Source organism: Hemitrygon akajei, chromosome 8 (genome assembly GCF_048418815.1).
Source record: "Hemitrygon akajei chromosome 8, sHemAka1.3, whole genome shotgun sequence".
NCBI lineage: Eukaryota > Metazoa > Chordata > Chondrichthyes > Myliobatiformes > Dasyatidae > Hemitrygon > Hemitrygon akajei.
Genome location: NC_133131.1, coordinates 43,205,315 through 43,782,030, shown reverse-complemented (window position 1 = coordinate 43,782,030; position 576,716 = coordinate 43,205,315). Strand labels below are relative to the sequence as shown.

At 42.0% G+C, this 576,716-nt stretch overlaps 3 protein-coding genes across 14 annotated transcripts; 2 read left to right on the top strand and 1 right to left on the bottom strand.

The window, feature by feature from the left end:
- Nucleotides 1-96,816: 96,816 nt before the first annotated feature.
- On the top strand, nt 96,817-361,594 carry rasa4 (RAS p21 protein activator 4). Of its 2 annotated transcripts, XM_073053736.1 has the most exons (21): nt 96,817-97,057; nt 114,657-114,713; nt 137,269-137,382; nt 137,474-137,535; nt 174,951-175,080; nt 262,086-262,167; nt 274,160-274,298; nt 281,358-281,445; nt 304,009-304,123; nt 311,202-311,355; nt 314,364-314,428; nt 317,447-317,559; nt 320,993-321,185; nt 323,603-323,740; nt 325,243-325,387; nt 343,005-343,174; nt 344,565-344,702; nt 349,189-349,324; nt 351,232-351,352; nt 352,319-352,380; nt 361,390-361,594. In XM_073053736.1, the coding sequence occupies exons 1-21, from the start codon at nt 96,993-96,995 to the stop codon at nt 361,515-361,517; spliced, it is 2,415 nt and encodes an 804-aa protein (XP_072909837.1). In that variant the 5' UTR covers nt 96,817-96,992; the 3' UTR covers nt 361,518-361,594. The 2 variants fall into 2 exon arrangements, with proteins under 2 accessions (XP_072909837.1, XP_072909838.1); XM_073053737.1 differs by lacking the exons at nt 96,817-97,057; nt 114,657-114,713; nt 137,269-137,382; nt 137,474-137,535; nt 174,951-175,080 and adding an exon at nt 232,039-232,151.
- Nucleotides 361,595-371,853: 10,259 nt separating this feature from the next.
- polr2j (RNA polymerase II subunit J) lies at nt 371,854-379,703 on the top strand. Its single transcript, XM_073053738.1, has 4 exons — nt 371,854-372,000; nt 377,329-377,418; nt 378,514-378,688; nt 379,571-379,703. Exons 1-4 carry the CDS (start codon nt 371,948-371,950, stop codon nt 379,604-379,606), a joined length of 354 nt encoding a protein of 117 aa, XP_072909839.1. The 5' UTR covers nt 371,854-371,947; the 3' UTR covers nt 379,607-379,703.
- A 1,936-nt stretch (nt 379,704-381,639) lies between these two features.
- Nucleotides 381,640-542,443, bottom strand: LOC140731838 (general transcription factor II-I-like). Of its 11 annotated transcripts, XM_073053725.1 has the most exons (35): nt 511,079-511,182; nt 508,301-508,439; nt 500,878-501,015; nt 492,635-492,818; nt 491,547-491,575; nt 487,845-487,896; nt 485,099-485,148; nt 481,908-481,979; nt 478,845-478,910; nt 473,245-473,310; nt 469,433-469,495; nt 465,842-465,940; nt 464,451-464,516; nt 463,178-463,361; nt 461,008-461,066; nt 447,451-447,522; nt 443,228-443,411; nt 438,880-438,938; nt 436,549-436,620; nt 436,264-436,447; nt 436,037-436,095; nt 430,504-430,578; nt 430,148-430,222; nt 423,633-423,743; nt 409,015-409,080; nt 406,572-406,755; nt 404,868-404,917; nt 403,646-403,726; nt 402,603-402,680; nt 397,054-397,137; nt 396,751-396,934; nt 396,274-396,302; nt 396,018-396,152; nt 395,237-395,315; nt 381,640-381,928 (listed from the first exon to the last, which is right to left on the bottom strand). In XM_073053725.1, the coding sequence occupies exons 1-34, from the start codon at nt 511,175-511,177 to the stop codon at nt 395,257-395,259; spliced, it is 3,207 nt and encodes a 1,068-aa protein (XP_072909826.1). In that variant the 5' UTR covers nt 511,178-511,182; the 3' UTR covers nt 381,640-381,928; nt 395,237-395,256. The 11 variants fall into 11 exon arrangements, with proteins under 11 accessions (XP_072909826.1, XP_072909825.1, XP_072909828.1 ...); XM_073053724.1 differs by lacking the exon at nt 395,237-395,315; XM_073053727.1 differs by lacking the exons at nt 395,237-395,315; nt 402,603-402,680.
- Between the last annotated feature and the right edge of the window lie 34,273 nt (nt 542,444-576,716).

Genomic DNA, 576,716 nt, shown 5'->3' with positions numbered 1-576,716 from the left:
AGGCTGATGATTGGTGATTGATGTATTGCATGGAGGGGAGGGCAGAAGGCTGATGATTGGTGATTGCTGTATTGCACAGAGGGGAGGGCAGAAGGCTGATGATTGGTGAGTGATGTATTGCACGGAGGGGAGGGCAGAAGGCTGATAATTGGTGAGTGATGTATTGCACGGAGGGGAGGATGGTAGGCTGATGATTGGTGAGTGATGTATTGCACGGAGGGGAGGATGGTAGGCTGATAATTGGTGAGAGCTGTATTGCACGGAGTGGAGGGCAGAAGGCTGATGATTGGTGAGTGCTGTATTGCATGGAGGGGAGGGCAGAAGGCTGATGATTGGTGAGTGATGTATTGCATGGAGGGGAGGATGGTAGGCTGATGATTGTTGAGTGCTGTATTGCACAGAGGGGAGGGCAGAAGGCTGATGATTGGTGAGTGATGTATTGCACGGAGGGGAGGACGGTAGGCTGATAATTGGTGAGAGCTGTATTGCATGGAGGGGAGGATGGTAGACTGATGATTGCTGAGTGATGTATTGCATGGAGGGGATGACGGTAGGCTGATGATTGCTGAGTGATGTATTGCACGGAGGGGAGGATGGTAGGCTGATGATTAGTGAGTGATGTATTGCACGGAGGGGAGGGCAGGAGGCTGATGATTGGTGAGTGATGTATTGCACGGAGGGGAGGGCAGGAGGCTGATGATTGGTGAGTGATGTATTGCACGGAGGGGAGGGCAGAAGGCTGATGATTGGTGAGTGATGTATTGCACGGAGGGGAGGGCAGAAGGCTGATGATTGGTGAGTGATGTATTGCACGGAGGGGAGGATGGTAGGCTGATGATTGGTGAGTGATGTATTGCATGGAGGGGATGACGGTAGGCTGATGATTGCTGAGTGATGTATTGCACGGAGGGGAGGATGGTAGGCTGATGATTGGTGAGTGATGTATTGCATGGAGGGGAGGATGGTAGGCTGATAATTGGTGAGGGCTGTATTGCATGGAGGGGAGGGTGGTAGGCTGATAATTGATGAATGCTGTATTGCACAGTGGGGAGGACGGTAGCCTGATAATTGGTGAGAGCTGTATTGCACGGAGGGGAGGGCAGAAGGCTGATGATTGGTGAGTGATGTATTGCACGGAGGGGAGGATGGTAGGCTGATGATTGGTGAGTGATGTATTGCATGGAGGGGAGGGCAGAAGGCTGATGATTGGTGATTGCTGTATTGCACAGAGGGGAGGGCAGAAGGCTGTTGATTGGTGAGTGATGTATTGCACGGAGGGGAGGGCAGAAGGCTGATGATTGGTGAGTGATGTATTGCATGGAGGGGAGGATGGTAGGCTGATGATTGGTGAGTGCTGTATTGCACAGAGGGGAGGGCAGAAGGCTGATGATTGGTGAGTGATGTATTGCACGGAGGGGAGGACGGTAGGCTGATAATTGGTGAGAGCTGTATTGCATGGAGGGGAGGATGGTAGACTGATGATTGCTGAGTGATGTATTGCATGGAGGGGAGGATGGTAGGCTGATGATTGGTGAGTGATGTATTGCATGGAGGGGATGACGGTAGGCTGATGATTGCTGAGTGATGTATTGCACGGAGGCGAGGATGGTAGGCTGATGATTAGTGAGTGATGTATTGCACGGAGGGGAGGGCAGAAGGCTGATGATTGGTGAGTGATGTATTGCACTGAGGGGAGGGCAGGAGGCTGATGATTGGTGAGTGATGTATTGCACGGAGGGGAGGGCAGGAGGCTGATGATTGGTGAGTGATGTATTGCACGGAGGGGAGGGCAGAAGGCTGATGATTGGTGAGTGATGTATTGCACGGAGGGGAGGGCAGAAGGCTGATAATTGGTGAGTGATGTATTGCACGGAGGGGAGGATGGTAGGCTGATGATTGGTGAGTGATGTATTGCACGGAGGGGAGGATGGTAGGCTGATAATTGGTGAGAGCTGTATTGCACGGAGTGGAGGACAGAAGGCTGATGATTGGTGAGTGCTGTATTGCACAGAGGGGAGGGCAGAAGGCTGATGATTGGTGAGTGATGTATTGCACGGAGGGGAGGACGGTAGGCTGATAATTGGTGAGAGCTGTATTGCATGGAGGGGAGGATGGTAGACTGATGATTGCTGAGTGATGTATTACACGGAGGGGAGGATGGTAGGCTGATGATTGGTGAGTGATGTATTGCACAGAGGGGAGGGCAGAAGGCTGATGATTGGTGAGTGATGTATTGCACGGAGGGGAGGGCAGGAGGCTGATGATTGGTGAGTGATGTATTGCACGGAGGGGAGGGCAGGAGGCTGATGATTGGTGAGTGCTGTATTGCACAGAGGGGAGGGCAGAAGGCTGATGATTGGTGAGTGATGTATTGCACCGAGGGGAGGACGGTAGGCTGATAATTGGTGAGTGATGTATTGCATGGAGGGGAGGGCAGAAGGCTGATGATTGGTGATTGCTGTATTGCACAGAGGGGAGGGCAGAAGGCTGATGATTGGTGAGTGATGTATTGCACGGAGGGGAGGGCAGGAGGCTGATGATTGGTGAGTGATGTATTGCACGGAGGGGAGGGCAGAAGGCTGATGATTGGTGAGTGATGTATTGCACGGAGGGGAGGGCAGAAGGCTGATAATTGGTGAGTGATGTATTGCACGGAGGGGAGGATGGTAGGCTGATGATTGGTGAGTGATGTATTGCACGGAGGGGAGGATGGTAGGCTGATAATTGGTGAGAGCTGTATTGCACGGAGTGGAGGGCAGAAGGCTGATGATTGGTGAGTGATGTATTGCACGGAGGGGAGGGCAGAAGGCTGATGATTGGTGAGTGATGTATTGCACGGAGGGGAGGGCAGAAGGCTGATAATTGGTGAGTGATGTATTGCACGGAGGGGAGGATGGTAGGCTGATGATTGGTGAGTGATGTATTGCACGGAGGGGAGGATGGTAGGCTGATAATTGGTGAGAGCTGTATTGCACGGAGTGGAGGGCAGAAGGCTGATGATTGGTGAGTGATGTATTGCACAGAGGGGAGGGCAGAAGGCTGATGATTGGTGAGTGATGTATTGCACGGAGGGGAGGGCAGAAGGCTGATAATTGGTGAGTGATGTATTGCACGGAGTGGAGGGCAGAAGGCTGATGATTGGTGAGTGATGTATTGCATGCAGGGGAGGGCAGAAGGCTGATGATTGGTGAGTGCTGTATTGCATGGAGGGGAGGGCAGAAGGCTGATAATTGGTGATTGCTGTATTGCACAGAGGGGAGGGCAGAAGGCTGATGATTGGTGAGTGATGTATTGCATGGAGGGGAGGGCAGAAGGCTGATGATTGGTGATTGCTGTATTGCACAGAGGGGAGGGCAGAAGGCTGATGATTGGTGATTGATGTATTGCATGGAGGGGAGGGCAGAAGGCTGATGATTGGTGATTGCTGTATTGCACAGAGGGGAGGGCAGAAGGCTGATGATTGGTGAGTGATGTATTGCACGGAGGGGAGGGCAGAAGGCTGATAATTGGTGAGTGATGTATTGCACGGAGGGGAGGATGGTAGGCTGATGATTGGTGAGTGATGTATTGCACGGAGGGGAGGATGGTAGGCTGATAATTGGTGAGAGCTGTATTGCACGGAGTGGAGGGCAGAAGGCTGATGATTGGTGAGTGATGTATTGCATGGAGGGGAGGGCAGAAGGCTGATGATTGGTGAGTGCTGTATTGCATGGAGGGGAGGGCAGAAGGCTGATGATTGGTGAGTGATGTATTGCATGGAGGGGAGGATGGTAGGCTGATGATTGTTGAGTGCTGTATTGCACAGAGGGGAGGGCAGAAGGCTGATGATTGGTGAGTGATGTATTGCACGGAGGGGAGGACGGTAGGCTGATAATTGGTGAGAGCTGTATTGCATGGAGGGGAGGATGGTAGACTGATGATTGCTGAGTGATGTATTGCATGGAGGGGATGATGGTAGGCTGATGATTGGTGAGTGATGTATTGCACGGAGGGGAGGATGGTAGGCTGATGATTGCTGAGTGATGTATTGCACGGAGGGGAGGATGGTAGGCTGATGATTAGTGAGTGATGTATTGCACGGAGGGGAGGGCAGGAGGCTGATGATTGGTGAGTGATGTATTGCACGGAGGGGAGGGCAGGAGGCTGATGATTGGTGAGTGATGTATTGCACGGAGGGGAGGGCAGAAGGCTGATGATTGGTGAGTGATGTATTGCACGGAGGGGAGGGCAGAAGGCTGATGATTGGTGAGTGATGTATTGCACGGAGGGGAGGATGGTAGGCTGATGATTGGTGAGTGATGTATTGCATGGAGGGGATGACGGTAGGCTGATGATTGCTGAGTGATGTATTGCACGGTGAGGAGGGCAGAAGGCTGATGATTGGTGAGTGATGTATTGCATGGAGGGGATGACGGTAGGCTGATGATTGCTGAGTGATGTATTGCATGGAGGGGAGGATGGTAGGCTGATGATTGGTGAGTGATGTATTGCACGGAGGGGAGGGCAGAAGGCTGATGATTGGTGAGTGATGTATTGCACGGTGGGGAGGGCAGAAGGCTGATGATTGGTGAGTGATGTATTGCACGGAGGGGAGGGCAGGAGGCTGATGATTGGTGAGTGATGTATTGCATGGAGGGGAGGATGGTAGGCTGATGATTGGTGAGTGATGTATTGCACGGAGGGGAGGGCAGAAGGCTGATGATTGGTGAGTGATGTATTGCACAGAGGGGAGGATGGTAGGCTGATAATTGGTGAGGGCTGTATTGCACGGAGGGGAGGATGGTAGGCTGATAATTGATAGATAGATAGATAGATAGATAGATAGATAGATACTTTATTCATCCCCATGGGGAAATTCAACATTTTTTCCAATGTCCCATACACTTGTTGTAGCAAAAACTCATTACATACAATACTTAACTCAGTAATAATATGATATGCATCTAAATCACTAACTCAAAAAGCATTAATAATAGCTTTAAAAAAAAAGTTCTTAAGTCCTGGCAGTTGAATTGTAAAGCCTAATGGCATTGGGGAGTATTGACCTCTTCATCCTGTCTGAGGAGCATTGCATCGACAGTAACCTGTCGCTGAAACTGCTTCTCTGTCTCTGGATGGTGCTATGTAGAGGATGTTCAGGGTTTTCCATAATTGACCGTAGCCTACTCAGCGCCCTTCGCTCAGCTACCGATGTTAAACTCTCCAGTACTTTGCCCACGACAGAGCCCGCCTTCCTTATCAGCTTATTAAGACGTGAGACGTCCTTCTTCTTAATGCTTCCTCCCCAACACGCCACCACAAAGAAGAGGGCGCTCTCAACAACTGACCTATAGAACATCTTCAGCATTTCACTGCAGACATTGAATGACGCCAACCTTCTAAGGAAGTACAGTCGACTCTGTGCCTTCCTGCACAAGGCATCTGTGTTGGCAGTCCAGTCTAGCTTGTCGTCCAACTGTACTCCCAGATACTTGTAGGTCTTAACCTGCTCCACACATTCTCCATTAATGATGAGTGCTGTATTGCACTGTGGGGAGGATGGTAGGCTGATACTTGGTGATCGCTGTATTGCACGGAGGGGAGGATGGTAGGCTGATAATTGATGAGTGCTGTATTGCACGGAGGGGAGAATGGTAGGCTGATAATTGGTGAGGGCTGTATTGCATGGAGGGGAGGGTGGTAGGCTGATAATTGATGAGTGCTGTATTGCACTGTGGGGAGGACGGTAGGCTAATAATTGGTGAGAGCTGTATTGCACGGAGGGGAGGGCAGGAGGCTGATGATTGGTGAGTGATGTATTGCACGGAGGGGAGGGCAGAAGGCTGATGATTGGTGAGTGATGTATTGCACGGAGGGGAGGGCAGAAGGCTGATGATTGGTGAGTGATGTATTGCATGGAGGGGATGACGGTAGGCTGATGATTGCTGAGTGATGTATTGCACGGAGGCGAGGATGGTAGGCTGATGATTAGTGAGTGATGTATTGCACGGAGGGGAGGGCAGAAGGCTGATGATTGGTGAGTGATGTATTGCACGGAGGGGAGGGCAGGAGGCTGATGATTGGTGAGTGATGTATTGCACGGAGGGGAGGGCAGGAGGCTGATGATTGGTGAGTGATGTATTGCACGGAGGGGAGGGCAGAAGGCTGATGATTGGTGAGTGATGTATTGCACGGAGGGGAGGGCAGAAGGCTGATAATTGGTGAGTGATGTATTGCACGGAGGGGAGGATGGTAGGCTGATGATTGGTGAGTGATGTATTGCACGGAGGGGAGGATGGTAGGCTGATAATTGGTGAGAGCTGTATTGCACGGAGTGGAGGGCAGAAGGCTGATGATTGGTGAGTGCTGTATTGCACAGAGGGGAGGGCAGAAGGCTGATGATTGGTGAGTGATGTATTGCACGGAGGGGAGGACGGTAGGCTGATAATTGGTGAGAGCTGTATTGCATGGAGGGGAGGATGGTAGACTGATGATTGCTGAGTGATGTATTGCACGGAGGGGAGGATGGTAGGCTGATGATTGGTGAGTGATGTATTGCATGGAGGGGATGACGGTAGGCTGATGATTGCTGAGTGATGTATTGCACGGAGGGGAGGATGGTAGGCTGATGATTAGTGAGTGCTGTATTGCACAGAGGGGAGGGCAGAAGGCTGATGATTGGTGAGTGATGTATTGCACGGAGGGGAGGGCAGGAGGCTGATGATTGGTGAGTGATGTATTGCACGGAGGGGAGGGCAGGAGGCTGATGATTGGTGAGTGATGTATTGCACGGAGGGGAGGGCAGAAGGCTGATGATTGGTGAGTGATGTATTGCACGGAGGGGAGGATGGTAGGCTGATAATTGGTGAGAGCTGTATTGCACGGAGTGGAGGGCAGAAGGCTGATGATTGGTGAGTGATGTATTGCATGCAGGGGAGGGCAGAAGGCTGATGATTGGTGAGTGCTGTATTGCATGGAGGGGAGGGCAGAAGGCTGATGATTGGTGAGTGATGTATTGCATGGAGGGGAGGATGGTAGGCTGATGATTGGTGAGTGCTGTATTGCACAGAGGGGAGGGCAGAAGGCTGATGATTGGTGAGTGATGTATTGCGCCGAGGGGAGGACGGTAGGCTGATAATTGGTGAGTGATGTATTGCATGGAGGGGAGGGCAGAAGGCTGATGATTGGTGATTGCTGTATTGCACAGAGGGGAGGGCAGAAGGCTGATGATTGGTGAGTGATGTATTGCACGGAGGGGAGGGCAGAAGGCTGATGATTGGTGAGTGATGTATTGCACGGAGGGGAGGGCAGAAGGCTGATAATTGGTGAGTGATGTATTGCACGGAGGGGAGGATGGTAGGCTGATGATTGGTGAGTGATGTATTGCACGGAGGGGAGGATGGTAGGCTGATAATTGGTGAGAGCTGTATTGCACGGAGTGGAGGGCAGAAGGCTGATGATTGGTGAGTGATGTATTGCACAGAGGGGAGGGCAGAAGGCTGATGATTGGTGAGTGATGTATTGCACGGAGGGGAGGGCAGAAGGCTGATAATTGGTGAGTGATGTATTGCACGGAGTGGAGGGCAGAAGGCTGATGATTGGTGAGTGATGTATTGCATGCAGGGGAGGGCAGAAGGCTGATGATTGGTGAGTGTTGTATTGCATGGAGGGGAGGGCAGAAGGCTGATAATTGGTGATTGCTGTATTGCACAGAGGGGAGGGCAGAAGGCTGATGATTGGTGAGTGATGTATTGCATGGAGGGGAGGGCAGAAGGCTGATGATTGGTGATTGCTGTATTGCACAGAGGGGAGGGCAGAAGGCTGATGATTGGTGAGTGATGTATTGCATGGAGGGGAGGGCAGAAGGCTGATGATTGGTGATTGCTGTATTGCACAGAGGGGAGGGCAGAAGGCAGATGATTGGTGATTGATGTATTGCATGGAGGGGAGGGCAGAAGGCTGATGATTGGTGATTGCTGTATTGCACAGAGGGGAGGGCAGAAGGCTGATGATTGGTGAGTGATGTATTGCACGGAGGGGAGGGCAGAAGGCTGATAATTGGTGAGTGATGTATTGCACGGAGGGGAGGATGGTAGGCTGATGATTGGTGAGTGATGTATTGCACGGAGGGGAGGATGGTAGGCTGATAATTGGTGAGAGTTGTATTGCACGGAGTGGAGGGCAGAAGGCTGATGATTGGTGAGTGATGTATTGCATGGAGGGGAGGGCAGAAGGCTGATGATTGGTGAGTGCTGTATTGCATGGAGGGGAGGGCAGAAGGCTGATGATTGGTGAGTGATGTATTGCATGGAGGGGAGGATGGTAGGCTGATGATTGTTGAGTGCTGTATTGCACAGAGGGGAGGGCAGAAGGCTGATGATTGGTGAGTGATGTATTGCACGGAGGGGAGGACGGTAGGCTGATAATTGGTGAGAGCTGTATTGCATGGAGGGGAGGATGGTAGACTGATGATTGCTGAGTGATGTATTGCATGGAGGGGATGACGGTAGGCTGATGATTGCTGAGTGATGTATTGCACGGAGGGGAGGATGGTAGGCTGATGATTAGTGAGTGATGTATTGCACGGAGGGGAGGGCAGGAGGCTGATGATTGGTGAGTGATGTATTGCACGGAGGGGAGGGCAGGAGGCTGATGATTGGTGAGTGATGTATTGCACGGAGGGGAGGGCAGAAGGCTGATGATTGGTGAGTGATGTATTGCACGGAGGGGAGGGCAGAAGGCTGATGATTGGTGAGTGATGTATTGCACGGAGGGGAGGATGGTAGGCTGATGATTGGTGAGTGATGTATTGCATGGAGGGGATGACGGTAGGCTGATGATTGCTGAGTGATGTATTGCACGGAGGGGAGGATGGTAGGCTGATGATTGGTGAGTGATGTATTGCATGGAGGGGAGGATGGTAGGCTGATGATTGGTGAGTGATGTATTGCACGGAGGGGAGGGCAGAAGGCTGATGATTGGTGAGTGATGTATTGCACGGTGGGGAGGGCAGAAGGCTGATGATTGGTGAGTGATGTATTGCACGGAGGGGAGGGCAGGAGGCTGATGATTGGTGAGTGATGTATTGCATGGAGGGGAGGATGGTAGGCTGATGATTGGTGAGTGATGTATTGCACGGAGGGGAGGGCAGAGGGCTGATGATTGGTGAGTGATGTATTGCACAGAGGGGAGGATGGTAGGCTGATAATTGGTGAGGGCTGTATTGCACGGAGGGGAGGATGGTAGGCTGATAATTGATAGATAGATAGATAGATAGATAGATAGATACTTTATTCATCCCCATGGGGAAATTCAACATTTTTTCCAATGTCCCATACACTTGTTGTAGCAAAAACTCATTACATACAATACTTAACTCAGTAATAATATGATATGCATCTAAATCACTAACTCAAAAAGCATTAATAATAGCTTTAAAAACAAAGTTCTTAAGTCCTGGCAGTTGAATTGTAAAGCCTAATGGCATTGGGGAGTATTGACCTCTTCATCCTGTCTGAGGAGCATTGCATCGACAGTAACCTGTCGCTGAAACTGCTTCTCTGTCTCTGGATGGTGCTATGTAGAGGATGTTCAGGGTTTTCCATAATTGACCGTAGCCTACTCAGCGCCCTTCGCTCAGCTACCGATGTTAAACTCTCCAGTACTTTGCCCACGACAGAGCCCGCCTTCCTTATCAGCTTATTAAGACGTGAGGCGTCCTTCTTCTTAATGCTTCCTCCCCAACACGCCACCACAAAGAAGAGGGCGCTCTCAACAACTGACCTATAGAACATCTTCAGCATCTCACTGCAGACATTGAATGACGCCAACCTTCTAAGGAAGTACAGTCGACTCTGTGCCTTCCTGCACAAGGCATCTGTGTTGGCAGTCCAGTCTAGCTTGTCGTCCAACTGTACTCCCAGATACTTGTAGGTCTTAACCTGCTCCACACATTCTCCATTAATGATGAGTGCTGCATTGCACTGTGGGGAGGATGGTAGGCTGATACTTGGTGATCGCTGTATTGCACGGAGGGGAGGATGGTAGGCTGATAATTGATGAGTGCTGTATTGCACGGAGGGGAGAATGGTAGGCTGATAATTGGTGAGGGCTGTATTGCATGGAGGGGAGGGTGGTAGGCTGATAATTGATGAGTGCTGTATTGCACTGTGGGGAGGACGGTAGGCTAATAATTGGTGAGAGCTGTATTGCACGGAGGGGAGGGCAGAAGGCTGATGATTGGTGAGTGATGTATTGCACGGAGGGGAGGGCAGAAGGCTGATGATTGGTGAGTGATGTATTGCACGGAGGGGAGGATGGTAGGCTGATGATTGGTGAGAGCTGTATTGCACGGAGGGGAGGATGGTAGGCTGATAATTGGTGAGAGCTGTATTGCACGGAGGCGGATGGTAGGCTGATGAGGAGCTTGAAGTGCAATTTCAAACATTGAATAGACTCACCCAACTTGGTCAGCTTCTCCCTCCCAATTACCTCCCCCAACTTCCCCTGACACACCACCGACTGACTTATGGGAGCAAACAAACTACTGGTGTAATACTATATCTGTAATTTACTGATCACACTAACGTACCACGAGCTGTAGATATAATCAGTTTTACGCAGGGGTTCTCTGAGAACTGAAATTTATTTCAAGGTTCCTCCTGGGAAAAAAGCTTGAGAACCCCCTCACGTATGTTCTTCCTTCAGCAAAGTTGAACGCAACCGGATATAGTTGGATTGCTAAACTGGTCACTTTCTATTTCACTATCCATTACTGCTCAGGAAAAGAAAATGTTGATGCTGACTCTTTGTCCCGAAGGCCAATAGCCAGGGAAATGACAATGTGTGAGTGCACGAAGTCATCTCATCTGATTCAGTGGGAGCCACAGTCCAGGCTATTGAGGTGCAGCAAAGTGCAGACGTACCCTGGTCCATGGCAGTATCTGTACCATTAGATGCAGTAAATGTTGACTTGGTGAACACATCAGCTCCATCACTATCCGGGAGGGAGATCTGGCAAGCACCGGAAGAGAATGGTGACATCGAAATGGTCATTGACTTTGTACACTCAGGTACAAAGCCTACTTTTCAACAAATACAGACATTAAGCAAGTGAGCCAGGTGCTTTCTGTGAGAGTGGGATAAATAGGTATCGGATGAGGATGGCATCGCTCATCAGAAAACTACCCAGTGGGTACAACTGGTGCTACCTGAGAAGTTCAAGGTACAGTCCTGAAAGAGCTACATGATAAAATGGGGCACCGAGGCACTGATCACACAGCGGCTGCAGTAAGAGCGAGATTTTCCTGGCCTCACATGCAGAGGGACATTGAGCACCATGTGCTAAGAGCCTGCACTTGTCTCAAACAGAAGAAGCTGTGTTGGGAAACAAGGGCATCGTGCCAACAGCCATTTGAACTTGTGTCAGTTGACTTTCTTCACTAAGACAAGTCCAAGGGTGGATATGAGTACATTCGGGTGACTATTGCCCATTTTACACAATTTGCACAGGCATACGCCACAACCTCGAAGGCAGGAAAAACTGTCACTGACCGTCTTTTCAATGACTTTACCCTGAGGTCTGGGTTCTCATCACGAATACACCATGACCAAGGGGCTGAATTTAAGGACCAACTCTACTCGCAACTGAGTAAACGTAACGGGGTGGAAGGATCAAGAACTACATCATACCACCCCCAGGGAAATGGACAAGAGCTACACTGCACCACCCCAGGAAAACACACAAAAATTACACTGCACCACCCCCAAGAAAATGGACAAGAACCACACCATACCACCCCCAGGGAAATGGACAAGAAGTGCACTGTACCACGTCCAGGGCTATGGACAAGTTGAGAGATTCAACCGGATCCTTCTGCAAATGTTGAAAACACTAACAGAAAGACCAACAGAAAATTGGAAAGAGTCAATGAATAAAATGATCTATGCTTACAACTGTATAAGATCATAAGTAACAAGATTCTCTCTGTTCTACCTTCTCTTCAGTAGATCGCTGAGGTTGCCCCGTAGATATATTCTTTGGCCTGAGCACTGACGAAAGTCCTGCAACCCACAGTGAACACTTAGAAGGATGGGAAAAAGACATGAAAGAAGCCCATCAGATTGCCGAGGAGTAAATGCAAAAGGTCTCGGGGAGAAATAAATGAAATGATGACAGCAAGTGAGATTTACAGAGTTACAACCTGGGAATCGTGTCTGAGTAAGGAATCTGACACCCCTCGGAGGCCCGGGAAAGCTTCCAAACTATTGGGAGGACTGCATCCATATTGCTGTATGAAACTTTGGGGAGGACGTGCCAACCTGTGAAGTGAAACTTGAACAAGGAACAGGAAGATCTAGAGTACTACATCGCAATATTCTCATGCCAAGTAAACACCTGCCTAGGGATGTTGAACCACAACTGGATATCGCAGCAAAGCAAGCCTTTCTACCAAAATGGAGCACCAGAGCTCGTCCACCTAAAGAGAGGGAAGAGATGGAACCAGCCAGTGACAGTGAGGATGAATATTACTACCAAGTTGAAAGTCCCCAACTTCACAGCAGCAAGGACTGCAATAGTTTTGAACCACCAAAATGCTTTACTTATGATGGAGTTGGGACCCACCCCCCACATGTCACAACATACAGACTATAGACAGTAGACCTCATCAGTACCAGGCCCTTGCCTTATAATTATGTAACGTCAATGACTTCATGGCTACCTGTGCCTCAGTTTCTACATCAACTACCATCTGCCTACTAGAAACCAAATGAATGTTTCGTACAAGGAAAGTAGTGATTGCAAGTCTAACACTGGGAGGAGATGTTGGGACGGCATCTACTTTTGAGGGTGAATGCGTGACAAGGGTGAAAGCTGTTCAAATTAGTTATAAACAATTATTCAAATAATTTTAAAAGTGTTAAAATAGTTTATTTAATGTGAATATCATTTCATGTTGAGAAAAGGGATATTACTTGAAAAAATCTGCAAATGTGTTTGGTTGAAAATTCGAGAATCTGTGCGCAAGGTATTTTCTTGTAATATTGAGCACTGAATCTGCCATCGACTTGTAAAGGCTTGCATTCAATCTTCAGCTCACAATTGATTGCTCATGCCTGCCAGAATGCCTGGGGAGGGGAGGTACAGGTTACACTCATTCACCATAAACTGACATATGCATGAACATTACAATGTTGATGTTTCATTTGTCTCTCCTTTTCAGGGGTACTACACATCCAATTCCACCTTTAACCTCAACCAGAATGTTTTTATCGCCCTTATAATAGTATTCCATAGGTCATATCTGAACTTCTCGTATAGTTCTAGATCACTGGTCTTGAATGGCACAGGTATAGTACTCAGCAAACTATGGCTCTTCATCCACGGCTTTTGGTTTGGGTATGTCCAGTATGATCTCGAAGGCACACCCTCATCCATACAGGTTTTAACGAAGTCAGTAACAACTGTGGTGTATTCAATCAAACTTGAAGATGAACCCTGAATACAGTCCAGTCCATCGGCTCAGAGCAGTCGTGCCAGCACTCCTCTGCCTCTCTTGACCGTACCTTCGTGGTCCTCACTATATGTTGTTACTATATATCATAACTATACGTGCTGGCTGTGCTGTGTATGTTTGTCGGTACTGTGTTTTCCACTATGGCCCCAGTGTTTGTTTGGTTGTATACGTGGGTAAGGTTGAGTGACAATGAAACTTGAACTTGAGAAGCCCACAGGAGGATGGGAATTACCAGTGCTTTGTAGACAATGTTGGGTTGGGTGGAGCTCTGTGTTGGGCTGATGTCTACACCCAGTGGACATTTAACTTAGTACCTTCTGTGACCACTGAGTGTATGTTCATGGTCTTCTGCTGCTGTAGCCCATCCACTTCTAGGTTCAATTTGTTGTGCATCTAGAGATGCTCTTCTGCATACCGCTGTTGTAATGCATAGTTGTGCCCCTGTTGCCCTCCTGTCAATCTGAACCAGTCTGACCATTCTCCTCTGACCTCTCTCATTAACAAAGCTTTTTTCACTCACAGAACTGCTGCTCACTGGGGATGGTTTCTGTTTCTCACATCATTCTCTGTAAACTCTAGAGACTGTTGTGTGTGAAAATCCCAGGAGGTCAGCCTGAGATACTCAATCCACCCCGTCTAGCACCAACAATCACTCCATGGTCAAAGTCACTTAGGTCACACTTAGAACCATAGAACATTACAGCACAGAAACAGGCCTTTTGGCCCTCCTTGGCTGTGCCGAACCATTTTTCTGCCTCGTCCCACTGACCTGCACATCTCTTCCCCATTCTGATGTTTGGTCTGAGCAACACCTCTTGACCATGTCTTGCATGCTTTAAACCATTGAGTTGCTGCTACATGATTGGCTGATTAGATATTTGCATTAACAAGCAGGTGTACTTAATAAAGTGGCCACTGAGAGTGCATATCTTCAGAAGTCTTTTCCTTAGCTGGCCAAGTTTACCGAAGGCAACGGGGGATTTTACCATCAATGTCCGCCTTTGCTGATGGCTGCACCTTGAGATCTGGGAAGTGGCTCACATTTTTCTGGGTCTCATCACGGATCTTGGTTCTGCAGGTTGGTAGAGGCCCTCTGCTTTGCAGAAGTTAAGCGTAGGCCATCTTCGTGTGCCCTGCAGTGAATGAATCAGCTTTGACCTGGTCCTTGGTCTCCACCACCAGCAGCTCAGAGACTATCGTACTGTGGATTAGCTTCACTGGTGCACGGAGCTTGCTAGAGTTCAGTGATGGCAAAACTTTGTCATGCACTGTTCTCTGCATGTATCAGTTTGAATAAGGTGAGCGTGGACAGATGTGGGTTGTTTTCACTAGAGCAGCAGAGGCTGAGGAAGACCCTGATAGATGTTTATAAAATTATCAGATGCATAGAAAGAGTAAACAGCCAATATCTCTGTCACTGGGACAAAATGTCTGACACCAGAGAAAACCTGCAGACGGTGGAAGTCAAAGTAATGCCCACAAAATGCTGGAGCAATTCAGCATTTATGGAAAAGAGTAAGCAGTTGACCTTTCAGGCCGAGACCCTTCATCAGGACTGGAAAAAGAGAAAGGAAGTCAGAGTCAGAAGGTGCGGAGAGGAGAGGAAGAAGTACAAGGTAGTAGGTGATAGTGAAACCGGGAGGGGGGAGGGGTGAAGTAGAAAACTGGGAAAACAATTGGTAAATGGGATAAAGGTCTGGAGAAGGGGGAATTAGAAACATAGAAAACCTACAACACGATATAGGCCCTTGGGCCCACAAATCTGTGTCGAACATGTCCTTACCTCGGAACTACTTCGGCTTACCCATAGCTCTCTATTTTTCAAAGCTCCATGTATCCATCCAGGAGTCTCTTAAAAGACCCTATCGTTTCCACCTCCACCACCACTGCCGGCAACCCACTCAACGCACTCACCACTCTCTGCGTAAAAAACTTACCCCTGACATCTCCTCTGTACCTACTTCCAAGCACCTTAAAACTGTGCCCTCTTGTGCTAGCCATTTCAGCCCTAGGAAAAGCCTCTGACTACCCACACAATCAATGCCTCTCATCATCTTATACACCTCTATCAGGTCATCTCTCATCCTCCTTCGCTCCAAGGAGAAAAGGCCAAGTTCATTCAACCTATTCTCATAAGGCATGCCCCCCAATCCAGGCAACATCCTTGTAAATCTCCTCTGCACCCATTCTATGGTTTCCACATCCTTCCTGTAGTGAGGTGATCAGAATTGAGCACAGTACTCCAGGTGGGGTCTGACCAGGGTCCTATATAGCCACAACATTACCTCTCGGCTCTTAAACTCAATCCCACAATTGATGAAGGCCAATGCTCCATATGCCTTCTTAACCACAGAGTCAACCTGCGTAGCAGCTTTGAGTGTCCTAAGGACTCCGTCCCCAAGATTCCTCTGATCCTCCACACTGCCAAGAGTCTTGCCATTAATACTATATTCTGCCATCATAGTTGACCTACCAAAATGAACCACCTCACACTTATCTGGGTTGAACTCCATCTGCCATTTCTAGCCCAGTTTCTCATCATATCAATGTCCCGTTGTAACCTCTGACAACCCTCCACACTATCCACAACACCCCCAACCTTTGTGTCACCAGCAAATTTACTAACCCATCCCTCCACTTCCTCATCCAGGTCATTTATACAAATCACAAAGAGCAGAAGTCCCAGAACAGATCCCTAAGGCACACCACTGGTCACTGGCCTCCATGCAGAATATGACCCCTCTACAACCACTCTTTGCCTTCAGTGGGCAAGCCAGTTCTGGATCCACAAAGCAATGTCCCTTTGGATCCCATGCCTTCTTACTTTCTCAATAAGATTTGCATGGGGTAACTTATCAAATGCCTTGCTGAAATCCATATACACTACATCTACTGCTCTACCTTCATCAATGTGTTTAGTCAAATACTCAAAAAATTCAGTCAGGCTCGTAAAGCACGACCTGCGTTTGACAAAGCCACGCTGACTATTCCTAATCATATTATGCCTCTCCAAATGTTCATAAATCCTGCCTCTCAGGATCATCTCCATCAACTTACCAACCACTGAAGTAAGATTCACTGGTCTATAATTTCCTGGGCTATCCCTACTCCCTTTCTTGAATAAGGGAACAACATCCACAACCCTCCAATCCTCCAGAACCTCTCCTGTCTTCATTGAGGATGTAAAGATCATCGCCAGAGGCTCAGCAATCTCCTCCTTCACTTCTCACAGTAGCCTGGGGTACATCCCGTCTGGTCCCAGTGACTTATCCAACTTGATGCTTTCCAAAAGCTCCAGCACATCCTCTTCCTTAATATCTACATGTTCAGCTTTTCAGTCCCCTGCAAGTCATCCCTACAATCGTCAAGATCCTTTTCCATAGTGAATACTGAAGCAAAGTATTCATTAAGTACCTCTGCCATCTCCTCTGGTTCCATACACTCTTTTCCACTGTCACACCTGATTGATCCTATTCTCTCATGTCTTATCCTCTTGCTCTTCACATACTTGTGGAATACCTTGGGGTTTTCCTTAATCCTGTCCACCAACGCCTCCTGGCTCTCCTAATTTCATTCTTAAGCTCCTTCCTGCTAGCCTTATGATCTTCTAGATCTCTATCATTACCTAGTTTTTCGAACCTTTTGCAAGCTCTTCTTTTCTTCTTGACTAGATTTATAACAGCCTTTGTACACCACAGTTCCTGTACCCTACCATCTCTTCCCTGTCTCATTGGAACGTATCTACGCAGAACCCCATGCAAATATTCCCTGAACATTTTCCACATTTCCCTGAGAACATCTCTTTCCAATTTATGCTTCCAAGTTCCTGCCTGATAGCCTCATACTTCCCCTTAATCCAATTAAACATTTCCCTAAGCTGTCTGTTCCTATCCCTCTCCAATGCTATGGTAAAGAAAATAGAATTGTGATCACTATCTCCAAAATGCTCTCCCACTGAAAGACCTGACACCTGACCAGGTTAATTTCCCAATACAAGATCAAGTACAGCCTCTCCTCTTGTAGGCTTATCTACATGTTGTGTCAAGAAACCTTCCTGAACACACCTAACAAATTCCACCCCATCTAAACCCCTCACTCTAGGGGGATGCCAATCAATATTGGGGAAATTAAAATCTCCCACCACAACAACCCTGTTATTATTACTCCTTTCCAGAATCTGTTTCCCTATCTGCTCCTCAATGTCCCTGTGGTCATTGGGTGGTCTATAAAAAACATGCAGTAGAGTTATTGACCCCTTCCTATTCCTAACTCCCACTCACAGAGACTCAGTAGACAATCCCTCCTTGACTTCCTCCTGTTCTGCAGCCGTGACACAATCTTTGATCAACAGTGCCACGCCCCCACCTCTTTTGTCTCTCTGCCTGTCCTTTCTGAACCATCTAAAGCCTGGCATTTGAAGTAACCATTCCTGCCCTTGCACCAGTCAATACTCTGTAATGTCCACAACATTATAGCTCCAAGTGCTGAACCACGCTCTAAGCTCATCTGTTTTATTCATAATACTCCTTGCATTAAAATAGACACATCTCAAACCATCGGTCTGAGGTGTCCCTTCTCTATTACCTGTCTGTTCTCCCTCTCACACTGTCTCCAAGCTTTCTCTATTTGTGAGCCAACCTTCCTGACAGGAGAATCTGACAGGAGAAGACAGAAGACCATGGAAGAAAGGAAAGGGGGAAGAGCAGCAGAGGGATGTGTTGGGTAGGTAGGTGAGAGAGGGAAATGGGAATGGGGAATGGTAAAGTGAGGGTGGGGGCAATTACCGGAATGTTCATGCCATTAGGTTGGAAGCTACCCAAATGGAATATAAGGTGTTGCTCTTACAACCTGCTCCTCATTTGGAAATCCCCATCATAAAAAACATCCTCTCCACATCCAGCTTATCTAGTCCTTTCAACATTCGGTAGACATCTCCTTAGTCTGGAATGAAAAGTCTCATTCTGAGAGCAGATGCGGTGGATAAGGGGGAATTGAAAGAAGGGGATGGCATTTTTACAAGTGACAGGGTGGGAAGAGGTATAGTCCATGTAGCTGTGAGAATCAGTGGGTTTATAAAAGGTATCAGTAGATAGACTGTCTCCAGAGATAGAGACAGAGATCAAGAAAGGGGAGGGAGGTGTAGGAAACGAACTAGGTAAATTTAAGGGCAGAGTGTCCTCTTTTCCACAACATGGGTGATGAGGGAGTAAGTTTGTGACTACCATGCCTGTCCATCAAATTCTAGAACTTCAGCATGGATACTGCTCACTCCAGAGAACTTCTTGTGTTTTAAGATGTCTTTGCCTGAGCCTGCCCTTATGAGTGTGTATGAGAATATCTTGGCATATTTTTGCTCACATGCCCACTACCATGGTACTATGGTCACCCATGGTAAAAGTGATGATGTAGAAGTAGCATCTGCTGCACAATTCAAAGTTTTGGAACCTGGAACATCTTTGCTCTCACCAGCTACGTAACAGTGACAGAGAAACATCGTACCGCTGTTGTAACCCCGGAACTCAGATGCCCTGACATTGACTTCATATGAGACAGGACATGCAAGAGATGGCCATGACCTTCAAACATTCTTTGTCCGAGATGTGAAGTTAAACAGGATGGAGTGCCATCTAGTGAGATGAACTTGCCAAGATGAATTGGGCACCTCAGTGACACCCCTGTGGGATATATACAGAACTCATGGTGTCAGACTCATTCTACTATGGACCCTGCAAAGTGGGTCCTCCAGTTTCTTTCCACAGTCCAAAGATGTACCAGTTGGTAGGTTAATTGGTCATTGTAAATTGTTCTTTGATTAAGCTAGGGTTAAATAGGTGGATTGTTGTGCGGTGTGGATCACTGGGCTGGAGGAAGCTGTTCCATGCTATAACTCTAAATAAAAATAAACAGAAACAAAATCCTGGAAGCACTTGGCAGGCCAGGAATCATCTATGGACAGATGGTGCTTTGACTCATTAAAATACAAGGATCAGACTTGGAGGTGCCCCTAGATCTCAATGGATTGCAGCATTGGTAGAACTTACAAAGCTGGATAGGCTGCCTTGGGTTGACCAAGATGACCTTCCAATCACATATCCATAATAACAGGTCTCTGAATTACTACTCCAGTAACAGAGGACACCAAAGTTGTAGTTTGATTTTAGTCAGTTTGCTGGGGAGAGAGATGGTGGTTAAGGAATTGAGCATGGGGTGGGGAATAGCTTCCAAATATTGACTTGGAGATTCCTGCTCATCTGGTGCTCAATGATAGGCGACTTAGCGTAACAATCTAGGAGGCTGGTGAGGGAGCTATATGAGAAACAGGATTGGTGTTTTCAAATGATGGTGGCCTTGCAGCACATAGAAGAGAGGGAGGAGGGGTCCAAGGTAGATCCTTTGACCCCGGAGGGCATAGTGAAGGGCTGGGAAGTGAAGCCATTGCACGTGATTCACTGACTGGAGGGATATGGAACTGGACGGTGGCCACTTCCAGCTGGATAACAGTGCAGGGGACTGGAGGAGGATAGAGCTGTCAGCTGGGTCAGAAATAGGTGAAGAAGGAGGGTAGTTACCTGTGGCACCCTCACCTACAAAGTTATCTATGAATATTAAGAGAAATTTCTTTTGTGTAGAGGCCAAAACCTGGTTGGAAAGGTTCAGGACAGATTTGGGAGGCGACAGTACATATTCAAGGGCAAGGGTTGGCTTTCCTTTTGGAAAAGGGGGTTAACAGAAGATTTAACGAGGATGAAAACTAAGGTAGTGCCAGTGACATCAGTGAGAGAATGAGCAAAGGAGGAGTGTTGACTGATCAGTAGGTTTGTGGGAACACAATGGTAGGGTCTCAGGGTGAGGGAAGGGAGAAGCCCTTGATGATCCAGTGGGTGATGACGGAAGCTCCTGTTTCTAGTTAGAGTCATAGAGATACAACGTGGAAGTGGCCATTTGGCCCACTGAGTCCATGTTGGCCATCAACCACTCATTGTCACTAAACATGCATTAATCTCATATTTTTATTTCCCACACATTCCCATCAACAAACCTTTCCCCCCCCCCACCCTTATTCTATCATTCACCTACATATCTAAGCCATTGTAGATACCTCATGGAAGGTGACCCAAGGTCAGGACTGAAGCCTGTCTCTGGCACTGTGAGGTAGCCACTCTACTAGCTGGAATACTGTGCCACCATGGTTGGAGGGGTGGTGGAGTAGATGGGGAAGAGGGATTTAAGAAGACAGTTTACCATGGAAAAAGGAAGCTAAGAGTTCCGTTCACATTTTAGAGTGGTGGTGAAATAGCAGGCAGTGTTTGCAGGAAGGAGCATAGCCTAATAGTTCTTCATGTGATCACCCAGAATAGCCATTGAACGGCTAAACCAGTGCCTGCCATGCCTGGTCTGGTCCTCACCTGCTGTACGTGGAGTTGAGGTGAGGAGAACAGCCAGGGTGAGAGGGACCAGGCATCGTGGATGGAGGTGAAATGAAGTGAAAAATCACTGACTCCTCCCCAGTAAAACAAGATACTGCAGATGCTATAAAACTGAAATAAGGACACTGTGTGAATTCAGCCTATCACAGAGATCAGTGGTTGAATTAGTGAACGAACAATCAGAGTTTTACAGCACAGGAACAGGCCCCTCATCCCACCACACCCACGTCCAACCTTTCTCCCATCTACACAAATCCTACGTGCCTGCGTCAGGACCATGTCCTTCCATGCCAGGGGGTCCCAAACTTTTTAATGTCATGGAACAATACCATTAAGCAGAAGGTCCATGCACCCCAGGCTGGGAACCCCTGGAACCTTTGCCTTGCATAATCTATATACTACTAAAACTCTCATGCTCTGTTTGTCTGTTTGTGATCTCCAATTAGCACTAACGGTGCATTACAACGGCACATTCTTTTTGGCTAAATCGACTTAAAATGCGCTAACTTTCAGAATGCAGGCAAAGTTCAGGGTTATATATTCATATAAAATTGCTCATTTGGCAAAATCAACAGCCCTGCTTTAACCGAGAGCCCATCCACCATCATGGAAACCAGGACGCGACGCCACGACGCATGTGCACGGCCAGCCTCAGCAGCGTCACCAACCAGAGCAAAAGGGCAAGGCAGCTCTATTTCGATTCCGTCAAAGGGCGCCCCAATGGGCCACCCCACTGTCTAGTTCTGTCTAAAGGCCTCTTAAATACGATGATTGTAACAGACTCTATCATCTTCTCATGCGGCATGTTACAGAAATCAATCACGCTCTGTAAGAACTTACCCTCTTTAAAACTCCATTTGTTCACCTGAAAGCAGTGAGTCCAGAGAGCTGAAATTTAAATCCCACTACAGAGACTGTTGTACATGACTTCCATTAATAATCTGGAATGGCAAATAAACGTCTGGACACAGACCAGGAAAAACTACTGGATTCCAATTTCAAAACTGATTACTGGTGGAAATTTGTCCTGCCCTGCTCTGTCTGGTCCGTATGTGTCTCCAGACCCACCAAAGGGTCCCTGACATAGCCTCCGTCATGCAAGGATGAACACCCAGATCCAAATAAAATAAAAACACAAAGAAAGGCAGCTTCTGCAGGGAGACGGAAGTAGGATTAACATTTCTGGACACCAAACCTTTGTTAGACCCCTGAATATTTCCACAGATGTCGAACATCTGTACTCTGCCTGCATTTGTAATATCCTGGTGTGGATTCTACCCCAAATTGCGAGCTTGGTAACTACATGTACAAAATGCTGGAGGAACTCAGGAAGCCAGGAATGGAGCAAAATAAACAGTCAACGTTCTGGGCCATGAGTAACAGGTTTTGTTTGGATGCGTTAAAATTAAACGTTGCGTTGCAATTGGTTCCAATGAGCTTGGGTGCTTCAAAATGGTACCTTATAAGGAGGTGAACTTCACAGCGCCAGCCATCGCTGAAATCCAGTGAACATCCGCTGAACTTGTTGAGAAGTAGTTGGGAGCGGTCACACTGTTTGCCCTCTTGATTGAGCAATAAGCCAACTAAGGAGAAGAAAATATGACATGGAATGAAGGAGATAAGGACAATTAAGATCAAAGACTTTATTATTGAGAGTTTTTGTATTGAATTAACAATTAAGTTTGTGTTGTGTCATTGATAAAGCAGTCCCTTTGTTTACAGATTAGCTACACCCTTTTGTCAATCAACTAATCTTTGTTAGCTTTAATATACATACAGACAATGATTAATGACCCCTTCTGCATCTCAATCATTGAATTAAGAAAAGCCAGCTTCTGTAGTTATATACTGTATGTACCGCATCATTTTTGGTTAACCATTATAGAGCTGAGGGGGAAATATTTGAGGCTGTAGGTTGCTCTTATGATGCATAGTTTATACCATCTGACATTTGTAAACATTGGGAGGGTGAGTGTTTCTGTACCCTTACCTGTGCGAGTGTAGAATTGGAGCACGTCAGAGCTGGCACAGCGAGGCTTCACGTAGGCGCAGTGCGCAATGGTTTCCATAATTGACATTGGTGTGGGTGGGATCTGTTGTTCACCCTCAACACCTACATAATTTAAAGAGGTGTTGCCTTGATTTTAAAAACAAGTGCTATTTTGACGTACTCTTTGTGGGTGATAAGATTATTAAGGATCTCAGAATTCACTTTTACACCCACATCTCTTTTCTCAGTGACTGTCACCAGCTCTGATTTATTCCATGCGGATTACAATGTAAATTGCACCCTTAATGATTCTGATCCACCCACAAACTTCCTCGTGGTCTTCAACTTTCCTTGGACCATTGCTCATCACTTCCTAGGACCTACGATCAATTACACTACGTGCCTTCTCTTGACAGCTGCATAACCCCTCACCTCCGCTCCTCTGCCATTTGAACATCTGGCTGACGCAGTGGCACAGCTGATGGAGCTGCTGATTCATGATCCCCATGATCTCCTTGTCACCGCTATAGGTTTCTTCCAGCCGTTGGGCATGCGGGTTGGTTGGTTAATTGGCAACACTAAATTGCTGCTAATCTGAAGGTAAGTATAGGAATTGGTAGGGGCGGGGTGAATCGATGGGAATCTGGTTGGGAGGGGGGAATAAAATATTAGTGTTGGGTTGTTGCAAGTGGATGCTGGTCAGTGCAGACTTGCTATTCTAAAGAGCTGGATTCCATCCATTGTGACTCTATGAGAAAGAAGTGGGATTAGTTCAGGATTAGTATAGATCAGGGGTTCCCAACTGATTTATGTCATGGAGCATTACCATTAACTGAGGGGTTTGTCGACTCCAGATCCATAAGCAAAGACTTGGTGGTCTGAAGGTCCTTCTTCTCTGCTAATAATTCCATGATTTCTAAATTATTTTCTATGTCAAGTTCTAGATACCAATACCCCTTTGGATCCTTCTTTTCCCCTCAGACCACATCTCTCTTGCATCTCACCTCTTGCCATTTCTTTATTATCTCCTCTGATCTTCCACCCTCTGACGCTGAATTAAGAACACAATTGGCCCCTGCCTGTAAGGAGATTGTATGTTCTCCCCGTGACCTCTGGGTGCTCTGGTTTCCTCCCACAGTCCAAAAATTTACCAGTTGGTAGGTTAATTGTTCATTGTAAATTGTCCCATGATTAGAAACATAGAAAACCTACAGCACAATAAAGGCCCCTCAGCCCACAATGCTGTGCTGAACATGCCCTTACCTTAGAAATTACCTAGGGTTACCCATAGCCCTCTATTTTTCTGAGCTCCATGTACCTGTCCAGGAGTCTCTTAAAAGACCCTATCAAATCCGCCTCTCTGCGTAAAAAAAAAACTTACCCCTGACATCTCCTCTGAACCTGATTCCAAGCATCTTAAAACTGTGCCCTCTCAAGCTAGCCATTCCAGCCCTGGGAAAAAGCCTCTGACTATCCACACAATCAATGCCTCCCATCGTCTTATATACCTCTATCAGGTCACCTTTCATCCTCCGTCACTTCAAGGAGAAAAGGCCAAGTTTACTCAATCTATTCTCATAAGGCATGCTCCCCAATTCAGGCAACTTCCTTGTAAATCTCCTCTGCACCCTTTCTATGGCTTCCACATCCTTTCTGTAGTGAGGTGACCAGAACTGAGCACAGTACTCCAAGTGGGGTCTGACCAGGGTCCTGTATAGCTGCAACATTACCTCTCGGCTCCTAAACTCAATCCCATGGTTGATGAAGGCCAATGCATCATATGCTTTCTTAACCACAGAGTCAACCTGCGCAGCAGCTTTGAGTGTCCTATGGATTCAGACTCTGAATAAGCCCTCTTTTCCCTACTGCAATCAGAAAGCAGATACAGGAGCCTGAAGACCCACACTCAGTATTTTATGGATAGCGTTTCCCCCCTCGGCTATCAGACTCCACAAACCCGTGAACACTACTTCACTATTCCTCTTATTGTGACTTGGGAATTCTTACAACTTGTTGCCACAAAACAGCAAATTTCATGACATATGTAAGTGATAATAAACATGATTCTGATTCAATGCGACTATGGGTATCTTTTAACCCAGCTGTATTTCCCTAAACTAAGCGCATATCCCTCAAATTCTTTACTATTTAAAGAATATTTAAAGAATTCTTTACTATTTAAAGACATTGTCCAATGTCTACTGCCAGTCCATGACTCCCACAGCCACCTTGCCTAGACTTTCTCCATCTGGTTTCATGGAAATGATCTATTTCATTCTCCTAGTTCCTTTGTCAGGGCTAGTACAACTGTTTTACCTCCTATAAAACTGCTCTGGTATGTCTCCCTTTTTCTTCATCCGCTCTGCTTGACAGGACTCTCAAATGCAACTGTCATAACTTCATGTGTCGTCCCCATCCCCACCCAGGATCACACCACCAGCCTTCACTTATCAAAGGTGATCCCCTGCCATCTCTGCACTATACCGACCGCAAGCCCATCTTCTCTCCGGCATTCTGAAGGGACATCGCAGAACATTCCTCAGTCGCCACTACTTGCTGTTCCCGTCCTCCTGGTCCTTTTCCATGGAAGTGCAGGAAATGCAATCCCTAATTTTTCCCTTTTTGGCACCATGCAATTTCTCCAGCCCTCTTTCCAGGTTACAAGGACTTACGTAAACTTCCTGCAATTTAGTGCACCACTCACATTGCAAACTCTTCTCTGTTAGGGAGACCAAAAGCATCTTTTAGCAACACCTCTGCAACTATCACCCAGCCCACATACTCAAACCTCTCCATACTTTGCTTCCGCACTGTCCTGCTGACCTCCCTGAACACCACTGTATCAGTCCAGCTCCAGACATGGAATAAAACAGCTGTGGATACTCTTCATTGTCAGACTGCCTTCTTGCCCCATGGGGGCTGTCTCCCACTACCACATTCATTCATTTATAACATTTTTCTACAGTGGTGTGACCCTCCAGGATAGGCGTTCCCAGCCTGGGGTCCCCTGTTTAATGGTATTGGTCCATGGCATAAGAATGGTTGGGAATCGCTGCTCTTAAGAGCTGATGGCAAACTTCGTTTCTATGTTACTATGTAGTGGTACATCTCCTGTACAATATAATGGTTGCTTGACCTCACAATCTACATTGTCATAGTCTTACATTTTATTGTCTACCTGTGCTGCACTTTCTCAGTAACTGTAACATATTATCACATTGGTATATAGTCTAGCACAAGAGAAAAACAATAACTGAATGCAGAATATAATTTCAGAGAAAATCTGCTGGTGCTGGGAATCCAAGCAACACACACAAAATGCTGGAGGAACTCTACAGTCCAGGCAGCATCTATAGAAAGAAATACAGTCAACGTTTCAAGCCGAGACCCTTCTGCAGAATATAATTTTACAGACACATTATATTCTGTATTCAGCAATTGCTTTTCCCTTGTACTGCATCAATATACTGATGCGATGAAATGATTTGCATGGAAGGCACACACACCAAAGTTTTTCACTGTACCTTGGTAGCTGTGCAACAAGAAATCACCACATTGGTAGGGAAACAGTAGTGTCACCTTCAGTGTCATGCTAACACAGGAATCCCACAAAAGCCTGTTCTGTGAACCTCAAACTTAGTTCTTGCTCTTATTGAAATGTCCACAAACACAGTGTGACCCACAATGCTGTCTTGATGCCCAAGAGCAACATGGAGCATTCTCTAGTCTAGTCTGGTCTGGTCTAGTCTAGTCTGGTCTAGTCTAGTCTAGTCTTTAAATTGTCAGGTTGTTTCTGCCCTGAAGCCTCAAGCTGGTTACATTTGGGATGACTTGTTTTCAAGAAATTACAGGGAACTGCTACAACTAACAAGGGAGAATCTTTTTCCTTAAGGTCCTGAATTTATAACAGGGACATTGAATAAAATTGCATACAGATCTTCTGGGGACAGAATTAGAAATAATAAAAGGTCTCAGCCCACAATACTCCTCCATAGATGCTGCCTGATTCACAGAGTTTTGTGTGTGCTGCTTTAGGAAACAGTTTTGTTTGAGAGTGTTGATTGGAACGGCACGTTCAGACTGCCGCTTCAGCCTAGGCTCGATCGGCTTCGGATTTCTGAGCTCCCCAAGCTGCTGCTTTCAATTTCCAATGTGTCAGCTGTGACTCAGCAGAAGAACTCTTATCTGTGAGTCAGACAATTATGGGATCAAGCCTATTCTAGGGTCTTGAGAACATCATGTGTATTAGCACTCCAGTACAGTACTGAGGGGTGCACTTTACAACTGTCTCTCCCCTCCATCCCCCTCTCTCTGAATGCATAAATATATCTCCCTGTCCTTTCTGGAAAAGGCACAGATGTTGGGCGCTGGCATTTCAGAGTGTGCATCTGGCATTATGATGTTTCATGGTATTAGCATTAGGTGTCTAGAAATTGCGCCACGTCGTTTTAGTGGTGTTAAAATAGTAGTGTGACTCACTGTACAGCTGCTTGTGAAGGTTGCAGGAAGAATGAGAACTTCAAAAGCGAGGTTGATGTCCCGGTGTTTTTGGGTTTCTCTGTGTAACGTCAAGCTGAAATGGCATTTTCAGTCGCAATGCAGCATTCCCTACTGAAGTGCTGTGGCTTCTCACAGTTCTAAGCGTGTAGCCTAGCTGCTGGGATCCTTGCAACTAGCTCTTAAAGGGGCTCGTCATAAGCCAACTGACATCCTTCCAGTGACTGTGCAGGGCTGCTGCTTCACCAGCCAGTTCTTGCATTGATGGGATGGGGTGTGGGGTGAGTGCTCCCAGAGGCATCAAAAAACATCTGCCTATACGGGTCCAGGACACCGACCTCTGTGGGAGACATGCTCTTTGTGCTAGGGGACCACAAGGACTTCCAGGGTTTTAGTCAGTGACTCCAAGCTAGTTATCAGGGAGCTAATCAGCCAAATATGTGACAGCAGTTCAATGCATTAAAGCATTCAGACGTGGTGGCCAAGGGGTTCAGTTGTTATTCAGACCAAACATCAGAATGGGGAAGAAATGTGATCTAAGTGACTGTGACCATGGAATGACTGTTATTGCCAGACAGGGTGGTTTGTGTATCTCAAATTACTGCTGATCTCCTGGGATTTTCACACACGCCAGTCTCTTTACGGAGAATGGTGTGAAAAAATGAAAGAAAAACACCCAGTGAGTGGCAGTTCTTGTCATGGTCCTGACTGTTAATTCCTCACATTCTTCTAATTCCCTTTTCCCGGTTTTCTCCCGGGCTCCTCGATTGCGACACCTGATTCTCATTTTAAACCTGCAGCTTGAAAGCCCTGGCTTTGCACCCACTCGTGGCCAGATCGTTGTTTCGGCCAGTGTGGTAATTCACGTTCCCGGCCGCTTAGGATTGTGTATTCTAAGTTCTACTTCAGTACCGAGGTTTACTCCGTGTCTCTCCATGTCAAGGTAAGTATTGCCAGCTGCCTGCCTTTCTGTTTGCCGTTCAGCTCCAGCAACGCTTCAGGTCAAGTTTCAGCCACGCTCACACCCTCGTCTGCATCCTAATTCTATCTCCATGCCAGTGTCCTACGTTTGGGTTTGCCCCGTTCCTTGCCACAGTTCTGTGGGTGGAAACACCTTGTTAATGAGAGAGGTCAGAGGAGAATGGCCAGGCTGGTTTAAACTGATAGTAACTCGAATAACCACATTACAGGTGTGCAGAAGAGGATCTCTGAACGCACAGCATGTCAGACCTTGAAGTGGATGGGTTACAGCAGCAGGAGACATGAAGATACTCTCAGTGGCCACTTTATTAGGTACAGGAGGTGCTTAGTAAAGCGGTCAATGAGCATATGTTCGTTCCTACGAATGACAATTCCTACAATTGGACTTTCTCCAATTTAAGTAGTCCTTATTTTTTATCAGTTTTGTTTTTAAAGACACTTATTACAATACTGTGGAGGTATGGTTACCACAGAAAGTGATTTTTCTATATTTTCTGGGACAAAATCAACATCTGTTTGTAAAAGGCAACTCGTTCATCAACCAGGAGCAGCCTGCATGTACATTAACAACCTGGATGTGAATGTTGGTGGTGTGATTAGCAAAGGTGCAGATGAGGGAGGGGGAATGAGGGACACACGAACACTCAGCAATCTCCACCCCCACCTGGTTTATCTGCTTATCATTCCAATTACTCCACCGGTTCCACCTATCATCATCCAGCCTCTGTCTCACCCGTTCTGTCCCACTTCTGCTCAGCAGCTATCTTCCCTCTACACCAGCAGTTCCCAGCCTGGGATCCTCAGACCCCTTGCTTAATGGTATTGGTCCATGTCATAAACACAAGGTTAGGAACCCTGTTCTACACTCTCAGACCTGATGCATGATCTGAGCCCAAAATGTTGACCATCCTTTTCAGTACAAAGTAAGTTTATTAGCAAAGTATATATATTTCACCATATAAAATGCTGAGATCCTTTTCTTGCAGGCATACTCAATAAATCTATAGAATAATAACCATAGCAGAATCAGTGGAAGACCGCACCAACTTGGACAGTTGCGCAAAAGACAATAAACTGTGCAAATACAAAAAGAAAGAAATAATCATGATAAATAAATAAACAATAAATATCGAGAACATGAGATGAAGAGTCCTTGAACAGTTCCTGAACCTGGTTGTGTGAGTCCTGATGCTGTTGTCTCTTCTTCCTGATGGTGGTGGTGAGAAGAGAGCATGCCCTGGGCGGGGTGGGCCCCTGGTGGTGGATGCTGCTTTCCTGCAACATGTAAGTGTGCTCAGTGGTGGAGAAGGCTTCACCCATTATGGACTGGGCCATATCCGCTCCTATTTGTAGGATTTTCTGTTCGAGGGCCTTGGTGTTTCCATACCAGGCTGTGATGCAGCCAGTCAATATACTCTCCACTACACACCTTTGGAAGTTTGTGAAATTTTTAGATGCCACGCTGAATCTCCTCACACTCCTAAGGAAGAATAGGAGCTGCTGTGCCTTCTTTATAACTGCAATTACGTGCTGGGCCCAGGACAGTTTCTCTGAAATACTAACACTGAAAAATTTAAAGATGATGAATTTGTCCATGTCTGATTCTTCCAATGAGGACTGGCTTATGGACCTCCAGTTTCCTCCACCTGAAGTCAATAATATTTATTTATTTATTGAACCACAGCGCTGAATCGGCCTTTCTGGCATTTTGAGCCACACTGACTGGCAATCCCCTGATTTAACCCTAGCCCAATCACAGGACAATTTACAATGACCAATTAACCCACCAACTGCTCTGTCTTGGGACTGTGGACGGAAACCAGAGCACCCAAAGGAAATCATGGGGAAAACGTATAAACTCCTTATAGGCAATGCCGGGACCTGAACCCAGATTGCTTGTGCTGTAAAGTGTTGTGCTAACTACAACTCTATGATGCCAACTTTGGTCAGCTCCTTGGTTTTGTTGACATTGAGTGAGAGGCTGTTGTTGCGACAAAACTGGGCCAGATTTTCCATCTCCCTCATAGTCACCTTTGATTCCACCTATGACGGTGGTGCCATCAGCAAACTTGAATATGGCTTTGGCCTCCACAGAAGAGTTTTTCCATTAGTTCTTTTTTTGTGATGGATGAAAGTTGATATACATGACAAATGCACACAAGATTATAGAACGTATAAGATCAGGGAAGCTAGGGTGCAACTCAATAAAACTTTAGCCAGGTCACAGCTGGAGTACTATCTGCAGTTTTATGGTCTCACCAAAGGTAGCACATCATTGCTTTGGAGAAGGTGCAGGGGTTCTGACCAGGATGTTGTCATGGATAGAGTGTTTCAATCACAAGGAAAGGCAGGGACCAAAGCTGAGTGCTAGAAGCATGGAGCAAGCCTGAGAAAATGTTGGTGGGGAGAATAAAAATCCCACTAAAAAACCAAGGAGACCAGTTTGCTGGGACTGTGGCACCCAGAAAGGTGCATAGAATCACTCCTCTCTACCTTAAACTGATTTCAACAGCACAGCATGCAGTCAAGTCTCCAATTTCATTACATTACTGAAGTCCCACAAACCTAGTTCCATTCTGATAAAACCTGTCATCTTGAAGCTACAGGAGCCTCCCTGTGTCAGGAGATGAAGAGTAACTGTACACCAGGAGAAGGCAATTAGACACTGCCTTGGCATTTTTTCAGCTGAGTGCACATCCTTTCCCTTTCTCCCCATCACTTGGTACAATTTCCTCCTTTAGTTATTTGTCGACTCAAAAAAACCTGCCTGAGGGGGTGTCACAGCTCATCCTTTGCAGCCACTAGAAATCTATACTTTCTGATAACAAGCTCAGCTATCACTGGAAGCAGGGTTAGTTTATTTACTCTGTGGAAAGCATTCATGAGTTTGAGCACTTCTGTCAAATCTACCCTTAATTGTCTCTGCTGTGAAGTGAACAACAGCATTGTCTCCAATTTCATTACATAACTAACGTCCCACAGACCTGGTACCATTCCAATAAAACCTGTCTTAGTCTCTTTGACCTTGACCATGCTGCCCAGGATCGAGCACAATAACATTTGTTCTCAGTGTGTCTTAATAATAAAGTCAAGGGTCCCTTATGAATTCCAACAGCCTTGTCAGGCTTTATATAACCAGAGTTCCATGTTCTTTAGCTACCTTTCAAATTGCTTCACTTAGTTTAAATTGCATCTCTTCCTTTCTGTCAAAATGCTTCCTCCAACGCTGCTACAAAAGAGCAGTACAAGATTTATACACAATCTGTCAACACTCAACTTTGTAGTTTACTACACAGCCAGGTGGATGGAGAAGACAGTGCATCTCTCTGTTCCTTTTGCAGTCCTACCAGTCTACCTGGATTCTCTCTCCTGTCAGTCACTTTTCCTGTGTACCCCTCCCAATCCCTGCACCCTTTCACCCAGATTAGTAACAAACTTGCTCAGCCTGATTTCCTCTGCCCATCACCCACACACCTATCTGTTATGATTTGCAAATTCAAAGCATCAAATTAATTCAAGTGAAATACAGGAGTCCGAAAATATGTATGTTTCTATGTCTTTAGTTTTACTTTTCACCCAGGCACACACGTATTACGTGGTAGCGTGATGACATACACAATTAACATATTTTTACATATAACCTGTAATGAATTATTTAATGCCTCATCACACTATATATACACACAAGATTACTCAAATATTATTGAAATATTAAACAGACAACATTCCTCCCTGCTTTGCTATAAACTCCAACTCAATAGAGAATGCATCTCAACTCTATACACAGTATTCAATATAATACAACTACTATACACAGACACCCACAACATCTTAAATTTTAAATTGTCACATTCAGGATGAAATATTTCATCGCTGTGGAGGCTTTCTTACAGGATAACATCTTTCCTGACAAGAGGGAACCACTCTGTTTGGCAGGTGAGACTTGTGGCTGTGAAACAATCTCAGGTTCTGGGGCCTCCTCTGTGGTGGTTGTGGGAGTTGACTCTGAGACGGCAGGAAGTGGTTCAGACAGCTCTGGATAATTCTCTTCTCCTTTTCTCCCTCTGGATCTACTTCAATCCCTTTCTTTCACTTTCTCAGGTTCCTTCTCTTTCACACCTTTCTCTTTCTCATTCACATACTCTCTTCCCTCCTTTTTCTTCTTCTAGTTTGTGCATCTTGATCTTGCATTTAGTTCACCGGAGTATTCTCTTGGATTAATAACATTCAATCAGTACATTTTACGTCAGAGAAATGTATGCAATATACATTCTGAAATTCTTCCTCTTTGCAAACATCCAAAACAGAGAAGTGCCCCGAAGAATGAATGACAGTTTCACGGTAGAACCCAAAAGCCCCCCCCAGCTCCCCCCACCCACACACAATCAACAGCAAGGCAACGACCCCTACCCTACCAGCAAAAAAGCATCAGCACCCTCCACCGAGCACTCGAGCGTGCAGCAAAATATCATTAAAGACACAGACTTGCAGTACCCCAAAAACTACTCGTTCACCCGGTAATTCGACATACCACAGGCTCTCTCTCTCCATAATGAGGGAAAACAGTTGTCCCCGTTTCACAGTGAGAGGGGAGACATAACAAACAACTCGCTGATTTATGATGTTAAATGTGTGTTGTGTCACTTTTTCTGAGTTCTGCGCCCAAAGAATCGGCCCCGGAAAGGCTCGGGTCCCTGGACACGCAGCCAGCAGCTAACCCGCTGCTCCCGATGTTCCGTGTTCTCCTGCGACCGGCCTTGAATCAGCTCGTCTCCAAAGCCACGAAAATTCGGCACCCCGAAGGAGCTCTAGTTGCTCCCTTTACAATCTGATCTCTCCTCTTGGCTTCCTCATCCACAACGTCTTCTGATATCGTATCTCCATTGACTCCTTTCTTGTTGCCCTTGCATCCATCCAGCTGGGCTTTGGTCTTTACATCTACTTTTACAAGCAGCTTTTTGTCTCCCATTTGAAGTTCATGCAATAACCTTAATGCACACAGAGCAGACTCTTTATACCCACAAAGGCCAAATGCTTGCAGCTTTTCTGAAGCTTCCTCTTCTCTCTTCCAGCTTAAAGCCAAGCCACATTTGCAATGAGCTGCCAGATTGACATATCAGAAGCTTTCTCAGACATGTTGCTTAAGTTAACTGTTGTAGTCAGACCATTGTTTTCGTCACCATGCTTCCTGTGAGCAGCATGACCCTCCGTTGGTCCAACATGCTTTTCAACCAGAGGCACAGAGGTTGGCACCAGCAGCTACCTGTCCTCTATTGGGCAATGGTTCATGGTGTTTGGCATGGGGACATTTTTGCATCATTTAGTTCCCTTCTTAATTCACTTTCAGTTGGCTGCATTTCAGGGGATGTGGGTGGATATCCAATCACATCCCCACAATGCTAGCCCTCCTGATTTTACCACTTACATGTCCAACATGGCTTGTTGGTTGTTGTATTTCATTGTTGCAGATGTTATTCCCACAGCAGTTACCTTCTCCAGTATAAGTTCTCGGATATCTGCAGGTTTCAGTTTAGTATCTTTGAAATGCCATTTGAACTCATTTTGAGAAATAACTGAAACAGCCAAACCAATATCCTTTTCCATTTTAATTAATTTGCTGTTCACTTCTGGTGTATTGCTTGTCTATTGTAGTTTTTACACTGTAGATCTTAAGGCTACACAATTCTGTGTCACTCTCATCATTATCAGATTTTTCATCAACAGCATTCAGGTCAGTGCTCTTTTTGAAACAGAAACTTGACTTTTTATCTTTTTCTCTACTCTGTGCAGTCCATTTGATTTTGTCTGCCTGACCTGCTCTTTGAATCTGCATTTGTTTCTGAGCCCCTGCTACAACAGTAACACAATTTGTTCAGTCAGGCCAGTTTTTGTTCAGACATTGCAATTTTGTCCACACGCACTTTCATTCCTGACTGCAACGTAATTGCACCTCTGTCTGCGGTTTCCATTGAAACAGCAATTTCAATTGCTCATTTGAATGTAAGCTGTGCTTCTGTTAGGAGTCATTTTTGAATGCTTTCTTTTAAGATTCCCCAAACTAAAGAAATCACTCAGTGTATCATGAAGACCATTGCCGAACTGAGAATGCTCAGACAATCTCGTCAATTCAATCATGTACACTGAACTGAACTTACTGATTTTACTTATGAAACCTAAAATGTTCTGCAACTAACAGGAAGTTTTGGTTCTGAAAGTTCCTGCATTACTTTTACAATAGCAGCAAAGCTCATGTCTGCAGGTTTGGTTAGAGCAGTCAAACTTTGAAGAAAACTGCATGCCCTTAAGCCCAATGCAATTAGCAAAATTGGCACTTGTTTCTCATTGGTTCAATGAGAATTCAAATAACGTTCCAATAGTTCAGGATACGTCAGCCAATTAACTGTTGTGTAATCAAACTTGTCAATCTTTTTGATGCAGCCAGCCATTTCTGCTTTTATTTAATGATTAGCATTACCTGCAACTCACAGTTTATGAACCTTGAATACTTTTGATTTCCAGCTTTAAAAAAACTCAATTGTATCTTCCATTCTGAAGGCCGTCTCTCCACCGGCTGGGCTGCGCTAAGCTGTTTTTTCACTTTGAACGTCTCTGTCTGCTTTAACAGGTTGGCAGCCATCTTGGGTTCATTTTGAAAATACCTCATCACCAACGTAATGTTTTGTAACTTCAAAGTATCAAATTAATTCAAGGAAACACATGAGTCTGAAAATATGGGTGTTATTTCAAGATTCAAGATTCAAGATTCAAAACCTTTATTGTCATTCTAACCATACATCAGCTCTGCAAGGCAGAATGAGACAGCGTTTCCCAGGGGCAGTGCAATCATAACATAACAAATGTAACACTAAATAATAAACACAACAATAAATAGTAAAACACAACAACCACATGTTGGTTAAAAAAAAGTTATAAGTGTCCAGTGCAGGTTAAAAGTGTCCAAAGCAGAGTCAGGTAGAGCAGCTATTTAGCAGTCTGACTGCCTGTGGGAGGAAGCTGTTTAGTAGCCTTGTAGTTTTAGTTTTGATGCTCCTGTAACGTTTACCTGATGGCAGAAGAACAAACAGTTTATGGAGAGGGTGTGAGGGGTCTTTAATGATGTATCGTGTCTTCTGGAGGCATCGACTCTGAAAGAGGTCTTGGACAGAAGGTAGGGAGACCCCAATAACCTTCTCTGCTCCCCTAACCACCCTCTGCAAGGCTTTTTTGTCAGCAGCACTGCAGCTGGAGTACCAGGTTGTGATGCAAAAGGTCAGCACACTCTCAACCACGCCTCTGTAGAATGTAGTTAAGATGTTAGTGGGGAGTGATGCTTGTTTAAGTTTCCTCAGAAAGTGCAATCTCTGCTGGGCCTGCTTCACAATCTCAGTGGTGTTCCTGGACCAGGTGAGATTGTCCGAGATCTGCACCCCAAGGAACTTGATGTTTTCCACTCTCTCCACTGTGGAGCCGCTGATGCTGAGGGGTGTGTGCTCAGGCTGAGACCGTCTGAAATCGACGATCATCTCCTTGGTTTTGGTGACATTAAGCATCAAGTTGTTGTCACTGCACCAGCTCTCTAGGTGTTTGACATCCTCCCTGTACATTGTTTCATCATTTTTGCTGATGAGCCCCACCACTGTGGTATCATCAGCAAATTTAATGATCAGGTTCCCCTTGAATCTGGCTGCACAGTCATGTGTTAGCAGTGTAAACAGCAGTGGGCTAAGCACACAGCCTTGTGAGGATCCAGTGCTCAGTGTGATGGAGTCAGAGATGTTCCTGCCAACACGGACTCACTGTGGTCTCTCTGTCAACAAATCCAGAATCCAGCGACACATGGCAGTGTTAAGGCCAAGCAGCGACAGTTTCTCCACTAGTCTCTGCGGGATGATGGTATTGAATGCTGAACTGAAATCAATGTACAGGATTCTGGCATAAGTGTCTTTATTGTCCAAGTGAGAGAGATCTGTGTGCGGTGTGATGGATATTGCGTCCTCCACAGAGTGATTTGGATGATAAGCAAACTAGAGGATCCAGCAATGAGGGGAGGCTGGCTGTGATATGAGGCTTGACAAGCTGTTCAAAACATTTCATCACTATGGAGGTCAGGGCAACAGGATGGTAATCATTCAGACAGGCTACAACTGATTTCTTTGCTACAGGGATGATTGTGGAGGTTTTGAAGCATCTGGGGACAATGGCTTGACTAAGGGAGATGTTGAAAATGTCTGTCAGGACATCTGCTAATACATCAGCACATTCCTTGAGCACACATCCAGGGATGTTGTCGGGACCTCCAGCTTTTCGTGGGTTGACCCTGGCAAAGGGTCCTCCGTGTGTGCTCTGAATCAATGATTGGAGCCGGCTGATCAGATAAGAAGGGACTGGCTCTTCCCCTTGCTGTAGTGTTTGATGCTTTGAAGTGTGCAAAGAAATTGTTGAGCCTGTCTGGAAGAGAGGCGTCGCTGTCATCAGTTTTCTGCCTGATCTTGTAGTCTGTCAGAGCTTGAATTCCCTGCCACATCCGTCTGGTGTCACCTGTGTCCAGAAGTGTCCATGTATTTTGCCCGCGTAGGCCCTTTTCGCTTTCCTGATCCCTAGTGAAAGCGCAGACCTGGCTGAGCGAAGTGCACTCCTGTCCCCCGATCTGTAGGCTGTGTCACGGGCCTTCAGTAGTGAACGCACCTCTGTTGTCATCCATGGCTTTTGATAACCACGTGCGGTGAAGGTTTTCATCATTCGTTTTTACATTTCAGCAAGGTGCACACATTTTACATGGATGACGTATACAGCTAACATATTTTTATATATAACCTAATTAAATATTTAAAAGAACAAAAATGCTTAATCAAACAGTATATATACAAGTTTTCTCAAATATTACTGAAATATTAAATACACAACACTATCCACCTGGGTCTCTTGTCCTTTGGCCTACCCTCCCATCCACTCCACCAAGCTGGTTCCATCTGCCTAATTTATTTTTCGTTATCCATTTCCACCTAACCTCTGAAGTCCCCTTATCCATTTCTCCACCTTGCTCCACCATGTCCCTCTAGCAGGTTCATCACCTTCCAGGTTCTGTCTTTTCTTTCCTCCACTATTTCCTCCTCCTGGCTTCATTTGCCCATCATTCCCACCTCACCTGGTTCCACCTGTTCCCTCCAGACACTGTCTCACCCCTCCCTGTTACCCCTTTTATATTGGCTAGCTTCCTTCTACACTCTCAGTCTTGAAGTAAGGCCTCAACCTGAAACGTCGGCCAACCCTTTGTCTCCGCAGATGCTGCCTGACTCACCGAAACTCTCCCTTGTTGCCTCTTTGGTCTAATGGATTGCAATGCAGATGAGGGATTTGACGTTACTATTTCATTTTGTTATGCAAAGGATGAAAAGAAAATCTTTACATTCTTCAAATGGTTCAAATAGTTTCCAGTCATAGAATACCAAATGGCAGAAACAGGTCATGCATCCTACCACGTATTCTCTTTGAATCCTATCCTGCCTTGCTGCTTCACTCCCATAGCCTCCAGTGATATTGGCTTCAGTGTTTTTAGAGAACTGGTGAAGTCGAAATTATATTTCAATTGACTCTGAACAAAATATATTGCTTAAAATAATGTCCCACGAGGAAATGATGCTGCGTTATCATTCTCAGGGCAGGTTTAATTCCAAATTTGTCCTCTTCTGGTCTTTAAAATTTGTGGCCCAATGGAAAATATCTAGTTATAGAAACAAGACTCTCTGATGTCTAGAGTGGGGTGGAATCATAGCATTGTACAGCAAGGAAACAGGCCTTTCAGCCCATTTCTTCCATGATGACTGAGGTTCCCACCTAAACTAGTCCCATTGCATGATTTTGGCCCATATTCCTCTTAAACTTCCCCATATGTGTACATGTCTTTTAAGGTGTAAGTGTGACAGAAAAATGGGCTGAGTTCTGATTACTGAGGGAGAAGAATATTAATTCAAAGTTCAAAGTAAATTTTATTATCAAAGTACAGCCCGAGATTCATTTTCTTATGGGCATGCTCAGCAAATCCACAGAACAGTAACAGGATCAATGAAAGATCAATCAGAGCGCAGAAGACAACCTATTGTGCAAATTGAAATGTGAATAAATAGCAAGAAATAGCAAGAACGTGAAATAATATGGAGTCATTAAAGTGAGATATGTTGAATACTAAGAAAAAAGTACCGGCAATAATATGCCTGTAGTTATAGCATTAACATTTTCACAAATCAACTAACCTTCTTTACATACCACTTCTTGTTAATGAACAAAATTGTTAACTTTGGTTTGAGACTTGATTTCTGGGCTCCATGGTATTGTCTAAAGCTTTGTGAGCGAATAGCTAGAATTAAATAAATTTCTTACACAATTATCCACTTGGGGTACATAAAATATTACTACCTATGTCTAAGTAGAGAAGGAGTATTGAGTGCAAACTAAGAAATGATTGGTGTGTACTGGGATCTGGGCCCCAGTGTCAAACCTGTAATCAGCAAGTCCGGGGTTGAATTCCAAAGTTGGTGGCCCAATGTCTCTGAGTCTGGGAATCCGGGGTCAACCACTGGAGGGGGTGACCTGTCCTGCGGTTGGAGGGTGTGTGTGTGTGTGTGTGTGTGTGTGTGTGTGTGTGTGTGTGTGTGTGTGTGTGTGTGTGTGTGTGTGTGTGTGTGTGTGTGTGTGTGTGTGTGTGTGTGTGTGTGTGTACGCACGCACGTGAACGGGAGGAATGGGAAAGGGACTTGTTCTGCTGTTGCTGTTGTTGTCTTGGCTTGTTTTGCTGTTGTTGTCACTGCTTGTTTTGCTGTTGTTGTCACTGCTTGTTTTGTTCTGTGAAACATTTTGGGTTTACTATGTTGGCACCAGAATGCGTGGTGACACTTGTAGGCTGCCCCAGCACCTCCTTGGGTGTGCTGGTCGTCAATGCCAATGATGAATTTCTCTGTATGTTTCAATGTACATAAGATAAATAAATCAGAACCTGAATCTGTATTCAGTTCCTCCTGGGCAGCTTGCAACATCATAAATTAAGAGTTATTTTTATACCTTGTTCATTACTTTACCCTACATTATTGGTTCTAGGATATGGTGCTGAATTTTAACAACTTTTCACTCTTCTCTCTCTCTAGACAAACTTCTCATTCAAACTCAGCTGGTGGTAAGGGTGTATTCTAGATTCGTCTCAACATGGTCAAGTCAATCTCCAAAATGAGGGTGGCTGCATTTCTCAGAGTTGTCCAGGATCTTCTTGGCTTCCTGTTGGTGGTCTACACACTCCTTCTGTTCGGGCTGTTGTCTGCAGAGTGGATAATGCTGAATCTTATAATCAGCTGACCAGCTCTGACTGAATTATCTGTACTTTAATACTCATTCCCTTTTTCCATCTGTTGTTTGTGACTACATATAAAGAACAGTCATCTTCAGCAAGATTAGTCTTTGAGTTTTTGTGTCTAAGTTTTCTCAGCTAGCCTTGAATTTTTGTTTCTATTCAAAAACAGACAAGAAATGTTGCAAATTGGTCAACACTTAAAGCTGTACATTGTCCTTTTGCCCAATTCACTTTAAGAAGTCATACTTCAGTGGTATGGAACAATAGTTACCTATATGGAAAGTGTAAAGGAAACCCCTACCCTGTCCAAAGCAATCTCTGCTTATGCAACTGATTCATAATCCACTGGAATGAGGCTCATCAGGTAATACATTTACATTGGGAGCCAATCATTGTTTGCTTAAGCTCAGACAATTTTTCAGGAAGATTTTCTTCCTTTCCCAGCAGTGATAAGAGATGTCAATTGGCAGGGAAGTTGTTCTAAACTCAATAGACTTGTCTTTAACTGCTGACCTCATCAGCTTGTCCTTCACTGGCTCAAGACCTACTAACAAACACGAACTCCCTGTGAAAACAAGATAAATGTGGTTGGATTGCAACCAACTCTTTGGCCTTTGACTGTCCAACAGATAATATTGGGTAGCATTTATAAACATCCATCTCTTCCCATCCTTCCAACTGAGAAGCCTCCTGGGAACTGAGAATGAAGAGCAAATTAAGAAATATGCAAATAAAAGAAAAAGATGGAATATCTCTTAAAGTATCATGTTCTATTAACAATTATAGAGGATTTTATTGCTGAATCCTTCATAAACCCATCACTGACAAAATAATATGACTCATTCATAACACCGACATTTCCTTCACAACACTGGCAGGTATGCTGCACCATCAAGCAGCTCAGATGTCAACTGACAGCAGTCTGATCAGAGGATTGGAGCAGAGCTTTGTGGAAGAGTTGGGCAGATAAGCTCCTAATGTCTTTTTGCATCCACCAATTGCGCAAATCTGTCATGTGCAGGGAACTGTCGGCAAACAATTGTCTGGGTTCCAAGGGCAATAATCTGTGCAACCCTCAATTAGATCATGATGAAAAAGGATGGGACAAGCCTTGTGTAGAATATAACCTCTGATGTCAGTCGATTGAGCTAAATCTTGCTTCTGTGTCAATATTTTGCATTGCTATTGAATAGACATTCTATTCTGAAGTCTTCTCTTCGTTGGAGTTCCTATTGTCCTTGCCTACCACCTCATGAGGCTCTACACCCAAATCATCATTCTCCACAACTTTTGCCAGGCCCAAAGAAATTCTACTGCCAAACATGTCTTCACCCACCCTCCCTCCCACTTTCCACAGGGATTGCTCCCTCTGTGATTCACTTGTCCATTTGACCCTCCCCACTAACCTCCCTCCTGGTATTTATCCCTGCTCAGTCACCTCCTCTCTCACTTCCATTCAGGGCCCCAAACAGTCCTTCCAGGTGAAGCAACACTTCACCTGTGAACCTGCTGTGGTGGTCTATTGTTTCCAGTGCTCCTAGTGCGACCTGTCGTAAATTGGGGGACTGCTTTGTCAAACAACTCCATCCATCTGCCTAAAGGGGAAATTCCCTTGGCCAAGTATTTCAATTCCCATTCCTCTTCCAATTTGTTGGTCCGTGGCCTCTTCTTGTGACATGATGAGGCCACCCTCGGGGTGGAGGAGCAACACTTTATATTCTGTCTGGATAGCCTGCAATCTGATGGTATGAATATCAATTCTTCTTATGGTAAATAATAATTTCCCTCCCTTTCCTTCTCCCCTCTTCTTCTACTCTCCACTCTGGTTTCATACCTCTTCTCACCTGCCAATCACCTCCCTCCTGGGTCCTATCCATCTTCCCATTCTCCTATGATCCACTCTCCTCTCCTATCACATTTCTTCCTCTCCAGCCCTTTATCTTTCCTATCCACATGGCTTAACCTATCATCTTCTAGCTCTTCGCCTTCCCCTTCCCCCACCTTTGTATTCTGGCATCTTCTCCCTTCCTTTCCAGTCCAGAAGAAGGGTCTCATCCAAAAATGTCGACTGTCAGTTCATTGCCATGGATGCTGACTGACCTGCTGAGTTCCTCTGGCATTTTGTGTGTGTTGCTATTCTGAAGTCTGCTGCGGGATGTGATTACAACTCAAACGGAAAACAAAGTTGAGTGTGTGCTGAAAGCCTTCTTGAATAAATGCAATATCTCCCCCAACTCAGCGGAGAAAGGGCAAGTGGATGGTATTCACAATTTTGAGGCCTTGCATAAGGAGCACATGGAGGCCCTGTATAAGTGGCGAAAGAAATGCATTACCTCACCAGTGACACTCATGGTTACCTCACAGAAGGATCTGCTGTTCCCACCTGCGAACATACAAAACCAGGGGGAAGCAGGACACCGTCGGTCTGAGGGAATGCAGAAGGAAATGATTTCTTCTGTTGATAATCCTTTTCCCACATTTTATTCACCCAGTAGTTAACCTCTCAGAATTTTGAAAATGGTAGGAGAATGGTATCTAATGCTTGCATTCTTTTCAAAGCACAGCTCCATATTAGTGTAGCTTATCAGGTATAAATTCAGTCACCAATCCACATCCACATACCCACTCATTCACAACATCACTTACACATTCCCCCTCGTTCCCTCTCACACAGCTAATATAATGCTTCAAAACATACCAAAATTCTGTTGAAACATTGTTTTGTTTCATATATGGTCTCTAGACAACTGAATTATAGTGGTGTAACAAGATTCTGTAATTATATCTGCAGGACATAAATGGTACATGGTTCATTTACTTCATGGTTAGAGATCACTGTTGGGGAGGCTTTAAATATGTTAATTGCCACCTCTGCTATCAGAGTAATCAGGGGAATGTCAGTGATCAGGTTAAACATAAATCATCTGGTGTCATTAATAGCAAATAGTACCATGAGTTCTGTCGTACAGTTAATGAAGAGAGTGGTTTCCTAACGCAAATTAGTCAGAGTAAAGATGTAATAGTGAGAATCAGTGCAAAGATGTATTTCAGAGTTAATCAGCAGCCTCTGACATTACTGTAATTTCTGCACTGATATGCATCAGTTCAAGTCTGGAATGACTTTAAAATAATTGGATGTGGCCATTTGCTTCAATCGCAATGTTATCTAAAACAACAATTAATGGATTGCGCTGAAGATGTTGATGGGGGAAACTTTTGCTCTTCACCCTTTGTGAAGAATTATTGTGGATTAGTGACAGAGAATAAATCACTTTTTACTTTGCGATTTACACAGAAGTCAAGCAGGTTATTACTTAATTATACATTTTCTGTGCATGAGTATACACTTCAGAAATATATTAGAGGGAACATTACAAGAATGGACAATCACAGTGCCTCATGCAATACCCACCTCAGCAACCCCCACCCTGTCCCCCCTACACACACACACACACAAACACACACACACACACACACACACACACACACACACACACACGCACACACACACACGCACGCACACACGCACATGCACGCACGCACGCACGCATGCATGCACACACACAACATTTTTTCAGTGGAAAAATGCCAATGGCAGAAACTATTCCACTTACGTCACAGACAGGAAAGCATGTGGTAGGTTAACAATGAAAAGTTAAACGTTGTGAAAGTTAACACTGGAAAATTAAAATGCCAATGGCAGTGATGAGCCATCAATAACTCTCGGAGACGGGAGGCAAAAGATAGGCTTTTATTAGCTGCAAATGTGACCACAACATCTTGGAGACTGAGGGAGGAGCAGTGCCTCCAATTGCCTTTATACAGGGGTCTGTGGGAGGAGCCACAGGAGCAGTCAGCAGAGGGGCGTGTCCAGACAGGTATACACATAGTTTACCACAGGCAGAATCTATTCCATTTATGTCAGAGGCAGGAAAGGATGTGATTGGTCAACACTTGAAAGTTAAACTTTGAAATACAATTAGATTTGTTTTTAATTAAACCACAATGTCATGAAATATCAAGAATGACAAATTCAGCTTTTGATGTTTATCAGTACATCTTATTTTATTATTTGTGCTTCTGTTAAGTTAGTTTAGTAATGGGATGAATTTTTCTTTAGTAGAGTTTTGCAGCAACAGCTTTTGATTGTATGCCGTCTATCTCGTTGTGAAAAACCCCAAAGTCCTTCTCAGCAGTTTTATGGAAAAGGAAATGTTTGAGTTCATGTCATTTAATGAGATATTAGGAGAAATGAACTATGACTTGGTCTGAGAGATAAACTTCAAGATGCAGCATTAAAGTGAGAGTGAGTTTGAAATGCAGAGGGAAATCTAGATCCAGGGACCCAGCCTGCTGATGGCATGGCAATCAATGGCAAAATCAGGAGTGTGCATAGATTACGATTGAAGATCTCAGAGTCATAAAGAGATACGTTGGGCATAGAGGATAAAGCTATACATATATTTTCTTATATTTCTCAAAAAATAGAAGAAGTCCCTTTGGTCCATTGTGTCTATGCCAGCATATCGGTTTCACCCTCCCCCTCCCCCAGCTTGTTTTCCTGTAACCCTAGTCCTGACGAAGAGTCTCAGCCCAAAATTTTGACTGTACTTCTTCCTATAGATGCTGCCTGGCCTGCTGCGTTCTACCAGCATATTGTGTGTGTTGCTTTCCTGTAACCTATTCTCTTTCACATGCCCCTCCCCCCTCAATCCCCAATTCTCGTGCTAGCCAGTAATGTTGGAGTAATTTCCAGTAACCAATTAATTTACCAACCTGTTCCCAAGAAAACAGTTCCAGTTCATCCGATCTTTGGGACGTGGGAGGTAGGTGAAGGACACCCTTGCGGAATGCGCAAACCCTATACAAACAGTCCCTGAGGTTCTAATCAAAAACGGGGGGGTGGAGCTGTGAGCAGCAGCAGATAGACAGTAACACATTTGCCATGATTATCCTCAACACAAGTTCTCCACAAGGCTGCGTCTTCAGCCCCAACTCCACTCCCTACATAATTGCCACTTTGTGGCCAGATTCTGCTGCAACTCAGTCTACAAATCAGCAGATCATACCATTGTCCCGGACTGTACCTCAAGTAAGAGAGAGTTGGAGTACAAGAAGGAGATGAGAGCCTAGTGAGATGGCTTCATGACAATGACCATTCATTCCCTCAATGTCAGCAAAACAGAAGAGCTGGTCATTAACTGCTAGAAGGGGAGCGGTCCACATGCTCCTGCTTAAGTCAATGGTTGAGAGGGTTGAGAGCTTCAAGTCCCTAGCAGTGAAATTCACCAATTACTCTGTTGGTCCAACCAGGTAGACCTCACAGCCAAGAAAGTCCTCTTCCTCAGGAGGCTAAAAAAAATATGCATGTCTCCTTTGGCTCTCACCAATTTTTCTTTGATTATTACCTCAATGCATTTTTTTTAACAAAATCATCTGTATAGATGCATGCAAAATGAAGTGTTTCACTGTATCTCAAAGTGTGTGACAGTAACAAGCCAAATTTACCATGACAAAGAAGAATGAGAATTTGGAAGTGAGAACTGGAATTATGAAGCTGAACTAGGAGCCAGAGGGCAAATGGTGAGAGTAATGAGTACTGCATATGATCCTGGTCACCACAACACAGGAAATATGTGACTGCGTTGGAGAGCATACAGAGGGGTTATGTGAAGACTTTACCAGGACTGGAAAATTGCTGCCATAAGATTGGACAAGCTTGACTTGTTTTCTTTGGAATAGAGAAGGCAGGTGGAATGCATTGGTGTATGACAAAACTAGAAGGAAGCTAAAGCTTTTGGTGTGAAATGGCATTTGACAAGTCAGAGCCTCTTAGGAAGACTTCAAAGCCAGTATGCTCTGATAATGGGACAGGTAAACAGGAAGGACCTATTTTCTGCAGCTCTAAGAGCATAGCTATAAAGAAGAAGGATTAGAGAAGAGAAAGTAGAAAAAGCATTTCCCCAGAGGGGAATTCCATGGGCATGGAATTCAGTGGCTGAAAGTGCAGCAGTGACAGAAATCCTCGTATTTCATCATGATGTCCTAAAGTCATAGAATCAAACAATTGTCAGCTAATTCATTTTCAGTCAGCCACCAAGCAACCGGCTAAATGGGATTTGGTTGCGTACTTGGCAGCATGTCCTGCATGGTATCTGATCAAGTTCTGGAAGGAAGAATGCAGCTGGATAGGTTTTTTAAACCAGTGTGCAAAACAAAAAAACAGTATTGTTTTCTTCTGTGTCATAAATTCTCTGTGATACCACCAGAGGCTGTGCCCATAAGGAAGTGGGCAGCAGGATCTGGTTTGAGGTTAGACTTGTGCAGGAACGAAGATGCAGAAGTGGCCAGGAGAGGATCGAAACAGTCAACTCAAGAAGCAGCAAATTCCAGATTACAGCAACTGAAATAGACAGTAGACAACAGACAATAGGTGCAGGAGTAGGCCATTCGGCCCCTTGAGCCAGCACCACCATTCAATGTGATCATGGCTAATCATCCACAATCAGTACCCCGTTCCTGCCTTCTCCCCATATCCCTTGACCCCGCTATCTTTAAGAGCTCTATCTAACTCTTTCTTGAAAGCATCCAGAGAATTGACCTCCACTGCCTTCTGAGGCAGAGCATTCCATAGATCCATAACTTTCTGAGTGAAAAAGTTTTTCCTCAGCTCTGTTCTAAATGTCTTACCCCTTATTCTTAAACTGTGGCCTCTGATTCTGGACTCCCCCAACATCAGGAAGATGTTCCCTGTCTCTAGCGTGTCCAATCCCTTAATAATCTTATATGTTTCAATCAGATCCTCTCTCATTCTTCTAAATTCCAGTGTATACAAGCCCAGTCACTCCAATCTTTCAACATATGACAGTCCCACCATCCCAGGAATTAACCTCGTGAACCTATTCTGCACTCCCTCAATAGCAAGAATGTCCTTCCTCAAATTTGGAGACCAAAACTGAATACAATACGCCAGGTGAGGTCTCACCAGGGCCCTGTACAACTGCAGAAGGACCTCGTTGCTCCTATACTCAACTCCCCTTGTTATGAAGGCCAACATGCCATTAGCTTTCTTTACTGCCTGCTGTACCTGCATTCTTATTTTCAGTGAGTCATGAACAAGGACACCTATATCTCATTGTACTTCCCCTTTTCCTAACTTGACACCATTCAGATAGTAATCTGCCTTCCTGTTCTTGCCACCAAAGTGGATAACCTCACATTTATCCACATTAAACTGCATCTGCCATGCATCTGTCCACTCACCCAACTTGTCCAAGTCACCCTGCATTCTCCTAACATCCTCCTCATACTTCATACTGCCACCCAGCTTTATGTCATCTGCAAATTTGCTAATGTTACTTTTAATCTCTTCATCTAAATCATTAATATATATTGTTAATAGCTGCGGTCCCAGCACCAAGCCTTGCGGAACCCCACTAGTCACTGCCTGCCATCTGAAAAGGACCCGTTAATCCCTACTCATTTTTTCCTGTCTGCCAACCAATTTTCTATCCCTGTCAGTACCCTATCCCCAATACCATGTACTCTAATTTTGCCCACTAATCTCCTATGTGGGACCTTATCAAAGGCTTTCTGAAAGTCCAGGTACACTACATCCCTTGTCCATTTTCATAGTTACATCCTTAAAAAATTCCAGGAGATTAGTCAAGCATGATTTCCCCTTCGTAAATCCATGCTGACTTGGACCGATCCTGTTACTGCTATCCAAATGTGTCGTAATTTCCTCTTTTATAATTGACTCCAGCATCTTCCCCACCACTGATGTCAAGCTAACTGGTCTAAAATTCCTTGTTTTCTCTCTCCCTCCTTTCTTAAAAAGTGGGATAACATTAGCTACCCTCCAATCCTCAGGAACTGATCCTGAATCTATAGAACATTGGAAAATGATTACCAATGTGTCCACGATTTCTAAAGCCACCTCCTTGAGTACCCTGGGATACAGACCATCAGGCCTTTGGGGAGATCAAGCCAATGGTTGTGAGCTTACCTAAGTAACCAGATCATCTGATGGCCACGTGCACCACCAGGACTTGACTGGTTTGGCCACGGACAGTTACAAACCGGAGGAAGTGAAGGTGTCCCGAGAATATTGAGTGATAGGGAATGATGACGATGGGCTGGAATTTGCTGATTTTCAGCCAGCGGTTCTGCAGGGATCTGCCAGTTATCTGGAGCATGTCTGCCAAGGCATTTTGGATTTCTGCTCACATGCCACGTGGAGCAGAAGAGAATGTGATAGAATTCAGGCAGCAGTGCATTGGTTCCTTCTCTTCATGGCTGAATATGCCAGTGTCCAGGTGCAGTTCCACGCAGGGCTGTACCAAGGGGCGGACATACTTTGTGTACCACCCCCCATGACACATCCAGCTCTCTGCTGTGGGCCAGAATCCTGTGTTCTCTAGGCAAAGCGGTTTGCAAAGCTGCTTTTTTAACTTCAAAATAATTACTGCTTGCAAATTACATTAGGAACTAAAGACTGGTTCTTGCTTGAATTAATATCTAATATATTCACATAATTTCATAACTCCAGAATAATCTCTAACAGTGCATCCCTATTTTGCAACATTTGCATTCTTTATGAAGCACACGCACAGCTTTACCGTATCCTGAGGAAAAATATTTTATTTCACATATACAGAGTAGTAATGTGGCAGACAAGTTGCTCACAGTATATCCTTCAAATAAGTGAATTAATTAATGAGGTAATATGTTTTTAATGGACTAATGGTGAGTGGGCCAGTGAATGGACTAATGGTGAGTGGTCCAGTGAAGGAGTGGAGATTTGAGGCTTTGACTCGAGAGGCTTCGACGAGAAGAGGCTGAGGACGAGCTTCACTCCAAGTGAGGTAAGGCCGAGTAAGTTCCTTTCAAAGGAGAAAGTTTCAAAAGTTGAGGCAAGAATTGGGTAGGTCATGGCAGCTGAGATCGGCCCCGTGGTTTGTTCATCCTGCAGCATGTGGGAAATCAGAGATACTTCCAGTGTCCCTGACGACTATGTGTGCAGGAAGTGTGTCCAGCTGCAGCTTCTGGCAGACCGCATTGAGCATCTGGAGCTGTGATTGGATTCATACTGGAGCATCCGCGATGCTGAGAAAGTTGTGAATAGCACATTCAGCGAGTTGGTTACACCACGGGTAAAGGCTACACAGGCAGAAAGGGAAGGGGTAGCCACTAGACAATGTAGCAGAGGAGTCCCCTGGGGTCATCTCCCTCCTAAACAGATATACAGTTTTGGATACTGTTGGGGGAGATGTCTCATCAGGGGAAGGCAGCAGCAGCCGAGTTCATTGCACCATAGGTGGGCTCTGCGACACAGGAGGGAAGGAAAAGGAGTGGGAGACCTATAGTGATAGGGGATTCGATTGTAAGGGGAATAGATAGGCATTTCTGCAGCCGCAAACGAGACTCCAGGATGGTATGTTGCCTCCCTGGTGCAAGGGTCAAGGACGTCTCTGAGCGGCTGCAGGACATTCTGGAATGGGAGGGTGAACAGCCAGTGGTCGTGGTGCACATAGGTACCAACAATATAGGTAAAAAACGGGATGAAGTCCTACAAGGTGAATTTAGGGAGTTAGGAGATAAAATAAAAAGTAGGACCACAAAGGTAATAATCTCTGGATTACTACCAGTGCCACGTGCTAGTCAGAGTAGAAATAGGAGGATATTTCAGATGAATACATGGCTTGAAAAATGGTGCAAGGGGGAGGGATTCAAATTTCTGGGGCATTGGAACCAGTTCTGGGGGAGGTGGGACCGGTATAAACAGGATGGTCTGCACCTGGGCTGGACTGGAACCAATGTCCTAGGGGGAGCGTTTGCTACTGCTGTTCAGGAGGCTTTAAACTAATGTGGCAGGGGGATGGGAACAAGTGCAGAGAGACAGAGGGGTGTAAAATGAGGGTAGAAGCAAAAAGTAGTAAGGTAAAAAGTAAAAGTGGCAGGCAGGCAAATCCAGGGCAAAAAGCAAAAAGAGCCACTTTTCAACATAATTGTATAAGGGCTAAGAGTGTTGTAAAAACAAGCCTGAAGGCTTTGTGTGTCAATGCGAGGAGCATTCGTAACAAGGTGGATGAATTGAATATGCAGATAGTTATTAATGAATATGATATAGTTGGGATCACAGAGGCATGGCTCCAGGGTGACCAAGGATGGGAGCTCAACATCCAGGGATATTCAATATTCAGGAGGGATAGACAGGAAAGAAAAGGAGGTGGGGTAGCATTGCTGGTTAGAGAGGAGATTAACGCAATAGAAAGGAAGGACCTTTCTGGAGGATGTGGAATCGATATGGGTAGAGCTGCATAACACTAAGGGGCAGAAAACGCTGGTGGGAGTTGTGTACAGGCCACCTAACAGTAGTAGTGAGGTTGGGGATGGCATTAAACAAGAAATTAGAAATGCGTGCAATAAAGGAACAATAATTATAATGGGTGACTTCAATCTACATATAGATTGCGTGAACCAAATTGGTAAGGGTGCTGAGGAAGAGGATTTCTTGGAATGTATGCGGGATGGTTTTCTGAACCAACATGTCGAGGAACCAACTAGAGAGCAGGCCATTCTAGATTGGGTATTGAGCAATGAGGAAGGGTTAGTTAGCAATCTTGTCGTGCGTTGCCCCTTGGGTAAGAGTGACCATAATATGGTGGAATTCTTCATTAAGATGGAGAGTGACATAGTTAATTCAGAAACAAAGGTTCTGAACTGAAAGAAGGGTAACTTTGAAGGTATGAGACGTGAATTAGCTAAGATAGACTGGCAAATGATACTTAAAGGGTTGACGGTGGATATGCAATGGCAAGCATTTAAAGATCACATGGATGAACTACAACAATTGTTCATCCCAGTTTGGCAAAAGAATAAACCGGGGAAGGTAGTGCACCTGTGGCTGACAAGGGAAATTAGGGATAGTATCGAGTCCAAAGAAGAAACATATAAATTAGCAAAAAAAAGCAGCACACCAGAGGACTGGGAGAAATTCAGAGACCAGCAGAGGAGGACAAAGGACTTAATTAGGAAAGGGAAAAAAGATTATGAGAGAAAGCTGGCAGGGAACATAACAACTGACTGTAAAAGCTTTTATAGATACGTGAAAAGAAAAAGATTGGTCAAGACAAATGTAGGTCCTTTACAGTCAGTAACAGGTGAATTGATCATAGGGAACAAAGACATGGCAGACCAATTGAATAATTACTTTGGTTCTGTCTTCACTAAGGAGGACATAAATAATCTTCCAGAAATAGTAAGGGACCAAGGGTCTATTGAGATGGAGGAACTGAGGGAAATACATGTTAGTAGGGAAGTGGTGTTAGGTAAATTGAAGCGATTAAAGGCAGATAAATCCCCAGGGCCAGATGGTCTGCATCCCAGAGTGCTTAAGGAAGTAGCCCAAGAAATAGTGGATGCATTAATGATAATTTTTCAAAACTCCTTAGATTCTGGATTAGTTCCTGAGGATTGGAGGGTGGCTAATGTAACCCCACTTTTTAAAAAGGGAGGGAGAGAGAAACCAGGGAATTATAGACCGGTGAGTCTGACATCAGTGGTGGGAAAAATGCTAGAGTCGGTTATCAAAGATGTGATAACAGCACATTTGGAAAGAGGTGAAATCATCGGACAAAGTCAGCATGGATTTGTGAAAGGAAAATCATGTCTGACAAATCTTATAGAACTTTTTGAAGCTGTAACTAGTAGAGTGGATAGGGGAGAGCCAGTGGATGTGGTATATTTAGATTTTCAAAAGGCTTTTGACAAGGTCCCACACAGGAGATTAGTGTGCAAACTTAAAGCGCACGGTATTGGGGGTATGGTATTGATGTGGATAGAGAATTGGTTGGCAGACAGGAAACAAAGAGTGGGAGTAAACGGGACCTTTTCAGAATGGCAGGCAGTGACTAGTGGGGTATCGCAAGACTTAGTGCTGGGACCCCAGTTGTTTACAATATATATTAATGATTTAGACGAGGGAATTAAATGCAGTATCTCCAAGTTTGCGAATGACACGAAGCTGGGCGGCGGTGTTAGCTGTGAGGAGGATGCTAAGAGGATGCAGGGTGACTTAGATAGGTTAGGTGAGTGGGCAAATTCATGGCAGATGCAATTTAATGTGGATAAATGTGAGGTTATCCACTTTGGTTGCAAGAACAGGAAAACAGATTATTATCTGAACGGTGGCCGATTAGGAAAAGGGGAAATGCAACGAGACCTGGGTGACATTGTACACCAGTCATTGAAGGTGGGCATGCAGGTACAGCAGGCAGTGAAAAAGGCAAATGGTATGTTGGCATTCATAGCAAAAGGATTTGAGTACAGGAGCAGGGAGGTTCTACTGCAGTTGTACAAGGCCTTGGTGAGACTGCACCTAGAATATTGTGTGCAGTTTTGGTCCCCTAATCTGAGGAAAGACATTTTTGCCATAGAGGGAGTACAGAGAAGGTTCACCAGATTGATTCCTGGGATGGCAGGACTTTCATATGAAGAAAGACTGGATCGACTAGGCTTATACTCACTGGAATTTAGAAGACTGAAGGGGGATCTTATTGAAACATATAAAATTCTAAAGGGATTGGACAGGCTAGATGCAGGAAGATTATTTCCGATGTTGGGGAAGTCCAGAACAAGGAGTCACAGTTTAAGGATAAAGGGGAAGCCTTTTAGGACCGAGATGAGGAAAAACTTCTTCACACAGAGAGTGGTGAATCTGTGGAATTCTCTGCCACAGGAAACAGTTGAGGCCGGTTCATTGGCTATATTTAAGAGGAAGTTAGATATGGCCCTTGTGGCTAAAGGGATCAGGGGGTATGGAGAGAAAGCAGGTACAGGGTTCTGAGTTGGATGATCAGCCATGATCATACTGAACGGCGGTGCAGGTTCAAAGGGCTGAATGGCCTACTCCTGCTCCTATTTTCTATGTTTCTATGTTTCTAATTAACAAATGAATGTTGACTAGGAAAAGAAAAATCTGCCTGTTCTTCACAATTTCTTGTTTGTATCTGACAGAGTGGATTTCAATGTAGTGTTTTAGTAGTAAATTTTATTATATCAAAAATATAATTTAATTATTAGGTATACATAGAAAATACAACCAGTATATATTTCATCTGTATTTATTCTACCATCAATCCGATAGATTCTCTTAGAATGTATCAACACCGTTAATGATTTTCTCCTTAAGCAAGGCACCAATGAAGCAAAGGGATTGATTGATATTTATTTATTCACTGATTGATTAATTGAGATACAATGTGGAATTTGCCTTTCTGAGCCATGCTATCCCCTGATTTAATTTGAGCCAAATCACGGACAATTTACAATGACCAATTAAACTACCAGCTGGTACGTCCTTGAACTGTGGGAGAAAACTAGAGCACCCAGAGGAAACCCACGCAGTCACGGGGAAAATATACAAACTCCTTACAGGCAGCGATGGGAATTGAACCCAGGTCACCAGTACTGTAAAGCACAGTGCTAACCACAGGGCTACCATGCTGCCCCTAAATGAGGCAGATTTTATCAAGCGTATCCAGGATAGTTTTTTGAGGCAATAGGTAGATGGTCCTATGAGAAACTGTAGTTTCTTTGGAAATGAAACTGGGCTGATGGTGAAAAGTGGGGTAACACTTTAGGAACAGTGTCCATGATTTTGTAAGTTTCAGAGGGGTAAAGGGAAAAAGATGATGTTCGTCCTCTAATTTGGAGGAAGTCTGATTTCAATAGAGAGGAGCTGTCAAAGCAGAAGCTTTTGGGTGAAATGGTATCTGACAAATGGGACCCTCTTAAAAGAGAGTTAGGAAGAGTTCAAAGCCAGCGTGCTCTGATAAGATAACATAAAATAAAATTTTATTCATCCCGAAGGAAGTTAGTGTTGCAAGGTTGCTCAGTCAGAAATATGTACGTACTTTAAAATGCAAAATGTAAGCATTAAGGTGCAATAAATACAAACTGTGTATTAAAAAATGAAAGTGCAAAGTACAGATGAAACCATATACTGACATACTTGAGGAGGAGGGGTTGTAGAGTCAAATACACACAGGGAGAAAGGATCTGTGGCATTCAATGGTGCACCTCAGTGTGTTACTAAAGGTGCTCCTCTGTTTGCCCACTGTGACATGGAGAGGGTGAGAGGGATTGTCAGTAACGCTCCATAGCTGCTGTAGCATCCTCCTCTCAGACACAACACCCAGGGAATCCAGTTCCACCCCCAGAACAGAACCAGCCTTCCTGACGAGCTTGTCGATCTTCTTGGCGTCAGCCGCGGTCACCCTGCTGCCCCGGCAGATGACAGCATAGAATACAATGCTGCCCACCACTGAGTCGTAGAACATCTGCAATCGTACTGCAGATGTTGAGTGACCAGAGCCTCCTCGGGAAGTGGAGTTGCCTCTGTCCCATTTTGTGCACAGCCTCTGTATTTTTTACTGTTTAGGTGAGTTCCCAGGTATTTGTAGCCCCGGATGACTTCCACATCCATTCCCTTGATGGAGATGGGAATGCAGGGTGTTTTCACCTTCCTGAAGCCCACCACCAACTCCTTTGTCTTAGTGATGCTGAGCTGCAGGTGATCCAGCCCACACCCCTCAACACAATTGTCCAGCCTCTTGAGCTCGACTGATACAGCCGACAGCTGCCAAATCATCTGAAAACTTCTGCAGGTGGCAGGACTCAGAGTTCTATCTGAAGTCTGAGGTATAGACAGTGAACAGAAAGGGGGGCAGGACAGCCCCCTGAGGTGCCCCTGTGCTGCTAACCGCAGTATCTGATATACAGCTCTGCAATCTCACATACTGTGGCCATCTGGACAGGTAGTCTGTAATCCAGGACACCAGTGGAGCATCTACCTGCATCTCCGTGAGCTTACTCCCTAGTAAAGCAAATTAAGGAAAATGATTCTCACAGTGGCACCTGTGCAGACTGATAAGGATAAAAGTTAAGACAGCAACATTAATGAACCTTGGGTGACAAATGATCTTGAAAGTTTGAACCACTAACAAAAAAGTATGTGACAGATATAGACAAATGCAATTGAGTGTGTCCTGGAGGAATATAGAGTGTACAAGAGAGTACTTAAGAAGTAGCCATGAGATATCCTCGGCAGGTGAGCTTAAGCAGAATCCCAAGTCTTCTGGTAAGTATCTCGAGAAAGAATGACACTCCTAAGTACTAAAGGGTTAATTTGTATGTGGAGTTAAGAGACATGGGCAAGGTAGAAATGACCTTTCAGAGCTATACAACTGCTCAACTCTAAACATTTGCTAATCTGTTATACAGGGGACCTTATTTAATTTCTAAAATATACTATACTCACAATAGACATAGAAAATACATTTACACCATGTCTTCCTCTTCTTTCGTTGCATCATCAATCTAATACATCCTCTTAAAAAACAACTCTCCTGTTTCCTCCATAAACAATGTACATGCTTGTTTGAGAAGCTGTTGCATAGGATGTGGAAATAATAGTGCCTTAGACTGTGGTCTTTCTCCACAAAGTCTCTGTGTTGGTTGAACTGATCTTCATTGTGTCCCTCAGCACGTACATCTGCACACTGGACTGCTATTGACTGGCACACTTACTTACAGACATCTCTTCACACTGTTTTGCAACAAGTTTCAAAGCAGAACGTAATATGTCTTTCACCTCTTTGGTGATCTCCCAGATGCAGTTGATGTTTGCCTCATTATGCACCCCTGAGAGTATCTGTAGATCAAGGGTAATCTGTTATACAACTGTCCAGGCAAACCCTGACAAGAAACACTGCTTCCTTCTCTAGATCATCTTGACCAGCACACATCCATGAGGAATTAGATGATTGTCTCGTCCACACTGTAACCATCTTCATGAGACTCTGCAAGACTATCAGATGGTGAGGGAAACTCTCACAAGCTCTTGGTGCTTATTCAAAAGTTGTGTCCATTGACTTTGGAAGTCTGTTCAGGGAACCATATCACAGGATTCATAGTTCCCTCAACCCACAGGACCTGCATGATATTTCCCTCTAATCGCTGCCTGATAGACTTGTTTAAATCTGACATTTTAGTGCAGATTTTTTTGTGAAGAACAGGCAGTGTGACAATGTCCAATTGAATGTAGCATTGTGCAGCAACAAGGCAAGGCCCAACCTTCGCAACATGGGGATGTGTAGAACCTCAGCACTTGGTGTTTGCAGGCTTTGCTTGTATGCATAGCCACATACAAAGATAGCTAGATGAAGGTTATTTGGGTATGTTTCCACCTCTGACACTACTTTCTCAAGATGCTTGTCCATTATAATTCAACAAATGCAACCCATCCTGGGTTGCCAGATGCAATGGCTCTGGTGACTCCCACGGCTCAGGAATGGGGTAAGGTCCACACCTGCACCAAGAGCACCTCACACCCGCTGACCAGGTTCTTCCCACCAGAGAGAGAAGGCCGATCCCATTTCCCATTTTTTGATTCACCTTGCCTTTGTCCTTCAGGTGGTCACACCTGATGGCGAAGGGAACAGAGGATCGGTTGTGCCAATTGTCAAAGAACACCACAACACTCTTGCTGCAAATGACTTTGACAAGTTCAAACCAGCTGCACAGACGGACCATCTCCTGGGTCAGAGCAGAAGTCATTGCTGACACCCATGTCTGTGGGGGTGGGGGAGCTTTTCAACCGATAGGCCACTCACTCAGCTGTGCTTACAGATGTCTACTCCCCACCACCCTGAGCTCTGTAGAGTTAAACAACATATTTTTGAGTGAGAATGAGAATACAGCTATGGTCAATCTGCATTAAGATGTGGATCTACCAGTTCTTCTTTGGCGCTTGACAGAAGATGGCTTCCTGGGCTTGAATTGCCCAATGCTGCTTCGACTTCTTTCAAAAGAAGATTGAAGTTGGTTGCAACTGGGGGATGTAAGCAGATATTGAACATTACTCACAATGCTGCGAATAAATTGATAATGATTCTACATGGTAAATTACCAGCTCAATATCACTGGCAACACTGAATAGTTTTGAATGTTATTATATCGAAAGCAAAAAGCAATGTATGAGACAATGTATAAGAAGCCAACTAGAGCAATTGAAGGGATGGAGGAAGAGAAATTTGGGGAGTAATAAAGCCTTGGTGTCATTATTATAGAATGCCAAGAGACAATGAGTTAGCAGTTGATAATAGTTAGACTATAACATGTTGTTTCATCTTCCATCGACCAGAAGAGTCAGAAAATGCAGCCTGAAGGGGTCTGAATTAAAAAATAATCTGCAGCAGCATTATTTCAGCAAGTAACTACTCAGTCTAAGAAACAGGCTCCTGAGGGAGAGGATGGAAGCAATTGGCTTTGACTCATTCAGATGGAAATTAAATAGATTTCCTTCAGAAAATAATATTTCGGGATGCAGCATGTGAGTGATCTGGAGCATGAAATCTGATAAATGGGCTATGATTAAGAGGGAAAAGGAGATTGAATCCACAGTTCTCAAGGATTTTCACCGCTGGGATTTTCTGCAGTCTGTTGAAAATTGGTTGGTGGAGATACAGAGCTGTGATTAGCCACCACCTCCAGTGCTGTCACACTGTGAGAATGACAAACTGGAAAGAAATGAACTGTCGTGGGTCTTTATCATCTGCAAGTGAGGGGGTAGTGAGTATGAAACCAAGAAATGGTGGGGGTTGGGGGGCTGGGGAAAAGACAGTGGGTGGAATGGGAATGAGACGGTAAGTGGGGAAGAAGGAGAAGATTAGTAAGGGGAAAGGAAAATGGGCAATTAGGGGGAGGGAGATTGCCAGTTGGGAGAGGAGACATGTTAACTGGATGGAGAGAGAGAATGAGAGGGAGATTGTGAGTGGGGAAGTGGGGAAGAGGGAGGATAGTGAGTAGGGGAAGGGGGATAGTGTACTGAGAGTTAAAAGTAAGTTTTAAAAGGAATTGTGAAGGGACAGTGGCTGGGTTAAGTAAATTGGACAAACTGTTTTTAAATGCCACAAGAAAAACAGTATTCACCTACATATGGTGAAAATTAAACATGTTTCATACCAGTGACCTTGTTTTGTTTATAACGCTGCCCTTCCCACATTGGTTGTACACCCCATCAACATGGAGAACATGGAGCTGACATCAGGAAGAAGGGGAGCATCGAGAACGCTCCCGCACGGTCTCACTACATGAAGTCACCGCTAAAGTCTCCCTCCCCTTCCCTTCACCCTGAGGGGCAGGTTCCTCCCCTGCACTGCCAGACTAGAGTTCGAGGCTCCCACCCGCTCGCACTGTCATCTCTCTGACGAGGACCGTTCCCTCACTTCCTCCCATGTATGAGACAGCCGTGACGAGCCCTGTGCTCCTGTCCTGCCGGCTCCGTGCGCTCTGCAACAGATACTCAAGAGCAAGTGGGAGGCGGCTGGATTTCAGCGAGAGGCAGAACTGCTGTCTTTGATGGGCAATTCGAAACCAGCTTCGATCCATTCCCACATGTGACAGCTATCCTTTCACTTCCAAATTACTTGATAATACTAATATTCTGAAAATTGGGTGCATTTTCCTGCCAGCCATGGACCACGAATTATTCGAAATGCATGAATGAGGCAGCTTGTAGAGATGCCGCTGGTGTGTGACAATTGCTTCCATTCATCTTGGGGAGCTGACAAGCCTGGAATGACTTTGTTCTTGGTGCTATAAACTGGAATAGCTCCAGGCTTTAGTGATATCCCAAATGCAAGCCTCTGGTCTGGGTACAGGCTGCCAGGCCTTAGGCCCCTGTACCTGGTTGGTCTTGGCCTTGGCAAGTGTTCGTTCTTCAGTGGAGTTTGGATAGCAATAGTGTCTCCGAAAAAAATATTCACAATAGCTGCCCCCCCATCAGAATCAGAATCAAGTTTAATATCCCCGTCATATGTCTATAAATTTATTGACATTTGCAACAGTAGACAATGCAGTACATGATAATATATTAAAAACTGTCAATTACAGTAAATATATATATGTTAAATAGTTAAATTAAATAAGTAGTGCAAAAACAGAAATTTTAAAAAATTAGGGAGGTAGTGTTCAATGTCCATTGAGAAATCAGATGGCAGAAGAGAAGAAGCTGTTCCTGAATCCCAGGTGAGTGCCTTCAGTCTCCTGTACTTCCTTCTTGATGGCAGTGATGTGAAGAGGGAACATGTTGGGCGATGGGTGTCCTTAATGATGGAGCTGACTTTCTAAAGCACCACTCCTTGAAGACGTCTTGGGTACAACGGAGGCTAGTGCCCATGATGCAGCTGGCTCATTTTACAACTCTGCGCAGCTTTCTTTGATCCTGTGCAGAAGCAGCCCCTCCCCTCATACCAGACGGTGGTGTTGCCAGCCAGGATGCTCTCCACCATACATCTGTAGAAAGGTGCGAGTGTTTTAGGTGACACCCCAAATCTTTTCAAATTCCGAATGAAGTATAGATGCTGTCTTGCCTTCCTTATAGCTGCAAAAATATGTTGGGACCAGATTACGCCCTCAGAGATATTAATACCCATGAACTTGAAATTGCTCACATATTCCACCGCCCTACAAATCCAACCATCATCACCATATGAAAAAAGATATAGTGCTTTCCCAGCATGTATGACTAATCAACTCTTCTCGGGCTTCCAGCCAGGTATAGGTATTGATTTTAACTGACGTTTCAATGACAGGCTCTGCCATTTTCATTAGGAATGTCTCGTCCGCTGTATGTATGCCCTCATTGTCTGTCCCTCCTGATTGATTAGTCCTCATACAATCAGGTTTCAGTAAGGACAAGAATTCGATTGTAAACAAGGTGGGACAGTGGAAACCTGATCTGAATTAGGTTTATTATCGGCATGTGCCATGAAGTTTGTTAACGTAGCAGCAGCAGTTCAGTGCAATACATAGTCTAAAAGAAGAAAAAATACAAAAATAATAATAAATAGAAAAGTAAATCAATTACAGTATGCATATATTGGCTAGATCAAAAATCGTGCAGAAACAGAAATAATGTATATTAAAAGAATAAGGTAGTGTAAGTGGGTTCAATGTCCATTTAGGAATCGGATGGCAGAGGGGAAGAAGCTGTTCCTGAACCACTGAGTGTGTGCCTTCAGGCTTCTGTATCTCCTACCTGATGGTAACAGTGAGAAAAGGACATGCCCTGGGTGCTGGGGGTTCTTAATAAAGGATGCTGCCTTTCTGAGACACCGCTTCCTGAAGACATCCTGGGTACTTTGTTGGCTGGTATCCAAGATGGAGCCAACTAAATTTATGACCTTCTGCAGCTTCTTTTGGTCCTGTGTTGTAGGTCTCCCCTCCCCCACACCAGACAGTGATGCAGCCTGTCAGAAAACGCTCCACGGTACATCTATAGAAGTTTTTGAGTGTTTTTGTTGACATACCAATTCTCTTCAAACTCCTAATGAAGTATAGTCACTGTCTTGCCTTCTTTATAGCTGCATTGATATGTTGGCACCAGGTTAGGTCCTCAGAGATCTTGACACCCAGGAACTTGAAACTGCTCATTCTCTCCACTTCTGATTCCTCTATGAGGATTGATATGTGTTCCTTTGTCTTATCCTTCCTGAAGTTCACAATCAGCTCTTTCATCTTACTACCTGATGTTGTGTGCCAGGTTGTTGCTGAAACACCACTCCACTACTTGACATATCTCACTCCTGTACGCCCTCTTGTCTCCATCTGAGATTCTACCAACAATGGTTGCAAATTTATACATGATATTTGAGCTATGCCTAGCCACACATTCACGGATATAGAGAAAGTAGAGCAGTGGGCTAAGCACACACCCCAGAGGTGCACCAGTGTTGGTTGTCAGCGAGGAGGAGATGTCATCACCAATCCACACAGATGGTCTTCCAGTTAGGAAGTTGAGGATCCAATTGCAGAGAGAGGTACAGAGGCCCAGGTTTTGCAACTTCTCAATCAGGATTGTGGGAATGATGGTGTTAAATGCTGAGCTACAGTCGATGAACAGCATCCTGTCGTAGGTGTTTGTGTTGTCTAGATGGTCTAAAGCAGTGTGAAGAGCCATTGAGATTGCATCTACCATTGACCTATTGTGGTGATAGGGAAATTGCAATGGGTTCAGGCCCTTGCTGAGGCAGGAGTTCAATCTAGTCATGACCAACCTCTCAAAGCTCACATCACTGCAGATGTGAGTGATACTGAGCGATAGTCATTAACGCAGCTCACATTATTCTTCTTAGGCACTGGTATAATTGTTGCCTTTTTGAAGCAAGTGGGAACTTCCACCCATAGTAGTGAGAGGTTGAATACTCCCACCAGCTGATTAGCTGTCATTGAAAAGTTGGTTGAAATTGATATATGTACCCGGCTGGAAGCCCGAGAAAAGTTTATTCAGCATCACCATATGCTACAAGTAGCTGATACCACTGGAGGGTGAATAAGCAGCAATACCAGAGTCATTGAGAATATAAGAGTAACAATCATGTTAGACGTTTTTACTCATGGGAAAGAGGTGATGGGTATCATCTTCACTCTTGCATCTTATTACCGACCTGAACTGCACTTCCCATGCAGCTGTTACACTTCTGCATCCTGTTTTCGCTTTACCTCAATGCTCTGTGTAGGTGTAAAGTACGCAAGACAAGCTTTTTGCTGTACTTCAATACACGTGACCATAATAAACCAATTCCAATTGAGGGATCAACACTTCGACCCGTAAGAAATGAAGGAGCAAGCATATACTGTACATTGTTCCAAATTCTTAAATATCTGGCAGTCCTTGGATCAAACCAATGTGCATAAAGGGAGTTGATATTTAAATGGCAGGCCCTCTTGATGGATTCAATGGCCCGTCTTATCTCCAATTACTTCCATCTACATTTTTCCTTGTATAGTGCTACATGTCTCTCATTAGAAGGCAGTAACAGGCAATTAACAAGTACTTGGAGATTTATTTTCACAATTACAGTATTGTTTGCCTCTTAGCACAAAGGAATGAAATGACATTAATAGTCCTGATTTGGGTCCATTTCTCATTTTTCCTTACCAGTTTTTCTCACAATAATAACTTTTATATAATTAAATCAAGGTGGGTCAGACCTAGATGGATCTTTGTGGCTCAAAGCAAGACCAAGGTATGAGAAAAGTCAAAATTCAAAGTAAATTTAATATCAAGGTACACATATGTCACCATATACTACCCTGAGATTCATTTTCTTGTGTGCATTCACAGTAAATACAAAGAAATATCAGAGAATCAATAAAAAATATACAGAAAAGAGACGAGCAAGCAACCAACATGCAAATGACAATGAAACAGTGGAAATACAAAAAAAAAAGAAAAAACAGCAAAATAATAATAATAAATAAATGAGCAATAAGAACATGAGTTCTAGAGCACTTGAAAGTAAATCCATAGGACTTTGACTTTTCTTCATACCTTGGTCTTGCTTTAAGCCACAAGGATCCATTTGAGTCTGACCACCTTGATCTTATTATTTAAAAGTAATTGTTGCAAGAAAGGCTGGTGAGGAAAAATGATAAATAGACCCAAATCAGGACTATTAATGTTATTTCTTTCATTCCTTTATGCTGAGGTAAATAATAATTGGGAAAATAAATCTCCTTGTACTTGTTAATTGCCTGTTAGTGCCTTCTAATGAGAGACATGTAGCAGTATACAAGGGAAGATGTAGATGGAAAATAGTTGGTGATAAGATTGGGGTGTCATGAGTAATGTTCCCTCTAAATGTTTTCACAGTTGCGTGGACCAACATTGCTCTGAGTAAATTTTTACATGGCCTGAAAACTGCATGACACCTTAAAAGTTTTTTTTGTGCAATGTGCACAACAAACAAACACAAACCTCAACTCCCAATACAAGTAGAAAATGTCAAGCAGTAAAAACAACTGAGAGGCACGATGCCAAAAAGTAAAACATTTTGTCTAGATGGCATCGGCGTTCAGCAGGCCAGCGGTTTATTAACAATGAGTTACCAACTTTCATTCTGTGTTTAGTATTACAATGTGTAACAGTATTGTAATTTGCAACACTGGAAACATAAATAGATTAACACTTTAAAACAGTGTTTCCCAACCATTTTTATGTCATGAACCCCTATCATTATCCAAGTGGTGTGTGGACCCCAGGTTGGGAACCCCTGCCATAAAATGTAGTCCACTTATTATTTAGAAAATGTGTGGATTATATTCACTAGCACATAATTAATTACAGGGTATTTCACAGTTATATTAACATAGATTTCAAAATTACATTAACATTGTGTAAAAGAAAATTCCAGCTGCACAACAACAAAGGTTACTGTGTGAGCGTGGGAGCATTTCATTTACCGCATGGCCACGCACTCATGCAGCTTAAAAGGAACCTTGGTAATGGACTACTGGATCCATCAAGCAGGCCTGCCATTTAATTAGATCATGGTGACCCTAACAACTCCACCTCCTTCTTGGTGGCAACTGCAAGAAGAGATGGTGGGGGGGGTCCTTAACGATTGATGCAGCTTTCCTGCGGAAAAAAAGCAAAAATGCTAGGTTCAGGCAGCATTTGAGGAGTGAAGGACAAAACAAAATTAATTCTTCAAGTCAATGTCCTGAAGATCTCTGAATCTTTTCTGATGTTTGATTAGATCAAGGCCAATTTGTATTTCAACTAGTTCTGCAGGCTTCTTTTTTGTGAGTTTGACAACAATGGAAATCACAAAACTTTCCAAATGCAAAGGAGTATCCACACAGGAGGAAGTCATTTGCTCCACCTTAATTCACTCAGGAAAATCTTGGCCCATTTTCATGAGAAATTTAAATTCCTGATGAAGGATTGTTGAGCTGAAACATTCATTCTGCTTTGCCCCCCAACCGACCTGCTGAGAGTTTGCAGCATTTTCTGTGCAAAGTTCAGACTTCTAGTAGTTTGCTTTTGCAGTGAATATCGAGAGAGTGTGGTTGGGCTCGGCAGGAGCAGCAACCATATTGTGCGAGTCTGCAGCTTTGGTTTCAGAGCACTAATGGCACCAGGTAGGTTCCAAAGTGATGACTGATTTGATGGGGGGCATTTGTGGTAAAATTGTACAAGATACCTTTTTGGTTAGGGCATGGTCTTACATCTGCTGGCAGTGGCAAATCCTGATGGCAGTTAGCAAGTAGTCTTGATCGCTGCCCACACTGCTTTGTCAGAGCTCAGTGCTCCTGGTAACATCCTCATTTAGCCTCAATCAGCAGATTAGGTGGTTCAGTAGCCAGGATGATTCATCCTCTATCACAGACACTGCATAGCCTAAGTTAACACTGCTATTGAAAAGGCAGGTGGCTGAGGGGTTTCTCCTGGAGGCTGCTACAGTTCTGATTACTTGGTCATTTCTTTATGAAAACTGGAGCCACAGGAAGTGGTGTGCCAGGCAATCCAGGACTGTCCTTACAGTAAATGTTCTACAAAAACCAATTGCTCCAGGACATTCTATTCAAATAAGCTTGTGCACATCCAGAACTACTCACTTACTTAGTTACTGCTCATTGTGCCACTGGCATGCAGGGCAGCCATGCAAGTCCTCCATCTCTGGCGGTGTTCATCACATCAGCAGCTGCCTCTCGGTTTTCACTTCTGTCAGTCATGCAAGGCCTGGGGAGAGACTTAGAAATACCATCACATTCAGATGTTGAAGGATTCAACATTGTTGTTTCTGTAACAATTTTGTTTTATTAGTCAAGGTTGTTAGCGCTGAGTTGAGTTGAACCCCTGAAGCTGGAAGACTGGTGGACCACTCTTAGTCTGGCCTCTGCCCTTTGACCTGTTTGGCATGGGTGACCCTACCAAGAGCCAAAGCATAAGATCCTGACTCCAAGTCATTGAGGCACGCAAGCCTCCAAACCATGACAAGGTTGTGGCCCACGTGGAAGATCCAAAACTACTGTCTATTCATTAACCTGGTCTTGTTGATCCACTCATTGAACTTAAGCATGATAACCAACACAGCCTCCATCTTTGACAAAGAATCAATTTTAAAATCTGTGTGCATTTTTATGCCCCTCCCCCACCATTGCCCAGCTTCTCAGCAACGTCTTCCATCCTTCCAAACCGTCTCTTAATTCTTCATGTCTCTTCAATTCTCTGAATCTGGCTCCTTGCATTCTCTTCACAGTGGTTGCTCTACCATTGGGCTTTCAACTGCCTGACCTGTAACCTTAAACTCTGGAATTCTCACTCTAAACCTCTGCACCTCTGCACTTATATGCTCTTGTTAAGATATTCCTTAAAATCTTTTGCTATAACAAACTTTAATCATCTGACCTGAACTCTTTCATCACGAACTTGAGTTAAAAGGTGGCGTTATTGTGATTGTTAGCTTGTTGAGTGCCCTGAGACTTTTAGTTCCTTTGGAGTCCATTTGTGAATGTACATTGTGGAGGAAGAGGAAGGGAGGAGACAGTGCGTACAGCCAGTTTTTGAGCAGGTTTTCGGCAACCAACTCAATCAACAATGAAGCACTATTTCCTTGCTTAGTGACTGTTCTACATCTTAGTGTTGCTCTGTCTCTGACCACCACAGCTTGTACTTGGCCACAGTGCAAAAGATAAAAACCATCATTCCCAATAAACATCGAAAACCAAATATAGAAATCAGAGCACAGCTGATTGCCTGGAAATTTCAACCAATTACACAAAAAAACATGAACTATTAGCATGAATGGCAACATTTGCAGAAGAACAAAGATCATAACCCGTTATGTTTTGTACTTTTAAAACATTAAAATAATTCAAAGAAGATCAGGAGCCCAGTAATACAGGTCTGGCTTTGTCTTTACTTTAATCAAGGCTTGAATGTATCTTGCGGTAGCACGATGATGTATTTTTACATATAACCTGCAATTAATAATTTAAACAAAAAAGGATTCTTAACCACATAATATAGATACATAATTACTCAAAAATTATTGAAATATTATATACACAACACTCCTCCCTGCTTTGCTATAAACTCCAACTCAATAGAAAATGCATCTCAACTCTATACACAGTGGATTATATAATACAACTACTTTACAGACATTCACAGCACAGTAAATTATAAATTGTCCCAATTCAGATCTAAAGATTTAATCGCTGTGGAAGATATCTTACTCTTGTGGGATAGTGTCTTTCCTGACAAGGGGGATCGCTCTGCTTGGCAGATGAGACTTATGACTGTGAAACAATCTCGAGCTCTAGGGCCTCCTCCGTGGTGGTTGTAGAACTTCACTCTGAGACTGCAGAAAGTGGTTCCAACAGTGGGAGCCAACTTTCTTCTCTATCAATTGACTCTTTGGATCTACTTCAACCCCATTTTCTTTCTCATGTTCCCTCTCTCGTTCACACCTTTCTCTTTACCATTCATATTGTGTGCTCTCTGTAGCATAGTGCTTAGCACAGTGCTTTCCAGTACAGGCAACATGGGTTCAATTCCCTCTTCTGTCTGTAAGCAGATTGTACATTCTCCCCATGACCACCAGGTGCTCAAGTTTGCTCTCTCAGTTCAAAATCACACTGGTTGGTACATTGGTTTGCAATCGGTAAACCAACATACTGGCTTACAATTGGTCATTGTAAATTGTCCCGTAACTAGGCTAGAGGTTGCTGGGTGATGTGGCTCAAAGAGTCAGAAGGATCTACTCAATGTTGTATCTAAATAAATAAACAATAAAATTCACATTCTTTCTCTCCATCTGTTCTCTCCTTTTTCTTCTAGTTTGTGTATCTTGATCTTGGGAAGATCCATTTATTTCATTGGAGTATTTTATTATTATTCGATTGCTTCCTTTCTGATTTGATCTCTCCTCTTTGTTTCCTCATCCACGACATCATCTGACGAATCCTCTGTTTTTGTATCTCCATTGACTCCTGGGCTTTGGTCTTTGCGTCTACTTTTACAAGCAGCTTTTTGTCTCCCACTTGAAGTTCATGCAACCTTAATAACCTCAATGTACGCAGGTTAGTTTCTGGATCTTTATACTCACAGAAGCCGAATGCTTGCAGCTTTCCTGAAGCTCCTTAAATTCTCTTCCAGCTTAAAGCATCGCCAAATTTCACAAGTAATTGCCTGATTAACATATGAGCAGCTCACTCAGATATGTTGCCTACAAAAATAGTTGTAGTTGGACCACTGTTTCCATCACTTTCACGCTTCCTCTGAACAAAGTAGTCCTTCCCTGGTCTAATATACTTTCCAACCAGAGGCACAGAGACTGGCACCAATGCCCATTTTCCCTCTGTAGGGACTTTACTATGGAGACAGTTGTGCCATCATCCAGCACCTTCCTTAATTTGCTCTCAATTGGCTTCATTGTAGGTTATGTGGTCTGCAAATGGTGGATGGATCTCCAATCAAGTTGTAGTTGTCTCATCCGATCATGCTCCCATAATGCTGGTCCTTCTTCTTTAACTATGTACAAGCTCTTATTTGTTGTATTTCACAGTTATGAATGCCATTCCCACAGGAGTTATCTTTTCTCCTTATAAGTTCTTAATTGGATATCTGCTGGCTTCAGTTTAGTACCTTTGAAATGCCGTTCAAACTCATTTTGTGGGATGACTGAGAAGGCTGAGCCAGTACCCAATTCCATTTCAATTAATTTGCCTTTCACTTCTGGTGTAAGCCATATTGCTTGTCTTTTGTGAATTTTCACACTGTAAATCTTAGGGCTACACAATCCGGCGTCACTCCTGTAACTATCAGATTTTTCAACAACAGCATGCAGATTACTGCTCTTTTTGAAATTGCAACTTGATTTTTAGCTTTTTCTCTTCCTTGTGCAGAGCATTTACTTTCGTCTGTCCAACATGCTCTTTGAATGTGTCCTATTTTGTTGCATTTTCTGCAAGTTTCACCTTTAAATCTGCATTTGTTTGGTGTATGTGAGCTCCTGGCACAGCAGTAACACAATTTGATTGACCAGGCCAGTTTCAGTTTAGACAATGCAATTTTGTTCACTCTCACTTTCATTCCTGACTGCAATTCAATTGCATCTCTGTCTGCAGTTTCCATTGAAACAGTGATTTCCACGGCTCGCTTGAATGTAAGCTGTGCTTCACTTAGGAGCCGTTTTTGAGTGCTTCTTGCAAGATTCCATGAGCTAAAACATGTCTCAGTGTATCGTTAAGCCCATTACCAAACTGACAATGCTCAGACAAACAATTCAATTCAACCATGTATGCTGAATGGACTCCCCTTTTTGATTTCGCTTAAAGCATTCCGCAATCAACAAAGGCTTTGGGTCGAAGTGTTCTTGTGTTACTTTGACAACATCAGGAAAGCTAATTTCTGCTGCTTTGTTTGGAACAATCAAACTTCAAAGCTAACTATATGTCTTTAAACCTAATGCACTTGGCAAAAGTGGTACCTGCTTTTCACTGGCCATTTCATTTGCTTCAAAATACAGTTCCAATTACCCAATGTGATCTTTCTGATGTAGCCAGCCACTTCTTCCTTGTTTGTAATTATTATTATCACCCAGTGCTCAGTCCCTATGAACCCTAAATGCTTCCATTTATGGCCTTTTTTAAATAAAAAGCTCAATTATGTTCCCCCTTCCAAATAGCATGTGCTGGCAGCTTTTGTTTAAACTCAACCGTACCTCCATGCGTTGGGCTTTTTCTTTCAGGCTTGATTGTTCCTCGCAGCAATTTTTTTTAGTTCTAATGTCTTGCTCTGCCTTAACTGGTCAGTAGCCATCTTGGGGCCCAGGCCCAAGAGGGGGAATGAGCCAATGTTTGGCTGCTGGGCTGGACTTGTAGGCAATTCAGGGCAGTAGAATTGAAGTGAAGCAGAGTTGGGGCAGTAGGGACACAAGCCCAAGAGTGAGGGGCAAGCCAATTTAAATGTCTGGTTGGATTGGAAAGGTTGGGTGCAGGCCAAATCGAGGTGGCGGGTCCTGGGCCCAAGAGCGAATCGAAGTGGCAGGGCCTGGGTCCGAGAGTGAGGAACGACCCACTGCCAGGCCAGATTGAAAAAGTCAAGGTGTTGGGGTTGGAGACAAGGGATGGACCAGTTCAGCTCACTGCTCCATGAAGTTTACTCATCTTTGCGCAGAACTGAGGTTGTGGCCTGCAACTAACAGGCTACTAGATCAGCAGCAGTGATGATTGGCTTTGTGGCTGTGGACTCTCTTTCATGCATTTCACTTCTGAATGTTACTTGCTTCCTTTTATTGCTAGCTCAATTTGTTTCTTTTTTTCTGCCTGTTGGGGGTTTGGTGGTCTTTTTTAATAGGTTCTGTTGGGTTTCTTAGTTTTGTGGCTGTCTGTAAGGAGACAAATCTCAAGTGTGTATACAGTATAGTGCATATAGTCTGATAATAATTATATTTTCACTTCGAACCCTCCCCATCATTAAGGACATCTTCAAGAGGAGGCGTCCCAAGAAGGGATCATCCAACACTAAAGTCCCCCATCACCCAGGACATGCCCTCTTCTCATTGCTACCATGAGGGAGGAGGTACAGGAACCTGAAGACACACACTCAATGATTCAGGAGTAGTTTCTTCCCCTCTGCCATCAGAGTTCTGAATGGACATTGAACCCATGCACACTATCTCATTATTCCTTTCGTTTGCACTATTCAGATTTCTAATTTATAGTAATTAATAGTACAGCAATGTACCGCTGCTGCAAAACATCAAATTTCAAATCATGTGAGTCAGAGTTAAAAATCTGATTCTGATACTGATGTGTTGAGTGCTTCCAGCTTTTTCTGTTTCTGTTTCAGATTTCCAGCATCTGCCGTGGTTTGATTTTCAGTTTCAAATCATTCTTCTTGTAATTAATTATTTAAACAAACAAAAATGTTTATTCAACCAATATGTATAGACAAGGTTACTCAGATAAAACCGATTATTAACTGCAACAACAGTGCAGGTAGACAGTGAAAACGACATTAAGCACAAGTGGGCCATGAAGGCTTGTCTACGGACTGCACCCCCTTCCTCAGCCTGGCTGGCTGAGTGACTGGTAATAGCAAACACACTGGCAGAGGGACCCTGATGATCTCGCTAACGGTTGACCCTGAACATGGCTACAGATATGCGCTTCAAAGATCTGCTGCCATTTATGGCAATGCATTTTCCTCTGGCTTTCAGTGGAGCTTTACCTGAGACCTCTGCAGAACTAAATTAAGCAGTGCACTTGGTGTTAACAAAGCTGCCCGTTAGCTGTATCAGTGTGTTTTGTTTTATTACTTTGTTTTTTTCTTGTTCTGATTGTGGTCTTTTTTGTATAATTTTGCATAATTTATGCTTAACGCGTTCTTCAAAGATTCATTTTATTATCAAAGTATGTGTGCAGAGTACAACTCTGAGATTTGTCTTCTCCAGGTAGCTATAAAAGCTGTCAATTCCTCCATACAAAAAGAAAAAGAAACAAAACCTCGCATCCCCAAACCTCCCCAACACCTCCCTCACACAAAAACTAACAGATCACCCACATGGTGAACGAACAAGGATATCAAACCCCAAGCCCCCCCCTCCCAGCCTGCCAATAAGGAACAAGAAAGAATGGGAGAAAACACAGGAAAAAATAGAACTGAAAAAGGCCGATATGAACTACAGTCCAATCCATAAATCTGGGAGTTTTGATAACATCTCTGAGAGCGCCAAGACACAGCAACCCCTCCAAGGGCAGCAACTCAAACCCAGCTCCGAAAGCAGCGACAAACTCAGCTGCCCCTCCGAGAGCAATGACTCAAACCCAAGGGCCTCTCCGAGGGCAGCGACTCAAACCCCCCTGTGAGGACAGCCACTCAAACCCAGTGACCTCTCTGAGAATGGCTGGCTCTCTGCATTTGCCTCGATGTTTCAATCTTCCTCAACACTCTAATTGGTGAGAAATGCTGTTGACCATGGCCCTCGTCTCATTCTTGTGAATATTGTCTCTGACACTTTGGGTCTGATTCAGCAAGTCAGTTTTTTATTGTACCTGTGAATAAATGTACTTGTGCATTTGACAATAAATTCAGTGTGACTTTAACTGTATAAAGTAGTTGGATTGTGGAATGCAATGATCCCATGCACACTTACGAGACAATTGAATCTTGTCCTTGTTAAACCATCTTCCAACATTATTAACATGGGCAAGAGACACACTGTGCTTCCCTGAACAGTTCTCAGTCTGGGTAAAACTAACGAGTGGGCATTCCTGTTTCTGCACTTGTTATTAATGGGTTACTTCAATAATACAATTTGAATCAAATCAGGCAGGAATAAAAATACAGGGGAAACTATCTTGACATTGGAAAGCAACATTCTCTGCTTTATCCTGATGGACTTCCCTGCTCTTGTTGGATAATTTGATCTCAAATTATAAACAAGGATGTAAAGTTGAGGCTTCATAAGGCACTGCTGAGGCCACACTTGGAGTACTGGGAGCAGTTTTGGCCCATTATCTAAGAAAGGATATGCTGACATTGGAGAGGGTTCAAAGGAGGTTCACGAAAATTATTCCAGATTGAAAGGCTTGTCTTATTATGAGTGCTTGATGGCTCTGGTCCTGTACTCACTGGAATTCAGAAGAATGGGGGGGGGGGGGGGGGGGAATCTCATTAAAACCTATTGAATGTTGAAAGGCCTTGATGGAGTGGATGAAGAGAGCATGTTTCCTATGGTAAGGGAGAATAAGACCAGAAGACACAGCCTCAGAATAGAGGGATGTCCATTTAGAACGGAGATGAGGAGGAATTTCTTTAGCTAGAGGGAGGTGAATCCGTGGAATTCATTGCCACTGGCGTCTGTGGAGGCCAAGTCATTGGATATATTTAAGGCAGAGGGTGATAGATTCTTGATTAGTCAGGGCATGAGGAGATACGGGAGAAGGCAGGAGAGGGAAATGGATTATCCGTGATGAAATGGCGGAGCAGGCATGATGGGTCCATTGGCTTAATTGTGCTCCTATATCTTATGGTTTAAAGGTCTTATAACGATTTCTCTCCTTTGCCTAATGTTTGGAGAATTTAATTTTGAATCCTGGAATAAAACTAAAAAGCATCAATGGCCCTGATGTAAAGTACATTTCTGCAGGCTGTAGGTGTATGTTAATGACTGCCTTGCATGCTATTGGTAATTTGAAGATTGGATTTTATGTGTCCTTATCAGCAGTACATAGTGAGGGTTATTAATTCTATTCTTGCATACAGTTTCTGAGTTGTTATCAGTATTTCAAATTAATGTGTGTTTGTGTCAGTTTTCTTTCTTTTCTGCAGTGGGAAATGCCATACTGAAAGATCCACTCTTGATAGTAGCAGCTAGTCAAAGACAAGTTCATTAATGACTGTTATCCTCGAACCTGATTTATAGACTGATTGGTGAGGAGTGGAGGTTGCCTGGAAACTGTGGCACCCTGTGCATTATCTCCACAATAACGGAGTGCTACAAATGATTAAAAGGCTATAAATCCCATGGAGAAACTGGATCACGTTATCTGTCTCATGATGAGATGACAAACAGATCACTCTTGGACACCCACTAACATATGCCACTTTATGTACTGAAAAGCAATGGGACTGGGAAATCTGAGTCGGTTGAACTTCACTCCCAAGAAGTAGTTATCACTGGTAAAGCCATCATTTATTGTCCATCCTTAATTATCCTAATCAATGCAATAAATTCACTATCCTACTCCCACCTCACCCAAGCACCTTTCTTTATCCCTCTGATCCACCCAGGTCTCAAATATCTCCTCCATCCTGTCAGCACACCAATACCCAGTTTTGTTTTCACTCTCACCTGATTCCATCTTCCTCTTAGCTGCATACTTAGTCCACTGAGTCTCCTACTCCTCCATCAGCCCATGGCCGCTCCCTTATTTGGTTCCACTTTTCACTTTTCTTACTCATAAAGATTCCAGCCTCTTGGTCTCCATGTTGCCTTCCATCCTCCCCTCCTCCACCTGTTTCCATCTGTCCCCTTCTGTTTTCTGTTTCCATTCATCACCCACCAGTTATTGTCTTTCAGTTCCACCCATCCACAGCTCCATCTGCCCATCATCCTCCTTCCTCACCTGGTTCCACCTATCACCCCTTCCAGACCCGACCTCATCTCCCACTCTCCATTTTATATTGGTTATCTGTCTTCTACACTCTGAGTCCGGAGGCAGGATCTCAACCCAAAATCCCTGCATCTCCACGGATGCTGCCTGACCTGCTGAGTTGCTCCAGTAGTTTGGTTTTTATTTGTCATTCTAAAGTTTTTGTAGAGAACAAAATTAACTTTAAATCTATTTCTTCCCAGTTACTGTTCAATTGAAGTGTAGCTCTCTCAACACCACTCAGATACCTGGAACCTTATTCTGGTCAGGATTAACACACAGCCTATTTCACCCAGTATCCAAGCTTTAACTTTGTATCAGTTCTACCTCAATCCTATCCAGTAAAGCACAGAACAGCACCTAGGCCCACTTCCCCTCTGCAGCCCTCACACCACATCTCTTTGCACACTTTCCGGTCTTCCGATCTCCTGTACATCTCCCTCCCCTCCTGTGTGGTAGAGAAGTGGATTGGCCAATACAGGAGGAAATATTTTTAAGGTGAGGGCAGAAAAACTTATGGGAGACGTCCGAGGTAGTCTTTTTTTACAGAGCAATTGGTGCAGAGTGCAGTGTTGTAGGTGATGGTAGAAACCAATACATTAGGAACAATTACGAGACTCGTGGATGTAAGTAAAATTCTCTAAGAGGACCATACAGCCTTGTCTTGGGGCTTGGAGGCTTGCATGCCTCAATGACCTGGAAAACTATGTTGGCTAGAGTCAGGGCCTTGTGCTTTGGCTCTTGATAGGGTCCATAAGACTATAAGACATAGGAGCAGAAGTAGGCCATTCAGCCCATCAAATCTGCTCCACCATTCCATCATGGCTGCTCCCGAATCCCACTCAACCTCATACACCTGTCTTCTCGTCATATCCTTTGATACCCTGACCAATCAGGAAAGGATCAACTCTCACCTTAAATATACACAGGGACTTGGCCTCCACCGCAGTCTGTGGCAGAGCATTCTACAGATTTACTACTCCCTGGCTAAAAACTCCTCCTCCTTACCTCTGTTCTAAAGGGTCGCCCCTCAATTTTGAGGCTGCACCCTCTAGTTCTGGATACCCCCACCATAGGAAACATCCTCTTCACATCCACCCTATCTAGTCCTTTCAACATTCAGTAGGTTTCAAAGAGATCCCCCCCCCCCCGCAATCTTCTAAATTCCAGTGAGTACAAGTCAAAGGGTGGGGGCCAGAGTCCCTCAGTCCTCCAGGTTTGGGGGTTCAGCTCAGGGCGAACAACCATGATTTTCAAAACAAAATGGGTACAGAAACAGCAATGAAGAATCATTCTGCATCTGAGTGTGGCGGTATGGACAGACAGAAATGGAGGACCTTCACTGCTGCCCTAAACAACAGCGTTGTGACGGGCAGTAAGTTAGCAAGTAAGTAAGTAAAATAGAGAGTTATGGGCTGTGTGAGAGGGAAGGGACAGATTGATCATCAAGTTGGTTTATATAGGTCAGCACATCATTGTGGGCTGAAGGGCCACATTCCAAGTGGCAGGGGAAAGATTCTTTGGTTTCTCTCCTAGACCTCTGTCCCTAATCTGCAGAAATTCCCTCCTTACTGTCAAAATCTTCCTGGAATCAATCACTTCAACCTTTTGATGGAGTAGCTCTCACAATCTCTGGGCAAAGATTTAGCATCTGCTGAAAGTCTGAAAACACTGTTAACGCTGGAAAGACTCAGAATTAATATGTCATGTTGAAGGCCTTATTTTTCAGAATTCTAGCATCTATTTTTTTTTTCATTTATCAAAACAGTTGTTGCATATCATAAACACAACAAAGTCTGCAGATGCTGGAAATCCAGAGCAACATGCACAAAATACTGGAGAAACTCAGCAAGTCAGGCAGCGTAGATGGGAAATTAATAAACAGTCGATGTTTCGGGCCGAGACTTTTCTTCAGACCCTTGTTGCATATTGCTAGTAGCCTTTAAGAGGATTGGGTTTGTCTGCCTTGTTGAATCACTGTGGTTAACGTAGAGAGTATTCTTATAGTTCTGTTAGGTTGGAGTTCTGTGTTTTTAATCCAGTGATTTTAGAGCATAATGATGTATTTCTTTTTTAGGGGATAACTTATTACTCAGAGTAAATCTGGAGGTTATTTCCTTCCTTTGTGCTAATTGCTCTTGTTTTAAGGGGTTTTTTTTTGGAAGGGCTTGGTCACCTGATGTGGGGACTTTGTAGATGGGGCACACTAGGGCCCCAGCAGGGGTGGAGGACAGCATACATTTCTTAGGGGTGGATATTGTCCAGCTAAGTTTTCCTCTTTGCCCTCTTTGGATGCTATTGCCTTTCTTGAAATCTCTCAGAGCTGTACTTCACATGCCATGAGGAGAGCAACCCATCACAAAACTGGCTGGTGCTTTGTCACTGGAAAGGCTTTGGGGTGAAAATTGAGTCAATTGCTCTTGTATTTCTGTGAGTGCTCCAGTTCCACTCTGAGTTATGAAGACTCCTGGGGACTGGCTGTGCTCCTCATGCAAAGTGAGCACTCCCCACCACGGTAGAACAACCAGCACACATCCTAACTTAGTGACTGGAATATCAAGTAGGGAGGGGAAACTAACCATCCTCTCTCCGGTGATCCAGAAATGACTCTTTGTCAGAGTTGGAACTCATCACTAAACCACGAAATTGCCAATGCAATAGGCTTCAAAATGTAGCTAAAACATAATAGCCAAAATTTACAAACCAATTTCTTTTATTTCACATTATGAGATATGGGCATCACTGTCGGGTTAGATCAATCTCACGTCCCTGTTTGTGTATCTAAGCATCTACATACCTGTGTTGATGGACGTATAGCACTGTGAGCGTGCTGGGGAGGAGAGGCATGCAGTGTTTCAGCTTTGTAATGAATATAACGAAAGCTCAGGCTGCAGCTGAGCACTCATCGTATGCACAGGTGAAATAACACACAGAATGCTGGAGGAACTCAGCAGGCCAGGCAATGTCTGTGGAAAAGAGTACAGTCAATGCTTTGGGCCGACACCCTTCATCAGGACTGGGGTGGGGGGGAGATGAGAGGTCAGAGTTAAAAGGTGGGGGGAGGGGAGGGAGATACACAAGGTGATAGGTGAAAGCAGGAGGGGGAGGGGCGTGGTAAGTTGATTGGTGAAAGAGATACAGAGCTGGAGAAGGAGAAATCTGATAGGAGAGGCATGAGGCCATGGAGGAAGGAAAAGGGGGAGGAGCCCCAGAGGGAGGTGGTGGGCAGGTAAGGAGATAAGCTGAGAGAGGGAAATGGGAATGGAGAACTTCCTCCATCTGGTGGAACTTGACCTCACTCTCAATAATTGTGCCTCCAACTTCCACCCTGCCCTCACATTTACCTAATCCACTTCTGACACCTCCCTCCCCTTTCTCGATCTCTCTCTCTTTCTCTACAGACAGCTTAACAACTGATATTATTATAAACCCAAAGACTCTTACAGCTGCCTGGACTATACCTCTTCCCACCCTTGTTACTTGTAAAAATGTCATCCCCTTCTCTCAATTTCTCCGTCTCTGCCTCATCTGTTCTCAGGATGAGGGTTTTCATTCCAGAATGAAGGAACTGTCTTCCTTCTTTAAAGAAAGGGGCTTCCCCTCCTCCAGCATCAATGCTGCCCCCAATCGTATTGCTTCCATTTCGAGTACATCTGCCCTTATGCCATTCTCCCACCATGTCACCAGCCTCCTCATCCAGCATATAATTCTTTGTAACTTCTGCCATCTCCAACGGGATCCCACCACCAAGTAGATCTTTCACTCTCCCCACCCACTTTCTGCTTTCTGCAGGGAGCGCTCCCTACTTGTCCTTCGTCTCTCCCCACTGATCTCCCTCCTGGCACTTAACATTGCAAGCGGAACAAGTGCTGCACCTGTCCTTGCACTGCCTCCTCCATTCAAGGCCCCAAACAGTCCTTTCAGGTGAGGCGACACTTCACCTGTGAGTCTGTTGGGGTTACCTACTGTACCTGGTGCTCCCAGTGCGGCCTCCTGTATATCGATGAGACCGGACGTAGATTGGGAGCCTGCTTTGCCGAGCACCTATGCTCCATCCACCAGAAAGAGTATGCTCTCTCAGAAGCCACCCATTTTAATTCTAATTCCCATTCCCATTCCGATATGTCAGTCCGTGGCCTCCTCTACTGTCGTGATGAGGCCACACTCAGATTGAAGGAGCAACATCTTATAATCCGTCTGGGTAGCCTCCAACCTGATGGCATGAATATTGATTTCTTGAACCATTCCCCATTCCCATTTCCCTCTCTCATTTTATCTCCTTATTTGCCCATCACCTGCCTCTGGTGCTCCTCCCCCTTTTCTTTCTTCCATGGTCTTCTGTCCTCTCCTATCAGATACCCCTTCTCCAGCCCTTTATCTCTTTCACTAATCAGCTTCCCAGCTCTTTACCCCTCCCTCTCTCCCGGTTTCGCCTCTCACCTTGTGTTTCTCCCTCCCCTCCCCCCACCTTCTAACATTTCCTCCTCACCTTTCTTTCTCCAGTCCTGATGAAGGGCCTCAGCCTGAAACATTGACTGTACTCTTTTCCATAGATGCTGCCTGGCCTGCTGAGTTCCTCCAGCATTTTGTGTGTGTTGCTCGGATTTCCAGCAGCTGCAGATCTTCTCTTGTCTGTACATAGGTGAAGTACTCTTCTAGAGATGAACTGAAGCAGCTGAGTCAAGAAAAGCACTGTGACACTAATCAGAAGATAAACACATTTGTCTCCTTGGCCATCCATATCCACTCCCCTCAGTGCCCCCACCGCAACATGTTGAGCTCATATAGATGAGAAGTGGGAACCATATTGGAAGCCAGTGGAGCCAGGAGACATCTTGTAAAATTGCCCACAGAATCCAGTGTTCATATAGATTAAATGATCTCCTTGGAGATGAAGCAAGTGTGAATCCTGAGGTACTTGTTCGTGAAATAGATTCAGTGCAGGTGCCAGGACATGAAACCCCAAATCCAAGCAAGTTGCACAAAGAAATGAAGCTACTTGAATTCCACCCAAAACCAAGCTGTTGATATGACACCAACACTTGTAAGGAGATCAAGGAGATCACTGTCTCAAAGTCCTAGATTTATGGTTGTTCACTTAAAAGGGAAAATCGGTTGCTGGTCCTCCTGGGTTATGACCACCCAACTTATGGACAGCCTGCCCATACAGAGAGATATTTAGAAACTGATGGGATGGATTTGCTGGCTGTTGTGGAGCCGTAGGCATCTCTCTGCCTTGTGGTAACTCCATGGCAATATCATTGTGCTTCACAGAGAATGCTGATTGGTTACGTTGAATGTCCTGGTGTAACATCATGTTGGATGGACCATGTTTTTATTTAAGTGTATTGTAAAGCAGCCACATTTCCAACTTGCCAACTCTTCAAGTGACAAACGTAACCTGGGGAGCACCTTCAAACAAAAGGTGTAGCCATCAGCACTCACATGGGTCCAGCTATGCTTGCCGTTTTGTCGACTACGTGGAAGTCTATGCTCCAAGCCTACACTGATATCACTCCTCAACTTTACCTACGTTACATCGACGACTGCACTGGTACTGCTTTCTGTACCCACATGAAGCTCATCAACTCTGCCTCCAACTTCCACTCTGCTTCAAACTTACCTGGTCCATTTCCAACACCTCCCTCGCCTTCCTCAATCTCTCTGTCTCTGTCTCTGGAGACAGCTTATCTATTGATGTCTATTGTAAATCCACTGACTCTCACAGCTACCTGGACTATACCTCTTCCCAAACTGTTACTTGTGAAACCATCCCCTTCTCTTAATTCCTCCATCTCCACTACATCTACTCTGAGGATGAGGGTTTTCATTCCAGAACGAAGGGGATGCCTTCCTTCTTTAAAAAAAGGGTTTCCCTTCCTCCCCCATCAATGCTGCTCTCAACCACAGCTCCTCTTCCATTTTGTGCATGTTTGCCCTCACCTCATTCTCCCAGGGATCAGGTTCTTCTTGCCCTCATCTACCACCCCACCAGCCCCCGTGTCCAGCACGTAATTCTCCCTAACTTCTGCAATCACTAAGATCCCACCACCAAGCACATCCTTCCCTTCCCCCCCCCCCACACTTTCTGCTTTCCACGGGGATCGCTCCCTATGCAACTCCCGATCCACTGATCTCCCTCCTGGCACTTACCCTTGCAAGCGGAGCAAGTGCTACACCTGCCCCTACACCTCTTCCCTCACTACTATTCAGGGCCCCAAACAGTCCTTCCAGGTGAGGAGACACTTCACTTGTGAGTCTGTTGGGGTCGTATACTGTATCTGGTGCTCCTGGTGTGGTCTCCTGTATATCAGTGAGACCGGACACCTACGCTTCGCCGAGTACCTACGCTCTGTCCACTAGGAAAAGCAGAATCTCCCAGTGACCACACATTTTAATTCCAGTTCCCATTCCCATTCCAACGTGTCAGTCCATGGCCTCCTCTACTGTCTTGATGAAGCCACACTCAGGTTGGAGGAACAACACCTTATATACCGGCTGGGTAGCCTCCAACCTGATGGCATGGACATCAATTTCTTCAACTTCCGCTAATACCCACCGCCTCTCCTTCAACATTTCCCATCCCCTTTTCCCTCTCTCCTTACCTGTCCATCACATCCCTCTGGGGCTCCTCCCCCTTTTCCCTCTTCCACGGCTGATGCACCATCAATAACTCTCTGAGACGTGAAGTCGAGGTATCGGCTTTTATTGACTGGAAGAAAGAACAAGCAGTAGTTGACCACCATGCTACATCCTGGAGAATGAGGCCGGGCTCAGGCCTCAATCGTCTTTATACAGGGGTCTGCGGGAGGAGCCACAGGAGCAGTCATCAGGGGGCGTGTCCAGACAGGTATATGTAGTTCACCACATTCACCCCCCCCCCTTTGTTTTAAAAGAGAGTCCCCATGGGGCGAAGTTTCTTACAAGTATATTTACAGGTTAAGTCTATCAGGTGGTCGAATCTGTCGCTGCGATCTACGTAGCACCGGCTGTGATTGCACAGGTGCCGGTGGTGATTGCACCGGAGACGGTGGTTGTGCTGGTTCCGGCCTAACTGGAGGTGTCAGCCCACTAGGCGTCATTGATCCCTCATGCGTGTGCGAGGTGCCTGGTATATGCGCATAAGAGACGCCTGGTATAGGAGTGTCGTGAGTAGTCTGTGTAGGGTTCGGTGTGCACGGTATCACCTTGGGTACAGGGTTCATAGTTACCGTGGAGTGTTCAGGGTAGGGGTCTGCTGCTCCTGCTGGTGCCAGGTCGCGGACGGAGACCGTGTCCTCCCGCCCATCAGGTAAGAACACGTAGGCATACTGGGGGTTCGCATGTAGAAGGTGAACCCTCTCGACCAGTGGGGAGTATTTATTGCTCCTCAGATGTTTCCGGAGCAGCACTGGCCCTGGGGATGTCAGCCAAACCGGTAGGGTGGTCCCAGTGGCAGACTTCCTGGGAAAAGAGAATAGGCGCTCGTGAGGGGTGGCATTGGTGGACATACATAACAGGGAGCGGATAGAGTGGAGTGCCTCAGGGAGGACCTCCTGCCATCGAGAGACCGGCAACCCTTTTGACTTAAGGGCTAAAAGTGTGGCCTTCCACACTGTGGCATTCTCCCTCTCCACCTGTCTATTTCCCCGGGGATTATAACTCGTGGTCCGATTAGTAGCAATGCCCCTACCCAGCAGGTACTGGTGCAGCTCATCACTCATAAAGGAGGACCCTCTATCACTGTGGATATAGCAGGGATATCCGAACAGAGTGAAGAGCTGGCGCAGGGCTTTTATGATGGACGTGGTAGTGGTGTTGGGGCAGGGGATGGCAAAGGGGAACCGCGAGTACTCGTCGATAATATTGAGAAAGTAGACATTGCGATCGGTGGAGGGAAGGGGGCCCTTAAAGTCAACACTCAGTCGCTCAAACGGGCGGGTGGCCTTGATAAGTTGCGCCTTTTCAGGACGGTAGAAGTGCAGTTTGCACTCAGCGCAGACTTGGCAGTCCCTGGTCATCGTCCTGATGTCCTCAAGGGAGTACGGCAGGTTCCGGGCTTTCACAAAATGGTAAAATCGGGTGACCCCCGGATGGCAAAGATGTGCAAGGAGGGCGTATAGCTGGTCGAGCTGTGCGCTGGCACACGCTCCCCGGGATAGGGCATCAGGGGGCTCATTGAGCCTTCCAGGCCAGTACAGGATATCATAGTTGTAGGTGGAGAGTTCTATTCTCCACCGCAAAATTTTATCATTTTTGATTTTGCCCCGCAGTTGGTTACTGAACATGAACACAACTGAGCGCTGCTCAGTCAGCAAGGTGAACCTTCTGCCGGCGAGATAGTGCCTCCAGTGCCTAATAGCTTCCACTATGGCCTGGGCTTCTTTCTCCACCACGGAGGGCTGAATTTCAGAGCCTTGAAGGGTACGAGAGAAGAATGCTACTGGCCTGCCTGCCTGATTGAGGGAAGCAGCCAGCGCAAAGTCGGAGGCGTCACTCTCTACTTGGAAGGGAATGGTCTCGTCCACCGCATGCATCGTTGCTTTGGCAATGTCCCCTTTAATGCGGCTGAAGGCCGTGTGGGCCTCGGCAGAGAGGGGAAATGTGGTGGACTTGACCAGGGGGCGGGCCTTGTCTGCGTAATGAGGAACCCATTGGGCGTAATAGGAAAAGAAGCCCAGGCACCGTCTGAGGGCTTTGAGAGTGGTGGGAAGAGGAAGCTCTAACAGGGGGCACATACGGTCGGGGTCAGGGCCAATGACCCTTTTTTCCATGACATACCCAAGGATAGCGAGGCGGGTGGTTCCGAACACACACTTGTCCCTATTATAAGTAAGGTTCAGGGCTTTGGCCACTTGGAAAAATCGTTGGAGGTTGGCGTTGTGATCCAGCCAGTTGTGACCACAGATGGTGATGTTTTCCAGATAGGGAAATGTGGCCTTCAGTTGGCACTGGTCCACCATCTGGTCCTTTTCCCTCTGGAAGACCGAGACACCATTTGTGACACCGAAGGGGATGCGCAGGAAGTGATAGAGCCTGCCGCCCGCCTCGAAGGCGGTGTAGGGGCAGTCCTCTGGGTGGATGGGGAGCTGGTGATAAGCGGATTTCAGATCTATTGTCGAGTACACCTTGTACTGAGCTATCTGGTTGACCATATCCGCGATGCGGGGTAGGGGGTACGCGACAAGCTGCGTGAACCTATTGATGGTTTGACTATAGTCCACGACCATCCTATTTTTCTGCCCGGTCCGAACAACAACCACCTGGGCCCTCCAAGGGCTTGTGCTTGGCTCAATGATCCCCTCCCTGAGCAGCCGCTGCACCTCCGACTGAATGAAGGCCCTGTCCCCCGCGCTGTACCTCCTGCTTTTAGTTGCCACAGGTTTACAGTCGGGGGTCAGGTTGGCGAACAGCGGTGGGGGAGGGATCTTGAGGGTGGAGAGGCTGCAAGTGGTGTCAGTAGCGCAGCTGTCGGCATGGTGCTGGGTCGGATGTGTGGGTCGGTGTGTGTGTGTGTGGTCAGTAGCGGGGTATATGGCGAGGTCCCACAAAACTGAGGATTCCTGACAGTGAGTGGTGGGAGGGGCCCGTCATATGCCATAGTCACACTTTCGAGGTGGCTCTGGAAGTCCAGCCCCAATAGCACAGGTGCGCACAGTTGAGGCATGACCAGTAGCGCAAAGTTCCAATATTCTGTGCCCTGCACCACCAATGTCGCCACACAACCAACCCGGATGTCTGTGGAATGCGACCCAGAAGCCAAGGTGACCCTCTGGCTTACCGGCCGTGTCACCAGTCCGCAGCATTGTACTGTGTCCGGGTCAATAAAACTCTCAGTGCTGCTCGTGTCAAACAGGCAGCTAGTCCTGTCCCCCTCCACCAGGATGTCCATCATTGACCTTGCAAGCTGGTGTGGGGTGCTTTGGTCGAGGGCTACGGTGGCTAGAGTTGAACTGCCGTCTTGGTGCCTGGTAGGCACCGGTGGGTAGGGGGCGGGGCATGTTGGCGCCGACAAAGATGGCCGCCCCCATCCGGGCATGCAAGATGGCGGCCCCCATGCCTCGCACGAGGCGGGCAGGCAAGATGGTGGCCCCCATGTCTCACACGCAGCGCTGCCCGACCCCGCTCGTGGTTTAGACTTACAGACCTTGGCGAAATGGCCCTTCTTCCTGCAGCTGGAGCAGGTCGCTTCTCGGGCCGGGCAGCGTTTTCGGGGGTGCTTTTCGAGTCCGCAGAAGTAACACTGCACGGGCTTGCGACTGGCAGCAGCTGTGGTCGGGTTCGGGGAGTTCGTGGAATCGCGACTGGCGGTGGCGTTGGTGAATTCACTCGCGGGAACCGGCGGCGGCGAGGTCTGAGGTGTCCACGGAACCGGCGGGGGATCGCGCGGCTGGACAGCGTCAGCGTTGTACAGAGCAGCCTCCAGTGTGTCAGCCGTCTCGATCGCCGAGCGTAAGGTAAGATCGGCATTTTCCAGCAGCTGCTGGCGTACGTACACTGACCTGATTCCTGTAACAAAGGTGTCTTGTACTAGCAGCTCCGCATGCTGTTCCGCCGTGAGAGTTTTGCAGTCGCAAGTTCGCACGAGTGTCTGTAGGGCTCGGAGAAACTGGGCGCTCGATTCTCCAGGCCACTGCCGTCGCGTAGCTAAGCGATGTCTTGCGTAGACGGTGTTCACCGGCCGCAGGTACTGTCTTTTGAGGGTATCCAGTGCCCCTTCGTAGGTCAGCAAGCCTCTGATAAGTGAGTAAACTTTCGGGGTGACCCTCGAGAGGAGAATTCGATGCATAACAGCGGGTTCAGTTGCACTAACCTCCTCCAAGTATGAGTGGAAGCATGCAAGCCAGAGTTCAAAGGCAAGAGCTGCTTCAGGGTCTTGGGGGTCCAAATCCAATCTTTCCAGACGTAAAACGCTTTCCATGTTTTAAAACTTCCAGTCAATAAAATTGATGCACCATCAATAACTCTCTCTGAGACGTGAAGTCGAGATTTCGGCTTTTATTGACTGGAAGAAAGAACAAGCAATAGTTGACCACCATACTACATCCTGGAGAATGAGGCCGGCCTCAGGCCTCAATCGCCTTTATACAGGGGTCTGTGGGAGGAGCCACAGGAGCAGTCAGCAGGGGACGTGTCCAGACAGGTATATGTAGTTCACCACAACGGCCTTCTGCCCTTTCCTATCAGATTGCTCCTTCCCCAGTCCTGCATCTCTTTCACCAATCAACTTCTCAGCTCTTTACTTCACCCCTCCCTCCCGGTTTCACCTATCACCTTGTGATTCTTCCTCCCCTCCCCCACCTTCCAACTCTGACTCTCATCTTTTTTTTCTCCAGTCCTGCCGAAGGGTCTCGGCCCGAAACTAGATGCTGAGTTCCCCCTGCATTTTCTGTGTGTCACTTTAAGATGACTATCATATAATTTTTCACTGAATTCTCCCGTACATGGAGTTTCCAGCATAATGCCGAGTGCTGGTTAGTTCTGGGAGCTGTAGCAAATCAAACATAGTGATGCTCTGATGCGGTAAAATCCAGATGATATTCCTGGCCTTAGAGGCCAGTACAGGTTGAATAGCCCTTATCCAAAATGCTTCAGGCTGGAAGTGTTTCAGATTTTGTTTTTTTTTTGCTTTGGATTTCAGAATATGTAATGAGGTAGTTTGGGATCAGCATCATTTCCAACGCTGAATTTATGTGCTACAGCTAAACAGTCTTCATCTTACACCTGTTCATCACAGAATGTAATAATGTTTACCTAGCAGTAAACATTATTACATACCATATTATAATAAAAATATAATGTGCTCAGGGTAACAAACACAGTACAGCAGTATTGGGAGAATACCTGAATCAGCTGTTGAACAACAACAAAACAGCAGGCTTTCAGTCTCCACCCACGATGCCGTGTTCTGATTAATATGTTACAGTACACTGTACTTGTATTTTACTTTGTTTTAGGTTTTATGTAAGGTACAAACACAATCAATGTTGTTCTGGAGTTGGACTTTCATCAGCTACAATCTTCACAAACTAATTAAGGACTGTCTCTGCTGTTTCATGATCAGCAGGCACTTTATCTTAAAAACCTTTAAAAACTTAATTTAATGTATTTTCTTAAATTTCTGCAACCAGCCTGCTGAATATTCACAATTACCTTCAATTCTCAGTTTGGCACGATAGATATTTGCTTGTTCCTTGATCAGCATACTGTTAGGCGGCATATGTTCACTCTGATGTCGATGAATTCACTCTTTCAATACACAATCAAGATCTTCATTTTTCACTTTATGCAGTGTTTTTCTATTTTTCATTAACTTCTGTTCGTTACAGATGTAAGGTCAGTTCTCAGAATCGTCTGTGATGCCCAGGCCCTGGGAACCTTCGGAGAGCCTTGTGGAATTTTCCATTTGTCAAGTCATGTCAGAGCTTGAAAAAAAAATTCAGATTTCGGAGATTTTCAGATTTAGGAATTTCGGGTAAGGGGTGCTCAACCTATACTGCCTGTGGGTAGAATACAACTGTGCAATATAGACAACCCCCAGTGTTACCACCAGCTCCCTCAAGGTGAGCAAATGAGATTGACATTTTCTGCCTTTGGAAGGGGCATGTAGTTTGTTGTTAATGTAATGGGGTGAATGTGCTCTGCCATAACAGGTTTTAGATAGTCACTGGGAGGCCCCATGTCCCTGCTCACCCTATTTACACCCATGATGGAATATACCCTGCTTGGCTTGCCAGTGCAGCTCCAATACTCAGGTTTACTTGACAAACACCCCCTCCAACACCCCAAACATTCAGGGCTCTGCCACCATCGTTACTCACCATAGTTAATTCAACAGCATCTCCCAAACTCACAAGCAAGGCAAGAGGGCAGATGAGAATGCACTAGCTGCAGGTTCTTATTTTGTATTTGATATTTCAATAATGTTTGAGTAAACTTGTAGATATAGTTTGATTAAGTATTCTTGTTTGTTTAAATAACTAATTACGGGTTATATTTATAAAAATGCTAACTGCGTATGTCATCACGCTACCATGTTATATGTGCATGCCTCAGTTAAAGTAACAATGAAGTTACATCCCCATTCTTCAGAATCCTGTGTTTTCTTTGAACTAATTTAATGCTTTGAGGGTACAAAATATAACACTGGTGACGAGGTGTTTTTGTAACAAACCCGAGATGACTACCGAGCTATTAAAGTAGAGCAAGACGTTTGAAACAAAAAATAACACTGCCCCTACTGCGAGGAGCGGTCAGACTTGAAAGAAATAATCCAGTACCTGGTGAGTCAATCTTTGGAAGGGAAGACATGAATGAGTTTTCTTTTAAAGTTCATAGACAGAAGAATTCAGGGTTCATAAAGAATTAGTACTGGCTGATAATAATCATTCCAAAAAAGTAGAAAAAGCTGCCTACATTAGAAAGACCAATGAGTTTGATTACACATTGGGTAATTGGATCATGTATACTGAACTAATGGAACAGTATTTCAAAGCAAATGAAATAACCAATGTGGGGTGAGTGCCAATTTTGCTGAGTGCTTTAGGACTATAGTTTGCTGTGAAGTTTAACTGCTCCAACCAAAACATCAGGAATTGAGCTTCCTGATATTGTCAAAGTAATGTAGGGACATTGAGAACCAAAGCCATTGTGATTGCAGAATCACTTTAGGTTTCATAAGTGAAATTGAAAGGAAGGGGAGTCCATTTCAGCATGCGTGGCTGAATTGAAGAGATTGTCTGAGCATTGTCAGTTCGGTAATCTCTCTCACTGAGAGAGATCGTTTGGCTTGTGGAATCCTGTAAGGAAGCATTCAAAAGTGGATCCTAACTGAAGCACAAGTTACATTTTAAAGAGCAGAGGAAATCGCAGTTTCAATGGAGATGGCAGACAGAGAGGCAACGGAGTTGCTGTCATGAATGAACGCGAGTGTGAACAAAAACCAGCCTGGTCAAGCAAATCGTGTTACCATTGTGGCAGGAGCTCAATTATATCAAACAAATGCAGATTTAAAAGCAAAACTTGTAGGAAATGCAACAAAGTGGGACACATACAAAGAGCACGTCATGCAGACAAAAATAAATGGACTGCAGAGGGAAGAGAATAATTTGAAGTTTTGAAAAGAGCACTAATCTGCATGCTTTTGATGAAAAATCTGATGATGAGAGTGGCACAGAATTGTGTAGTCTTGAGATTTACAATGTGAAAATTAGCAATAGACAAGCAATATGGTTTACAATAGAAGTGAATGGTAAATTAATTAAAATGGAATTGGACACTGGCTCTACTGGTTCAGTCATTTTTGAAGAGCATTTCAGAGATACTGAACTGAAGTCTGCAGATATTCAACTAAGAACTTATACCCAAAAAAAAGTTCACTCCTGTGGGAATAATACCCATAACTGTGAAATACAACAACCAACAAGCCACATTGAGCAGGATGGCCAGGACTGTGGGGGTGTGAATGGCTGTGGCAACTACAAACTGATTGAAGATCCATCCACAATTTGCATGCCACATTGCCTGCAATAAAGTCAACTGAAAGCAAATTAAGAAAATACTGGATGAAGCCATAACTGTCTCCATGCCAAACACCATGAATTGTTGCCCAACAGAGGACAAACAGGTATTGGTACCAACCTCTGTGCCTCTGGTTGAAAAGCATATTGGACTAACGAGGGATCACGCTACTCACAGGAAGCATAAAAGTGATGAAAACACTGGTCTGACTACAACAGTTTTTATAAGTAACATATCTGGCAAAGCTTCTGATATGTTAATCAGGCAATTACTTGCACAATGTGGCTTGGTTTTAAGCTGTAACAGAGTTCGAGGAGCTTCAGGAAAATTGCAAGCATTTGGCTTTTGTGAGAATAAAGAACCAGAAATTACTTTGTATGCATTAAGGTTATTGCATAAACTTCAAGTGGGAGACAAACAGCTGCTTGCAAAGTAAATGTAAAGACCAAAGCCCAACTGGATGAATGACATCCAGAAAGAAAGGAGTCAATGGAAATCTGAAAACAGAAGATTTGTCAGATGATGTTGTGGATGAGGAAACCAAGAGGAGAGAGCAGATCATAAAGGGACAGAAGGATTAATAATAGAATATTCCTGTGAACCAAATGTGCATTCCCAAGATCAAGATGCACAAACTATGAGATCAAAAAGGAGGGGAGATGGAGAAAAAGAATGCGAACAAGAAAGAGAAAGAGAGAAGGAATGTGAGAAAGAAAGAGAAAAGAATCAAAGTAGATCCAGAGAGAGCAAAGGAGAAGAAATGTGTGCAAGAGCTGTCTGATCCACTTCCTGCAGTCTCAGAGTCAACCACCATGGAGGAGGCCCCAGAACCTGAGATTGTTTTCAAGGCCAAAAGTCTCACCTGCCAAGCAGAGGGATCCCCTTTGTCAGGAGAGATGTTATCCCACAAAAGTAAGAAAGCCTCCACAGCGATGAAATCTTTCAGCCTAAATGGGATAATTTAAAACTTAGATATTATGGATGTCTGTATTTAATGGTTGCTTTATATAATATACTGTGTATATAGTTGAGATACATTTTCTATTAAATTGTAGTTAAAAGTTAAGCAGTGAGAAGCATTGTGTATTCAATATTTCAATATTTTTTGATAAATTTGTATTTATATATATTGTTTGAGTATTCTTCTACATTTAAATAATTAATTATGGGTTATATGCATAAATATGTTAATTGAATATGTCATCACGCTACCACATGTACGTGCGTGCCTCAATTAAAGATGAAGCCAGACTCTGTGTCTTCCTTTGAATTAATTTACTGTTTTGACGGTACAAAACTTAACAGTTCTCTCACCTAAATATAAGTCCTCGGAATCGCCGTGCATCATCACCAGCCGTACAAGAAGGTGGCTCTACGTGGTAGCTGCACCCTTAAGGTCCTTTCCCACAAGAGAATAAAAGCAATGCAGATTTAACACAAAGACTGGAACAATAGGGATGACAGGACCATCTGAGAAAGATGTTGAATTAGAAGAATGGGTGGGCGATTTGTTTCTTTCTCTCTGCACATTGAGCATTTGATGGTCTTTTCCTTAATGGGTTCTAATGGGTTTCTTTGCTTCGTGGTTGGAGACAGACTTCAAGGTTGCATAATGTATACACACTTTGATAATAAATGTTCTTTGAACTTTGAACAGTGCAACACAGGAACAGGCCCTTTGCCTGGCATTATCTATGGCAATTATAATGTCACTATAATGATAGATAGATAGATAGATAGATACTTTATTCAACCCTATGGGGAAATTCAACTTTTTTCCAATGTCCCATACACTTGTTGTAGCAAAACTAATTACATACAATACTTAACTCAGTAAAAAAATATGATATACATCTAAATCACTATCTCAAAAAGCATTAATAATAACTTTTAAAAAGTTCTTAAGTCCTGGCGGTAGAATTGTAAAGCCTAATGGCATTGGGGAGTATTGACCTCTTCATCCTGTCTGAGGAGCATTGCATCGATAGTAACCTGTCGCTGAAACTGCTTCTCTGTCTCTGGATGGTGCTATGTAGAGGATGTTCAGAGTTATCCATAATTGACCGTAGCCTACTCAGCGCCCTTCGCTCAGCTACCAATGTTAAACTCTCCAGTACTTTGCCCACGACAGAGCCCGCCTTCCTTACCAGCTTATTAAGACGTGAGGCGTCCCTCTTCTTAATGCTTCCTCCCCAACACGCCACCACAAAGAAGAGGGCGCTCTCCACAACTGACCTATAGAACATCTTCAGCATCTCACTACAGACATATATATGATATTTACATCTCCATCATCTATCTATTTGGGTACCTATCTAAATGTTTTTCAAATATGTGTAAGTTCTATCCCTAAGAATTTTCTCCAATAATTTCCCTGCCACCGATGTAACCTGAAAGGTTAAATAAACTTTGCAGAGGATGACGACCACAATGGTGAAAGTAACCTAAATCTCTTGCCTGCGCGGTTATATTGGTAACCTTGCAGACTGAACTCAGTTTTCACTGATTGCCATTTTCATCCGTGTGCCTTGCTGGTTCATTCTGTCTAATCACATATCACTCCATCAAGACTTAGAATCACTTCCAAATGAGATAAGATTTGTGAAAAATTTTAATATGGACAATAAGGCTTGAACAGCCAGTGATATCCATGCCACATCAATCAATAACAAATCTCATGCCCAATCTGCCTCTTAACGCTTTCAGGTGGAGTACCTGTGGCTGTCAATCCACCAGATTCGCTGTTCTATCTGGAGGAAGTAGCGTTGACCTTTGGGAAATTGCTATAGGCAATCCTGCAGATGTGAAAATATGCTGAACATTTCATAAATGTTCAGTACTCATTTACACATTAATTAGGAAAAAATATTAGAGATAAGCAAAAGGCTGAAGCCATGAATCATCTGCTCTGTTTATTTCTCAATTCTTGTAGGAGGTATTGCTTGAATGAGCTTGTTAGCACACCAAGGGAGGAGGTGGGAGATCAAATAATAAAAACTCCAGGAATATGTTCAGAGTTGGCAGCACCAGGTCCTGGCACTTATGGGTTTTCAAACAGGAAGTTAGTTGTTATGATCTGCAGAGATAAATAAAGGATTGTTTCCCTCCTCCACATCGATTTCTTCGTTCCAACCTCATTACATGGAGCATCTGCTAGATTATCCACAAATTTTCAGTGTGCGTTGTTCTCCTGGCTTGACCCCGAGCATTTCTAAAACCGACCATGACTCCAGGGTCGTTGTGAAACATTCTGGATTATCCGAATTTGAGACTATGTGTCACCAACACCTGGAACTCAGAATCAGAAACAGTTTAATTTCCACTGACTTAATTGTCATGAAATATATTGTCTTCTTGCAGCAATACAGTGAAAAGAGATAAAATTGCTATAAATAACTTAAGTAAATAGTGCAAACAGAAGAGAAATAAGGTAGTATTCATGGGTTCGTGGTCCATTCAGAAATCTACTGGTCAAGGGGAAGAAGATGTTCCTGAATCATTGAGTCTTAGTCTTCAGGCTTCTGTACCTCCTCGTTGATGAGAATGAAGAGAAGATGGCATGTCCCAGATGGTAAAGGTCCTTATTGACAGATGCTGCCTTCTTGAACACTACAGCAAAGGAAGAGGCCCTTCAGTCCATCTAGTTTGCACCAAACTATTTTTCTGTCTAGTCCCATTGACCTATACCTGGACCACAGCCCTCCATACCCCTCTCATCCATGTGCTTATCCAAACTTCTCTTAAATGCTGCAATCAAACTAACGTCCAGTGCTTCTGCTGGCAGCTCGTTTCACACTCAAATGACTTTCCCCCTCATGTTCCCTTTAAATACTTTGCCTTTTGGACTTAACCTATGACCTCTAGTTCTAGTTTCACCCAACCTCCGTGGAAGAAGCCTTCTTGCATCTACCCTATCTATGCTCCTCATAATCTTGGGAACCTCTATCAAATCTCCCCTCATTCTCCTATACTCCAGGGAATAAAGTCCTATTCTATTCAGTCTTTCTTTATAACACAAGTTCTGGCAACATCATTGTAAATTTTCCCTGCACTCCTTCAATCCTATTGATATCTTTCCTGCAGGTAGAGTCTCAGAACTGCACACAATATTCCAAATTTGGCCTCACTAGCATCTTATATAACTTCAACCTAACATCGCAACTTGTACTCGGTACTCTGATTTATGAAAGTCGAGGTGCCAAAACTTCTCTTTGTGACCCAATCTTTGTGACACCACTTTCAGGAATTATGAATCTGTATTCCCAGATCCATCTGTTCTACTGCATTTCTCAGTTGTCCTGCCTTGCTAATGTCCACTCATTTTCCTTCTTCAACTTTCCTGGTAAGCTTCCCAACAAAAGGCAACTAAAAAATTCATAAAGAGAGAAAAAATAACATCTGAAGGTAAGCTAGACAATAGTATACAGGAGGATACAAAAAGTTTCTTTCAGATATATAAGATGTAAAAGAATACAAAAGCAATAATGTAATGCTGAGGCTTTGTAAGGCATTGTTCAAACTGTACTTGGGGTATTCTGAGCAGTTTTGGGGCCCTTATCTAAGAAAGATGTGTTGGCGTTGGAGAGCATCCAGAGGAACATGACAAGAACGATCCCAGGAATTATAGGGTTAACATATGAGGAGTATGTCTATGAAGGTTCTCAATCATTCAGATCATTGTATATCAAGCAGTAGTAAATCAAGGCAACTGGACCTGCTGTGTTGTCTAGAAGACTCATCCAAGAGGCGTCTTCAGTTCTGATCCATGGTGGGTCATTTTCTGGCTTATAAACTTTGTGAGTTGTTTAGAGGAATAGCAATCGCATGAGGTTTGCCAACATACATGGAAGGTGTAGAATGGACAGCCTTGAACACCTTCCAAGGAATATCACCCAGTCATTGGTTTAGGTATATAGATGACAACTGGGTCAACATCAAAATCCATGAGGTGCAAGCCTTCACAGATTACATCAACTGGATGGATAATAACATTAAATTTATACGAGAAAAGGTTGAAAACAATGGACTGGACTTTTTAGACTGTGCAGTACGTATCAAAGAAAATTGACATCTAGATATTGAAGTTTACAGGAAACCAACCCACACAGATCAGTACCTACGGTTTGACTCCCATCATTAGAACATAAGTTAGGGGCTAGTAGAACACACCATCACAGCGCCGAGACTGTGCACACCAACATTACAGCTAAAGACAAGGAGCACAAGTATTTGAGAGCCTTGATAGCTTGCGGCTACCCTGACTGGGCCTTCATCAAGATAGCAACAAAAACCAGCAGGGACATCAGCCCAACAGACAGAGGAAAGGAGAAAAGCAGACAGAAGGGCATAGTCATCCCAAATGTAGCTGGAGTTTCCACAAACACCAAATCCCTGTGTTTTCAAACCTACAAACACACTCAGACAGAAACTCGTCCACCCCAAGAATCCTACACCCAGACATAAACAGAGCAATATTGTATATGCTGTCCAATGCAATGAGAACTGCACAGATCTGTATATCGGTGAAACAAAACAAACGGATGGCCCAGCATGGGAGGGCTAACACCTCAGTTCACTACTCAGCTGTATATCTACACCTAAAGGACAAGAGACACTCCTTTGTTGATAACAATGCGCAGGTTGTGAACAGGGAGGACTGGTGGTTTGAAAGAGAGGATAAAGTAGCCACCTTTGTCAAACTGGAAAACCCATCCCTGAACAGAGAGGGGTAGGATACGACAACACGTATCAGCTACTTGCAATGTAGTCCCAACATCTCTACCTCGGCACCTCCACAGCAATTCCACCTCCATTCATACAAGATCAGACTAATGATCTTCTCATTACCACTACGGCCCTTGTGCGATTGCCATATCTTTAAACAACTCACAGAGTTTACAAGCCGGAAAACTACCCACCATGGATCAGAACTGAAGAAGCTTCTCAGATGAGTGGTGAAATATCTTCTAAACAACACAGCAAGTCCAGTTGTTTGATATATGAGGAGTGTTTAATGGCTCCGGGCCTGTACTTGCTGGGGTTTAGAAGAATGAGGATAGATCTCATTGAAACCTATCGAATATTGAAAGGTCTGGATAGAGTGGATGAGGAGAGGATGTTTCCTATTGCAGGGGAGTCTAGGACCAAAAACATAGTGTCAGAATTGAGGGACATCCACTTAGAACAGAGATGAGAAAAAAAATTACTTAGCCAGATGGTGGTGAATCTGTGGAATTCTTTGCCAAAGACGGCTGTGCAGGCTATGTGATTGGGTATATTTAAGGTGGAGGTTAATAAGTTCTTGATTAATCATGGCATCAAAGGTTATGGGGAGAAGGTGGGAGAATGGGGTGGAAAAGAATAATAAATCTGCCATAATGGAATAGCACAGCAGACTCGATGGGCCAAATGGCCTAATCCAGCTCCTAAATTTTTTGGTCTTACGGTGTTAAAAATCCCTAAGATTGGTTAAACACAACGTACCAACCATAAAGCCACATTGACATTGGAGTACATTGAAGCCTTCATACTGGATGGTGATACAGCCAGTCTCCGCCATACACTTATGGAGTGTCTGGAAGTTCATATGTGATATTACCAACATTGTCCTGTCACCCTCCAGGTTTGAAAGTCTCTCCAGTTTTGGAAAGACCCATTTATTGCTTATAACCAATGCTGGTCATGTACTATACATCGCGTTGATGATGTAGACTCATTTGCCCATTGTTTGGAATCTGTCCCACAGGAACCAGAACTTCAAATATCTAAATATTTAAGTATCTTTTAGAAGATTGGTCAGTGAAGGTGTTAGCGAGAAGTGGTATGAACAAGACCCCCAATTCCATAATGAACTTGCATCTAGATGGGTATGGTTTTGGCAGCAGTCACGGCAAAGAGGATTATAATTATAAGGTCTCATTCATCTCCTTAGAGTCTCACAGCACCTCACAGCTAAATAATTACCTCTCAAGTGCATCTACTGGCAGCCAACTTACACAAAAATTAGTTTCACAAACGATTGCCACTGTGATAAGGAAATCTGGTTTAAGTGATGTTGGCTATATACTGCTGCACCTTTAGAAAATTCTTACACAATACCATCTGTTTAGTTCCATAGTTCCTTTGAAAGGTAGAGCAAATAACTGGAGTAACTCTGGTGTGTTAAAAAGCCATCAATCACCAGGACCCGTCAGATCTAGTTATTATACAACTATTTGACAATCAAAAAAATCTGTAGACGCTGGAAATCTGAAATAAGAACTGACTTGTGCAGTGCTTTTAGCATTTTATATTTTATTAGCCAAAACAGGTTAATATTATTGGCACAAAGATGATATTTTTAAAGAAACAGGCCACTTTTACAACCACCAGACAGGAATGTCTCGCTTGATTGTCTTTTCTGAATGACAGCATTGCTGTCAGCTCAGCACTCTCTCTGCACTGCTCTGAAATGTCATCTTGTGCCTCTTGCATCTCTGGTAAAATGTCAGCCCAGGCTTTATACTCAGGGGTGATAAGCGAACCCATAACCTTCCGAGTCAGACATAAATGCTGCCTGGAGTTAGATAGGATTGTAACAAGAACTTATCCCAAAGTCAAAGTAAATTTTATTATCGAAGTACATATATGTCACCATATACAACCCTACAGGCATACTCACCAAATCTATAGAATAGTAACTATAACAAGATCAATGAAAGATCAACAAGAGTGCAGAAGATAACAAACTGTGCAAATGCAAATATAAATAAATAGCAATGAATAATGAGAACATGAGATAACAAGATAAAGAGTCCTTGAAGTGAGGTCATTGGTTGTGGGAACATCTCAATGGATAACAAAATTGAGTGTAGTTATCCCCTTTTATTCAAGAGCCTGATGGTTGAGGGGGGTCGTAACTGTTCTTGAACCTGTTGGTGCAAGTCCTGAGGCTCTTGTACCTTCTAGCTGGTGGCAGAGTGAGAAATGAGTGTGGCCTGGGTAGTGGTGATCTTTGATGATGGATGCTGCTTCCCTACGACAGCGTTTCATCTAGATGGGTTGGGTGGATTTTACCCATGATGTACTGGGCTGAATCCACTATTTTTTGTAGGATTTTCCATTCAAGGAATTGGTGTTTCCATACCAGACCGTGGTGCAGCCAGTCAATACACTCTCCACTACACACCTGTAGAAGTTTTTGAAAGTTTTAGATGTCATGCCGAATCTCCTTAGACTCCCAAGGAAGTAGAAGCACTGCCGTGTTTTCTTTGTAATTGCACATATGTGCAAAATATACTATATTTATCTTATAAAAAGTAAAATCAGTACATATCTTTCTCTACATTCATTGTACCATCAATCCAGCACATTCCCTTATAATGCCTCTCCTCTTTCCTCTTTAAACAATGTTCCATTTGAGAGGCTGTTACATAGGACAGAGCAACACAGACAAAATGCTGGAAGAACTCAGCAGGCGGGCAGCATCCACAGAAATGCACACACAGAACACTTCAGGCCTGGACCCCTCCTCAGGACTGGAAAGGAAGGAGGAAGGTGCCGGAATAAAGAGGCGGGGAAGGGGAAGGGGGATGGCTGGAAGGTGATAGGTGAAGCCAGGAGGGTGGGAAAGGTAAGGGGCTGGAGAGGAAGGAATCTGATAGGGGAGGAGATTGGACAAAAGGAGAAAGGGAAGGAAGAGGGGCACCGGGGCAAATGACAGGCAGGTGAGAAGAGGGAAGAGGCCAGAGTGGGGAAGTCATAGGAGGACCTTACAGTGCAGTACTTTCCCGCAGAGACTTTGCAATGACTGCCCCCAACTTCACTGTGTCCCTCTGCACGTACTCCTGCTCCCTGGAACATCTATGTCATATTGACTTCTTCCCTAGTCTCTGCCCCATGTGGCAACACCTCACCCCCTCTGTACCCATCTGTGTTCAAGGACTTAACTGTTTTCCGCTCCTAAATGAATAGATGTACAGAAATCTCAAATAGAAACAGAAAATGCCCGAAACACTTAGCGGTGAGGGAAACGGAGTCTTAGGTCAAAGACACTTCATCGAGCTGAATGAAGCATTCACTGGTTCCCTTTCCACAGCTACTGAGTGTTTCCAGCATTTTCTGTCCCGATTTCAGGTTTCCAGAACCGGCGGCGATATTTTTCAAAGCACGGGTGCCTGTGTCAGGACATTGAGACCCGAGAGCGGGTCCTTCCCAACCTCGGAGTCTACTCAGACCAGACCCGAACTTCCACATCTCCCCTCTCCTGCCCGCGATTCCCGGGAATCTGCCGCTCCCATCTGGGAATGCGCTTGAGGACTGAGCAGCCTCTGTTCTGGGCTGAAGCGCTTCAATGATGAACACGCGAGCTATCGTTTATCATTTCGACAGTCCTGGGGCAATTTCACATGGCTTCCTCAGCCCATGTCCTACTGAATGCGGTTCGTCTGATCCCAAGATAGAGTGCCCTGTTTAAAATCTATCAACCGCCTCGATTGGGGAAGTCTCCAACTAAACTGTAAATGATTAGTGACACTAACGCCTCTTTTTTAGGGACCTGTCATTTCTTCCTGTTTTAATTCTCAAGCCGCGGCCAATCAGAGAACGCTCAGCTGCCCCCTGGCGCCGCCCAGGCCGGGATGAAAGCGGCAGGGCCGACCGACACATGGAGAGGCTCGGGCTGCCAGGGGGAGGCAGACAGTCGGAGCCCGCTGCCGCCTCGCTACCAACTTTTACTCCCAACCTATGGAAGTCAGTGACCCGACATGGCCAAGCGCAGCTCCTTGTTTCTGCGGGTCATTGAAGGGAAGAAGCTACCGGCGAAAGATCTGTGAGTATGAGGTGGCTCGTGGGTCCGGGTTCCTTCCTTCATCACAGCACAGAGGACAGTCGCCTCCGTGGACAGCAGGTTGAGGTCTGCCCCACGGTACGGTGCAGCCCCCTCTGTTCAAAAGTCTGCATGTGTACGGGAAGGGGCGTGTGATGTGGCTGGAAGAAAGCGGCAGTGAAGTTTAGGAGGCGGAATTTGAGATTTACTCCAGGTTGAATTTAACTCCAGTACATCAGTGTGCCTCGGTTTTCATCATCCTCCTATCCCCTCATCCGCGGTTCACCTCCCCTCTCCCTCCTCCCTCATCTGCCGACACCTCCCTCTCCCCACTCTCAGCCGCGGTCCTCCACTCTCCTCCATCACCCGGGGACCCCCTCCCCGTAAGTCGAGCTCGGAAGGGGATCCCGGAGCTCGGCTGTGGTTGCCGCCCGCTGCAGAGTGGCGGCTACCTCGGGTCAGACTGTAACCAGACGTTGTCGCAGCTCCGGCACAGACCCCGGCCATCTTCAAGGATTTGAACCTGCCACAGGTCGACTACCTATCCCACAGCTCTCTGCTCCCGGGACATTTCTCCCCCATCCCCGCACACCCGTCCGCTTTCACTCGCTCCTGCCATTCATAATTATCCGTTAAACTTACATTTGGATGCTGACTCTGGTTTTAAGGTCTCTCTCTCTCTTGTCTTTTCACTCTCTCCTCCCTTGTTATTTTTCTCTCTCTTCCTCATCCCTCCATCCCTGCCTTCTGTCCAGCGTCCCCCCTCAGCATCTATCCCTTCTCGCTCTCGTTGCCTTGTCGCTTTGCCACTTGAGGATGGATGGCCAAACCTATTCATCAGAGGGGAGGGAGATGCTGCTCTTTGGGAGCACAGCTAATGAAATAATTAAGTTCTGCTCAGGCTAAAGGGTGCTTATATCACCACATTGCAGTGACTAAATCATAACTCCCGTCCTCCGCGTTCACGAGTGCACGTTTTCCGCGCTAAAACCTGGAACCACTGGAGACACTGGCAGGTCCGGCCGCATCTGTAGAGAGAACCAAAGGTAACGTTTTGGGAGAGCCGGCTACAGTGCCCTGGATTTCATCTGGTTTCAGCTCTGAGTCAGTTCCCAGTCCTGTCAGAAAGTTGTTAGCCTGAAACAGTAATTCTTGTTACCCTCTCCAGAGATGCTGCCTGACCTGCTGAGCATCTCCAGCAAGTTCAGTTTTTCTTTCAGAAAACTAGCATCTGCAGGCTTTTTTCTTTTTTGCTTTATTTGTTACTATTCCCCGTGGGTCCCACTGCTGAACTGCATAAAATAATTTCTTTTCATTTACATATTTTTTGTATATAAATACCACTGGCAATGCCTACATCCGTTGTCTATTTCTCATGACTTGGTGGTGAGCTACCTCTTCGAACCAGGGCAGTTCTTTTGGTGGAGTTGCTGTTGAGGAGGGAGTTCTTGGATTTTAAACTCAACGCCAATGTTAAAGAACTGGAGATATATATTCCCTAGTAAGGAAGGTGGTAGAAGTTATGGTCTTGGAAGTAGAATATGGTCAGAATAGCCAAGGTGAGTATTTGCAATATATTGTGTTGAGGGTACATGCTGCACTATATGGGGGTGGGGGGGGGGGTTAATGAGTGTTTAAGTGATGGATGGAACACTGATGGGTGTGTGGGATGCACTGCCAGCGGCAGAGGTGGAAGCGGATACAATAGGGTCTTTTAAGAGCCTTTTAGGTAGGTACATGGAGCTTAGAAAAACAGAGGGCTATGCACTAGGGAAATTCTAGGCAGTCTCTAGAGTCAGTTACATGGTCAGCAGAACATTGTGGGCCGAAGGGCCTGTAATGTGCTGTAGATTTCTATGTTAATCAAATGGCTCCTTTGTCTGGGGGTGGTGCCAGCACAAAGCAGTCGGAGCTGCGTTAATTTAAAGAAGAAGATTCCATTACACTCCTGACTGGTGTTTCAGTTGGAAAGGCTTTGGGGTATCAGGCGGTGATGGATGTCCAGCCCCTGGCCTGCTCTTGTAGTTACGATGCTTGTGTAGGAGATGCAGTTGAGTTTCTGGTCAATGTTGATCCCCAGCAAATTGATGGTGAGGGATGTGTGTTGGGAATTACAATGAATGGCAAAGGTAAAGGGTTAGACCCTCTCTTGTTGCTGTTGCCTGCAGTTCATTTCCTGTTATCAGTCTGTACTGAATGTAGTCCAGGTTTTGTGCAATGCAGATGTGAACTGGCTCACCTGATTGCGACTAGAATTAACTCTTGTAATAGACCATAAGCCATAGGTGCAGAATTAGGTCATTGGCCCATTGAGTCTGCTCTGCCAATCAATAATGGCCGAATCTTTTTTCCCACTCCTCAGCTCCACTCCCCGGTCTTATCCCCGTAACCTTTGAATCCATTTTCAATCGCGAACCTATCAAACTCTGCCTTAAATACACTCAGCAACCTGGCGTCCACACCCGCCTGCGGCAACAAATTCCACAAGTTCACCACCCTCTGACTAAAGAAATCGCTCCACACCTTTCTTTTAAATGGATGCCCCTCTATCCTGAGGTTGTGCCTTCTTGTCCTAGAGTCCCCCCACCATGAGAAACATCCTTTCCACATCTACTCTGTTGAGCCCTTACAACATTCAAAAGGTTTCAATGAGCTCCCCCCTCATCCTTCTAATTTCCAGTGAGCAAAGACCCAGAGCCATCAAACTTTCCTCGTATGATAATTGTTTCATTCCCGGAATCATCCTTGTGAACCTCCTCTGAACCCTCTCCAATGCCAGCACATCTTTTCTTTGATGGGGAGCCCAAAACTGTTCACAATTCTCAAGGTGAGACCTCACCAGTGCCTTATAAAGTCTTAACATCAGATCCCTGCTCTTGCATTTTAGACCTCTTGAAATGAATGTTAAAATTGCATTTGCCTTCCTCATCACTGACTCAGCCCGCAAGCTAATTTTTAGGGTGCTCTGCAGAAGGACTCCCAAGTCCCTTTGCATCTCAGATTTTTGGATTTTCTCCCCATTTAGAAAATAGTCCGCACATTCATTTCTTCTACCGAAGTGCAATTTCCAACATTGTATTTAATTTGTCACTTTTTTGCCCATTCTCCTAATCTGTCTAAATCATTCTGCAGTCTTCCTGTTTCTTCAACACTACCTGCACCTCCACCAATCTTCGTATCATCTGCAAACTTGGCAACAAAGCCATCTATTCCATCATCTTAATCATTGACATACAGCATAAAAAGAAGCTGTTCCAACACCGACCCTTGCAGAACACCACTAGTCATTGGCAGCCAACTGGAAAAGAATCCTCTTATTCCCTCACACTGCCTTCTACCAATCAGCCATTAGTCTAACCATGTCAGTAGCTTTCCTGTCATACTATGGGCTCTTAACTTGATAAGCAGCCTCATGTGTGGCACCTTGTCAAAGGTCTTCTGAAAGTCCAAATCTACAACCTCCATTACATCCCTTTTATCTCTCCTACTTGTAATCTCCTCAAAGAATTCTAACAGGTAATCATCAGTAAACATCTCCACTTGTGATAGAATGAAAAGCAGCCGAAGGGGGTTGTGCCTAGGACATCACACTGAGCAACTCATGATATCAAAGTACATATATGTCACCATATACAAACCTGAGATTCATTTTCCTGTGGATCTGCAAATCTATAGAATAGCAGCTAAAACAGGATCAATGAAAGATCAACCAAAGTGCAGAAGACAACAAACTGTGCAAATGCAAATATAAATAAATAGCAATAAATAATGAGAACATGAGATAATGATATCTCATGATGAGTTCTTAAAATGAGATCTCTGGTTGTGGGAACGTCCTGATGATGAGGCAAGTGAGTGTAGTTATCCCTTCTTATTCAAGATCCTGATGGTTGAGGAGTTATAACTGTTCTTGAACTTGATGGTGCGAGTCCTGAGACTCTTGTGCCTTCTACCTGATGGCAGCAGAGAGAAGAGAGCATGGCCTGGGTGGTGAGGGGCCCCTGATGATGGATGCTGCTTTTCTGCAACAACATTTTATGTAGATATGCTCAATGTTTGTGAGGGCTTTATCCATGGGCCAAATCCACTTATTTTTGTATGATTTTCTATTCAAAGGAATGAAGCAATGATATCCTGATGTTGGAACAACTACAGCCTTTTTTCTTCATGTAAAATTTGGCTGCTTAAGCCATTGGAGTGTTTTCTCCTGGATGTCCATTGACTTCAGCTTTATCAGTGCTCTTCAATGCCATGATCAATTAAACCCTGCCTTCATGCCAAAGGCAGGCACCCACAGTTCTGGAGTTAAGCTCTTTGGTTCACGCTTGAGGAAAGGCTGCAATGCGATCTGTAGTTAACTGGTCCTAATGAAGTTTATATTTTGCAATACTGAGCAGATTATTGCCTCTTGATAGAAGTGTCACAATGCCTCTTGTCAATCAGCTCTCAATCATCACCAAAGTCATTGAAGGTGTCTTCAACAGCATTAGCAGGAGGCACTTGCTTGTGAAGTGCAAGGTCCCATTTGTTAGTTTAAATGTTCTTTTCACTCCCTCCCTCTAAACACACATCAAATAAATAGAGAATTGCTCTCCTACTACCGCAATTAATCATTTCAGCCGAGCTGTCATTCCCTCCATGCCAAAAGATAAGGCTGCAAACCTACAGAAATTCCACAAGATGAAAGTTTCCCTCTTAATTTGCACATTATTTTGAGTTGGAAACATGCCATTTCTTCATCTCGGGGTCTGAATCCTGGTGCTCCTTATCTTACTGCAATAGGTGAGGGAAACCAACTCAGTGGCTTGTCCTGGATCGTTTCAGATTTTACAAGTTGTATTAGTCATGACAGTCTATGCTTTAGAAGCAGCTGCACCTCCAGCCACCAGTTACACCCCTGGCCTCTATATGAATTGCATAGCTTTTCCTATTCACACAAACATGAGCAAATCCAGTCTGGGTAGTTATCAACTGATGTCTCGTCTTGTGGGTGATACAATTAGTCAGTTTATGCACAGGAAGGTCCGATAAGATTATCAATGTGAAATAATTTCAGCAGAGTTAGTGACCAAAAAGTGGCCGTCCTGAGCTATGTAAGGTCCTTGAAGGGAGTTGATACAGGTGCAATTATGGTTAAAACATAGAACAAAGCAGGAAGGTCATGCTAGGATTGCAATGTATCTGAAGTACTGCAGGTAATTTGGGCATGGCAGGAAAGATATGCTGGAACAAGACAGGACATGGGGAAATTCATTCCCATATTCCCAGGCTGGAGAACTCCAGCCTTGTTGAACAGTTAGCTGGGCTGTTTTTCTCCTTTGGGGAGTGTGCCTGGATGGAGGCATGGGAATTTATGTATGTTGTATGAAACTGTGATTCCCAGAAAAGTGCACTGATTTTTCTTATTTATATTTCCTGAGTAGATACACAAATAACTGGAGGGTATGTAAAGATTTAACGTAATTGTTAGAAGCATCACGTGAACAAAATGCTCAGGAACTCAGCAGGCCAGGCAGCATCTACGGAGGAAACTGAATATTCAACATTTTGGGCTGAGACCATTCATCAGGACTGGAAAAGAAGGGGGCAGAAGCTAGAATTAAATGGTGGGGGGTGGGGAGAGGAGGAGGTGGAGGAGCTCCACCTGGCAGGTGATAGGTGAGTCCGAGTGAAGGGGGAGGGTAGGTGGATGGGGGAGGGGGGATGAAAGGGAATGATGTGGGAGGATAGTAAATGATAGGTGGAAGAGGTAAAGGGCTGAAGAGGAAGGAATATTTATTTGGTGAGGGTTGTAAACCTCACTGGATCCAAAGAGAAGGAAGTGGAGAACCTGAAGTAGGTAATGGGCAGGTCACGAGGGCGAGGGAGGAGAAGGTTATTGAGGGGGGATGTGTGTGAAACAGAAGTGTGTGGTTACCGAAAATTAGGGAAATCAATGTTCATGTCATCAGGCTGGAGACTACCAAGAGGAATATGAGGTGTTGTTCCTCCAGCCTGTATCTGGCATCATTGCAGTATTAGAGGAGGCCATAGACAGACATGTTGGTATGGGAATGGGAATTGGAATTGAACTGTCCACCAAGAGAAAACACGAGGAAATCTACAGATGCTGGAAATTCAAACAACACACACAAAATGCTGGTGGAACACAGCAGGCCAGGCAGCACCTATTGGGAGAAGCGCTGTCGACGTTTTGGGCCGAGACCCTTCGTCAGGACTAACCGAAAGGAAAGATAGTAAGAGATTTGAAAGTAGTGGGGTGAGGGGGAAATGCGAAATGATAGGAGAAGACCAGAGGGGGTGGAATGAAGCTAAGAGCTGGAAAGGTGATTGGCAAAAGTGATACAGAGCTGGAGAAGGGAAAGGATCATGGGACGGGAGGCCTCAGGTGAAAGAAAGGGGGGGGGAGCACCAGAGGGAGATGGAGAATGGGCAAACAACTAAATATGTCAGAGATGGGGTAAGAAGGGGAGGAGGGGCATTAACGGAAGTTAGAGAAGTCAATGTTCGTGCCATCAGGTTGGAGGCTACCCAGCTGGTATATAAGGTGTTGTTCCTCTAACCTGAGTTTGGATTCATTTTGACAGTAGAGGAGGCATGGATAGACATATCAGAATGGGAATGGGACGTGGAATTAAAATGTGTGGCCACTGGGAGATCCTGCTTTTTCTGGAGGACCAAGCGTAGGTGTACAGCGAACCGGTCTCCCAGTCTGCGTCGGGTCTCACCAATATATAAAAGGCCACACCGGGAGCAGTATACCACACCAGCCGACTCACAGGTGAATTGTCGCCTCACCTGGAAGGACTGTCTGGGACCCTGAATGGTGGTGAGGAAGGAAGTGTAAGGGCAGGTGTAGCACTTGTTCCATTTACAACGATAAGTGCCAGGAGGGAGATCGGTGGGAAGGGATGGGGGGACGAGTGAACAAGGGAGTCGTGTAGGGAGCGATCCCTGCGGAAAGCAGAAAGGGGGGGGAGGGAAAAATGTGCTTGGTAGTGGGATCCCGTTGGAGGTGGCGTAAGTTACGGAGAATTATACGTTGGACCTGGAGGCTGGTGGGGTGGTAGGTAAGGACAAGGGGAACCCTATCCCGAGTGGGGTGGTGGGTGGATGGGGTGAGGGCAGATGTGCGGGAAATGGGAGAGATGCGTTTGAGAGCAGAGTTGATGGTGGACGAAGGGAACCTCCTTTGTTTAAAAAAGGAAGACATCTCCTTCGTCCTGGAATGAAAAGCCTCATCCTGAGAGCAGATGCGGCGGAGACGGAGGAATTGTGAGAAGGGGATAGCCTTTTTGCAAGAGAAAGGGTGGGAAGAGGAATAGTCCAGGTAGCTGTGAGAGTCTGTAGGCTTATAGTAGATATCAGTAGATAGGCCATCTCCAGAGATGGAGACAGAAAGATCAAGAAAGGGGAGGGAGGTGTTGGAAATGGACCAGGTAAATTTGAGGGCAGGGTGAAAGTTGGGGGCAAAGTTAATGAAGTCGACAAGCTCAGCATGTGTGCAGGAGGCAGCGCCAATGCAGTCGTCGATGTAGCGAAGGAAAAGAGGGGGACGGATACCGGTATAGACTTGGAACGTGGACTGTTCCACAAAGCCAACAAAAAGGCAGGTATAACTGGGACCCATACGGGTGTCCACCAAGAGATCCTGGTTGTGACAGACAGAAGGAAGCTGCTTGACAAAGTAGTTCCCCTATTTGCCCTGGGTCTCCCTGATGTAAAAGAGGCTGCACCAGGAGCACTGGAAGTGTCAGCTCAACTGAATGGTGGTGAGGAAGGAGGTGTAGGGGGCAAGTTTAGCACTTAGTATGGTTTGCAGGGATAAGTGCCAGGAGATCAATGGGGAGGGATGAGTGGACAAGGAAGTCACACAAGCAATTTCTGTGGAATGTGAAGTGGGAGGGAGGAGGGGTGAGGGAAGGATGTGCCTGTTGGCGATGATGGAAGTTGTGGAGAGTGATGTGTTGGGTGCGGAGGTTCATGGGGTGGTAGGTAAGGACTAAGGGAACCCTATCCCTTTTATAAAGTTTAAGGTGCTGGAAGGTCTTTTTCCACCTTTGGGTGTAGGGGTTTGGAGTTTTGCCTCTAGAAAGAGTAGCTGAAGTCGAAACATTTGTTACATTGAAGGAAAATTAGCATTTGATGTACCCTAACTGACAAAGTTATGGATTGAGAGCTGAGGTGTGGGTGGAGGCTCAACGTCTCTTTGTCAGGCATAGACGCAATTTGACCAAATGGCCCTTTTCTGCACATTTTTGTAATTCCACTGAGAATTCAATGTCAGTACAAATACTGGGACAAGTTAGAACGTGGAGCGGCAGGTGATGCTGCTTACTCCCAGCTTCACTGACATGGGTTCAATCCTTGCCTTGGGTATTGTATTTGCACTGGGTTGTGGACTGTCGTTTGATGGACTCTGGATCAATGGCTCTTTGGTACTTGGGCTGCTGCTCGCACGGTGGGGTGGGGAGGAGGGGGTCAGTGCTCCTGCTGCCACAGGTGGGGTGGAGGGGGGGGGTTGACGTTTTTGCTGCTGCTTGTGCAAAGGGAGGGGGGCTTCAGGGCTTTGATGTTTCTATTGTTCTGTGGGGATTCTTTGTTTTGTGGATGCCTGTGAAGAGGACAAATTTCAGGTTGTGTACTGGATACATACTCTGATATTAAATGAACTTTGAACTTTGCCCTGTGATCATATTATGGGTGTTCTCTCAGATTCTAAAGTAGTTGTTAGTTTAATTGGCTTCTGTAACCCTAGTGTACTACCATGGGGTGTTAAGGATCATGGATGATAGAGTAGATTGCAGAGATATAAATGGGGAATGAGATTGCTCTGAGAGTCACCATGGGTTCAATGGTCTTCTTTCCCATAAGGAGATTGAAATGCGATTAATATAAAGGGGTAGTTGATAGCTGGCTTGGACAGTGGATCGAAGGGCATGTTTCTGTGCTATATGATTGTATAATTATTTTTTTTTAAAGTCTTTGCCATCAATAGAATACACACAAAATGCTGGAGGAACTCGGTAGACCAGGCAGCATCTTTGGAAAAAAGTAGAAGTCAACATTTCAAGCCGAGACCCTTGTTCAGGTCTGGAAGAAAGAGATGAGAAGTCAGAGTAAGGTAGGGGGGGGGGGAGCAGAGGAAGAAGTACAAGGTGGTAGGTGATAGGTGAAACTTGGGGAAATGAAGGGCTGGGAAGTGGATTGGTGAAAGAGATGAAGGGCTGGAGAAGGGAGAATCTGATAGGAGAGGGCAGAAGGCTGTGGAAGAAAAGGAAGGGGGAGGAGCACCAGAGGGAGGTAAGGAGATGGAGTGAGAGAGTGAAATTAAAACTTTTCCTTGTTATTGGAACATTGGGCTTAGTCAGCTGAAAACTCTTCTGATCATAACCCTTTTGTACTGAGGTAGATGAGGAATAGAAGGTCTCTGGAAGCTGAAAAGAATGACACATTCATCTCTGGTGGCTGCAGCTGTTGGAGTACAAGAGCCACATTTGGGATGTAATCCCTGGATGTTTTGGACGTGACGAAGAAGGACGTGGAGACACTGGAGATTTTCTAGAGTTTAGTAATGATTGAGGGATTCTCTGCTATTTTTATTGAAATTTTCTGCTTACACCTTGCGGGAGCTTGCGCCGTCCGTGCTTGAGAAAAGGGGACATATGAGGTTGTTGTGTCTAACAAAGTTATTGCACATTAAAGGGGGAAAATGTCCCGGCTTCTCTCCCTCTTGAACTGCGTGTTCAGTCCATAATATTTCACAAGGATGATATATAAAAGCCATGAAGAGAAGCAGTTACATTGTAAAGTAGGTAGTGGATGGATTTTGTAAGTCAGCATTTCCTGTAAGCGATGTGCCCAGAGACTTGTACTTCTGCTAGCTGTGGTTTACTCTTTCCACAAGCCACTAGTTGTATGTAGTAGCTGATATTTTCATTTGTGATCACGTACAAAAGAGACTTGTAAGTTATTTTTCCTACTTTTAGTTCACTTTTTGTTCAATTCGTGGGATGGAATGTCATCAATAATTGCCAATTTGTAACTGTCCTTGAGAGAACAGTAATAAACTGCATTCTTAAACTGCTGTTGCTCATGTGGTAAACGTACAGAAATATGGTAATGTTCAGAAGGAGTTTCATGATTTAATCTCAGCAGGGTTGAAGTAACAGGAACACATTCTAAAACCCTGGAGAGGAATGTGGTTAATTACATTCCCATAACTTGCTGACATTGCCCTTGTGGTTCAAGTTGCAGTACATTTTGAAGGTGGTACATCACAAATTTAGAGCATGCTGTTGGCGGAGAGAATGGATATTGTTAGATGGGCTGAGGTTGTTTCTCTAGTGTTGCTAGAACTGCACTTGCCCAAGTGAAAAGTATTTCCTCTGCCAGTGAAGTAGGATGTTAACTGTTTCTCTTTCCACAGATGTTATCTGAGCTGCTGAGTGTTTCCAGCAGTATCTGTTCTGTCTTTCAGGAAGCCAACATCTTTTTTTTAATTTTCCCCAAGTTTTTTTCCCTTTCTGAAAGTTCCACTTGTCGCAGACTAGCATGGCACGGACTTTCTGTGATGTGCCTCGTACCCATTCGTTCAAGCATTGTCTAGATACTGATGTATTCTGGTACAGACTTCTTCCGTATCTGAGGGGATAAGTAAAACACACGCTGCTGAAGGAACTCTGTGTGTCCAGCAGCATCTGTGGAGCCAAAGGTATTGTTGATGTTTGAATTGTATCCCTGCATCAGCAGTGAGTGCATGGAATGAAGACAGCTGGTGTAGGGAGCTAAGTGGGAGGGGTAAGACAGGGGCTGCTAGGTGATAGGTGGAACCGGGTGTCTGAGGGATGATGGACAGATGGAGCTATATGGGGGAAGGGGGAATTAAGAGACAGATGATGGTGGTGATGGGTGGAAACAGATAAGTGGGGGAGAACAATGGGCAGAAGGAGGGTAATAGAGAGGGGAGGGCAGAGCCATAGGGTGGATGGTGATAGGTAGAACGAGATGAGGGAACAGAGGGGGAATGGGCTACCTGAATGTGGAAAATTTAATGTTTATGCCATTGAGTTGTAGGGTATCAGGGCAGAATAGGAGGTGTTGTCTTTCTAGTTAGTGTTTGGCCTCACCATGGTAGCGGAGAAGGCTCAAGGCAGGAGGCGGTGAGGGAGTGAGAAAGGGAGTTGAAATAACATGCAACCTGAAGCTTAAAATGGTCATTGTGGATTTCTGCAAAACCGCCCAGTCTACACTTGGTGTCACCGACATACAGGAGGAATTCAATGGTACGAACATTGAATTTTCCTGTTTTAAATCACCCATTCCCCCTCTCTCCCTTTCCCACTCTACTGATGCACCCCAGTTTTCTCTCTCTTTGGTCACCTCTCCCATTTCCATCTGCCCATCACCCATTGCTTCCCGGTCCTGGTTCTACATGCGCATCAGCTAGAGTCCTTTATCACCTTTCAACCTCTGGTGCTATATTCTGACCCCCTCCCTCCACCTGGCTTCATCCACTCACAGTTGCTTACTTATCTGTCACTACCTATCAGCTCTGGCTCACCCCTCTTCGTACTGATTTACACTGGCAATCTTCCCTCCAAACTCTCAGGTCTTGTGTAAGGTCATGACGAAAATGTCCACTACCCCTTTGACCCCCGCCGATGCAACTTGGCCCACTGAGTTACTCCAGCCATTTGGTTAACTTTTTTTTGCTCCAGATTCCAGGATCTGCAAGCTTTTCATCCCCCAATTTTCACCATCTCCAAAGAGATCCTACCACTGAGCATATCTTTGCTTCCCCCCCCCCACCCCTTCCACAGGGAATGCTCCCTCCATGATTCTTTTGTCCATTCGTTCCCCCCCCCCCCCCCATTAATCTCCCTCCTGGCGCTTATCCCTGCAAATGGCTTAAGTGCTACACCTGCCCATTCACCTCTTCCCTGACCTCCAGTCAGGGCCCCAAACAGTCTTCCCAGGTGAGGCAACACTTCACCTGCGAATCTGCTCTGAATTGTGTCCAGTGCTCCTGATGCACCCTCCTCTACACTGGTGAAAACTGTCGTAAATTGGGGGACAGCTTCATCGAGCACCTCTGCTTCATCTGCCAAAAGTGGAACTTCCCAGTGGCCAAATATTTTAATTCTGATTCTTATTCCCATTCCAACATGCTGATCCATGGCTCCTCTTGTGCCAAGATTAGGCCACCCTGAGGGTGCAGGAGCAATATCTTATATACTGTCTGGGTAGCCTCCAATCTGATGGCATTAATATTGATTTCTCCTTCCGGTTTAAAAAAACATTCCCTCCCCTTCCCTCTCCTTCCATTCCCCACTCTGGCCTTCCACCTCTTCTGACCTGCCTATCACTTTGCCCTGCGTCCCCTCCTCCTTCCCTTTCTCCTATGGTCCACACTCCTCTCCTATCAGACTCCATCTTTTCCAGCCCTTGACCTTTCCCACCCATCTGGCTTCTCATATCACCTCCTAGCTAGCCTCCTTCTCCTCCTCCAACCTTTTCATTCTGGAGTCCTTCCTCTTCCTTTCCAGTCCTGAAGAAGCGTCTCAGCCCAAAATGTCAACTATTTATTCATTTCCATAGATGCTGCCTGACCTGCTGGGTTCCTCCAGCATTTTATGTGTGTTTGTTCTGTCTCAATGTTTGAGGGACCAACTTTCTGCCCTCTACACTGCCTATTGTCTTGTCTATTATTTATTGTAATGTCTGCACTGTTTTGTGCACTTCTGGGTAGGTCTGTAGTCTAGTGTAGTTTTTTTTCCTGTGTTGTTTTCACATAGTTCAGTGTAGTTTTTGTATTGTTTCATGTAGCACCATGGTCCTGAAAAATGTTGTCTAGTTTTTACTGTGTACTGTACCAGCAGTTATGGTCAAAATGGCAATAAGAAGTGACGACTTGACTTGAAACGAACATTGTGCAGTCATTTTGGAACATCTTGACTTCTGACCCTATGTTGGACAGAATGACATTGACGAAGCAGCTGAACATCCCTTGAGTGGATGACTTTCCCATTAACACTTCGATGTTGTGGAACCTCATTGTGTCTATCTTACTTGCTTTGCTACCTACAATATAACAATGTCTACACCATGAAAAGTGATCTGTAAAAGCAAGCTTTTTTTCTGGTTTGGAATATATTTTATAAGAGCAGGAGTATCCTATCCATCATTAAATGTGATCATGGCTGACCCACATTGGCCTCAACACCTCTTCTGTGCCAGTTCCCCGTGGCATTCAGTTCCTCGATCTTGCAGATACTTATCCATCACCTTGTACTTTCCTGCTGACTTAGCCTCCACCACCTTTCAGTCTAGAGAATTCCAGAGATTCGCCATCCTCTGAGAGACAAAATTTCTATAGACCTCAGTTTTAAACAAATGGCCCCTTTTGTTGTAACTGTGTCTCCTTGCTTGTGACTTTCCCACTGGTAGAAAACATCTCAACATCTATCCTGTTAAGCCCCTTTAGAATTTTGATTGTTTTAAATAAATCATTGCTTGTCCTACTAAACTCCAAGGTAAACAAACCCAAACTATCTAATCTCTCTTGATAGCACAACCCACTCATCCCAGGAATAAGCCTGGCGGATTTCCTTCGGCCTGCTTCTAGTACATTGATCTCCTTTTGTTTCATGTTTATTTTGTGGCGTTGGTAACCATGCGTTGATTCAAACATATGGTGACCTCACCTGAGAGAGAGAACATTTCTGACATCTGTTTCCCTTGAGAACAGCAGTGAGGTGTTCTAGGCCCTGAGTTTGTGAACTTTGACCTGAGAAGCAAGAACTCGGCCGATTTGTACCGTGCACAACTGGGAATTGTAGCTTGGAGACTGTTCATTAAAATTTAAAATTGAAACAAAGTGATTTAGTCCATGTCAAATGTTATGGGGAGGCACCACTTTCGCCTGAAACTGCTGAGACCGACTGTGTCCCTGACAATCTTGACTTTGAATTATAATTGATGAGAAAATGAATATCCACAGCAGAAAACACGGTGAGAGATAGCTGATGTTCAGTTATGTGCCCAATTACTTTTCTGTGTGGCATTAGACTTTATCTGCATAAAGCCAGAATTACATCAAGGGTACCTCTCAGTAATAACATTAGTAACCAAGGCAACAGCTCCTGTGCTACATCTAGAGGCTTCTGAGTTTTCTTCCCACCTAATAACCTCAGTACAATCTTGACACTTGATTGACCATCTGAACAGATGGCTCATGTTGCACTAGAAAGCTGTACTCTTAAGTAAATCACTGTTATTTGGACCTCAGTGAAGTAGGATTACCCTATACATTTACGTGTGTTAGGAATTTGCTGTGGTAAGTTGGTCAGGGCACAGCATGCCACAAAAAACAACAACATTCAACATTATAAAGGATCAAGAATTATGTATATGCAAATAAAGTTAGAGGTTAAAGTACGGATGTGGAATAAAATGTGCATAAATATCAGCATGTATTTACAATGTAAACAGCATTATAAAAAGTGGTTTAGAGTGTTTACAGAGCAGTGTAGTGACAGGGGTAATAGATAGAGAGGTGTGGCAGGGGGGCTAAGTAGAGTGGTTAATCAGATTAACTGGCTGGGCAGGGAAAAGGAAATTTTAATGAAGTTAAAGTTTTAATAGCCCTAATGCACTTTCCAGAAAGGAGGCCTTAGGAAAATGCAATTTGCGGGGAGGGTAGTGCTCACAATGATTGTCCCTGCCTGCTTCTTTGTCCTAAATGCGTGCAATGCAACAGAGATGGTAGACTGCAGTCAATGACCTTTTTTGGCTGACCTAACAGTTCACTGTAGTGTTTGTACATCATGAGAGGATGCTGCACCAAACCAGTCAGCAATGGCCAGTGTGAGGGTGCTCTCTATAATGGCAGTGTAGAATTACACCAGTATGTTCTGGGGAAGATGGAGTTTTCCCACTGCTGCCAAAAGTTTTATCCTCTGCGGAGCCTTTTCATTAATGAAGGAGATATGATTCTCCCACGGGATCCTGTGAAATAATGATGTCCAGGAACCTGAATGTTAAAACAGCGATGTTTCAGATTCTCCATTTGTATGATTACTTCACTCTTGTCTTAAAATAGCACCTTTCAAACATAGTTGTAGAAAGTAGGGTTATTATCAGCAGGGTTTGCTAGAGTGTAAACACACTGCCTTGTTGCTTGTGCTCCCTAATTAACAAAGCTGAACTTCACAAAGTAGTTGATTCAAGGAGGAGAACACAAGGACAATCTGGGAAAGTCAGTACCTTTCCTTTCATCTCTTGTAGACTGCAATCTATTTTACATTAACCTGCTTCAGCTGCCTTTTTCGACCATCTTTGTCCTCTATTTTCTTCCTTGACCAAATTCCTTCTCAAAGCCCAGCATTTCAACAAACTTCTGATTTATGCTACTCATGTGTCAATTTCTTTTTCCCATCCCTGTCTAAATTGCTGTGACATTTTCAGAGAATCACAGAAGTAGACAATTCAGAACAAAATCATTTGATCCTTGAGTCTATTTTGTTTGTCCATCTGGTTATTCTCACTGTTTGACTCGGTCCCCTTTACATGCCTGTGTCATTAAAATTATTATGTTTTTTAAGAAGTTAGAAAGCTTATGACACAAACATGAGAAAACCTGCAGATGTTGGGGAGCCAAGCAACACACACAAAATGCTGAAGGAACTCACCTGGCCAGGCAGCATCTATGGAAAAGAGTAAACGGTCAACGTTTGGACCGAGACCCTTCAACAGGACAGGAAAATAAAAGAAGTAAGAGTAAGAAGGTGGGGGGAAGGGAGGAAGAAGTACAAGGTGATAGTTGAAACCGGTAGAGGGGGAGGGGTGAAGTTATTAGCTGGGAAGCGTATGACTGTCCAGTGCTTCCTCACCAATAAGTCATCACATTTCCAGAAGTGGTCAATAAACTGTTTTTGTACATTCAATACATTGCTTTATTGTACTCAATGTAAATGACTACTTTAAGCACAGAAGAAGCGCATTGATTGTTGCTATAGAACTGATGACCTGTGGATTTTGAGCTTAGCAAATGAAATTTATTGCTGCAGTGATAACATAAATCCTTGTCTAGGAACAATTGTGGGGCACGGTGTTGGGGCTGTACTGCTGTGGCTCGGTCTTCAATCTTGTGTATTTAGTACATCTCTCTGTCTCTGTGCACTTGCACATTAGGGTTGAGGATATTCATCATCCTCGAGATGACAGGCATTGAACAAAACACCAGTAAATCACAATTAATCTTAGAAAAAAGACTGTCATAGCCAAGGTCTATTAATAATTACTTACTGTTGCATGACAAGTTTACAAGTGGACCTGCAGCCAGTCTAACAACTTCAATCTAAAAAGTTTTGTAAAAAAGCACTTGCGCTCTGCTTTTTTATGTCAGGTAGCTGTGTTGCCTGTGGGAAAGACAGTCTAACTTAAGCATAGTTTTTCCTCTAGCAGTGCCAGAAATAGTTTACATTGTACACCTGTGACCTTTCTTCATTATATAAACATTTGATTCCTTCAGGCAATGTAACTGTGGTAGTTACTAACTGTTAACTGAATTAAATTTTACTGAATCAATTTGTACAATTAAATGCTTTTAACTATGCAAGACCTCTGTATGATCTTCAGTACCTATTATTGCAATGATGGATCTAGAAAATGATTGAGGCTCAAAATCATGTGGCAAAGGTTTTAGTTAAAGGATGAATTTTATTATTTGTTTTAAGATATCTGACCTAGGTTGGTAATTGGATGATTGGGCTCTCACACTAGATATTATGGCCCCATTTGACTGTTGACTTCTCTTTGCTTGGCTTTGGGGGCTTTTCTGCTCTGAGAAAGTGACTTCCATTGATATGGTGCCTTTCAGTATATTCCAAAAGATATCATAATTTCTTCACTGGCTGCCAGGTCTGTCATGATTTCAATATAGAACAACAAGAGACTTTTTTTTTGCACAGCAAGACCCAGAAACAAGAAGTAGACAACACTCAATAATCTTTTATGGTAATGTCCGATGATAACTGTGGGTCAGGACACTGGTGGTAGCTCACTGATTCTTTAAAATATCACCTTGGGATCATCTACCTCAAAGAGCAACAGGATCGACCATCTCATCTGAAAGGTGGGATACAGTTCTCCCCCATGCTTGATTGGGGCATCAGCCCAGGTTCTTGTGTTGTTGTTGGCATATGGTAACAGTGTGCTGTCTTCTCAATGAAGTTGTGGCCATTTTCAGACTTGAAGAGTGGATGCTCGTTTGACATATTTGACCCTATTTCTCCCTGCCAACTGCCTCTTGCATTTCTCTAGCTTCATAGCGAGTGAGAATACAATCACTTTATTGAATGGTGGAACAGGCCGGAGATGCCAATTTGTCTTCCCTTGCGCTTAATTTGTGTATTATCACTGTGTGAATTTAACATCAAGATTTCTTAAAATGTTTGAGGTTTTGTATGAATGCTCTTGATCTTTTTGAAATCAGTTATTAATGTGAACACCTAATTTACTGGGAGGTGTCATATTAACCAGCTAAGTTCCCTGAACATGAGGGAGGAATTGCTCATTTCTCTTCTCTCTCTGTTTTCAGAACGGGAAGCAGTGATCCTTACTGCATTGTGAGAATTGACAATGAGACAATAATCAGGTAAGGAAATTACTTTTGATTTGCAGAATGGTTACGTATGTAGTTAGTTCTTTTGTATAATCGTGTGGCCTCCTTTGTCCTGGTAGTGCTCCTTTTCTTTCTCTCTGACCGGCATTCTAGTCTTGTTGGGGTCTGCCCCCTGAGGTCATCATGTCAGTGGGTACCCCCTCATGAGTGAGCTATTGGGTCAGAGTGGTTGAAGTGTTTGAATGCTCAGCAGGGAATGGCAGAGCAGTCTGGGACGATTGACTAGGCCTCTGCAGGCAGATCCTGAGGAACATGCTGGCGCTCAGCTGCTTCTGTGTTTCTTTGATAATCAGAGATATCTAAAGATAGTTGAAATTAATTCACCTCTAAGTGGACCACAGCCTTGTTGTTGGGTTTGGAGGCTTGCGTGTCTCAATAACCCGGAGAGCTGTGCTGGCTAGAATGAGGGCCTTGTGCTTTGGCTCTTGCCCAACAGGTCAAAGGGTAGAGGTCAGACTAAGAGTGGTCTGCTGGTCCTCCAGGTTTGGGTGGGGGGGGGGTGGTGGTGCTCAGCTCAGGGCTAATAACCCTGACTGGTCAAACAAATTGTTACAGAAACAGCAATGAAGAATCATTCTACATCTGTGTGTGGCGCTATGGACTTTCAGAGATGAAGAACCTTCATTGCTGCCCTAAACGCCAGTGGCATAACAGGCAGTAAGGAAGTAGGATATTTATTCAAAGAATAAATCAGAAAATCATATTTTATTTTTTATGAAAGTCCTTTTGTGTATAAATTAAACAATATTAGAATAGAGGACAACAAATAAATCATGTGTATGTAGTTGAGGTTGCCATGGCATAGGAAAGGGTGCAGAGAGGATTCACGAAGAATTTGCTGGGACTGGAGCGTGTTGTGTTATAAAGAGAACTTAGATAAATTGGATAACTAATGGAGGCTGAGGACTGTCTTTACAGAGATATATGAAATTATGAGAAGCGCAGACAGTGTAGATAGTCATAATCTTTTTCCCAAGGTAGGCTGGTGTAAAAATAGAGAGCATTGGCTTAAGGTGAGATGAAAATGATTTAAACGGGATCTGAGGGGCAAGTATTTTTGCATAGAGGCTATTGGGTATATGGAATGAGCTCCCAGAGGAGGGGTTAGAGACAGGGACAAATGCATTTAAAAGACATTTGGACAGTTACAGGCTTCCCCCGCAATCTGAAGGTAGAGCATTCCTACGAAACCTTTCATAAACGGAAATGGCGTAAAGCGAAGAAGCAATTACCATTAATTTATATCGGAACAATTTTTGAGTGTTCCCAGACCCAAAAAATAACCTACCAAATAACACATAAAACCTAATATAACACTAACATACAGTAAAAGCAGGAATGATATGATAAATATACAGCCTATATAAAGTAGAAATATTGTATGTATGGTGTAGTTTCACTTATCAAACTCGGGAAGACAGTGAGCCAAAATCGATTTGGAGAGAAAAAAAAATTGGCACGTACATGCATGTGCACGTACATGCATGTGCAAACAACTCCCCGCACAAGGCTTCACGGTCATTGTAGTCTTTCGCGGGATAAACACACGTATAAAGAGGGCATCTTTTTTTCGTAAAAGTGAAAATCCTCTTTGGTTAGCAAAAACAGGTACTAATGTAGGTCTTTTGTGACAGCGAGCTGTCGTAAAGGGAACATTCGAAAAAGGGGGGGTGGCCTCCTGTACACGGACATTCCACACGTGGCAAGGTATACAAACCATAACCGATTATAAGTCCACCCTGTGCATCAACGACAGCAGTGCCTCCCTTTCAGATAGGCTGGATGCCTTCTGTGCATTGAATTATGTGACATTGAGGAATGCCTCCTCTTTTCCTCAGGAGCAGGCATCCTGTCTGGCCACAGCCAAGGTGAGTTGGACCCACGTAAAGCTGCAGGGATGGACAACTTACCTGATCAGGTGGGGAGGGACTGTGTGGCCCAACTAAGAGAGGTCTTAATGGACTTCTTTAATACCTCTCTGAAACAGTTCACTATCCCTGCAGGTTTCAAGGCAGCCACCATCATTCCAGGGCCAAAGAGAGCAACTATAACTAGCCTAAATGATTAATGACTGCAACAATCATGAAGTGCTTTGAGTGGCTGGTAATGGATCATATAAAATCTCACCTTCTAGCTACATAGGAATCTTTCCTATTTGCCTGCTGCTCAAAGCAGTCCACTGATGTTGCCATCATCTCAGCCCTCCACTCCATCCTGTCCCACTTAGAAACTGATGCTTGTACGCCTGCATGCTTCTCATCTTCTTCAGCTTGGCAATTAACATGACCACCCCTCAGAGGCTGGTGGGTAAACTGTCCTCGCTGGGACGTGACACCTCTCTCCATAACTGGATCTTGGATGTCTTGATGGAAAGACCCCAGGTGGTCTGAGTTGGCAGTAACTTCTCAAGCTCCATCATGCTGAGCACCGGTGCCCCCAGGGTTGTGTGCTCATTCCACCGCTGACCCACGGTGGCATGCCAGAATCAGCTCAAACCACTTCACCAGGTTTGCTGATGATACTGCAGTGTTTGGCCTCATCAGCAACAATGATGGGTCAGCGTACCGAGAGGAGGTGGACAAAAGAGATGACTGTGGACTTTAGGAAGGCTCAGCTTGGCCACTGTCCATTACACATCAATGGCTCGGCCATGGAGTGACGAGCACACAGTTCCTTGCTGTGCACAGAACGTTTCTAACCTGGACCCACAACACCTCCTCACTAGTCAAGAAGGCACAGCAGTGTCTCCACTTTCTGAAGGGACTGAGGCGTGAAAGGCTCCCACCCCCACTTTAACGACTTTCTACAGGAGCACCATCGAGAGTAACCTGTCTGGCTGCATCACTGTGTGATACAGAAGCTGCCAGGCATCAGACCAGAAGACCCTAAAGAGGACAGTAAAACCTCCAAGAGGATCATCGAAGTCACCCTCCCTCCTAATTGTGACATTTACATTGCGGGTGAAGGGCCCAGAGCATTGTTGAGGATTCCTCCCACCCATCCCACAATCCCTTTGACCCACTACTGTCAGGAAGAAGGTACAGGAGCATCAGGACTAGACAGCCAGACTGGCTAACAGTGTCTTCCCTCAGGCTGTGAGACTAATGAATACCTTGCCATCACCGAGGACTCGTCACTAGGACAGCGAGCTGTTTTCTGTTTACTGTTAATCTGTGCTACACTCTACTACGTGCATTTTGAATTACATTTTATTAACTTATATATAGTTCAGCATTGTTGGTTTATGTGCTCTGTGGGTGCACTGTGGTCTGGAGGAATGTTGTTTTGTTTGTATATACATATAGTCAGGTGACAATAAACTTGAACTTGAGATGGATATGGGCCAAATGCAGGCAAATGGGAATAACTTTGATACACATTTTTGTTAGCATGTATGACTTGGGCTGAAGGGCCAGTTTCTGTACTGTATAGGTCTATGAATTGTGTACCTCCACCTAATGTTTCCGTCTGGGTTGGCAAGTCCATTCAAGTGAACAGGGTTGTTCTCTAAAAGCATCTGAAGGGTCGGTTGAGAAGTATATTCAATGCCTTCACCCCACTTACTTAGCTTTGTCCTAGGACTCAATGCTTAGTCATGTCAAAATCATCGCATATTCCTGGCTTCCATGTTGCATCATGTGGTCTCAGATTTCAGAAGTGCTAGCCAGCTAGCTGCCCTGCACGCAGCCAACTGGAGCTTTTTAAGGCAAAAACTTTGTTAAACAAAATAAACATGTGGAAACGTCAAGGAAGTTAGTCATCTCTAAAGCTTACATTAAAGTGATGAAGTGGTTTCCTTGGCTTGCTGTGTTATTTATAATATTTGATTCCAATATGATTGTGTATAATGAAAGTTCACAGCCACCTTCAGCTGTGTGTTGACAGAATGGGAGCACGGTCTGTCTGTAACATAACATGGAGTTTAACACGTATCTTAGTGGAGTCAGTATTTCCATTCTGAACTCTGAAGCTGCTAGATCACATATATCCACAGGACTTTATCTTTCCTTTGGTAGGCAGGTTTTCTTCCTCAATATGCTCCTCGTAAGAATTTTCACAATAATTCTAAGTTTAAAGTACATTTATTATCAAAGTATGTGCAGTATACTTTATACAACCTTGAGATTCGTCTCCATATGGGCAGCCACAAAACAAAGAAACCCAATAGAACCCGTTGAAACAAAAGAAGACCCTTGAACGCCCAATGTGCAGAGAAAAAAAATCAGGCAAACATTAGGAGTAAGCAAGGCAAGTCAAATCACTTTTTATTGTCATTTTGACCATAACTGCTGGCACATTACACAGTAAAAATGAGACATTTTTCAGGACCATGGTGCTACATGAAACAATACAAAAACTACACTGAAACTACATAAAATCAACACGGAAAAAACTACACTAGACTACAGACCTACCCAGGACTGCATAAAGTGCACAAGACAGTGCAGGCATTACAATAAATAATAAGCAAGACAATACTTATTGTTTGTACTTATGTAAGTTGGTGTCAGTCCAGGCTTCGGGTATTGAGGAGTCTGATAGCTTGGGGGAAAGAAACTGTTACATAGTCTGGTTGTGAGAGCCTGAATGCTTTAGTGCCTTTTCCCAGATGGCAGGAGGGAGAAGAGTTTGTATGAGGGATGTGTGGGGTCCTTCATAATGCTGTTTACTTTGCGGATGCAGCGTGTAGTGTAAATGTCCGTAATGGCGGGAAGAGAGACCCCGATGATCTTCTCAGCTGACCTCACTACCAGCTGCAGGGTCTTGCGATCCAAGATGGTGCAATTTCCAAACCAGGCAGTGATGCAGCTGCTCAGGATGCTCTCAATACAACCCCTGTAGAATGTGATGAGGATGGGGGGTGGGATATGGACTTTCCTCAGCCTTTGCAGAAAGTAGAGATGCTGCTGGGCTTTCTTTGCTCTGGAGCTGGTGTTGAGGGACCAGGTGAGATTCTCTGCCAGGTGAACACCAAGAAATTTGGTGCTCTTGACGATCTCTACCGAGGAGCCGTCGATGTTCAGCGGAGAGTGGTCGCTCCGTGTCCCCCTGAAGTCAATTTGGAAGTGAGACTGCACTGTGATAGTTGCAGGTCACAGCTTCAGTTCAGTGCGGAGACAAGTAAACCTCACAGAACAGCCAGCTGAACCTGACCATCCCTTGCCTCTGGCTCCAAAATCTTGACCTCTTCAATCTGGCCTGGCGCTTAAATCATTCACAACCTCAGGTTCTTCCTCACTCTTGGACCCTGCCGCATCAATATGCTCTCAGGTCTGAGCTCTGCCATCCCGGTTTGGTCTGTACCTGACCTTTCTAATTCAACTCAGTACTTAAATCGATCAGTCCTCGGGTCTTCCTTCACTCAGGGCCCCGGCTCTGCATGCAATCTGCCCCGCCTGCACTCTGGCCCTGACCAAGTCACATTTGTAATAATAACCAGACCTTAACCAGCTAGGCAAAGAATTCTGTTATACCTTTCTAAATGTATCAGTGTAGCAGAATTCATGTTGACACGTGAGATGGCATGCTCTGGAATCCGATGCAGACATCAAACAGATGGAGGAACTCAGTCGAGCAAGCAGGATCTGAGCAGGCGAAGGGGTAGTCCTGATGCAGGTCCATGACCCGAAACATTGACTATCCCATTACCTCCATATAAGCTGCTGGAAGCTCCGACTTCCTCCAACAATTCTTTACCTGATTACCTCTGAGATAATGGACATGGGCCCTGTGCAATCTTGTCGGAGTTTCTTCTGAATGCAGGAGTAGTTGCCTGTGGATCGATTCAAGCTCTGTCTGGTAAGGATGTAACAGAATCCTGTGACAACCCCAACAGAGAACTTGGCCTTCATGCTTGTTACACTGTGGATGAACGCACCACAGCAGACTGTGACTATAGTGGACTGCTTACATTGATCCTGAATCGATCAATCAAAGTACATTTATTATCAAAGAACATATAAATTATACACCTTGAGATTTGTTTGCTTACAGGCAGCGACAAAGCAAGAAACCTGAAGAACCCAATTTTGAAAAAAAGAAACACCATAACCTGCACCGAGTTTATTGTCATTTAACTACACATGTATACCATCAAACGGGACAATGGACCAGTGTAAAGCACAATAGTACATTCAACAAACTAATGAAATCTACAGATGGATTACACATATATAAACAAAGTAATGTGTATAAATTAAATATTGTGGATTAACCAGTGACATTTTGAAATCAAAATAAAGCGTACTCCATCACACTCCTGACTTATGACTTGTGGCTGGGAGAGAAATAGAGAGTTGCTTACTTCAGGATACTTGGACGCTGCCTTGGTTTTGCAGACTATTTATTTGACTCATCTGGTTAATTTTGTTTCAGTTTACAGTAACTCTAGTACTTTGATTATCGGGGATTTGGTGATAGTCAAATGTCAAGTGGTGATAATGAGACTTTGTTTTTTTTGTGGCAATCATATCACTTGCCACCTATCAAGCCAAACCTTGTTGCTGTTCAGGCCTGTTGGAGGGCAGAATCTGCCTCATTATATGAGGAGTGGCAAGTTGAACTGTGGATTTTGCAATCAGCAATCTACATCCTTGCTTCTGACCGTTGGGAAAGTTGGTGATAAAGCAGTGAAAGGTGATTGGGCCAAAGTTAGAAACCTGATAAATTCTGCATGGGAATTCAGTGAAGAGGAGGAAAGTGCTGCTTGGTAGTAAATAAATGGAACCAAATCAAGGAAGCAGCAATTATTTGATTAAATTGACTATTAAAGTAGCCAGAAAGTGTTCAGATTTTTGGTTTCTATGAAAGCAAATGGAGGCATGGCAGACTTTCACAGTGCTGTAGAACACGCTGCATGGGGAAGCTTTCTACCTTCCACAGTCAGGAATGTCATGAACTGAAAACGAAGATGTCAGACTTCGAGTAGTGTCTGATGTCACTGTAGAATGCTTGCAAGGGTGAGGCTCACTGAACCTCAGAGATGGTCACCCCTTAACATTTGTGTCTACGGGCAGAGAAAGAATGAATGACTACTAGGCCAGATGATTGGATCAGGAGAACCCTGACTGCATCACCAGTATTTTTAGCTTTGAACACCCACAAGACCATCATTCTTCAGGGCCATGGATATGTAAGACAGGAGAGACACAAATAGAGAGGGTGCAGCAGTTGAGGGGGTGTGGTTTAAATGATTTAATATGCAATCTCAGCAATCTCTCTCTGCTTAGATAATATACTTTTTATTTCTCTGCCAAAGAGAACTTTTTTCATAGTTACTTATAGCTACTCACTCACTTAACCCTTGAATGGAAAATCCTACAAAAAGTAGTGGGTACAGCTCTCACCACCATTGAGCACGTCTACACAGAGCACTGTCGCAGGACAACAACATCCATCATCAGGGACCCCCAACACCCAGATCAAGCTCTCTTCTTGCTGCTGCTATCAGGAGCCTCAGGACTCATAACAGCAAGTTGAGGAACAGTTATTACACTTCAACCATCAGGCTCCTGAAACAGAAGAGATAACTTCACTCAACTTCACTTGCCCCATCACTGAACTGTTCCCACAACCTGTGGGCTTGTTTTCTTTCAAGGACTCTTCATCTCATGTTCTTGATTTTTTTTTTAATTGTATTTGCACATTGGTTGTTTGTCCACCCTGCTGTGTGCGGCCTTTCATTGATCCTATTATGGTTCTTGGACTTACTGAGTATGCTCACAAGAAGATGGACCTCTAAGGTTGTATATGGTGAAATATATACTTTGAACTTTGAATTTCAGTCTACCTACGTCCCTTTATAGCTCCCATGTCCTCTTCACAACTTTATCTTCAACCTGTCTTTGTGACATCAGAAAATTTAGTAGTCACACCTTCAATGCCTTCATCTAAGTTCTTTTACATAAATACTTAAAACTGAGTCCCTAGCCCCAATCTCGGCCACATATCAGTCAGCAGAAACATTTACAGTATGTCTGATTACCATTTTCTGTTGGCCAGCCAATCCTTTACCTTCACACTGTTACTTCATGCATCATCAGTCTTTATTTTCAGTAATAGCTTATTATTCAGCATATGTTACCGCTTCAAAGAAAAATAAATTAGTCAAGCATGATTCCTTTTTGACGAGAGAGACCATGTTAGCCCTGCTTGGTTATCTTGACATTTTCTAAGTGCTCTGCTACAATGTCTTTAATAGTCTAACATTTTCTCTATCATAGTTTTAAACTAACTGACTTCCTTCTAGCTCCCCCTCTGAAAAATTTCAGGAAAAAAATTAGAGAAACAATATACTTACAATATATCAACATTCAGAGAGATGCCAATAACATCCAGCACTATTAACATAGATTACAAAAAAACAATATTTATGACTGCCTAACTTCCTTGCATTTTTTAGAGGGTCATGAAGGGGTCAATGAGAGTATTACATTTGAGGTACCATACATGGATGTTGGCAAGATATCTATCAAAAGTCCCACAAAGATGATGTTCAGGTAAAGTTCAAAGGGATGTCAAATTGGATTATAAATTAGCTCAGATGGAAAAAGCAAATGATAATGGACAATGGGGCTTTCATTGACTGGAGGGCTGCAAGAGTTCAAACACATCAGAGGATACAATACGGTCCCCTTTTTTGTAGTACAGGTTATATAAGGATTCTGTTCCTCAAAATTGCTCATAAGCTGATTTTTTTCTGTACGTCAGAAAGGAGCGATTTTGCCAAAAGCAAGATAAAAGCCTTTTGGCTGGAATCATTGAGTCTCTCCTTCCTGATGTCCTATTTCATTTTCTCTCGGTACTGCAATGTACGGTGGTATGTTTTCTACTGCTAAATACAGTGGATTCTGGTTATTTGGGAGCAATACATTTTGGCCCAATTAAGCAGCTGTCCCAATTAGCTGATTTATGGAGCTAGCTAAAAAGGTATAAAAATATAAACTATTGTTTAAGTGAGTAACAAATTATGTATTTAAATTAAATACAGAACCAGTTAGATTATGATCAATACTACTACAGCACTATGAAACTCTATTAGTCCCTAATTGTTATCGACAGAGGAATTCATCCAGATTGACTGTAGATGAACAAAATCAGTGCAGACACCTAGTTTAGATAATGGACTTCATACCTTCATGCTTCATATTAGCCTTCATACAACGCTATTGACAATTGCATCCTTCAAATCTTCATTTTCATTGTAACATTCAAGATGATCGCCGATACCTTCAAATTTAGCCTAATTCCTAACTTGTTGAAGGAGTGAAATCATTTTATTTTCTCTCCTTCCCATTTCTGGCATCTCTAAACCCGAATGCTTGAAACTGCAGTGAGTAAAACGGTTCTGAATTGTCTTACTGCTTATTTCTCACCAACTGTTAGTGACAAAAAATTGCTGCTGCTTGAACACAAGTGCACGCAACTGATGCTACTCAAAAACTGTTCACACTAAGCATGGTGCCTAAAGGCTGCGTAAGTGTATGTGCCTGACACTAGTTAGAAACTGTTCAGCAACAGTGTCCTGCCCCAGTTAAGCGGTATAGTGTACCAAATAAACAAAGGGAATCCTGGCTATTTTCTCGATTAGTACTTTGTTCTTTAAGAGTTGTCCCAGGTAAGTGGCTGTCCTGGTTAACCAGTGGCCCAATTAACCACAATCCACTGTATATCATATTGCTTTGGATATGCTTCCTATAATTCTTCAGTTTCACTGACTATCTTCTGATCTGCCCTAGCACTACCCATAATTAAGCTCATGGAACATTTACTGTATTCAGTTGTTAATGAATACCACAAAACATTTTCTTTTTCAATATTTTTATTAATTTCTACATAAAAGAATACAGAGTACAAGAAGATATATATTATAAGTAAAAAAAAGATAAAATAATACCAAATACATTATATTTGAATCACACTTGCAATCTCATTACTCTATATTCATGTAAATTAAATTAAATCGTGATATTGAAATGTGATAATTTTATTATACTAAAAAAAGAATCTAAGCCCGCTACCAAGATCGAAGCTGTTTGGTAAAGAAAGAAAAAAGGAAAAAAATCTTTATCATATAGTGAAATATGTTATTAGCCAACATCTGTACTTTAACAGCAAATCAAAGGTTTTGAAAATAGATCAAAATTTGTCCCCACAATGTTTGGAAGTCTTGACAAGATTCAGAAATTGAACAACAAATCTTCTTTAAATTTAAGCATGACATAACATCACGTAACCATTGAGCATGAGTAGGCGGAACAGCATTCTTCCATTTAAGCAAGAGTGCCCTCCTAGCTATAAGAGAAATAAAAGCCAAAATGTGCAAATCCTGTCTCTCCAAAATAATATCTTTTCCTCCAACAATACCAAATAAGGCAGTCAAATAGTTAGGCTTAAAATTTACTTTGCAAAGTACAGAGAAAGTTTGGAATACTTCCTTCTGATATTTTTCAAGACTCGGACATGTCCAAAACATATGAATTAGTGAAGCTTCTCCATTGTTACATCTATCACATTAGGGAGATATATCCAAATAAAAACGAGATAGCTTATCCTTGGTCATGTGGGCCCTATGGACCACTTTAAATTGTAGGAGGGCGTGGCAGGCACATAACGATAAAGTGTTAACCAATTTAAAAATTTCATTCCAAGTTTCCTCAGAAATTGAAGTCTGTAAATCTTGTTCCCAGAGATTTTTAATTTTGTCTAAAGGAGCATTTCTCATTCCCAGCAACAAGCCAGAAATATTGGCTATTGAACCATTATGAAAATGTTTCAAATTAGAAATTACATCTAATAAGTTCTTACCGGGACTTTTAGGAAATGTATATAATTGAGATAGCAGAAAGTCTCTAATTTGTAGGTATCAAAAAAAGTGGGTTTTTGGTAAGCCATATTTAGCTGACAATTGTTCAAATGAAAAGAGACTTCCTTCAACATTCAAATCCTGGAAGCATTTAATACCCAATCTATCCCATTCTTTAAAAACTAGATCGGTCATAGGTTTAAAAAAAAATTAGAAAAAATGGGACTTGAAAGAGAAAATCTTAATAAACCAAAGTATTTTCTAAATTGTTCCCAGATCCTCAAAGTATGTTTAACTACCAAATTGTCAGTTAGTTTATTTAAAGATAAAGGAAGTGAGGATCCAAGAAGAGAAATGATAGAAAATTTATTAACAGAGTTAGCTTCTAAAGAAACCCACCCTGGACAGTCCTCACGGTTAATATAATATGACCACAACATAAGATTTCATTTATTGACTGCCCAGTAATAAAAATTAAAATCTGGTAAAGCTAAACCTCCATTCATTTTTTGCTTTTTGAAGACAAACTTTATTCAGTTGCGAATGTTTGTTTTTCCATATATAAGAAGATAGAATAGAATAAAGAGAATCAAAAAAGGATTTAGGAATAAAAACAGGTAAGGCCTGAAAAAGGTATATAAATTTAGGTAAGATATTAATTTTAATAGAATTAATTTGGCCAATCAATGATAATGAGAGGGGCGACCAGTTTGATAGTGCCCTTTTTACATAATTCAATAGGGTAAGAAAATTTTCTTTAAGTAGGTGTTTATAATTCTTAGTAATTGTTATACCCAAATAGGTAAATTGATATCTTACAATTTTAAAAGGAAGGCTAGTATTAATTGATACCAAATTATTCAAAGGAAAAAGTTCACTCTTATGTAAATTCAGTTTATATCCTGAAAACTGGCTGAAACAGGAGAGTAAAGAAAGCGCAGGAGATAACCAAGTCTCGACATTAGAAATAAAAAGCAATAGGTCATCAGCATAGAGCGAAACTTTGTAGGTAGTACCTCTCCTTAAAATACCAGTGATATCACTAGATTCTCGAAAAGCAATGCCTAAGGGTTCTAAGGCCAGATCGAAGAGCAAAGGGTTCAAAAGACATCCTTGTCTGGTTCCACATTGACGTTTAAATGGTTTGGAATTCTGAAAATTAGTAGGAACCCGGGCAGAAGGAGATAAATAAAGTAATTTGATCCATTGAATGAAATCGGGCCCAAAATTAAATTTTTCTAAGGTTTTAAATAAATAATTCCATTCAACCTGATTGAAAGCCTTCTCAGCATCTAAGGATATCATGCATCACAAAACATTTTAATATTATTTACTAACCTAACAAAACATTTATGGGAGAAGTTGTGTGAAGTCAAATTAATATGAATCAGGCTTTCTGTAATCCATGGAACCCCTGTATCTATTATTTTTCTGGTCTGAAACATAAGTGTCTGTGTTTGTGTCAAAGCCTTCCAAAGTAGTCAACTCTGGATTACTGCCAGTAAGACATGCTAGTTAGGGCAGGAATAAGATGATAGTCCAGATGCAAGAGTAGCTGAGGACATGGTGTAGGGGGGCAGAGTTTCAGATTTCTGGATCATTGGGATCTCTTCATGGGGAAGATATGACCTGTATAAAAAAAAGACTTGTTACACCTGAACCTATCCTTGTGGGCAGATTTGCTAGAACTGTTGGGGAGGGTTTAAACTAAGTTAGCATGAGTATGGGAACTGGAGTGATAAAGCTGAGGTTGGGGCAGTTGGTATACAAGTTGATGCAGTTTGCATTGAGACTGTGAGGAAAGACAGGCAGGTAATAGGTTAAAATTGCAGACAGTGGGATGGGTTGAACTGCAACATGGGGACAAAATCAAAAAAGGTGATAAATAATTGACTGGAGGCATTATATTTAAATTCACACATGGAATAAGGTAGATGATCTTATAGTGCAGTTAGAGATTGGTAAGTATGACATTCTGGACATTACTGAGTTGTGACTGAATGAAGATCATAGTTGAGAGCTTAACATCCAAGGATACATTTTGCATCAAAAGGACCAGCAGCTAGGCAGAGGGGTGAGGTGCTTACGTTGGTAAAAAAAATAGATGACATAGGATCAGAAGATGTAGAATCCTTGTGGTTAAAGAAACTTAAAGTGTATAAACACCCTGATGGGAGCTGTATTCAAGCTCTGAACAGTAGCTGTGATGTAGGATATAACTTCCAATGGGAAATGTAAAAAGGACGATGTTATGATAGCCATGGGGACTTGCAATATGCTGGTAAATTGGGAAATGTCTACCAGATGGCTTTTCAGAGCAGTTTGTAGTTGAGCCCACTGGGGGAAAGGCAATTCTGGATCGGGTGTTGTATAATGAACCAGATTTGATCAGGGAGCTTACGGTAAAAGAACATTTAGGAGGCAGTGATCATAATATGATAGAATTCACCCTGCAGTCTGAGAGGGGGAAGATAAAGTCTGATGTATCAGTATTCCAGCGGAGTAAAGGGAATTACACAGGCATGAGAGAAGAGCTGGTCTAAGTTTTTTGGAAGGGGATACTGGCAGGGATGACAGCAGAACACTAATGGTTGAAGTTTCTGGGGGCAATTTGAAGGCACAGGGTAGATACATTCCAAACATGGAGAAGTATTCTAAAAGCAGGATGAGGCAACCATGGTTGACAAAAAAAAATCAAAGACAGCATAAAAGCAAAAGAGAGGGCATCTAGATTAATATATAAATTGGCAGGAATTAGAGAATTGGGAAGCTGTTAAAAACCAAACTTAGGCAACTAAAAAATCATAAAAGATGAAATATGAAGGTAAGCTAGCCAATAATATCAAAGAAGATACCAAATGTTTTCACATATATAATAAGTGAAAGAGAGGTGAGACTGGATATTAGACCACTGAAAAATGACACTGGAGAGGTAGTAATGGGGGACAAAGAAATGGCAGATGAACTTCTCAGTATTTTGCATCAGTCTTTACTGTGGAGACAAGCAGCAGAATGCCAGAAATTTGAGAATGTCAGTGGGCGGAAGTGAAGCTGAAAGGTCTGAAGTAGATAAGTTAACTGTTCCAGGTGGTTTACGCCCCAGAGTTCTTAATGAGGCAGCTTAAGAGATTCTGGAGGTATTGGTAAAGATCTTTAAAGAATAACTACATTCTTGAACAATCTGAAGGGCTGGAAAATTGCAAATGTCACTCCTCTCTTTAAGAAGGGAGGGAGGCAGAAGAAAGGAAGCTATAGGCCTGTAGGCCTCACTTCAATGGTTGGGAAGATGGTGGAGTCCATTAGTAAGGATGAGGTTTTGGGGTACGTGGAAGCTCATGAGTGTAGATCAAAGTCAGCATGATTTCCTTAAGGGGAAATCTTACCTTACAGAACTGTTGGTCTTCTTTGAGGAAATAACAGACAAAGGAGAGTCAAAGGATGTTCACTTGGATTTTCAGAAGGCCTTTTACAAGGTGCTGCACATGAAGCTGCTTAGCAAGATAAGCGCTCATGATATTACAGGAAAGGTACTAGCATGGAGAGGAGATTGGCACAGAGAGGATGTTTCCCAATAGTGGTTGAGTCTAGGACCCAGGGCACAGCCTCAGAATGGAGGTTGTCCATTTAGAACAGCGATGAGGGTGAATCCCTTTAGCCAGAGGGTGGTGAATCTGTTGGATTCATTGCCATAGATGACTGTGGAAACCAAATCATTGAGTATATTTAAAGCGAGGTTAACAGGTTCTTGTTTAGTCAGGATGTCAAAGGTTACGGGGAGAAGGCAGGAAAATGGGGTTGAGAGGGATAATAAATCAGCCATATCAGAGCAGACCTGATGGGCAGAATGGCCTAATTCTGTTCCTATGCCTATTGGTCAAGGTTTTTAAATTATAGCTGAATGGACTTCCACTCCAAAGGGAAAGGAATGGGATATTCTGAAGGTTGTCATAGTTACTGTAAAGAACCCATTAGCTATCTATTTGGACGTGACCTGGACACTACTAAGACTGAGCTGACACTCCAAAGCACTTCTCAGTGTTATAATGCAGGAAACACGGTACCACTGTGCAGGGCATAGTCCTATGAGTACAATCTTTGGTGATTTGGCCATGGGATCAACAAAAACCAGAGGTATCAAAGAACCCTCTGGCTCTTCAAATGTTGTCATGAGGTCATACACTCGATAATGCAGGCAGAATTTCAGTTTAATGAAGTGCAACTTCTCATGTTGTCCTACGTACCTCTGCCCTTTAGAGGCTCTCGAATCTGCAGCTTGCTGACAGGGACACCAGAGTGCTCTCAGTAAGCTAGAGCACACACTTTAATTGTCCTTATTGTCTGACTGTCTACAAATTTATATCTACCCTTAGTGTATCTCCTCCAAGAGGACCCCAACCTTGTTGTGGTTTGGAGGCTTGCGTTCCTCAATGATCCGGAGAGCGATGTTGGCTGGAGTCAGGGTGTTATGCTTAGGCTCTTGGTAGGGTCATTCATGCCAAATAGGTCAAAGGGTAAAGGTCGGACTAAGAGTGGTCCACTGGTCCTCCAAGTTCAGCTCGGGGATAACAACCCTGACTGGTAAAATAGAACTGTTATGGAAACAGCAATGAAGAATCTTTCTACATCTGAGTGCAACGGTATTCCTGAGTCTCCACCCGGGACTTGCATGACTGATAGTACCTTCATTGCCGCCCTAAACGCCAGTGGCGTAACTGGCAGTAAGTAAGTAATTTTGTGTGTCTGCTCTATTACCATTTCAGTGTATCTGTTGCAGAATAAGTACTTACACTGGAGATAAATGTTATGCTTCGAGTGACCCTTCTGGGCCTCAGCAAAGAAGACCGAAGGTATTGCAATTACTGGCACTGAGATTGCAAAGGAAATAAGAACATAAAATATCTGTTTTAGGATCAATCCTGCATCTTACAACATTTTTGGAATTGATACCTTGAAGGAATATTTTGATGCGTCATTAAAACCTCTGTGACTCATTACTGTGGACTCAGTTAACCTCGGGAACTGCACCCAATGAATTCTCGTTTGTTTGAAAGTTGATGGCAGTAAATCGCATTTTTCATGATAGCTCGTGGTAATTCTGGCATTAAGAAATGAATGTCTAAGGGTGTATTTGCGAGGAAACATAATAGATATGAAGGGGGAGCCACTATCTTTAGTTGTTGAGCAATATTTTAAAGAGAAGGACATTCCAGTCATCAATATTCTTGCTTGTGCACAAATGGGGTTCCGTCAATATCAGGACGTTACCGTGGGGTTATTTCTTTTTTTAAAAAGGCTGTATCTGACATATTTACCACTCACTGTGTAATTCATAGACAACATCTTGTTGCCAAAAATTCCCAAGTGATCAGCTGCACAAATCATTAAAACTGTTATCATAGTGGCAAATAAAATCAAGTCCCATGCTCTCAATCCTTAATTATTTTGAAAGCTTTGTATTGAGAATGATGAAGAGTTTGAACACTTGCTGTTGCACATAGAAATCAGATGGCTCTCAAAAGGAAACTGTCTGAGATGCTTTCATGTGCCTTTTGAAACTCTGGAAATGAGAAGCTGATACCACTGCACCAAACCCATCCACCTCAATGAAAGGCGAAAGGGCAACATAGTGAATGGTTAAGTCAACTCTTAAACTGTTGATGAAAATTGTTTTTACTGTAATTAAATAAAGAAATAATTTTATTTGTGGCTTTAAATAGGTGTGAATAATTTTTGCAATTATTTGTCTCAGCTTTGAATATGCAGTTCCAACCTTTTTACACTCTGCATTGTAAATCAAAATTCTTTATAGCTTTTACATAATGGCTGGGAAAGGAGAGGGGGTTGCTGGGCTGTGATCTGAAAGCCAAGTGGGTGGTAATCCTAAAAACGTTCTGGATTCTTCTGACGAAGGAGGTGGGCAATAGTGCAGCTGTTGCCTGGGCAGGGTGGTGTGGATAATCCTCTAAGGCTTGCCATCAAAAAGAGAACCATGAAGGGTAGACTTTTTCTATCACCATCCTATTTTCTGGGCTCTGGAAACCCAATCTACTTGGGCTCCAGATTCTGTGGAATACAAAATTTCTGGGCAGTTTCTAGAGTAGAGAATATGGTCGGCACAACATTGTAGGCCGAATGGCCTGTAATGTGCTGTAGATTTCTACGTTCTATGTTCTACTTCACAGGAATGCTCTGCCTAAATGACTAACTTGAGTTTCATTTCACTTCCCATGGAGCCAGGCATTTGAAGTGGGATTGAAAGGTAAAAATTAACTCAGGCTGAATTTTTAGTTGAGCTAAGTGGTAAAACATTGAACAGAAAATGCCAAAAAGGCTTGGCAGGGCAGGCAACATGTGTGGAAATGGAAGCCTGAGGTATTCATTCTGTTTCTCTTTCTCTTCAGATTCTGCCTGACCCACTGAATGTTTCCATCGCTTTATTTTAATTTTATTCTGGATTTCCATCATCTGCAGGTTTTAGCTTCTCAGTTTTTAGTTAGGCCTTTTGCTCTGTATTTTAACAGCACATCCAAATCAGGTTCAATGATTTGACAAAGGAGCACAAATATGTGGAGAATGATGGTTACTGGAGGAGGGCAGACCTGCACAGAGAGTGAGAACTGAGAGACTCTGGCCAGACTGGGCGCGTATTACTGTGGGGCTGATGAGAGGCAGAGTAAGTGCGCACTGGAAGTAACTTGCCCTTAGTAGGCAGGCCAAGATTTAGAATTGGTAGCGAGATGAGAGGGCAGTTGAGGGCAACACTTTCAGCCTTTAGGTTATTGAGAGAGTGACTGCCTGAACGCTAATCCTGTTGGTAAAAAAAAACTAGACACAGATTATACACAATGCTGTGGGTATAAAGCTTAATTAGCTTCGTGTTTCATATCAGGGACACAATTATGGTGTACGTTTCAATGATCTTATGAATTTTTACTCTAGAGCAGTAATGCCCAACATGGGGTCTACGGATTCTTCGGTTAATGGTGGGGGTGTATTCCATAAAAAAGGTTGGGAAGCACTGCGTGATGCACCATCAATAACTCACGCTGAGATGTAGGAAGCGAGGTATCGGTTTTTATTGACTGGAAGAATGAACAACACTACATCCTGGGGAATGAGGCTGGGCAACAGGCCTCAGTCGCCTTTATACAGGGGTCTGTGGGAGGAGCCATAGGAGCAGTCCAGACAGGTATATGTAGTTCACCACACTGCAGTAGAACCTTAATACTGCATTCTCCCCGAGAATCATGCATCTCTCCAAGAAAAACACACCAGCATTCTAATGGAGAATCATTTCACTTCCAACTTTTCTGAATAATGGTTGCAGCTCCTGACACGCACCTGAACTCTATTGGAGAACAGTTATACTCCTCAAATGCACACCAGCATCCACTGGAAAATATTTACACACTCCAGACACACACCAGCATCCACTGGAAAATATTTACACACACCAGCATCCAGTGGAAAATATTTACATACTCCAGACACACACCAGCATCCAGTGGAAAATATTTACACACTCCAGACACACACCAGCACCCACTGGAAAATATTTACACACTCCAGACACACACCAGCACCCACTGGAAAATATTTACACACTCCAGACACACACCAGCATCCAGTGGAAAATATTTACACACTCCAGACACACACCAGCATCCAGTGGAAAATATTTACAAACTCCAGACACACACCAGCATCCACTGGAAAATATTTACACACTCCAGACACACACCAGCATCCAGTGGAAAATATTTACAAACTCCAGACACACACACCAGCATCCACTGGAAAATATTTACACACTCCAGACACACACCAGCACCCACTGGAAAATATTTACACACTCCAGACACACACCAGCATCCACTGGAAAATATTTACACACTCCAGACACACACCAGCATCCACTGGAAAATATTTACACACTCCAGACACACACCAGCATCCAGTGGAAAATATTTACACACTCCAGCCACACACTAGCATCCACTGGAAAATATTTGCACACTCCAGACTCACACCAGCATCCAGTGGAAAATATTTACACACTCCAGCCACACACTAGCATCCACTGGAAAATATTTACACACTCCAGACTCACACCAGCATCCACTGGAAAATATTTACATACTCCAGACACACACCAGCATCCAGTGGAAAATATTTACACACTCCAGACACACACCAGCATCCAGTGGAAAATATTTACACACTCCAGACACACGCCAGCATCCACTGGAAAATATTTACACACTCCAGACACACACACCAGCATCCACTGGAAAATATTTACACACTCCAGACACACACCAGCATCCACTGGAAAATATTTACACACTCCAGACACACACCAGCATCCAGTGGAAAATATTTACACACTCCAGACACACACCAGCACCCACTGGAAAATATTTACACACACCAGCATCCAGTGGAAAATATTTACACACTCTAGACACACACCAGCACCCACTGGAAAATATTTACACACTCCAGACACACACCAGCATCCAGTGGAAAATATTTACACACTCCAGACACACACACCAGCATCCATTGGAAAATATTTACACACTCCAGACACACACCAGCATCCAGTGGAAAATATTTACACACTCCAGACACACACCAGCATCCAGTGGAAAATATTTACACACTCCAGACACACACCAGCATCCAGTGGAAAATATTTACACACTCCAGACACACACCAGCATCCAGTGGAAAATATTTACACACTCCAGACACACACCAGCATCCAGTGGAAAATATTTACATACTCCAGACACACACCAGCATCCAGTGGAAAATATTTACACACTCCAGACACACACCAGCATCCAGTGGAAAATATTTACACACTCCAGACACACACCAGCATCCAGTGGAAAATATTTACATACTCCAGACACACACCAGCATCCATTGGAAAATAGATTCATTCCCTATACACTGAACATACACTCCTGGAGAATTATTAGTCTTCAGCCACGCATGCAATCTGTAGAGGAAGAGGTTTGTGCTTTCCATCATGTACCTGTATCCCAGAAATCCACCTGTGTTTAGAAGAAGATACATACCATTCCCGTACCCATTTGGAGAATTAAAATTCCAGGATATTCATGAGCCCTAACTTGAGATGGTACACTCCCAGACACATTACACAACAGCTTTTCACTGTTACCCCACCCCACCACCTCCCGACTCGGTTAGCAGTTACCCCAGACACATTACACAGCAGCTTTTCACTGTTACCCCACCCCACCACCTCCCGACTCGGTTAGCAGTTACCCCAGACACATTACACAGCAGCTTTTCACTGTTACCCCACCCCACCACCTCCCCACTCAGTTATCAGTTCCCTACTGGGAAATATTTACACTACCTGACAGCTAAAATTCCTGCACTATGTTTTCTAACGTTCGAGTAGCGGGCCAAGACAAGTGCTGGCAGAACTTCAAACACCTTCAGAACTTTCTGGTTTAAATAAGTACAACCTTTTAAAACATTTACTGCAACAGATAGTTTGGAAGCTGCACACCTAAATACCTCTTGTTGAAGTGGAAAATCAGAGTCACATCTGAAGTTCCTGAAACATTTCTGTTGTTTATGTTTGGAATATGACAGTGTAATGTTGATTCAAATCGTAATCCTTTGAAAAGACTTTCATGTCTTCCTAAATCAGCGCCAACACCTTGTCTTGCTGGAAGTAACAAGCGTTATGGCTTTGGACCTAAGTTGGTGTCTTCCTTCCCGGGTAGTTGATTTGCATTTCAGCAAACACATTTATTTAAGCAAATTTCTCAGGGCCAGTCTTGACATGCTGCAATTCCCTTTCAAACTGGCAGCTCCTGCTAGTGATGCTGCGCATTGGGCAGGAAAAGGACAAGTCTTCTGCTTAAGATAAAGGGGGCAATGCCAGATTTCTCAGGACAGAACATCTTCTGGGTTGTGCAGACGAAGCCTTCAGTTAGGGAATTATTTCTCAAATGTTGTCTTGGATGGAGTAGGTAGTGGCTTGGGACCAAAAGGGTGTCTGTGCATAAATTTGGCGGTCAGGTATCTGGCATGCAAAGTCGGAGAATTCCTGTGCTGGAAAAGACAGGCTGAATTTTGAAGTGGAAATGATCAAGGATAATATATAATATGTGAGTACTGGAGTAGGTAGGCACGCAATTGGTTTGGCCCATTGAGGCCCGTTGCAGAGAGTTGTTAAATGTTTTGGACCTGCCTAATGATGTTTGTTCCATGCCTTCTCCACAAGTCTAGGTGGATCTGGCTCTATTTCTTCCTGCTGCTTACTCCTTCTGCCTCATTCCTTAGCAGTGTCTCCTCTGTAGTCTGTCCTTCTGAGACTGAACAAACCTTGCAGCCCATCGCACATTTTGTGGCCCTTCTCTCTGGCCTTGGGAATTATCTTTACTGTTTTCCTCTGCCATTAGAGGCCGCACATGTCACCGTGAATGACAGAGCCAAGGCCAGCGCCAATGGACGCGCCAGCTGTGACACACAATGTTTTTTTGAACTCGGTTCATTTAGCATTTGAACCAGTGTACTTATCTGAGTGATGCAGCCAGTTCCAAATGCTTTGCTGTCTCCGAGTGGGTGCAGTGATGTATCGAGTGAAGAGTGAGGCCTGGAGGCCAAGAAGCCTGGTGATGGGGCGTGGGCCCATGATTGACACCATTTCTTGCTGATATCACCGCTTAAAGTACAGAGGAAGATCACATTATGACGTGTTTCTGGTTTTTTAGTTGCTATTTTTGTACAATTTTGACCAGGGTGGACTGGACCTGCAGCCTATAGGTAATGAAGACACAGCGCTGGGTTAGGCTGAACTGCACTGGACTAAATATGCTTGGACTCCTGATAACTTCGTGGTTTAGTGTTTTATATTCTGTGTTTTTCGCTCTTTTTATGCCATCTCAATGGGTTTTGTTGTTTTGTGACTGTCTATGGGGAAGACGAATCTCAGGGTTGTATACTGCATACATACTTTGATAATAAATGTACTTTGAATCTTTGATTTTGAATCTGTGATTGCTCCCTTTCTCTGCCATGGGTAAGAACTAGCTAATTTTTATTCTTCTCCCAGTTAGCCAAGCTCAGCAAGACTTCACTTTGTTGACCCTTTCATCTCAAAACCTCATTAGAACTCCTGCAACACACACAAATTGCTGAAGGAACTCAGCAGGTCAGTTAGCATCTATGGAAAAGAGTGAACAGTTGACATCTCGGGCCAAGGCCATTCATCAGGACCTTCATCAGCAAAAGATCGCCTGTTTACTCTTTTCCATAGACGTTGCCTGACCTGCTGAGTTCCTTTAGGATTTTGTGTGTGTTGCTTGGCTTTCCTGCATCTGCAGATGTTCTCTTGTTTGTGATTAGGACTCTAGCACCTCGCCACTGATGTAGTCTCCAGCACAACAGAACAACATAGTCTCTTCCCTGATTGCTAAAGCTGAAGCCTGTCCAAGCCCCACAGATCAGAAAGTCTCAGGTTCACTGCCCAGTGTGGGCTTATCTCTGTGAGCCAGCTGCCAGTGGGCATGGTGCCAACGGCTATATCAGCAGTGTACCACACAAGTAGGGATCCATTTTCCAGCAAAGGTATTAATTAGGAGTCTGACTTATCTATGTCTGAGTCAGTGCTGTGTATCAGAGAAAGGACAAGGCTTGCACTATATTGTAAACAGATTAATGATTTTTTTTCAGAACAGCAACAATATGGAAGACCCTGTCTCCCTTCTGGGGCGAGGAGTATAATGTTCATCTGCCCAGTACCTTCCACTCCATTTCTTTTTATGTGATGGACGAGGATGCAATCAGGTAACTTTAGCAGCAATTCCCATGTGCCCAAGCTTGCAATCTCAAACCACTGTGCCTTCACTAACTATTCATCTTTACTGTTTACATTTAGCCGTGACGATGTTATTGGGAAAGTTTCGATAGCCAAGGAGGTTCTTATTGCCAACCCGAAAGGTAAGCACTTTAGATAGTCACTCTGTGGCACCCTTGAAATGTAGAAGCACTTTACACTGGCTAGTAAATATTACCCTAATCTGATTACCCTTTTTCTAGCTTCCTTTCTCTTGATATGTGCTTCAGTTTTGGTTTGTGTTCTCTTCTCTATGTGTGTGTCTTTACCCACTCCCCTCCTCCATGTGTTTGCAGGAGTGTCTCTCTCTTTCTTGTTCTCTCCCCATGTGTTTGCATTTGTATGTCCTTCTTTGTGAGCTCGGATGTCTGTGTCTCTCCTTCTCTCCTCTCTTTGGGCCTGACTGTGAATTTATGCCACTCTCATCTTCAGAGTATTTTGTGTCTTTCTGGCCCTACATCTCTCAATCTGTGTCTTTCTTTCTCTCTCCTCTCTTGCTCTCCCTTTGACTCTATCTTTCTCTCTCTCTCTCGCTCTCTCTCTCTCTATCTCTATCTATCTATCGCTCACTCATTCACATGTATGTCTCTTTTACACTCTCCTTCTCTCCATCATTTTGTGTGCCTCATTCCGTCTGTCCCATTCTCAGTGTTCTTTGTCTCTGCTTTCATCTGCCTCTGATCTTCCTTCCCTGAATTTCTGTGCATGCTCTGGTACTGACAATGTAGAAACATTTTATGGAGTTTGTATGACATTCATGAACATTACATTTGGTGGAAGTCACAGCCCATTTAGAACTACCAGGTATTAGTATTTGCTAAGCAGCAGACAGCAAAACACTCATCAGTGTGCATCAATATTCATTTACGTGGCATCGCCCCTTCAGTATTACCTTTCAAGCCTCCTTATTATTTCCCTTCTTTCCATTGTTCCTGTTTTATTGAAGTCTATTTTTCAGATTTGACTTGCAGTCCACATCTTTGTAAAGCAGCTGGGAGTTGATAAGATGCAGGTGAAGTAATAGAAAATATATTACTTTGCAAGGTTTGCTGAATTTGAATTCAGCTTTAGGAAAGAGATCAAAGTCAGCTGCACGAAGACTGTGAGGGAAATAAAAAGAACAAGATTTAGTCTCAATCTGTGGGGCTGGAAAATTGGCACCAAGACCAGCATTCTTGACTTGATAGTTGTTGTGGAAAAGCGATAGTGGTGTAATAAAGAGCATCTCAGTGAAGCTTATACAGGGAAAGGAAAGCATTCTCTGTGTTTAACTGTTCCGTGCCAGATTAAAATGCCTTTTGCTAACATTAGGAACCAGAAACATAAACAAGTAGCAGCATTAATTGCATTGTTAAGTGCTTTTTTGTGTCTGGTTGAACAAGCTGCTAGTTTCATCTCAAGATGGCAATGATGCAGTCCCAGCAACACTGAGGTATTATGCAATGCAAAACCAGTACGCAATCACGGGCATCGCAGGACAGCCGCCTGGAAATTCGATTGTGAATTGTTTATGGAATATCTGCATAACTTTCATTGTAGTTCACAAATTCAACGTGCCAGTCCTTATCCAGGGTGCACTCCTGTCCTTTTGGCCCCTAGTAGCCCCAGCAGACCTCCAGAGGGCCAGGGGACACCAATCCTCCCTCTCCTGGGACACCCGGGCAACATCAGAGAGGGGCAGGGGGTCAATTTCAGCAGAACCCTGGTGGCTTTGTGTGAATGGTCACACATGACCAGGCCCAGGAGGTTCTCCAACCTGACTAATGACTGCCCACACCAGGAAAAGAAAAATCAACCTTTTAATGCTCAAAGTAAACTTATTATCAAAGTACATAGGAGGGTTCAATAATGAAGATTTCATTCCTCCAGATTCTACAAGTGTCCACTTTCCTATCTCAGTCTCTCTAAGGAGAAATGTCCGTGCTGGCTAAATATATTCATTACCAGGTTCTGTGGCCTGGACTTTACCACTGGTTTCAGAATTCAAAATCAGGCTTATGGTCATTGGCATATGTTGTTTTACAGTGCAATACATACAAATTACTATAAATTGCAATAAGAATAATTTTTAAAAATGCAAAAAGGGAACAAAAATAGTGAAGTAGTGTTCATGGGTTCATGGACCGTGGAGAAATCTGATGGAGGGGAAGAAGCTGTTCCTAAAATATTGAGTGTGTGTCCCAGGCTCTTGTACCTCCTCTCTGATCATAGTAATAAGAGGAGGGCATATTGTGGATAGTAAGGGTCCTTCATAATGGATCACCTTTTGAAGATGTTCTTGTTGGTGGGGAGGCTAGTACCTATGTTGGTGGGGAGGCTGAGTTTAAAACCCTTTGCAGCTTTTATTGATCCTTTGTAGGCCATACCAGACAATGATGCAACCAGCCCCAATGCTCTCCATGGTAAAAATTTGCAAAAAATCTTCTGATAACATACCAGATCTCCTCATATTCCTAATCAAATATTACTGCTCATAAGCCTTCTTTGTAATTACATCAACATGGTGGGCCCAGGACAGATCTTCAGAAACGCTGACACCCAGGAACTTGAAGCTGTTCACCCTTTCCACTGCTGATACCTCAATGAGAATTGCTGCTTGTGCCTCCAAAGCAGATGATAATGCAATTAGTTAGAATGCTCTCCACAGTACATCTGTAGAAATTTGCTAGAGTCTTTGATGAAAAACCAAACCTCCACAAACTCCTAATGAAAAATAGCATCTGGTGTGCTATCTTTGTAATTGCATCAATACGTTGGGCCCGGGTTAAATCTTCAGAGATGTTAACTCCCTAGATCTTGAAACTGCTCATCCTTTCCACCTCTGACCCTTTGTTGACAACTGGTATGCATTCTCCTGATTTGCTCTTCCTGAAGTCCATAATCAATTCTTTGGTCTTTCTGACGTTGGGTACAAACTTTGTTGTTCTGACACCACTCAACGAGCTGATCCTTCTCACTCCTGTATACCTCCTTATTACCACCTGAGATTCTGCCAACAGTTGTGTCAGTGGTGAATTTAGAGATGGTGTCTGAGGTGCGCCAAGCCACACAGTCATAAGCGTAGAGAGAGTAGAGCAGTGAACTAAGGGTGCATCCTTGAGATGTGCCTGCACTGATTGTCAGCAAGGAGGAGGTGTTATTTCTGATCCGCACTGACTGTGGTCTCCCAATGAAGGAGTCAAGGATCCAGTTGCAGAGGCCCAGGTTTTAAAGCTTTTTAATTAATACAGAGTGGATGATGTTCCAGGCAGTGTGGTGGATCTGACTTCTCTCTTCCAGTTAGACCAGTGCATATTCTGTATGAAGGTTCAGGCTCTCTTTCTGAAGCCAAAGCTCTTCAAGAACCACAAGTACTTCAAGTCATTCCAGGTTCAGATTTTGCCATCCATAAGATACAAAACGGTCAATGCTAGATATCCTGGGATTACGCATGATTCTCAGGTAGAATCAGCTGCTTTCAGAGCAGCTATAGTCTTTCAGAGCAATAGTCTTTCAGAGCCAATGCCAAAGTTCCTGAATATTGGGGGATAAGGGTTCTGTCCCTCTTTAATTTTTGACTCTTGTGCATTCTTTAGTCACAGCAACTGGTTACCTTGGTAATGAAAACCATAGACACAAGGAACTTACTAGAGATATGATTAGTCTTCTCAAAGTGAGATTTTATTGAATACACCACTCCAGGAGTACCATGGTATCTTCCTCTCAGGGTCTCCAGCTTCATCATTATCTGCCATTGGTGAAGAGTGGAGCTGAGCCCTGCCCAATGATCATCAGTGAGAGATGCAGAAGATAGCACAAGGGGACAAAGAAGCAGAATCAACAGAGACACCAGCATGTCAGTGAGAGCAGAAGGATGCTCTGTCTGGATTTGCTGTGTACCCCACATTTTCTCATAACATCTTTCCATTGACCACCATTCTGCACAAATGACTGAAGAAGACAGCTAAAACAGTGTGAGGTCATCTTGTCTAAGGTGGGGCCACTGTTAGTATACTCAGAATTACCATGAGCGGAATCCAGTAACATTAAATATAAAAAGAATCTGCTGAAGTTTTTCTTAGTCTCAAGATTGACTCTCCTCTTCGTTTTCCTCTGTGACTGCTTAAAGTAGATTCAGCAAGATTCTTATCAACTTGGGCTCATCACACCTCATAGAACAGAGAAACAGGTCCTTCTCCCCACTGTACCTTTGATGACCATAAGCTACTTATCTTCATCCTGCCCACATCAATCCTCCTGGTGAACTCTTCAAAAAACTCTTAATAGATTTGTGAGATGCCATTTCCCATGCACAGAGCCATGCAGACTATCTGTAATCAGTCCTAGCCTTTCCAAATGCAAGTGGATCCTATCTTTCAGTAACTTCATCACAAATAATGTTACAATGCTGGCTTGTCATTCCATGGTTGTCGCTGTAGCCTTTCTTAAGTAGTCTTCCAATACCTAGCCATGGCTTGATATAGAACATAGAACCATAGAACATTACAGCGCAGGAACAGGCCTTCTGGCCCTTCTTGTCTGTGCCAAACCATTTTTCTGCCTAGTCCCACTGACCTGCACCCGGCCCATATCCCTCCAAACCCCTCTCATCTATATATCTGTCCAAGTTTTTCTTAAATGTTAAAAGTGATAGTTACATATGGTTATATATCGACCATAAGTATCGCTGTTCTTCTCTGGCTTCCTACAATGTCCTGTACACTTGTTAATACCTTGGGGATTTGTCCAACTCCATATGCTTTAAGAGTGCCAGCAGTTCTTTTGTAATGTGGATATGTTCCAAGACATCACTATTTTCTTCCTTGAATTTGCTAGTTTCCGTGATATTCTTCACAGTAAATAAAGCCTCACCCATTTGTGTATCATTTTTGCAGAGTTGCACAGTTGTTCTTATATTCTATGCCTTGCTATCGAGGTGAGTATCCCACATGCTTTCTTAACCACCTTATTGACCTGTACAGTGACCTTCAAGGATCCTTGGACAAATGATTGACGGAGCCATAAGGAATATCGAGGAACAGATGGGCCTGATGCTTGTAAATTGTGGCTGTGGACTCACTTTCGGGAACTCTGCTGCTCATGTTCTGTGTAATATTTGTTTACTTTTTTATTGTTTGCACAATTTGTTCTTTTTTCACACATTTCTAGTGTGAGGGCATTTGTGGATTCTTTTGTGTTTGTTTCGTTTTGTGGTTGCCTGCAATAAGACGAATCCCAAGGTTGTATACGGTATCCATACTTTGATAATAAATGTACTTGAAACTTCATGGCAAACAAATCCTTTCATTAAATATCTTCGTATGTTTCAACAAACTGTGATATTTTTGGTTGCATGTGGCTTGATGGACTGTGGCCAGGGTCAATTTCCCAAAGTAAATTGGTAGCCAGAAAGATGACTTAATTTTCTGTGAATAGAATCAGGGTAACATGGCATAGAGACAGGCACTTTGGCCCAACTTGTGCATGCCAGCCAAGATGCCCAACTATGTTCATATATATATATCTATATAAAGGGGTGTGTGTGTGTGTGTGTGTGTGTGTGTGTGTGTGTGTGTGTGTGTGTGTGTGTGTGTGTGTGTGTGTGTGTGTGTGTGTGTGTGTGTGTGTGTGTGTGTGTGTGTGTGTGCTTTTTCAAATTGTTTTTGTTGCACCTGCTTCAACCACTTTCCATGGACACATAAAGAAGTTGACCCTTGTGCTCCTTTTAAATCTTTCCCCTCGCTCTTCAACTCTATTCCCTCTAGTTTTTGATTCCATTTTCCCTGGATAAAGACTGCGTGTAATCAACACTCAGTGTCATTTTATTAGATACATGTGTACACCTGCTCGTAACGTAAATATCTTATCGGCCAATCATGTGGCAGAAGCTCAAAAGCATGTAGATATGGTCAAGAAGTTCAGTTGCTTTTCCAGACCAAACATCAGAATGAGGAAGGAATGTAACCTAAGTGACTTTGACTCCGGAATGTTTGTGTATTCCAGAAACTGCTGATCTCCTGGGATTTTTATACACCACAGTCTGTACAGTTCACAGGGAATGGTACAAAAAACAAAAAAAAAATCCAGTGAATGGCAGTGAAAATGTGCCTTGTTGATGGGAGAGGGGAGAGCAGAGTGGCCAGACCGGCTCAAGTTGACAGGAGGGTGGAAGTAACTCAAATCGCCTCATGTAACAACAGTGGTCTGCAGAAGAGCATCTCTGAATGCACGACACGTTGAACCTTGAAGTGAGTGGGCTACAGAAGCGGAAGACTGCACTGGGTTCCACTTCTATGGCTAAAGATGACACAAATATCTGTGCAAGGGCCTTCCCAATTACTCCCCTTGTTCCTCACGACAACCACGGATGTACTTTTGCCTATCTTGAAGGTTCATCCACCTTAGTGTGCTTTAATGCTGCATTGAAGTACAATGGACAAGTAGTGATTCTTTTGGTTCCAGACAGCTTGCTCTGGATGCCTGCATGAGATGAGTTACTTTCAGAGCTTAGGCTGCGAAATATATTACAATAGTGGCCTTTCTTCTCAGAAGTGCAATTTGCATGTATGGACCTGAGATTCAGGCACAAGAGTCATGTGTTCCAAGTCATATGAGGAAAAATGTTTTTAAAAAAAACTCAAGTACTAGAAATCTAAAGTAAAAATAGCAAGTATTGGAAATGCTTGGCAGGTCTGGCTAATTCTGTTGGAGAAGGAGCGACAAAAGGAGTGTGATTAGCTGCAGAGATATTTGGCAAGGACTGATGTCTCTGATTGGGTAAAAGTGGAATAAACATACAGTCAAGGTTATCTGGTCAGTGAGTTAATGGAGTTGTGAAATGGAAACCTGAAAATCAGACCTGGCGATTTAGGCAGCATACCCTCTCCTCAGAGAATAAAAGCAGATATACAGGCTGAGTCAATTCTACAGATGGATACAGACTGAAAATCAGGTTACCTGAAATTGTAGAATTGAGATATTGAGTCCAGAAGGCAGCAACGTGCCCATATGGAGGATGAGGTAGTGTTCCTCAGCCTTACATTGAGCCTCATTATAACAGTAGTTTAATGCCACACAGAGTGGGATTGGAACAGGGAAAGTTGCAGACATGGTCACCACTGCAGAGTGTACATGCTGGTCACCCAGTTTGCCTTTGGTTTCTCCAGCATAGGGAAGATACATTGTGACCAGATGCAGAGTCTTGACATGAAACGTCAACGATACCTTTCCATCCCCATATGCTGTTCAGCCCCCGGGTTCCTCCAGTGGGTTTTTGTTCAAAGGCAGAACGTAGAATGTAAGATATTTTGTAATTGCTGCTCGTTCTCAGATTTTAATATCCTGCATTCTATCTTCTTAATAGTGGGGGCAGTTTGTGTGATAAATTAATTGCAAAACAGCTTGCCTAATCTTGCCTGGTGTAAGTTTATCTCTTGCTTCGGTGTAGGTTGTCAGTAAGACTATTTTTCTCTTGAGGTGTAACTCTACGCATCAAGAACTTTGAAATAGCACTAGAGTAACTGGAACAATAACATTGACTTTAACATTACAGGATGCATGTTATATGTTTTGGCTCAAAATAATGCATTGTTTTGTCTGAGTAAAGCAACTGACAGATACAGAAATGACAAATCTCTGCTGCTAGCTTTTTATCTTTGACAGTGAGGAAGCATCTGTTTAGGACCCTTCAACAGAACTGAGAAAGAGAGAAATAAGTTAGTTTTGTAAGCAGAGAAGATGGGAAAGAAGTGTGGGTGGAACTAAGGAAATTACATAAACACAAGAAACTCTGCAGATGCTGGAAATACAGAGCTATACACACAAAATACTGGAGGAACTCAACAGGTCAAGCAGCATCTATGGAAATGAATAAACTGTCAAAGGTTTGGTTGAAGTAAGAAGTTGGGAGATGATAGGTGGAAAATGTTATGTTTTGTATCTCCAAAACATAAAACTAATTGGAAGAAAAACAAAGGAGCCTGAAATACGAATCTTGGTTTTGCTTTACTTTAGGCGAGATGCGCACATATGACATGGTGGCATGATGACGTATGCCATTCATGTACTTTTACATATAACCAGTAATGAGGTATGTAAACAACAAAGAATGCTTAATCAAACAATATATTTACAATATTGCTCAAATATTACTGGAGTATTAAATACATAACACTGCTATAAACTCCAACCCAATTCAGAACGCATCTAACTGGTATATAGACACAGTATACTATATAACACAACTACTATCTGGATATCCATTGTTATTGTTCCCCTCCGTGCCTTACTGGGTGGCAACATTGCTGTTTCTTTAGCATTTGTTGTTTTTTACGAGCCTGAGTTGCTAGTTTAATGCTCAACCCAGCATGGATGGAAAGCATTCAAGGAGCTGGCCAAATTAGAAATCGGGATCACTCACCTCAAAGTCCAGCCTGGATGCCACTACACCACTGGCTATGGACATCCATAGCATAGTCATTTTTAACTTATCCAATTCAGGATTAAAGATTAAGTCGCTGTGGAGCATTTTTTACTCTTATGGGATAACGTCTTTTCTGACAGGGGGCTCACTCTGCTTGGCGGGTGAGATTTGTGGCTGTGAAGCAATCTCAGCTTGTGGGATCGCCTCCGTGGTGGTCGCAGGAGTTGATTGCGGGACTCCAGGAAGTGGTGAAGTGGTTTTGACAGCTCTGCAATCCTTTCTTCTAGGCGAGTTGGCATCCCAAACAGAGCTTGGCAAGCTGCTCGATCTGCTAAAGAGTTCCAGGCCATCAGACAAAGCTTTGAGCTAATCCTTTCATTTTGACCATGACTAGATGACTGGCATGTAGCTCCTCTGACACTTTAGCTCTCAGCTTGGATGGTACAACCACTCTCAATCCCCACATAAGGCAACCTCTGTCAAGGGCAAATTCATCCCAGCGCTAGTAAAAATGGTGGAACTGGAGTTTCTGCTGCGCATTCCAGCTATTATAGGTGGCCATGCAGAACTGAGACAATGTAGGGTCTTTGGATCAACTCTGCTAGAAAAGGGAGATTTTTAATTCACATTAGGGAGAATATGTCAAGTGGAGTGTCCTCTTTTGTAAATTTTTGGGCTATTTCCTTTTCCAAGGGTAGACGGGACAATCCATCAACATTTCAATGATTTGTTGTCCTCTTGAATATGATATTGTAATTGTGTCCTCCAAGAAACTGAGCCCAGATTGCATTCATGCTGCTGTTGTTCATGGAACACCCTTCTGTGGATTGAAAATGGACACTAGTCATTGATGATCAATAGTGAGAGTAAACTCTCTCCCATAGAAGTACCAGTTGAGATGTTTTACATCTCAAGTGAGACTCAAGGCCTCTCTGTGCATAATTTTTCTCTGCAGCAGTAAGGGACTGTGTTGCAAGGCAATGGGGTGTTCACTCCCATCACTCATAACATGTGACATGACTAACTATGCCACAAGGCGAGACATCACTCGCAAGCTTCAGTTGATGATGGGGAACATAATGTGTGAGTGCAGTGTCTGACGTCATCATTTCCTTTACCATTTGGAAAGTCACTTCACACTGCTTTGTCCATTACTATTTTTCCCAATCTGTAGTAATAAGCTCACAGGTGGAGCACTGTTGGCAGGTTTAGCAGGAATCTGCTATTGTATTTGACAAATCTTGAAAAGGACCGTAACTCTGACACATCCTTTGGCCTTGGGGCATCTAACACTGCTTGAACTTCACAGGGCACTTGTGTATTCCTTCTGCATCAATAGTGATGCTTGATCTAAAGCATTTGCAGACATATCTTCTAATCTTTTTCTCTTCCCTGTGCAGGCCATGTATTTTTATCTGCCTGGCGTGTTCTTTATATGTGTTCTACTTTGTTGCATTTTCTGCAGGTTTCACCTTTAATTCTGCATTGGTCTGGTGAATGTGAACCCCTGCCACTATAGTAACACAATTTGGTCAGCCTTGCCAGTTTCTGTTTAGATGTTGCAATTTTGTTTGTGCTCACTTTCGTTCCTGACTGCAATTCAATTGCGTCTCTCTCTGCTGTTTCCATTGATACATCTATTTGAACTGCTACTTTGAATGTAAGTGGGAATTCACTTAGGAGCCATTTTGAATGCTTTCTTGTAGGATTGCAAAAACTAAATGATCTGTCAGTGTATTATTAAGCTCATTGTCGAGCTGACAATGCTCAGACAATGTCTGCAATTTAGCCACTTCTGCTGAAATGGATTCCCCTTCCTTTTGATTCCACTTATGAAACCTAAAGTGTTTTGAAATTAACAATGGTCTCAGTTCTGAATGTTCCTGTGTTACTTTCATGATATCAGCAAAGCCCATTTTTGTTGGTTTGGTTGGAACTGTCATGATGTGTGCTAGCAATGAAGGAACCCAATTACAGAGGGAAGACATACTCCCATGTTACTGTATTTGTCAAATCTGATGGTGACCAGAGTTTATTCATAAGAAATTCAACGAAACATCGGTGGCTTGGCCAAGTGACACTGTGTGATGTAACATTCTCAAAACTAGGACCCCGCGCTAAGCACTAATTGCTTGTCCACTTAAGTAATACCAGATTGCAGAATCCCTGAGCCAGTCAAAGTAAATTGAACCAGATTAAACAGAAAGAACCAGAGATTAACAATACCCATTAAACAACAATTAACCTATTCAATTGCTGTAAAATCCTCAGAGCCCAACTCTCTCTGGCTCCCCACACAGGGCAGAAGAGTTTGTTATAGAGCAGCCAAACTTCTAAGCAAATCCTTTTAAACTCGATGCATTCAGCAAAAATGGCACTTACTTTTCATTGGTTATTCTATTTGCTTTAAAATATTGCTCCGTTTGCTCAGTATACAATATCCAGTTATCTCTTGTGCAATCAAAAGTGCACATCTTTCCAATGTAGCCTGCTATTTCTGCTTTTTTTAAATTCATGATTATTATCACCTGATACTCACTGTTCATGATCCTGTGAATTTGTCCATTTTATGACTTTCTTTAACTGGAAGAAGCACATGCTGTATTGCTTTTTTAAAAAACTTGGACATCTTGCTGCACTTTAACAAGTAGGTAGGCAGTTTGGGTTTGTTGAAAATTTCCTTGTCACTACTGTTATATTGTGTAACTCTAAAATATCAAACTAATTGGAAGAAAAACAAGAAATCCATGTCTTAGTCTCGTTTTACTTTGTGATGTAATGGTGTATGCCATTTAGGTACTTTTACATATAACCCATTACAAATGAGGTAAACAACAATGAATGTTTAATTAATGTTTTTGGAATATTAATCAAATATTACTGAAATATTAAAGGCACAACAGAATAGGCAAAGGGCTGGAGAAGAAGGTATCTGATTGGAGAGGAGAGCAGACTATGGGAGAAAGGAAAGGAGGAGGGGCACCATGGGGAAGTAATAGGAAGATGAAGAGAAGAGGTAAGAGGCCAGAATGTGGAATGAAGAAGAAGGAAAGGTGAGGGGGAAAAGTTACTGGAAGTTGGAGAAATCGATGTTCATGCCATCAGGTTGGAGGCTGCCTAGGTAGAATTTGAGCTGTTGCTCTTTCAGCCTGAGAGTAGCCCCATCATGGCATGAGAGGAAACCATGGACCAACATGTCGGAACATTAATGGGAATTGGATAACCCTCTCCCACCCACCTGGCTTTACTTATCACCTTCAAGCTTGTCCTCCTTCCCCACCCCTTCCTTCTTATTCAGGAATCTTTCCCCCTCCTTTCCCATCCTGATGAAGGGTCTCGCCCCAAAATGTCGACTGTTTATTCATTTCCATAGATGCTGCCTGGCCTGCTGAGTTCCTCCAGCATTTTGTGTATGTTCCTAAAGAAATTTCCCTACGTGAGACTGGATGAACTGTAATAATGGTTAAGGATCAGTTAAAATTAGATTAAGATTCTTTGTCATGTAAGATTGTGGCAAATGTAGTTTTCAGTCTGCCTATCTAGACCACCTGATTCAGCCTATTATAGTGGGCAACAAAATTTTTTGAAGGTGTTGTTTCCTCAGATTTTTTTTTGTTTATGATAGACCACTTGGAGCTGAACGCAAATATAATTTCAGACTACTTGTATCATGTAGGGTTTTGGAAACAAGAAATTAACTTTTATTGAATATAATGAGTTTAATCAGATAATGGTGCAGATGATTTGCAATAGTTCAACTGCGCTAAAAAATATTTTGTTGATGATTTTCATTTGTACTCAGTGTCTGCGGCTTCTCACTTAAGTGTCCAACAATAATCAGCCAGCGTTGATGAATTCCAGTTGTCCTGATACCATTTCTCCATGACCACAATGTCCTGGTGAAACCTTTCACCGTGCTCGTCACTGACAGCACCAAGATTTGCAGGAAAGAAGTCGAAATGGAAATGGCAGAAAATGGATCTTTAGTGACATGTTGCACGTTGTGGTTTTGTATGCTTGAAACATGTTGTCAAACAGCTGCACGTAGATTGGTGCTCTGTAGTTGCCAAGAAAATTTTCAACAACATCCTTGAACGCCTTCCACGTGATTTTCTCTGGTCCCACTAGAAGTTCTTTGAATTCCCTGTCATTCGTGACCTGTTTGATTTGTGGATCAACAAAAATGCCTTCCTTAATCTTGGCATCAGTTATTCTGACTTGAATTATGAATTGGAATAACAAATATAGGTTGTTTTTAAAAATATGGTGTGTGATAATGAAATTTCGTGGCGATTTTCATGATCAATGGCCCAAAATCCCTAAGATTCCCAAAAAATATTCAGGAAACAGAATCTTATCAAACAAAACAAAATCTTAGGTGTTCATTCCAAGCACCTCTTTTGCCCCAATTTTTAAAGGTCCTTTGTCAAAATGTACTTCCAAATATTTGGTCTGTCAAGCAACTGATTTGGAAAAGGATACTTGATTTCAAGGGGAACACCATATCTGTAGGTTCCCCTCATAGTCACACACCACTTGGAAATGTGTTGCCCTTCTTTCTCATCACTGGGTCTAAATTTTGGAACACCTCTCCCAACAACACTATCAGAATGTACTCACCAGAAAGACTGTATGGTTCACAGAGGCAGTTTACCATAATTGTCTCCAGGGCAGTCAGGAGCAAGCAATAAAATGAAGCCGTCATCAGTAAAAAACATATCCTAAAACATGAGTAAGTAAAAACAAACTCCACTTCCTCACGTTGAATAGAGACCCAAATGGGAAACATCATGATGGATTTAGCCAGTGGACTGCGTGAGCTAAAATAAGAGGTATTGAGGAAGGCCCCACTGGAGAAACTGATTCATCCTACATAACAGGAAGACCTTAATCGCTTTCCATTATGCCACCAGCCTTGCCAAAAAAACATGAACTCTTTGACAAGGTGATAGACCAGAATAAAGTCTGGCCAACTTGGCGGAACAAATAGTCAAAAGTTCTCTCTTCTTTCCCTCAGATAATCATAGTTAGCACGCACCTCAAAATTCAGTTGATCAAGCTTTTTAATAGCCTTGTGAAATTTCATTATTTTTAAGAGAAAGATGATAGGAGAAAAATCTCCTGTAAGTCTAACTTTTTGGACAAGAAAATTCTCCAACCTCAGAAGTTGTTGAGATCCTCTGAGTATTCCCATACCCTCACTCAAGTGGCACTCAGCCATTGTTGCTGTAACTCCGGTTCTTAGTTAAATCTGGCAACCTTATCCTAGCTGTAGGCTATTGGAAGCCATGAATCTGGATCTAAGTATTTTATTGGACCAGGTATTGAGTTTGGCAGTGAAAACATCACTTGCCTCATGGATATATTTCAATCCCAACAATTACATTATAAAAATTAGTTGCACAAGGAAATGCTATATGTAATTTAACTCCTGTCTTTCATATAGATATAGAGCGGAATAGGCCCTTCTGGCCCTTTGAGCCCTGCCGTCCAGCAAACCACCGATTTAACCCTAGCCTAATTAGGGGACAATTTACAATGACCAGTTAACTTACTAACCTGCATGCCTTTGGACTGTGGGAGGAAATTGGAGGACCCGGAGGGAACCCGGGTACTTACAGGAAGAACACACAAACTTCTTACAAGCAGCGACGTGGTGAACCCGTGTCACCTGTACTGTAAGATGTTGTTCTAAATTTTACGCTACCATGCCGTCCCATGTGATACTTTTCTTGCATCACATTTTTGATGCAAACCCAAGCAGGAAGGACAATATGTAACATCCTCAATAGGCATGTCATGAAAGAACTTAAAATATGTATTTTTTGGCTCTTGTTGCATCCGTACTGAAGGTTCATATTTACTCTCACCAGCAAATTGATTCAGAAATAAGCAATGCCAGTGTGGAATCCCATGGGCTGTTTGTGTTGTAGTTGATGGTTCTGAAGTTTTGTTCTCAGTTGTAGTTGTTGGTTTTGACTATGTTCCCAACAGACCGAGTTGCTGTCCCCTTCTGGACTATTCTTGACTCACACCACTCACTGTCCAACTCGAATGCTTTGAATTTGTAGCATTATGTTCTTCTGTGCTGAGGAATTCAATTCAATGACATATCACTTGCAAGTTTTGAAAGTTGTGATTTTCCTTCTGACTCTGATGATCTAACACCTAAAAGAGAGGATTGCAGGCAGGCACATTTACTGCAATACCACGCCTGCCTGGACCTTACTCCTGGGGTTGATTTGGGTCACTCACCAGGAGCAGGTCATCATAACAGTGGTGATTATTGCTTCAGCGGAAGTTAAAGCGGGCCTGTTCAAGGCAGGTGCCAGTCCTGTAGCATAGGGGACTTGTCTTAAGTCAAGTTTATTGTCATATGCACAAATACATGTATGCACAGGTGCAATGGAAAACTTAGCTGCAACAGCATCTCGGACACATTGTTTAGAGACACAACCCTTACGAGAATAACCTAAATGAAACATAAATTGTTTACAAATATGCACGAGGGAACAAAAAGAAAACAAAGTCCATTGCAGTGCAAAATGGTCATAGTGTTGCAGTACAGAGTTATTGATTAGGGTTGTGCTCATTGGTTCAATAAGCAAATGTCTGAAGGGAAGTAGCTGTTCTTGAACCTGGTGGTGTTGGACTTCAGGCTTCTGTACCTCCTCCCTGGAATCAGCTCATTAAGTGATGTATTTAGAGCTTATTAAGAGCTCTCTTGCTGAGGTCCACCACATTACAGACCCACACCCTCTCTTTTGCCACTCCTCATGACTCCACTCTCTTTCCTCCTGACCAAATTCCACTGAAACCTTCCCCCAAACCCCAATGATTGAGCTGACACCAGACCTCACCCTGAACCGTGCACTGATCACCGGCAGCCTGTTCTCGCCTGGATTTTTGCTTTGACTCCCTACCAGCCTCGACAGCTGATTATAACTTCCCTATGTAGACCTTGCATTGGTGAAATGTGAAGGAAAGGCAGAGGTGGTGGGGGGAGTCTTTGTGTGCAAGGTATTTACAGAGACCTTGGTCAGTACCTGCTATGGAATTCCTCAGTCGTGGGCATTCAAACATTCATTAGTTTATCCCCTTTGCCCCAGTATAACCTACTTTTATCATGTCATAGAGTTTTGCAGCACAGAAGTAGGCCCTTCGGCTAACTTGCCCACGCTAACCAAGTTGTCTGCTTGACTTCGTCCCATTTCCTTCATGTTTAGCCCAAATCCTTTTAAACTTTTCCTGGCCATCTATTTGTCTAGATATTTTTTAAACATTGTAATTGTTATTTGTCTCCGTCATTTCCTCTGGCAACTCACTTCATTTGACTCACCTCCCTCTATGTGAAAAAATTGCCCTTCAGCTAACTTTTAAGCTTTCTACTGCACTTACGGACCCTCGTCCTGTTGATAGTGTTCCTAGCCTTTGTCAGATTGCATTCCCTCCGAACAAATTCATTCTGCACTGTAAGAATTGAATCTCAAAATCCTCATCTTCTTCGTGACTGCTTCATATTTTGACCCGTTCAAAACTGGATTATTGTTCATGGCTCAGTGAGTCACGTTGTTATCTCTGATCAGTGCATTGTGGAATCAAGCTCACCAGAGACTTTAGAATTACACTTCAGGGCCACGCTCGGTAAAACAGATTTTTTTGTGAAGGCGTTATGACTTCTCCCTCCTTTCAATGTGATGAAAAGTAAAGAAATGCCCTGGTTAACTTTTATCTCTGAAAAATTATTAATAAGGCAAATTAACCAGCATTGCTGATAATTTCCTGATACCAATGTAATTAAGAGGAAGTGTTATCACTCGTGCGAAAGGTAAGAAATGGAGCAATGGGATATTCTGGTTTATGGGAGAATGACATAATGGCCAGTCTCGATCACATTCAGTTTACCAGGGAAGCTCTGATGACCAGGTAGGTGTTTCCCTTTTAAGAAAACCTGACTCTGAAGATCTGGAGGGGATGATGACTCCTAGGGATTCTCTTCTCCATATCATCCTGAGGGTATTAATATAAATTCTAAGCAGTAGGGGTCCCAGAACTGATTCCTTTTAGGCTCCACGGTCTCCAACATCTAAAGCTGAAGCTCAGTTATTTAGCTGCTCTGTCTGCTTTTCGTTCTTGCCACTTCAAACTCAATCCACAAGGCACAAGACTTGTGTTAGACATCAGGCAGGAGGTATAGAAGCTGGAAGACCTACAACACTGGGTTCAAGAACAGCTACTTCCCTTCAACCATTCCTTTCTTGAACTAACTTCACAACTCTATTCACTATCTCAGCACAGCAACACTGTGACCATTTTGTACTGCAATGAACTTTTATTTTTCTTTTGTTCTCTCTTGTAAATCTGTGTATAATTTGTGTTTCATTTATCTTATTTCTGTGAGGGTTGTGTCTCTAATACAATATATCTGAGACGCTCCACCTAAGTTTTTCATTGCGCCTGTGCATATAATCATATAACAATTACAGCACGGAAACAGGCCATCTCAGCCCTTCTAGCCTGTGCCAAACACTTACTCTCACCTAGTCCCACCGACCCGCAATCAGCCCATAATCCTCCGTTCCTTTCCTGTCCATATACCTATCCAATTTTACTTTAAATGACAATACTGAACCTACCTCTACCACTTCTACTGGAAGCTCGTTCCACACAGCTACCACTCTCTGAGTAAAGAAATTCCTCTTCGTGTTATCCCTAAACTTTTGCCCCCTAACTCTCAACTCATGTCCTCTTATTTGATTCTCCCCTACTCTCAATGGAAAAAGCCTATCCACGTCAACTCCATCTATCCCCCTCATAATTTTAAATACCTCTATCAAGTCCCCCCTCAACCTTCTATGCTCCAAAGAATAAAGACCTAACTTGTTCAACCTTTCTCTGTAACTTAGGTGCTGAAACCCAGGTAACATTCTAGTAAATCTTCTCTGTACTCTCTCTCTATTTTGTTGACATCTTTCCTATAATTCGGTGACCAGAACTGTACATAATACTCCAAATTTGGCCTCACCAATGCCTTGTACAATTTTAACATTACATCCCAACTCCTATACTCAATGCTATGATTTATAAAGGCCAACATACCAAAAACTTTCTTCACCACCCTATCCACATGAGATTCCACCTTCAGGGAACTATGCACCATTATTCCTAGATCACTCTGTTCTACTGCATTCCTCAATGCCCTACCATTTACCATGTAATACATGCATTTGTATCTTCCCAAGGATGGAGATTACATTCCCCAGCACTTGTCATTTATTCATTTGCTTAGTCACACTCCTGACTACAGTTTGACCTCCTTTCATCAGACCCTACAGCTTCCAAGTAATTAATTGCAGAACGTACATGAAGAACAGAAAGATGACTCAAGTGAGAGTAGAAATGACCACAGATAAAATGTGACTTGAGTTGGAGTAGGTAGTGGAGTTCCTTTATAAATATTTTGCTTCAGTATTTACCAGTGAGAGGGAGCTGGACAAATGTGAAGTTGGCTTAGAACAGGCTAATGCACTGGAACATGTTCTGGTTTAAGAGGGCGCTACCAAAGACGTGTGACAGCTTACTGGTAGTTCGAAAGCAAAGGAGTTCAATTAAAAGCATTACTAATAACACTTTTTTTGAGGTGAATTGTGGTGAACTATCAGTGCAGGCAATGAAGAGGCGAGTGAAGGCAAAGAAAATTTGTGAGATGTGCTCTGCTGGTGTGCTCTAAATTGATGCACTTGGAGTTGGAGCCACACTGGTTGGAGTGGACGATTTGGAGGGGAGAAGGCGGGACAGGGGAGTTCCGATGCCTATCCGACACTAAACGGGGTGCGAGGGCGGATCGCTATAAGTGCCGAGCTGATTTGGAAAGGTTGAAAACAGCTTCTTTGCAGTGAAATCTAGACCCGGAGTGATTTGCCACGACGGGGCCCAGGTCCTAGTGTGAGTTGAGATCCGCTGTTTGGACAATTTAAACGCTGGCCCAGATAGACTGAGAGCTCCTCGCTCCAAGATGCTAAGGCTGTGAGACTTCCTCCAGCTGCTGTGCTTTATGACTACAAACTCCGCGGCAACTTTCCCCACTAATATGATGAACTGAATACCGAGGCTTTGGGCCTACTCCAGACTGCTCCGGGGATTTGGGTCTAACAGCTCAATTTGGTTTGGAATGCTGTTGTTGTTGCTCACTTCTATTCTTGGCATGATTTGTTTTTTTTTCCTCCCTCTCTTTCTCTGTGCACATTGGGGGTTGGTTGTTATTTTTAAAAATTGGATTCTTTCAGGTTCCTTGCTTTGCGGCTGCCTGAAAGCAAACAAATCTCAAGGTTATATAATTTATACATTCTTTGATAATAAATGTATTTTGAATGTTGGGTTTAAGAAAGAGAATGTGCTGGAACTTTTGAAAAGTCTCCGGAGTCAGACAGTATATACCTCAAGTTACTATGGGAAAGGATGGAAGTGATTGCTGTACCTTTAGCAATGATCTTTGCATCCTGCCGAAGGGCTTTGGCCTGAAACATCGACTGCAATATTTTCTATAGATGCTGCCTGGCCTGCTGAGTCCCGCCAGCATTTTGTGTGTGTTGCTCGGATCTCCAGTATCTGCAGATTTTCTCTTGTTTGTGATCTTTGCATCTTGACTGGCCACAGGAATAGTATCAGAATGCTGGAGGTTGCAGATGTTATTCATTTGTTGAAGAGAGTTAGTAGAGATAATCGAATTATAGACCAGTGGGTCTTACATCAGTGGTGGACACACTATTGGAGAGGATTCTTAGAAGATTTGGAGTAACATCATCTGATTAGAGATAGTCAGCAGCCTTTCTGAGGGGCAGGCCATTCCTCACAAACCTGATTCACTTTTTTGAGGAAGTAACAAAACAAATTAATGAAGGAAGAGTGGTGGATATGGTGTATATGGATTTTAATAAGGCATTTAACAAGGTTCCGAATGGAAGGCTCATCCAGAAGTTCTGGAGGCATGGGATCCATGGAAATTTTGTTGTGTAGATTCAGAATCGGTTTGCCCACAGAAGGCAGGGAGTGGTAGTAGATGGAGCATATTCTGCCTGGAGGTCCATGACTAGAGGAGTTCCAGAGGAAGCGGGTCCGCAATGCCTGCTATTTGTGACTTCTATAAATGACCTGGATGTGGAAATGGAAGGATGCATATTTCATGGAGGTTGCAGGTAGTGTAGAAGGTCGTAGGTCAAAAGGATGCCGAGCTGGGCTGAGAAGTGGCAGTTGGAGTTCGATCCAGAGAAATGCGAAGTGATACACGTTGGAAGGTCAAAGTTGAAGGAAGAGTACAAAGGTTAATTGCAGGATCCTTAGCTGAATGGAAGAACAGAGGGATCTTGGGGTCCACGTCTGTAAATCCCTCAAAGTTGCTGTGCAAGTTAAGAAGGCATTTGATGTGTTAGGGGAAATCACTAAGTAATGTTGCAGTTCTATAAAACTCTGGTTAGACCACACTTGGAATATTGTGTTCAGTTCTGGCCATCTCATTATAGGAAGAACGTGAAAGCTTTAGAGAGAATGCAGAAGAGATTTACCAGGATGCTGTCTAGATTAGAGAAGATGTCTTATGAAGGAAGATTGAGTGAGCTAGGGTTTATCACTTCAGAGCAAAGGAAGATGAGAGGAGACTTGATAAAGGGTTTAAGATAATAAGAGGGAATAGATATAATGGACAGCCAGCGCCTTTTCCCAGGATGCCAATGGTCAAAATGGGTGGACAGACGTCTAACCTGATTGATTGAAAGTAGAGGAGATTACATACAGTATGTGGTGCAATAATTCTAAGGTCATATTGTGGTCAAAGTGTGAGGACAGGTTTCCTACTTATAGCTCAGTAAATATTTTAATGTCAGCGTTTAATTAACAGTAAAGACTAATGATACTTTTTCAGTGACATTCCAATGATAGGACACTTGTTGTCAACAAGAGATAGGCCTGTACAGTGGTAAGACTCTTGCGTCTGAGTCAGGAGACTGTGAGATCAGGTCGGCTGACATTTAACTGACAGTGCACTCTGATACAGAGAGGATGCTGTTCTGCACAAGTACTTTATTTTGTGTAAGATATTAACCCAACTCGAGTCTGAGCATCAGGTGGATGTAAAGTATCCCACGACATTACTTCAAATATCAGGGAGACAGTCCAGACCCAAATCAATAAATATTTTTTAAACATTTTATCTGATCAGTTCAATCTGCTGCTAAGGAATATTCCAGTACATTTATTTATAACTTCCCCTCTTTAAATAACCACGATGAATGTAATTCAATATGTTTAATTGGCCATAGATTTTATTTTCTCTCTGAGATATCCTAATGTTGTGCTATATAAAACCAGGTTCTTATCTTATAGGTGTACTTTTCTGTGCAACAGAAAGAGAATTCCTTGAGTTACTATAAGCAGAACATGATGTTTGTTTGAAGAACTGTATCAGAATCAGAATCCATTTTAATACCAGCTGCATATGTAGTGAAATTTATTATTATCCGGCAGCAGTTCTTTGTGATACATACTAATAACTGTGAATTACAGTAAATATATAATAATTAAATTATATAAGTAGTGCAAAACAGAAGTAGTGAGGTACCGTTCATGGGTTCAATGCCCATTCAGAAATCTGATGACTGAGGGGAAGAAGTTGTTCCTGAATCATTGAGTGTGTCTCTTCAGGCTCCTGTACCTCCTCCCTGACGGAAGCAACGAGAAGAGGGCATGTCCTGGGTTTTGGGGGTCCTTAGTGATGGATGCAGCTTTTTTGAAGCATCGCTCCTTTAAGATGTCCTTAGTGCTACAGAGGGTAGTGCCCATGATGGAGCTGACTGAGTTCATAACTCTCTGCAGCTTCTTTTGATCCTGTGCAGTAGCCACCAACCCCCTCCCCCTCCCCCCCAACTCAATACCAGACGATGATGCAGCCGGTTAGAATGCTCTCCATGGTACATCTGCAGAAATTTGCAGGTCTCTGGTGACATACCAAGTCTCCTCAAGCTCCTAATAAAGTATAGCCACTGTTCTGCCTTCTTTGTAGCTGCATCAATATGTTGGACCCAGGATACAGTAGATCTTCAGAGATGTTGACACCCAGGAAACTGAAATTGCTCACTCCTTCCACTTCTGACCCCTCTATGAGGACTGGTCTGTGTTCCCTCATCTTACCCTTCCTGACGTTCACAATCAATTCTATGGTCTTACTGACGTTGAGTGGAAGGTTGTTGCTGTGACACCAACACACAAACACAAACAAACAAATATCATTTCACATTATCAATGAAGATGCCAAGACAATGGCTGTCAGAGTTTGTAGAGGGATCTGGACCAACTAGGAAACTAAGACAAAAAAATAGCAGATGGAATTTAATACAGATGTACGTGAGGTGTTGCACTTTGGGAGGACACACCATACTAGGACTTACCCAGTGAAAGGCAGGGCACTGAGAAGTGTGGTAGAACAGAGGGATCTGGGAGAACAGATCTATAGTTCTTTCAAAGTGACCTCACGGGGAGATAGGGTGGTAAAAAGAGTTTCTGGCATTCATATTAAGTACAGGAGTTGGGAGGTTATATTGAATTTGTATAAGACGTTGGTGAGACAAAATTTGAAGTATTACGTACTGGTCAGGTGACCTACCTACAGGAAAAATATCAATAAATGAAAGAGTACAGAAAAGATTATAAGGATATTGCTGGAACTTGAGGACCAGAGTTGAAGGGAAAGGTTAGGGCTTTATTCCCTGGAGCGTAGGAGAATGCGGGAAGATTTGATAGAGGTATACAAAATTATAAGGAGTGTAGCAGCAATACCAAAACAATTGCCGCTGCATGTGATCCTGAGGATTTGTCAAACTTGTTTGATATGTCCCCAGCTCCAGTAATGCTGCTCCAAATGTCAAACCTTTTATTCCATCCTCCATTAGCAATTAGAAAACATACAATCTTGAAGCAATGAAATTTACATGTCCCCAAGTGTAAGTTAAGCACTTTTCAGTGGTCCCAACCTTCTACGAAATAAGCAAGAATACATAACTTATTCTTTTCACTTTTACCACACCCCCAAAATGTGACTACTGTACTTACTGTAATAAATGCACAACCCAGAATACAAAGCAGTTGGAAAACAGATACATGGCTCCTAAAAATGGTATAGGGCAAATGCAAGCAGGCCTTTTCTGCCGAGGTTGGATCAGACTAGAACTAGAGGTCATAGGTTAAGGGTGAAAGGTGAAATATTTAAGCAAAAGCTGAGAGCAAACTCCTTCAATCAGGGGTGGTGCAAGTGTGGATCGAGCTGCCAGAGGAAATGGTGGATACGTGTTTGATTTCAATACCCAAGAGAAGTCATGGACAGGAGCAGTGTTAATGGCGGTGTAAAGCATTATGCTAACTATTACACTACCCTGCCATCCCATGCTTGCAATAATTGCCACAAATTTCAGGTATTATTTGTTCTAAAGAAACCACAACTGCCTTATACTCATCCCCTGGTTAAACCCTTGTCGATGACCTTGAAATCTGTAGATTTTCAATCTCATGGCCAGGGCTTTATTTTTCCACCTTTCAGTGAAGCTAGAGTCTGCTGTCAGAGTTCCTTCTCTGATAATCCCTGGGCTCACTAACCTGCATTAGTTCCTGCTCTGCAATGCCTTGATTACTCAATGCTTGAACACATTTCTAAATCAGCCTCTGACCATTCACCTCCATACCTCTATTGCTTCATTCAGCTATCCGTGATTTTGGAGCTTTCCCAATTTGGCCTCTCCTTTCCCTGAATTTAACCACAGTGTCAGAATCAACATCAGGTTTCTGATCACTGACACATGTCATGGTATGTTATGGTGTGGCCTCCTCTGCATTGGTGAAACCCAACATGTCGGTTGGGGGACTGCTTTGTCAAACACCTTTGCTCCATCTGCAACAAGCAGGATTTCCTGGTGGCCAGCCATCTTAACTCCATTCCCTATTCCCATTCTGATACATCAGCCATGGTCTTCTCTACGGTCATGATGAAGCTACTCTTAGGTTGGAGGAGCAACACCTCATATTCCATCTGGATAGTGTCCAATCTGATGCCATAAACATTGATTTTTCTACCTTAGGGTACTTTCTCCCCCACTCCCCCTTCTCTCTTCTTTCATTCCCCATTCTGGCTCCACCCCCTCCTTACCTCGTCTCCTCACCTGCCTATCACCATCCTCTAGTGCCCCTTCTCCTTCCCTTTCTCCCATAGTGAACTCTCCTCTCCTATCAGATTCATTCTTCTTCAGAATTTTTTCCATCTATCACTTCCCAGTTTCTCACTTTATCCTCCCTCCCCCACCCATATGCCTCCCCCTCACCTGGTTTCATCTATCACCTTCCAGCTTGTACTCCTTCCCCCCCCCCCCCACCTTCTTATTCTGGCTTCTTCCCCCTTCCTTTCCAGTCCTGAGGAAGATCTCAGCCCACAATGTCAACTCCTTTGTTCCTTTCCATAGATGCTGCCTGACCCGCTGAATTCCTTCAGGGGGGGGGGGGGGGTGTGGTGTGTGTGTGTGTGTGTATGTGTGTGTGTGTGTGTGTGTGTGTGTGTGTGTGTGTGTGTGTGTGTGTGTGTGTGTGTGTGTGTGTGTGTGTGTGTGTGTGTGTGTGTGTGTGTGTGAGAGAGAGAGAGAGAGAGAGTCGGGATTGCCAGCATCTGCAGAATGTCTTGTGTTTGTGTCATGAAATTATGAAATTTGTTGTTTTATAGCATCAATACAGTGCAAGACATAAAAATTACCTTAAGTTGCTAAAAAACAAGTAAATGAATATTTTGAAAGTGATGGAGTATTTATGGGTCCAGGGGACCATGCAGAAATCTAATGGCAGAAGGGTAGAATCTGTTCCTAAGACATTGAGTGTGCATCTTTAGGTTTCTGAACTTCTTTCCGGATGGTAGTGTTGAGAAGTGGGCATGTCCCGGATGGTGAGGATCCTTAATGATGGATATCACCTTCTTGAGGCATAGCCATTTGAAGGTCCCCTCAATGGTATGTGCATCGAAGCTTCCATACCAGGCAGCGCCTCGACCAGTTAGAATGCTCTCCACCTTACACCTATAGGTATGTGCTAGAATCTTTGGAGACATTCCAAATCTCCTCAAACTCTTAACAAAGGAGAGCTGCTGGTGTGCCGTCTTCAAGATTGCATCAATACATTGAGCCCAGGATAGATCCTCTGAGATGTTAATGCCCACTACTGACCCCTCAGTGAGGACAGTATCATTAGTGGTACCGCATGTGGAGGTGCCGTTTCACAGTAACCAGGGTTCACTCTGCCCTCTGATGTCATACACATGAGTTTACACAGTCCGCCTGTGACTGTACGGGTTTCACCCAGGTGCCCTGACTTCCTCCACACCCCAGTGGCATGCAATTGGCTGCAGTAAGTTGCCCCTAAAGTGAGGAAAGTGGTAGAATAAATGGGGTAGGTGAGTAAGATTAGCATAAGTGTGTGCTTGATGGTAGGCACAGGGGTTTGTTTCTGTGCTGACTGACACCATCTCTAACTCTGGAATTCGCTCCCTGCACTTTCCCAAACCTCCTCCCCTCTCCAGCTCTCTTACAATGCTTCTGAAAAACTGAAGTTTTAGTCACCCATCCTAATCACAGCTGAAGTGCCTCGTTTTGCATAATAATACACCCATGAAGTATTTCACTGCGTCAAATGCATCAATGGAATCAAACCAGAGAATCCTGAAAATACTCAACAGGTTAGGAGCACCTGTGAAGAGAGAAATGGAGTTAACAGAGTCAAAGAGTCATAGTGTTATACAGCACGGAGCAGGCTCTTCAGCCCATCTTCTCTATGCTGACCAAGATACCAGCTATTCCCATTCATATTTCAAAATCTGTTCCTAATCTGTCTGAATCAGCACTGGGAAATTAGGTAACAATATCATGTTCCAGTGCTCTGAATGGTCTAATTTTTATTGAAAAAAAACATGAAAGAACATCTAGGACTTACACTGTGGATTCTGACAACCTTGACTTTAGATCCCTGTTCCTCTGTGCATCTTTTGAATGACACATCAAGGACCCGGGCATAATGGTGTCCAGTGAGGTGAAGCTCGGCTCCGCACTCAACCCCTTGGACTTTTCATTCACATTGAAATGTTTCGCACAATCCATGGGGCACTCTGCAGGGGCCAGTCTCAAGTGCATGGGTGACAACTTGTGGCAACTTGTTACAGGCTGCTCCCTGCAGTTCTACACAGTACTTCTACCTTCCTCAACTAGTCCCGGTCTAACAAAGGAAACAAAACTACTGGAAACACTCAGTATCTGTGGAGAGAGAAATCATTAATGCTTCAGGCTGAGGACCCTTCATCAGAACTTCGTCAATTCTGACAAAAGGGCTTTGACTTGAAACATGAACCTCTCTACAAACTATTGAATGTTTCCAGGTTGGTTTGGTTTTAATTTCAGATCTCTAATACTTGCAGTTATTTTGATTTCCAAATCCCAGACTAACACTGCACAGGTGGGTCCACAGTTCTTCTTCCCAACCCCATCCCCTACCGGGGCCATAATCTCGGCCTAACCCTATTCTCCACTGACTGATCACACAACTCCCTAAAAACTAACCCTCTTGCCAGAAAACATCATCAAATTGCTCCACTTGGACCTCATCCGGACACTCACCACCTCCAGCTCCCTCTTGCCTGGACCTGCCTAAGAATTGGATTGCCTTCCACATTGCACACATCTCACACGAGACCAAGTTGAGAAAGGTCACCCCTTTCCAAGAAGCAGTCCCCAAACAAACACCTCTAGGCTGCCTTGCAGTGAAATTCCTTAAGTTTGGAGCTCAATATTAAGGAGTGAAGTCAAGCAGAAGTTGGTGGAAATCTGTTACTTTTCCCAAAAGGCTATGGATCTTGGGACATCAGAAATTCTGACAGAGTTAATATTAGCCATGACATCAGTAAAGCAAATGGAGATGAGGTACGCAGATGGGAAATGATTGAACAGAACATCAGAATAGCCTCTGGGGCTGAATAGCCTCCTACTGATCTGCTATTTCAATTGATGCAGTTCCTTCACTCTCCACCAATGCTACTGGCAGTTCATGCAGCCTCCCTCCCTTCTTCCCATTTCCAAAAGTAGCTTGCTTCATATTTTAGTTTATAAAAGATAAGAGATTTCCTTTGCTGCATTGTGAAATGTAAATATTTAATTGTAATTGAGTCTACTGGTTTACTGTTTCCATGGGAATAAGCAGAGAGTTATGGAATTGATGATGTAAGATATATTACTCCAAAACTACTCGGATTTATTGCAATCATCGCAAGTCAGTGGCTCGGACAACAATGTGCTCAGCGTAGCAGGACCATTATCACAATGGCCTGGGAGATCCATTCACTTGTGCTTGATTCTACCATCTTGTCTTCCTACAATATCTTGTTTCAGAACTTTGCTGCCCTAGGACTTCCCCTAAAATCTGACCCTATCTTTGATCCTGACCTTGGACTCAACACTGCTCCAAATTCTGATTCTGGGTATAATATTACTCAAGTTCAAGTTTATTTATTTATTTTATCTGAAGGTGCATCGCGGAACAGGCCTTTCCGGCCCAGTGAGTCGCACTGTCCAGCATCCCACCGATTTACCACCAGCCAAATTACAGGACAATTTACAATGACCAATTAACCTACCAACCGATATGTCTTCAGACTCTGGGAGAAAACCGGAACACCCGGAGGAAACCCATGTGGTCATGGGGATAACGTACTAACTCCTTACAGATAGCCCTGGATTTGAACACCCAAGTCCTAACAGCCCGAGCTGTAATAGTGTTGTGCTAACCGCTATGCTACTGTGATGCGGAGTACATGTTTGGTTGACAAGTTTAGTTGTGATTCAACTATATACATTCTCCTGTTCGTGTTCTTTGGGAATTACTCGGAACTGAGGACAATTTGCTTCTACCACAGAGAAGAGTCCATTTGTTCATAAGGCTAACTCTGACCCTGCCCCGTAATTATATTCCTGGTACTGGCTACAAACCTGAGCCAAATGCTGCTCCTCATCTCGTCCTTTCTCCTAGTATTGAGCCTGAGACAATCACCGTTCTGACCTACGGTATATAACCTTATTTCTGGCCTAGGCTCCAAACTGATTTACCAAAGCCTGCCCTGCATCACTGTACCCTTTGCCATTCTACATCACAAATTCCTCACCCGGTAACATACCTCAGAGAAACGACTTCGGGATCCTGATCCTCTTTTGGAACCCACCCCCAACCTAGATCACAGGGTTTCAACAACCCACAGGGGACTCTTCCCCAACTTGGACATCCAGCGTACACCTGCTGCTTCAACAGTGGGCTGATATTCCACACCCACCCCCTTTTTCCCATGTCAACATCCAGTGTTGAAGTCTCAATTGTTAGCAGGTCTCCCTCTCACTACGTTGGCTGTTCATTGTATCCCTGTCAAACTTAAGTTGTTAGATGGTTTTAAAAGACCAATGTTCTCCTTGACTTTATCTTTGGCTTCTCCCTTAAATAGAGTCATCATCATACGATGTACAAATCGGCCCTTCGGCCCAGTATTTCCACCCTGACTCAGATTCAGATTTACTTATCCCGTGCACACCGAAGCCTACGGTGAGATGTACTGTTTGCGTTATGAACCAACACACTGGGGGCAATCCGCAAGTGTCGCCACACATCCCAGCGTCAACATAACATGCCCCCCACGTTCAGCAGAACAAGAAACAAAACAACCATAGCAAAACAAGCCGCTTTCCTTTCCGCATCCACACACATGGACAGGCCTCCAATCTCCAGCCGTTCGGCTTTGACTTCCGAATTTCTGATAGATCATCGGTTTCTGATCCTCAGCACCAACCCCTAGACAAAACGATGATGGAACTCCGAATTCCAGGCACGCTGACTGACCCACACCTGTTCCTCTTGCTCGCATGGACATTCGATCCCAGGAACTCGGAACGGCCCAACATCCACAGATGTCTTTCGTCACCCATCAACGAAACTGGCTTTCATACGCTGAGCGGTGACGTAAACTCTAGATGTCCTTCATACCACACCCATATCACTGGCCATGAAGCAGGGTAGCAATGCCCACACCACTGGCCATCGAGTGTGGAGTGGAGCAGTGATGCCCACATCGCTGGCCATCAACCGAGGAGGGAAGCCTCAGATGCAGATGTCTTCGTCACCCGTCCCTGTCACTGGCCTTCAATTGCGGACCACAGAGTTGACCTCTAACTCCTCCACATCCCTGTCCCTAATCCCTAAGTCCCCTTTTTGTCCTCAACAGAGACCACAGTTGGGTGTCATCTTGAAAAAAAAGTGATAAGAATATTTAGAAATAACACCGAGAAACAAGGAACAAAATTGAGAAATATACCCCTTCACTACCTGCAAATGCACCAACTGGTGAATTAAACAGATCTCAAGCAGAAAGGGTTTATTAATGTTGGTTTCAGGTGAACAGTTTGAAAAAGTTTCTCCTTTGCTGCCTGTTTTTTTAAATTTAATACTTATTGAGATACTGTGCGGAATAGGTCTTTCTGGCCCTTCGAGCCACGCCAGCCACCAATCCCCCTGATTTAATCCCAGGATAATCATGGGACAATTTACAATGACCAATTAACCTACCAACTGATATGTCTTTGAACGGTGGGAGGAAACCGGAGCACCCGGAGGAAACACACACGGTCACGGAGAGAACGTACAAACTCCCACAGTGGTGGGAATTGAACCAGGGATGCCTGTACTGTAAATTGTTGTGCTAACCACTATGCTACCATGCCACCCCAAGTATCAATTGACTATCAGGTACCCCTCTACACTAACTCATTTTGCAGACTCGATAGCCTTCCATGCTGTGCCAGTTACCTGCATCAGAGGACATCATTACTCCTGCAACACATGACAGAGGTATGACTAGAAGTCATTTGTCTATGCTTTGTGTCCTTGTTGGGCACACAGAGGGTTATGGAACATTTCCTTTTGCTACGTAATCTGTAGCAGCATGATTGAAAGAGAGCCTTGCTAAGCACATCCGAGCCTGTTACTGATGCAGTTAAGTCCCCTTTAATTTAACTGGCCATACTCCTTCAGAGAACTCATCACGCTCCTAACATTTCCCCCTCCATGTGAACATCCATTGCTCCCAGCTCCTAGACCAAAATCTGCAAACTTTCCGCTCGCCTCTGCTTGTTCTGAAGGCCCCTTTTGCTCCTCAAAAATCACAACGCATTCTAAGCTTCGACTGATGACCCCAGTGCTGCATGTACAGTCACTCTTCATCCTATGTATCAATCCAACATTTTATTTTGACCTCAGGTTGAGTTTACGCACCAGACATCGATCTGCTAATTCACCTCAAACCCCATCTGCCAACTTCTTGTCCCCTTCCAAAATCCAGACTCCAAACTGTCAGCCCTTTTCACACCCTCAGCCCCAATTCACCAAATGCTATTGACACTCAAGTTCCAGGCCTCCAACCTTTGATATCGTAGACGAGGTGCTTCTCGTTCCTATCCCTAATCTATGCTGATATAATATTGATCAGGTTGTCTGGAGTTAGCTCGGAATGATACTATTTGTGAAGCTCATAGCCACGGAGGAGATATATCTTCAGAATAGTAATTTTCTTTCTTTTCACCTGCACAGTAAATTGTTCTATTTCACGTGAATAATCTACAATTCTTGCAAAATAGATTAGTGATAATTATCAAACACGAGGAAAATTCTAGTGATAATTATTCCAGTTTAGAACTATTGTTCTTGGATGCATTCAAAGGATCTGTTTTTTTTCTAAAGGGTCGTAGAAATGTGTTAAGCAAGCTTTGAGACATGAGTTGTCTCCTGGAAATGTTTCCCTGAAATTGTGGCTCCCATTTAAGGCTGCGGAACAGATTGTTGAGAAACACAGTACCGGCATTGATGGAAAGCATCACCATTCTCCCACTGAGCTGGAGAGTATTTATCCGTCAATACCAGCTCTATAAAACAACAACCTGTTCATTTTTGCATTGCTGTGTGTTATTTTTCAGTAAACGAACTTCTGCTTTTTCATCATCAGAGCAATAGCAATAACAATATTGACTCCGAAGCAATTTGTTACATCCAAAGAGAACGGAGGTGTATATAAATGAAAGTCTGTTTTTTTTTAAGCTCTTCTGCAGTAACGTTTATAGATTCTCAATGCATTGCAGCTTCACGCAACAACTAGGAGACTCAGATATCTGTGGCCTCTATTAGAGTTAACCAGGTCATCAATTTTTCCGGTCACGCGGGATCTGCGTCATGAGAATAGCATGGTAACATGAGTCTGAGCATCACCACTGGCTCAGGCTTAGGTTCAGTTTCACCAGCTGAGTAGCTAGGCTAACCCCATACTGATCTCAAAAAAGGAAGTGTGACAAACTAGCTAGCCAGTTGCCCATTTAGACAAGTGTTGGCTGCCCTTACCCTGAGGTGAGTACTTTCCTGGTTGTGTTGGATTAGGGAAGCAGCCCTGCATACAAATAAAGGCTTGAAGTCCTGATTTAAAAGGCAAAGTTGCACAGATCAAATGAAGCCATAGTGATATTTCAGACTGGACACAACAGGCTAACTGAGAAGTTCCTTAATTAACCAAGATGTTCTGATGCATTTTGCAACCGGTGGCTTATTTTGAAATATAATCACTGCTCTGATGTAGAAAACACAGCAATTATATTGTAATGGTTGGTTAATCTGTTGCTCTTTCAACATAGTTTCCTTAAGGGGAAATCTTGCTTGACAAATCTATTGGAATTCTTAGCGAAAGTAACAGGCAGGATAGACAAAGGAGGGTCAATGAATGTTGTTTACTTGGATTTTCAGAATCAGAATCAGAGTCAGGTTATTATCATTGGCATGTGTCGTGAAATTTGTTAACCTAGCAGCAGCAGTTCAATGCAGTACATGATATAGAAGAAAATAATAATAAGTAAATAGTACATAAGAAGGCCTTTGACAAGGTGCTGCATATGAGGCTGCTAAACAAGTTAAGAACCCATGGTATTACAGGAAAGATACTAGCATGGCCAGGGGGTTGGCTGATTGAAAGTGTGAATAAAGGGAGCCTTTTCTGTTTGGCTGCCGGTGACTAGTAGTGTTCTGCAGGGGTCTGTGTTGGGATCACTTCTCTTTACATTATATGTCAATGATATGATTGATGGAATTGGTGGCTTTGTGGCCAGGTTTGCAGATGACACAAAGATAGACTGAGGGGCAATTAGTGTTGGTGCAAGGAGGCTGCTGAAGGATTTAGACAGATTAGGAGAATGGGCAAGGAAGTGGGAGATGGAATACAGAGTCAAGAAGTGTATGATCATGCACTTTGGAAGAAGAAACAAATGAGTAGACTATTTTCTAAGTGGACAGAAAATTCAGAAATCCAAAGTACAAAGGGACTCGGGAGTTCTTGTGCAGGATTCCCTAACAGTTAACTTGCAGGTTGAGTCAGTAGTGAGGAAGGCAAATGCGATGTTAGCATTCATTTCGAGGGGAATAGCACGGATGTAAAGATGTGGCTGGTGAGGCCTCACTTGGAGTAATGTGAGCAGTTTTGGGATTCTTGTCTAAGAAAGGATGTGCTGACATTGGAGAGTGTTCAGAAGATGTTCACAAGAATTGCCCATGACAATAAGCTTGGATATGAAATATTTCTCCAGCAATGAAAGGGCTATTAAATGAGGAGCGTTTGTTGACAATTGGCCTGTTCTCACTGGAATTTTGAATATTAAGAGGGGAACTCATTGAAACCTTGCAAATGTTGAAAGGGTTAGATAGAGTGGATGTGAAGAGGATGTTTCCTCTTGTGTGGGAGTCTAGGACCAGAGGGCACAGCCTCAGAATAGAGGGATATCCATTTAGAACTGAGATGAAGAGGAATTTCTTTAGCCAGAGGGTGGTGAATCAATGGAATTTGTTGCCACTGGCTGCTGTCGAGGCCAGGTCATTGGGTGTATTTAAGGCAGAGGTTGATAGGTTAGTCAGGGCGTGAAAAGTTATGGGGAGAAGGCAGGAGAATGGGTTGGGAGGGAAAATGGATCAGCCATGATGAAATGATGGAGCAGACTCGACAGGCTGAATGGATTAATTCTGTTCCTATCTCTTATCGGCTTTTGCGATATTGGTTGATCTGTAATTACAATTGAATGCTTCCTGCACCAAGTTGGACAGGGTGGTAGGAGGTTAACCCTTGGCCTTCCTTTCGGTCTATCATGTAGGGAGGAAAAATACAGAGTGCAACAGACCTTGAATTTTGTTGACGTTTGTAATGTACTGCGCTCCTGCAGAAAGCTCAAGTTCTGTGGCATTTATACCTGGGTAGGAAATGCCCGTGACAATGAGCTTGGACATGACCTATTAAATACATGCAGAAATTTTCAGAACCTGTAAAACAAAAACTAAACTAAAACAATTTAAAAAGTAATCTAGAGTATCTAGATACAGAAGATATTTTTTTTAAATGCCTCAAAATATGTTTTACGTGGTTTTTGAGTTAACAAGCCACAGCAAAGAACTTCGCCATAAATCAACGTTAAAGTCAAAACTATGGGAAATGACTGCTTGGGCCTTTCAAAGCTGCTGAGCTATCGTCTATGTACTGGACCATGGCAAAAAGTAATATCCATGTTGCTTCATCTGCACTTCTTTCACCAACCACTTCCTCCTTTGGTGTTCTATTTGTCTCTGCAGATGTTAATTTATTCAATCAGTCCCTCACTTCCACATTCATCCTTCTGAAGATGTTCGTTAGCTCCAGTTCTGTTGTTCCCCAGTTGTCCAGCTCTCCCCCTCAGAGCCTCAGTGTATTTGCTTTGCATCATTGAGTAGGTAAGGAGCTAGAGTTGGCCTTCCTTGCAAGCTTACTCTTGGGAACTGTATCTCTTGTTGCTCAGCCTAACAAAGACCAGTTTCTTGAGATGTGATTTCTGACAGTCAGGTAGGTTTACCAGTTTGTGATCTGGTGCTTAGTCTGCACTTGATGAATTACTCTAATGCAGGGCAGGAATGCAAAAACCCAAATGGCTCATCAATGTTGTAAAAGGATGGTCCGCCTTTATCTGATCCGAGCTGTACGTTTCTCTGATCAACACCGTGTAGTTCGAGTCTGAAACCTCCGAGATGGGCCAGTGAGTCAGCCAGGTGTGAAGCAATTACTTCAGGAGACGCAACAGTTCTCGGGGCTAACTATGAAGCACTAAAAGCAGTCTATCCTGAGGACAGAAAACAACAACTTAGTTATTGCTTCATTGTGCAAAATCAGTGCCTCTCTAGTGAGACAAGGGACTACTTTGAACCGCAGTTCCTATGGATACACTCACTTTTTAAACCATCATCAGATGCTGAGTGGAGTTGCAGTCAGTAATCATTGTGGATATAGATAATTTCTCACATGGGATGATTGTATAACGAGCAGTTGTTATAATGATGGAGAATACTTCAATTCTATTGTGCTCATTCAATTCAAAGTTGTTTGATCAATTGTGTTCATTTTGTATGAAATCACTGGCAGTACTTATCTTGATTATTTCAAATGACTGGGTCACGTGTCATGAAGATAGGTGCAGACTATCAGCTGAATCCTTCCTTGTGCCCATCTCTTCCCTCATCCACATTCCCTGCCCTCTCCTCATTCTGAACTAGTCATGTGTTTTGTCACTGATCATTATATTTATTTTTGAGAGGATCTCAGTTCTTGGAGGCAGTACTGAAATCTAGCATTTGCCACCTTATTTCATAATAGCAATGTAGGATAATTGAGCACTTGTACGAGTCTCTCTATTCACCTTGTATTGACAAATGCAATGAAAATGACTTGTCGAGATGATTTAACCTGGAAGAAAAGGTCTGCATTTAGTCAAGCCTTTCATGGTCTTCACAGTTCTGAGGTGTAGTGACCGTTGTAATAGGGGAACTGACACCTCACACACTGTCCACTGCAACCTAACATAATCTAAGACTGGGTAATCTGCTGTGAATGGCCATCTCCCAACACCACAGTCACAAAGCATGGAACCATCGGCGGAATACTAACCAAGATTCCCATTTAAGCTAAAGCCATTTGCTAGTTATTCTCAGCTCTTGCTCCATCTTTTTTTATATACCAGCCATCTCCCCGCTTTCCAGTTGTTATGCAGAATCTTGACCGTCCATTTTCCTCCATAGAAGCTGCCTACTGCCTCTCAAACATTTATACAGCTATAATGTGCCTTCCCCACTTTTAAACTTGCTGCCTTCACTGACGAAGGCAAGCATGCCATTTGCCTACTTTACTACCCTGTCCACTCATGTTGCTACTTTCGTCGAGCTATGAATTTATATCCCAAGATGCCCCAATGCTCCTTAGGGTCCTGTCACTTACCGGACCCGTTGCATTTGATCTTTGCAATTGCAATGCCTCAAATGTATCTGGATTAAACTCCTGGCTTTTCTGTGCTCCTGTCTCCATCAGATTTTCATCTTGCTGTATCCTTTCACAACCTTCTTCACTATCTACATCTCTACCAACTTTGTGTCATGGTCATAGAGAGCAATAGAGCAAGGATTTAGGCTCTTTGGCCCAACCGGTCTATGCTAACGATGGTACCCACCCAGCGAGTCCCATTCAGCCCCTTCTCTCCACGTACCCGTCCAAGTGCAAACAGTCATCTGCAGACTTACTAACCAGCCCATTTAAATCTTTGTCCATGTCACTTGAGTGTATATATCACAAGCAACAGAGGCAGCACTTCACTGCAGATCTGCTGGGGTTGTCAGTGATTCCGATGCTCCCAATGCAGCCTCCTCCACGTTGGTGAGACTTGTGGTAAATTGGAGGACAGTTTCGTCAGGCGCCTCCTCTCCATCCGCCAAAAGCGGAACTTCCCGGCGGCCTAACATTTTCATCCCAATTCCCATTCCCGTTCCAACATGTTGGTCCGTGGCTTCCTTCTGTGCCAAGTTGAGGCCACCCTCAGGGTGGAGGAGCAACACCTTATATACCATCTGGGCAGCCTGCAACCCCATGGCATGAACATTGATTTCTCCTTCCAGTTAAAAAAAATCCCTTCCCTCCCTTCTTCTTCTATTTCCCACTCTGGCCTCTTCTCAGCTGCCTATCACCTCCCCCTGGGTCCCCTCCTCCTCCCCTTTCTCCTATAGTCCACTCTCCTCTCCTATCAAATTCTTTCCTTTCCAGCCTTAACCTTTGCTGCCCACCTGTCTTCACCTATTACCTTCTTGCAATCGTCCTTCCCACCACCACGTCTCAGTCCTGAAGAAGGGTCTCAGCCCAAAACATTGACTGTTTATTCACTTTCATAGATTTTGCCTGACCTGCTGAGCTCCTCCAGCATTTTGTGTTTTGTTAACTGGAGGGTGATTTGGGCAGCAAGTTGATTGCCAGCTGAAGGACAGCAGCCCAATTGAAATGAAGTGTGTCATCAGCTTGTGGAGGGAGGTAACTAGTGCTTTTAATTTCATTTAAAAGTAGATGGTACTGTGTTTTTCTCACAGTAAGCAAGTCAAAAGCTCAAGGACATAGGTTTAATGTGTGAGGGAAAGGATTTAAAGATGGTCTGAAGGAGCAGGCTTTTCTGAGGTGGTGGTATATGGAATAAGCTGCCAGAGGAAGTGGTAGGGGTGAGTACAATTATGTCTTTTAAAAGATATTTGGATAAGAAAGGTTTAGAAGGTTATGGTCAAACGCAGGCTGGGGGAGCAGCTCAGGTTGGCACTTTGGTCACCATATATGAGTGGGCCAAAGAACTCTGCATAACGCTCTGATTCTCCGGCAGTTTCTATGCTGTCAATTGCTCTTAGGGCTTTCAACTTCTCAATATTTTTCAGTTTAAACTTTCTTTTGCATTTTTAAAAACTTTTTTTTCTGCATTCTTAAAATAATATCTTAACAGATCGTGTGATTTTACAAGGAAATTGACCTCTCAAGATGCTGAGCCTGAAGGCAGGGCCTCACCGGCTGTCAAAGCTGTCCTTTCAGTGCAGCTGACCACTCATGCTGAGGGAGGGCTTGGCTCTGTGTCTGCACCTGGGATTTGCCAGGCGTTGCACTCCAGGCAGAAGCATGCCACCTAGTCAGTGATCTCGGGGTGTTAGAAGAACTGTCCCCTGTTATCATGATTTCAACATCAAGGGTTAACTGTTTTAGTGCATGCCCACAGATCTCAGTTCTGTGAGAGGATCGGGCCACTTGAAGCTGGATGTCACTGTGGTAAACTATGTATACCTGTCTGGACACACCCCTCTGCTGACTGCTCCTGTGGCTCCTGTGGCTCCTCCCACAGACCCCCGTATAAAGGCGATTGGGGCACTGCTCCTCCCTCAGTCTTCGAGATGTCGTGCTCCCTTTTCGCTGTTGTTAAAAGCCTGTCGTTCACTTCCAGTCTCCTAGAGTTATTGATGGTGCATCAGTCACTATGTGAAGCCACTTCTGTATCAGTTCAAGGGCACCGAGAAGCCTGCAATGGGAGTCACACCATGAGTTCAGGACCATTCATTACCAGCACAGCAATATCTATATACACTTAGAGCAGAATGTGGTGCCTTTTGTTAGCGTCACATCCACAGAGTCCGTGGCCAGCTGTAGTACAGAGGCTAATAGTAGCCTCCCCACTTCCCCCTCACCTTACAAACTCCTCTGATTTTCAAGTTGCAAAGGGTGTAACTCCTCCCATTCCAGTGTACCCAGGGAGTGGGAGAGTATGGGACCAATGTGGATACGTGAGGGGGATTAAGGGACAAATCAGCCATACCTAATCAAGCTGTTAAACATCCCATGCAACACACACAAAATATCGGGGGAACTCAGCAGGTCCTATGGAGAGGAATAAAGTCAACGTTTCAGGCTGTGAGCCCTGATGAAGGGTTTTGGTCCAAAATGTTCTATGTGTATTCCTCTCCATAGATGCTGCCCAGCCTGCTGAGTTCCTCCAGCACTCTTGTGTGTGTTGCTCTGGTCTCCAGCGTCTTCAGAATCTCTCATATTGGTGTTTAACATCCTGTGCCTGCTTCTGTAAGCTTGGTGTCTGCTGTATTCCCACTAAAGGAGCTCTCTCTCGTCTCTAGGTGTGGACAGTTGGATGTCCCTAAGTGAAATTGATCCAGATGAGGAGGTCCAGGGGGAGATCCATCTTCGGATTGAGATTTGCAGTAACGGCTCAAGCCCAAGGCTGCGTTGTCACGTGTTTGAAGCAAGGTAGGTGTGGGGGGAAGAGCAGGAGAAATCCAGGAAATGTCTGCGGGATAACTCATTGAACTTTGATGCAATAGGAAATCAATTTACAATCATCTCTGAGAGACATTGCCTGTAAGCAGAGCTCCAGCTGGACAAGGTTAAGTACGGGTGTGTAACAGCTTTGAAGCGCAGAAGGAAGCTGGCAGCCTTGTGATAAGAGCGCTGATAGTTTGCGGTGATAGAAATTGGGAGTGTCTCTGTGTACAGGTTGTTTCTATTTTGTATGCATATTTGAATATTGTGTGTGATTAAGTGTGTTGCTTTGTTAGTAATATGTCTCCTCTGTGTATTGTGCATGTAGTGTGTGTTGGAGTTTAGCATAATTCTCATGTCTGTGGGACTATGTGGTGTTTATGTGAGTGTGAATGAGTTTTGTTGTGGATTTCTGTGTTTGTGTGTGTGCAAGACTGAGCTTTCACGTCAGTTGAAAGTGTTCCTACATAAGTTTCCTGGTCCATTGGCTGGATTGTATTCTCTGCTTTAGTCAGAGGGGAAGTGAAGGTGATGTTAATCTGGAGCAGTGTTATTTGTGTGCCAGCTGCATTGTGGAGGCTTGGATCAACCCTCCAAATTCCTTGAAAAGTTCACAATACACAGTTGTACCATACAAGTGTGGTTTCTTACAGACCTATGAAATAACCATATCTGGCCTGTGATTTTAACTTTTCCATGCAAACATTCCAGGAATTTCAACAGTATGAATTTCATGCTAAGTGAAATTTCCAAGAAACAATTTTTGATAGAAAGAGATATACATACAAAGGAAATAGGAGCCGAAATAGGTTAGTTAGGTCTCTGAGCCTGCCTCTGCTATTCCATAGAATCGTGGCTGATTGTCCAGATAGTGTTTCCTGTTCCAGTTTCTTTCCCATAAGCTTTGATGTCTTTAGCTTTTGGGACTATATCCAACTCCCTTTGGCTGTAGATGTTTCACCAGTCCTAACTGGTTTGCCCTAAATCAAAGTTCAAGGGTCAAGATTCAAGTACATTTATTATCAAAGAATGTATAAATTACACAACTTTGAGATTTGCTTGCTCACAGGTACCCCCAAAGCAAGAAACCCGAAAGAATCCAATTTTTAAAAATTGGTATAAAAGACCAATAGCTGATAATGCAAGAGAGAGAGAGAGAGAGAGAGAGAGAGAGAGAGAGAGAGAGAGAGAGAGAAAGAACAAAATGTGCAAACAATAGAAGAGAGCAACAACATTCCAAACCACAAATTGAGTCCTCAGATCCGAACCCCAGAGTAGGCCCAAAGCCTTGCTTATCAGTTCATTATATTAGCAGGCACAGAGCTCAACAGCCTCAGTACCATAAGGAGAGCGCAGTGACCATCGTCAAGAACGAGAAAAATCAGCTCTCGCCCTGGATCCCAGCACCCTGTCTTTTCAGTCTATCTGGGCCAGCGTTTAAATTGACCAAACGACGGAACAGGGAAAGGCTCCAGTGCCCTGGAGAGGAGAGAACATCGCAGAGAGCGAGCAAAATAGGCTCTCGCCTCTGATCTGGGCCTCAACGGCATATCGTACCTAGCACTGGGACCCAGGCGCTGCTGCAGGGAAAGACTCTGGGCCTAGACCACGCCACCCAGTGACTTGCTCCGGGTCCCAGTTTCGCCATCCAGCCCAAAGCTGCTCTCAACCTCTTAAAAGCAACTTGGCGCCCAGAATGATCTGATCTTGCACTCAGGCCAGTTGTAAAGGCAGTGAAACTCCTCTGCCTGGGCCCAGACTTTTCCTCTCAGTGCCCTGAGTGATCCAGCCTTACACTTGGGCCTGTTGTACAGGCATCGGAACTCCATCTGCAACGATTCTGCAACATGCCACCCTGAGCTCGCTTCACCATTGCTCACCCCTCACTCTTCGCGACGATAATTTACCACAAATTACCTCAGAAAAGGTATTTTTAGTGATGTTTTTAGCTGGATTTCTTACCCTTGTAACTACCAGAGAGCTGTCACATGCATTCGGTAGTGCCATCTTAACCTCCAAAATAAATTTACCATCAAAGTACATACATGTCACCATGTGCTACCTTGAGATTAATTTTCTCACAGGCATTCACAGTAGAGCAGAGAAATTCAATAGAATTAATGAAAAACTACACACAGAGACTGATAAACAACCATTGTGCAAAAGAAGACAATCAATGCAAATAGAAAAAAAGTAAATAAATATTGAGAACATGAGTTGTAGAGTTCTAGAAAGAGTCTATACGTTGTGGAATCTGTTCAGAATTGAGACGAGTGAAGTTATCCATGTTGCTTCAGGAGCCTGTGAGTTGAAGGGTAGTAACTGTTCCTGAACCTGGTAGTGTGGGTCCTAGTTCCTTCTTCCTGATGGCCACTACAAGAAGAGAACATGGCTTAATGGTAGGGAGAGCTTTGCCCATGATGGACTGGGCTCTACCCACTCCTGTTTGTAAGCTTTTCCATTCTTGGGCATTGGTGTTTCCATACTGAGCCGTGGTGCAACCAGTCAGGATATTTTCCACTGTGCATCTATAGATACTTGTCAAAGTTTTGGATGACATGCCAAATCTGTGCAAACTTCAAGGAGGTAGTGACACTGTCGTGCTTCTTTGTGATGGCACTTGTGTTCTGGTCCCTGGACAGACCCTCTGATATGATAACACAACAGAATTTAAGGTTACCGACCCTCTCCACCTCCAATTCTTGAATGAGGATTGGCTCGTGGACCTCCACTTTCTTCCTCACTCTTTGGTTTGCTGATGTTGTGTGAGAGATTATTGTTGTGGCACTCAGTGAGTTCTCTAAACTATGGTGGTTATAAATCCAGCTGTTCCAATCTGTCCTCTCATGCCAGTCCTGCCACTCCAGGAGTTAGTCTGGTGAACCCTCCATAGCAAAAATATCCTTGCCCAGATAGGACCAAAAGTACATAAAGTATGCAAGGAGTACTCTCCCCATGACCCTGTGCAATTGCTATGAGAAGTTTCTATTCTGTATTCGTATCCTCAAATTTTATATTCTTGAAGACACGAATAAAAATGTTTCACAGCAATTTTGATTTCTCCCTATTGAAACGAAACCATGATTTGTTGCCTTAACAGGCTGCTTCACCTGCATAATTTCATCAATTTGCGCACAAAGCCACCCAGCTCCTATTGCACCTCTCTTCTTTGCTAACTTGTCACCATTCAGATAATCTGTCTGCCTGTATTATAATCCACTCTCTCAACCCAATGCTCACCGTGGTCTCTCTGCATTCCCTTCACAGGCCATGCTTCACAGACTTGGTCATATTCCGTTCAATTGCCTCATCATTAATATGTTGTTAATAGCTGCAGTCTGTGCATTGAATTATACAGCATTCCACTAGCCACTGGGAATAAGACCTGTCTTTTTTTAATTCTTTGTTTTTGGTTGCATTGAGATCCTTTAACCTTACCAGTAGATAATCCCCAACCTTTCTATGGAAGCTTTTCAAAAGTCTTCTGAAGGTCCAAGTATACCACGTTGCCCATCTGCTCCAAAAAATCCCAGTGATTTTGACAAGCATTATTTCCCTTTCGATGAACCTATGCTGACTTTGACCGATCCTACCACTGTTTTCCAGCTTCTTTGATCCTTAGTAATAAAGCAGCAATTCCCTCATTACCAGCATCAGGCTAAGTGGTCTATAATTCCTGTTTTCTCTTTCCGTTTTTAAAATAGTCAGGCTATAGTAACTACCTTGCAATCCAGAAGAACTAATCTAGAGTCAAAAGACTGTTGGAGCATAACCATTGATACATCCATTATTTCTAGGGCACTTTCTTCAGTATTCTGGAGTACATTCTATCGGTTCCTGAAGATACTCTTTGCGTCCACATCATTAGTATCTCCTGTATCTAATAAAGTGGCCATTGAGTGAATGCTAGTGGTCTTTCATTACTGTAACCCATCCACTTCAACAGGGTCAATGTGTCGTGCATTCAGAGATGATCTTCTGCACACCACTGCTGTAACAGTGGCTATTTGAGTTGCTGTCAAATAACTTGAACCACTCTAGCCATTCTACTTTGACCTCTCTCGTACCAACGTGTTTTCACCTACAAAACTGCCTCTCACTGAATGTTTTCGGCACATTCTCTGTAAACTCGAGAAAATGTTGTGCATGAAAATCCCAGAAGATCAGCAGCTTCTGAGATAATCAAACCACTCCAACTGGCACCAACATTCATTCCAATGTCAAGGTCACTTAGTTCACATTTATTCCCCATTCTGATGTTTGGTTTGACCAACAACTGAACCTCTTGACCATTCCTGCATGCTTTTATGTATTCAGTTAATCAGTATATATTAACCTTCAATTTAACCAACACTGCTTCCATGATGATACTAATTTTCTTCATTTCCTCCCTGTTTCTGGACCCAGGGTCCCCTGATCTCCCAGTTACTGGACCCAGGGTCCCCTTATTTCCCTGTTGCTGGACCCAGGGTCCCCTGCTCTCCCAGTTACTGGACCCAGGGTCCCCTGCTCTCCCTGTTACTGGACCCAGGGTCCCCTTATTTCCCTGTTACTGGACCCAGGGTCCCCTGCTCTCCCTGTTGCTGGACCCAGGGTCCCCTGCTCTCCCTGTTACTGGACCCAGGGTCCCCTGCTCTCCCTGTTGCTGGACCCAGGGTCCCCTGCTCTCCCAGTTACTGGACCCACAGTACACTAATCTTACTGTTACTGGACCCAGGGTCCCCTGCTGTCCCTGTTACTGGACCCAGGGTCCCTTGCTCTCCCAGTTACTGGACCCACAATACACTAATCTTACTGTTATTGGACCCAGGGCACCCTGATCTCCCTATTACTGGACCCAGGGTCCCCTGATCTTTCTGTAACTGGGAGGTTTTTTACTCCTTTTTGCTTAAGGCAGAATAAATCTAGAAATAAGAATCCTTCTGGGCATGCATTCTGTCCCAGAGTTCTCTCTTCTCCCCTCTCCCGTTGGGGGAAAGGTGTGAATGCTGGATGTTTATCCCATATAGAAGGGCCGAGTTGGCCTGTTTCCGTGCTGTAATTGTTACATTCAATGAAAAGTTCTGTTCTGCTGTTACCAAACTATTGAGTGGTTCTGTTGGATACATCGGTTATGACCAAAGGAAAAATGGCTGGATTTGCTTAGCACTTTAGTGCAAGGTTGTTTATTAGGTGTGTCAAAAATGAAACTCACAACAGAAATTTGTGAAACATTTACAAAAAGATACCTGCCAGAAAACACAATAATAAATCAGTACTTTGTCCGGTGTGAACTCCTGGCAACTCCAGACTCTCTCTCTCCTACTCAGAGCAAAGAGCCCTGTTTATTAGGCACCAGGACATACCATCTTTAATTACCAACAAAGTTAACTTAAGACTACACATGAATTAGAATATGATGCACCCCACAATGTAGCTACAATCCCATTACAAAATAAACAAAGAGGATTTTCATTTCTAGAATTATACACATACAAACAACATATACAAATTTACACATTCCCATTACTAAAGAAATAGAATATTCCACCGTTTATGGTAGAAAAGGCACCATAAGGCCAACCCGAACGCATCATCTTGGTTTAGGACCCATACCGGGGAAGACATTGAAGGGTGCACACTCAACGCCATAACAGCAGAATGACAAGGCAATGTTTGTGCGTGTGTGTAAATGTACATGTGTAAGGAGTGTGTTACTCGAGCGCTCTCCATTATTGGTTACCTAGAAAGATAAGATGGATTCTTGACCTCACAATCTACCTCGTTATGACCTTAAACTTTATTGTCTACCTGCACTGCACTTTCTGTGTAACTGTAATACTTTATTCTGCACTCATGTTTTACCTCAATGCGCTGTTGTTATGATCTGTGTGAACAGTTAACAGGAGATAGGTCCAAGCTCATAGATCCCTCAAAGATACCTCACAAGTTGATAGGGTGGTTAAGAAGGTTAATGATGTGTTGGCTTTCATTAGGCTGGGAATTAAGTTCAAAAGCTGTAACGTTGCAGCTCTTTACAACTCTAGAGTGATGGCTTCAATTCTGGTCACCTCATGATAGGAAGGATGTGCAAGCTTTAGAGAGAATTTTAGAGATTTTCTTGGATTAAAGAATATGCCTTATGAGGAATGGTTGAGCGAGCATGGAGTGAAGGAAGATGAGAGGTGACTTGATAGAGGTGTATAAGATGATATGAAGCATTGATAGTGCCAAGGCTGTTTTCCCATGACGGCAATGTCTAATACAAGATGACATACTTTTAACACGTACAAACAAGCTGGATGAACTCAGGAGGTCGGGCAGTCAACATTTTGGGCCGAGAGCTTTCATCAGGACTGAAGAAGGAGGGGGCAGGGGCCCTATAAAGAAGGTGGGGGGAGGGTGGAAGGTTCAATAACTTCCAGTTCCCCGGTCCCGACCGCTTCATTTTCACCATGGATGTCCAATCCTTATACACTTTAATTCCCCATCAAGAAGGCCTCAAAGCCCTCCGCTACTTTCTTGACAACAGACCTCACTGAATGGTGGTAAGAGAGGAGGGGTAGGGACAGTGTAGCACTTTAGCTTTCAGGGATAAGTACCAGGTGGGAGATCTGTGGGGAGGGACGTGTGGACCAGGCAGTCGCGGAGGGAATGATCCCTGCGAAAAGCAGAGAGGGGTAGAGAGGAAAAGATGTGCTTAGTGGTGGGGTCCTGTTGAAGGTGGCGGAAGTTGCGGAGGATAATATGCTGGATCCGGAGGCTGGTGGGGTGGTAGGTGAGGACAAGGGGAACACGGTCCCTGTTGTAGTGACAGGAGGATGGGGTGAGGGCCGAAGTGCGGGAAATGGAGGAGATGCGGGTGAGGGCATCATTAACGAAGGTAGAAGGGAAACCATGATTCTTAAAGAAAGAGGACATTTGGGATGTCCTGGAACAGAAAGCCTCATCCTGGGAGCAGATGCGGCAGAGACGGAGGAACTGGTAATAGGGAATATCAAAAGAGGTATAATCAATGTAGTTATGGGAGTCAGTGGGTTTATAGAAGATGTCAGTGGACAGTCTGTCTCCAGAGATGGAGACCGAGAGATTGAGAAAGGGGAGAGAAGTGTCCGAGATGGACCAAGTGAATTTGAGGTCTGGGTGAAAGTTAGAGGCAAAGTCGATGAAATTGACGAGCTCAGCAAGGGTGCAGGAAGCAGCATCAATGTAGCGAAGGAAAAGTTGGGGAGCAGTACCAGTATAGATTTGGAGCATAGACTGTTCCACATAACCCACGAAGAGGCAAGCATAGCTGGGGCCCATGCGAGTGCCCATAGCTACACCCTTGGTCTGAAGAAAGTGGGAAGAGCCGAAAGAGAAGTTATTAAGTGAGAGTACCAGTTCCGCCAACCAGATGAGTATGGTGATATTGGGAAACTGGTGAGGTGCTCCCAGTGCGGTCTCCTCTACATCGGCAAGACCCGACGCAGATTGGGGGACCGCATCGTCAAGCACCTCCGCTCCATCCACCACAACAGACAAGATCTCCCGGTTGCCACCCACTTTAACTCTGCTTCACATTCCCATTTGGATGTGCCCATACATGGCCTCCTCTAAGGCAATGATGAGGCCAAACTCAGGTTGGAGGAGCAACACCTCATATACCGTCTGGGTAGTCTCCAGCCCCTTGGTATGAACATCGAATTCTCCAACTTCTGGTAATTCCCTCCCTCTCCCTTCCCCCATCCCACTTTCACTCTGCCTCCTCCTCCAGCTGCCTATCACCTCTCTCATGATTCTGCCTTCTTCTACTACCCATAGTGCTTTCCCCTTACATTCTTTCTTCACCTTTCCTGCCTATCCCCTCCCTGCTTCCCCTCCCCCACCCCTTGATCTTTCCTCTGATTGGTTTTTCACCTGACACCTTCCACCCTTCCCCCACCTTCTTTATAGGGCCCCTGCCCCCCCCCTCTTCTCAGCCCGAAACGTTACTGCTCGTTTCCACGGATGCTGCCCGACCTGCTGAGTTCATCCAGTTTGTTTGTATGTGTTGATTTGACCACAGCATCTGCACTGTACTTTGTGTTGACATACTTTTAAAGCCATTGCAAGAAAGTACAGGAGAGGGAGGTAGGTATTTTACACAGAGAGTGGTAAGTGCATGGAACACACTGCCAGGGGGTGGGGTAGAGGCAGATACATTAGGGTTATGTAAGAGATAGGCACATGGGTGAAAGAAAAATGCAGGACTACATTGGAGGGAAGGATTAGATAGATCTTGGAGCAGGTTAAAATGTCAGCACAATATTGTGGGCCGAGACCCTGTTCTGTGTTGTACTATTCTATATTCTATCTTCTAAGACAAGTTTTCCACAGTACCTCAATACAGGTGACAATAATAAACCAATTTATCAATTCCAAATGTTGACATAAATACTCCAATCACGTCTTATAAGGAAGCAATCTTGTAAGGATGTCACAGAAGGAGGCCATTCTGTTCATCAGATCCATGCTATCTCTAATCCCAACTATCCAATTAATCTCATTCCCTCTTTTCTTATTTCTCTCTGCCTCAGCAACTCATCCTCATTGGGGACCAACCATTTTTATTCGCATTCCCATTCCAACATGTCAGCCCATGGCTTCCTCTTGTGCCAAGATGAAGCCACACTCAGGGTGGAGGAGCAACACCTTATATTCTGTCTGGGTATCCTTCAACCTGATGGCATGAATATCGATTTCTCCTTCAGCTAAACAAATTCCTCCCCCACTTCCTCTATTCCCCACTCTGACCTTTTCACTTCTTCTCTGACCCTCCTCCTTCCTGTTTTCCCATGGTCCACTCTCCTCTCCTGTCTGATCCTTTCTTCTCCAGCCCTTGACCTGGCTTCACCTATGACCTTCTAGCCTGTTTCTTTTATATTCGTACACCTTCCCTCTTCCTTCTCAGTCCCAAAGAAGGGTCTCAGCCCGAAACATCAACAGCTTATTCCTTTCCATAGAGGCTGCCTGACCCGCTGAGTTCTTCCAGCATTTTGTGTGTGTTGTTTTGGATTCCCAGTACCTGCAGACTTTCTTGTGTTTATGATTGACAACCCAATCCCTCTTTCAAGAGGCCATCAACTCTCCTTTGAATCTTTTTACCATAAACCTACACTAAAGGGTATTCACTGCAGCCGATAAATCCACCATCATTTTTGGATTATTAAAAGGAAACTCATGCATTCACAGGGTGCAAACGCAACATGTAGAGCACACCAGGTCAGGACTGAATCTTGCTGCTGGGGCTGTGAAGGTGACACTAACCACTGTGCCACCATATTCTCCACAATATAAACTGCAGTCCTCCTCATTGTGAGCCCAGTAATTTAATAACCTTGGTCACTGCAGTCTTTTCTGACCTTTCATGCCTGAAGATAGTTAGTTTAAATTATCTTCACTGAGTCACTCCAGTGGGAGACAGTTGAAAGGGGACAATTCTGTCTGGTGTATTTTCAGCTATTTCAGAAGGACTATTTTAGATTTAACCCATCTCATAACCATTATATCCAAGCAGCGATTCATCACTGATGACACAATACACAGGTTGCTGTGAAATGAAATAGAGATTTGATTTTATTGTTCATGCATGTGTGATGTCTATCTGATAGACATTAGGCAGGTTAGTAAAAAAACTGAGGCTTTAACAATGAGTCTTAATTTGGTTAAAATCAGGTGGCTTGTTTTTTAAGTTGTGAGGAAATTCAGTGTTGCCCACATTATCATTGAGTTCTGAAGTTATTATATAAGATCAATCAAATAATAATAGGCATCCATTAGTCTTGAGAGACCATGGAAAGTTTCCAGGGTGCAGGCCTGGGCAGGGTTGTATGGGAGACCGGCAGTTGCCCGTGTTGCAAGTCTCCCCTCTCCATGCCACCGATGTTGTCCAATGGAAGGGCAAGGGCCGATACAGCTTGGCACCGGTGTCATCACAGAGCAATGTGTGGTTAAATGCCTTGCTCAAGGGCACAACACGCTGCCTTAGGTGAGGCTCAAACTAGCGACCACTTAACCACTTGGCCACACGCCAACACAATCAAAGAGCTTTTGGTATTTCATTAGCAATGATGACTGCCACATTAGAAATGCTTATTAACGTACATTTTGAAAAATAAATCTTTCACAAATGAGCAAACACGAGGAAATCTGCAGATGCTGGAAATTCAAAAAACAACACACACAAAATGCTGGTGGAACACAGCAGGCCAGGCAGCATCTATAGGGAGAAGCGCTGTCAACGTTTCAGGCCGAGACCCTTCGTCAGGACTAACCGAAAGGAAAGATAGTAAGAGATTTGAAAGTAGTGGGGGGGAGGGGAAAATGCGAAATGATAGGAGAAGACCGGAGGGGGAGGGGTGAAGCTAAGTGCTGGAAAGATGATTGGCGAAAGTGATACCGAGCTGGAAAAGGGAAAGGATCATGGGACGGGAGGCCTCAGGAGAAAGAAAAGAGGTGGGGGGAACACCAGAGGGAGATGGAGAACAGGGAAACAACTAAATATGTCAGGGATGGGGTAAGAAGGAGAGGAGGGGTATTAACGGAAGTTAGAGAAGTCAATGTTCATGCCATCAGGTTGGAGGCTACCCAGCCGGTATATAAGGTGTTGTTCCTCCAACCTGAGTTTGGATTCATTTTGACAATAGAGGAGGCCATGGATAGACATATCAGAATGGGAATGGGACGTGGAATTAAAATGTGTGGCCTCTGGGAGATCCTGCTTTTTCTGGCAGACCGAGCGTAGGTGTTCAGCGAAATGGTCTCCCAGTCTGTGTCAGGTCTCACCAATATATAAAAGGCCACACCGGGAGCACCGGACGCAGTATACCACACCAGCCGACTCACAGGTGAAGTGTCGCCTCACCTGGAAGGACTGTCTGGGGCCCTGAATGGTGGTGAGGGAGGAAGTGTAAGGGCAGGTGTAGCGCTTGTTCCGTTTACAAGAATAAGTGCCAGGAGGGAGATTGGTGGGAAGGGATGGGGGGGACAAGTGGACAAGGAAGTCACGTAGGGAGCGATCCCTGCGGAAAGCAGAAAGGGAGGGAGGGAAAAATGTGCTTGGTAGTGGGATCCCGTTGGAGGTGGCGGAAGTTACGGAGAATTATACGTTGGACCTGGAGGCTGGTGGGGTGGTAGGTAAGGACAAGGGGAACCCTATCCCAAGTGGGGTGGCGGGTGGATGGGGTGAGGGCAGATGTGCGAGAAATGGGAGTGATGCGTTTGAGAGCAGAGTTGATGGTGGACGAAGGGAAGCCCCTTTGTTTAAAAAAGGAAGACATCTCCTTCGTCCTGGAATGAAAAGCCTCATCCTGAGAGCAGATGCGGCGGAGACGGAGGAATTGTGAGAAGGGGATAGCCTTTTTGCAAGAGAAAGGGTGGGAAGAGGAATAGTCCAGGTAGCTGTGAGAGTCTGTAGGCTTATAGTAGATATCAGTAGATAGGCCGTCTCCAGAGATGGAGACAGAAAGATCAAGAAAGGGGAGGGAGGTGTTGGAAATGGACCAGGTAAATTTGAGGGCAGGGTGAAAGTTGGAGGCAAAGTTAATGAAGTCAACGAGCTCAGCATGCATGCAGGAGGCAACGCCAATGCAGTCGTCGATGTAGCAAAGGAAAAGAGGGAGACGGATACCCGTATAGATTTGGAACATGGACTGTTCCACAAAGCCAACGAAAAGGCAGTCATAACTGGGACCCATGCGGGTGCCCATGGCTACACCTTTGGTTTGGAGGAAGTGGGAGGAGCCAAAGGAGAAATTATTGAGAGTAAGAACTAATTCCGCTAGACGGAGGAGAGTGGTGGTAGAGGGGAATTGTTAGGTCTGGAATCCAAAAAAAATCGAAGAGCTTCGAGACCATCTCGGTGGGGGATGGAGGTATATAGGGCATGGACGTCCATGGTGAAAATAAGACGTTGGGGGCCAGGGAACTTAAAATCATTGAAAAAATTCAAAACATGAGAAGTGTCACGAACATAGGTGGGAAGAGATTGAACAAGGGGGGATAAGACAGTGTCAAGGTATGCAGAAATGAGTTCAGTGGGGCAGGAGCAAGCTGAGACAATGGGTCTACCTGGACAGGCAGGTTTGTGGATCTTGGGTAGGAGGTAGAAACGGGAAGTGCGGGGTGTGGGAACTATGAGGTTGGTGGCAGTGGATGGGAAATCCCAGAGCTGATAAGATTGGTGATGGAATAAGAGACAGTGGCCTGGTGCTCCTTAGTGGGGTCATGATCAAGGGGTAAATAAGAGTTGGTATCAGAGAGTTGTCACTGTGCCCCTCGGCCAGGTAGAGGTCAGTACGCCAGACAACAACAGCTCCCCCCTTATCCGCAGTTTTTATAGTGAGGTTGGGATTGGTGCAGAGGGAGCGGAGAGCAGAGCGTTCGGAAGGAGTGAGGTTGGAATTGGAACAGGGTGTGGTGAAGTCGAGACGGTTGATGTCCCGTCGGCAATTAGCAATAAAGAGATCCAGAGCAGGCAGAAGACCAGAGCGGGGTGAAACAACTCATTTATTATCAAAGTATGTATGCGGAATACAGCTCTGAGAATTGTCTTCTCCAGATAGCCTCAAAATAAAAAGTAAAACCATGGAAGTCGTTCAAAGAAAAACATCACCCCCTCCCCGCACACAAAAAAAAACAAATTGTGCAAATGGGAAGAACATCAAACCCCACGCCCCTGCACACAAAAAACTAACAAATCGTGCCAAATGGCAACACGATCATCAAAACCCTGTCCCCACGAAGAAAAACAAATTGTGCAAACTGCAAGAACATCACCCCAAACCCCTGTAAAGATAATCCCATTGTGCTCACAAATAGGATTCTTCAGGTTTCGGAACTCCCTGAAATCCAGGATGATGTTTCTTAGAGAGAGCTTGAATGTAGTGATGGATCCATAGATCTACTGGCCTTGTTCTTTCTACTAGAGGCTGCACGTTTGATAGGTGATTTTGAAGAAGCCTTCTGTTCAATATGGACTTCAAGAAGCTTTAGTATTATTTTTAAAATCTAGTATGTAGACTGCCAGATGAAAAGGAGATGTCAAATTTGTGATGTCAATCAGATTTATTGCTTTGTTTCACTCTTTTACATGAATTCAAGATTAGTCATGTTCCTGTCTCTATATTCAAAGTTTTATGAATGATGCTTGTTCTGCACATACTCCAGTTCCTGTAATGTGCCTTTTGAATACAATATTTTACTATACAAATCTTTGTGCAGATGGTCATAGGTACAACCTATTTAAAGATGTCCTTCTGTTGTCTTTCAGCTTTGATTTAATCGAACTCAGCAACAAAGTTTAATATCAAGCTAGGAAACACTGGAATATTTTGTGACCATCTGTGCTTTTTCATATACCCGTTCTAGTTTCAACTCTAAGTCTTTAGACTCTGTCTAAAGCCTTGAGAATTAGCTAGATCGTGTCTGAGAGTCTGACGGCATGGAAAATACCTCTCTGGCCCAACTTGTACACGGTGACTGTGTTACTCAGGGAGCTGGTTTCATCTGCCAGCATTTGGCCCATAGCTCTCTAAACCTCTCTTATCCATGCAGTTATCTAGCTGGTTTTTAATTGTGCCCACCTCAGCCACTATTTCTGTCAGCTCATTCCAAATACGTGCAACTTTTTACATGAATAAGCTGCCCACGATGCCCTTTAAAAATATTTCACCTTTGACCTTCAATCTATGCCCACTTGCTTTTAACCTCCTGTCCCTGGGAAAAGGACTATGTGCTCTCACCTCATGATCTTATATACACCTCTGAATTTGTGATGTTCTTGGGAATAAAGTCCTAATATACACACCTCCTTGTAACTGAGGCCTCTCAAGTTCAGGCAATGGCCTGATAAATCTTTTCTGCGTCCCCTCTAGTTTAATGACATCTTCTATATAACAGAGTGAGCAAATCTGTACTCAACACTCCAAGTGAGATCTCACCGTCATATATAACTGAACTCAGTATTCTGACTGATGAAGGCCAATGTGCCAAATGCCTTCTTCACCCTATCTACCTGTGATGCTGCTTTCAGCAAACTATGCATTTGCTCTCCTAGGCTCCTTTGTTCCATAACACAACCTTTGCCCCACTATTCATTGTATAAGACCTACCCTGCATTTGATCTCCTAAAATACAATCCCTCATATTTGTCTGGAATGGAATCCAGTTGTCACTCCTCAGCTCACATGATCAAGATCCTCCTGTATTATTTCATAATCTTCTACACTGTCTACAAATCAGCTGCTTTTGTATCTTCTGCAACTTTACCCACATTCATCCATGTTTTAACGGATGTAGACTTTGCTGAAATTTCCAAAATAAAATTTTGCAACCCATGTACTACTTGAACCTTTATTTTTCCAAAAGATTTTCAAATAAGCTGGAGACGGAATGTTTTGAGTTTCACTAATATACAATAATGATTCCACTATGAGCGGTTCCCATTGCCTAGTAACAATGTCTTCAGTGTTCAAGATAATTCATTGTTATTGATGTTGAGAATTCATTCAAAATCCCTCTCATCTGAACCATGCTTCAGTATTTTTTTACATCAAAAGCTTGAACGTTTCAGAATATTATGTCTTTTCTCTTTAATTATTTACAGGAATTATATTAATTAAACTCAAGTTACTTTAAACCCGCTGAAGGGTGATTCACCCTTTCCATGGCTTCTGGTGCTTTCTCGGAGAACCAGTTGGAAACAGAAGCAAAATGAAAACACGTGATAACTTTGCAATGGAGAATGTGCTCAGCAGGGGTTCCCATGGACCCCTATCATTACCCAAGGGGTCTGTGGACCCCAAGTTGGAAATGCTTGTCCTAGGGCATGGACTACAGGGACACCGAGAGCAGGCAAAGGAATGAAGAGGGAAGTATGGTGGATGGGGGTGGGTTGGTGCTGGTTTGGGAGAAATGGTTAGAGAAGTCTGGTGGAAGAGCTTTTAACTGCATCTCCCTCTGGATGTCCCCCTTCCTCAATATTATCAGATTGTTACATCCCTTCCTCCAGACCTTAGTTTCCCTTTATATTTATCACCATCTACATGTTTCATTGTTGGCATCATTTGCTCAAATTTAGCTGTTTCTATTATTACCTCCACTTTGCTTTTTTTTCACCCTACACCATCATTTCCATTCCAGAGCTTCATTCCTTGTTAGGAACTTGTACCAGCCTTTGCCAACGGCATTATTCAGCCTGCCCATGCTGTTTACATTAACATCCTGAAGGCAAGGTTTCTGCCTGCTTCCGGCATTCTCATAATGTCAGTGCTGTTCCCTCACAGGAAAGCTGCTGGCTTGATTTTCTAATGTATGTAGTTTTATCTACAGTAAAATGGGCTCAGATAGCTTGCATGAATTTTATTTTAGATATCAATATAAGAGTAGTTTCAGCACTTCCATTGATCATTCATTCATCCTTCAAGTTTTTTTTACACAGTAGAAAGTCAAATATTTGACTGCTCTTTGTTCTACAGGGTTAGATTGATCTTGGAGTACTGTAGGTTAAAGGGTTGGCACAACATTGTGGGCTGAAGGGCCTGTGATGTTCTGTACTGCTCTATGTTCTTTGTTAAATAAATGGCCAATCTCCATTATTTCTTATTTAGGGACACTGTACTACAAAATAAGAAGGTATTAGAAAGTGTAGTCCAAAACAGTGGTGCATTAATTGAGTTAAATTATACACTTGAATGGTCTCACTGTCTTGGGATATATTAAACTTCATAACAGCAGTAACAAAAGGGAAAGCTGAATAACTGTGAATTTAGAAAAGGAAAGCACCTACCCACTCACCTCCACAAGGAAGAAATGAAGGAGTTTGTATTAACTGCTCAATTTCTCAATCGATGGGGTTACGTGACATCTTGTAATAATCCCATGTGGTCACGATTAAGGCAAATGTAGTCAATATTGACTTTAAGTAGTAAAGCCACGTTACCATTTGTAAAATGCTTGAAATAGTGTTTTTAACATAGTGTTTGTTGTCCCCAATATACAAATAATATTGCAGTTATTGAAAGGATATGGAAAGCAACAGAGTGATTGAGGAGAGAGGGTTACATATAGATATGTTCTCACTGAAGGTTTATAAGTTAGTGATAGCCAATCTTTCAGGATTCCAAGGGGATCTGAATGTTGCAGACCATGAACAATCTGTTTCATCTTGGTCAGCACCACAGAAAAAAAAATAAATTGCCTGTGCTTGCAAGAAATTGAATTTAGAATGAATCTGTAATAATAATATTTCAGTGAACAAATATTCAGTCTGTGGATTAGACTCACTTGGAAAATGTTGGATCTAAATAACCTTGAATTATTCATGAAGATTTCTTTCAGAAAATAATGTGCTGGGAAGCAGTATATGTAATTTACACGTGACATGTGTGTGTTGTTTAAGAGTGAAGGATGACTTTAGAAACATAATTCCTTAAATTTTCAACCACTGAGAGCTTCTAAAGTTTGAGACTGCTGTACAGTGGGATATGTTGGGTAAAATGCACAACTGTGAGTAGGTACCCCTCTTCATATCTATTTCTGAACTATTTTTAACCATTTCAACATAACTGTCAGGTTAATAGTTGTTACGATTTTAATTATAACTCAATCATTACTGTCTTTAGTCGAAACAAGTTTTAGAATTTGAGAACCTAGAATTTAAGTTCACATAATTCAGAGATTCAAATTCCAATTACTTCAAAGTTCAAAATAAATTTATTATTAAAATATATATGTGGTACCATATATTACCCTCAAATTCATTTTCTTGTGGGCATTCACAGTAGAACAAAAATGCAATAGAATCAATAAGCAACTGCACGCAAGGATTGACAAGCAACCAATGTGCGAAAGAGAAATGAAAAATATATTAAAATAAGTAAATAAATAATGAGGACTCGAGTTGTAGAGTCCTTAAAAGTGACGGGCTTCGGTATCTGCTACTTTTTGTCAGCATTTCTATTCTTAGTGTTTCCATATTCAACTGGGATGCAACCTGACAGAACATTCTCTACTGTGCATCTATAGAAATTTGTCAGAGTTTTAAATGTCATATCAATTCTGCACAAACTTCTGAGAAAGGAGAGGTGCTAGCATGCCATCTTTGAAATGGCACCAATGTACTGGACCCGGGACAGATACTATTGTGTTGTGCGTATGAACTTTATCTGCCAGTTCTAATTACCGTTGGCTATGGTTTGATCTGGAGTGAGTTAATTCAGATTAAAAATGCTAAATGAGCAAAAGAAATTTGAAGCATTAGATGGATAACAAGATGGGGAGTTCAAATCAATAGTATTCTGTTCCAGTTAATTTTATTTGTCAGAAAAAGTGAGAATCAAAGATCCTTGGTCTAGAGTGACCTACCTTAGTTTGTCTGTATTGAGTAAGAGCATCCTGTGGCCAACCACAGCCTCAGCCCCAATCACCAACAGGCTTGCTCGCCATGGCATCTGACTGACAACTGAAAGACGATCTGGTTAAGCAATTAAAGTTACCCGACCTCATCGTTCCTGAGGGCTGACATAGTCTTTCTGTCAAGAAACCTCGAAGCAGGTGGTCATGGTAAAACTGACAGTTCCTCGGGAAAACTGGATCGAGGGTGCGTTCAAACGTAAGAAAGCCAAATACCAGGAGCTGGTAGAGCAGTGCCAGAGGCAGGATTGGAGGGCACGATATGAGCCTATAGAGACGGAGTGTGGACTTTTTTGCTGGCTGCCCACAGTGCAGAACATTACGGGGGCTGCAAAAAAAAGAGCCATCAGGGCTACCACAGAGGCTGCTGAGCGAGCTGTGGAGCAAGAGGTGTGACCCATGGACCAGTGCTGCTGGGACACAAGCCAGGACCTGATTAACCCTGGCTCGGTCACCTGGACGAGAACGTACAATATTGGAAGACCCGGAACACCTGGCGACCCCAGGTTACATCGCTGATGATGTGTCCCAGCGCATCCCAGCATCTACCTCAGCATCACACAACATTTCCCTTTTCTGCAAGTGCAGTGTGACTTCACGATGTGTCATTTTAAAACAGACTGTTAGAAACCCTCTCAAATATCATCCTTCTTCAGAGACCTGCTACCAAGCGCACACGCTGGCACACCGAAACAAACACACTGAGTGTTGATGCTGTCATTGTGCTCTAGGGCTGGATTATCAGGAGAAGCAAAATGGTAAGTGCCAACATTTCAAGGAATAGCTTCTTCTGGTGGCAGATGGCTAAACAGATGTTGTTCTCCGCAGTTATCATGGTAATTGCAGATACTGTCATGTGTGTTCATACTGTAACTCTTCGAGAAAAATATGAACTTTATTAAGCATTTTATTTCTCACCTATCTGGTAGTGGCAAAACTGCATTTTTTCATGTTAAGTAATTCCCGTTTTTTGTCTGTGAGGAGTTTGTACATTCTCCCTGTGACCGCATGAGCTTCCTCTGGATTTCCAAAGGCATACCAGTTCGTAGGTTAATTGGACACTGTAAATTGTCCCGTGATTAGGCTAGGGCTAAATCAGGGGTTGCTGGGTGGTGCAGGTCGAAGGGCTGAGAGGGCCTACTCTGCATTGTATGTCAATAAAATAAAACATTAACTTTCAAATGTGACAGGACCTCAATGGAAAGTGGGATGGGTTTAATGTCCAAGAGTATATTACATAGCTCTTGCTACTTTAGGGGCGACACTTGTGAACCCTCCATCAAAATGATCACCCTAAAGTCTTTTCAACAATTGGATCCATATTTCTCAGCTTGGAAGAGTTCTTTTATTCGTATTCATCTGGGTCACCCAGGAAAGCTCCCAGAAACATGTGCCAGATCAATCAGGAACGTTGATTGCGACCTTACGTGATTTTCATTTGATCTTCTTCTCTCCAGAGGGAAGAAAAGGTGAACTATTTTGACATAAAGTCATTTATTGGGTTGCTTATCAGAAGTGCCAATAGTTACTTGAGAGAGGCAAAAAAGGGCCAGTCTTTATTGCTGGTTCTTCTCAACTGCAGCACCATGGGTGGATTTTAGTTCAGTCCTTGGTAAGAAAATCATTGAAGGGGAGAGTGAATATTAATTCAAGAAGGGGAAATGGAACCACGGCCCAAGCAATGCTGGGAAATAGATGTGGGAATCTGCTCGTACAGTAGGCTTTATTTCCTTCTTTGGAGATGGCTGATGTATTCTGAATCGAGTCAGCTAATTCCCTGGCCTTCTAGTTGAACAGGTGGCTGCAGCTTCTGGTGTTAAACTTTGACCAAGAGTTGTGGGAGAGCCCTTATATCAGTTTGTGTACGGAGGCGATTCCCACAACTGTTCATAGAAGAACTTAATAAAACCCATGCAAAGTCTGCAAAGTCAAGGACTCGGCACCAGTGTGGTTTTTCCTGAGGTAAAGGGAAGCTTAAACCCTGCCCAATTCCTGAAGGAAAACTTCAGGCTTATTCCTGAACCTGCACCTTTTGCTCTCTGATGCACCGTCAATAACTCTCCGAGACGGGAGGCGAGATATCGGCTTTTATTGGCTGGAAGAAAGAACAAGCAGCAAGTGACCACCACACTACATCCCGGAGACTGAGGCTGGGGCGGAGTCCCCAATCGCCTTTATACCGGGGGTCTGTGGGAGGAGCCATGGTCTGTGGGAGGAGCCACAGGAGCAGTCAGCGGGGGGGGGGGGGGGGGGGGGGTCCAGACAGGTATATGTAGTTCACCACACTCTCCTTCCCCTCTGTGGCACTGTAGAGATTTGAAAGTACAGGAAAGATTAAAGGGAAGTGCTTTCTTACTGCTTCTTGTGCAACTTCCTCTGAAAGATCAGAAATCAGAAAGTGTGGAGCAGTTTCTGTGGGAAGAAACAACTTGTTGCTTGATTATACAGATGCATAGAGAAGGGAATTTCTCTGATAACTATAGTAGTTTTATTTGCTTGAAATGGAAGGCTAATTGGATAACAGATGGAGTTGTCTTCCAACTTTGCCCTCTTAATTTCCATTACTCTCTGCCTTCCCCTGACGATTAATCTGAAGGATCTGCTCGGTACTCAGACTTTATCATGATGTGCATATTTAAACCTCATAACAATTTGGACAAAGGCACTCAGCTTCTGTTTGCAGGTACTTGCCATGTGGCACGGCACTGATCCAACGCTTATGTGCCAACCGGAAAATTAAAGTAACTAGGTAGAATTGGCTGCTGGCTCCATGATGCACGTGCTTCTGAATGCATTACTGAAATCCTCTGTGATCCCCAACAGATTGTGAGCTGTCTGGAGCTAATTACAAAGTACGTAGTGGACAGACTATTCACGTTTTGACCACTGCTTGGATATTGTCAGTGCAGGATTTCAAATTTCAATAAGGGGAGTTAATTCATATGCCTCCAGGTTGGCAGGCCATGTGCTGCAGGCAATACTAATTACTTGGAAAGGAAATAAAAGCCTGAAAACACAATGATAACTCAAATCTCTCTGCAGCATCAAAGCTGAGAGGACCTGGAACAAAAATGTGCATCTTGGGAACACATCAAACAAGCAAACACTGTTTCCATTGTCTTGTTCCACCAGCACTGTTGCATTATGCACTCATCAGTAGAGTTAATGTAGCTGGTGACTTTATTGTCCCCTTTATTAACTAGGACTCCCTTGTTGCTAGAGGCTTAGATTGGGTAAAATTTGTTAGGTACATGTGAATTTTTCAGGAGAGGTTCAATTTGGGATGGGGATTATGAGATCATATAATGAGGAATGAATCTGGTCAAGTGAGCGTGTATGATTGTCCTGTACTGTGCATTTCAATTATCACTTTTCAAACATGCTTATTTTATGAAATTAGTTTAAGAAATCAATAAACCAGATAAAAAAGTTGCCACTTCTCTGATATTTCACTGTCACCTTATGCTTTATGCTTTAGTGGAAAAGGACTCCTATTGATGTGCTGGGAATTAATTTTCATGCCAAAAACTTATTAGGTTGTGTGGTCACATTTATTGTCACAAATAATATGTGATAACAAGTGGGTAATAAAAATGGCATGTGTAAATTATCGAAGTATTTGATTTAGCATGTGTCTGTTCCACAGTATCCAGGACATCATCAAGGAGCAATGCCTCAAAAAGGCGGCATCCTTCATTCAGGATCACCATCAACTTCTTTTCATTGCTGCCGTCAGGGAGGAGGTACAGAAGCCTAAAGGCACACACTCAATGATTCAGGAACAGTTTCTTCTATACACATACACACACATGCATACTCCATATTCTTCTGGAGTAATTCAGTTTTTATTATTATGTATTGCAATGTACTTCTGCTGCATAACAACAAATTTCATGATGGCCAACACCAGTGATATTAAACCTGACTCTGATTCCGATTTTCATTCCAGTGAGGTACTTTGGAAAGGGCTTCTTTTTGACTGACTGATGAAAAAAGCATTACTCTGGGTACCAAGGTTTGATGGTATCTAGCTTGTAAAGCTGACAAACTAAACTGAATGGGGGTTCAGCCTTTTAAGAATTCACCAAGACTTACTTGTGTGCTGGTTCATCTGTGTGCAGCCATCGTTGTTTTTTTCTCTCTTTCCTCTCCCCCTTTGCTGGTTAAATGATTGTCAGCCATCACTCCAGCAACCCAAGGAAGACGAGGTCAAGTTGCACAACTCAATACACAACAAAAACCTTAGCTTTTGTGTAAAGAAGCAGATTTTTGTTTCTGTTCATTTCAAATGTTCCAGTATTGTTCCCGTAGCTTAAAAAATCGGGCCATGTGATAGGGAAATTCTCAACAGTTTCTAGAGTAGGTTACATGTGGGCCAAAGGACCTGTAATGTACTGTAGAATTCTATGTTATTCATTGACATGCTCCCCCACCCAACATCCAGTGCACCATCTTGCAAGTTTATGAACGTCCCATGTGAATCTGACAGCATCCATGGAAAAAGAAACTGAACTCATTCTACAGGTCAATTACCCTTCTCCATTTCTGATGACGAGTCACCAAATGGAAACAGCAATTTTGTTTTTCTTTAGCTCAACAAATATTGCCTGCCCTGTTGATTAACTCCAGCACTTTCTGCTTTTATTTCACATTTTAGGCATCTTCAGTTTTTTTTGTTTTTATTTTTTCCTGTAACTTGTGGTAGGACTTTGTGGCAGAATTCTGAACCATGGAATAACGTGAATATTTTGCAGTCTCACATAAATGGGTTGGTGATAAACAGCACTCATGAAACCAACATCTTGGTTACTCTCACAACTGCAGGTCTCTTTGTTTGCTTAATCCAATAACATAACTATTATACCTCTACAGCACTGGATGTGGCCATCTTACTGACCTCATATGTAAGTAAAAGGCTCGAATTGTGTATCTAGAGTACTGATATCACCACAATTTGAAAAAACACTGGGAAAGCTTGCATGAAGAAATTATTGGGCTATCTTAAATACTGTTTGTTTTCTAAATGTCCGTGAGTGAAGAAATCTTATTATCCTTACTTGGTCTGTCTTGAATAGGTCCCATTCGCTTGCCAATATGATGCATTGTGTAAAGTGGCCTAGCAAACCAAAATTAAAAGTTCAAAGAAAATGTATTATCTAAGTACCAAATACAACCCTGGGGTTCATTTTCTTGTGGGCATTCACAGTAAATACAAAAGAAACACAATAAAGTCAATGAAAAACTGCAAACAAGACGGGCAAACAACCAATGTGCAAAAGATAACAAACTGTGCAAATAGAGGCACAAAAAGAAAAAAATAATAATAAGCAGTAAATATCAAGACATGAGATGAAGAATCCTTGAAGAGTGCATAGGTTGGTGATGGGGCGAGTGAAACGGAATGAAGTTATCCCTTTGGTACAAGAGATTGATGGTTGAGAGGTATTAATTGTGGCTGAACCTGGCGGTCTGGGTCCTTGGTGATGAATGCTGCTTTCCTGTGATAGTGTTCCTCGTAGATGTACTCAATGGTGAGGAGGACTTTACCTGTGATAAACTGGGCTGTATCTGTTACTTTCATTCAAGGACATTCAACTTAATGAGTAATGCACATAAAATGTTGGAGAATCTTAGCAAGCCAAGCAGCATTCATTCAGGGGAATAAACGCTCGAAGCTTTGGGCCAAGATCCTTCATCAGGACTGGAAAGAAGGGGGGACGGAGCCAGAATAAGAAGGTGGGGGGGAGAAGAAGGTGTAGAGGGAGAAGGTGGATAGGTGAGGTGACGGGGGGATGAAGTAAGAAGCTGGGAGGAGAGAGATTGAAGTGATAAAGGGCTGAAGAAGATTTAATCTAATAGGAGAGGATGGCGGATCATGGAAGAAAGGGAAGAAGGGCACCAGAGGGAAGTGATGGCAGCTAAGGCAAAGAGAAAGAGTGAGAGGAGAACCAGAAAGGAGAATGGAGAGAGAGAGGGGAGGAGAAATTGCTAAGTTTGACTCATTGTTGTTCAACATAATTGAACTACTTCAAAGCAACTGGAGAATGACAACTATTAGCAGCCTGAACGGCAACACCCAATTACATACAATCTTCCTGTTGTCTGCGCCAGGACATTAGGGGTGTGTAGGATTTGCTAATGCTTGATGAAGCGGGGAGCATTGATGTCCTGATGAAGGATCTTGTCCTGTAGCAGAATGTGGAACTTAACTGAAATGTCAAGCAACTACTATTGCTCTTGGGTTTATTAAACAAGAAATACATAAAACTTTTTGCACTGAACACAATGTCAAATTAAACTAATATTCTTTTTCTGGTACACAATCAATATTCCTTCATCATTCCTCACTCGTTTATGTGTCTATCCAATTGCCTCTTAAATACCACCATTGTATCTGCTTCCACTACTAGCTGGCAGCTTCCTCACCCACCACTCTTTGTGTTAAAAACAAATCTGTCTCACACTTCTCCTTCAAACCTCCCCTCTCACCTTAAATGTATGCCGTTATTTACTTGATATTGCTACTCTGGGAATTACGATTCTGACCCTTTCTGTGCCTTTCATAATTTTATGAACTTCTATCAGATTTTCCCTCTGCCTCCAACATTCTCAGAAATATCCTCCAATCGAGACGGCAGCTTGGTCAACCTCTCTACACCTTATCTGCACGTTATATTTAGACAATAAGATATAGGAGCAGAATTAGGCCATTTGGCCCATTGAGTTTGCTCCACCATTTCATCATGGCTGATCCAATTTTCCTCTCAGCCCCAATCTCCTGCCTTCTCCCCGTATCCCTTCAAGCCCTGATCAATCAAGAATTTATCAACATAAAGAGTTGGTCTCCACAGCTGCCTATGGCAAAGAATTCCACAGATTCGCCACTTTCTGGCTAAAGAAATTCCTCCTCATCTCCGGAATAAAAGGATGGCCCTCTACTCTGAGGCTGTGTCCTCTTGTCCTAGACTCTCCAATCATAGGAAACATCCTCTCCACGTCCACTCTGTCAAGACCTTTCATCAAGCAATAGGCTTCAATGAGGCCATCCCTCATTCTTCTGAATTCTAATGAATAAAAGCTCAGAGCCATAAAATGGTCTTCAAGCCTTTCAATCCTGGAATCATTTTCACGAACCTCCTTTGAACGCTCTCCAGTAATACTTGTGCTCTATTAATTTTTCACACAGTCTCAATTAATGCAAAGTTGCCTCCTGCTTTTTGTAGAGTTCTTCAGGTTTCTCAATATGCCTGTTCAAGAGTGTGAGTGTTGGTGATTTCATTGGCAGGAGCTCCTAAAGCTGTGGGAAGGAATTTGAATAAACACAGGCAGAATACTTCACTATTGGGCTTCAGACTCCAACTGGGATCATGACTTCCTTCCTCACAACAGGGGGTTTCCAGCAACCAGGACAGTACAACACGTATTATTATATTCACCCTTTTATTTTATTTTTTGGGTTAACAAAAACAAAATCAAGTCTCTCCGGGGGTGGAACGTGACGGTGAGAACCACCAGCCGAATTTCTCCGTTCTGGAAATAGACCAGGCACATTTGGCAGTGCAGTGTGGCTGCATAAAAGACTTACTCTGTGCAGCAAGTCTACACTTTGTCATTGTCTGTGAAACTAGATCTCATTGCTGTAAGGCACTCATTGTTGCGTGCTCTCACAGTCGTGTTTTTCCAGCGCTGTCCCTCCAGGGTTTGCAGCCCGGGGCTGGGATTCTCCACCAGCTAGTTTCAAAGTCAAAGTAAATATTATTAGCAAAGTACATACATGTTACCTTGAAATTCATTTTCTTGCAGCCATTTACAGGAAAATAAAGAAATGTAAGATTTTATGAAAACTATATATAAACAAAGACTGAAAAGTTTCCTTAAATTACCTCCTCTACATTGAGGACATTTTGCTCCACTGTGTTTGAAATTCCCTCATCCCAAGAAACAGTCTTAGCCCTAAACACTGCCGCCCTCAGAAAAATTCACCGTCTCCTCCTGATTCCATTTTATCTATCTACCCATCTACTGCCCATTACACTACTGGGGTTTAGGGCAGCAATGAAGGTCCTCTGCTTCTGGTGGTATTCAGGGCTTCCTTCATCATGTCACTGTGCCGTACTGTTCTATGTTCTATGTTATATAAGTAGCTCAATTTTCACTACTGTCAGTCATGCAAGTCACAGATGGAGACTCAGGAATTCCACTACACTCAGATATAGAAGGATTCTTCATTGCTGTTTTCATAACAGTTCTGTTTTACAAGTTATGGTTGTTAGTCCTGAGCTGAACCCTGAACCTGGAGATCTGGTGGACCACCCTTTGTCTGACCTCTATCCTTTGACCTGTTTGGCATAGGTGAGCCTACTAAGAGCCAAACCATAAAGCCCTGATTCCAACCAATGTAGCTGTCTGGGTCATTGAGGAATGCAAGCCTCCAAACCATGACAAGGTTGTGGTCCTCTTGGAGGTGATTCCATTCTGCTGCCACCACACTCTGGTTCCAGCTCTCCAAATGATGTGATCACTGGGTCTGACACCTAGAGGCTGGCTCCATCACCGTTAGATTGCCAAGGCATAGAAAGTTATGGATCCGATGTAGGTAAATGAATTTTGTGTGGAAAGATGCAATGGGAGACCTGACATGGTGGGCCAAAGGCTTGTTTCTATAGAGTTTAACTCTATAGATTGACTTTGAGCCTGATTTGGGAATGCCCCAACTTCCTTGACTCTGACAACCCACATCCCATTCCAACTACAATCTGATCACCAACTGCCTGAATCAACTCCTCAACAGTTTTGGTGAAACCCAATCACTTGTACTACTCTCTACTCCACGATTCCTTCATCCCTCTTCCCCCCCAACTTCCAGATGGATCTGATACTTCCACTCACGTTCTGTCGAAATGCACAATAACCAAAGCAGGGCTCTGTGCCTTGAGTTTGGAAAGTTAGGCTAAAGAGGGATCATAGCCAAAATGGTCAAACATGCTACAAAATGACCCTCTAATGTGCCTTTCAGTACCAAAGAATTCCTTTGGAATATGGAATAAAAGAATGTTGTGAAGCCAGTGACAGGGAATAGAACATTTCATTAGCTTTCTTTTACCTAAACAGCTGTGAGTTGGGGCCTCCAAGATGGAAATAGAAACAGAAATAGCTGATGGTACTCAGCAGAATCAGGCAGCCTCTGTATTTAAAGAAATAGGAGTTAACTTTTCAGATCAAACTGGGGAAGTTTAAGAATCAAAGTGTTCTACATTGCAGAGAAAGGGAAGGCATGGAGAGAGCAAAGGGAAGTCTGTGGTTTGGTGGACACCTTGAGAGACTGACTAAAACAAGTGATGGTGGTGTTGGCTGAAAGAGTGTGCGACAGCTGGTTAAGCACAGCTGGTCTGTCCGCTCAAAGTGTACAAACAGAATAAGAACAGTAAAAGGAGAAGAATAAATGCCAGACCTGTGAGATGCGACACGTTATTATTGGCGGAGATCTCAAATAAACAAGAATCCTAGAAATACCCAGTTGATAAGACAGCATCTGTGGAGGAAGATTTTAGGTAAATGAAGAAAAGGTATATATCATATTTTAGGATTCAGAGAAAGGGAGTGTCGGAAGAGGAAATAGAAAAAGATGGAAGGCACACAAAATCAAATTTGAAAAAGGATTCTGGTACCATAAGACCATAATACAAAGGAACAACATTGGTCTATTTCGGCTCCTGGAGTGTGCCCTGTCATTCCATTATGTCTGATTTATTATCCCTCTCAACCCCATTCCCCTGCCTTCTCCATAACCTTTGATGCCCTGACTAATCAAAAATCTATCAAACTTTGCTTTAAATATACTCACATGAGTTGGCCTCCACAGATGTCTGTGCCAATGAATTCCCCACAGATTCTCCACCTACTAGCTAAAGGAATTCCTCCTTACCTCTGTTCTGAGGCTGTGCCATTTGGTGTTAGACTCCCCCACTACTGCAAACAGTATACATCTCCTAGATAGATATCTTCTCTATCTAGGCCTTTTAATATTCGGCAACTTTAAATTAGATCCTCCCTCATTTTGCTAAACTATAGTGAATACATGCCCAGAGCCATCAAGTGCTCCTCATATGCTAATTCTTTATTCCCAGAATCATTCTTGTGAACCACCTCTGGACCCTCCCCAATGCCAGCATATCAATTCTTAGATAAGAGGCCCAAAACTGCCCAAAATGGCCCAGTACACCAAGTGTGGCCTTGTAAAGCCTCAGCATCTCATCCTTGCTCTTATACTCTAGCCCTCTCATTGCATTTGTCCTCCTTACCACTTTCTCAACCTGCAAGTTAAACTTCAGGGAATCATGCACAAGGACTCCCAAGTCACTTCACACCTCTTATTTTTGAATTCTCTCCCCATTTAGAAAATAGTTTACACCTTTATTCCTGCTGCAAAACGGTGTCTTCTCTGGGCCATCTTTGAGGTTTGGTCCATAAGCGTTTTGCTGTATTCTAAAACTGTTGACTTTTTAAGGTTACTTGTCTTCCTTCGAAGTAAGATCTACTTGACAGTTTGATAATAGGTTAAACCACACCATTCAACAAAATGTCAATATGCAGCAGGCAGATCTACATGTAATTTAAAGGTTTGTATAAATATCCTATGACTGTAATTTACTGGTTCTCTGCAACAGGTAAACATCTCTGGAACACTTGAAATGTCACTGAATATTCTCTGATAGCTAAGTGTTGGGATCAACAAAAGAATGGCATTCATTTTCTCTAATTTAGCCTTGTGATTAGTTTCCTCAGCCCTGTGATTGTCCAAATGAACTGAGCTGGTTAGCCCTTCTGGTGCAAACCCAGAGTGTGTGAGTGTGCATTGCACCCCAACCCTGGGCATTATTTCCAATTGGAAAAGAAGCAACATACGCCTGGTGTGAATGCTTGGAGGAAGAGAAAAGGATGGGCTTCCCTCCATGTTGCTACCCCTTTTGGAAAGAAGTTGCAGTGGGAATTACATCAGAGCAACAGAGCATAAGATGTGAAACCAGTTTTGGAAGGAATCAATGGTAGCAGGCCATGCTATGGAACAGTTGAGGGCAGGGTTCTTTCCCCTGTATCTGCCCACCATCAGCCCAAGGTTAAGTAATAAAAACGTTGGGAATTTGCCATGAATCTTGTAAGTGTGCCCTCAACATGAACTTCCAATGTTCATTTCTTCTCACCATAAAAGGCAGCCTTCAATATCTCAAAGAGCAAGCTGGTCAGTTCTGGAGCATATATACTTCCCCTAGCATGCTGCATTAGAGCTTCTAGGTGGGGGTGCGGATGGGGCAAGGGGAATTATCCAAAACCATAACCCAGCAGCAATTGCTGTAAATAAGGAAGATCCAACCTTCATCCTTCAATGTGTTGGTGGACTCAAGTAAGGCGTCCTTAAAGAGGAGAAGAAAACTAAGTGGGCAGTGAGTGTGTATGGTAGGAGAGCACCAGAGGCGTGAGAAGTTCAGTGATCATACTGTTTGGATGTTAAGTTACTCATGTGGAAGGTGAGGTGTTGTTCTTCCAATTTGCATGCAGCCTCATTGTATAGACGGAGAAGACCAGTGACGGACAGGCCAGTTTGGGAGTGGGAAGGAGAGTTGAATGACGTGTGACCAGAAACTTGGGATGGCCTTACCAACAGAGCGGAGCTGCTCCGTGAAACAGCGGCGTAGTCTACACTTGTTTTCACCAATGTAGAGGAGGCACATTACGAGTACTGAATGCAGCAGACTGGACTGGAAGAGGTTCAGGTGAACCTCTGTCCCACCTGGAAAAGCTAGTTAAGACCCTGGATGATGGTGATGGAGGAGGTGAAGGGTCAGGTATTACACCTCCTTCAGTTGGAGGGGTAAGTTCCAGGGGATGGAGAGAGGGAGGTGGGAAGGGATGAGCAGACCGAAGTTATTAAGAGAGTGATTCCTGTGGAAATCGGAAATGGAGCAGAGAAGGGAGGATGCCGTTGTATCGTTCTTTCAATAACACAGTTGCAACAACACTGCTCATCTGTTAAGTACAACATCATTTGCGAACGGCAGATGAGATGAAGAGTTTCAACTTAAAACATTGGCAGTATATATCTGTCCATAAATGTTGCCTGTTCCTCCAGCAGTTTGTTTTTGCTCCAGATTCTAAAATCTGCAGCCCTTATGTAACCCAACCTAAATGTTTGTTTAGACTGAGAACTTAATCTATAGATATGTAGATCAGTACCTTGTATGGGAGGGGTCTGGCAGGCTGTAATGTCAAAGTGTGGGAAGAACTCAGTAAAAGCAATTTGCTTGCAACAATGCAAAAAATTATGCAATTTTTAAAAATGTGCTTGCTTGAAGGATAAAATCACTTGACTTGTTTTTCACTGCTACTCAACAACTCCCAGTCCCTTTTTGTGAACAATATATTTCCATTTTTATATAAAAAATGGTGATTCTTTAAGTACATTTTAAGCAACAAAAAATAAATCAGTTCTTCTAACAATATTGGATAAAAAGTTAATTACACTGACTGCTTCCTACTCATTCACACATCAGTCGGCCAGACCTCTCCCACACAAAGAATACATTTACATATCTATATGATAAATTCTCAATCGAAATTTATATAAAGCTTGCCAGCTTTGGCTGGCATGATACTTGACTTCAGTTTGAAAATCATTTTGCATTTACCAGCTGGAATGTTGAACCTTGGAAAGAACTCACAAGAACCACTGTTTGTTTATTGTAGATGTCAGCTGTCATGTCATCTCAGCAAGTCAGGCAGTATTTATGGAGGGGAAGAAACATCAATTCCTCTAACTTCTGGTAATTTCTTCTCCCCTCCCCCATTTCTCTCTTTCTCCATTTCCCATTCTGGTTGCCCTCTTGCCCTTTTACTTTTCATCTCTCTCTGGTTTCCCTCCTCCTCCCCTTCCCCCTTTCTTCCATGGTCCACTGTTCTCACCTATAAGATCCCTTCTTCTTCAGCCCTTTATATTTTCCATCTATCACCTCCCAGATTTGTACGGCATCCCTCAGCCAACTCCCCCCTCACCTGGTCTCACCTATTACCTGCCAGCTTGTACTCCTTCCCCTGCACCCACCTTTTATTCTGGCTTCTTCCCCCTTCCCTTCCAGTCCCACTGAAGAGTCTCAGCCTGATATGCAGACTATTTATTCCCCTTCATAGATGCTACCTGTGACATTTCATCTGTCTTTTTACATTCTTGTTACAGAGCTGCAATTGATGTGACACAACCCAGTCAAATGTTATGTGTCTTCATTTGGAAAGTTGTTGAACTGCACCTGAACATGCCATTTTTCCTGAATGATCTTTGGTCTTTGATTTATCCGTATACATGTTATTTATGCTTATAAAGGATTTATAACAGATCCATGATTACAGTATTTTAATACATGGGACATTCCTAGATCTAGAAATTATTTTGTATTTTTTTATTGACATACAGCGCAAAATAGGCTTTTCTGGCCGTTCAAGGCAGACCGCCCAGCAATCCCCCAATTTAATCCCAACCTAAACATGGGACAATTTATAATGACCAATTAATCTACCAACTAGTGCATCTTTGGAATGTGGGAGGAAACTAGAGCACCTGGAGGAAGCCCATGTGGTCACGGGGAGAACGTACAAACCCGTCAGGAATTGAACCTGGATGGTTGGTACTGTAAAGCATTGTGCTGACCACTTCACTACCATACCACCCCTTTGTGAATGTGTTAAGAATTACTCTGTGAATACTGCATAAAAATGAAGAGCTTCAAATATGATGCTCACACTGCAACATTGCTGGCTTTCTCTCTGTAGACATTGCATGAAACTGACATTGTTAGTCTCATTATGGAGTTCCCCATTGACGTCCTGCAGGTTTGTGCAGTTGTTATAATGTAATGAAATAGTTCAAAGTTCAAAGTAAAATTATTATGTTCAGGCACAATTATTACCCTTCGAACCATTGTGCTCCTGAACCATCATAGCTGGCTTCCTCAAAACTGAACTGATTCCACAACCCTATGAACTTACTTTCAAAGACTCAACAACTAATGCTATTAGTATTATTAATTATTACGATTTGACTTTCTCTCAGCTCAAGCTGGTAAAAACCTGAGGTGCAGACATAGCCAAGCACACTCTTTTCTCAATTGCTAAGAACTTTCGGACTATCCTAGTGGTGTTTGTCATTGTGGTTTCTGGAGGTTTACATAAATATTGCTGTGTAGGCCTAATTTTTAATGCTATCATGTAGTGACTTTGGGATCCAAGATGTAGATTTATTACTGGGACAATGTATACCTTGTTCATGTTCCATAGTCTTTCAATTTCCTCTTTTAATTCAACATATTTCTTGTGCTTTTCACTTATTGATTCATGAATGTTATGTGTGTTTGGAATAGCTTTATCTACTAAGTTGTTCTTGCTTTTTGATACTGTAATATTATATCTGGATGGTTATTATGGATTGCCCTATCTATAAAAATGGATCAGTCATAATATAATTTGTGGAACACTGATTCTAAAACTGGATCATGCTTGTATTTATAGTGGACTATGGTGTCTTTTATGAGTTTGTGTTTCAAAGCAAGATTTGGGTGAATGATGTTTGCCACTTAATTGTGCCTGTGTAAGTAATCAGATTGAGCTAAACTGCTGCAGGATCCTGTAATGTGTTGTCTTTTTCCTAGTATCTTTTGGCATTTTCTGTATTTATCATCTTGAATTTGTTGGTCTTCTATTATGTATTTTTGGTACTTTTTGTGTTAACCACCTGGTCCTATGTTACCACAAGAGCCCCTCTGTTTCTGGGAAGAGGTCTCCAACTCTGAGCCAGGTCTTCAACACGTCCTTGTGATTATCTAGTCTGCTCAGATCATGAGGATGTCTTCCATGGAGAGTCAGTTTTTCCATTGGTTAACTTTTCTTTCAATAGTGGTAATTTCGTCATTTTGCTGGGTAATGCTTTCCTTTAAGTTCAGGTAGTGTATACTTCTTATCAGAATTCCTGTTCTTGCATAGAGTGCTGAATCCTGTTTTCATTGATGAAAATATAACCTTAAAAGTTTTATTTGACTGTTGTGTAATTTTTTTGTCTGTTATTACGCTTCCTTCTTCTGTCCTGAGTGGTGTTAATCTAAGCGTGTTTGAGCTCTGTTTGGCAGCTTTTCTTACACCTAAAGTAAATTCTGTTGGAGGTTTTCCTTTATTACAGTATGATCTTTTCTCTTTGCTTGTTGATATCCCAGATAATTATATGTTTCATATTCATCCAACAGTTGTATTGCATCCTGCTGCTCTGTTTTATAATCTACTAGGTTTATTGCACCTTTCTTTATGTTTAATGTTCTGCACTTGTTTATTATTATTATAATTATTATTTGTTTAATTTTGTATTTGCACAGTTCGAATTCTTTTCCACATTGTTTTTTTTTTCACTTATTCTTTGTTCTTAAGTAGTTTTTCATCAATTCTGTTGTACTTCTTTGGTCCACTCTGAATGGCTGCAAGAAAATGAATCTCAGGGCAGTATATTGTGACATATACATACTTTGCTAATAAATTTACTTTGTAGTTTGAACATCTGCCTTGAAGAACATACTGGAATCCATTATTATGGAAGTAGGACTTTTAGTAAATCATAATACAATAAAGCAGAGATAGCATGGTTTTATGAAAGGAGAATGGTGTTTGACAAGTTCTGTGAACTTTAATCACAGGAAAAACTGTTCCTTGCAGATAAAACAAAAGCTGAAGCCACCCTCAAGGCGGATGAGCAGCACCTTATATACTATGTGGGTAGCCTCCAAACTGATGGTATTAATATCAATTCCTCCTTCTGATAAACAATTCTTCCCCCATCTCTACTCTCCATGTGACCTTTTACCTCTTCTCACCTGCCTATTCCTTTCCCCTAGGTCCCTCCTCCTTCCCTTTCTCCTAACCCTCTAGGTCCACTCTTCTCTCCTAACAGATTCCTTTACCTTTCCCAACTACCTGGCTTTACCTATCACCTTCTAACTAGCCTCCTTCGCCCCCACCACCTTTTTATTCTGGCATCTTCTTTCTCAGTCCTGAAGAAGGGTCTTGGTCCAAAATGTCGACTGTCTATTCATTTCTATAGATGCTGCCTGACCTGCTGAGTTTCACCAGCATTTTGACTGTGTTGCATTTCAAACAAGTGAAAAATGCACCGTCTGCCTAAGTGAGATCTATTGTTTAATATTTTCATAAATTAATCTCATGTGAACATGTTTAATGCATTCACTTCAAAATAAGAATCAGTATGGTTGAGATAGATTATAGAACATTTGTTAAGGCTAATAAACAATGTTTTCATAAGTTGGGAGATTTTAAGAAGATTTTTTAGTTTTTTAAGATGTAGGCTGAAAGCACTACCTCAAAAAAATCAAAAGTGTTATGCAAAATAGTAGTACTGTAAATCTTATCAATTGTAACAAAGGAGTCCATCTGAACTGTAATTCACAAAAAAGTATTCCTCTGCCCCCACTTTCTAACTCTGACTCCTCATCTTGTTTTCTCCAGTCCTGAAGAAGGGTTTCAGCCCAAAGCATCGACTGTTACCTTTTTCCATAGACACAGCCTGACCTGCTGACTTCCTCCAGCATTTTGTGTGTGTTGCATGGATTTCCAGCATCTGCAGATTTTCTCTTGCTTGTGATTCTACTGTAAATCTTGTCAATTGTTGCTCTAACAGAGGGAGTATGAACTGCAATTCACAAATCAACTAGTTCACCGTTGCCCATGTTGGGGCAAGGATTCAGTTCACACTTTGTTTGTGGGCTTCACAGAAATGTGAGATTTTCTCACTGGCCTGAAAGTTGTGATTGTGCTCCAGCAGAGCAAGTCCAAACATGCAGATGATAATTCAAAATGAGTGTAACTCAGCTGCCAGCAGGAAGACTGCTGAAATCATGGGAATCCTGAATACGAAAACAAAATCATTTCATTATGTTTGAGTCATGGTAAAGTAGTACAATTGTTGCAAAAGCCTAGAATACCTGGAAGAGGGGGTGTGGTATTATTGGGGGTGTGGTGGGGTGGGGGAAGCCTGTTATCATTGCATTTTCTGGCTTGAATATGACTCTTACATGCTCCTTGCTTTTACTACAGATCAGTAATAAATGCTTGAGAATTAATTTCTGAAAAGTATCATTATAAAGGCACCAGGGCAACTTCCACACAGAGTAGTTATATGTATTCCGTCTGCACATCATCTGAGCAAGTCCGGGTGTCTGTATGACATGGATTTTATGGCAATCACAAATGTGTAGGTGTAAACACTGGTTCCACAGGGAAATCAGAGACTGGATTTGCATCTCATCTCTACCCTGAGGGTCGAGTACAAAAATGTCAATCATCAAAAATGTTCCATCATCACAACAGTAATAACAATTGAAAAGTCCTTCTTTCAAATCAAAGTCTTTAATTGCAAACTTCTGTGGCACAGTCAAAGGTCATGCAAAGCTCTATATAAATGCAAATGGCTCGCTTCAATTTTGTTTCTTTTTTTTCTCTGTCACTCTCTCCTCTTCTTTATTCTCTTCCATTCCTCCTTCTCTCTCTCCTCATTATTCTATTTCCTTTATCTCTTTTTCATCTTTTCTCTTTCCCTCACTCTCTTCTTTTCTCTGTCTGTTTATCTTTTCATTTTACCTTTCTGTCTCACATTCACCTTTTCTTCTTAGTTCCCCAGTTTTTCTTTCTTTCACTTTCTCTTTCTATCTTTGCTTTCTCCCTCATTCTATTTTTGTTTGCTTCTCTCTCTTTCTTTGTTTTTCTCTTACACTTTCTCCCCCTCTCTCTCCTTCACTCTTGTCTTCTCTCCATCCTTTCCTTCTGTATCTCTGTTTCTTTTTCTTTCACTCTTTCTCACTTTCACAATATCTTTCTCTTCCCCTTTCTCTTCCTTTCCTTCACCCTTTTCTATCTTCCTCTTCTCTCTATTCCTCTGTCTTTTTCTCTCTTTCTACCTTCCTCCACTCTAAATATTTTCCTTTTGCTCTTTTTCTCCCTTTCTCTGTCTCTTTAACACTTTCTCTTTTCTGGCCCCTTCACTTTTTCTTTTCATCTTCATAGTTATCTTAAAATATAATCAGATTCAACAGAAATGAATAAATCTTGATTAAATGTTTCAAATATTTATGTTCAGGAGGGGACTGGTTAAATGAACATCAACCAAAGCCAACAACATCTACATGGTAAACTGTCCTTAATATCTGTGACATTTTATTCTCACCTTGCATTTGGATTGACAATTATAAAGAAATTAAGTATCTTAACAGTTTCCTTGTCACTTGATATGACAGCTTATATTGATTTAATTTGGCAGCAAGAAAACTAAAGTCATACATAATGAAAAGTTAAAGAATAACCCAAAAAAAATTACATAACTCAAAACATATCTAAGCACTGTGAAAGAGTTCCTTTACTTTCTCTTGATTCATTCGAAGATGTTGTCGTTAAACACATCATGTACGGTATCCCAGTAATAAACCTTGCTGAATGATACAGCTGTACCTAACATTGATAGTGAAATTCTTCATATTTAATTTATCCAAATATTAATGGTTGTGTTCTCTCACATTCAGTTAATCAGCCTTGTACTCCCTGGCATCTAAGCTACTGACAACATAAGTTAATATTCCTATGTGGAAATGCTTCCAAAACACCAGCCCTCCTCACCTCCTTATTTCTCCAATATCCATCCCAGCAACCCTTCAAAATTCCTCTCTCTTCCCTCCAAATCTAATCCCCTACAACCCTCGGCTTTATTTATGTATTGAGATGCAGCGTGGAATAGGCCCTGAACTTTGCTGCCCAGCAATCCCCTGGTTTAATCCTACCCTAACCACGGGACAATTTGCAATGACCAATTAACCTTGGACTGTGGGAGGAAATTGGCGCACCTGGAGGAAACCAGTGCAGTTACTGGGAGAATGTACAAATTCCTTACAGACAGCAGTGGCAAATGAACTAGGGAGGCTGGTACTGTAGAGTGTTTCGATAACCACTGCACTACTTCCTGCAATCTACATTTTCTTCTGACTTATCCATTTTATTGAGGATTGCTGAAAAGGCCCAACCCTAAATGTCCTTGAGAAGATGGGGGAGGGGGGGAGGTGAACTACCCGCTTAAAATGTTGGAAGAAACTTCCAGTAGAGGGAATTTCACAATTCAGACCTAGTGGCAATGAGGGAAAGGTAATAGTTCGAGAGGAAACACGAGGAAATCTGCAGATGCTGGAAATTTAAACAACAACACACACAAAATGCTGGTGGAACACAGCAGGCCAGGCAGCATCTATAGGGAGAAGCGCTGTCAACGTTTCGGGCCGAGACCCTTCGTCAGGACTAACTGAAAGGAAAGATAGTTCGAGAGGAACCTGTATTCACAAATCTGCTGCTCTGTCTACCCTAGTGGTGAAGATCATAGGTCTTCTTGGAGTAGCCCGGATGGGTAACTAGTGCACTTTGCGAATGGTGCACGCTGTAGCCACAGTGTGCTGGTGTTGAAGGGAATGGACGTTGGGAGTGGTGGATGTAATGTCAGTGAAGTGTGCTGTTTGTTCTGGTTGTGCTCTAGCTTGGTTTATTTTGTTGGAACTCCAGTCACGCAGGAAAATGAACGATATTCCATCTTTGGAGGAATGCTTCATTGGGAATCTCTGCATCATCTGCTACAAGCAGGAACTCCCAGTCGCAAAACACTTTAACTGCGATTCCAACTCCCATTTCAACATGTCGATCCATGGCCTCCTCTTGTGGCCAAAAGGAGGCCACCCTCAGGGTGGAGGAACAACATCTTATATTCCACCTGGATACCCTCCAACCTCATGGCACAAATATTAATTTCTCCTTTCGGTGAACAAATTTCCCACCCACCTCCCCCCCTTCCCCACTCTGACCTTTCACTTCTTCTCACCTGCTTATGACTTCCTCCTGGGTCCCCTCCTCCTTCCCTTTCTCCTATTGCCCACTCTCCTCTCCCATCAGATTCTTTCTTCTCCAGCCCATGACCTTTCCCACCCTCCTGGCTTCACCTATCACCTTCCAGCTAGCCTCCTTCCCCTCCCCCCCCCCCACCTTTTTTTCTGGTATCATCTTCCTTCCTTCTCAGTCCCAAAGAAGGGTCTCGGCCCGAAACATCGGCTGTTTACTCATTTCCATAAATGCTACCCGATCTGCAGAGTTCCTCCAGCATTCTCTGTGTGTTGTGGATGATGAAGACTAGTCTCAGAGCTACCCTTGCAGCTCCAGTATTTATTTTAGCTCTCATCAATGATGATCTCCAAAGTATTGATTGTAAAGAACTCAGCAATGGTGATGCCACTGCATACCAAATGAAGGTGGTTGATTGTGAAGATATCAGCGATAGTTAGTCTCTCTCTTGTTGGATATGGGTTTCTGCTTTTGTAGCACTAGCGTTAGTTGTCACTTGGAGACTGGGTCTGAATGCTGTAGAGGTCCAGCAGGCAAGGACTACTTAACTTGTTCAGGAATAGCGAATGGAGCTAAACAATGTGCAGTTGTCAGTGTGAACGTCCCCACTTCTGACTTTCTGATGGAAGGAAGGTCATTGATGAAACAGGTGATTAAGAATGGCCCAAGACACCAACTTGTAAACTTGTTGGCCTGGCAGTGAGATGACTGACTTTCAACAACCACAGCATCCTTTCCTCACGTGAGGGATGACTCCAACTACTGGAGGACTTTCTTTCTGGTGCCCCTCAACTTCACTTTCACCAGGGTCCTTGCTGCCTCACTTGGGTCAAATACTGCCTTGGTCCGTATGTGGACTAAGACCACGGTGAGATTGGAGCCAGCTCACATTAGTCCAGTTCACAGCTGTCAGCAAGTTGTTGGAAGGTGCCAACAACAGTGATGTCAAATGGCATTTATGCACCAATAACATGGTCACCAATGCCCATTTTTGTCAGGAACACGCAGCTCCAATGTACTTGTCCTTATTTTGAAATATAATGGGCAATTTTCCACTCCTTGAAACACACCTGTTTGCTGATGCCTCAGGACACTAGTGCCGATATACCTTTCTCTGACACCGTCATTTGCTTCTATGCCCAGAAGAAGTGTTCTGGAATATCTGATGATCGGGCAGCACGGTAATGTAGCATGACCCGGGTTCAATTTCCGATGCTGACTGTAAGGAGTTTGTATGTTCTCCCCGTGACCGTGTGGGTTTCCTCTAGTCCAAAGGTGTACTGGTTAGTAGGCTAATTGTAAATTGTCTCAAGATTAGGCTAGTGGTGGGCTGCTGGGCGACATGGCTCGAAGGGCCAGAAGGGTCTACTCCACTCTGTATCTCAATAAATAAAAAATAAATCAATAAATGTCAATATGCTTCATAAGTAATAGTGTGTTACTGAATCTATTATTTCCACATCACTATATAAAGAAAAATCGGGCCCTTTCTGAACTGTATCGGATCAACTGGAGAACGTAGGAAATTAGTCTGTGGCCGATTGATTGTGCAATGAATTGATTGGGACTCCTCTACGCGGAGGGATCTCTCTTTTCACATGGGTTTTTGAGTGCCATGTTTTCACCTCAGTGGACCTGGTTCATAGTTCCCAGACTGTAAGTTGCCCAATGTGTCTCAGCAAAAACGTTTCGTCGTTCTACTCTGTTGTTGTTTTTGCATGCATAATACCTAAGCTTCCCTTACCAGCTTGGTTCATTTGTTGAGGGGTATCTGAGAAATGGTGTAACTTGGGCTGGACAGTTCAAAGCTTGTTTCATTTATTCCCAAAGAAACATTGCAGCAGTTGCTCAGAAGGTTGAGTGGTTCAGCTGGTGCATGGCAGTAGAGAATTGCGCACCATTTGTGCAAGGAATGTAGATGATGGGCTGAATAGCCTTTTCTTGCTCTATGTTTTATGCATGTCTTTTGTTGACCGCAGGTAGGGGTTAATTAGGGGTCTTCTTTACAATCACAATTACAATGAGGGCCACTTCCTGCCATTGATGTGAAAAGAATGGGTACATTTTCAGCTTGAGACAATTAAGCTCCAGTGTTTCCCCAACAAAACAATGGAGCATGAGATCACATGGCATTTCATTAAGCATGCTTTGCCATTCGACTGACATGTACCTGGACCCCATTTACCCACCTTAATTACTGTTAACTTCCAAGAAGAGCACAACATTGTCGTGGTTTGGAGGCTTGCGTGCCTCAATGACCCAGAGAGCTAGGCTGGCTGGAGTCAGGGCTTTCTGCTTTGGCTCTTGGTAGGGTCACCCATGTCGAACAGGTCAAAGGGTAGAGGCTGTGCTAAGAATAGTCCATTGGTCCTCCAGGTTTGGGGATCAGCTCAGGGCTAACCATCTTGACTGGTAAAACAGAATTGTTACAGAAACAGAAATGAAGAATCCTTCATTTGAGTGTGATGGTATTTCTGAGTCTCCACCAGGGACTTGCATGCGTGACAGTAGTGAAACCAAGAGGAGGCTACTGACACAATGAAGGAAGCCCTGGGGTAATGGGCAGTAAGTAAATAAATAATGACTACTATACGTTCATGGACCCTTGCATCCAAGCGTTCACTCCATAAGACAGGTCAGTAGAACTTCATGATGGTTGCATTTTATGTACAAGGGATGTGTTGTTGGAACCAATATTTACATACTCCATTACACCTGGCTTCATCGGCCTGCTTCTGGCTCCAGGGAGTCAAATGAGCCAGCAGCTGAAAATTGAAGTCATTTGTAATGTGAGGCTTTGCCTCCGCTCCAGGGGACCTTCAGGTATCACATCACCCCGATTAATGTTCACGGTGTAGCAATGAGTCACAAAGTGGGAGAGTGAGTGGGTGCACCAGAAATAGTAAATAGAGTACTGATATTTATGGCACTCTTCTGTTTGAAATACTGTACTGTTATTTAATATCTGTCCTTGTGGGTGAAAATTGTTTGTCATAATTCACTTAGCAAAGCTTCTCCATTACAGACTGACTAAGAATCTATTGCAAAGTGTAACCTTTAAACCACTAACTATTTCTGATGGATTATCTAATTTTATAGATTCAGAGCCATGTAATCATCAACTCTGTGATCTGACTAATACAATTATATCATATTAGTTTATTTTCCAGCTATAAATCAATTTCCAAAATATGGTTTTAACTAATTTTCTCAGAAGTTAATTCCCTTGATGCTTGCAATTGATTTCTGTGTTCTGCACCTGCATTCTTGTCTCAGTGATGGGGGCAATTGTGTTGTACTGATTGGAGTCCACAGTGCCAGATGAAATGCTTCTGGACCAGCTTACGTGTAAAACTGCTAGCAGCTCTAATCTAGTGCCAGTGCTGAGAATTTCCATCCTAAGTGTAAGCCAGCCAGCCAGAGAGCCATGTTGTCAGGCAGGCATTAGCCTGAGCCTCCGGCCAGCTCAACTTAGCTGACATTTCTTTTCAACGGCAGACAATGTCACCTTGCAAAGTCATTTTCCTAGGGTTGGACAAGATGGGCCAAAGGGCCCGTTTCTGTGCTGTCTGACCCTATGACTCAGCCATCTTTTGCCATCTGAGTACAAGCCCTGATCTGAACTTAACTTTCTCTGGTGGATAAACATTGGACAGCAGTTGTGTTGATCCAGTCCTTGGTGACTTTTGGACAGGATCCCTGCAGGCAGCAGATAGGGAAGACCCTCAGTTCATCATTTGGAATCAGGAATGACCAACAGTCCTGTAATTTGTGGGACTTCCCACAAATGAAAAACAAGTTGTCTGTCCTATATGGCATTGCCAGAGGAACCCACCGGAGACAGAAAATCTTATGACCACAAAAGGAGCAACAGGTGACATCGTCACCTAGGTTATCCCACAACCCAGTAGCTCTTGGTGACCAGAAGGTGTGCCCTGAAGGCTGTGGTTTAAGAATAAAACTCTTGTTACAATCTCCGTAGTTATATGGGCCCATTCAATGCTTTCTGCCCTTGGGCCTTCTCATTGCTGGGTGAGGTCTTTGGGGCCCACCCAGTGCCAGGCCCAGGTCTCAGAGTGCATGGCACTAGAGCTGGGTCCTTGGAATCTGTGGCTTGCCTGATGCCAGGTCAGGCCCTTGGAGCCATCTTAATGTCAGGCCTGGATCCCTAGAATCCTAAGCCTGGGTCTTTGGGGGTCCAACCCTTTCCTGGACTCAGGACCCAGAGCCTTCTAATGCCAGGCCCAGGTCTTTAAAACGTCATTCTTTGCCAGGCTCAGAGATCATCAAACATTAGGCCTCAGGCCTGCTCATGTCATCGCTGGACTTAACTGCATTGTCATCGACATAGCTTCCCTAATATGATAGAACAGGTTCGGCCTCTGATATGATGCAAAAGCATATTGTGATATAATTCTTATGAATAGCCTGGAGTGTAGCTAGAAGAATCTAATTGTTTGATTTCTGATACGGTTAACTGGCTGATGGTGCATCAATTTTATTAGCTGCAAACGTGACCACGACATCTTGGAGACTGAGGGAGGAGCAGTGCCTCCAATCTCCTTTATACAGGGGTCTGTGGGAGGAGCCACAGGAGCAGTCAGCAGAGGGGCATGTCCAGACAGGTATACACATAGATAACCACACTGGTGAACCTTGTATAATGTAAACCTTTTCTTCTGTCACATTTGGATTCACAGTAAAGCATTTAATAGAGCCTCTGACTCAATACCGGCAAGACAGGTTCAATTCTGAACTTAGAACTCGTCTGTCTGGAGTTTGCACGTTCTCCCTGTGATTGTGTGCATTTTCCCTGGATGCCCGCTCTCCTCCCCAGACATCCCACCTCTCCCGGAAGTTCTGGAAGTCTCCCACATATTGTTAGCAGCTCCCTGATGCCCGCAAATTATATGTAATATCTTGGAAATCTATTTTTTGGAGTGGAGTGGGAGAGGGAGAGGAAGAGCGAGAGTGAGAGGGACCATCCTGATTGGTCTCTCTTCGTGCTAAGTAGAGCTATCAGTTTTCTCTGTGGGCGGGCTTTACAGTCGACCTCAAAAATAATGACAGTGTTGCTCGCTGCACTGTTTGCAACAGTGACTTTTCTATTGCCCATGGTGGGTTAAAATGTAAAAGACATGTTGAGGTGAGTTTAACAGGTGTCATTCGTTCATTAGCATAGCTAATGTTATTTAAACTAGCTGGCTAGCTGCTAAGGAGCTACTCTATTGATGTCCTACGTGATGAGGCCAAACTCCCTGTAGACTTGCTTAAAGTTGTATAGAATAAAAAAAAGACTCCATGATAATATAATATAATATAGGTACATATTTTAATGTCACATTTTCTGCATATACCCAACTTGGTTTACTGATTAGACAAAATCACTAAACAAAGTATTACATACACCCTTAGAGGTCGACCGGGGGGGGGGTGGGGAATATGGGGTTGCGGCGGGCAGGGGTGCTACCTCCCTGAAATGAGTTTTTGCAGGGTGTGATGTCTACCTCCCACACTCCAAACACTTGCAGGTCAGTAGGTTAGTGGCCTCTATGATCTGCCCCGACGTGTAGGTAAGTGGTTGAATTTGGGGGCAGTCGATAAAGATGTGGGAAAACAGAATTAAATCAATGTGGGGATAGTGTAACTGGGATGGTCGATGACTGGTGCGCTCTCAGTGGGTTAAAGGCTCGGTGTCCATTTCGAAACTCTCTATGAATCTATGTGTTAATGTCTCATACAGGCGACAATTTAAACCACTGAATGTACACAACACGGCTTGTTCTGGTTTTACCTACAACCTGTCCCTTAGTGCTGAGTTACAAAGTTAGCAGCCTTGCTTGAAGCTATTTTAAAGCCAGATCCAAGAGAAGTTAAAGACTTGTCTCACAATATCCCTGTCCTCTGCTCTGCTCATTTCTACTTTTCTAACTATCTTCATCCATCTCCTCTCGGAGACTCAGCCTGAGGGCACACAATGATGAAAGCTTTAAGCAATGGGTTTGGTAGTAGGTTGGAAGGTTTGACGTAGCACTTTCCAGGTTGGGAGGATGTGGCAAGTGTCACTCACCAACGGGGCTCGTTCTTACGGAAACGGCAGAAAAATTGTGACAAGTGATTGGCTTTTGCAAGACAGATTTATGTTCTGTGTGACCTAGCCATGATTTCTTTATCACAATTGCTACTATCTTATTATTAAAGCTACGATTTCCCCTATTGCTTTCATTGAGAGAGACAATATTCTTGCACTCATCACTATAAATGGAATCAATGAAGATAACAAAATGATGTATGAGCTTATTCATTTATTGAGATACAATGTGGAATAGGTCCTTCCAAGCTATGCCACCCTACAATCCCCAATTTAATCTGAGCCTAATCACGGGACAATTTACAATGACCAATTAACCTACCAACCAGTAGGTCTCTGGACTTTGGGAGGAAACTGCAGTACCTGGAGGAAACACACACGCTTACAGGGAGAACGTACAAACTCCTTACTGGCAGCAGTGGGAATTGAACCTGGGTTGCCGGCACTGTAAGACATTGTGCTAACCACTACACTACTGTGCCACCCTAATTTTGCGTTGTGGACGTGTGGCTTCCCCATTTATTTAATCTAGGAAACCTTCTCTTTACAACACACACAAAATGCTGGAGGAACTCAGCAGGCCAGGCAGTATCTGTGGAAAAGAGTACAGTTGATGTTTCAGGCCGAAATGTCATTAGGACATCAGTTATTCATGCATTTAGATGATGTAGCATTCCAAGCACTCTGGTCTTTCTCATAATTTACTATGTGTGAGAGAGAAACAATCAGTTGTTTGTTGATAGAACCCAATTTTATTCATTCAGGAGAAATCCTAGAAGCGACTCCAAATTCAGAAACTCACAATAAACCATCAGCTGATCTCTCAGTAATCCTGTTTAAAAGATTATTACTGGTCGGGCCACCAGGAAGAACATTTTCTCTTCAAATTATTCTGGCAGGATTATTTAAGTCCACTTCCAATCAGAAAGATGGCACATTTTCCAACCACTAATTGGACAGAACACTTAGCCTGTGTTTACAGAGAAGCATTCTGGTAATTTTTTAAAAAATATTCTTTAAATCATGACATTAAAACACAATTGGGAAATTTTAGTGATGGAACTCAAAATTTCTCAATCTTTTGAATATTGTCTTACACTTCTTTTAATTTCAGAGCAGAGGGAACATCAGGACATTAATTCTCCCTTAAGAGTGCTTCATTCTAAGAAGGATTGGTAATTTATTTTTTTCCAAGTTAAGAATCAGGAAATTAAACAGCTTTGTTGGCATAAGGCAGCCTTGGCAGCTCCAGGTTTTATTCAAAGCTGGATTAATTCTATTGCTTCCTGGATAGAGGATAGGGTTTTCAGTTTTGTAGACAAACACTGATTAAACCGATCATCCTCTGTTTACTAATCATACCCCCAGTTACTGAGCTTGCTTGATGCATTAAGGTTGTTAGAGCTGGATGTACTTGTGATGGACTGTTTCTGGAGGATCAGCATTGATGCACCCTGATTATAGGCTACATAATCTGAAGCATTTTACAAATGGTGTTTAAATTTATTCTGAAGTTCCCAAGTCATGTAAATAATAATACTCAGTGGAATATTGGTGAAAGAAGAGATGAAGAAAATTTCACTTTGAATGGCATCGCTTGCTGGTAGTGCCTTTACTTCTGACTATGAACACACCCTCACTAGAAAGATTTTAGCTCAGATTTGGCTATGGAGCAAGAGGTGTGATCCTTGGACCAATGCTGCTGGAACACAAGCCAGGGCCTGATCAACCCTGGCTGGGTCACCTGAGCGAGGGTGTCTGATGTTAAAAGACCCAAAGCACCTGAAGACCCCAGGTTACATCACTGATGGTGTGTCCCAGCGCATCTCAGCCTCATGATATTCCAGTGCAGTGCACTCACTGCTAACCTTCAGTCCAGATGTGAAACAGGACTTGGTAGACGTAAACATCCTATTGCACTGCTCAATTTCAGCATTTTAGCAGGAATTTTTTCGCACCTACAACAATAGGACAATCGAAAATTAGGTTGTGTGGAACAGCTCTCTTCCTGCACTCTGAATGCAGATTTACTTGTTAAAATCTCAAAAAATGCCTGAAGGACTCAGCAACTTCTAGAGAAAGGAATAAACAGTCGATGTTTTGGGCCAAGACTTTTCATCAGGACTGGAAGAAATCAGTTTGTTATTACCTCCTTCAATATTTATTACAAGGTTGTGCCATTTATATATCTGTAATCAACAAGGGATGAACTTCTCTCTTTTTTGCTTAGTTTACACTTGTATTACGTCCCCCTTAAAGGTCACCCACTGATAATTCATTCTCTGCCTGATCACACCTGGTTGTAGCTCACCAGCAGCAGATAGCTTTTCAACTCACTGAAATTAGCTTTGCTCCAGCTGAATATTTGCATATTTGATATTGCCCTGTCCTTTTCCATAATCATTTTAAGTGGTACTGGTGTTTTCTTCGTGCACATTGGGAATTTAATTTACCTACATCACAACAGTGAATGTACTTCAGAAATAAACCGCTGGTTCTGAAGTGCCTTAGGATTCTCTGAATATTTAATAAAGTGCTGCATAAATCCAAATTGTTCTTTTAATGCTGGCTCTGAATGACACTTGCTCATGTTCTTGGATAGACTGTGGGTTGGTTGTGGAGATGTGGATTGGCTCTGAATGACACTCACTGATGTTCTTGGAAGGACTGTGAGTTGGAGGGGTTAAGATTTGGTTGTGGAGATGTGGGCTGGCTCTGATGACACCCACTGATGTTCTTGGAAGGACTGTGGGTTGGTTGTGGAGATGTGGATTGGCTCTGAATGACACTCACTGATGTTCTTGGAAGGACTGTGAGTTGGAGGGGTTAAGATTTGGTTGTGGAGATGTGGGCTGGCTCTGATGACACCCACTGATGTTCTTGGAAGGACTGTGGGTTGGTTGTGGAGATGTGGATTGGCTCTGAATGACACTCACTGATGTTCTTGGAAGGACTGTGAGTTGGAGGGGTTAAGATTTGGTTGTGGAGATGTGGGCTGGCTCTGATGACACCCACTGATGTTCTTGGAAGGACTGTGGGTTGGTTGTGGAGATGTGGATTGGCTCTGAATGACACTCACTGATGTTCTTGGAAGGACTGTGAGTTGGAGGGGTTAAGATTTGGTTGTGGAGATGTGGGCTGGCTCTGATGACACCCACTGATGTTCTTGGAAGGACTGTGGGTTGGTTGTGGAGATGTGGATTGGCTCTGAATGACACTCACTGATGTTCTTGGAAGGACTGTGGGTTGGTTGTGGAGATGTGCATTGGCTCTGAATGACACTGATGTTCTTGGAAGGACTGTGAGTTGGAGGGGTTAAGATTTGGTTGTGGAGATGTGGGCTGGCTCTGATGACACCCACTGATGTTCTTGGAAGGACTGTGGGTTGGTTGTGGAGATGTGCATTGGCTCTGAATGACACTCGCTGATGTTCTTGGAAGGACTGTGGGTTGGTTGTGGAGATGTGCATTGGCTCTGAATGACACTCGTTGATGCTCTTGGATTGGAGGGGTTAAGATTTGGTTGTGGGGATGTTGCTGCTTAACCTGAACTATCCCTTTAAATCTCCTCTAAAGACCAAGGAACTTGATACAGGCATGAGCCACATTATCACATAAATTATCCCGTTATCATATTAACAGTGTTATTTTCAGGATGTGAGTGTCGGTATTGTTATGTCATAACAGTGTGAGCGTTATTGAAATAGTGCTGGTATTAATAATTCAGAGAAAATTGCTACAGCCCCAGAAGTGGAACTTAGAAATCTGTCCGGTAATGTAGAGGGGGCTCTGATAGCAGCACAACTCTGGAGAATGACACTGCTGTATTAAACAGCTAGGCAAGATCTTCAGCTGCCTACAACTCATTAACAGAGACATCAGTTACCTTGTCTCTATATTTCCGTATGGAGGACATCTAACCCACTGAGTCTTTGCTGGTTCACAAAGGAATCCCAGTCTCCCACTAATGTTCCCTGTCACCTATTATCCCACATTCCCATTTAACTCCCCAGAGTCTACTGCTCACCTACACACTGGGGATAATGAACACCGTCTGTTAACGTAGTAACCCACAGATATTTGGCAGGTGGAAGGACACTTCAGCACCCTGCGGAATCCCCATAGTCTCTGGGACAATGTGCAGACTTTATGCGTACAATGCTGGAGTAAGGGTTGCAGGCCTTGTGAGACTCTACCAGCAGCATTACTACACTGTCAGGAGCTTCACCAGCCCAGTCCATCAGCCTTGCTGTATCTCCCATGGCAGGCCATTAAGACAGAAACATTATTTATAAATATGATAGATGAATACAACTAGAACAATTCATCCGAGCTTAAGAAACAGGACACTCTTCTCCCTTTCCCACACCCAACTTCATGAGTCAAATAGAGTAAGTCCTGGCTCTTGTGGGTCTTCAGGCTGGTTATCTACAGTACATTTGGTGAAACGTCCCATCTTATGGCAAACAGATAGAGCTGGGGAATTGGTAGGTGTGGATTGTGAGGGAAGAGGAAAGAAGAGAGGGAAAAACATTAAAAATACTTTGTCTTAACATATTAGGCCAGAGGGTTTTCTGTTGCTGGTGAAGATGGTGATTATAATGGATGGAACAGAAAAGGCCACAGGTTAGCACTTCTTTTACAGCGACAATTTTCTCTCATCTCTTCTGTTCCCACACTTATCCAGCTATTTCCTTGTTATATTTAGACCATGACTCGTTTGACTCATTTGAAACGTGTCAGGACATTGTGCCAGGCTACGGCCTCATATGGAAAACAGCATTTATGCAGCACAGACAGAGGCTGAATCCCAGAATAGTGAGCCAACCAGCAAGCAGGAGACCTTGAGGTGATTTCAAGAGGAAAAAAAAATCATGCAGCAAGTACTATTTATAAAAAGCAGGAAAATTTAGATTTTGGCCTCCTTTGTGGAAATTTGCTATATCCTGTGCACTACCATTTTCAGAACAAGTTGGATTAACCTCAGTCTGGAAATCCTCGTCCGCAGAACAGAAGAAACAGGAAGAGTGATTCAGCCACCTGTGACTGCCGTGCCATTCAGTAGGACCAGGGCTGATCATTTTTCCTGGCAAGAAACCTAGAAATTATATTGCAGAGTGATATTATTTTTAAATGGATTATTTGTATTATTGTATAATTTATGTTTTCTTGTAAATGTTGTGTATCTGATGCAAAGTTCCTGCTGATGCTGCTAACAATAGCTTTTCTTTGCATCAGTGCCCATGACACAAACTCGACTTTGACCCAGAGTGGAAGGTAATTGCCACTACTTTTGAGTTACTTTTCACCCTATGGAAATATGTTGGGATTGATTCTAGTGTAGGGTTTCGACGGGAAGCGTCAACAGTCCTTTTTCTCCCACTCATACCGCTCAACCCACTGAGTTCCTCCAGGAGATTGGTTGTTGCGAGGATTCATACTTGAATGGCAGCAAACGCACACCCACGGACACCATTCATTGTCGTTCAACAACTTTCTCCAGCTTCTCCCTCGAAACCGGATCACATTATAGGAAAACAAGCCACTCTAGTAATTCACTGACCAATCAGGCTTTAGTTACTGCAGTTCATCCACAAGTAGTTGTTCCTCACAGCACTAGAGAGGCCGGCTGCTTGCCAATAAAACCTACTCCTCATCGCCACTGACCTCCAAACCATTTCTAACCAAGGGAAATACTTGGGCTGTACTTTGCTCATCTCAACTCTGAACTGATTCAACAAACTATGGACTCATTTTCAAGGATTTACAGATCATCTTCTCTGTATTATTGGTGTATTTATTTGCTTGCCTGCGCAGTTTGTCTTCTTTTGCACGTTGGTTGTTTGTCAGTCTAGATTTTCATTGTTTCTATCTTAATCTTCTACTCCACTGTGAATGCCTGCAAGAAAATCAATCTCAAGGTAGCATATGGTGATACACAGCATATGTATTTTGATATAAAGTTACTTCGAACTTTTGGGCAATGAACACGAAATGCTGGAGGAACTCAGAAGGCCTGGCAGCATCCCTGGAAAAAAGAACAGTTGACACTTTGGAATGAGACCTTTCGGCAGGACTTTTCAGGGTCATTCCACAACTGCTGCTGGAAAACCTGGATGTGGAATGCATTGGAGATGCAGTCTAGGAAGCCATCATGGAATGCACGGTAGGAATCACCAGCCTAAACCTGCGGGGACCATGGGCAAATGGTCTGAAAAGAAGTGGCTACAGAGAGCACGCTTTACAAATGCAGCCTTCATTGAAATAAGTGATCCTCTCCACCCCCACGTACAGATTCACATCCATCCATAGACTCCTGTAGCTGGTGAGGTCTCTGTCACTGTAACACTGCTGAGGTGACTGTGGTTCTGTGCTCCAGGAGAAATGATATTATCTAACATTCCTTCAAGCCAGAAGAGAAATTTCAGGGAGTTTTCAGAATTGCCGAGGCTCTCTGTGGTTCAAGCAGTCGTGGACTGCACTAGTGTAGAGTTAGGGCCTCCACTTCAAAAAACAGAGCTAATCAGGAAATCACATGGGCTTCCACTCATCGGGTTTTCAGCTGTTGTCGAGGAACTTTTTCTTTGTTGGTGCCAGGTATACCAACATCTCAAAAGACTGCACAACTCAGAGGGACTCACAGCTGCTGTGTATCTCCCAAGGGCCTCGCTGCCCTCATGAGTGGAGTTTGGAAAAGAACAATCCCCTCCTACAGTACAGAGGAACCTGCAGATGCTGAAATCTGCAGCAAAAATCAGGACATTGGAAGAACTCTGTTGCGTCCATGGAGACAAAAGATGGGAAGTCAAAATTTAGGGTTGAAAACTTATATCATGACTGAACGGAAAGATTGTTAATATATCGTTGTATGAAGGGGGGGAAGTAATGGGGATGGACCGGGTGAGAAAGGGATAATGGGTAGGCGGGAACCAGGTGGACAAGGGAGGTGGGGACCAGGTGAGGCAGGTGGGGATGTGGGCTTGGAAAGGTGAACCAAGGAAGAGGAGAACTAGGTGGATGAGCGAGTGTGTCCACTGAGTGAGTGTGGGAGTTCACCATTGTGGGGCAGCCCCTCTGCTCACTGTACAGGGTCTTCTCCATTCTCTCTGGTTTATTGCACAATCTGGCAAACAGGGGTGCCCCTCAGTAGGAAGTGGATGAAGAGCAGGCTGAGGATGAAGAAGATAAAGATGAGAGTGAGGAGGATTGGAACTGCCAGCAGAAACAGCTGCAGCAGTTGTAAGTGGTATTTACCAATGGCAAGTGTTGCAGACAGCAGTCACAACTTAGTCAGAGAACATCTATTACCATACATGACATGCAGGATACTATTGGTCACAGCACTATTGGTACTAGTGTTGATATTGGTATATTGTAGCACTCCAGGGGTGGGGGGGTTGTGGTCAATAGCCCACCCCAGCATTCCTAATGACCAGCACTATTTATTATTCTTGTGTTAAAATACTTTTGTGGGATTATGGTGGGGAGTTCAAGTTCATTTATTGCTACATTTTATCTTGGGTTAAACAGTTATTCGCTTGGGCGTCTGTGGGTCACTCTGACTGTAACCGGATGAGTGATAATCACCACCCCCATCTGTATGAGATCGAGAAGTTCTCTCTCTGGGTCATAGCACCTGGCCTGTTTCTGCATTTATCACTATAAAAACGGTTGTTGAGTTAAACAAGCTTCCTCATCTATCATCATGTACCAAATACTCACCACAATATTATTGTCACATGTACAATGAAAATCTTGCCTTGCATGTTGTTTATACAGATCAGATTATTAAACAATACTTTGATCTAGAATAAGGTAAAACAGTAACAATGCAGAATAAAGTGTACAATTTACCGAAAAATTGCTATGCAGGTAAACAATAAAGTACAAAATCATAGCGAGGTAGACTGTGAGGCCAAAAAGCCATTTATTGTACAAGAGGTCCATTCGAGCATCTAATAACAGTGGGATAGAAGCTGCCCTTGAGCCTGTGGTACGTGCTTTCAGGCTGATGGGGGAGGGGAGATGTGAGAATGTCCTGGGCGCCTGGAGGCTTTGATGATGCTGGTGCGCGTTACCAAGGCAGTGAGAAGTATAGACAGAGTCAACAGGGGGTTCACATGGTCCTCTGATGTGCTGAGCTGTGTCCACAACTCTGCGGTTTCTTGTGGTCACATGTAGAGCAGTCGCCATACCAAGCCATTATGCACGCCGACAGAAAGCTTTCAACAGTGCATTGATAAAAATTGGTAAGAGTCGACATTACTCATTAAGGAAGTTCACCCCGTTACTGAACACTCTGACAAGCTTCTACAGATGTACTGTGGAAAGTATCCTGACTGGTTGCATTGTGGTCTGATACAGTAAACTGAATGTGCAGGAAGATAAGAAGCTGCAGAGAGCAGTGGACTCAGCCAGATACATCACTCACACCATCGGTGCACAAACAGGAGGTGCAACCACAAACAGGCAACATCTATCATCAAAGATCCCCACTCTTCAGGTCATACCCTCTACTCACTGCTACCGCCAGGCAGGAGTTACAGAAACCTAAAGACCCACACCACCAGATTTAATAATAGTTACGTCCTTTCAGTCATTCAGTTCTTGAACCAACTTGTACAACCCTAATCACTACCTCAATATAGCAACACTGTGACCACTTTGTACTAAATGGGCCTCTTGTTCTGTGTTCCTTCTTGTAAAGACTATTATTTATGTTTATTTTATGTTTTGCTTTGTGCAACTTTGACTTTATTGTACATTTGCCATTGCAACTACATCTCTCATGTTTCAAAAAGATGCTCAGATAGAATTCTGTAAGAATTCTGCTGCATTCTACCCTGTTTCAGTAGCTGGCATTTCTAGCTCTCGTTTCCTAGATCATTGTATTAAGTTACAGCTGTACCGATTAACCTTTACTTACAGCAACCTATCTGCAAGGCGATAGATAACATGAAAGCACAAGAATGCAGTCAATGCATAATTGGGGGTCTGAGTGATTTGCAAACACTGCAGTCTCTTGGTAATAGCTGCTGAAAAGTTAGTCTCCATTCCAATTGGGCAGATCAAGTTGTATTTGATGATGGTATCATTAATCATATGCCAAGGTTATACAATCATATCTCCTGTTGATGAGTGTTTCATATGGAATCAGATGATGCCCCTGTCTGTGATAGATCCTTGCGAAGGGAAAGCCCACAGTTATAAAGGGAACACACTCATTCCTTCTGATTGGAAAGACATGGTGAGGAATGTAGGCCAAGTGCTGATCACTTCAATTTCTCAATACTTAGTCTCATTTAGAGGATGTTTTCCAAGGCTTTAGGTCATATCCTTCTTCATTACTTACATTTATACAGAAAATTTGAGCTTGAGTGACAGGCAGGCATGAACCCTCTGATAGCTGTACTCTTGGGCCTTGTTAATCAGAATCAGAATCAAGTTTAGTATCACTGGAATATGTTGTAGTATGTGACAGCAGTACATTGCAATAAGTAATAATAAAAACCATGAGTTACAGTCTATATATATATAATTTAAATTAAATAAGTAATGCAAACAAGTAGTGTGTTAGTTAGTGTTCATGGGTTCACAAATCTGAGGGTGGACGGGAAGAAGCTGTTTCTGAATCACTGATTCTGTGGCTTCAAGCTCCTGTACCTCCTCCCCGACGGTAGGAATGAGAAGAGGGCATGTCCTGGGTGATGGGGGTCCTTAATGATGGATGCCTACTTTTTGAGACATCACTCCTTGAAGATGCCCAGAGTGCTAGGGAGGCTTGTGCCAATGATGGAGCTGACTAATTTTACAACTCTCTGTAGCTTACTTTGATCCTGTGCAGTAGTGCCACCCCCTCCCCTCCATACCAGAATGTGATGCAGCCAGTCAGAAGCTCTCCATGGTGCATCTGTAGAAATTTGGGAGTGTCTTTGGTAATATACCAAATCTCCTCAAACTCCTAATGAAATGTAGCTGCCTTCTTTGTAACTGCATCAATATGTTGGGCTCAAGATAGGTCCTTAGAGACGCTAATAATCAGGAACTTGAAATTGCTCACTCTTTCCACTTCTGATCCTTCGATGAGGACTGGTGTATGTAACATAACATGAATTCCTCATGATGAACTTTACATCCAGATCTACCTATAGGCCATTCTTCCTTTGCCTGAAGTAAGGCATGAATATTCTCCAGTAATGATGCATCAAGTTTTACTTTTAACAGTGTACATTCTGGAAGATTCCATGGACCTTGTAGAAAGGTTTGTGAAGAGTTTGGAATGATTGTGTTGAACAATATATTTTGCACAAAGGAATGTAATCGTCTCACCATATATAGACATGTGTGGTTGTCTTCATGAGTGGTCACTGTGTAGACATGGGCCACAGTCCTTCCTTAAAGTTCAGTAAACATCTTATGTTATATTGATGGAAGCAACTGGCATAGTGCTTGTACTACACAGAGTCGTCTACTCTTTCTGTGTTGCAAAACATCACTTTTGATGTCTACTTTACCATGAACCCAATCATAATGATTTTGTAACTCATATACGGTGAATCTTCCAGAGGTGTGCCGAATGTTTGCCTTTGAAGCAAAATTAATAGTCATAAAGAAGTGTGCTTCTGAGCACAATACATTAAATGATTAAATAATAAATGGCCTTTCAATCACATTAGAGGAAAGGGATCATTAAAACTGGAATTAAACTTCATGCACAATAAGTTACTTAGTTCACCACTGTTTATCTCACCATTGTGCCAGTTGTCCAGATAGGCTTAAAGTTCTTGCTGTTATGTTGAGGTGCTCCCCTTACAAGCAGATATTCACAGAAGATCTGATAAGCTCCCTTACTGGCTGGGCGGGGCATGATTGGTGGAATCTGCAGTCTGGAAAGGCTGGCTGTGGCAAGTGTCTACGAGGCAAAGGCCAGGGAAGAGATGCTGATATGCTGAAACAGTTTAGGGCTTTTGAGGCCTGCAATGCCTCTGGGACTATCAGAGGACAAGGTGCCGATCTGCTGTGGCCCCAGATCACACCATTGTCACCAGATCACCCATGCCCCTGATTTCCAGTGGTACATTGACATGCACTCATGCTTTTCCTCTGATCCACTGGGCTTGAAATGTTCTCCAGTGGAAGCACAAACTTCTGTTATAAGCCACTCCGTTACCTGAGCATTACCAGAGTCTGACGCTGATGTGTGTGCCTCTTCCAAAGTTGGAACGACACACTCCTCATTCTGTTTGACCTCATGAGAAAAGCTGGGCATGGACTTGATCCTGAACACCTCATCAGATCAGACCAACGTGCTGATCTCTACACCAAACCGAAGCATGCATCCTCACTGACCTTGTGGTCCTCATCTAATTCCTACTAGTCAGTACCATCATGCAGACTCAACCCTTCATCCCACTGACACGGTAGGCTGCCAATCCTTTCTATCTAACTGTGGCTCGCAAACTTAGGTATCTTCCCTTGTGTGGTGTGACTGTCTAGTCCACACTGTTCCCTTATGGTGCAAGTTTTTATTTGCAGGGTTATCATTAATCTGTAAGTCTCCCCCCTCCATTTAATCAACAGCAAGTTTCACCATCTCACCGTGATTCTGTGATAATGTATCACCCATTCTCTGTGGTAAACCTCAAAAAAAAATCAAGACAAAAACAATATCATGACTAGGTTATGTGTACACGGCCTTTAAGGAAAATGCCAATCAAGTTTTAATTCAGAAAGCTCGCGTAAGCAAGTGACTGATTTATCTTTGAATAATTTTACAAAAATGCATACATGGAACCCAGTCATCTTCTTATTGTAATAAGGACAATCTTTCATGGGACATGTCAGTTCAATTATGTTACTGGATTAGAAAATCAACAGCCTGGACTAAAGTACCAAGTTCAAATCCCAGCAGGGCAGCTCAAGAATTTAATGTTTTTCCAAGCTTCTGATGCCAGTGGAGGTTGCCAGTGCAAGTGCAAGTTGCCAGATGCAGAGCAGTGCCTGCCATTTTAAGTTTCTCAGTTGTTTTAAACATGTGCAGACACACAGTGCCACCAAATCTCTTTCAGACAGTGTTCCAGTCCACACTTACTCAATGGGTTGAAGAAGGATAACTAAGTACCTTCATTTAACCTCCTATGTTAAATGAACTTTATGCCAAGTGATATTACTCTCTGTTTTCCCTGCCTTGCACTCTCTTAGCTGAAGGCACCTCAGTTTTATTGCCCCTCAACATCCTTCTCCCAATCTGAAAAAAATCCGAGGCTACTCATCCTCTACCATAACCACTTTCTGATGGATGCAGAGTTTAATTTGGACAATGTAACGTCATCATTACCTTCCAGTTAGTTGCTACCTTACCCATCGAGGATTGCTTCAGTTTGCCGCCATTCCTTCCAACCATTTTGAGCCACTTGTCCTCATGGATATCAAAATCATCATGTTCCACTGGAGTATGGTCACTCCATTTTACTGCGCATTCACTCAGCGTACATCCCCTTCATAGATAGAGGGCATGCTGACAAACTTTACAACTCCTCCCTCGGAGTGTCAGACACCCTGAGCCAATAGGCTGGTCCTGGACTTATTTCCACTTGGCATGATTAACTTATTATTATTTAATTATTTATGGTTTATATTGCCATATTTCTTCACTATTTTTGGTGCGGCCGTAATGAAACCCAATTTCCCTCGGGATCAATAAAGTATGTCTGTCTGTCTGACACTGTGGTACCCTAGCTACAGCAAGACAGATCACAAAGCACTCCAGAGGGTGATTAGGATGGCTCAGGACATCATTGGGGCTCAGCTACCGGACTTGGAGACACTCTACAACTCTCAATGCCTACAGCACGCTTGTAACATCATTAAAGATTCATCCCATCCCATCACTGTCTGTTCAACCTCTTGCCATCTGGTAGGAGATACAGAAAAATCTTATCCAAAACAATTAGAGTGAAAAACAGCTTCTTCCCGAGGGCAGTTGTGTAGCTGAATAATGCCAATAGACTTTGGGTGTTATGGACTGCCAAAGTCCCTTGTTGTATGTAAACATGGGATTTTTTAAAATTAAGCCGTACTGCATGCTTTGTAAATATCTGATTTGCACGGACTGGAGTAACACTGCAATCTCGTTGTGCAATGACAACAAAGTTCTATTCTATTCTGTTCTTCACTAGTGCATCATTTGATATCTCATTGCCTCGATTTCCCTGAAAAACATTTGTGAGCAGTGAAAATTTCATTTTCACTCTAATGCTGCCTCGATATTCTTTCCTCCGTCACTTACGAAGTCAATAATATCCATTTAATGAAAACAAAGTAATGACACAATTAAAAATGAAGTAATTATTGCTGACTCCCAGAGACTGCAAGATGCCTTTAAATTATTTCGCACTGCAGTAAACACAGCCTTTTATCACACTGAAACAGCATCCAGCTGAACAGAGGAGCACTTTTAGAAACAGACTACGACAACTGCGCTGCTCCAAAGAGCACTATATGAGGTCATTCTTACCCCCGGCCATTAGGCTCTATAATGAGTCAACCTATAGCCGGGGAAGTGATGAGCCCCTCCTGTTAAACTGTTTGAGGTAACTTATTTTTTATTCTTTCTTAATTCTCTTCTAATATTTGTATATTTGTACACCTGTGCACTTGCAATGTTACTGTGACACTGTAATTTCCTTTTTGGGATCAATAAAGTATCTATCTCTCTCTCTACATCCCATGGGATAATCCTGCCCTTAGCTGAGTGGCATCGGGCACTTTGATAGATGCCCAACCAAATGCAATGTGAATTATTTCACACTTTGACCCTCCTGGAGAGCTCCTTAAGAAGAGAGATTTGGGCAGGACTCTCCTTTAGTGACTCATGCTTCATTGTGTGATCTTTACACGTGTCCTTGATGATGTCGTCACCACCAAACCACTAAATTCAAACAAGAGGACATGATTTGAGAGTTAGGGGGCAAAAGTTTAAGGGTAACACGAGGGGGAATTTCTTTACTCAGAGAGTGGTAGCTGTGTGGAACGAGCTTCCAGTAGAAGTGGTAGAGGCAGGTTCGGTATTGTCATTTAAAGTAAAATTGGATAGGTATAAGGACAGGAAAGGAATGGAGGCTTATGGGCTGAGTGCGGGCCAGTGGGACTAGGTGAGTGTAAACGTCGGCACGGACTAGAAGGGCCGAGATGGCCTGTTTCCGTGCTGTAATTGTTATATGGTTATAAAGGAACTGGCAGACTGTGGTTACTGGGTCAATCCCTTCTGTCTTTCGTAGAAAACCTCTGATAAGCTGGCATGGTCAGAACTTTAGTGGTTAACCAATATTCTGGACAATGACATGTCATTTCAATTAATAACCCAGCACACTTCTAATACACTTTCTTTTAGATGTTACATAATATGATTATAAATTGGGCAATGAACCAGCTAAGTTGAAAGGGAATGCTTAGGATCATATGACCATAAGACATAAGAGCAGAGTTAGGCCTCTTGGCCCATCAAGTCTGCTCCACCATTCTATCATGACTAATTTATTAACTCTCTTCTCCCCATTCTCCTGTATTCTCCCCGTAGCCTTTGACGCTCTAACTAATCAAGAACCTCTCAACCTCCACTTTAAGTATACTCAGTGACATGACCTTCACAGCCATCAGTGGCAATGAATTCCACAGATTGACCACCCTCTAGCTAAAGAAATTCTTCCTCATATCTGTTCTAAGTGGATGCCCCTCAGTCCTGAGGCTGTACCCTCAGGTCCTAGACTCACCCACTATAGGAAACATCCTCGCCACATCCACTCTGCCTGGGCGTTTCAATATCCAATAGGCTTCAATAAGATCCCCCCTCATACATCTAAACCCCAGTGTGTACAAGCCCAGCATCATCAAATGCTCCTCATAATTTAACCCTTTCATTCCTGGAATCATTCTCGTGAACTTCCTCCGGATCCTTACCAATACCAGCACATCTTTTCCTAGATATAACATGTTCATCCCTTTATTCATCACCTTTTAAAATTTTTCCCCAACTTTACATTTCAGCTTATCCCACTGACTGTAATTTTGCCCTATCATCTGCCTGTCCTTCCTCACAGTCTCACTACACACTGTATCTACTGCCCCATCCTCAGCCCTGTCATTCTGATTACCATCCCCCTGCTAAATGAATTGTAACCCTTCTCCACAGCTCTATCAAACCTGCCTGCAAGGATATTGATTCCCCTATGGGTTCAGTTGTAACCTATCCTGTCCTATAGGTCATACGCACCTTCCCCAGAAGAAATCCCAATCAGCCATAAATCTGAAACCCATCCAGAAATGGAGGAATCGGGGCCCAGATGAGTTGAAAGCGTGAGTGGTAACTGGGGACTAGGTGAGTACGAAGGGAGTATGGGGAAGGGGAGCACGGGACCAGGCTGAGCGAATGGAAAGGGAGTTTGAGAATGGAAGATTTTTGTGAGTGGAAAGAGAGCATGGTAAAAATGTCCTGATGTGCCATATGCCAATCCAAGTAGCCAGATGGTAGATTAACAGAGCCTTCTATTTTTACTGTGCTCTAGTAGACTGGAGTATTGGAATATTGCTATCATCAGTGGCATGGAGTTTGGTCATGACTCTTTGTGGAGCTAGGATTACATTTTATAGATGACTAATGTTCCTAACATAATGAGCAATGCAGAACCCCATGATATTTCCTACCTGTATACGTTATCCTTGGCAAAATATTCTAATGCTACAAGATCGACAACTGTGTCACACCTTGCATCAGACTGTTAAAGTGCAAGTGGTGCCATTGATGCACTCAACCTGCTGTTCTGATCAGCTGTGGGATAGATTCATATTATTTCGCTTTCTGCTATACAAATTTCCCCCCACTCTGACCGTCAACTTCTTCTCACCTACCTATTACTTCCCTCTGGGTCCCCTCCTTCCCTTTCTCTCATGATCCACTCTGTTCACCTATCCAATTCCTTCTTCTCCAGCCCTTTGACCTTTCCCATCAAGCTGGATTCACCTATCACCTTCCCACTAGCCTCTTTCCCTCCCCCCCCCCCCAACCTTTTAGTTCTGGCATCTTTCCCCTTCCTTCTCAGTCCTGAAGAAGTGTCTCAGCCCAAAACGTCAACTATCTACTCTTTTCCATTGATGCTGCCTGCCCTGTTGAGTTCCTCCAGCATTTCGACTGGGTTGTCTCATATTATTCTGGTACCTCTGATGTAAAACAATGCTATGCCATGGAGGGAAATGGATTAGTAGGTTGCCTTCAATTCTTTCTGTTTATCAGTATTGATATGAACTAGACATAACCATCGTCATCATCATTATGTGCTTTGTTGTATTATGTAGGTTGTCATGGTGATGGTGGGGGCAAAGCAGGTGCTACACCTTGCTCAAGGGTGATGTGCAGGCTAGCAGAGGGAAGGAGCATCTTTCACCTCCTCTGGTAGACAAGTGTCTCCACCCGGCTACCCCATAAAACCATCCTAATTGTCTCCCACTGGTTTGCACAACGCTTTCCATGATAAACATTTCTAGGGTTCAATGACATTGCACCTTGGAAAATGCATATAACAGCCGATAAAATGTTGTTTTTCCACGGTCAAGGCCTTTCCTTTCTGTTCTGTCTTTGATCTTGGTTTGACTGGTTTAGACTTACAGTGTGTTTATTGCTGCCTCCACAATGCTTTGCCACGTGTGCTCGTCTGCTGTCTGGACACACTGAGGTGGTCCATTTGTCATCCAGCAATGAAGGAGGTCCCCAGTAGAGGTCTCTTTAAGCAGGAGTCCTCCATCCTTATTCTGGAGAGCTGGGATAGAGACTGTTACACAGAGCAGTATTGTGTAACAGGTTCTAAGTTGGTTTATGGACTCCCCAGCTGTCTATTATTTTTGTGGCTGAGGTGAGATGGTGTGCCATGTATAGATGGACTATGAGAGGTTGCAGCCTCTATTTGAGAATCTGAAGGGTCTGATCCTCAAGTTTTGGCTGAATTTCAGCCCCACACTCCTGCTCTTCTATTGTCCAGTGTGGACAGGGATGTGGGAGTGTTTTGGGGATCTCCTAGTTGGTGTGGTCCTGGGTTCAAACAAGTTGGCTGAGCAGAGGCAGTCGAGGATTCTGCTCAAGCCAATCGCTTGCCCCTCTTCCAGGGTTATGTCTGTGCCGTGTGTCTGGGGAGAAGGAGGAAGTGATGTCCACAGGAGCAAGGGGATTTTCCAGGTCAGTGGGCCTGAGTGCATGCTGAATAGTGATGACTGTGTTATAACTCAAAACTGTAAAATGGTGTGGATCATAAAGTCCTGTAATATTGTAATAAAGTGAGTTTTGTAATCACTGAATAAACCAGCTTTGGAAATGGAAAATAATGTTTTGCCACTGACACCCTTTACAATTGGCCATGCAGAATTTCTGCAAACAAATCCTTTCCATGCCCTTTTCTTATGGTACTTTTGATGTTCTGATATATGAGGTTCCTTTGAACGTAATTGCATGCATCAAGACCTTTGTTAATCGTAAAAGCATTGCTGTCCCATTTACTGAGTGAGTAGGTGTAATTGCAGACAAACAGTGGTTTGACATTTGCGTGCTTTTTTCAAGAATTACTTGCGACTGTTTGGGAGCTATGGTTTACTGCCATCCAAATGACGGATTACTCTTGCATCTGCATTACAGCCTGCATGGGCTCATTAGTTAAATTTCCAGGCCCATCAAAGCAACTGGAATTGTGTTATCTAGTACAGCTGCACTCTCCCATCCTCTCACTTTCTACGTCTCTCATTGATTAGCTCTCATTCACTGTGTACCAGGGAGATTCTGAGCCCAGTTTATCGCTGCTGGTGCTCGGGACTCAGTTACCATAACATCGAAGAAATCAAAAATACTACCTTCCCCGACAGTCGACCCATCTGCAGTAGTCTGTGTATGTGAATGATCAGTGTTGAATGCCAAGTCTATCTAATGACTACAATACAGTCCCACAGCATGGGAACAGGCCTTTGCCCGCCACATCCATGTTCACCAGTGGCCACCCATCTCTATCAGTACCATCTACCAGCATATGGCCAGTCTCCTTCAATGCCTGGCTAATTCAACGCTCGTTGGACACCTCTTAATTACCGTCACTGATGGATTCCACCACATCCCCTGGCAGTGATTCAGCTACTCAATAACATCTTGGTGAGAAATGTCCCAGTCAGATCCCCTCGAAATCTTTTACCCACAGTCTATGTGCTCTAGTTTTAGTCACCTTTGATAAGGGGTAAACGATTCCTGTGTTCTACCCTAACTATACCCTGATAATTTCATATCCAGTACCTCTATCATGTCCCTTCTTAGAGTCCTCCACTCCAGGAAGAACAGACGTAACCTCCCCATACTAGTCCATATTCCATGGGTCCTCATTCCTGGTTGCCAGAGTTGTGCCACTTTCTTCCGAGGATGGCCTCCATACCCTCCTTCCCCTGCAGATGATCCCTTGGACAAATGTCTTCAGGAATTTGAATACCCCCCCCTCTCCTGTCCTCAACTTCCCTATCGGCCATCCTCCACAGAGCACTTTTTAGAAGTTGCATAGTGCCTGGTGTGGCAGTGGTGTTGGAATACATCAAGGAGCCTTTCCAGAGCTTGAGGGTGGGGCTATGAGTGATTCAAATCTCTGCAGATGCATATACTGTTTGTCAAAATAGACAGCCTTTTTAGAAAATTGCAAAACTGTGCAGAAGACAGATCACAAAGGAACATCGCATCTCTCTTGCAGCATTGTAAAACAGTGCAAACACGCGATACAACATTGAAGTGATGCTTCTAAATTAGAGCAGAAGGGTTTCTAGGCCATCCTGTTTCATGGTTCAGGATACGTGAGGTATTCATAAAAATATCAAAGGAAAGAATCTGCATTGATGTGGGGCCTTTCCTAACCTCAGGATGTCTAAACGTGTGCTAACCATGAGTACTGTTATGGCACGGTCACTCTGGCAACACAGAGAAGATAGATTGCAGTTTCCAGCAATTACATAACCAGGGGATTGCAGAATCAGGTTTAATATCACCAGCATGTGTCGTGAAATTTGTTAACTTTGCAGCGACTGTGCAATATATAATAGTAGAGAAAAACTGGGAATTACAGTATGAATATATATATTTAATGGTTGAATAAGTAGTGCAGTAGTGTTCACAGGTTCAATGTCCATTCAGAGGTCCAATGGCAGAGGGGAAGAAGCTGTTCCTGGATCATTGAGGGTGTGCCTTCAAGCTTCTGTACCTCCTTCCTGGTGGTAGCAATGAGAAGGGGGCATGTCCTGGGTGGTGGGAGTTCTTAATGGTAGACACTGCCTATTTTGAGACACCGCTCCTTGAAGGCCATTGCCCGTGATGGAGCTGGATAATTTTACAGCTCTCTGCACCTTATTTCGATCCTGTGCAGAGGCCCTTCCCTCCCATACTAGACAGTGATGCAACCAGTTAGAATGCTCTTAACGGTATATCTGTAGAAATTTGTGTTTGGTTTTGGTGACGTACCAAATCTCCTCAAACTCCTTATGAAATATAGCTGATGTCTTTCCTTCTTTATAGCTGCATCAATATGTTGAGGTGTTGACACCCAGGTATTTGAAATTGCTCACTCTCTCCACTTCTGATCCCCCATTGAGGACTGGTGTGTGTTCCCTCATCTTATCCTTCCTGAAGTCCGCAAGCGGGTCTTTGGTCTTACTGATGTCGAGTGCAAGGTTGTTGCTGCAACAACACTCAACTAGCTGGTATTTCTCACTCCTGTATGCCCGCTCGTCACCATCTGACATTCTACCATCAATGGTTGTATCATCAACAAATTTATAGATGGCATTTGAGCTGTGCCTAGCCACACAGTCATGGATATAGAGAGGGTAGAGCAGTGGGCTAAGCATAAATCCCTATGGTGTACCAGTGTTGATCATCAGCGAGGAGGAGATGTTATCACCATTCTGCACGGATTGTGATCTTCTGGTTAGGAAGTCAAGGATCCAATTGCAGAGGGAGGTACAGAGGCCCAGGTTCTGGAGCTTTTTGATCGGAACTGTAGGAATGATGATGATGGTGTTAAACACTGAACTGTAGTCAATAAACAGCATACTGACATCGATATTTATATTGTCCAGATGATCCAAGGCTGTGTGGAGAGCCAGTGAGATCGCATCCACCACAGACTTATTGTGGCGATGGACAGATTACAGTGTGCCCAAGTCCCTGCCAAAGCAGGAGTAGATTCTAGCCATAACCAACCTCACAAAGCACTTTGTCACTGCAGATGTGAGTGCCACTGGACAATAGTCCTTAAGGCAGCTCACCCTGCTCTTCTTGGGCACTGGTACAATTGTTGCCCTTTGAAGCAGGTAGAAACTTCCAACTGTAGCAATGAGAGATTGAAAATATCTTTGAACACCCCCGCCAGTTGGTTGGCACAGGTTTTTAGAGCTTTACCAGGTATGCCCTAGGGACCTGTCACTTTGCAAGGGTTCACCCCCCTGAAAGACAGCCTGACATTGGCATCCGAGATGGAGATCACTGGGTCACTGGGTCCTGCAGGCATCCTCATAGCTGTACAATGGAGATACAACATTCAGATAAAGCTCCCTGCTATTGTTTATACTCTAAAATTATCCCTTCATTCTTCTTCATCTAACCCTCCCATTCCTTTTTTCCTTGTGTTTTTATTCTGCTTCCACATAAATTTGCCTTCGCTATCCACCTCAATTATTTTTATTGATATTGAGCACCTTCTTACTGCTGTTCAGCTGAAGAAGTTTCTCCTGAATTGCCACAGGATTTTTTGGAATTGTTTCAGATCTTTGGCCGCTAATTTTACTCTGAACCATAAATAGCGATGCTTTCTTTCTGTTTACCTTATCGAGCCTCTTCATAATTTTAAAAACCTCTGCCATGTCAATCCACTTCCCGTGTCTCACTTCTTTTAAGAGAAAGGATCCCAGCTTAATCCACTCTGGATGTTAGTTGAGGGTGAAAGCTGGAGAAAACTTCCAAAATCTTCTCAAGTAGATTTGATAGCCAACTGTCAGCAGAGGAACCCAGGAGCTAACATCTTTGCACCTGTATTTGTGCATTGAAAGTATAAGCTTGGCTGAGTGATAGCTCGCCTGCCTGTGAGTCAAGTTCCATTCCAGAGGTCAAACAGATCATCCAAGGCCCATGTTTTCTTTAAAAATGTTTCCATGTTGGGAAACATTCGAGTAAAGAATGGACAAACTGAGCCTCTCTAAAAATAACACTCGTCTTCTTGCCAGACTTCAGGATTTTATGAAAGTTTTCCACTGCAGCAGATGTTGTAAATTGGAATGTCTAAGACTCATTTTCATCTCTTTTATCAACATCGATTTATGAATGTAACTTTTCCTGTGTGGTTTCCCTGTAAATATTTTTTCATACCTAGGAAATCAAAAATAAATTCCGAAGAGAGTGGAAGCAATGTTCATCCCTGCCTTCTCTCAGTTCACCTACATTTTTTTGTCTAAATTCTCATTTATTTCCTGTAAAGAATTCTTTCCCTTACAGCTTTCTGTTCTGAAGATCTACTGCCAATGTTTTGCTCTTTCAAAACTCTTAACACTCCCTGTACTTTTTTTCAAATTTTGCAGATACTCTTTTAAACATAAGACAGTGGTCTAGTCTTGAGCCCTCTAAACCACTATCCTTTCTGGAAATACCTCCATCTTCAAGGTCCTTGAATTTTGAATTGTGTTGTCTGTTTATTGACATGCTTGCTGAAGGTCCCTAGATCAAGATGATTGATGTGACTGCAGTCATGGATCATTGTGCTGTTTGTCATTCTGTACTGTACTTGGGCCCTTGGCTCCTAAGTGGAGCATAGGTCGTTGATGACCTCCTGTCTCCATCGTCCTCTGAGGCTGATGGTATTGTTGGAATTCATCAACACCTCTGCAATCCATTGCATTAATTGTACAGGGGATTGGCCTATACAGCTTCACCAGAGCCCTGTTGGCCAGCCTTACCCACTTCCACCTCTCATGACGGGGACGTAGGGTTGGACTTTGAGAGGATTGTCATTCTGTACCAGCCTATTTCTTCTATGTTTAGTCCAGCTTGATAGAGACTGGTTTATTTTTCCTATTCTGACCACTTAGCCTTTGAACGAAAGAACTATGTGGCCTTCTCAAGTTTTATTCTTGCTTCCGGATGATGATGGTGTTGACACATGAGCTTTCATGCACAAAAATCCACAGACCATTTCTTCCCTTTTCTCTTTGAGCTCTTTAGATTCCATATTCCATCTCTGTAAGGGTCTCTAACGTTACTTTCAAATCCTTCACAGTGCCTTCTATCTTCACTGGATAATTATAGTCTCCTTCAGCTTGCCTGATTCTTAGTCGCATGTTCCTCATCACCTTCAGCACTTCCTCTTCTAACTTTTAACAACTCTGTTACCTCATGAGAATAGAACTGACGTAGAGTTATAGAGCACTACAGCACAGAAGCAACTCCTTTGCTTTTTTCTGCTCCCCCCACCCACTTTCCCTTTCTTCTATGGTCCATGCTAATCTCCTATCCCATTCCTTCTTCTCCAGCCCTCAACCTTTCCGACCCACCTGGCTTCACCTATCACCCTCCAGCTAGCCTTCTTCCCTTTCCCCACCTTTTCTTTCTGGCATCTTTCCCCTTCCTTCTCAGTCCTGGAGAAGGGTCTCTGCCTGAAGCATCGACTGTTTATTCCTTTGTGTAAATGTTGCTGTATCTGCTAAGTTCCTACAGCATTTTGTGTGTGCGTGTGTTGTTAAGAAATTATAGATCTGTATTCCCGAGTCTCTTTGTTCTACTGCACACCTTCATACCCTTCCACTCACTACGTAAGTCCTACCCTAAGTCCTATGTAGGTTCTCCCCAGGTTAATCATCTACCAAATTACAGAAGTGGTAAATGCCAAGAACATTCATCATCGGCACGGACTAGAAGGGCCGAGATGGCCTGTTTCCATGCTGTAATTGTTATATGGTTATATCTGTGGACTCTTACCTGAATTATGTGGATTTTGACGAAGGGTCTCGGCCCAAAACGTCGACAGCGCTTATCCCTGTAGATGCTGCCTGGCCTGCTGTGTTCCACCAACATTTTGTGTGTGTTGTTATGTGGATTTTATTGCCACTGTTCTTGCTTTAACACAAGGCTTCTTAGAATCCTATTACATAGTGCTTTTAATCACCAAACATTGTTTTACACTCCCAATGCCCCTGTGGCTCTTGTGAAGCACTCTGACGTGCTCTATGTGGGGTGTGCTTTGTATAGGAGTGCGATCAGCCAGTAGGTATGTAAGATACTGCAGTAGCCCATGAACTGGGGTTTGGCTCGAGCATGCCATTGGAGAATTCCTGCCTTGCATGACCCCACCAGGCTAAAGAGAAAGAAACGTTATCTTTTATGAAGATGACAGTGGACCATCTTCCAAATGTGGATTGCTTGAATTCCTTGTGTTCAAGGTCACAATGTAGAAGTGCTCAGGCAGCGATTTGCAAGCATTTTCATGGAAATTGCTTTTTAGAGTGAGAGAACAAAATGAATGCAGATCCAAACTGTGCTCTACCACTCTCCTGTCGTTATGTCTCTGAATGACTCATCCCATTCAATCAGCCAAAGTACTCAGAGCAGCTCTGAATAAAACACAGAGTAGTTAAATACTGAATGCTCTGCTTTCAAGGGCATTAATGTTATTTTGTTTTAACAAGGCTCAGCTAAATTGCCTGCTTCTGGACTTGTTTGCCATGATAAATGAATTTCACATCTTTATTCCCTAGCAAGAGCACTAATAGATGGTTGGAGAGAACCTTTCCTGAGGCTATTTGTGATCAAATTAAAACAGCAGTTGGCCCAGAAAAGTAGTTGTTGCAAATGCTGAAAACTGAGGACAGTTTTAATTTCCAAGGACAAGACTGCCATTGGCTCACTGCGTCAAATTTACATGGTATATTTGACCCAATGCATACATCTAGGTTTAATGAGGTTTAACAGAGAACAGCAACCAAGCAGCAGCGTATTTTAAAGAAGCTGAACTGGTTGTGACTGGTTGGCAAAGATCCTGTTTCATCGATTGCAGAAGGCATAGGGTAGTAAGAATGCCACATGAGTGATGGGTGTCCAGTAATGGCACACACATCACTGACCTGGTGGATGGGGGTTTCCATCTTGTCCATAGCTAAGAACTTTACAAGCTGCACGAGTGGGTAGGCCAGAGCTCAGTCCAGAGAGGATGGGACAGAATAAGGGCTTCGGAAACCGGCACAGAGGTTTGACTAGAATATCTGGGGCAGGATCTCTGGATCAGAATAGCTAAAACCAGTTCCGGATAGGGTTGGCTAGAATAGAGTCTTGACTATGATAGATCCCATCCGGCATCCGGAATGGGATAAAAAATATCAACAATACTCAGCATGTGAAACGAGAAATGATTGAGGTTTCTGATGAGAGGTCAATGGCCTACATTATTGGCTCTGCCTCAAGGCAGCAGATCCGCTAGGGCTTTGACAGAGATCTTCCGATCCTCTCGCCACAGACAATGTCCCAAAAAAGTGGAGAATGGCCAACGTTGTTCTTTGTATAAGTAAAGCAATCGGGATAGCCTTGGAAATTTTAGGATAGTGAGCCTTCCATCAGTGGTGGAGAAAAGATTCTTAAGAACAAAATTTACTTGCATTTGGAAAAATGAGGACTTACTGCAGATAGCATGGTTTTGTGCAGGAAAGGCCATGTCTCACAGACTTTTTGAAGTGGTGATGAAAGTGTTTAGTGATGGTAGGGCGGTCAGTGGATGCAGATTACATGGACTTCAGGAAAGCATCCATCCCATAGTCTCTGCGGGGATAAGGTGTACAAATGTGGGGACTTTGATGCCTTTTGCCTTGGGGTTCCAACCTTGCCTCTGGTAGTGTGAAGCTCTCACTCAAAACGAGTGGGTTGTATTTTCTGGAGTGTCAGTGGTGACTTGATAGTTTATAAGATTATGAAAGGCATTGACAGGGTAAATAGCCTTTTTCCCAGGGTGGAAATGCCAAATATTAGAGGGCATGGGTTAAGATGAGAGGAGGACAGTATAAAGGAAAATTACGAAGCAAATTTTCACTCAGAGCATGGAACACTCTAGAATAGCTGGGCCAGAGTACTGAAAGACTGACTTTAAGCTGCAGAAGGAATCATCACCATGACAGTCAGACAGAAAAGTAGAACCGAGGTCAATTGGATCATTCTGATTTACTGCTGGAGCACGTGGCCAACCCCTACTTCCGTTTCTTTTGACTCCTCTCTTGTGCTAAGATAATTGTCTGTTTCAAAAAAGAGACTGACAGAATTTTGTTAGCCTTCTCTCCCTCCCCTAGTTATTTTCAGATACATGATAGATAGCCAAAAATGTAAACCATTAATGCTTCCAACTCAGAGCAAAATTCTGTTGATTATAAATTTATACTTGGATGACTGGATTCCATAACTTCAAACCCATATCAACAAAAGAGGAAATGGCTTTAAATTCCTTGACTAAAATTCAGTGTTAAAATTTTCAATTACTACAAAGTTGGAACGACAATTGATAAGGATGAGATAATAGATTCAAAAATAACTGAAAAATATTAAGAGAACAAATTTCCATGAGAGTAAACAGGAGCTGCTCAGGGAGGTGAAACAGACTGTTGTTCATAAGATCTGATTTGGTGTCAGTGGACTGTGTGTTATAGTCGGCCCTCCTTATCCGCGGGTTCCGCATGCGTGGATTCAACCAACCGCGGATCGGGAAAACCCGGAAGTTTTCTCTCCAACACTCCTTGTTTGAGCATGTACAGACTATTTTTTCTTGTCATTATTCGCTAAACAATACAGTATAACAATTAATTACATAGCATTTACATTGTATTAGGTATTATAAGTAATCTAGAAATGCAGGCAGTCCCCGGGTTATGAATGAGTTCCATTCCTGCGTCCGTCTTTAAGTCGGATTTGATGTCAGAACAGGTACATCCGGTATTATTTAGTGTCAGTTAGTCAAACGTTTGTCTTTGTATATAGTATATATTTTACCTTTCTATGCATATAAAATGCTTAAGAAATGTATGTATTTCAATAATTAAACCACTGCGTTGCCTAGTAATAATTGTAGCTTTCATCGGGGCAGGGCCTTTCACATGCTCCATTAAAATTGTTCTGATCGTTGACCGACTGTAGCCTAATGCTTTTCCAATGACCAATGGCGTTTCACCTCTTTCCAATCGCTTTATTACTTCCACCTTATTTTCAATCGTGATCGTGATTACTTTCGTGAACAGAAACACTGCAGATTCAGAGCTGCGCCGCCGGGTCCTAATGTCTGTCGCACTGAGCCATGTTAAATAAAGTCCGGGGTTCCGCTGGGTCCTAAAGTCCACCTCATGGAGGCAGGTTAAATAAGGGACTTGAGCATCTGTGTTTTTTAGTATCCGCAGGGGGTCTCGGAACCAACCCCCCCGTGGATAAGGAGGGCTGACTGTATTTTGTGTGCTGTAGTATTCTGTGATATTTTTATTTATTTATTTATTGAGATACAGATACGGCCCTTTCAGCACTTCAACCGGTACAGCCCAGCAATCTCCCGATTTAACCCTAGTCTAATCACAGGACAATTTACAATGACCAATTAACCTACCAACGGGTGCAGGATAAGGCAGAGCACCCAGGTCATGGCAAAAATATACAAACTCCTCACAGGCAACAGCAGAAATTGAACCCAGGTCACTCGTACTGTAAAGCGCTGTGCTAACCACTATGCTACCATGCCACCCGAATGTATGTGTTGTAACACTGTAATCTATGCTGGAACAGTATCATTGCCTGGAAATTCATTGACTTCATTGTTGTGGTCGTTCTTACTAAATCAGCGATTCTTCCTTCCCTTTCTTTCTTCACTCCCTTTGGTCTTCTTCGATGTACTCCCGTAAGTAAGGGCCCTTAAGGGCTATGCACTCCTTTTGTGTAGGATGTAGCAGAGGATGCTTTTGAATGGAAAAATCCTACAAAAGATAGTGAATTTGGCCCAGTACATCATGGGTAAAGCCCTCCCAAAAATTGAGTGTGAAATGGTGTCAGAGGAAAGCAGCATCCATCATCAAAGATCCTCACCACCCAGGCCGTGCCCTTTTCTTGCTGCTGCCATCAGGTAGAAGGTACAGAATCCTCAGGACTCACACCACCGAGTTCAAGAACAGCTTCTACCCCTCAACTATCAGACTCTTGAACAAAAGCGGATAACTACACTCACTTGCCCCATCGCTGAGATGTTCCAACAACCAATGATCTCACTTTAAGGACGCTTTACCTTGTTATCTCATGTTCTCTTTCTTTATTGCTATTTATTTATATTTGCATTTGCACAGTTTGTTGTCTTCTGCACTCTGGTTGATCTTTCACTGATCCTGATACAATTACTATTCTCTAGATTTGCTGAGTATGCCTGCAGGAAAATGAATCTCAGGGTTGGATATGGTGACATATATGTACTTTGATAATAAAATTTACTTTGAACTTTGAACTAAGTATAAAGATCAGGTTGGCATGTGCTGTTGCCTGTCCCCTGGACCAGGATAGATGGCTGACAACATTTTCCATTGTTCACAGTGCTCTGATGATTTTCACTGTAGTGACTCTCAGGAGAGTTGATGGGATGGGGAAGAACAGGGTAGTTATTATTCCCCCAGTATCAGCCCTGCAATATGCCTGGCAAAAAGGTTAGGATTAGGGGCTGGAAAAGCTCAAAGTGAATGAGTCACTGGTGTTATTTGGGAAGCTGGTGTTGAAATGCTGAGGGAGAAGTAACCCCTGTGGTTTGTGAAGAGCTCTGGGTTTTAGGTGAGAACATGAAGCCCCATAAGAGTATGGTCTGGCATGGAAGGCCCTTTTTCCTAAAGTTCAGAGCATCAGTTACCATCTTCATGCAGCATGACACAGGTCAGGGGCAATATTAATGCAGATACAAAGAGGCATGGCAGCGGAAATATTTCATTAGGAGTTTGAGAAGATTTGTCATGACACCAAAGGCACTTCCAGATTTCTATAGATGTACAACATAGAGCATTCTAACTGACTGAATTACCATCTGATATGGGGGGAGGGAGGGAGGGGATTGATACTGCACAGGATCAAAATAAGCTGCTGAGAGTTGGAAACTTAGTCAGCTCCATCATGAGCACTAGCATCCGTAGCATCCAGAACATCTTCAAGGAATGATGCCTCAAGAAGGTGGAGTCCATCATTAAGGACCCCCACCACCCAGGACATGCCTTACTCTCATCGCTAGCATCAGGGAGGAGGTACAGAAACCTGAAGGCACACACTCAGCGATTCAGGAACAGCTTCTTCCCCTCTGCCATCCGATTTCTGAATGGACATTGAACCCGTGAACACTACCTCACTACATTTTTATTTCTATTTTTGTACTACTTATTTAATTTAACTATTTTATTTATATTTATATATCACGACCAGACTACGTAACAGTTTTTTCCCCCAAACTATCAGACTCCTCAGTACCCGAAGCCTGGACTGACACCTTGTCCTACTGTCCTGTTTATTATTTATTGTAATGCCTGCACTGTTTTTGTGCACTTTATGCAGTCCTGGGTAGGTCTGTAGTCTAGTGTAGCTTTCTCTGTGTTTTTTTTATTACATAGTTCAGTCTAGGTTTTTGTACTGTGTCATGTAACACCATGGTCCTGAAAAACGTTGTCTCATTTTTACTCTGCACTGTACCAGCAGTTATGGTCGAAATGACAATAAAAGTTGACTTGACTTGACTTTATACCTGTAATTAGTGCTTTTTTTCTGTTATTATGTAATGCTCCTGCAAAGACAACAAGTTCCACGACATATGCCGGTGATATTAAACCTGATTCTGATCACCTGGAATGCATTGCCATGGAAATCCGAAACCTGGGGAGACGTTTCTAGGAAAGGTCATAATGATTTGATCTGTATGGACGGTATGCAAAACAAGCTTTTCGCTCTCTCTTGGTAGGTTATGGGCTGAGTGCGGGCCAGTGGGACTAGGTGAGAGTAACCATTCGGCACAGACTAGAAGGGCCGACATGGCCTGTTTCCGTGCTGTAATTGTTTTATGGTTATATGGTTATAATGTGAGGGAATTAATGGGCAGGTCTCCGCTTCACATTCCAAGGCCAGAGACGCAGAATTGGGACACCCATGGTCAGATACCAGATGTCTGGCCTGCAGAGCACTGTGGGTGAGAGCTAGTGGGCACTCCCCCCCAGGGTCAGTGAGTTGTCAGCGGGTTCCAGAGTCTGAGTTCCAAGCAGACAGGAGAAATTAGATCCAATGACCTCCCCCCCCCCCCACCCCACCCGGGTATAGGCATCAGTGAGACCAGAGTTCGAGGCCTAGTATTCGAGGTGTCCCATCCTCAGCAAATCCGGAGTTCAAGACCTAATGTTTGGTGATCAGTGGGTTCTGGAGATGGTGCCAAGCACTGAGGCCTGAAGGTTGAATTGGAAGTCCAGAAGTCGAGGCCTGTAGGCCAGAAACTGAGTCTGCAGATATCTGTGAGCCCGCTGGAGGCCGAAGACAGCCTGTGCTGGGGTAGGAGGACTGTGTGTGTACGTGACTGGGTGTGTGGTACGAACAGGGCTTGCTTTGCTGTTGTTTCATCACTTATTGTGTTCTGCTGAGCATTATGGGAGCACACCCTCAGGTGTGTTAGTTGTTTAAGGCAATGATGCATTTCACCCTATGTTTTGATCTACATACATTTCTAGAATGGTGAGGTGTATCCTAGAAATGCAAGTGATTCTACTCGGGTAAAACCCATTTTCATTTTCATGGCATATATTAAAAAGTCACCATGTCATCTTATTTCCAGGAACATTTGTCATAATCTAGAGAAGTTATCATTAGTATTTTGTTCGGTAGAATTAGTTTTCAAGCTCTCCTTTGAAATTCAAAGACCACTTATCCTCCTGCTTTGATAAACGAAATTCACTACTTTCCTCCCACTCATCCGCCGCCCACCTCGAGCAGAGGTAGTTCTGTACACCACCCTCCCACAAAATGGGAAATATTATTATCGGGAATGTAAACAGTGTTACGGCACCGCATACTGAGTTGTAGGAAATATCTGTTTGGGAATTAATTGGATGCTGAGATTGTCAATCACAACACAAGGGCTGACAGACTCTGGGCTGTTAATTATGGGCACCTGATGGTACAGGATAAGCCCTGGGAGTCATGACACGTTGCACAAAGAAAGGATTGTTAGACACAGCTACAACACACAGTTTGAGAGGTCAGGGGCGTCTGCCAGTCCTGACATCATTTAAACATATTAAATTGCCTGGGGTTTGGGAAAGAGGGGAGAGGGAGTGGGTGAGGGTGCTTGGAGGGAGTGGAAGAGAGGTGGGAGGGAGTGGGTGAGAGGGGGATAGAGGAAGAAGGGGAAGGGGAAGAGAGAGGTAGGAAAGAGAGGGGGAGCAAAAGAGAGGAAAGAGAGGGGGAAGTGGAAAGGGGAGAGAGAGAGAACCACTCCTCTATAAATTTACCCCAGATAGAGAGAAAGTCTCCGGAGAGAGTGTGAGAAGTCCCCACACATTTACCTCAGAGACAGAGAGAATGAGAATCCATTATCCGTTTACCCTAAAGAGATATAAGTGCTCACATATTCAGCCAGAGAGAAATAAGGAGCAAGAAACACCTACGCAGCTCATACTTCATGTAGATAAATAATAATGTATTGTTCATATCATATTTACCATGAATAATGACGTGTGTGTCATTAGCATAACTGCTGCAGCTGGGGGAATTGGTAAGTATTGTCACTCTGAGCAGTTATATAAAATACTAATCACTTGTCTTATTAACCCTATGGGTGGATTGGCTGAAGATTACAGAAATTATGTCACTTCAATAAATGGCTACTAATCCCCAATTTTACACATTTATTTATTTATTGAGATGCAGCTTGGAATAGGCCCTTCTGGCCCTTTGAGCCACACCGCCCAGCATCCCCCTGATTTAATCCTAGCCTAATCATGGGACAATTTACAATTACCAACCCGTACATCTTTGGACTGTGGTAGGAAACTGGAGCACCCGGAGGAAACCCACACGGTCATATCAAGGTCCTATTTGGTAATAAGAAATAATTCTCATTCGCAGATGTGTCTCAGGCACTTTGGACAAGAAATTGGGTTACAAGCTTTTATTAGTATGAAAAGAACAAATTCTTCAATTGAGATGTAGAGAATAACATTATCGGGTTTCCTTGCATAATGAAACACTCTTCATTTTCAGCACAATGTGTTCAATGTGCTACACATTCTTTCACCTGCTTTGCAGGGGTGAACTTGACAGCCTTTAAAGAACTTAAAGAAGCAATGCTGCCAGCTACAGGGGAACATTGCTGCTGAAGGAATAGATGCCTCCATGATGGGAGGAGGACGGCAGTGTTAGGGCGTCCTCCCTGATGCAATTATGACCTGAAGAGGCTTGTTGCTAAGTTTCAGCACTGGAGGGGCACAGGGGGAGGGTGGGAGAAACAAAGAAAGGATTTAAGTGATAGTCTGTGCTTGTCCACTATTGATTATTATCCAATTGTTTGAATTAATTAAAAGAAATTGTATCAGTGATTTAGTGCTAAAATAAACACAATTAATCAAACAACAATATGTATCCTTGGGTGTTAAGCTTCCAACTGTATGAAGATTATAGTTGGGAGCTTTAACATCCCAAGGATACACGGTATATCAAAAGGACAGGCAGGTAGGGAGAGGGGTTGAGGTGGTTCAGTTAGTAAAAAATAAAATTGAATGCTTAGAAAGAGGTGACATTGGATCAGGTGATGTACAATCATTGTGGATAGAGTTAAGGAACTGCAAGGGTAAAAATAATCTGATGTGAGTTATATACGGGCCTCCAAACAGTACACAGGACGTGGGCTACAAATAACAACAGTAAATACAAAATGCATCTCTAAAGGACAATGTTACGATACTCCTGGGGATCTCAATAAGCAGGGAGCTTAAGGTAAAGGAACCCTTAGGAGTCTGTGATCATGATAGAATTCACCCTGCAACTTGAGAGGAAGAAGCTAAAGTCAAATGTATCAGTATTACCATCAAGCAAAGGGAGTTACAGAGGCATGAGAGACAAAACGGCCAAAGTTAATTGGAAGGGGATACTATCAGGGACGATGGCAGAGTTTCAGTGGCTGGAGCTTATAGAAGCAATCTGAAAGGCACAGGATAGATGCATCCCAAGGAAGCAGGATGACACAACCATGGCAGACAAGGGAAGTCAAAGCCGACATAAAAGCAAAAGAGAGGGCATATAATAGAGCAAGAATAATGAGAAGATAAAAAAATCCAGCAGAAAGCAACAAAAAAAGCCATAAGAAAAGATGAAATATGAAGATAAGTTGGCCAATAATATCAAAGAGGATACCAAAAGTTTTTCAGATATGTACAGTAAAAGAGAAGTGAGAGTAACTAATGGACCACTGAAAAGTGAAGTGGAGAGGTAATAATGGGGGACAAGGAAATGGCGGATGAACTGAGTAAGTTCATCCTGAGTAAGTTACCTGACAAATCTGTTGGAATTCCTTGAGGAAATAACAAGTAGGATACACGTAGGAGAATCGGTGGATGTTGTGTACTTGTATTTTCAGAAGCCCTTTGACAGGGTGCCGCACATGAGGCTGCTTAGCAAGATAAGAGTCCGTGGTATTACAGGAAAGATACTAGCATGGATAGAGCATTTAGATGCTGCCTGGCCTGCTGCGTTCAACCAGCATTTTGTGTGTGTTGCTTGAATTCCCAGCATCTGCAGATTTCCTCGTGTTTGGATAGAGCATTGGCTGATCGGCAGGAGGCAAAGGGTGGAAATAAAGGTAGTCTTTTCTGATTGGCTACCAGCGATGTGTGGTGTTCTGCAGGGTCAGTGTTGAGACCCCTTTTTTCACATTGTATGTCAGGAAAATTTGGCTGACGGAATTGATTTCTTTGTGCCCAAGTTTGCAGGTGGTACAAAGATAGGTAGAAGGGCAGGTTAGTGTTGAGGAAGCGATGAGGCTGCAGAAGGACTTAGATAGATTAGGAGAACGGGCAAAAAAGTGACCTTCTACCTCTTCTCACCTGCCTATTACTTCCCCTTCGGTCCCCTCCTCCTTCCCTTTCTCCTCTTATTCACTCTGTCAGGTTCCTTTTTCTCCAGCCGTTTACCTTTCCCTCCCACCTGACTTCAGCTATCACCTTCCAGAGAGCCCCCTTCCCCCCCCCCCCCCCCCAGCCTTTTTATCTAGCATCTTCCTCCTTCCTTCTCAGTCCTGAAGAAAGGTCTGGACCCAAATCATTGACTGTCTATTCATTTCCATCAGTGTTGCCTGACCTGCTGAGTTCCTCCAGCATTTTGTCTGTGTTACTGCAGATGGAGTACAATGTTGGGAGGCATTGGCTCATGCACTTTGGTAGAGAGAATAAAAGCATACATTATTTTCTAAACCAGGAGAAAATTAAAATATCCAAGATGCAAAGAGACATGGGAGTCCTCATGCAGGATTCCCTTAAGGTTAACTTGCTGGTTAAGTCAGTGGTGAGGAAGGCAAATGTAATGTTGGCATTCATTTCAAGAGAACTGGAATATAAATAAAAGGATGTAATGCTGAGGTTTTTAAGGCTCCGCTGAGGCCTCACTTGGAGTATTCTGAACATTTTTGGACCCCTTTTCGAAGAAAGGATGGGCTGATATTGGGGAAGGTTCAAAGGAGGTTCACGAAAATAATTCCGAGAATGAAAGGTTTATCATTTGTATGTGCTGCAACTTATAAAATGGGGGGTGATCTCATTGAAACCTATCAAAAATTGAAAGCCTATATAGTGTTTCCAATAATGAGGGAGTATGACTAGAGGGCACAACTTCAGAATTGAGGGACGTCCATTTATAACCGAGACGAGGGTGGTGAGTGTGTGGAATTCATTGCCACAGGAGGCTGTGGAGGTTGATAGGTTCTTGATTACTCAGGGTGTGAAAGGTTGTGTGGGGAGGGCAGGCAAATAGAGTTAAGAGGGAAATGGATCAAGCATAGTAAAATGGCGAAGCAGAGCCGATGGGCCAAATGGCCTACTCTGCTCCTATGTGTAATGTCTTATGGCCTAACTTCTAATTGAAAGGGTACAATAGAATTGAAGTATTCTCTGCCAACAATAACAACTGCTCATTACACAATCATCCCATGTGAGAAACTATCCACAATGATTACTGACTGCAACTCCACTCAGCATCTGATGATGGTTTAAAAAGTGAGTGTATCCATAGGAACTGCGGTTCAAAGTAGTCCCTTGTCTCACTAGAGAGGCACTGATATTGCACAATGAAGCAATAACTAAGTTGTTGTTTTCTGTCCTCAGGATAGACTGCTTTTATTGCTCAATAGTTAGCCCCGAGAACTGTTGCGTCTCCTGAAGTAATTGCTTCACACCTGGCTGACTCACTGGCCCATCTCGGAGGTTTCAGACTCGAACTACACGGTGTTGATCAGAGAAATCAGAGATCAGCTCGGATCAGATAAAGGCGGACCATCCTTTTACAACATTGATGAGCCAGTTGGTTTTTTGCATTCCTGCCCTGCAATAGAGTAATTCATCAGGTGCAGACTAAGCACCAGATCACAAACTGGTAAACCTACCTGACTGTCAGAAATCACATCTCAAGAAACTGGTGTAACCCTCAGGTTTGGCCGGCATGTGTTCATATTGGGGAAGACAGCTTCCGGCCCAGCCAAACTGAGAAATCTCGTTTGTGTCTATGCTGTGTGATGTGTTGCCCGGTTACAAATCCGAACGGCAAAATGTCAGACAGTACACCATGTGCAATTAAATGATTGAACTTTATAAATCTTAATCTGACTATAGGGTTAGCAAAGAAAATAAGAAGAACTAGGGCCCATTTTAATTAAACAGTCTAATCTGCACGTTGGAGCTCACGTTTCCGTCCATTCGTTCCCTGTCGACCTCCTCCGAGGGTTGCGGACCCTCAGACTCTCGCTCCACACCCACTCTGCCTGGTCTACCAACTCTCTCCATTCACATCTTCCCTCTTCATCTCTCACCAACAAAGGTCATGAATCCCTTCTCTTAGCCCGACAAGGAAGAAACATGCCTCTCACTGGATGACACACATTCCAAAGCCCCTGTTATCTCCAGTCATAACCCAAACATTGCTGCTACAGAAAAACCTTTACATTAGCAATGAAAACATTACAGAGAGGCTATTACATTAGCAGTAAAACCTTACAGCATGCTACTCTACTCTATGTTAAGCTGCAGTACTGAGCAACAAGAGATACAGTTCCCAAGTGTAAGCTTGCAAGGAAGGCCAACTCTAGCTCCTTACCTACTCAATGATGCAAAGCAAATACACTGAGGCTCTGAGGGGGAGAGCTGGACAACTGGGGAACAACAGAACTGGAGCTAACGAACATCTTCAGAAGGATGAATGAGGAAGTGAGGGACTGATTGAATAAATTACATCTGCAGAGACAAACAGAACACTGAAGGCAGGCAGTTGTTGGTGAAAGAAGCGCAATTGGATAGAGCAGTGGGAGCATCAGAGCAAGGGCTGGCCCTCACATTGCTAAACAGCTGCCTGAAGCCCTGACACAGCATACAGCAACAGTGCCCATAGTGCCTAGTGGATATACTCTTTTCACAGAGGCCTAACGTTTAATGGTGTCTGCCAAACTTACTCATCAGTCAGAATCTGAGAAAAGTCTGATCTCGAGAAAGTGGCCCTCATAGAGCTGCTGTGCTGAGAAGGAAAAGGAAGTATTCCCAGAAGATGCCATGCAAGGAAGCTGCCCTTCCATTACCTTCTCTGTTCGGTGCTACGGTGAAAGACAGAAAAGAGTAACTGTAGAGATCTAGTGCTTTCCCGGCATATATGACAAATAAACTCCTTTTGGGCTTCCAGATATTGATTTTAACCGACATTGCGATGTCAAACTCTGGCATCTTCCTCAGGGATGATGTCTGGTCTGGTGGTATTTAAACCCCCCCCATCATCTGTCCCTCCTGATTAGTTGATCCTCATCCAATCAGGTTTTCACTGTCCCTCCTTGCTTGCAATTGAATTCCGGTTCTAACTTAGAGCGAGACCTTCGTCTTTGTTAGAATTCTTTTCCTCTAGTTTTATTTCAATGGCTTCCTTTACCAGTCGGTCCCAAAAGCTCTTGGAATGGCATATTAGCTGTGTGCTGTTGAAGTCAATCCAACGGCCATTGTGAACGCTATGTCCTGCTAAACCGATTTCTCCAGGTACCCCAAATGAATACACCTCCTGTGCTCCTTAATGCGGGTTTCCACCGTGCATGCCGTTTGGCTGATATATGCTGCTCTGGGAATCCTGTAAACGCCAGCCGACCTGAGTCCCAGATTATCTTTGGCCCACATAAGCTGTGATTTGAGCTTCCTTACAGGTTTGTGAATGGTATTCATCCGGTATTTCTTCAGGATCCTGGCAATCCTTCCTGAAACTGTGGAAATATAAGGAAAATAGGCAGGAGTAGCAGGTTCCTCCTTATTGTTAGGTTTCCTGGTTTTTCCATCAGCCCAATTGATTTCCTTCACCTTTTAGCTATTCTGTAGGAACGTTATGCATAATTGTCTTACTTCCCTGTGGAGACTCTCTGGATCCTAAATCACTTTCACACAGTTAATCAAAGTAGAAAAAAAACACTCCACTTTGGGAGGCATGATGGTGGCTCTTATTGTTGAGGTATATATCCACGTTAGTGGGTTTCCGATAGATGCCATGTCCGAGACTACCGTCCGGTTTCTGTCATTTAGAAATGGGAGGGAATGGGAGGGAACCATTCTTCTCCATCTCTGCCATAAATTGAATGTTGGGATCTATACTGCTCAGATAGTTGTGGAACTGATGGAGTGCCTGGCGTCCATGAGGCCACACTATGAAGGTGTCATTGGTGTATCTGAAAGAAGCACTTGGAGTGTAAGGGCGATGAACTCAGAGCCCTCTCCTCAAAGTCCTCCATGTGGAAATTAGCAGTAGCTGTCGACAAGGGTGATCCCACGGCCACTCTGAACGTTTGTTCATGGGAGTTCTCCTTATAGAGAAAGTACATCAATGTAAAGGTGTCTTCAAAAAAGGTCAACGGTACTCTTATCAAACCTTGATCGCTGGAGGACCAAGCTGTCCTTAGTGGGAACTCATGAGCATGGACACCATGCCAAAACTGACTCTCATGTCCTTCAGGGTCAGCTGGATGTTGGTTATTGCTTTTACAAAGTCAGTCGAATTTGTAATGTGATGCTCACAGCCCCTAACAAAAGGAGACAGTATGGCTGTTATAAGCTTAGCGAGGTAGTAGCTTGGAGAATCTATCCCGCTGATGATAGGCCTCAGGGGAAATCCTCCTCGCGTATCTTAGGGAGCCCATAAAGTCTTGGTGGTACTGGTGCCTGAGGAAGAAGTGTCTTGCATATGTCTGCCGGTAGTTTGGATTTCTTCAGTAAAGCCGAGGTCATCCTGACAATCGAATTGGTGGGATCCCACTGTAGAACTCTGTGGGCAGGATTGTCCAACATCTGTTGGACTTTGCTGTGGTATTCCTTCGAGGACATCAGGAGCATCGCATTTCCTTTGTCCGCTGGTAAAATCACGATGGCTGGGTTTCGTCATAGTGCCTGGAGGGCCAGTCACTCTCCTTTTGTAATGTTTCTATTAAGGACAGTTTGGTCCTTTGGCGATCAAGATTTGATAAGGGTGCCATTGACCTTTTTGAACATACGCTTACATTATCGTACTTCCTCTATTTACCCACTCATGTGGACTTATACCTCAACAATAACAGCCACCATCACGCCTCCCAACTTAGAGTGGTTCTTTATACTTTGATTAACTGTGTGAAAGCAATTTTGCACCTGGAGAATCTCCACGACTTTCCTACAGAATGGCTACAAGGTGAAGGAAATCAATCAGGCCCTTAAAAGGGCCGACGGAAATAAAACAGGAAACCCAACAACGAGGAGGGATCCGTAACTTCTGTCTGTCTTCCTGATATGTCCACGGTTTCTGGAAGGATTGCCAGGATCCTGAAAAAATATTGAATTAATACTATCCATAAGCCCTAAGGAAGTTCAAATCGCAGCTTATGCGGGTCAAAGATGACCTGGGACTAAGGACGGCCGGTGTTTACAGGATTCCCTGGGAACGTACAGCAGCTTTTATTGGATGGTGGAATGGTGGAAATTGGCTTCAAGGAGCACAGGAAGTGTATCTGTTTGGGTTACCTGGAGAAGTCGTTGGGTGCAGAACACTACATTTACAATGGCCATAGACTTGAATTCAACGGCACAAAACTACTGTGCCTTGGCAATGGTTTTTTGGGACTACCTGGTGAAGGAAGCCATTGAAATAAAAATAGTGGAAAGGAATTTTAACAAAGATGAAGGTCTCGCTCTAAGTAAGAACTGGAATTTGGTTGTAAACAAGCTGGAACAGTGGAAACCTGATTGGATGAGAACTAGCCAATCAGGAGGGATAGACAATGGGGTAATAAATACCACTGGACTAGACATGCCCAGGCATCATCCTTGATGAAGATGGCAGAGTTCGTCATCGAAATATTGGTTAAAATTGATACCTGTCTCTGACTGGATGCCCGAGACGAGTTAACTGTAGAGATGCATCACTGAGGCTGAGGTCTTTACCTGGAAACTGCAGCTTCAGTAGGTTTCAGCTGCAGTCTTACCCTTAAGTCAGAAGGTCCCATTAATGCCTAAAAGAATAATGCAGCTTAGATTTTTGCCAATCTGCATTATTTCAGCGTATTTTAATGCAGATGCAACCAGGGAGGTCTCTGTAAGGATAGGAGTCCATGAATGCCTGCACTTTGCGAAGGTTTGTACCATCTATTCCTGTCCGTTGAGTAAATAGGTCTGGATGATCTCCCTAATGTTACAGTGTACATTGGGAGAACTGAGGGGCGAGACCAGGGTCAGCAACATCAGCCTGGAATGATCCTGAAGACAGGAGACTGGGAGTGACATCGACCCTGATCTCCATTGGGAAAAATCGTCCAGGCACACATTGGAGGCTGACTGTGTGCTTGCAGGAGATCACAGATCTGAGGGCGCATAAAGAGAGTAGTCTGAGCATTGGGCCTATAAAGAAGACATTTTCAGGGGAAACAGCATTAGTAAAACACAGATGTTTTGAGAGTTAATAAGAAATCTGTTGTTTCCAGCTCAATGAGATTGAAAATCTCACTGCCTGTGTGTTTTGGGCATGGTACTATTATAATATCACTTGAAGCACTTGCACTAAAGAAAAAAAAATGAGAAAATGACCAAAAAAATGCAACCAAAAAATCAACAACCAAATTTCCCAAGAGGTGCCAAGACACCCAGAATTGATTGAAAAAAATGCTCAATCCAAGATTATACCAATTTTTAATAGCACAGCCTGGTTTCTGTGGGAGTTGTGTAAAGGACTTTCTAGGTAGCTTAGCAGGAAAATCTTCAACTCCAAATGCACTGACTCTGTGCTGAGATGCCCAGGCATTGACAGCCAGTCTTCTTTAGCTCAGCAAAGGGGAATGCTCTGGAAGAAGTGTCAATAATCTACCATGGTAGCATGACCATTAGAATAGGATTTGACCTAATTTATACGTTTATTTAAATCTATTTATTTAAGTTTATTTGTACATTATTTACATGAGGTGCTGTTCCTTGAGGCCAGTGATGGAACGGTCCTGGAGACCAAATATAAAGACAGCTAAGTGAGATGGGTATTGAGAACTAAATTTCTCAGATTGTTATAGCGACCCTTGAGAGTGGCCTCATCGTGGCAGAAGAAGAGGCCATGGAATGACATTTCTGAAAAGAAATGGGATAGGAAATTAAATGGTTGGCCACCAGGAAATTCTGCTTTTTGTGGATGCGCAGAGGTGCTCGACAAAGCGGTCCCCCAATTTAAGTCAGGTTTCACCAGTGTAGAGGAGGCTTCTTTGGGAGCATTAGGAGTCAGTCCTCTTCTGCCATGATGAGGCCACTCTCAGAGTGGAGCAGCAACTCCTCATATTCTGTCTGGATAGCCTCCAACCTGATAGCATGAACATTGATTTCTCCTTTCTGTAAATTATATTTTTCCCTCCACCTTCCCTCTTCTTCTATTGCCATTTCTGGCCTGTTACCTCTTCCCCTCACCTGGCTATCACCTCCCCCTGCTGCCCCTCCTCCTTCCCTTTCTCCCATAGTCCAGTCTCCTCTCCTATCAAATTCCTTCTTCTCCAACCCTTTACCTTTTTTACCTGTCACCTCCTAGCTTCTTACTTCATCTGCCCTCCTCCACCCACCTGGCTTCATCTATCACCTTTAATCTTGTTCTCCTTCCCTTCCCCTCACTTTTCTTTTATTTTGACATCTTCCCCTTTCCTTTTCAGTCCTGATGAAGGGTCTCAGCCCCAAATGTCGGCTGTTTATTCATTTCCAAAGACGTTGCCTGAACTGCTGAGTTCCTCTAGCTCTTTGTGTGTGCTGCTCTGGATTTCCAGCAGCTGTAGAATCCCTTGTGTTTCTAAGAAGATCAGATCTGTTCAAGCTTCCAGGTGTGGTCTGACCAGGGACATATTTAATTGCAGTAAGAGGTTGCTACTTTGAAATTCAAACCCCATTGATAACATACACATTGTACTTATAAATGCTTGTTGTATCTACCCAGGTTCCGCTCAATATCAAGAGTTCCTATCTCTTGCCATCTAAAAATTACACTGTTTTTCTTTGTCTAATTAGAATAAATCATGATTCCATATCATATTAAACAGCCCTGTCCTTGCCCATTTACTTACCCTGTCTAGATCTCCATGGATCAGCTCTGCAGCCTCCTCACTACTCACACTGCCACCAAGATTTTATTCAACTTGCTAACACGGACCTTAAAACAGCTTGAGTTCCCTCACCAACCCTGAGGCGCTCCACTATTTCCAGCCTCCCAATGCAGGAATGTCCGGGAGCAGCTGCCAAGCTGCTGGAGGAACCCAGTGTGTCAGGAAGAATTTGCGGTGGAAAATGGACAGTTGATGTTTCAGACTGAGCCCTTTCATTTGGACTTCCTCCAACATTTTACTTGTTGCTCCAGATTCCAGCATCTTCAGTTTCTTGCATCTCCAAAACTGATGTTGGCTGATTTCCGTAGCTGACCTGTTCTGATCCCTAATCCTTCCTCATCACCCTGGAGGTCTTTTCCTGTAAATTCCCAAACCCACAACCCCTTCCCAGCATAAGTCTTTTTTGGAATGGATGATTCCTCAATAGGTCAATAGGTACATTTAATGTAAGAGAAATGTATACAATATACATACTGAAATTCTTTTTCTTCGCAAACGTCCATGAAAACAGAGGTGTGCCACAAAGAATGAATGACAGTTAAATGTTAGAACTCCAAAGCGCCCCTCAGCTCCCCCTCCCACGCACAAGCAGAGGCAAAGTAATGACCCCCTCCCCCACCAGCAAAAAAACATCGGCACCCCCCCCCACCAAGCACTCAAGCATGCAGCAAAGCATCAATAAATATACAGACTTGAAGTACCCCAAAGACTACTCGCTCACCCAGTAACTCGACACACCACAGGCTCTCTCTCTCCCTAATAAGGGAAAAAGAGGTGTCCCTGTTTCACATGCAGGCAGAAAGACATTTCTCTACCTGACTGTTTTTAAGAGGTACTGTTGAAACTAGTGAACTGTACCTCTGAAAGAATATATGAAGAATGGGCTACGCTGCTCCTTCTGCTGCCAGAATCACAATGAGTTGGGCATTGTGGAAAAAAATCCATCATCCCATCTCTTGCAAAATCACATCAAGCACTGGTTAGACAGACAGACATACTTTATTGATCCCGAGGGAAATTGGGTTTCGTTACAGTCGCACCAACCAAGAATAGTGCAGAAATATAGCAATATAAAACCATAAATAATTAAATAATAAGTTTATTATGCCAAGTGGAAATAAGTCCAGGACCAGCCTATTGGCTCAGGGTGTCTGACACTCCGAGGGAGGAGTTGTAAAGTTTGATGGCCACAGGCAGGAATGACTTCCTATGACGCTCAGTGTTGCATCTCGGTGGAATGAGTCTCTGGCTGAACGTACTCCTGTGCCTAACCAGTACATTATGGATTGGATGGGAGACGTTGTCCAAGATGGCATGCAACTTGGACAGCGTCCTCTTTTCAGACACCACCGTCAGAGAGTCCAGTTCCACCCCCACAACATCACTGGCCTTACGAATGAGTTTGTTGATTCTGTTGGTGTCTGCTACCCTCAGCCTGCTGCCCCAGCACACAACAGCAAACATGATAGCACTGGCCACCACAGACTCAGACAGACTCAGGTTATGAGTCAGGATGCAAAATGTCTCCAGTCAGTGGTGGTGCAAGAATTAGTACTGACCCCTCAAGGCTTCAGCAGCCTAGATTCAGTCCTGACCTTCACTGCTATCTATGTGGAGTTTGCACATTCTCCCTGCAGTTGTGTGGATTTCTTTAGATGCCCTGGTTTCCTCCCGCATCCCAAAGTGCTTGTTACTGCAAATTACCATATAGTAGTGCAATTAGGAATAGGATGGGAGTTGGTGGACATGTGAAGGAGAGTTGCAGAAGTCTGGGGAAATATGGAGAGGGTGAATAGACTGATGGGATTAGAGTAATCCATCTCTGTGGACTCAGTGTGAATTTGTGGAATTTATTACCACTGGCTGCCGGGGAGGCCAGGTCATTGGGTGCGTTAAGGCAGAGCTTGATAGGCTCTTGATTGGACATGGCATTGAAGGTTACGGGGAGAAGGCCGGGGAGTGGAGCTGAACGGTGAAAAACAGGATCGGAAGGTTGAATGGCAGAGCAGACTCGATGGGCTGAGTGGTTAATTCTGCTCCTGTGTCTTATGGTCGAAAACATTTGGAACTTGCACAGCTATTGCAACATCGAATTGCAATGAATTATTTTAAAATCTGGATCACACGGAGAAGTTGCATTATTTAGCCATTACTTCTCCATCCTAGTTCTCCACCGCATTCTGAACACTCCTCCATGCCTCAGATGTCCTGGGACATTGTGGAAGCACAATGGAAGAAATGCACATTGGCCTTTTGCCCTCTCCATGTAACTGGGCAATTTAGTTCTGTCATAGTGGTCCTGAGTCAGTTGTGTGGTCCATGTCAGGGACACACTATGCATTTCATTTTGTGACTTGTGCGAGCAAGACACATATTTATCAATGTTGTCAGTGATCAATTAAAACTATTCATATTTTAAGCTTTTTAAGATGACTTTATGTTTGTTTCTATTGTGGTTATCATTTAATAATTAAAATGCATTCAAGGTCCCAGCTATGACGATGGTCATTAAAACATGTCTGTGAACTGCTCTGAAAATGATCTGCACATGCAAAAGGCACTACATAAGTCCAAGTTAACTTTTGTCCTTCTTTTCAGAGACCTGGCCCGGAAGGATCTGAATGGAGCCTCGGATCCCTTTGTCAGAGTGCAGTACAATGGGAAGACCCAGGAAAGCTCTGTGAGTCCAGCCAGTTCCTTGGGATCCAATAATGGTGATTAAGGTTCTGTTCAGTATTGATCAGCATTGATCAGGTGCTAAAAATATGTGGTATATGTTTTTCAACTTGGATTTAGGCTCAAGTTAAGAGTTGAGAGTTGTCGATGTTGCTGATTTAGCCTCCACCAACCGACCGGAAGGCATGTGTAAATACAACAGTGCTAATAGTCTGCAAGATTAGTGCCATTTTAGCAAGATACACTTCCTGCCTCATATTTCAAATACGCCAAGTGATCCTGACATGTAAACTCCATCAAATTGTTTGAAATATTTCTCTGTCAAAATTGCCACTGTCACTGTCTGCTACTGTTTATAGAGTCATAGAGCACTACAGCACAGAAACAGGCCCTTTGTCCCATCTAGTCTGTGCTGAACCATTAACCTGCCATCCCATTGACCTGCACTCGGACCGTGGCCCTCCATACCCCTCCCATCCGTGTACCTATCCAGATTTCTCTTAAACGTTGAATTCGACCCTACATCCACCACCAGTACTGGCAGCTTATTCCACACTCTCAGCACCCTTCTGAACGAAGAAGTTCTCCCTCATGTTCCCCTTAAACGTTTCACTTTTCACCCTTAACCCGTGACCTCTAGTTGTAGTGTCACCCAACCTAAGTGGAAAAAGCCTGTTTGCATTAATCCTACCTATATCCCTCATCGTTCTGTAGCCTCTGTCAAATCTCCCCTCAATCTTCTATGTTCTATGGAATAAGGTCCTAACCTATTCAACCTTTCCCTATAACTCAGGCCTTAAAGTCCTGACAACATCTTTATAAATTTTCTCTATACTCTTTCAATCCTATCTTTCCTCTAGGTAGTCGACCAAAACGGCACACAATACCCCAAATTAGGTTTCACCGACGTCATAAACAAATTTCAACATGACATCTGAACTGCTGTGCTCAGTACATTGATTTATGAAGACCAGTATGCCAAAAGCTTTCTTTACAACCCTATCTACATAAAATAGTTTCTTGACACCACTTTCAAAGAATTATGGAGCTGTGTTTCCAGATACCTCAGTTCTTCCACTCTGTTCAGTGCCCTAACACTCACTGAGTAAGACCTGCCAAGGTTAGTCCTCCCAAAGTGCAGCATCTCAGACTCATCTGCATTTAATTCCTTTTGCCATTTTCCAGCCCATTTTTCCAGGTAGTCCAGATCCTGCTGCAAGCTTTGATAGTCTTCCTCGCTGTTCACTACACCCCCTGTCTTGGTGTCATCTGTAAATTTGCTGATCCAGTTTACCGCACTATCATCCAGATCATTGATATAGATGACAAACAACAATGGGCCCAACACTGATCTCTGCAGTGCACCATTAGTCACAGTTACAGGCCTCCCATCGGAGAAGCAACCATCTACTACCACTCTCTGGCTTCTTCCTCAAACCTAATGTCTAATCCAATATACTACCTCATCTTTGACCTTGTCAAAGGCATTGCTAAAGTCCATGTAGACAACATCCACAGCCTTTCCTTTGTCAACTTGAAAAACTCTATAAGATTGGTTAGACAGGATTTACTGCGCATGAAGCCATGTTAACTATCCCTAATCAGTCCCTGTCTATCCAAATGCTTATGTATCTGGTCCATTAGAATACAGTCCAATAACTTTCCCACTACTGATGTCAGACTCACCAGCCTATGATTTGCTGGCTATTCTTAAAGAACAGAACATTAGCTATCCTCCAATCCTCAGGAACTTCACCGGTGGCTAAGGATGTTTCAAATATCTCTGCTAGGGCTCCAGCAATTTCTGGAACATCTTGTCGGGCCCAGGGGATTTATCTATCCTAAGTTGCCTCAAGATATCAAACACCTCTTCCTTGGTAATCTATATAGAGTTTATAATCCCGCTGTTGCAATCTGTGTCCATCTCCTAAGTAAATAAATACAGGTGCAAAAAATCCAATTAAAGTTTCCTCCATCTCATTTGGCTCCACGTATTTATTATGTTATGAATGTACCACAGCTCTGAGGGGCCGAAGGGTGCGGGACCAGCCCCCTCCTTCCGGAGAATTGCAAGATCGCTATTAATACGGGTCTTGGACCCAGGAAATGAGAGACAATGCAACGGATTTGACCATTGTTCTTAGGGGCACCTGTGTGAATTGCAACTCTATAGTATGTGCCAGCTATCAGGGACATGGACACCCTCGGGCAATGTGGGGTGGGGATTGTATCACCCTACCTTGATTGACATTTACAAATCTGCCAGCCATGATAAAATGGAGACTGCAGGAGGCGGTACTCCAGCGACGCACCAGACGGAGACACCATCGCTCATCGCTCCCGTAAGGACGGGAAGCTGTTCGGGAGCCACGCGTGATTTGGTTCCCCTAGCTAGGGAATCGAGTGGCTAATAACCCCGAAAAGGATTCCGAACTGACAACGGGGAACTCACGTTCCCGATTCCACGATTTGAGTCCAACAAGCTGGCAAGTTTATTTTCTCTCTCCAACCCGTGAACACCCTGCGGTCCCTCAAACGGCTAAAAGCCTTCATGAACTGGCGAGACTTTTTATATTTCCATCGGACAATAGTTTTACCCCTAGACAAACGATAGAGTTACTTCGAATTGTTGATTATTACTATACCCACGCTTTAGATTGAGTATTGACGATGTATATTATCTGAATGTTTGTATTAACCTTACTTTTGTGCCCCTTTATAAATAAAAATGTTTAAAAATGGTACCATCAGACTTCAGCGGACCTCTCTATCTTTGCTGGTAAGTGACCCAATTATGGGGTTCATAACAATTACCACTCTGATCTTGAAGAGGACCAATTTTGTCCCTTGCTATCCTTTTGCTCTTAATATCTCTGTAAAACCCCTTAGGATTCTCCTTCACCTTGGTTTGCTAGGGCAACCTCATGTCTTCCTTTAGACCTCCTGATTTCCTTTTTAAGTATTGTCTTTCATTTCTTATTCTCCTCAAATACTTCATTTGTTCCTGCCTGCCAATAACTGCTATGCACCTCCTTTTTTTTCTTAACCAAGACTTCAGTATGTCTTGAAAACCAATCTATGTACGACTAAAACGCTCATGCTCTGTTTGTCTGTGACCACCAAGTAGCGCAAACGGTGCATTACAGCGGCACTTTTTTTGGCTAAATCGCCTTAAAATGCACTAACTTACAGAATGCAGGCAAAGTTCAGGGTCATATGTTGGTATAATATTGCTCACCCGTCAATCAACAGGCCCCGCTTTCCACAACCTGAGCCGATTCCAGCTTTTAATGGAAACCGCGAGGCGACACCACGACACTTGCGCACGGCCAGCCTCAGCAGCGCCTCACGATGCTCACAGGAGCCACACCAACCGGAGCAAAAGGGCCGGGCAGCTCTATTTCGAGTGGTCATGTTCCGCTAATCACCATCAGCTTGTGCAGGATTGGCACAGATCAAACTGCCACCCATCAATAAGAGATAATTAAATCCAATTGTAATGATGTACTTCGAGACACCCATCAAACCCTTTGCTGCAGTCAAAGGACAGTGGTGACTAGATCACGTCCATTTAGGAGAGCACCAACCACATCATCAAGAATAATCAGCATCCTGGAGGCTTTGGTGTTACTGCTTCATATCTTCTATCCAGCATTAAGGTAAAAAAATATGGTCAGCCTCATTATGCCGCGTGGAATGAGAAGGGGGACATTATGGTTAAGAAATGACGCCAAAGTCATCGGGAAGCAGCAAGGAGAGGGAGAGAACAAGAATCGGATGAGGCCAGGGCCACACGACTCCAGGATCAGAGACAAAGAACAAACAGCAGAAGAGATGAAGAGACGGGGGATAAAAAGGCTGCACGTCTCCAGAATGACAAAAACAGGCACAGAAGGAGGAGAGCGGAAGAGACAAAGGAGCAGAGAAATGCACGTCTCCAAGATCAGAGACAAACAACAAACAGCAGAAGAGATGAAGAGACAGCGGATGACAGGACTGCACGTCTCCAGAATGACAACGAGAGGCACAAGGGTGGCAGATCAACCAGAATTGTTGCCAACAGAAGTGTCCTTCATTAAACGAGGAGGAGCTATATTTGCCTTGCTACACGTCTTTCTTCTTTAATAAACTGAGTTTTCCTTCGTTAATTTCCAAAGCACATCACATCAGACTGCACTACCTTTCTCTCAAAGGGTGCCCCAACAGGTCACCTGGTTGTCTAGTGTTCCCTAAACCTGTTATCTTTACTTTTATTCTGTACTCTCAAAATTTCACTTTTGAAGACCTCCCACTTACCAAATACTCCTTTGCCAGAAAACAACCCGTCCCAATTCACACCTGCCAGATCCTTTCTGATACCATCAAAATTGGCCTTTCTCCAATTTAGAATCTCAATCCAGACCTATCCTTTTCCATAATTACCTTGATACTAATAGCATTGTGATCATTAGATGCAAAGTGTTTCCCCTACACAAACTTCAGTCACCTGCCCTGTCTCATTCTCTAAAAGGAGATCTACTCTCAGCAAGTGGTACTGATTAAGGAAACTTTCCTGAACACATTTGACAAATTCTTTCTCATCCAGCCCTTTTAAGTATGGAAGTCCTAGTCAATATATGGAAAGTTAACATCACCTACTATCACAACCTTATGTTTCTTACAACAGTTTGCGATCTGAATACAAATTTGCTTCTCTAAATCCCCTGGACTGTTGGGTTGACTATAATATAATCCCATTAAACTCAATCACATTCTGTGCCATCTATGCATTAGTAATTAGTAATTCAGCTAAATTCTAGCCTGTTGTGGAATGTTTTCTATCCGTTTCATTGTTAAATTTCAACACCTTTGCAATGCCTGTTTTTTCAGTGACAATACTCAGCTGATGCTGAATGATATTATGAATGAGGTTTGTGCTTTATAATATTATTGAAATGCAAAAGAACTGAGGATATTTCTCATATTTCTTCAGACAAGCCATGAGCTTAATTCTGCAGTAGCATGTCCTGTTATAGAATAGGACCCAAAACATGTCACCCACAGTCCTCTTACAACACAAATCAAATGTATTCTTTTGGAAGGTCTCATTAGCCAATTCCATTTGTGTAAAGACACTTAACATTGCCCTGAGTCTGCAATCTTCACTGTCCACAATCCAGTCTTCAAAGACTAGTTTACTTCCCTGTTTATTCTTTGTGGCAAGTTTAGTTGCCAATGCCCACTATTCGATTAGTGTGTCCCCGTCCTCACTAAGGAGAAGATACTTCAAGCTAACAAAGTAGTTTAAAACGCAATTTATTTATTTTCAGTGATACATGTTTAAATCCAGACAACATTCTTCAAACACATTTAAAGCTCACAGAAGGTTTATATCTTATAAAATACTTCCAAATTAGAAATCATTTCTAAAACACAATATATTTCCAAAACACAGGTACAATTTCTATAAACTTAAAAGACAACAGTGCAGACAAATGAATTGTCTGTTGCAGAAATCAAAGACAGAGGAATGGATTCTAGTTCACCTTGTGTGTCTGTCATTCTTCTTGATGGTCTTTAACCTTTACTAAAAAGCCTGAACTGCTCCCTACTTGTTGCTTTGCCACTTGGGTGACTTCACATGTATATGATAGTTCCTCAGATACCCTTTTTATACAAACGGTCTAAAGGCTGCTTGGAAACAGGGTTCCCAGTTACCCACAATTAATGCTGTGGGTACACAAACCTTCCAACTTATTAACACATTTGATATGCTAAGTGATATTACTCATCTGGTGTGCAAGCTTCCTTGAACTAAATAACTAAGCTAGCTTGTCTGTTTGAAAGACGCCCGACTAACGTATCCATTCGCTTATTCTGCACCTCTTGAGATGTCAGTCCAGCCGCAGTGACCCAACATCCTGCTTTCTATAGACAGTGCATCTGTTTGCAAAGCTGCCCTTTCAACGTCAAACTGATTATTGCTCGCCATTTACGCTGAAGACTGGCTCCCGTATACAACCAGCAGCTAAACAAAGAATACTAGTAGAAAGTTTGTCTTATTCAAAAACAACCCTTTGATCTCTAGAAGTGCCAGCTGCTGTGATTTGAAAGCCAAGCTTGCCAATGAAGAAGAGGCCCCCTAGCCCTGGAAGCGAATATCCATCCCATCATAAAGCACCATTTTATACACTTCTTTGCGTGCTGTCCAGTTGTTGGTTAGTTCTTTCAGCTGTAAGTCCAGTTCGTATCCATACAAGTTAGTGTTGGTTTAACCCCTTCAGATAGTCACTTGTGCCATTCCACCTTTACCTCAACCATCAGTTCTACGTTGTAAGAATGCCTGCACATTTGCAATGGATCAGACTCTCTGTTTCACAGTATGTCAGTTTCCAGGGCATTCCTATCTGCTTCCTTTCTTCTCCAGAGTAGTACAACTGTTTATAGGTCTGTAAAGTGGATAGCTGAGTTCTCACATTGATACTGACTAGGTGTTGAATGTGTGACCTTCATTCACTCAGGTTTGCAGCATTCGTCTTTCTCTCTCTTCCTATCTCCCCATCTCTATTGCTATCTCAATGCCTATCTCTATCTCTGTCTCCATCTCTCTATCTCCCTCTCTCCGACTCACTCCATCTCCATCTCCTCCCCCTCTCCGTCGCTCACCCGCCCCTCCCCCCAGAGTCTGTCAGGATACTTGACATCTCTCTGGATGCTACACCTACTCAATCAGTCCAGTCTAGACCCTGGACCTTTCTTCCATATCTGATGAAATAGACTCAGTATTGTCATAGGATCTAACAAAAATCACGAACCATTCTGAGCTATTCTGAAAAATAACCCAAGTGAGCTTTTCAAGGTTTTTTTTTGCCGTTGCAATTACTTCCACTTTTTTTAATGACTGTTACATTTACTTTTAGATCGTGGTAACCGCTTCCTTTTGCATGAAAACTCCTTTTTTAACTTCTACCTTTGCTTGTGGTGCTTCGCCTGATTCCTTCAAATATTCAAAGATCTTCTTCAGTATTTAAAACTATTGATGCATTATCATGAATCCATTAATAAGGATCTCTAACATCCTGTGTTTTTGCCACTGTAGCATCACACTGTGAGTAGGAGTCACGTAGGAGTTGTGTGCAACATCTGTGTAGGAGTTGTGCTTATCCAATTTTGCTGGCTCTCATTTACATTCAATTGAACATATCCATGTGACAGATCTGATCCAGTAAAATCCTACCATCCTCTGCCTTCTTCACTAAATCTATATTCAATAGATGACATTTGGTTATCATCTGCCTTGTTCAATGTCACCTTAGAGTTGAGGGCTTGCCCACTTTCACTCCTGTTACCCATGCTCGCCAGGCTTCTGTTGCACACCTCCACCTGGCTCTTCTACACTTTTAGGACAGGTCGATGATTACTGTATTGTGTCTGGCTTATCTAATTATCTGTAATACTGTGCACATCTTTCCAATACTGCAGGATGTCTAGTGATCTTGAAGCATCCACGTCTCTTTCCAGTCTAATTTCAATTCCTGGAACTAGTGTTAGCCAATCAATGTTTATCCATGAATAATGTCAGCTGTTGACTTTACTTGCTGACTGTTGTAGATCGGTGAACTTTTCGCCTGACTCAACATCTTCGCAGAATATATTTTCAGGTTCACTGTGCAACTCATTGCTATGCTCAGCTGAACTTAGCTATGTATGCATGTCCATCATTGGGTAATCTATTGTCATGTCAGTGCTCATGTCAACACACTGACCACTTAACCATTCTCTTGAAGTCACTGATGCTGCCTGGTCTGCTGAGTTCCTCCAGCATTTTGTGTGTGGTCATTGTGCTTCCCACCATGGCTTGTGCTCACTTAAGTACGACATAAACCCAATTTCTTATTATCCTTATTAATTTCAGTACTGCCTAGACTTCCTCTTTCTGGCTTCTTACTATAAAAACTTCCTCTCTGTGGAAAAAAAATCACATGACTCAAGTTGTTTTGATTCCCTACTTTGGCTTTAGACTTGAATGCTGAGCAGATGTGACCTTTTCCTGGTAATTAAAACATCTTGCTGTTTTAATCTGACATTTATATTGTCATGGATGGTTCATATTACATCTGTGACAGCTAGTCATGCCATCTTCACCCACGTACTTTTGTTTCTATTTTGGAACTCTGGCCACTGATATCATTGCACAACTGTAAACTGACACCGTGTTTCTGCCTGGCTCTACCTGAAATTCTTACGCAGTGTTGAGAAGCTTTGCTAGGTTGCTTTCTGAATCAAAAGGGTTGCGGTATGAAGACAGGGTGAGCACGTTAGGCCTGTACTCGTTGGAATGTCAATGTTGAGACATAAGATTCTGAAGGACAAAAAAAAATAGTCTACTGGAAAAACTCAGTGAGTCAAACAGCATCTGTGCGAGGAACAGAACTGTTGATGTCTTGGATCAAAACCTTGCATCAGTTTGGAATTGGTGCAGAGTTCTGACACGAAGTGTTGAAAATAACTTTCTTCCCATGGAAATGATGAAGCCTTATGATGGGATGGATGTTCCTCCCACTGGGTTCCTGCAGCAGAATGTGTGTTGCCCCAGAATCTAGAATTTGCCGTCTCTTGTGTCTCCAGGTTCTGAGGGAGAGGGACAGGGCTGATGCTGAGAAGGTGTTTCTGCTATTGGTTAATCTGGTATCCAGAACCAGGGGAGCAAAGTTTCAGATTAAGGGGTTTCCAATTTCTGAGTTGAGGTATAACTTCTTTCCCCAGGGAAATGGGATTTTTTTGGAATTCTTTACCACAGAGAGCTGTGGGGATCGATTGAATAGATTCAAGGTGGAAATAGACAGACATCTTAATTACAAAGGAGTCAGAAAAGTTGTGAAGGAGACTTACTTACTGCCCATTAACTACTGGCATTTAGGGCAGAAATGGAAGTACTCCATCTCTGGCGGTGTTCAGGGTTTCCTTCATCATGTTGGTAGCTTCCTCTCAATTTTCACTACTGTCAGTCATGCAAGTCCCAGGTAGAGACATAGGAATACCATCACACTCAGATGCAGAAGGATTCTTCATTACAGTTTCCATAACAGTTTTGTTTATCCAGTCAGGATTGTTAGCCCTGAGCTGAACCCCCAATCCTGGAGGACTGGTGGATCACTATTAGTCTCTCCTCTACCCTTTGACCTGTTTGGCATGCATGCCCCTACCAAGAGCCAAAGCATAAAGACCTCACTTCAGCCAGCATAGCTCTCCAGGTCATTGAGGCATGCAAGCCTCCAACCCATGACCAGGTTGTAGTCCTCTTGGCGGAAGAGAAGGAGAGAGAGTTGGCAGTGGTGTTGAGTCCAAGCTTGGAAAAGTCTTGATCTTATCAAGGATACATAATGCCTATGAGTTGGCTCTTTAGAGCAGCATGTGATTGGGTCTACTAGGAGAAAGGCAGTTCTGGACTGGGTGTGGTGTAATGAACCAGATTTTATTAGGAAGCTTAAGGTAAAAGAACCCTTAGGAGATAGGGATCATAATATGATAGAATTCATCCTGCACTTTGAGAGGGAGAAGTCAAGTGTATTTGTGTATCAGTGGAGCAAAGATAATTTACAGAGGCATGAGAGAGAAGCTGGCCAAAGTTGATTGGAAGGGGACACTGGCAGGTATAACAGCAGAACAGCCATGCCTGGAGTTTCTGGGGCAATTGGGAAGGCACAGGATAAACACTGTACATCTCAAAGATGAAGCAGTATTTTAAAGAGAGGATGAGGCCTTGGCATAAAAGCAAAAGGGAGGTTGTATAATATAGCAACAATTAGTGGAAGTTAGAGGGTTGGGAAGCTTTTAACAATCAACAGAATGCAACTGGAAAATAAAAGCAAGGATATGATGTTGAGACTTTGTAAGGCATTGGTCAGACTATGCTTGGAGCCATGTGACCATTTTTGGGCCTCTTGTCTAAGAAAAGAGGTACTGGCATTGGAGAGGATGCACAGGAGGTTCACAAAAATTGTTCCAGGAATGAAAGAGTTAATGTATTAGGAGCATTTGGTGGCTCTGGGCCTATAGTCACTGGATTTTAGAAGAATTGGGGAGGGGGTGTTCTCATTCCAACATATCAAATATTGAAAGCCTAAATAGAGTGGATGTGGAAAAAATACTTCCTATAGGATCAGAAAGCACAGCCACAGAACAGAGGGATGGCCATTTGGAACAGAAATGTGAAGGTATTTCTTTAGCCAGAGAGTGGTGAATCTTTGAAATTCATTGCCCTGGATGGCTGTAAAGGCCAAGTCATTGAGTATATCTTAAGTGGAGGTTGATACGTTCTTGGTTAGTCAGGGTGTCAAAGGCCACAGGGAGAAGGCAGGAGAATGGGGTTGACAGGGATACTGCATATATCAGCTATGGAGAAATGGCAGAGCAGATTCGATGGGCCAGGTGACCTAATTCTGCTCCCAAATCTTATGGTCTCATGGTCTAAGGAGTTGACTGACCTACCTCCAGTCCTGTTACTTATGTCCTTTGTTCTTGTACTCATTGCCATCTCCTTGGGCAACCTGATTTTGCAGACAAGGTCAATAGTGACATTCTGTGTGCTTAATAACTGATTGAATTTGCTTTTTGATTAAAACACAAACTTGCCACACCACACACGATCCAAAGGCGCTGTGCTGGGACAGGTCCTTCATTGAGATGTTATACTGGTTGACAGGTTCACCTCATTCTGATTCGTGATTCCAAATCTATAATATTTCACAATTTTGGAAATTTCTGCAGTGTTTGTACAGCTTCACCAAAGAAAGTTTGCTATTGTGCTGAATGTTTGGGAGCATAACAGCTTTCTTACACAGTTGTGGCAAATTCTTACATCGCCTTTAATTTCCACTGTTATTTGATATGACGAGTATTTCCATGTGTTCTGTGTATGACCAAAATGCTTATGGAACTGAAAGGTTTTAAACGTAAGTCCAAGCAGCCATTGTGATCTGTTTTCTCTCTTGTGGTGACACAGTTTATGCTTGAGGACCATCATGCTGCTATTTCTCCAGTGCTTAACTGTTCAACCCTGTACCGTACACGTTGTGGCAAATGCTCATGTGAAGTCAAAGTTAAAACAAGTTATCAAGAGCTTCCAGACTGGTCCCATGAGCTGTTCACTCATGTTCATTGCCAAGCTTGGAGACTGCTAATATTTCATTTGTGTTGCCAGTTTTTAGTACATGTATGTGTACAATCTCAGTGGCAAACTTCAGTGATGCTTCTGGCAGAGAAAGGTCAGATAATTTAAAGGGGCATATCAGATGAAGGGCTGAAGCCTGTTGGAATGTCCTCTGGGTGCATAGATTCCAGGACGTGACTTCCTGGCTTTGTGCCTTTCTCACCCATACCTATATTGCATCAATATTTTTAAAATCAGTAAACAAAAGAACGAGAGAAAATGGGCAAAAATACACTTTTTTTAATACCTCTATCATTTTATTTGTGGAAAAACCTCAGATAAGTTTTAAGGAGACTAATTTTTAATGCCTGGAAAATTAAGGTTTGCCAAGCCTTGAAGGAGTCTGGTTGAATAAGTTCCCAATGATTTTTCCAAATTCTCTGCTGTGTTTATGTACAAGTCAGTATGACTGGGAGAAAATTATATGCCTCGAATTTGTAGCTTGAGGAAAATGAAAATTTAAATAATTCACAATAATATGATTTAACTACCAGTTTGATTGCCACTATTTCTCATTGTGCTCTCTGCCATTTAGCATTTATAATATAAACAATTGTGCAGATGATGGAAATCCAAAATAAAAATAGAAATCATCTGGAAAACACATTAGGTCCAGCAACATTTATGGAGAGAAGAAATAGCATTAATTTTTCAGGTCAGCCTGAAACATTCACTCCTCAGCTGCTCTTGAACTTGCTGATGACTTACAGCATTTTTAGTCCATTTGATTAACAGCAAGTAGCTGGGTACGTAGGTACTGCTCAAGTGAAATCTTCTGAGACTGAGTTTTTGTTTTTCTTTGTAGGTTGTGAAAAAATCCTGTTACCCCCGTTGGAATGAGGTCTTTGATTTTGCCCTGGACGATGCTGTGACTGAGAACACCTTGTACGTGGAGGTGTGGGACTGGGACCTAGTCAGTAAAAATGACTTCCTGGGAAAGGTAGGTAATACTTGAGGTACACCTGGCTTCGAGCTTGAGGTTACTCCTCCTATGTGTGTTGAGAACCCTCAGTAATATTGATATTCTGATGATCTGGAATAAAAGTCACAAACTGCAATTCAAGGAGGGATTGTCACACTGGATGATTTTAGTTCTGACACTGCATTTGAACACAGCCATCTCCTCCAGGCAGCAATGAGATAACATTCAAGCAATGTGACATAGCTTTGACAATCAAGGAATAAATTATTGGCCAGGAGACCATTGAGAATGCCTTGTTCTTCATTAAAATAGTGGGGCAGGATATTTGATGTCTTCTTCAAAGGGTAGCAGTGGGAAGAAGTTGAACATTTCTCCAGAGGTGTACCTCTCTGCCACTACTGTGCCAACTAGATTATAAATTAGCAGGTCAGGCAGCCTATGTTGGAGGGGAATAACCAGTTGACTTCACCAGGACTTGGCCTGAAACATCGGCTCAGATTCAAAATCGGATTTAATATCGCTGGCATATGTGGTGAAACTTGTTGTTTTGCAGCAGCAGACAGTGCAATACATGATAATGAAAAATAACAGTGAGAAATATATATAAACAAATAAATTAAATTAGTGTAGAAAGAGAGCAATTAAAGAAAAAACTTGTGATATAGTGTACATGGGTTCATTGTCCATTCAGAAATCTGATGGCAGAGAGGAAGAAGTTGTACTTAAACCATTGAGTATGTGTCTTCAGGCTCCTGTACCTCCTCCTCGATGGTGGCAATGAGAAGAGGGCATGTCCTGTGTGATGGGAGTCCTAAATGAAGGATGCCACCTTTCTGAGACATTGCTTTTTGAAGATCTCCTTGATACTGGGGAGGCTTGTGTCCATGACAGATCTGGCTGACTGCAACGTTCTAAAGCTTTGCCTGATTCGCTGCAGTAGCCCCTCCATACCAGGCTGTGATGCAACCAGTTAGAATGCTCTCTGTGGTACACCTGTAGAAATTTGCTAGAGTCTTTGGTGATATGCCTAATTCTCCTCAAACTCCTAATGAAATATAGCCATTGTCATGCCTTCTTTGAAATTGCAACAATATGTTGGGCAGAGGATACACTAAATCTTCAGAGATGTTGTTACCCAGGAACCTGAAACTGCTCACCCTGTCCACTCCTGATCTCTTGATGAGGACTGCTGTGTATTCCCCTCATTTCCCCTTCCTGAATTCCACAAACAATTTCTTGGTCTTACTGATAGTGAGTGCAAGGTTGTTGTAGTGACCCCATTCACCCAGCTGATCTATCTCACTCTTGTACGCCTCCTCATCAGCATCTGAAACTCTGCCAACAATACTTGTGTCATTAGCAAATTGATATGTGGTGTTTAAGCTGTGCCTAGCTACACAGTTGTGGGTGTAGAGAGTGGAGCAGTGGGCTAAGCACACATCCTTGAGGTGCACCAGTGTTGATTGTCAGCGATTTCTGATCTGCACTGTCTAGTCTCCTGATGAGGAAGACCCTTCAAAAGATGCTGCCTGACTGGGATTTTGTGTGTGTTGCCAAAGATTTCCAGCATCTGCAGAATTATTGTGTTTATGAACTAGATTGTAAAAGCAGTCCCTGCATTATAATCTGGTCTCAGTTTTATAAATTTCACTCCTTTGAATATATGCTACACCCTCTATTAAAATGTCCAAACTCTGGTTTGTAAAATCTAGCCTCTGAATTATAAATTCCATCCTCTGGATCTTAAAATCTAATTTCTGGACTATAAATTCCAGCTTCTGATTAGAGCTCAAATTCTAAGGTGAAAGTGCTTCCACTGAGACACAGTTGATGTTTGTACTTCATACAGATTTTGTTTATTCTGGATAACGTATGATAGTACAGCATTAAGAAGCTTTTATTCTTGTGGCTTTGAATCAGTTCCCAGTTCTTCCTCTTTTGACTTCTAATGGTGGTTAGCAGTCCAACTTAAAGGTGTATTATCACCACTAACTGAACTGGAGTGTGGTGTAGAGAGCTGGGAAATATAACTCTAACTAGTTCTTTACTACATGGATTATTTCCTTGTGTGTCAGCACTGCCTAGTGGCACCTTCCTAGGTTGTGCTATGGAAAACATCAGAGTCCATACAGGGAGACTCTCTCTCCATCAGAGCAATGACCATCAGCCCATTGACTCACTCCTCTAGGATAGGATAGAACCATAACTCATCTATCATTTGGGAGACCAACCAAGGAAGAGCTGTATTTCCATTTTTATCTAAAGTCCGTTAGTGAAGAAGTGCTGCAACATAGTGTGGACAGCGAAAGATCAACTGGTTCACTAAGGATGCCCTGTTGCTGGCCTTCATCTCCTGAAGATAATGTATGCAAAATTTAAGGATATTCAGTCATTATCACTTCATAATCCAAATAGATTTGATTGCCTCCATGGACCTTGTGTGTTGAATATTTTTGTTCTGTAAGACAGCTGTTCTTGGTCTCCTGTGGAACTTTGCTACGTGGGAATTGGCCGTGCGTTGCACTTCACGGACTGCCTCTCAAAACTGTGTGCCACTGCAAAGCTTCTAGTTTGACAACGATGTTTCTAAGATTCATGACATTATACAGGAATATTTCCATTAATTCAGCGTATTAATGATTCAGACGACACCAAAGTGCCTCACTTCCACAGATGTACTTCTGAAGTGCATCCAATATTTGCAGTTATCTAAACAGCACTTGAAGTGGGATTTAAAACATTAATTGAATGTTGCAAACATTGTGCAAAGTTTAGCATAAAGAAAACCTGTAAGTCTGAAACAAATGACAGAGATACACAAATGGATCTATTGTGCGTAAAGGAGATGAAGAGATTAATGATGTCCTCCTTAACATTTAGCTGATACAGAAATTAACTATTATCAAACACTCATGAAACTAGTACAGGCAATTCCTAATGCAGCAATTGGCATTAGGAATTCAGTGGCCACATCATTCACTACCTCCTATACCTAACGAAGTTGCCACTAAGTGTGTGTTCATGGTCTTCAGTTGCTGTAGCTCACCCACTTCAAGGTTCAACATGTTGTATGTTCAGTGATGTTCTTCTGAACACCACTGTTGTAATCTGCGATTATTTGAGTTACTGTCACCTTCTTGGTAGCTTGAACCAGTCTGGTCAATCTCCTCTGTGTTCTCTCTTTAACAAAACATTTTCACCCACAGAATTACCGCTCACTGGATTTATTTTTGTTTTACACACCATTCCCTGTAAACTCTATATCATAAATGAAAATCCCAGGCGATCAGCAGTTTCTGAGGTACTCAAAGCACAATGTCTGGCAGCAACAATCATTCCACGGTCAAAGCCACTTAGATCATATTTCTTCCTCATTCTGACATCTGGTCTGAACAACAACGGAACCTTTTGATCTTGTCTGCATGCAGTTATGTATTGAGTTGCTGCCACATGATTGGCTGATTAGATATTTGCGTTAATGAGCAGGTGTGCAGTTGTACCTAATAAAATGGGCACTGAGTTTATAACGGCAAGAGCTCGGTCACCCTGTGTGTGACTGCAGACTGGACTATAATCAGAAAGATCAGACCAAGTTCACAAATAAAAAATGAAAATATATGATGCTATTCTTAATAAGTATTTTATAATCTATGTTTCACATTAAAACTTATTTCCAATTGGTTTTGATTTACATCGGCTGAAACCCGGTCTTTCTTTGGAGTGTGTTTTTTGGAACAAGGATGATCCCAGGAATTAATGGCTTGGCGTATGAAGAGAGTTTGATGTCTCTGTGTGATGACGTTCAGAAGAATGAAAGGGAGATCTGTCGGCTACTAAGATGCCTGGATAGAGTGCACATAGAGAGGATGCTTCCAATAGATTAGTTTGGCTGGTTGAGTGGTATCACAACAACAACCTTACGCTCAACATCAACAAGGTTAAGAAATTGATGGTGGACTTCAGAAAGGGAATGTTGGGAGAACAGACACCTGCTCTCACTGAGGGAGCCAGCAGTGGTGAGCAACTATAAGTTCCAGGGTGTCAACATCTCTGAATGTTTGTCCTGGGCCCAATGTGTTGATGCAATTAGAAGAAGGCAAAAGAGGGGCTCTCTTTCATAAGGGGTTTGAAGAGATTAGTCATGTCACCAAATACTCCAGCAGATTTCTACAGATGTACCATGGCGAGCATTCTGACTGGTTGCATCATTGTCTAGTATGAAGGCACCATGCACAGGGTAGGAAAGAAGCTGCAGAGGGTTGTAAACTTGTCCAGCTCCATCATGGACGATAGTCTCCCCACCATCAAGGACATCTTCAAAAGGTAATGCCTTAAGAAGGAAGCATCCATCGTAAGGACTGTCACTATCCAGGACATGCCCTCTTCTCATTACTACTGTCAGGGAGGAGGTAAAGAAGCCTGAAGACACACAATCTCAGGAACAGCTTCTTCTCCTCTGCCCTTTGATTTCTGAGATGTCCATGAACTCAGGAACGTAATCTCACCATTGCGTTCTCATTTTGCACTAATTATTTATTTTTATATAGATTTCTTATTATAATTTATTGTAGCTTTTTGTGGTTGGACTGAACTGCTGCCGCAAAACAACAAATTTCACAACTTATCTCAATGATTCTGAATCTAATTAACACATACGGAAATCCTGAAGGAGGGCCTCGTCCCAAAACGTTGACTGTTTATTCATCTCCATAGATGCTGCCAGACCTGCTGAGTTCCTCCAGTTTTTGTATGTGCTGCTCAGGATTTCCAGCTCTTGTGTTTCTGATTCTGATTCTTGTTCTAGTAGGAGAGTCTAGGAGTCTACCACAGCCTCAAAATAAAGGGATGTCTCTTTAAAACTGAGATGAGGAGGAATTTCTTCAGCCAGAGGGTGGTGGAATTCATACCAATGCAGGGCTGTGGGGGTCAAGGCGTTGGTAATATTTAACACAGGAAACTGATAAGTTCTTGGGTGGTAAGAGGTTCAGGGTTACAGAAAGAAGGTAGGAGAATGGGGTTGAAAATAATTAGCCATGCTTGAATGGTGGAGCAGACTTGGTGGGTCAAATGGAATAATTCAGCTTGCATTTCTTATGTCTAAATCTGCATTGAAATGAGTGAGGAAAATAGACATGTCCGTGTTTAATTTGTCCTTAAAATGACGAGGAGAGGAAAAAGTGTCAACTCTACAATGATGTACCTGCAAAGAACATGTATCAATAATTCTGAATGTGTTGCCTGGATGTTGGCAAGGTAGGCATTCATTGCCTTTCCTTAACGATCCTTGGGAAAGTGGTGATGGGCAAACATTTTGAAAACTAGGTGATCGTCTTGACCATTGAAAAGGACAGTTCAGTGTCAAAATCTTTGAAGTTATGTATTGACCTGACCAAGCGAAGTTCCATTGCTGAAAGATATCGGGTTGTATCATGTGGGCGTGAGCCCACAACCTGGCTCTCCCCTTTACCAGGATGCTGCCTGGATGAGAGAATGTGTCTTATAAGGAAAGGCCAAGCAAGCTAGGACTTTTCTCTTTGGAATGAAGGAGAAGAAGAGGCAGCTTGATAGAGACACAGTATATGAAATTCTAAGAGGTAACGATAGAGTGGGTAGCCAGTGCCTTTTTCCCAGGGTGTCATCCTTTTAAGGTGAGTGGAGGAATGTTTAGGGGAAATGTCGGCGAGATTTTTTTGTGCTCATTTCTTGGAGCTCAATGCTGTGGCTGGTGGTAGAGGCTGATAGATTAGGGACATAACAAATATTGAAAGACCTGGAAGATATGGAGAGGATATTTCCAATAGTGGGAGAGTCCAGGACCGGAGGCAGAGCCTCACAGTAGAGAGTTGTCCCTTTAGAACAGATGTGAGGAGAAATTTCTTTAGCCAGAGGGTGTGACTCTGTGGAATTCATTGCCACGATGGTTGTGGACACCAAGTCATTGGCTACATTTAAAGCAGGGGTTCTTGATTAGCAAGGACATCATAAGTTACAGGCATAAGGCAGGATAATGGGGTTGAGAGGGAAAATAAATTAGCCATGGTCGGATGGTGAATCAGATTCGATGGACTGAATGGCCTAATTCTGCCTCTGTATCTTATGGTATTATGGCTTTTGAACAATTAAGAGGCTCTTGGATGGATGAAAGAAAAATGGAGGGTTTTGGGCTATGTAGGAGGGAAGAGTTAGATTGACTGTGGAGTGGGTTAAAAGGTCGACACAACATTGTAGGCTGAAGGACCCATACTGTGCCATTCTGTTCTATGTTCCATGTTCCCTACATCGGTACAGTCTAGGTTCAGTTGGGCTGGCCTCCCACTTTGCTAGGGGTAGATGACTTCATCTTCCTCGTGTATTGCAGCACTGCGTATTCTTAGCTAGAGCATTAAGTACCTAAGAGCCACTTGACCCCACTGAACTATTGCCAAAGTGACTGAGAAATCCGTTTGCCTCCAGGTGCTTCCACTGTTACTGACCAGCACCTCTCAGATTCTCCCATCTCTGTCAGTTCTCTCACCCTCTCCTAAACTCAGTTTCTTTTCCACCTTCACTACCTCAAGGTGGCATATGGGATGGTACGGTAGCCTGGTGGCTAGCACAACACTTTACAGTACCAGCAATCGGGTTCAATTCCTGCCGCTGCCTGTAAGGAGTTTGTACGCTCTCCCTGTGATTGCATAGATTTCCTCCGTGTGCTCTGGCTTCCTCTCACTGTCTAGAGACAATGGTCCAAAGATTACCAGGTCATTCCAAATTGTCCGATGATTAGGTTAGGATCAAACTGGGGGATTGCTGGATCGTGTGGCTCGAGGGACGGAAAGGGCCTTTTCCGAGCTGTATCTCGATAACTAGATAATAAATAACTGTACTTTGCTCATAAATTGCCGGTACCTAGAACGTTTGAACATGGAGATCAGAGAGAGAGGGCCAACTCCACCACACACTGCACTGTGGGCCTAAGCAAAACGCAGGAGACCTTTCAGGAGGCTGACCCACTTAGTCTCAGCGCCCCTAACCTAAATGACCAGCATGTGGTTTAGTGGACTGGGGCTTCATGGACATCTTTTCTCTCCTCTCCAGGTAGCCTTCAACATTAACAAGCTGCAGGTGATTCAGCAGAAGGAAGGCTGGTTCCTGCTGCTTCCCGATAAGGCACGAAGGAGCGAAACTGAGTAAGCCATCTGTTCTCATTCCTTTATTCCAAAAGAAAAGAAAGGATAAACTTGTTTTCACACCTGCCTTGTGCTCTCCTGACATCCTTTGATGTTGTTGTTTAGTTGGAGCCCGACTCTTTGTGACCTCATTGACCACGGGGCCCATAGGGTTTTCATGGCAAGATACGGAAGTAGATTGCCAGACCTTTCTTCCGCACAGATACTGCTGCTGCCCAGGTTGGGATCCGGCTGGGTTTGAACTCAGGACCATCTGCCTTGAAGTCCGGTTCTGATGCCACTTGACATCCTAGCACATCCCACAGTCATGAAGTGTGTGATGTATAGACACTGAAACCTAGGAAATGCAGGAAACAGGGCATGGTATGATCCTATAAAGAGCACTGAAACAATGAGAAAGTGGTCTTCCCTCGTCACATGGATTGCGATGTTAATACGTGCTGGGATTCCTGGAAGAATTCCACTGTTTTTTATCGAGTCCCCTCTGGTTATCTGAGAGGCACCGCCTCTCATGAGAGAGGTGTCACTTCTGATAGTGCAGCACTCACTCAGTATTGTGAGGGGTTCTCAACCTGGGGTCCATGGACCTCTTGCTTAATAATATTGATCCATGGCATAAAAAACGTTGGGAACCCCTGCACTAGAGTGTGAGCCCATGTTTTGTTCTGGAGTTGAAATTGAACCAACAACCCTCTGGCTGAGGCAGCAAATAAAAAAGTTCTTTGCAGAACATTAGTCTAATGTGAGAAATCGCATGGATCTGTGGAGATGCAAGTTCACATAGATCACCTGCAGTCAGGCTCATTGTTGAGGTGAGTTCGTGCACAAGAGGTTAAGAAGCTGCTGCTTTCAGAGTGGATTTAAGACCAAAGCCCTAGATATTGGGCAAAAAGGGGCAGATGGAATACAGTGTTGGGAAATGTATGGTAGTACATTTTGGTATAAGGAACAATGACATGGACTATTATTTAAATGGGGAGAAGGTTCAAACATCAGAGATGCAGAGGGACTTAGGAGTCCTCATGCAAGACTCCCAGAAGGTTAACATACAATTGAGTCTGTGGTAAAGAAGGCAAATGCAATGTTGGCATTTATTTCAAGGGGAGTAGAATATAAAAGCAAGGAGATAATGCTGAGCCTTTATAAGACACTAGTTAGGCTGCACTTGAGAGTATTGTCAACAGTTTTGTACTCCATATCTCAGAAAGGGTGTGTTGTCATTGGAGTAGTCCAGAAGAGGTTCACAAGGATGATTCCTGTAATGTAGGGGTTAACATACGAGGAGAGTTTGGCAGCTTTGGGCCCATACTCACGGGAATTTAGAAGAACGCAGGGAGATCTCATTGAAACCTACTGAATGTTGAATGGACCAGATAGGGCGGATGTGGAGAGGATGTTTCCTTTGGTGGGGTATCCAGAACTAGAGGGCACAGCCTCAAAATTGAGGGGTGACCTTTTAGAACAGAGGTAAGGAGGATTTTTTTTAGCTAGAGAGTAGTGAATCTATGGATTACTCTGCTGCAGACTAGGGTGGAGACCAAGTCGATGGGTATACTTAAGGTGGAAGTTGATAGTTTCCTGATCAGTCAGGGTATCAAAGGGTATGGCAAGAAGGCAGGTGTATGGGAATAAGTTGGATCCAGGATCAGCAGAGCAGATTCGGTGGGCTGAATGGCTTAATTCTGCTCCTATGTCTTATGGTCTTACATTTGAACAAATCCCGGGCGAGGAGGATTGGTGCTGGAATCTTGCCATTGTAGACCAGGAAACTGAGGGAGGACAGGAGTGATCAGATCAGCAGAAGCACTGAGGATAGAGATTCTCCCAAACCTTCACTCAGTGGAAAATGTTGATGTTTTTTTCAATGCATTGAAGCACAGCCAAGGTCTTTAGCTGGCATACTTCATTTCTCTCTGAGTCAGCTGTTGATTGGCGCAAGCAAAGGCCGAATTCACACCCAGTACTGAGCCTTGTTAGTATGAATGCAATGTGCTGAAATTGCTAGACTGAGCTGCTGTAAAGGACATCTACAGAGAAGGTCAGGAGCAAGGTATTCGGGGCAACATGAATTTTACTTCTTCATGTGGGCTCTGAAAGAATTTTTCCTGATCCTGCATATAATTTCAGTGTCTGCCTTCTACTCTCTCACGAGTGTCTACGGGCATTAATAAGGATTCCTCCCCAGATTCAGGCCCGAACACAATGGTAGCAGAACTGAGATGGTCCAGTCAACACCTCCATTTCAGTCCTGCTGCTGCTCAGATCACACCAGGAAAAGGAGATTAAAAATTCCCTCAGAATTTCCACACTCACCAGGATTCACTCACTAGAGTGAGGAAGCTCTTAAGGAACATATATTCTAGCAGAAACCAGTTGGGTAGAATGGTTTGATTTCCACACTCACCAGGATTCACTCACTAGAGTGAGGAAGCTCTTAAGGAACATATATTCTAGCAGAAACCAGTTGGGTAGAATGGTTTGATTCTCTACTGTAGATTCTATGTAAAGTGATGGAAGAAGGTTTGGGTGGGAGAGTTGTGTGCGGCATATATTCTGGAACTTATATGGGAAATTTGTCAAATGGATCATCTTTCAGTGTGCCCTCTTGCTTGAAGTACTGTCAATGTTATGAGGTTTTTCTAAAACTCTGTATGATGCTATTGTTGCACAAATTCAATGATTCAAAATACATTTATTATCAAAGTATGTATGCAGTGTACAACTCTGAGATTTGTTGTCCCACAGACAGCCATGAAACAAAGAAATTACAATGGAACTCATACAAAGAAAAATATCAAACAACGTGCAAAACAAATCACACAAATGGGAAAAAGACGAGCGAATAACACACAGAACATCAAACATCAAACTGCGAAATTATTTGAAATAGTCTAGGAACGTTCAGTCTAGTTCAATTTAGTGCTGTGTCGTTCTTTAACTATAGGCCACAGCAGACAAAATGGCACAAAATAGGAATTTTAAAAAGTACCCAGAAACCAGAACACATACAACGTGATCTGCAGAGTCCTCTAAAAACAAGTCCAATCCAATCAAACCTTGCCCAAGCCCCAAGACTCCTGCGCCTTCCTCTGGCAGCAGTGAGCAAGCGGGAGAGAGAGACTGGTCAAATGCAGGCAGGAGACACTGAACGCCTGCTCACCTTCCACTTTCACCCTCGTCGATTTCAATCCTGCTCGACGCTTTAATTGTTGAGCTCGTCGTGAATTGGAACCGGTCGTGTGTTCGTGCTCCGCCATTAGACACGCTCCATTCAAAGCCATGCCGAATTCTCTCAGAGCCAGACCGCTCAGTGGACCCAAAAGCACATTATCAAAATGTAAATTACAGGCTCCAATCACACCAGATTAGTAGTAGAAGTATATCTAAAAGAAGAAGTAGTTTCATGAACTGCCTGCAGGTTATCATTGTTGGTTGCGTTGGTCGTGGGCGCCATCTTGCCCACACATCCCGCAGGAACAGATTGTTGCAACACCAGAATCAGTTACAAGTGACGCTGTCAATATAAAGGAACACTAGGCCATTCAGCCTCTCTGCCAGTCACACAGTTATAGGTCATACAGCATAGAAACAGGCCTTTCAGCCCATCGTCCATGCTAGTCCATTTGCCTACATTTGACCCATATCCCTCTAAAATTCTCTTAACCAAGTACCTGTCAAATGGATCCAAGCTGATCTGCAACTAAGATCTGTTCATTCATATTGATCCCTAACAAGAGTCGATTAAATTGCTTAATTGCATCATTACATCCTGAAGTTCTACTTCTCTCTCTCAGCTGGTCCATCCCTTAGCCTTCAGAATTCCAGGCAAGTGACCTATCCTGATAATGTAACCCTTTAACCCTGTTGTTGCATTGGTGAATTTGCACTCCATTCTGAGGTGGAATTGACCTGTTTCTTCACGGTACCAACTCACCAGAGCCCCATAAAGGTGTACGTTCGCAGAAATTGATCAAATGGGTAATAGATTCTGACAGATAATGTTATTATACCTGTAGATTCTGATAGAATATGTTTAAATGTAGTTAAGGAGTAGAAAGTCTCAGTGTCTGCTAGTTAATTTCTAAATGTGTGTTTTTCACAGCCCTGCTGTTATATTCCCACTTGGCTGTAGACATGCTGCGCATTTTAATTTAGTGAAGTGATAACATTTAGATGGAAGGTTGCCGAAAATAGTGAGAGAAAGAGAAGTAGAATTTCAGGATGTAATGATGCAATTACGCCTGCTGAATGACTGCCTCACAATCAACGAAATATTTTTACTCTGACCAAATCAAACTCAGCTTTCGCACGGCACTGACGTGCTCGATACTTTTGAGTATTAGCCATTGCCTCACATTATCGCGTGGGTCACAGATGATGCATACTGTTTGAAGCTTCAGTTGCAGTCAGCACTGATGAGTCACTGCACTTCAGCTCCCAGATAACACCCAGAAAGAGGACTACAAAGTGTAGCTCTGATGAACCATCCGTGGGATTTTCCCGCAATTCATAAATATCATCTCTTACTCACACCTGTAAGTTCTGTGGTGCCAGTTTAATGATTTTTATGTTTAAATGTACTTCTGTTTTCTTTAATTCTTTCATCAGTCAATTTTGGCTTTGTTCTGGTTTCAGCTCAATGCCCATTCCTGTCTTTCCAAATCCCCTACCTACCCCTCCTATTTGCCCCGTGACATCTGCCACACACCCAACTGGAAACAAAGCGGCATGCAGAAAATGCTGAGGTTTCTCCAGCATTTTGTGTGTGTCACTGGATTTCCAGCATCTGTGATTAAGAAGCCAAGCAGGCCTCTATAACTCTGTATGAGGAAGGGTACAAGAGAACTGGCTGGCAACCCCTCTCCACAGGAAGAGAAGTATCATGTACCTTCTGCTCAGATGTTCAGGCATCAGGATGAATGACTGATCTGAAATCAAACACCTCAACCATTCAGTCTCTGTGTTAAGGTTGTATATCAGTGGTAACACTGAGGAAAATTTCTTTGACTCTGAAAAGAGAACTTTTTGCATTTGGCATCCAAAAAAAGGCCTCACTGAATTTCAGAAGTGATATGGGAGTGAGATCATGATAACATTTGAAAAACTGTGGGAAAGTTGTCCCGGGAAAACTGAAGTTAGTGAGAGTCAGTGGCGAAACACCTCCTTTGGCTGAAGTCGCACGAATGCCTGTGGTTGTTTCAAAGCCACTCAGCCCAGTGCCAAGGCATTGCTGCAGTGGTTCCTGTGAAGAGCATATTAGGGCTGCCAATCAGACAGTAGATGGTTAATTCCACAGTAAGTAGCACCTTTTTTTTATAAGATCTTAGGGAGTGAAGCAGTCAATTCCTGAATTCAATAGGCCCAAGGCAACACCCAGCGTTAGGCTGTAGGGGCCAAGTTGCATGAACATCACACACATCGTAAGGAAGAAAAAGGAAGAAAAAAGGTAAGTGGATAGTGTTGCATTTTTACAGCAAAGCTCAGGATCTCTGAATATCACAATGATGGACCTCAAGACATACCTCAACTTTGCTCAAGATTTCCAACATCTGCAGAGTCTCTTGTGTCTCTGATGCATCCTTCTTGTGCTGTAGTAAACAAATCAGTAGCATTGTTCTCAGAAAGCTCCCATTCACTGTACATTGCAGTTGGTCAAGAGGTGATTTTAGCCAGCTCACAAGAAATAAATCCCCTCCTTTTCTTTCAGATAATCCCTTGGAATTACTGTTTAACTGCTCAGAACAGCAGTTCTGAGAACCATCTCCTTTAACAAGACAGGGTTCCCTCTATCAGAGGGGACAATCTGATTTTGGACCCCAAGTCTAATTGTAAATACCAGCTATGCCTGCAGATAATATATAAGGTGGTTTTAAAAATAGATTGGAATAAATTGTGACAACTCTTAAAATTTTAAACATAGCCATTTACTGCTGTGCTCAACTCTGGTGATTCCTGAAACAATCCAACTCTCCCTTTGTATGAAAATGTCCTGTTGTTATTGGGATAATTTTCCTGAGAAGAATATTTTGAGTCCAATGAGTTACGGGGCATTGCTGGATCTACTTCTGAGCAATGAAGTAGGCCAAGCACCCCAAGTTCCAAAAGAGGAGAAATTAGGAGACAGCAAGATTTAGGTTAACCTTGGAGAAGGAGGAATAATCCAAAGTAAAAGTCATGAAATGGATGAAGGCCAGTTTCAAATAGTGATGGACAAAATCATTGCAGAACAATCGGCTGTCTTTAAGGAAGAGATTGTTTGAGTGAAGTTGGGGCACATTTACAAGATGTGCAGAGGGGGAACAAGCTAATCTAGAGCTTCTTGCACAATGAAATAATTACAGAGAGAGATAAACCAACAGAAGGCTGTGCATGGCAGCTGTTGGATGTCAATAACAGCAAGATTCAGACTGATGACAAAGAACAAGAGGGGATGTGACAATTAAAATGGGTGAGGAACTGACAACAGCAATGGAAATGGGAATCCAAAAAGGGTAGTAAACACGCAGTGAGCATTTCATTAGGTACGCCTGCTTGTTAATGCAAATATCTCATCGGCCAATCATGTGGCAGCAACTCAATGCCTAAAAGCATGTAGACATAGTCAAGAAGTTCAATTGTTGTTCAGACCAAACAGCAGAATGGGGAAGAAATGTGACCTGGACCGTAGAATAATTGTTGGTGCCAGATGGGGTGGTTTGAGTATCTCAGATATTGCTAATCTCCTGGGATTTTCACACACAACAATCTCTAGAGTTTACAGAAAATGATGGGAAAAACAAAAAAAAAAAATCAGTGAATAGCAGTTCTGTGGGCAAAAACATCTTGTTAATGAGAGAGGTCAGAGGAAAATGGCTAGACTAGTTCAAGCTGACAGTAAGGCAACAGTAACTCAAATAACCACGTGTTACAACAGTGATGTGCTAAAGAGCGTCTCTGAATGCACAACATGCTGAACCTTGAAATGGATGTGCTACAGCAGCAGAAGACCATGAACATACACTCAATGGCCGCTCTATTAGGTACAGAAAGTATCTAACGAAGTGGCAACTGAATGTATTAGAGAGTGAGACCCATTAAGGACAAAAATGAGTAACTTGTATTTGGATGCTGGGGGCAGTGTGAGGTACTAAGTGAACACTCAGCCTTCACCAGGGAATAAGAAGCTTCTAAATAAACAGGAAAGAAAGATATAGTGATACTGGATACATTAAAAATCGATAGCACTGGTCTATTAGAAAACTAACAATAAATTTAAAATAGGTAAGTTATCAGGATTGGATGGGATGCATTCTAGGATTTTAAGGAAAGTCCAGGGAGAAACCTTGGAGGTATTGACCATGGTCCTCCCAATGCTGTTTGATGTAAGGATGGTGTCGGAGGATGGAAAGCAGCAAGTGATACTCAGTAGGTCATAAAAAGGAATAGAATAAGCCCTGCTTCTACAGGCCAGTCAGATTAACATCAGTAGTGGGAACATTTTCAGGAACACTAATCTAGAAAAAGATTATCAAAAGATCCACTTGCAAGGAAATGGATTACTTTAGGCAAGTCAGTACAGTATATGTGTTTAAGGGAAAATTGAGTTTAACCAATTTGATAGAGAATTTTGATCAAGTAATGATGACCATTGTTTTGGGTAATGCAGCTATGTGACATATAGACTTCTTGAAGAATTTTGATAAAGTGCTACATAACAGACTTGTCACTAATGTTATAACATTTGGGTAAATGGGACATTGACAGCACAAAGCTGGCCTCAGCACTAATAGTATGAAGTCATCTAAGGAACAGGTTCAAAGTACATTATCAAAGTATGATACCTGCCTCTCCTGCGCTCCAACTTTGCTCCACTCCACTCGCCCCGACTTTGCCTCGAATGTGCCTCAACCTCACCGACCCTCAACTCAACCTCACCTCTGTTTGCGTCTCCATTGTCTGTGGTGATCATTTACCATAAAGTTTGCTGGGAAAAAGTGTTATTAATAAAGTATTCAGTTGTATTTTTTGTTTTGTTTGCAGCCAGTAAGTAGTTGTTTGACTTTACCAGCTCCGTCTTAAACCGAAAGGTAATAAAGAGAGTGAATGGTTTCTCATACTGGAGGAGGCATTTCCCAAGGATCAAAGTTAGGACCATTGTTTTATTTTTCTGACTATGTATTCATGGTCAAATTTTAAAGTTACAAGCCATCATCTCTAAATTTGCAGATGATACAAAACTTGGCAAGATTGGCAACTGTGAAGAGGATAGCAATAGACTACAGGGGGATATAAACAGGCTGCTGGAATGGGAGACCAGTACAGATGAAGTTTAATGTGGGGGGGACTGTTCGGTGGTAAGAATGAGGAGACCTGGAATCGAACACAGGATACTCTTGTGAAAGTGGTGCTGGAGCATGGAAACCTGGGGGTGTATATGGACAAATCCTTGAGAGTCCAGGGCAGCAGAAGAGTAGCTGTTTGTAAGGAATTTATCTGTTCTCCCCATGACCGCATGGTTTCCTCCCACAATCTGAAAATTAATTCGTCATTGTAAATTGTCCCGTGATTGGTCTAGGGTTAAATCGGGGAGGGCTGGGCAGCGCAGTTTGAAGGGCTGGAAGGGCTTATTCTGCGCTGTATCTCAAATCTGGTTGGCATATTAGAACAGAGATGCAAAGGCATTAGAGGGGCCAGTAAAAGAGTTAGAAGAATGGTTCCTGGCATATAAGACTGTTGTTACAAGGATAGATTAGAAATGCTGAGACTGTTGACTTTGACAAAGAGACTAGGAAGAGATTTGATTAAGGTACGTAAAATGTTGTGGGAGCTGGAGAGAATAAAGAGCACAATTCAGTTTCCTTTCGAGCTGGACATCACAGGTATAAAACAAAGGGGGAGGGAGTGGTGTGAGAGGAACTGTCTTTATTGAGCACGTGGTTGGCGTTGAAATGCGTAACCTGTGTATTTAATGGAGAAAGGCCATTGTGTGTATTTCAAGAGGGAACTAGATAAATGCACAGTTCAGAGTATATTTACTTAAAAGTATGTAAGCAGTATACAATCCTGAGATTTGTCTTCCCCACAGACAGCTACAAAACAAAGAAAAACATGGACCCCATTCAAGGAAAAATCATCGAACCCCCCCAACATGCAAAAGAAAGAACAAATTGCTGAAACAGCAGGAAAGAAAATTGAGCGAGAATACAAAACACCCAATCACAAAGACTTCAAAAGAGTCCAGGCATATTCAGTTCATAGTTAGGTGGAGAAAAATTTCCTAGGCTACTCCAAAAAAGCTGATCTGTGGAACTATTGAGTTGCGATGGTCGGCGGTCAGCACAGATGCGGTGGGCTGAATGGCCTCCTCCTGTGATGTAACCATTCTAAGATTCTATAATTTCCTAGGAGCAGAACAAGCAGAAGCAAATATTATGCTCACTGGAATTGTTGGCATATTTTAGGATCTGGTTGCATGGTTCAGATATCCTGCAGCCCAGGTACATTTCCAAGCTCTTGGCATTTACACTGACACATCTGGGCCAATGGTGCAGTTTCAGTAGGAAAAGGTGTAGGTCATTGAGTCCCTCGAGCTTGCTCTGACATTCAAATATATCCTAACATGGCTTTATAAACCTCCCTCTATCGCAGTTGTCAAGTTTTCAATTGAACCAATTTCTTTGTGGGAGTCTGCTACATTCCATTTTTTTTGGACTTGGCTGCAATTCAAATATATTTAATTGGTGACTGATTGATTTGAGGTGTTCTGAAGGTGTGAATAATCTGTTATAAATTTGACTTACTCCCTTTTGTCCATTGCCAGAATGGAAATAGTTTGAATTTATGTCAGATCATTCATACCTTAAAAAAGGCAGATTGAACTAGAATTTCTGCTCTGATTATTTTTGAAAATTGTTTGCCATTGTAACGTCAACAAGGACGGTTGTCCCAGACAACAAACAATAGAGGCAGGAAGAGAGATGAAGTGCTCAATAGAGAATTCAGATAGTTGGGTGAAAAATTAAAAGGCAAGGCCTCAGGGGTAATAAGAAAATCACACAGGACATGCCCTTTTCTCCTTGCTACCATCAGGAAGGAGGTACACGAGCCAGACTTAACGATTCAGGAACCATTTCTTCTCCTCTGCCATCAGATTTATGAAGGGACATTGAACCGCTGAACACTGCCTCACTACAAATTTTTTCCTCTTCTTTCACTACTGATTTAATTTAACTTTTTAAGTATATACCATCGTATCTATTTCTTACTGTGATTTGCAGTTTTATTAGTATGTATTACAGTGTACTGCTGCCGCATGATAACAACTTTCATGTCAGTGATATTAAACCAGAATCCGGTGCTGATCATTCCCTATGCCACATTCTGGTAAGAAGATAGCACAGTCAAATGCACAGCTAAAGAGCTGGGGTAGGAGAGAGGGCTTCAGATACTGAGATCAGTTGACTACCTTCCAGGGCAGGTGAGATCGCTACAAGAAGGATGGGTTGCACCTGAATGGGAGGGACACCAGGGAGGTTTGCACCTGAATGAGAGGGTTTGTTAGTACTGCTTGGGAGGGTTTGTACTAATGTAGCTGGGGAGTTGTGGGGTGGTTGGCCCTGGAGCTGTAGTCAACAGGTGGAGTGATTGAGGAGAAGATGGTAAGTCCAGGGCTAGGATAATGAATTCAACTGGAATGATGGTCTGGTATACTTATTTTAATGCAAAGAGTTAAGGCAGATGAACCCAGAGCTGTCTCAGTACATGGAATTACACTACTGTAGCCATTACTGAAACTTGTTTGAGAGTAGGGCAGGACTGGCAGCTTATTTTAGACAAGACCAAGAGTGGTGTAAAAAGACAGGGAGAATGTCCCAGCAGTACTATAAAAGAACTTCCTAGAGGGCTCATTCAATGAGGTCATACAGATAGTTTGGGAATAAGAAAGGTACAATCACTATAATGGGGTTATAATGTGGGCCTTCCGATAACCAATGAGAGTTATAGGAACAGGAATGTAAGCAGATCGTGTAAAACTGTAACTGCAACAGTATTTCTATGGCCGGTGATGTCCCCAGTATTAACTGGGACACCCTCAGTGCCAGGAGCTCTGGTGGGACAGAGTTTATTAAGCAGGGTTTCTTGAAGTGATATGCAGGCAGTTCAAGCAGTAATGAGGAAATTCTAGACCCTACATTGCAGAACGGGCCTGGCCAGATGAATGAATTTTCAGTGTAGGAATAATTTGGGAACAGCGACATAATCCTGTAGGTTTTAAGATAGCCGTAGAAAAGGAAGAGACTGATCATCAGATGAAAGTGGGTAATTTGGGAGTAGACTAATTACAGAAATTAAGAATTAGATAAGGGGTGGTTCTTTGAGGATAATCTATATCTGGCATGTGGAATTTCTTTAAAAAGGCCAGCCGGTTAGAGTTCAGAACTAGCATGTTCCCGAGAAGATGGAAGATAATGATGGCAAGGTTCAGGGACACTGGATAACGAGAGATATTGTAAGCTTGGTCAAAAAGTAAAGGGGACTATAGTAAAGGTACAAGAGCTGGAAATCAGACAAAGATCTTGAGGAATATAAAGAAAGCAAGAAAGAACTTAAAGAAGAAATTAGGTGGGCTAAAAGGAGCATTGAATGTTTTGACAATTAGATTGAGGTGAAACCCAAGATGTATTGGAAGCAAGAGCAAGCATAAAGGAGGGAATCTCTGTAGAGAGTCAGAGACGCAGATATGGTCCTTCTTGAGTACAGTATTTACTATGGAGGAGGAATGAATGATGGCAGACGGCGGGGGGGGGTATACTGATATTCTAGGACGTGCTGTTATTAAATAAGAAGAGGTGTTGGCTATCTTGAAAGATAGGTAAGTCCCCAGGGACTGGAACAATAAGCCCCAAGATATTGAAGAAGGCAATGAAGGAGCTTGCTCACCTTTGGTAGGGATCATTGTGTCCTCGTTAGCCACAGACAAGGTAACAGAAGACTGAAGAATATCTAATGTTGGATCTGTGACAGGGAAATTTTTTGAGAATTTTGCCAATCAACTTTCCAGCTCTTAGCTTCATCCCTCCCCCTCCTGTCTTCTCCTACCACTTTGGATCTTCCCCTCCCCCTCCCACTTTCAAATCTCTTACTACCACTTCTTTCAGTTAGTCCTGACAAAGGGTCTCGGCCCGCAACATCGATTGTACTTCTTCCTATAGATGCTGCCTGGCCTGCTGCGTTCCACCAGCATTTTGTGTGTGTTGCTTGAACTTCCAGCATCTGCAGATTTCCTCATGGAAACATGCAGAGTCACATGCAGTTTCCACAGTCAGGATCTAAGGTCAGGATTGATCAGTGAGGCAGCAGTTTCAGGTGAGTGGAGGAACATTTAGGGGAGATGTCGGAGATAGTTTTTTTATGTACGGAGAGTGGTTAATGCCTGGCATGCACTGCTGCTGGTGTTGGTTGTAGAGGCTGATCTAATGGAAACTCTTAGACAGGCATGTGATTGTAAGAAAAATGGAAAGTTATGGGTTACGTAGGAGGGAAGAATTAGGTTGACCATGGTGTAGGTGTCAGGAAATGTAGAGGAGGCTTGACCCAAAAGCAGAGCAGTGGCAGCAACTTAGCAGTGAGCAATAATTTTAATAATAAATTGCAAAATAACAAGCCAGGTGGGGCCACAAAACAAGAGAGAGCAGGTGCTAAAAACCACAGGCAACAAGGTAACTGAAGGCTAGGGACAACTAGTTGAGTCTGGCTGGTTCAATGAGTGAACAACGACTGATGATGAGAGCTGGGTTTAAATAGGTTGCAGGTGATGTTGGAAAGAAGTGACAGATGACTCCTGCTAACTGGGTGGAGACTGGGAGGTGCCTGCCTGTGAAGGCCTGACAGTAGTTTTATATAGGTCAGCACAGCATATTGGGTTGAAGAGCCCATATTGCCCTGTACTGTTTCATATTCTAAGTAACAGTTGTACCACTCTCATGAATATGCAAATCACACTTATACTAAACTCACTTTCTCCTACCTGTGTTCTGTGGTCCTCTCTTTCCCACACCAGTGGGACATGTGTTGAGGAATGTACTCTCCTGCTGATCTTCTCAAGAAGAAGTACATTCAGATAACATGAGTAAGTGACACATAAATTGGTTCCGTTTCTCATGATTGAATGTTATCGAGAACTGAGTCTGGTGTTCCCATTTTTCTGAAGATGTAGGTCTCATATCTGGACAGATTCCAATTCCCATTTCATCATTACATTCAGTAAAGGGAAAATGGAAGAAATGCCAGCTAATTTTTGTCTCCTAGCTCAAGTATTTTTGGTCTACAACCATGGAGTTTTTTTTGGAAAATAGCTCCATTGAGAAGGTTGAAGGTGAATTGTGTGCGGCTTCTGTACCAGAAGCACTTCAGTTAATCAGTTTGTCAATTGTTGCATTCTGTTAGAGAATATTACAACAAGGGAATTGCACTCACTGCTAGATGTGCATCCAAAAAAAGAGTGAACATTTATTTTATCACTTTCACAACCTTGGATCCTAAAATGCTTCAGTCAATAAAATACTTCTGAAGTGAAGTGACTACTCTAACAAACAAGGAAGAAAATGTGCAACAGTAATTATTGTTCAGTGACATTCAGTCTACAACACCATAAAAGACCATTTACCTAGTGATCAATGGCACAAATAATGCTGTATGCCAGCCAATCATCCAAAGTTGGTATTCCTTTCTCTCCCATGCTTGAGTGAAAATCTATCCCCTTCCTTCTTTCTGTCTCTTTCCTCTTGGTTCCTTCATCTCTCATCCTGTGATCTCTCCTCTTACATCAGATTCAGATTCATTTATTTATCATGTGTGCATAGAAACAAACAGTGAAGTTTATCATTTGCCCACCTCAGGACAGACCACCTCCGGTCCTCAAGCCTCCAGTGAACTCACAGACTGGACTCTTAAACTTACAGATTTTGGACCTTGTTTTTCCTGTGGATTTGCAGTCTCGTGTTACTCAGTGACTGGGTTTTATAAGATACTTCATTGACTATCTATCCCCTTGGTCACCAAAGTGATGTCATAGGAAAGACCATCCCTTATATTCTAATTCTCTTCCTCCCTGCTCTCTGTTGTAACGTGAACAAAGTCACTAGAGAGACATATTGAGACACTCTTGTAGGAAGAGGCCCCCCAACCCAATTTTAGATGACATTTTATATGCTAATGATGAAACGTAACCGCAGGACAATTCTATAGTGACACAGTATCTACAATGCTTCCTTTGAATTACATATAATTTTTGCGTACCTCCTTCTTTGCACTACACTCCAGACACCCAAACTGAATATTAATCAGCATTGTCTGGTTTTCAGTCAACTCCAGTCCACAGCTCTACGAAAACTATAGTTCAGGGCTGCATTTTAAATTCAACCTACAATCCACGTTCACCTCTGAAGATAGGTTGCTGGTGAAGTTAATATTTGCTATATACGCTAACTCTAGAAAGTGCCTTAATACTCACATTTTGTACTGCAGTTTTACTCATTGCATCGAACCAAAAATTATATTTGGTATCAGACAGTGGGGAATTGTTTGACAGTAAGAGTTATGGAGTATGTCTTCTAGCTGTCACACAACATCACAAACTGGAGAAGTATTTTGATCCTAGTTTCGGCAAGGGAAGTGGTTGGTAATGGAGTTAATAAAACAGAAGGTACAGACATAGCGAGCACTAAAGACTAAGATGGATTTGAAACCAAGAATATAAACATTTCAAACCAAGGTGCTACCAGACCAAGCACCAATGTAAATCAGTGAACACCTGCTTCATGGATCAATAGGGCTTAAAGTTGCCCTTAGCTTTGGCATCATCCAGTGTTGTTTTAGCCATAAGTAGAAAGTAATTTCCTCTCTATTAAATCCCACTGACAGATGGGGAGGAACAGATATAATCAACCCAGCAGTACATTGGAAGTCAGGGGTCATTGAAGGGTCAGTACAACATGTAACAGGATTAACTGAGAAAAACATATTCTCCACTGATAATCTTGTAACACCTACGACCAAACCATGGAGAGAGGATAGATTGGTGTGTGCTCAAGGGTTGACCAGTTCAATTATTAAAAAAGCACAAGTTGCTTACAGCAATTCTTTTGCAAGGATTTAGTTAACTCCACATCTCCCTGGATTACTGTCCCCCATCTGCACACTCACACATACACACAAACATACATGTACACATGTGTGCATGTGCACACACATTATATTTTGTAACTCCAGAAACTAATCAAAAGAAAACCACGGGAGCCCCAAATAACTTGTGTACTTAGTTTTTCTTTAGTGAGATGCTCACACATGACGTAGTTGCATAATGATGTATGCCATTTACGTACTTCTTACCTATAACCCGTAATGAATTATGCAAACAAAGAATGCCTAATCAAATAATATATTTACAAGATTAATCTAATATTACTCAAATATTAAATACACAACACTCTTCCCTGCTTGGTTATAAATTCCAGCTCAGCATTTAATACCATCATTCCCACAATCCTGGTCAAGAAGTTGCAGAACCTGGGTCTCTGTACCTCCCTCTGTAATTGGATCCTCAGCTTTCTAAAAGCAAGATCACAATCTGTGCGGATTGATGATAACATCTCCTCCTCACTGACAATCAACACAGGTGCACCTCAGGGTGTGTGCTTAGCAGACTGCTCTACTCTCTCCATACACATGACTGTGTGGCTCAACATAGCTCAAATGCCATCTATAAACTTGCTGATGATACAACCATTGTTGGTAGAATCTACCAATGTTGGTAGATGAGAGGGCGTATAGAAGTGAGATATGCCAACTAGTGGAATGGTGCCACAGCAACAACCTGGCACTCAATGTCAGTAAGACGAAAGAGTTGATTGTGGACTTCAGGAAGGGTAAGATGAAGGAACACATACCAATCCACATAGAGGGATCAGAAGTGGAGAGAGAGAGCAGTTTCAAGTTCCTGGGTGTCAAGATCTCTGAGGATCTAACCTGGTTCCAACATATCGATGTAGTTATAAAGAAGGCAAGACAGCAGCTATACTTCATTAGGAATTTGAAGAGATTTGGCATGTCAACAAATACACTCAAAACCTTCTATAGATGTACCATAGAGAGCATTCTGACAGGCTGCATCACTGTCTGGTATGGAGGGGCTACTGCACAGGACCAAAAGAAGCTTCAGAAGGTTGTAAATCTAGTCAGCTCCATCTTGGGTACTAGCCTACAAAGTACTCAGGACATCTTCAAGGAGTGGTATCTCAGAAAAGCAACATCACTTATTAAAGGACCTCCAGCACCCAGGGCATGTCCTTTTCTCACTGTTACCATCAGGTAGGAGGAACAGAAGCCTGAAGGCACACACTCAGCGATTCAGGAACAGCTTCTTCCCCTCTGCCATCCGATTCCTAAATGGACATTGAACTCTTGGACACTACCTCACTTTTTAAAAATATACAGTATTTCTGTTTTTGCACATTTTTTAATCTATTCAATATATGTATACTGTAATTGATCCACTTATTTATTATTATTATTATTATTATTTTTGTTTTATTTTTTTTCTCTTCTGTATTCTGGCAAGCTACTCAGTCTGCAGATCTACCCCAGGCCACCAGACAAAGCTTCGAAGCAAAACATTCATTTTGACTATATGATGACTGACATGTAGCTCCTCCAACACATTAGCTGTCAGTTTGGATAGTACAACTCTCAATCCCTATATAAGGCAATCCTGTCAAGGATAAGTTCATCCCAACACTGGTGAAAAAGGGGGATCTGGAGTTTCTGCTGCACATCCCGGCCATTTTGGGGTAGCCATGTAGACCTGAGACAATGTGAGGTCTTCTCTGATTTCCCTTTGGATTATCTCTGCCGTAAGGGAGACTTTCAATTTGCAATGAGGAGAATATGTCAACAGGATTGTCCTCTTTTGTAAATACTTTGAGTATTTCCTTGTCCATATGTGAACAGGACGATCCATAAGCATTTCTTTGCAGAAGTGTTTCCCTCCAGAAAAGTTTGCTAAGATATCCTCTATCCTGGGCAGAGGGTGTTCATCTGCTTTCACTACTGGGTCGACGGTGACCTTAAAATCACCACAGATCCTAGCAGACCCATTCTTTTTGGCTACTGGGACCACTGGCATTGCCTATGGGATCCCACTCAACCTTAGGAAGATTTTTTCAGCCTCCATACCATCTAGCTAGTGGCTACATTATCATATATGGCATAAGGAATCAGATGGGCTTTGTAAAACTTGGGTATAGCATTTTCATTTAACACTGTTTTTCTCTTGATGGTGTGAGTTATCCACTGCCATCCTTGAACACTGCTGTGGCACTATCCAGTGCCCTTCTTAGTTGGCTTTCAGTTGACTCTATTACAGGGGATGTGCATGCAGATGGTGGATGGATCTTCAATCAAGTTGTAGTAGTCTCAGTCAATCATGACCCCATAGCACTGGCTCTCTGGCTTTTTTTACCACATGCAAGCCAAATGTGGCTTGTTGGTTGTTTTATTTCACTGTTGTGCATGCCATTCCCACAGGAGTTATCTTTTCTCCAGTATAACTTCTTAGTTGGATATCTGCAGGTTTTAGTTCAGTTTATCTGCAGTTTTTAGTTCTTTGAAATGCCGTTCAAACTCATTTTGTGGAATGACTGATACAGCTAACCCACTGTCCAATTCCATTTTAATTAATTTGCCGTTCACTTCTGGTGTAAGCCATATTGTTTGTTTATTGTTAGTTTTCACATTGTAAATCTCAAGGCTACTCGGTCCTGAGTCACTCATCATTATCAGACTTTTCATGAACTGTACTCAGATTAGTTCTCTTTTTGAAACTGCAACTTGACTTTTTACCTTCTTCTTCTCTTCAGAGTCCATTTGTTTTTGTCTGTCTGAACATGCTCTGTGTTTGTGTCCTACTTTGTTGTATTTTCTGCAGATTTTGCTTTAAATCTACATTGGTGTTGTGTATGTGAGCCCCTGCCACAATGGCAACACAATTTGTTCAGCCAGTCCAATTTCTGTTTAGACATTGCAATTTTGTTCATGCTCCATTTCATTCCTGACTGCAACTCAGTTGTGTCTCTGGCTGCTGTTTCCATTGATACAGCAATTTAAAATGCTCTTTGAAATGTGAGTTGCGCTTCTTTTCTTCAAACAATTCCTCAAACTAAATGATCTCTCAGTGTATCAATAAGCCCTTCACTGAACTGACAATGCTTGGACAATCTTCTCAATTCAGCCATGTAAACTGAAATTGACTCCCTTTACCTTTGATTCTACTAATGAAACCTAAAGCATTCTGAAATCAACAATGGTTTCAGTTCTAAATGTTCATGCATTACGTTCAAGATATCAGCAAAGCTCTTTTTGGCTGGTTTAGTTGGAGCAGTTAAACTTCTAAAAGCTATATGTTTTCCCACCTATTACACTCAGTAACACTGGCACTCGCTTTTCATTGACTATTTCATTTGCTTCAAAATATTGTTCAATTCACTCAGTATACATCATTGATATGCAGTTGAATGTGTCTTTTTTTCTGATGTAGGCAGCCATTTCTGCTTTTTTTAAATTTATGATTATCAACTGGTACTCACTATTTATGAACCCAGGAAATTTGTCCATTTTCTGCCATTTTTTTTTACTGAACCATCTTTGTTCCCTTTCGAAGAAACAAGTGCATCACTTTTTTTAACTCAACTACCTCTCCACTTTCCAAAGAAAAACGTGCTGTGCTTTAATAGATAGGTTGTAATCCCGGCTTCAATTTAAAACTTTCTTGTAGCCACTGTTATGTTTTGTAACTCCAGAAACTGATTGAAAGAAAAACACGGGGAGCCCACAATAACTTGTATACTTAGTTTTTCTTAAGAAAGACGCTTATATATCACCTGGTGGCATAATGACATATGCAATTTACGTATTTCTTACATATAGCCTGTAATGAATTATGTAAGCAAACTAGGAATGCCTAATGAAGTAATATATTTATAATATTACACAAATATTAGTAAAATATTAAATACACTACAACACACACATTCAAACACATGCACACATTCAGACACACACAAGTGCACACACAGAAATTTCACTTTTTGATGTTCACAGCTAAATTGCAGAAATTAAGAAATGGTCTACAGGTGAAGTGGGAAACCTTACATTTTTGATAAATGTGACTTCTGCAGAAAAGGACATTTGGTTTCATTGCAGGGCTCCCTAAGTGCACTCCTGCATGAAGAGCACCCTTGTCCTTGCAAATACTGGGTTGACAACTTCTTTGAAAATTTACTTGGAGTTGTTGGAACACTCAGTTCACAAACCGTTCAAGTCATATTGGTAAATTTCTGATGACCTCACTTGCTGGTGTCACCCCAAGGATCAGTTCCTTTCCTATTCACTGTCTGCAGGCAGCCTCCTACCAATGTTATCAGAACATTGGCCAAATTCCTTCCATGATGATACTTGGGTCAATTGCACTAGCACCTCCCTCGAACCCTCTAGTACTGAGGCAAATAACTCAACTCTTATGCACCCTGGTGTCCCACAGCACTATCCATTTGCGAACATTACATGAGCTGAACATAATTTCTTCTTTCACATAAATTCCACCAGTGTGAGAGTTTGTTTTACCCAGGCTGTAGCTGTGCAGTGTGCAATAGTGCAAGGGCTCTAAGCAGTGTCCTTCCATATTGCCCCTTCAAGGTTTCCCTCAGCAGCCTTAGGCATGTGCTTGTCTGCATTGGTTGCTGCCAGCTACTTGCAGAGGGACACCAGCAAGTTCTGGAAAGGCAAAGTAAGTGTTGAGTTGAAAACCTCCCAGCAGCAGATGCTGTATGTGCACCCAGGATTGATAAATTGATAAAGCCACACGCAAGGAGTTTGTACGTTTTCCCCTTTACCGCATGGGTTTCCTCCTGGTGCTCCGGTTTCCTCCCTTAGTCCAAAGATGTACTGATTGGTCATTGTAAATTGTCCCATGATTAGGGACCTTGCTGGGTGGCATGGCTCGAAGGACCAGGAGGGTCTTTTCTGCAGTGTACCTCAATAAATAAATAAAGTTAGCGACTCATACTTGTTTCCTTCAAAGTAGGTGGCAACACGCTTCAAGGCCCCTTACACCCAAACTGTTTCACTCCTCCTTCCTTCTTTTGCCACAAAATATGCACTAACAATTAGCAATTCTACTTCACAGTTACGGTTAATTAACTTGGAGCTTTTGCAAGAACAACACAACATGACTGAGATAATTAGTCAGTATCCATGCACATGCTCAGTTTCCACAATCCATATTCAATAAACGTGTGTAATTTCAACTCCCTGCAGAGTGCCCAGGATAGAATGGATAGGGGCTGAAAGGAGGTTAAAGTTTCCAGAAGTGGAAGCTCCCTCCACCTCTGATTTGAAGGGAAGCACACTCCAAGGGTTGTTATTGATCTGTCGTCTGCCAGTAATTCAACAGGATAATGAGAGCTGATGTTGCAGAATGCAATGGCCTGCAGGATGCGATTGTATTTTCTGCAGTTGAGTAATTCTTGCTGAAAGAAAGAGGCATGATGGACTGAATCCAGTAGATTAAGGGGCTTCCCATCACTGATTTTACATCAGAACTCTGTACCCCAGAAACAAAAGCTACGAACCAACAAGACCTCTTCACTGCCCACAGCTATCCTCAGCAGACTCTTATCCAGCTTTGACCTGATTTCCCCCAACTCATCCATTCCCTGGTCTCTCCTTGACATGCCTGCCATTTCTTAACACAACTATATCTTGGCACATCCTACCCCTACCCCTTGACCCTGTCCAACTTCCACCCTCACAAACCATGATCATTCCTTATCACACCCCCACCCCACCAATCCCAACTCTAGAACCTTTGATCTTCTTGTTCTTGCTCCAATCTCACCCCCTAACACTAACTCCAACCCCTCCCAATCATGCTCTTGTTTCCCACCTGACCTGTCCTAACCTATCCTCTAACCAATCATTGGTATAATGTGAACAAAGTTAGTGGAGAGACGCAGCTGGTAGGTAAAGAAGTAACCTTTTATACAACAAAATGAGAAGAGGCCTGTTTGACCCAATATTACATGGCTTTTTATATGCTAAAGATCAAAGGGCAATTCTATATTTACAATGTATCTACAGTGCTTCCTTTGAATTACATATAATTTTCACACCCCCTTCTTTGCACCCACATTCCAGACACCCAAAATGAATGTTAATCAGCATTGTCTGGTTTTTCAATTAACTGCTGTTCACAGCTCTTTGAACCTATTGACCAGGGCTGTATTTTAAATTTAATCTACCATCCACAGTTTCAGGTCTAAAGATTGGTTTCTGAAGTTAATATTTTGCTATATACCCTAAGTATAGGATACTTCCTAGCAATCGTATTCTTCATATTCTCCCAATCAGGTTTCCTCCTAATCCATTATCTCTCACTCCCTGATGCCTTCTGGCTGGGGCAGTCTTCGTGCTTGGCAGTTGAACACTTTGCAATACCAGCGTTCCCAATCACTTCCTTTGGCTCCCAGCCTGACCCTACTCCACCAAGTTTACTATGTCATAACTCACCAAAGGTTCACCCAGACCCAAGCTCTCTGAAAAATCTGTGACCTCGAAATAAAAGTTTTAATGAAATCCTGAAGGATAATTTATGAGCCAATATTATTAGAAACTAAGTTTGTTTTTGTGCCTAAAACATAATTTAAAATGTGAAAATTTTCACTGCAGAAAATAAGTTCTGGATGGAGATTTTCAAGTTTTTCCGGAAGTGTTTTGCATAATGGAGGGGAATGTTAGCCAAAGTTTTTAATAACTGATTTTCACTATTAGTATGAAGCCAAGCATAAGTATTAGAACAAATTGAGACAAATGTATAAATGTGGGCTGATTGTAGGCATTAAGATCAGGTGATGTGCGTTGTATAATAATGAAAACTTGAGAAAGAAGAGTAATAAAAAGCAGCTGATCACAGGGGCTTATGGGGAGGGGAGGAGGCAAGAGCAAATTCATGTATACCCTTGTAAGCATTTAGTATAATAAGGGGAGTACACGATTCAATGTTGTCAAATTTTAAATCTTTATGCACCGCTGACTAAACCTGATAGGCTGCAATATGTTTTATTGTATCCAAATGAACTCATCACATGACAAGAATCACACTCATTTTGATTGTTTCTTAAATACAGTAAATCTTCAGTCAGTTTGGGAATCCTGATGTCTGGTATTCAGATCACCAATTGGTCCAGAATGTGAGCGGGGTCCAGAATGCTTGGGCTTTTCCTGCTTCCTTTGGACTCAGTGGAAAATTTATTATCTGATTGTAGTCAGGGTACTTATACTATCTGAGTATATTGTAAATTGCCAGGGATCAATTATTGATCCATCAGAATCCAGGGATCCAGAAGAACCCAGTCAGTTGCTTCAGCCCCTCCATTCTTGCAGCCTAAGCTATGACTGATGTACTATTCAGCCACTCAGAAGTACAGCATCTCGTACTGTGTTACTGCAATCTAACGCACATGTATTTTTCAGGGGAAACCTGGGTTCACTGCGTCTACAGCTGCGTCTGCGGGATGAGAGCGTCCTTCCTTCCAATTACTACCAGCCCCTTACTGAGCTACTGCTGCAGTCCATTACAGCCAACAGTGTAAGTAGCGTCCTTTGTTCTGTCCACATTCATCATTCCTCGTGGGGTTCTTCTGCTGTTGTTATCTATAACCAGTTAAGGGGAAGCACTAGATAGCAGCCCCGTGCACTGCGATCAGTTTGTCTCATTGTCTCATTGTGTCAAGGGTTGTTCTGCTTCCTTCTAATGCCTCACCTCTAGTCAGACCCGCCATCCCGGTAGTTTTAAGGACCAGTCCCTGTCTAACGTTTCACCTTCCTATTTACCCGGTGGTTGTGACCTTCTTGGTGTCTCCTGAGATTGGATATTTCCTGCTCCCTTTGAACTCAGTGGGTTCACTGGAAAACATCTTGAGCTGGGACCATCCTCCAGGCTCCCTATTCACCTAGGGAATAGCACTGTTCCTGAGCCCTCCCATTTTCCCTGGGTTTGGAAACATCTGTAAGACCTTGATTTTTACACAGAGGCTAGGGTGAGATGAATAACCTGCAGAGTGGGACATCTTCCATTGTCAGAAGTCTTTCAAAGTTTAAGCACATCCCATTGCTATTGTCTGCATCTATTGCTTTGCCAAACCGTTCCAAGGATTTATTGGCTAGCTCACAGACAGGTGGTGAAAGTTCTGCTCATCTGCGGTGTTTTGGACCAGCAGTCAGGAAAAGCCAAAGGTGATGGGAAATTGTGGGATGTAGATGGTTGGACCTGAAATGCAGATGGAGAGAAAGATCATAGGTATAGGTTTGGAATAATAGTGTCCACTAAACGTCAACTGAGAGTGTGACTGAAGCCTTTGATGAAGGACTCATGCTCTTCCTTGCTGCAAGTACTCAGCTCCGGATGTAGATGTTCCCACCTCCCTTTACTGATGGGGTTCCATACTTGGGACCGTTGGTATTTGGCCAACTGTGAGTCTCATCAGTCTGCAAACTCCAACTGCAACTAAAACTCCAACTACTCCTACCGCCAAAATTTTGAACCTTTAATTGACTCATTGTCAAATCACTGATTCTTTAAATGCATATGGCACCGCAGGAGACCACTTGGCACATTCTGAACGTGCAGGTCACGAAACGAACTCTGTCTATTCACTCGAATTTTTTTTGCCTTTTGTCATCTTATACATGCCTCTACACCTCTCAGCATTCTATTATTTATTGTAAATAGCCAATCCTTTTTGTGCTTCCTCGACAGACAGACAGACAGACAGACAGACAGACATACCTTATTGATCCCGAGGGAAACTGGGTTTCGTTACAGTCGCACCAACCAAGAATAGTGAAGAAATATAGCAATATAAAACCATAAATAATTCAATAATAATAGGTAAATTATGCCAAGTGGAAATAAGTCCAGGACCAGCCTATTGGCTCAGGGTGTCTGACACTCCGAGGGACGAGTTGTAAAGTTTGATGGCCACAGGCAGGAATGACTTCCTATGACACTCAGTGTTGCATCTCGGTGGAATGAGTCTCTGGCTGAACGTACTCCTGTGCCTAATCAGTACATTATGGAGTGGATGGGAGACATTGTCCAAGATGACATGCAACTTGAACAGCATCCTCTTTTCAGACACCACCGTCAGAGATACAGTTCCTCACAGTAATCTGGATTGAATTCCATTTTCTATTTTTCCACTCAGTTGACCAGCCATCCAATGCTTTCCTACACTCTAAAGCTTTCGTATTCCTTATCAACCTGGAGGTGTTTGTACCAATAGCAAATTCTTTAATATACCACCTGTTTTTTAGTCTAAGTGATTAATATATACAACAAAGTAAAAGGACTGAGTCTTCTGAGAACTCACCAGTAGTACCTCACCAGTCATAAATCATTGAACTTTGTTTCCTGGTGCTGAGCAAGTTTTGTCCCTCTCTATTTGTCCCTCTCTATTTGTCCCTCTCTATTTGTCCCTCTCTCTTGGTTCCCATGCCTCTTTACTTACTTGACCTGTCTGCTCCGCAGGACTTTGGGAAAAACCGTGCTGAAGTGCATTTAGACTACATTCTAATGCATCACCCGCCTTCATCTACCTTGTTATTTCCACATTTTTTAAAAATCAGTCAAGTAAGTCAGACAAGACCTTTCCCTAACAAACCATACTAATTACACTTGATTAATATGCACCTCTGTAAATGAAGGGATTTTCCTGTACTTCTGAATTAATTTCAACTATTTGTCCTTTGCTTTTAATTACCCATTTTATCCCTCCCTCTCTTTTTAATCAATGCTTCAGTTGCCTGGATTAATGGAAAAATGATCATCACAACTTCTATAGTTTCTTCTCATCCGTCTTGTAACAGTCTGCTATGTATTTCATTCAGGCTGGCAAATTATCCACTTTTGGATATGCTAACACCTTAATATTGCCCTTTGTGTTGGGTTTACCTTGCCTGGCACTAGGGGACAGTGAGAGAAGGATCAAAAGGAGGAGAGAGACTCCAAATGTACATTTGGTGTGTGAATTCCCAGAGCCATGGTCATTCTTATAACCACCAGGGAGATTTCAACACATGTTTTATCCCCAGATTAGAGTTAAATAAGATTAGCAACTATAGTGTGATTTATGTATTAAATTGAGACAAGTACACCATGCTACCCACCATTATAAGCATGCTAGCAAGGAATTACATGCTTGTATTAGATGTACAGTACCATACATGTTTTTAAATTATTTCAATCTTAAACACCAACCTTCACTCATTCTTGCTTGTCAGGTTAGTTGGATAAAATTCCTTTGTGTGTCTCGCCATTTCTGCTGCAGGAGGGGCTGATTGTTGATCATCAGCAGTCTAGATCCTTGTGTGGATACCCACTGTGGCAATTTAGTGGTACAATGTGACAGATTTTTAAAAACTTCTTTTTTAAAAAATATTTTTGTTAATTTTAAACAAACATAAATGAAACATGAATACAAAGAGCTTGAGAGTACATAATTAATAGGTTAAGGTATAAGTACAAATACATGGTATATAATAACCTCCCAAACTCATAGTAATTTCGAAAAATGGAGTAAATAAGAAAACCCCCCCAAAAAAGAAAAAAAAACCTAACCAACATAGGCCATTGCATTATATCAAATATACACAGTAGCGTCAATAACTCCGCACCTCCATCCAAATAATTAAGGATGATAAGAGTAAGGTTTAGGAAAAGTCAGTTTAGCTCATATGAAAATGTTGAATAAATGGTCTCCAAGTTTCTTCAAATTTAACTGAAGGGTCGAAGACAACACTTCTAATTTTTTTCTAAACTCAAACAAGAAATAGTTTGAGAAAACCACTGAAATATGGTTGGAGGATTAATTTCTTTCCAGTTCAATAGGATAGATCTTCTAGCCATTAATGTAACAAATGCAATCATCCGCCGGGCTGAGGGGGATAAACAACTATTATCCACCATTGGTAAACCGAAAATTGCAGTAATAGGATGCGGTTGCAATTTGCTATTCAAAACTGTTGAAATAATACCGAAAATATCTTTCCAATAATTTTGCAAACGGGGGCAAGACCAAAACATGTGGGTCAATGAAGTGACTTCAGAATGACATCTCTCACAGGTTGGATTAACATAAGAATAAAATCGAGCAAGTTTATCCTTGGACATGTGAGCCCTTTGTACAACCTTAAATTGTATTAGGGCATGTTTAGCACAAATAGAAGAAGAATTGACTAATTGTAAAATTTTCTCCCACTGCTCAGTGGGTATAAGACAGTGAAGTTCTTTTTCCCATTCCTTCTTAATTTTTTCTGATACTCCTGGCTGTATTTTCATGATCATATTATAAATGATGGCAAGGATGTGACAGATTAAAATTAGGTCCGTAATTTTATAGCTGGTAGTCATGGAGAAATATTGGACGGCTACCAGAAGATCAGATTATGACCAGGAAGACCTCAGTTATCACCCTAGAACTGGCCTTGGTGCCTGAGAGTAATTGTAGAAGAGATAGACCACTTGTGGATGCTTTATGGTGAGGGACAAGCTTTAACTTTATTTCAGAAGCACATCTGTCCATCTGACTTAAACAATTGCCCATCATTACTTTATTGCACACTATTCTAAAACATATGATTGGGTTTGCAGCTAGTCCAAGGTACGTCAAAGCTGATGGTCACTATACAGTTAACCCAATGTGACAATCAATCTGTCCATAACAAGTCAGCGTAGGAAGTAAATGAGAGGAATGGTGAGTGATTTATTGTTCAGTGTTGTAGGTTAAATGCAGGGTTGGGTTGAACACTGTTCCTCAGTTGGCCCCTCGAAGCCACTTTCTCCCCCTGAACAAATGGATAGGACTCTCACAGTGCTGGGATTTTACTCTGGTCATTTTGTGGCTTCATTGCTTCAGACCACTCTGTAGGTGAGCGCCATGTATTCAGAGATTTGTCGGGGGACTCAAACCCAAGTCTTTCCCTACTGTAATTGGCTTTGTAGGTTATAACAAGTGAACTGTCCCAATAAAGAAAACGGTTGACTAACGTCTTCCATATAAACTTAAAATGTAAGCAATATAAACTGCAGCAGGCCATTCACACCCCTCCATCATGCTCCAACATCAAATAAGGCAAGGTTGATCTTCTACCTGGTCCACATTTTTTTTTCAGTTTCCAAATCCTTTGATTCACATTGCACCCAAATTTTCAGCAGCCTCAGCCTTTTATAGTCAGCCACTGAACCTCCACGGCCTCAGTTCAGTGAGGAATGAAGACTGAACTCCTCTGCAATGAGAACTTGTCATCTGATCTCAATCCTAATTTTTCTTCCTCTTCACCTTCAGATGAGGGGGCAAGAGCCGGTTTTTGATTCTCCAGGAACTGGAAGAATCAATCTCTGTCACATTCGTCAATGTCTCTGGACTGAAGTCACCGAACTGTAATATGGATCAGAACTAGCAGACAGATTTTCTAAATAGATGTGTGATGCAGATGAATAATGATATAAATGATCATTGTAGCTTAGATTTCTTCCAGATGGCATTTGCAATTCCTTTGCTGAATTAAATTTTCCAGGAGGCTAAGAAACATGAGTTATGAGAGGTGCGAAGTGTTAGCCTAAGTGTAGCTGGATGGCTGGAGAGGAGTTGTTGGCATGTGAATGAGAGAGGGCAGGGGAAGTGGGACAGATGGAATTACTTTGAGAGCCATCATAGACATGATGAACTAAATGGCATCCACCTGCATCACGAGCAAAAGATAGGCTGTGCTCTCCTGGTAACAGTGAGCCACCTTCTTCAGCTACGGAAAGCTGATGTCAAGTTCTTACTATAAATATATTCCTGCATAATTGAAGAGTTGATTAAGGCAGTATTTAAGTGAGCAATAACAGCATGCACACCGGTGAACTGTTGTCGAAGTAAATGATTCCCGTCTGTATTTCTGTTAGTCTTTGAAGAAGCCTGCATGCTTATTAAATGGTAATGTATTCTGTGTAAAAGGGAAGTTCCTTTAAATTATGCAGTCTCTTTAAGTCTCTCTCACTGATGAATGGAGTCTGTGTCTCCATGGGGTGCCTCAGTAATACATTTATATCTAAGTACAAAGTTTTTACAGAATTAAGGATGATGCAGGACTGAGTAATGAGGCTGTAATTTATTCCATAGATACAGATGACTCTATAACCCATAAAAACAAATTTGATTATCACCCAGGTCCCAGAACAGAATACACTCTTTTATTTACCGGGTACTTCAGCAGAATTTATTTTATTTGGGGAGAAAAGGGCATTCAAAGTGACGTTAAATATCAGTGATTAAAGTTCATGCAGTAATGCTGTGTGTACTTCACACAGCGATTGTCAATGATATGCATTCCCAGTATTGTCCCTATCCCATGAGTAGATTCCAGAAACAACTGGGGGATCAGGAGGAAGCAGTGGGAGCCGGTGAGTCAAATGTTAAATCATACGTAGGCAGCAGCCCGCAATCTCAAATCTCCCAGTCCCAGCTACAGAAGCACCAACCACAGCAGAGGAAAGAAGGCACAAGAAGTACAAAGAGGAGAATTGAAACAGACCTCCATACAAGAATAAAGAGAATATGGTTAATACAGCATACCTGCTGCTGTATCTGTGGAACAAGGCCAATTATGTGTTTAGTTCTGACAATTAAATTGGCAGCTCGTGTGAATCCCATGAGCTTAAAAGAGAAGGGAACCAAGGAGTTTGAAAAGAGAGGATTTATTTTTATTAAATGCCTATTTTTTTTAAATTGAAGAGAGTGCCACTAATTGGGGTCACTCTCACTGCCCAGCTAGACTGTGCTAGTTACCACTAACAGAGAGTGACGCAGGATTTGTAGAGAGGGCCACTGAAGTAGGAGAAGGCAGACTACTGACTGAGGGTATCACACAGACTCTGGTTCTCCAGAAATGTTTGATAATCCAGTTGCACTGTGTCATTGCAGTATATCATGGCAGAACCCAGATGTAAAGGAATTTGGAGCATGACTTTTCTGAATGGATAGCACTTTTCTAAGAGGACAGACTTAATGTGGAGGCATTAAAAAAAACACGTACTTCCTCTCTCTGAGCGACCTCAACTACTCTCATACTTACATGTGAAAAAATACATACTGCACTTTTCCCTCGTAACCTCAAACTTGTGGCCTCTGATTCTAGTGTCCCATATCCTGGGAGAAAGAATCTGGTGATCAATCAGCTTTATGCTGCTCACAATTTTATAAACCTCTGTAAGGTTACCCCAAGCCTTCTACGTTCTAGTGAGAATAACCCAAACCTAACCAGTCTCTTCTGATAACCACAGTTCTCCATGCTCGGCAACATCCTGATGGAATTTTTCTGCACCCTCCCTATTGCTACCACATGCTTCCATGGTAACCAGAATTATAAATAAAACTCCAAGCGCAGTTTAACCAAGTCACTCATTCCATGAAGCTTACTCTACAAAGGCATGGTCCACCTAACCTTTCAGAGCAAAGGTTTTTCCAACTTTCTCCTAATTTGTTAATCTAGTTTTTCATCTCACTTTATTTGCTTGCCTCTAGAGCCCTTTTTAATATAACAAGCAACTCTGGGTTACCCGAGCAATAGGTACTCTGCATTCTGAGGCACTGACAATTCTGTCCACGTTTTTATTCCCACAGGGTGAGAAGGGGAACCTGCTGGAACTGATTGATGATCTCACTACCACTGAGAACAGACAGGAGGTTGCAACCAATCTGGTTAAACTCTTCCTGGGGCAAGGGCTGGCAAAGCAATTCTTAAACTATGTCATTAAGTTGGAACTGGATAGAACAAGTAAGAAATTATGGGTTTTTTTTAACTCCATACATAAAAATGCTTCAAGAAGTTGTGATTAAAAAGTTGTTGCAAAATGGACTCTGTTCCTATAGGCTGTGCATGAAAGCATTTTTACAATTACAGATCATCTAGTATATTTGTTTACAACATTATGTACAGTATAATTTATCTGATCTGATAAGATGGCTGATAGGGCAGTTTATCCGCCAACATTGTTAATGTGTTAATAGTGGGAAGCTGTGAATGCTAGAAATCTGAAACGAGAAGAGGAAGTGCTGAAGACACTCAGCACGTCAGATAGCATCTGCGGAGTGAGAAAGAGAGCGAAGGTTTTGGGTTGAGGATCTGTCAACAGAACTGGAAAAATGATAAAACAATTACTAAATCGCAGAGAGAGTTGGAGGGAATAAAAAGAAAGTCTGCTGTAATTCTCCTTCCCACTCCTACTCAGAATTCCTCATCTTTGGCTGCCTACTCTGTTCAGCGTTTGAGGAACAGTATCACACCATGGAATGTTGAAGCCTTCAGGACTCAGCAATTTCAGATAGTAGCCATTCCAATCTTAGGTCTCATCTTTCCAAGTTTCTCTCTTTGCTTTAGGAGTTTCCAGATTTTATTCCTCTCCTACTTACAAGTTCTCTGAGCACACATTCAACAACACCGTACAACTAGTACCTCCATCACTAGTCCCAGTCACTCTCTCCTCGTCCCCCCTATCACAGACCTCACCTTAATTCACTACCATTCTGTTAAACTTAAAATTTATCTTATTTCCAATTTGTCCTAGTTTTAACGACAGCATGACACTCTCAGAATCACTGGTAAACTGCAGACAGAATATACAGGCCAGTCTGCACCGCTCAACATGGTGACCTAGGAGCTCCTTTGTACAACTGCACTGAAGGTCCTGAGGGGGTGAAAATTGGCATGGCCCCTGGAGTGGAGCAATATCAGCCAGATTTTTGTTTTCCTTTGCAACTTTTTCCGGTATAAAACACCCTCCAAAATAACCTCAAGAGTAGTGTAATGCACAAAATGTATCCCCACACCAAGATGCTCTGATTCTCTCACCTCATAATTACCCCGTTTCACCTGCGAATTAAAGGGCTAACACTCAACCGGTGGTTGTGGTTCCCACTGAGACATGTGTCCTCCTGCCACTTCAGTGCAGGCTCATGAGTGCGTTTGCATTACTTGTGGACCGTGGTCTCTCCCAGCTTCCTGTCAGCAGGACCAATCCAATTGACCACTCTGGACTGTTGTTCTCCACCACACTTCTCTGTTCACTGCTGCATTAGGAGGTTGCCCGTGTTCCATAATCAAGAGAAGGAGAATTCAGATACTTTTCCTTCGACCTACAGAACAGGCACTGGCATTTTCCTACGTTTTTCACACCCTATAGTCCTGCCATAAATGTCTGGCTGTAAGCATGAAGGATCTCTGAGACCCCTGTGTACAGAAACATATGCCTGTTGCAGGCTCCATTCTTCACCCTTCTGTCCAGGTCGCTATGCTCTCCCGATTCCACACCCCCCCCCCCCCCCCCCGCCACGACCTCTCCTCCCATCAATGCAGCATTTAGAGGTAATACTTTCCCTTAGCTGCAAGAGTGTTGCTTGCATTGCGGTATGTCCATTTCAGAGGTGATATCTGCTAGGCTACCTGCTGGCATCCGCAAGAGGCCAAATGGAGAACTTGTGTTCAAATTGGCGCAGGGAAATCCAACATCAGTACTTGGTGAACCTCACAACTGACTTTTCGTACACATGAGAAGTTCTGCAGATGCTAGAAATCCAAAGCAACACACACAAATTGCTGGAGGAACTCAGTGGGTCAGGCAGGATCAATGAAAATGAATGAACAATCGATGTTTTGGGCCAAGACCCTTCTGCAGGACGGGAATAGAAGGGAGAAGATGACAGAGTAAAAAGGTGCCATGAGGGGAAGGAGGCTAGCTATGAAGTGACAGGTGAAGCCGAATCAGTTGGAAAGATAAAATGCTGGAGAAGAAAGAATCTAATAGGAGAGGAGCGTGAACCATAGGAGAATGGGAAGGAGGAGGGGACCCAGGGGCAAGCGATAGGGATGAGAAGAGGTAAGGGGCCAGAGGGGGGAATAGAAGAAGAGGGGAGGGGGGAGAGAATTTTTTTTTACCGGAAGGAGAAATCAATTTTCATGTCTTCGGGTTGGAAGCTACCGAGACAGAAGGTAAGGTGTTGCTCTGATGGTAGCCTCATCATGGTATAAGAGGAGGCCATGGACTGATATGTCAGAACAGGACTGGGAATCAGAATTAAAATGTCTGGCTACCGGGAAGTCCGGCTTTTGGCAAATGGACCAGAGACACTTGAAGAGATGGTCCCCCAGTTTATGAGGGGGTCTCACCAATGGAGAGATTGCTGTATCGGGAGCACCGGACACAATAGACAACCCCAGCAGGTTCACAGGTGAGGTGTTGCCTCACCTGGAAGGACCGTTTGGGGCTCTGAATGGGGGTGAGGGGGGAGGTGAATGGGCAGGTGTAGCACTTTGGCTGCTTGTAGGGATAAGTGCCTGGGGAGACTAATGGAGAGGGACAAGTGGACAAGGGGATCACAGAAAGTGGAGGGAGGGGGACTGTAAGGACGTGTTTGGCAGTAGGATCCCTTCGGAGGTGGCAGAAGTTGCAGAGAATGATGTGTTGCTCACCACTGTATGAGGCCACATCGAGATCACCGGACACAGCTCTTCATGCAATTTTCACAAACAGTACCAAAAGTATTGAAAATATTTAATGCCAGAAAAACAGCGATTTGTAGGCTATTAATGGTTACCTTAAACTACATACAGAAGCGGATTTATATGTTTGACTAATAGGAAAATATATATCCTAAAAGCTGTTGAAATTTAACATATTGGGAAGTACTTCCCTTATCGACATTTGGAACACTTTCAAATACAGACTGAGAAAGCTCAGATCATTTCGATTCTTCTGAAGTTTTGTGTTTTTTCATATCTTTTTTCAGCTGAACCAAATACATTGTTCCGAAATAATTCTTTAGCTTCCAAATCCATGGAATGCTTTTTAAAGGTAAGAAGCAAATCAGAAATAAATCTAACTTATTATTAAGCAGCACCTTCATTGTTAATGCTGATGGAGGTAGATAGATTCTGTGTGGACCTCCCAAACTGTGGTGAAGATGCAGCCAGGTACAGATAAAGTCAGATACCGATAAAGTATACTTCAGGTACAACTAAATGGATGTATAATTGGGATAATCAGTGGTATATCAGTAAGGTGAGTGGATTTCCCCTCCCTCTACCCACGTACCTGTCTCTGCTCAGGTGTGCAGGTTGCTGCCAACAGCTATCAAACTGCAAGGATTGGCTGTCGGGTGTTGGTGTCCAACTGCAGCGTGTAACTGAGTGCGGGGCTTCAAAATGGTTTAGGTTTTGCACGGACAACACCAGGAACACCTCACGCTTTCAATCCTGAAGTTGAACTCAGCCCATCTCTTGCTGTGATATTAGTTGTGGATTTGCTGCTGGTCAGGATAGAACATAAAACATAACTGCGCAGGAGCAGGTCACTCAGCCCACAATGTTGTGCTGAACCAGCTGATAGGTAAATTCAAACCCCCCCCCCCAAAAACTAATCCCTCCTACCTACACGAGGTCCATAACCCTCCATCTGCCTCATATTCATGTGCCTATTTAAATATCTCTTAAAAGCCTCTAATGTATTTGCCTCTACCACCATGCCAGGCAGCACATTCCAAGCATCCACCACTCTCTGAGTAAAAAACTTCTTCCTCACATCCCCCTTCCAGTATTAGACATTTCTACCCCGGGGAAAAAAGATTCTCTCTGTCTGCTCTAAGAATGCCTCTCATAATCTTATAAACCTCCATCAGATCTCCCCTCAGCTTCCTCCACTCCAGAGGAAACAACCTGAGTTTGTCCAGCCTCTCATGATAGCGCACGTCCTTTAAATCGGCAGCATCCTGATAAACCTCTTCACACCCTCTCCAAAGCTTCAACATCCTTCCTATAGTGGGGCGACCAGAGCTATATACAATACTCCAGATGTGATCTTAACTTCCTTGAAGTTACAGAAAAATCCTCTTTTTGCAGCTAACTGTTACAGTACACAATTCTCTGCTTAAGTGCTTAACACTTCACTATAACACCATCTGTAGTTCCACGATTAACTCCCTCAGTACTATATCCATGAGGTTCTGGAGTGCAAGGTTATTGAAGTCCTCAGAGAGCTGATATTCAATGGTGAAGAAAAAGAAAATCTGAGGTAGAGAGCACAGTGGGCAGGAGAAAGTGTTGTTCTGTTAGAGAGCAAGAACAAGATGGGCCGGGTGGCTTCCTTCCATACTGTAGCCATTCCATGATCTTCGGAATTGTAAAATCGGGTTTTTGGTCTCTCAGGGGTGAGAGCATCAAAGGTTGAATTGTTCACGGGGCTATTGACTAAGGTCTTCATTAGAAGTAATGTTTCAGTGAAGAAGGTAACAAAATAAAGCTTTAATGGGCTTTAATGCTGATCCAGTGAAGAGAAAGCAAGTGTCACAGTGACTCAGACCAATGATGCTGTAACTTAAAGTTCTCGGGTTTGAATCAGATTGAATCAAAGGACGAACACATACTCTCTGGAGCCTGCAATAACATTGATTCCTCAGCTCTGTCTGTTTACCTCAAAGATGCTATTTACATTCACTGTTTAAACTAAATATTAATGTGAGCTTAAAAATAAAATGTAAAAGAGACAATCTTTGCATATCCATGTGGAGATAAAGAATAAGGTGAGGACAAGCTCATGGAATGGTTTTCGAGATTAATATGTTGAGGCATCAACTAGGAAAGATTGTATTTTACATCGCATTTTGTGTAATGAGAGAGCATTAATTGGTAACTTGTAAAGGAGACATTAGGGGAGAATGATCATAATGTAATCGGATTTTACATAAGCTTGAAAGTGATGTGATTTATTTTAAAATTAGAATCTTACATCTAAACAAAGGAAATCACTAAGGTATGAGAGAGAATTGGCTCTGATTGATTGGAAAGGTTATGTTGATAGAAATAATGGTTGGCAGGCCATGGCTAAAATTTAAAGAAATAATGATAAATTATATTTTATAGCAAAATAAAACAGCAGGAAAGAGGTCCATTCACAACTGGCAGGAGGAATTTAAGATTACATTAAATCTAAGAGGTTTATGTATTTGTAGCAGTAGGTTGGCAGATTGGGATAATTTTAAACCTCAGCAAAGTAGAACCAAGGGATTGTTTAAGAAGGCAGGATAGAATTTAGAAGAAAACAGGCAATGAACATAAAAACGATTGTACCCCAATAAAAACAATAATCAGAATCAGGTTTAATATCACTGGCATATGTCATGTAATTGGTTGTCTTGGTGGTAGTAGTATATTGCAATACATAATAATCAGAAGTCTCCAGTAAGTGTGTGTGTGTATGTATTAAATTAAATAAGTAGTGCAAAAATATATTTTTTTAAAGTAGTGAAGTAGTGTTCATGGGTTCAATGTCCATTTAGAAATCAAATGGCTGAAGGGAAGAAGCTGTTCCTGAATCGTTGAGTGTGTGCCTTCAGGCTTCTGTACCTCCTCCCTGATGGTAGCGATGGGAAGAGGACACGTCCTGGGTGACGGGGGTCCTTAATGATGGACGCTGCCTTTATGAGGCATTGCTCCTTGTAGATGTCCCGGATACTGCTGAAGCTGGTATATTAAGACCAGTGAGGGTAAGTGCAGGTTTGGATGAGAGATATAAGGCAAAAGAAAACTCAGAAGGAATTCAAAGTGTTATTTTTATACACTGTGATCAAGAGTACACTTGTAGTGCGGGCAGTTACATTCTAAGGGGAGTCGGGTATGTAGCTGAAATGGAAAGTTGGAAGGAGCAGGGGGCTGAGTCTAATTGACAGAGCAAGTACTCACACCTTGGCCATCCTCCAAGCTGGATGATTCTGTGAATGGCAGTTGAAAGCTGGGAAACCTAAGGATTACATGCTAATCGTTGCTGACATTTGTGTCGCTCTCTGCAGCACAATCATTTCTTTGTTGAATGTTGCAGGTGGCTGGGATGCAATATTTGCACAGTATCCTCGGACCAACCATAAATCGGGTGTTTGAAGAGAAAAAGTATGTGGAGCTGGATCCCAATAAAGTGGAATTCAAGGAAGCAGGGTAATTATCAACCGCGCACACCCTGTCAACCTGCCCAGGCACTGCCCTCAATGCAGAAGACTTGCCAATGGAATTGATTGGTCCTTGAATTTGGCTCAAGATCCCTTCACAGCTGCCAATGGTTTCAAAAACCTGCCTTGCTCTATTTAATGCTAACTCTTGCCCAGTAGCGTGCTATAATTGACGTTTTATTCCTTGGTGTCAGCTCAGGTAGTGATGCACAAACTAAAGCAGGACATACCAGATGCTGGAGGAACTCAGCAGGTGAGGCAGCATCTACGGAGAAGCATAAACAGTCAACATTTCGAGCCCAGACCCTTCATCAGGACTCAATAGACAATAGACAATAGACAGTAGGTGCAGGAGTAGGCCATTTGGCCCTTCTAGCCAGCACCGCCATTCACTGTGATCATGGCTGATCATACACAATCAGTACCCCGTTCCTGCCCTCTCCCTATATCCCTTGACCCCACTATCTATAAGAGCTCTATCTAACTCTCTCTTGAAATCATCCAAAGACTTGGCTTCCACTGCCTTCTGGGGGAGAGCATTCCACATATCCACCACTCTCTGGGTGAAAAAGTTTGTCCGCATCTCTGTTCTAAATGGCCTACCCTTTATTCTTAAACTGTGGCCTCTAGTTCTGGACTCACCCATCAGCGGGAACATGCTTCCTACCTCCAGCGTGTCCAATCCCTTAATAATCTTATATGTTTCAATCAGATCCCCTCTCATTCTTCTAAATTCCAGTGTATACAAGCCCAGTCGCTCCAATCTTTCAACATATGACAGTCACACCATTCCGTGAATTAACCTTGTGACCTACGCTGCACTCCCTCAATAGCAAGAATGTCCTTCCTCAAATTTGGAGACCAAAACTGCACACAATACTCCAGGTGGGGTCTCACCAGGGCCCTGTACAGCTGCAAAAGGACCTCTTTACTCCTATATTCAATTCCTCTTGTTATAAAGGCCAGCATGTCATTAGCTTTCTTCACTGCTGCTGTACCTGCATGCTTACTTTCAGTGACTGATGTACAAGAACACCTAGATCTCGTTGTACTTCCCCTTTTCCTAACTTGACTCCATTTAGATAGTAATCTGCCTTCCTGTTCCACTCTTACACAAACTAATCCAATTTCTTAAGAACTAAAATGTACACCAGTGATTCCTCTCCATAGATGCTACCTGGCTTGCTGAGTTCCTCTAGCATTTTGTGCGTGTTGCTGAAGAATTTTTTTGACGTTTAAATGTCTGGGTGATTCTGAGTTGTCTTCTTTTTTATTGGTCTTGTAGGATACGGGCAAAGCCAGCATTTATTGCCTATCCCTAATTGCCCTCGAGAAGGTGGGGGTGAGTTGCCTCCTTGGGCATCTGTAGTTCTTGTGAAGGAAATCCTATAATGCTGACTGAGAGAGAGTTCTAGAGAATGTACTCAATAGTTATGAAGGACAGACGATATATTTCCAGGTCAGGATGGAGGGAAACTCGCAGCTGGAGGCGCTGCCGTGTACTTCAAACCTTTGTCTTCTTGACGATGGAGGCCACAGATCTGGGAAATGCTGTGGAGGTCGCCTGGGCAAATAACTGCAGAACGGTTTGTAGATGTCACTGCAGCCACAGTGTGCAGGTGGTGGAGAGAATGAATGTTTAGGATTGTCAGAAGGATATCAGATAGGATTATGGACTTCCTTCTCCTGGATGGCCCAAGGTTTCTTGTAAGTCGTTGGTCCTGCACTCATTCAGGCAAGGGGGAGAACATTCCATCACGCTGCTGGCCTTTGCCTTATAGGTGGCGTAAAGATTGTAGGGTATCTAGAGGCGAGTCACATGCCACAAGATGTTCATCTCCTGACCTACACTTAAAATCTCTCTTTCTCTTGCTGGCTTTGTTGCGATTCTGACAAAAGTTTCTGGTTTCTAGTCAGTCAACAGTCAGATTGTTGGGGATAGTGGGTAGTGATGGTAAAGCCCTTGAATGTTAAGCTGTCTTGTGGGAGATAGTTATTTGTTGGCATTGTCTATGGTGTGAATGTTATTTGCCACTTATCATCCAATTCCTGAATGTTGTCTTGGCCATTGCTACGTTCAAGTATGACTCAGTTCATATGTGGAGGAGTTGTGACTGGAACTGAATATTATTCCACAGAGTGAGCATTCTCACTTCTCAGCGTACGATGGGAGGAGGGTCACTCGTGATCTTCATTCATTGACCTCCTTTGAGATTTTTATCCTACAACTGAAACCTCTGGAGTTTGTTTTAAATATCACAAGCACTTGTTTGGAACTAGCCAAACTAATTTTATTGTATCTGAAGAACTGTTTGAAAGCATATCAGGAGGATTGCTAAAGCCATTTTAATGAGTCCTCAGCCCCCCTACACTACAGCTCGTACACTCGTGACTGCGTGGCCACATTCTGCTCTAATTCCATCTACAGGTTTGCTGATGATATCACTGTGGTGGGTCAAATCTCAAATAATGATGAGTCAGAGTACAGGAAGGAGATTGGGAGCCGGTCACATGATGTCATGACCTCAACCTTTCCCTCAATGTCAGCAAAGTAAAAGAGCTGGTCGTTGAATTCAAGAAGGACAGTCCATGAGCTCCTTTTTTCATCAGCAGAGCTTAGGTCGAGAGCTTTGAGAGCTCCGAGGTTCCTAGGAGTGAACATAGCCAATAGTCTGTCCTGGTCCAACCACGTACGCAGATGTCATGGCCAGAAAAGCTCACCAGCACCTCGAATTCCTCAGGAAACTGAAGAAATGTTGTGTGTCCGCTTTGACCCTCACTAATTTTATAGATGCACCGTAGAGAGCATCCTACCTGGGTGCATCATGGCGTGGTATGACAACTGCTTTGCCCATGACTGCAAGAAACTCCAGGGAGCTCAGCACATCACAGAATTCAGCTTTCCCTCCATGGAGTTTATCTGCACTTCCCACTGCCTCACAATCAAAGACCTCACCCACCCCCGGATGTTCCCTCATCTCTCCTCCCCTATCGGGCAGAAGGTACAAAAGCCTAAAAGCATGTACCACCAGGCTCAAGGACAGCTGTATTCTGCTGTTCTTAGAGCTATTGAATGGTCCCCAGCACAATACGATGTCCTCTTGACCTCACAATCTACCTCAGTATGTCCTTCCACTCGGTCTGCCTGCGCCAAAATTCCTCTGCCACGGTAACACATTCTGCTGCCGTTTTCCTTTGTACTTCTTCAGTGCACTGATGTTATCTCACTGTATGGAGGACATACAAAATTATACCTCATTACATGTGACAATGATCAATAAATTTACAATACAGTAGGACAGTAAATCACAAACCTACTCCATTTTGTGACGTTACAATGTGACGTGCAAGAATAAGCTATTCTACCACATTGCAGGGGAAATTGAACAGTTGAATGTGTAATGAAGACATTTTCTTTCCAGTTGTTCAGGGCTGCACCGGTGCCAGAATGAGATGGATATAATTCACCAAAGTGTGCAGTGCCTCCAGTCATACCTGACAGAGCTGGTGGAAGCCATAGTGACCTCAGCGGAACAGTGTCCCCCTGTGATCAGAGCCACCTTCAGAGATCTCTTCAAAAGTGTTGAGGCAAGATTCCCTCAGCATCGCTACCAGGTGAGTACGTCACTGGGCCTCCCTGCCTCCTCAAGGTCTCCAGGTCTTCATTTGGTCTGATAAGTGAAGTAACGCTAAATGATCACTGTGGGAATAAGAAAAGGATATGAACATAGACACAGATGCACAAATTAGGAGCAGAATTAGCCCATTCGGACTATTTGGGCCTGCACCAACATTCAGTATGATTATGGATGGACTGATTGTAACCACAATTCCATATTCCCTTCTACTCCAGTATCCTTCCACACCCCTGTCTACCTAGAACCTATCTCTCTCTACAGTACCTTAAAAATATTCAAAGACTGTTTCTACCAGCCTTTGAGGAAGAGAATTTCAGAGGTTCACAACCTTCAAAGAAATGTTTCTCCGCATCTCTACCTTAAGTCAGTGATTCCCTATTCTAGATTCTCTCACAGCAGGAAACATCAATCATTCCACATCTCAATTGTGTCACCTCTGATCTGTCTGGGCTAGTTTGTGCTACGCTGACCAAATGTCCATTTGAATCCTTTTCTGTTTATATTACTTGCATAAAACAAATTCCAGTCTCATGATTCATGTGTTCTCTTAAGGTACCCAGCCTGTATTAGATATTAGAAACAAGAGAAAATCTGCAGATGCTGGAAATCCAAACATCACACACAAAATGCTGGAGGAACTCAGCACGCCATTACGGAAAAGAGTACAGTCAACATTTTGGGCCAAGACCCTTCAGCAGAGTCCTACTGAAGGGTCTCAGCCAAAACGTTGACTGTACACTTTTCTATAGATGCTGCCTAGCTTGCTGAGTTCCTCCAGCATTTTGTGTGTGTTGCTTTGGATATTAGAAACTGTTTGCATTCATAACAATCATAAAGTCAGTAATGCAAAGACACAGGATACCTATACCATTTCCCTGGAGTCCACAACTAGCAATGCTAAGAATGATCTTTTCACAATAAAATACAGAAATAAGCTCCTAATTAATAACAAAGGTGAACCATGATAGGAAGCAGAATTTCAGATGGTGGTAAGAAGACAGGCAGGGGTGAGTTATATCAGCTAGTTGAGTGGTGTTGCAGCAACAAATTTGTAATGTACGTCAGTAAGACCTAAAAATTGATTGTGGATTTCAGAAAGGGTAAGACGAGGGAACACACACCAGTCCTCATAGAGGGATCAGAAGTGGAAAGAGTGAGCAATTTCAATTTCCTGGATGTCAACATCACTGAGGACCTATCCTTTGTCCAACATATCGATGTCGCCACAAAAAAGGCACAACAGCAAATATATTTAATTAGGAGTTTGAGGAGAGTTGGTGTGTCACCGATGACACAAATTTCTACAGATGTACTATGGAGAGCATTCTAACTGGCTGCATCACTGTCTGGTAAGGAGGTGAGGGGTTGGGGGGCACTGCACAGGATTAAAAGAAGCTGCGGAAAATTGTGAACTCAGTCAGTTCTATCATGGGCCCTAGCCTCCATAGCATCCAGGACGTCTTCAACGAGCAATGCCTCAGAAAGGCGGCATCCATCATTAAGGACTCCCATCACTCAGGATTGCCCTCTTCTCATCACTACCATCAGGAAGGAGGTACAGAAACCTGAAGGCACACACTCAGCGATTAAGGAACAGCTTCTTCCCTTCTGCCATTCGATTTCTGAATGGACATTGAACCCATGAACACAACCTCCCTATATTTTGCACTACTTACTTAATCTAATTATTATATATACACACACATATACTTACTGTAGTTCACAGTTTTTGTATTGCAATGTAATGCTGCCACAAAAACAAGTCTCACGACATACGCCCGAGATATTAAACCTGATTCTGGCCTAAAGTGGGTGATTCAATCTTGCTTCCCATCTCTGAAGTTTTTGTCTTCCATTGGGGTGCATTAGGGCTGGACACACATACCCTTTCAACAAGAAGAGGTACTTAGGCCAGCTTATAAGTGGAATTCAGGAAAAGATTCCGCACTGCATCCATAAGAGGTAAACATTGAAAGAAAGGAGTAGGATTTCACAATTAAATGGCCATGAACTCAGCCTCTGGATCTTATTTTTAATAATTCATTTTGAACAATAATAACATTCAGGGGTTCTTGGGTTATGAATGATCTAAATTACAGAAACTCCCCCATATATTTTTAAAACATTTTTCAAACTAGTGTATGGCGAGTGATGTCGCTTAGAAAATGGGTATTTCTGACCTACGGTGAGATCAGCTTTACGGATAGTTCTCAGGTACAGGATCCATGTAATCGGGGGATTGCCTATATCCTGTTCCTGATGCAAATTATTCAGGGAATTTCAGCTTTTTTCTCAGGTGCTTTAGTTAATGGAAGCAGGCATTGTCCCAGTTTGGATAACCAGTGGGCTCTAAGACATTTGCTCCTGTTAATCCTCCTGTTGCTTTCCACGCAGAACATCAAGTACGTAGCAGTCACCAGCTTTCTGTGCTTGCGGTTCTTCTCACCGGCCATCATGTCTCCCAAACTGTTTTACCTACGTCCCAAGCACGCAGATGCACGGACCAGCAGGACGTTGCTGCTTCTGGCTAAGGTGAGCCATCCTGGGAAAAGACATGACCAGATCTACCATCAGTGGGTCTCTTCCATTTTCCTTTAACTCCAGTTACAACCCTGCCCTTGTCCATCTTTTCTATTTCCTTGATATTCTCAATCTGTGTGTATACAGTTCATCAACTATAAAGCACTTTGAGGTTGTGAAGGATCTTTATTCTTTCCCAATTTTACATATTTACTTTCAACACAGGAGACCACCCAGCCCATCAAGTTCATAGTGGTGCAAAGAGCAATCCCTTTCCTCCACTAGTTCTCCCTATATCCCTCTCTATTCTCCCTATATCCCTCTCTATTCTCCCTATATCCTTCTCTATTCTCCCTATGTCCCCATCTATTCTCCCTATATCCTATCTATTATTCCTATATCCGTATTTATTCTCCGTATATCCCCATCTATTCTCCCTATGTCCCTGTTTATTCTCCCTACATCCCTGTTATTCTCCCTCTATCCCTGTCTATTCTGCCTCTGTCCTCATCTATTCTCCCTATATTCCCGTCTGTTCTCCTTATTACTCTGTCTATTTTCCCTATGTCCCCATCCACTCGCCCCTGACTTTACTACTTGCCTATACACTTGGACATTTAACCGAGCAACTCACATGACTTTGGGGTGTGGGAGGAAATTGGAGCTTCCAAAGTAAATGCACACAATCCCACAGTCACAGGGCAAATAAAACTTAACAGCGAACTGTACTGCACAATGCCAACCCTTCAACCTACTCGATGATCAAACTATCCTTTCCCTCCTACACATCCCATAACTCTATTTGTCTTACTTCCATATGCCTGTCGAAGAGTCTCTTAAATGTCCCTATTGTATCAAGCTTTTCCACCAACTCCAGGCAAAATCCACTCTGGATGTAAAAATAAACACCTCTGACATCTCTGATCTTTCTTCCACTCATGGATGTCTCTAGTGTTGGCTATTGCCACCCTGAGTAAAGATGCTGTCTGTCTCTTCTATCTATAATCTTAAACACCTTCGTCAAGTTGCCTCTCATCCTCCTTTGCTCTGAAGTGAAAACCCCAAGCTCACTCGTTCTTTTCTGGTAACTCACATTCTCTAATCCAGGCAGCTTCTTGGTAAATCTTTTCTGCACCCTCTCTAGAGCTTCCACGTCCTTCCTACAATGAGGTGATCAAAAATGAACACAATTCTCCAAGTGTGATCTCGCCATATTTTTATGGAGCATTGACATTACCTTGCAGCCTTCGAATGCAGTCCCCCGACTAATAAAGACCAATACACCATATACACCTTCTTAATCATCCTTTATGTGGTAACTTTGAGGGACCTATAGACCTGCACCCCAAATTCCCCCTGTTCCTCCACAAATGTGTAAACTCAACACTGATGGTGCCAGGGGTGAGAATTACTGGTGCCATGAGACAGCACCTGCACCAACTGATCTACTCTGCCAATCTTTTTACATCATCTTACGGAATTAAGAGTAAACATTCCAGCTTCCTTTCCTGCAGGCCATCCAAAGCATTGGAAACATGGATGCCAATGAAGCTCGAGGAAAGGAAATTTGGATGGCACCAATACAGAACAATATTCAACACGGAGTTATATTCTTTAAAGAGTTCATCATCAAATTAATTGACATTGAGGAGGATCAAGGTAAATAGATTCATGTCTCCACAATGATGCATCGTACAAGATGAGATCTCCTCTGGGGAAGGTATGACCTGTACAAAAATGATGGGTTATATTTGAACCCGAGGGGTCCAACATCCTAGTGGACAGGTTTACTCAAGCTTTTCAGAGGGTTTAAACTAAACCTCAGGGGGATGGGAGGTAGAGTGATTGAGCTGTGGGTGGGGCAGTTGGTATACAAGTAGATGTGGTTTGAAGTGAGAATATGAGGAAGGAAAGGGCAAAATTGCAGTCAGTGGGATGAGTTGAGGTGGAACAGGGGGGTAAGAATTGAAAAGGCTGATGAATATAGGACTGAAGGTGTTATAAATGAATGCATGTAATATATGGAATAAGGCAGAGGATCTTGAAGTGCAGTTAGAGATTGCCAGATATGACGTTGTGTGCATCACTGAGCTGTAACTGAAAAAAAGACCGTAGTTGGGAACTTAACATCCAAGGAAACACATTGTATTGAAAGGACGGGCAGGTTGGCAGAAAGGGTGGGGTGGCTCTGTTGATAACAAAAATGAAATCGAATCTTTAGAAAGAGGTGACAGATCAGAAGATGTAGAATCCTTGTGGGTAGAGCTAAGAAAATGCAAGGGTAACACAACTCAGATGGGAGTTATACACAGGCCCCTAAACAGCAGCCAGGACGTGAGGTACAAGTTACAATGGGAGATTGCAAAAAGGGCAATGTTGTGATAGTCATGGGGGATCTCCATATGCAGGTAGATTGGTTGGTGCTGAAAGGGAATTTGTAGAACGCTTTTGAGATGGCTATTTAGAGCAGCTTGTGGTTGAGCCCACTAGCGAAAAGGCAATTCAGGATTGGGTGTTGTGTAATGAACCAGATTTAATTAGGGAGCTTAATGTAAAGAAACCTTTGGGAGGTGGTGATGATAATATAATAGAATTCACCCTGCAGTTTGAGTGGGAGACAATAAAGTCAAATGTATTATTATTACAGTGGAGTAAAGGGAATTACAGAGGCATGAGAGAGGAGCTGGCCAACATTAATTGGAAGGGGACCCTAGCAGGGATGACAACAAAACAGCAATGACTGAATTTCTGGGGGCAATTTGGAAGGTGCAGGATAGATACAGAGATGAATAAGTATTCTAAAGGGAGAATGATGTAACTGTGGGTGACAAAGAATGTCTAAGACAGCATAAAAGCAAAAGAGAGGGCATCTAATAGAGCAAAAAAGTAGTGTGAAGCTAGAGGTTGGAGAAGCCTAAAAAAAACAAAGAAGGTCACTATAATAAAAATAAACCATAAGGAGAGAAAAGATGAAATATAAAGGTAAGCTAACCAATAATATCAAAGAGAATACCAAATCTTTTCTCAGATATATAAAGAGTAAAAGAAAAGTGAGAGGGGATATTAAACTGCATGAATGGTGCTGGAGAGGTATTAATGGAGGGTAAGAAATGCTGGACAAATTTAATAAGTATTTTGCTTCAGTTTCCACTGTGGATGACAATAACAGTATGCCAGAAGTTCGAGAGTGTCATGGGGCGGAATTGAGTGCAATTGCTATTACTAGTATTTGCAGTTGGAAATGTCACTCCACTCTTCAAGAAGAGAGAGAGGCAGAAGAAAGGAAATTATAGGCCATTTAGCCTGATTTCTGTGGTTGGGAAGATGTTGGAATCCATTGTTAAGGATGAGATTTTGGGGTACTTGAAGGTGCATGATAATGTAGGCCAAAGTCAGCATGATTTCCTTAGGAGGAAATCTTGCCTGACAAATCTGTTGGAATTCTTTGAAGAAATATCAATCAACATATATAAAGGAGAGTCAGTGGATGTAGTTTACTTGGATTTTCAGAAGGCCTTTGACAAGGTTCTGCATATTATGAGGCTGCTTAGCATGATAAGAACCCATGGTATTACAGGAAATATATTAGCATGGATAGAAGACTGGCAGAAGGCAAAGAGTCAAAGTATAGGGGGCCTTTTCTCCTTGGCTGCAGGTTACTAGTGGTGTCCCACTGGGGTCAGTATTGGGACTGCTTCTTTTCACATTCTATATCAACAAATTGGCTGATGGAATCGATGGCTTTGTGTCCAAGTTTACAGACAATACAAAGGTAGGTGGAAGGGCAAATTGTTTGGCAGAAGCAGGGAGCCTTGGACAGCTTGGGAGAATGGGCCAAGCAATGACAGGTGGAATATAGTTTAAGGAAGTAAATGCTCGTGCACTTTGGTAGAAGGAATGAAGACTTAGACTATTTTCTAAATGGGGAGGAAATTCAAAAATCAGAGGTGCAAAGAGACTTGTGTGTCCTTGCACAGATTCCCTAAAGGTTAACTAGCAGGTTGAGTCAGTGGTAAGGAAGGCAAATAGAATGATTGCACTTATTTCGAGAGGACTAGAATATAAGAGCAAGGATGGAATGCTGAGGCTTTGTAAGACATCGGTCAGACTGCACTTAGAGTATAGTAAGCAGTTTTGGGCCCCTTATCTAAGAAAAGGTGTGCTGGCACTGGAGAAGGTCCAGAGGAGATTCACGAAAATTATTCCCGGAATGAAAGGGTTAACATATGAGGAGTGATTAAGGGCTCAAGGCCTGTACTCGCTGGAGTTTAGAAGAATTAGTGGGGATCTCACTGAAACACGCTGAATATTGAAAAGTCTAGAGTGGATGAGGAGAGGATGTTTTCCATCGTGGGTGAGTCTAGGACCAGAGGGACATCCATTTAGAAGGAGTTTCTTTAGCCAGATGATGGTGAATTTGTGGAATTCAGAGCCACAGACGGCTGTGGAGGCTAAGCCATTTGAGTATATTTGAAGTGGAGCAATACACGCAATGTGCTGAGGAGCTCAACGTCTATGGATGGGAACAAACAGTCATGATCTGCTGAGTGCCTCCAACACACTGTGTGTACTGCTCTAGATTTCCAGTATCTGCACTAACTCTTGTGTCTATTTAAACCAGAGGTTGTTAGTTCTTGTTTAGTCAGGGCATCAACAGTTACGGGGAGAAGGCAGGGGAATGAGGCTGAGAAGGGTAAAAAATCAGCCATGATGGAATGGTAGAGCAGACTTGATAGGCTGAGTGGCCTCATTCTGCTCCTATGTTTTATGGTTGTATTTTACAGTAATATTTAAGGAGGGAGTTGATTAATCAACCACCTATTGTTTTTATTCCATCATTTGTAGAAGCATTAACCAACGAGGGATGTTTATGACCATTTTTCTCATTTTCCTGGCCATTAAATGAGAATTAATTTTCCATTTAGAGGAGGAAGTGCTAATCACTACATCAGCAATTAAATAGTATAATAGTCGATCCATTCAGGATCTACCTGCCACATCGAGTCATGGTTTCGCTTCTCCCTCCAAACACCCACCCACGTTCAATGGCACTCCTGCGAGCATAGAGATTCTTTGTTCAGTTTTCAAGTGGTGTTGCTCCCCTCCGCAATTCTGTTATAAAAAGCCTTGGGAACGTTGCAAAACAAGTGAGCTGCATTTTACCAGGAGTTGCCCTGCTCTCTCGTGCAGCACTCAGGAATAAGCTCGTCATTTGGAAATTGTAATAACTTCCAGAAGGGTTGATCAATTAAGGATTGACATAGGGGGTTTGGAGGTGGAGGGGGGGGGTTATCTGAAAATCTTTTTTTAAAAGAGGCTAATTCAATAGCACTGCAGTTGATAGGCATGTTAGGAGTCAATGCTATCTTCAGGAAGGTGGTACAGGAATCTGAGATACCCACTCAACAATTCAGGAACAGCTTCTACCCATCTGTATTCAGATTTCTGAATGGACATTGGACACATGAACACTACCTCAGTACTTTTTTGCACTACTTATTAAATTTAACTGTTATACATATGTAACCCTTTCACCGGGGCGCATAACAAACTTGGCTTGCTAGCTAACTCTGGCTAACAGCCGCGTGATTCAACATCGTGTGGGTAATGATGAGAAGGCACCTCCAGTAAGTAACACATGTCTAAGGTCAGTATGATTCAGGTCCAAGTGAACAGGAATGCTGGGGTGTTCCCGAAGCTGAATACTGTGTAAATACTGCCCCATGCAAAGTTATCATTCACCAGGAAATAACAGATTGTACACCAGCATAAAATTACAATAGAACCATATTTACCAACATTTCAATTTTAACTAACAGTTAACAGAAAGAGAAAAGGGAATTAAAAAGGGCCCATAACAGTTAAACCAGTCTAAATGTGCACATTAACATTGGAGCTCATTTCTGTAGTAGTTGGGCATATTGTTTTACTCACAGCACTGAGCTCCCATCACCAGCCACAAGTCAATTTCCCTTGAAGTGTCACAAACAAATGGACTAACTCAGTAGTATCGCCACTTTCTCCTTGGAAACATACATCTGCACAAAGCTCTCCTTGCAAAAGGTCTCCCCTTCCAGTAGGATCCGCCAGGCGTCTTCCCTTGTGCTCTTCTCCACTCCTCCTCACTGAAGACCCCAAACCAAACGATTGTCCTTCAGAAACCTGATCCCACCCAGATCTCTCGAGTCATCCATAGCATCCCGCTGGGCAGAGTGTTACAACACGTTACCAAAACAAACCCAAGTGGCTGACACAACATTCCTAAGTAGGGCAAATGGCTCCTTAACTTTAGCCAAAGCCAAAACATTAGTCTATGAAGCTTAACACACTATGCTTGCAGAAAAATGTTAAAATAAATTACCTAACAACATAGCAGTAGAAATACAATAAAACAGTTTCTTAACCAGGGCGCGCGTGCGCGCGCGCACACACACACACACACACACACACACACACACACACACACACACACACACACACACACACACACACACACACACACACACACACACACACACACACACACACACACACACACACACACACACACACTGATAAGTTCGTGGCCTAAGGTAGAAGGAGTCAATTTTAGAAAACCTAGCACATTTGTTTTTCAACATAGTCCCCTCCTACATTTACACACTTAGTCCAGCGGTCGTGGAGCGTACGGATCTTGGACCTCCAGAGAGTGTCCACAGCATGGGTGATTGATAAGTTTGTGGCCTAAGGTAGAAGGAGATGAGTTATACAGCTCTTGTTACATGCATATGTAGTTCAACTCTGATTGATTATGCAGAAAGTTTTAAGTAAATAACTCATCAGTTAATAACTCATCAGGGGTGATAGATAAGTTTGTGGGCTAAGGTAGAAGGAGATGAGTTATTCAAACTTTCTGCATAATCACTCAGAGTTGAACTACATATGCATGTAACGAGAGCTGTATAACTCATCTCCTTCTACCTTAGGCCACGAACTTATCAATTACCCCTGCTGTGGACACTCTCTGGAGGTCCAAGATCTGTATGCTCCACGACCACTGGACTAAGTGTGTAAATGTAGGAGGGGACTATGTTGAAAAATAAATATGCTAGGTTTTCTAAAATTGACTCCTCCTTCTACCTTAGGCCACGAGAGAGAGAGAGAGAGTGAGAGAGAGAGAGAGAGTGAGAGAGAGAGAGAGAGAGAGAGAGTGTGTGTGTGTGTGTGTGTGTATTTACTGTAATTCAAAGTTTTTATTGTTACATATTACATTATATTGCTGCCGTATAACAATAAATTTCAGACATATGCTGGTGATATTAAATGTGATTCTGATTTTGTGATGTTCTTTCACGAACAGTGCAGGTTGAACCTTATTCAATTATTTTACATTTTTGTTTTGTTTAATCAGTTGTAAGAAAATATAAATGGAAATTTACTATTACGGGCAGGCTGACATAAAATTAAAACAAATAATTGAATAACAATGTATTATTGTTTAATGAAATACATGTTATGCACAGAAAACAAGTTGGTTATGAACATAATGGCTGGAATTTGGACTGGTGGGCTGATTTTTTGTCCACATAGGCACTGGTAATGTCACTTTGATCAGAAACAGCAGGAGTAATTGGTTGAATTTTGTGCCTTTGGAAGCCCATCAGCCAGGCCTTGAACACACATGCACACACTATCAATAGACAATAGACAATAGGTGCAGAAGTAGACCATTTGACCCTTCGAGCCTGCACCACCATTTTGAGATCATGGCTGATCAATTCCTATCAATACCCGGTTCCTGCCTTGTCCCCATATCCCTGATTCCCCTATCCATAAGATACCTATCTAGCTCCTTCTTGAAAGCATCCAGAGAATTGGCCTCCACTACCTTCCGAGGCAGAGCATTCCAGACCCCCACAACTCTCTGGGAGAAGAAGTTTTTCCTTAACTCTGTCCTAAATGACCTACCCCTTATTCTCAAACCATGCCCTCTGGTACTGGACTCTCCCAGCATCTGGAACATATTTCCTGCCTCTATCTTGTCCAATCCCTTAATAATCTTATATGTTTCAATCAGATCCCTTCTCAATCCAATCAGCAGCGTACTCTCAACTATCGTTACTCTGCCACAGCCGCCACTAGTGATTTCTCCGGGCACAGTGTGTCCTCTCATGTTTGCCTCCAGGGACTTTGGGAGGCTGGTGAATCATGTAGAGGATTAAAAGAAACATGCAGATGCTGGAAATCAGAAATAAAACCAGAAAATGCTGGAAAATCTCAGCAGGTTAAGCAAAACTTGTGGAAAGAGAAACCGATGGAAACAGTTAATATTTCAGGTCAAAGATCAGGGCTTCTCAACCTTTTTTATGCCATGGACCCCTACCATTAACCGAGGGGTCCCTGGCCCCCAGGTTGGGAACCCCTACTTCAGATAAAATCAGACAAAGCATTCTAACATGTTAAAAAGGTGGACTGTTTTTTAATTTAAAATCTGAGCGCAAAGGGAGTCCTCTTGCAGGATTCCCTAAAGGTTAATTTGCAGGATGAGTCAGTGGTGAGGAAGGCAAATGCAATGTTAGAATTCATTTCAAGAGGACTAGAATATAAAAGCAAGGATGTAATGTTGAGAATTTATAAAGCACTGGTGAAGCTTCACTTGGAGTATTGTGAGCAGTTTTGGACCCTTTATCTTAGAAAGGATGTGCTGACATGGAGAGGGTTCAAAGGAGGTTCACAAAAATGATTCCAGGATTGAACGGCTTATCACATACAGAATAATTGATGGCTTGGGGTCTGTATTCACTAGAATTCAGAAGAACGAGGGGTGATCTGATTGAAACCTATCAAATGATGAAAGGCCTTGATAGAGTGGATGTAGAGAGGATGTTTCCTATGGTGGGAGAGTCTAGGGCCAGAGGACACAGACTCAGAATAGAGAACAGAGATGTGGAGGGATTTCTTTAGCTAGGGAGTGGTGAGTCTGTGGAATTCTCTGCCTCAGACAGCTGTGGAGGCCAAGTCTTATTTATATTTAAGGCAGAGTTTGATAGATTCTTGATTGGTTAGGGTATGAAGGGATACAGGGAGAAGGCAGGAGATTGGGACTGAGAGGAAAAATGGATCAACCATGATGAAATGGCAGATCAGACCTGTTGGGCCAAATGGCCTAATTCTGCTCCTATATCTTATGGTCTTAAAATTGTTACCTGAAGAAAGATGTACAAGATGACCACGGAGGATAGAACTGTAATAGTACTAATCCATTTCTGGAATACAGTATATTATTTTGGAAGACCACAAAATAAGTGAACAGGACTTTGTCTGTATGCTTTACTTAAAAAAATAAGGGAATGGGTACCAAATATGGCTCTCCCTTTTAACACCTGCTAACCCATTAGAATCTTGGGCAGGTGCTCCTGGCAGGAGGTTGTCAGGGGGATCTCTCGAGATACGTGAGTACAATCTTTCAATGCTGCTAGCACTCTGGAGAAGCCTGCAGTGCAAGTAGATGTCTACAGCCCTGCTGTGGAAGGAGGACTATCCTGTGGAGTGGAACTGCAGTAACTGGTGAATTACAAGGTGCATAGATCACCTGAGGTTAAGAGATTGAGAGTTGAGGGAGGGGGTAACCAGCACCACCAATGCTAGAGAAGGGCATTTACATTTCTCAGGGCGTCCATGAAGAGGGGTATTACGTTTAGGCAGATGAGTGTTGGGAGAGAGTTTGGGTTGCAGCCCGGTGTGTGAAGATCAGAGGGTGGGTCCTCAGTGTAGGCAAGAGTGTAGAGTAAGTGGTGTGTGTGCAGAGTGCATGCAGCTTCAGTGTGATAGTCCCTTTAAGAAATGTTCCTTTCCCGCCTTCAACGTTTGTAAGATCAAGTCCTTCTGCAAGTTAACAGTGCCTATCTGTATTCAAATCAATGTGGTTGAAAATCTTGCTGGAGATGAATTTTGGGCGTGACACAGCTGTCAGTGGTTATTTGGACTTCGGAAAACCAATGCTAAGCAACAAAAACCTGACACCAAAATGAGCAGGCAGTGTTAATGACTCTTATTAAGAGACCTGGAAAAATGTGCAGCTTTGGTTAACACTGCATTAATGTGATTTTCAGCTTTGCAAAGCTTGTTCCCTCAGAGTTGCCTTGACGAATGTCTAGGCCGAAATCTTAAGAGAAACAATGAATTCACTGTGAGGGGAAAACTGCACACACCATGAATCCAATGTCCAGGCTAAACCTGGTGCAGCCAGCAGCAATGCAAAGCCAAAGGTTAAATGTCTGTTCACCTTGTCCATGCCACCATTTTGAGATGGTTGTGAACATAATCACACATCTCCTTTTACAAACAACTCATAGCTCTAATCAGCCAATGGTTTATTAATATTAGTCACCATATCAGTGTTAGGTGGAGAATATTATATGTAATTCCTGACTCTGCAAAGTGATTCAGTCGGAATCCTGGTGGTTGTACGTGAAGCTATGTTTTGGATGAGATGAATCTCAAGTTCAAGTTTAATTGTCATTCAACCATATCCATAAATAGTGCCAAGTGAAACAGCATTCATCCAGAACTAGGGTGCACAACACTGTACCAGCAGTCACACACAGCTCACGTTACGTAGCACATATAGTTACGACAGCAGAAAAAAAGTCTCACAAAAATTAAGAAACAGCTTCTTTCATTCTGCATTCCGATTTCTAAATGGACATTGAATCCATGAACACTACCTCACTTTGTATTATTAATTATGCTTTTGCACTATTTAAATTTAACTATTTAATATGCATATATATACTTACTGTAATTCATTTATTTATGTTGCGGTACCTTTTCCCGGGTGGTAGCAGCTGGAACAGTTTGTGGTTGGGGTGACTCAGGTCCCCAATGATCCTTCGGGCCCTTTTTACACACTTGTCACTGTAAATGTCCATTGTAAATGTCCTTAATAGTTCACATCTACAGATGCGCTGGGCTGTCCACACCACTCTCTGCAGAGTCCTGCAACTAAGGGAGGTGCAGTTCCCATACCAGGCAGTGATGCAGCCAGTCAGGATGATCACAATTGTGCCCCTGTAGAAAGTTAACAAGTTTCACGACATATGCTGATGATATTAAACCTGATGCTGATGATATTAAACCTGATTCTGAAAAATAATATAACCCAAATTCTTGGTTGGTATGGCTTGTAGATTAATGGTGCATGGTATGTTGTCCTGGATACAGTCCTGTTGTCATCTCTGCAGGAACAAGCACACAGCAGTCCCTCAACACGCACTTGTGCAACGGTAGACAAATGCAATCCAGTTTCTTTTCCACCAAGTGGACGGTGACCAGAGCAGCCAGCCCAAAACACAGCACAGGTTCTGATGTGCCTACAGAGGCTTCTTCTCTCTCCCACACCGCCTCTGGTGTCTCACCTCCTGGGCTGTCGTGCCAAGCGACATCACGGCAAGAACGTCTGGTCTGCGCAGCAACCGAGGTTAAAGAGGATTTGTAAATTTCTTCAAAATGAAACAAGCTAGAAAGAGAATGGGTATGAAGGGACTCAGATAGTTAAAATGTTCGTAGCTTCAAACAACAATTGTTGTTTCAGGTGAAGCTGTTCAATAGTTGTGGAGTTTATTGTCATATAGGGTTATGGAGGGCTATGGTCGCAGTGCAGGTCAATTGGAGAAGGCAGATTAAAGATTTGGCATGGACTAGATGGGCTGAAGGGCCTGTTTCCATGCTGTACTTCTCTATGACTCTATGTTGTCCCTCCAATGCTCAGATCTGGTGAACCAGCAATAATTTCTTCCAAATTATTACGCGGAAATTCTGAAAACATTTTCTTCACTTTAAGCCGCAAATGATCTTCTTTTTGCACCAATGCTTTCTGACCCCCAGGGTCACAGATCTGCTCAAATGGCACCATTTCTTAAAGAACCAGGAAAGTACTTGGGCAGCACAGTCTTCTGGAAGAAGATAGCACCAGCAAACAATGTGACCAAGGGCGACATATTCCAGACGGTTCACAAAACTACTTCTTTCACTTTGTTTACATCTTCTTTTTCTTTCAAATGTTGTTCAACTACAGTTGGACACAGTGATCTACACTTTGCTGGCATTTTTTTGGGCTGATTGAGCAATCTGACGCTTTGCTGTCTCCGAGGGCGTACCATGAGGCATGTGGCCTCGAGGCCAAGAAGCCTGGAGATGGGGCATAAGCCCATGATCAACTCCATCTCTCGCCAATTTCACCGATTAAAGTGCGGAGAAAGATTGAAATGATCAAGGCAAGTGCAGATAGTGAAGGAATGTTCAGCACTGTCTACCAGTCTCTCGTTCACGGCTGGCAGAGGAAGGAGTTTATTAAGAATGTCTCCCTCTCCCTCTCACTCACTGCTGCCAGAGGAAGAGGTCTGTTATGATGTTATGATCTCTCCCTCTCACTCACTGTTCCCAGAGGAAGGTCCCTGCATTCGGAAGGTCTCCCTCCCCCTCGTTGCTGTCAGAGGATTTGGGTCTTGGGCAAGGTTTAGTCGATGCAGTTCGTGGATTGGACTCTGGTTCATGTTATGATGTGTTTCTCTTTTCCTTTGTTGCTGTTTAAGGAACTTCTGCGTGGGGCGGGCGGCCTGAAGATAGTGAACACCGAACCAAACTGAATATGCCTTTTGATTCAGTGTTTTTTTGCTCATTGTCAGTGTTTGCCCGAATTGTGTTTGTTTCTGCACGTGGGAGGGTTGATGTTATTCTTTGAACGGGTTCCATGGTGTTTCTTTGTTTCGTGACTGTCTGTGGGGAAGACAAATCTCAGGGTTGTATACTGCATACATACTTCGATAATAAATGCACTTTGAATCTTTGAATTGGTTCCACTCCCTCCCAGCTCCAGTGACCCAGGTTCAACCCTGACCTCTAGCGCTGTCTGTGTGGAGTTTGCAAGTTCTCCCTGTGACCATGTGGGTTTCCTCTGGGTGCCCCAGATCCCTCCCACATCCCAAAGGAAGGTTAATTGGCCACTGTAAGTTTAGCTGTCATTGTGGGTAGTTGACAGGAGGGTCAAAGGCAAGATAATGGACATGTGAGAGACAGAAAACCACAGGAGAGTTTGGAAGAGGAATAGGACTAGGTGGGATTGTTAAGTTGGGACCCGGCAGAGATCCATTAGGTTCAATGGCCTCTTCCTCTGTTGTAATTGTTTGTAATAATCACTTTAGCCAGGATTGAGGTAACAGAGAACTGGAGGTGGAGCGAGTTGCCGACGCAAGTGTTACCTGTGAGCTCAATTTCAACGTTTAAGAGAAGTTTGGATAGGTACATGGATGATAGGGATATGGAGGGCTCTGGTCTCAGTGTAGGTCAATGGGATTAGGCAGTTTAAACAGTTCAGTATGGACCAGATGGGCCAAATGGCCTGTTTCTGCGCTGTACTTTTCTATGACTCTATATAGCTAATATTATTCCATTATTCAGGAGATGCTCTAAGAATAAACCAGGAAACTATAGGCTGGTGAGTTTGTCATCAGTTGTGGGCAAATTTTTGGAAAGTATTTGAAGGGACGTGATATATATGTATTGAGTTTTAAATGCAAAAAAGACCTTAAGCCCAATTGGATATAAACAGCCACAGGTACTCTCACTAATAGGAGATTACACGGGCACTACCCAACTTTCAAAGACTAGTTCACTTCCCTGTTTGTTCTCCGTGGTGTGTTTAGCTGCCAGTACCCACTATTCAAGTGATGGGTCCCCTCTCCCTATCAAGAAGTAGATACTTCCAGCTAACAAAGTAGTTTAAAAGACATTTATTTTCAGTGATACACATTTAAATCCAAACAACTTTCTTAAAGCACATTTAAAGCTCACAGAGGATTTCTATCTTAAACATTTCCAAATTACAAACCATTTCTAAACCACAAAACATTTCTAACACGAGACAAAGGATTTCTAAAAGAAATCCTATAAACTAAAAAAAACATACCAATGATGCAGATGAATGAATCATCCATTGCAGATATCAAAACCAGAGGAATGGATTCTAGTTCACCCTGTGTTTCTGTCATTCTTCTTTATGTTACTGGACCATTCCTAATAAGCCTGAACTGATCTCTACATTTATACCCTTTTCTGCCACTTGGGTGATTTCACACGCATGGGCTATCTCCTCAGATAACCTTTATACACAAACAGTCCGAAAGGTCTTTGGAGATATAAATCCCAGGTCCCACCATTAATGCTGTAAAGCTAAGTTCTTTGAGTACATAAAAATTCCAACAGTAATAGATCAATCATTGATTTGCTAAATGATATTATTCATCTGGTCTGCAAGCTTCCTTGAGCTAAGCAACTTAGCCTATTTTGTCAACATTGTCTATTTTGAAACAAGGCAAACTAAATAACCCGTTGTCTGATGCTGCATCTCTTGAGCAACAATAAACCAGGTGCAGTGACTAATATCCTACTTTCTACAAATAGAGGTTCTGCTATACACAGAGGTTGTTTGCAAAGCTGCTCTATAGACAGTACTTTGTCTTAAATTCAAATTGATTACTGCTTTCCATTTATGTTTTAAGAACTGAAGACTGGCTCCCGTTTATGACCTTGAAGCTAAACAAAGAAATATTAGTTGGAAGTTTACTTACAACTGTTTGATCTTACAAGTGGCAGCTTCTGTGTTTAGAAAGTGAGCTTTGCAAAATATGGGACCCATTGTCCTGGGAAGTGAATAGCCTTCACAAGTCATGGTAGCATGGCATGTCACATCTAGCCAATCTTTTAGAGCTTTTCGAGGAGGCTACCAAGAAGGTTGATAAAGGAAAAGTGGTGAATGTTGTCTACATGGACTTTAACAAGGCTTTTGACCAAGTTCTGCATGAGAGGCTGGTCCAGAAAGTTACGTTGTTTGGTATTCAAGATGAAGTAGTCAATTGCTTTTGGCATTAGCTTAGCGGGAAGCCAGAGAGTGATAGTAAGATTCAAGATTCAGATTTATTTATCATATGTACATTGAAACATACAGTGAAATGTGTCATTTGTGTTAACAACCAACACAGCCAAGGATGTGCTGGGACCAGCTAACAGGTGTTGCCACATATTCCAGTGGTGACAGAGCATGCCCACAATGCTCAGTGATACAACACAGAAAACAATAAAACAGAAAGACAAAACATCAACAGCAAAACAAACCATCTTTCTACTTAACACGCACCCAACACACATAAACATTCCTCTAACCCCAGGACAGGCCACCTTCAGCTTCCAGCAGACTCAGATCCATAGACGTTGAACTTGGACTTCCCAGGAGGACTCCCAGAGATTCACACAGGGCTCGGGCCATTAGCACTTGACTTCCATGTTTCCAATCGATGTTCGGGCTTCAGTCTTTGGTATCGTCTCCAGGACTCGCCAATCACCAAATGCTATGCCTCAAGCCCATGACTTGCTGAGGAGTTTGAACACTCCTCAAACTCTGGCTTGCCTAGGGGTCACTGTCACTCATTTCTCCTGCTGGCCCGAAACTCCTATTCCAAAACCTGCCGACAACTCGCTGACCCTGGGCGTGGGTCAGCACCCTTGTCCATGCTGGTCTGCTGGTCCGACCTCTGAATGTGGATGACCCACATCCATGTGGCTGGCCGGTGAATGTGGAGCAGGGGCCTGACATCATTGCCCCGCATCCTTATTCTGAACCCCTAACTCTCCCCTCCATTTCCTCAAAACCATCCCTACAAACCTAAAAAGCAACTAAAGAATAAACAAAGTCTGACCCATGACCTCAACAGAGAGCATACCTCTGAACTAGTTTGGTCCCACTTGGCAAATCTTTGTAGAGCTTAGTACAGTATATCTGTGGCCTTTGTCAAAATACTGGTACCTGTTCCACACTAATTCTCCCGAGCTGGTAGTAGAGACGACTGTGCCTCTGGCTGGAGCTCTGTTGTCGTTTATCAACCATACTGATGATTAAAATGATAATGTGGCAAAGTGTATCAGCAAATCTGCAGATGACCCCGAGCCTGGGGAGCGTGGTGGACAGTGAGAAAGCTTGCAAGGTGATCTGAAATAGCTGAGAAAATGGGCTGAAAAGTAGCAGATGGAATTTAATGCAGACAGGTGCGAGGTATTGCACTTTGGAAGGGCAAACCAGGTTTAGAGATACGCAGTGAATGGTAAGGAACTGAGGAGAGCAGTAAAACAAAGGGATCTAGGAATATAGAGTAGATCCATAATCCCTTGAAAGTGGTAGGTAGGCTGTAAATACAACAGGCTGTATATTTGCCTTCATAAATCAGGGCACTGAATACAGAAGCTGGGATGTTACATTGAAGCTGTTTAAGGCATTGGTGAGGCCAAATTTGGAGTACTGCTACATATCTACAGGAAAGATAGCAATGATCTTTTAGAATACACGGATGAATCAGCTAGAGGACCTGAGTTATAGGGAAAGATTGAGAAAGCTAGGGCTTTATTCCCTGGAGCTCAGGAGAATGAGGAGGTGCACGGTTAGGGTGGCTGCATGCAGGCTTTGCTGAGACTAGAACTATGGGTCGTGGGTTTAGGTTGTAAGGTGAACTGTTTAATGGGAATTTGAGGGGGAACTATTTCACTCAGAGGGTGGTGTGAGTGTGGAACAAGTTGCCAGTGGAAGATTTGGATTTAATTGTAATATTTAAGAGAAGTTTAGATAGGGACAGGGGTGAGAGGGGTATGGACTGGGTACAGATAGATGAGATATGGCACAAGCTAGATGGGCCAAAGGGCTTGTGACCATGCTGTAGTACTTTATGACTCTGTGACCTTAGTATTTGTGCACACTTCTGAAGTAACGCCAGTCAGTAGTGAGGACAAACTTTATCCTGTACGGATCTTGGTGCTATTTTTCCAGCATCCAGTGCAGCTAAGTGGTTTACAACCACACTGGTCTGAATCATGATCAACACAGAGGAACACTCAAGATTTACAGTCACAGTCACAAGCTGAGTCATGCACTACTCTTAGCCAATCCTCCCATACACCAACCCAAGCTGGGCATCCTCTCACGATACCCCAGCCGGCTTCGACAACTCCGCCCTCAAAATTAAGTGGCTAGAAATGCCAAAAAAAACAGCAAAAAAAGAAGCAATTGTGTGTTCATCAGATCAGAAATGGGTAAAGAAAGGAACTGGGGTAAACAGCTGACAAAAAAAGGTGGCAGGAGTTTTCCAAGCTGTTTGCTGTGAAGGAGTGAGTGTCCCTGGTGACTGTCAGTGCTTCAGGTACCCAGCTCTGCAGCGACCAGCCCTGTCCAGGCGTGAATGCAGAAAACATTTCAATCAACAATCCAGGCTTCCTTGCTTTGCGGGTTGAGGTGCTCCTGATATTGACGATGAAACATTAAGTCACAAAGTGTGGCATGGCAGCTTTCAGTCTGCAAGCATCCTCTGTCAAGGTTTCAAGAGTAGGGGTGACTCTGATTTTGGCCTTTAGTGTTTGCATATTCTACCTCAGTGGTTCTCAACCTTTTTCTGTTGGCAACCCGTTTGTGTCTTTCATTTACCTCTGTGCCCCCCTCCATAGTCTCCATTAGTTGCTAAGGTTCTTTTAAGCCAACTGTACTAATTATTCTAATATACAGTCAATATTTATGATCTAACAGGTCATAGGTATATTATATATTAAATATGTTACAGGTGTAGAGGAAAAACAAAACTTCAAAAATTCTGAATAGGATCCTTTATTTATAAGGTAAATAACAGCATGTAGAAAGCAAACCAGCACCTCCAATTCCTCCGGCTGCTAAAAGAATTTGACATGACCCCTTGAACCTGCATCAATTTTCATCAATACATGGTATAACAACTGCTCTGCATGTAGCTGAAAGAAATTACAGAGGATTGTGGGTGCGTTACAGAAACGGCATCCCCTCTATGGACTCTGTCTTTATTTCCCACTGTCTTAGTAATCAAAGACCTCGCCTACCCCGGACATTCTCTCTTCTACCCCTTCCCGTCAGGCAGAAGATTCAAAGGATTAAAAGCTCATTCTACTGGGCTCAACAACAACTTCTTCATCTTCTTCTTGGGCCCTTAGCTCCCAATGGAGCACGGGCCATTGATGACCTCCCATTTCCATTGTCCAAAGTCGATGGTATGGTTGGAGTTTATCAATGTTTCTGTAATCCTTTGTGTCCACTGTTCAGGGGATTGACCTGTACAGCCTCACCAGAGCCCTGTTGGCCAGCCTTACCCACTTCCACCTCTCACGACGGGGACATAGAGTTGGACTTTGAGAGGCAAGGGCAGCTGTTACAAGGCTTTTGAATCGATCCCTTGTACAATAAGATGGACTCCCGACCTCAGAATCTACCTTGTTATGATCGTGCACCTACACATCCGTTCCCCTGCAGCTGTTACACTTTATTCTGCGTGGTTATTGTTTTACCTTGTTTTACCACAATGCACTGTGTCAGGATTTGACCTGCGGGTGGCACGGTAGGATAGTGGTTGGCACAAAGCTTTACTGCACCGGTGAACCAAGTTCAATTCTTGGCACTGCCTGTAAGGAGTTTGTACATTCTCCTTGTGAGCATGTGGGTTTCCTCCTGGTGCTCTGGTTTCCCCCCACAGTCCAAAGAAGCACCGATTGGTAGGTTGATTGGTCATTGTAAATTGCCCCCTGATTAGGCTAGGATTAAATGGGGGATTAAATTGGCTGAGTGGCGTGGCTTGAAGGGCTGGAAGGGCCTATCCCATTTATAGATAAATAAATAATCATATAAACATCTTGCAAGACAAACTTTACTGTATCTCATTATATGTCACAATAATAATCCAAAATCAACTCCTATTCTGGCAATTGGTTCCCAAGCTTCAAACCACAGCTCCATCTCATTATGTTTCCTACCTCCAAAGGATCATCTCTCTCCAGAGGTGTGGATCGGTCCCTGCCTGGTAAATGGAGTCCTGGGTTTGACTGCATCATTTCATCAGTCCCAGTGCATCCAGCACTAAACTGGACAAGTGCAAGACATCACCATTGGCCAATAGCAATCATAATTGAAGCACAGTTCAAAGGGAAGAGGTGGGAACGAGATGCTAGTTCTCAGGAGTTCCAATGCACTCCAGCAGAGGTTTTGACACAAGGGGACTTTGGGTTTTGTGGGTCAGCTCCTTGTCAAACAATCCTGTTTGGATCCCTAAGTTAATAGCATAGAATAAGCTAGGAGTATGTCTGTGTTATCCCTCCATTTGAGGGAGGGGGGTTGCATTTGGGGTAGGTGAAGTTTTAACACTTGCTTCTCTACAAGTATTGCATCAATATTCTGTCTTTTCAGAGCTGGATCGTCAAAGACGTGTGACACTGCAAACATCTACCATTAAAGAAGGATATTTATTAATGCACCGAGCCAAGGAGAGAGGGATCCTGACATCATCTCACTTCAAAAAGCATTATTTTTGCTTAAACTGTGAATCACTGTGTTATGCCAAAATGCCAAATGCAAAGGTGGGTCATCTTTTCAGTAATTTTAACACTGCATGAAGGATAATCTGTCCAGGGCGGTCTTCCAGCCCACAGGAGCTCCATGTTTCTTTTCCAGTCACAGGATCTCTACCCCCACACACATAGGTGTTGCTTTGTCATCACTGGGCCAACACTCCTGTTCAACAGCACCAAAGGAACAGTATGCAAGGCAAGCTTTTCGCTGTAATGATAAACCAATTCTAATTCCAATTTCATCTCCAGTCCTAATTCACCATACAGACTTCAGCTACTCAGGAAGGTGCAGCAACAGCACCCATATCCCCAGTTAATGGGGGCAATTTCCCCAGCTGGAATCAGCAACTCCCAGCGGAAGGTGAGATTTGCTGGGATTCCTCACTGGATCCAGTGCCAGGTCGGGAACTAGTGTAGGATTGAAACCCCATTGGACATTCTAGACCTATGATTTAGGAGGCAAAGAAGAATTTTTAAAAATATTTTATATAAGATTAGAAGTTTTAACTATTTAGTACAGTGTATGCTATTCATTTTCTTTTGATTTATATTTATTTACTACTTTCTAAAATTATTTGCTTCAATTTAAATGTTTTTGATTATTAAGAGACATTTAGAAGACAGCTTTGACAGCAGCTGGTGGGCTTCCACCCCGTACTTGCTTTAAGCTGGTTTGGGCTGTTGGGGTGGGACCTTCTATTCCAAGGGTTGGCGAAGTTACCCCTCGACGTCCGGTACAGTTGGGTGTGGGCATGCACACCTCAGAATCAGAGTCAAATTTAATATCACTGACTTAAATTATGGGAAGTTTGGTGTTTTGTAGCAGCAGTACTGTGCAAAGATGAATTAGAACATGGAAATTTACAGCACATTACAGGCCCTTCGGCCCACGATGTTGTACCGACCATGTACTGCCTAGAATTTCTCTACCACATAGCCCTCCATTTTTCTTAGCTCCATGTACCTATCTAAGAGTCTCTTAAAAGACCCTATCGTATCGCCTCTACCACTGTCGCTGACAGTGCATTCCACATACCCACCACTCTCTGTGTGAAAAACTTACCTCTGACATCCCCCTTGTACCTGCTTCCAAGCACCTTAAAACTATGCCCCCGCATGTTAGCCATTTCAACCCTGGGAAAAAGCCTCTGGCTATTCACACGAGCAATACCTCTCATCATCTTATACACCTCTATCAGGTCACATGATGAGGTAGACAGGATCTAATTGTTTTATAAAAAGGAAAACAGTGGCAGACTGTGAGTCCTGCTCACCACTGAACGTTCTTACACTCTGGAAGACCAGCAGAACCTCAGTGGTGAAAGGCAGTTCCCAGGCAGACGTGACATACCTTGTGCTCCAACCATGACCTGATTATGCTGTTTGATTTCCTTTACAGACCAGTGCATTTATTCCACTGTCCAAGATCAGAGCAATTGAGAAAGTTGATGAGAAGTGCTTTGGCAGCCCATATGTCATGCAGATCATTTCAACAGACGGCAGAGGACAATTTGAGATCATGTACTTACAGTGCAAGGTACGTCATACTCTTCCACACCCTAATATAACACTCACTGTTTGTGAACTATTATCCTCAAACTCACGTATGAACATGCAAAATGTAACTTCCACTGATTGCCTAGCCCTAGAAATAATTTTACTGCATTTTAATTGTGTTAGGTCTGTTGTTTGCTCTGGGCTAACAACCCTGACTGGTTAAACAAAATTGTTATGGAAACAGCAATGAAGAATCTTTCTGCATCTGAGTGTGAAGGTATCCCTGAGTCTCCACCCGGGACTTGCATGAACCAAGCTACTGACATGATGAAGGGACCCCTGAACGCTGCCCAAGATGGAGGACCTTCGCTGCTGCCCTAAATGCCAGTGGCGTAATGGGCAGTAGAGAGAGAAAGCTGTTGTTTATTGCACTGACACTGTCTATGAAAGCCCCTTAGTGATTGAAAATTTCATCTGCAGAGTTCACCAGTGTCCTTGGGTTTCCCCTCCATGACAAAACATTGTGCTAGTTTGAGGATGTGAGATTCTGTTGATCCATTGTGAGTTCTCACAGCTGTCATCTTCTAGTCTAGCAGCTGCGATCTTGGCATTCAGTTTTGAAAAGGACACATTACAATACAGCCAACACTCTTCCTGTTACTGGCATGTGCTTCTACATAGTGAGTGGATTCCGGAAGGGAAGGTAGAAGAGTGCACCCAGGTGAGAGGGACCAGAAAAATCTGGTGATGAGAAATGCCTGCAAGAGGTATAGGAATGCTATCACCTCCTACATTGTGAAAGCAAGCAACATAGGTGAGCACAGGGCTTCACTCTCCGATGAGCTCAATGCCTTTTATACTTTGACCATCAAAACATGGAGGCACCTTCACGAAAGCCAACAGCCCCCAACAACCCTGTGATTTCAGCTTCTGATGCCAATCCTTCAGGAGAGTGAGCCCATGGAAAATATCTGGCCCAGATGGGTTATCTGGCCAAGTACTAAAGACCTGTGCTAATCAACTGGCTGGAGTGCTCACCGATATCTTTAACCTCTCACTTAAGAGTCTGAGTTACCCACCTGCTTCAAGCAGGCTTCAGTTATAATTGTGCCTAAGTAGGACGTGGTAACCAGCCTCAATGACTATCATCCAGTAGCATCGACTGTAATGAAGTGCTTTGAGAGGTCGTTGATGAAACTTCTGCCTGAGAAGTGCCTTGGATCAGGTACAATTTGTCTACCATCACAACAGGTCAACAGCAGATGCCATCTCATTGGCTCTTCACTCAATCCGGGAACATCTGACCAGCAAAGATGCAGACGTTAGGATGCTCTTCATTGACTACAGCTCAGCATTCAGTAAAGTTCAATGTAAATGTTATTATCAATGGTCATATATGTCACCATATACAACCCTGGGATTTACTTTCCTGGGGATCTGTAGAACAATAACTATAACAGGATCAAGGAAAGATCAACCAGAGTGTAGAAGACAACAAACTGCAAATGCAAATATAAATATGTAGCAATAAGTAACGAGAACATGAGATAAAGAGTCCTTAAAGTGAGACCATTGGTTGTGGGAAACATCTCAATAATGGGGCGAGTGTAGTTATCCTCTTTTATTCCAAGAGTCTGATGGTTGAGGAGTAGTTACTGTTCTTGAACCTGCTGGTGTGACTCCTGAGGCTCTTGTACCTTCTACCTGGTGGCAGAGTGAGAAGAAAGCATGGGGATCTCTGATGATGGATGCTACTTTCCTACAGCAGCATTTCACGTAGACGTGCTTAGTGTTTCACCCATGAGGTGCTGGGCCAAATCCACTGCCTTTTGTAGATTTTCCATTCAAAGGTATTGGTGTTTCCATACTGGGCCGTGAAGCTGCCAGCCAATACACCCTCCACTACTGATCCCCTGGATCCTGGATTTCCTCACTCGCAGACCCCCGTCAGTTCGGATTGGCAACAACATCTCCTCCACAATCTCCATCACCACAGGGCCCCCAGCTCTACTTGCTTTATTCTTATGACTGTACGGCTCAGCACAGCTCCAATACCACATTTAAGTTTGCTGATGACACTACTATTGTTGGCCAAAACATAGGTGATGATGAATCAGCGTATAGGAAAGAGACTGAAAACCAGGCTGAGTGGAATCACTGTTTACGTCTACTTTAAACGAGGCCTGCACATAGGCACGATGACATACACAATTCACGTATTTGTACGTGTAACCTGTAATGAATTACTTAAATGAACACAAATGCTTAATCAACCAAGATTACTCAAATATTATCGAAATGTTAATCACACAACAGTCTGCTTGGCATCAGTGGTCACCTAACCGGGACTTGAGATATGCACCAGCTGCTCATACGACCATCCACCACCTGCTCCCACGGCTTCACCTGACCCTGACTGGGGAGCTAAGCAGGTGCTACACCTTGCCCCAGGGTGACCTACAGGCTGGCAGAGAGGAAGAGTACTTTACACCTCATTTGGTAGAGACGTATCTCCAGTAAGTTTTCAGTTGAGAAAGAGTTAGGAAAAAGAGGACACAGCCTCATGTTAAGAGCATGTCCCTTTTGAACAGAGATGAGGAGGAATTCCTTTGCCACGCACAGCTCTGGAGGCCAAAACATTGTGTATTATTTAAAGTAGAGATGGATAGGTTCTCAATTAGTAAAGACATCAAAGGTTAAAATCAGAATCAGAGTCTGGTTAAGCTGGTGCTGGTGAGCCTCTGCAATCTCTGCTTGGTGGCTGATGAAACAAGGAAAGCAACTAAATACTTTGTTAGCCACACTTTTTCTGGCAAACAATAATCGTAAATAATCACCTGTAACTTCCTTTTGGACTTGGAGGTAATTTAACGTGGCAGAATCGAGGTGAGGTGGCAGGCCCATCACTGACAGCGTGGAAGAGCGTAAAAGGTCGGGTACAAGCCGAATCGAAGCCACGTGGTCCAGGCCCTAGAGCGTATCGACGCCTCCGAACACAATGTTCGGACGGAGGTTTACTGCCCAAACTGAGGCGGTGCAGTCCGGTGTATTCAAGCAGCAGAACCTGTCGTTTGGGCGGAGATTTAAACACTGGGCAAGATTGAAAAGATCAGGGTGGCAGGGCCTGAGGCAAAGTACAGTCCAGTTCAGATCGCTGTTCCATGACATTTACTCGGCTCTGCACTGAACTATGCGACAGTCTTTGCGGAATTCAGTTCAGAAACACGATTTGCTTGCAGTTACTGCTCGATACTGTTTATTTTCATCACACATTGGGTGTTAGTCCGTACTCTTTCTTAAGGGTTACGTAGTTTATTCATATTTTTATGGGCTTGATGTGGTTTTTATTCACTGCACATTAGGTGTTAGTCAGTCTTCTTTTATATGGGTTTATTTGGCTGTCTGTTTCGTGGCTGCCTGTTAGGAGATGAATCTCAAGGTTGTTTCATATATGTGTACTTAGATAATAAATGTCTTTGAACTTTGAGAATCAAAATAACGTTTAAAATCACTGGCATATATTGTGAATTTTGTTGCGTGGAGAAGGCAGTGGAATGGGGTTGAGAAGGAAAATAAATTATCGACTGCTGGAGCAGACCTGCTGGGCCAAATGGCCCAATTCTGTTCCAATGTCTTATGGTCTTATCTTCTACATTTGCTGAGAGTGAAAGATGTCGTGGTTTCACATTTGTTTGGAGGCGGGCGTCTCCCAGCACAGCACTTAAGACACCAGTGCAAATGATGCACATACTCCACCCCAAGATAAAATCTAATTCTATGTCTGAGAACCACAGAGAGAGATACAGCACAGAAACCGGCCCTTCGGCCCATCAAATTCACACTGACCATCAACCATCTACTTTTATAGTGTTCCCACTTTCTATACTCTCTCAGCAACCCCCCCCCCCCCCCCGCCCCAGGTTCTGCCACCTATAACCGGAACTAGAACATCCATGCATTCACAGGGAGAATGTTGAACCACTACACAGATGGTGCTTGAGGTCAGGACTGAACCCAGGTCACTGGCTGTGCCAGCTGTGTCACCGATGCTTCCCCTATTACTTACAGGTCTGTAATGGGAGGATGCTGACTCTGCAGGAGAAGCAGTGAACTACTGTGGAGCTGACTGGGGTTCCACTGCTGCCCACCGACTCATTGACCATGTACTCTACCAGCCATGTGTCCTACCGGGGAGCGTGTCTCTGTCCCTTTGCCTTTCCCACCCACCGGCTTCGCCTATCTCCGTCTAGCTATCCCCACCCCCAGCTTTTTATTCTGGCATCTTCTCCCTTCCTTTTCCGCCCTTACGAAGGGTCACGGCCTGAAGCATCGACTGCTTATTCCTTTTCATAGGTGCGGCCTGACCTGCCGAGCTCCCCCAGCATCTTGTGCGTGTTGCAGTGTAATAATTGCTGGCTGTCCCAGCCTGTATCATAAAACAATAACTTCAGTGTGCCTCCTTAACCCGTGCACCTCCTCTTGAAAATTCAAACGTGTTTTGAAGAGCTGTTTTATTTTCCTTTCAGAATGTGAATGAGCTCAATCAGTGGCTGTCGTCATTGAGGAAATACTGTGTCAGCAATGAACAAATGCTCAACTCTTACCACCCTGGAGTGTTCAAAGGCGAGAAGTGGGGCTGCTGCCACCAAAAGGAGAAAACAGGTATTGCAGTGCCTTGTTCTCGAGGCTTTGTGCACTGTCGCAAACTTTCCGAAGTACGGAGTAAATTAATTACCAAAGTATATATACATCATCATATACTACCCTGAGGTTCACTTCCTTGCAGGCAATCTCCGTAGAACAAAGAAATACAATAGAAACAATGAAAAACTCCACACAACCAATGTCCAAAAGACAAACTATGCAAATACACAGAAACAAATAAATACTGGGAACCTGGTCACTCATCCATTTCAAAAACTGACTTGCTGATTGCTCACATGCTGCCTCTAGATGTGACATAATTTTTCTTAGTTGTGTAAATTAACTAAATTCCTTTCTTTTAATGTTCACAGTCTGAATTTGAAATATTCTCTAACGTCAACCAAAGATCTTGCTTCAAGAATGTGTCCTTTAAAAATCTGATATTGTGCGTTGACTGTGGTATTAGTTTATGGACAGATGTGTGTCTGAGTTGCTCGGTAGGCGTGTGACACACAGATTGCAGGAGGAGCTCAGCCAGCCACGCAGCATCAGAGCAAACCGCCGAGACCCTTCTTCAGCAGGTGTGAGGTGGGGCGGGGATTCCAATAATAACAAATACACAGTTATCCTTGGGTAACACTGAGTGCACTGCTTTGGCTATCATTCTAGCCAATGTTGTTGCAAATTATTATGGAGACCATCGGATGATGGTCTGATACATCCTTTAAGGTCGCTGCACAGGTTGATAGGGTAGTTAAGAAGGCCTACGGGATGCTAGGCTTCATTAACAGGGGGATTGAGTTCAAGAGTTGAGAGGTCATGTTGCAACTCTACAAATCTCTGGTGAGACCGCACTTAGAGTATTGTGTTCAATTCTGGTCACCTCATTATAGGAAGGATGTGGAAGCTATGGAGAGGGTGCAGAGGAGATTTACCAGGATGTTGCCTGGTTTGGAGAACAAGTCATATGAAGCAAGGTTAGCAGAGCTGGGACTTTTCTCTTTGGAGCGTAGAAGAATGAGAGGGGACTTGATAGAGGTCTACAAGATTATGAGAGGCATAGATAGGGTGGATAGTCAGTACCTGTTTCCCAGGGCACCAATAGCAAACACCAGAGGGCATATGTACAAAATTAAGGGAAGGAAGTTTAGGGGAGACATCAGGGGTAAGTTTTTTACACAGAGGGTTGTGAGTGCCTGGAATGACTTGCCAGGGATGGTGGTGGAGGCTAAAACATTAGGGGTATTTAAGAGCCTCTTGGACAGGCACATGGATGAAAGAAAAATGGAGGGTTATGGGGTAGTGTGGGTTTAGTACTTTTTTTCGGGATCATATGGGTCAGCACAACATGGACGAGCTTGTGGCCGGCTGGGCTGCTGACACTGAGCGTGTGTGTCATAACTGGTCACTGTGGAAAAGCTGTTACACGGACATGGGAAATGTGGCCTTTTCTTCCTCAAACAAGTCTTCAATTGCCTTTTCCTTCAACCTTCTTTCTGTTTGCTGTCCGTCTGACACCGACCCTCACACGTTCTCACTCACACACTCTCACATTCAATTGCCCAATTCACTCAGTCTTCCTGGCTCATTCTCCAACCTGCCATCTGATGAATTGTCTGTACTCTGTGCATTCTCTGTAAAAAACGCTTAAATATTCATCTCCAAACCGGCAACATTAGTATTGCATTTCCCCATGGTAATAAGTTTATTTTCGCTGTGAAATGCCATTGATGAATAAGCGAGTAAGTCACAGCAGAGGCAGGAAATCAAATTTGATTGATTTGGAAAGGCCATAACTAATATGATAAAAATGCACGTTATCAAAAAAAGAAGAACCCTTAATTTCCTAGAGTGGAATAATTGAGATCTAGTGGGAGAAATAGCTGAGCAAAAGGTGATTTTGTCCGTGTCTTTCTGTCTGTCAGCTCCGGGATGTGACAAAACCCATTTTGGTGTGACGCTCCAGGAGTGGAACGATCCGCTTAATCCTGATTTAGAATCCCATCTGATCTACAGGCAGCTGCTTGCAATCCGGGACACGTTAATGTGAGTAGCTGATTGAGGAAGTGTAACACTCTTAAAGGGCGTTTAAATCAACATCCTCCCGTTGACTATTTCCTGTGCTCATGAAGAAGAACATGATTGGATAAATCTTCCTGACCTCTTACGAAGGTTATCCTGGGGTATATGCCATTGTCACAGGACTGGGAATGGAGTCTCTAGCTAACAATGACTGACAGGGCAGGGAGATCAGGGACCGCTCCTGTCCTTCACCATGATGGTTGGTCTGGAGATCACCAGACTGCAGTAATATTGTGGGTACAGTACTGGGTGACTCACAACAACGTAAGTGTTACATGAATTACACATAAAGCATTAACTAAGAACACTTGCTCAAGGCCAACGTGCCTAAGAAGTCAAAATTGCCCTAGGTCTTGAATCTGTTCCTAAGGGGAACAGATGGGCTTTTACAACATCAATGGTTTCGTAGCCACTTGCTACAGATCTCAGATCATCACACCTTCCTCTTCCCAAGTGCATCACCCCTGGTGTGGCATAGGTCATGGGCAACAGCTCGCCAAGGTTCTCTGTCCTGGGCCAGTCCATCGGAGATCTTTTCTCTCCCAAGGGTGAGGTATCTGGAGCTTCTGGTGGTGTTTCTGTAGCGCTGGGTTTTTACGGGATAGAGCTGCCAGCCCTGTGCCCACCCCTCCTCCTTTCACAGCCGGGCTTGGGACCATCCATGGGGGAGCTCAGCTCTCTCGTGCTCTATCCAAGCTCCCAAGCTAGGAGATCTGATTTCACATTAACATTATTATTGTTGTTCTTATTATTATTATGGATGATTTGTCCAGCAAGTCAACCAGTAAATTGGTAGTGATTAGTAATGCAATATTTATTGTGATAGCTTGTTTCATGTAACACTTGTTATCTACTGCACAGTTTGTTCTTTAACATGACACTCATAATTATTGTGGCACATTGCGTAACATTTTTCTCATTTGTTTACAGACAAAAATACATGAAACACAAAGAGAGAAATGACACCACAGCCCCAGTCAGTTCCAGTGAAGGTAACAGTGAGACTCAGTGTCTGTTCACCTAGGCCGCAGTCGTCAGTTGGACAATATCAAACGGGAGAATGCTGACACCAGTGTAGTGTTAGATTCACAATATGGTGCCTTATATTTTTGATAAACATTCATTTTCTAAGAATTGGCTTTTTACACGCATCACTACTCCCTTTTGCGCACTATCAGCAGACAGACTTCATCCTAAACTCTGAGAAACTGGTGCATTGCCCCATTTTCCTGACCTGCTTTGAGATCCTTCTGAAGACCAGCTCCTTTGCCCCAGTTTTTGGTCACTTTACCAATATCCCCGTTGCAATACCTTGGGGGCGTTCTCCTGCACTAAAACTACGGTAGCACAGGTCATTGTTATTATCAAAAGGATTACAAGGTTAATTAATCTGTGCAGTTGATCATTCACACCAGGTCAAAAGTGAGAGCCAAAGCACTGGGAATCTGGAGTAAAGTGGCAGGTACACAGCAAGTGAAGTCGGTAACAAATGGATTGGACTCAGCTTCATGTTTATATGGAGCCAAATTTTGCAAGTAAAATACTGCATCTCTCTCTTTAGCACATGCAATCAAAAGCAAATTTAAAAACTTCTAAATGTATTACAGTAAAACCCTGATAATCCACTGAAGGACACTGACAGAGCCAGATGCTTCAGCAACTGCAGCTCACCGGTAATAATTACCGCGATCCCTACCCGCTCACCTAGCCAATGCACTCTTATCATAAGACATAGGAGATGAATTAAGACACGCAGCCCATTGCGTCTGTTCCGTCATTTCACGGACCGCTGCAGAACGCCACTAGCCACCGGCTGCCGATCACAAAAGGATCTCTTTATTCGCGCTGTTTGCCTTCTGCCAGTCAACCAATGCTAGTATCTTTCCTGTTATCTTGTTAAGCAGCCTCATGTGTGGCACCTTGTCAAAAGCCTTCTGAAAATCCAAGTACACAACATGCTCTGATCCTGCTTTGTCTACCCTACCTGCTATTTCCTCAAAGAACTCTGAACAGATTTGTCAGGCAGAATTTGCCCTCAAGGAAACAATGCTGACTTTGGTCTATTTTTATGTGTGCCTGTTACAATACACACCTGACCGTGCCAGTTTCTGGGGTTTAGATGCCCCGACTTTCTGGAATAAGAATAGTTGGTGCGGCCCCTTTAAAGATTCAGTCCTGCCATGCTAATTGGCGGCCATGTTTTGGCACCAAGGTTTTAATATTTAAAGAGCACCTGCACCGAGGTTCAGTGCTCAATTGTCAGCTCAACTTTGGATTTTCGCTTCACATCTAGTTTAGAACCCTGTTCTCATCTCAGTCTCACATTGTGTCTTGATTCTAGTCTCGGATACCCCAGCACTTGGGTCCTTAGGCCTCTGGGCATGATACGATTGAGCCTAACGTGGACCCAGTGGGGTGTCGGAGCTTCTTGTCAGCTTGGGTAACCGCGGTGAGAAAATATCATGACAGAGCTGGGAGACACACGCCCTCCAGGTTGCCATACGCCAGCTGTCGCTAGGAGAAAACCAGAGTCACTCGGGTGAAGCTGCCAGTCGCTCTGCGGAGTCGGTCCATCTTCCGACCCCAGAGAGATTCGACAGTGACCCAGCTTCCTCACTCTGTGTTCATTGGTGTTTGGACTCCAGCTGTCCTGGTTCCCTATGGAAAGGGGACTTCATAACCTCTCCCCTGACTGGGGAGCCCTGGCCTGGGCCACCGCATGTTGGGAGCGGAGGCCGGAGATTTGCTCTGATTTGGAAGACTTCATAAGCGCCCCGAAGAGGATGTTCCATCATCCCGCTGGACCTAACAGAGCTTCTGATGAACGTGTGTCAGGGTAACGGGTCAGCAGCTGACCACACTATTGAGCTGCGGGCATTGGCCAAGGAACGTAGCTGGAATGGGGAGGCCTTGGCCACTCCATATCACCACAGACTCCGAGGTGAACTAAAGGATGCCCTTGCCTTGGGAGAGGCAGAAGCTCTGATCAATCAGCCCATCAGCCTCAATAATCGTCTGGCATTAGTGGGATTATCTCAACAGGTCAAGGACAGATAGGCCAAGCCCGGACTTAACAGTTCCACTTCCTGACCTCGGACAATGACCAGCTCATCTGCTGAACAGCAACCTGTCAGATCAGCCACACGAGACTCTCTGCCGATGAACGGTCCCGGCGTTAGAGCCAAGGTTGCTGCTGTTACTGCAGGGAAGCAGGTCACCTGAGGGCCGAATGTCTGAAGCTGCAGCTCAGACCGTCCAGTGTCAAGAGGACTGCGATGGTGGTAGCTGCTACTCGCAAGCCGACTGATCCTGGTGTCACACCGAGGGTGGAGATCCCCGGGGAAAGCACCAGCAAGAGGTGAATGCTTTGCAGACTCTGGGGCAGCTGGCAATTTCCAGGACTTGGGGACAGCCCGTTGGTTTAATGTACCTCTGCAGGAGTTGAGCCAGGCCATGACCACAACTGCTCTGGATAGTCATCCTCTTGGGTCCAGACAGATCCTGCAGCAGACATCGGTTTTCCAAGCCAGGATAGGGAAACATACAGAGGATATTTGTTTCCATCTCATTGATTCTCCTCATGTACCCCTGATCCACGGGCACCCTTGGCTGTCCAAGCATAACCCTTCCATGAACTGTGAGGAAGGGAAGATCATCGCATGGTCAAGTCTTTGCAAAGGGGAATGTTCTGACCACCAGACTCTCCCGAGGCATGTGGCCGAGGAGGAGACAGAGTAACCTGGAACCTTCGGGAGACCCAGTCCTGCCTCCAAGGGCAGACGAGCCGGGTCCAGTCAACAGGACCGTGTGAGTCCCGACCCTGTCTAGTCGGGAGGGTGCTGGAACTGGAGAGAGAGGATCTCTAGTTCAGGAGCAAGCCAAGAAGCTCACCAAGGAGATGCCCAAAAATAGCAGCCAAGCCTGCAAAAGGTAGACCCTTGGATCTAGTCCCAGGAGGACAAAGACGGTTTGCCGTCGTCTGAGATACAGATGAGGATTTGGACTCCGGTTTGGTCAAGTCTCTGTAATCAGATATGAACTTCGATTGGGACTGTTTCAACAGAAGTCTCTTGTGAACCTGTGGAAGAGACTCTGTGGCCCGCCCTCTACCTCAGGAGCCTCAGGAGTTGTCCTCGGAAGAATGTTGCAATGCCCACGCTGGTCAAGATCCCTTCTTTCTACAAGGATTTGGAAGAAGGTCTTCAGCAAGGGAAAGGCCTGGACTCTTCCACTGCACTGAATCTACAACTGTGCTGTGGATCTTCTGCCCGGTACTTGTCCATCGCGGGGTCAATTGTGTGCGTTCTCAGGCCAGAGAAGCACTGTGGTAGGGTATATAAAGAGGCTCTTGCCAGGGGACTCGTTCAGCGCTCCACCTCACCAGCCGGCACATACCATCCAGTTATCTTTTAGTGCGTCCACAGATTCTCTTATCTACTCCTCTAACTGTGGAATCCCCTATCAGTCCTCTTTTCCCCCCTTCCCTTCCCAGCACCAGGCTTAATGGCAGAGACCCAGTCACTGCAGCCTCCCCCCACCCCAGTAGGTCGTCCTCTTCTACAATATTCTTATCATTGAGGTGAATGGCCATGGGGGTACTTGCTCTCTCCTGATAGTCACCCAGCCACCTGCCTGCTGCAACGTAGGGGTGACCACCTCCCTGGAGTTACAGTCATTGGGGCCCCTCTTCTCACGCACCTCTCAGAGCCGCCAGCGCCCCATTCCGTTTAACCTCGCACGCCACTGGGGCTTCGGTTCCCACTCTCCCACGCAACTCCCTGGGACCACATTACCCACACTCTCTTTAAACTGGCCACCCTACCCACTTCCACACTCGCTTATGCCAGGGCTCCCAGTGACTGAAAGGATTCTGTCATTCCGATCGGATGCATCGTGGTTTGATATGAAAACTGCTCTGTACATGACCACAAGAAATTGTAAACAGAGCTCAGCACCATCATGGAAACCAACACTCCCTATACCTCTCAATGCCTCAGTAGCATCAGCATAATCAGCATCTATCCCAGACACTCCTTCTCCCCCCATCGGGCAGGAGATACAAAAACCTGCGAACACCTACCACCAGATTCAAGGACAGGCACTACCCCCCCGTTATCAGCCTCTTGAATGGACCTTCACCTCACAATCTACCTTGTACCTTCATCTGTAGCCTTCATTCTGTCTGGATATTGTTTTACCTTATTCCAGCTCAATATACTGTGCAACGATTTGATCCGTATAAACAGCGTGCACGAAAGATTTGCACTGTGTCATGCTGCCACGTGACACTAATAAACCAATACTAAAGTCAGGGAGAAAAAAAAAACCAGTAGCAGGAAGGATGTTTGGAAACGGGGTCACCAGACTGGAAGTGTGTTTGGGAATGGGGTCACTAGACTGGAAGGGTGTTTGGGAACGGGGTCACTAGACTGGAAGGGTGTTTGGGAACGGGGTCACCAGACTGGAAGGGTGTTTGGAAACGGGGTCACCAGTGACTGGAAGGGTGTTTGGGAACGGGGTCACCAGACTGGAAGTGTGTTTGGGAACGGGGTCACCAGTGACTGGAAGGGTGTTTGGGAACGGGGTCACCAGACTGGAAGGGTGTTTGGAAACGGGGTCACCAGACTGGAAGTGTGTTTGGGAATGGGGTCACTAGACTGGAAGGGTGTTTGGGAACGGGGTCACCAGTGACTGGAAGTGTGTTTGGGAACGGGGTCACCAGAGTGGAAGGGTGTTTGGGAACGGGGTCACCTGACTGGAAGGGTGTTTGGAAATGGGGTCACCAGTGACTGGAAGGGTGCTTGGGAACGGGGTCACCAGACTGGAAGGGTGTTTGGGAACGGGGTCACCAGACTGGAAGGGTGTTTGGGAACGGGGTCACCAGACTGGAAGGGTGTTTGGGAATGGGGTCATCAGACTGGAAGGGTGTTTGGGAACGGGGTCACCAGTGACTGGAAGGGTGTTTGGGAACGGGGTCACCAGACTGGAAGGGTGTTTGGGAACGGGGTCACCAGTGACTGGAAGGGTGTTTGGGAACGGGGTCACCAGACTGGAAGGATGTTTGGGAACGGGGTCACCAGTGACTGGAAGGGTGTTTGGGAACGGGGTCACCAGTGACTGGAAGGATGTTTGGGAACGGGGTCACCAGTGACTGGAAGGGTGTTTGGGAACGGGGTCACCAGTGACTGGAAGGGTGTTTGGGAACGGGGTCACCAGACTGGAAGGGTGTTTGGGAACGGGGTCACCAGTGACTGGAAGGGTGTTTGGGAACGGGGTCACCAGTGACTGGAAGTGTGTTTGGGAACGGGTCACCAGACTGGAAGGATGTTTGGGAATGGGGTCATCAGACTGGAAGGGTGTTTGGGAACGGGGTCACCAGTGACTGGAAGGGTGTTTGGGAACGGGGTCACCAGACTGGAAGGGTGTTTGGGAACGGGGTCACCAGTGACTGGAAGGGTGTTTGGGAACGGGGTCACCAGACTGGAAGTGTGTTTGGGAACGGGGTCACCAGTGACTGGAAGGGTGTTTGGGAACGGGGTCACCAGACTGGAAGGGTGTTTGGGAACGGGGTCACCAGACTGGAAGTGTGTTTGGGAACGGGGTCACCAGACTGGAAGGGTGTTTGGGAACGGGGTCACCAGTGACTGGAAGGGTGTTTGGGAACGGGGTCACCAGACTGGAAGGATGTTTGGGAACGGGGTCACCAGTGACTGGAAGGGTGTTTGGGAACGGGGTCACCAGTGACTGGAAGGATGTTTGGGAACGGGGTCACCAGTGACTGGAAGGGTGTTTGGGAACGGGGTCACCAGTGACTGGAAGGGTGTTTGGGAACGGGGTCACCAGACTGGAAGGGTGTTTGGGAACGGGGTCACCAGTGACTGGAAGGGTGTTTGGGAACGGGGTCACCAGTGACTGGAAGTGTGTTTGGGAACGGGTCACCAGACTGGAAGGATGTTTGGGAATGGGGTCATCAGACTGGAAGGGTGTTTGGGAACGGGGTCACCAGTGACTGGAAGGGTGTTTGGGAACGGGGTCACCAGACTGGAAGGGTGTTTGGGAACGGGGTCACCAGTGACTGGAAGGGTGTTTGGGAACGGGGTCACCAGACTGGAAGTGTGTTTGGGAACGGGGTCACCAGTGACTGGAAGGGTGTTTGGGAACGGGGTCACCAGACTGGAAGGGTGTTTGGGAACGGGGTCACCAGACTGGAAGTGTGTTTGGGAACGGGGTCACCAGACTGGAAGGGTGTTTGGGAACGGGGTCACCAGTGACTGGAAGGGTGTTTGGGTACGGGGTCACCGGTGACTGGAAGTGTGTTTGGGAACGGGGTCACCAGACTGGAAGTGTGTTTGGGAACGGGGTCACCAGTGACTGGAAGGATGTTTGGGAACGGGGTCACCAGTGACTGGAAGGGTGTTTGGGAACGGGGTCACCAGTGACTGGAAGGGTGTTTGGGAACGGGGTCACCAGACTGGAAGGGTGTTTGGGAACGGGGTCACCAGTGACTGGAAGGGTGTTTGGGAACGGGGTCACCAGTGACTGGAAGTGTGTTTGGGAACGGGTCACCAGACTGGAAGGATGTTTGGGAATGGGGTCATCAGACTGGAAGGGTGTTTGGGAACGGGGTCACCAGTGACTGGAAGGGTGTTTGGGAACGGGGTCACCAGACTGGAAGGGTGTTTGGGAACGGGGTCACCAGTGACTGGAAGGGTGTTTGGGAACGGGGTCACCAGTGACTGGAAGTGTGTTTGGGAACGGGGTCACCAGACTGGAAGTGTGTTTGGGAACGGGGTCACCAGACTGGAAGGGTGTTTGGGAACGGGGTCACCAGACTGGAAGGGTGTTTGGGAACGGGGTCACCAGTGACTAGAAGGGTGTTTGGGAACGGGGTCACCAGACTGGAAGTGTGTTTGGGAACGGGATCACCACACTGGAAGTGTGTTTGGGAACGGGGTCACCAGTGACTGGAAGTGTGTTTGGGAACGGGGTCACCAGACTGGAAGTGTGTTTGGGAACGGGGTCACCAGTGACTGGAAGGGTGTTTGGGAACGGGGTCACCAGACTGGAAGGGTGTTTGGGAACGGGGTCACCAGTGACTGGAAGGGTGTTTGGGAACGGGGTCACCAGACTGGAAGGGTGTTTGGGAACGGGGTCACCAGTGACTGGAAGGGTGTTTGGGAACGGGGTCACCAGACTGGAAGGGTGTTTGGGAACGGGGTCACCAGTGACTGGAAGGGTGTTTGGGAACGGGGTCACCAGACTGGAAGGGTGTTTGGGAACGGGGTCACCAGTGACTGGAAGGGTGTTTTGGGAACGGGGTCACCTGTGACTGTAAGGGTGTTTGGGAACGGGGTCACCAGACTGGAAGGTTGTTTGGGAACGGGGTCACCAGACTGGAATGGTGTTTGGGAACGGGGTCACCAGTGACTGGAAGGGTGTTTGGGAACGGGGTCACCAGACTGGAAGGGTGTTTGGAAACGGGGTCACCAGTGACTGGAATGGTGTTTGGGAACGGGGTCACCAGACTGGAAGGGTGTTTGGGAACGGGGTCACTAGTGACTGGAATGGTGTTTGGGAACAGGGTCACCAGACTGGAAGTGTGTTTGGGAACGGAGTCACCAGTGACTGGAAGGGTGTTTGGGAACGGTGTCACCAGACTGGAAGGGTGTTTGGGAACGGGGACTCCAGACTGGAAGGGTGTCTGGGAACGGGGTCACCAGACTGGAAGGGTGTTTGGAAACGGGGTCACCAGTGACTGGAATGGTGTTTGGGAACGGGGTCACCAGACTGGAAGGGTGTTTGGGAACGGGGTCACCAGTGACTGGAAGGGAGTTTGGGAACGGGGTCACCAGACTGGAAGGGTGTTTGGGAACGGGGTCACCAGTGACTGGAAGGGTGTTTGGGAACGGGGTCACCAGACTGGAAGGGTGTTTGGGAACGGGGTCACCAGTGACTGGAAGGGTGTTTGGGAATGGGGACCAAGCAAGTTGGAAGATGTCCATTTCACCAATGTTTTGGCTTGCACTTTTGACTCAGTATGAATGGTCTTACTGCATCTTCTAAAGTCAGTGAACTGAAAATATTGATGTATTAATAGCAGTAAAGTCTTCTGGTCCTGCAGTAAAATTCAGATAAGTGTACTGCCCAGGGTTTGACAAGACTGCATTTATAAATACATGCAGAATATTAGTCTACTTAGTTAAGGAATAATTTACTTGCATTTGGGGCTTCTATTATGAAGGATTGTTTGATCTGGCAAATTTGAGCAGGTTAAAACATTTTTTTAGAACTTAAGAGATGATTTTAATAAAATGTAAATTCTAAGGTGATACCGCGAAGATGTTTGACCAATGTTAGACGATCAGGAGTTGTGATTACTTCCCAGAGAAATACTGTGGCTGAATCACTGAACATATCCAGTGCTGAGGTCGATCTTCAATCTGTAGAAGAGTCAGGGTGTATGGGAGCAACCAAGAAAGTGAAGTTGAGGTCCGATCAGGTCCATTGTGGCACTGACTGTCTGGGCAGACTCACGGGAGCAGATCGTAGGGCATCCTGCTCCAGGTTCACAAACTGCCATCCAAGTCTGAGCTACTTACTGAAACAGTGAGAAGACCAGCATCTCACACCCTGACTTGTTCATCATAGCTGAGCACACAGAGGTTGCAAACAGGGAATGGAGGAAGGCATCTCTCATGTAGATGTAGGAATGAGTGGGACACCGACAACATTGGGAGGCGCTGTGCCCTGATTTAGGATGCCATTCTGTCAAGCAAAGCAATGGAGTGGCCTGGTTCAATCTGCACCGCCAAATCTACCAGGCCAATTTCATTTGGACCTATAAAGCACATTAGGCCTCTCAAGGTGTTAGCGGGCAGACTGATGTCCAGATTCCATTGGGGAAATGATGGCTAACGGTGGGCAGAGCGGGTGGTTACATGTCATTCCCTTGCTATGAGTACCAGATCAGTGCTCCTTCCTAAGCTGACTCTCTTTTGCAGAGACCAATACAACGGACATCCCCAACAAACTGTACCAAATCATCCAGGATCTGGAGCGGGCTCACCGAAACTTTGACCAGTGGGAGACATCAATGAACAAGAACATGTCTGTCGAACTGCTCATGTAATTTTATCAAAGCCGGAGGTGTACTTGCGGTTGATCTGACGAATGTTTCCAATTACATGAGATGCATTTATTACTACATTGCAGTTGTATTTCAAACTCCTTCCATTAATACTTGGCCCAGACTTTCGAATCCGTTTTGAATTATGCAAAACATAGTCCTTGGCAAAAAAAATGTAAATGTGTACTTTCTGTAATTAATCTATTTGAATTGTTTGTAAATGTATTTACATCTCATTTCATATTGACAGAGATCCTAATACTGCAGCTTTGACCAATCTCTGCCCTTAACCAAATGGTACATCTGGTTTCCTGACTATTGGTTGACCTTCTAGCTGCACTGTACAGAATGGCAGGTTGCTTCTAATAGAAGAATCTTGCCGCCAGAATGTTGTCAGCATGCCTACTGGATTTTCTGTAATAGGCATAAAGAGGCCATCCAGCTAACACCAGGTACATTCTTCCAGTAGAACTGTGGCCGCACATGTTGGAATGAGGCACCATCCGGTTACAAGCATTACGAAATTCCAGACTGACCATCCGTTTAGGTGGCTCTTATTTTCCTCTGCAAAAGGACAGTTATTTAATTGTTGTGTCTTGTTAATACAATAAAGCCTAGTGAAAATAGAGGGACAACCCATTCATTGCCAGGATTGAGGGAGTTCCTGTTAACTGAACCTTCCTGCCCCTGAGATCTTGCATCCCGGCTCCTCAGCTCCCGTAGACCAGGGAGAAGAACACAATCCTAACTTGACGGCCCCTCAATTCTTGCTTGGTTTGTTAGTGTACCTGCCTCGCAAGAACTCTAATGTCACCACACGTCATTTACAGTGGCCATTCCAGGAGGTGGTTCACTACCACCTTTAGGTCAGTTAGGAATGGAAATAAGTGCTCGACCAAATCCACCAGAAATGATAAAACTAAATGGAAATTCTATGCAATGGCATATTCCCAACCCTGGATCTAACTTTGAAACAGAAAGCTTCCACTGGGTTCCTCTGCAGCAAGAAAAACTAGGTAAATAATTTCTAATTCTCTTATATGAGTCCACAATACACCTAATGACCATTTTCTAAATACCATCTGAAAGGCACAACAGTTGGCATTCACTAATATCGATAACAGAGTTGGTAACCTGTTCAAGGGAGAGAGAATATGGAACACAGAAGAGTACAGCACAGGAACAGGCCATTCGGCCCACAGTGTTGTGCTGTACCAGCTAAAAAGCAAATCAAAAACACCCAAACACTAATCCCTCCTACCTGCACGATGTCCACATCCCTCCATCTTCCTCATATTCATGTGCCCATCCAAATATCTCTTAACAGCCTCTGATGTATTTACCTCCACCACCATCCTAGGCAGAGTTTTCCAGGCATCCGTGACTCTCTGAGTACAAAACTTACCCCTCACATCCCCCTTGAACCTACCCCCTTTCACCTTCAATGCATGCCCACTGGTATTAGACACTTCTACCCTCTCAGAATTTTATAAACCTCGGTGAGATCTCCCCTCAGCCTCTGCCACTCCAGAGAAAACAACCCATGTTTATCCAGCCTCTCTTGATCCAAACCAGGCAGCACCCTCTCAACATCCTTCCATAGTGGGGCTTCCGGAACTGTATGCAATACCCCAGATGTGGCTTCACCAGAGTTGTGGAAAGTTGCAAAGAGATATTGTGGTTAGCTGTGTTCTTGCCCAGAGTGAGTCTGACAGGGAGTCCATTATGTGGCCAGTGGTCTGACCTGGGTAGGCCCAGTCACAATTTGGGCTATTCCTCACACCTCACTTGAGGAGCTGATAGTTACATCTTCCCTGGCCTGTAGTCATGTGACCAAGCCTTGTCCAGACCTTCCTTGAAGGTTAAAGCCTGATATTTCACCAAGTTACATCTGACTTTTTGTTTGTAGCCAATTAGAAGGCGAGCCCCAGAGAACAGAAGCTGTCATTAGTTTGCAAGTTTTGGAGGGTTCACCAAGAATTTCAGATGACTGAGTAACCCAAAACCCTTTGTCCTTTGGGGACATTCTATTGGCTGTCAGTTGATGAGGTTCTTTGAGGATGATTCTTTCCTTCCAGTCATCAAGAGGTTTAGTGGAGGTTAGCTCAAGAAGTCACTTAAGCCATGCTAGGACTTGGTGCTTCGGAGACTATTCCGTGGGTTCGGAGACACATCTCCCATCTGTGTGTAAGATGCCCTTCCTCTTTCCAGGAGCCAATCACTTGAGTGGGATCCAGAAACAGAGGAACAATTTGTTGGAGAGAAGTGGTTGTGACTTGTGTGGGGAAAGGGCTCCCTCCAGTGGTGATTTGTGTGTATTTCCCATATCCACAAACTCGGTGTGATTTGGCTTTGGGAGTTTGTGAATGTTGTTCAAGACCAACCTGAGTGAGACTTGGCGATGTTGCAGGTTCAGGGTAAAGAGCTGCCCTCTTCAAGAGCAGAGTGGTGGGTCGTCCTTACTGTTGTGGGTGGTGGGTCGTCCTTACTGTTGTGGGTGGCCTTCCTTACTCTCTGATTCCAGGTTGTGCTGGAAGTGAAGTCCTTACACGCAGTGCCCCAGACGTTGACTGCCAAAGTTACTGGTATAGGCACTGAAAATATAGACATGGGGCATTTGGTTGGTTTGTAGTGGCCTGTTTGCCTATGGAATAAAGACAGCATCATTTAATATCCCTTGTGATTTTGGTGAGGCTCTCCTTGTTGTCCTGGTTAGATGGAGCAATCTGTGAAGGGGCTGTTTATGACTACAATACTGTCAGCATAGGATGGACTTTCTGTTTTCAGCTGTTGTATTCCAACTACTGTTCTTTTTGTGTTGCCTTGTTATCTTTGAGTGAACCCATTTACCAGCGGGCCTGTTAATGCTGGGCTGGGAAGCACAAGGTCCTGGGGTCTATTGCCTTCCTGGCATCACTTCCACGTTTCAGTGTATCATAGAAACAGCACTCTGATGTTGGGAATTTTAAATTAAAAACCAAGGTTTGGGAACACTTTGGAAACAGGTCAGGTAGCATCTGCGGAGAGGGATTGAGAAATAGTGTGTCTCACCCAACAGTTTTGATTTCACTGAACGTTTGCTCATCATCCTGTTGGAGAAATTTGTAATGAGACATCTGGGGACAACATTTTTCACACAGTTGAAGAAGTTGTCTCATACTCCCACCTCTGAGCAATATTCAGATTCGATGTTCTGCTCAGAAAAAAAAACTGAGCACCTTTGCATTCCTAGACGTTTAAAACCAGCTCATAGTGTGTACAAATTCCCCAAGATATATCTTGAATGTGGAGGTTGATAGAGGCTGGAATGTTGAAGAAGAAAAATATTCCAGTGAGATGTTCCACTTTAAGCAGATTTGAAATAAGTCCTGGGATTCTTCCAGACCTAGAGATGTACCTACAAGGAGTCTGTTTTATTTAATTGTGTCTACTCCTACCAGGCCTCTTGGTTCTCACTGGCACTTTAATCAAATGACATATCTGCTCACCTGACTTACTGACCATGGTGTAATGAATGATTCACTTTCTGTGAACATTTGTGAGATATTGTTCTAGATGCATGTAAATTTACCTTTTATAATCTGTTTAAGACAATAAAAAGTAACTTGTTGATTGTATTATTTCGTCTGAGTTTTCATTTACTTTGTTCCCCCCGCCCCCCCGCCCCCCTCCATTCTGGCTGTGAGTCTACTGCTGGGCATGGACTTCATCCATAGAAGAAACCCATATATTAAAATTCAAAACTAAAAAGGACTCCAGTCACGTTTATTGATGCAAACACGAGGAAATCTGAAGATGCTGGAAATTCAAGCAACACACACAAAATGCTGGTGGAACACAGCAGGCCAGGCAGCATCTATAGGAAGAAGCACTGTCGACGTTTCGGGCCGAGACCCTTCTCGAAGGCCCGAAACGTCAACAGTGCTTCTCCCTATAGATTCTGCCTGGCCTGCTGCGTTCCACCATGTTTATTGACCGTTTTTTTTTGTTGTTGGTTGCAATGATTCTGCCTGCTACTTTCAGTGCTGGCTTTAGTCATCCTCCAGCCCTTTTCCAGGGTGGGATACAGTGAACAGTGATGATAAAGAGGATCCCTGTCTTCTTTTCTGTCCTCTCCCACGTCACTAGTTCTTCACCACATCACAGCCCCACATGGAGTCACACAGTTCGACCTTTCACCCCCTCTGCCCCTTCTCATCCTACCCTTGGAACCATCTCCTCACCAGATACTCCTCTCACCACGATCATTCTCCATTGGTACTTGTACACATGAAGGAACTCACTGGGTGTGTGCAAGTATAAATAGCTAACCTTTGGATCTAACACTAATCTTAATAAGCTGATAAGGAAGGCGGGCTCTGTCGTGGGCAAAGTACTGGAGAGTATAACATCGGTAGCTGAGCGAAGGGCGCTGAGTAGGCTACGGTCAATTATGGAAAACCCTGAACATCCTCTACATAGCACCATCCAGAGACAGAGAAGCAGTTTCAGCGACAGGTTACTGTCGATGCAATGCTCCTCAGACAGGATGAAGAGGTCAATACTCCCCAATGCCATTAGGCTTTACAATTCAACTGCCAGGACTTAAGAACTTTTTTTTAAAGCTATTATTAATGCCTTTGAGTTAGTGATTTAGATGCATATCATATTATTACTGAGTTAAGTATTGTATGTAATGAGTTTTTGCTACAACAAGTGTATGGGACATTGGAAAAATGTTGAATTTCCCCATGGGGATGAATAAAGTATCTATCTATCTATCTATCTATCTATCTATCTATCTAATCCCTTCTGTCTATTCCAGCAACAATAAGCTACTTCCTCTGATTCAGACTCACCCTGACTGCCTCCGACAATGCGTGAAATTTGGGAGCAGGAGGAAGGAGGCCAGGTTCTGGACTCCAATGCCACTGCCATCTCCTCCCCTCCCCTTTCGGAGTTCCAGAGAGCCATTTCACTCTTCTGTGTCCACCAGTACTCCTCCCCATGCCACACTTCCCCTTCAGCTTCCTCCCCACTCTTTCCCAAAGCAAATTGGGCAATGAGGTTGAAGACCATCCCTAAGGTGCAGGTAGGCTTCCAGTTCCCATCTTACGTAGAAGAGCAACAAGCCCTTTTGACCATGCTGACTGCCAAGATCCCACCTTACATTGATCCTAGTTTTTATTCTCCCCACATTCTTAGCAACATAGAAACATTGAAAACCTACAGCACAATACAGGCCCTTTGGCCCACAAAGTTGTGCCGAACATGTCCTTACCTTAGAAATTACTAGATCACCCATAGCCCGCTATTTTTCTAAACTCCATGTACCTATCCAAAAGTCTCTTAAAAGACCCTGTTGTATCCACCTCCACCACCGTTGCCAGCAGCCCATTCCATGCACTCACCACTCTCTGATTAAAAAACTTACTCTGACATCTCTTCTGTACCTACTCCCCAGCACCTTAAACTTGTGTCTTCTTGTGGCAACCATTTCAGCCCTGGGAAAAAGCCTCTGACTATTCACACGATCAATGCCTCTCATCATCTTATACACCTCTATCAGCTCACCTCTCGTCCTCCGTCACTCCAAGGAGAAAAGGCCGAATTCACTCAACCAATTCTCATAAGGCATGCTCCCCAATCCGGGCAACATCCTTGTAAATCTCCTCTGCACCCTTTCTATGGCTTCCACATCCTTCCTGTAGTGAGGTGACTGGAACTGAGCACAGTACTCCAAGTGGGATCTGACCAGGGTCCTATATAGCTGCAACATTACCTCTCGGCTCCTAAATTCAATTCCACGATTAATGAAGACCAATACACTGTATGCCTTCTTAACCACAGGGCCAACCTGCATAGCTGCTTTGAATGTCCTTTGGACTCGGACCCCAAGATCCCTCTGATCCTCCACACTGCCAAGAGTCTTACCATTAATACTATATTCTCCCATCATATTTGACCTAACAAAATGAATCACTTCACACTTATCTGGGTTGAACTCCATCTGCCACTTCTCAGCCCAGTTTTGCATCCCATCAATGTCCCTCTATAACCTCTGACAGCCCTTCACACTATCCACAACACTCCCAACCTTTGTGTCATCAGCAAACTTACTTACCCATCCCTCCACTTCCTCATCTAGGTCTTTTATAAAAATCATGAAGAGTAGGGGTCCCAGAACAGATCCCTGAGGCACACCATTGGTCACTGACCTCCATGCAGAATATGACCTGTCTACAACTACTCTTTGCCTTCTGTGGGCAAGCTAGTTCTGGATCCACAAAGCAATGTCCCCTTGGATTCCGTGCCTCCTTATTTTCTCAATAAGCCTTGCATGAGGTACCTTATCAAATGCCTTGCTGAAATCCATATACACTACATCTACTGCTCTTCCTTCATCAATATGTTTAGTCACATACTCAAAAAATTTAAGCAGGCTTGTAAGGCACGACCTGCCCTTGACAAAGCCATGCTGACTACTCCTAATCATATTATACCTCTCCAAATGTTCATAAATCTTGCCTCTCAGGATCTTCTCTATCAACTTTCCAACCACTGAAGTAAGACTCACTGGTCTATAATTTCCTGGGCTATCTCTACTCCCTTTCTTGAATAAAGGAACAACATCTGCAACCCTCCAATTCTCTGGAACCTCTCCCATCCCCATTGATGATTCAAAGATCATCGCCAGAGGCTCAGCAATCTCCTCCCTCCCTTGCCTCCCACAGTAGCCTGGGGTACATCTCATCTGGTCCAGCCGACTTGATGCTCTCCAAAAGCTCCAACACATCCTCTTTCTTAATATCTACATGCTCAAGCTTTTCAGTCTGCTGCCAGTCATCACTACAATCACCAAGATCCTTTTCCATAGTGAATACTGAAGTAAAGTATTCATTAAGTACCTCTGCTATTTCCTCCGGTTCCATACACACTTTCCCACTGTCACACTTGATAGGTCCTATTCTTTCACATCTTATCCTCTTGCTCTTCACATACTTGTAGAATGCCTTGGGTTTTCCTTAATCCTGCCCACCAAGTCCTTCTCATGACCCCTTCTGACTCTCCTAATTTCCTTTTTAAGCTCCTTCATTATATTCATCTTATATTCATCTAGACCGCTAACATTACCTAGCTCTCTGAACCTTTTGTAAGCTTTTCTTTTCTTCTTGACTAGATTTATTACAGCCTTTGTACACCACAGTTCCTGTACCCTACCATAACTTCCTTGTCTCATTGGAACGTACCTATGCAGAACTCCACACAAATATCCCCTGAACATTTGCCACATTACTTCCGTACTTTTCTCTGAGAACATCCTTTCCCAATTTAAGCTTCCAATTTCCTGCCTGATAGCCAACTGCCTCTTCCCAGTCTCTTCAATTTGGTTCCCATCCCCCAACAATTCTAGTTTAAACTCTCCCAAGTAGCCTTAGCAAACCTCCCCACCAGGATATTGGTCCCCCTGGGATTCAAGAGCAACCTGTCCTTTTTGTACAGGTCACACCTGCCCCAAAAGAGGTCCCAATGATCCAGAAATCTGAATCCCTGCCCCCTGCTCCAATCCCTCAGCCACGCATTTATCCTCCACCTCATTCTATTCCTATACTCACTGTCGCGAGATTAACTATCTTTGAGGTCCTGCTTCTCAACTTCCTTCCCAACTCCCTGTAGTCTTTTTTCAGGACCTCTTCCCTTTTCCTACCTATGTCGTTGGTACCAATATGTACCACGACCTCTGACTGTTCTCCCTCCCACTGCAGGATATTGTGAACGTGATCAGAAACACCCCGGACCCTGGCATCTGGGAGGCAAACTACCATCAGAGTTTCTCTCCTGCATCCACAGAATTGCCTGTCTGACCCCCTAACTATAGAGTCCTCTATCACTGCTGCCATCCTCTTCCTTTCCCTACCCTTCTGAGCCACAGGGCCGGACTCTGTGACAGAGGCACGGCCACTGTTGCTCCCCCCCAGATTCTCTTCAACTTCCCCAAGATTCTACCTCTGTCTTCACTCTAGGGGCAACTCACAGTGGCCAACTGACTTACCAGCCTGCATAGACGGGACATGGAAGAAATCTGTGTCATGAGTAGGGTAGGGGATGATAACCAGGAATCAACGGAGGTTTAAATAAATTTCTGGAGATACTTAGCAGGTCAGGCAGCATCTGTAGAGGGAAGTAGATAGCTGTCATTTCCTGTTGAAACCCCGGGTGTGAATAAGCCAGGGAGAGCGTTGAAGGAGTGAGGTAGTCCATTTTAATAAACAAAACAGACAAGCCGTGCACTTTTCAAATTGAATTCAATTGACTTTATTACTTACATCCTTCATATACATGAAGAGTAAAAATCTTTGTTACTTCTCCGTCTAAATTGCGACAATTGGGTAATAATAATATTCAAATGCTCTTTTGCCATTGAGAGCCAACGTGTGGGTGCTGCACATGGCAGAAGGGACCCAATGGATCAGGCATCATCTGTGGAGGGAAATGGGCGTTTCTGGTCAGGACCCTTCATCTGGACTGAAAGATAGAGGTGAGTTGCCTGGTATAAATGGATGGAGGGAAGGGGAGGAGCAAGAGGTGTGGGTGATGGGTGGATCCAGGGGAGATGAGTGTGACAGGCAGATGGGGGAGGGAAGGGTGGGAGTTCTGCCAGAAGCTTGGATGTGAAAGGTAGACATGACAGAGGGCTGAAGCTGATGGAAACTGACAGGAGAATGTATTAATATTTCATTTTCAAGTCATTTATTGTTGTTTAACTATATACCCGTACCCCACCAAAGGAGACATTTTTTCTCCAGACCAGGGTGTAAAGCACTGTGGTACACAATACACACATATTACACACAATAACTTCGGAGAGTAAGAATTTAATCTACAAATGAATTATGCAAAGATTAACAAAGTAAAGTGCGTGAATTAAATATTGTTGTGTACAATACAAATTATTCAGTGACACTTCGAATTCGATGCAGTCGGGAGTTCAGAAGCCTAATGGCCTGAGGGAAGAAGCTGTTTCCCATCCTGACCGTTCTTGTCTTTATGCATCGGAGTCTCCTGCCTGATGGTAGAAAGTCAAAGAGGATGCTGGATGGTTGGGTTGGTTCCTTGATCATACGAAGGGCTCCTGATGAATGAATGTCCCCGATGGATGGTTAGGAGGCCCCTATGATCCTCTCGGCCGGTTTCACACTGCTCCCATTCCAGATGAAGATGCAACTTGTCAGAACGCTCTGAATGGTACTCCTGCAAAATTCAGTTAAGGTGGGGTGGGGTGGGAGGTAGCCCTGCTTACTTCAGTCTCCTTACGAAGTGCTGCTGTACTTTCTTGTCCAGGGAGGTGATATGAAGGGACCAGGTGAGGTCATCGAGGTCACCCATGATGTGAACTCCCAGGAACTTGGTGCACTTAACTCTCTCTATGTAGGCGCAGAGGGGGATGGTTCATCTGCACCTTCCTGAAGTCCACAAAGATTCCCTTGCTCTTCTCCACATTCAGGCTTAGGTTATTGTTGTCACACCAGTCCTCCAGCCGCTCCACTTCCTCTCTGCACTCCAACTCACCATCGTTGTTGATGAGGCCAATCGCTGCTGCGTCATCTGCAAACTTGGCGGTACGTTTGAGCTGAATCCTGTGACACGGGCATGCATCAAGAGTGGCTTGAGCCATCAGCCCTGGGGAGCGCCAGTGCTCAGCATAATGGGACTAGAGACACATGGACTGACTGTGACCTTTCTGATCAGAAGTCCAGGATCCAATTTCAGAGGGCGGTGTTGAGACCCAGTGGGAACAGTATCCGACCGGTTTCTGGTGTATGATGCTGTTAAACATGAGGCTGTCTATAAACAGCGGTCTGATGTTAATGCCACCAAATGATAGTCATTTAGGCAGGTTACCACTGCCTTCTTTGCAAATGGAATGATGGTCACAGCACAGCTATGGAAGAAATAAACAGAGTTCATGAAGGGTCATGAACCTTAACCTTTCAGAACATTGTCTGTGTTTTCATTCCAGATTTCCAGCATTTGGAGGTTTTCCTCTGCTTGAAGGTGACGCTTGTTGTCAGTGGTGACCAGGCAAGTGGCGAGCTCCCCGTACTCCCCACACGGCGGCGCGCTCCCCGTACTCCCCACACGGCGGCGCGCTCCCCGCGCTGTTGCGGTTCTCGGAGTGGTCGGGTGGGGGCGCGCTCCCCTCGCTGTTGCAGTTCTCGGAGTGGTCGGGTGGGGGCGCGCTCCCTGCGCTGTTGCAGTTCTCGGAGTGGTCGGGTGGGGGCGCGCTCCCCGCGCTGTTGCAGTTCTCGGAGTGGTCGGGTGGGGGCGCGCTCCCCGCGCTGTTGCAGTTCTCGGAGTGGTCGGGTGGGGGCGCCGTTCGGCCACTCGCACCGCATTTCCCCGACCGGCGGTGCCTCTTGTCTCCGCCGCTGTGTTCTCAACCACTCCGGGCCATGAACGCGCCGCCGGCTTTCGAGAGTTTTCTGCTGTTTGAGGGAGAAAAAAAGTGAGTGACCGCCGGGAGAGGGGAGAGTCTGACCATTCCCCACCTCACACCCTTGTCCTCTACCCCTCGCCGGACACCCCTCCTCCCGCCCCGTACCGGCGGCCCGCTGGGTAAATGGTCAGACAGGAGATGCTCTCAGTCATCCTTGTTCCGGGGTGTCGGCCTGAAGCTTATGGTGTTTAGTTGATTTGTAAACGTTATTTCTCAATGAAGTACTGCTATTTTTGCACTGCTTATTCAGTGTGTATATATATATATATATATATATATATACTGTAATTTAGTGTTTTTTCTCTGTTATGTATTGCATTGTACTGCTGCCGCAAAGACAAATGTCACAACATTTGCCGGCCGGTATTATTAAACCTGATTCTGATGTTGAAAGAGGGAGAGTTCTGGCATTAGATCCTGCACACCCCACATCCACATACTCACACTTACACACATACAGATACTCACACTCACACATTTCAGGCAGGGACCCTTCATCAGCTCTGAAAAGGAAGGGGGCAGAAGCAGAATAAGAAAGTGGCTGTTGGGGAGGAGTACAGTCTGAAAGGTGATATGTAGAACCAGATGAGGGGGTAGGGGGAATGACGTAAGAAGCTGGGAGGGGAAAGGTGGAAGAAGAAAATGTCTGAAGAAGAAGGAATTAGTAGGAGAGAACAATAGACCAAGGAATAAAGGGAAGGAGGGAAACTGGAGGAAGATGATGGGTAGGTGAGCAGAAGAAGTGAAGGATAACAGAATGAAGAATGGAAAAAGAGAATGGGGGGGGGAACTTACCAGAAGTTAGAGAAATTGATGTTCATGCCATTAGTTTGGAGGCCACCCAGACGGAATATGGCATGTTGCTTCTCCAACTTGGGTTTGGCATCATTGTGACAGTAAAGGTGGCTGAAGACAGATGTCAGAATGAGAATAGGAAGTCGTGAAGTGGATAACTGTGTCTTTTGCGGCAGAAAGAGCAAAGGTGCTCAAATCTCGCCGGTGTGGAGGAGGCCTCACTGGATACAGTAGACAGCTCCAACAAACTTGCAGGTGAAGTGTTGCCTCATCTGGAAGGACTGTTTGGCGCTCTGAAAGGTGGAGAGGTGTAGACATCTACAGGGATATGGTGCCAAGAGGGAGCTCAGTCGAGAGGGACGAGTGGACAAAGGAGTTTCATAGAGAACGATCCCTGGGGAAAGTGAGGAAGCAGGTTAAGGAATGATATGTCTATTGGGAAGATCCCATTGGAGGTGGGGGAGGTTGCAGAGAATAATTTGCTGGATATGGAGGCCAGTAGGGTGACTCATTCACTTTGCATCCTGAAATTCATATCCCCAGATTAATGTTCAAATCCTTAAGATTATTTAAGGTGAAGATCTATCAGTTCTCTAAGAGTAGATAATTTTAGAAGGTTTATCACTTTGAGTAGTTTCGTAAATGGCTGACCCCAGGCAACTGCTTTATCTTCACCAATCTACCTGTTGCTGATGTGTCTGTCCACATCAGTGTTGGGATGAAGCAAGCTCTCATTTTCTCATTGTGTGGGATGGATGAACCTTTGTGTATAGTGAGATAGATTTCGATAAGATATGACAACTCAAAACAGACATTCATAAGGTGCTGTGGATCACTGATGACAGAACTGTACACCACCATAACCTGTAACCTTTTAGCCCAGCATATCCCTCACTCCACCATTACAGAAAAGTAGTGTTAATGGGTTCAATGAGGGCACTAGATGGATTTCCAGTATGTGATGAAGCTCTTGTGCTTATACAATGAATAGCACCTGGTATTCCATTAAATCAAGTGCTAATCTAGTGATGCTGTAACACTGGTAGGTTGTACAGGGCTAAATAATTCTATATTCATCTGACCAGATCATTGCTCACAGTATTATCACACCTAGCTGTGAGTGATTGTGAACAACTATCATGTATTTGAAGAACATCCACACCCAGCATCTGAATGATAAAGATGGGAACATTGCTAAACATTATTCATTCAGCTTCCTCTTGAGATCTCCACCATCTTAGAAACTAATCTTCAGCCAATTCAATGCACTCCATGTGATATGAAGAAGCAGGATTAGAGATAACAAAGGCTCTGGATGAGAGAGATAAAATCCAAAACTAACCATGCCTTTAACTAAACTCAATTAGAGTTACAACAATGCTATTTTAATCACGTGGCAAATCAGGAGAAAGCAGGACAAATCCAGTTCTGTCAAATGATGGATTTAATAAACAGCGTGTTCCCCAATAATCTAGTTAATAATACCTGGTGTGAGCATTGGATGAGACCTCATTACATCCTTGTTCCAAACACGGACAGATGATAAAAAATGAAGGGATGAGGTGAGAGTGACTGCCATTTACATGTAGATAACACTTGAATGAGTTTCAAAGAGTCCTAGTAAAATGGAGCAACGCATCATTTTATGATGTATAAAATATCATTATCCCAGCGAGGATACCAAAGTTATTTTTCTAGATATACTAATGGGGTACAAGGAAATGATGGATGAACTTCATATGTACTATGCATCGGTCTTCACTGTGGAAGACACCAGCAGTATGCTAGAAATTTGAATGTCAGGAGGCAGAAGTGAACACTGAAGAGATTGTGGAGGCATTAGTAATGATCTTTCAATGACCAGTAGATTCTGGAATGGTTCCTGAGGACTGAAACGTAGCAAAAGTCACTCCACTCTTTAAGAAGTCAGTGAGGCAAAAGACAGGAAATGATAGGCCATTTAGTCTGGCTTCAGTGACTGGTAAAAGTTAGAATCCATTATTAAGGATGAGGTTTTGTGTACTTGGGGGACATACAATAAAATATCCCAAGTCAGCATAATTTCCTTAAAGGGAAATGTTGTCTGACAGTTCTGGAACTGAGGGGAAATAAATCAAGCCACAATTGAATGGGGAGCAGACTCAAAGGGCCAAATAACATAATTTTGCCCCTATCTCTGTGGTCTTATCAGGAGGAACATGCACCAATAAAATAATTTGAGACAAAGATGGTGGTAGTTGTTGGAAGTCAGTTATCCCAGCACCAATATTCCATTCCTATGAGTAGTCTATGCCTGCCCTTTGCAAGACCTAGAGAACATTCAGATGGGCTGCTAAGTGGTTAAATAATTTTGCCAAAGACCCTCTTCTACAAAAGCATCTACCTGCCCTTGAAATACCTTGAATGATATGGCCATAGCTAAGTCTTGCCCACAGAAGACAACAAGTGGTTATAGACAGGTCATATTCTGCATGGGGGGGGGGGGGGGGGGGGTCAGTGACCAGTGGTGTGCCTCAGGGATCTGTTCTGGGACCCCTTCTCTTAATTTTTATAAATAACCTAGATGAGGAAGTGGAGGGATGGGTTAGTAAATTTGCTGATGACACAAAGGTTGGGGATGTTGTGAATAGTGTGAAGGGCTGTCAGAGGTTACATCGAGACATTGATAGGATGCAAAACTGGGCTGAGAAGTGGCAGATGGAGTTCAACCCAGATAAATGTGAGCTGGTTCATTTTGGTAGGTCAAATATGATGACAGAATATAGTATTAATGGTAAGACTCTTGGCAGTGGGGAGTATCAGAGGGATCTTGGGGTCCGTGTCCGTTGGACCCTCAAAGCTGCTGCACAGGTTGACTGTCTGTTTAAGAAGGCATAAGGTGTTTTGGCCTTCATCAACCGTTGGGATTGAATTCAAGAGCCGAGAGGTAAAGTTACAGCTATATAGGACCCTGGTCAGACCCCGGTTGGAGTACCATGCTCAGTTCTGGTTACCTCACTACAGAAAGATGTGGAAACTATAGAAAGGGTGCAGAGGAGCTTTACAAGGATGTTGACTGGATTGGGGAGCATGCCTTATGAGAGTAGTTGAAGTGAACTTGGCCTTTTCTCCTTGGAGCGACGGACGATGAGAGGTGACCTGAATATCTCCTTGCCATCTTCCTCTGGTGCTCCCCTTTCCTTTCTTCCTTCCAAGGCCTTCCATCCTGTGATACTGCCCCTTCTCTCGCTTCATCCCTCCCCCTCCTGTCTTCTCCTATCATTTCGGGTCTCCCCTTCCCCCTCCCACTTTCAAATCTCTATCTCTTTTTTCGGTTAGTCCTGACGAAGGGTCTAGGCCCAAAACGACAATTGTACTTCTTCCTATAGGTGCTGCCAGGCCTGCTGCGTTCCACCAGCATTTTGTGTGTGTTGTTTGAATTTCCAGCATCTGCAGATTTCCTCGTGTTTGCGTTGACCAAAGGAATAACATTTGCCACCCTCCAATGGTCTGGTATTACTCCCTTGGCCAGTGAGGATGCACACACTAGCAAAGGTGCTGCCACCTTCCCATGTGTGTGAGAAAACCCAAATATCCCAAAATTAGACCTAGAAATCAATCATTTTAAGTATCTTTTTTAACATAGTCAAAGATAAAATAAATGCCCTATTAGTGAATATGAGGGTTAAAGTAATTTGCATGCTGCTCTATATACATTCCTCACACCAATTACATACGTGGGCTACTTAATTGTCAGGAGTTCTGGTCCCCTACGAGCATTCAGCTTGGCCTTGGCGATTTCAGACATTAATTAGTGCGCATTATACTGTACCCAAGAGTACAAGCATGGAAGTCCCTAATCTCTTATAAGACAGAGCAAGTTGGTAGTAGACAAGGCTTGGTTTGATTTATAAATTGCTTTATTCCACTGTAGGCAAAACATACAGAACATTGAGTGTGAAACACACTCTGTACAGTCAGTAACACTTCTGTTTGCATACTATAACAAAAATAAAAGAACAGGAGCATTCAAGACCATTTCAGTTGGGCTTCACAATATATGTGCTCTCTCTGACCAAGGCAGAGGCTGTCCTAGTGCCTGACTGATTCTTTGGTGTCTTTGTACTGATCAAATTTGTCAACACACTAATGTTGGATGTCTTGTGAATGACCAGTCCATATATTGCTAATGAATGGGCCATTGAGATCTATGCAAAGGCAACTTCACTTAAATCACACCTTGCCTGCCTACGGATGGCCAATCCAGCAGGAGGCCAATTGGGGAAAGTGCTACTTTCCGGGAAATTTAGAACACAACATACCACAATCCTGTCCAAGTCATTTTCATGGAAAATGGCCACAAATTTGCACACTGCAGCAATATTGGTTGAATTGCTGATACCTAAAAAATGTTTGCAGGTAATTTACCACCTGGGAAATTGCAGTCCTCTCTCACTGCTGTGTCCTTATTGTCAAGTTGCTGTTGATCTAATCGATACTATGTTTTCTGTGCAGGTACTTCCTGACTGGATAATGAATTTGTATTATTACTATTTTCTTTAGAATAACAATAACAAAAGACACAAAAGTGCCAAATGCATGCCTATTCACCATTAACAAGGAGGACCATACCCTGGGTAATACCATTCGATCGTAAGTATACAATTTCAGTCAGTAAATCTATTTTTAATATGTAATGTTAAAGTTCTGAAGATAATCTTTTAGAATTTTCCAGCCACCTCATCCAACAAGCGGAGTGATTATGGCCCATGGTTCCACAGGTTTATTTACCAAATATTATACATTTATTGTTACATCTTGACTACGTTACTTAGAAATCATCGTCAACTTTCATCAGGGAACTTGAAGTAGCCCTTATTAAACTCAAACAAGTAATTATGCACCTACTAATTTATGGCTATTATGGTATTGATGGCTGAAGGTAGATTGAAACATGCCAGGGATTTGGGCTCAGTATATTTTCCTTCATCATCACAACATCCAGAAAGATACCTTAATGTTTCATTGAATCCCACTTCAATAAAGAGCTTCCTGCTCCACCAGCTCCCAGTTTCTGGGCTGCCTTGGTCAGCTGTTTCTATCTACTCAGATCACACAATCTATTTTGTACTGTAAGATACTATAACCTAAGAAACTGTAGAAGGCAACTGAATGCACTATTGCAAGATGGTTCTAAGATAATACACTGTAGAGAATAAGTCTGTGATTTGGACAGTTTATTCACCAGTAATTGGTTCACTGGTAATTGCTAATGAATGCACTCAGTTTATTTGTAGATCTATTATACCAAAACAAAGATTATACTCTGATAATCAAGGATTTAATTGTTTTCTTACAATGCACAAATTAATTATAGTTGTAAAAGCTGACACTCACCTGTGACGTTTTAAGATTGTTGTTTCTTGACCTGCATCCCTGACCCCTCACACACAAAATCTCTTGTGGGAACAGGAGGGCCTCCCTTCTGAGCTGAGCATTAGTAGGCAGGTGTTGAGAAGTCATTGATAGTAAATGGAATTAGTGCACCATAGCTACCTTGCACCTTATTGTCAATCTGCACTGCACTTCCTCTATAGCAGATACACTTTATTTTGCATTGATACTGTTTTCCCAAGTACTGTCTCAATGCACTGTGTAATGAATTGATTTCCATGAACAATATGAAAGAGAAGCTTTTCCAATTTGGGTTAAAATTACCTTTGATTATATATTTTTTTTGCTTTGCAGACAGTTATTGAAAGATCCTCAGGTGTTATTTGCGGGTTACAAAGTACCACATCCTTTAGAACATAAAATAGTTATCCGTGTGCAAACTACTCCAGACTACAGTCCACAAGAGGCATTTACAAATGCCATCACTGATCTGATCAGTGAGTTATCCCTCCTGGAGGAGCGGTTCCGGGTAAGTTTCAGTCTGGTGATTGAGATATTGCTGAAATAACCTATTGATAACAATGGATATTAAAAGAGGCTTCAGATATGTTTATGTAAATTATTAAACCTATATTAAGATATTAAATATGTCTAGCATTACTAGATCTAGTTAGTCTCTCATGGGATAGCATACGGCAACACTTAAGATACTGAAATACAGAATGTTTTAAGGTTCTCAGGGCAATTGTGCTCAATATCCCATTAAGTTCAAGTACCTGAACTACGAATGTCATGCATGTTCTTTAACCTTATAATTCCCTATGGTCTTGATTATTAATTACTTGCATCATTTGACCTACTTATGCATTCTCATAAATGTAAAACAAATACAGCATTGGATCCTGACCATGCTTTTATAATGGTGGTGTTAATTCAACCCTCTTGAAATTAAAGCCACTAAGAATATTTCTGGTGCCCAAGTAGCTGTAGGTTAATTTTTAAATGTACTCAGACTCTTAGTTCCTCCACAGTACATGATCCCTACTCAATCAATACATCTTTCCATGTTACATAACACTGAGTATTCTTGTTCCTCTTTGAAATAAATTTACTGCTTAATGTCATTAACTTTTAAGCTAAAGGCCTCAATGTAAATCCCTAGAAATATTAGAGCTTGTATAATTATTTATTCAAACATATTTCACTGTTTTCTAAATGTGGTTCCATATTCGTACACTCATTAGGACTTTCATTTTCAGTTAAATATCCTTAGAAGCTTTCTTGTTCCTAGCTTGTTTCTCCTCCTGCCTTCTCCATGCTCACTTGCCTGCAGGATACACATCAGATGTTCCATTCTAATTGTTGCCTTTGGATCAAAACGGCTATTGAAATAAACTTTCTTCTATTCCAGGTTGCCATTAAAGACAAACAAGAAGGAATTGAATAAGACTTTGACATCAGAACATGACCTACTTGCATTTCACTTTTTAAGATAATATTGTGTGAACAACTTGACAAAATAAAATGTAAAGTTTTTTATAAAATACCTGGAATCTGTTTTTAATGTGATTACTGGGGTCTTTTACCCACTTGGGTATTGCAAAATATATGTAACGCAGAGTATGTCAGAAGTGATGTGTTTTAGTTGTAAAATGTCAGTTTTATCCACAACCAAATATAATTGGTATTGGACATCTTTCTCCATAGTATTTTATAGCAGAACCTGGCTGATGTAGAATATACTCAAGCTAAACTGCATTAGCTTATTTACATCCAGGGGCAGACTTCAGTAAATTTAACACTCAAATCATTTTGCTCATCGGGATAATCATTTATACCTGAGCTAAAAGAATTAAACTAAATTTGTCAACTCTTAACATCCGTATCTGTTGATCAGTTATGTTCTGCTGCTCTCAATGATTGAAGTATTTAAAGAAAATAATAAGCTTTAACTCAGGAGCAATTGTGCAAGAAACCATTTAGTCCTAATAATTTTGGGATTGGCATGCAAAATGAATTTTAAATCCTACTAAGGCAGGTATTAGTGCTGCTGCTTTATCTCCAGGGAAAAGGATTCCATTCCAACTCAAGGTGGTGTCTGTTTTAAGAAAGAATAAATAGAGCATTTATGGACATGGATAATAAAAGGGGAAATAGAACTGATAGGAATTCCTTATGAACTGGCATAGGCTCTATGCCATGAATGGACTTAATAGGAAAAATTTAATGTACTTTAAAAACTAAGCAATGTGTAATATCAAGGATTGTTCTCTCACATGGACATATTTGATGAACTGTACAAGTAGAAAACCAAATTATTTCAAACTAGTCAATTGTTTTTAACCAAATTATATACTAAATAGTAATTTAACAATGCAAATTCTCCTCCGATGGATTACAACTTCACTTCAAATTAGCAACTAAAGTAACAGAAGCTCCTTTTTGCAACTGATAATGCAAATACTAAATTATTCAATAGCAAAATACAAACTACTAGCATTAGTGGAGCCAAAGGGATTATGCTTTGAGTTGAGACCCAGCATTAAAACTGAGTGTAAGGGATAATATCCACTGTAAAGAGGTACTGGGGAACGATGAAGCACAAGTTTTGCTCGATTCCAGCTTGTGGTCTCATGTCCAAATGTTTAATGTGTATTTTGTACCTTTGAGAAAGGGATGTCATACAGCTGCCATACTAGTTTACACTTTACAGAATTGTAGGTTTTAGCGCAAGTGTATTTTTTTTTCCTCACTTCAAGTTGTAATGAAACAAATTGATTTTCTTCCCCCAAACAGTGCATTTTCCTCTGCAAACAGATGTAACAGGTGTCCTTTCAGTTTCTCCCATTTTTGTTCCATTCTAATATTTTAATGTTCTATTTCCTACCTATGACTAAGCAAAACTAAATGAAAACTTGAAAAAGAGTAATTCTTTTGACAAGCTACTTTATAGTTTGTTCCTGATCATGCTGCTTCCTGCTTCGCAAGTAAGATAGTAAAGTCTACTGTTCTGGACTTCATATTTTAACCATCCATCCTTTCTTCTGCATTTTATGGACTCCTGTTTTCCACCAGTCATCTTTTCTCACACCTAATATTGTCTTTGAATCATACAACCCTTCAATTTTCCTTGACTGATTTAAGTAATTGGAAAAATTATTTCCTTTCACTGAGTATAACATAGAAAGTCTAGACATTGGCAAAATCTTAACGGCTCTTCTTTACTACCATAGGATTACATGGGACACAGAATCCTGGAAATTAAAAAAATATTCAAACTATCCATAATTTGGATTTAAGTTTTCATTGTTTGTTGGTATGATATACGACTTTTGGGTAAGGGGTGGGTGGGAGGCACAATTTCAACATCATTAAGTTACAATAATCATAAGTACTGCCTCGAACATGAGACAGCTCACAAACCAATTATTGCCAAATACAAACATTCAACACAAATGCTGCCACCAGTACAAACAGAAGTATTTTTTCTTCACTTTAATAAAAGTATTCTGGTTGACAAGTCAGATGTACAGAACACTCCCTCAATCAATGCAGACAAGATTTAGTGAATTTCACAGAAGCAATTATCTTGCGCTGATAAAAAAGAAAAAAAATCTTTCCAATGGTACAAAAAGGTCAGGATATAAGCAAACATTTTTCCTATGTTGTACAATTATAATACAATGATGCCCCTAGCTTTCTGAAGCTCACACCTTCACATTGGATGATTCTGGAGGCTGAGATTTCTCACGCAGATTGACATCGTGTTCTGCAAGTTTGAGGGAAAAAGATATTAATTGTATGCACAAGACAAAATTCTACATCAATAGGCTGATAACAATGTTAATGCACAACTTAGACAAAATAAAAATTTCTAAGGACTTGAATATTTCAAATCATAGTTGGAGACTTCAACCAGGCTTGTTTGAAGAAAACCCTGTCCAATTACCATCAGCATATAACCTGTAGCACCAGAGGTCCCAACATACTAGACCAATGTTATACTAAGATTAGGAATGCCTATCGTTCTTTGCTTACAAATTGTTTTGGTAAATCAGATCATTTTACTGTCCTTTCCTTCCTGCATACAGGCAGAGGCTAAAGCTCCAGAGAATAGGACAACAAAGAGGTCATGGGAGGCAGAGAAGCAGGTATGGGATCGCTCTGAGGTAGTGGATTGGGCTGTATTCAAGAACTCATCGAATTGAGGGATCTGAATGAAATCTCCATGGTCGTGATGGTGTGGACTTTATTAGAACAGCTGTAGATGAGTATATCCCACTTTTTAAGAAAGGAGGGAGGGAGAAAACAGAACTATCGACCTGTCAGCCTGACATCGGTGGTGGGGAAGATGCTAGAGTCCATTATTAAGGATGAAATAGTGGCATATCTAGATAGCAGTGATAGGATTGGGCCGAGCCAGCATGGATTTACCAAGGGTAAATCACGCTCGACTAATCTGTTGGGAGTTTTTCGAGGATGTAACCAGGAAGTTAGACGGGGGAGATCCAGTGGATGTAGTGTACCTCGATTTTCAGAAGGCATTTGATAAGGTCCCACATAGGAGACTGGTGGGTAAAATCAAAGCTCAGGGCATCGGAGGGAAGACATTGACATGGATAGAAAACTGGTTGGCAGATAGAAAGCAAAGGGTAGCGGTGAATGGGTGTTTCTCGGAATGGCAGGTGGTGACTAGTGGGGTGCCCAGGGCTCGGTATTGGGACCACAGCTGTTTACAATTTACGTCAATGATTTGGATGAAGGCATTGAGAATAACATCAGCAAATTTGATGAGGATGTTAGGAGAATTCAGGGTGACTTGGATAGGCTGGGTGAGTGGGCAGATACTTGACAGATGACGTTTAATGTGAATAAGTGTGAGGTTATCCACTTTGGGAGTAAGAACAGGAAGGCAGATTATTATCTGAACGGTGTAGAGTTAGGTAAGAGAAATACAAAGAGATCTAGGAGTCCTTGTTCAACAGTCACTGAAGGTGAATGAGCAAGTGCAGCAGGCAGTGAAGAAGGCTAATGGAATGTTGGCCTTTATTACAAAGGGAATTGAGTACAAGAGCAAGGAAATCCTCTTGCATTTGTACAGAGCCCTGGTGAGACCACACCTGGAGTATTGTGTACAGTTTTGGTCTCCAGGGTTAAGGAAGGACATCCTGGCTGTAGAGGAAGTGCAGCGTAGATTCACGAGGTTAATTCCTGGGATGTCTGGACTGTCTTACGCAGAGGGGTTAGAGAGACTGGGCTTGTACACGCTGGAATTAAGGAGATTGAGAGGGGATCTGATTGCAACATATAAGATTATTAAGGGATTGGACAAGATAGAGGCAGGAAATATGTTCCAGATGCTGGGAGAGTCCAGTACCAGAGGGCATGGTTTGAGAATAAGGGGTAGGTCATTTAGGACAGAGTTAAGGAAAAACTTCTTCTCCCAGAGAGTTGTGGGGGTCTGAAATGCACTGCCTCAGAAGGTAGTGGAGGCCAGTTCTCTGGATGCTTTCAAGAAGGAGCTAGATAGGTATCTTATGGATAGGGGAATCAAGGGATATGGGGACAAGGCAGGAACCGGGTGTTGATAGTAGATGATCAGCCATGATCTCAGAATGGCGGTGCAGGCTCAAAGGGCCGAATGGTCTACTTCTGCACCTATTGTCTATTGTCTATAAATCATTCAGTCTTCCCCAATCAAAAGCCCTGGATAAAGCAAGAGATCAGAAATCTGCCTTCAGGAGAGTGAACCCACGAAAAGCATCTGACCCTGATGGGGTACCAGATCAGAGGCATTCAATTGTGGAGACCAAGTAAGTTACACAAGGTCCAGGTACAATCTCCAGAAAGTCACCTCAAGGGAAATTCCACACCAAATTTAAATCAATGAAATATACTTGACAGGTGGCAGGACTTAAATATGATCACCTCTTATAAAGATAAATTGAGCAATATAGGAGACAGCAGCCTTCTCTTCCAGATGACCTCAAAGCCTTCTATGATCGTTTTGACTGTCAAAACATGAACTGCCATAAACTCCTGCATTCCCCAATGATCCTTTGACTTCAGTCTCTGAAGCTGATGTGCAAGCTGCCCTCACGAGGGTGAACCCACAAAAAGCATCCGGTCCAGACGGGGTACCTGGTTTCTGCATTAATTACTCATGAATGTGGTCTGATCTTCACCCAAGTCATAATGATGGACAGACACTCTGCCTAAACTAATAACACACAAACAGGTGCACTTCTCATCAATAATGTGTACACCATTGAAACAATCACAGTTTAGGTTCAAAAAATTATGTGAACCTCTGGGGCAATGCCTTCTATAAATTTTATTTGGAGTCATGTGTTCCATAACGAGATCAGATTGGTGTGGGTTGCACAGGTGCCCTGCCATATAAAACACCACACAAAATCAGGCAACTGACAAGAGCCTGCTCTTCTCAAAGAAGATCTGTTTATGTACACCATGCCTTGATCAAAACAACTTTCAGAGGACATTAGAAGAATTGTAGAGATGCATGAAGCTGGAAAAGGCTATAAAAGCATTTCTAAAGACCTGAATGTTCTACAAATGGAGGAAACTCAGTACGGTTGCTACTCTAGGAGTGGGCGTCCTGCAAAGATCTCACTAAGAGCACAAGGTGCAATGCTGAAAGAGATGAAAAAGAACCCAAGGGTAATAGCAAAAGACCTACAAAAATCTCCGGAACTTGCTAAAGTCTCTGTTCATGTATCCACTATAAGAAAATCACTAAATAAGAATGGTGTTCATGGAAGGACACCATGGAGGAAGCCACTGCTCTAAAAAAAACACTGTTGCGTGTCTCAAGTTTGCAAATGACCACCTGGATGTTCCACAATACTTCTGGGACAATGTTCTGTGTACAGATAAAACAAAAATTGAACTTTTTGGCAGAATTGCACACTGCTATGTTTGGAGGAAAAAGGGCACTGCACACCAACACCAAAACCTCATCCCACCTGTGAAACATGGTTTGGGACTGTTTTGCTGCCTCAGGGCCTGGACAGCTTGCTATTGTTGAGGGACAATGAATGCAAAATTGTATCAAGACATTTTACAGGAGAATGTTAGGGCAGTGGTCTGTCACCTGAAGCTCAACAGAAGTTGGATGATACGTCAAGAAATGATCCAAAACACAAGAGTAACTCAAAAACAGAATGGTTTAAAAAGAAGAAAATTAACATTTTAGAATGGCCTAGTCAAAGTTTGGAGGAAGTTGACAAGCAGGACCTTAAAGGTAGTAATCTCAGGATTACTGCCAGTGCCACACGACAGTCAGTATAGGAATACAGTGAGGTAGAGGATAAATGCATGGCTGAGGGATTGGAGTGGGGGGGGAGGCAGGGATTCAGATTTCTGGATCATTGGGACCTCTTTTGGGACAGGTGTGACCTGTACAAAAAGGACAGGTTGCACTTGAATCGGAGGGGGGCCAATATCCTGGCAGGGAGGTTTGCTAAGGTTATTGGGGAGAGTTTAAGCTAGAATTGCTGAGGGGTGGAACCGAACTGAAGAGACAGATGAAGGGGCTCACAAATAAAGCTTGGAGACAGTGCGAGAGGGAAGATAAGCAGGTGATAGAGAAGGGATACGCTCAGACCGATGGTTTGAGATGCATCTTTATTTTAAAACAAGAAGCACCATGAACAAAGCCAATGAGCTTAGAGCGTTGTTCAGTACTTGCAGCTATGATGTGTGGCCTTCCAGAGGCTTGGAAGGCTCAGGGGCAGGAATGGTTTCTTTGAGTGCCAGGCTTTAGATGTTTCAGAAAGGACAGGGAGGGAGGCAAAATCGTTGGGGGCATGGCACTGCTGATCAAAGATAGTGTCACGCTGCAGAAAAGGTGTAAGTCATGGACAGTAAGTCTACTGAGTCTCTGTGGGTGGGAGTTAGAAACAGGAAGGGGCCAATAACTACTGGGTTTTTTTTTAAATATAGACCACCCAATAGTAACAGGGATATCGAGGAGCAGATAGGAAGAGATTCTGGAAAGGTGTAATAATATGGTTGTCGTAGTGGGAGATTTTAATTTCCCAAATATTGATTGGTATCTCCCGAGAGCAAGGGGTTTAGATGGAGTGCAGTTTGTTAGGTGTGTTCAGGAAGGTTTCCTGACACAATATGTAGATAAGCCTACAAGAGGAAAGGCTGTACTTGATCTGGTATTGGGAAATGAACCTGGTCAGGTGTCAGGTCTCTTAATAGGAGCGCATTTTGGCAATAGTGATCACAATTCTATCTCCTTTACCATAGCACTGGAGAGGGATAGGAACAGACAGTTAGGAAAGCATTTAATTGGAGTAAGGGGAAATATGAAGCTATCGGGCAGGGACTTGGAAGCATAAATTGGGAACAGATGTTCTCAGGGAAATGTACAGCAGAAATGTGGCAAATGTTCAATGGATATTTGTGTGGCGTTCTACATAAATACGTTCCAATTAGACAAGGAAAGGTTGGTAGGGTACAGGAACCGTGGTGTACAAAGGCTGTTGAAAATCTAGTCAAGAAGATAGGAAAAGCTTAAAAAAGATTCAAGAAACTAGGCAATGATAAAGATCTGGAAGATTATAAGGCTAGCAGGAAGGAGCTTAAGAATGAAATTAGGAGAGCCAGAAGGGGCCACGAGAAGGCCTAGGCAAGCAGGATTAAAGAAAACGCCAAGGCAATTTACAAGTGTGTGAAAAGCAAGAGGATAAAACGTGAGAGAATAGGACCAAATAAGTGTGAAAGTGGAAAAGTGTGTATGGAACCGGAGGACATAGCGGAGGTACTTACTTCAGTATGGAAAAGGATCTTGGCGATTGTAGGGATGATTTACAGCGGATTGAAAAGCTCAAGCATACAGACATTAAGAGGATGTGCTGGAGCTTTTAGAAAACATTAATTTGGATAAGTCTCTAGGACCGAGCGAGTTGTACCCCAGGCTACTGTGGGAGGCAAAGGAGGAGATTGCTGAGCCTCTGGCAACGATCTTTGCATCATCAATGGGGACGGGAGAGGTTCCGGAGAATTGAAGAGTTGCAGATGTTGTTCCCTTATTCAAGAAAGGGAGTACAGATAGCCCAGGAAATTATAGACCAGTGAGTCTTAGTTCAGTGGTTGGTAAGTTGATGGAAAAGATCCTGAGGCAGCATTTATGAACATGGGGGGGGGGGGGGGGGGGGGTAATATGAGTAGGAAGTCAGCATGGCTTTGTCAAAGGCAGGTCGTGCCTGACAAGCCTGACTGAATTTTTTGAGGATGTGACCAAACATGTTGATGAAGGTACAGCAGATGTAGTGTACATGGATATCAGCAAAGCATTTGATAAGGTACCCCATGCAAGGCTAATTGAGAAAGTAAGAAGACATGGGATCTAAGGGGACCTTGCTTTGTGGATCCAACATTGGTTTTCCCACAGAAGGCAGAGAGTGGTTGTAGACAGGTCATATTCTGCATGGAGGTCAATGACCAGTGGTGTGCCTCAGTGATCTGTTCTGGGACCCCCTTCTCTTCGTGATTATTATAAGTGACCTGGATGAGGAAGTGGAGGGATTGGTTAGTAGGTTTGCTGATGACACAAAGGTTGGGGGTGTTGTGGATAGTGTGGAGGGCTGTCAGAGGTTACAGCAGGACATCGACAGGATGCAAAACTGGGCTGAGAAGTGGCAGATGGAGTTTAACCCAGATAAGTGTGAGGTAGATCATTTTGGTAGGTCAAATGTGATGGCAGAATATAGTATTAATGGTAAGACTCTAGGCAGTGTGGAGGATCAGAGGGATCTTAGGGTCTGAGTCCATAGGACACTCAAAATTGCTGCGCAGGTTGACTCTGTGGTTAAGAAAACATATGGTGCCTTGACCTTCACCCACCGTGGGATTGAGCTTAAGAGCCAAGAGATAATGTTACAGCTATATAGGACTCTGGTCAGACCCCACTACAGGAAGGATGTGGAAACTATAGAAAGGGTGCAGAGGAGATTTACAAGGATGTTGCCTGGATTGGGGAGCATGCCTATCAGAATAGGTTGAGTGAACTTGACCTTTACTCCATGGAGCAGCGGAAGTTGAGAGGTGACCTGATAGGGGTGTATAAGATGATGAGAGGCATTCATCATGTGGATAGTCAGAGGCTTTTTCCCAGGGCTGAAAACACGAGAGGGCACAGTTTTAAGGTGCTTGGATGTAGGTACAGAGGATATATCGGGGCAAAGTTTATTTATGCAGAGAGTGGTGAGTGCGTAGAATGGGCTGCTGGCGACGGTGGTGGAGGTGGATGCGATAAGGGTCTTTTAATTGACTCCTGAATAGCTACACGGAGCTTAGAAAAACAGAGCGCTATGGGTAACCCTGGGTAATTTCTAAAGTGAGTCCACGTTTGGCACAGCATTGTGGGCCAAAGGGCCTGTATTGTTCTGTAGGTTTTCTATGTTTCTATGACACACCCTCATTCACTGCTGCCATCAGGAAGAAGGTACAAGAGCCTGTTAGGGTTAATGTTAGGGTTAATTCGAGACTGCCATTACAGGTCAGGAGTGGCTCACGTAATGCGAGGGAGGGGGGAAGCAAAACTGGGGACTCCGCTACACCGAAACTACTAGTGTCACGCGATTCAGTAAACAAAAGAAACAGGTAACTCGTGCGTGTATGGCATCGGGCCAATAAGATGGACACAAGTGCCCGATGTTACCTAATATGTAGCGGGGGGTTGTGCTGGGGGGAAAAGGGATATAAATAAGAGCAGATTGTAAGGGGAGGTCGGAACGCGCCTTCTACAGCGACTCCGTCGATTCGCTGTGCCAGTTACGAATTCTGCAATAAACCCAAGTTTTGTAATATTCCGGTGTTGGTTGTCTCTCTTCCTAAACGAACACAGGGCAGAATTTCAAGCCCAACATTTGGTGACCCCGACGTGGGGAGGGAGAGACAACACAGGCTGGCGGGTCCGACAGCAGACAACTTGCGGCCGCAAGCTCGACTAAGGTCAGGAAGTGCCTGTTATATCGAAGACTTCCACTAGATAGTTAAATCACTGAGTTAGATTTTGTCTGCTGACGGATCCTCACCAACCCCAAATTACCCTGGGAGAGATCATTCCCGGTGCAGAATCGTGACTGGTAAGTACTAACTCTTATCTGTTTTTAGGAAGATCCTCCGCCCGTGGAAAAGTCTTCTGAGTGAGGGTACCCGCCGCCCACGAAGGGCATAAAAGTCTCAGGAGTGAGGAGGAGAAGAGAAAAGTGTCGCGGTACACCGTAGTACACAGGGATACTGACGGCGCCTACCTTAGACTGGTTGTTAAGAGGAGAAATCTCCCACGCGAAGGTCAGGTTTTGAAAGGCGATCGTCCCACATTTGATCCTCTCTGTGTACTAGGGAGCCATGGAGCACTTCAATTTCGAGTTACCGAAACTCAGACATTTGTGTGTTGAGTAACAGAGTTTTTAGAAATATGGTAAAATTGATAACTGTGCGAGTTCAATAATCTAACAGTGAGCAGCCGCAGGGGTCGGACACCATCAAGGTAGGAGTGGAAGTGTTCCTCCGAGGCCCAGGGAAGCTCACCTGGAACGGAAAACGGTGGCATGGTCCATACCCTGTCACCGAGGTCTCCAACAGGGCATTAAAAGGTAAGCAGAGAGGGGGACAATAACTGGCATCATTTTCTACTGGCTAAATAAGACCTCTGGCAAGTGGGGAGCGTTTCTGGGACAGTTGGCTCTAGGACTGTCTATTTCAATTGCTATCTTTATTATGTGTGGTTGTTGTTGCGGGACTATAGATCGAGCCTTGACCGGAAAGGATGGACCTCCACCGGCGTACCAGGCACCCTTGTTCCCGGTGGAAGGGGAGGACACGGCCCTCCCGGAAAGCGGACGCGCTATGGGAGGACACGGACTGAAATGGACCATGGCAAGGGGGGGATTGTGAATTTGTTCTTGAATAAGTTTTCTGAAATGTTGCATGCTACTTGTAAAAATTGCGGATGTTTAGGGAACCCCTACCCATATTTTGTGACCCTAGGTCGGACAAATCAGGATAAGCAAATAGGGAGGACACGCCAAAGAGTGCCGGGGGACGCTCACCTCCCTGCCTGATCCCGGCAGCCGCGGAAAAGCTTGTAAGGGATGTGGCCTCTGGGAGGCCAAGGGAGGGAGTGTTAGGGTTAATTCGAGACTGCCATTACAGGTCAGGAGTGGCTCACGTAATGCGAGGGAGGGGGGAAGCAAAACTGGGGACTCCGCTACACCGAAACTACTAGTGTCACGCGATTCAGTAAACAAAAGAAATAGGTAACTCATGCGTGTATGGCATCGGGCCAATAAGATGGACACAAGTGCCCGATGTTACCTAATATGTAGCGGGGGGTTGTGCTGGGGGGAAAAGGGATATAAATAAGAGCAGATTGTAAGGGGAGGTCGAAACGCGCCTTCTCCAGCGACTCCGTCGATTCGCTGTGCCAGTTACGAATTCTGCAATAAACCCAAGTTTTGTAATATTCCGGTGTTGGTTGTCTCTCTTCCTAAACGAACACAGGGCAGAATTTCAAGCCCAACAAGCCTCAGGGTTCTCACCACCAGGTTCAGGAACAGTTAGTACCCCTCAACCATCAGACCCTTGAACAAGAGAGGATAACTTAACTTGCCCCATTATTAAAATGTTGTCACAACCAATGAACTCACTTTCATGAAGCCATCATCTCATGTTCTCGATATTTATTACCTACTTATTTATACTTCCATTGGCACAGTTTGTTGTCTTCTATACTCTGGCTGAATGCCCCAGTTGGGACGACTTCCAATGATTTTATTATAGATTCTATTTGCTAAGTATGCCCATAAGAAAATGAATCTCAGGGTTGCATATGGCAACATATATGTACTTTGATAATAAAATTTGGAAACCTTGAAAACCTACTGCACAATACAAACCTACTACACAATATGTACAGCACAGACCACAATGCTGTGCCGAACATTTACTTTGAACTTTAAATAAAAATGGCCAAAGCCAACAAGATAGTTGAAATAGCAGAAGAGAAACTGGAAAAACAAACCTCCAACGAAAAGGTACTAATTACCATCTCCTAATATTGCATCAATACACTGCATTCCATTTTAATGGAATCTAAATCATGAAGGAAGCTCACTGTGGAAACATTTAATTCCTTAAAATGGGCCTCATTTGAGTGACATTAAGATCTCTAAGATAATGTTAACCAATCTCTAACTTAAGCTTAATTATTAAAATAGATGCTTTGATTATGCAAAAGAAAGCCACATTTTCTGTTTTTTTTTACCAAAGAAACATTTGAAGACACCTTGGAGGTCAGTCAGTGGAGAAACAAATGAGAATTTTTTATTTTTTGACAATCAATTGTGTGATGTCTATTTGAGTGACTACAGAAACTTTGTGACTGGTTATCACAAAGGCCAAAGGATTATACTATCCTTTGGCCTTCAAAGTCACATACTTACAGATACTAACTGCAATGTTTCAACAGTAGACCAACCATCTTCTTCTGGCACGTTGTCAAATGACAAGTGCCCCTACAGACACCTCCTCATATAACCTCTTGGAGTGAGCAGGGCATGGGTGGGACTTGATGCTACATCCTGACTGACTGGATCTCAATTGCCTCTTCAAGCTAACCAATGAGGAATTGGCCTTGTTCTGATTAGTCAATTTTATAGGCCAAACCATCTTTAGGTATGTGTGGTCCCAAACTGGAGCTATCTCTACACCCTCAGAACCTACATTTAGGCCCCCACATGCTCCATCTCTAGACCAGCAGCCAAGCCAGACATCAGAAGTTTGGAGCAGAGGGCATTTCAATCAGGTCCACTGCCCGAGGATAAAAGGCAGGAGCAGGTTGCAGCAACATAATAGATCTTTTACCAATGATGAATCAGTGCTTGGTATTGATTAGTAAGAACAAACTAAAAAGGAGAAAGGGCAAGTGTTAAATACAAGGTAGCTGATTTACAAATGAAGGCAATGTGTGGTGAGGATAGGGCAGTGACAGGGCAAAATTGCAGTCAATAGGATAGGTAAAAAGCAGACAAAATCAAAAAGAGTGAGTACAGGACTGAAGGTGTTTTATTTGAATGTGTTGTATATGTAATAAGGTAGATGAACTTGCAGCACAGTTGCAGATTGGCAGGTATGATGTTGCAGGTGTCAATAAATCAAGGCTGAAAGATTATAGCTGGGAGCTTAATGTCCAAGGATATACATTATATTGAAAGGATAGGCAGGATGGTGGAGGGGGTGTGTTTCTGTTGGTAAAAAATGAAATCAAATCATTAGAAAGAGGTGACATAGGGTCGGAAGGTGTTGAATCATTGTAGATAGAGCTAAGGAAATAAAAGGGTAAAAAGACCCTGATGGGAATTATATACATATCCCCAAACAGCAGTAAAGATATGCCCTACAAATTACAATGGGAGATAAAAATGCACAACAATGTTACAATAGTCAAGGGTGACTTCAATATGCAGTCAGATTGGGAAAATCAGGTTGGTGTTGGATTACAGGAGGGGAAATTTCTAGAGTGCCTACGAGGTAGCTTTTTAGAGCAGCTCATGGTTGAGCCCACTGTAGGATCAGCTAGTCTGCACTGGGTGTTGTGCAATGAGCCCAAATTGATGAGAGAGCTTAAGGTAAAAACCCTACAGGGCAAGTGATCATTATATGATCAAACTCCGCCTGAAATTTGAAAAGGAGAAGCCAAAGTCAGATCTATCAGTATGGGAATTACAGAGTCTTGAGAGAGGAGTCAACCAGAATTGATTGGAAAAGAACACTGGCAGAGATGACGGCAGAGCAGCAATGGCTAGAATTTCTGGAAGCAGTTCTGAAGGCGCAGGATGTATACATCCCAAAGAAGAATTGTTAAGGAAAGATGACACAACCGTAGCTAACAAGAGAAGTCAAAGCCAACATGAAAGCCAAAGAAAGGGCATATAATAGAACAAAAAATTAGTGGGAAGTAAAAGGATTGGGAAGCTTTTAAAAATCAACAGAAGGCGACTAAAGTCATTAAGATGTAATGTGAAAGTAAGCTAGCCAATAATATTAAAGAGGATAACAAAAGTTTCTTCAGATACCTAAAGTGTAAAACAGAGGTAAGAGCGGATATCAGACCACTGGAAAACGATGCTGGAGAGGTACGTAATGGGGGAACAACAAATTACCGGACAAACTCAAGTATTTTGCACCAGTCTTCTCTGTGGAAGACATGAGCAGCATGGTGGAAGTTCCAGGTGTTAGGCAGCATGGAGTGTGTGAAGCTACCATAACTAGAGAGAAGGGTCTTGGGAAACTGAAATGTCTGAAGTTAGAACAAATCACCTGGACCCCAGAGTTCTGAAAGAGGTGGCTGAAGAGATCGTGGAGGCAATAGTAATGATCTTCAAGCATCACTAGTTTCTGGAATGGTTCCAAAAGACTGGAATATTGCAAATGTCACTCCACTCTTCAAGAAGGGAGAGAAGCAGAAAGAAACTATAGCAACACATACAAAATGCTGGAGGAACTCAGGACAGGCAGCAACTATGGAAAAATGTACAGTCAACGTTTTGGGCCAAAACCCTTCAGTAGGACTGGCGAAAAAAAAAGATATAAAAGGTGGGCCAAGGAGAGAAACACAACGTGATAGGTGAAACCTGGAAAGGGAGCAATGAAGTAAAGGCCTGGGAAGTTGATTGGTGAAAGAGACAGAAAGAGAAAATACAAAAAACTAAGGTGAAAGGGGACATAGGAATCTTTATGTAGAATTTGCAGGTTGAGTCTGTGGTGAGGAAGGCAAATGGAATGTTAGCATTCAGCCATGACTGAATGATGGAGCAAATTCAATGAACCAAATGGCCTAATTCTAATTATGTCTAATTGTCTTATAGTCTGAGTGCAAAAACTTGAGAACAAGTGGGATTGCTGAACACTGCCTATCATCCTCATGTATACTAAGGTTTGATGAGGCCAACATCCCTAGCAAGGAAAATAATGCCTATAAGGGGAAGATTAAGGAATCACTAAAGATGGAGCACGTGGGGAATCTAAATGTAGATTCTAAGAGTGCAGAGCTAGCTCCAGTCTGAGACCACACATTCTTAAAGAGAGTTTGGCCTAAAATAATTGACCAATCAAAACAAGGCCAATTCAAACTAACCAATGAGACATAAAGCAATTCCGATCCAGCCAATCAGGGTCAAGCATTACATCTTACTTTAGAGGTGTCTTTAGGGGCACTTGTCATTTGATTAACTTGTGCTGGAGCAAAACAGTCAGTTTACCATTGAAACACTGCAATCAGTATCTGTAAGTAGATGAATGTTAAGGCCAAAGGATAGTATGAGGTCTGATTTTTTTCAAACTGGAACAAATGATCTGGCTTTCATTTTAAGGTACACAATAAAGGTAGAGCAACAGTTATCGCAACTTTTAAAACCAGTTGTCAATGAACTGTCAATCATACAACTTTCACCTCTGCACACAATCCCAGTTTTTAGTATCCCACCATCCTAGCACCAGATAGTGTTTTTCCATAGTTTTAAACCATTCTCCAAGGGTCAAATAAGATCTTGTTTTGTAGGCCTATAAATTGCCATTTAAAAAAGACCATCCAATAGTTTGATTATATGTCAACGTTTCTTTTACTGGGTAAATAAAACAACACTTCGCGACTGAATGTTCTGTTAATCTGGGAATCATTCAACTAATTTTATTATTCCATCAGGTAAAGCAGACTTGAGATAAAATGGAATAAAATTTGACTTCAATAGTTTGCAGCAAAACCTACAGTACATATTTTCCAATCGTGATCAAGTCTTAAGTTCACTGTAAAAATATAGGTGGCAAATTAATTTAGCCATATTCTTCTAAAAATTGGATCAATTTAATAAAACAAAAAATAAAGCAGGTAGAGGAGGAAAACAGGCCATTTTACAAAGATGACAATTATAGTGATAAATAGATCACACTAGAAAATCCTACCAAATATACTAATTGAATTCGGGAACCATTAGTGCTTAATGAGCTGGCTGCGAAGCCCACTGAAAGCTAAACTTACTGCACTCTTATGAGTTCCTACTACCATGTTGAGTTTGGCTCTTCTTTTATTTTAGGCTGTTCTTGTATTTGAGATGCATCTGGTAGAACAGAAACCAAACAATTTAATGAATCACATGAATAAAAATCAATTTGGTTTGATCAGAAAAGATAGAATGATGCAGAAGTGTTATCTTCCTGCACTAACTTCTGACTGAAAAACCTTAATTTGTATCTTTCAGTACAGCAAATCAGATATAACACAAACAGTAACTAAGACCATTTATAATCATAAATATGTGCAACACATGTACTGTGAAGCAACAAATGAGAAACAAAAATCGGAAACTGAATTACACATTTAAAATATATAGGATAGGAATTCCCTTGAGATTTGAAACAGGCCTGGAAGATAATTAAATCATTTCTCCACTCATCAAAATTAGCGAAAAAATATTATTAGAGAAAATTTAAATAGATACAAGGGAAAATTTAACTGGGAATGCAAATAACTATAAGTTATAGATATGAAGCCAAACCACGGAATGATTACAACCTGTTTCAAATCAATGAAATATGAAACAGAACATCAGGTACAACTGTAACACAGCTACATATTTATGATAAAGTTGTGTCACAGTTTATTTCAGTTCAAATGCATAACAAACGATTGTTTTGATTGAGAAACAAGCCCTTAAAACCTTCAATAATATTTGTATCTTCTGGAGTTGGTGTTAAAGAACTTGAAGTGACTCTGGAAAGTAATTTTTAATTTAAATCACTGAAATAAATGGTATATTTACCTTGTGCTGTAGGTGGTGCAGTTGGTAGCACAAGTGTTGAAGGGGGTACCAGTGAGGCAGTTGGTAAAATGGATGCAGGTGCTGCTGCTCCAGGTGACACTGCTGGAGTTTCTACTACAGTTTGCTCAGCTAGCTCTACACAACAAAGAAAACAAAAAAATCAGTTCACTGGTCATTCAGGTACAAAATCTACATTCACTTGCAAAAGTATGTTAAATCAAATATGCAATCTCATTCATGATTTGTTCTCACTTACGATTATTAATCAGGAGTCCTGGAAAAGGTCTGTAAACAGAAGGAAAAAGTATTTTGTTGATGATATGCAAAACACCTGAGGTATTTAATTACCTCAAGATTTAAATTATTCGCACATTAAAGCCCCAAGGAGATTCCAGTCCTGTTCCCAAATCATTGTTAAAACCACTAAGTGTAGCCTTGCTTGTTTTGTTTTTTTTGGGGGGGAGGGGGCAGGGTAAGGAAGGGAGATGGGGATAGGTGTGAAGGAAACATTCTGTATCTTACCCATAAATATAAAACAAAATCACAATTTGCACCCTACTCTTAGGTGGGACACACATCGATGTACTTTTAGTCATCGTCATACTGCTCTTTCATCACTACTGTCAATTGCCAGCATTATTCCCTTTGCTATTTACCCGTTTGCAAGCATGGCATAGACATTTTACATTTGACACATTTTTGTTTAGATATTCCAGCAAAAAGCCTGAATTACCTTATAACAGTAAATTTGATGAAGTTTGCAGACTCCAAGATCTTTTTCATGCCACTTATTTCAAGATAACTGGGTGCTTTAAATGGAACTCCTGGAGGCATACCATCAACTATTACGCAACCAGGGTTTGTAGTTATCTTTCTGTAAGGGACCTTCACTGGAAAATTCATTCCAATTGCTTCACCTATAATAAAGATTACTTTTAAATGTCACTTTTCATGTATTCTTTAAAAAAGCAGCATCTGATCTAATTATGATGTAAGCAATGATACCAACTTTTAAACATTTATATCAAAACATTACCAAATTTCTTGCTGAACAGGTCATTTACTTGTTCTCTCAGTTGTCTAGCCTTTTCCACCTTGGACACTTTTTCATTTTCACCTTCTGAAAGAAAAACATTAGTTTTGGTCTCATTCTTCAAATGCAGAGGCAGAATAATCAAATCCCTGCCACTTCACTCTTCACCTTAAGTACATCTTCACACATTCAGCAAGATCTTGCCCATGATTTCTAGGTATGCTCTTCTGATGAACTTCTCTTTCACAATCATAGCTGTCCTCCTTACCATTGACTGTGTAATCTTGTAGTGAAATAGCCCCTCCCCGATAGAATTCTGAGCTACAAGTTTTTGTCCATCTTACCCACTTTCTCTTCCACCCCTCCAACACCCCCTATGTAGATGCACACTTCAAATGAAAAGGTTACTTCCCCTGCTACACGGGGCATCGCAATCAATTAAAATTGACAGTAAATTTCATCATAAAAGTTTGCATTTTAACATTCACTGGAATATTACAATCTTTAGGATTTTCTTTAAACCCAGACATAATTTGATAATGTCTGCTTAGGGTTCACACATGCAGAAACACTTGTCCTATCTGTTAACTAAAATTACAATGGGAAAAACAGAAATTGAAGACAGACATTTATGACAAAGTACTGAATATAAAGGAACATAGAACAGTACAGCACAGGAACATGCCATTCAGCCCAAGGTTGCACCAAGCCAGCTAAAAATCAAATCAAAAACACTCAAACACTAACCCCTCCTACCTACACCATGTCCATATCCCTCCATCTTCTTTGCATCCAAATGCATCTCTTAAAAGCTGCTAATGTATTTGCTTCTACCACCACAGCAGGTACCATATTCCAGATTACAGATTTCAACCGTGGGAAACAGTGTCGACAGGGAGTACCTGTGCCTCTCACAGTCTTGTAAATCTATATCAGATCTCCCCTCGGGCTCTGGCGCTATCCCAAGCTTATCCAGCCTCTCGTGATAACACATGCCCACTAAACTAGGCAGCATCCTGGTAAACCTCTTCTGCACCCTCTCCAAAGCCTCAACATCCTTTGTATATTGGGACAACCAGAACTGTCTGCAATACTCCAGACGTGGCTTAACCAGAGATTTATAAAGTTGAAACATAACCTCTTGATTTTTGTATTCAATGCCTCAACTAATTACAGCAAGCATTCCATTAGCCTTCTAAACCACCTTATTGACCTGTGTATCCACTTTCAAGGAGCTATGAACTTGGACTCCCAAGATGTTCTGCTCAGCAACACTGTTAAGAATCTTTCCCTTAACAATTTGTCCAAGTTGCAACACCTCATTTATCTAGGTTAAACTCCACCTGCCATTTCTCTGCCCTTATCTGTAACTGATCTATATCATGCTGTATTCATTGCCAGTCTTCTACACTTATCCACAACTCCATCAATTTTGGTATCATCCACAAATTTACTAACCCACCCAACTAAATTTTCATACAGGCATTTATATACAATACAAACAGCAGAGGTCCCAGCACAGATCCCTATGGAACTTCACAAATTACAGACCTCCAGCTCAAATAAATCCCTTCAAGCACTATCCTCAGTCTTCTACACACAAGCCAATTCTGAATCCAATCAGCCAATATGCCGCACATCCCATGCACCTTAATCTTCTGGATTAGCCTCCCATGAGAGACTTTGTCAAAAGCCTTACTAAAATCCATATAGACAGCATCCACTGCCCTACCTTCATCAATGTCTTTTGTTAGGAACCCCAGTTTCAACACCTGGCACAGTACATGATGTACTGGAAATCTGTGTGTTATGTACCCCAGTATCAATTCTTGGATAAGTATCTGATATACTGGAAATCTGTGACTTTGTTTCTTGTAGTGTCACGCGATGACCCACCCCAAACAGTATAAAAAAAGAGCTGAGCAGATTGCTCCAGGGACACACTTTGGGAGAGACCCACTTTGGTGGAGAGTCGTTGTGTTTGGATAGCAGAGTCGTTAGTGAGAGTGAAGAGTGCAAGCTTCGACTGAACCCAAAAGGGACTGGGTAGTCGATAACGCTGTGCATTTCGGAGGTGACTGACATTTCATAATCCAAACATGGATTTTTGGCACCCACTTTGGTGACCCCTGCAAAGTCTTGGGTGTGTGGTGACCAGTCATGTCAGTTACGTGGTGAAATTCTCACTTATTGTGGACTCTTCAAAACAGACCGCATCGTGAACTCGCTTCCACTGTAAAGGTACAGTGGCCGGTTTGTGAGATCAGCATTCGAGAGGTACTGTGTGCTGCCGCATCGCTTTCGGAAAGGTATGGTCGCCAGTTCTGGTGTATCTCTGTGAGACCTGTTTCTTCGCTGTACTTTGAAACTCCATCTTGAAGATCGTCACTTCGCTACACTTCAAAACTAAAAGTCTCTCTTATCAATTACCCTGTGAATCCCTTGAAACTTTCTGAACTGACATTCTGAGACTGTGCTCCAGTAAGACTGTTAAGAACTGGTTCTAAGTTTAACCATTTGGGAGCTATAGACGCATAGCGCTGTTAACGTTTTAAGTTAGTCGCTTGTTTAATTTTCCATGTTTCTGCTTGAGTGTTAATAAATTCTGTTGTTTTCTGATAATATCCTGACTCCATTGCACATCTATTATAGCTAGTTCCACATAACACTTTCAAAAGCTGTCATGTTGGTATGTCATGACCTACTATGCACAAAGACATGCGGGCTCTCCCTAATTAAGCCATGGATTTCCAAATGCTCATATATTCTATCTCTTAAGAATTTTCTCCAGCAATTTCCCTACAACTGATGTGAGACTCACTGATCTATAGTTCACAGGACTTTCTCTTGTTCCCCTCGTAAATAAAGGTACAACATCAGCCACTTGCCAGTCCTCTGGGACCTCGCCTATGGCTAGAGAGGACAGGAAAATACTGGTCAAGGGCCCAGCAATCTTATCTCTTGCCTCCTTCTATAACCTGGGGTAAATCCCATCAGGCCCTGGAGACTTATCCACCTTAATACTCATTAGGAGGCACAGCATTTCCTACTGGTTGACCTCTAAACACCCTAACATATTTTTACACTCAGCACTCTCCTGGCCCTCGATATCCTTTTCCTTGGTAAATACTGAAGCAAAGTACTTATTAAATACCTCACTCACATTCTCCGCATCCAAGCAAATGTTACCCCCTTTTCCTTGCCTAGTCCCACCCTCTCCCCAGTTATCCTCTTGCTCTTGATGTATATATAGAATGCCTTGGAATTCACCTTAAGCCAAGGAATTTTCATGGCCACTCATGGCTTTCCTAATTCCCTTTAGCTCTTTTCTGGCTTCATTATAATCGTCATGAGCTTCATTTGATCCCAACTTCTGAAGTTTTATATAATTTTCCTCTTTCTTCTCGACTAAATTTATCACCTCTCTGGACATCCAAGGTTCTCTTTATCTTTCCATCCACATCCTTCCTTCTAACAGGAAGGGACCTTCCCTGTACTCTGAGCATTGGATCTTTAAACACCCTCCACAAGCCGGATGTGGACTTGCCAGAGAAAAGGTGTCAATTAACGCTTCTTAGTTCCTCCTAATGCCCTTGTAATTTGACCAACTCCAATTTAAAATTCTTATCTCTAGCTATCCTGAAAGTTAAGGATTTGTGGTCACTGTTCATCCACTGAAAGGTCAATTAACCGGCCAGGTCCAGTACAGCCTCCTCTCGTTGGACCGTCCACATATTGATTCAAGAAACCTTCCTGGATACACTTAACAAATTCTGCTCCATCTAAACCCCTTGTACTAAGAAGGTCCCAGTTTATATTAGGGAAGTTGAAACCCCAATGTCAACAACCTATTATTTTTACACATTTCCTTAATCTAATTACATATCTGTTCCTCAATGTCCCAGTAGCTATCAGTGGACCTGTAGTACAATCCCATCAGTGTGACTGAAGCCTTCCAATTGCACAGTTCAACCTAAATGGACTCAGTGTCCGACCCTCCATTATGTCTCCCGAGTGCAACTATGACACTGTCCCTGATTCATCATGCAACTCCCCTCACCTTTACCTCTTCCTCTATCTTTTCTAAAACTTTGAAAACCTGGCACATTAATCACCTATTCTTGCCCCTCACTCAACCAAACTTCAGTATTGGCTCCAACGTCGTAATTCCATGTACTGATCCATGTGTTAAGTTCATCACCCTTACCCATAATACTCCTAGCATCAAAATATATACACTTCAAACTATCTGACACACCTTACTTGTTATTTTGATTTTGTCTTTCAGTACTTCCCGACACCTACCTTCTGTTCTGATCCTTTCCTTGCTGTGGATCTAGTTCCCAGTCCCCTGCAAAACTAGTTTAAACTTTCCAAATTAGCAACTGCAAACCTCCCGGCCAAAATATTGGTTCCCATCGAATTCAGTTCCAACTAGTCCTCCCTGTACAGGTCACCCCTGTCCCAGAACAGGTTCCAAATATCCAAGAACTTGAAATCCTGTCCCCTGCATCATCTCCTCAGCCACTCTTTCATCCATGCTATTGCCCCATTCCTACCTGCATTAACCTGTGGCACAGGGAATAATCTGGAGATCATGCAGATGTTTCTGTAAGAAGAAAGAAGAGGTCCTTCTTTTCAGCCTCTTCCCTAACTCTATATACTGCATAGGACCTCTTCCCCTTTTCTACCTATGGTATTGGTGCCAATATGCACCATGACCTCTGGCTGTTCCCCTTCCCTCTTGAGAATATCCTGCAGCCACTCTTGATACATCCCGGACCCTAGCACCCAAGAGGCATACCATCATGGTGTCTCTGTTGCGGACACAGAATTTCCTTTCTGTCCCCCTAACTACCACATTGTCCGACTTTACCTTTACCTGTTGAGCCTCAGAACTGCCACAGTGCCACCAGCCTGGCTGCTGCTGCTGCGATCTGAAAGATTAACTCCCCACCCCCAACAGTATCAAAACAGGTTTACTTGCTGCTGAGGGAAATGGCCATAAGGGAACCCTATACTGACTTCTTAATCCCCTTACCTCACCCATCTACTGTCCGAATCCTGTACTCCGGGTGTGACCACCTCTTCAAAATTCTTATCTTTAATATCTTCAGTCTCCCGAATGATCCAAGTACATCCAGCTCCAACAACTGAAGTTAGGTGCACTTCCCACAGATGTAGTCATCAGAAAAAACTGTCCAAGTATCCTGAATTTCCACATCCGACAGGTGGAGCATTCCATCCTGAAAAAAGGCTTACCTCTTCTTAACTATGCCTCCGCCTGTTCCAAAGCCTGTTAATGGCAATAACAGCTCTGTTTAAGCCTACCTTCCCTTTATTTATAACTGAGTTTAGGCTTCTTCCCATACCTGCGCAGTCCAGAAAGATGGAACTTTCCCCCAACTTCTGTAGGGCTCTGACACTCATACCCACTGCACTTGAGCTGCCAAAAAATTCCCTGTTTTCTCCAAGTCTGCTCGTTTTATATTCTTATATCCTTTTTATAACGAGACAGAAGAAATCCCACAGCTAGCTATACAGTGCCTTACCAGGGACTGTAACTTGAATGATGTTAAGGTCTTCAACACCTGCTGCAGTCGGTAGCCCACCAGCTCGATTTGCTAAACCTGCATCATGAGAAATTTCAAGAGTCTATTTCACCATCTGATCTTTGATTTAAACAGAAAAATAAAATATGCAAAGAATTAAAATATAAAATATCCTTACTAGGAAAATTGAACCTTTTGGCATGATCCTCCAGTACATGAGTTGGAGCCAAAATATCCATCACCATCTACCAGGTTATTTTACCCACTGCAATAGTAGTGAGCCAAATGTTTTCCCAATAAATACAATTATGGGATTCAAAAGTTAATCAGCTGTTACAAGTGTTAATTTTCCATTATATGTAAATTAATATGTCCTCTGTAGTAACTGATTTATTTTTTAAAGGACTAGTTATAAGTGTACAGTGAATCAGGTCAATAGATTAATGTAATTCCAGTACTATATTAATAACCTAGCACTGTATGTTGCAAGCCACAACTTCTAAATTTGCAGATGACAAAGCTTGGCAATACTGCGAGCAGCAAAAAGAACTGATCAACTGCAATGCACAGCCTGGTATGGTGGTAGAGGCAAATACATTAGAGGCTTTTAAGAGACTTCAGGATAGGCACATAGACATAAGGAAGATAAAGGGATAAGGTAGGAGGAATTAGTGTTTGGATGTTTTTGATTTGTTTTTTTAACTGGCTCAGCACAACCTTATGGGCCAAATGGCCTGTTCCAGCACTGTACTGTCCTTTACATTCTAAACTGATTAGAATTACTGAGCTGATCTGGCAGCATAGACAAGATGGAATGTGCTGTAACCTTTCTATGATTTACCTTAATAGAAATTATTAGCTGCTGATATCTACTGAACAGATTTACATTCTCCAAGCCTATATTCACAACCATGGCATCCTGCATTGCAAATTCTAGATGTTTCTGAGAAATGAATAAAATAAGTAAAATAGCAGGAAAAAATACTTCATGTTAAAAAGACATTTCACACTCAATATATGGTGGAGGTGGAGGCAAGGTTTACCTGCAACAGCTGGAGCCAAAGTAGCAGGCATTGCCTTTTTCACTTCAGGTATTTTCTCCTCAGAGGATGTTTGCGACCTTGCTGTTTAGAGGGAAACACACGGCTCAAGTAAAGTTACAAGCAACTGATAATAAAAGTTCCTCTAGCATAGTGGTTGGCAACCTTTTTAGGCCCAAGATCCCCTACCTCAGCCTTAGCGAAAGGCAAGATCGACCTACTAAATCGTTTAGACACACACACATGCGCACCAGGAAGAAGAGACCGGAAGTGGAGCCCCGCAGCCCCGAAAGCAGTATCTTTTTGGAGGCGGCTTTCCGTAGCAGGAATGTTGCTATGTTACTATTATCTTAATTGGTATTACTTATTTTTATAATGTTCATATTACAACACCTTTGTTATTTAATTTTATTTCAACACGAAATAAATGAATGAATAAAAATTGACTGTTGCACTCAGTGTTGACTGGGGCTGTATACTTTCTGCTAGTTCCCTAAAATTTGGCTCATAACTACAGACAGCCAGTCTGAGAAAGTCTGTGAGGTGTCTGTCAGTTAGACAGCTCCTGTACTTAGATTTAATAATTTTCATCTGTTGCAGTATAGCGCCCTTACAAACCTCCTGACAGACTGAATATATGAATGATCCTTTGTTAGATTGAATGTTGAATCTGCCATGTTCTTCAGGTGTTTTGTATTGGTAAACTGTTACTGAGACACTAGTATAAGTTTCAGAGATACGCAAGCTAAAGAGCGCTGTTTTTTGTTTCCCAGTTCCTTTACATTTGGGGAATGTTGGAATTTGAAGGGGGAGAAGTGTTGTAATGTGAGCATTATAAACATAGGTTGATGACGATTAGGATAATGGTGATGTAGTGGTGCTCCCGCTGCGGAGAGCTGTTTGTGGGGAGAGGTTGTTTCTGGGTTGCAGGGTTTTGCTTCCTGTCTTTTCTGCCTGGTGCGCATTTTATTTCTCGGGATCTACTGGGGAAGTCTTAAAAGATCGACTGGTTGGCAACCACTACTCTAGCAGAACAGTCTCCATTAGGATTAACAGTAAAATTTATATTCTATTACAGTACATGACATTTAAAGTTAGTTAAATGTGGTGGAGCCTTGATTGAACAATATCTGAAGACTTGGAAAAACTGTTAACCTAGTACTGAAGTCTAGCCTCTCCTACATACCAAGCTGTACTAAAACATACAAGTTAATAGTTTACTCACTCAGGGGCCGTTTGGAGGCTTCCTGTAATGCAGTCTGAAACATATCAGGTCTATTGAGGAAAAAAAAGTAAGCTTTTAAGGTAAAATTACACGTCAGAATTTGCCTTACAAATCATCAACATCAACTATCAAGTGATGGCATTATCTAACAAGACCAGAGCCATCAGCAACAAAATACTCAGTAAATGTTTAAACATGCTCCATCCAGGGCCTCTGTATGATAATCAATCTTGCTTCTCTCAACATGTCTTGTAGTTCATGAAGATCTCAGCTTTCCTACCCAGAAACACTAAAATCATATCACAAATCTCAATTTCCCTTTTCCAAGATTAATTTATCCTTTTAACTGATGCCAAGTTATCTGGCAGACATAATCACTGTTGTTCAAAGTGAAAAAATTGTATAGTTTAAAGTTATCCTAATCCAGTTTTATGGCCGAACTAGGTAATCTTATTGAGGAACTCAGCAAGTCAGGCAGCACCTATGAAGGGCTACAAACAGTTGAAGTTTCAAGCCAAGGCCCTTCAGAAGGCTGCCTGACTTATTGGATTCCTACAGCATTTTGTGTGTTGCTGAAGATTTCCAGCATCTGCAGAATCTTCTGTTTGTTAACAATCTGCTTAGTCTTTCAAACCTACACATTTATCCATTAATCTCCTCTCCCTCAACTATCAACTTTAGTTCACTGTCATGATCCTCATTCATTTTAACAAGGGTATTTAAAAATATAGGTAGATAGGATTCAACATCACTGCCCAGAAAGATGTACCTTCACCATTATGATGTAACATTTGAGTATAATTTCTTCCAATTAACTATCCCCTCATTCATAAAAGTGTAATTTTTCCAATTATTTAAACAGCTTGCTGAAACCCCTCTTAAAGGTTTGTAAGGCAGAAATATGATAAAGGTCAGATACTGATCTAAGGGACAGAATGGATACACTCTGTATCCAGCCCTTTAACCTTTTATTAGATATGCCCGTCCTGAATGGAAAAGTGAAGGTTAATAGTTTGTGTTTCATTGTAATTTGTTAAATGAGTTTTTAAATTGTGTTATAAAAAGTTTACATTTTGGGGATTATCAGAGAAATATTTCAAAAAGCAAGATATTAGAAAGTCATCAGGGGAGTCCCAGGATTTGTCAGCTAAGGCTTCTTTATGGCTTTACTGAATTCTTGCTTTTGTGGGATAAAAACAGCAGCACAGACTGGAGCTTAATTCATGCTGTGGGGCAACAGAGTGCAGCTGTGACAGTCGCACAGAAGCAAGCCAAGTCAACCACAATCCAGCCCAATCATTTTTTTTTACCTCCACCATGTAAGGAAAATTTATTTTTCATTTTGGTTACAACACTGGAGGACATACAGCCCAGCAACTCTTTGCCACTCTTGGAATAAACCTATTTCCCCATTTGTTTCCCCTGCAACCTATTTTTCTTACAAATACCAGGATTGCTTCCATCCATGTAGGGATGAAAAAGCAAACTGACATGCTTAATAGAAATCTGATAAGTAGTATGTTGTCACAATATTATAGAAACTTGCATTTTTAAAAACTAATTTTGAATTGTACTGTAGAATAAGATCAGGCTGCTATAGCTATATCAGTCTTATGAAGTAACTCAATCTGACCTCACTTGAAAGTATTTATGATGAGACATTTTATTTCAAATCAATTTGTAAGATAGTAAATGCAAGCTTACTTTTTAATTATAAATTTGATCTTAGCCTTTGCTCGGAGTATCTTTTCCAATCTAGGAATTCCAAAGGTTGATGGCCTTCTAAAAGGCACACCATCTGGCAAACCTTCAATATAGAAATCCTCAGGATGTGATTCAAATAGTGCATAGGGCACTCTCACAGGCTCTGAAACCCCCAATGCTTCACCTGCAAGAGAAGAACATATTACTAAAAGGATTTGGCAGCATATTTTGCAAAAGGAAAACTTTGTAGATAACAGCTTAAAAAGGTTAAATGCTGGTAATACACTTGGGATAGCATTGATAGAGAAAAACAAAAGTGTTTTATCTCATTGTCCATTTGTCAGAATTGGGAAAAGGTAGAAAACACTTTGGTGCAGAGACACGGAAATGTCTGAGAACAGGTAGAAGGCAAATGAAAGACTATGGAGAGTGAAATAAAGTGTTAACAGATGCAAATGAAGTCTGCTAAAATCCCATTTGGTGTGGAATTTTCTGTTTGAAATATAAATTGGCTGTTCTGGGAAGGGGCCAGTCATCTCTAGGCAATCCACAATTCCTTAATAGAACGATCTAGCCATGATACTTCACTGTTACAATGTGGCCCCAACAGAAGTGCATGGAGCATACAAGCGGGCCAGAGTGCAGAGACCAGGCAAACCATGTCAAACTTGGTCAGATTCTCTGAGCCAGAATCTAAATCCATACCTATATCCAGCTCAGTTTGCAAGAACCAATCACCATCAAATCCTGTTACCGTATATTATCTACTTTTCTCTTTCACTTATTCCATATGATTTTATTCAGTGACACAATGTCACAAGGTTATTTGGTTTATGTTTCTACTATTACACTCTAAGATTTCTTGTCACCCTTTCCAAAAGCTTTCTCTTCTTGTTGAAATAGTCTTGTAAACACTAAATACACTAAATAAGATATTTAACTAAAATAACGAGATGAATTAAGAAAATAAGAGAAAAAGATCTAAAAATGATAGAATGTCAATATCAAATTACTGAACATGCTGATGAATCCATAATAATGTAACCTGTATAAATAAATGGAAGATGAGGCGCTGTTCCACATCTACAATAACTTTCAATGGAACTGTGTCCTAGGCCAATGACTGAAGACTCAGAGATACTAAGCACAAAAGTATAGTAGTAATGATTTGAAGTTTGCTAATTGGATGAAAGATGCTCAAGAAATCAATACTCAAATCTGGTTTAATTTAAGTTTTGCCATGTATCAATGGTAAAAAAATGATAGGGTACTGAGGAGTGCAGTAGAACAGAGGGATCCGGGAATACAGATTCAAAATTCCTTAAAAGTGGCGTCACAGGTAGATAGGGTCGTAAAGAGAGCTTTTGGTACATTGGCCTTTATAAACCAAAGTATTGAGTATAAGAGTTGGAATGTTATGGTGAGGTTGCATAAGGCATTGATGAGGCCAAATTTGGAGTATTGTGTGCAGTTTTGGTCACCGAATTACGGTAAGGATATTAATAAGGCGAGTTCAGAGAAGGTTTACAAGGATGCCGGGACTTGAGAAACTGAGTTACAGAGAAAGGTTGAATAAGTTAGGACTTTATTCCCTGGAGCGTAGAAGAATGAGGGGAGATTTGATAGAGGTATATAAAATTATGATGGGTATAGACAGAGTGAATGCAAGCAGGCTTTTTCCCCTGAGGCTAGGGGAGAAAAAAAACCAGAGAATGTAGGTTAAGGATGAAGGGGGAAAAGTTTAAAGGGAACATTGGTGGTGGGGCTTCTTCACACAGAGAGTGGTGGGAATGTGGAGTGAGCTGCCAGATGAAGTGGTAAATGCGGGCTCACTTTTAACATTTAAGAAAAACTTGGGCAGGTACATGGAGGTGTGTGGAGGGATATGGTCCAGGTGCAGGTTAGTGGGACTAGGCAGAAAAATGGTTCAACACAGCCAAGAAGGGCCAAAAGGCCTGTTTCTGTGCTGTAATGTTCTATGGTTCTATGTACTATAGATCATCACACAAATTACAAGTACCACAACTAAACTGATGTTTTACCTTCGTGAGGATTGTAGGAAGAGAGAAAATAAAAGTAGCAAATTGCATCTCTGGCTATTGCAAGAAAAGATCCTGTGGGTATAGAGTTGATGTTGGCTGAAATTTATTTAAAACTGAACTAGGGTGTTCAAAAGGGAAGTAACATTCCTGATTGCTGAAAGGATCCAAGGAGGAATGATGTGTCTAATTGTCACACTATACTCTTAATGCAAGCAGCTATAAGAGCCCTAACAATTTGTCTAATAATCAACAACCAATAGTTTCTGTGAATCATGCTACTTTTTAAACATTGCACAATTTTCCATCAAGATAAAAGCATAGAATATTGCTAACTTTTTATGGTTATAATTAGGGCATTGTATTTTCCAAAGTCAATTTCCTTTCAGTAAACAATTACTTACCACATTTTTCATTGAAAAGCGCCTCTACTTGTTGTTTCAACTCAGTAATTTTGGCATTCCACTGTTCTATAAAGAAAGCAGCAAATTCATTATGTTTAGACTCTACAAATATACACCTCTACGTGTAAGTACAGTGGATTCCAATAAATAGGTAGAAACTCAAACTCAGTGTGTACACAATGTCTTACTTGGGAGCGAAGCAGACCTTAAGCTAGTTCCTGAACAACTAATGTACATAACTTATGTTTCAGACATATTGACTACGTTATTTGACTTTTAATCTTAGTTCCGGGTGTTAGATTCGTAGAAATAAAGCTACAACCCTGAAATCTTCATGAATTTTTAACTTTTGTAAAATGCAATGTGTTTTGCTGGTTTGGATGGAGGCTTATAGGAAGCTGTATATGTTTTATTACAGGAGATGTGCGTTTTAAGGCAGGGGTTTAACAACAAAGGTAAACAGGACACAGCTTCTAAAGAACAAATGTCAGATGCAGGTAATGGAGAAATAGTATGGAATGGAATTAATTACTGTTCTCTGTAAAAGGTGGTTTGTTTGGAACTGTAAGATGGAAGATATTTCCAGATGATAACTTGTTTGGAATTAGATCTTCCCTTGCAAGTAAAATAATAAAATTGCTATATTTTGGCCATTCTGAATTTGTTGTAGTTTGTTACTATATATTAAAAGACCTAGCTGAATGGTACACAGCAGAATTTGTAAGTTCCACCAAGATTCACTTGTCTAGGTACGACAGTAACACAAGGAATTCCGAGGACAGAACTACCTAGGGGAGTGGCAGAAGTTTCTTTTTAGCCTTGGCAGACTTCAGTTTTGTCTTGATTTTGCCCTTTACACTGCAATCAATGCTATGGTCTTGAGTGAATAAGTTTCTCTCATCAAAATTCCTACGCATTTAACATGACAGTAACTGATTTAAGAAAAGAGTTCACCCAGTGTTTGGGACATGTGAAAGAGATGCAGACAGAAGTATTGGATGATTCAGTGTCAGGGACATAGAAGCTTAGAAATCTACAACACATTACAGGCCCTTTGGCCCACAATGTTGTGTCAACCATGTAACCTACTCTAGAGGGCTATGCAGTAGGGAAATTCTAGTTTTCTAAGTTCCATGTACCTATCTAGGAGTCTCTTGAAAGACCCTATTGTATCAGCCTCTACCATCTTCACTGACAGTGCATTCCATGCACCCACTGCTCATTGTGTGAAAAGTTTATCTCTGACATCCCCCTTGTACCTACTTCCAAGCACCTTAAAATGATGCCCCCTCATGTTAGCCATTTCAGCCCTGGGGGAAAAAACCTCTGGTTATCCACACACCTCTCATCATCTTGTATACCTCCATCAGGTCACCTCTCATACTACTTTGCTCCAAGGAGAAAAGGCTAAGTTCATCCAACCTATTCTCATAAGGCATGCTCTCTAATCCAGGCATCATGCACAAAAATCTTCTCTGCACTCTCTCAATAGTATCCACATCCTTCCTGTAATGAGGTGACCAGAACTAAACACAGTTCAGTGGGATCTAAGGTCCTCTATAGCTGTAACATTACCTCATGGCTCTTGAACTCAATCCCACAGTTGATGAAGGCCAACACACCGCGCGCCTTCTTAGCAACCCTGTCAACCTGCGCAGCAGTTCTGAGTGTCCTATAGACACAGTCGCCAAGATCTCGCTGATCCTTCACACTGCCAAGAATCTTACCATTAATATTATATTGTCTTCAAATTTGACTTACTGAAATCAACCATTTCACACTTATCTACTTATCTAGTTGAACTCCATCTGCCACTTCTCAACCCAGTTCTGCATCCTATCAATGTCCCGCTGTAACCTCTGACAACCCTCCAGACTATCCACACCACCTTCAACTTTTGTGTCATCAGCAAACTTACTAACCACCACCCTTCCACTTTCTCATCAAGATCATTTATAAAAATTACAAAGAGGAGGGGGTCCCAGAACAGATTCCTGCAAAACACCACTGGTCACGGCCTACCATGCAGAATACTAATAATCTACAACCACCTTTTGCCTTCCATGGGCAAACCAATTCTGGATCCACAAATCAAGGTTTATTTTCTGAGTTAGCCTCACATGGGGAACCTTATCAAATGCCTTACTGAAATCCATATTCTGCTCTACCTACATCAATGTGTTTCGTTACATCCTCAAATAATTCAATCAGGTTCATAAGGAATGACCTGCCCTTGACAAAGTCATGCTGACTATCCTGAATCAGATTATGTCTCTCCAAACGCTCATAAATCCTGCCTCTCAGGATCTTCTCCAACAACTTGCCCACCACTGAAGTAAGACTCACTGATCTATAATTCCCTATAGTATCTCAACTCCCTTTCTTGAACAAGGGAACATTCTTTACAACCTTCTAATCCTCTGGTACTTCTCCCATCCCTATTGATGATGCAAAGATCACCAGAGGCTCTGCAATCGCCTCCCTCACTTCCCACAGAAGCCTGGGGTATATCTTGTCCGATCTCAGCAACTTATCTAACTTAATACCTTTCAAAAACTCCAGTACATTCTCTTACTTAATATCTATACACTCACGCGCTTCGCGCATCTCCACAATTGCTAAGGTCCTTTTCACTGATGAATACTGAAGCAACGTATTCATTAAGTACCTCTGCGATCTCCTACAGCTCCATGCGTGCTTTCACTCTGGCTCCTGATTGGTCCTATTCGCACAAGGCTCATTCTCTCGCTCTTCACCTATTTGAAGAATACCTTGGGGTTTTCCTTAATCCTGCTTGCCAAGGCATTCTCCTGGCCCCTTCTAGCTCTCAAAATCTTGAGCTCCTTCCGGGCACCCTTGTAATTTTCTAGAGCTCCAACAGTACCTAGTTTCTCAAACCTTTCATAAGCTTTTTTCTTTACTTCTCAACCAGCTTTTCTACATCCTTTGTACACATGGTTCCTTTAACCCTATCATTCTTCTCCTGCCTCAACATAACGTAGCCATAAGGAACGCCATGCAAATGTTCCCTGAGCATTTGCACATTTCTGCCGTGCATTTCTCCGAGAACATCTGCTCCCAATTTATGTTCCCAAGTTCCTGCCTATGAGCATATTTCCCCCTACCCCGATTAAATGTTTTCCCAAATTGTCTGCTCCTATCCCTCTCCGTGGATATGCTAAAGGAGACAGAGTTGTGATCACTGCCTCTAAAATGCTCTCCCGCCGAGAGACCTGGCAGCTGACCAAGTTCATTTCCCAATACCATATCAAGTACAGCATCCCCTCCAGTTGGCTTCTGCATCAGGAAACTTTCCTGAACACACCTAACAAACTCCACTCCATCTAAACCCCTCGCTCTAAGGGGATGCCAGTCAGTATTAGGAAAGTTAAAATCACCCATCACAACAACCCTATTATTTTTACACCATTCCAGAATCTGCTTGCCCATCTGCTCCTCAATGTCTGTTACTTTTGGGGGGGGGGGGGGGGTCTATAAAAAACACCCAGTAGAGTTATTGCCCCCTTCCTGTTTCTGACTTCCCACAATGACTCAGTAGACAATCCCTCCATGACTTTCTCCTTTTCTGCAGCCGTGATACTATCCCTGATTAGCAGTGTCACTCCCCCACCTCTTTTGCCTTCCACCCTGTCCTTTTTCAAACATCTAAAGCCCAGCACATTCAGCAGCCATTCCTGCCCAAGTCACTGAAGTCTCTGTAATGGCCACAACATCATTGTTCCACGTATTCATCCACGCTCTTAAGTTCATCCGCCTTACTTATGATACTCCTTTCATTAAAATACGACACATCCCAAGCCATCTGAGTGCTTCTTTGCTCTATCATCTGCCTATACTTCCTCAAACTCCCTACAAGCTGTCACTACTTCAACACCAACTGCACCATCCTCTGTCTCTGCAGTTCGGTTCCCATCCCTCTGCAAATCTAGTTTAAACCTTCCCTCCCAGGATATTAGTTCCCCTCCACTTCAGGTGCAACCCGTCCTACTTTGTACAGGTCAACCCTTCCCCAGAAAAGATTCCATCACCCAAGAACTTGAAACCCTGCCCTCTGCACCATCTCCTCAGCCACTCATTCATCTGCGCTATCTTCCTGTTCTGAACTTCATTAGCTCGTGCACTGTGAGTAATCTAGAGATTACCACCGTGGACATCCTACTCTTCAGCCTCTTTCCTAACTCCCTAAAGTTACACAGATCGAATGATGAATGATTCATCATTACACAGATGAATGAAAGACCATCTAATAGTGAAAGGGTTATCAGCACACCAGGCACCAGAACTAAATACTGAAATTTATTAAACCATACCGTACACTGCAGTGAAAACTGGTAAGTTGACAGAATATTGATAAACGTACATAGAACAAATTAAGGATAAAGTAAACGATGGGTCAGCGTGCATCCTTCCCCAATTCAGAAAGATAAATCACCACATGAAAAGAGAAGCAAATACAAAAGCTGCAGAGCCAATATACTGCTCAGAGGAATAATATACACTTTTGGATCTGAAAGAAAGGAAGAGGATGAGCACGGAGATATGGATTGGAATGATTTAGCAGGCAAGGTGACCACATACGGCTATGATAAGGAGCCTCCTCACAAGGATTCCCAAGCCAACGTACAACCAAAAAGAACTTGTGCTACCAACTGCATGATTGCACCCCACCACCAGTTATTATCAGAGGGAGGACCGGGGCAGGAAATAAGAACCAAAGTATAACATACACTACCCCAGTCAGGGTACAGAAGATGAGGGATATTGCTAAGGATGTCTAGACATGCGTGCCTGGGGATGATTCTAGTGTTTCGTTCCAAGTAATGAGTTAACAGAGAGCAATATACAAACCAGATGATAAATGAAGAAAGAAGATGGATTATAATGTGCTTACAACTGAACATACAGTCCACTTTGCCAAAGCAGTGACATACTCGGGGAATAAATAAGGAATTTAAGAATACGATATTGACTGTTATGGGTAATAACAACAGGGAACCCATAGGTTGGGGGAAAGGGGGTACTTACTTGGATTTTTGCTTTATCTACTTTTTTTTTGGTTTGTGTTTCTTTATTTTTCCATTGGAATTGATTTTAGAGAAACTCAGACCCCACACTGGCCAAGTGTAATGCGAGTTGAGATGGAAATTTTGTGCATCTGCATTAAGGATATGAGATGCTCACATTTCTGACGGAAATGGGCATTTGTGGAAATCACTCATTGGTAGATAATAAAATTGGGAATTAGAAATTAACACTTTTGGAAAAATTCAAATATTTTTGGGAACAATTCTAAAAGTTGCTTTATAATAAGACTGCTTTTTCATAGGACATAAAATATGTCACCCAAGACCTTCAACATTGATTTTGAGTTTGCGATTCCTTGGAAAATAGCTTTGATGCAATCAGTGTTTTGTCATGTAAATTTCAAGTGGAAGAAGGTAAAGAGTTTCCCCAGAGGCTCTACTGTAATACAGTATGTGGATGACCTCCTGCTGACCTTCTCAAGCAAGGGAACTTGTGAGCAGGACTCCCTCTAGCTTTTACATAAACCATCTAAAATGTCATGAAGTATTGAAGCAGAAACTACAGTTCGTACAACCAGAAGTTACTTATCTGGGACATACCCTATTGTAGGATACAAGACCATTGATAAAGACTCAGATTAAAGCAGTAGGTGAAGCCCCCCAGCCGATGACACATAGGAAAATGAAATGTTTCCTGGGAATGATTGGGTACCATGGACAGTGGATTTTTAGATTACGCTGCTATTGCTATACCCCTCCAGAAACTTCCCCTTTCCAGTCAATCAAATCCATTATACCCCACAGGCTGAGGAAATATTTGAACGTATAAAAGAGGCAATCATATCCAACCGAGCTTTGGGGCCTCTCAGATTACAGTCAGAACCAGATCAAGATGCATATAATGGAGGAATGTTACAGAATGGAATTAATTACTGTTCTCTGTAAAGTATAAAAGTGGTTTGTTTGGAGCTATGAGGTTGATGCTATTTCCAGACAGTAACTTGTGTAGAGACAGATCTTCCCTTGCAAGTAAAATAATAAAAATCGCTTTAATTTGATCCACTCTGAATTTGTTGTAGTTTGTTACCGTGTATTAGAAAACTTAACTGAATGGTATATGACAGACTGTTGTCTCTAATATATGATATCAATGAAATGGAAGGCACTGAGCAGTTTGCCAGGAAAGACAACCCCCAGCAGAATTTATGTTTTCTTCAAAACATACAAAACTTAACATTTTAATTGTTTTGTAGAACTTTCCCCACCACTCCACATCACCATATATTTTTAATGTTTTAAATAAAGATGTGAAATTTTGAAAAAACAACTTCTAGAGACTGATTTTCTGAGAGTTTAAGACGAAAATTTTAGGTTGGGTTGCCCATTTCTCAGAATGTGTTCTAGTGTTAGTTCATTTCCCACCAACGTAAGCATCTTTGATGAGATGATTATTTGTTTAGCAATTTCATATGCAGTATATGTGAAGAGGATCTTATTTGTTTTTAAGAAACATTGATAGAATGCATGGTCATTTTTATATTAATGTGCAATGTGGTAAAGGTAATAAGTTAACAAATACCATTCAATTGCTTACTTTCATCTCAAATTTTTTGGCCCTAACAGTAATAATTAGCTCATACACGAGGAAATCTGCAGATGCTGAAAATTCAAGCAACACACACAAAATGCTGGTAGAACACAGCAGGCCAGGGAGCATCTATAGGAAGTATTGTCGATGTTTCGGGTAGAGACTCTTTGTCAGGACTAACTGAAAGAAAAGATAGTAAGAGATTTGAAAGTGGGAGGGGGGAAATACAAAATGATAGGAGAAGACAGGAGGGGGAGGGATGAAACTAAGAGCTGGAAAGTTGATTGGCAAAAGGAATACACAGCTGGAGAAGGGAAAGAATCATGGGACGGGAGGCCTAGGGAGAAAGAAAGGGGGAGGGGAGCACCAGAAGGAGATGGAGAGCAGGCAAGGAGTGAATATGAAAGGGGCAGAGAGAGGAAAAAAAGAGAAAAGGGGGGGATAAATAAATAGGGGATAGGGTAAGAAGGGGAAGAGGGGCATTAACGTAAGTTAGAGAAATCAATGGTCATGCCATCAGGTTGGAGGCTACCCAGACAGAATATAAGCTGTTGTTCCTCCAACCTGAATGTGGCTTCATCTTGACAGTAGAGGCGGCCATGGATAGACACATAATAATTAGCTCCTCAGTCTTGCTGACATTTTCCTCACAAACTTTGATTTGGTCTATGACAGTGGTGTAGTCAGCAAATTTAAATATGGCATTGAAGCTGTGTTTAGCCATAAGTGTAAAGTGTGTACAGCAGGGGGCGAAGCACACAGCCTTGTGGTACACCTGTGCTGATGGAGATCATTGAGAACATACAGTTGCTAATCTGAACTGACTGGGGTTTGCAAGTGAGGAAATAGAGAATCCAATTGCACAAGGAAGTATTGAGACCAAGGGGTTGAAGCTTATTAATTAGTTTTGAGGGAATAATGGCATTGGATACAGAGCTGTAGTCAATAAAGAGCATCATGATGTATGCACCTTTGCTGTCCAGATGTTCCAGGGTTGAGTAAAGAGCCAATGAAATGGCATCTCTTGTGGACCTGTTGTGCCAGTAAACAAATTGGAGTGAATCCAAGTAACTTCTCAGGGAGTGGATATGTTTAATCAACAACCTCTCAAAACACTTTACTTGGATGTAAATGCTAAAGGATAATAGTCACTGAGGCAGGTACCACGTTCTTCTTAGGTATAAGTGAAGTGTGCTTGAATCAGGTCAGTTAGTCAGACTGCCAAAGCGAGAGATTAAAGATCTCAGTGAGCATTCCAGTCAGTTTATCAGTACCAGGTCTTTAATACTTGGCCAGATAGCTCAGCTGGACCAATGTTTTCCGTGGGTTCACCCTCCTGAAGTATGCTCGCACATCAGCCTCAGAGACTGAAATCGCAGGTCATTGGGGGCTATGGGAATTCATGTAGGTTCCTCCACGTTTTGATGGTCAAAGGGAGCAGAGAAGACATTGAGTTCATCTCGAAGCGAAGCTCTGTTGTCATCTATGTCACTTGATTTTACTTTATAAGAGGTGACAGCATTCAAGCCCTGCCACAAATGTCAAGTATCCTTTGTTGATTCAAGTTTAGTCCGGAATTATCACTTCGCTTCAGAGATAGCTCTTCTAAAGATTGTACCTGGACCTTTTGTAACTTTCTTGGTGACCAGACTTGACTGCCCCGATCTGGGCCTCATCAGATTGTGGATCACATGATTCATACAGGGCTTCTGGTTGGTGAAGACTCAAATGATTTTGTGGGGCATATTAGTCTACAACAATTTTTATAAAGTCCGTGACAATCATGGTGCATTCATTCAGATCTATAGATAAGTCTTTGAATAAAGCCCAGTCCATCCATGTAACACCACAGGCACACAATATTTCCAAGTGAGGATGGCATGTAAATTAAGGGGGGCGGGGCTTAAGCATACACTTGCTACTCTTGCCTTCATGGTAATATAGGTGCCTCCCCTCCGTTTTTCGAACATTCGCTTTACATCAACTCGCTGTTATGAAAGACCTACATTAGCTACCAGTTTTCGCTAACAGAAGGTGTTTTCACTGTTACGAAAAAAGGCAGCACACGCCAAGCAGCCAAGTTCCTCCCCCAGAACTGCATTCTAGCCGGCATTGCTTAAACGCATGCCTGTGAGCATCTGTGCTTTATGTCGATTTATTTTGTGCATCCGTTAGCAAGTTCTAAGGTATCGGAAAAGCCTAAAAGAGTGCGTAAGGGTGTTACATTTAGCATAAAACTAGACATAATTAAGTGCTTCGATCGTGTTGAACAAAGTAAGGACATAGTGAGTTTGACAAAGGATTTGTGGAAGTTGACGAAGATGATGTTGAAGAGGTTTTGGCATCGCATGACCAAGAACTGAGAGATGAAGAACTGATGAAGAGGAAAGAATGACAACTGAAACCGAATGCAGTAGCAAACAGCCCGAAAGTGAAATCGTCCAGGAACTGAATGAGAAGCAACTGCGTGAGATTTTCGCTGTGATTGACAACGCTGCAATGATTGCAGAAAAGTATGACTTTAATTTTGAAAGGGTACATAGGTTTAGGGCATATTTGCAGGATGGTTTGAGTGCTAACAAAGAACTGTATGATAGAAAAATGCGCGAGGCTAAGCAGTCAAGCATACTGTCATTTTTCAAGTCTTCCACATCAGCCACAGCAGACGACAAAACTCGACCTTCGACATTGAGGCAGGCAGACACAGAAGGTGACCTGCCTGCCCTGATGGAAATAGACGACGATGAGACGACACCCCAGTCTCCTCTACCTCCCACCACCCCAACCTCCGACAACTCAGCCTAACACACCATCATCAGTGTGCTCACTGTCTTCCCGATTCCGGTAAGTGAAACTACACTGGGCATACATTATTTCTACTTTATATAGACTGTATTTTTATGTGTTATTTGGTAGCTTCATAGCTTAAAGGTTACTGGAAAGAGTGCTTCTGCCGGGAGCGCTTGTGCCGTGTGTTTCTGCCGGGAGAGCTTGCACCATGTGTTTTTGCCACGAGTGCTGCTGAGAGCACTTGCGTGAGATTTTCGCTGCGGTGGACAGTGCTGCAATAATTGCAGAAAAGTATTACTACATTATACAGGCTGTGTATTTATCAGATCATTCCTGCATTTACTATCTGTTACTGTTATTTTAGGTTTTATGTGTTATTTGGCATCATATGGTAGGTTATTTTTTGGGTCTGCAAACGCTCACAGATTTTTCTCATATAAATAAATGGTAAATTGCTTCTTTACTTTACTACCTTCGAATAGCGGGGGAAACCTGTAGTCGCAAATTTAAGAGATACTGCTAAGGTAGTCTAAGGAACTGAAATGCATTTTGTAGACTATATATTGTAACCACAATATGCTGGTAATGAAAGAAATCCCATGTTTAAGGTGGACGATGGGATGCAAATCAAGTAGACTGCTTTGTCTGAGGATCTAATACTTGTCATAAGAGTTGTTGGTGCTGTAGATAGCCAGTAAGCGGTAAGTATTCTATTCATACCTGGTGTTAATCTTACAAATGGTGAATAGGCTTTGGGTACAAGGTGGTCATTCACTGGTCACATATTGGCCAGATTTGGACCTGCATTTGTTGCTATGGCTTTTATGTCATTGGCCCTGCCAAGGTTCTGCTCAATGGTGATCTTTCCCAGTACTGTACAGTGATGATAGAGGATTTAGCAAGGTCAAGAGTCACTGGTTCAATGCTATCATGTTGCAACTGGTCAGTATCTGGTACTTTGGGGTGCTACATCTGCAGAGGAGTTGCACATGGAACAGAACATTGTGCATTCAGGGAACACCCCCCACTTCCAACTGTTACGAATGTGCCACATCTCTGAGGGGCCGAAGGGTACAAAGTCGCCCGCTCCTTTTTGAGAATCGCAAGATCGCTATTAATTCGGGTCTGGGACCAGGAAATGAGAGAGAATACTCAAGGTTTTGGAATGTGTCCTGGCTTCAGCGAGACAAAGCCACGGATAACGGCCATTGTCTCTTGGAGACGGAATTTGTATTGAGTACTGTACTATTCATTGAAGCCCTCAGGGGATGACCAGAGTGGGCTGGTTGAGGGATTGCATCATCCCAACCTGATTGACATCTGAGACCCCGTGAGTAAGGATAAAAGAGGGTCTGGGGAACAACCCCTTCAGACGCACCAGGAGAAACGCTAGAAATCCCGTGACAGCGTTTAATAGCGACAGCCGGTGGGGGGCTCGCGTGCGTCCTTTTCCCTTGCCTGGGAATTGGCAGTCTCACCACGGAAGAACCGCTTTAGCTAAAGGAGAGGCCACAAGTGAACGGCCACACCAACGGGACTCCCGAAGGATCGAAATCATAAAAAGGAAAGCCGGCAAGTTTCTAAAAATCTCTCTCTCTCCAACAAAAGGCTGCAGCCTGAATGAACTGAGTGACTTTTATATTTTCATCGGACAATATATTATCCCCTAAACAATGATAGAGCTATTTCTCATTATTATTATACCCGCACTTTTAGATTTAGTATTGATGACGTATATTATCTGTATGTTTGCATTGATATTATTTTTGTGTATTTTTACTAATAAATACTGTTAAAAATCGTAACATCAGGCTTTAACAGACCTCTCTATCTTTACTGGTAAGTGACCCAGTTACGGGGTTCGTAACACAACCAATGATAAAGCAGAAGAATGTTGGCATTATAACACTGGCCCACAGAACTCCTATAGTAAGGTCTTGCTTGGAATGATTGATGCCCAACAATCAAAACCACACCTCTTTGTGAGAGGTATGACTCCAATCAGTGGAGTACATTTCCTTACATGCCCTTTGACTTTACTTCTATCAGGGTGTCTTTATGAAATTAAGCTCCTTAGTCCATGTTAGCACACAGGCCATAATGAGCTAATAGCCCACAGAAACCAAAACCAGACAGTGAAAAACGTGACACAGAACTCTGACAGCTTTCAACCTAAAACATTAACTCTTGATTTCCACAGATCCCACCTGCCTCAATGTTTCCAGCATTTGCTGTTCAAATTTTCAAATTTCCCAGATCATTTCATTTGTTTGTAAGTGACACTTGACATCACTGTCAATGACAGCTTCCATCAATTTACTGAAGGTTAAATAGGCTGGGTAAATATCAAAATTGGTGCCAGCAGAAGTACAAATTTCAGGTTGTTATTTGGGGCATTTCATTTGGGTGTCAGTTGATGTACTTTAAATAATTAACCAATGAAACATCGGAGAGCTAGAGCAATAAATAAAAATGCATCCTGTTTCACTTTGCATTTAGCTATTTTTGAGTTTGTAGCAAACAGATTCTAAACTACATACTAGTGACTTGAATTTCAACTCAATTCCCAATTCCATGATCATTCATTGTTACAGTCCAGTAATACTTGCAGTACACTATCAGCTAATTAAATCAAACTGATTCCACTTGAAGACAAAAGACAGAATCACTGTTCACCAAATGCAAGTTGACACTTTGTTTCCAAGCAGGTTATTATGAGAAAATGCTCAAGCTTAGAAGTCTTGACCTCTGCTAGTACTATTATTTTCTGGGCTACCCCAACAAAAGCAGATAAATATCCACGCCACTTTGGAAGAACGAACACTTTAGAAAGCACAAAATTTTCTTGGACCATTCCAAAGATCAGCAAAAAACTATTTCTTTAATATCAGGCATTTGAGAGTTATCTACCTATTTGGAAACCATTCTAATCATCCTGACTTTAAACTTGTGGTTTGTAACACATGATGTATAACAAAAATGTGACAGAGCAGCATTTTTCATATCAGCTCACATAAAGAAGGCTCCTAAACAGAGTTTGACACAATGGTTACACTATGTCTCTGGTAGGTCGTATTAATGTTATTAAAATGTATTATCCTTCCTAAATTTTTATATTTATTTCAGTCTTAACCAATTTTTTATTTCTAAAGCTTTTTTTGACTCCTCAGATTGTATCATTTTGTCCTATCTATGGAAGGGCAAACGTTCTAGACACAATAAGGCTTGCCTTCAAAAATCTAAAAAATGTGCTATGGCTTTACCTAACTTCTGTTTATATTATTGAGCAGCTAATATTCGCTGTCTTACTTTTTGGTGCTTTTTTCATAATCAGTCTGATTGTCCAAAATGGGTGGCAATGGAGTTGAACTCTACTAAGAATATCTCTATTTCTGCATTTCTTGGATCTGCACTTCCTTGTCATTTGCCTAGACTAATTGTTAATCCTCTTATTAGACGTACTCTGAGAATATGGGCTCAGTTTAAAAAATTTAAAGGCCTTCATGGTTTGTCTCTCTCCAGTCCTATCTTATATAATCATCTTTTTCTACCTTCTATGCCAGACTTAACATTTCATGATTGGTATAGAATGGGCATTAGGCGCGTTGAAGATCTTTTCATAGACAATCGTTTTGCAACTTTTCAACAACTCTGTAAAGTTTAATCTACCTAATACCCACTTCTTTAGACACCATCAAATTAGACATTTCATTAACCCTTTATTGTCTAATTTTCCTGAGATGCCTGAGAAAAACATTGTGGACCTGTTTCTTTGTATTAATTGTATTGGGCAAAGGCTTAATATCTTTTATTCCTGATAAATTAGTGACCTTGAGGCATGCCCCCTTTGATAAAATTAGAACTGATTGGGAGCATGATCTAAATATTTCTTTATCTGATGCGGTTTGGGATTCAATTCTTAAGTCAGTTAATTCAACCTCTTTATGTGCTTGCCACTGTCTTTTACAGTTCAAGGTTGTACATAGGGCTCATATGTCAAAAACTAAATTGGCGCTGTTTTATCCTGACATCAGTCCTGTTTGTGACAAGTGTAAAGGTGGCTTGGCTTCTCTTATCCATATGTATTGGGCTTGTCCTAGTTTAGAGAAATTTTGGAGAGAAGTTTTTTCTTCTTTATTCCATATTCTTAATTGCCACTTAGAACCTAATCCTCTGATTGCCCTTTTTGGTACCTTAAACGGTGAACATTATCTTTTGCCTCTCTTTTGGCTTGACGCTTAGTTCTCCTTAAGTGGAGAGATGTTGCCCCACCCACTCATGCTCAATGGCTTAATGATATTATGTCCTGTTTAGATCTTGAAAAAATTAATTACTCCCTTCTCAACTTGAACATAAAATTTCAAAAGGTGTGGGGACCTTTTCTTGATTATTTTCATAACTCCTCTTTAGGTTAAGCTTGTTCTTCTTAATCCCTTACTTTCAGCTTTTTTTTCCCCTCTAAGTTTTATGGTTTCTTTTTGATGGAAATTACATTATAGTTTTCATAGTAGGCATTATTATTCTTTTTTTTAAACTATATTTACAGTTTGGGGGGGTTGAAGTTCTCTTCTTTTTTTTACATAATGTAATGGTTGGCCCAGAGGTTCCTAGTGGGAGGGAGGGGAGGATACCAACTTTATATGATTTTATTCTGGGTGCTCTTTCCTTATTGTTATGAATTATACTTTTGATATGTTTATTTGGCACTGTATTAATTCTCATTTTGCTGTTGTGTTTTTTTCTTTGTAGTCGGTTTGTAGAAATGCATTAAAAAATCAATTCAAAAGATGGTTCCTAGAAATATGTGAGAAGACAAGAGTTTTTTTCAGAAGGCTATGGAGATGGTATAATGGTTAAGTTAGCAAAATTAGTTTAAAAAAAATAAGAAAACTGTTGCCATTTGATGGTGGGAGTAGATACCAAATGATCCAGAATTGTTTCTTAATGTAACAAAGTTGAATTGTTATATTGGGACATGTCAGTTCTAAGGAAACAAAGAAAATTACTGACATTTCAATTGTCTGACTGACATCCTGTACATCTATTGCTAATACCTTAAGGAATTAAACAAGATATTGCATTAGAATTTTTAAGAACAAACTCACAAACACAAATCCACTATTCAAAACTTTTAAAATGTTCTTAATAGATCCCTTGTTATTATATATCACAATGCATTCATTCAATTTTCTTACCAAATGAAAACTCCCTGCCTCTTGGTTTGAACATGGTATTTGAGGCAACATTTGAACCATTTGCTTGAGTGTTATTTCCAACTGTCTTGACTGGTGGTGTTTCATCAGAAGCTGTAGATACAAATGCAGCATTCTAAGTATTTAAAACTGTATGGTTCAAAAAGTTATTAAAAATTTTACAGAACAGTAAATCTCTTGCTTTGCACAAGTTTAAAAGTGTCAGACCACTAACCAAGTGTCTAGTACATTCAGAAACCTGTGCACAAGGCTATTGCTGGAACTTATTGATCCAAAAGCATGCAGCTCACCAAATACCAATTCTGAACTGAGCAAAATTGTCAGTTAATGTCACTTTATTAATTTCAATACTGGTACCTAAACACAACAGAAACAAACCATGAAAAATTCTAATCCAAAATAAAAGGTTTATACCTAAAGGATTGACAATGAATCAAGTGATTAAACTTGTTAACTAAAGCACAAATTCGGGTACTGAATTTCAATGTTTTGCCAACCTTCACATCTCCAATAATGTGTACTCATGCACAGAATTCTACTCCAGAGAGAACTTTGCATGCTGCTTCTTAGGGAGGAGAGATTATTTCCTATCTGTGGACACTGAAAAGCTCAATTTGAAGTATTGGACACTCCTCGTGTAGTACAGAAAATTTGCATTTAAGGGTGTAAAAGTACTGCTACAATACTCAGAAGGCAGACATGAAATACACCAGATGGACACTAAACTTAACTGTGAAATGAGAGGCTCTTGTGAATTTCTGTATGATCAGAAACTTTGGATGTATGAGCAGGCATGTGACATTTTATGCCTGTCAGGTGTTCTACAAATTATTATTTCAAGTCCTCATTTCTAATAGCAGATCCTATTATCAAACTGGTGACAATGTAAAACTCATGCTTGTCAGGGCAGCAATATGATGATACTACAGATGAATGACTAGCTGAAGAACTGGTGCCTGGAGGTAGAGTTTCGGGTTCTTGGATAATTGGAACCTTTTCTGGGACAGGGTGTCCTGTACAACAGGGACAGGTTGCATCTTAACTGGAGTGGAACCAATATCCTGGACAGTAGGTTCAATAGTGCTAATTGGGAGGGTTTAAACTCATTTGGCAGGGTGTGGGAATCAGAACACGTGGTCAGAATGTGGAAGGATGGAGAAGGAGGTAGATGTCAGGACCAGTAAAAACAGGCAGGCAGCAGCAAAGTAATAGATACATTGGACAAACAGCTTGAAGAGTATGTGTGTTTTTAATGCCAGGAGTACAATGGGTAAAGTTGATGAACTTAAAAGCATAGACCAGTACATGGAACTATGAAGTAGTGACCTTTACAGAAACTTGGTTGAGACAGGGATAGGGATGGGTGCTCAATATTCCAGGTTTTCAATGTTTTAGAAAGATAGAGAGGTAAAAGAGGAAGGAGAGTTCCACTACTAATCAGGGACAGTATCACAGACGCATTCAGAGGGGACATAATGGAGGGCTCGTCCACAGAGCTTACATGGGTAGAACAAAAAAACAGGAAGGGGTCCAATCACTAATGGGATTGTACTACAACTCTCCCCTACCTGCCCCCATAGTAATATGGGAACAGATATGCAGGCAGATTAAGGAAAAGTGTAAAAACAACAGGGTTGTTGTCATTAGGGAGAGGTGGGAGGAGGAAAGACTTCAACTTCCCTAATATAAACTAGGACCTTAAGTGTAAGAGGTTTAGATGGGGCAGAATTGGTTAGGTACATTCAGAAGGGTTTCATACATCAATATGTAGATAGTCCAACACGAGGAGGGGCATACTGGGCCTGGTGTTGAGTAATGAGCCTGGCCAGGTGACTGACTTTTCAACAGGTGAACCGTTGGGGAACAGTGACATCTTCATCCTCAGCAGATGAAGCAACCCAATCTTTTAAGATAGGTATAGAAAAGGATAGGTATGGTCCTTGGAAAAGAGTATTAAATTAGAGCAGGGTAAATTACAAGAGAATGAGGCAGGAGCTAAGAAGAGTTAATTGGGAACAGCAGTTTTTTAGCAAGTCTACATCTGACATTTTCTGTTTGAAGACTAACAGCAGAGTACAGGACAGGTGTGTTCCAGTAAGAAGGATGGACAAGAATGGAAAAGTTAAGAGAACCTTAGATGTTGACAGAGGCAATGACCACAAGACCCAGGAGCAGAATTAGACCATTCAGCCTGTCAAGTCTGCTCCACCATTTCTTCATGGCTGATTTATTATCCTTCTCAATCCCATTCTCCTGCCATCTCCCTGTAACTGTTGACACCCTTACTAATAAGAAACTATCAATCTCTGCTTTAAATATAACCAATAACTTGGCTTCCACAGCCATCTGTGGCAATTAATTCCAAAAATTCACTACCCTCTGTCTACAGAAATTCCTTCTCATTTGGGTTCTAAATAGATGTCCGTTTATTCTGAGGTTGTGTCCTCTGGTCCTGCACTCACCCACTAAAGGACACAATCTCCACATCCACTCTGTCTAGGCCTTTCCATATTTGATAGGTTTCAATGAGATTCACCCCCCCCCCCCCCCAACTTCTAAAGTCCAGCAAGCACAGGACCAGAACCATCAAATGTTCCTCATACATTAATCCTTGTATTCTCATAAACCTCCTCTGGATCCTTTCCAATACCAGCACATCTTTTCTTAGATAAGGGGCCCAAAACTGCTCGCAATATTCCAAGTACAGTTTGACTAATGCCTTATAGAGATACAATATATTTGTATATACAATATATACAATATATTTCAGGCCTCTTGAAATCAATGCGAACATTGGATTTGCCTTCTTTACTGACTCAACCTTTCAGGAACACTGCATGAGGATTCTCAAGTCCCTTTATACATCTGATTTGTGAATTTTCTCCCTGTTTAGAAAATAATGTACACCTTTATTTCTTCTACCAAAGTGCATGACCATACACTTCCCTACGCTATATTCCATCTGCCACTCTTCCTATTCTCCCAATATGGTCAAGTCTTTCTGCAGACTCACTGCACCCTGAACACTACCTGCCCCTCCACTTATCTTCATATTGTCCACATACTTGGCCACAAAGCTTTCAATTCCTTCATCCAAATCATTGACATAACAGAAAAAAAGCAGTCTCAATACTGACACCTGTGGAATTCCATAAGTGACCAAATTTAGTCAAGAAGAAAAAGGAACAGTATGTAAAATTTAGGAAGCTAGAGTCAAATAGAGCCTTTGAGGATTATAAAGAAGACAGAAATGAACTCAAGATTGGAATTATGAAAGCCAGAAGTCCTTGACAAGTGGGATTAAAGAGATTCCCAAGGCATTGTATACATATCAAGAGCAAGAAGATAAGTCACATCAATACTATGTGCTGTGTCATATGGCATGGGCAATCTTGGTCTTGACCATGATTATTCTTGGCAAATTTTTTAACAAAAGTGGTTTGCCATTGCCTTCTTCTGGGCAGTGTCTTTACAAGCCATTATCAGTACTCTTTAGACACTGTCTGCCGGTGTCAGTTGTCACATAACCAGGATTCATGATCTGCACCAACTGCTCATATGACCATCCACCACTTGCTCCCATGGCTTTACATTTACCCTAATCGGGGTGTATGGGGTGTCAGGGAGGGGTAGCACCTCTTGTGGGGAACATGTCGTGTCCTTTTCAAGACGGTTAGTCCACCTTTGGTCTCCACCTGGCACTTAGCTCTCACCTGTGGCTCCTTGTAGCTGTTTGCATGCAACAGCAGCCACACCCCAGGCAACAGCTTCAACAAGCTGGCTAAACCAGGTGAGGGTAGCCGACGGGTCTCAAACCCTCGGTGAGATAGGGAGATGTCTATCCCAGCATATGAAGACAGACTCCAGCACATTGAGCGGACGAGACTAATGCAAGGTCCAACGGTCAAGAAGGCGGTCTCTGCAAGTGTCGTGAAACATGTAGAGTACGACAAGACACAGAAGACATCCTGCTCATCCACTGCACCTAGTCCTATCTCCAGCTGTCTCAACTCTTGTCTTGCCACTGGATCCAGATGGGAATTGGGAAAAGAGAGTGAGGCTGACACTGCGCAACTCTCCCTCACTTAAATCCAAATCGAGCGCTAGTCTCAACATCATCATGAATGGTGTCGAGGTCTTCTTTGACGACAATGATGGATGAACAACAATCGGGAGGCCAAGCAAATGATTCACCTTGCCAAGGGTGATCTGCAGGCTAACAGAGGGAAGGAGGTGCTTTGGTAGAGGTGCATCTCCACCCCACCACCCATAAGAGAGGAAAACTAGGGAAAGATTAGGACCACTCAGTAATAAAGCGCGAAACATTTAGTGGATGTGGGTGACGTCCTTAATAAGCACTTTACATAAGTACTTACCCAGGAGAAAGATGTAGAGGATAGGAAAATCAGTGCAAAGAATATTGATACTATTGGGCAATGAGGTAAAGGGTGACATAGTGTTCCAATTCTTTGAGTACTAAGGTGAATATTTCCAGGACTGATGTAATAAACCCAGGTTATAGAGAGGAAAGAAATTGCTGGGGCCTTGATCAGTATCTTAAGTGTCCTCACTAGCCACAGGCGAGGTCTCAAGAGGACTGGTGAATAGCTCAAGTCGTTCCTATTATTGAAGAAGGGAACCGAGGATAATCCCATAAACTATGGACCAGTAAGTCTCATGTCAGTGGTAGGAAATTTACTGGAGTATCTTAAGGATAAGATTTATGAACATTTGGAAAATCATGACCCAATTAGGTAGAGCCAGCATAGCTTTCTGGGGGGCAAGACATGTCTTACTAATTTAATTCAGTTTTTTGATGAGGTGACGGGGGTCACTGATAAAGACAGAGCTGTGGCTATTGTCTACAAGGATTTTAGTAAGGTGTTCTAAACGGTCCCTCATGGGTGGCTCATCCAGAAGATGCATGGGAACCATGGTGAATTGGCCATTTTAATTCAGAACAGGCTATTCCATAGAAGACAGAAGTTAGTGGTTGAAAGGACTTATTCTAGCTGGAGATGTATCATTAGTGATGCTCCTCAGGGATCTGTACTGGTACTTCTGCTGTTTGTGAAATATATAAATGACCTGGATGAGAATGTAGATGGGTGGGTTAGTGAGTTTGTGGATGATACGAAGATTGTTGGCGTTGTGGATAGCGTAGGAGACTGGAAAAAATAAAACAGTTTTATAGATCAGTTGTAGAATCAGGCACAGAAATGGCAGATGGAGTTTAACCTGGCAAGTGGGAGGTGTTGCACCTTAGTAGGTCAAATGCAAAGACGTAGTACATTATTAAGGGCAAGATCCTTAACAGTGCTGATGAGCAGAGGGACCTTGGGATCCAAGTTCCTAGCTCCCTGAAAGTGGCTGCACAGGTTGATAAGATACTTAAGATGGCATATAGTATGCTTGCCTTTATTAATCACATTATTCAGTTCAAAAGTCAGGAAGTTATGTTGCACCTTTATAAAACTACTTAGGCTGCAACTGGAGTATTGCATACAGTTCTGATCGCCACAATACAGGAAGGATGTCACAGCTTTAAAGAGGGTGCAGAATAGACTTACCAGGATATTGCCTGGCTTAGAGTGCTATAAAGAGAGGTAGAACTAACTTACTCTGGAGCAGCTGAGGGGAGATCTGATAGACTTTTATAAGATTATGACAGGCATTGATAAAGTAGGCAGACAATATATGCCCAATACCAGAGAGCTGAGAGAAGGCAATTTCAAAGGAGATATAAGGAGTTTATTTTTTAAAACAGAGTGGTGGGAACCTAGAATGTGCTGCCTGTGGTGGTAGAGGCAGAACCATTAGACTTTTAAGAGACATTTAGATGGGCATATGAATGTGAGGGAAATGGAAGGATATAGACACTGTGTGCGCAGAAGAGCATTTGATTACTAATATAATTGGCTGGGCGCAACATTGTGGGCTGAAGGACCTGCTGTATTGTTATGTGTCTTGCAACTCAAGTCATCTTCTATTTAGGGCATCCAATTTCAAACCACACTGGACTAATTCAAATCAAGGAGTTTATAAATAGCCATCTGAGAAAATTGCCACAATACCATCAGACTGGCTAAGCTGGTGTAGAATTTATTGTAATTGACTTTTCTCATTGCATAATGCAGACACTGAAACAAGAAAATTATTTTTAAGCTCAACATTTGTAGTTCTCTATTACTTATATTGAAACAAGCATAACATGCCCTAGCTCCTCATATTTTCTTACAATTCCTATATTATTCCACTAAAGTGGCAATCTAATAATGCTCGCCAAATATTGAAAGTTAATGCCTCTAACTGCTTTTGTAAATAGACCTGTGAGCAGACAAATTAGTCAAGCATGAGAAGTGGGCCATGTTATATTTGAGAAGGTTTTTGGAGGCATCTAACTTGTGTTTTTTTAAAGCAGACTTTAAGGGTAAAGGTGGAAAGTCCTTTAAATTCACAAGTCAGACAGAATCTATTACAAATAAATAGAAAAATACCTTCTAACGTAACTTCTATCTCTGGGCTGCTTGGAGTCAGAACTTGTGCTGTCTTCTCTGGTACAGAACTGGAGTCTAATAAATGCAAATTAGGTATATTAGAAAATTATATTAAGACATTCATTTTCAAATAAATTAAACACTATAACAGCATCTTCTTTTAACTCCAAATGTAGTACATTTCAAAATTACTTGAATGCAATACAACAGTGTAAGTTGGAAAAAAAACCAAGGGGATGGAACTAAAACATTAGGAATGTACTGAGGACAATTTACTAATGGTCTAATTAAAAGTAAAATACCACATTAAACCAAGTACAGACTAGATAAAGTATTTTAGGATACAATCCTTTCACCTTTCACAGGTCGGGTCAAATTGGGCTCAGATGGACAGGATACACGTCTCCTCCCTCTGTTGGTGGGTGGGGTCCCTAAGTTAAATGAGTTTGGACAGTCTAAATCCAATTTGAAATAAAATGAGTCCACATCACAATTTTAAAACAATGCAATTTTCTAGACCGTAATTAATACACCAAAGCAAAATACTGCAAATTCTGGAAAACTGAGGTATCGAAAATGCCAGAAATACTCAAGTCAGATAGTATCTGTAAAAAGAAAGTTAATGCTTCAGACTGGCAAACTTTTATTAGAACAAGAAAAGGCTAAATACAGTTTGAGATACAGAAAAAGGGACAATGGGAACTTAGAATAGTAGGAAATATGGCAGGCAAAAGAAATTAAAAACAGAAATTATAGTGCAATGTGGTAAAGGGATAAGTAAATGAACAAAACGTGTCTCTAGAGATGTGTAAGTGGGAATAGCATAAAGCATTACTTGAAATTGTTGAGTTCACTGCTGTCCTTATGGCGTTAAAAGACCTAATTAAATGATGAGATCTTAGAACGGGGGAAAGTGCAAAAGAAACAAGTACAATCAAAACAGGCGCACCTCAAGGTTGTGTGCAGAGTCTGCTTCTCTACTCTCTACACCCTTACTGTGCACTTAGTCACAGTGCCATCTATAAATATGTCAATGACAGAACTTTTGTCACAAAATCTCAGATGGTGATGAGGAGGCATACAGGAGTGAGATAGATCAACTGGTTGTGTAGTATCACAACACCGACTTTGCACATAACATCAGTAAGACCTCAGAATTGATTATCCACTCAAGTAGGGGAAGTCAAGAGGACACACACATCAGCAGTGGAAAGGGTGAACAGTTCCAAGTTCCTGTCAACATCTGTGAAGATCTACCCTGCATCCAACATACTGATCCAATTACAAAGAAAGCACACCAACGGGTGTATTTCTTTTGGAGTTTGTGGAGATCCATATATCATCAAAGACATTAGCATATTCCCACAGATGTACCATGGAGAGCATTCCAATTTGTTGCATCTCTGCCTGGTAGCCTAATGTACAGGATCAGAAAAAAGTACAGAGGGCTGTAAGAACAGCCAGTTCTATCACGGGATATCTCCACCAAAAGATAAATACAAAATGCAATGCCTCAAAAAGACAGCACACATCATTAAGGATCTCCACCATCCGGAACATGCCCTCTTCAAACTATTAGCATGAGCTTCTTCCCATCGGCCATTAGATTTCTGAATGAACCACGAACACTACCTCCCTTTTTGCTCTTTTTGCACTAAAGATAAATTTCTTAATGTAATTTATAATATATTTTATGTATTACTCTGTACTGCTGCCACAAAAAACAAATTTCAGTACATTTGACAACTTGCTCTACAAGCAGAAGCATTTCTTAAAGAACCAACCTAACCTGAATTTGGTTTTCCAAGTGTCAGCAGACAGCGAACACACTGCACCAAACTGAATGTTAAGTAAAATCATCATTTCACTCAGTAAGTGGACCTTGGATGGTGTGAAGGGAGTTAGACACCTCTACTTCCACAGAAAGATAACCCAAGGTGGCAAAGATTGTTAGGTGTGGAAAAAATAGATTAGTGTCATAAAAGGAAAATCCCCTTTCAGAATATTGAAAAGAAAGGGAAATTGTTAGATACAATAAGTGGAAAAGAATTACTGGAACTGGAAGAAAATAACCTAAATGAATGTTCAAACTCATGGATTACAGATTAAAAATATTGTGGGATTTCCTTTTCCAAGCCACATGACAGCAAAAATATGAGAAAACAGTTAGGGACCCCATCAAAAATTGCAGAATCTGATCCTCATGTTGAGGTAGCTTAATTGTAAGGAGCATTTGGGCGTGATCATTGGAATAGATGGAAATTCAAAAAGTGAACAAACAATGGAGTCCTTACTGAAAAAAATATGAAGTGCAGTGTATAAAATAAATACAAGTTAACAAAATTGTTTTATACTCTCCCTTCTGACCTTCCACATTCCAACTCAAAATAATTAGACCCCAGCAAGACCTTATTTTTTGTTCCTTCATTTGTCACCTGAATAAACGTCAAGGCAATCTGCAGTTTTTCTGTCATTGTTACCATTGTCTTAACCTAGAAGGGAAGATCCTTTCTTTCAGTTTCACAGATCTCATAACTTCTTCCCTGGTAGGATCAATCTTACCACCTATTCTTGCACAATCTAAAATTGCTTATTGTAATAATTTTTCCTCCATGTTTCAGCTTTCTACCTTTTTTTTTTTGCTGCTTCTAGTTTCTAGACATTAGCTGTTAAATTTTCAAGAAGGTCTTCCAGTCCCTTTGTATTTCCATCCCAAGGCAAAATGCATCAGTACACCAAGAACTGGTAAATAGAATTACTCTAAGCAGATACTTGATGGTGCTGCATTACTCCACTACTATTTGGAAAACCCTCAGTCTCAATTAAGTTAAACAAATCACTCCACACCAGTCCCCATCCTGTTCACTATTTTTAAAATTGTCGTGGGGAAACATTTCATACCTGATCCATCATCTTTTTCCACCAGGCTCAAGTTTTCAGGTCCCAGACCTTTTGTCAGAATAATTCTTACTAAGGGTTTTGAAAATGAAATGTTAATTGTTCTCCCCCGCCCCACAGGTGCTGTCTGACCAGAGTATAATTTTTCCTGATTTTTATTTCCTGTAGTTTTCATTTGATTCGGTTTGATTCAAATTTCCATTTCTTTCCTTTATTTCTTTCTCATACTCCATTTCGGAGGATGGTTTGTTTAGTTCAATGAATCCCATAGCTTTGTTCAAACGATACCATGTTGACACATTCCTTATCCTAAAGGAAAGATTCCCCTCTACCCTTGCTAATATACTAGACTTATCATTTATCTCAACTTTCATATCCCATGCATCCTCTGGAACTCCTTCCCCTCACTCCTTGAACCACATTGTCATATCATCCATCCACTGTAAACAACATATCTTCACTTCCAGCATCTCCACCCTCTCAACATTCCAAGAGCTATTCTATTCACAATACACGGATCCACTGATTAATATCCTCCAATAACCCCGCCCTTTTGAACAACTACTGGAATGCCTCTTTTTGTCACTTTAAACTTCACTTTCATCTGTACCCTCTGTAGCCTGCAAGGTTTCAATATAATTTAATGCAATTCAACAGCATCTTACAGAGAGTTCAAGTACAGTCAGCCATCCTTATCTGTGGGGGACTGGTTCCGGGACACCCCGCAGATGCCAAAAAATGCAGATGCTAAAGTCCCTTATTTAACCTGTCTCCGTGTGGTGGACTTTAGGACCCAGTGGAGCTCGGGACCCACCGCCCACACTGTTCCATTGACAGAAAACGACCACGATTGAAAATAAAATGGAAATAATAAAGCAATCGGAAAGAGGTGAAATGCCATTGATCACTGGAAAAGCATTAGGCTACAGTCGGTCAACGATGGGAACAATTTTAAAGGATAAATTGAGAATAATGGACCATGTGAAGGCCCTGCCCCAATGAAAGCTACAGTTATTACTAAGCAACACAGTGGTTCAATTATTGAAATACCTGTTTCTTTTTTCCCCCCAATATTTTTATTAGTTTCTACATAGAAGAATACAGAGTACAAGAAAGTGTATATAAAAGGTCAAAAAAGATTTTTTTTTAAACTACCAACTACATTATATCTGTTCATAATAACAATCTTGTTACCCCGTATTCATGTAAGTTAATCAATAGTTATACTGAAATATACTAATTACAGAAAGAAGAATCTAACCCCTACCAAGACCGAAGCTGTTTATTAAGGAGAAAAGGTAAAATGCCTTCTCATATAATAACAATTCATAATAGCCAACATCTGAATTTAAACAACAAATTGAAGGTTTTGAAAATAATTCAAAAAAGGTCCCTACAATGTTTGGAAGTCTTGACGAGATTCAGAAATAGAACATCAAATCTTCTCTAAATCTAAATGTGACATAATTTCGCATAACCATTGAGCATGAAATACATACGTTTCTTAAGTGTTTTATATGCATAGAAAGGTAAAATATATATTATATACTAAGACACATGTTTGACTAACTGACGCTATATAATACCGGATGTATCTGTTCTGACTTAAGAGAACTTCCGGGTTTTTTTCCGATCCCAATCTGCGGTAACCTATGCACATCCTCCTGTGTACTTTAAATCATCTCTAGATTACTTATAGTACCTAATACAATGTAAATGCTATGTAAATAGCTGTTATACTGTATTGTTTAGGGAATAATGACAAAGAAAAAAGTCTGTACATGCTCAAACAACAAGTACTGGAGAGAGAACTTCCGTGTTTTCCTGATCCACGGTTGGTTGAATTCACTCATGCGGAACCAGCGGATAAGGAGGGCCAACTGTATTCCAGAAAATGATTCTACTATTCCTGGTTACACCTCTAGGATTTACCTCTAATTTCTTTATAATTTTGTTTGCTATCACCTTTACCTTGTTCCAATATCCGGATTTCCAGCATTCATACTTAGCTTTTCTCCTGATACCTTTGTAATTGAATCTCCTGTTTCCTATACTATCATAGACTCATTTTCTTCTTTCTTCCCTTTCCTTGCATCTAATAACTTACTAATTTTTGCTTTTCCCGTTCACTTTGGTACTCTCTCCTCAGATCAGTTATTTCAGCATCATTTATAAACTGAGGCATTTCTTAAACTACAGCATATGAAGGAAGCATATAATAAAATGTGTCCAGAACTTTATTCTGAGTTATTCTGCACAGAGCTTAAAATCTTGCCTGGATACTTTCCCTTATTATGGGTGGCCCTCGTTTTTCGAACGTTCACTTTATGACAGCTTGCTGTTAAGAAAGACCTACATTAGTACCTGTTTTCGCTAACCAAAGAGGATTTTCGCTTTTATGAAAAAGACGCCCGTTTTATACGTGTGTTTACCCCGAGAAAGACTACCATGACTGTGAAACCTTGTGCAGGCAATTGTGTGCACATGCATGTACGTGCCGATTTTTTTCCTCCAAATTGATTATGGCTTGCTGTCTTCCCGATTCTGTTAAGTGAAACTACACCATACATACAATATTTCTACTTTATATAGGCTGTATATTTATCATACCATTCCTGCTTTTACTATATGTTCGTGTTATTTTAGGTTTTATGTGTTATTTGGTAGTTATTTTTTGGGTCTAGGAACGCTCAAAAATTTTTCCCATATAAATTAATGGTAATTGCTTCTTCACTTTATGACATTTCGGCTTACAAACGGTTTCATAGGAACGCTCTACCTTCGGATAGCAGGGGAAACCTGTATACAAATTAAACCTATTCTTGAAGTCTAGGTAAGAACTAGAATGGCCAACTATGATGAGGAAAAAAGTATAACAAATATTGAGCAATGACACAACTATGCTCCACATTTCAGGTTTAAAAAAATTAAAAGACGAATACTTCAAAGGTAACCATCCTGAACTCCACACAAAGACATCCAGATCCTTACCATCAGTGCTTTTTCCTTTTTTTAACTCATCAGGAAGGTAAGGCTCGACTAGTTCTGGCCTGGTTGAAAAGCATTGAAATAGGCATTAGCATTAGCTGTATGTTTCTTTTACAATATTTGCATTTACATACATTTTACATTTCAGAATTTTAATCACATTAAAGCTGAGATCAACCAAAAGTAGTAATATTAGGAAGGATAACTAAAATTTAAAATTTAGGACTTACTTTTTCACAATGAATTTAATCTTTGCACTGCCTCGAATAATTCTTTCCAGTCTAGGTATTCCAAACCATGTAGGACTTCTGAAAGGAATTCCATCTGGTAATCCTTCAACATAGAGGTGCTGTGGATTGGATTCAAATAATGGATATGGCACCTTTACTGGTTGTGGAAGATTCAAAGCTTCACCTGCAGACAATTGCAGTAAAAAAAATTATGTAAATTCTTATGACAATGCCAGGCTCTCCAATTTGATTTTGTAATATTGCCTTTGAAGCTAAACAACTTACCAAATTTTGTATTAAAAATCTCCTCAACCTGTTTTCTGAGTTTGGTAATCCTAACATTCCAATCTTCTTTTCCTGAAACAATTTAACATGATGTAGCTCTTAAACACTTTTAGTTACCTTTCCGACTATACTAGAACATTGAGATATGTCTTCTGCAAAGATAGCTTTGAATACATCAAAAAGGTATTGATACAAGAGATTCTGCAGATGCTGGAAACCTTGAGCAACACACAAAATTGCAGGAGGAACTCAGTTGCCTGACTGGCTGAGTTCCTTCAACAAATAGGTATTGTTTTGCAGAGCACCGTGTGTAATTACAGCTGTTCTGGAGCAGAGGGCATAGCCTTAGAATACAGGGATGTCCAAATAGAACAGAAGACCCTCTTTAGCCAGAGGGTCGTGAATCTGTGGAATTCATTGCTGCGGAGGCCAAGACATTGAGTACATTTAAAGCAGAAACTTATAGGTTCTTGAATAGTTAGGGCATCAAAGGTTATGGTGAGAAGGTAGGAGAATGGGTTTGAGCGATAATAAATTAGCCAGATGAGATAGCAGAGCAGAATTGATGGACCAAATAGCCTATTCTACTCCTATATTTTATGGTACTCTTGCAGTCTCTTAACTCTACCTGCAATAATTCTACATCTTCTGATCCTATGTCACCTTGTGATAAGATGTGATTTCATATTTTTTTAAACCAACAGAGCCCCCCGCCCCCTTTGTCTATCCTTTTGATACAATATGCATCCTTGGATGTTAAGCTCCCAAACATAATCTTCTTTCAGCCACGACTCAGTGATGCCCACACATCATACCTGCTCTCTAATTGCACTACAAGATCATCTACTTTATTCCCTATACTGAGTGCATTAAAATACAACACCTTCAGTCCTGATTCATCACCCTTTGCGATTTTGCCCCCATGTTACACTTCAACACATCCCACTGGCTGCCAATTCTGCGCTATCATCTGCTTGTCCTTCCACAGTCTTACATACTGCATCTATTTGTATATCAACTGCCCCATCCACAGCCCTATCATTCCGATTCCCATCCCCTAGCAAGTTAGTTAAAACCTTCTCCAACAGCTCTAGTAAACCTGCCCACAAGCATATTGGTCCCCCTCAGGTTCAAGTGTAATCTGTCCTTTTTGTATATGTCATACTTCCCCCAAAAGAGATCCCAATGATCCAGAAATATGAAACCCTGCCCCCTCTGCAACAATTACTAAATTTCGCATTCATCTGCCATATGATCCTATTCTTACCCTTACTGGCATGTGGCACAAGCAGAAATCCAGATTACTACCCTGGAGGTCCTGCTTTTCAGTTTTCTACCAAACTCCCTGCATTCTCTCCAGGTCTACTCTAATTTCCTACTCATGTCATTGGTACCAATGTAATGATACCACAGAATCTCTTGTCTGCTCCTCTAAAGACAGAACCCTTCTCACTACTGCACTCCTCTTCTTCCCCTTCATTTTTGAGCCACAGAGCCAGACTTTGCCAGAAAACTGGTCGCTACTATTTACCCCGATAGGTCATCTCCCCCTACCAGTATCCAAAGCTGTATACTTTATTATTGATGGGAACGGCCAAAGGGGTGCTCTGCACTGACTGCCTAATCCATTTCCCTCATGACAGTTACCCAAGTACCTGTCTCCTGCAACTTAGAGATGACTACCTCCCTGTAGCTCCTATCACATCCTCATTCTCATTAGTACGAGCCAAATATTAATAAACATTGAAAAATGCCCAGAAGACAATTTTTTGTGATAAATGTGCATATGTACCCTAAATGTTCAGATTTTTAAATTATGTGTGTCTTAAGACAAATACTTAATATAACCCAATCAATGTTTAATACACTAATACAGCAATCTGTATTCTTCTGCCCTTTTCTAAATTTTAATGGAGATACTGGCACATGAATTCCTGTCATGAAGAATATATGTTCTTTGATAATAAACTTTGAGTCCAAAAACAGAAATTCAGAGGGGATGGGAATTAAAGCGACAAGCTATATAAAAGATTGAATAAAGGTGCAGTCACCCAATCTGTGTTTAGTTTCCCCAAACAGATGTGACAGAATGATTACATAATGCAGTGTACTAATCTCAAAGCAGCATTAGTAAATCATAGCTCATTTTGAAAGCCCTTGGGTGGGTAAAGAAATCAAGTACTACTTCCAACTTGCTAGTACTTGACAGAATTGGTAATATTCTAACATGATACATTATCACAAATGCTAATGTTTAGCACTATCTGTTACAAATTACTGATTAATCTCCTTACAAATATCTGTAGGTCAATTATAATCAGTTGATCTTACCTGTTGAGCTTAATCTCTGTATATTGGTATCATTTGACTCATTCACGAGTAGGTCTGCTCTAGAAATAAGAATGAATTACATCAGAAGCTTTAAATAATTAAAAGTTTAAAGCAACACACACAAAATGCTGGAGGAATTCAAGAGGGCATCTATACCAGCTTATATGGAGAGGGATAAACAATTAACATTTCGGGATAAGTCTCTTCATCAGAACTGGAAAGGAAGGGGGAAGAAGCCAGAATAAGGTGGGGGGGAGGGAAAGGAGTACAAGCTGGTATTAATAGTTTAAATATGTTTGAGGAAAAAAAATCAGGTCTTAAGTCCTGAAAAGTCCAAAATTTACTAATCAACCAAAACCTTCAATTCACATAAATTATTTCAAAGTAAGGTTTACTTTGTTGCTTTATCTATCACTTGAAAGTCCCTCAAGTCCAATACTTAGTACAAATGTTATTAATACAAAGCCAACTCAAAATTCAACTATTTGCTAACAATAGCAGGGAAATATAACCAACACTGCAAACTAATCTATTTTTCTTAGCCTTGCAGGATGAACTTCGGGTTGGAGGACTGTGCAAGTCTGAAAGTCACGGCTCAAAGGTCAAACTCACAATTGGTATCCGAGGATGAAGACCTGTTGACTGACGCTGAAAATCCAGGGACAAGAACTAAAGGTCTGGAGGAAGCCTATTCTGGCCTGTCTGATTGTGAGTGGGTGGGTGGGATGGGTGAGGGGTTTGTTGTTGATACTTGTGTTGTTCTATGGAACACAATGAGCATGCTATTCTGGCATTGGAACGTGGCAACACTCATGGGCTACCCCCAGCACATCCTTGGGTGTACTGGTTGTTAATGCAAACCACATATTTCACTGTCTATTTCAATGTATATGCAATAATTAAATCTGAAACTGGCCAGAGCTACAATTAACACTACATTCTAATGATCACAGAATCATATATCAATTGAAATTTGCACCATAAATGACTGCCAGTTACCCAGAAACAAAATAGAATTAACTTATTTCTCTATTAAATTCATCTCTCTGCACGTTACAGCTTTTCAAGCATTTATAATAGTACTACTTAAATGTAGCTTAATGTTAGTAACTCCACCATCCTTTGAATCAGAGTTTCAAATTCCAATATCAAGAGAAATACATTTCTTAACTCACTTAATTCTTCTCCTAATTAATTCCAATATACGAAGCCAAATTACTGACCTTCCTGTTCATGGAATCAGAATCTAGACCTATAATCTTATAAATCAGAATTACATCTTCTCTCCATTCCACACCCATCTTGTTTGTTCCAAAAACGAACCTGACCAAATTCTCTTACGATATCCTCCTAAACCTCCACTGCACACTCAAGTGTCATCACCTGTTTCTGAAATACAAGCAGGACTACATACAGTACACTAGATGTAAACTACTGTATATGCTTCATACAGTTCCAATACAACCCATCTGCTTTTGTAATCTGTACTTCAGTTAACAAATGCAAACATCTCAAAACTTAACATTATCTATCCATCCTGTGACCTTGAGAAAATGTTGACACATTCCCCAAGTTCCCTATATTCTGCAGCATATCGAAGTATACTTTATCAAATCTTTATCCTTTATTTTCCTCAAATTACATCCCTTTTTCAGAGTGAATCACATTTGCTAACTCTCAGTGCATTTCACTTTAGTAAAATTTTCTGTAGGAACTATATTATTTCCATCAGCCACGTACCAACTTCGCGTCAAACTTTATAAAATATGATTTTTGCACAGAGGACAGACTTTAACATAAAACTAAGGCAGAAAGGGGCTACATAATAATTCCTCCTGAATCAAATTCTACAGCATCTTTCAGTCATTATAACTCCAATCAAACACACACTACCTTGCCCTGCTGATGCAAAACATCAATTCCTCTGCCCAGCTCCCCCCCCCCCAAAAAAGATGATGCCTGGCCTGTTCAGTTCCTTGAAGTGATTGTTCATTGCTGTAGATTCCAGCATCTGTCATCCCCATCACCCAACCTTAGTTGGTATTTTAAATTCTAACATGTTACTTTCCCTTACATTCTATATGCTTCTACTTTGTCAATCTGCCACGAGACTGTCAACTGCCATGCTAAAATGCAAATAGAAAAGAAAATTTCTCACCTTAGTACAACTGAAAAATAATTCTTAGTTTTAAACATATGTTAATTATTCTTGATTAACCAGTATTTCTCCCAATATTGATTAATGCCATCTCTCAATATTATTATTATATTGCTTAGACTACTCCTTTCACCTTTTTTAATAGAACTTTATTGCCATGGTTCCAGTTCTTCAGCAGCAATGCCAATAGCCAAATATCATCAAAACATTATAGTCAGACCCTGTGCTTGTTGCTCTGTTGCTTTAAGATGCTTGGATGCATCATCTCCATCATTATCATCATCATCATCATCCCCCTTTACTGTGAAAACATTAATTCCAACTTTTGCATGTATTTGAATTATTATTTTGGTCAAATAGGACTCGTTCGTCCCTTTCCTTTGGTGCATATGCAATGTCCTTGGCTTTATTATTTTCCATACACCCTCTTTGCCTTACTAATTTTATTTATTTTTACCCCTAGACCTTGATATTCTACTATATTGAAGTCAGTACCTGACAATTCTCTATTTTAATATACACATTTCCCCTGCCCTGTATGTTCCTTGACACTATTAAATGGGTACTTCTATTTAAAAAATTCAATTCAAATAGACCCCTTTGTTATATTTCAGGCAGTAATCCTAAATGATTTCTTCAGCATCTTCTCTTCTAACATTTGGAAAGTCCTGTAACAGGAAATTCCAATCCATCATTAAACTATGTTTTGGTAATGGCCACTAAATTATACTTTCATATCTGCAAACTCAGTTCATCAATTTTATGCCTCAACTTCTTGCAATGAAAAACAAATCAGTTCTGCCAAAGTTGTTTCTAACCCTTCACCTCCTCCCCAATTCTGCCTTTCTTGTTTAAATTTTCCTGCACAATTTTGCCTTTGTCCCACCTGAAATTGCCCACTTACTTTTTCCCTGTAAAGTTAAATTCTCCCCAAAGGCACTAGTAAACCACCCTTTAAGGATACTGTTCCTGAACCAAATGAGATGCAGTACATCTGGTAAGCAAGTTCCTACTTTTCCCAGAAGTGTTTCTAGTAACTCAGGAACCTGAACCCTTCCCTCCCAACCCACTAACTCATTTGTGCATGTCTCTGAAGGTAATCCAGAAATAATTATCTTTTAAGTCTTGTTTATCACTGCATTATCTTCCCATGGGAGCTCATCCATACTTCTGTCTAGGCAATCATACCAATAAGGGTCTTGTCCCAAATCTATCTCAGCTTAGTCTGTAGCTAACAATGCCTTAACTATTAAATCCCCTTATCATTACAATGACCGATTTTAAGAACAGAAAATTAGATCAAGGTTAAAGATCAGCCACAATCTTAATAAATGACAGGGCAAACATGAAGGACCAAAACGACTAACAAAAAGAGACAGAAGGATGAAAAGTGCCCCATTATCCAGTATGATTTTAGTAGATCTCATCCCTACTCTTCAACAACTTCTGTACCAATTCACCACAGCCTTCAATTCCTAGTCTTTCCAAAACTTTCCTACCTCCTCATTAAGCATCTCTTATAATATAGCCTCCACAAACCTCCAGGGTAAAAATTCCAGATTCACCCTTTGTCAGAAGAAATTCCAGCACGCCTTAGCTTTAAATAACTGACCTTTATCATGTAACAATGTACACATGAGAACTCACAATAAGAGAATTTTAAGTTACTACTTCTTAAAACTTTTCCTGAAGCTTCTACCCACACTGTACAAATGAATCAATCAACTATGTATAATGAACCTGTTCTAGTCATACTTTCTTGTTGATCCACAATCTCCTCCAGCATTCAGAAGCAACTCTTGACTGACGAGTATAATGTCCTCAAGGAATTCCCATGCTATATGCCTGGTCCTTCTGGTTTGTCCAGTGGTCATCAATTTCCTCCACGTCAGCAAATACCAGCCTCCTGGAACGTGCTACCTATATATCATCATATTTTCCTGCTCTATGGCCTGATCTAATCCCTGCCACTTTCCAGAATTTTAAAAGATGAACTTTTGTTTAAAACAAAACTTATTTTTAAACTTAAAGATTAACAATTGGAATCAATTGTATTTCTTCAACATATGATAACTGACTAGGAGTATTTCCAACCTTTTCTGTTTTTCCTTTGAATTTCCAGCATCATTAGCTTAGGTTTCTAATGGTTTATGTGGAAAAAAAAGCACCAACAAAAAAACACAAACCAACCTTTTAATAACAAACTTAATATGATTACTTGCTTGCAGGATCTTCTCTAGCCTTGGAATTCCATACCAAGAAGGACTTCTGAATGGAATGTTGTCAGGTAAACCTTCCACATAAAGGTCTTTAGGATGAGATTCAAATTTCCGATAGGGAACAATCATTGCTTGTGTCTGCCCCATGGCTTCACCTACAAACAATGACACCATTAACAACAGGTGCAAGCAAATCTTAAACTAAAAAGCTTCACAAAACAGCTTGGGGGGGGGGGGGGGGGGGGGGGGGGGAGTTGAATAATCCTGGCAAAGAGAACAGCTACCATTGAAACATGTAATCGGTAAACCACACTATCCAAGTCCTGCATCCACATGAAAGCAGTGTGACAGTGACACTGGAAGCAAATCCAGCAGCAATCGCATGTTATAGGAAACATTTGATATAATAGCACACTTCCAATATTCTGCCTGAACTAGGTTCAATAAATAGACAATTTCTTGCAATAGAAATAGCAAACTATTTAAACATAGATTAAGGTAATTCAACCACAGAGATATTTTTCATTATTCAAACTAAAATAATTAAGCTTCAACAGTAAATTAAGTCAAATTCATTCCTGGAAAATGTGCTCTCAATAATTTCAACGGAAGAGCTAGATATGGCATTCTGTTCAAAAATCCTGTCAGTGCTAGAAAAGTATTTCAATTTGCTCTAAACTTGGTTTGTACCAAAGGATCCAAAATTCTAAAACCCAAATTTGTAACCCAGGTTTGAATGGGAATGCAACATGTAGAGTTAAGAAAAAAAATCAAGACACATCTAGCAACTTGAGAGAGTGTGGTGTTTACATGAACCATTACAGAGAAAGAAGAGATTCTAGAGGTGCTGGAAATCTCCCTCCTGACACCTGTCCTTACAACCATTATTAGTGGAACACCTGCCCCTACACATCCTCTCTAACCACTATCCTGGGCCCCAAACGTGACATTTCACCTACGAATCCTTCTGGGTCATTTATTGCATCCAGTGCTCCCGCTGTGGCCTCCTTATATCTGTGAGACCTGATGCAAATTGGGGGATCACTTCAACAAGTACCTTCACTCTGATTCTGTTTTCACAGATGGAACCTTCCTAGTGGCTGCCTATTTCAATTCCCCCTCTCATTACCATACCAATGTGTCTATCCATGGCCTCCTCTACTGACACTATGATATGAAGCCAAACGTAGGCTGGAGGAGCAATACCTGAAATGCCATCTTGGTAATCTCCAACCTCATGGTATGAACACTGACTTCTCTAACTTCCAGAACTACTCATTCCTCTCCTCCCCACCCCCCCCCCCCAAGTTTTCTCTCATTCCATTGGCCTCTCATCCCTTTTCTTTCCTTCCCTTACCCTAATGCCCTGCCCATTATCTCCCTGTTTCCCCACATACTTCCCTTTATCCATGGCCTACTGTTGTCTCCCATCAGATTTCTCCTTCAGCCTTTTACCACTTCCACCAATCACCTCCTGGCTTCCCACAACATTCTTTATCATCCCCTTCCCACCCAACTTCCCCCTCATTTAGGCTCACCTATCATATGACAGATTGTACACCTCCTCCTCCCCTTTTATATTCTGGTTTCTGCCATGTTCACTTGTGACCTGATGGAAGTATTCAGGAGGAATTCATACAGTGGCTAGAATCATTTTTACATGCAAGGCATATCAAAACCACGAATACACACATTTAAGATGAGAGAAAGGAGATTTAAAGAGCATTTGAGGGAAACGTTTTTAAAAGAAAAACAGTGGCTAATATCTGCAGCTACTGAATAAGATGCAAATGCCAATTAGGCAGGTACTTGTATAGACCAGAGCCAAAGGAACAGAATTAGGCCATTACCCCCATTGAATCTGGTCCACCATTCGATCGTATCTGATTAATATTCCCTCTGAGCCCCATTCTACTACCTTCTCCCCATAACTTTCAACAACAAATCAACGTCCACTTTAAATATCCAATGACATGGCCTTCATAGCTTCTTCAGCAATGAATTCCACACAATCACAACCTTCTGGTTAAAAATCCCTCCTCATCTCTGTTCTATAGGAACGTCTTTCTATTCAGAGGCTGTGCACCCTGGTCCTAGCCTCTCCCACAATTAGAAACATTATTGCTATGTCCATTGTATCTAGGCCTTTAAATATTTGGTAGGTATCAATGAGATTTCCCCCCTCTCCTTCCTCCTTCCCCTAACCCCACCCCTTCCAGGCAATCATGAAAACTCTAGACAAACATACCTCATATGTTAACCCTTTCACTCCCGGGACCATTTTCATAAACCTTCTCTGGACCTTCTCCAATGTCAGTGCATCCTTTCTTAGATGTGGTGAGCCAAAACTATCCTCAATACTCCAAATGCTCTCTGACCAATGCCTTATAAAGCCTCAGCATTATATCCTTGCTTTTATATTCTAGCCCTCGCAAAAGGAATGCTAATTTACATTCTTTGCTATAGACTCAATCTGCAAGTTAACCTTTACTGTATTCTACCTGCCACTTCTTTACCCATACTCTTAATCTGTCCAAGTCTTTCTGCAGACTTCTTGTTTCCTCAACTGCACCTGACCCTCCACCTATCACTGTATTTGTCCACAAATTTGAAAACAAAACCACAAATTCCATTATCAGATAATTAAGATACATAGAAAGTAGCAGACCCAACACTGACCCCCTGTGAAACACGTCTAGTCACCAGCAACCAACCAGAAAAGGTCCCTTTTATTCCCACTCATTGTTTTCAGCCAGCCCATATGGGGAAAAAAAGGATGTGCTAGCATCTTTCCTGCAACATCATGGACTCTTATCTTGTTTAGCAGCCTCATTTGCAGCACCTTGTCAAAGGTCTTCTGAAAATCCAAGTAAACGTAATATAGGCAAAGCATACTGACAACAAAAAGAATTAGTGTAGATATACAGAAATACCTGCTGTTTCTTGTTCTCCGCAGATGTTGCATGACCTTATTATTTAAAGCATTTTGTATTTTATCTTAGCTAATAGACCAATTACATAGAGCAAATATATTCTTGAAATATGCATTCTTCAATCAAATTAGAGAAGCTTACTTAGGGCAAATTTATCACTACTTCTAGGCATTTCGCATTAATTTAGAAGTTATCTCAATTAGGAACATGGCCAATAGGAAATAAAATGTTTCGTAGGGTCTGTTAAAAGGCTCTTAGATAAGCACATAGAGCTTAGAAAAATAGAGGGCTATGCGATAGGAAAATTCTATGTAGCTTCTTGTGTAGGTTACATGATTGGCATAACATTGTGGGCCGAAAGGCCTGTAATGTGCTGTAGATTTCTATGTGTCTATGATTAAAAAGAATTTCAGTTACCATTTATTAAGACTTTGGCCCTATTGCAATGTACATAGAATGGTATATTTAATAAATGGTTAAAGTAACAGAAAACCAGAGTCAACATTCTAGAACAAGAAACCTTCTTGAAAACTTGGATTCAGAAGACAAGCAGGTTCTAATTGCAGAGAAAATAGAATCTTTGAAATACGTAGCCAAAGTTCAAGACAAACTGAAACAAACATATTAAAAGGGTATAAACTGCATAAGTTTCATCTGAAATTGTTAAATGCAACATTAAATCCTTAGGATTTTAATATGTTCAGCAGAAAAATGAGGTGCAGTTCCTAAAAGTTAAGCTCAGCACAGGTTCAGTTTACTTCCCTTACTCCCAACTACAGATGTGACTATACCATTATTTCAATTTTCTCCAAATGCTGACTTTTAAAAGTAGTTGTTACACTGACAACCATTATTTTATCCTACTGCGGATACCTGTTCATTTTTCTCAGTCTTCCCCTATGTTCAACATGGAAACTTAAAACACTATCGTCTTCTCACTTTTCCAAGGTGAGCACTTCAAGTATTATGGGCTATTGTTATTTAAAGTGTTGGATTTGTTTTAAGCTCTCAGAACTTCAACATACATGATAACAACCTTATCATATGAGAACATTATCTCTAGTTGCAATGAGGAACTGACATTCTAGCACTGAAGCAAAGAAATATCACAAATTGATTATATTCCATTTCCCAACCATAGAATTGTTTTATGTATAAGATCAGTAATCAGTAATAAGATTTGTAAAAGTCAGCAGCTTCAATTTTATGATAGTGGGTCTAACAAAGCAAATTCAAGATATATAGTTGAGACATTAAGTACCATATTTCTTGCTAAAGAGTTCTTCAACCATCCTCCTTAGTTTAGTGATCCTGGTATTCCACTCTTCTTTAGCTATAAAATAAATTGTCATTGATTATTTCCCTTGATCAAAACATTCATCAGATAAAAATATCCTTTATACCACTTACTACATTGTTTGTGGAGAAGCTTACACCACATTCAATTAGAACAAAAGTCAGTGTTTTCTATTAACATGAATGTTGGCAAAATAATAAAAACACAGCTTGCAAATTCTACAGAAATTACTTGCTAAACTGAGCTGGCTTGACAGCCAGCACCTAACCTCCGATTTAGTCACCAATGAACCCTGCAAGGTACAACATGCCAAGGAAAAATGTGTGGTATGATAATAGCAATCCTATGTCACTGGCTCTGCAGGGGGGGGGGGGGGTGGTAAAGGAACACCACATATTCAGGTTTGCTGAACTGAATTTATTATGGTGAGATTATTTTGAGAGTACATTATACTAAGTTTTTGCTCACTTGGAGTATTGAAATATCAGAAGGGTAATTAGAATATTAGAGAACCTGAAAGGCCTTGAAAGAGTAGATGTTGAATGGATGATTCCTCTGATGCAATAATCTAGAACTAAGGACAACTGTTTGAAAATCAGTGGTCAACATTTAAGAACAATAAAGTAAAATTTTGAGGATAAATCTCTTGAACTCTTTCTCAATAAGCTGTGGGAGATGCGTCTTCGATTTTATTTAAGAAAGCACAGGAGTAGACAGATTCTTTATTAGGTGAAAGGTTGCTACTAGTTATAATTTTATTAAATGGCATACTTAATTGGCTGACTTGGTCCACTGCTACAATACAAGTTCTTTATTTAGTTAACTATACTGGTATTCCAATCATAGTTTTTAGTTAATTTTACTTCCAGTTTACAGTGTAAGGTAATGTAATTGATGGAAACATACAAATCATTAACCCTATCAGTTTAGATTGTCAACCATTAACCTTATTGGCCATTACATCTCCACAGAAGGTGTGAAACCCTTTCCATCAAAAATAGCCACTATTATGGTTATCCCACCACCCCAGGCTAATAAAAAAAAACCTACAGCAAATTTTAGGCATGGTGAATTTCTATCACCGCTTCATTCCACGAGCTGCAGAACTTATGCTTCCTCTGTACAGTGCACTTAGGCAATACGCCTTATCACGTGCTTGACTAGTCAGTAGACATTATCAGGGCATTTAGTAATACCAAACAAGTTCTTTCCAACATAACCCTACTGGTGTGTCTGCTCCCCAAAGCACCTATAGCCATTACTACTGACAATGCAGACTATGCTATGGGTACTGAGTACAAACAGTTGCTTAGAGGCAAATACTTGCCTTCTTCAGCTGGCAGCTCTATTCCATACCCACACCTCCCTCCTCCCCCCCCCCCCCCCCCATCCCAAAGTTAAGTACAGCATGCTTGACATGAGCTTCTCAGTCTGGATCAGGGTTTCCCAACCGGGGTTCTGTGAGAAAAAATAAACATTGCTGTTTTTTTTTTAAACATTGTGCTCACAGTTGTGGGCAGTGACTGAGCGGCCCTGTTAGCAATCTTGTTAGAGGTCTCTCAGCCCAGTACGGCAGTGCGCAGTAGGACCGTGTTGATTTGGTGGAGACAATTCTTGATTTTTGACACAAGTTAGGGAAGGTCATTGATAATTGGTGAGCACTGTATTGCATGGAGGGAAGGACGGTAGGCTGATGAGGAGCGTGAAGTGCATTTTCCGAGCATTGAATGGGCTCACCCAACTTGGGCTGTGACATCAGCTCTCCCTCTAAAATTATGCCATTTTTTAAAAATATTTTATTAACCCTGTCATGTCTGACAGTCCAATGTGGCAATTTTGAACAGATTTTTGTAGGTTGGAAGAGAAGGATTCTAGGCCTTGGCCTATGAACGATTCTGATAAGGTTAATGAAGAATTACAATCTTGAATCATTTCACTACAGTACTGCAACAATGGGCAACGAAAGCTATTTATCAATGGGTTTTCCATGGACTGGTGATCCAAGCTGTGCTATTCCATTGTGCCTAGTCTATGGCAAACAACTTACAAATGACACAAGTGCTGATTATTTTAAAGAACTTCTGAAATCTCAAAACAAACAGAGTAAACCTTTTGTTAGTAAAGTCGCAGTCAGTAAATGGGTTCAGGAAGCAAATTATTTAGTAGTAGAACTTGTTACCCAGAAAAGCAAAATTATAGTGGGTAAAATGCTAGGACAAGATGCAGTACAAGAAACTGAAAAGGTTTCACTCTCCAACAGTACAATAAGTCAACATATTGATGGCACATCACATGATGCTGAAGAGGTTTTGTGTGATAAACTGAAAAACAACAGCTTCTCTATCCAGGTTGATGAGTCAACAGATTTTACCAATAAATGTCATGTTATAGCATTTGTAAGATTTGTAAACGATGGTGAAATTCAGGAGAACTTTTTCTGTTGCAGAGAGCTGCCTGAAACAAGCAAACTCCAAGATAATATTTCATGTTTTGTCTTCAAATCTGGAAACAAAAAGGTCTGTCTTGGTGGAACTGTGTTGGCATCTGTACTGATGGTGTCTCATCAATGGTTGGCTCCATGAGAGGTTTTGTTTCTCTTATTTTTAAAAATCTTGACATTGTCATAATATACTGCTTTCTTCAGAGAGGTGTTAATGTCAGTAACTCTTGGTTATGAAATTTAAAAAGTTCTGGATGATACTACAAAAATGGTTAATTTTATTAAACAAAGAACCAGTTCACTCCAGAAAGTTTTAAAAATTGAAATCCTAGACAAAGAGCACACCAATTTCCTGTTACGTACAGAAATCCAGTGGCTTAGCAGAGTGAAGAGGTAGGCCTATATATGAGCCTGGTAATGTCACATTTTCTTACTCAGTGATATGATCAGGCTCAAATATAGGTCAACCATGTGAAACTTGTGCTTGTTTTTTTGCTGTACAAATACTCAATTCTGGGTCGAACCTTAGGTAAGGACATATGGAGTTCACCTTCAACTGAAATGAGTCGATTTCTATCCTTGTTAAACAAGGAAAAGCTTGCTCTCACATGAAAACTACAGCAAAATGTTCACTGCTTTCCTATGAATGACAGGATTTCTATGAATCACAGAAATCCAGAACTTGCCCAGGGGCAAGTCAGTAAATCTCATTTTGAGTGTACAATCAGACTGCAGCTCACAAAGTTCTTCCTCTTCCCTCAAAGTCTTAGTTTGCATTTTTATTCATATGCGTTGGTTTTATGGTTTTTAGTAACTTTACTATTCAACATTGTCAACAATTTTTTATATTGTAGCTATCGTGAAATAAAATCAATTTACAACCTTTATTTAAATTAAATCAAGTGGGCCCACCTTTCAAGCTCACTGTGACTCTAGTGGTCTCGACAAAAATTGTCAAGATTATGCTAATTTTACCTAACTGAACTACGCATCCAACGGCAAAACTCTTGGTAAATAATTAAGGTTATGGTATCTCCCAGCCACCTAACTGCAGGTCATTAATTCAACCCCCGGGCAATTACTCTCTTCATATCCTAAATATTGCTCGTTTATGAAGCAGCTACTAGTGCAGTTAACACTAGCAGACAAGTACAGGAATTTGTTAAAAAGAATTTAATGTGAGAGATATAATTTATGGAATTTCTAAAGCTTGAAAGTTGGTAGAAGCATCAACGCTGAAGAATGTATGGCATAAATTGCAGTCAGGTTTAATGACTTTACAGAATTTAGGAGTTCAAAGCAAAAACTGATTGTACCTGAGCTGCTTTCTAATGCTGAAGTTCTAAGTAATCCTGCTGAGAAGGATATTGCATCAAGGCTAGACGCAGTTAACATTGATGGTATTGATGATAATGAACCTACTGTTCGTCATTATACTGATGCCGAAATTGTGCAGATGGTTGCAAGTCCAGAGACAAAAGACAGTGGGGGCAGAGTACTGATGAAAACCAGGAAGAGGTAGCCAGAAGAATATCTACGACAGGTGAAGATCACAAGTGAGCATCACTGTTTTATTACTGAACAAGAAATAATGAATGTGCATGTTGCAAGAAACTGATCAAAGAAAGACCAAAATACATGAAACGGGTTAGCTTGTAGGATATGTTCAGAAAAATAGCTTAGAAAAGTGCAAAACAGGAGCCAGCACTTCAATCTTCAGTACTGTCAACTTCAGCTCACCCAGGTGTGCTGCCACCACCATCACCAGTTCTTGAAGATGCTGCGCCAACTTCACCACCACCACGTCATGAAGGTACAATTGTTTTTCAAGATGAAACAGACAATCCTGAAGACTCCCATTTGCAGACATGTGACTCTGCTTAGTTGTACAATCCAACTTTACTCTTTCGAAGTGGCAATAAACAAACTTCTGACGCAAATACAGATACCTTGTAAGGTATTTTGCCTGTACTGTACCTCAATAAAATTCACTTGCTTTCATTTGTTGTTTCTTTTTGCTTTATTATCCAACTTGCACTATTTAGAGTACTTTAAAGGTAGGATGAGGTGATCAGGTGGGTTAGAGGTTTCATCCTAACCTAACCACCTGTGATTCAGCAAAATCACTAATCCAACACTGCACAGATCCCAATCATTCTGGATTTGAGGTGGTCAACCTGTACCATCTATTACTCACTGACTCCTACGATTTTCTCAACTACATCCTTTCCCATCCTGTCACTTGCAAGGATGCTAACTTACATTCCAGGAAACCAGGGTTCTTTTTCAGAAAATGGAAGTCTACTTCCACTACAACTGCAATTAAAGCAGTCCTTACCCACATCTCCCATTTCTAGCATGTCTACCCTTACCCCGTTCTCCACCACCCACACCCTCCCCCAACATAACTGGGATAGTTCCCCTTCTCCTCACCCAAAATCCCATGAATCTCTGTATCCAATACTATCATTCTATTCTCCACTACTTCCATCTCCAACAGAATTCCACTACTGGACTCATTTTCCCATACCTCTTGCTCTACTTTCTGCAGGAATTACACATCTGCTACTCTTGTCTGCTTATCTCTCCCCACTAAACCCCCTCCACGCACTTAGCCTTGATATGTTACAGTCCGTTCCCCCCCCCCCCCCACTCCAACCAAATTGACAGCATCAACATGATTTCTTTAACTTCTAGTAAACACTCCTCCATTTTCTGGTACCCACTTACTTTTCCTTTATTCCTCTACCCCTTCATTCTTTCTCTTCCTCTCCCCCACACTCAAGTCCCACCTTCAACTCTCTTATTGACTCTCCAACTTCCTTCCTGTTATTCTTGATTTGCTGTCCTCTCCTTATATCTTGTTTAGCATTTGCCTCTTCTACCTACCCCCACCCGAGTTTCATGCATCATTCCCATTACCTATCTTCTCCCTCTCATCAGGATGCACATAACACCTGCCAGGCTGTGTTCTTTTCTCCCTTCTCCTACCTTTACTCTTTCCTGAGAGCTTCTGCCCTCATTCTTTCCTGTCTCAGCCCGAAATGCCACCTATTCAATTCCTTCCATAGCTGTTGATGGACTTGAGTTCCTCCAGCATTTTGTGCATGTTGCTGTTGTAGGTTTTCACAAAAAAACGGCAGAGGCATTTTATGTTTAAGAAAAACCGTAGCAACTCATTTATTGAGCACAAAAAACTGAACACAGTGCAAGTCCTATATATGTAACAACCTCACCACATCAAACCAGCCTCTTCAAGTGAACCCCAACCCAATGTTGTGAATTCTGTACATTTCCACCAATTACATTACCCTACACAGCCACCCCAAGAATTCACTAAAACCAGCAATGTGAGACTGACTAGAGCTTGGATGAGCCACCCACCACCCCCCATCCAATATTCCCTAGGCAGAGGAACAGCAGGTGCCTCTTGCTTGTCCAGAGGCGTGTTGACACATTCATGGTCATGTTATGGTGGCAGGTGCAAGGTAGCGGAATCCTCCAAATCTTGGTGGGTCGGTTAAATGAGATGTACCAAAGCACATTCAGGTCTTCAGCCCCCCCCCCCACCCCCCGCCCCCATCTATGATAAAAGTCTTTTCTCTCCCTCTCCATTCAGAAGCCTGTAATAGGCCATTGTGAAGGGGCCTAAGGGGATGTTGATGTGCATTATGACAGATGAAGACAAATGAGGTAGAATGTAGGTCAACAGGAACCCAAGAGTGCTGTATATCATGATGGGAGGTAGGAATAGGTGCAAAGGAATTGAATTTACTGAGAAAGGTGGAACTTTGTTGAGAAGCTAACCAGGCAGTTGTGGTGTCAGAAATAAAATTACCTGGCACTCCGTACAGCTGTCCGTATACCAAATTAGCCACGGGCAAATACGGGTCCTTTTTTGGAGCTGTTCTGAGTCCCAGCAGGACACACAGAATCTGATCATCCCAACACTCATCCATTAGGAAAGCCCTCATAGCAGCCTTTAAGGAGCAGTGAAACCACTCAGATAGGCCATTGGACTACAGGTGATAAACCGTGTTGTGATGTAGCCTATGCTAGTTCAGGGCCATCACAGCCCAGAGGTTTATATGAATTGTTAACCATTGTCAAAGGAAATATTGGATGAGGTGAACAAACCCAGCAACCCAGATGCTGATGAATACCCAAGCCACGTCTACAGCTGTCATTGATGCTAGAGAGACGACCTTTGGCCACTTGGTGGTATGACCACTGCGGTAAGGAGGTGCACGGAACATTAGGAGGAAGAAGAGGACCAACAAGGTCCAAATTGACATGGTCAAATCATTGTTCGGGGACCTCAAAGGTGCCAACAGCACCTGGACACAATGGTTAATTTTTGCCCAATGGCACCCCACACATAGCAGCAATCCAATCACACATGTTCTTTCTAAGGTCGTGCCACACAAACTTTAGTGCAACCAGCTTCTGGACCAGATGCAAAACCCTACATGTGGAGTACTGCTCCATGACTGTGGCCAATACGGAGTGAGGGCAACCAGTTGAGACATTGCACAGAAGAAAAACCCCTAACTTAATGTCACCAACCACAGGCCTGTGACTGCTGTTCAGTAAGCCTGGACCTCTGGGTCAGTAGCTTGGTTGGCTGCCATTCTGGCATAGACAACCCCTATGTATATGGTCCAAAACAGCTGGCTGTGAGAGACAGTCAGCCACAGCATTATTTTTTCCTTGATATGTTGTATATCAGTTGTGAATTCTAATATGTAGGCCAGGTGGCATTACTGCTGTTAAGACCAAGGACCTGATATTTTGGCCATCACGGTGGGTGGGGGGGGGGGGGGTGGTATGGTCCACGAATGCTGTGAAATAACAACACTAGTGAACAGCCTTTCTCAACTTTTTTGCCTTAGAAAAACCCTAGAAATAATTTTCAGGTCTCAGGGAACCCCATGCATAAAAATTATTATACCTGCAGCTCACAAGACATGAGCATAAATCAGTAAGTTGTAGCTATAATAATTCAAAAATAATTGTCAATCCTCTTAAGTAGAGAATGAATTTTTAGCCAACCTTTCTTGAAAAAAAAAGTCAGATTAGCTTAGGTTACCCTTCTTGAAATTAATTTCTTTCCCTTACATAAATTTTAAGAACTCGTAAGGCTAACATAATAAATTTCTGTTAAATAACTGGCTTAAGACGAAATGAGATTTAACTTTTCTAAAGGTAGGCTCGGTAGATGTAACATATAAAAATTGCTAAGTTGGTTGTAAATTTAAGCTAGTTACAACATGAAAATTTATTGACAATGTTAAATAGCAAAGTTACTAAAAGCCATAAACCCAAAACAACATGAATAAAAACATAGCCTAAGACACATTTTTACACAAGACTTTGAGAAAATATTTTCTTACTCAGTGACATGACCAGGCTCAAATATAGGTCTACCATGTGAAACCTGTGCTTGTTTTTTGCTGCACAAGTACTCAATTCTGGGTCGACCTTGAGGTAAGGACACGCGGATTTCGCCTTCAACTGAAATGAGACAATTTCTATCCTTGCTCTTGATGCTTGTTAAACTAGAAAGAGCTTGCTCACATAAGTAAGAAGTTGAAAACTGCAGCAAAATGGTCATTGCTTTCCTATGAATTGCAGGATACCCTTCTTTCACAGAAATCCAGAACTTGTCCAAGGGCAGGTTGGTAAATCTCATTTTGAGTGCACGATTAGACTGCAGCTCACAAAGTTCTTCTTCTTCTCTCAAAGTCAAGTTCTCAGGCTGAGCAGCAGATTCACAGAAAGGGTCCCTCATCCAGTCATACACTTCTGTTGAAAGGGAGGAAAAATAATGTCCAATTTTTTTCTGTAGTTCTTCCAGGTGGTGTTCAATAAGACTTGAGACTTTCTGATACCCTTCCACACTTTCAAGCCCAAGCAGCAGTGGAAACATTTCAAGATTTCCTTTTGCAACATGATTTTTCCAAAGATTCAGTTTCTTTTTAAATCCAAGAATCTTGTCACTTGAAGTCAAAACATTTTCTCCAGGACCTTGCAGAGACTTGTTCAACTCGTTCATATGATGAAATATGTCTGCCAGGTAGGCTAGTTTCTGCAGCCATTCTTCATCTTTAAAGCACTCAGCAAAATATGGCCTGCCATTTTCTTGAAAGTACTCCTGCAATTCACCTTTCAGCTCAAACAACCTGTTGAGAACCCTTCCTCTACTAAGCCACTGGATTTCTGTATGCAATAGGAGATTGGTGTGCTCTTTGTCCAGGTGTTCACACAGTTTTTTAAACATTCTTGAGTGAACTGGTCTTTGTTTAATAAAGGTAACCATTTTTGTAGCAGCATCCAGAACCTTTTTCATATCATCTCCGAGAGTTTTTGACATTAAAACCTCTCTGTGAAGAAAGCAATGTGTTGTGACAATGTCAGGGTTTTCTTTTTTTACAAGAGAAACAAAACTTTTCATGGAGCCAACCACTGACAGGACACCATCAGTGCAGATGCCAACACAGTTCCTCCAAGACAGACCTTTCGTTTCCAGATATGAAGACAAAACATTAAATACATCTTGGCCTTTGCTTGGTTCCGGCAGCTCTTTGCAACAGAAAAAATTTTCTTCAATTTCACCATCATTTACAAATCTTACAAATGCTACAACATGACATTTATTGGTGAAATCTGTTGACTCATCAACCTGGATAGAGAAGCTGTTGCTTTTCAGTTTATCACACAAAACCTCTTCAGCATCATGTGACATGTCACCAATGCGTCGACCTATCGTACTGTTTGAGAGCGAAACCTTTTCAATTTCTCGTACTGCATCTTGCCCTAGCATTTTACCCACTATAATTTTACATGCTGGCATTATTAGGTTCTCACCAACTGTGTGACTTTTCCTTTTCTGGGTAATAAGCTCTGCTACTAAATAACTTGCTTCCTGAGCCCTTTTACTGACTGTGACTTTATTAACAAAAGACTTACTCTGTTTGTTTTCAGATTCCAATAGCTGTTTAAAGTAATCAGCACTTTTATCTGTCAAATGGCTGTGATTTGTAGTTAAGTGTCTTTGCAATTTTGCTGGAGCCATTGCTGCATTAGTAAGTTGTTTGCCACAGACGAGACACAATGGAACAGGACAACGTGGATCACCAGTCCATGTAAAACCCATTGATAAGTAGCTTTCATTGTAAAAACGGACTTTTTTTGTGTCCATTTTTGCACTAGTACAGTGAAATGACTCAGAAGATTGTAACTCTTCATCAGTAACCTTATCAGAATTGTCCGTAGGCCTAGGCCTAGAATCCTCCTCTTCCATCCCACACCTCCTCTTCAAAAATCGCCACCTTGGACCATCAGACATTTCTGTAAAACACAGGGGTTAATAAAATATAAAAAAAATGGCATAACTTAGGAGGGAGAGGTTGATGTCATAACCCAAGTTTAGCACGTCTGTTCATTGCTTGGAAAACACACTTCATGCTCATCAGCATACCGTCCTACCCTCCATCCATAACAGTGCTTACCAATTATCAACAGCCTCCTCTTTCTTGCATCAAAAACTGAGAATGGACTCAACCAAATAAAGACCATCCTACTGTGCATTGCCATACTAGGCTGAGAGAAATCTAACAAGATTGCTAACAGGGCTGCTCAGTCACTGCCCACCACTGAGAGTGCTAGCATCGTGCGTTGCGCAAGTTCAAAATGCAATGTTTTTGTTTTAATCACGATCTCACAGAACCCAGACAAATAGAAATCAAGAAGCTCACAGTCAAGTGTGCTGCATTTCCTTTCATGGGGAACTGTGCTGCCGAATGAAAGCAGCGAGTAGTTGCCTCTGGTTAAGAAACCCTGCTTTATAATCTATTGGTCATTTTGCATCTCCTGTAGTCAGTGTTTGTCTTGGAGTATAGGTCGACCTCCTATAATCCGGCACCACTGGGACCTGAGGAGTTCCCAATTAGTGAAAATGCCAAATTACTTAAGGATCACATTAAGCAATAGCTAACCGCCTCATCATACTTTTAAAATATCATGTTAATCAGTACGTTCGATAATAATGAAACAAATATTAAATGAGTAGCAAGTGAAATTTTAATAATATACTGTACAGCCACAAATAAAATAAAGGGGTACAGGTAAACAACCAGGAATTAACATACAGAAAAGTTGAGCACTTCCGCTTCTAAAGTGAGACATTTAATATACCTTCAGGCAAAGTTACATGTCTGCAAGTGTGGGGTTGTCAGGATCATCAACATCTTCATCTTGAAAAATGAGTGAAGCATCAGGAACTGGTGCTGAAACTGGCACAAAAGTTTCTTCAACAAACTCTGCTCCTGCTTCCTTGTCTGCTGAACGTTTTTCACCACACACTGCACGAAACTGTAAGCCGTGACGCTGCTTGAACCGATGAAGCCAGCCTTCACTATAGTCACACTCATAATCTAGTCCTAGTTCTTCATGAAACACTTTTGCTTGTTCCTTCACCATATCTCCAGATAGTTCAACACCTTCACTTACACGCAGATTAAACCACGTTATCAGCACTTTATCTAGTTCCGAACTTCTTCCGTCTTTCATTGTTTTTCTTACGCACATCTGTTTCTTTGAGCCACTATCAGCAAAAAAGTGTAGCAGTTTTTCTTTCCGTTTCTTTATATCATACACTGTGGAAGAGCCAATATTGTAACACTCGCATAAGCTTTTCACCGATACACCACTGTCCAGTTTTTTCAAGAGTTCAACCTTATCTTTAATGGATAACGTGTGGTGTTTTCGCTTCACAGCACAAGGTGCATTTCCTTTACTCACTGGGGCCATAATTGGGGCTAAAAAAGAGCAAATGATATTAATAAATGCAGGAACAGAAGCAGGATTGGCCTGTCTGTGCTTACAAGAGCGCACCCACACGTGAACAGACCTAACGCAACCAAAACAATGCGCAGCAGATTGGTACGGTGGCCTGGGAAATTTGAACTCAGTGCCGGATTACCGAAGGAACCAGATTAGAGGTAGTCGGATTAGTGAAGGTCGACTGTATAACCCCAATACAAGGCTGTTTCATCTGAATTGTTGGCCTGCTTGGGACTTAAATTTCCAGTAACTAACTTAACAAACTCATCGGCTGCTTCCTTGTCTGATGTCCATTTCTCACCACACTGCATGAAATTTTATGTCATGTCATGACTAGAAACACTGAAGCCACCCTACATTGTAATCACACTCATAATCCAGCCCTAATTCTTCATGAAATAATTTCACGTGTTCATTCACCATCGCTGACAGTTCTACACCTTCACTGACTGAGTTAAAATGACTTCGAAAACTTTATCTAGTTGTGAACATCTTTTAATATTTTCCTTATGTAGATCTATTTTGATTTGCTGTCAGCAAAGAACTAAAGCAACTTTTTTTGTTTCTTTAGATCATCAACTATAGAATATTATACAAGTCACCTATGCTCTTCACAGACACACCACATCTTGTATAGATAACATATGGTATTTGGACTTTACACAACGAGAAGCACTTCCTTTATTCAATGAAGTTATGACTGGGGCTAGATAAGCACAGTTATTAAAATAAAAACAGAATATCACAGAGGAATAATCTGCTTGTTTTAAAAGTCCGTTCAACAGCTGATTCTGCTAATGATGCCACCAAAACTGTTGCAACACGTTGGCGTGGCATCACGGGAAAACTATTAGGCTAGCGAAAATTATGTCCGAACCAGCGGTGGAAGTGGAGCTGAACAAAATGGGGATGGAAGCAATCAGAAGCCATGGGTTCAGCTTAAATCTTTATGAGAAGTTTCCAATGAAGACAATTTAAAACTCAAAAGATTTGAACAGTAATGAGATTTTGAAAGGCTGTCAGGGTTTTTTTTAAAGTGTAGTCACCCAAACCTATTAGCCACCCTATCTACCCCACAGATAACCCTCCACATTCGGAAAGGAAAAGTCCAAGTAAAAAGAAATTGCAAGCGAAAAATCTGACCAGTAGGTTGAGACGGCAAAATTTGTTCTCTTATACTGGGCAGTGATGTCTGAGCAACCAATTAGCTACACAGCTAAAGAACCATAGCCCTGCATAGAGAACCAACAAATGAAACTACTAAATTGTAATACAAAATACCATTTTACAAAATAATCTATTTATTAGATTTCTTTTTAAATTTTTTCCTCCCATTTCAGTGTTTGTATGCTGTTAGAAAAATTGCACTTGATCTTTTTTGGCAATGCACTTTGCTCAGCCAAAGACTTAAACAATTTGAATTATAAGTAAGGAAGTATAAAACTACAACATAAAACACTAATGAAATAAGAGGTAGATGAGTACGAATGACAATTAAATATTGCTCAATATACTTTTAAATACAATAACACCTCAAAACATGCAAGACAAGACTAGAAGATCCCATCAAAGCTCTGGGCAAAGGAAAAACGTGACACAGACACACTCAATGATGGGAACCAGTCAACGAAAAAGGTAATTTTGGAAACTCCGGTATGCAAGGTGATGACAGACATATTGGGCAAAGCAGAAATTGAGAGGGAAATGCATTCTTTAGATGGAGTAGAGTTACTGAGGCTGCAGTCACTGGACAGATTATCCCCAGAATTCAGAAACCTAGCGAGAGGTAATGCACCACTGATGAGATATAGCTAATATTCAAATGTCACTAAATTTTGAAAAATCTTAAGATTATGTAAATTCTAGAACTACAGGAAGTTATTCAACATATCCAATAAAATTTAAGAGACATTAAACTGAAATACAACCAACCCTCAAGAGAATACCACAACAGCTTTCAGGAAAACAAACAGACCAGACTACCAGCAGATGCATAATAAAATATCATAAATCCAATGCAAATTAACAAGTGGAAATACTAAACCACAAAGCTGAAGATTCAAAGGCCACAAAAACTGAAATGAATCTCTCTTCAAACCTACAAGCAGCATACTGTTCTCGACAGTTGCAGCCAAATGCAGAAAGAGGTTTGACTTTTCTACACTGAACTATTGCACTAAGGTGCTGATCTAATGCAGGTACGAATGATGCACAATGTTGTACTGCACACAGCTTACCTCCTGGAACCACTTTGTCCGGAGTTGTTTCTTCACGCTCATTAGTTAACAATTCTGGTCTAAAAAACAAAGAAAATTCATTTCTAACACATCTAATTGCACCACTGCATGAAATAATGGCAGACTGAACTTTTTGTATTACAGTGGAATAAAACTATCATGTTAAACTATATTATTAAAAAAAACACATTACAAATTACTCGACATGAGGAATCAGTTTTACTTTTAAGTCTTTGTTTTAACGATATTTTAAAAAACCATCTGCATATAAATAAAATAATTCTTAGTATAACAGGTGCAAGTTACCGAATACTGAAAGGCTTGTATGAATTTTGAGATGATATTTCTATGAGCAATAGGATCTAGATTCTGAGGGCACAGACTCCAAATAAAGCAACACCCCTCAAAAACTGATATGAAGACTTTCTAAAGCTAGAGCAGTGAATTTATGTTATTTGTTGCCATACAGGGTTGTGGAGTGCAAATCATTGGGTGCACTAAAGGCAGAGTGACAGGTTTTTGAATGGTAAGGGAGTTAAGGGATACAGGAAGAACAACATTGAAAAAAAATGAGCTGTGATTCAATGCCACAGAATACTCAATGGGCCAAATTTCCAAATTCTGCTACTATATCTTAGTGTTGTGGTGAATGAAAATGAACTGATTTGGGGTCAAAATGAATAGCAGAAACAGGTCAAGTCTCTAATGTCTCACGTCTAGGTTTTGATTTCAATTCTGCTACTGAATAAAGACCCATTCCTACCAAGCCATCATATAATTTACTGCCCTTCCCCAGAGATTATATTACTAATCGTTTTGCACAGAAAGCAAAAGGGTGCATGTATTAAAATACAAAATTATCAAAATCTGAATTATGTCAGTCTAATACTTAACATATTAAAGGGAGGGTAGGCAAGTAAATGAAGAGGTGAGGGTTAAGGTGACAGATTGAGATGAGAAAAATATGTAATACTTAAGCCAAGTGCTCTGTCTTGACACCACATATCCTACATAATCCTATGTAACAGACAAAGTCATCTGTAGCCCAATACAGGAAAAGTAGCAAACCCTGAAATTAAAGATCACCTATAGCAAAACTGTGCACTATTCACTAAGAGTTTCAAAAAAAAAATCAAAATGTTTGAGTACCAAAGGGCATGATACAGTGGTACAGGAGATAGCGCTGCTGCCTCTTAGCTACACCAATCTGCACTGAATCCTGACCTCCAGTGCAGTACAGGTGATGTTTGCACTATGGAGGTTCCTGTCAGGTGCTTCAGTTTCTTTCCATATTCAAAAGATGCACTGGTATCAATCAGCTCATGCAAATTTAGTCCTACTGGTGGGTATCATGGCTAAAGAACTGAAGGGAAATAGATCACCTTACAAGAGAAAACATTTATTTACTTACTGAGATACAGCACCGAAGAGTCCCCTTTAGGGCTATAAACCACATCGCCCCAGCAACTCCTGACTTAACCCAAGCCTAACCACAGGACAATTTATGATGACCAACTAACCTAGCAACCGGTACGTCTTGGGCTGTGGGAAGAAACCAGAGCACCTGGAGGAAACCCACACAGTCACAGGCATACACACTCCTGACAGACAGCGGCAGGAATTAAACCCTGGTCACTCAAACTGCTAAGTGTTGAAATAACCAGTACGCAACCATGCTGCCCCATACATTGCATGGTAAATTGGACTGATGGGTGATCTTTTGGGAGCCAACATTGACTTGAAATGTTATAAGTGAGAACGTGTTTGTTTCAATACAGAAACTAAGATTAACAAAGTAAGACTGTGAATGACGTAAACATAGGTAGCCTGAAGCTTAGATTTAATAGTTAATGAATTCTGCATACTGAAATATAATACAATGTAGCCATGAACAATGCAAATATTTCAGGAACATACTGACACACAAGTTATTTCCACCCACCTCAGTTAATAAATTTCAATCATAGTCAAAGTAGAAGACTGATTTTTATACATTATGAAAAGGATTAAATGTAAAAGGACTTGTATTTATATATCACTCAAAATCCTCAGTTATTCCAAAGCCCTTTGCAGTCAATAAATCTACTTTAGGAAAACTAGGGAGTGATTTACAGTGGGCAGTAAGATCCACTTATGATGCCATTAAATCATATCCTTACTAAATCCATACCTTTTTATAACAAATTTTATCTTGTCTTTTGCTAGAAGAATTCTTTCTAATCTTGGAATTCCATAGGTGGACGGCCTCCTAAATGGAATCCCTTCAGGTAAGCCATCAACACAAAGATCTTCAGAATTGGACTGGAAGAGTGGATATGGGATCACAACTGGTCCGGTAGCTAGAGTTGCTTCAGCTGAAAGATTACACAATGTAAAACTTAGATCCCATCACAACAGTGTTTTGCAATACCTGCTCTAAATTCCTTACATTCTACTTTGCAATGAACATATTTTAACAGTGGTGAATGGGAGGATTGTCAAATTGCAGAATGTTACTTCTCAACAGGTAAGTGGGGAGATGAAACCTCTGATGATTTGTATATTAATGTTGTAAGATGAGGCCCTCCATTGGTCTGGGTCCACCATAGATGCTGCGTGTCATCTGTCTATGTGACATGCAAGCCAGCACTAAAGCTAGGATAGAACGATGTGGAGAGCAAGTTGTTGCCCATACAGCAGGTCCCTCCTCTCCATGCAGCTGATGAATCCAAAGGAACAGCAGAGACCGATACAGATTAGCATCAGCATTGCAAGATATCGTTATCAGAACCTTCTAATTCTCCTAACAGAGAATAACAGTGCAGAATAAAGCATGCCAACTTGAAAATGGGCTTTAATATATTAAATTTTTGTGTTTCTATAGTCTACATGGTCTAATGTGTGTAGGGTTAGAAATCCATTCTTAATTAGTCCCATAAACAAGTGCCTTTCCAGAATTAAAAACAAAAATAAACAAGTTACTGACTAATGACAAAGAGAAATGCAATTAAACTCCATCTGTGATCAAAACAAAAATCTGTAGGCTTTGCTCCCTGTGCTATTCATGCACAATACCCCAAGTAAATCTCCAATAAAGTCCAAAAGTCCAAAGAAATCTGCTATTATTGCAATGCTCAAGTTCGAAAGATACTGCAATTGCTGGAGTTTTCACCGTATTAGCTAACATAACACAGGGAATAAATAATTTAATGTGCAGCAAATAAAAAGCTAGCTATGTACAAAGGATTGATAATTGAGTACTTCTGTCCACATAAATAGAAAAGCATTTGCTAAAATAGACCTAATTCAAAGTGAAGCAAATAACTACGTGATACAAACACACACAGTAAAGCCAATAAATCATTATTAGGGCCAACTCATCTTGACATAAATTGATTTACATATCCTCATTTCTAAACAAATTAACAATTATCTGCACTTCATAAAATAATTAAAATAATTACCGTATTTCTTTTCGAAGAGTTCTTCCACTTGCCTTCTTAAATCAGTAATTCTAGCATTCCACTGCTCTGCATTTAAAAAAAGGCTTTTTAATTAATGACGAAAGCTTGAAAAGAGAGACAGAGAGACGTCAACGATGACAACTATCAGCTTTGAATGCAGGACTTTTTAAAGCTCAAGTGTAAATATTCCATGCCATCTACAATGAACTTCAGGACACTCAAGCAATCAAATACTTGGTTCCAACGACAGTTTTTTGACAATTAGAATTCCAAATTATGATGTATCAGTAGCAGAGTTACTAAATTAACATGGTCATGTCTAACTCACTGCTTTCCTTAAATCAGCCAAAATAAATGTCTGCAAGAAATCTTACTTAACGAACGTTCCTTGGAAACCAAATCAATGTAAACTATAAACACTGGCAGCTTGCCAGTAAACAATGCTTGGCAAAGATAACTCAATTTGCAAAGTTGGGTAGTGTTTATATTTGGAAATGGAGAATGAAATTTACAATACAGTGGTTCCAGTTAACTGGGCCATCAGATACGCGGTGCACTTATTTGGAACAATTCTGAACAAACAAAAAGTAATCAAGAGAATAGCAGGCATTCCCTTTATTTGTGACACTATACTGCTTAATTGGGACAGGAGCCTGTTGACAAATAGTTCCTGACCAGCATCAGACACATGTACTTGTGTAGCCATTAGACACTACACCATGCTTGCACTGAACAGTTTTATAAATATCTTCAGTTCCATGTGCCTGTGTTCAAAAAACAAGGATTTCTCTCACTGATAGTTGGCGAGAAATAAGCAGTAAGATAATTCAGAACTGATTTGATCACTGTGGTTTCAAGCATTCAAGCTTCAAGATGCTAGAAACAGCTAGGAGTGAGAATGAAACAATTTCACTACTTCACCAATTTAGTAACTACAAATAATTTGAAGATATCGACAATCATCTTGGATGACACAATTATCAAAAGCATTGTTTGAATACAGTCTATTATCCACACTAGGTAATGTTGCTGATTTTATTCGTTTACAGTCAAAAGAACCAGGCAACGTAGAATTAGGAACTAATAGTTTTATAGTACTGTATTGACTTTTTAGTGTTCTAATTTAATGTATTTCATTTAAATGCATCATTTGTTACTGAGTAAAATGGTGATTTGGTTTTAACACCTTTTTAATTATTTCCATGAAACTTGGCTAATTGAGGCCAAATGGGCCAAAATGTACTGGTCCTAATATGTCCCAATTAACCAGAATCCATTGTATTTACAGTTAAATACTAAAAATATACAATTTAACTCCTGCATAATCAGTTCTACTTCTCATTTAATTGAAACAGGCCTTTTCTGGACACTGAAATGGTACTTTAACTCACCAAAATTGAATTCCCTACTTTTCCGCTTCACTGTGGCCCCAGCATCTGTTGCCTGTACAGTATTCTTTGGTCGCTTATTTGGTGGGAAATATTCATCATCTGAAAACATAAATTGAGCTTTATAAATTTCTCCATGTTACTCTTATAAGTGCTAACAAAATATGTACCCATCTATCGGCCAAATGATCTTATGTAGAGTGCCTTACAGTTTCAAGGATCCTGTAACACAAATTTTGCTGATGCATTCATGACAGAAGTAAAGGCTCTTCCTAGGTTGCAAAGTGATTCCATTTATACAGATGTCCACAAATCGGAAAATAACAAAAAAATCACTCGAAACAGTCTTATAATGCTGATGATGAGAGCCAATTAACAAACAATGATTAACCAGGTTCTCCTCACCAGTTAGAATGATACAGAACAAGGATGTCAAGCTTAATGGTTCATTCTGATAGATCAGTGGGTGCAATATTGTTTAAGGGAGTTTTACAGGTATCAATGGAAGTGATTGCTTGGGAAGCAATCCCAAAGCAAATCCTTTAAATGGTCTGCCTCAGTGAAACTGGTAACTTATGTTCCTGAGAGAAAAGTATCTGATTACAGAGTTCTTTTCCTGCGATCTCAATTAGCTGCCATATTGTTACAAAATATATCCTAATCCATTTTAATGGCATTTACCCAGAAATATTACCCCTGCCCCAATAAAGAACTGTCTTACAGGTATCAAGGGAAATATAAGCTAAGGAGCAACAAAGCTTCTTAGTTTTAAAGTTCTGATATGTTATTTTCAAAGATTATGCATTCTGAAATTCAGGGGTCCCCCATTTTTCAAACGTTAGCTCTACGTCACATCACTGTTACGAAAGACCTACATTAGTACCTGTTTTTGCTAACAGAAGGTGTTTCCACTGTTACGAAAAAAGGCAGCGTGCTTGCGCTGAGCAGCCAAGCTCCTCTCCCGGAACTACATTCTAGCAGGCATTGCTTAAACACGTGCCTGTGAGCATCTGTGCTTTATGTCTATTTATTTTGTGCATCTGTTAGCAAGATGAGATCTAAGGTATCAGAAAAGCCTAAAAGAGCGCGTAAGGGTGTTAGACTTAGCGTAAAACTAGACATAATTAAGCGTTTCAATCGTGGTGAACAAAGTAAGGATATAGTGAGTTTGGCTAAGGGTTTGTGGAAGTTGATGAAGATGATGTTGAAGAGGTTTTGGCATCCCATGACCAAGAACTGAGAGATGAAGAGCTGATGAAGAGGAAAGGATAACAATTGAAACCAAACACAGTAGTGAAGGAACTGAACGAGAAGCAACTGCGTTGAGATTTTCGCTACGATTGACAACACTTCAATGATTGCAGAAAAGTATGACTTTAATTTTGAAAGGGTGCATAGGTTTAAAGTAGTGGTCGCCAACCCGTCGATCGCAATAAACTGGTCGATCTTTGAGACTTTTCCAGTAGATCCCGAAAAAAAATGAAAAATAAATACACAGATACTGTTGAGAGATTGTTTTCGGGTTGCGGGGTTTTAGTTCCGTTCTGCCCGGTGCGCATGCAGGTAGCTCCCCCGCACTACACAGTGTACTTCAGTGGTCCCCAACCACCAGGTTGCGAGGAATCAATATGAGTCAACTGCACCTTTCTTATTCCCTGTCACGCCCACTGTTGAACTTAAGCACACGTAAGGTCATCAGTCGCCTAAATGCAGTGATACCCTCACACCAGGGATCACCGGTTAGCCTCGGGTAACCGGCTGTCTTGCACGGCTGGCAGGAAGTGCCGTTGCTACTGGCCTGGAGCGCAGACAGATGGGCGCCGCCTCTAAACCTGTTTCGCACACAAAATGTTCGTGGGGAACCCGGTGCTAAAATATTCACAGATAATCTAATTCGGGCTCAGGGTTCCATAAGTATCAGAGCAGCTACCGTGCTGCAATCTACTGAAACAAACTTTTGTCCGCCAATAGATCCTACAAGGGGGGGCGGGTGCAGGCCTGTCACTCTCCTCGCTCCATCAGTCGTTCTCTCCGGACTGCGACTGCCGGCATGGGGACCTCCGGCCCTGACCTTGTCCTCTCACTCCACCCGCGAACAGCTGCACCTGGCCAAGGCATCTGGCAGCGGGCGGGCAGGAGGCTGTCTAATGAGGCCCTGAGTCCAAGCACCCCGCACTTAAAGACAAATCTACAGAGTTTTTTTCAGCGGAAAAAACATGAGCAGCATGGGACAGCAGCTAAGTGCCGAGAGCCGCGAAAACTAAATTGCGGAATAGAAGGAACCCCCTTCGAGTATCACTGTATTCCCATCGTGTTTAACACCCCCCCTTCAGCCGGTCCACAAGAATAATGTCAATATTAAACCAGTCCGCAGTGCAAAAAACGGGTGGGTACCCCTGGTGTTTATACATTATTTCTACTTCTGGGTTGCGGGGTTTTACTTCCGGTCGTTTCTGCCCTGGTGCACATGCGTGTAACTGATCGATTTGGGGTAGATCTCACCTTTCACGAAGGCTGAGGTAGTGGATCTTGGGCTTAAAAGGGTTGATGACCACTAGTTTAGGGCATATTTGCAGGATGGTTTGAGTGCCTACAAAGAACTGCATGATAGAAAAATGCGCAAGGCTAAGCAGTCAAGCATACCGTCGTTTCTCAAGCCTTCCACATCAGCCACAGCAGACGACGAAACTCGTGCTTCGACATCGAGACAGGCAGACATAGAAGGTGTCCTGCCTGCCCTGATGGAAACAGACGACGATGAGATGGCACCCCAGTCTCCTCTACCTCCCACCACCCCAACCTCTGACGATTCAGCCTAACACACCATCATCAACGTGCTCACTCTATTATCAATTCAGGTAAGTGAAACTACACTGTACATACATTATTTCTACTTTATATAGGCTGTGTATTTTTATGCGTTATTTGGTAGCTTCATAGCTTAAAGGTTATTGGAAAGAGTGCTTCTGCTGGAAGCGCTTGCGCCGTGTTTCTGCCACGAGTGCTGCCGAGAGCGCTTGTGTGAGATTTTCCCTGCGATGGACAGTGCTGCAATAATTGCAGAAAAGTATTCCTACATTATATAGGCTGTGTATTTATCAGATCATTCCTGCTTTTACTACATGTTACTGTTATTTTAGGTTTTATGTGTTATTTGGCATGATTTGGTAGGTTAGTTTTTGGGTCTGCGAACTCTCACAAATTTTTCCCATATAAACAAATGGTAATTGCTTCTTCACTTCACGACATTCCGGCTTACGAACCATTTTATAGGAACGCTCTACTTTCGAATAGCGGGGGAAACCTGCAATTAACTTTATACTATAAATGTAATTTGCCTAAATTTGAGAGTAAAGTGCCAGGCGGGTAAAGGGTCAAGAATATTGGGATGAAAAATAATGAAGGAAATGCATAAGCAGCTCCAAAATTCAAGTTCACCAACTATCTGCTCATCCAGTCCCATAGAAACAGGCACAAATATTTTAGATTATAAATAGGAGAAACTAGACAAAATACTAACTTAACTGAACATTCAAAAATAATAGTTAGTGTGATTTCTGGAGATAACCAAATAAGTTAAAGACCAAAGCTTGCCTTCAATAGTAACTTCTACTTCTGGGTCCTCACTAGTTTCAGAATGCTCTTGCTGAGTTGAATCTAAAGAATACAAAACAAATGTTTACCACTTGAAGAAAAATACTGAAATAAAATTGATTTGCTCATAAATCACTTCCTTACAAATTATAGACATTGCACCTTACATTGCTATTGCACACCATTAAGTATTACACAATTGAGAAAAGCTTTTGCTTAAATAAGGTCACCGCATCTGCCCTGATTTATTGTGTTTCAGAAGCTCTACGGAGATTTTCAAAATAACTGCGTTAACTGCAAATTTCATAATGTTAAGTATCAGAATATCAACGTATTTGAATGGTCTCATGGAAAACACTGCTTTTTTAATTAAACCTTCAATAATTTCTCAATGATCAGATCCTTCTGCAGCATTGGCCTCAGCTCTATAAAGCCACAATTATTATGAAAATGAGTTTATCCCACACTATGAAAAAATATTAAAGATATATGCAATGCAAATGTTAATTGATTTACCACAATTTAAGAGTTTGCACTGCTTTTTCAAAATACTCGATTGCAGAGCAATCTCTTACCCCAATATTGTCTTTTAAAATGTTTCAGTGAGTGGTTCATGTGTTAAATATATATTATGTCTACTGTAGAGTACATAATAAGTACTTCAGTAGAGGGCATGGCAGACTCTGCAACCATTTTACATTTGTAGAGGACTCAAAGCAATGGGCGCAAACAAAATTTTTCCAAAGTAACATTTTATGTATTTAAGCAATCAAAATAAAAACTGCAGATTCTGTAAATATAGCAAAATGTTGGAAAGACTGATCAGGTCAAGCAGCACTGGTGGAAAGCAAATAGTTAACAAACAAATTAGACTTGAAGGGAAATCTCTTAATACAATGAGATCTGCAATAGCCTGTTACAAGATTTTGATAAATGACTTGGATGAAGATGTGGAAGGGCAAGTTAGAAAGTTTGCTGATGACACAAATGTTGGTGGGGTTGTGGATATCATAGAAGGTTGCCGAAGGTTAAGACAGTAGATTGGCAAGAGGCAGAGCTGGCGTAAGGAGTGTGACCTAAAATTACTATGAAGTAATTCACACTTGAAGGTTGAATTTGGAGGCAGAACACAGGATTAATGGCAGGACTTCTAGCAGTGTGGAGGAACAAAGGGATCATGGGGTCCACCTCCATAGATCTCTCAAAGTTGTCATACAAGTTAATAGGATCAACGGATCCACTGATGCTGCCCGACCTGCTGAGTTCATCCAGCTTGTTTGTACGTGTTGATACAGGTTAATAGGGTGGTTAAGGTGGTGTATGGTACGTCTACATTCATTATTCATGGAATTGAGTTCAAAAGGCGCTAGATGATGTTGCAGCTCTTTAAAACTCTGGTAGACCACACTTGGAATATTGTGTTCAATTCTGTTTGCCTCAATATAAGGATGTGGAAACTAGAGAAAGGGTACAGAGATTTACCAGCATGCTGCCCATTTCAAAAAGTATGTGTTATGAGGATACTTAAAGAGAGCTAGGGCTTTCTTCTTTAGAGTGAAGGGAATTAGAAATGACTTGATAGAGGTGTACAAGGTAAGAGGTATACATGGAGTGGATCGCTAGCACCTGTTCCCCAGGGCAGAAATGGCTGATACAAGGAGGCACAATTTGAGGTAATTGGAGGAAGGTATAGGAGGGTTGTCAGAGTTAAGGTTTTATTTAAAACAGAGTGGTAAGCGCATGGAACACACTGCCGATGTTGTGGTAGTGGCAGAACTAATAAGGACATTTAAGAGACACTCAGATAGGCACATGAAAGAAAAATAGAGGGCTCTGTGGGGAAGGAAGATTAGATTGACCTTGTGAGTAGGTTACAAGGCCAGCACAACATTGTGAGCCAAAGGATATGTAACTTGCTGTACTATTGTATGCAACTAAGTACAATTCTGCAACTACTGCTGGCACCAGCGCCTCAAGTACATTCAGCGAGTGTGTGGATGTGTTTGTAGTCTGTCCCCATTTAACATGATGGCATTTCCACTCAACATGGTGTATTTTCACTGTAAAAGCTGGATTTCAGCTCCAAAAGGACTGTGCAGTGATCAATACAGTCACTGACAGATTCATCTGCAATAGGTAGATTTGGTGAGAATGACATGAAATAGTTTTCCTGTCTTGCTGGTTTCCTCAACACCCACCCCAGATCCAGACAACAATGTCTTCTAATACTTAGCTAGCTTGATAGGTACTATTGCTATTCTGGTGACACGTATCCACGCAGAGTACACTCAGCACCTAAATGGCATTCAACATGGAGTAGTATTGATTCACCAGCAGAAAGGGGATGCAGGCTGTAAGCTGAAGAATTCTTTGCCCACGTTTAACTTAATGCCATGATGTTTCATAAGATCAAGTGCCAGTGTTGACGAGTTCAAAGGCAGTTACCCTCTGACAAGATACCAACTATACCGCCACCTCTGCTGGAGTGACAGTACATACCCAGGGATGGAGATAGTGGAATGGATCTTCAATCATAAGATAAGATTCAATGAGTACCACTACATCAAGCTGTTACTTGAATAGTCGAGTAGGTTTGTGCCAAAATTGGAAAACAACTTTTCCAACTTTGGCACAAGCAGAGTACAGTCGGCCCTCCTTATCCGCGGGGGATTGGTTCCAGGACCCCCCGCGGATAACAAAAAACGTGGATGCTCAAATCTGTTATTTAACCTGTCCCAGTGCTGTGGTCTTTAGACCCAGCAGAACCCCGGACTTTATTTAACATGTCTCAGAGTGGTGGACATTAGGACCTGGCGGCACAGCTCTGAATCCGCAGTGCTTCTGTTCACGAAAATAATTACAATCACGATTGAAAATAAGGTGGAAGTAATAAAGCGATCGGAAAGAGGTGAAATACCATCAGTCATTGAAAAAGCGTTAGGCTACAGTCGGTCAACAATCGGAACAATTTTAATGGAGTATGCGAAAGGCCCTGCCCCAAGGAAAGCTACAATTATTACTAAGCAACGCAGTGGTTTAATTATTGAAATACGTATGTTTCTCAAGTGTTTTATATGCATAGGAAGGTAAAATATGTACTATATACTAAGAAAAACATTTGACTGACGCTAAATAATACTGGAGGTACCTGTTCCGACTTCAAATCCGACTTAAAGACGGACTCAGGAATGGAACTCATTCATAACCTGGGGAATGTCTGTACTTTTAAGTCATTTCTAGATTACTTATAATACCCAATGTAAAATATTATGTTATACTGTATTATTTAGGGAATAATGACAAGAAAAAAAAGTCTGTACATGCTCAAACAACAAGTGCTGGGGAGAGTACTTCCAGGTTTTCCCGATCCGCGGTTGGTTGAATTCGCGGATAATGAGGGCCATCTGTATGTCAGTGAGGAAAACTTCATGAACTTAGAGCTCGTCAAGCCCCATAATAACCAGTAATTCCAGATGCACATACTTGAAACACCAATCTCACCAAGACCTTACCAAGACATCAGAAAAATAACCTGAAGTTCACCTGAAAAATGTCAATGAATCAAACTAAGCAGCCCACAAATTTTGTACCTTTCAATAAATCAAACTACTATGAATACAGTAGTCTACTGATCACCCAAAGTTTTATAGCAACTTACTGATGTAAAAACTTGCACTTTTATTTCTATGCTTCAAAAGTTAACTACATTGCCAGTTCAAAAATTTCTGCATTAATGTGTTGTTACTTCTCTGGGACTGTGACACACTAATTTAAAGTTCTGAGGGGGCTTAAATCAAAAGTCCACTTCGTACCATCTGCCGTAAACTCCTCTTCAGTCTCTTCACTTGATGCATTGGCTTCATTTGGCAACTCTCCTCCTGTTGGCAGATGATACTTTGAATTACTTTTGAATATATTTTTGTACTCCTTAATGTACAATGCCATTTTAAATGGATGTGTAGATCCACTCTAAAGTTTTGTGCATCATGCCAAGTGAACAGAAAATACTAAATCATCTGCAAGTATATGCAATACAATGTGTTAATTGCATAGGACTGAAATGATGCGGCTTTTTGAAAATTAAACTTTTGGAGAAATGAAGAGGATAACTCAAAATTGAAAAAAGATAATGTTTTATAAACTATTGGTTGGAATAGACATGAGTAAGTTAAAAATCTGCAAATTTATGGAGTGTTTTGGTGTTTCCTATTAATCTTCATCCTCGATCCAAAACATTGAATTGCAAAATTCCATAGTACACTACTGTTTATTCATTGCATCCTCTATTTTCTATACTGTCTAATTAATTATTTGTACTTCTGTCTAAATCAAAGTCAGTCATCAACAATGAAATGTTACACACAATAAAACCTATTACAGCCTCCAATCATTCTTATTTGTTTTGACTGTGTGCGCCATTCCATCATCGTCATGTATTTAAAAATCACAAATAAATGTGCAATCCAAACAAATCTGCAGGATGAGTGACAACTATTACTAACTCCTGCTGCTGCTTTGCCTTCCTTTTATTCTCCATTTCTCTTGACCCTTGCAGCCTATCATATTATTCACCCAAAATACCATCCACAACGCGAAGTATTGGTCTTCCACCAGAATCTTAACATAAAGAAAAATTGCTGCAAATCATAATCTACAGTATGTTGAGATTGCACAAAAGTGGGACTATGGAATGGATGAAAGGTGAGTGTGTAATACAAAAAGGGACAAAACAGAGCAGCACTAAACTCGTTTTTCCAAACAGATCGCTAGGGTCATTAGCTAGCATTCGGATAACTATTCATCATCTTAAAACAAATCAGCTTTTAAAATTTTGGCAATAGAAACAAATGAATCAGAACAAACTGTGAAGCACTATTTCCTATGAAAAGTGGGCACATCACATCGTGAACTACTCATCAGCAATTTCTCAAAATACTTCCAGCATCCTGCTCTGGCTATATTCCTTTACCCACCAACACATCAGAATCATTGGATCCAAACTTGATTGTCAGCAACATTTTCAATTTCCTTAACCTCCAATCCAATAATTTTTATGCTTTTACATTGTAGATATGGAGTTGAAATATTTCAGTGCAACTGAAATTTCCAGCTCAAGAATTTCACCACAAGCACCACAGCACCATCTAGTGTGATTGAGCAAGATAAGAGAAACTGCAAATTTTCAAAACCAATGGCACAACACAACCAAGTAAATTCAATCAAGACACAGAAGGAGTAGGAGTTGGTCATTCTTTCCTCAATTCTGTGCTACCACTCAACAACACATTTACTGAGCATGTACCTCCAGTAGAAAAATAATGAAGCTTTGGAACAAGGAAAGAGTTTGGGGACCAATTTAAAAAGCAGGACCAAAATTAAATAATCTCTGGACTGCTACCAAAGCCATGTGAAAATTTGCACAGGTTAAAATTAATGTTTAACTATATGGCTCAAAGTTTGGTGTGGAAGAAATAGGTTTGAATTTGAGAGTCACTGGCACCAGTATTAGAAGCAGGGAACTGTTCTGATAGGACTGCACTAATTATTCTAATATATAGCCAATATTTATGTCAGCATGCAGACAGTGGATGACACAGCATTTTTTTAAAATGAGAAATGAGTTCTCGTATCTTCCTACCTTCAAAGCAGTACCATCAGTTGAACAAGCCATTATATTTTCCAGTGGAATATTGTTTTCCAAGAAATAGCTTGACTTCTTCAAAAATCTATTTTAAGCTTTTGGGCAAAAAGTATTCCCTCACTGACCTAATCAAAAAAACTAGTATGTCATCAGAAGGGCTTCATTATCACATAATGTGTTTTCATCAATTTCAAGGATAGACTTCTTAACTTGCAGTTGTATAATAGTTGTTTTTCCATATTGTCTGACATTTCATCAATACTCTGACACTGATGAGTTATTCAATTGGATGGCTTGAATAGTTTCATATACACTCTGATTCATAACAGTAGAAATTACAAAAGAAACTGCAGGCAGAATCAATGATTCATCTATATAATGTGGCCTGGTAGCTTTTACAATTAAGTTTGAAATCTCATAGGATGAGATTTAGTAACAACAATGCAATTGTGTGAGTAGGTTCTATAGAAAATAAATAAATGAAGAATTACAAGTATAATCTCAAGTGAAAAAGTGTCAATATTGAACATACATGTAAAATTAAAACTCTTTAGGCAGTATTTTTTTAAATAATATAATTTGGTCAGTAAAATTTATTAAATGCTATTTGAATGTGTAAATTTTAGGTGGCAATAAAGAACATGAACACACCAAGAAAAGCAAATTGAACTTCCCTTCAAAATATGGTTAAGTATCAGACGTTTAATAGAAACTGTAGTGGTAGATAGTGATGCAGTGATAGACTTCACATATTCTCGCCTCTGCAGTTTAGCTATTTCTGGCAGATGGCCCAACTGCAGCCTTCAAGTCACGTTTTATTATTATAACACGCACAGGTCAGTAGAAGGAAAACAGTCTCCTGCTACGTACTTGCTGATTGGCCTTGGGACAGTCCTGCCAATCTGCAGTTTGTGATTTGAAATGGATGTTGAGCAGGGCTCAGTGGGCCATCATACAAGATGTGAACAATGATTTGTGTGTGGTCAACCAGGAGCAGAAGTAACGGCTGACAGGCTAAGCTGTTTTGCTGCATCATTTGCACCATCTTGCATATTTTCCCATTCACTTTACTCAGGGTTCCAATTAAGTTACATATACATTTCTTTTTATTTATATATTAAAACAGTAAATTTATGGCTCATTCAGAAACTCCTGTTGCCTTCAGTTTTTTTTTAAGTTGTAGGCCCTTACAAAATCCAGTATGACATCCACATTAAGAACCACTGAGCTAGCCAATAATATAGCTACAGGTAAGAAGAGAAGCAAGAGTAGACATTGTAAAATGACACTGGACAAAACAAAAAAATTGTGAACAAATTGAGTAAGTCATTTGCCTCAATCTTCATTGTAAAAGGCTCAAGTAACATGCCAAAAATGTAAGAGTCAGGGACCAGAAGTGAGTGAAGTCACTATTACTAAAGAGCTGACTGAGAAGTTGCAAGATCTGAAGGTGAATACTTGGACCAGATGGACTGCACACCAGGGTTCTGAAAGTAGTAGCTGAAGAAACTGTGCAGGCATTAGTTCTGATCTTTCACAACTCAGTAGTGGCAAGAATGGCATCAAAGCACTGGAAATCACTGATGTCACTCCATTCTAAGCAGGGAAGGAGACAAACGACAAGAAATGTCAGGCTAACTGGCCTATATTCAATAGTTGGTAAGATTTTAAGAATCCATCATCAGGATTAAATTTCAGAGTATTTGGAAGCACATGGTTTCCTTATGACAAACAGATTGGAATTCTCTAAGTAGACTGTAAGATAGATAAAGGAGACTCAGTGGATGTTCACTACCTGGATATTCAGAAGTTACACAAGTAAAGATGATATAACCATGAATGAATTTAAACAAAACTGGTCATTTTAAATAAGAGGCATGGGGACAGTTTGAAATGCCAAATTAAATACCAGCTACAAAAGCAAAATATCTTCTAATGCTTTGAAAGAAAATGCAATGAATCTTTCATTTTTCCTTTGAAACAGTCTAAATCAGAAATAGCACTAACTTTGATCATGTGAAATTTGTTGTTCTGCAGCTACAGTATAGTTCAAAGAAATTACTATAAATTGCAAATATTGTAAAAAAAAAAAAAAAAACAGGAATACAAACGTCATCTTCAGGGACTGTGCAGTATCTGATTGTCAGGGGAGGGGAAAGAAGCTGTTTTTGAATTACTGAATATGGGTTTTCAAGCTCCTGTACTTCCTTCACAATGGTAGCAACGAAAAGAGGGCAGGTCCTGCATAGTATGGTCCAAGTCTTTGGTAACATACCAAAACTCAAAGTTCTAAATGAATCACACTGGATCGTATAATGAATTAACTGTGCTTCCTCTCACAGAAAGCCCTCTCTGTGTGGGCTTTCAAGTGTGCACCTTTGTCTCAATGGGGCCGGTTCATTGCTCCCACATTGTAAGTAACCAAGCGTGTACTGTGGCCAACGTGACTCAACAAAACTTTAACCCTACAACTCCGTTGTTGTCCTTGCTCCACACACGCACAATATTAATGAATTAATTAATGAGCTGAAGACATGCCTTCTTCATAATTCCATCAATGTGTTGGGCTCAGGATAAAGCTGAGATGCTGACACCCAGGAATTTAAACCTGCTGACCCTTTCCACTAATAAGCCCTCAGTGAGGAGTAAGGTGCGCTCTCCCAATTTCTTCTTCCTGGAGTCCAGAATCAATTCCCTCGTCTTGCAAGTACAAGGTTGTTGATGTGAAACCACTCAACCAACCAATCTATCTTCTGCACATCCTCACTGCCATCTATTGAGTTTAGCAAAAACAATGGTGTTACCTACAAATTTATAGATGGCACTTGAGCTGTTGAAGTCAAGGCTCCAGTTTCAGAGGGAGACACAGAAGCCCAGGTTTAGAAGTTTGGTGATTAATATTGAGGGGATGGTGGATTTGAACAATGAGCTATAATTAACAGCATTCTGGCACATGTTCTGGGTGCTCCAAAGCAGAGTGAAAAGCCAGCAAGATTGTGTCCACTGTATATTGCGGAGGCAGGTGAACTGCAGCGGGTCTCTATCCTTGCTCAGGTAGGAATTAACTCTGGACGTAACCAACCTCTCAAAGCAGTTCATAACAGTAGATATGAACCAACTGATTGTCACTGAGGCAGTTTACTCTGCTCTTCTTGGACTGGTATGAATGGTGTCTTAAAGCAGTTCAGAACCTCAGACTACAAGAGTGAGAAGTTCTAGATGTCCTTGAACAAAGGCCTGCAGTACCCAGCCAGGTACACCATCAGGGCCAGGCACTTTATGAGCATTCAGACCCTTGAAGAATGTTCAACATCAGCCTCCATGACAGATCATAGGTTCAACAGATGGTGTGTGGATTCACATAGGTGTAGGGTTGCTCTCCATTTCTAAGCATGCATGAAAGCTGTTGAGCTCATTGGGGAATGAAGCATCACTGCTACTTATAATGTAAAGTGTTGCCTTATATTAAGTAATAGCATGCAAATCCTGCCACACATGTCATGCATCCAACTTTCATAAAGAACTGCCACTTTGCTATCCTGATGGCCTTCCACAAGTTGTACTTAAACTTCTTGAAGACATAGTTTAGATGAAAGCAGAATACTATCATGCAAAATAATTTCACCTTGCCCCAAAAGATGGAAGAAAGCAGTACCAAATACTTAATTTTGACAATAAAACATTGCTAAAGCTTCCCACCCAAAATAACAGCAATCAAATTAGCCATGAAAACTGTACAATCAATGCAAAACTACTTGGTGGAAAAAATACCTTTAAAAGACTTTGAATGGGAAGGTCTTGCAGTATCAATAACATCTGAAGTCGTCACACCTGGCCCTGCCATGAAAAGCATCATTTTAGCACCTCCATTGCCAATTACAATGTTTAAGCAATTTCTTTGAAGATGTAGTGTGCAACCTTGACACACAAACAGAAATAATCAGGTAGCTCTATAAAAACACAGACACACAATTCAAAGGTCTCAAGTATTGCCCAAACATCTATATTTTGAAATTAAGATTAAACTTAGATTAACACAAGTTTTTAAACTAACCTTTACAGAACATTTCACGTTATTATTTATTTTGAAATCTCATGCCATGCAGCATTTCCTAATACAGGCCAAGTGATCTTCAACTTGCAAGTACACTTTTAGACTTCCAAGGTACAAATAAATGTTATTATATATCTTGCTTTTGTGGGGAAAGGTCAAGAAAACCCAAAAATAGAAAATTTAAAAATCATGAGCATATCAATAACATTAACCTGAATGATTTAATAAACGTGGTTCAGTAAAAATTAAATCATAAGGATTCAAAATTGGAAGAGTTAAATTTATTTTAAAAACTAGAAGTATTATGAAGGACCCTTCACGAAACTGAAGCTATTCCAAATAACGATCCCTCCCAATTTCTATTTGACAACTTCATCAAATGGACACAAAAACCTCCTAGAGACATAAGAACAATTGGACTGCACTTTATTACCAAAATAAAGTTAATGGACTGGGGATACTTCATGGGTCTTAACGGAGATTGCTATGGAGATAGCAGAAACATTGACTGCATTTTCAAAACTCCATTCCTTCTAGATAGGTTCCCACTGACTGAAACAGAGCAAATCTAACTCCACTAAAGAACACAAGAGGGAAAAAATGATTAATTGCAGATTAGCTGGCTTTACACAAGTGGCAGGGAAAATGCTAGAAGATATTAAGGAAATGTTAACAGAACAATCAGAAATTTATATAATTGAGCAGTCAACATTAATCTATGAAATGAAAATCATCTGTAATGAATAGCAACACACACAAAATACTGATGCTGATGAAGGGTCTCCGCCCAAAATGTCCAACGTTTACTCTTCTCCATGGATGCAGCCTGGCCTGCTGAGTTCCTCCAACATTTTGTGTGTGTTGCTTGGATTTCTTGCAGATTTTCTCCTCTTTGTAATGAATGTAAGTTATAGGTTAACAGGTCAGAAGTTTGTTTTGAAGTTGATTATAAAAAAAATAGGTAAAGGTGTGTTTGAACTATCAAAAGTGCCACACAAAAGGTTGTTAAACAGAACGGGGCAATTATATACAACTGTATCCAATTGTTCAGAAACCCTTATAATTCTTAATTTGGCTCACTCAATCTAAAGCACAGTGAAAGTCATTTGGCCAGAAGCCAGGATGTGGGCTGGATATATACCGAGAGGTACGTACAGGGTGACCAAGAGTCAGGAACATGGATATACAGCAAGAGCACTTTCATCTTTCAGTTAGCTTGGCAATTATCAAGGAGTTACATTCAATAGTCTAGAAATTTGGTAATGTAACATCACCCAAGTCCTGAGGGTAGTGGTTAGTACCTTTGCTGCAGTTACAACACAAGGGAATGTAATAAAATTTCTCCAGACTGATCTTAGGAGAAGAGCAAAATTGTCTGATGAAAGAATAAACAGATTGGACTCAAATTCTAGCATTAGGAACAATGCTCCAATGCTTCTGGATGCCTCCAGAAGGCACGGTACATCATTAAAGACCCCTCACACCCTCTCCATGAACTGTTTGTTCTTCTGCCATCAGGTAAACGTTACAGGAGCATCAAAACTAAAACCACAAGGCTACTAAACAGCTTCCTCCCACAGTCAGTCAGACTGCTAAATAGCTGCTCTACCTGACTCTGCTTTGGACACTTTTAACTTGCACTGGACACTTATAACTTGTTTTTAACTGATATGTGGCTGTTGTGTTTTACTATTTATTGTTATGTTTATTATTTAGTGTTGCATTTGTTATGTTATGATTGCACTGCTCCTGGGAAACACAGTCTCATTCTGCCCTGCAGAACTAATGTACTGTTAGAATGACAATAAAGTTTTTGAATCTTGAAATGTATTTTTTTTACAATATAGCTACAGTGGGATCAATGCAGGAATAATGCTTTCTTTTGCCAAACTGCCTAAAACCAAAGGATTATAGTCTCCAAATTAGGAATTACTTTCAGATCAAATACAAGAAACTTCTTCAGCCAGTGGGTAGTGAACTTTCAAGCTCTCTACCCAAGAGGACTGTGAAGACTTATTCACCAAATACATTCTATTTGTTTTACCTTCCACTTAATCTGCGTTCTCACAAGCCAAACAGTATTTTGTAATGTGTGCTCTAACCCAATGGTCCCCAATCTCCGGGCCACGCGCAAAGCATGCAGGGGGTGCAGAAGTAGGCAGAACGCACCCAGCACATCTTTAAGAAAAAAGCCGAAATAAACAAGCTAATTTCTGGGCCAACATTTACATGCTGGGCAGTACCTAATCAATTAGCTTATTTATTTTGTTTTTTTTCTTGAAGATGTGCTGGATGCGTTCCGCCTACCGCTGCACCCCTGCGTGCTCCGCGGCCCAGTATCGGTCCGCAGCCCAGAGGTTGGAGACCACTGTCCTCACCTCTTTCACTTGTCCAGAGCTTATTTGCCTCTCTTCCGCATAATTCCTCCAACGTTCTGCACCATTGCAAGCTAAACCTCTCTACTTTTGTAAATCCCTTTATCTACACACTTTTATACTCTTGAACTTTGTGTAAAATATGCTGTTGAAAATTTGGAGTTACTTGAATTATGTAATGGACCGTGCCTGCCAAAAAATGTGTGGTCAAGTTTTAGAAAAGTTTTAAAATGTGTAAAAACCCATCAGTAGAAAACAATGTTAAAAATGGCAAGTTTTTTTTAAATTGAAGTGACTGACATTCATCATGTTTTAATGAGATTGATTAAAAACATGCTGAACTTTCTTATAACATGCCAAGGCTTAAAACTATACATCTTTTATGGAGTACGGTTTCTACATTACCTTGAACACTGTATCGATAATAATCTGGATCTTCTGCTTCAGCTTTGATTGGAATTGATTCAATTGAAGTACCTGAAAAACATTTTGACAAATTCTATTGAGAATCAGGAGAAATTTAGAGTAAAAGTAGAGAATGAAGATATTTTCATTTATTACCCTCAAGAGATCAACAGTTAGCAAGCTATTCAGATATCAGAAGCAAAGGATGAATGTATTAATTATTTTGAAGTGATTCTAAGGAATGAGTGTAATAGATCAGAACTAATCCCATTGGTCTCATCATCAGAAATCATACCGCAATACAGACATATAGATGAAAAAAAAGTAACAGTACAAGCTACACTTGAATTACTTATAGTAGTTCTACAAGTTGTTTATCTAGTCTTCAATTTAAAATATCATGGACACATATCTTTCAGTATATCAATCTTGACAGGAATACAATTGCATTTAACACATGAAACTTTTGATTACAATATTAGTTCTTTCCATCCCTAAATCAAAGCACAAAGAGTACGTAAATCACCCAGCGATGCAGTCATTAAAATTTGACCACAAGCAGTTTACAATTTACAGTTAATTTTAAGAGCAGTGTGCAGTGTTAAGGTTACATGATTATTTTCATTATCTAATTTAATGCTTATTTAAATATCACTCCTCTTGCAAATTGATCTAAGCAGTTGTAGACATGGTGGCGCAAAAGAAGTTGCAATAACACATTCGCTATGACAGCTAGTAGCCCGGTCCTCAGTTTTTCATCTTTTTGCATTATTTTCCACTTTCCTTTTGAAAAATTATGCTGAAAAATGCTGCAAACATCAGTTTTAGAAGAGGATTTCAAATTCTGACAACACAATCTGCAAAAGACCATAAGCTTTTCCTTTATTCCCCTTTAATCACCAACTCACTCACTGCCCCTCAAAACTTCGATACTCATCAGATCGCCTAATCTCTACTTTAAAAGAGTGTCATAACTACACTGCCTTTATTAAGGGTGTAAGAAACTAATAACCTGATCAATTGAAGTTTTAAAGGTATACAAATCTATGAATTAGCAACACTCAGATCACTCAGCACCAATCCTTTCCTGTCATTCAAAAAGACTGTGAGTGATCAGAACATAACCTCAACTCTACGCTTCTGTCTATCCACCATATTCTTTTGCATCAAGAAATTATTTACCCATGAATAAAAGTGAGATGTTAATGGAATCTTTGAATATCTTGGGGAAGAGTTCCAAAGGTGAACTCTCATGATCCATTGAGAGAAAAAAAAATTTGCCTCATCCATTTTTAAATGAGCAATTCATTTTTAAACACTGACTCAATTCCAGATCTCCTTCAAGTGGAACTATCTTTACATCATTTCCACTGGGATCATAAACATTCATTCAAATTGCTCTCTAAGCTCCAGCTGATAAAACCATAGCTGATTAACCTTTCTTCATAGGACAGCCCACCCACTCCAATAATCAGTCCAGTAATCGCTGAACATCTTCCAACACATTAACATCCTTATTAATTTAGAAGACCATAACTACCCCCTAGCAATAAATAAGTTAACTTTTTAATTCCTTATATTACCTGCATATTAACCTTGTGAATTAAACACAATCTATAGTACTAGTTACTTCTTAAAAAAACTACAATAAATTGGTCAAAGATGATTTTCCTCTCACAAATCTTTTGAGTTTGCTTAATTGCTTTGAATCTTCTAAGTGCTCTATAACGTCTTCAGTAATAGCTTCTGTTAAACTATCTGTCCTATAGCTTCCTGCCTTGTCTTTTTAAATATTTGTTATTTCCCAATAACAGAAGTCTACAGGAGTTATAAATGCTGAATAATTATCTGAAATTACCAAAAAAATTGTGGTGGGAATGCTGCAAATCTGAACTAAAAGTACTGGAAACATTGATTATCTGAAGTTGTTCAACTCTAATGTCAGGTCCACAAGACTTTAATATTCTGAGTCAAAAAATATTAGAGATGTGCAACAGACATTCAAGGTAGCAAATGTAACTCCACTATTCAAGAGAGGGAAATTGAAAACAAGGACCAGTTAATATGATATGACTATAGTAGGGGATATGCTAGTAATAGGTATTGGAGACATAGCAACAAAAAGTTACAACATATATCAAATGAGTCAACAAAACAATGAAAGGGAAAACAAACAAGTAACCTAAAGCTTGAATAGCCTTTTGGTTTTGTCATGTAAAGTTGAGGTAGAATCTGAGTGGATTAATGGGCAAATGAGTGACTAGGTTATGGGGAAATGGAAATAATTGAGAGTTGGTATAGATTAATTGATTGAGCAGGCTCCTGCTTCATGAAGTTTTTCAGAAGGTGCTATACTACATAAATACAGCAAACATTAGGTCATTTCCTGGTTGGCATCCCTAATTATAAGGGTATCTTTAGGAAGAATGTTTAACTGATTACAAATTGTGTCAACAACTTGGATGAAGAGCAAGTAAAAGCTGAGGCTGCTCACTTTGAGATACTTCCCAACCCCAATATCACCTGACTCACAAATAATGCAAATCATAAAGACTATACATACCTAAATGAATTAGAAAAGAAAATATGAGAATGCAAAGACATCCCCAAGTTCATATCCCATTACATCTGGAGTACCTGGTACTATCATGGTCACATTCCTTTATCCAATGATGGTTAACTTTATTGACAAAGCAAAAGCTGGCCAGAATACTCAAAAGCTCAAATATTTGAAGAAAGGAACATTATTCATATTTCTTTTTGGTGACCTTCCTTGCTAAAAAGGGCGAAAAAAACATCCCGTCTCTTCAGAGATGCAGCCTGAGCTCTGAGCACTTCCCAAAAAATATTTGTTAATTTTCAGATATCCAGCATCTCTAGACTTTCAAAAAAAATTCTAATAACATTAACCCTAGAACTACGCAACAAGCAGATCAATTAAATTATGGTTATTCTTGCTCTGAAAGAATCATACAATATAGTGTAACTTATTCTATTCTCAATAACTTTACAATATTTTTACCCCCTCAATGATAAAACCATCACTACGTCATTAATTTTATAATTAATCTAATGCAAGTAGAAAACACAAAACTTTACTAAAAACATAAATAAGGACTATGAAAAATACATCAACAGCCATATTTTTTCTTTAATTAAAAGCAAATGTAATTTTAGAAAGTAACACTTACTCGGTTGGTTATCATCACATGGCTCAGTTTTCACCTTAACTGGAACAAAGCTACAAAATAGAACATTCAAATATATTCACTTTTGCCATGGTTTGTTATTCCTTTTCGGCAAGTGCAGAAAAGCAAGTTATTTTCCAATAATCTCTCTTTCTCTCTTTTCCTTTACTGGAGGTCAACTCAGGTTTAACTTTAGATACTATACCATGTTACAATTCTAAATGGATTGTTTTTAGAATAAATGAACACAATATTAAAATACAGAAGGCTATTTAGCCCAGCATCAGTTTTTGTCAATCATCCCAACTCTTCCCTCCAGAAAACATAATTCACTGTAACCCACTCTCCCACTGGCTTCTGGCCATATATGTGGAAGAATTCTAGCTTTCTATTATTCCTATATCATATCTTCTCTATCTATACCAAAGCACAAAAGAGTAGTGCATCAAATGCAAGCTGATGCAGAAAGTTTGCTCATTACAGGCAGCATGATAAAGTCACACCACTTAAAATTCATAAACTAGTCAAAGATGGTATTGGTGATTTTCGAATTCAACAGCAAGCAATTCTCAGTAGTGGAGAGTCCCAGCTGAGACTATCCAAACAGTGATCTCCTCCACAGAGGTAGTTTTCACTATCAATAGGGAATGCCTGCAAACAATGCACCTCAGCTGTCGAGATTAGAAAATGACACCAACGATCTCTGTAGTTACCATATTTCTTTCTTTTAAAACAAAGTTAAAGAGCCAGAAATAACTTTTTATTCAGTGGCAGAGACAAAAGGTATAAATAAGGAAAACAAATATGACTAAAAAGTAATCATCTTCCTGTTTTCATAGCAAAAGTCACAATGTGGCAGAAGCAATGCAAAGGTAAAGGTCTAAAGGCAGTTAATGGAACTAATATTAATAAAGGAATAGTATTTTGGAGTAAGAGGAGCCGCAAAGCAACAAATTTCATGACAAATGTCAGTGATAATAAACCTGATTCTGATAAACCTTCTTACTAAGAAAAATAATAGAACTAAAAGCTGATGTAGTCCAGAAACTTGGGCATCTGAGGTTGCTATAGATCAGGATATATTGCTACTAGTTTCCTAAAATTATTTTAATTCTGCAACAGTCCCAAAATGCCTAAACAAAGGTTGTTATATAAAATAAGGACAAGGGAAGACAAAAATGTATCTTCATTGGTATTGGACTGGTTTAAAGGTAGAAATCAGTAAAATCAAAAAGGGTACTTTCAAAGTGGATGCTTCAACTATTTAAAATCTACATTTTTGATTACTTAGATGTATCCAAAAATAGACAATAAAGTATACTATGATGAATGAGTGCACATACGTGCAGAAGGTGGAAACTGACGACTAATGTTGGACATTGATATTGTAAAATGCCACAGGACGGTTTCCCTTGTTTGTTGGCACGACAGCTGGGGGAGCTGCATGGTCTTGCTTGTAGCAAGGACTAGGCCTCAGGCCATGGGCTTGCCTGCTGCTACAGTCGGGAAAGAAGACAGCAGAGGCAATATAGCTCAGCATCCATACTTGGTTGTGGGCTGGCCTCTCATGTGGGTGCTACCCTCCAGTGTTCGATCAGTGGAACGGCAAACTAGACTTCATGCATGTGTTCATCTGGAGGCTGCCGGCAACTGCACCATCAATTTGCAGGGCATGTCACTCAGAGACTTGGGTTATACATGTTTTTTGCATAACTGTATACTTGCTTGCTATCTTGAGCGTGCTGTGTGCACCTTGTGCTGTGTACATTTTGCACCTGGGCCTCAAAGGAACACTGTTTCATTCAGCTGTATTTATGCATGGTTGAATGCTAATTAAACTTTAACTAATGTGAAAACTGAGCTCATTCATTTCAATATGGACAATATGACAAACAATAAAATAATCTGGGTATTATTGAACATGAATAAATACAAACTCAGTAGGAAGACAAACATTACACTGGCCTTTTGGCAACATGGATTCAAGAGACTGAAAGACAGCAAAAAAATATTACGGATAATAAGAAATTAGCACAATGGTCTTCAGCAATGCAAGCTGAATCCTACCCTGCAGTGCAGTTGATGCAGAGCTTATGCATTCTTTCTATGACTATGTAGGTTTCTACTCAGTGCTCCAGTTTTCTCCAGTATACCAAAGATTGCCCACTGTAAGTTACTCCCAGTGTAAATAATTAGTAAAAGAATCAAAGGGAAGTTGCTACAGGGAAATAAGGGCAGGGTAGAATAGAAGAATAGGATGGGATTGCTCTGTTTGAAGTCAGCATGTCTTAATGCACCAAATGGTATACTGTGTCATAGTAAGTACGTTAACAAGGCAAGTAAGTGGGGAAAAAGAAACATAGGTGAGGGAATGGGGAAAATCACAAAAGTACACAAAGAGACACCAAAACTAGTAAGAGGTTATAGCAGATGGAGTAGACAGGCAAACATAAAGCAAAGCTTCAGAATAATGGATCTAAATCACAGTGAAGGTTTTAGTAAATAAATACAAGAATTTCTACTTTTTTTAAAAAAACTTTCTGCAGATATGGAAGAGTACCTTCAAAAGGAAATACCCACACAAATATTCTGAAAGAATGTACAGACTGACCTACAACTGAAAATATAAATACCATACCTTGTACACCCAAATGAGACAAATATAGACTATGAATTTTTGCAGATTATACTGAGTTTGAGATAAATCATTAAAGTTTTAAGTACTGCAAGGACAGAAAGACCAACCTACCCCCCAGGGGGCATCTGTGCGTTCTCCTTCCCAGTTGGTCGCTTTGTTTCCACTAAAGAAAAATAGAAATGTTAATCTCTAAATGAGTGACTTGCTTGGAAAACAATCTCTAATTCAACATTCATGTCAAAAGATCTAGAGGCCTTTAACTCTTTTTCGTATAGCTGAAAGACAATGCCCAAGAACTTTATGCCTTTTATTTCATGCTGGATTTGTATACTAAAGCCAATTACAATAGATGAACAAAAGATTAGCCCTTTCATAAAGGAAATAAAAAAATCTAGCAGTTCATTTCATGTTCATTAGGATCTTCCATGAAACTGGTAATTTCAATTCATTGTCTTTGAATAAACAGGATTATTCAAACTGGAAAAAATCTAAAGCTGGAAAAGCTGGTGATAGTTTGAAAGTGAAATTTTACCCAGCCGCAAATTATGGGAGATTGCAATTTATTCTTACATAACAAGCAGGCTAGGTTAAATCTTCAGTATACAGTTTATAGGCATAAACATTAAGTTTTTTTTTCAAATCTTCAACATCTGATACCTAAAGGAATAAAAATTTAAACAGGATATTTGATGTTCAAATACTAGAGAACATCGATTGATAAATGTACTTGCCAATGTTGGCAAGTTGGATATTTCATATTATGTAGAAGAGCAAACAGCTGAACTGGGGGTGGGGGGGTGATATAACAGAACTAGAGTACAAAAAACCAAAATGACTTAAAACAACTGCTAAGCATGGAGGAAAGATTAACCTTATACAGTCAGTGCAACTAATTTACAGCACTCTAGTCACCAGGTTTGATTTGCATGAGTTTTAAAGCTTGGCTATGAACTGACAGTATGACATTGTCAATATAAAGTATCCCACACAAGGGGTATTTAGTTTGTCCATATGTACCTTTTTTTTTAAAACTTCTACTACATAATAATTTGCTGTATTATGCCACTTCACAATTTATATTTATTCACCTTGCTTGCTTTTATACTCATCATGACATAGGAGACTGTTTAGTGCATCAGGTACAAGTTGCATAACACTCTACTGGCCATTCCAAAAGGAGTTTGCTTTTCTCCATTAGCTATTTATATCCAACATACATGCAAGGCAACTTTCAATCATTTGTGAGGTGGTTGACCTGTATCTTTAGGGTAGATTGAAACATCCACCTGTTTATTTGTTAGTACAGTCGGCCCTCCTTATCCATGAGGGATTGGTTCCGGGACCCCTCGCAGATACCAAAATTTGCGGATGCTCAAGTCCCTTATTCAACCTGTCTCAATGTGGTGGACCTTAGGACCCAGCAGAACCCCAGACCATATTTAACCAGTCTCAGTGCGGTGGACATTAGGACCCAGCGGCTGAGATCTGAATCCGCAGTGTTTCTGTTCACAAAAATAATCACAATAACGATTGAAAATAAAGTGGAAATAATAAAGTAATCGGAAAGAGGTGAAATGCCATCGGTCATTGGAAAAGCATTAGGCTGCAGTCGGTCAACGATAGGAACAATTTTAAGGGATAAAGTGAGAAAGGCCCTGCCCTGATGAAAGCTACAATTATTACTAAGCAACACAGTGGTTTAATTATTGGGTTTTGGGGTTTTGATCCTCCACATGAACCCGGCACAGTGGAGAGCGCACTCAATAGCGATCTGTCATTAGATCGAACTCGGGAACTTCCCGAGCCCGGCGCTGAAACATACGTTCTTAAGTGTTTTATATGCATAGAAAGGTAAAATATATACTATATACAAATGCAAACGTTTGACTAACTGACGCTAAATAATACCGGATGTATCTGTTCCGACTTACTTAGTAAGAGAACTTCCGATTTTTTTCAATCCCGATTCACAATAACCCACACACATCCTCCCGTATACTTCAAATCATCTTTAGATTACTTATAATACCTAATACAATGTAAATGCTATGTAAAATAGTTGTTATACTGCATTGTTTAGGGAATAATGACAGGAAAAAAAGTCTGTACATGCTTGAACAAGTGCTGGAAGAGCACTTCCTGGTTTTCGCGATTTGCAGTTGGTTGAATTTGCGGATGCGGAATTTGCAGATAAGGAGGGCCGACTGTAGTTGTACCACTAGTGCATGAGTAACAGCAATTGCCATTAGATTGTTTCAATAAACTATGGTTCCATACTGCACTGAGTATTCTAACCATCACAAAGATGTGTATTTTTTAATGACAGAAATATCCTCCCTGTGAAGAAGCTGAGCATATATTACGCCAATGAAAAATTTTAGACTTACTACAATTCAGACATAAAATGAATCTAACTGAAACAGCCAAGCTCACGAACACTAGATATTGAATCTTTACCTAGCTTATTGTGTGCATAAACGAACATTATCTTTTAAGGGAATATCAAATTTTCGTATTAAAGCAACTTAGTTACTTAAATTGTTTGTCAAGTCTCAAATCTGCCAAAATAGCTACCATAGTCAGGGAAATGTTTGTGCATAAAAACCTATGCTATCCTGTAATGTGTGCTATTCAGCCTTCAGGGCTACTTTCAGAAAAGATAGATTTTTCTTTGCATGGTTATATATGCATGAATGTAGCGATGGCAATATTTTAGAATAGAAACCACTTATTATAGGATGTTTTATCCCACAAATCAATGCAAACTACAATAATACCTGGGAGCTTAGCATGTCAATGACAAATATATAAATTAGCTATTATATTTTTTTTTAAAAAGCTTTGAGCACATAAGATTTTTCAATTCTGACATTAATTGCTTTGAAATCCATGCTAACTACTTTGAGTCCTTTTTCCATGCTGCTCCACAGAAAGACAATTCCTAGCAGTCTTTGAAGGGACATAGTTAAGTGGAAAGAATGCTACAATTGCAACGATTAATAACTACCAAATTAGCCATCATAATTTGAATGACAAACTGATAAACTGCATAGAGACAAATACGATTACTGGAATTGGGATGGGAGCAACAAACTGCTGGAAGAACTTAGTGGGTCAGGCAGCATTTCTGGAGAGAAGTGGGCAGCAGTTTTTCAGTTTGGACTCAGTAACCACATTGATCCAAAATGATGACTATCCATGTCCCAACACAGATGCTACCCGACCTAATTTCCTGCAACAGTTTGTTTGTTGAAAGACTGCGTAAGTGCTTTATATTTAAAATCTAAGATTCATACAATGTATACCCTATATCCACAATACTTAAACAATTTATTTTTTAAGAAACCTGTTGGGGAAAATGGAGCAGTATCGTACAACGTCGCTCACGTCCATTCAATATATCCTTCAAAAAGTTGGATTGCAATGCAAGTGCCTGCTTCAGATATTCAACTACAACCTGGCCTTTTCAGTTAATCTTCTATTAAGATAACTTACCTAGCCAGTTAGTACACTCAGCCTTGCATCCTGAGCAACAAGTCTTAAAAGCTAACATGAAGATCATGATTATACATTTCTCACATATTGCAAGCTCATCATTATTTCATTACACAACATATTTTCTTCAACCTCTTAGAAAATAGTGAAAAATAGCAAATATTGACTTTAATTTGTTGACTAGGTGATCATGAGGAACTTCATGGAAATATTTATAATCAATGCATATTTAAACTACCAAATTATATATTCACTACAACTGTATCAGCTTTATCTTTAAAAAAATTGCAGGCTAGGTTATATGCATATGCAACTTACAATGATGAATGGCAGTGTCCAGAAAAGGCCTGGATTAGAAGAAAGTAATTACACATTAATGATAACCATGTAAAATTTTCAAATAATTCAACAGCTCACTTTCACATTTTATTGAATACAAAGATATTATGGATAATTAGAATGTTTTCTACAACATCTATTTCAACTATCAGGCAAAGAAGTAAAACATACAAAAATTTACACAAATAAATCTGGGACACATTTTTTTCCTCAAAAATGAAATGAATAACAAGTTAAATCATTCAGCCTTGGCTAATGATATAGTAAGGGCAACTTTCAACAGTATGGACTTCAAATGTTGAATTTGCTGAAGAAATTCAAATTAGTCTTCTAACAACTGTACTTTCCGAAATTGCAGATATCGCAACACAGAATGTCTTCATAAATTTGCCATGCACTTCAGGTTTTATCATTATTGCTCTCCCAGACAGCATGAACTATGCAGAATAATTCATGAAAAGGGACAGAATGGGTAACATGCACAATGAAAAGTAATTCCGCAAGTAATCCTTTATAAAATTATTTCAGTTTTGCGATCCACACACGCCTATTACACCACTAGGCTCAAGTAGACCCAAAGTATCACAAGTTATTGTAATGATGAAATTGATTTAAAAAGTTGTAAAGCATTCCCTACATGTGCACAAATTTAAAAATCATGAAATCACCAGAAGCACTAAAGCATCACAAATGAGGAAACCTCTTGACTTTAAATAATTACTGGCATTTGGAATAAACTTAAAGTGTAGATGTCAAACTTCAAATTTTTAATTTGTGCATTTTCTTCCTCTTGTCAGCATCTGGATTTGATCAGAGTACTACAATCAAGGTACTACAACTACTCTGCAGTTTTCTAATTGCATTTGTTCTCAAGAGGTTATGAATAAGCTAGAGTGTATGCACATGTAGGGAATGCTTTATATAGCAACTTCAATTGGTAGACAAATTTCTTTTTAGTGCAGCATGTACTATGTTGCTGCCGAATTCAAATCACTACATACTTAATTTAGTATTTGAGGCAAAACATTAACTTTTGCTTAAAAATTAATCTCCATGATAAAGTTTACCTTTTAATTGTAAATATGATTTTTGACTTTTGCTCCAGAATTTTTTTCAATGTTATAGGGTCATATTTTGACGGATGCTTAAAACATACACCATCAGGCAATCCGTGTATTGCTAAAGCAGCAGGGTCCTTAAAGATCTTCTCATAAGGCACAGGAATTGGAGCAGGTTTCCCAAGCGCTTTTCCTAAAATTGAGGAATAAATGAATTAGAAGTTAGAAACAAGTTAAGAATATTGTAGCACTGAAATATACAGGGCTGTGAACACAATGCCAGCTTGAAAGGTAGCTAGGCTCAGTGTGTTAAACAATGAGGCAATCACTTTCAAATACTATTATCCAACGAACATTTTTTCCTAGTTTAACAGAACTTCTTTTGAAATAATGCCACCTGGAATCCACATAATAAGCATTTATCAAATACCATGGATGGGTTAATCAAATCACACTAAGAGCCATACAGCACAGAAATTGGCCCTTCAGCCCAAATGGGCCACACAAAACAAGCAAGTCTCATTTCCCTCTTAAACCTTTCCAGGCATTTTTTTTTTATTATAAATGTTGTTAATGTAACAACTGACTGACTTGCATTCCGTCTTTATATATCAGCAGGATAACATGAACCATTAGAAGCTTGAGTTGAGTAAAAAGTTTCCAAAGATAATCACTCTCCATCACTTCAATGACTACAAGCTCCCTGCTCCCGATTGCCTCATTTTCACTATGAATGTCCAGTCCATAGACATGTTTATTCCCCCATCATAAAGTCCTTAAAGCTCTCCGCTTCTTTCTGGACAACTGACCTAACCAGCTCCTCTAGAAACACAGAAAACCTACAGCACAATACAGGCCCTTCGGCCCACAATGCTGTGCCGAACATGGACTTACTTTAGAAATTAGCTAAAGTTACCCATAGCCCTCAATTTTTATAAGCTCCATGTACCTATCTTAAAAGACCCTATTGTATCCACCTGCACCACAGTCGTCAGCAGCCCATTCCATGCACTCACCACTCTGCGGAAAAAAAACTGACCCCTATACTTACTTCCAAGCACCTTAAAACTGTGCCCTCTCATGCTAGCCATTTCAGCCCTAGGGAAAAGCCTCTGACTATCCATACAATCAATGCCTCTCATCACCTTATACACCTCTATCAGGTCACCTCTCATCCTCCAACACTCCAAGGAGAAAAGGACAAGTTCACTCAACCTATTGTCATAAGGCATGCCCCCCAATCCAAGCCACATTCTTGAAATCATCCTCTGCACCTTTTCTATAGTTTCCACATCCTTCCTGTAGTGAGGTGATCAGAACTGAGCACAGTACTCCAAGTCAGCTCTGACCAAGGTCCTATACAGCTGCAACTTTACCTCTCGGCTCTTGAAATCAGTCCCACGGTTGATGAAGGCCAATACACCATATGCCTTCTTAACCATACAACCTGCAGAGCAGCTTTGAGTGTCCTATGGACTCGGACCCCAAGATCCCTCCACCTTGCCAAGAGCCTTACCATTAATACTATATTCTGCAATCATATTTCAGCTACCAAGATGAACCATCTCACACTTATTTGGGTTGAATGCCATCTGCCACTTCTCAGCCCAATTTTGCATCCTATCAATGTCCTGCTGTAACCTCCGATAGCCCTCCACACTATCCACAACACCCCCAAGCTTTGTGTCATCCTAACTTGTCTGTTCCTATCTCTCTCCAATGCTACAGTAAAGGAGATAGAATTGTGATCACCCTCTTCAAAATGCTCTCCCACTAAGAGACCTGACACCTGACCAGGTTCATTTCCCAATACCAGATCAAGTACAGCCTCTCCTCCTGTGGGTTTATCTACATAATGTGTCAGGAAACCTTCCCTGAACACACCTAACAAACTCCACCCCAACTAAATCCCTTGCTCTTGGGAGATGCCAATTGATATCAGGGAAATTAAAATCTCCCATCACAACAACCCTGTTATTATTGCACTGTTCCAAAATCTATCTTCCTATTTGCTCTTCGATGTCCCTGTTACTATTGGGTGGTCTATATAAAAAAAATCCAATAGAATTATTGACTCCATCCTGTTTCTAACTTCCACCCACAGGGACTCCATGACTTCCTCCTTTTCTGCAGCCATGACACTACCTCTGCTCAGCAGTGCCAAGCTCCCACCTCTTTTGCCCCCCTCCCTGTCCTTTCTGAAACATCCAAAGCCTGCCACTAAGTAGCCATTTCTGCCCCTAAGCAATCCAAGTATCTGTAATGGCCACAACATCATAGTTCCAAGTACTGATCCACACTCTAAGCTCATCCGCTTTGTTCATAATACTCCTTGCATCAAAAAAGGCAAATCCCAAACCATCAGTCTGAGCACATCCCTTCTTTTATCACCTGCCTATCCTTCCTCTTATACTGCCCACAAGCTTTCACTATTTGTGAGACAACCGTACATTCCTCCGTCTCTTCAGTTCTCTCCTCGATCTGGCGGAACTGGTCCTCACCCTCAACAATCTCTCCTTTGTCCATATTCCAGGCCCTTATCAGTATTACTCCCCAACTCTTAGAACCATAGAACATTACAGCACAGAAACAGGCCTTTTGGCCCTTTTTGGCTGTGCCAAACCATTTTTCTGCCTAGTCCCACTGACCTGCAGCTGAACCATATCCCTCCATACATCTCTCATCCATGTACCTGTCCAAGTTTTTCTTAAATGTTAAAAGTGAGTCCGCATTTACCACTTCATCCGGCAGCTCATTCCACACTCCCACCACTCTGTGTGAAGAAGCCCCCCACCAATGTTCCCTTTAAACTTTTCCCCCTTCACCCTTAACCCATGTTCTCTGTTTTTTTTCTCCCCTAGCCCCAGTGGAAAAAGTCTGCTTACATTCACTTTATCTATACCCATCATAATTTTACACACCTCTATCAAATCTCCCCTCATTCTTCTATACTCCAGGGAATAAAGGCCTGACTTATTCAACCTTTCTCTGGAACTCAGTTTCTCAAGTCCCGGCAACATCCTTGTAAACCTTCTCTGCACTCTTTCAACCTTGTTAATAACCTGCCCGTAATTCGGTGACCAAAACTGCACACAATACTCCAAATTCGGCTCATCAATGCCTTATACAACCTCACCATAACATTCCAACTCTTATACTCAATACTTTGATTTATAAAGGCCAACGTACCAAAAGCTCTCTTTACTACCCTATCTACCTGTGACACCACTTTTAGGGAATTTTGTATCTGTATTCTTAGATCTCTCTGTTCTACTGCACTCCTCAGTGCCCTACCATTTACCTTGTATGTTCTACCTTGGTTTTTCCTTCCAAAGTGCAATACCTCACACTTGTCTGTATTAAACGCCATCTGCCCTTTTTCAGCCCATTTTTCCAGCTGGTCCAGATCCCTCTGCAAGCTTTGAAAACCTTCCTCACTGTCCACTACACCTCCAACCTTTGTATCATCAGCAAATTTGCTGATCGAATTTACCACATTATCATCCAGATCACTGATAGATAGATAGATACTTTATTCATCCCCATGGGGAAATTCAACTTTTTTTCCAATGTCCCATACACTTGTTGTAGCAAAACTAATTACATACAATATGATATGCATCTAAATCAATATCTCAAAAAGCATTTATAATAGCTTTTAAAAAGTTCTTAAGTCCTGGCGGTTGAATTGTAAAGTCTAATGGCATTGGGGAGTATTGACCTCTTCATCCTGTCTGAGGAGCATTGCATCGATAGTAACCTGTCGCTGAAACTGCTTCTCTGTCTCTGGATGGTGCTATGTAGAGGATGTTCAGAGTTTTCCATAATTGACCGTAGCCTACTCAGCGCCCTTCGCTCAGCTACCGATGTTAAACTCTCCAGTACTTTGCCCACGACAAAGCCCACCTTCCTTACCAGCTTATTAAGACGTGAGGCGTCCCTCTTCTTAATGCTTCCTCCCCAACACGCCACCACAAAGAAGAGGGCGCTCTCCACACCTGACCTATAGAACATCTTCAGCATCTCACTACAGACATTGAATGCCTAGATGACAAATAACAATGGACCCAGCACTGATCCCTGTGGCACACCACTAGTCACAAGCCTCCACTCAGAGAAGCAATCCTGCACTACCACTCTCTCATTGAGCCAATGTCTAATCCAATTTACTACCTCACCATGTATACCAAGTGACCAAATCTTCCTAACTAACCTCCCATGTGGGACCTTGTCAAAGGCCTTACTGAAGTCCATGTAGACAACATCCACTGCCTTCCTTCCATCCACTTTCCTTGTAACCTCCTCGAAAAACTCTAATAGATTTGTTAAACATGACCTACCATGCACAAAACCATGCTGACTCTCCCTAATTGTCTATCTAAATACCTGTAGATCCTATCTCTTAGTACTCCTTCCAATAATTTACCTACTACCAACATCAAACTTACCCACCTATAATTTCCCGGATTACTTTTAGAGCTTTTTTTAAACAACAGAACAAAATGAGCTATCCTCCAATCCTCTGGCACCCATAGATACCGACATTTGAAATATATCTGCCAGGGCCCCTGCAATTTCAACACTCGTCTCCTTCAAGGTCCGAGGGAATACCCTGTCAGGTCCTGGGGTTTTAACTCTTCCTACACTATACTGACAACTACATTGGTGCTGCTTCCTGCACCCATGCTGAGTACATCAGTTTCATTAACTAATTTACATGGTCGATTTCTGACACCTCTCTTTCCCCATTCTCCATAATACTGTAAGATATAGAATCAGAATTAGGCCATTGGACCCATCATGTCCGCCCCGCCATTTCATCATGGCTGATCCAATGTTCCTCTCAGCCCCAATCTCCTGCCCTCTTCCCATATCCCTTCATGCTCTAACCAATCAAGAATTTATCAATCTCTGCCTGAAATATACATAAAAGACTATTCCACAGGCAGCTGTAGAGGCCAAGAATCCCACAGATTTACCACTCTCTGGCTAAAGAAATTCCTCTTCATCCTTAATAATCGACTCCAACATCTTCCCAACCCCTGAAGTCAGACTAACTGGCCTATAGTTTCTCTTCTTCTACCTCACTCCCTTCTTGAGGACTGGAGTGACATTTGCAATTATCTTATCTCCCAGAACCATTCCAGAATCTAGTGATTCTTTTAAAGATTAATAATGTCTCCACAATCTCTTTAGCCAATTCTTCCAAAACACTATGGTGTACACCATCTGGTCCAGCGACATACAGTGGCATGCAAAAGTTTGGACACCCCGGTAAAAATGTCTGTTACTGTGAATAGTTAAGTGAGTAGAAGATGAACTGATTTCCAAAAGCCATAAATTTAAAGATGAAACATTCTTTTCAACATTTTAAGCAAGATTAGTCTATTATTTTTGTTTTGTACAATTTTAGATTGAAAAAAAGTAAAGGAGCACCATGCAAAAGTTTGGGCACCCCAAGAATTTTGAGCTCTCGGATAACTTTTACCAAGGTCTCAGACCTTAATTAGCTTGTTAGGGCTATGGCTTGTTCACAATTATCATTTGGAAAGGCCAGATGATGCAAATTTCAAGGCTTTATAAATACCCTGACTCTTCAACCCTTGTCCCAACAATCAGAAGCCATGGGCTCCTCTAAGCAGCTGCCTAGCACTCTGAAAATTAAAATAATTGATGCCCACAAAGCAAGAGAAGGCTAAAAGAAGATAGCAAAGCATTTTCAGGTAGCCGTTTCCTCAGTTCGTAATGTAATTAAGAAATGGCAGCTAACAGGAACGGTGGAGGTCAAGTTGAGGTCTGGAAGACCAAGAAAACTTTCCGAGAGAACTGCTCGCAAGATTGCTAGAAAGGCAAATCAAAACCCCCATTTGACTGCAAAAGACCTTCAGGAAGATTTAGCAGACTCTGGAGTTGGGGTGCACTGTTCTTCTGTGCAACGACACCTGCACAAATATGGCCTTCATGGAAGAGTCATCAGCAGAAAACGTTTCCTGCGTCCTCACCACAAAATTCAACATCAGAAGTTTATGAAGGAACATCCAAACAAGCCTGATGCATTTTGGAAACAAGTCCTGTGGGCTGATGAAGTTAAAATAGAACTTTTTAGCCACAATGAGCAAAGGTATGTTTGGAGAAAAAAAGGTGCAGAATTGGATGAAAAGAACACCTCTCCAACTGTTAAACACGGGGGTGGATCGATCATACTTTGGGCTTGTGTTGCAGCCAGTGGCACAGGAAGCATTTCACAGGTAGAGGGAAGAATGAATTCAATTAAATACAGTACCAGCAAGTTCTGGAAGCAAACATCACACCGTCTGTATAAAAGCTGAAGATGAAGAGGATGGCATCAACAACAGGATACTGATCCTAAACACACCTCAAAATCCACAATGGGCTACCTCAAGAGGCACAAGCTGAAGGTCTTGTCACGGCCTTCACAGTCCCCTGACCTAACATCATCGAAAATCTGCGGATAGACCTCAAAAGAGCAGTGACTGCAAGACGGTCCAAGAATCTCACAAAACCAGAAACCTTTTGCAAGGAAGAATGGGTGAAAATCCCCCAAACAAGAATAGAAAGACTCTTAGCTGGCTACAAAAAACATTTACAAGCTGTGATACTTGCCAAAAGGGGTGTTACTAAGTACTGACCATGCAGGGTACCCAAACTTTTGCTTCCAGCCCTTTTTTTGTTATTTTGAAACTGTAAAAGATGGAAATAAAAAAGTAATGTTGCTTAAAGTATTAAAGAAATGTGTCATCTTTAACTTTATGCCTTTTGGAAGTCAGGTAATCTTTTACTCGCTTAGCTGTTCACAGTAACAGAAATTTTGACTGGGGTGCCCAAATTTTTGCATGCCACGGTATCTACCTTCAGACCTTTCACTTTCCCCAAGAATCTTCTCTCTAGTTATAGTAACTTCACATACTTCATGCTCCCTGACACCTGGGACTTCCCCATACTGCTAGTGTCTTACAAAGAGAAGACTGATGCAAAATACTTATTCAGTTCTTCCACTATTTCGTTGTTCCCCATTACTACCTCTCCAGCATCATTTTCCAGCTGTCCAATATCCATTCTTGCCTCTCTTTTACACTTCTGAAGAAATATCCAAAGAAACTTCTGGTATCATCTTTAATATTATTGGCCAGCTTACTTTCATATTCCATATTTACCTTCTTAATTATTTTTTTTAGTTGCCTTCTGTTGGTTTTTAAAAGCTTCCCAATCCTCTAACTTCCCATTAACTTTGCTCTATTATATGCCATCTCTTTGACTTTTATGTCAGTTTTGAGTTCTCTGGCTAGCCATAGTTGTGTCTTCCTCTTTGGGATGTATATACCCTGTGCCTTTCCAACTGCTTCTAGAAATTCCAGCCATTGCTACTCTGCCATCATCCCTGCCAGTGTTCTTTTCAAATCAATTCTGCCCAACTCTCATGCTTGCAATGGATCGTACTATTACAGTGCAGGAAGCCACAGAATAAAGAAGTCAAACTGGAAATGAAATAAAGTAGCAGGCAAGAACTGAATGCCTGGAGATAACCGTGTACTGATTTTCATTTACCGCCTAATACTAGTCAAACAGACATTCTATCTAAGGAAAACTTTGACTTTCTCATGTCAAAGATAGAAATCCATGGTTTCTAAGAGTGCCAGTACCAGATGAAAAACGTCTCAACAAAAATAAGGCAAACTTCTTAGCATGAATATCTTCAAAGGCAAGTTTGGAAAAGCACAAGCATATTTACATTCATTTTATATTTGCACAAAGGTGAAGGCTTGTTATTTAGAGATCTTTCTTAACTGGGTAGCTGAACCATTTGCAAACCCAAGAATTAACAGAGAGCTGCTGATCAATCTAAACCAACTTTTATGTATCAGAAGCACAATTTTAAACGAACTAGGAGCTCCAAAAGGCCATAAGTTAATCTTGTGAGTTCAAAGCTTTCAGTTAGCTTACTGACTTGCTACAATATTTTCAACCTTCAGTTGCACTGTTCAGATCTGTAACATCCCGTTCCTAATTCCTACGGACTATGAAGCAGTTTAGGACATGGGGTTATGATTCTTTGAAACATTACATTTTGACTAATAATAAATCCTTTTTTCCTACTAACCAGAGTCTTTTAATTAAATTACAAATCTACTGGGATGCTTTCATAAGCTGCCTAGTAACTTAATCCAACTGCAAATAATCACAGCACAACACTGACTTTTGTTTGCACAAGAAAAATCTAAGTAGGAGAGTACCATAAAGTAAGCAGAACAAATCTTCAACTAATTTTCTGAATTTTTCAATGTCAGCTTGGTTATCCATAGCAGCTGGAGTCACACAACGTACAGCTTTACCTCCTAGCCTTTGAGATACCTTTTGCTCTTCAGCCACACCTAAAATCAAACCAAAAGATTGATAAAATAATTATGCAAATTCACAAAGTAAGCTGATGATACATGCACTGAATAAACATAATTTTTTTTAAACTGTTACATTAAACAATTATTCCAATTACATATCTGGAACAAAAAAGCTTATAGCATACATGTTGTTAATATAAACAACCTCAAGTTTTCTGTCTTACCAAAAATTACTCACTCCAGGAAAATACTGAAGTTTAGGGTGAAACTTCACATGTAACTGAATTGTTTCAAACAAGATTAAAAACTCCAGTGCATTTTTTCCTCCCAACAACCAACCTCTGCACTGTATCAGTTTGTGCTTCAGTAGGATATCACAACTGGTAGACAAACCTTCCAAAGTCAATGTGCAGGATGTTTGAACTTACTGGTTGGGCTGACTGAGCTTTAAAGGCAGTGGTAGAAATAACATCAAACTTCATCACTCATTTCTATCATATTTGTAGTCACCCAGGCATTCACACAATTTCGCAATGACAGTGCCTAAATCAAAGATGCCTTCATTAGTCTGACAAATCTGCTTCTGTTTATGTAAGGTTATATTCCAATCATTTCATCAGAAGAGATACTAACTTGAAAATGGCTTTTCATGCTCTTTCCTTGCCAATTATACCTTTGGTACTTGCATTGTTTCTGAACTTAGTTACCCACAAAGATCACACTGCTTTGGTTTGAGCATATATTGTGACTATCAGTATGCTGATTCCTCATTTGTGTAAACAAAGTGGCATCAGAATTTGCTAATGTAAATTTGCTAATTTGCCAGACTATCACATACAGCAAAACTCAACCTTTTGTGACCATTACTTTTCTACTTTGACCTCGTCCCCAGTAAATTTATCCAGCACATTTGTGTTTAAGAAAGGGCCATTTCTTGCAATTGTGTCTAACTCATTGTCAACAGAGCATCTAACTCATTGGCTATGACAACCAGCAAAGTTCAAGTCCATTGCTGTTGGAATAGTTTACAAAGTGAACCTATAAAATAATAAACTTGAGAAATTTCTGTTAGACATATTCTTATACAAATTCTTTGAAGATACCAGAAGTCATTTACTTGATTTGCAAGGTGCAAAGGATTTATTAGTCTTGTGAATAATGCACTTTCCCAGCTAGTGTAAAGCCAAATCAACATGAAAACAGAAGCTTTCGGAGTGACAATGGTGCAAGTCAGTCAATCTATGACAAACAAGCTTTGTGTTATAGGAATTGAAATATGTCAGAAATCTGAGGTGCTCTTTGCATTCTGGAGGCTCTCTGGAGAAGGTACCTCGAGTTGGCCAACATTTAGGACTTCAGCACTGCTGATTACACCAGGTGCATTTCCCAAGATGGAAAGCTATACACCTAGCATATTTTTATTGAAATGGTCACACAAAGCACAAGGCATAGAGAGAAAGAAATGGCAAGAATCACAAAGAGGAACAGTCAAAGGAAATTTAGAACGCATCTCACTCCAAGATGATTTCTGCATGCTTAAAAACACAGGCAACAATTATTTGCAAGAAGTTAAGTCAAAGGCTCGATCACAGCATCATGTGGAGCTAAGCCACACAAAGTGCGGTTACCCTGCCTCATTACTCCTACAATACAACCTCTTTTATATTGCTCTTACATATACCTTGTGGTATATTTTACTTTTCTCATACCTAAAGATTCTACACCCCAGAATGTTGATTTTCTAGAGCTATACTTTCTTCAGCCACATTTTTCCAATGGCAATACGCATCAGCTCTGTGATACTGATCAATACTGATCAGTGTTCTTACCAGTTAGGTATTTTACATTAAAAAAAAGATACAATTTAGATTTGCATTCCTTTCATAAGAGATTCAATAGTGAGGGAAATAAACAAGTATTTCAATGGCTGTAGATGCAAATCCAGAATGGTGAGTTACCTCACTGTGGCCAGGCTTGAGGATATCATAAATGGCTCCAGGGCATTTTAAAGGTGAAGAATAAACAGTCATAGATTGAGACCCACATAGTTAACAACATAGCTAAAATGGATGAGGACTTACAATAAGAATTTAAGGAGTCAGGTTGAGAGGCAGAGAAGAATTTCTAAGATTATAATCTCTGGATTGCTTAGAAGATAAAACTAGTTTTGTCAAATGAGCATTAAAGTACTGAAACAGACAATAAAACACATTGTTTACATTAACGACAGTTTGAGAATGTGCTGGAGGCAGCCTGCAAGTGTCACCAGGCTCTGGTACCAACATTGTATGCCCACAATTTACTAAACCTAACTTGTGCATCTTTAGAATGTGGAAAAAAACCAGAGCACCTGGAGAAAACCCACGTGGTCATGGGGAGAACATACAAACTCCTTATAGACAGCAGCGGGAATTGAACTCTGATCGTTGACACTGTAACGCATTATGCTAGCTGCTATGGTACCATAACACTTCTAGTGTTACATGCTAGTAAACATAGGAAGACAGGTTAGTGGAGTGTATTGCTAGAGGTGGCATGGGGGTGGACTTTAGATTTACAGAACCATTTCTAGGAAAAAGGAGGGTTTAAACAGTTTTAGCAGAGAATGTGACAACCAATATGGAAGAAATGTAATGAGAGTAAAATATAGAAGGAAAATTATATCAGTCCAATAGGCACAGCAGATACAGACAAGATTAAATCTGTGTAAGGACTGCAGGACAAAATTGCATCTATTTCAATACAAGAAGTCTAACTTGATCAGCCCACAGAAATGGTAGTTGGTGCCACCAGTCACAGTGCACTAACACCCTGCTCTTTGCGCTCTTCCTAAGTGAAATTAAAAAGGGTACGGCATTAGTAACAGTAATATTCATTGCCTGGAAAATCTTATCAAGGGCGCTGGATTATTAAACTGTAAACCTAGTTGATGTTTACAAGCAACAGCAATACAAGACCTAATTTCAGAATTCAGCCAAAGAAGTGGGAAAACATTTTAGGGATAGTGATAATAACTTTTAGCTTCAAATGTGGTTATGGTAAGGGACAAGGATGGTCCAGGAATTAAGGTACTGAAATAAGTGAAAGCCATTTTCAATGTCATAAGATGGGGCTTGGCAAATATTGACTAAGAGATTTGCAGATAAGGCTACACCTATCAAGTGGATATTATACAAAATGTGAAATATTGACAGTTCAGAGCTAACTTGCTCTTTTAGAGGGAAAAGCAATCACAGCAAATCCAAGGAGCACTAGATACAAAACTATAGAAGGGTGGATAAAAGAAAACAAAGGAAATATATGACAAGCACAGAAGTAAAAGCAAAGCGACAATTCAGGAGCGCAAACTGCAAGTACTTAAAGAACTGCCTGCAGAATGGGACATGATATACAACTGGCAGACAAGAAAAATCTGAAAGCATTTTCTAAATATATCATGGGTAAAAAAATAACCAAAAAGTAGCAATTTGTCATGGAGCTTAAGAACAAAGGTGAAGTCTTAAATGAATACATCCTCTCTGCATTCGCTAAGAAGGAAACTACAGTTTGAGAATTTAAGAGAAGTCAGCCAAATTGTTGAAAATGTCATATTACCAGGGATTTATTAGATGCTTTAGCATGCTTAAACATGGATAGCTTGCCACTCCTGAAGAACATCTTGAAATCACCAAGACATAATAGGCAATATATTGATAAATGGTATTGGCAGATAGAAAGCCAGGGGACCTAGGGGCAACTCGAGTAGCATCAGAACTCTCAAAAGATACGATTAAATATTCTCGTTTCAGTCTGATACAACTAAAAAGCACAACTGCTTCCAAGGTCAGTACAGTCAAAGATGTCTTAATGTATTTAAACGAACTATTGCTGCTTTAAACTGATGGAAACACACTGACTGTGGACAGATGCATCCTTGTAGGATTCCACGGAGGAAGCATGACCGCAGATAAGGGATACAAGTGCATTTAAGGGAATAGTTTTAAACTCCTAATACTGACCATCTTGCTGGCAAACATGCAGTCTCTGGTGAATAAAGTCAATGATCTCAGAACTAGGATGCTGAATCAGAGGGACATTAGGACCACGTGTTCTTTGTTTCACAGAATCCTGGTTAACCCCTTCCGTACCAGATGCAGCAATTCAGATATACAGGTTTCCTATACACCCGTCTCTAAAAAGTAGAGGTGGAGGAGTATGCTTTATGATCAACTCTTCTTGGTGCACAAATATATCAGTACTGTCCCAATTTGACTCACCAGACCTGGAATATCTAGCAGTTAAGTGCTATCTTTTTCTCTACCACGGAAGATCTCCGGGATCATTTTGGTAACAGTATACATTCCACCTCAGGCAAATGCCAATCAGGCTTCAGATGATCTGAGCAATGAGATCAACATGCACGAAACAGCGCACCCTAACGCTTTCACCATCGTTTTGGGAGATTTTAACCAGGCCAGTCTGAAAAAGAAAATCACTAAGCAATTACCAAATCACTTACAATACTAGAGGAAGCAACATACTGGACCATTGTTACACCACCATCAAGAAAGCCTACCGTGCTATTCCACACCCTCACTTTGGGAAGCCTGATCACCTGGCTGTACCTCTACTCCCTGAGTATAGGCAGAGACTATATACTATATATAGACAGACAGACACACACACACACACACTCACACACACATTATACTGCAGCAACAGTAGTGAGGACCAAGAAGGTATGGACAAGGGAAGCACAGGAGCGCCTACAGGACTGCTTTGAATCAGTGGACTGGACTATATTCAGGGATTCATCATGAGTACGCTGCAGTTGTTAACCAACTTCATTAAAACCTATGTGGATGAGTGTGTGCCTACAAAGACTTGCTGTACATTCCCAAACCAAAATTCGTTTATGAACAAATATGTCAGCTGCTGAAGGTTAGATCTGTGGCATTCAAGTCTGACGACCCAGACCTGTACCAGAAAAACAGGTGTGATTTGCGGAGGGCTATTTCAAGGGTGAAGAGACAATTTTGAACAAGGTTGGAGGCAACAGTGGATGCACGTCAACTCTGGCGGGGTTTGCAAGACATTACTTCCTACAAAGCAAAACCCAATAGCATGAATGGCATTGATGCTTCACTACCAGATGAATTTAACACATTATATGCCAACTTTGAATGGGAGAACTACAGCTGTGAAGAACCTGCTGCACCTGTAGACCCTGTGATCTCTTTCTCAGAGGCCGATGTTAGGCTGTCTTGAACCTTCACAAGGCAGAAGGTCCTGATGGAGTATCTGGTAAGGCTCTGAAAACCTGTGCCAACCAACTGGCGGGAGTATTCAAGGACATTTTCAACCTCTCAGTGCTACGGGCGGAAGTTCCCATTTACTTCAAAAAGGCAACAATTACACCAGTGCCTAAGAATAATGTGAGCTGCCTTAATAACTATCACCTGGTTGGACTCACATCTACAGTGATGAAATGCTTTGAGAGGTCAGTCTTGACTAGACCGATCTCCTGCCTCAGCAAAGACCCGGACCCATTGCAATTTGCCTATCGCCACAATAGGTCAACAGCAAATGCAATCTTAATGGCTCTGCACGCCGCTTTAGACCACCTGGACACACAAACACCTATGCCAGGATGCTGTTCATCAACTATAGCTCAGCAATTAATACCATCATACCATCAATGCAATCTGCCTCAATTCCCAATATATCGATGCAGTTATAAAGAAGGTAAGACTACACTCTATGTCAGCAAATATACTAAAAAACTTCAATAGATGTACCATGGAGAGCATTCTGACAGGCTGCATCACTGTCTGGTATTTGGGGGGGGGGGAGGAGAGCAACTGCACAGGACCAAAAGCTGCAGAGGGCTGTAAATTTAGTCGGCTCCATCTTGGGTACTAGTTCTGGGTACTTTGTAGGCATCTTCAAGGAGCAGTGTCTCAGAAAGGCAACGTCGGTTATTAAGGACCTTCAGCACCCAGGGCATGCCCTTTTCTCACTGTTACCATTGGGTAGGAGGTACAGAAGCCGGAGGCACACACTCAGCGATTCAGGAATAGCTTCTTCCCCTCTACCATCCGATTTCTAAATGGACATTGAACCCTTGGACACTATCTCACTTTTTTAATATATTATGTTTTTTTGCATGATTTTAATCTATTCAATATATGCATACTGTAATTGATTTACTTATTAATTTATTATTTTCTTCTTCTATATCACATATTGCATTGAACTACTGCTGCTAAGTTAACAAATTTCACAACACATGCCGGTGATAATAAACCCGATTCTGATTCTGAGGTACTTGATGATTAGCAAGGACATGGTGAGCTAAAGGGCCATTTCAACACTGTATGATTCTCAACATATTAAACCATAACAACAGAAGGAATGCCAGAGCAGATCCTCAAATTCTGACCAACCACTCCCTCCAATAATATCAAAGCCAGCAATGCAGTCAAAAATGGATGAATCTATTAATCAAAGTTCAATATCACACATGATAACTAATTGAGATCTGTTCCACCTATGACGACAAAATACACAGGAGTTCCAAGATATATTTTTAAAACTTTTCAAACTTTCTAAAACAATTCTTTAAACTCCACAAGCTTCACCATTAAAATACAAAATAGGAAAGTCACAAGGATAGCAATTTTACATGACAAACATTGGAATATTCCTTCATAATTTTGTACAACTATGGACAAATGTTTAGAACTTTTTAGAACATTGATAAGCTTAAGCTTTCTTCCACATGGCATCCTTTGTTGTGTAAGAGTTGCACAATAACATTCTATATGCATGAACCTTGCAAAGTCTCGAAGTAGGCTATGAACCTAGTCGAATCAAAAGAGAAGGTTGCATTGATCACTTTGGATAAAAAAGGGACGAAAGGAACAGGACAAACATCAGCAACTTGCAAGCCAGCTTTGAAGTCTTGATGACCTGTACAGAATTAAAGCATGGGTAATATTTAAAATAGCTTATGGGGAACTATAAACAAGAATTGATCATTTGCAGAGTCAGGAAGATGCATGTGAATTCATACCTCAGATTAGAAGTAACAGTTAAAGCTGGGAAATGCACAAAGTACTGAGGTCATATTAGAATGTGATGAGCATTTTACATTTCAAAACATGTAAACATTCCAGAAGATTATCAATATCCCAGAACTCTTGAGATCTTAGGAAAAGTCAAATTCAAGACATAGCTAGAATAACTGAGGCCCCTAACATTGCTATTAAATAATCTATAAAGTCAAAGGTTTTCCTACAACTTAATATCATGCCTTGATTTAGTCAATTCAACTTACAATATTTCACAAAGTCAGTTTGAAAATCCTTTCGGTTTCCAATGAAAGATCTTCCTCGTTCAGTCCCCACCACAAATATGTCTTTCTCATATACAGCAATACATGCCACTTCAGCTTTTGACTTTGCAATTTCCTGGCACTGAAGAAGAAACAAGTTAAACAAACTTTAAACCGAAAATATACAAAAATGAACGCTAAAGAAAATCATTAAGTTAGATATGGCCCTTGTGGCTAAAGGGATCAGGGGTTATGGAGAGAAAGCAGGTACAGGGTTCTGAGTTGGATGATCAGCTATGATCATACTGAATGGCGGTGCAGGCTCAAAGGGCCGAATGGCCTACTCCTGCACCTATTTTCTATGTTTCTATTAAACATACATCTGCTGATCAGATATCACGCTGTAAAACAACTGCATACCTATGATACTGCTGAAAAAATTAACCTAGTATCATTGAAACAATTTAAGAGGAGGCCATAGGTAGGACAGCATTAAAGTAATATGCCCAAAACCTCAAACATACCCAAGGGCTGAAAAACACGTACAGCTATCACCTAGTTAATTAAGTTAGGTTCCTAAATAACCTCTCATTATGTATAAACTTTTTTTTTACCAGGAGCTACAATAAACTCAATGTTAAGTGCACAGGGATGGTTCAGTTGCTAATGCCATGTTGTCTGTCCCTTTACCCAATCACTGTTTCCTACTGTCTTAAGCCTCATCCTATTCATCATTTAATTACTCCTGTCTTATATCCTCCTACAAATCTTCCCCTCTGTTCCTTCTACTCCTGTTGCTTTGCCAGCTTTATTGCTTAAACCACATTACAGGGTGTCCCCAGGTTAAGAATATCTGAATATAGACAACCTAACATACAACTGAGCTTCCATAATACTATCAAATTCCATAGTCTGATACATGTACGTACATGTCCCTACAAATGACAGAACTAATTTCCCTTCTTTCTCACTGTCATTGTTCTTCCTATCAGTCTCATGTACTTTTGATATCATTCATTACAATACTGCGAAGGTATGGTTACCATAAAGAGTGATCTTTTTGTGTATTTTCCAACTTATGGAAGTCTGAGGACAGCCTGTACATGTTCCTTACCAGATCCAATAAACATCCAAATACAATATTTCTCCAGATGTGCTACCCAGCATTTTCTGGTTTTAATTTCAATATTTATGTTTCCACTTTTCCTAATACAGCATGATTTGCGATTACCATTTTCATTAGTTAAATAAACACAAGCCACTATAGACTTGTGCAGTGCAAGTATACCTACAATTCTCAGCAATCAGGGAAAACGCATTGTCCATGTTAAATAGAAGATAAGGAAATAGGTGATATGGGGAAGTTGATTTGGATATGTACAGATTACAACAACAAAAACAGGTACAGAGATAGTATTTAGGTTCACAGGTTTTTCCAAAGTGCCTGGAATACAAAAATATTTGAGAAGCTCAAAACTTGGATCAGAACAAAACAGAAGCAATATTTAGATCTGGGGAAAACACAAGAAAAGATATACTGGTCTTAAAAGAGAGTATAGATAATTTAAGGCAAGTCCTGGTAAATCCATGTGAATAAATTTATTTACTGAACAATTTTGAAACTTCTTAAGGGAAACACTGAAAGCTATTTCCCTTGACAGGAAAATCTAGATCAAAGCATCCACAGACAATGCATTAGTCCTTCTACTAATGAACAAACAAAACTGAATCATAATGTAATTGAAAATAGATTCTAGAGAAAGAGTAACATTCAAAGACGACATTACATAAACTATAAGGTTAGCATTTTTAGGTCACAACTTAGTAACACAAATTCCAGCAGTAAGCTTAGCTCCATTCCTAAATACAAGGTTCAACATCCAGCTCACTGTTCGAACCCAACCTCAAACATAGCAGCACGTGAGAGCACCACACAAGTGTTTCAGCAACATTTCATGCATATACAAATAGCAATGTAAAAATAACTATTAAATTGATTTTTTTTCTTGAAATTGGCTTTACCTCAGGAGTGTTAAGGTGTTCAAAACAGAATGTGCAAGCACAAAATTTAAACTAGATGTCTATGTTACACAGGTCTTCAACCTTCCTATTCTTTCACTTTCATGCTAAAATTTTTAGCTGGTAGAATGTTGTCATCTGTTCAACTTCCATAATTTCAAGCATCTCAAAGCACACTAATCTAACTGGAAACATGCAGATTTTAATTAATTTCTATAGATGCCCAATTAGTAATGTGTGTGTTGCTTGGATTTCCAGCATCCGCAGATTTTCTCTTTAGTAACTTCTACTACTAGTTTACTACAAGTTCAACAAAAATGCTTTCAAACAAAGATTAATAATCCTCCAGTTTTGAAACAAAAAACTCCACTCAGTATTCCAATTGTAATCTTAGCTTTAAACGAGTCAAAATGTGATGCTTAATTTATCAGCTGTCTATTAGCAAGGTGCTTCAAATATAAAGCAAAGCATTCAGTAAGACACTTCTGTTCTCTCAACTTAAGCTCCTACTACTGCACAATCTAATAAACTTCCAGGACTGCACAATCGGCAGCACTTACCAGAACGTTATCTCCAGCATTCCAAAAGTTGGAGGAACCTCTATTTTGCCGAGCATCCAAATACACATGTTTAAAAAAGCAACAGCAATAAAAATCCTATCCTCAAGAATCCAACTCCATTAAGCCACCAACTTCCATACATAAAATTGCCCGTTACATTATCAAGTAGTTCAAGTGGTAACTTAGTAAATTAACAATTTACCATAGATTCCAGTGCTGACATAAGGAATTTTACTGCCAGAAGATTTTCGGCACTAGAGGGTTCTTCATGTATAACTGGTGTAGTTCCAACTTGTGCCATGTTTCCTGAAAAGAACAGAGAGCAAAAAGAAATGTTATCATAAGATTGGAGGAAGTCTTACATCAAATTCAAATGTCAAGACAAAATTACAAAGTAAATTAAATTATTCAATTATAAACTTAGTCAACTTTCTTTGGCTGCTTTCTTTACTAATTTTCAAAATCTGTTCCTAACCAGTTAATTCTATTAATTTTTTAATGTCAATATTATATTGACTTCCACATAGAATTAAAAATGAACATCGAAAATGCTCAGGTCAAATAGCATCCATAGTGAGAAAAAGTACATGCATCACCCTTAAGAATTTTGCTTGTGGCAAATTCATGCAGAAAAAAGGAAGTGGGTTATTTTCAATGTTAATCACATTTGTGCTGGGACCTCTAACACAATCAATTATGTACTCTGAATGCATTTTTGCTAAAGCAAAATGATTTCTTCAATGTTGCCCTTAAAATACATTTTTGCAAATTCCATGGAGCATTCACTGTAAAAAGGGGTAATGAGGTAGACAACCTTTACTTATAAATGGGAATTAATAATCTCGAGATTTTCCACTACTCAGAAATCACCAAACCACAATTTATTGCAGCATAGTTCTGTATGCAACCACCAGTAGGAGGCAGGCTCCCAGTACACAAATGTAGGATCTCTAGTAACTTCTACATTCAATAGCTTTTAAAGGAAAGTGAACTAATGCTCCAAGAAATCTGTCAATGAAACGCAATGCTCATTTATCCTATACAGGTTTCCCCCGCTATCCGAAAGTAGAGCATTCCTACGAAACCTTTCATAAGTTGAAATGGCATAAAGCGAAGAAGCAATTACCATTAACTTATATGGGAAAAAATTTTTGAGCAATCCCAGACCCAAAAAATAACCTACTAAATCATACCTTTTTCTACGTCTGCCTGCCTCGATGTCGAAGGTCGAGGTTCGTCGTCTGCTGTGGCTGATGTGGCTGATGTGGAAGGCTTGAAATGCGACAGTTTGCTTGACTCACGCATTTTTCTATCATACAGTTCTTTGTAAGCACTCAAAACATCCTGCAAACCTGCCCTAAACCTACGTGCCCTTTCAAAATTAAAGTCATAATTTTCTGCAATCATTGCAGCACTGTCAATCGTAGCAAAAATCTCATGCAAGTGCTTCACGTTCAGTTCCTGGACAACCTCACTTCCGGGCTGTTCGCTATTGCATTCAGTTTCTATTCGTATCCTTTCCTCTTGCAATTGCATCAGCTCTTCATCTGTCAGTTCTTGGTCATGGGATGCCAAAACCTCTTCAACATCATCTTCATCAACTTCCACAAACCCAGCCTCCTTAGCCAAAGTCACTATTGCCGTAGTTATTGTTGTTGGTTCGAAGTCTTTAAAATCGTTCACTGCTTCGGGACATAGTTTCCTCCAAGCGCCATTTCTCATTGAAACTGTTAGCCTATCGAGAGCATCTCCAAGGTTGGCAATTGCCAATTTTATATTGTAGTCTTTCCAGATCTCTCGCAAAGATGCTTCGGAGTTGCCCTCTCCGTCAATGGCATTTACAATAAAACGCATCACATTTTGCGTATAGTAAGCCTTGATTGTGGCTATTAGGCCTTGGTCACATGGTTGCAGTAACAACGTCGTATTCGGTGGTAAAAACACAACACGAATGTTACCGCCATACTCGGAAATGACAGAAGGATGAGCAGCACAATTATCAACAATCACAAGACACCTATTATCGAGGTTATTTTCTCTACAGTATTTTTCAACGAAAGGACTAACGTATCCACTCATGTACTCAGAAAAAATCACTTGGGTGTTCCAACCGCTTGGATGTGAACGAAACACAACAGGAAGTGTATTCTTATCAACACCTTTAAGTGCCCTCGGATTTTCTGAATGGTACACTAGTAGAGGCCTAAGGACAGCATCACCAGTGGCGTTAATAATAGGCATTAGGGTAAACCTGTCCTTCGATGCCTTGCGTCCCTTTGCCTGCTTTTCTTCTTTCGAAATAAATGTCTTGCTTGGCAATTTCTTCCAATAAATTGCAGTTTCGTCACAGTTAAACACTTGCTTATACGAATAACCACCTTCTGTAATTATTTTCTTCAGTTCTTCTGGGAACTTTCTGGCAGCTTCACTATCAGCTGAAGCACTCTCTCCATTAACCTTCAAGCTATGAAGCTGCCCTCGCCTCAAAAACCGATCAAACCACCCATGACTACCTTTAAATTCCACTTTCGCAACACTTTCATCACCATCATCCAGTGCTTTCTGTTTCAGCTTATTAAAAAGACTAACTGATTTCTTCTTAAGTATAAGATAACTTAATGGAAGACCACGCTTTGTACACCCATCAATCCACTCAAGCAATAGACTTTCCATTTTATCCATTACTGGATGTCGACTAAAAGAGACCACTTTGCTACTAGCAGAACCAATAGTAACATCGGCAGCTTTCAAGATTCGTTCTCTCTGCGTGTAAATAGTACGAATGGTGGATTCAGGCAAGTTCAACGCACGCACAATGTCTTTATTTCGTTCACCACGATCAAAACGCTTAATTATGTCCAGTTTTACACTAAGTGTAACACCCTTACGAACTCTCTTAGTCTTTTCTGATACCTTAGGACACATCTTGCTAACGGATGCACAAAATAAATCGAGATAAAGCACAGATGCTCACAGACACAGTTCAAAACTATGGCGACTTGATGCTGAGATGCCGAGTGCAGTTCCTGGGGAAGGAGCTTGGCGGCGCCACTCTCGCTGCTCGGGGTGCGCGTTGCCTCTATAACAGCTCGCTGCAAAACAAGCGCTGAACGCTATTTTCGCTTTTCGCCTTTTTTCATAAAAGCGAAAATCCTCTTCGGATTTCTTTTGGTTAGCGAAAACAGGTACTAATGTAGGTCTTTCGTAAAAGCGAAGTGGCGTAAAGCGAACTTTCGAAAAGCAGGGGATACCTGTACACAAATATTCAAAGTACCCAAGAGTCATTGAAAAATAATTAAAATATCAAAAAGTTAAATACAAAGGTAACTAAATATTTTAACAAAAATAAAATCGAAATATAAAGCTCAATTTACGAGTCTAAAAGCTTTTCTTTCTCCCAGCTCCATTAAATTACGTGGGATTCCTGTATATATGCCCACTTATACTTGGCACAGATACAGCTCATAACTTTCTCTGCCTAAGGCCTGTGAAACCTGTCCCATTAGACCACACAGTCTGCAGATGCAGCAAGGGGAAGCTAGTAGCAACTGTGTTCTGCAGAGATTAGCCTCACATTAAGCAGAAGCACAAGACTGAAAGATCAACATGGTTCTTCCTTCCCAGTCAACCAGATCCCTAGGATCCAATGAAAAACTCTAAAGTGAGGAGCCTTTAACATAAACTGCAAACAGTCAAACCTAACAGCACAGTTGTGTCTAGTCTGCAATTAATAAAAGGCTTTGGAAATGTGACCACAATAAAAGAAAACTATAGTATAGATGCATTGAGTAAAATAGTCACTACATCAAGGATACATAACAGTCAGGACATACTGCAGTTCTAAAACCAAAATTATACAATGAGAATGGGTCCATAGAAGAACATGACTAACAGTCCAATGTTTCCTGACCTCCCTCCATCATTTCATCTGAAGTCTGAACCTGTGCTTCAAGTTCAGTTTTCCACCCAGTCCTTGCACTTTCTGATGTATTTGACCTTGAGTATTCCACCTCAGCTTTGAACATACCCAACTAGTGAATACTCAAAGTCCTTGTAGCAGAGTTCTGAAGATTTACAGATCTCTGCATAAAGTACTTTCTACTCTTAATCCTACATAACCAAGTTCTAAACTCCCCAGCTCTAGATTTTAACAGTGCAGCCTCGTACATCTTAATTCACTCCTATTTATCCAAGCTAACCTTACTCAACTTTCCCCTCATAGGACAAACCTTCTTACAAAGTGTCAATCAAGTAAATAAAACTTTTTTTTTTAAATACAAGTACACCAAAGCAGTTTCACTAGTGTTACCTTTGATACTCTGAAGTTAAACCCTTTGCAATAAAAGGTCAACAAATTTATATTTCTTCTATTACCTTCAAGGTTTACCTTCCCTTAACCAACGCCAAGATTCCTCTAAACACTAACATTTAGTAGTAGTTTCTCATGATTTAAAAGGTTTTTTACCATCTTTCCTACCAAATTTCCTTACTCCACAATTCCCAAGTTACAGTGCCTATAAGAAGTATTCACCCATACCCACCCAGATGTTTTCATGTTTTATTGTTTTACAACATTGAATCACAGTGGATTTATTTTGGCATTTTTGACATTGATCAACAGAAAAAGACTCTTTCATGTCAAAGTGAAAAAGTGATCTAAATTAATTACAAATACAAAACACAAAGTAACTGATAGCACAAGCAGTCACTCCTTTAATATGATACATCAAATCATCACTAGTGCAACCAATCAGTTTTAGAAGCCACATAATTAGTTAAATGGAGATCTGTTTTTGGAGACTTGTGTGCTGCCCAGGTGCTTCAATTGATTGTAGTACAAATACACCTGCATCTGTAAAGTCCAACTGATGGTGAGTCAGTAGCCTAGCAACTACACCACAAAGACAAAAGAATATTCCAAGCAACTCCATGAAAAAGTCATTGTAAAGCACAAGTCAGGAGATGGATACAAGAAAATGTCCAAGTCAGTGAATATCCCTTGGATTATAGTTAAGTTAATCGTCAAGAAATGGAAAGAATATGGCAAAGGTGTATATCTACCTAGAGCAGACCGTCCTCAAAACCTGAGTTACTGTGCAAGAAGGGAACTAGTAAGGGAAACCAACAAGAGACCTATGACAACACTGGAGGAGTTACAAGCTTCAGTGGCTGAGATGGGAGAGACTGCACACTGTTGCCCAGGTGCTTCACCAGTCGAAGCTTTATGGGATAGTGGCAAAGAGAAAGTCACTGCTGAGAAAAATTTACATGAAATCTTGGCTAGAGTTTGCCAGAAAGCATATGGGAGACTCTGAAGTCAGTTGGAAGAGTCTATGGTCTGATGAAACCAAAATTGAGCAAAAACACACTATCCCTACCATGAAGCATGGTGGTGGCTGCATCATGTTGTGGGAATGCTTCATTGTAGCAGGCCCTGTAAGACTTGTGAAATTTGACAGTAAAATTAATGCAGCAAAATAAAGGGAAATCCTAGAGGAGAACCTGATGCATTCTGCAAGAGAAATGCAACTCTGGACAATGACCCCTAAAGCTTAAATCCAAAGCTACATAGGAATGGCTTTAAAAAAAAACACAAAGTTAATGTCCTGGAGTGGCCAAATCAGAGCCAGGCATCAATCCAACTGAGAATTTGTGGCTGGACTTAAAAAGGACTGTTCACTCACAATCCCTATGCAATCTAACAGAGCTCAAGCAGTTTTGTAAAGAAGAATGGGGAGAAACTGCAGTCTCAAGATGTACAAAGCTGACAGAGATCTATCCACACAAGCTCAAGGTTGTAATTGCTGCCAAAGGTGCATCTACTAAATACAGACTTGGAGGTTGAGTAATTATGCAAACGATTATTTTGTGTTCAATAATTATAACAAATTTAGACCAATTTGTAGAAATTTGTTTTCACTTTGAAATGAGTGTCTTTTGATCAGTGTCAAAAAAGCCAAATTAAATCCATTGATTCAATGTTATAATACAATAAAACATGAAAAACTTCCGGGCAGGTGAATACTTTTTAATAGGTATTGTATATTTACTTCACTACACCACTTCACCTTTACAATTGCTTAAATATGTTTTCATCCCATCTTTGCCCTTTCTGCGTGAACTTATATCAAGGCAAACGTGGATGAAAGGGCAGAATATACTATTTCAATTTTATTAATAGAAATAAATATGAATTTAGTACTTTTCACTGTATTACCCGATTAAAAGTCTGCCTACCTGAAAAATTACACATTCTATTCTATCTTTTACACAATCTTCTCCAAATGTTAACATAATATTCCATCATGAGTCTTTAATTTATGTAACAAGTTTTGCATAGCACTAATAAAATGTCTTTACAAAAATCAGGTTACATTCCATTTTTGGAATCCCATTACTGGTGTCCCCAGCTTTACGAAAGTTTACTTTACGCCACTTCACTTTTACGAAAGACTTATATTAGTACCTGTTTTCGCTAACCAAAAGAAATCCAAAGAGGATTTTTGCTTTTACGAAAAAAGGCGCCTACTTTAAACTTGTGTTTACCCTGAGAAAAGACTACCATGACCGTGAAGCCTTGCGCGGGCAGGTGTGTACACATGCATGTACATGCCGATTTTTTTCTACAAATCAGTTTTGGCTAAATCTTCCCAATTCTGGTAAGTGAAACTACACTGTACATATATTATTTCTACTTTATATTGGCTGTGTATTTATCATATCATTCCTGCTTTTACTATATGTTAATGTTATTTTAGGTTTAATGTGCTATTTGGTATGATTTGGTAGGTTTTTTTTGGGTCTGGGAACACTCAAAAAATTTTCCCATATATATTAATGGTAATTACTTCTTCGCTTTACACCATTTCGGCTTACAAAAGGTTTCATAGGAACGCTCTACTTTTAGATAGCGGGGGAAACCTGTATACACCCACCAAATTGCACCAAGAACGCAAAAGTTTGTCAAATATGATTTCCCTCTTAAATTTTAGGTCACATTAAGAGCTCTGATATAACTCTATGCGGAATTCAGCATTTTGCTATCAAGGTATTAAACCAATTGATCTACATTCTCTCCCCCTGCCGCCACCACCACCAGAATTCCCAATTTCCCCTATTAAGAGGTATTACATTTTTCACTTTTTAAATCTACTACAACTGCTTCAAATTCAATAGAATTTAGATTTTTACTATTACAGCTTGCAATCCTTGCTTCAAAGATGGCAGTAATTGAGTCAAGGGGATGTTTTAGTTTCTCTGGAACATTAATTACTGAGTTCATCTGCCATTAATTCCTCAGTTTGCCTCCATATCCATCACATTTGGATATCCTGCAAAGAAAATATTTATTTATTACTTAGCAATACAATGTGCAATAGGCCCTTCGAGCTGCACTGCCAAAACAACCGACAGCCCCAATTTAACCCCAACCTAATCATGGAAAAAATTACAATAACCGATTAACATACCAAGTACATCTTTGGACTGTGGGAGGAAACTGAAGCACCAAGGGAAAACCCACACATTCCACAGGGAGGATATACAAAGGCTCTCATAGAGGATGCATAAATAGCGTGGTAGCAGTTACATTAGTGGTACAAATTATTTAGCCATTTCCCTCCACACCCCCCAACCATTATAATTTTTCCCATAGTCTCTGTGGTGATCACATTTAATTGACCTGCTCTAAGCATCTCTTGCCAATGTATTCCATGTTTGCCCTATGTTGATATTTAGTAATGCATAGGAACCCTTAAGAACTTTTCAATCCTTGGATTTACTACTTTTGTCAACACTAAATCTACTGACTTTGTGATCCTTTAAAAATTGAATTAGCCAGCCATGGATATTTGTGCTTAGAGTTTATGAACAGAATGCAACCAGGATGCCTTCACAACATGCATGCAGGGTACAAGTCAGCTCGATTGCACCTATGCCTGTGCCCATTTACATTTAAGCATACCCATTTAGGATCCTTCTTACAAAATTGATGAAGTGGTCTTGTCATAGCAAATGTTTTGCCAGAGGGATAAAAACAAGATTCTGTGTCAACAATACTAGTCCAAACCCTGGCATCCATTTGTTTATATCACTGGATGACTGAGACCACTAAACTGTCTGCAATATCCGTGCCATGACAAGTAATGACTACTGAAACGAATTGCTCCAACTTTTCTGAACCTAAGTTAGCCGAAGTACAGTACACTCTTTCAATACACGATCAAGATCTTCATTTGCTTTATGCAGTTAAGGCAGTGATAGGTTCCTCCTCATTGTTAGGTTTCCTGGTTCTTGCATCAGCCCTTTTAAGGGCCCAATTGATTTCCTTCACCTTATAGGCATTCTTTAGGAAAGTCACACGTAACCATATTTCCTCAAGGAGACTCTCCAGGTCCGAAATAGTTTTTGTGTGGTTAATCAAAGTGGAAAGAATTGCTCTACTCTGGGAAGCATGATGATGGCTGCTATCATAAGTCCGTGTGAGTGGGTTTCAAATAAACACCATGTCTGAGGCTACCATCTGGTTTCCATCGTATTAGAATGTCCAGGAATGAGAGGCAACCATTCTTCTCCATCACCATCATAAATTGAATGTCTGGATCTATACTGTTCAGATGGTCATGGTACCAATGACCTTTTAAACCTACCCTTTCATCAACGTACTTCCTCTATAAGGGAAACTACTACGAACAAACAAATGGAGTGACTGTGGAATCATCCTTGTCACCTACTACTGCAAATTTCTACCTGGAGAACTTTGAGGAGAGGGCTTGGAAATCATTGCACTTATGCCCTAAATGCTTCTTTCAATGAATACCTTCATAGAGTGGCCCTCAGGGACTCCAGTTACTTCAACAGTTCCATGACCATCTGAACAGTATACAACCAAACATTCGAATGGGAAATAGCACAAAATACTGCCAATAGTCAACATATCAGGTAGCATCTCATCCTATTAGATATCCTTTATTCTACCCACATATAAAATAACCACCTCTGCACAAAATGTTTTCTTTCCTTCTCAGTGCTATAGATGGTGCTTGATATGCTGGGCATCTCCAGTGTTTTTTTGATTTTATTTCAGATTTCCAGCATTTTCAGAGCTTTGATTTTAAATATACAACACAGTTATCAAGAACCTAAAAACAAAATGCATTTATTTTGAGATGCATACAGTGTGGGACAGCCTGGACAAAGAGTCAGCCAAAGACTAAGACCATGATCTTCAACATAGTCGTCTCCTCTTGTCAAGGCACCAGGAGATTCACATACCTGGTCAGCATTACTCCAAAAGATGGTGGGACCAAAGACAACATCCAATGCAGACTCAGCAAAGCCAGAAACCTCTTCAAGCTCATGAGCAATATGAGGATCAACCAAGTACAGCATCAACACCAAGGTGAAGCTGTACCGGAGCTGTGTTCTGTCCACAGTCTTGTATAGGTCAGAATGCTGGCTCATGACAGAGAGCGAACTTGCCAAGTTATCATTCCACACTATGAGCCTCTGGAAGATCCACCATGATCTCCAACCATGCCCTACTCCTTCAGTGTCATCAAGAGGACATGGCCACAATCACCATGAGGAAATGCTGGAGATGGACTGGGCACGCAATGAGAAGAGAGGCCAACTCCTTCATTAACACAGCACTTCACTGGAGCCCTGAAGGGCAGGGGACGCAAGAGACCAAAGACAACATGGCACTGTACCATCAAGGCAGAAATGGGGACCCTGAACCATACCGGGTGCACAATAGAAAAGATGGCCAAAGGTAGAGAGAGACCATAGAACCATAGAACACTACAGCACAGTGCAGGCCCTTCAGCCCTCCATGCTGTGCTGACCCATATAATCCTTAAAAGAAAAGTACTAAACCAGGGGTGGGCAAACTTTTTGACTTGTGGGCCACAAAGGGTTCTAAAATTTGACAGGGGGGCCGGACCAGGAGCAGATGGACGGAGTGTTTTGGTAATACACCTCATAAGAGAAAATAAAATATCATGGGATATGTAGAAAACATGTGCTTTAATTTCAATTGAAAATGAACAAATGCATTACAACAAAATATCTGTCTTTGAAGTCCCATGGTATTTAGCTATTTATTGAAATGACTTTTAAAACACTGAAAATTAAATGAATAAAATACAGCTTTTTTTAATAGTAACAATTATTATTTTAAAGCACTGAAAATTCTGTTATCCTTCAAGATATTATCATCATCACTCTCCTCCTGACTGTCTTTATTTCAAAAACGGTAGGAGATGCAGGTCTACTTGTCCTGCTCCTTCTTATTCAATTGTCCCCTGTGCCAAAACTCAACAACGACCAGCACAAGGACAGAACAGTGACAGCGCGCCAGTATGCGGAGCGCGTTATTTGATCTGGAGCGCATTTTTTATTTTGAGAACGTACGTGCACCTGCGCACTACTCATGTCCATCACTTAACAGAAATGACATGTAACATGTAAGGCTTATTGAAAAAAATATTTTCAAATGCATTTTTTACATAACACAACGAAGAAACTTATTTTTAATTTCAGTGGGAACAGTGTTGTTAGTCTCCCTTTTTAGCCAGCGCATCAAAGTCTGGATTTAGTTTTGTTGTGGCGAAAACGCCAGAATTGCGGGGAAAATAACATTAACAAGGTTTATTAATATAATTTCATCAAGTTCTGTGGGCCGGATTAAAAAGCTTAACGGGCCGCATATGGCCCATGCCTGTACTAAACCCACACTAAACAGTCAGAGGATCTTCATTGCTGCCCTAAAAACCAGCAGCAAAACAGGCATTAAGTTTGTACAGTGTGGAACAGGCTCTTCTGGCCACACCACCCAGCAACCCACCTATTTAACACTAGCCTAATCACAGGACAATTTGCAAGACCAATTAACCAACCAACCAATACTTTGTTGGACTGTGGGAAGAACTAGAGCACCCAGAAGAAACCCACGCATTCACAGGGAAAACTCCGAACAGAACAGTGCTGGAACTGATCTCTGGAGTGCTTGAGCTGTATTAGCATTAAAGGTAGCTGATAGGTGATATGCAGTTTTATTTTATTGCAAGTGGTTAAGTTGAAATTAAATTAATTTGATGACCGTGTTTAATAGAGACCAAGAAGGCTGCTAGGATTTTAGGGAAAGACTACAGTGGGATTAAACAGAATTGATCTTCCACACAATGGATATATAATCAATGGACTGAGCGACCTCCATCTACACGGTACTAATTCTGCCATTCTAGAATGGTGCTAACTCAATGTGAACACTAACTTAGACAGTTTTCTGCAAATTTCCAATGACACAGTGCAAAGCTCATTATTCTAGTTAATCTTAGTACAATTGAAAACCTACTTAAACTAATACAACTTAGACATGTGAAAAATTCAATTTGCCAAAAGAAAATAATTTCAAAACAGCTTGCAGTCTGAAACTCTGAAATATTACCTTGAAGATATTTGATGGGAATTTACATCAGGTTCTCAACCTGCTCTATTAACTCCATTGATGCTGCCTGATATATTAATTTTTCTAATTTCAACTAAGCAGTTATTCACTAATTTATAGAAGTCAAATATTTGTTAAGATTTGTTCATTCCCACTCTCACTGGAAGAGAAAAATATCACTTTCATTCTATAAATCTGAAAAAGGCAATTTCTAAGAATTGACATTTAGTATTATTCAGTTACTCAACCTGGATCATTAGTGTTTTAGTGTGAAGCTGTTGTGCAGTATCTGGGGATGGGGGGGGGGGGGTGGTGGAGGAGGTGATAAACACTAGGTTGGTAGATGACCTTTGCTTTGTACATGCTGTTGCATCTCTCTATGCTTCGGAGATAATTCATGATGGATCAAAGATTAGCACCTAAATACTTTATGGGTGAATTTTACTCTGGAGAGTAGGCATATACATTGAAAAAAGGTTTACAGCAAACTTATGAAACTAAAATACTACAAATACACAGAATCTATTTTTTTTTAAATCACGAAATGCTGGAACTACTGAGGTCAGGAATCTCCTGCCAAGACAACTGATGACCCCTTATTGATCCAGAGGTATCTCCAGTACATTATGTTTGTATTCACAAATAGTACTATAAAAAGCTAGGCAACTACAGCAAATGCTTGAATTAAAAATGATTGATAAAAGTAACAGGCTCATGTCTCAGCACCAAAGGCAGCAGAATACAGCAACAGACAACCAAAAGAGCAAAAAAAGATCGAAAGCAACAGTCAAGAAAATCCAGGCTGCAGTGCTAAGACCTGTACTCCAAAATTTCCCTCACCTTCAGCAAAAATGATCAGTACAACCACCTACTAAGCAAGTAGAACATTTGTGTGCCACAGAGAAAAATTCAGCCTGGCCAACTGCCACCTTAACAGCCCATCCACAAATCAACAGAACAAACAATTCAGGACCAGGTGAAGATTACCAATATATAACCTGTACAAAAGAATGTTTTACCAAACTCAAGCCACATTCCACCCCACCCACTACTGTTCATCACTCATTTCCCCCAAATTGACTTCTCTCGCATTTTGCTGTGACCTTCCAATACTTCAGATCCCACATTACCACTTCTAATTATGTCTAACTGAAACTCTGTAACAATGTTTCACAGGTACCTTCTCAGCAACTCCAACCTCCTTTGTGCTAAGTATCAATTATCTACAACAACTTATCAATACTTGAAAATTCTTTATAGTGGCAAAATCCGAGGATCTCAACACATGTCCTAGAAATTAACATACTCTCACATTGAAATATTAGGAGGAAGTTGATTAGCAAGAACAAATGCCCTCCACCATTGAAGTTGAGAAGAAATCCAAACTCAAAATCTACATCTCAGAGTTATCTAAACTATGATCCTGATACAGTAACAAGTAATCCTGTCCAAAATTAAAAGTTTGGAAAGGAATCTGTTGTCTCACTGACAATATCTGTTAATGTTAATTTGAACAACCCTCCTCACCACCGAGGACACCTTCAAGAAGTGGTGCTCAAAGAAGGAAGCATTACCATTAAGGATCCTCACCATCCAGAACATGCCCTCTTATTACTATCATTGAAGAGGCACAGGAACTTGAAGACCCACACTCATCAGTTTATGAACAGCTTCTTCCCATCTGTCATTAAAATTTATAAAGGGCCCATGACCCCACGAGGATTAACTGATTATTCTTCTAAACTACTATAGATAATATGGTGGAATTTTTCTTTGCACTATACTGTTGCTAAAAAAGAACAAACTTCACAACACGCAGGTGAAAAATCTGGTTTTGATCATCTAACTTTAAAGAAAATATTTAACTGCACGAAGCAGAGTCAGAACGCTGGAGAAAGTGCAAAAAATGTCTAATAGATTATCTATCTTTATCCATTATTTATTTTCTTTTAAAGTTTAAGTCAAATACTTAAAAAGAAACAAAAGTTAACAAATTAAGGATTGTTCTCATAGATAGCAAGACTGGGAAATTAATAATGGAAAACAAGATAATGACAGTTGAATTAAGCAGATGTCTTCCACCAGTCTTCACTATAAATTACACAAGTAACATTCTGAAAATGATCATGAGCCTGCAGCTGACAGCGTTAGAAACTCAGGAAGATTGCGTATCACCAGGGAATTAATACTCAGCAAATAGTTAAAGCTGCAGACTGACAAGTTCACATCCTAATTAACTTCATTCAGCTAAGAGCCTTAGTGACTACTGATTTAGTTTATGCACTCATTTTTTCACATGAAAATTAACAGTAGTTTCTACATCCCTTCAAGGCAGCTCCTTCACTCAATCGGATTATACCTGATAGGACATTCCACAAGTCCATTTTCCTGCCTTTTCCCCATAAATATTTTTCCCTTACTGTTTAGAAATCTTAACCTTAAATATACTCAAGCACTTTGCCTCTGTGTTCAAAGGTTCAACCCTTAAAAGCAACTCCTCTTCACTTAAAATGGAGATCCCCTTATTCAAAGATGATGCCCTTAATGTTGTCAATATAGCACCAAAATATCCCTACCCCAAAAAAATTGCAAAAAAAGCTTTTGTGGTCATTTCCTATACTTTCAGACATACTAAACAACATATCAAAAGTTGGACAGAAACGGAGCACGGGGAAGTTAAAAAAAAACTGATGTTAAAAAAAATGGCCTCCAATGAAAAGAATCAGACTCATACCTTCATGAATTTGTTAGGTGCCATCTGAACTTTTGATGGTTGGCAGTGGACTTAAGGAGATCCTGGAGACAGTGTACGGTAAAAATGCCATTGTACACATGATGAGTGGAAAGGCAATGCAATGAGCGTTTCGTGGGCACCTGCTGGTGGATCAGTGTCTTACACGTCAGATTGTTGCTGAAATCATGGAGGATGACCCTGGTTTTCAAGACCAACTGGAGGAACTTGAGAGACTGTACACGCTGATGGAGACTGGCGCAAGTGACTTAGAAATCAGATTGCATTCGCAGGATTGACAAAACTGTAACTCTCAAAAAGGATGAACTGGCAGGTACCTCCAAAACCAGCACACTGTGGGTCAACTACCAGCACATGGTAGGGATAGCTAGGGCACTTGTTGTGGCCCATCGAATGGGGTTATGGGAGATGCATCTCAGTGCCATTTCAGCTTGCTTGCCAATATTCGCGGCCGCTGGTCATCCGAATTATCTGAAGTCGGCTTGTCTCTATCTCCAGAAGATGCATGCATTGGAGGATGACAACCCTGAGGTTCATCAGAAGTTCCAGTCTGGGTTCCATGTAATCAAACACAGCAGCCAACACTGGGCTGGCCTTGGCTCTGATCTTGTGATAGAACAGACACTAATGCGCTCACTAAAAAGCCAAGGGGGCCTAATGCGAGGAAGTGAGATGTCAGAGCACCAGAGAGCAGTTTGGACTATGTCTTCCACTGTATCATCCTCTTACAACCTTGCCATGCAAGAGCTGACTGCGAATAGTTACACAACAGATGAACAACATACCGTAGATTCCGGACTACAGAGCGCACCTGATTAAAAGCCGCTGGCTCTAATTTTAGAAATAAAATCAATTTTTTAATTGTAAAGGCCGCACCGGATTTTAGGCCGCACCGGATTTTCGGCCGCAGGTGTCCCACGTTGTAATATGAGATATTTACACAGAAAGATATTACACGTGAGGATTTTTTAACTTTTAATTAAATCCATATGGTAACAAACAAATATATATTGCAAATGCTTTTTTTCGAACCGTGCCTGTAATACGGCTACTTTTAAATATACATACGTATCGGTAACACAAATTACGTTGCATATACTTTTTTACTGAACAGCACGAACAACATTCCAATATCTCCTAGCGACTGGTAAAAATATATATACTGCAGCCTACCAGGAAAAGTTATTGATCGCCTTTAACTTAAAAGCAGCGTTTTCTCTCGGGTCTGATGAGCTCGCGTAACGCGATCGGGTCTAATGCGCTCGGGTCTGACGCGCTCGCGTAATGCCCCCACCTTCCCGTATATATCCCACAAGACGCGGCGAAACCGGGTGTGACGTCATAGCATCCCGGGATGTAGTACAGAAAACAAATATAGTTAAAACACTTCTAACTTTAACTAACAAATGAATTACTAAGCGAAAATATTATAAACTAAGTAACTGCCATAAAGGCAGCACAATGCTTTTCTTCGAGTGTTTTCCATGTTGATGAGGGTGAGTACAAATGACTGATTTACAATAATTTAATTGTGAAAGTGCGCTTGATTTATCGTACAATTTCATTGGACCTCTGTGAACTACTCATCAATTTTATTGGTCTACTGTTACGAGGCAAAATGTTTACGAGGCGGCATGAAAAAAAACCATGTATTAGCCGCTCTGGATTAAAGGCCGCAGAGTTCAAAGCTGTTCAAAATGTGGGAAAAAAGTAGCGGCTTATAATCCGGAATCTACGGTAAGTTGTCTACCTCCAGAATGATGAGTAGAAATGAGGCTGACCTTGAAAAAGTCGCAGCAAAACTGGACTGTTTCACGCCATTTTCAGATGATAAATCATCACATCATCACAGGGGTTTATGTAAATGAGCATGTCAATGTACGAGGTGTGATTGATAAGTTCATGGCCTAAGGTAGAAGGAGTCATTTTAGAAAACCTTGCACATTTATTTTCAACATACTCCCCTTCTACATTTACTTAGTCCAGCAGTCGTGGAGCATATGGATCTTGGACCTCCAGAAATTGTCCACAGCAGGGGTGATTGATAAGTTCGTGGCCTAGGGTAAAAGGAGATGAGTTATACAGCTCTCGTTACATCCACATGCAGTTCAATTCTTTGACTGATTATGCAGAAAATTTGAAGTTAATAACTCATTGGGGTGATAAGTTCGTGGCCTAAGGTAGAAGATGTTATTAACTTCAAGCTTTCTGCATAATCACACAAAGAGTTGACCTGCATGAGCATGTAACGAGAGCTGTATTACTCATCTCCTTCTAACTTAGGCCACAAACTTATCAATCACCCATCTGTGGACACTTTCTGGAGGTCCAAGATCCGTATGCTCCACGATCGTTGGACTAAGTGTAAATGTAGGAGGGGATTATGATGAAAAATAATTGTGCTAGATTTTCTAAAATTGACTCCTTCTACCTTAGGTCACGAACATATCAATCACCCCTCATACATGACCTATTCGCAATAGGAAATGACATAGTTAGGAAGATGGACAGACACTCTTCTCATATTCGCACAAAAGGAGTTCGAAGGTCAAGACACTAACATCCAGCAGGGCAGTCAAAGTTGCTGAAGACCATACCATAGATCCAGTGTTGTTATTCCAAAGGTTCCAAGTTGTGTTACAGACAGGTGATCTCCAGCTAGACGAAGTGATGAACTATGAACTCTGTCCATATCCGATGTCTTTGTTTGAAGCAAAGAACATCTTGCGCCAGCCGGATAAGCCACAACTGGCAGAAGCAATAAAGAACTATGTCACCTCCGAATCGGACAATGCTGTCACACAGACAGTCCCGGTGACAGATCACTGTTTTAGATGGGGGGGAATCACTTCTGCACCGCTTAAAATGGACAGAGGCATGCACCTACAGTTCAATTCCAGATAACTACGCCTCATTCACTGTCAAACACTATGCCAGACCCACTGTACTGTTCGATGGTTATGGGGTTGGACCAAGCATAAAGGACTGTACTCATCAGCGAAGTAGAAATTTGAATGCGAACAAGGTGAACATTACAGGGGCGACAAAATTTGTTGGAAAAAAGGACTTCTTGTCGAATGAGGCAAACAAGCAGGTAATTATCCAGCTCATCATGGAACGTTTGTGACAGAGAGGCTGCGAAGTGATTCAAGCTGAAGGAGATGCCGATGTTGAGATCGCAAAAGCAGCCATCACAATGTCTGCTTTCAAATCTACCACCCTCGTTGGAGAAGGCACAGATCTCCTCGCACTCTTGCTCTATCATGTAGTGGTAACAAACTGAACTGAACTCTATTTCCGCTTGGACAAGGTGAAATCAAATGCCTATAATATCAAGGTCCTTAAGCAGATACTCGGAGAAGCAGCTTGTAATGATCTAACACGAGGAAATCTGCAGATGCTGGAAATTCAAACAACACACACAAAATGCTGGTGGAACACAGCAGGCCAGGCAGCATCTATAGGAGAAGCACTGTCAACGTTTCGGGCCGAGACCCTTCGTCAGGACTAACTGAAAGGAGAGATACTAAGAGATTTGAAAGTAGTGGGGGGAGGGGGAAATGCGAAATGATAGGAGAAGACCGGAGGGGGTGGGATGAAGCTAAGAGCTGGAAAGGTGATCGGCAAAAGTGATACAGAGCTGGAGAAGGGAAAGGATCATGGGACGGGAGGGCTCAGGAGAAAGAAAGGGGGAGGGGGGAGCACCAGAGGGAGATGGAGAACAGGCAGGGTGATGGGCAGAGAGAGAGAGAGAGAGAGAGAGAAAAAACCACAAACAACTAAATATGTCAGGGATGGGGTAAGAAGGGGAGGAGGGGCATTAACAGCATTAACAGAAGTTAGAGAAGTCAATGTTCATGCCATCAGGTTGGAGGCTACCCAGCCAGTATATAAGGTGTTGTTCCTCCAACCCGAGTGTGGCTTCATCTTGACAGTAGAGGAGGCCATGGATAGAAATATCAGAATGGGAATGGGACGTGGAATTAAAATGAGTGGCCACTGGGAGATCCTGCTTTCTCTGGTGGACCAAGTGTAGGTGTTCAGCAAAACGGTCTCCCAGTCTGCATCGGGTCTCATTAATATATAAAAGGCCACACCGGGAGCACCAGACGCAGTATACCACACCAGCCGACTCACAGGTGAAGTGTCGCCTCACCTGGAAGGACTGTCTGGGGCCCTGAATGGTGGTGAGGGAGGAAGTGTAAGGGCAGGTGTAGCACTTGTTCCACTTACAAGGGTAAGTGCCAGGAGGGAGATTGGTGGGAAAGGATGGGGGGGACGAGTGGACAAGGAAGTCGCGAAGGGAGTGATCCCTGCGGAAAGCAGAAAGAAGGGGTGAGGGGAAAACGTGCTTGGTAGTGGGATCCCATTGGAGGTGGCGGCAGAAGTTACGGAGAATTATACGTTGGACCTGGAGGCATGCAAAAGTTTGGGCACCCCGGTCAAAATTTCTGTTACTGTGAATAGCTAAGTGAGTAAAAGATTACCTGACTTCCAAAAGGCATAAAGTTAAAGATGACACATTTCTTTAATATTTAAGCAAAATTACATTTTTTATTTCCATCTTTTACAGTTTCAAAGTAACAAAAAAGGAAAAAGGCCCGAAGCAAAAGTTCAGGCACCCTGCATGGTCAGTACTTAGTAACAACCCCTTTGGCAAGTATCACAGCTTGTAAACACTTTCTGTAGACAGCTAAGAATCTTTCAATTCTTGTTTGGGGGATTTTCACCCATTCTTCCTTGCAAAAGGCTTCTAGTTCTGTGAGATTCTTGGGCCGTCTTGCATGCACTGTTCTTTTGAGGTCTATCCACAGATTTTCGACGATGTTTAGGTCAGGGGACTGTGAGGGCCATGGCAAAATCTTCAGCTTGCGCCTCTTGAGGTAGTTCATTGTGGATTTTGAGGTGTGTTTAGGACCATTATCCTTTTGTAGAAGCCATCCTCTTTTCATCTTCAGCTTTTATACAGACGGTGTGATGTTTGCTTCCAGAATTTGCTGGTACTGTATTTAATTGAATTCATTCTTCCCTCTACCAGTGAAATGTTCCCCGTGAAACTGGCTGCAACATATGCCCAAAGCATGATCGATCCACCCCCGTGCTTAACAGTTGGAGAGGTGTTCTTTTCATGAAATTCTGCACCATTTTTTCTCCAAACATACCTTTGTTCATTGCGGCCAAGAAGTTCTATTTTAGCTTCATCAGTCCACAGGACTTGTTCCCAAAATGCATCAGGCTTGTTTAGATGTTCCTTTGCAAACTTCTGATGTTGAATTTTGTGGTGAGGACGCAGGAAACATTTTCTGCTGATGACTCTTCCATGAAGGTCATATTTGTGCAGGTGTTGCTGCACAGTAGAACAGTGCACCACCACTCCAGAGTCTGTTAAATCTTCCTAAAGGTCTTTGCAGTCAAATGGGGATTTTGATTTGCCTTTCTAACAATCCTACGAGCAGTTCTTGACAAGTTTTCTTGGTCTTCCAGACCTCAACCATAGCCCTAACAAGCTAATTAAGGTCTGAGACCTTGGTAAAAGTTATCAGTGAGCTCAAATCTCCTGGGGTGCCCAAACTTTTGCATGGTGCTCCTTTCCTTTTTTTCCAATCTAAAATTGTACAAAACAAAAATAATACACTAATCTTGCTTAAAATGTTGAAAAGAATGTTTCACCTTTAACTTTATGACTTTTGGAGATCAGTTCATCTTCTACTCACTTAACTATTCACAGTAACAGAAATTTTGACCAGGGTGCCCAAACTTTTTCATGCCACTGTATACTGTAATTGATTTACTCATTTTCTTTCCTACATTGTCGTGAATTATATTGTACTGCCACCACTAAATTTACAAATTTAACATATGCCAGTGATATTAATTAAACTTTATTCTGATTCTCCTTAAATAGAAAAACCCAAATTGTTCACAGCACTCAGGATGTGCTCTCACTAGCCCCTTCTACAACTAATGCAAAACTTCCCTGCCCCAATACTCCTTTGATCAATGTTTTGACCAAACATTCTTTTACCCTTTAATACTTGCTGCATTAGCAGGCTAGATCATATTCATGCACAAGTACCCTCAAACCCCTTTCTGCATGTTTGCTCTACTTAACATTGTTTCTTCTTTCTAAAAGAAAAACTAATATTATAATCCATTTACCAGCTTTTTTTAAGACTATACTTGCCCAACCATTCAATGCCTCTACATAAATCATATTCTCTTTACTCTATTTTTTTATTATTTGCAAACTGGGTGGCATCCCTTAAATTAACCCAAGCTTAAAAACCTCTAGCCAGCATTCTGTGATAGATCATGTTTTAAATCTGTAGTACAGACCTAACTAGAATCTAAAATTAACTAACATCTGCACTATTCTGTAGCCGTGATTTCAGCCAAGAGCAATTCCAACTTAACAGAAATTTTCATTACAAACAGTTCTCGGAACCCTTCCAAGACTAGGGAGCATTTATACTTAAAAAGAACATCCTAATACTGAGCAAAAGGCAATCAGAGACAGTATTTTGCAATGTGAATTTTCTGTGGTTTACCAGCAGTCAGGTGTCAGGTTAGGGAGTTTCAACCTTTCGATACTTTCCAGAGCCTAACAATTCACAGGATGCCAATCTGAAAATAACCTATTTACCTCTATTCACTACTTCCCATCAATTGTTAATCCATGCCAATACTTTACCTTATCAAATATCCTCTGGAAGTTCAAACACAATTTGCTTCCTCTATCCATTCTAGACTTCCTCAAACACTTCAAAACTGAAGCATAAGTTCACTTTCTGGAAGCCACAGTGAAAGTGATAATTCACTTATATAAACATTTTAACTCCCTTTCTTTTTAAAAAGGGCATCACAATGCTAATTCTTTCTCTAGCATATCACCAAAGTGAGGGCTTTTAGAGGATAAAACTAATGTCGCCACTTTTTATTAAGATGATAGGATGCAGGCGATCTGAACCATCGGGCTTTAGCCCCTAGTTTGTCCAATATGAATGTATAATTTAATATCATCCAGGCATCATTCATTTGTAGTGAGAAGTTTGCAGAATATCGTACTTTACACTCAGCTGTAAATTCTGTTCAATTTATCAACCATTTCCTTTTCCCCATTATTCTTCCCCATTCTATAGTACAATTCTACTTGCATAGTAGTTTCCTTTAATATACTTAAAAGAAACACTTACGTCTGTTTTTATATCATTTACCAGTTTGCCCACATTTTGTTTTCCTTTATTACATTTCTTCTGCTCTGGATTCTGAATTTACCTATCTTGATATATACCACTAACTTCTGCCTCCTTGAAAATATTTCTTTCAGCACAATACCAACCATCAGCCTACCTACTCCTCTTCATCTTTAACATCTTTGGTTGATCCATTCCTCCTTACAGAGATACACTTATTTTATGATATGCTGTGATTTACAGCCGCAAGGTTTGTGAACCCTTTGCAATTACCTGGTTTTCAGCATTAATTACTCACAAAATGTGGCCTCGTCTTCATCTAAATCACAATAATAGACAAACACAATCGCCTAAACTAGTAACACACAAATAACTGTACTCATCAATACTGATTACACCTTTTAAACACTCACAGTCCAGGTTCAAAAGAGTATATGAACCTCTAGGGTAATGCCTTCCTCAAAAGCTATTTGGAGAGTCAGGTGTTCAAATCAATGAGATAAGATTGGAGGTATGAGTTGTAGAGGTGCCCTACCCTATATATAAAAAAAAGACATGCAAAGTCAGGTTACTGACAGTCTGCTCTCCTCAAGGAACATCTGTTTATGTGCACCATACCTTGATCAAAACAACTTTCAGAAGACTTTAGAAGAATTGAAAAGATGCATGTAGCTGGAAAAGCCTACAGAAGCATTTTTAAATACCACAGTGTTCATCAGTCAACAGTAACAGGAACTGTCTCAAATGGGATAAATTCAATACTGTTGCTACTCTCCCTGGGAGAGGGTGTACCGCAAAGATCACACCACAAGCATAATATACAATGCTTAAGGAGGTGAAAAAGAACCCAAGGCGAATAGCAAAAGAACTGTAGAAATCTCTAAAACTTGCTGGTCTCTGTTCACGTACCCACTATAAGAAAGACACTGAACAAAAATGGTACAGGTTTCCCTCGCTATCTGAAAGTACAGCGTTCCTATGAAACCTTTCGTAAGCTGAAATGGTGTAAAGCGAAGAAGCAATTACCATTAATTTATATGGAAAACAAGAATGATATGATAAATACAGCCAATATAAAGTAGAAATAATAATATGTACAGTGTAGTTTTACTTACCAGAATCCAGAATACAGCGAGCACACTGGAAGGTTGAGGGGTGGTGGTGTTTTTCTGGGAACTTTTTGGCAGCTTCACTATCAGCTGAAGCACTCTCTCCAGTAACCTTTAAGCAATAAAGCTGCCCTCACCTCAAAAACCGAAACCACCCATAACCTTTAAATTCCACTTTCGCAACACTTCCATCACCATTGTCCAGTGCTTTCTGTTTCAGCTTATTAAAAAGACTGACTGATTTCTCCTCAAGTATAAGATAATGGAAGACCACGCTTTGTACACCCATCAATCCACTCAAGCAATAGACTTTCCATTTTATCCATTACTGGATGTCGACTAAAAGAGACCACTTTGCTACTAGCAGAACCAATAGTAACATCGGCAGCTTTAAGATTCTTTCTGTGTAAATGGTACGAATGGTGGACGCAGGCAAGTTCAAAGCACGCACAAAGTCTTTATTTCATTCACCACGATCAAAACGCTTAATTACATCCAGTTTTACGCTAAGCGTAACACCCTTCCGAGCTATCTTAGGCTTTTCCGATACATCTTGCTAACGGATGCACAAAATATATCAAGATAAAGCACAGAAGCTCACAGACACAGTTCAAAGCTATGGCAGCTTGATGCTTAGTTCCGGGAAAGGAGCTTGGCAGTACCACTCTCGCTGCAAAACAAACACTGGACGCTATTTTCGTTTTTCACCTTTTCTCGTAAAAGCCAAAATACTCATCGGATTTCTTTCGGTTTGCGAAAGCAAGTACTAATGTAGGTCTTTTGTAAAAGCAAAGTGGCGTAAAGCCAACTTTCAAAAAGCGAGGGAAATCTGTATCTCAAGAGTATCCTAGCACCTGAAGCTCAATATAAGTTGGAAGATGCAGCAAGACAACGATCTGAAACACAAGTGTAAATCTATAACAGAATGGGTTTTTTTTTAATTATGTTTTGGAGTCTAGACCTTAACCCAATTGAGATGCTGTGGCAAGTCCTAAAGAGGGCTGATTATATAAGGTACAGGCTTCCCCCGCTATCCGAAAGTAGAGCGTTCGTTCCTATAAAACCTTTCGTAAGCCGAAATGGCATAAAGAAGCAATAACCATTAATTTATATGGGAAAATTTTTTGAGCGTTCCCATACCCAAAAAAATAACCTACCAAATCATACCAAATAGCACATAAAACCTAACACTAACATTTAGTAAAAGCAGGAATGATATGATGAATACAGCCTATATAAAGTAGAAAATGTATGTAGTGTAGTTTCACTTACCAGAATTGGGAAGGTTTAGCCAAAACTGAGTTGTAGAGAGAGAAAAAAAAATCGGCACATACACGCATGCCCGCGCAAGGCTTCACTGTCATGGTAGTCTTTCTCAGGGTAAACAAGTTTTAAACGGGCGCCTTTTTTCGTAAAAGTGAAAATCCTCTTCGGATCTCTTTCGGTTAGCGAAAACAGATACTAACGTAGGTCTTTTGTAAAAGCAAAGTAGCGTAAAGCAAACTTTTGTAAAGCGGGGGATACCTGTATCCCAAACATTGATGAACTGAATCAATCTTGTATGGAGAAATTATCTAAAATTCCTCCTCTCCATTGTGCAAATCTGATCAACAGCTAGAGGAAGCGTTAGGTGGCTAAAGGAGATTCCACCAATTATTAAATACAAGGGTTTACTTACTTTTTCCAGCCTGGACTGAATGACTTAACAATGTGTTCAATAAACACATGAAAAGTACAATTATTTGTGTGTTATTAGTTTGGGTAGATTGTGTTTGTCTATTGTGACTTAAATGAAGATCAGACCACCTTTTATAATACAGAAAACCAGGTAATTGCCAAGAGTTCACAAACTTTTTCTTGCAACTGTACCTCTTAAGATTAAATGTCTCCTTTTAATCCAGCTTTCCTACTTGACTATCAATCCAGACAACTTTAGTACTTCTATCCCTACTCCACTGTAATTCTACTTATTTTTTTAAAAAATAAAACTGTTTAAAAAAACTTCACTCTCGAACTGAATACAAAAGGCAAAATTGATATTTCTTCAGGAATCTTTCATTGATTTAATTTTATAAACCTCTTCCTTAACCATGAGCAGAGTGGTTTCACATCTGTCTTGGAAATTAATCAAAATGCATTTTATGAATTTGTTCTTGCAACTACCCTTTCCAACTTGATTAAGCCAATCTATTATTAAAAAAATGTATCCTGCCACATGGCTATTGGTCATTTAATGCACTACCCATTCATATTTTCTTTTCCTTTGTTTTTAAAACCTCCCCCCCAAACTCAATCCCTCTGAACTTATTTTTTTTTCAAATTCCCTGCAACCTCAGAAAACTTCATTGGATTGGAATCTATCTATCATTCAAAAGCTAGGAAAACAGAAAAGAAGAATCCATAGATCATTTAGCTTAGTTATACAGCTTGGAAAAAAGCCCTTGAGTCTAACTCATCCACACTAAGTTATCTACCTGAGCTAGTCTCATTTGTTTGTCTTTGGGTCTTAACCCTCTAAAACTTTCCTATCCATATACCTGTCTAAATATCTTGTACCTACCTCTACAGCTTCTACTGACAATCCTTTCTATACATACCACCTCTGCATGGAAGTAGTTATACCTCAAGTCATTTTTAAATCTTTTCCTTCTTTACCTTAAATGTATGCACTCTAGTTTTAGACTCCCTTACTTTGGGAAAGTAAATGTGCCCATTAACTTAATCTATTCCCTTTCCTGATTTTATATACCTCTGCCAGTCATCCCTCTGCATTCTACAATTCAGGAAACAATATACCTGTACCTCTAGGATTTCCTGATCTACAATAGTCTACCATTATTATCATTTACTGTATAAATGCTTTCCTTGTTTGATTTGCTAAAGTGCAATTCCTTTCACTTGTCCAAGTTAAATTCCAAATGCCTTTCTTTAGCTCATTTTACCAGTTGATCTAGCTCCCATTGTAATCTTAGACAATCCTCTTCACTGTCCACATCATCAAATTCAGTGTAATCCAGAACACTTATAACAGGTTGAGCACTCCTTATCCAAAATGCTTGAGGCTGGAAGCATTTCAGATTTCTTCAGATTTTGGGATATTTGCATCTAAATAATGAGCCAGCTTGGGCATGGGACCCAAGCCCAACACGAAATCCATTTACATTACTTATACAGCTTATTCATATACCTTGAAGGTAGTTTTATAGAAACTTTTAATAATTTTGTGCATGAAACAATAATGTGTACATTGAACCATCAGAAAGGTAAGCACTACCTCGGCTGCCCAGGTGAACAGTCAGTGGCTGTTTGGCATCGCCATCATTCCCGGACAATGATGTCTCATCAGCAGTGTTGGCTTGTTCAGGCGTTAAATTGTCTTCAGCAACAATCTTGCCAAACTCATCAATTAATTTCTCTGCTGCTTCTTGATCAGCTGATGCTTTATCACCACAAACCTTTAAAAATTTAATGCCATGCCTTTTCTTAAATTTCTGCAACCAGCCTGCTGAATATTCACAATTACCTTCAATTTTCAGTTTGTTGTGATAGATCTTTGCTTGTTTCATGATCAGCATACTGTTAAGTGGCATATGTTCACTTTGACGCTGAAGAATCCACTCTTTCAATACACGATCAAGATCTTCATTTTTCGCTTTATGCAGTGTTTTTCTATTTTCCATTAACTTCTGTTCATTACTTTCAGCATAAAACTTTAACAGTTTGTCTTTCTGTTTCTTCAGGTCATAGATGGTGGTCGTTCCAACACCATACTCCTCTGTCAGATGTTTCACACTTACACCGCTATCAAGTTTTTCCAACAACTTGACTTTCTGCGTAATAGATAAACATAAATGCTTCCTCTTTTTCTTTTCACTGTTACCCACAGGGGCAACTGTAGACCGTTTTGACATTTTCAACAATATCTTCACAGCACAGAGCAGAGAATAAGCGCAAAACACATGGTAATCACTGTGAGTAATACACGAAGGTCTGGCTATGATGACTGCTGAAAACAAACTGGTGCCAACAGGGGCCCACTCAGGGTATGTGAGGTCACTTCTCAGAACTGTCTGTGGTGCGCAGAAACCACAAAAAAATTCGGATTTCGGAAGTTTTCGGATAAGGGGTGCTCAACCTGTATTGGGAAAATGCTGGAAGCTATTATTGAAATTATAGCAGTATACTTACAAAATACAAGGAGATCAAAGTTAACATTGTTTTGTAAATGTGAAGTCACGTCTGACCAATTTATTGAATTGCTCTGAAGTAACACGAGGCATGGAGGTTACTAGGGTCTCTGCTTCTCAAAATGTACATTCATGAATGACTGCACCAAAAGATTTGGATATGTCAGACAGCAGATCTGGAAACTGAAGCAACAATTAACTAAAGGAACTCAGCAGTCAAGCAGCATAGAAGGAAAGGATCTTTCAATATTTCGGATCAAAAACATGCATCAGCCATGTATGGGTGCTAAATTAAATGATGACCCAAAGACAAAAGGTTGGAAAGCAACTTATGTCGAGAACAAAGTAGTATAAATGAATTACAAAGATCTATCAAATGGAGTATGGGTGAGGGGGAAATATCAAAATGTCCATTCTGGCACGGGAACAGAAGCTGCATAGTATCTATTACATGGCAAGGGATTGCAGAGTGACCTGGGCATTTAGTTGTATGATGCAAAATTCTAATGTGCAGGTACAGTAAATAGTTAGAAAAGCTATATTTTTTGTGTAGGGAAAAGACTATAAAAATAGAAGATTGTTACCCTCATTCAAATTGAGGAAATAATTGGGGCCCAAACCACCAATCCATCAGTATCCTACTAGATATAGCTTGCCAACGTGAGAAGGACCCAATTCTATTAACTAACCAATAAATACCAAGACAGCAATCCCAAATCCATGCACACTAAATCTGTCTGCTCTATTCTAGACAAGAAATCAAGCCCCATCAGGGGGAAATCATGCATTTGGAATCAAATCTTGTACAAGGAAAATGGATCACAGTTGTTGATCATCTCAATCATCTCAACACAATATCATCAGTGTAGGGGTTAACAGTTTCCTTAGCCCATATTGATCTTCTGCCATCATAAAGGTCAAAAGTAGAAAGGAACTTTGCTGATGATTGCAAAATGTTCAAGTCCATTCATAACTCCTTAGAAAATGGTTGGTTAATTGTCCACCACCACAACTTCTTGTGCCAAGACTGCAGAGATGCAATCGAATTAATTGCTTGTAGCATTAGCTTACTTATTAAATTCTTTTCACTTTGCTCCATTTGTTCAGCTATATTCCACCCAGAAAACTAAACATAAAACAAAGCTGCTTAAACTAAGCAATGATCATATGCTCAAAAAAGATACAAACCATTTCTTGGCATGCAATGGCATTCACTGTTTCCATCAATATCCTGAGATGATACCACTAAAGAGAAATCTATTTAAACTAACTACAAAATAATGTTTGCTACAAGAAGGTGAAAAGTTGGTGATGCGTAATTCATTCTTTAAACCTCTAAACTTCTATAAAGCACAAATCAGCAGAACTTCAGAATGTCTGCACTTGTTTGTACAACACTCAAACAACTCTATACCATTCAGGATAAAGCAGCCCTTCCACCACCAACACACCAAGGTCACACAGCAGATCATCTACAAAAGATTGCAGCTGCTCACTTAAGCTATTCGAGCACTATCCTCAATCCATATCCTTATCTACTGAAGGACAAGAACAGCAAGCACACTGCAACATCGCCACCTGCAGATTCCCCTCCAAGGCAAACACCACTCAGACTTTTTTTTTAAATCAATAAACACTGTAACAAATTATGAAACCTCTTTCCTAATGTCATTCTGGACTACCTTGACTCAAGGTATCCTAACAGTATTGAGAGCATCCCAAAAATGAATTAAAATGTAACATATAAAAATAGATAAACCTTCAAGTTACATGCAAACATAATAATGATAATCACTAAAATATGCTTAGAATGGTATTTGAAAACTACTGCAATTTTAATCTAATTTCCACTGAGATTACAGTATTAATAGGACAAAAATTAGCACAAAAGCTTATATAACTGATTTATTGAAATTTTTAAATTAATGCTCCATTCAAATGTTTCAAACTAATGATGTACCTAAGAAGCTGTTTTAGGTTACAAGCCAATGCTAAATAAAAATAAAACTCAAGCAGGGAAAAAACTCCCAGCACACTACCAGTTTTGTTACTTAGAGAAAATAGATCATTCATATTTTGCTGCTATTATATGCAGGCAGTAGGCTTAAGTATTAATGCAAAGTAATTTACAGCTATTAGATATTCAAGTTAAAACTCGTAAATAAAAGACAAGGGGCAGGTTAAGTGTTCAGACCCAAATTTGGAACATTGCATTTTTAGACAGTATATTGTATAAAATATCACAACAGCTACAAGGTCAAAGTTATTATCAACATCTAACACAAACATCACTGCAGAATTAAAGAAAAGTGAACAATCACAATGGCCAATATATTCTACAGGTGTTTTTGCTTGTTCTGCACAAAAATTAAAGCTTATTAGCAATGCTCATGTTTTTAAAAGTTATTTAAAAACTTACTTTTTCCTTCCTCCTGTTTTGTATCCTTGATAATTGGAGTTCCTCTCCCTTAGAGATCTATGAACAAAGTCAAACAGGCATAACCATAACCTCCAAGCTTTGAAGTGGAAAAACCAAGCTAACAAATATCATAATACAACAAATCAAAAGTAAAACTGATCATAAGTGCAACTGAGATTAAAATTAAATATTTACAATTGCAATTTTATTTAAGATGTAGGTGTCTCTGACAGGATCATAATTTATTGCTAATGTCTACTGCTCTTGAATTAAGTGACTACGTAGGCCCTTTCTGAAGCAGTTTAAATACAAAGGTAGTCTGAAGTCACATCTGGGCCAGAATGGATAAATATGCTCAAACTCCTTAAGAAAGAGTAGCAATTGGCAATACTGTTACAAAGCACAGTGAACTCTCCTTCAAACCTTGAATCAAGATCTGGACTGATATCTTGGTAATAAGTATTATGCAGGAATTTTGCTATAAACCACTTTCTTCCCTCAATTAAATACAAAATAGGCAAGCAATTTTTTTGTCTATTCTATACTACATCAGAGATTCACTGAAGTTAATCAAACGCAACTTGCTGAAATCTATGTTTCACATTTACCAATACTATTTCTGTGTTCCGTTAACTTTCTAATTTGGTGTTTCACTATCTGTCACCATTCCCAAAGTTACTATACTTCTGCCAATAAAGATTTCAAATAATTACAACCTTGTGTTCTTCATTTATAAAGTTTATTTGCTCTTGAGTCAGATGAAATTGCAACTGCTATTAAAAAGTGCTACGAACTCATGTAAAAATCTTGAGAACAGAAGTACTGTACAGAACATTTGAATCTGTTGATCCCAAAGAACGTTTTCAATGCTACACTTACAAAACCACTGAATTGTACTGCAGTCTGCATTGCAATTTCCAAATGATGTGTTGCTAAAGTGGAACTGACGTTTCCTAGTTGAAGTAGCATCATTTTCAAATGCACATACAATATTCCTACCCAAAACATCAGCTATTCCTTTGCTTCTACAGATGCTAATCGACTGAGACTTCTCCAGCAATTTGTTATTTTTTTAACCTCCAGATTACAACATCTGCAGTTGCAGTCTCTTATGGCTTATTTTTTTAAAATCAAACACATTGCTAAACAACAATTATCATAATAAACACATTACTATATTGTAACCATCGATTCTTAAAATAGTTATCTACTATTTATTGGTTAGATATTACCAACCAAATCAAAAATATAATTTTTTCAATTTTCTGAATTAGTGCAGTACCTGTCAGGTACTGGTAGCAAATTTAATTATTATAATCAGCCAAACGAAAAAAAAACTTAATGTGCATAAAATATGAAAATTTGAACACATTACGACGATTCATTCTTCCATCTTTCTTTAGCCAGCGACTTTACACTCCCTTTTGCAACCGTTTTTCCCTCAGCCTAACTTACTATTTGAGGTCCCGCCTCCCACGTACTGACTGGCTACTTCGGAATTCCGACCCAGCCATTGGATTATCCATTGGGCAAATCAACTGTCCGTCAATCACAGATCATTTGGCAAGTTAGGTTTACACGAAAACCACCACCTTGAGCTCGCTGCAATGCAGGTTTTACCAACCTCTCGAAGCCATTAAAGTCACAAACAACTTACTATCACGTAATTAAAACGCTGTATTTATTCCAAAATTAAATTTGCTGTAGTTAATAGCAGAACCCCTATTGATTCTTGTATCCTGCCGCCAAACGGTCGAAAGTACACCGGCATAAAATCAACACTGGGAGAAAAATATTTAAAATGCATCCTATCCACCTCTAAATATTTTTCCCAAGCCTCATTTTAGCCGGGGAAGCCCGTCGTGCCGAGTTATTTTCGGTGGCAAGGATGTAATGACGGGGAGGGAGGGAGGGGAGCCGTGTATCCCTCCGCCTGCTGCAGCAGAGCCGCGAGTAGCACAGCCACAGCGCGGAGACGCGCGTCCGTTCATCGCGCCGCCTGCTCCATGCAAACAGGCGCCCGCTCAAACGTTTCGTGTGACTTACTACATTCTGTACCGTACGCACATGCAGCGGAGAGAGAGAGAGAGCGAGAGCGAGAAAAAAAAACGAGCGTAGAAGACGCTGGTTCTTTGACCCCCTTATCCCCAAGCTGGCAGGTTGGTGAAGAAAGCTCACAGAACCGGTCACAGGAAAAGTGGCGACGCGCACACACTCCGAAATTTTCCCAGCAGCCGCCGATGGAAAATTCTAGAAAGGAAAAAAATAATAGACTGGGGGAATGCAGATCAAATTATCAGTCGCAATGTCACTCCACTACTATTAGTTACCTCAACTCTAGATAGAATTCGTGCTTTAAAATAAACACAAAAAAAAGCCAAAATCCCGCACACAAGTCGAACTACAGCTCAGCTGACGGAGTCTTGTCCCTATTGTTCCCTTCAGCCTATGCGAAGACGGAACGCATGCGTGCGACTGCCGGTGCATGCCGGGCAATGTAGTCCCAAAATACTTGAACTCGTTCAGTGCTCACGACAAAAGTGTGCCTGAAAACCACAGTGCCCAGAATGCCGTGCGGTTAACATTTTGGGCAGTTCATACCTAGTTCTTGATTGGGAAAAAGATAAGAAGGTTTCTGTTTAGTTTGTGCAGCATGGTGCTCAGGATTAAAAATGGCAGTCTTCTTGTAAATTGCAGAGTGAAAGTATTATTGCTAAATTGTTATTTAAATATGCTAATTTATTTGGATTACTGCATTACTATCTGTAATGATGATACATTGTCCTTTTTAAGACATCCTCAAAATAAAGTTATTAGTATACTTATAACACTTTATCTTCCGAATACTTAAAATGTTATTGTTCTAATATTTAATTAAGAACATACCTTTTTTTTTACTTCAAACAATATTATCAAACCAATACAACATTGTTATGGATATTTGCAGTCCTGGGCCGGGGGGCCTTGTTTTTATGCCAAGCTCAGCTTTCTAATGTAATGGATATTCACCTCTTGCATGTGTACTAACTTAACTTTCTAAACAGAGCAACTGTCACTTGTAAGATCAAACAGCTATAAGTAAACTTCCAACTAATATTACTTTGTTTAACTTCTGGTAGTAAACAGTTTTCAGTTGTTAAAATATAAATGAAAAGCAGTAATCAGCTTCAAGTTGAAAAAAACACTCACTATATAAAAGTTTTGCAAACAGATCTGTGTTTATGGCACAGATACTCTGTGAGGGGTAAAATATAGTTCACAACAACTGGTTTATTACTGCTCGAAGATGCAGTATAAGCCATGTATTTAATTTTTAATATTTGAGTTTTAATTAAAATTTGATTTTAATTTAATGTAATTTTAAATTGAGCAATGTTTAATTTGGCTTGTTTCAAAACAGACAAGCTGACTCTAAGTTAATTAGTTCTAGGAAACTTGCAGACAAGATGGGTAATATATTTAGCATATCAAATAATTGATGTGTTTATAGTTGGAAGTTTTATGTACTCAAGGAAGTTAGTTTCATAATATTAGTGGTAGATAGCTGAGATCTATGTCCTCAAGATGCTTTTAGACCTTTTATGTTAAAGCGTACCTGATATGTAAAGTCACCCAAGCAGAAAATACATGGTATAAACGTAGAGAGCAGTTCAAGCTTATTACGAGTGGAATAAGAAACATCAAGAAATATGGAAGAAACCTGGGGGAAACTAGAATCTATTTCTCTGGGTTCCATTTCTACACCTGACAGCTTACTTGTCTTGTGTTTTGGAAATCCTTTGTTCTGTGTGTGTTAGAAATGCTTTGTGTTTTAGAAATAGTTTGTAATTTGGAAATGTTTAAGATAGAAATCCTCTCAGTTTTCAGAATGTTATTTGGCTTTAAAAGTGTATCACTGAAAATCTTCTTGGTAAGGAGGGGGATCCACCACTTGAATAGTGTGTATTGGCAGCTAAAATCACCATGGAGAATAAATTGGGAAGTAAACTCGTATTTGAAGATTGAGTTGTTACAGTATAATCTCGAGCACTCGTGGCTATTTAAATCTTTCGTTAAATTCTTTGTTTGAATTCATAACTTTGCAGTCAACAAGCCTAATACCATCATAGCTGGTGCTGGTGTGCAATATATAATACCAAAAGTACTATTTCAGAAAGAATTATTATTTAGCAGTATCCAACTCAGAGCTCTTGACAGAACCCCACCCGATATTTAAAACTGATCAACATCCTGGTTCCCAACAGATGCATTGGCAAATACTGATCAATATTATGACTGTTAATAATAAGGCAGGAATATGGGATAATACCCTAACTCCTCCTCAAATTGAACATGATGAATATTTTATTCAAGTCAGAGACTGGACTGATGAAGAGATAGAACACAGACTGGGATGCTCATTAGACAGACCAAACCCCTCTGTATGACCTGCTGAGCTCAGACCGTCACAATTTGTTCCAGATAGAATTAAATTAACTTCATTTTTTATATCCTTCACATACATGAGGAGTAAAAATCTTTACATTACGTCTCCATCTAAATGTGCAATCATAGTAATTTATAATAAATAGAACAGTCAATGTAATATAGAATACACTCAAATCAGCATGAGTTAATCAGTCTGATGGCCTAGTGGAAGAAGCTGTCCCAGAACCTGTTGGTAACTGCGGTACTGTTTCCCGGATGGTAGCAGCTGGAACAGATTGTGGTTGGTGTTCTGTTCTTTATATTCATATGTACCATGGGTTACTAATAAAGAATAACATCTTCTGGAAGAAATAGAACTTTCATTTAACAACAACCACCATGTTTTTACAATACCATGTTTTCTCAATCTTTCTATAATTCCTGTGCATGCTCAGAACTCTCTCCAATCACATTCTTACACATCATATCACCACATCTTCCTTTCCTTAAAAAGAAAAACAATTAGCAACATTGACCAGAGCAAATGCATAATTTAACATGTCTCTATCAGTCTCTCTGGAGGTTTACGAACACAAGTAGACCTTCTAAGTGGTTCATACAGTTCTTGTGTTTCGTTGTTATTTCCATGTTTCGTCTGGTCTGCATCAGTTAACTGAAACTCTGAAGCTGGCTCTTTCTTGAGGTCTTTGCAATTTCTTCTTAACAATGCTCCTTCTTCTGTTTGGACCATGTATGATCTGGGTTGTACTTCAAGTACTGTAGCTTTCTGTGTCCATGTGTTCATTTTGTCTTGTATCCTTACTTCATCTTCTTGGTACAGTTTAGATAATGGACGAGAACATCTGTCAAAGTATGTTTTCTGCTTTGCTTTGTGTTCATCTTTCCGTCTTTTCACTTGTTCACCTCCCTCTGTTCTCAGAAGGCTCTCATCCATTGGCAGATTGGATCTCAAACGGCGTCCCATCAAGAGCTGAGCAGGTGAAAATCCACATTCAAGTGGAGTACTACAATAGGCTAATGAAGCTTTATAAAAATCACCTCCACTATATTTTGCTTTGTGCATCAGTTTCTTGATCATTCCTACTGACTTCTCAACTAATCCATTGGACTGAAGGAAAATGGATTAGATGTTGTATGAACAAAGCTCCGTTCATGAGCAAAATGTCCCTTGCATTCACCATTGATTTGTAGACCATTGTGAAAACTTTATCAGGTACACCATGTCTGGAAAAAACTGATTTCATGCATGTAATTACATTCTCTGCTGTTGTTCTGCTCAAACCACACACTTCGGGATACAATGAGTAGTAATCTGTTATTAATAGATAATCTTTGTTGTCAGTTACAAGAAGATCAATGCCTATCTTCTGATAAGGTCTCTGAGGACTAGGATGTGGTTGAAGGGGCTCCTTAGGGTTGCTAGGTTGGTATTTAAGGCATATTTGACAAGAAGACACCAATTCTGCAATTTCTTGATTCATCCTGGGCTAAGACATCACTTCCCGCGTCCTCTCTTACATTTTTCAATACCTATGTGGCCTTCATGAATTTTCCCAGGCATTTCTTTTCTGAGACTTTTAGGAATCACAATTCTGCTACCTTTGTGCAGTATCCCATCCACAACAGAAAGTTATGATCTGTGGTTCCAATATTCTTGTACTTCTGAGGTACAGTCATGCTTATTATCTGGCCATCCATCCATCACCACTTGTATTACCTGACTGAGAATATTGTCCTTCTCTGTCTCAAGACACAGCAGTTCCAACTTTTCGGGAGCAACAGGTACTGGCTCTATCATCATATCAACAAATGCCTGAACATCAACAGCGTCCCTGTAACTGTCTTTTGTTGTTGGATTCACAGCTCTGGAAAGTGTGTCAGCCATGTACATGAATTTTCCAGGTGTGTATGACACATTCAATGCCTATCTTTGCAATTTGATCATCATTCACTGAATTCACAAAGGACAGTCACTTAAGGGTTTGTGAAACGATGCAATCAGAGGCTTATGATCAGTTTCAACATTAATCGATTGCCCTGACACAAACTGATGAAATCTCTTGCAAACAAACATAATGCTGAGCAATTCTTTTTCAACTTGGGCATACCTTGTTTCTGGATCAGATAATGCACAAGATGCATATGCCACTGGTAGCCATTCCTTATCATGTTTCTGAATTAATACTGCCCCTAAGCCTGCTTGAGATGCATCACATGAGATTTTGATGGGTCTCTCAGCATCATAGAATTTCAACACAGGTTCTTTAGTGAGCACTCTCTTGCAATTTTGCCATGCCTTCTCCTGTTCATGATTCCAGCTCCATTCGTTTTTTTTCCCCATTAGCTGCCTCAATGGAGCAAGCTGTTCAGAAAGATTGGGTATGAATCTTCCCATGTAGTTGACCATTCCCATGAACCTTTGAACATCCTTTTTACATTACGGTCTTGGCATGTTTTCAATAGCAGAAACCTTCAATGGATCAGGACACACACCCTCATTGCTGATGATATCACCCACAAAGGTAAGTTCAGTCACTCCTACCTGACATTTGTCTTTATTCAACTTCAGGTTTGCCTTGCGTGTTGCCTCAAAGACTTGTCTGAGTCTGGTGTCACGCTCTTGTTTAGATGATCCCCAAACAATAATATCGTCCATGGAAGTATCCATGCCCTCAATGTGCTCATATAGCATGTGAATGGTTTTATGATACACTTCAGGAGCTGATGCAATTCCAAACGGAAGCTGAAGAAAACAATATCTGGCAAAAGGAGTGTTAAAGGTACACAACTTTAAACTCGGTTCATCTAATTTGAGTTGCCAGAATCCAGAGGATGCATCTAATTTACTAAAGTACTTTGCATTAGCAAACTGTGACACAATTTCTTCACGAGTAAGCAATTTGAAATGCTCTCTTTTAATGGCTCGATTCAAGTCTCTTGGATCTAAGCAAATCCTCAGTTTTCCATTTTTCTTATCAACAATGACAAGCGAATTACCCATTCAGTCGGTTCATCAATTTTTTTGTGACTCCTAGCCGTTCCATTCAGTCAAGCTCTGCTTTCAGTTGATGACATAATGCAAAAGGCACTTTTTCTACATGGATGTACTACAGGTGGCACTGTGTTGTCAACTTTAATCGTGCGCTCTCCTGGAAGACAACCAAGCCCTTTGAACAAGTCCTCATACTCTTTCATCAAGTCACTGTATTCTGACTCTGTGTCACTGTCCAGGACTAATACTCTTTTCACCAAATTCAGTCTCTCATAGGCAGATAATCCCAGTATTGACTGTACATTCCTTGGCACCACCACAAATGAAAGTGTGTGCAGAATATTTTTGTGTGATACTTTTGCCACACATGTTCCTTTAACTGGAATGTCTGCACCTGAATACCCAGTCACTTTTATATTTGTCTGATGTAACTTTGGTCTTGGCTTTAATACATTAGACTCAGATTCAGCAAGAACATTTACTTGTGCTCCAGTATCCAGTTTAAACAGAATATTGTTTTGGTTCACTTGCAATTGCATAGTCCAGTCATTCTTACTTTGTTTGTTTTCACAAAGCACATCTATATAAAACTTCTGAAGTTCATTTCCAAGCACTGCATTTACTTGTTTTATTTTCTTTCTAATTCTGCAACAGCATGAAAATGATTACTCTTACCACAGTCGTTGCACGTTTTCCCATACGCTGGACACTGTTTTGGCTGATGCTGCTGCCCACAGCGATCACATAGCTTTTTTCTCTCAGATGACGTCTTGCTCTCTGTCGATTTTGTTGTCATTTTATTATATTTTCTAATATGTTCGCACTTCCTCACAGAGTCTATGTTGCAGTTCTCAATGAAAAGTTCTTTAGCCTGTGACGTCACAGTTTCCGAAGCTTTGCAGAGGATCAAACCGTGATCCAAGTCTAAGGCTTGTTCTCTTATCAGTCTTTCTCTCAGACCATTATCCAGAATGCCACAAACAATTCTGTCTTTAATGAGGCAGTCTGTTAGTTCTCCAAACTCACATGTTTTATTCCAGTGTCTCAACTCAGTAACATATTGATCAATAGTTTCACCAGCTCTCTGCGTACATGTATAAAATCTATCACATTACACTTCGGTAAACAAAATGCTTCAAATTTGTCCATTATCGATTTTAACTTTATCTCCATTTTCAAAAATAAATGATCATATACCTCAATTGTGTCATCACCTATTATGTGGAATAGAAGTGCAGCTTTCGTTTTTTCCAGTTTTCGATCCGCATCGATCGCCGATAAATACAATTCAAAAAGTTGCTTAAATTTTCTCCAGTTCCCAGACAATTGAAGTGTCGATGCAAATCTTCCATTTGTAAAACTGTTAGCAAACACAAAGACAGTTCAAACCCTTTTTTCAGAAAATTATCTTCAATTCTCCCATTTTAGGAAACTTATTATTCTTCCAGACCGACTTCTGACACCATGCTGTGTTCTTTATATTCATACATACTGTGGGTTACTCATAAAGAAAAGCATCTTCTGGAAGAAATAGAACTTTTATTTAATAACAACCACCATGCTTTTACAATACCATGTTTCTCAATCCTTCTATCATTCCTGCGCATGCTCAGAATTCTCTCCAATCACGTTCTTACACGTCATATCACCACAGTTGGGGTGACTCATGTCCCCAATGATCCTACGGGCCCTTTTTACACACCTGTCCTTGTAAATGTCCTGAATCGTGGGAAGTTCACAACTACAGATGCGCTGGGCTGTCCACACGACACTATGCAGAGTCCTGCGAATGAGGGAGGTACAGTTCCCATAACAGGCAGTGATGCAGCCAGTCAGGATGCTCTCAGTTGTGCCCCTAGTAGAAGGTTGTTAGGATTTGGGGGCCCATATCAAACTTCCTTTACCATCTCAGGTGAAAGAGGCACTGTTGTGCCTTTTTCACCTCACAGCTGGTGTGTACAGACCACATGAGCTCCTCGGTGATGTGGATGCTGAGGAACTTGAAGCTGTTTACCCTCTCAATCCCAGATCCATTGATGTCAATAGGGGTTAGCCCGTCTCCATTCCTCCTGTAATCCCCAACCAGCTCCTTTGTTGTTTTGACATTGAGGGAGAGGTTGTTTTCTTGACACTGTGTCAAAGAGTTGACTTCTTCCCTGTAGGCCATGTTATTATTGTTTTGAGATAAGGCCAATCAATGTAGTGTCATCGGCAAATTTAATTAGCGGATTAGAGCTCTGGGTGGCGACACAGTCATGGGTATACAGGGAGTAAAGGAGGGGGCTTAGTACACAGCCCTGAGTGGCTCCTGTATTGAGAGTCAGAGGGGTGGAGGTGAGGGAATCCACCCGTACCAGTTGCCGGCAATCCAACAGGAAGCCCAGGATCCAGCTGCACAAGGCAGGGTCAAGACTGAGGTCTCTGAGCTTCTTGTCGAGCCTGGATGGAACGATGGTGTTGAATGTTCAACTGTAGTCCAAGAACAGCATTCTACATAAGCATCCTTCTTCTCTAGAACAGTGGCTATCGTGTCATCTGTCGATCAGTTGTGTCGGTAGGCAAATTGTAGGGGGTCCAGTTTAGGTGGTAGCAAGCTGCAGGTGTAGTCCTTGACCAGCCTCTCAAAGCATTTGCTTATTATTGAGATGAGTGTGACAGGACACCAGTTGTTTAGGCATATTACCTTGGTCTTTTTTGGTACAGGGACAATGGTGGATAATTTGAAGCACGAGAGCAGTCTACACTGAGAGAGGGAAAGATTAAAAATATCAGTAAACACGCCTGCCAGTTGTGCTGTGCACATCCTGAGTACTCACCCTGGGATGCCTTCTGGTCCAGCAGCCTTGCGACTGTCCACTCGTTGGAAACATCTGCGCAGCTCAGACTCAGAGTGTTATGGTCCGGTCCAGAGCCCGCATTCCGGGTCTTGATCTGGTCTCCGGACTCCGGGTCTTGTAGCTGTGCCTCCTTTCACCCTTAAGCCCAAATAGGATCATCTTGGCTTAAGGAGGTGCGCCTGAGACCTATCGGCTGGCAGGTGTATATATAGGAGCTCTGGGACTAAGTCTAGTTGGGGTGGTTGTCCTGTTCTTCTGTGTGTCTTGTATATGCTGTCTGTCTGGTTTGCCTTGTTTGTGCCATTGTGCTGTTTGCCTGTCTATCCTGTTTTGACCCTGGCTTGGAGTACCCACCGTTAATCATCTAGTTCTGTAAGTCCGTTCTTGTAGTCACCCTGGACTGAGCTCCCTTCCAATCCCTTGCCTCTGTTGGGTAAGCAGGCTGGACTGCTATTGCCTGGTGGGGGACTCTGACCCTTTCCTACCCCTCTCTTCTGATGGGTGGTGCCCCGCAACCTGCCCAGGAGCTCTGCGTTTTGCCCAGGCCCCCCGTGTCCCTGCCTGGGAGGTGGCCCTGCCCAGGAGCTATGCAGCCCGCCCTGAGGACTCTGACCCTTTCCTACCCCTTGCTTCCGATGGGTGGTGCCCTGCATCCTGCCCAGGTGCCCTGTGACCTGCCCAGGCCCCTGTGTTCCTGCCTGGGAGGCTGGGCCCTGCCCAGAAGTAATGTGGCCTGCATAGGGGGCTATCCTCCCAGCATTTCTTGTCCCATAGACCCATCTTTTAGCCTAGCCAGGGTCCTGCCTTTGCCATGAACTCTCTGAACCCCAGGATCACCGTTTCATGCCACGGTCTCCCCATCTTGTTCTATCCTTACGTTGTTCCTGTCCTGCCCCTAGTACTTCAGTGCCTGCATCCTGCATTTGGGTCCAGTCTCCATGTCACCTTGTGACAAAGAGATGACCAGGTTGCAGGTTGTAGCCGTGGCTTTCCTCAGAGGTTCAGAGTTAGTGACACCGAACCGAGCGTAAAAGCGATTGAGCTCATCTGGGAGAGAGGCCACGATGGTGGAGGCATCATAACGTTTGGATTTGAAGTCTGCGATGGTATACAGCCCTCATCACAAGTCACATGTGCTATTCGTTGTGAATCTTGATTCAGTCTTGTCCCTGTATTGTTGTTTCACAGCCTTGATAGCTTTGCGCAGATCGTAGCTGCTTTTCTTGAGCTCCAGCTGATCGCTGGTGATGTAAGCTCTATGTCACGCAGTGAGTGATCGCCGGTGATGTAAGCTCTATGTCACGCGGTGAGTGATCGCTGGTGATGTAAGCTCTATGTCACGCGGTGAGTGATCGCTGGTGATGTAAGCTCTATGTTGTACTGTAAATGCTGCTCGCACGGAACTATTGATCCCAATAATGTAGCCATAAATCATGATTGGTGACATCAAATCGGCCTCTTCTTGGATATAAACCAAGCACCTGCATGGGGACTGCATGCTTATATGATAGAACCTAGTAACCCATAGCTTAAATGCAATGCATGGGGATATGGTATATTCTTTCTGGGCACAGACAAACATACTTTATTGATCCCGAAGGAAATTGGGTTTTGTTACAGCCGCACCAGCCAAGGATAGTGAAGAAATATAGCAATATAAAACCATAAATAATTAAATAATAATAGGTAAATTATGCCAAGTGGAAATAAGTCCAGGACCAGCCTATTGGCTCAGGGTGTCTGACACTCTGAGGGAGGAGTTGTAAAGTTTGATGGCCACAGGTAGGAATGACTTGCAATGACGCTCAGTGTTGCATCTCGGTGGAATGAGTCTCTGGCTGAATGTACTCCTGTGCCTAACCAGTACATAATGGAGTGGATGGGAGTCATTGTCCAAGATGGCATGCAACTTGGACAGCATCCTCTTTTCAGACACCACCGTCAGAGAGTCCAGTTCCACCCCCACAACATCACTGGCCTTACGAACGAGTTTGTTGATTCTGTTGGTGTCTGCTACCCTCAGCCTGCTGCCCCAGCACACAACAGCAAACATGATAGCACTGGCCACCACGGACTCGTAGAACATCCTCAGCATCGTCCGACAGATGTTAAAGGACCTCAGTCTCCTCAGGAAATAGAGACGGCTCTGACCCTTCTTGTAGACAGCCTCAGTGTTCTTTGACCAGTCCAGTTTATTGTCCATTTGTATCCCCAGGTATTTGTAATCCTCCACCATGTCCACACTGACCCCTTGGATGGAAACAGGGGTCACCGGTGCCTTATCCCTCCTCAGTTCCACCAGCAGCTCCTTAGCTCCTTACATATGGGGTAGCGCTCACATCAGTAAGCCGTATTTGCAGGCTGGAGAATAGATGCTTGGGACGTATACTAGAATTACTAAAAAAATGACTACGGTCAGTAAGAGAAGAATACAGGGATAAATTCCTGTAACGGGAGCTACTACAACTTCCCCAGTACAAACTTCCCATTTTAAATCTTTGACTATCAGAGTTTGCAGGCAGCATGGCCAAGCCTCCAGCCAATGCTGAAGGAATTCTCTAGTGGCTACTTCAGAGTATTTGGAGGTTACTGGCCTTCTGGGCCAGTCATATTCATATTCAGCAATTCTTCACATGTTATTTCCCATACCTGTGGTATCACCTCCACACGAGTGTGGAAATCCATATCAGATAAATGTGTAGATTTGTAAACAAATAAATGAGGGAGATGATTAAGACAGTACTGTGTTGAATAAAATAGTCAAATGCTGAAGCTTAATAACAGCTTATAATATCAGAGAACAAATAGCAAGGGTGGACTGGGACCTAGTTCATTCTATAATGTTACCCCTGTATCCTAGTGATAATCTCCGCATCATGTGGAATAGCCCTTAATCAACTCCTGATAACATGAACAATTTAAGATTGAAGAGATCCTGCAGACCCACATGATGGTAGAAGGATTACTGCTGGTTCCCGCACAGAGACAATGAGGGGCCAGGAAAGGATTCTGCCTTTTTACCTCCAGAGGGAATGCTGAGACAGTAGCAAAGTCATCAAACCAATCTCATTCCTGGGGTTGATCGCATTCACAGTGTTCTCCTACACCAGCCCCTCAGCAGGGAAAATGTAGACAATAAACTAAACAAGTTCCACGGAGACCGCCTGCCTCAGGAAGAAAAATTCACCCACAACCCCAATAGCCAGACACTAGGTATAGGCCATGACCTTTAGCTCCACCCCGTTTATGTGTGGAAGAAAGTCATAGATCATGATAATCCTTCTGGGTCAGAGGAACATTCAGACACCCCATCGGTATTGTAGAGAAGAGTATGAAAGTGAGCACCTGCCATAGGGCCCACCCCATCCTTCATCCCCCAAATATACAAGGGGTCAGGGCCCATCCCAAATGTCCACTTCCTCCACTGTAGCTCAGGGAAAGCAAAATGTAAAGAAAATGAATGCCAACATTAATATAATAAATAACTGCATGGAGAATTTCAGCCACACTCCAATCAAAATGCTCCATCTGACAAATAGGATTTAGGCATACCTAATCTCACATTTCCAAATGTCAAAGCTCACATTTTTGACAAAATTCAACCCTGTCTTTGTTAGGGCGTATTCTGGAGTTATATAGCAAATATTAACTTCAGCGATCAATCTTTAGACCTGAATATGGATTGTGGATTGAATTCAAAATGCAGCTTGGAACAGTAAGTTGCCAACCAGAAAACACCCACTTAACTGATATGTGTCTACATATGCATGAATAGGACTAGACAACGGCATTTAGAGTAAACTGTAGACCAGGAGACATCCAATTGACTGAGATGTCTGCATCGGCATGAATGCAATCAACATCCCGTTGCATGACCACAGAGACGTCAGTAATTAACACTCATTTCAGGTGTGGTTGTGGGAGGGTCCAGCCATTTGAAAATGGCATGTAATTCAAAAGAAGCATTGTGAGGGCATTGTAATCAGAAATTGTCCTATTACCTTTGTTCTTTAACATATAAAAATGTGCAGTAATGGTGGATCGGCGAGCCTCTCTCCCAAAGGCAGTCAGCTTGTGTGTGTATTCTGAATAAAAGGCAACTTCATATCTACCAGCTGCTTCCCTCTGGTGACTTTGCTCATGTTACAAAACCATTTTGATACAGCAACAGTATTACAACAGTTGCTGCCAAGATTGAGTCGTAATGATTATAGATCTTGCATAAATCTGGCCATTGGCTTCTGGTCACACCCACTTCTTGAAAGTGACCGATGAGGCTATGTAGTTAACATTTAAAAAGCTCAGCTCTGTCATACTGAAGTAAATTTCCTAGGTATGACAATTACCAATCAGGGACCTGATTTAACCACAAACAAGAGATTTGTGGTTGTGGAAACAATGATTTGACCATTGAATTTAAACAAACAATCACTGAAGTAAGATATCCAAAGACCCTAAAAGCCTTACAATCAACTCTGGACCTTTTGAATTATGGTAGAGGATTCATACTTGACTATGCTTAACTGTTAAAACCATTACACAACAGATGTAAACTAGAAAAACGAAAAATCTTTTGTTTTTACACCAGAAGATTATGAGGTACTAGAGAAAGTGATGAATACAGTTCAGCAAGGTTCTCTTTGGGCAAAAGACCTAACAAAGTCTCTTGTTCTGCAAATTTGTATTTCTCGAAAAACCACTATAGCCATCTGCTATAACAAGGCTGAAGAAAGACAAGCCCCCATACGTTATGCCTCATATAATTTCAGTCCAACAGAACAGAGATGTACTGCCTTAGACCGAGGTCTTACTCTGGTATTCCATACACTTATTGCAGTAAGACCACTGCAAGGGACAAACCAGTTATCACACAAACAGAGTTTATGGTTTTGGAAAAAATGATTGCAAATTACCAAAATATGAACAGAGAGCTACCATAACTAGATATGGAAATGGCAAATACTTTTACAAAACAACACCTTAAAGAGGGAATATGTTCCTGAAATATATGACCCTAACAGTTCTTACCTGTCATGGAAGATACAGAACCATATTCTCTACAACCTAATACATAAGACCGTAAGATATTGGTGCAGAAGTAGGCAATTTGGCCCATCGAGTCTGCTCCGCCATTCAATCATGGGCAGATCCAATTCTTCCCATTATCCCCATTCCCCTCCCTTCTCCCCATACCCTTTGATGCCCTGGCGAATCAAGAATCTACCTATCACTGCCTTAAATACACCCAATGACTTGGCCTCCACAGCTGCTCGTGGTAACAAATTCCACAGATTTTCCACCCTCTGACTAAAGTAATTTCTCTGCATCTCTGTTCTAAATGGATGTCCTTCAATCCTGACGTCATGCCCTCTTGTCCTAGACACCCCTACCACAGGAAATGACTTTGCTATTGTAATTTCCTTTATTCCACCAAAATACCAACACAGGGAATTTAGTTTCTCTTTCATAAATTTCAAAGTAAACTCGATAATATTGTAATCACTGTTCCTAAGGGTTCCTTAACCTCATGCTCTCTTATCACCTCTGGATCATTGCACGGCATGATTCTCAACTGCGATACTGTGATAGATCAGCAATGAAAATCCAGAAAGATGGATCCATTCAATTATCATCCTTGCTCTTGATTATAAAATGAATTTTTTTTAAAAATCAGAAACTGAAATTCCAGCCATATCCGTTATGGGATCATACAACTCAATTTGCAGAGGCTAAAGCCCTAGAATTATAACCAAAACAAGTAAATACAACAGAACCAGTCTTGATATGTACTGACTCTAATCATGTTAGAAATGCAGTTGAAAGAGATCTTCCCATCTAGTTGGCTACTGGATGGAGACACTCAGAGGTAAACTGCTTCCACGTTTCTTCTCATGGAAGAATATAAATTATTATTAACTAGACCATTAGTACAAGTGTTACACATCCCAGGACATACTGCAGGCAACTTATACAGCTATGGTAATAAACTAGATTAAAGAAGAAAAACAAGTTGTTCGGATGGACCTTACTACGGCAAGGGAGGGCAGTGTGTTGGTAGAAAAAAAGGAACAAATAAAAAATAACCAGGATGATGTTTTAAGAATTCTCCCATTCCTAATGATTTCCAAATATGAAAGTAATGGTGAAGGTAAGGTCTGAGTAGGCTGCCCTAAAACAATAAGAAGCAAACAGCTCCAGCCCACAAGCGGGAAGCACAGATCCAAGAAGCCCACGCTGAACAACAAGCCACTCATGCAAAACTAGCCATGATATACTGGTGGTCTTATATATTGAATGATTGTAAGCAATTTGTTATATACAGTGAAGAATGCCTGGCCCATAATAAAGGAGAAGTCACAAGACCACCTCCTGTAAGATAAGCAAAACCAACTGCAACAATGCAGGTGTGGCAAATTGATCATATACGCCTATTTCTGACACCCCAAGGCAACCTGTCTTATTGGAAACCTAATTCTTGTGATAATTAATCTTTGTACAGGATATACGAGGGATGATTGATAAGTTCGTGGCCTAAGGTAGAAGGAGTCAATTTTAGAAAATCTAGCACATTTATTTTTCAACACAGTCCCCTCCTACATTTATACACTTAGTCCAGCGGTCGTGGAGCATACAGATCTTGGACCTCCAGAAAGTGTCCATAGATGGGTGATTGATAAATTCGTGGCCTAAGATAGAAGGAGATGAGTTATACAGCTCTCGTTACAGGCACATGCAGGTCAACTCTTTGAGTGATTATGCAGAAAGTTTGAAGTTAATAACTGATCTCCTTCTACCTTAAGCCACAAACTTATCAATCACCTCTGATGAGTTATTAACTTCAAACTTTCTGCATAATTATCCCAAGAGTTGAACTGAGGACTTCTGGTAAGATGGTGATAGTTTAGTCGCTCAAAACTGTCGCTCCGTTTCATTTCTTATCTCTGCACTCCTTATCTCCTTTTTTTCTACTCCAGACTGTTAAATTTTTTGTTCTCCTACCTGCCTGCGAATACACCTGTCCTACAATGGCCTCAAAGCTCTCTAAATCTATTAATATATCAAGTGGAAAGAATGCATAAACTCCCACAATCTTTTTTAACAGCAATCATAACTGTACTGCCAAAAAAAGATAGAGATCCTTTAAAACCAGCATCATATAGGCCTATTTCTTTGTTGAATACAGATTATAAAATAATAGCAAAAATTTTATCTAATAGAATATCTAAATATTTACCAAAATTAATACATATGGACCAAACAGGTTTTATTAAAAATAGACAATCAATGGATAATATAACCTGGTTAATTAGTATAATTCATTTGGCACAAAAAAGAGAGGAAATGAGTGTGGCAGTTGCTTTGGATGCAGAAAAAGCATTAGATAGATTGGAATGGGATTTTTTATTTAAGGTATTGGAAAAATATGAATTAGGAAAATCTTTTATACAATGGATTAAAATTCTAAATACTAATCCTCAAGCTAAAGTAGTTACAAATGGTCAGATTTCAACACCATTTTGTTTAACAAGGTCAACTAGACAAGGCTGCCCATTATCACCTGCTTTATTTGTATTGGCAATAGAACCATTAGCTGAATTAATTAGAACAGATTCAGATATTGAGGGTTTTAGAGTTAATCAAGAAGAATATAAGATTAACTTATTTGCTGATGATGTTTTGATTTACTTAACAAACCCATTGCAATCATTGCAAAAATTATCTTTTAGATTGGAAGAATATGGGGAAGTATCGGGTTATCAAGTAAATTGGGATAAAAGTGAAATTTTACCCCTTACCAATGGAAATTATAATCAATGCCGATTAGCAACTCAATTTCGATGGTCAATAAATGGGATAAAATATTTAGGTATTAGAGTTAATAATGATGTAAAAAATTTATATAAACAAAATTATTTGCCATTATTAAAAACAATAAAAGAGGATCTTTATAAATGGATGATATTACCAATAACATTAATAGGTAGAGTTAATGTTGTAAAAATGAATATATTTCCTAGATTGCAATATTTATTTCAAACTCTACCAATACAATTACCGGTACCTCAGAAGTTTTTTCAAGAACTGAATAAATATGTAAGGAAATTTCTTTGGAAAGGAAAGATGTCAAGAATATAATTGGAAAAATTGACATGTAAATTTGATTTAGGAGGGTTACAACTTCCAAACTTTAAGAATTATTATAAAGCAAATCAACTTAGATTTATTGCGTCTTTTTTTGATGAAGAAAAACCGGCATGGATTAGAATAGAATTAGATAAGATAGGAGAAAATACACCAGAAGATTTTATATATAAATGGGAATCCAAATGGATACAGGCAAAAAAAGAATCTCCTATATTAAGACATTTGATTGATTTATGGAATAAGGTAAATATGGATGATGAGATAAAGAAATCTTTATTAGCAAAAAGGACTTTAATTCAGAATAGGCTTATTCCTTTCACAATGGATAATAAACTTTTACATAATTGGTTTCAAAAGGGGATTAAATATATAGGTGACTGTTTTGAAGGAGGTATATTGATGTCGTTTGATCAATTAAAAAATAAATATAAAATATCAAATAACACTCTTTTCTGTTATTTTCAATTAAAAGCTTATTTACGAGAAAAGCTGGGACAAACAATGTTGATACCGAAACCTAGTGAAATAGAAATATTAATTCAGAAAGGAAAAATTAAAAAATTTACATCTTGTATGTATAATTTGATTCAAAAGCCCACAATTAAATTAGGAATTCATAAATCAAGACAAAAATGGGAATCTGATCTGAATGTTAAAATTGATGGAAAAAATTGGTCAAGATTATGTTCTGATAGTATAAGAAATACAATAAATGTTCGACTTAGATTAATGCAATATAATTTTTACATCAATTATATATAACACCACAGAAAATAAATAGATTAAATTCAAATATGTCTGACCAATGTTTTCGATGTAAACAAGAAATTGGTACTTTTTTACATTCTACTTGGTCTTGTTCTAAAATTCAACCATTTTGGATTAATTTAAGATTTTTATTGGAACAAATTATTGGAGTACAAATTCCACATACTCCATTGCTATTTTTATTAGGAGACATTGAAGGGACAATAATGAAATTTAAATTGAATAAGTATCAGAAAAAATTTATAAAAATTGCTTTGGCAGTAGCCAAAAAAGTTATTGCAGTTACTTGGAAATCTGATTTAAATTTAACTATGGATCGTTGAAATAATGAAATACATAGTTGTATTCCATTTGAAAAAATTATGTATAATTTAAGAAATGAATATGAGATATTTTTGAAAATTTGGTCACCATATTTACGAAAGATAGGATTAGATACATAGGTCCTTTGAAGATAAAATTATAGTAATTGGGGAAAGTGAAAATAAATATCAAAATTATTTTGAACTCCATGGAACATGTGGGGATCCTCCGACATCCAGGCAATCTTTCTTCTCTTTTCTTTCTTTTTTTTTCTTTTTCTTTAGATAAGGGTTAAGGGGGGAGGGTTAAGGGGAGGGGGGGAGGGTTAATATCACTTTTCTTACCATTTCATTATTACATTTATTTTTGTAATTTCTAAAATTCAAAAAATAAATAATATTTTTAAGAAAGCTCCCTAAATCTGGGAAAAAAGAAGTCCCTGCGACTGCGACTGTCTCTGGTTCCTCTGCCGAGATTATCTCCATTTTGGAACAGCACTGACAAGAGATTATATCTGAACTTAAGTCTGAATGTGAGTCTTCTTTCAGTTCGTTGGAGTCAAAATTAGATCAAATTAATTCCAAAATGGAGGATCATGCCGATCATGTCAGCTTTCAAAGATTTAAAATGTCGCGTTCGGCATCTGGAAGCCATTTGTTCCAATTTGAGAGAGCTAACACCAAGTTAACATCCAAAATAACTGATCTTGAAGGTCGGAGCAGATGTCATAATCTATGAATCCTCGGTCTGCCAGAGGCTATTGAAAGTGGATCTCCTGTTGAATTTTTTTCTTCTTTACTCTGTGAGAATTTTGGGAAGGATATTCTTCCGACCCCATCCAAGTTAGACAGAGATCACCGTACATTTCTGACCGAGCCCGAGTTGGGCTCTAGGCCACGCCCAGTTATTCTCTGTTTTCATCGATATCTGGTGAAAAACCTTTTGACCATGGAAGCATGTGGGAGAAGAAAATTGGATTACAAGGGTCTTTCTATCCATATTGTTGAGGATTATGCTGCTCAAGCTCTGAGGCTGCGCGCCAAGTATAAAGAAGTTATGAAAGAATTTTACAATTGTGGATTCAGGCCCTCTCCGGGTTATCCAGCTCATCTCCGAATAACTCTTAGTACTGGGGACAAAAAATGGCTTAACTTGGTTACAGAAGCTCAGAAATTTATCGAAAGCCTCCTTGGCATTTTGACTCCTTCAGACTCGGTTTGATTATTTAAAATGGCCGATAAGTACCCTTTTTCTCTTCGTTTTATCTGTTTTCTTTTTAAATTACTGAATTTTCTTTTCATAGTTTCTTGCAGGTAGGCTACTCTGGATTATTACTTTGAGTTAACTTTAATACTTTTTGATGTAACTTTCTCTCCTCTTTATGTATAATTTTAATTCGTAGTGCTTAAGTTCTCTGGTTTTTGAATTGTTAATTGAACAGAGTTTACGATGATGTTAAGAAACTGGAAGTTGGTTATTGGAGTGCTTTTTTCTCTGAAGAGGCTGCAGTTTTTTGGTAGCTCTCTTGTTCTGGGATTTGAGTGGGGTGAGGGCTCTCTAGTGCCAACACTATTTATAGATCCTTTAGTTATTCTTTGTTACTCAGGACATTCTTTTGTCCTGATTCTCTGGTTTTATACTTTTGCCCTAGAGCTGTTATTTGAATGTTTGATCTTGTTTATGCCTACTACCCTTTATGTTTTTTTAAATGACAATTCGTTAGACCGTTGAATCTTATAAGCTGGAATGTTAAGGGATGGAACCATCCTGTTAAAAGAAGAAAGGTGTTTTCACATCTTAAGCAGCTCGAAGCTAACATTGCTTATTTGTAGTTTTGATAACTCTCGTCTTATGTCAAGGTGGGAGGACAGCACTTCCATTCTGTCTTCCTGGCTAAAGCCAGTGGGGTCTCAATCCTTATTAATCAAAATGTTCCCTTTGAGCTTCACAACAAAGTATCTGATACAAATGGTTGTTTTCTTATTGTCTCTGGGAAATTGTATAATACTAGGGTAATCTTGGCTAACCTGTATGCTCCCAATTCAGATGACGTGGACTTTTTTGATCTTTTTTTTCTCTTTATTGCCTGACTTGAGTTTAAATTCTCTTATATTGGGTGGTGATTTTAATTGTTGGTTAGATCCAGTTTTGGATCAATTGTCCTCTGTTCCTAGATTACCTAGTAAATCTGCTTTATCTATTCACTCTTTTCTTTATAATTATGGTATCTCTGATATGTGGCGTTTATTCCATCCTACTGAGAGAGATTAATCCTTTTTTCACGTGTCCATCATATTTTTACTAGAATTTATTATTTTTTAAAGAATAACCAGCTGATTCCATCTGTTTGCTCTTGTAATTATTAGGGTATATTGATTTCGGATCATGCCCCAGTTACCCTGTCTATCAATATTCCTGGTTTACCTCAAATGAATAAAGATTAGCATTTTAATCTGACCTTGTTGTCGGATAATGATTTGGTAAAATTTATGAAGGACCAGATAACTTTTTTTTAAACACTAACATGTCATCTGAACTCTCATCCCAGGTTGTTTGGGATGCCATGAAAGCATATTTGAGGGGTCAAATAATTTCATCTACTGTGAATCTGAAAAGAAAGACCTATGTAGAATGATTAGATTTGATTAGTCAAAAAAAAGGAACAGGCCAACTAACTATATGCCCAGACCAAGAATCCAAACTCTACAAGAAGCGAGTAGAACTTCAAACTAAGTTTGACCTTATTTCCACTCAACCAGTTGAATGTCAACTTCTTGACAGTAAGAGTCGATTTTACGTTCGTGGTGATAAGGGATCTTAAGTTCGTGGACTTAAGAACTTTTTAAAAGCTATTATTAATGCTTTTTGAGATAGTGATTTAGATGCATATCATATTTTTTTTACTGAGTTAAGTATTGTATGTAATTAGTTTTGCTACAACAAGTGTATGGGACATTGGAAAAAAAGTTGAATTTCCCCATGGGGATGAATAAAGTATCTATCTATCTATCTATCTATCTAAATCCGGCAAGTTTTTAGTCAACCAACTAGGACGCTCTAAAACTAAACAACAAATTACAAAAATTCGAATGGGAAATGGGAACATTACTTTGAATCATTCTGAAATTAATGACACATTTAAGAATTATTATTCTCGACTTTATACCTCTGAATCTTTAAATGATAATATCTCTGTTGAGCATTTTTAAACATTTTAAATATTCCTTTGCTATCTTCTGATCTTAAAGCAAAACTCAATGAGCCATTATCACTAGAGGAAATATCCTCTGCCATTTCTGCACTGCAGTCTGGCAAATCTCCTGATGGGTTTTCTGCAGAATTTTATAAATCATTTTCCTCACTGCTTTCATCTGAATTATTCATTTAAACATGGTAATTTGCCAGCATCATTTAACAAGGCATGTATCATTCTTTTAGCCAAAAAAGGAAAAGAACCAACAGAGTGTTCTTCGTATAGGCTGATTTCTTTGTTAAATGTCGATGTTAAAATTTTGGCAAATGTTTTGGCTTGTAGATTAGAGAACTTTGTACCTTCTATTATTTCTGAAGATCAAACTGGTTTTATTAAAAATTGCCTTCCCTTCTTTAATATACAGCATTTATTTAATATCTTATATTCACCTTCAATTGGGACTCCTGAATGTGTCATTTCTCTTGATGCGGAGAAAGCGTTTGATCGTGTGGAGTGGAATAATCTTTTTGCAGCTTTTGAAAAATTTGATTTTGGACAAAGTTTTATTACATGGATTAATTTGTTATGTTTGTTTTGGTCCTTCTTTCATAATCAGTTTGACTGCCCAAAATGGGTGGCAATGAAGTTGAACTCTACTAAGGATCTCTCCATTTCTGCACTTCTTGGATCCGCACTTCCTTGTCACTTGCCTAGACTAATTGTTAATCCTCTTTTTGACATACTCTGAGAATATGGGCTCAGTTCAGAAAATATAATGGCCTTCATGGTTTTTCTCTTTCTAGTCCTATCTTGCATAATCATCTTTTCCTATCTTCTATGCAAGACTCAACATTTCATGATTGGTACAGAAAGGGCATTAGGCACTTTGAAAATCTTTTCATAGATAATTGTTTTGCAATTTTTCAACAACTGTCTGCAAAGTTTAACCTACCTAATACTCATTTCTTTAGATATCTTCAAATTAGACATTTCATTAACCCTTTAATATCAAACTTTCCTGAGATGCCCCAGAAAAAACATGTCCCCTAAAACCCTCACTGATTTTTATAGGTGCACCGTAGAAAGCATTCTTCTAGGGTGCATCACAACCTGGTATGGAAGTTGTCCTGTCCAAGACCGGAAGAAGCTGAAGAAGATTGTGAACATTGCCCAGCACATCACACAAACCAATCTTCCATCCTTGGACTCACTTTACACCGCATGCTGTTGGAGCAGTGCTGCCAGGATAATCAAGGACACAACCCACCCAGCCAACACACTTTTTGTCCCTCTTCCCTCCAGGAGAAGGTTCAGGAGCTTGAAGATTTGTACGGCCAGATTTGGGAATAGATTCTTTCCAACTGTGATAAGACTGCTGAATGGATCCTGACCCGGATCTGGGCCATACCTTCCAAATATCCGGACCTGACTTGCACTATCTTATTTTCCCTTTTCTATTTTCTAATTATGATTTATAATCTAAACTTTTATTATATTTACTTTGATTTGTACTTCAGGGAGCGCGAAGCACAGAATCAAATATCACTGTGATGATTGTACTGTTACGAATGTGCCACAACTCTGAGGGGCCGAAGGGTACAAAGTAGCCCCCTCCTTTTTGAGAATTGCAAGATCGCTATTAATTCAGGTCTGGGACCCAGGAAATGAGAGAGAGACACGCAGAATCCACAAGGGTTTGGAATGTGTCCTGGCCCCCAGAGAGGCGGAACCATTGATAACGACTATTGTCTCTTGGAGACGGAATTGTGTATTGAGTACTGTACTATTCATTGAAGCCCTCAGGGAATGACCAGAGTGGGCTGGTTGAGGGATTGCATCATCCCAACCTGATTGACATCTGAGACCCCGTGAGTAAGGATAAAAGAGGGTCTGGGGGACAACCCCTTCAGACGCACCAGGAGAAACGCTAGAAATCCCGTGACAGCATTTAATAGCAACAGCCGGTGGAGGGCCCACGTGCGTCCTTTCCCGTTGCCGGGATTGGGGCCTTACCACGGAAGAACGGCTTAGCTAAAGAAGAGGACACCAACGAAATTTCGAAGGATCAACATCATAAGAAGGAAAAGCTGGCAAGTTTCAAAAATCTCTCTCTTGACTCCAACCAAAGGCTGCAGCCTGCATGAACTGAATGACTTTTATATTTCCATCGGACAATACATTATCCCCTAGACCGATAGAGCTATTTCTTATTGATTATTATTATACCCGCACTTTTAGATTTAGTATTGACGACGTATATTATCTGTATGTTTGCATTGATATTATTTTTGTGTATTTTTACCAATAAATACTGTTAAAAATAGTACCATCAGACTTCAACGGACCTCTCTATCTTTGCTGGTAAGTGACCCAGTTACGGGGTTCGTAACAGTACGCTGTAGTATCAATTGTTTGGTGACAATAAAAGTAAAGTAAAGGTAGGACCAATTAGAGATAAAGTTGGGAAGATGTGCCTGGAGGCTGTGGAAGTGAGCAAGGTCCTCAATGAATACTTCTCTTCAGTATTCACCAATGTGAGGGAACTTGATGACAGTGAGGACAAAGTCAACAAATTGTGCAAATATATAAGAAAAAAATTATGATGGATGCTGCTTCCTGCGACTGTGCTCATTGGTGAGGAGGGATTTATCCATGATGGACTGTGTTATACCCTCTACATTTTGCCAGATTTTCCATTCAAGGGCTTTGATATTTCCATACTAGGCTGTGTTGCACCCAGACAATATACTCTCTAACACATGTAGCCCCCTGGCTAGCCTCAGGCTCGCTCAGCCCGTTCACGTCTGGGGGAGCAGCCTTCGGCCCCGCCAGACTGAATAATCAGCTTGTGTGGCTGCTGTGTGATGTCCCCACCCCGCCAAATAACAAACAGTACACCATATGCGATTAATGATTACAATTTATAAAGATTATTATAACTAAGTGATTAATAACGATACAGTATATATGAAGGAAAAAAATAAAGAAAAGGCGCCAAACTTATCAAAGTCCAAACCACTTTGTGTACAACCATTGGAGCTCAATTACTGAAGTCTTCTGGCCACCATTCAATCCCCTCTGAACTCCTTGACTTGCAGCTCAGGACCACCCGAAGTGGTCAACCAAGCATATCTATCTTCGTCTCCTCTTCTCACCGAACCTCTTGGCCTCGGATCCCCGATTGGGGTCCGTTCCATCATCCAGCTTACAGCATCTCACCCCCTCTCTCTCACCCCCTCGCACCCAAAATGCCCACCAACAATAGCTTACAGACTCAGAAGAAAGAACAACATTAATCCCAATTGGTTAACAAAGGAATACAGTTCTCGTTATCAGTAAATTTCAACCCAAACAAGCTTCCAGCACTCTCTCATAACAAAGAAGCATTCCTACTTCTAACAAAACAAAGAAGCCATTTTGATTAACATACGCAGTAACAAAGAAAAAGAAGAAACTCCCTTTACACACACACTTATAGGAATCTTTCAAAGTTTTCGCAAATTCCTAAGGAAGTAGAGGCATTGTCATGCTTTCTTCGTAATAGCATATTTGTGCTGGGCCCAAGACAGGTCTTCTGAAATGATAACTCCAAGGAACTTAAAGTTGCTGACCACTCCACCTCTGAGGGCAGGCTCATGGACCTTCAGCTTCCCTCTCCTGAAGTCAATAATCAGCTCCTTGGTCTTGCTGACATTAAGTAAGAGGTTGTTGTTGTGGCACCACTCAGCCAGATTTTCAATCTCTCTGATATATGCCGATTTGTCACCACCTTCGACTCAGCCAACAACAGTGGTGTCATCATCAAACTTAAATATGGTATTGGAGCTGTGCTTAGCTACACAGTTGTAAGTGTAAGGTGAGTAGATCAGTACTTCTCCTCAAGGAATTGAATAAGTTTATGGCAACACAAGAGAAAGTAAAAGAACGTTACAAGTAAGTTTGGAGACAATAAAAAGGGGACTAGGTGTAAGAAAAGAAATTCCCTAAAAAAAATAATTCTGACCCTAGTTTCCATCCTAGATGGAAACCTCTTTGTCTATATACTGCAGTTATAAACAATAGGACTGTGGAAATCGACACCGGGAGGGGAAACAAGACTATAAATAAAATTGTCTCCATAGATAACATCAAACTTGTCCTAGCAGGATTTATTCCCCAGAATGAATGCAACCCTTATATTAGACTAGTACATAAGTCCACTACAGAACCCCTACATCCTGATGGGTGAAAGTGGATGGAGATGTATTGAAAAAATAAAAGACAAAATTAAGATTTGAAAAGCAATGAAATATTCCCATTCACTTGAGGAAAATTTCATAGATACATTGTCCACCGATAACACTGTACATCCAGAATGTTGTTTTCAGAGTAAGACAGACTCAAACTCCAGGAATAAATGTTGCTTTTGCTGTATTTTACTTTTAATATTGATGCTTACAATAATATTGTTCAGTGTGGCCTTACTTACCCATTTGCTTTTTTGCAGATAAAGGCGCATTTACTTCAGAAATTGTCTCATCTGTCAAGCTTAGGAACAGTTCTTAAAGTCTTAAGATGAAGATGGCAAAGTAGAAAGGTCCAGTAATCCACGGAATAAGTGATGGGAAGAGATTTGTAAATCCACGTTAAAATGTAGAGAGAAGACGATTACAAAGAATTCCACAGGTTCCACGCTGGGTAAACAAAGTAACAGTCACCGAAGATCTTCTCCATCGAGTCGTTCCGAAATTCACGTAGAAAAATCACAAGGCGACAGGCACAGAATATCCCTTCACACAAGTGGTTACCACATAACACACCAGAATCCAGGTAAGGGTTAACGAAAGTGGTTTCCACAGGATACTCCAATAAAATCCACATACGGATCATCCGAAGTGACAGTCACACATTCAATGCTCACAGTGTGCCATTGATCAACCCTATCTTTTGGGCATGGGAAAGCATCAGACTTTACCCATATCTTAGCAGACTACTGCCAGCAGCTTGCAGTCCAAACTCACTCACTCTCTCTCTCTCTCTCCCTCTCCCTCCCTCTCCCTCCCTCTCCCTCTCCCTCTCTCTCTCCCTCCCTCTCTCTCTCTCCCTCGCTCTCTCTCTCTCTCTCTCTCTCTCTCCTCTCTCTCTCCTCCCTCTCTCTCTCTCTCTCTCTCTCTCTCTCTCTCTCTCTCTCTCTCTCTCTCTCTTTCTTTCCTTCTGAAGGTCCAAGTGGTCTATCACAGATTGTTATACTGATGTCATAGTCCTGCCTCATCCAAGCATTTTTAAATTGACACCCACAGTACGAAACAGTGGTCATGTAACACCTCCCCCCAAAAAGGGAAAATTATGATCTGTCAGAGCAAAATTTTAACTGCAAACTACAATATCTGAAACAATACATTTACGGTTACCATATAGCATACTACAGACTAATACAACATATTGCAGAAGCATATATAAATAGTAAATTCCACTCCACTATTAAAAATACATCACAAACTTAACATCTGGAGAGACAATGGGCAATGATATTATCCTTGCCTTCAATATGAGTTATCATGAGATCATACTCTTGCAAAATCAAACTCCAACTCAACAACCTTCTACTTTTGTTTTTCACCTTACTCAAAAACACCAATGGATTCTGATCTGTATAAACCTCAAGCGGTTTCTGAGTCGGACAAACATAAACATCAAAATGCTGTAAAGCCAAAATAAGTGATAATAATTCCTTCTCTATGGTAAAGTAAGTTCTTTGATGCTCATTGAGTTTCTTTGAAAAGTAAGCCACAGGATGGTCAGCATCATCATAATCATCCCTTTGTAGTAAAACTGCTCCTGCAGCTTCATCACTGGCATCCACAGCTATGGAAAATGGCTTTGCAAGGCCAGGTGACCTGAGCACAGCTTGGTGACATAAGATGGCCTTCAATTTCTCAAATGCCTCTCGACAAGGCTCTGTCCAAACAAACTTTTCACCCTTCTTCAGGAGGTTAGTTAATGGGAGAGCAACATCAGCAAAGTTCTTACAGAACTTGCAATAATATCCAACCATTCCCAGGAATCTTCTAAGAGCTTTTTTACCAGTTGGAATGAGAACCTCAGAAATTGCCTGAACTTTTGCCTGAACAGGAGACAGCCTGCCCTGACCTACAACATAAGCAAGATATGCCACAGTGGCATGGCCAAATTCACTCTTAGCTAAGTTAACTGTAAGATTGGCCTTTGAGAGCCTGTCAAACAGCTTTTCCACTGCAGAGATACAGGCTTTCCATGTGTCATTTCCTGTGACCAAATCATCAATGTAGGCACCTGTGTGTTCTAACCCTTGAATTACAGAATTAATCATTCTCTGGAATGTTCCTGGAGTATTTTTCATTCCAAATGGCAGAACATTCTATTCATATAACCCAGAAGGTGTTACAAATGCAGAAATTTCTCTACCTCTATCTGTTAATGGAACACACCAATACCCTTTTAACAGTTTGATCTTTGTAAGAAACTTAGCTTTTCCAACCTTATCTACACAATCATCCACTCTGTGGATGGGATAAGCATCTGTTTTTGTTATAGCATTCACCTTTCTGTAATCAGTGCAAACCTGATACTACCATCTGGTTTAGGTACCATAACATAAGGTGAGCTCCAACCTGAAGTAGAATACCTAATAATACCATTTTCTAACATATACTCAATTTCTTATTCAGCAAGTTTACATTTTTCAATATTCATACGATACAGATGTTGCTTTATAGGTTTAGCATCACCAACATCTATGTCATGTGAGGCTACTGTGGTTCTTTTTGGAACATCAGGGAACAAATCCCTAAATTTCATGATCAACTGCTTCATCTGTTGCCACCGCTGTGGCTGTAAATGAGCCAATTTCTCATCAAGATTTTCTAAAACAGTCTATTTGTCAATCTTGCTGAAATAATGTTGGATTTAAAATAGTCCTCAGATTCATTGTTATTGACAACAACGGTCACAGCTGCTGTTTGTTTCTCATGGTACAGTTCAAGCATGTTTATGTGATAAAACTGCATTGGCCTTCGTCTATCCGGTATTTTGGCTACATAATCCACATCATTAACTTTAGACACAACTTGATAAGGACCATGAAATTTTGCCTGCAAACGGCTTGTTTGCGTGGAAAACAAAACAAGTACTTTATCTTCTGGCTTGAATGACCTCATTCTAGCTCCTTTATCAGACCAAGTTTTCATTCCTTCCTGGGCTGATTTTAAATTTTCCCTTGCTAAATTGCAAGCCCTTTGCAATCTGTCCTTGACTTTTAAAACATAGTCTAGCAAATTAATATGCAGGTCACTGTGAATTCACTGCTCTTTTAATAATGCTAAAGGTCCTCGAACCTGGTGTCCGAACAAGAATTCAAAGGGGCTAAAGCCTAGGGACTCTTGCATTGACTCTCTTACTGCAAATAAAAGCAAGTGAACTCCCTCATCCCAATCCTTATCATTTTCAATACAGATTGTCTTAATCATGGTCTTGAGGGTAGAATGTAATCTTTCTAAGGCCATTTGGGATTCTGGATGGTACGCAGATGATGTAATTTGTTTGGCTCCCAGTTTGTAAACTACCTGCTGGAATAATCATGACATAAAATTACTTCCTTGATCAGACTGGATTTCTTTAGGCAAACTAAAGAGAGTGAAAAATTTTATGAGAGACTTTGACATAGTTTGAGCTTTTATATTCCTGAGAGATGTTGCTTCTGGAAATCTAGATGCTTGTACACATGATGGTTAGCAAATACTGATGGCCAGCTTTAGTCTTGGGCAATAGGCCAACACAATCCACGATAACTTTAGAAAAGGGTTCACCAAATGCAGGAATAGGCTGCAGTGAGGCTACTGGGGTGACCTGATTAGGTTTACCCACAACCTGACAAGTGTGACAAGTTCAGCAAAATGTTGCAACATCTTTCCTCAAACCAGGCCAGAAGAATTGTTTAAAAACCTTGCCGAGCTTTATTCACATCTAGATGGCCACCCAAGGGCGTACAATGGGCCAAAGTTAAAATCTCATTCCTATAAACTTTAGGAACTACAAACTGGTGAACAATTGCCCATTCCTCACTTGCAGGAATATCAGGTGGTCTCCACTTCCTCATTAACACTCCATCCTTGATATAATACCCAACTGGCACTTTCTCAATCTCAAAACCTGGGAGAGCTTTTTCTCTCAAGGCTGCAATCTCAGGGTCTCTGGTCAGTTCTGCTATAAACTCCTTCCTGGACAAAGACAAATCTTTATAGTCAGACCTATTACAAGGATCCTGTTCCAATAATGAAAGAAAGAAAGTGGCTGACAATTCTTCAAAGTCTGAGTCCCGATTTGGGCTATCATCAGTAGCAGAACTATGCTGCACAGAACCATCTGCATTGGCTAGCTTCTTGGCCATAGCTCGAGTTACTGCACAGGAAGGGTAAATGTTAGAATCCATCTTTGGGTCATCAGTGTTTGGCTTAGTTGTTAGCTGCTGTGCAGTAACAACTTTACTACCTGCTAGGTCATTCCCTAACAACAAAGAAACACCCTGTACTGATAAACTGGGCTGTAGTCCTATCTTTACAGGTCCTGAAACTAACTCTGACTTTGAAATTACTTTGTGCAGAGGTACAGAAACAATGTCGTCCCCAATGCCTTGAATAAACTTTACCTCACCAGTGGCAGTTTCATCACCAAACTCTAGGACACTGTCCAACAAGAGTGACTCAGAAGCCCCAGTATCTTGAAGAATTTTCACTGGTACCAAGGATGACCCGTCACTCACTGAAATAAATCCCTCTGACATAAAAACAAGGAATTCTGTTAGACGTCTCAGCCTTTGACAGAGCTTCATCAGTAGGTCTGGAACCCTGTGGGTTCACAGGTGTTTCAAAACACTGAATACCAGCATCTGGAATTACCTCCTTTTCCTTCTTCTTCTTTAGGCGGAAACAATTAACCATAACATGACCAGGTTTCCTACAATAGTGACAAGTAGGACCAGAATGTTTCTCCTTTAACTGCTTCCCTTCATCCTTACCTTTGCACTAGTCCCAGATTTGATTTCTGGTTTACCATGACTATCCTTGCTACTCTTTTGGAATGTCTTACTCGGAGTAAACTTAACCTTGTGGGTTAGAGCAAACTCATCTGCTAATTTAGTAGATTCTTGCAAAGTGGCAGCATCCTTCTCATCTAAATATGTCTTTATGTCATTATGGACGCACCTTTTAAATTCTTCAGTTAAAACCAACTTTTTCAACTAGTGAAAATCACCACCCACATTTTTAGATGTGCACCATCGTTCAAAACACACAGACTTCTCATACGCAAATTCCACATGAGTCAGGTTCACAGATTTTCTCAGGTTCCTAAACCTTTGCCTATAGGCTTCTGGAACAACTTCATAGGCTTTAAGCATAGCCTGTTTCACTGTATCCTAATCAGCTGCATTGTCAACTGATAGGGCAGATTAAGCCTGCTGAGCCTTACCCTTAATAACACTCTGTAACAAAAGAGGCCAACCAACTTTTGGCCACCATAGGCTCTAAGCAACTTTCATGAAATGCTGAAAGTATTTATCAACCTCAGCTTCATCAAATGGAGGAATCGATTTAACTTCCTGACTGGCAAAACTTATCACCGGAGTCAGCAGGTTACCTCTTGAGCCTTACCTTGTCTAGCTCAAACTGCCTTCATTTTTCTATCTCGGCAGCCTCTAGTAATCTTTATTGTTGTTCAGCCTCAAGCTGTCTTCTTTTGTCTGCTTCCGCAGGTTCAAACTGCCTTTGTCTTTCTCTGTCATCTAATTTAAGTGCCTCTAACTTTATTTGTTCCAGCTCCAATTAGATCTGGTTTACTTTCAGGAAACCTTTCTAACACCTCTCCTTCAAACTTCTCCGTAGATACATAGTGCTCAGCTATTCTCCTCTGAAGAAGAAGAATAGCCCTTAACTCAGCAGGGGAGTTATCGGGGCACTGTCTTTTGATGGTGTTTCCGTAGCAATCTATTCTTGTTTTTACAAGGCCGGGTTGCTAGCTCGACGCTCAACCCAACTTGGATTCAAACTCAGGAACCTTTGCTTCGGAGTCTGGCGCTGATATTATTGTGCCGCCAAGTGGGACTATTCTCCTCTCCTTTTTCATATCTGGCTTTACTGCAATAAGTTCCAGCTTTTCAGCAATGGCCAACAAGACGTCCTTTCTGGCATCCCCTAATACCTTAGGGGTTGGCGATGTCAGAAATGCATCAATATCCATTGCTGCAGGTTTCTACGCACAAGTCAAACAAAAGGGAGATAACCAATCAGATCGATAATCAATCAATCAATAAGCTTCAATTTTGTTCATATCCGGCATGAGCCCCCAATTTTGTTACATACCAGCAGCAATAGATCACAAATTGAGTCATTTCTCAATGTTAAAACCATTATCTTTATTAGTATTACACACAATATAGACAATTAAATGAAATAAACAGAATTTAACAGTGTTTTCTGTGTGTGTGTTTGTGTGTGTGTGGCTCACAAACTGTCAAGCTTAGGAACAGTTCTTAAAGTCTTAAGATTAAGATGGCAAAGTAGAAAGGTCCAGTAATCCACGGAATAAGTGATGGGAAGAGATTTGTAAATCCACGTTAAAATGTAGAGAGAAGATGATTACAAAGAATTCCACAGGTTCCACGCTGGGTAAACAAAGTAACAGTCGCCGAAGATCTTATCTGTCGAGTCATTCCGAAATTCACGTAGAAAAATCACAAGGTGACAGTCACAGAATATCCCTTCACACAAGTGGTTCCCACATACAGGTAAGGGTTAACGAAAGTGATTCCACAGGATACTCCAATAAAATCCACATACGGATCATCCGAAGTGACAGTCACACATTCAGTGTGCATGGTGTGCCGTTGATCAACCCAATCTTTGGGCATGGGAAAGTATCAGACTTTACCCATATTGTAGCAAACTACTGCCAGCAGCCTGCAGTCCAAACTTCCCCTCTCTCTCTCTCTCTCTCTCTTTCCTTCTGAAGGTCCCAGCGGTCTGTAGCACCTTGTTATACCGATGTCATAGTCCCGCCTCATCCAAGTGTTTTTAAAGTGATACCCACAGTACGAAACAGTGGTCACGTAACAATAGTATAACAGATCAATTAAAGAACAACCTGAGTGCAGTACAAAAGACAACAACTGTGCAAATGCAAATATAAATAAATAGCAATAAATAACGAGAGCAATAAACAGAATGTGCTGGAGGAGCTCAGCAGGTCAGACAGCATCTATAAATGGGAATATATGATAGGAAAGATGTGTTTGGTAGTGGAATCCCATTGGAGATGGTGGAAGTTATGGAGAATTATGCACTGGATGCGGAGGCTTGTGGGGTAGTAAGTGAGAACAAGAAGAACCCTATCCCTGGTGTGGTGGCAGGAGGATGGGGTGAGGGCAGATGTTTATGAGATGGATGAGATGAGGATGAGGGGAGCATTGATGGTGGAGGAAGGGAAGCCCCTTTCTTTGAAGAAGGAGGACATTTCAGTTATTCTGGAATGAAAAGCCTCATCCTGAGAACAGATGTGGTGGAGACAGAGGAAATGAGAAAAGGGAATGGTATTTTTACAAGTGACAGGGTGGGAAGAAAGCAATGAGAGTTACTGGGTTTATCAAGGATGTCAGTAGACAGTCTGCCTATAGAGATTGAGACAAAGAGATCAAGAAAGGGGAGAGAGGTATCAGAAATGGACCAAATAAATTTGAGGGCAGGGTGGAAGTTGATGAAATTGGTGAGCTCAGCATGGGTGCAGGAAGCAGCATTGATCCAATCGTTGATGTAGCATAGGAGGAGTTGGGGAGCAATACTTGTGTAGGCTTGAACCATGGACTGTTCCATGTAGCCGACAAAAAGGCAGGCATAGCTGGGACCCATGCTAGTGGCCATGTCTACACCTTGGACTTGAAGGAAGTGGGAAGAGCCGAAGGAGAAATTGTTGAGAGTGAGGACCATTTTTGCCAGACGGGAGTGTAATGGTGGAAGGGAACGGGTTGGGTCTGTTGTTCAGAAAGAGATCCTTAAGGCCCTCGTGACTGGACATCCTTCGTGGAAATGAGACCGTTGAGGCCAAGGAACTTTAAAGTAATTGAAGTGACTGAGAGGGTATGAAGTGTCATGGATGTAGCTAGGAAGGGACTGAACCAATTAATAAATAACAAGAACCTGAGATAGTGAGATAAAAAGTCCTTAAAGTGAAATTATTAATTGTAGGAACATTTCAGTGATGGGGCAGAGAGAAAATAAAATGATTCGGTCCTAAACAATTTTCATGATTTTTTACAAATATGTTAGAGTAAAACTGCCTGTACAGACATGCCTGGATAGTACTCTCAGAATGGCAGTGATATGATCCTTTGGTTCACTCAAAAGGTAGAAATTACTGATGACAAAAGTTGTTCAGATATACTGTGATAAGAGGATCACCCACTTTTTAAGCTTTATAAAGGAAATGCGTCCTGGAATAATTTGATGATTTGATCTATGCTGCATATCACAAGACAGAAACACAGGTCCAGTCCTGAGGAATGACTTAGGATAGACATAACGAAGAAGGACTTCATATTCATCAGTGACTAGAAGAAACTCAGTCAAATTAAAAGAATATTTCTCGATACATTACGAGAGTAACTGAACTGACACAATCAGATAAGCAAGCTTCTTTCACAAGTTTCCTTTGCAGACTCATATTAAACCCTTAACTGGCTTAACACTCTCGCTGAAACACTTTCCAGCTGTTGCAGCAGCAAATACAGATTCCAGGAGGATTGGCACTACTTTAAATAGAGTTAAAGATTTTTTTTGCTGTTTTCCATTGGATAATTCCAGTAGCTATTGGAATTAGTGTTTAATTGCAGTGTTTTTTTGATGAGACATTGAATCCTACAGAGGATGGAAGTTTGACTTATGCTTTTCGTATATTGGCTCCACTCCCAAGATTCCGTTAACTTCAATACCTAACCTACACTACTATGGGTTATCTCTCGTTTAACTATGTTTTCTTTGTTGTCACTTGCCTTGTACTTGCCTCTTTACCTAGTCCTCTGATTAGCCCTGCAAGAGTGAGAGCAGGTACTGCCCTGATCATGTTATCCTTGCTCCTCTCCTTTCTAGAACCATAGAACATTACAGCACAGAAACAGGCCTTTTGACCCTTCTTGACTGTGCCGAACCATTTTTCTGCCTAGTCCCACTGACCTGCACTTGAACCATATCCCTCCAAACCCCTGTCATCCATGTACCTGTCCAAGTTTTTCTTAAATGTCGAAAGTGAGCCCGCATTCACCACCTCATCTGGCAGCTCATTCCACATTCCCACCACTCTCTGTGTGAAGAAGCCCCCCCTAATGTTCCCTTTAAACTTTTCCCCCTTTACCCTTAACCCATTAATCCATGACCTCTGGATCCTGGACCTCTGGACTTCTGAATCCTGACCACTAACACGGCATATGAGAATCGTAAGATCACTATTATTTCGGGTCTGAGACCCAGGAAATGAGAGAGAGACATCCAGAATACACAAGGTTTGGAATGTGTCCTGACATCAGCGGAACGGAACCACTGATAACGACCATTGTCTCTTGGAGACGGAATTGTGTATTGAGTACTGTACTATTCATTGAAACCCCTCAGGGGACAACCAGAGTGGGCTGGTTGAGGGATTGCATCATCCCAACCTGATTGACATCTGAGACCCCGTGAGTAAGGATAAAAGAGGGGTCTGGGGAACAACCCCTTTAGACGCACCAGGAGAAACGTTAGAAATCTCGTGACAGCGTTTGATAGTGAAAGCCGGTGGGGGCTCGTGTATGTCCTCCCTTGCCTGGGGTGGCGGGCTCACCACGGAAGAACGGTTTAGCTAAAGGAGAGGTCACAATTGAACGGCCACGACAAAGAGACACCTGACGGATCGAAATCATGAAGGTTGGAAAAGCCCGTAGCGGTAACTGTTCCCATTCTATTCCTATTTCTCTCTCTCTCCAACAAAGTGCAACACAGCGACAACCAAAAGACGGCAGCTTGTGGAA

Bases quoted from the DNA above. Each gene is read 5' to 3' on its own strand.
- rasa4 (XM_073053736.1), top strand. From the start codon at position 96,993: ATGGCCAAGCGCAGCTCCTTGTTTCTGCGGGTCATTGAAGGGAAGAAG. The intron at 137,536-174,950 runs GTAAGCACTTTA...TCTCGTCTCTAG, and splicing joins TCTTATTGCCAACCCGAAAG to GTGTGGACAGTTGGATGTCC. The intron at 352,381-361,389 runs GTAACAGTGAGA...TCTCTTTTGCAG, and splicing joins CCCAGTCAGTTCCAGTGAAG to AGACCAATACAACGGACATC.
- LOC140731838 (XM_073053728.1), bottom strand. From the start codon at position 537,290: ATGTCAAAACGGTCTACAGTTGCCCCTGTGGGTAACAGTGAAAAGAAA. The intron at 491,576-492,634 runs GTAAACTTTATC...CTTCTAATCCAG, and splicing joins ATCATATTTACAATTAAAAG to GCCTTTTCTGGACACTGCCA. The intron at 473,311-478,844 runs GTATTTTTTCCA...ATCTGCCAACAG, and splicing joins CCATTCAAAGTCTTTTAAAG to GAGGAGAGTTGCCAAATGAA.
- polr2j (XM_073053738.1), top strand. From the start codon at position 371,948: ATGAACGCGCCGCCGGCTTTCGAGAGTTTTCTGCTGTTTGAGGGAGAA. The intron at 377,419-378,513 runs GTAAGTATACAA...TTTGCTTTGCAG, and splicing joins CTGGGTAATACCATTCGATC to ACAGTTATTGAAAGATCCTC. The intron at 378,689-379,570 runs GTAAGTTTCAGT...CTTCTATTCCAG, and splicing joins TCCTGGAGGAGCGGTTCCGG to GTTGCCATTAAAGACAAACA.